The 576,716-nt window shown below is 40.1% G+C and overlaps 7 protein-coding genes and 1 long non-coding RNA gene across 14 annotated transcripts; 4 read left to right on the forward strand and 4 right to left on the reverse strand.

Annotated features, from left to right (window-relative positions):
* Positions 1-43,596: 43,596 nt before the first annotated feature.
* On the forward strand, positions 43,597-72,625 carry pdx1 (pancreatic and duodenal homeobox 1). Its single transcript, XM_003225521.4, has 2 exons — positions 43,597-44,128; positions 71,675-72,625. The coding sequence occupies exons 1-2, from the start codon at positions 43,720-43,722 to the stop codon at positions 72,115-72,117; spliced, it is 852 nt and encodes a 283-aa protein (XP_003225569.2). The 5' UTR covers positions 43,597-43,719; the 3' UTR covers positions 72,118-72,625.
* Positions 72,626-99,323: 26,698 nt separating this feature from the next.
* Positions 99,324-127,097, reverse strand: cdx2 (caudal type homeobox 2). Its single transcript, XM_062974675.1, has 3 exons — positions 126,408-127,097; positions 107,784-107,929; positions 99,324-100,445 (listed from the first exon to the last, which is right to left on the reverse strand). The coding sequence occupies exons 1-3, from the start codon at positions 126,889-126,891 to the stop codon at positions 100,239-100,241; spliced, it is 837 nt and encodes a 278-aa protein (XP_062830745.1). The 5' UTR covers positions 126,892-127,097; the 3' UTR covers positions 99,324-100,238.
* A 32,324-nt stretch (positions 127,098-159,421) lies between these two features.
* On the reverse strand, positions 159,422-238,081 carry flt3 (fms related receptor tyrosine kinase 3). Of its 2 annotated transcripts, XM_008107947.3 has the most exons (25): positions 237,891-238,081; positions 209,198-209,319; positions 204,410-204,615; positions 203,033-203,148; positions 199,998-200,115; positions 198,262-198,416; positions 197,734-197,873; positions 197,045-197,198; positions 192,780-192,945; positions 183,765-183,871; positions 182,622-182,739; positions 181,126-181,301; positions 180,384-180,484; positions 180,164-180,296; positions 179,964-180,068; positions 177,575-177,685; positions 176,811-176,964; positions 173,831-173,952; positions 173,111-173,235; positions 170,899-171,021; positions 168,065-168,176; positions 167,747-167,846; positions 165,968-166,073; positions 165,759-165,828; positions 159,422-164,035 (listed from the first exon to the last, which is right to left on the reverse strand). In XM_008107947.3, exons 1-25 carry the CDS (start codon positions 237,940-237,942, stop codon positions 164,025-164,027), a joined length of 3,003 nt encoding a protein of 1,000 aa, XP_008106154.2. In that variant the 5' UTR covers positions 237,943-238,081; the 3' UTR covers positions 159,422-164,024. The 2 variants fall into 2 exon arrangements, with proteins under 2 accessions (XP_008106154.2, XP_008106152.2); XM_008107945.3 differs by lacking the exon at positions 165,759-165,828.
* On the forward strand, positions 205,592-214,989 carry LOC103278426 (uncharacterized). The gene is made up of 3 exons (XR_506040.3): positions 205,592-205,898; positions 210,676-210,844; positions 212,737-214,989. It is a non-coding gene; the product is annotated as an uncharacterized LOC103278426 (long non-coding RNA).
* A 10,828-nt stretch (positions 238,082-248,909) lies between the features above and the next one.
* pan3 (poly(A) specific ribonuclease subunit PAN3) lies at positions 248,910-326,208 on the forward strand. 3 transcript variants are annotated; one of them, XM_008107959.3, is made up of 19 exons: positions 248,911-249,712; positions 261,401-261,522; positions 269,928-269,994; positions 272,173-272,243; positions 281,015-281,176; positions 286,992-287,142; positions 288,080-288,327; positions 290,955-291,059; positions 292,732-292,789; positions 294,729-294,890; positions 295,182-295,298; positions 295,392-295,493; positions 300,740-300,905; positions 302,677-302,764; positions 306,168-306,307; positions 316,070-316,199; positions 320,195-320,259; positions 321,084-321,222; positions 323,191-326,208. In XM_008107959.3, exons 1-19 carry the CDS (start codon positions 249,253-249,255, stop codon positions 323,329-323,331), a joined length of 2,694 nt encoding a protein of 897 aa, XP_008106166.3. In that variant the 5' UTR covers positions 248,911-249,252; the 3' UTR covers positions 323,332-326,208. The 3 variants fall into 3 exon arrangements, with proteins under 3 accessions (XP_062830750.1, XP_008106166.3, XP_062830749.1); XM_062974680.1 differs by lacking the exon at positions 294,729-294,890 and having other exon boundaries at positions 248,910-249,712; XM_062974679.1 differs by lacking the exon at positions 281,015-281,176.
* A 1,017-nt stretch (positions 326,209-327,225) lies between these two features.
* On the reverse strand, positions 327,226-473,033 carry flt1 (fms related receptor tyrosine kinase 1). Of its 2 annotated transcripts, none has more exons than XM_062974678.1 (30): positions 472,810-473,033; positions 450,441-450,537; positions 449,902-450,125; positions 438,003-438,127; positions 432,113-432,275; positions 431,890-432,026; positions 428,714-428,888; positions 427,324-427,441; positions 420,553-420,722; positions 420,138-420,294; positions 399,428-399,542; positions 396,919-397,027; positions 391,542-391,829; positions 384,791-384,937; positions 381,028-381,159; positions 373,785-373,891; positions 369,811-369,946; positions 360,553-360,657; positions 358,623-358,736; positions 358,185-358,273; positions 357,005-357,164; positions 356,559-356,656; positions 350,097-350,219; positions 347,481-347,592; positions 343,358-343,457; positions 338,321-338,426; positions 337,550-337,692; positions 335,740-335,824; positions 334,706-334,797; positions 327,226-330,053 (listed from the first exon to the last, which is right to left on the reverse strand). In XM_062974678.1, the coding sequence occupies exons 1-30, from the start codon at positions 472,874-472,876 to the stop codon at positions 329,858-329,860; spliced, it is 3,990 nt and encodes a 1,329-aa protein (XP_062830748.1). In that variant the 5' UTR covers positions 472,877-473,033; the 3' UTR covers positions 327,226-329,857. The 2 variants fall into 2 exon arrangements, with proteins under 2 accessions (XP_062830748.1, XP_062830747.1); XM_062974677.1 differs by having other exon boundaries at positions 335,740-335,827.
* A 43,731-nt stretch (positions 473,034-516,764) lies between these two features.
* pomp (proteasome maturation protein) lies at positions 516,765-528,615 on the forward strand. Its single transcript, XM_062974683.1, has 6 exons — positions 516,765-516,916; positions 523,201-523,298; positions 525,681-525,741; positions 526,452-526,553; positions 527,058-527,151; positions 528,138-528,615. Exons 1-6 carry the CDS (start codon positions 516,914-516,916, stop codon positions 528,203-528,205), a joined length of 426 nt encoding a protein of 141 aa, XP_062830753.1. The 5' UTR covers positions 516,765-516,913; the 3' UTR covers positions 528,206-528,615.
* A 3,602-nt stretch (positions 528,616-532,217) lies between these two features.
* Positions 532,218-556,136, reverse strand: slc46a3 (solute carrier family 46 member 3). 3 transcript variants are annotated; one of them, XM_008107943.3, is made up of 7 exons: positions 555,849-556,136; positions 548,395-548,437; positions 546,744-546,959; positions 544,438-545,302; positions 542,211-542,294; positions 540,139-540,295; positions 532,218-537,411 (listed from the first exon to the last, which is right to left on the reverse strand). In XM_008107943.3, exons 3-7 carry the CDS (start codon positions 546,933-546,935, stop codon positions 537,327-537,329), a joined length of 1,383 nt encoding a protein of 460 aa, XP_008106150.1. In that variant the 5' UTR covers positions 546,936-546,959; positions 548,395-548,437; positions 555,849-556,136; the 3' UTR covers positions 532,218-537,326. The 3 variants fall into 3 exon arrangements, with proteins under 3 accessions (XP_008106150.1, XP_003219217.1, XP_062830751.1); XM_003219169.4 differs by lacking the exon at positions 548,395-548,437 and having other exon boundaries at positions 555,849-556,134; XM_062974681.1 differs by lacking the exon at positions 555,849-556,136 and having other exon boundaries at positions 548,395-550,486.
* Between the last annotated feature and the right edge of the window lie 20,580 nt (positions 556,137-576,716).

Below are 576,716 nucleotides of genomic sequence, written 5' to 3' on the forward strand. Positions count from 1 at the left end.
GGAGATTCACATCTGCTAAATGCATATGACATCATTTTTCCTTTTCAATAAGGTTATGATTGCCATTTATTTCCAAAAGGTTATGTGCCCAGAGAGTGGGTGCAGTTATTTTCCAAAAGCAACTCCCATGACTCCAGCATTAAGCCATGGCAGTCAAAGTGGTGTCAAAATGCATTAATTCTACAGTGTAGATATGTCAAAAGGCAGGAGGTGCAGAAAAGTGACTGTGAAACTAGGACTCCCATGTTCATAGATGCTATAGAGCATGGCCATTTCATTTGGGTCAGGATTTGGGGAAATGATTATTGAAGATGAGGGCACTCAGGGTGTAGCCAACGTGGTGTGGTAGTTTGACCAGAGGTGCATCTACACTGTAGGATTAATGCAATTTGACCCCACTTTATTTCCTCTGGCTCAGTTCGATGTGGAATCATGGGATTTGTAGTTTTACAAGGTCTTTGGTCTTCTCTGCCTAAGATGACTCCTGCCTTACCAAACTAGAACTCCCAGGATTCCATAGCATTCCGTCATGAAAATTAAAGTGATGTAGAACTGTATTAATTCTGCAGTGTAGGTGCAGCCTCAGAATCTGGGGACCAGGGCTTAAATTCCAACTTAGTCCAGGAAACCCACTGGGTGACTTTGGGCAAGTCACACTCTCAGCCTCAAGGAAGGCAATGGCAAACCCTTTTCTGGAGAAATCTTGCAAGGAAAACATTGGGATAATGTGTTGTTGAAGGCTTTCATGGCCGGAATCACTGGGTTGCTGTGAGTTTTCTGGACTGCATGGCCATGTTTCAGAAACATTCTCTTCTGGCGTTTCACCTGCATCTATGGCAGGCACCCTCAGAGGTTGTGAGGTCTGTTGGAAACTAGGCAAGTGGGGTTTATCTATCTGTGGAAGGCCCAGGGTGGGAGAAGAAACTCTTGTCTGCCTGAGGCAAGTGTGAATGTTGCAACTGATCACCTTGATTAGCATTGAATAGCTTGGCAGCTTCAAAGCCTGGCTGTTTCCTGCCTGGGGGAATCCTTTGTTGGGAGGTGTTAACTGGCCCTGATTGTTTCTTGTCTGCAATTCCCCTGTGAGCGAAACGTCAGGAGAGAATGCTTCTGGAACATGGCTATACAGCCCGGGAAACTCACATCAACCCAACTTTGGGATAGTTTCGCCTAAAGGTCGACCTGAAAGCACACAATAACCATCGCTCTCAGAATCACACCTCCCAGCTCTGGTGGCTGGGGATTCCGGAAGTTGGAGCCCCAAACAATTCCTTTTTTGAAACCTTTCAGGCCTGCCTGATCCCTGAATGATAGGTAAAGGTAAAGGTTTCCCCTGACGTTAAGTCCAGTCGTGTCCGACTCTGGGGGGCTCATCTCCATTTCTAAGCCGAAGAGCCGGCGTTGTCCGTAGACACCTCCAAGGTCATGTGGCCGGCATGACTGCATGGAATGCCGTTACCTTCCCGCCGGAGCGGTACCTATTGATCTACTCACATTGGCATCTTTTCAAACTGCTAGATTGGCAGAAGCTGGAGCTAACAGCGGATGCTTACTCCGCTCCCCGGGTTTGAACCTGGGACCTTTCCGTCTGCAAGTTCAGCAGCTCAGTGCTTTAACACACTGAGCCACCGGAGGCTCCACCCCTGAATGATATCTAGGAGAAAATGGAAAAAGAAGTCGAGGGCAAGTTCCTTGGGGCAGCTGACTTTCTCTCTTTCCCGTCCGTCAACCTCGACTTTCTCCCCCATTAAATCTGCACCTGCAATGTCAGGGGGTCAGCCGATAATAAAATGTGGCACCTTTGAACCTGCTCAGCCACGTGAGAGAGAAAAAGAGCGGTCATTGATCAGACTAATTCCGTGAAGACACACATTTTAGGGTATGAGTGTGTGTGTGTATGTATGTGATGGAGGGTTTGTGCTGCTGTTTTGTTGTTTTGATTTGAGAGCCGAAGCCCCCGAGTTAAGCGGAAGCATGGGAGGAGGCCGGGGTCCCACTTGGCCTCCCCCTGGATGTGTCCCCCTCGCCCCTCCGCGCCGCCCCTCTTGCCCGCACACACCCGCCTCGCCTCCGGGCATTGTCAGCCCCCTGACCTGATAAACGCGCTTGGCTGGCATCAAATAGTCCAGCTTTGACCGGTCCCATTTGAATATGTGAATTAGTCATGAAGCATGACACCGCTTGGTGAACTTGCAAGATTGTTGGGACTCCAGAGAAGAAGGGAGAAGGGGTATGGGGGGATGTCAAACGAGGGGGGCAGGTGCAGCCCAGGCTTCATTTTCTACCGCCTGGAAAAGGAAGAGCACCCAGCAGCCTATTGGAAAATAACTGTACTCAGTCTCTGGGCACATATCCTTTTGGCAAATGTGAATCTCCATGAATATGTGGAGACCACCTGTTGAAAACCACTATTCAAGAAAAGCATGACCTTGTTAGAAGTCAACCCTTTGAACAAGTGATATTAATAAGCATTCATGTAATGGCGCACAGGTAACTCAGCTGTTAAACTGAAGAACCATGTCTTTGAACTGCCAAGGACAAAGGCATGCCACTACAATAATATATTTGGTTAGCAGAGGATGGTTGTTTCTTTGAAGTTGAAATTGCAGTTGCAGTTGCCCAAAAGATATACAAACCCTTGAAACTCTTAGTTTAAAATATGCATTCAGAGACTTAAAAAACAGGGTCTTCTTTGGAAAATAACATATCTTGTTTACTCCCAAACATCTTGTATTAACTCACCATACAGGCACATTGCTTATTTAAGTTCAGTTATAGATAAGATATAGTTCTCTCTGTGTGTTGAATACACAGGGTATCATTCTTAATAGTCCATAGTATTTAGGTATAGTTATATTCACTGAAGTCCACAATACTTCTTTATTAATGTCCAAACAGCAACATGCATCCACCTCCACTGAGGTGTGATGTAAACATGCACTCACCTCCACTGAGGTGTAAAGCAGACACTGAATACAAAATGGAGTCCTGAGTCTGAACGTGCTCAGTGCAATCACATGCTCAATACAAACCACAGCAACGGAATACAGTCAAATTGGGAAATCAACATAGAATACAGGTTAGCAAATATATACATTAACAAATAAATAGTGAAAGGCTTGGGAGGTTGCTATTTCCAACAGATGCAGCTCAGGCTTCATTTTCTACAGCCTGGAAAAGGAAGAGCACCCAGCAGCCTTCTCCAACCACCATTCGCCTTCCAGATGTGTTGCACCACAACTCCCAACAAGTTGCCTTGTTGCAATCCAACACCTCTGGAGGGCACATCATTTAGAAAAGATGCCATAGATGAGGAATAAGAAAATTCAAGCTCTAGAAGTAATTCTGTCTCCCCTGGGCTGCCAATCCTGCATTATGGAATCAATTTTATATGGCTTTTCTGGGTTTTATACAGGTCTTTCCTCTCTGTTAAAAAGTTTAAATATGTTGTTGAAGGCTTTCATGGCTGTAATCACTGGGTTGCTGTGAGTTTTCCTGGCTGTATGGCCATGTTCCAGAAGCATTCTCTCCTGACGTTTCACCCACATCTATGGCAGGCATCCTCAGAGGTTGTGAGGTTGTTGGAAACTAGACAAGTGGGGTTTATATATCTGTGGAATGTTCAGGGTGGGAGAAAGAATTCTTGTCTGTTTGAGGCAAGTGTAAAAATTATAGTTGGCCCTCTGTATCCACAGATTCTTTATCCATACTTTCAACCACCTGTTGAAGGCAACTGTAATTATTGCCTTTGTTGAAAATGAGTTTGATATTCTTGCCTTATAAGGTTTAATTAGTGGCTGTGTGTGTGTGTGTGTGTGTGTGTGTATGTGTGTGTGTGTGTGTGTGTATGCAGGCAGGGTGTGCAATAAGTCACAAAGGGGTATTTTTTGTCTTTACTTTACATTACCATAGCATCATTTACAGTATATAAAGAAAATAAATATACATTACCAGTAAAAAAAAAATCAAGTCTTGTAAAAGGCATCCAATAACATAGCATCATATACAGTATATATCAGACCCCTTCCTGACTTTTGGCCCACCTTGTGTCTGTATATATATGTGTGTGTGTGTGTGTGTGTTTTTAAATGTATGCTTTTAGGTCCACCAACTACTAGACACTGCAATGTGGGTCTACAGAACTTCTCTGGAATTGAATTTGGCCTTTTGGCTGAAAGAAGTGTCCCACCACATTATGGCCACTGTTGACTTGCAATATTGCTTTCACAAGACATGTTTCGTGTAGTATTTAATGTTACCATCCTTAATAAGGCTACCTCAGTGGTTTTCAACTTTGGTCCTTTCATATGATTCAGTCTTCATCTCTCAGAAGCTCTAATCAGCTTCTCCAAAAGTCAGGAATTTTGGGAGCTGAAGTCCAAAATATCTACAGGAGTAAAGTTTTGGAAACCGGTGGGTAACTTATTGGTTTTGCCGTTAACCCACAGACTTCTGGTGGAGATTGGTATTTCATATATCCTTTTGAAAAATGTCACAAGGAAAACAGAGTGTATGGCATGCTCAATAAGAGTATCATTGGGGGGGGGGGCAGTGGTGATTACATCCTATATCCATTCCCAGATTCAGAGCATGTATGACATTAAGTGCCAGTCCATGGTAAATTTCTAGAAAAGAAAGAAACAATTCTAGATAATGGGCAAAAATATAGTGCTGGTCCCAAACAAACTGAAATAAATAAATAACCACAATCATTGCCATTCTCTCACCTCAGGAAGCCCGAGAATCATTGATATATGGCAGTGCATGAGGGCAAAAGCACCTATATTTCTGGCCAATGTGCCATTTTGCACACTGTCAGTTGTTAACTAACACAATGCAATGATGTGTTCAGGATGTGTATAAAAAGAACAAATCCAGTTGCCTGAAATAAACAGCTAGGGGTTGGAATCCTGTTAATTAGTCTCAGCCAGAAGACACTCAGTGACAACTGTTGAATGGGCAATCAGCACAGAGGTAAATTCCATTAAGCAAATGGCTCTACTCTAGAATCAGGGCCAACTGTAGGATTTAGGCCACTGTGGGGGGAAAAATAAAATTAGATGTGAGAAACTTGGGTTCACATCTCTTTTTAGGCACAAAGCTCCCACTGCTAGGATTGGTTGTACTGTTATGCAGAAAATACTGTGGTTACTTCAGATGGCAGAGGCTGGGAGGCACTGGAGGAGAGAGATGCTCTGCCCTCCTTATGTGAACCTAGAGAACATGGTCAACCTTGACTATTTTACCCTGAAACACAAGGATTCATGAAAGAATGAATAATTACCCTAGTTTGCACCCTACTGCAGAAGAGAGTTAAATTATTTTAAGAGTTTTCTCCCCATTTTCATATGTCCTGAAGTGTTCCAGAACATTTTTCCAAAAAAAAAAATGTTGCCCTTACAAACACACACACACATGTGCTCAGAAAACACATTTACTGCACAGAAAAAAGAGTTTTAATACAACCTCCCCCCCTCATGTGTAGGAAAAGAAAAGAAATCAGGGTGTCTGAATACATGGATGAAAATGTGTAAAATTCTCACTACAGTAATATTCTTCCTGGCCGGATTTCTTGACTTTCATAAAACCCATTTTTTTTTACCAAGAAACAAACAGCAGAGAATATATCTTCCATCCCTTCATTGTCCTACTGCAAGAACTGATAAAATATTTGACTGCTGGTTAAGTTTGCTCCTCTCAGAAAAACAGCTTTCTACAGTTTGGTACACTCCACTTAGGCCAGATTCAACTCCCACCCACATTCCTCATCTAATTGACCATAGTACTAAGAGATAATGGAGATATAGTCTAATATAGCCAGTGGACACCTGTTTAAGAAGAGTTACCTCTTCTTCATTTGCACATATTGAAACTTTACCCCTGAGGCCTGTTACTGTCTGAATTAATATAAACAACATGGTATACCTTCATTCTCTGATTAAGCTGCATAATACACAAAGCAACAAAGGCTATGGCTCTTGGGACAATGGAATGACAAATTTACTCTGGGTTTTCGTATGAACTTTAAAGGAGATACCAAGCCAGCAGATAGCGCCCCTAAAGTTGAGAATAAAACCACCACTGACTCAAAGTTGGCCAAGTTATTTTGGCATCTGAGACAGAAATTTTGATACGAGGCCTGGAAGCACCCCCTTTAAAAAGCCCACCATAAACAAAGCAACATTTTGTGTCCTTTTCTTACCTCCCTAAATCCTCTTTTTGAGACTGATGTCTTACTTTGTCTAATTATAGAATTAGGCTAGCTTCAAGATCATGTATTAATAAGGTGGGTTTTCCAGGAATCCCATGAAGCATACAAGAGCCTTTCAATAAGGTTCCTGCTGCATTTCAGACTTCTTTCTACTGAGACTAAGGGCTCCATATCAGTTCTGCTCAGTAGCACTTGATGACTTCTATTTCACTAGGACAGTGAGTTCACTCAAGGGTTTAGTCCAGATTTGGATGGTGCTATCCAAGGTGCTGAACCCACTGACTAGCTCCTCTGAAGTTCAAACTAGAACTTGGCCTGGATTCACGGTCCTGTGACATGGACGCTACCAGCCATAGTTGGCAGTAGTCAACTGTTCATAAGGCACAAGGCAGCATATCTGGTAATTAGATGTTCAAAGGCACATCAACAAGACACCTTCTTCATCCTCTAAACACACAGGAGATGCAATCCACCTGCAGCAAAGCCCACTGCAATGAATGCCAAGTTGGACCTCAAATAGCACAGTCCTCCTCTCCCACAACTCCCAATGTGTATTTCTACACAAACCCTGAGGGAGAAAATCCCCAAGCACTGTACCCACAAGGATGAAGTTGGTTCTACTGAAATACAGCAACACTGTTTCTATTACTTGATCAGGGCTAGAATGAAGAGACTGGGATCCAGTGACATCTAGTGGATCCTGCTGGTTTAATGCAAGCAGGGTCATACATGGATTACTGTCCAAAACAAGATATTTCAGCTCCCCACTAAGCAAAAGGACCAAAAAAGGATTTCACCAGACTCAAGTCTGGAGCCCCCAGATGGCGTAGTGGACTAAGTGACTTGAAGGTTGGGTTGCTGACCTGAAAGCTGCCAGGTTCGAATCCCACCTGGGGAGAGTGTGGATGAGCTCCCTCTATCAGCTCCAGCTCCATGCGGGGACATGAGAGAAGCCTCCCACAAGGATGGTAAAAACATCAAAACATCCGGGCGTCCCCTGGGCAACGTCCTTGCAGACGGCCAATTCTCTCACTTCAGAAGCAACTCCGGTTGCTCCTGACACGAAAAAAAAAAAACCAGACTCAAGTGGATCAGCTAAATCTTATATAAAATAACAACAACAACAACAACAACTTTATTTTTGTATCCCGCCTCCATCTCCCTGAAAGGACTCAGGGCAGCTTACATGGGGACAAGCCTGATCAGACATAGATTAAAAACACAACACAATAAAATTTAAAACAGCATCATAACAACATAAGAACAATGTCATCAAACAACCAATAGCCTAATAAATACCAGTTGAAATAAATACTGGAACTTAGGCACCTAAAAGAAAAATGTACGATGATCTACTCTGGCCATGCTAGAATGATGATTCTAGGAGCTGCAATTGTATCAACTTAAAGCCCTGATTCTGCTTGTGATGGTCATAAGAAGTGGCTAAAGATGAAGCCCTGTCATTTGTTCTGACCTATTCTGAGAACCTAAATACCTTAAAGTGACAGATCCTGTCTAATCTTAGAAACTAAGCATGATCAGCCCTGGTTAAGTACTAGATGGGAGACTGCCAACAAATAATGGATGAGAGAATGCTAACACATGTCAGGTGCTATAGGCAATTTTTCAGAGGCAGAACCTAGCAAAATTTGACTATTCATCACCTGAGAAAATTTTATGAAGTGCATGGGGTCAGCATATATCAACAGGTGACTTGAAAGCTCTCACACACAAGTAGAGATGTATTAGATTTACATGGGAAAGTATCTGGCATAGTCCATGACTTTAAAATGTTACATTCTCAGACTGCAAGTCACAAAATCTCAACCAGCTTGGCCTATGGAAGATGCTGGGAGCAGACCAAATGGTAGCTTGGGAAATTAGTTTTGGTCCAAAGAAAATTTTGTAAAGAGTTGCATATGTTAATGTTCTAATTCCTAGAAGCAATAAGATCTATATTATGATCTAACCATCTAATCTTGATACATAAACAATAGCAGAACTAGCATCTTTACCAGCACTTTGCTCATGAGCAGCACGGATATACTACACATGGCATACTATCGCTGAGATCCTACATCATACTTGAATAATGTAAATCAATGTTTATATTATTACATGGGGTTGCATTATACTGCCCTTCCACTGAATACCAGTAAACCATTTTGTGTTTGTTAGTGTGCTGGTTTATCATCCTGTTGTGTAAGGGAATGCACAGTCCCAGAAAGTGGTACATTGAAAGCCTTGTAAAAAAAAATTGCACACCATCCAAAAATGCAACTGCATTGTTTGACTAATACAGATCCATTGAACCAACATTTTAATGGTGATTCAACACATAGATTTTAGCTGGGATTAAACATTGGATTTAAGCTCCTATGAAATTGCTACAATTGTAGAACCTGAAATACATAACTACAATGATCTAAATACATTAATTGCACAGTCAAAAAATGCAAATGCACATACAAGAGAAATTGAATAAATCTATGAAATATGGTATATTATGTACTCCGGTTTATGCATTAATGTGTCATAATAATTCTAAAGTATAGATGCATCCTTAGTTAAACACTTAGATATGTGATGGTAATCTGAACAAGAACATTTATGAGTCTTTCCTAGGAATGATTAACATGAGCTCAGGAAATAAGCACACCTTGCTGAAGCATCACAAAGATAACAGAGCATATTTTACTCTCTCCTTGACAAACTTAATACAGAGTCTTTTCAACTCCTTATTTTCAAGAGCAAGACCCATAAAGGTTGCTGCTAGCAAGAGAACAAGCTAGGCAGGACTTCATCTGCGGCTGTGTGAGTCCTAAAAAGTGTGAAGTTATACTGCCCCCTGTCAGTTTATTGCTGCTATGTCAGGATAATGTAAAACAAACATCTTTGCCTTGTAATAGCTGTAAAGGAGAGGGTTACACAGTAAATAAGGATCCAGGATTTTAAAGAACACCAGCATTTGCTTCTCTTTGATGCACTGAATTTGCAACAACTGTGAGTGCTGATCATAAAAGTCATGCAGTTCATTTCTAAGGCCAATTCAAAACATTGTGGTGCTTTAGAAGGTAAATTCAAATAAAAATTTCCTGTTGATTTTACAATCAGAGTTAGACTTACCTGTTTCATCTATCATTGGTTGGAACGGCATTCAGAATCTCACACTGGAGGTGATAAGCTCATTTTGTCCAATGAGAAGTGTTTCTCTCTTGTTCTTTTACAATGGCTTTTTGCATTTCTTCCCTTCCCTTGCAATCATTTAGCTTTGTTATAATCTAAGAATGAGGATTGTAAAATGAAGATTGAGGGGCCTATCCTCCTTTTGATTCATTTCTACAGGGTCTGAGTGACTTGAACCTTAACTGACTTCGGCTGCAATTGAAGCAACAGCACAGATTCCAAAGGTATCTGAACACTATGAAAGGGAACTTTATTAAAGTAGCTGATGCATGGTTTTGCTTTGAGTGGAATTGTTTTTTTCCTCTTTGGATTTATGGTGTCCCATCTATCTCTGATGTTTCTTTTGTGATTCCCAAGTGTGTATTGTCTAATCTTGGGCTGGATCCTGTTTGGCAGAGTGTACAGCTCTGCTGGCATACTGATGCAGCCAAGGAAGGATCTGTATGGTTGGCAGCTTCCTAACTATTCCAGGGGCCATTCAAAGGATATTACACCAGATGTCCAGACATAGGTAATGGTGGAGCTGGAATCGTGTGCTGTTGTATGACCCTAGGGTGTATTGTGTACATCCTAATTTGTGTGTATGTGCCTTCAGATAACCTGTTGACTTATGGCAATCCAATAGATTCCACAGGTTTTTCTTAGGCAAGGAATACTCAAGATGTGGTTTTGCCAGTCCCTTTCTTGGAAATACACCTGGTCTTCTGTCCAAGTACTAACCGGAATTGACCCTGCTTCCAAGATCGGGGGAATCTGATATAAGTATACTCTAAATGCTACGACTGTTGGAGAAACCAGGAGTTATGGCAGCACAACAGCATTGAAAGGAGTCTGGTTGTGGTCTGTTTTTTTAAAATATATAACTGCAAGATATTTAGCCTATTGTACAGCTATTTAAATGTTGCTTTGCAATTACAGTAAATTCTCACTTATCCAACATAAACAGGCCGGCAGAATGTTGGATAAGAGAAAATGTTGGATAATAAGGAGGGATTAAGAAAAACTCCATTAAACATCAAATTAGGTTATGATTTAACAAATTAAGTACCAAAACATCATGTTATACAACAAATTTGACAGAAAAAGTAGTTCAATACGCAATAATGCTATGTAGTAATTACTGTATTTATGAATTTAGCACCAAAATATCACGATGTATTGAAAACATTGACTACAAAAATGTGTTGGATAATCCAGAACGTTGGATAAGTGAGACTCTACTGTATCACAATATTATCTGGAAAAGGTGCTTTGCATTATGTCACTTTTTCTGATGGTACTGTAAAATTCATTTTTTCATGGTTTTGCCATGGACAAAATAGTATACAAATGGAAGCGAAACAGAGTGGCATTTCTCCTCTGAGCAATACCAAAGATCAATTAGTGTCTCTCAATGCATGGGCATGCTGGGCAGTTGCCAGGGTCCTCCTGCTAATTCTTTGCACAGACCGGAATTTCATACTATTTTTCCAGTCACTCGCCTCAACATGCAAATCTCTGGATGACTGGGTAGAAGGAGAAAAATTACAACTTGTAGTGGAGAGTTAGCATGTCTGCATTTGTGAAGAAATTTTTACCATTTTTATTTCTTGCAATAAAGACTTATGTTTCATTGTTGTTTCCATTTTTTCACATTTTTCCTTCCTCCTCTGCCCCAGATGTGGGGGTTCTGGGAAATAACCAAAAAGAGAGTGTGTGGCATGAGTAGAACAAGGTATATTTGGCACCACTGGCAAATAAAAAGGGAGACTCACTCCTCCCCTCTTATTCCTTCTCTTCCCTTTTCATTCAAGTGAGTGGTTGTGTAGGCAGGGCCCACACATTGCTTATAAGGCTGTTAAGACAGCCCTGGATCAATCAGTTCAGCCAATCAAAAACATAAATGTTCCTACTATCAAGTCAGCCTCTTGATTTTCTTGGTACAATACAGTTGGATTACCTATTGTTTTTTATCAATTGCCAGTTATTTCATTCATCTTTCCCCTGTTACTAGAGCAGTGGTTCTCAACCTGTGGGTCCCCAGATGTTTTGGCCTTCAACTCCCAGAAATCCTAACAGCTGGTAAACTGGGTTGGGATTTCTGGAAGTTGGAGGCCAAAACACCTGGGGACCCACAGGTTGAGAATCACTGTATTAGAGTATAGCACCTATGTCCATTTCAGACACCTGAGGGATTTATCTATTTTCTCATGTGGACTGTTTCAACATCCTTCTATGTCTCAGGATTGGTATGCCAGTCATTTTAATTATCACTGCAGTGAAAATAACCAGGAAATAATGGTTTATGCATAGTCATAAAAGCCAGTCAGAGATGACTTCAGTACTTCCACGAGATGTTGGGCAGGACCAAGAAGTTCAAGGGGATGGACTGCTGCTCAAAAAGCCACATGAAGTGATTACATCTCTCTTGGTGGTTTTGTTTCCTTTGACCCTTAAGCATATTTTATTATATCAAACTGCAATTAACATTCTCCTAAGGTGAAGGTGGCTCCTGGCCTGTTTGCCAAGGCCGCCAACTGTCGCTGCTTGGCAAGCAACTTTTATCAGAAGCCCACTGAAGGCAACATATATCAGGGTTTATCAGCCAGCAGACTGTCAGTTTTATAAATGAAAACTCAGAGACAATAAATCATATGGTGCCTGAGCAATGCCATTCCTCTCTCCGTCTCCCCCCGCCCCTTGTGTTTAAGTTTACAAAGGTCTACAGGTCACAACAGAAATTAATTCCAATCAAAGCAGTCTCATATCAGTTCTCGGATATATGTTGCCAAATTCATTCACAAGGGCTGGCAATTCTACCATTAGATAGAGTGAGGTGATTCCATCTAACTTCAGATTTAAGTTACCAGAAAGTTCAGCAATTTGAGTTATTTTATGATTATGGATTCTTTTCTTTTTTTACAGCCAGAGAAGGAATTATTCGGGCCTTTTCCATCTCATGACAACTTGGCTTGCTTTCAGTGCCCTGTTGTGTACCATGACTTGCTGGTGACCTCCAGTTACTGCTTACCTCCATGGGCAAAATGTCTTAAGTCTGCCAAAGGCTATGAGAACAAATATTTCCTTCACTAGTTTCTCCTGCCAAGCCAAAGATTTCACATATCAGAATTTTGTTCCTGACTTCTCATGAATAGCTTCTTTACTAGAGATTAGCATGGCTCCAGCATGGTGAAAAACCAGATGGTCAGATAAGAGGTCTAGAAGGGGCTTGTTTACACTGATGAAATTATGCATAGCACCTTATTTTCCCAGTTGTCATTGAGTCTATAGTTCCTCATTAACACCACACAAAATATTTGGTGAGGATGACAGAGAGAAAAGGCCTTCTCAGTTCCTTGACTTTGGAACTCCCTCCCACAGGAAATTAGACAAGTCTCTGAATTGCCCTCCCTTTGCAGGGACTTAAAAACTTGGATGTTTCATCTTGCATTTGACAACACCTAGTCCCTAGTCATAAATGCCCAGTCCCTAGGTTCCACAAGAATATGCTGCTCCAATACCAGGCCCTATGATATGCTACTTGCACTATCTCACGCCCTGCCCTTTTTTAGTCTGATCATACCCATTGTACTACGGCAATTGGTTTAGTTGAGTATTGATTGAGTTTATGCTGCTGTTTTATATTCTTATGTTTTATTGAATTGTGCCTTTAATTGGATTGTTATATTTAACTATGCCATTCACCTTCCGGACCCAATTCAAGGTGCACGTGATCGCCTACAAAGCCCTGAACGGTTTGGGACCCTCCTACCTTAGTGACCGCCTCTCCCCCTACGAACCTGCATGATCTCTTCATTCGTCGGGGGAGGCCCTCCTCTCGCTCCCACCTCCGTCACAAGCGCGGTTGTGGGGACGAGAGAGAGGGCCTTTTCCGTGGTGGCCCCCCGGCTCTGGAGCTCGCTCCCCAGGGAAATCAGGCAAGCCCCCACCCTGGTAGCATTCAGAAAGAGCTTGAAAACCTGGCTCTTTACTCAGGCCTTTAGTTAAAGATTGCTCATCCCCATAGCAATCTGTATCTGTGACCATTCCTGTACCGGTATACACTTTTTACCTATGTCAACTTGATAAAGACACAGGGTCTATTCCCATCCCAATTTGCACTTCTAAGAATATGCAGCACTTTATCAGTCACCTCGTGTTTACAATATTTATATGGTGCACCTTACCCAGTCTACTTTTACAACCTCTCCATTTTAATCCATGTTTTTATTAGCTCTTGTCATTTGTTTTTACTGGCTAATGTTTAAATTTTTATAATTGTGCATGTTTTTTGTCTATTGTTGTGTTTTATATTGCTATTGTTTTTATTCGGGCTTGGCCCCATGTAAGCCACCCTGAGTCCCCTTTGCGGAGATAGAGGCGGGGTATAAAAATAAAGTTATTATTATTATTATTATTTTCACTTTGATGGATGGTTTGTATTTGTGTCTTATGAGCATTTTGTCCCACATGTAAGCCTCCCCAAGTCCCCTTTGGGAGATGATGGTGGGGTATAAGAATAAAGTTGTTGTTGTTGTTGTTGTTGTTGTTATTATTATTATAGTGAGGTCACCATAAATGGTCACACATTTTTTCTCCTGGTGAATTCACCTCACTGTTAGGAAACCGTCAATTTTTCCAGTTTTAAAAATGATTTTCAGCCATATGGCTGTAGACGCTCCACCCCCACCCCATTATGCATGTGAATAAACATATTTTCTGTTAAGTGGGGATGTGCTAAAACTGATAAACAAATATTGGCACACCCCCTTCTTTAAAATTCAATTCAGGGACGAACCACTTTCTTACGGAAATACTCACCTCTTACCAACCAGTTCCACCGACCACTAACTCCTCCTCTCCTACACCATGAAGCAATGCCACTTAGAAGGGCAGCCGCACACCTGAAAGATTTTCTGTAAAACTGCAGGATAAAAGACTTGGTGTTTTGAACTGGGTTAAAGCCCAAAGAATGATATTGCAAGAGAATTTTCAAGAAAGTTGTGTGTCAGGATCATGGTGCCTACGAGGTGCATACATATCTTTTTTCAGACCCTTCAATATTTCACAAATGAAAACTGGGACACCTTCAGCCCAAGATGGCAAGAATTATCAATAAGGAAGATCACAAAACAAGAAAAGGCTGCAGTGCTTTGCCTTTGCCTGAGGCTATTGGGAAGAAAAAGATTCTGCTCTCCTTTCTCTGCTGAATTATTTGAGCACCTGCTTTTGTACTTTGAATCCAGTTTGCAGCAACTAACTGGGACATTTTACAAGCAACTGAAACAGTGAGGTGACAGAAAATTAACTGGGACTGTTCCTGCCCAATTGGGACAATTGGCAGGTATGGGAATAGCTCTAGTCTCAGCAAAAAAAATGACAATTGAGTTTCACTGTATGGAAGTATAAAGCTCTATATTCAGCAGCCAAAAAATAAAACATAAATCGTAATTCTGTGGATAAGATGGTGCAGTTTGAATGGATTAATTAGGAGGGAGATTTTGGAACCAAAGTGAATAATTGAATGAAATGTCCATTGAGTATGTTTGAATAGGGGCAGTTGAAAATAAATTCCTTATTAGATTCAACATGAGTGAAACTATTTTGTCATTGCCTTCCTCCAAAGCTGGGAGACTACGAAACCCTGTGAGTTTCATTTTTTTTTCCTGTTTATGAGAAGCCCACACAAAAACAGGAAAAAATGATAGAGGAAAAAACTTTTCTCTTTAACTGAAAATTTTAAAAAATGCAATATTTTATTTTAGAATATTGTTCTTTTGATCTTGTTTAATGTAGTGTATATTTTCTTTTATTGTGTTGTTTAATGTGCTATGATTTGTTGTTCTATTATATTTTGTTATATTGTATTGTTCTGGGCATGGCCCCATGTAAGCCGCCCTGAGTCCCCCGTTGGGGAGATGGTGGCGGGGTATAAATAAAGTTTATTATTATTATTATTATTATTATTATTATTATTATTATTAATGAATAAAATATCTGAGACAGTGTGTTCATAAATTTGCATACCCAAAACTATTTCTGAAAATGATTTAATAGGAAGACTTTTTTTTGGTAACAAATGGATAGTATTTAATCATTGCAATCCCAGCATTTGGTTTTTTTCTCTCAGTTCCTTTTGTAGAAATGAATGCTTGACATTATGGAAGACAGGAGGGGACAAATTATTTCTTTTTCTATTTGACTATTATTGTTTTATTTAATTTATTTATTTGCTGTATTTTACCCCTCTATCTCAACCCCAAAGTGGACTCAGAAAGGCTTTAAGATTGGCAATAATTGTTTGATTGTTTTGAGCTGCTTGGAATAAAGTGTTGAAGCCAAACACATTCCTTACGGATCAGGACCTTGTAAAAATTAAAAAGGAAATTCAGCTTGCAAATATAGTCTGACTGAACTGTTCTTTTAATATACCAAGCATGATCATTTCATGTCAAACCAAACTGTACCAATGTTTTATGTTACGTTCCTATCAGAGTTTTCCTATTAAAAATATTGTGGCTTTTTTATCCAAAAAAGAGAAAATATGAAAATATGGTTTGTTCAACATTTCTGGAAATGTTACATCTCTGGGGGTTTCCATATCAGAATCAGGGTGCAAAAAATGATTTCTAAATTTTCATAGTCACAAATAAATGTATAAATGCTGCTGTTAGGCACATACATCCCTTTTGAGGGGTGCTTTACTTTATTTGGGTGGTCGGTTAAGTGGCCCGCCTAACCAACAATGGTTAGTTTATTAATTTTCCACCAATTTGAATTTGCAGCCAGCTGTTTGGACCGGTTTGTTACACTAAGTATATGAAGAACAAATAAACACTTACCCAAAACATCTGCTCCCTGAGCCTGGAAGTGCTGACATTTTCGTTTCTAAAAGGATTATTTCTGGCTTTCTTCACTCTGTAAAGGCTGAGGCCTCGGGAACAAAATTAATATACTTCTCTTGGTTGCGTTCATATTTTAGCTGATTACTAAGCTACTTGGTCTAATTGATTCATCTGGATTTGGTGTGTTTGATTTCCTTTCACATTATGCATGGGTGATTAGACTGGATTAATAAAAATTAAAATTTATATGAAGCCATTCCAAACCATTTGTAATAGAAAAGTTTTACTGGTATAATTGTTTTATAGTCGTGTTACTGATATTGATTGTTTTATCGGGCTAGGCCCCATGTAAGCCGCCCCGAGTCCCTTCGGGGAGATGGGGCGGGGTATAAAAATAAAGTTGTTATTATTATTATTATTATTATTATTATTATTATTATTATTATTATTATTATTATTAGCAGAAAGAAAAAAATATTTTCAAGGACTTTGTGTTGTTCCAAATTTAGATATTAGATTTTCAGTCACAGTTTCAGTTAGTATTGCGGAATTATAAGCCATTTTTTAAATTTTTCAAGAAGGAAATTAAAAGAAAATTAAAAGTATCCATGTTTGATGAATGCTTGAGTGAAAGCAAATATATAGCACCAGTTCCTTTTTCTGTTCCATAGCATTCCCATGAGACCAATAGTTGAGAATAAACTAGTCTTTAGCAAAGGGAAAGAACAGAACAGAACAGAAGAAATTTTAAAAAAACTGTGACAAGTAGTAAAACTTGTATCTGTAGAGCGAGTAAAATATTGAACAACTTCACAAGACTATAATGTTTAGTATGATAAAATACTTTGAAAACTACCTGCTCACTCAACATATTAAATTCACAAGGTCTGAAGAATTTGTGGCATGAGTTTCAATGGGGGGGGGGGGATGAAAGACTTAATACATGAATCTGTGATTTTCATTCTTGAGATCTGTGAGAAAAATATGAACGTCAGCAAGCTCTTTACAGTGGAAAAGTTGTGTGTCTACCATCATTAGGTAAAGATTTGGACTGGAACTATTTTGCTCATGTGCCTCTTTGTGTGTGGACCATCTGGATTTTAAACATGTGGACACTGAATGGGAAGAATATTTTCAAATGAAATCAGAGGACTTGCACATCTCATGCAAACAGTTTCGTTTGCGTTGTCAAAGGCTTTCATGGCCAGAATCACTGGGTTGCTGTGAGTTTTCCAGGCTGTATGGCCATGTTCCATAAGCATTTTCTCCTGATGTTTCATCCATATCTATGGCAGGCACCTCAGAGGTTGTGAGGTATATTGGAAACTAGGCAAGGGAGGTTTATATATCTGTGGAAGGTCTAGTGTGGGAGAAAAAACTCTTGTCTGTTGGAGGCATCTGTAAATGTTGCAATTAATTGAATAGCATTGATTAGCCTTTCATGAATAGATACCTACATAAAAACTCCAACCATCACCCAAGTCAAAAAGAAGCATAATTAAAGCCCCGGCAGACTGTGCAAAACAAACAAACAAACAAACAAACAAATAAATAAATAAATCTGTGAACCCCACCTCCTCCAAGGGGAACTGAACCACCTAAACTGGGCTCTACAGGCTAATGGAGACTCCACCACAGACATCAGAAGAGCTGCAAGACAAGAACAAGCCACGAGAGGAAAGGCAAAGATCCACCCAGAGGAAAAGTTTTCTTACCATACATCAAGGGAATTACTGACTACATAGGAAAGCTGATGAAGAAACACAATCTACAAACTATCTAAAGACCCACTAAGAAAATCCAACAAATGCTACATTCAGCAAAGGAGAAGAGGGATCCTCTCACCTCTGCAGGAGTCTACCATATACCATGTGGCTGTGGACATAGGGACCATAGGGACCATAGTCTACATAGTCTACATAGGGACCATAGGGACCAACACATGCAGTATTGCCCAAACAAGAATCAAAGAACATGAAAGGCACTGCAGACTGATCCAACCAGAGAAGTCAGCCACAGCAGAGCACTTGATGAACCAACCTGCACACAGTATATTATTTGAGAACACAGAAATGCTGGACCACTCTAACAATTACCATCTCAGAGGACACAGAGAAGCCATTGAAATCCACAAGCATGTGGATAATTTCAACAGAAAGGAGGAAACCATGAAAATGAACAAAATCTGGCTACCGGTATTTAAAAAACTCTAAAATCAAGACAGTGAATAAAGAAGAACATTCAGAAAACAGAGGAATTCCAGACATGAATCAATCAGGGCCAGTTAACACCTCCTAACAAAAGATTTCCCCAGGCAGTAAACAGCCAGACCTTGAAACTGAAAGGCTGTTAATCAAGGTGATTCATTGCAACATTCACACATGCCTCCAACAGACAAGAGTTCTTTCTCCCACCCTAAACCTTCCACAGATACATGGCCATACAGCCCGGAAAACTCACAGCAACCATTTCATTGCATCCACTTGTACAGGATTTCCGACACATTAAGAGTGCTAACTGCATTTGATTTATAATACCCTATGTAGGTCAGGGATTCACAACTACAGTGCTAATGATTTTGTGCCACCCAGCCTTTCAGAAGTTGTGAATAATAGACTCTGGGCTCATCCATTGCAGCTGAATAGTGAGTTACTCTATGGTTTTCACTTCCACAAGATGTAGATGCAAATTTGACTGGTTTTAGAAAAGTACTGAATAACTTCATGAAAGTTTGGGCTATCTAGTCAGGGTGATTATATTTGTCCCTTCCAGTGCCAAAAGCAGTAACCCTGTATAAACTCATTGTTGGGAGACTTGAGATGAAGGGTGTTTTATTCATGTCCTTTTGGGGATGGTTCCACAAGAGTTAGTGTGGTGTTGTGGCGTGAGCATTGGGCTATGACTCTGAAGACCAGAGTTCGATTTCCTATTTGACTGTGGAAACACACTCAGTGACTTTGGGTGAATTATACACTTTTAGCTCCAGAAAATCCTCTGATGGGATTGGCCATAGATCGGAAGTGACTTGAAGGCACACAACAGCCACTGGGATCCTGTCGATTTCTGTGTGGACAAAAGGTTGTCCTTTGGTTTGGTCCACTTCTACTTACATTGATACAGGCTTGAGAAGAATGACACTTTTACACAGATCCTGGAAAATAGTCCTTTACCCAACCATATTAGTTGGGATATAGGGGATATCACAAAAAGTAAAATCTCCAAGCTCTGCTTCTGAGTGCATCAAATCTGCCTTGTGTGTGCTTTCCTCAAAGGCCTAAAACCATGGTTAAGTGAAGTGAGTAGCATTACCACACCCAGATGCATTTAGATGTATCCTAATCCCAATTCTACCATGAGCTTTATGCAACTGTGTAGAGAAAGAAGTCATATTGTTCTATTGCTTTGTCTTTTAAAAAGCAGTTTACTATTTATACACAATTTAATGGGACATTACAGCCACTGCTTTCAAGCATGAAGAGTCTAAGTGGCCAGATCCCATATAAACGGTTAAGCCTTTATTTGTTTATCTGACAATCTGGGTGCTTTATAGTATTTGTCTGGATGTATAATTTTTATGTAAAAGCTTTATTATAGGACTGTCCATTTACCAATGTTCCCTCTCCCATAGACTCCCTGTGCTCCAAGCAACTTTCATTCTCAGCCATCTGCTCCTCACCTTTTCTTTCATATTCCTTGTTCTTCTTTCTTTCTTCAGCACACAGCTAGCAGTCTTCACCTTGTACCTGCCTTGCTCCTTGCCCTTATGATACCACTCCCTGCCCTTCAGTCCTGCCAGAAAACCCATTCTCCTACTTCTCTCTACTCTTTCTTGCCTGCTTTCTTGGAACTGACCGAACTTGGCTTGGCTTCTCAAGCAAACATCCACTTCATCCCTGAATGTGAGCCAAGCTAAATAAGACTGGTCTAATTTAGTCTGTGGTGACTATGGGTGCACCTACACTGTAGAATTAATGCTGTTTGTCATCAGCTTAACTGCCATAGCTGAATGCTATGGAATCATGAGAGCTGTAGTTTGGTGAGGCATCATTTATACAAGACCTTTAGCAAAATTACGCATTTTGTACAACTGCCATGATTCCACAGCATTGTGCTATGGCAGTTAAATGGTGTCAAAATGTATTCATTCTACAATGTGGATGTGCCTCAGATTTCCATTGGTAAAAGAAAGTTCTGTGAATTATGGAGGAAGAGTAACTGCTATAGAGTTGAACTAGGACTTGGGAAAGCCAGGTTGTAGTTTTTTTGGTGACCTTGGGCCAGTCAAATTGTTTCAATCTGACAAATCCAACAGAGTTGTGGGAGGATTAAAGCCATGCATGCCATCTTGAACTTGTGAACTTGAACTTGGGATTTCAATAGAAAGTCTAGTGAAATAACAAATAAAGAGGAACAAAACCATGACACCACTTCATTTCAAATGCTACATTGGTTTGTGTCTTAAATACCTTACCACTTCTTATTTGTGAAGATCTGCACTCTCTATACCAGTGGTTCCCAACCTACGGGCTGCTGCTCAGCTGTGGTCAGTGAGCACAAAAATCCAGTCCGCGAACCTCCTTTATTTGTTTAATTTATCTTATTTCCGCTCCTTTCCGCAGAGCTTCCATTGCATTGGATAGACCACATCTGCTCTAGATTATTAAATATGGTTTTCTGTGGGTGAGCAGATGGTAACTACTTGGGCAGATGGGCTCGGGCTGTGGCGCAGGCTGGAGAGCAGCTGCAATGAATCACTGCAATGAGTCACTCTGACCAGGAGGTCATGAGTTCGAGGCCCGCTCGGAGCCTATGTTTGTTTGTCTTTGTTCTATGTTAAAGGCATTGAATGTTTGCCTATATGTGTAATGTGATCCGCCCTGATTCCCCTTCGGGGTGAGAAGGGCGGAATATAAATGCTGTAAATAAATAAATAAATACTGGATGGCATATGTTCTCTATCAGAAACTAGAGCTGATGTGGTCTATCCAATACAGCTTTCTGAATCAGCACCCCAAATAACCAAACCAAATCTAAAGTTGACCAAAAATTGATTTGTAACCCTTTTGGTGCTAATGTTGGAGAGTGGTCACTGGTCAAAAATGGGCCCTGGTCAAAAAAAAAAGGTTAGGAACCACTGGTCTATACTGATCTAAAGCAATGGATCTCAAAGATAAAAAGGCATCTGTCCTTCTCTCAGGTAATGACAATGAAATGAATCACATCTTATTGCTATGATTATATTTAAAATACAAAGAACACCAACCATGCACACATATTGTTTTGTGTGGGTTTTGGGCATTGATACCAGTGTTGTCAAGTAATGTTTTATCTTTGTTGTTTACTTCTTTGCTCTAGTGCAGTGTTTCTCAAACTCTGCTCCTCCAGGTGTTTTGGCTGCAGCTCTCACTATTCTTAAGAGCTGGTAACCTGGCTGGGATTTCTTGGAGCTGAAGTCCAAAACATCTGGAGGAGCTGAGTTTGAGAAACACTGGTCTAGTGGATGGAAAAGCAAAGACAGAGTGATATTATTATTGTATTTCTTCAAGTCATTTCTGACCTATGGCAATCGTAAGGCAAACCTATCATAGAAATTTCTTGTCAAGGTTTATTCAGAAAGAGGTTGCTTTTGTCTTCCTTTGGGGCTGTGGGAGTATGACTTACTCAAGGTCACCAAGTGGATTTCCATGACTGAAGAGGGACTTGAACCCTGGTCCCCAAAGTCATAGTCTAATGCTCAGACCACTGCACCACACTGGGTCTAAGCTAACATGTTCAGTCTTACAAATGCTATACTAATTTTCAATAGACTACTAAAGTTGTGTTAATGTCTAATAGTCTGCTATACTAACAGTTGTATGGTAGTTATAAGCTTGAATTGAATTTATAGACCTGATTAGAGTAAATGCTTAAAACGAATGGAATTCACATCCAAAAATAGATTTAATGGGTCCGCTTTAGCCAGATTATTAACAATATTCAGGCCTTACAGATACATTAACTCAGTACAGTATCGAATCCAGTTTATAGCCCATCTTTCTTCACAAATATTATAGTCATCTGAATTTACTAGATCTCAGAAATACTTTTTATGCTGAAATTTCCTCTTCCTCATTGGCAACACAAGTGTGTCATAGTCTCACCTTTATCTCTGCTACTATGGAGGCAGGACAAACTTGCTTTCACATGGTTATTGATTATTAACTAGCTTCGTGAAAGCTTGCATTTCTTCCAGATATACCACTGTGAACCTGGGAGAAAAATCAATTTTTGGAATAAATCTGTTTCCGATTTTTCTTGTTTTCTTCTCACCTTTTGGGAATGACCACCCTTCCCACGCTGATTGGAAGAATGATATATGCCGCTTTTTTATTCATTGCTGAAACAGAAGCCAAACACATATCTTCAATTTTATTGCCAATACTATACTTTTTACACCTTGCCAGTACTATACTTCTTAAGACCCACAGGTTTACTTAATTTACCTGAAGGCAAATTGACATAAGAGTGGTTTGAGTTTTGCAGTGGTTTGAATGTTGGATTTGGATTTGGGAAAACAAGGTTCAAATCTCAGTTTAGCATTCTTTTGCACCATTCTGTCCCCTTCCTAAGGGAGAGGGGAGGTGTTCTTCTGTGTCCAAGCATTATCATTGAGGAAATAATGGCTGAGATAGTGTTTTGTAGGTTTATAAAAAAATTGGGGACAAACTGGTTCTATACACATGGATAGTGTGGTGCTGTGCAAATTAATGTGTTTCTTGTCCTCTGTGCTAAATAGAACAGAGGAAATTTCATGAATGTGATGACTTTGTGAATGTTATGCATGCCAGTGTCAAATGATTATTATTATTTCTTATTTGCCCATTTGGTGGACAACAGATAAAAAAAATCAGCAGTTAAAAACACAAACACTAAATCATAGAATCATAGAGTTGGAAGAGACCTCGTGGGCCATCCAGTCTAACCCCCTGCCAAGAAGCAGGAAAACTGCATTCAAAGTGACTGTGTATAAAAATACACATATGGTTAAAAAGCATAACATCAATTAAATCAACATATAATATAAAAACCACCTGGCTGGGTCTGCTAGAAGAGATTGATCTTTAACACTGTTTTAAACTCAGCATATCCAGTTGTCAAATTCTCTTCTGGCAGGTGACTCCAAAATTTGGAAGTGGCTGAAGAAAAAGTCCTCCAGTTAACAGTTGCCAACCTGGTCCTTAGGTAAATGTTAGGTAAATGTTCGCCAGAAGACCTAAATGTATGGGACAAACTATAAATAAGGAAGTGATCCTGTAGGAAATCCAAACCACGTAAGACAGAGCTTTCTAAGCACTTCATGTTGGTGACACACTTCTTAGACATGCATCATTTCAGAAGATGGTAATTCAAGTGCACTTTCCACCTGTATAAACAATCTTTAAAAATGGGATAGAAATCATTGGCCCTTTTTAAATGTCTTAGATAAATCTTCTTTTTTTTCTGTTGGCGGTACTGAAATTAATGTGCATCTTACAATCAATGGCATCTCAGAATCGAAGAATTATGGTAATTGGAAATCAGTGAGGGGATTTTAATGACCATTCCTAGATGCACCATTAACCAATGGGATTGTCATGTTTTCTACTGACTGGAGTTTTTGAATTTGGTACATAGGTAGCCCAAGGTACAGTGCATTGCAGAAGTCCATCCTTGAGATTACAAGTGGATGCACTGCCATCTCTAAGTTTTCCAGCCCTAAGAAGGAGAGCACCTGGCATATCATCTTAAGCTGAAAGTGAACACTCCTGGCCATTGTATCAATCTGAGCTGTCATTTGGAGTGACAGACCCAGAAACACCGCTAAGCTGTCAACACAGTATTTCAGGGGAAGTGTAACTCTCCGTAGCTCCAATCACAGGTTAGGATTAGGTTAGGTTGTCAAAATAGCAAATGCTTCTCTACTAGCCTTGTCTAAAGGCAAGAAGGAGAGGCCCAGATCATAAATCATAGCACCATTAAAAGTAAGCACTTACATTTAGTCTGGATTCTGTTTCAATTTTTTCCTCTCATCCATTCCATTACCTCCATCGGGGAAATCATTCAGAGGAGACATGCTATCAGTTGCTGCTGCTCTTGTGTAACTTCAAGTCATTTCCCATTTATAGTAATCTTAAGGTTAAACCTACCATGGGGTTTTCTTGGCATGATGTGTAAGATTTTGCATTTGCCTTCCTCTGAGGCTGAGATTGCGTGAGTTGACCCTGTGCATTCCATGGCTGAGCAAGCATTCAAACCCTTGTCTCCAGAGTTGTTGCTCAGTGCCGAAAGCATTACACAACACATCCTTAGCTGATGCTATTTTTAAAGGCATAAAGAAGTGTGTTTGGGTGTTATTGGCTGAGAGTACCCTTCTCTGCACCTCTGGATGATCTGTCCCAATGGTTTTCATATAAATGTTAAACAGCAGCAAGGAGAGAATACTATCTTGTGGAATGCCATATAACAACTCCGTTTTTGATCCCCAAGCATTCACCCTGCTCAAAAGATAGGATCTGAACCACTGAAACATAGTACTCCAATTCCCAAACCCCTCAATAAAGCCCCAATAAAGACACACTGTCCTAGTAGCTGAACTAGGCTGGGAAGATTGCTGGGAGCTGTTGACCTCCAGCTCCTCCCCTGGCCCTTGCAGCTGCTCCTTGTCCTTACTATCGGAGCTGACCATGATGCTTTTCGTAGAATATCTTACTTATTCACCTGAGGGATTCTGAGGACCTTGTTGCATCACTCCTTTATGCCACGTTATTCTATTTGAAAATTTATCCAGCCATTCTCATGAGGGAAGCTGATTGCTGATACTCTCTATTGCACCCTTAGAGCATTGGGGCTTTCAAAGCATCACTTACATGCTTTAAAAAATACATTACTGTTGTCATTCCCAACTCCTGTACCTCATCCTTGCTTCATGATTGATTAGTCTACATTTTTCAATGAAAGATTTGCAGCTATAGTAGCAATGGTAGGATGTGCTACTATAAGGTTATGATATCAGATATCAGAAGGGGGAGTTTAAACATACTAAAAATATAATCTTCCACCTGGAGCACTAGGCTTCTCTGCTAGATATTTCCTTCAGAATACTTGAAGGAGGGATAACTTATCCCCATACAGAAACACTGCATCCACCAATGATTTGTTCATCTTATTAGTGACCTTGCAATATATTGCACATGTATAATGTATTGCCTTGAACACACCCATTGCTCCTGGTTATTGGTTATTGTTGAGTTTATGCTTTTATGATTTTTATATGTTTTATGTATTAATTTATTGTAATTGAATGTATCTTATGTTGTTGCATTACTGGGCTTAGATTCCATTTAAGCCGTCCTGAGTCTCTTTGGGGGGATGGCACGGGATATAAAAATAAAGTTGTCGTCGTCATCATCATAATCATCATCATCATCATCATCATCATCATTATTGTTCATGGAAGAAAGCACTATGAAAAATACACACCCAAAATTGTTACAGATTTGTAGCAGGAAAAAGGGGTAATTAGCAGATTATTTCCAGTGGAAAAGCCCAGCTTTTCAATGACTTCAATGTTACAATACGTGTTAGGTAAGGTAAAGGTTTTCCCCTGACGTTAAGTCCAGTCATGTCTGATTCTGGGGGTTGGTGCTCATCTCCATTTCTAAGCCGAAGAGCCGGCGTTGTCCGTAGACACCTCCAAGGTCATGTGGCCAGCATAACTGCATGGAGCGCCGTTACCTTCTCACCGGAGCGGTACCTATTGATCTACTCACATTGGCATGTTTTCGAACTACGTGTTACAATATATAAAATAACTCTGAAGCACCAGCAGGCATAATGCTTCACTATAGCATTCTAATGGCATGATGTATTAATGCTCTGAGAATCCAAGCTCCAAACAGTAACAACAATAGCTTCATTTCATCACACTAATGGTACTACATCTTTGTTGTGTTTGGCGGGCTCTTCTGCTCATTCTTCTTACTGAAGAGTTTTATCCCAAGGTCCAGCCATGATGACACAACGTGGCATCTCATTGATGTTTGTCAATCCTCCCTTCTTTTGACAGTCTGCAAGGACTTGTGAAATTCATGTTTTAAAGAAAGAAAAGGGATAACATGTGGCCCTAATGTGCAGTAACGGCAATTGCTAGGACTTCCAGAACACCATGCCATTTTAATTTACCCAATGCCTGGATACTGGATTTGAAAACATTACACAAGAGCATTCCCCCTCCTCTCCTGAGCTTTCATTGCTGTTAACTTGCTTAACATTCCCTTATCGCGGGCTCATGCAGGCAGAATGAAAGAGAATTAGCTGTAAATCATATAAAATTCATGTACTTTTAAAGGAAACTGTTTGTTCTACTTAGAAATGCTCATTAGAGAGAGTGTTTTACATTAGGGCACTGGCTAATGGGGCTCCCTGGGAGAAGAATCAATTTACATTGCTTTTTATTGCCCTTTCTCTGTTTGTCTGGCTTTGCTGTGTGTGATAGTCCCTGGCGCAGCAAATGTGTCACAGTCAGCTCTGCATGGATGGACATTTGGGTAAGAGCTGCTCAAGTGAAAATGACATTGCGCTTTATGGAGTAAGAGGTGTTTACAAGGACTTCACAGGCATGATCACCTGTCAATAGTTTATGAGTAGATACCATGGTGATGAGTTGCTCTTGGAAGAGGGAAATAAACCATCTTGTCCATAGGGAAGAAAACAAACTGGCTGACTACTTTTAATATCCAAATACCTTCTTACTTATTATAATAAAAAATATTATGGGGTGCTATGATCTTTAATGCTGGATAGATCAACTTGTAGTCCCCTGGTTGTTGGTAGACTGCCAGTTTTTGATGTTTCCATCATGTTCCACGATAGCTTTTGCTAGTTATGGTGAACGGGAGTTGCTGTCCACTGATACCTGAGGGAATAGGAGTTCTCCACCCGCCTTAATAGAAGTGAGCATTCCCATTCATATAGAATTCGGTGGGTTCTATGGATTTAGTAGGAATCTTGGTGCTGTTGTCAATTGCCATCAAGTTGACTTCAACTGGTGGCAACCCATGAATAAGAGGCCTCCAAGGTACACTATTATAAACAGTCCTGCTCAGGTGTAGCAGATACACGGGTGTGGCTTTTTTAATTTAGTCTCTCAATTTGGAATAGGATCTTCCTCTTTCCCTATTGCCTTTTACCTCACCAGGCATTATTATCTTTTGAGTAATCTTGTGAATAACCATATTGGAACAGTCTCAGTTTTGTCCATTTGATATCAAGGCTTGATTTGCTGTAGGACCCATATATTTGTCCTTTTAGCAGTATTTGTAGAACTCTTTTCCATCACTCCATTTCAAAGGAGTTTTTCTTCCTTTCACTTTTTTTCACTGCCCAGCTTTCACAACCATACACAGAAATGGGAAATACAATTGCACAGACAATCGTAACTTTAGTATTCAGTTATTCGCCTGTACACTTCAGGATCTTTTCTGATTCCTTCATAGCTGCTCCTCCAAGTCAGGGTATTTTTCTGATTTCTTGACTGCCAACTCTATTCTGATAGGTGTCTGCTATAGCAGTGGTTCTCAAGCTTTGGTCCACCTGATGCTTTGTGCTTCAGAATTTCTGACATTTGACCACGTTGACTGGGGTTTCTGGGACTTGAAACCCCAAACACCTGGAGAATGAAAGGTTGTGAACCTTGGGGTGACCTTTTTGTATAGGCATGATCAACACCAGACATTTTGCTATCTAAAACAAAGGCCAAAATCATTCCATGTAGAGGAGTCAATCTTATTAGCAGCTGTATTTTACTTCAATAGTGATAATGGAATGACATCCCTCATTGGATTAAGGAATAGGTGTCTACAGCTTTGTGTGCACAAATCAGATTAGATAAGTGAATTCCGGCAAAATAATCAAAGGAGAGCTGCCACCTTTCCTAATAGTTGCTGCTTGATATTTGCTGCATCTACTTCACTCTTCAAATAGTAGTGTTAGCCCTGCTGAAAAATGACTGATTTCATCATTTATTGCTACAGTCCTATAACACTTCCTTAGGAGCAAGTCCCATTGAACTCGGAGAATTTTTCTCCTGCCCTGATATGATAAAATTAGAATGCACTCCCACTCCCCCCAAGAACTGAAACTGAAGACTGCTTACAAAAATCCAAACACAAACAGGTTATGTGTGTATGTGTTTATAAAAGCAAATACATACCAAAGTTATTAGGTAAAGGTAAAGGTTTCCCCTTACATTAAGTCTAGTCATGTCCAACTCTGGGGACTCTGTCAGGGAAAAGTCTTTACCTTTTATCTCCATGTCATCTTCATGTCATCTCCATTTCTAAGTCGAAGAGTCGGTGTTGTCCATAGACACCTCCAAGGTCATGTGGCCGGCATAACTGCATGGAGCACAGTTACCATCCCGCTGGAGCGGTACCTATTGATCTACTCACATTTGCATGCTTTCAAACTGCTAGGTTGGCAGAAGCTGGGGCTAACAGCAGGAGCTCACCCCACTCCCCAAATTCAAACCGCCAACCTTTCGGTCGGCAAGTTCAGCAGCTCAGCAGTTAAACAAAAGTTACTAACATTCCATTAAAGCCAATATTTTGAATCACAGATTATGATGTATAACTTTATGATGGTGGAGCTATGTCACTGACATGATATGCAGTAATGCTAGTGAATTGTAATGATGCACAACATGTCTAATTGTGCAATGCGTCACATTCTGCATTGTGACACTATATCAGGACTGTTGGGAAACAGCTATGCCACCATCCCCATTTGTGAAATGGTTCCAGAAAGGCTCCTGTCCATGTGTCATTTCTAGTGCTTTTCTTGCTTTAAATGTATGGCTTACAAAAACACAAATGCATACAGGATATATATGGGGACGTACAGTCCCCAAGTTACAAACATCTGACTTACAAATGTCTCATAGCTAAGAACCAGGATGAGACAACAGGAAGTGAGAAAAATCTACCCCTAGGAAGGGAAATTCACCCCTGAAAGAGTTATTATGGGTGAACCCTGTCTTCACTGAAACTTGTCACCACCACAAGATAAATTTTTCACAATTCAATTATCACAGGGACAGAAAGTGAGGTGAAATCTTCTGAACAGGGGCAAAGATAGCAAAACAAACACCACAGGTATGTTAACCCTTCCCTATGCCATCCAAAGCTGGTTATACTGTATATCTCTATGATGATGGTGCTATATCACTGATAAGAAACACAATCATGTTAATGAATTGTTTTCCTGTCCACATGTCATTTCCAGTGACTTTTCTTTAGAAATGCATCTGTTGTTAATTAGCATTCAAGTCACCTTTAAGTTAAAGTGGCCCCATTAATGAGTCACTTCCAAACCACTCTATCATTAATGGTTCTGCTCAGGTCTTGTGGGCTCAGGGCTGCTGCTTCCTTGATTGATTTCACCTATCTGTAATGCAATCTTCCTCTTTTTCCTATTGCCTTCAACTTTAACAAGCATGAGTTGACAGGAATCATAGAGTTGGATGAGAGCACACAGGCCATCTAGCCCAACTCCCTGCCATGCAGGAAGAGCACAATCAAAGCACCCCTGAGAGATGGTCATCCAGCCTCTGTTTAAAAGCCTGCGTGGATGGAGTTTCCACCACACCCCAAGGCAGAGAGTTCCACTGTTGAACAGCCCTTATGGTCAGGAAGTTCTTCCCAATGTTCAGTGGGAATATCTTTTCCTGTCATTTGAATCCTAGCAGGAAAAAACCTTGCTCCCTATTCCTTATGACACCCCTTTTACCTATTTAAATATGGCAATCATGTCTCCTCTCAACCTCCTCTTCTGCAGGCTAAATATCCCCAGCGATTTAAATCACTCCTCATAGGACATGCTTTCCAGACATATGGCAACAAGCAAATGATCAAAGTAGCAAAGGCAATCCCCTTACTGCCCCAGTGCAAGACTTTGCTCCATGCAATTCTGCAATCATGAAAACTTTTATAGCACTACTGCTAGAAACCTTGGGATGAAGAGCTGCCAATCTCCTGTTACAGAAGCAGCAGATCCATTTTGTTTGTTTGTTTTATAGTCATTATTTCCACAGCTGCTGTGGATTGTATAGGGGTTTTGTTGGGAATAAAGTCCAGAACCCAGTTGATTCTCAATCAACCTAGAGCAACTGTGGGATGAGCAGATATAAAACTAAGGGGGAATTCACCACCCCTGGGTCAGCCAACTGCCCCTTTCAATCAACAAATTACTTCTACTTTGAATTATCTCATGTTGATTTCTAGTGCATTTTGTGTGCTAAGAAATTAATTTCATATAGTAATTTGTTTACTGTAGGTAGTCCAAAATGAATGTAAGATTCATCTTACACTGCATATAATGTAGTTTCATTATATGAGTCAACACTGCCATATAATGCAGTTCAATGCAGTTAAACTGCATTACATGAAAGTGTAGATGGAGTAATAGAAAAATGCTGCCAAGTGGGTCTGATGGATCTGTAGTTAAACACATCTGGCTATCACCAGATTAGGAAAGGTTCTTTTAAAGAAATAGATATGTCAGTTCCTTTTGCTGAAATCCCCCCGATCTCATGACTACATTCACTGAACTCTTTCCACTTCATCAGCTACAAATATCAAAGAATAATAGAAGAAAACATCATATAGCTCTGCTAAGAGAATATGCAGAGGAGCAAGAAGGGCCTAGAAATTCTTAGAGAGAATGTATTAATCAAATTTGAGAATAATTACATCTACAAAAGTGAAGTCTCCAGCTTATCTTGGCAAATGCCTTGACCATGAAGAAGAAGGGTTTCTTAACTGTAGTATCTTAGCTGTAAATGCCTTCCCTAGAAGGCATTCCAGTCACATATTTTGAGGTACAGTCCTTTATAAGTAACTATTTTTTAAAAAATTCTCCCAGTCCTTTTTAAATCTTTCATTTTCAAGAAATTGTTTGCTTAGGTCTCTGCTGTTTTTTTTTGTTTTGTCCTGTTGCTGATCTAAACATTATAAAGTTAAAATATTTTCTTTTATTATATTTGTGATGTGATGTTTTAATTTTGTGAACCCCCCAGGAAACTTTAGTTATTGGGAAATATACAATAATTGCAGCGCAGAAGTGCAATTCATTAATAAACAAACAGAGGTAATTGTTTTCTCTGGATAGATAAATGCTCTAAGTCATAGAAATACCAGTGATGCTAAAGTATGCTAGGAAAGAAGACGATCCGGTTAGATATAATTATATGTACAATTACTGGTCTGGGGACTTTAAGTATATTGCTTATCTAGAACTTTTTTCCCTCTGTGATGGAAATGGGATGGGGATCCCTGATAAACCAAATAAGCTGTAGCATCTATCTAATTCCTGCTAATAGAAGGCATTCTCACTGTCCTTACAATAATTGTTTTACTGCCCTTTCTGTTTATTTATCCATAAGGGCTGCTGTTAAATGGCTTGGGAGAGCAATTGCTTAATGGCTCAATATTGAATGAAATGTTCAGTGGCCTCTGAGTGATATTAAGAAGAGTAAGGACCATGGATAATGTCTGACCGGTGAGATGGACTGAGTTGGTCTTTAATATAAAACAGATGGCTTTCTGTTTAGCAGAAGACATCCAGACATCACCCATCTTCTCACTAAGTAATCATTAAAGCTGTTTTTTTATTTCATGGATTTTTGTACATGATTTTTGTACAGGCTACAACAGAAAGGAGTTGTAATCTGACAATATCTGAGGAGCTGCATGATTCCCATATCATGTTATAATGTATAAAAGTTATTTGTTGCATCCATTTCTTATAATGCTTGGAAAGTAGCTCACTGAACTAATTTCATTGTTCATTGCATCATCATTATCACCAGAGGCACCAACGGAGACCCCGTGGCACAATGGGTTAAACCCTTGTGCCAGCAGGCTTGCTGACCTGAAGGTTGGGTTGCTGATCTGAAGGTTACTGGTTCGAATCCGGGGAGAGTACAGATGAATTCCCATCTGTCCGCTCCAGCTCCCCATGCGGGGACATGAGAGAAGCCTCCCACAAGGATGGTAAAACATCAAAAACATCCCCTGTGCATCCCCTGGGCACTATTCTTGCAATTCTATCACGCCAGAAGTAACTTGCAGTTTCTCAAGTCACTTCTGACATGGAAAAAAGTCATCTTAGGGTAGAATGGCAGAAAACATGAAAAAATGTTTTCAAAATACCTGCAAATGCCAACAACTTTAGAAAGTAAGCATGTAAAACATTGTTTGTTAAACTGATGGACTAGCTTCAACATTCTTTGCTATAGGAACTACTTAACTTGTAAGTATCAGATTATGGTTGACTCTGAAGCAACATCCTTTTAATGAGTCTTCCTGACTCATCAGGGTGTCTTCCAAAGTGATGGAATGTCAGCTAAGGCAAACCTGGTCTGAAAAAGAGGACAAATCACTTATTGTTTTCCTTTCCTTTCACTGATATGTTTGTGTATGGGTATCTTCAAGTCACCTGTTGATGCATGGAGACTCCATGAATTTCACTGGGTTTTCTAATGCAATGAATACTCGGAGATGGTATACCACTGTATTCATCTGAAATCTAATTTACAACACTTGGCATTTGTTGGTGGTTTCCTATCTATGTATTGACCCAGGCAGGATCTGGTGCCTCTAGGGCAGTGGTTCTCAACCTGGTGTCCCCAGATGTTTTGGCCTTCAACTCCCAGAAATCCTAACAGCTGGTAAATTGGCTGGGATTTATGGGAGCTGTAAGCCAAAAACATCTGAGGACTCCAGGTTGAGAACCACTGCTCTAGGGTATCTAGACTTCCACATTAAACTATTCCCTTTAATAGTTCTACTTTTCCCTATGTAAATTCATTCTTTTCTCTCTCTCTCTCTCTCTCTCTCTCTCTCTCTCTCTCTCTTTTTTTTTTTTTTTTTTTTTTTTTTTTGCTTGTGGATGAAACCAGATGCTATGTGGGAACCTAACAAGATGAATCTAATTTGGATAGAAAGGTGCAATGAGATAAAAGAGTGCAAAGTCAATATATGAGTCGTGCATGAATGCGAACAGAGTGCAAGCAAGACCAGGTAAGGGAAGTGATCTTTGTCCTTTGGGCAGCTTTCTGCCCCCTCATAGCCTCGTCACCAAGCCAACCAGTCCCATCTGGGAAGAAGCAGATTATTGATCTCCAGGGGTCAACTGCTTTCAGGCTTCTCAACTAGCTAATCAATGCACTCAATCTAGATGTCCTCCTGCTGCATCCACCATACAATGAGCTCATTCACACAGGTGAGTTCTACTGTGATATGCCTAGGGAAGCCTAGGCACATCACATGGGACAAATTCCTACCAGTCTTTGAAAAAGCAGCTTTCTGGGGGTTTTTTTTTAAATGCAACTCCCAGAATCTCCTACCTGGTGTGCCCTCTGCCATGACCAACAAGAGCCTTTTGTGAGTTGTCATCCAAAAAGAACTTAGCCAAATTCTGGATCTGCTCCAGAAAAGTAAAAAAGAAATATGTCATCCCAAATGCACAGAAAATATTTCCAAGTTTGTTTTCTTGTCATAGTGGTGGTATGCCTTCAAGGAATTTCCAACTTATGATGACCCTAAGTTTAACCTATCAAAGGGTTTCCTTGTCAAGATTTGGTCAGAGACCAAGAAGGTGTTATTGGCCCAGGACCAGTGGGTTTCCATTGCCAAGTGAGGGTGCCAACCCTGGTCTTATAAGGCACTATACCACACAGACACTCTTAAATATGTTTTAGTTGGTTTTGTTACATACTAGATATAGGTGTCTTCTCAGCTTATAAGAGATCCAGTATATTATATTATACTGTCACTGACCATGCTGGCTTGGTAATCTAATTTAAAACTTTTTTTTCCAGATTCACAGCACACCTAGGGTGCATTAATCTTGTAGAACTAATGCCCTTTGACACCACTTTAACTGCTGTGAATGAATGTTATGGAATCATTGGAGTACTAGTTTTACAAGGTCTTGAGCCTTCTCTGTCAAAGAGTACTGGTGCTTCACCAGACTATAAATCCCAGGCTTCCATAGGATTGAGCCATGGCAGTTAATGTGTTATCAAGCTGCATTCATTTTACAGTATAGATATTTATTTATTTATTTATTACAATATTTATATCCCGCCCTTTTCACCCAACAGAGGACTCAGGGCGGCTTACAATAAAACACACATATAAAACCGGTACAATACACTATAAATCAGTTAAAAATTAACTTACATAAAAAGATATCCCTCCACTGAAATCTATGGGGATTTAGGTGGTCAAGATTTTCAATGGAGAGCTTCTCTTTGTCCAGTCACCATCACCGGCACATATCCTGAGGACACAGGAAAGAGCCCTCTTTCAATGGGGGCTCCTAGTTCTCTCTCTCTTGAAGCTGCACTGGCATTTCCCTGCTCCTTTATGCCAACCTGCAAATAGCATTTTTTAAAAATTCGGGTTTTTGATTGTTGACTGTCCCTTCAATAATATCTGTATTTTTTCATCCTTATGTTTTATCTGTTTTTTAAAAAAACATTTACATTACTTTTTTCAGTATTGAATTGGTCTTCCACATTTGTGGTTTGAACTTTTATAGATTTTGATTGATTATCTGCTCATTTGAGTAATATATTCTCTCTAGGAAGGTCAAATTACTCCAGTGCATCTCTGCTGGAAGTTGACAATAAAATCACACTGCAGATCTAATGATTCCTAGAGAGGTGTTCTCTCAGTTCCACTGGAGTCCTTATGAAGGTGTAGGGCCTACAGTAACTGCCTACTTAGGCCCCTTCTACACTGCCTTGTGGCTCAACGGGTCAAACCGCTGAGCTGCTGAACTTGCTGACCTGTTCGAATCCAGGGAGCGGGGCGAGCTTCTGGCTTATAGCCCCAGCTTCTGCCAACCTAGAAGTTCAAAAACATACAAATGTGATACAAATGAGATCAACAAATACTGCTCCAGCTGGAAGGTAACTGTGTTCCATGCAGTCATGCCAGCCACATGACCTTGGAGGTGTCTATGGACAACACCAGCTCTTTGGCTTAGAAATGGAGATGAGCACCAACCCCCAGAGTCAAACATTTTACCTTTACACTGCCATATAAAATCCAGATTATTTGCTTTAAACTCTATTATATGACAGTGTGGACCCATATAATACAGTTCAAAGCTGATAATGTGGATCATCTGCTTTGATAACCTAAAATATATGGCAGTGAGGAGCCAGCCTTTGTTTAATTGTATTCAAAGAAAAGCATATATTGTAAACCAACTTGTGTTCCATGTTGAAAGAAAAGCATGACAGAAAAAATAAACATTTTAAAATAGGCTTTATTTGCTTGCTTGCTTGTTTATTTATAAAGTTTCAAGTGACAGTTATTATTTATTGTTAACTTCATTTCTATCCTGCTCTTCTCACCCCACAGGGGACTCAGAGCGGCATACAACATACATTTAGGCAAAAATTCAATGCCTCATTATACAAAGCAAATAAAACATAACATAAAATCAATAGAAACAACATATAAATACAATTTAAAGCCATTGTATTAATATGTTTAAAACCATTGGTGGCACAGTGTGTTAAAGCGCTGAGCTGCTGAACTTGTGGACCAAAAGATCCCAGGTTCAGATCCCGGGAGCGGAATGAGCGCCCGCTTTAGCCCCAGCTCCTGCCAACCTAGCAGTTCGAAAACATGCCAATGTGAGTAGATCAATAGGTACCACTACGGCGGGAAGGTAACGGCGCTCCATGCAGTCATGCCGGCCCCATGACCTGGAGATGTCTATGGACAACGTCGGCTCTTTGGCTTAGAAATGGAGATGAGCACCAACCCCCAGAGTCGGTCACGACTGGACTTACATCAGGGGAAACCTTTACCTTTAACATTAAGATATTAAAACATAAAAACAGCATCTAGATATACCCTACTAGGCCCCCTTCCTCATCATGATCTTAAGGTCTTCTTTGGCCCTCTTGGATGGTACTGGGTGACTGAGCCCCCGCCAGCATTCTCCTTTTATGCCCCAACCTCTGTATGCAACAGGTGTTTCTGCTGGGCCTTGCTTCAGCCAGACAGTCAGGGCCCGAGTCTGCAAGGAGCTGGTCATCAGGAGCTGAGGTCAAAGGCAGGCTGCAGCAGACAAACACTGCCCTTTCCTTCAAGCTCCCTGTTGCTGATGTTCTTTGGACCTCTTAGATGGTGCTGTATGTCTAATGGCATGAAATGTTTACCATGTATATGTGCATTGTGATCCACCCTTAGTTCCCTTCGGGGTGAGAAGGGTGGAATATACATACTGCAAATAAATAAATAAATAAATAAATAAGAGCATCTTCACTATAGAATTAATGCAGTTTGGCACCACTTCAACTACCATGGCTCAATGCTATGGAAACCTGGGAGTTTTCGTTTTGGGAAACACCAGTACTCTGGCAGAAGAGGCTAAAGACCTTGTAAAACTTCCACTCACATGGTTACATAATATCGTGTCAGGGCAGTTAAAGTAGTGTCAAGCTAAATTAATTCTACCCAAGATTCATTTTTGAGACTCAAAGTTCATGTTCCTTGCCCTCAAGGCAATACTTGTATGCCTCTAGTCCACGCACAGGTAAACCTTGACCCTCAAAGTATTTTGGACTTCAACTTCCACAATTCCTAACGGCCTACTGGCTGTTAGGAATTGTGGGAGTTGAAGTCCAAAACACCAGGCCGTTGAAGTTCGCCCATGCTAGCTCTAGTCTCTGAATTGACTGGATTTTACCATTTTGTTTAGAAAGTCCTGTTCTAATATAGGTTTTCCTGGAGCATGGTGCATAACTAGGAGAAGCGCCCCTGCTTTTTCCAGTGCCCAAGCCCAACTCATCCACCCAAGCGAGTCCTTGGCCATCTCTTATGGAGCTCCATCCATTCCCTGGAAGATCTTTCCAACTGCTGCATGGATGTGTTTCCATTGCAAGGAGTAGGATTTGCTGCTCTCTTTCCCAGAGAAGGTGCCCTGGAAGGTGTTTCTGGGATTTCCAGTGGCTTCAAGACCCCCTTCTGTGAGGCTAATAACATCTCAGATAGGACAAGTTGGAGGAAGGAGTGTTGAAAACTCAGGGTACATCTAAACTGTAGATGAACTGCTATGGCCATGGCATTATGGGGTTGTGGTTTGGTTATTTTTATTTATCATGTCAGAAGCAAATTGAGAAAACAGTTATAATGTTGTGTTGTCGAAGGCTTTCATGGCTGGGATCACAGGGTTGTTGTATGTCTTTCGGGCTGTGTGGCCATGTTCCAGAAGTATTCTCTCCTGATGTTTCGCCCACATCTATGGCAGGCATCCTCACAACCTCACAACGCCCAGTCTTCTGTGTGCCCAGGACTGAGTTTCTCTTCCAGTCTCAGCCACGGATTGAGGTTCCTGGTTTTAGCCTGCCACTCTTGGACTCTTGCTTGCTGAGGTGTTCCTATGAGTATCTCTGTGGATCTTAAGCAGCTGTTTCTGATTTTAATCGTTGGCATGCTGGCTGATATCCGAACAGGAAATGGGCCAGAGATGTCAATGCCTTTGTCCTTTCATTATTGGCTGCTACTTCCCGACAGATGTCAGGTGGTTCAATACTGACTAAACAGTATAATTTATCTTGATATTCAAGCAATGCTTCTTGTGCATTATTTATTTATTTAGTTCCAGTATTTCTACCCCGCCCTTCTCCCCTGGGGGACTCAAGGCAGCTTACAAATTGGCAACACGGTGCCATCACATCAACAATACAATACAAAAGGCATTAAAAACTAAAAACATTTAAAACATCATAAAAACCAATATACAATAATAAAACAATGAAGCTGCAATGCTTCAGTGGGATTCATTCCCTGGTAATCCTGAGAGCTGGAGTTGTCTATTCTTAAGATGATGGCATTTTAGATGGATTAGGAATCAGCTAGTTTCCCCTGTAATAGGCAGTAAGAGCACCTAAAGCTTTGGAGAGCTTCTGTTCAACTATTTCAAAGCTCCCTGCTTGAGTGGTGATGGCATGATCATCAGCATAGATAAAGCTCTCTGTCCCTTCTGGCAGTGGCCGATCATTTGTTTGGTATGGAAACAGAACTCTTTGGCAGAGAAGGCAGAAAAACTTTGTAAAACTACATCTCCCGGTATTCCATAGCATTGTGCCTTGTTAGTTAAAGTGGTGTCAAGCTTCGTTTATTCTCCAGATGCAGCTCAAGTGAGTGGAGGAAGGTGTTCCTGGTCTCTGGGACCGGGCAGGTGGCGAGTTTGTTTAAGCTCAATCAACAAGTGTCCAGGATCCTTGCATTTTCGACCTCTCTCTCCAGCCTGGGAAACCTGTCGACCCGAGTCAATTCTATCAGCCACAGAGATTAGAAAAGGCCACGGGCGGCTTATCGCCTCTCCCCTTCGTCGCTCCTGGGGCAAGGAGGCTCCGCGGGCAAACAGAAGGGAAAGCGTTTCCTACAATCCTTGAGAGACCAGGCTGTTAAACACACACAGGGAGCTTGGAGAGGTCGCTGCTTTGGACTACAGCTCCCACAATCCTCTGGGTACTGAGAACTCTTCTCCAAAAATCCATTTCCCCAGCCGTTTAACCGTTTCCTAGAATCGTAAAGTTGGAATACACATCAAGGTCACCTAACCCTCTTCTACCATGCAGGAACATCTAATCAAAGTACTCCCGACAGATGGCCATCCAGCCTCTACTTAAAAACCTCCAAAGAAGGAAACTCCATCACGTTCCAAGATAGCATATTTCACAGCTCAACAACTCTCATCATTAAGATGGTCTTCCTTATGTTTAGGTGGAATCTCTTTTCCTGCCATTTGAATCCATTGCTCCATTGGCATTGACTCTTGGAAATTTATGTAAACCGCCTTGAGTTCCCTCGGGTGAGAAAGGCGGGGTAAAATGCTATAAATAAATAAATGTCCTAGTCTCCAGAGCAGCAGAACAAAAGCTTGCTTCCTTCCTCAATGTGACACTCTTTCAAACATTTTAAACAGGGCTCTCAACCATCAAATTGGCAATCTTTAGGTGCTCAGCAAATATTAGCACATGAGTTGTATTCTTGTTAGTACATACACATATGACTGCCTTCTGAATCACAAAAGCATTTTATTAAATTAATTGAGACCCAGTGTCACAAATATATTGAAGGCACAAACAACAACAACTAGTTAATTATCCATTCAATCAGGCTCTTGATTTTACATGACCTAGACAGGCCTCATCTACACAGCCAAATAATCCAGTTTCTGAATGCAGATTAAGTGCACTGAACTGCATTATATGGCAGTGTAGGCTCATATGACCCTGTTCAAAGCAGTTACTGGATTATATGGTTTGTGCCTTCAAGGTGTTTTTGACGCTGGGTTTCAACTAATTTAATAAAATGTCTTTTGTGACTCAGAAGGCATTCATATGTGTATATAATAACAATAATACAACTCATATTCACACATTTGTAAGGATGTCATATTGAGGAGGATGTTGAGCTTGTAGATCCAGTGTTAGCTCAAAAAATATTTTATCTGAGACTTGGGCCCCTTCCACACAGCTGAATAAAATCCCACATTTTCTGCTTTGAACTGGAATATTTGGCAGTGTAGACTCGGATAACCCAGTTCAAAGCAAGATATTTGGGGATTTTCTGCCTTGATATTCTGAGTTATATGGCTGTGTGGAAGGGCCTTGGATCTACAGTGTGCTATATCCAAGGATATGATCCTATTGGAAATAGAAACCTCCAAAGTCTTTCATTATTTATTTGTTAATGTATATATTTGTTAACTTACATTCTATGTGTATGTTGATTTGCCAGTTTGACTGTACCTCTTTGGTGTGGGAGGGGTTATAGACATGTGATTGTACTGAGCATGTTCAGACTGAGGTCTCAATTTTGTTTTCAGTCTGCTTTACACCTCAGTGGAGGTAGATGCATGTTTTGCATGAGAGCTCAGTGGAGCTAGATGCACGTTGCTGTTTGGACTTTAGTAGAGAAGTATGAATTATGGACTTTATTGAGTACAACCATACTTAAAGACTATGAACTATTGATTAAGAATGATACCCTGTGTACTCGATACAGAGAACTACATCCTATCTATAACTGAACTTAAATAAGCAATGGGCCTGTATGGTGAATTAATACAAGATGTTTATGAGTAAACAAGATAGTTTTCAAAGAAGACTTTGTTTTTTAATCTCTAAGTGCATATTTTAAACTAAGAGGTTTTAAGGGAGTGTATATCTTTTGGGCAATTACAATTACAGATTCAAAGAAACAACCATCCTCTGCTAACCAAATATATTTTTGTAGTGGCATGTATTTGTTTCTGGCAATTCAAAGATATGTTTCCTCAGTTTAACAGCTGAGTTGCCTGTGTGCCATTACATGAATTCTTATAAATATTGCTGTTGTAGCCCAGCCTCCATCTGAGCTGTCAGGTGAGCCTGAGGTTAGGCCTGTTCAGCCTGTGATTGTCCCTGAACCTGCCTTGTCAGAGGACTCTGGGTTTGAGCCTGGGATGCAGCCGGAGTTTGTCCCAGTAGATTCTGGGACCAGATACGTAATGGTTGCAAGCAGGCAGTTTGAGCTGCATTTCTCAAAGCAGTCAAGGTTGGATCTCCTGATGCCAGATGGACATTCTAGTTTGGATTCTGGAAGTGGTAAGGAGGGTAGGGCTAATGATCTTGACAGAAGGAAAGTGATAACAGAGGAAAGAAAGGGAGTATGTTAGAAGGAGTAAACGGTTGCTTTTGAAACAAAACAATGAGCAGACTTCTCACGGGAAGGGATCTTGAATTTCCCTTAAGAAGGGCTGCTTTCTCTGACAGAATCAGAGGAAACTTTGCTTATCCAAGAAAGGAAGATCTCTGCTTCGTGTTACTGTGTTCCAGTTTGCTTCCTGTGGTTCCAGCTTGACTCATGCCTTGAACTAATCCTTGATATCTTGATCAGACTATTTGTGATGCCTTTCTTGGGACTCACTTTGATATCCGGTTTGGACTATGTTCTTTGAGTGACTTTTATAGACTCTTGCTTCAAGATTTTCAAGTACTTTGTTCTTGTGGACTAAAACCCATTTTATTGACTTTGAACTTGATTTGCTACTGTTTGCATATAATCTTCAATAAATAGCTTGTTGGTTATATCCTGGGGTTCCAGTGTGGTTTTGAGGTGCCCACACAGCCTAGTGGTGGAACAATTGCTTGTTCAAAGGGTTGACTTCTAACAAGGTCATGCTTTTCTTGACTAGTGGTTTTCAAAAGGTGGTCTCCACTTGTTCATGGAGATTCACATTTGTCAAACGGATATGACATCATTTTTTTCCTTTTCAATAAGGTTATGATTGCCATTTATTTCCAAAAGGATATGTGCCCAGAGACTGGGTGCAGTTATTTCCAATAGATTCCAGATTATCTTATTTGAACTGGATTATTTGAGACTCCGCTGGATTATATCAGTGGGAAAAGACACTTTGGGTGCATCTACACTGAAGAAATGGTGCAGCTTGGCATCACTTGGCTCAATCCTAGTTAGTCCTGGGATTTGTAGTTTGATGAGGCACCAGGCCTCTTGGGCAGGGTAGGATAGACAACTTGTATAACTAACTATAATTCCCCTGATCCCTTAGCACTGAGCCTTGACACTCAAGGGTTTTGTTGTGGAAGGCTTTCATGGCCGGAATCACTGGGTTGTTGTGCATTTTCCGGGCTGTATGGCCATGTTCCAAAAGCATTCTTTCCTGACGTTTCGCCCACATCTATGGCAGGCATCCTCAGAGGTTGTGAGGTATATTGGAAAACTAATTAAGGGAGGTTTATATATCTGTGGAAAGTCCAGGGTGGGAGAAAGGACTCTTGTCTGTTGGAGGCCAATGTGAATGTTGTAATTAATCACCTTGATTAGCATTAATGGCCTTGCAAGCTTCATTCCTGCTTGGGGGGGGGGGTCTTAAGTTTGGAGGTGTTAGCTACCCTGGTTGATTCATGTCTGTAATTCCTCTGTTTTCAGAGTAGTGTTCTTTATTTGTTGTGGTAATCTCTGAGCAGTTAGACTCAATTTAACCCTCTCTGGGGGAGATTCCACCAAAAAGCAGCAGAATAGCAAAAGCAAAGCTTTTAAATGCAGCAGTTACTTACATGTGTCTGAACAAGAGAAGCCTTTGACCATTTAGGATTGCAATGGACTGCAGAGTCTCAGTAAAAGTTCAAAAAGTATTTATTCAGGTAAAAAGAACTCCATTGTAGATAGAAAGGCTTGGGAGCTGTCTAGTCTACTCTAGACTGGTTTCTAAGGAAAAATAAGAAAGGAAAAATAACAAACATCTACATAGTTACATCTTGCCAGGAGAGACAGCAAGATGCTTTTTGATATCTGGAAGAACAAAGGGAGAAGAGTGAACCAAAATGGTTCCAACCTCATGGTCCAGTTTATTGGGGCCATAAAACATTCTGACCAATGAGATGTTAGTGTCCCTAGAGATTCACACTTCTACTAACTTCAAAGTAAGGGATGTGGCATAAACAAGATAGAGTGAAAACACAGTAAAGCCTGTCTAGGCATGCTTTGGAAATAGGGAAAGGATTCCCTCAATCTAACTCTATCATCTATCTAACTACATCTAGACTTGAGTAGTCCAGGATGATTCCCAACAGTTTATATATCTGTGGAAGGTCCAGGGTGGGAGAAAGGACTCTTGTCTGTTGGAGGCCAGTGTGAATGTTGTAATTAATCACCTTGATTAGCATTAATGGCCTTGCAAGCTTCATTCCTGCCTGGGGGGGATCTTAAGTTTGGAGGTGTTAGCTACCCTGGTTGATTCATGTCTGTAATTCTTGTTTTCAGAGTAGTGTTCTTTATTTGCTGTCATGATTTTAGAAGTTTTTAATACTAGTAGCCAGATTTTGTTCATTTTATGGTTTCCTCCTTTCTGTTGAAATTGTCCACATGTGTGGATTTCAATGGCTTCTCTGTGTAGTCTGACATGATAGTTGTTAGAGTGGTCCAGCATGTCAGTGTTCTCAAATAATATACTGTGTTCAAGTGCTCTGCTATGGCTGACTTCTCTGGTTGAGTTAGTCTGCAGTGCCTTTCATGTTCTTTGATTCGTGTCTGGGCAATGCTGCGTTTGGTGGTCCCTATGTAGACTTGTCTACAACTGCATGGGATACAGTAGACTCCTGCAGAGGTGAGAGGATCCCTCTTGTCCTTCGCTGAATATAGTATTTATTGGGTTTTCTTAGTGGGTGTATAGCTCAATGGATGTCAAGTTGTGTACATAGGAAAGTCCAAGCAGCTGGGCTGGAGCAGGGCGGCTTCTGTTTGGGGCGGAGCCAGTCAATGGGGAGGCGCCTCCGACAGCCAATGAGAAGGCATCTCGAGTTCTGGCGCACCTTCAGGCTTCTCATCTGCAGGTGGAGCGGAGTTCTCCCAGGGTTTGGGTCCCTCCGGCTGGCCGGCCATGAACGCCGAGGAGGAGCAGTATTTCTCGGCCAGCCAGCTCTACAAGGAGCCCTGCGCCTTCCAGAGGTCCCAGGACTACAGCCCCAGCCCGCCCGCCTGCCTCTACATGGGCAGGCAGCCCCCACCGCCCTATGCCAACCTTCTGGGATCTTTGGAGCAAGGCAGCCCGCCGGACATTTCGCCTTATGAGGTGCCCCCCATCGCCGAGGAGCCGGGCCTCTCCCACCTCCAGCCCCACCACCACCACCACCCTCACCACCTGCCTCCTCCTCCGCACCAGGAAGCCTTGCCCGCCTTCGCAGAGGGCCACGACGCCGGGGTCCTGGAGGAGACCAGGGGCCCCTTGCCCTTCCCGTGGATGAAGTCCACCAAGGCCCACGCCTGGAAGGGACACTGGCCTACCACTGGTAAGACAACTTCGTTCCTTCAGGTGTTTTGGACTTCAACTTCCAGCATTCCTAACAGCCTCAGGACCTTTCCTTTTCCCCCTCAGCCGCTTAAGCGGCTGAGGGGGGAAAGGAAAGGTCCTTAGGCTGTTAGGAATGCTGGGAGTTGAAGTCCAAAACACCTAGAAGGCCTAATTCTACACTGTAGACTTTACTACCATGTCTCCATGCTGTGGGATATTGCGAGTTTATTCTTTTACAAGGTCTTCATCCTTCTCTGGCAAAGAGTGCGTGATGTCTCCTCAACTCCAAATCCCAGCATCATTTGTTGATATTCAGTGGGAGAGTGGTGTAGCACAATCCCGTGTACTGATGAGAATGTAAATTTCCATTTAATGCACGGGATCCCAGTATCTACTATCGGATTAATGCAGTTTCGCCCTCCTTTTCCACCTGATACTCCTACTTCCTGGTTGGAGTGGCCTTCACGTTTCTCGCCTCAATACTGTGTTCCCGTCGACTTCGTAAAACAGGGTTGTTTTGCTCTTGGTTTACTCACTTTGGATGTTCAGGCTCTTTTGCCTGTTCCGTTTCCTTTGAGGACCCGCTTAAGTTGCCAATAAAATTAGAAAACCCACCGGTAAAGAGAGCGAATTAATGTTGATACCCAAGAATCGGTTTCTTTTGAACTGAATGCAAGTTCCGAATGGGGGGAAAGAGTATCATGCATTAGCTCTAAAAAGGTAAAGATTTTCCCCTGACTTAAGTTAAGTCCAGTCCTAATCGACTCTGGAGGTTGGTGCTCATCTCCATTTCTAAGCCGAAGAGCCGGCGTTGTTCATAGACACCTCCATGGTCATATGGCCGGCATGACTGCATGGAGCGCCGTTACATTCCCGCTGGAGCGGTACCTATTGATCTACTCACATTTGCATATTTTCGAACTGCTAGGTTGGTAGGAGCTGGGGCTAACAGCAAGTGCTCGTTCCGCTCCCGGGATTTGAACCTGGGACCTTTTGGTCCACAAGTTCAGCAGCTCATCGCTTTAACACACTGTGCCACCAGGGGCCCCACATTAGCTCTACACTGCCATATAATGGGGGTTGCTGTGGTTTTAGCTATATGAATCTGTTTTTAAGGGGTTTGTTTGTTTTTACTCCATCAGTATTTTGATGAGTTAACAACCACCCTAATGCAGTTGAACAAGAAGGCAATTAGAGACAAAATCTTTGAAATGGATGCATCAGACAACTTGCGGACCTGTAAACAACAGGGTTTCACCACTTGGTATCCCCTACTAAAGAGTGACCAATATTGTCAACAATATCTTCAGAACTGCGTTTTCAAATAATGCCATTAGGCTGGCTAGAGGGAAGATATAGAGGGATCCTTCATGCCCAGAGACTTTGTATTTGTGGGTGGGGGAAAGAGAGGATTTAATATTCTATCTGTTGCATTGCCTTTTTATAATGACTCTAGAAACAGTCTTGGAAGAAAGGGCAGCATGGCCACAGTCAGCAGTTATCTGTGACTTGTTAGCGGATTATTCCAAAAATATAACATTAAAAGTACATTAAAGGCCACCGCATTTGCAGTCGCAGCCCACAAAATCAGAACTAAATTAGTAAAGTCCACAGCCAAGGCTAGAAATGGAAATAGAGATAGTTTGGGATGATGCAAATCAGACATTGTTATTGTTACCACGTCACTGCTACTGTAATTTTAAGGAGCCAATATATGATATAAGTTTTAATGTTTATATTGGAAAGTGCTTATTGTACTTATTTGATGTCATGGCCTAGGGCTAAACCATACTAAACCAACACTAAACCGGGCTGGTACACTAAACCATGCATTCATAGATATTTTAGTACCCTTACTGTTGAATTCTGTTTTAATGTTTGTATATTTTTTCGGTTTTAAATTATATTGTATCGGTTTTATTGTGAGCCGCTTTGAGGCCCCTTCCAAAACAGGTGAATAAAATCCCACATTATCTGCTTTGAACTGAAATATATGGCAGCTTGGACTCAGATAACCCAGTTCAAAACAGATATTGTGGGATTTTCTGCCTTGATATTCTGGGATATAGGACAATGTGGAAGAACCATAGTCTCCGTTTTAGGGAGATAAAGCGGATAGTAATAATAATAATAATAATAATAATAATAATAATAATAATAATTATTATTATTATTATTATTATTATTATTATTATTATTATTTGACTACACTAGCCACATTATGTAGTTCATTATATGCATTATATGACAGCATAGATCCAGCTACTGTTTTCTTCCAGAGGAGGTTCGCCACTGTTTAATGCAGAGAGTATAACTTGCTCAAGTAGGTGTCCAAGGCCTAGCTGGGGATTAGACCCATGTGGTGCATCCACACAGTGGAATTAATACAGTTGAACACCACTTTAGCTGCCATGGTTCAATGCTATGGAATTATGAGAGTTAATAGACTCTCTTAACCTTCTCTGCGAAAGAGAGTCCTAGGGCACCATAGCAGTTAAAGCAGTGCCAAGCTGCATTATACTACAGTGTAGATGTCCCCCTGATCTCTCAAACACGCTCAGATCACTACACTGATTCCAACTACTTATCCAACCGTAGGAACACCAAAAACAGATGAAAATATCCAATGTCAACAGAAATGTGAAATATGAGTAAACGAAATATGTTTTTTAGAAAGCAGAGAAAGGGAAATGTGCCGAAATTTTGAACTTTGGATCAATGGACGGTCACCTAAGGACATTAATCCAAGAATATAAATAAACCTGAAGAGTTTGTCCTAGATTATTACAGGCATGGGCAAACATGGGCAAAATTCGGAATTGTGGTAGTCCAAAACACCTGGAGGGCCTAAGCTTGCCCATCAAATTTGCCCATGGCAGGATTCTTACATCTATTGCTAGTCATGATTGTAGTGATCCATTTATACAAGAAAGACAGTTGCCTCCAATGTTCAGGGCAGATCTGGACAGATCCTAGCTCTATAAAGCTGGAAATGAATCTGTAGTGTAAACCCGTAATTGATTTACTCTTGCTGGTAGCGTTCAGAGCTATGTTAGGTCTATCAATACGCAAGGTCCAATCACTGAAGAAGTGGAGTTGAGTCTAGGAAAGCAGTATGTTTTGGTTGTATGCTTTCAAATTTGACTTCTCATGGGATTTTCGGGGGTCAAGGGTGTGTGACTCGCCCCAAAGTCGATGCGGGATTCAAATCCTAGCCTCCAGAGTCATGGGCTACACCCACAAAGTAGAATTAATGCAGTTTGGTACCACTTTCTCTACCATGGCTCAGTTCTATGCATGGACATTGTGGTTTGGTGAGACACCAACACAATTTAGCACTGAAGCCCTTCTTAAGGTACTCCAAGACTCCATTGCATATTGGTCTGCTGTTGCTTTCATGGTCAAATTATAAACTCTGGACATGAAAAAAGACCAACTTAGGCGAGGCCACTGTGAGAGGAACTCTGTTCATTTTTTTGTTGCAATCCAGAAACCCCGTCAAAAGTATTCGCTCTTCCTGCAGCCTTATTTTCTCATACTACCCTTGTGATTAAAAGCCTCGAGGCAGGTGGTGAGAGAGAGGCCTGGTTATTATTATTGAATTCAATAATGCATTATTATTATTATTATTATTATTATTATTATTATTATTATTTATTGCGTTGTCGAAGGCTTTCATGGCCGGAATCACTGAGTTTTCCGGGCTGTATGGTCATGTTCCAGAGGCATTCTCTCCTGACGTTTAACCCACATCTATAGCAGCCATCCTCAGAGGTTGTGAGGTCTGCTGGAAACTAGGCAAGTGGGGTTCATATATCTGTGGAAGGTTCAGAGTGGGAAAAAGAACTCTTGTCTGCCGGAGGCAAGTGTGAATTTTCCAATTGGCTACCTTGATTAGCATTGAAAAGCCTTGCAGCTACAAGACCTGGCTGCTTCCTTCCTGGGGGCGTCCTTTGTTGGAAAGTGTTAGCTGGCCCTGATTGTTTCGTGTCTGGAATTTTCTGTCTTCTGAGTGTTCTTTATTTACTGTCCTGATTTTAGGGTTTTTTAAAATACTGGTAGCTAGATTTTCAGCCAGATGCCCGCCATAGATGTAGGTGAAAGGTCAGGAGAGAATGCTTCTAGAACATGCCCATACTGCCGGAATACTCACAGCAACTTATTATTATTATTATTATTATTATTATTATTATTATTATTATATAACAAGCATATTTTCTAAGCCTTTCTAAGGCATTCAAAGGTATTTCTAAGGCATGGTTAAGAGAAAGCTTTCCCTGCTTCAACCGGGTCCTTGACATTAACCTTAATCCTGGCAAATACTGTAAAAAGGATTCAGTCTAGATACTTTTTCTAGTTTTATTTTTGTTTAGATCACTTCATAATGTGTATATACAATATACACATCTCTGTGTGTTTGGGTGTTTTAGTGCGCGCACAAGTAATACTCTATATACGATATTGTATATATTATATTGTTTATATATATTCATAGGTTGAAGGGAGGACTGCTTTTTTAACATCAACTATACAGTTTTTACAATACCGTCAGTCTCGGCAGTTTTTGTTAAGTCCTTCTACCTTTTATTTCTTTGTTTTGAACAAAAAGAAGCCTTGTTAATTTCCGGAAGTTATTTTTGAACCTTAAAGTCGGCAATTAATTGTTTTATCTATCTAAAACCCTCTACTTTGATTTAATGAGTTATGAAAGGCGAGTGTTCAGAGTTTGAAAATATTTTTTTTCTAATTAAAATTCTAAACGTATTTCGGGAGCGGCTGTTTCAGCTTCAATTCCTTGCCTTAAATTTTAGTGGCTCGCTTCATTTTCTGCGCAGGTAACTTCACCTGTCTGTGGCGGCAGGAATGGGAAGAGGTTGGAAAAGGAGGCTAGGCAATTGGGAAATGTCGATTTCTGGATTTCAATTTTAAATCGGCTTCAACCCGATTCAGAGCCTTTAAGTTACCTGTTATCTTATGGTGACTCAATACATTTAATATGGTCGTCTTAGGCAAGAAAGACTCAAGTAGTTTTTGCAAGTTCCTTCCTTTGAAATATAGCTTAGTAGTAGTTATTATTATTATTATTATTATTATTATTATTTATATCCCACTTTTCTCCCTCATGGAACCCAACATATTAAAATAACATTAAAAAAATCAGAGTACATCAGTAATAAATATAAGCATCATAAAATAAACAGATATAAGAAACAGCTACATTGTATTGTCGAAGGCTTTCATGGCCGGGATCACAGAGGTTGTGAGGATACCTGCCATAGATGTGGGCGAAACGTCAGGAGAGAATACTTCTGGAACATGGCCATACAGCCCGGAAAACATACAACAACCCAGCTACAATGTACATTCACATTCACATAGTATTACTTGGTGGTCTCCCATCCAAATAAGTGAAGCTGATGCAGAAATCCTTCAGAACTTGGTGAAATTGACTTTGGCAGGAAATTGGCTGAGATTTCCCTTGCTGTTTTCAAAGAATGGTGAATGGGATTCTTGGTTATTTGTGGGAACCTCTGAAGTCGTGCTGCCTCGAAAATAAATTCCCATCGATGGTTTAAACACATTTTCTGGGGAGCAAAGCCCACAGAAAAACTCATTTTTTAAATAAACAGGTCTGGGCGCTCCGTCTGAACTGGATTGGGATTGTAACCCTTCTGCGTGTCCACTTATTCACATAACGCAGAAGGTCTCCATTTTCACAGGGAGGTCTCCTGAAAAGCAGGAAGCCTGGCCTCAGAACTGGCAGTCCAAAGGCTCACTTCTTTCTCTCTACGGAAGGCGATTCGAAATAAAGTTTGGAGAACAGCGTCGCCATACTTTAAAAGCAGCATTTGGCTTTCTTTGGATCTTATTAAATCCACCAGGAATCCCCTCCCCCGAATTTAGACATTCCTGGTCTCCTGGGTGTTCTTCACATCCTAAACTTGAAATTAAGTCCCAGTTGTTTCCACCTAATTTCCCAAACAAAATAAATGTGAATAAATCGTGGTGAAACCTTCGGCACTCTTAAGCGCGCCTGTATTTTAGTAGGATGTGGAAAGTAAATGCTGTGGCTGTTTTTATTCTACGCCGTATAAAGCCGGCTTGGTTAGAATGGTCTGAGTCTTGGATCAGGGGAGACCAGGGTTCTGATCCCTCACTCAGCCATGGAAAGCCATGGAAAGCTGCTGCGTGACCTAAAGCAGGGCACACTGTCTCAGCCTCACAGAAAGGCAAAGGTAAACCTCCTCCAAACAAATCTTGCCAGGAAACATATATATACAGTCGGTCGCCATATACTGGAGTATATATTTTATTTATCGTTTCAGAAGCGAGTTGAGGATATACGTATAATGTATTTAAAAACACAAACAAGATTAAAAACTTGGTATTATACTAGATTCCCTTTGACCAGAAGCTGGCTACTTGGAGAGCCTCTGGTGATATACTGGAGTGGATCAAAGGCATTATTAGTTAACGGAGCCAGAGTACTATAGAGGTCTCAGTGCTGGATTAGGACTCCAAAAGACCTTGGTTCGAATCTCCACTTAGACATGGAAAGAAACACCTCTTGGGGTCGCCATAAATTGGAACGGACTGAAGCCATTCCTCATGCGGGAGGCAAAACTTGATCAAGGGACGCATCTATCTTCTTCTGGCCTAGAGGGTAAACTCATATTTGGGGCCTGATGGACAGGAGCATAGGCAACCAGAGCCACTGATATTAATGCCCCTGAAAATCCCAGAGTATTACCATAGACGCATTTATCTTGGTAAGATCAGCATGTCCAATGCACCAGATCCTGTTTGATTGTTGGGGAATCTGAGCTGTTAGACTCAAAATAACCCTCAGTTGGAGCGATTCCACCATAAATATAGCAGAGTACCAGAAATAAACTTCGTAACCAGCAGAAACTTAAGTGAAATAATCTGGGATAAGCTTCTATTCCTTACAACGGTTTAGGACTGAAGAGCCAGAACTTTAGGTTCAAAATACTAATTGAAGTACTACTATGAAAGAAATACATTCATGATTGAAAAGGTCTTTAAAATTTAAAAAGAAATTTAAAAAGAAAGTTGCCTCACAGAATTCTGTGACTACACCATCAAAGGAGGATGGAGACAGTGGCTAGCAGGAGGAGGAAAGACAAAGCCCCTTTTGGGAAAACAAGCATAGGAATGTGGGGAATCTTTTAGCTTGGCCCTGTCTCTAGACTAGCTAGCTACTCATTGAGGACTGGAAACTTGATGACACAAGAGACTTGTGAAGACCAGGGACGAAACCCAGCATTGACCTTGGGAGCCTGCTGGTAGAATCCCGGTGACTATCAACAAATGTCAAGTGAGATAAGTTTTTTTTTCCCAGTGGAAGACAATGGCAAATCACTTCTTGCCTCAGTGAAAATCATGGGGTTGCCATAGGCTAACAGGTGACCTGAAGGCACATAAAACAACACTGCCCAACACACATTTTGGAGCCTCAAATGTTAGTCCTTCTTTGGGGTATATTTGACCTGCTGATTCAAAAAATGGCACCCATTTTCCCCTGCACCTTTTCCACGAAATGATATTATATGGACAATTATTAAGAACTCGAATGCATTTTAACTATGTTATACCTTGCTTCAAATCTTTAGGAGAGGTGGGTAAAATTATAAATTATATATAATTGATATATATAACTTATAAACAATCTATATGTTCTCTAAAATGTATGATACAACAACAACAACAACAACAACAACCGCTTCTGTGCACGATTCTCCCCACCCACAAAAAAGCATGGTGCATTTTTACACTGCCCTTATTACACTGCCCAAATGATAGCTGGGGCGAGGGTTACCCCAAACAGATCCCCTTACAGAAAGTAACATATCAAAAGAAAGTGAATAAGTCTTCGAGCAGTGTCAGGACTCCTGCGCATCCCTGCATCAAAGCCAAAATTTGCCATTCAAGTGTCTTATCCTTGGTCAGGGCATCTAGAGCAGGATTTGTATTTAAAAGTACATGTGGTGTGCATATACAGTATCTTAATACCATTACACTATTTCCTATCTAAAAAGGAAAGTGGATATCTTGAAAACAAAGGCCTAAAATACCCCAAAAGGCGGCAAAATCCTTTCTGATCTTAAGTTAAGCAGGGTCAGCCCTGGTTGAATGGGAGACCACCAATGAATGCTAGGTGCTGTAGGCTGTATTGCAGAGAAAGGAACTGGCAAAGCCATCTCTGTCTCAGGAAACCCAATGAAATTCATGGGATTGACAGGAAAAGAACCCACTAACCATAATGCTACCTACTGAAAGTACAGTGTTCTTCAGCCTTTAACTCTTCCAAACAGACTTGACTTTCTTCTTTACACAAAGCTCCTTAAAGGCACCAGCAAGAGGGACTGACATTTCCAATTGCGTTATGTGCCTCTAAGTGGACTCTGAATCCTTCTTGTCATATGATTTTGCTAGCAAGATTTCTTCAGAGATGGGCTGCCATTGCCTTTTCTGAGGTTGAAAGAGTGTGACTTGCCCAAGGTCAGCCAATGGGTCTCTACAGACAAACTCAAGGATTCTCCCATTTGCAGTCTCCAGGGACTCTTATCCAAAACTCAGACTGTCATGCCTTCTCTTTCAAGTCACTTAGGATACTCCTATTAGGGATTTTTTTTACTAAGTTTGTTAAAGGGAGGTCCCTATGCCTTCCCCTGAGGCTGAGAGAGTGTGACTTGCTCAAGATCAGCTAGTGGATTTGCAGGGCCCAGTAGAGATTGCAATTCTGGCAGTGTGGAATCAATGCAGTTTCTGTTGGAAATAGCAACCTCTCAAACCTTTTCACTATTTATTTGTTAATATATAGTATATATTTGCTAACTGCATGTTGATTTCCCAGTTTAACTGTACCTCTTTGATGTGGGAGGAGTTATAGACAGGTGATTGTACTGAGTATGTTCAGACTCGGGACTCTATTTTATAGTCAGTCTGCTTTACACCTCAGTAGAGGTGGATGCATGTTGCTGTTTGGACTTCGGTAGAGAAGTATGACTTATGGACTTCAGTGAGTACAGCTATACCTAAAGACTATAGACCATTGATTAAAATAATGATACCTTGTGTACTCAACACACAGAGAACTGCATCCTATCTATAACAGAACTTTAAGAAATGTGCCTGTATGGTGAATTAATACAAGATGTTTGTGAGTAAACAAGATATGTTATTTTTCAAAGAAGACTTTGGTTTTTTTAAATCTCTGAGTGCATATTTTAAATTAAGAGGTTTTAAGGGAGTTAATATCTTTTGGGCAATTATGATTACAATTACATCCCACTAACTTCCTTCCATGGCTGTTGGTTATCTAGCAATCATGCATACATTTTCAATGTGGGATGGTTTATGTAGTTAGTTTTGTTTGTTGCTTAGTAACCTGAAGCCAAAGCTGCATTCCAGAGTTGATGGCACCATTTTGGGATTTTGCATGTGATGTGGGAAATGGGAGTATACTTCCTGGAGACATACAGGAAGTTACATATGCCTTTTGAATTTGGGGCATAAAAGAAGAGACTTTCTTTTTGTTCTCTCTCTCTTCACCTCTTCCTTCTCTTCACTTCTTTTTGGCTCTTCATCCAGCCATGCTGCCTGATGTTACTTCTTGTTAAGGGATATGTAGTATCCTGAACTGTATTCTTTTGGAACTAAGATGTTTTTACCTGTATGACCACCATCATACAAGATTGTGAGTACACATATTTTTACTATTTTACTTTTGATGTCTCTGATGTTTAGTTTATGCGCATGACTCTTTTAAAAGGGAAAGGGAGGCTGGCTATTTTGCTTTTATCTCACCTCTGCTCACATAAACCCCTAGACTTCTGTATTTTTGTTACTCTGCAGCAATATCTAACCATATTGGTATCATAATACCAACAGGTTATGAATATATTCCTAATAATGGCTCAGTGTCATGAAATCCTGGGAAGTATAGTACTATATTGCCTCTCCAAACGACACTTTAGCCCTGAACCAAGGCAGATGAAGTAGTATCCAACTGCATTGATTCTACAGTGTAGATGCGCCTTCTGAAAGTGGCCCACCATGCGTCTTCCTGGAAATACATACGAAGAGAGAGAGGATCCAGGGGAGCCCTCCCTGGGGGAAATCCACCCACCCTTCCTCCTTCTCTCCCGGCTCCACAGTGTTATCGCGTCGCCTTCCGGGTCACGCCTTTGGGCAAACACTGCATTCAGAGCTTTTGTTCCAAGAAGCAAGAACAACGGGGGTGGAGGGTCCCTTCTGTTCTCTTTACTCAGGATCTCTACAGGCCTCTTCTCCCTGCCAGGTCAGGTAGTAAGAAAGGGCGAAGAAAGAAAGGGAAGAAAACAAAGGTGACACCTGGGCTGTAGGATCAACGCATTTTGAGTCACTGGGCTACATGCTCTGGCATCCTGGGAGTTGTAGTTTGTTGAGACACCAGCACTCCTTGACAGAGAAGGCTGGCGACCTTGTAAAACTACAGGTCCCGTGATTCCATACCATTGGCACTTGAAGTGGTATTAAGATGCATCAGTTCCATATTGGAATCTTCGGATTGGTAGTTTGGGGAAGGATTTACCACTTCCACGTTATTCTGAGTGCCTGCAGTTTAATAACTGATCCTAATGATCAGCTTAATAATTAAACTAAGGTCCTTTCCACACAGCCATATAACACAGAATATCAAGGAAGATTATCCACAATACCTGCTTTGAACTGGGTTATCTGCGTCCACACTGCCATACAGATGCCTTAGGCCCCTTCCACGCAGCTGAATAAAATTCACATTGAACTGGATTCAGTTTAATGTGAATTTTATTCAGCTGCGTGGAAGGGACCTAAGGCATCTCCTTTCCTTGGGAATACAGTAGAGTCTCACTTATCCAACATTCGCTTATCCAGCTTTCTGGATTATCCAACACAGTCTGCCTTTTAGCAGTCAATGTTTTTGTAGTCAATCTTTTCAATACATTGTGATGTTTTGGTGCTAAATTCATAAATACAGTAATTACTACATAACATTGTTGTGTATTGAACTGCTTTTTCTGTCAAATTTGTTGTAAAACATGATATTTTGGTGCTTAATTTGTAAATTCATGAAGTAATTTGATGTTTAATAGGCTTTTCCTTAATCCCTCCTTATTATCCAGCATACTCGCTTATCCAACGTTCTGCTGGCCCATTTATGTTGGATAAGTGAGACTCTACTGTAATTCGGTGCTGCCTAGATAGCTGGACAGGCTTCAAATCATATAGTTCCATAGGATGGAGCCATAAAGTATTCCTCCTGTTTATTGGGGTTGGGGGGTGGGGCAGCGGTCTATAGACGATGGATTGACTGGGGAAATAATGTTTTGACTCTTTTATGAAGTTGCGGTATGAACAGTCTTATTTTTAAAATAGTTGCTTTAAAAGTAACCTCTTTTAAATTCAGTGGGTTTATTGGTGGAGAGTGGTGGCCATCTGTCAGGGGTACTTTGTGCTTTTCCTGCATGACAAGGGGTTGGACTAGAATAGATGGACCATGTGGTCTCTTCCAACTCTATTATCCTATTCTATTATATTCCATTCCATTCTATTCCAGAATAACCATATACACTATACCTTAAATCCAATTGTTATTTCCAACTAAAGTAAACCCAAAGGAAGGAGAATGAGGATATAGTATCCTAAATATGACTTCTCCGCCCTCTGATGTCTTCCTTCTCTCTTCAGATTGCATTGCAGGAAGTTTTCAAGCGTCAGTTGCGCGTTTAGAGATACAGTGCAGGGAGGGGAAAAAAGGGGCGAGCAAGGGTTACCAAAGGAATGCGCACTTTAGAGTGTCTCACTCTCGGCAATGTTTGCTATCGGGGACTCCGGCAAAACATTGTGGTGAAGGATTACTTATTTGGGGGGCAATGGCTTCCCCCCCCCCCCCACACACACACACTTCTGAATCAAACCCACTGACTCAATGGCATTTATGTCATTTCAGTCTTTGGAAGAGGTTTTTTTTTCGTGTCAGGAGCAACCGGAGTTATTTCTGGAGTGAGAGAATTGGCCGTCTGCAAGGACGTTGCCCAGGGGACGCCCGGATGTTTTGATGTTTTTACCATCCTTGTAGGAGGCTTCTCTCATGTGCATGGAGCTGGAGCTCATCCGCACTCCTGACAGCTTTCAGGTCAGGAACCCAACCTTCAGGTCACGAGGCTTTTATCCCTTAGGCCACCGGAGGCTCCGGTGGAAGAGATTTAATGGGCCATCCAGTCCAACCTCCTGCCAAGAAGCAGGAAAATTGCATTCAAAGCACCTCCACAGATGGCCATCCAGCCTCTGTTTAAAAGTTCCAAAGAAGGAGCCTCCACCACACTCGGGGCAGAGAGTTCCACTGCTGAACAGCTCTCACAGTGAGGAAGTTCTTCCTGATGTTCAGGTGAAATCTCCTTTCCTGTTGTTTGAAGCCATTGTTCGTGTCCTAGTCCCCAGGGCAGCAGAAAACAAGCTTGTTTGTGGTTTCATGAATTCTTTGCCTTAGAGGAGTCTAATACTAGAGCATTGCCAACACAAAACTAAAGATCCTGGAATCCATGGCAATGTCAAGTAGTTCAAGCTGCTTAGTACGAATACCTGTTTGTTGTTGTGGCGTCCGAAAAATAAAAATAATGTCTTGGAAAGAAATCTTCCGGGGCGCAACTTATTTCTTCAAATGGATGACATGCATCAGATGACTTTCTTTCCCTGCTTTTTGGTAATCTCTTGCGTGAGGAGGAAATTGGTAGGTTTCCAAAGCTTGCCAACCAGTCGTTATGCATCTGGACTTGGGCCCAATGGAGGTGCTCATTGGTGCTGAATTTTGGATCCCTCATCCAGCCTATGCAGACAATCAGGGTGGGTTTTGTTTCAGACTGAGCAGTGGTTAACAACCGAAAGCTGTGATTTCCTGTAGTTGCATAGGACTATTTCGGGGCGACTTTTCCCCTTGTTGTTGTTGTAGTTGAGGAACTAGCTTTGTTGCTACTTGCAAGTCGACTTCGATTTCTGGCGACCCCATGAATGAGGGAGCGCCAAAATCTCCGAAGACCCACTGCTTTGTTCAGGTCTTGGAAACTCCAGGAAGCTCTGGCTCTATTGACAAAATCAATCTACCTTCTCTTTCCCTGCTGCTTTCACTTTATCAAGCTTGATGTCTTCTCCAGGGAGGTCCCCGATACATCCAAATTTGGTTATATTCAGTTTAGTCATCTTGGCTTCTGAGGAGAGTTCAAGCTTGATCTGCTTTAAGATCCACCCCTGTCTCGTTGTAGCATTTGCCTAACCTTCAGCAGATACCATCTGACAGGACATCTCCTCCTGTCAGCTTTCTTCCCTTTCTAGCTTCACAATCGACTAATTTGGCCCGGATTATCCATCCGTAGTACACGCGAGGATCTCGTCCAGATCTTACATGACTGCCTTGCCACGTCTTTGTCTCCTTCTGATTTATTGACGATGGCGTCCATTTTGGTTAACCCTTGAACTAAGGCATGGGACATTGTCAACTGGGTTGCTGTGAGTTTTCGAGGCTGAATGGCCATGTTCCAGAAGCATCATTTCTGTGGAATAATGTCCAGGCCGGGAGAAAGAACTCTTGTCTGTTTGAGACAGGTCTGAATGTTTCAATTGGCCACATTGATTAGCATTGAATAGCCTTTCAGCCTTAAGGCCTGGCTACCTACTGCCTAGGGGAATCCTTTGTTGGGAGGAGTTAGCTGGCCCTGATTGATTCATGTCAGGTATTCCTCTGTTTTCTGAGTGGGAAACATCAGGAAATAATGCTTCTGGAACATGGCCATACAGCACTGAAAACTCACAGCATCCCAGTGATTCAGGCCATGAAAGCATTCGAAAAGACATTGCTAACCTTTTCAACGGCCACTGTGGGTTTCAACCAAGAAAGAAGAACAGGGGTAATAATAACAAAGTCTTTTTTACACACATCAAAATTAAGTAGATCGTCTGTGGTCATTATTATTGTTGTTGTTGTTCAAGGGCAACTTTGCTATTGCTCGAACTGCATATGGAAAAGGTATTTTTATAATAATGTGTTGTCTGTATTTGTTGTTTTTAATGGGCATTTTTTATAGTGATTTAATTCTGTGATTGGTTTTATTTTAATTTTTGTATAATGTAAAGCTTTATTTGTAGCTGTTTAATTTTTGTAAGCAGCCTTCAGTCCCTGGTTTCGGAATGACATTCATAACCTTTTGGAAATGCCTTTCAGAGAAGAGTCAAAAACCCTTTAGAGTAGAATCTTCTCTTGTGGTATACAACCAGATATAATGATTGGCAATGGTTTCAGTTGTTAGACTGAATAACTTGTTATCTCTGATCTGTTAGGAAAACAGAAATTTGCTAGTGCATAAAAAACAGCAGTGCTTCAGAAGTGTTTTTCAGTGCCTATATATATATATATATATATATATATATATATATATATACTCTCCCATAAAACAATTTGTTTTGTCTTATGTACCCAAGAGACAAAAATGACGTAGACTTTGATAAAAAAAAATAACGTATTTGGTTTACTCACAACCTTCATGTGTTCAGCATACACAGGTACAAATCTTTTCAGTCTAGTTTCAAATATCTTTGAGGTGGTTCCCTGTGCTAGCCGGCCAGAGCATTTCTCTTGTAACAAAACAACTATCAACGGTCACATAGTCAAAAGGAGAGAGAGGACAGCATGTGGTCTGCAGCCACTTTTATAAGTTCTCAGAAGCCACCAAGTAAAGGAAGCTGCACACATACAGGAAACAATAAGCAACAGGATCATAGATAAACATTACTAGAGAAGTCACAGAGAAGGTTGTTATTTCCAAACAAATGGTGTGTATAGGATTATGGGAGTTCAGCCCTAAATGGGTCTACCTATCCACTACCATCCCATTAGGTGTTATGGTTGCAATCGTTATTGGACATAACCTGTTGGAAATAACTGCAGTCAGTCTCTGGGCAGATATCTCTATGGAAATATATTGCAATCATAACCTTATTGAAAGGGGAAAATGATGTCATATCCATTTGGCAAATATGAACCTCTATGAACACTTTTGAAAACTTTGTTAGAAGTCAACTCTTTGAACGAGTTATATTTGTAAGCATTCATGTAATGGCATATGGGTAACTCAGCTGTTAAACCGAAGAACCATGTTTTTGAACTGTCAAGGGCAAAGACATGCCACTACAAAACTATATTTGGTGAGCAGAGGATGGATTTTTATTTGAAGTTGGAATTGCAGTTGCAGTTGCATTTGCAGTTGTAATTGCCCAAAAGATATACACTCCCTTGAAACCTCTTAGTTTAAAATATGCACTCAGAGGTTTAAAAAAACAAAGTCTTCTTTAAAAAATAACATGTCTTGCTTACTGAATGCAGTAATTCCTTCTGGGTAGATATATATAGAAACGCACTGTCTGAAAATGACTTTTCTGGAAGCAAAGAAAGTAAAGGGCGAAACCGGCTCAGTCTCTTCGATTTGTTGTGTGTCTTCAAGTCGTTTCAAAGCTATGGCGACTTCTCCTGGAGTTTTCTTGGCAAGAGTTTACTCGGAGGGGCTGAGAGCATGTGGCTTTCCAAGGCGACCCAGTCCTACGCTCCGACCACGGCCCCACAAACAAACCACAGAGCTGGCAGGCGCCTCAAGGGAAACCTAGTCCATCTTCCGCCATGCAAGAAAACGCAAGGAAAGTTCTCCCAACGGGTTTCCATCCAATCTCTGCTGGAAGGCCTTCTAAGAAGGCGAATCCGCTGTCCAAGCTTTCCGAAGAAAGCTATTCTACTTTCGAACTGCACTTTACAGTCAAGACTTTCGTCCTAAAGTTTTCTTGCAATTTTGGATGCTTTGGTTGGTGAATTCGAATGATGGAAAGGAAAGTCGAATTCTTTCTTTGGCTGATACTTAGACTAAAAAGCCAAAAGGAATGGAGTATTTTTTTTTCTGTCTCTCCTCTTTCGGCACAAAGGGTAACACCAACTCTCCGAGAAACGAATCTCGTTTCAGCCGAGATCCTGTTGGTAGGTGAGCTCCAACTAGAGTGGATCTGTTGAAGCAACGTGCTTGTGTTTTGACTCACTAGGCAAGAAGTCTATTCGAGGTGGGGCTCGCCTAAGGGGTCGAAGCCCAAACCCCATCCTCTCGCACAGTTTGTAGCTGGAGGTGGATTATAGTTTCTCTTTCGTGGGCGCTTTGGGCGCCCTCATCCTACAGGTATTTTCTGCACACAAATATAATTCACTTTCGTTGGAGATTGCACCCAGCCCCTTCAAACCAATCTACCTGTCGCTTAATACAGATATGGCAACAGGACTCAAAGCCATGGTAGTCTAGATCTTGGAGCACCTTTGGGAGTGAGAGAAAGAAGTTGGTAGCATATACTTTCTTCGACTTAGGTAGACTTCTTTCTCTCCGCTGGTCGCCAAGGTGCTACAAACCCTTCTGCGTGCAGGTATGGCGACAGAAGACTACAGGGACATTTTCTGGTTCTACTTTCTTCTGAAGAGGTGGTTTCCAGAGTTTGCAAACCAGTAAATACCAGTACGCCGGGCTCGCGCCTAGGTCTACTCTAAAGCGAGTTGGCTCTCAGGAAAGTGGGTGTAAGGTTGTCGCTTTCAGGCACTTCTATCAAGACTTTCCTTCCTAAAGGTTACTAAAGGAGACAGGAAGGGGACAAAGAAACAAAGCGTAAGAAACTTAGAATCCTCGCCTCGCCTCATGTTGAGATCGAGAAGAGCAACTCCGCATCCGCGCTGTGGGTCTTACTCCGTTTCAGTTCATTTCATTGGGATTTGTGGAGAATTGTGCATGCTTGTAAAACTCCTTTAAGAGAGAAAAGCGGAATAATAGTAATAGCAAGAAGGAGGAGGAGGATTGTGCCCAAAATACTAGTTTCTGGCAGACAGACAGACAAACGTGAACTGGAAAGGGGGAATATGCAAGTCTCCTTTCTGCTGATCTAGACCCCCTTATCTGAAGGGTGTGCGCACAACACTGAAGAAAATGCCAATTTTAGGTCTAATAAAATCGAAACTAAATGTATAAGAATGGCTAGTAAACTGAAATTCTGTACAGTTTCTTCTGCTGATTCCGATGAAATTAATGTTAACATTTTGGATGCGAAATCCAGTCAAACAAGTTGATTCAAAGTGGGCATCAAAATGTGTCCAAAGTCTGCATGGAAATTGTTGCAGTTGTAATATTGGCCAAAATTTGTTTCAACACATTTTGATGCCCACTTTGGTTCAACTTGCTTGACCAGCTTTTGCATCCTTAATATTAAAATTAATATAATCAGAATCAGCAGAAGAAACTGTACAGGATTTCAATTACTAGCCCTTCTTATACATTTAGTTTTAATTTTATTAGACCCCCAAAATGGCATTGTCTTAAATGTTGTGCGCACACGCTGACTGACTACCCTTCAGATAAGGGGTCAGCAACTATGTCATTTAGAGACCTCAATTTTTGGGAAACTGGTGCTATAGATACAATTTGAAGAAAATTGGAGAACATGATGCTGGGAACCTTTTTTTAAATTTTGGACCACTTGGTATGGAATGACCCTCCTAAAATAATTCCCTATTATAGAGTTTTCTTGGCAAGAATTTTTAGAAGCCTTTACCTTCCTTGTCTGAGAGAGTCCCTTCTGTGTTTCAGTCTATAATAATAATAATAATAATTATTATTATTTCCAACTAAACGCATTTAAAGAGAGTCGGAGTGGTATACAGACGGTGGCGCATCTAAACTGTGGGCTAAATGCAGCTTGACACCACATTAGCTGCTAGGGAGGATTTTCTGGGACTAGGGCTTGAATCTCTATTCCCCATCTGCCTTGCCATTTGGCATGTCACACTCTCTCAGCCTCAGGGAAAGCGAAAGGCAAGCCTCCTCTGAACAAACCTGGAAAAGAACATTCCATAGTTTGCCAGGAGTCGGAAACCATTTGGGAGCATATTACAATACACGAGCACCAGTCAAAATTTATGAAGAGTACAAACTACATAAAGAGAACGTGATTAAAAAATAGTAGCATATAAATAAGACCAAGGATTCTTGCTCACCTTCCTGTGCGCCATACCCTCATAAATACCCGAAGTTGAATATTAGCAGAGCTTTTTCTATGTGGGTATGTCGTCCTTCTCGGAGAACTAATATCTAGTAGAAATATATTGACAGCTTAGCCTCCAGGACCCGCTCGCTTTCTCTTTTCTACAAGCAAACACCTTTTATTTAAACAGGCATTTGGAAATTAATGGACCGTGTAAAAGAGCTTTGGTAGGGATTCATTTTTATCTTTATGATGCCTTTGAAATGATTTTATATTGGTTTTACATGATAGGTAGTTCCATTGTTTTTAAACTTTTGCACCATCGGGTTTTGGGCTGTACATTCTTTAGGAGAGGAGGAGGATTTGGGACTTTGATTCGCAATGCATTTTCCTCTAGCCCTCAAATGTCTAGCAGTGGAGAGAGTTCAGAGGTAGAGTTCTTCTATTTCCTGTGTTGGCACTTCCTTGATTCCTCCGTATATTTCTTTCTTTCTCTGTATAAACTGCCCTTTAAAATGTTCAGCTGAAGTTTTAAATGACTGCAATGCTAGAAGAAGAAAAATAATTTTGAAACAGAATTGTCTCATTTTGCTCTGTTTACTTTGGTCTTGTTTGACCTGTAAGCCGCCCTTTATTGGGTGGAAAATATTATATATATTAGACAAACAAATATTATGTCTGGGTTGCTGTGAGTTTTCTGGGTTGTATGTCCATGTTCCAGAAGCATTCTCTCCTGACGTTTTGCCCACATCTATGACAGGCATCCTCAGAGGTTGTGAAGTCTGTTATAAACTAGGCAAGTGAGATTTATATATTTGTGGAACGTCCAGGGTGGGAGAAAAAACGCTTGTCTGTTGGAGGCAAGTGTGAATGCTGCAATTGGCCACCTTGATTAGCATTGAATAACCTTGCAGCTTCAAAGCCTGGCTGCTTCCTGCCTGGGGGGGGATACTTGGTCTTCTGAGAGTTGTCTGTCTGTCAGGTATGGCAGGCATCCTCAGAGGTTGTAAGATCTGTTGGAAATTAGGCAAGTGAGGTTTATATATCTGTGGCATGTTCAGGAATCAGCAGAACACCTGATGAACCAGCATATTATTTGAGAACACAGAAATGCTGGAAAAACCTCCATGTCAGAATACACAGAGAAGCCATTGAAATCCACAAGCATGTGGACAATTTCAGCAGAAGGGAGGAAACCATGAAAATGAACACGATGTGGCTACCAGTATTTTAAAAACTCTAAAATCAGGACAGTAAATAAAGAGGAACACTAAAAAAAAAACCAGGAGAATTCCTGGAAGGAAACAATCAGGGCCAGCTAACACCTCCCAACAAAGGACTCCCCCAGGCAGGAAGCAGCCAGACTTTGAAGCTGTAAGGATATTCAATACTAATCAAGGTGGCCAATTGCAACATTCACACTTCCCTCAAGCAGTCCAGAGTTCTTTCTCCCCCCCTAGACATTCCAAAGATATATAAACCCCACTTGCCCAATTTCCAATAGACCTCGCAACCTCTGAAGTTGCCTGCCATGTATGCAGCCAGGCTTGCAATAGGATGACATTTCATGCTTGGAGGCATTTAATTGCAGTTTGGCCTACATCCATATCTAGACAGTATTTTCACAATTGACAAGATGCTTCCTCTGAAATGCCAAGAACAGGTGAATGGAAAGGTAATATTACACATGATTATTTCCATTCAAATTCTAAGTTGCAAAATTGGCATTTGCAGAGCAGGGCAAGATTGATATTGATAGTTATCATGTTCAATTCTGATCACAGTTAACATTGGCAAGATTGAGAGTTTGATTGGAGATAAACATGGAAGCAAAAATGCAAATAGTAAAGACCAGCCAATAACAAATTCTGAAAACAAAACTGAACACTTATTAAGGATGGATGATGGGCAATCCTTGAGTGCATTTATTAAAGAACAAAAGTTTTTTTTTCACCTGTGTGTGTTATTGGATATGCATGTCATGATAGGAATAGGAAATAAGAGTACTGTATATACTCGAGTATAAGCCGACTCAAATATAAGCCGAGGCACCTAATTTTACCGCTTAAAAACTGGGAAAACCTATTGACTCAAGTATAAGATGAGGGTGGGAAATCCAGCAGCTACTGGTAAATTTCAAAAATAAAAATAAAAATAGATACCAATACAATTACATTGAGGTATCAGCAAGTTAAATGTTTTTGAATATTTACATAAAACTGTGATTTAAGATAATAGTAAGGCTTCAATAGGATAAGACTGTCCAAGTCAGATTATACTCGGAGTATAAGCAGACCCAAATATAAGCCGGCCAGGACCCTCACTCGAGTATAAGCTAAGAAGAGCTTTTTAATCCTAAAAAGGGCTGAAAAACTAGGCTTGTACTCGAGTATATAGGGTTTTTCGTCCCTATGCATACCTCAATACCTCATACGAAGTTTAATGAGATTTGTTTCCAGATAAATATACATTGGGTTGTAATTTATTTCATTTTTCAAATTATTCTGTCTTTCTCCTTGTCCAGGACCCAAGTGCAGTTCTAAATATCCTTTATTTTCCATTTTAAGAATGACATTTAAAAACATAAATTAAAGTTCTCTGGGCAATATGCAACCTATTTTTTTTAAAAATTAAACCATAATTACAGATCTCTGATGCTAGCAAAACAGTAGATTGTTATCCATCACATATTTATTTGAATATTTATTGAATTAGTCCATAGGCCTTTTTGATCAACTAGTAAGGGATTCCACAGTAAGACAAAATTTTGAACACTAAAATGTTCCTATTATCTGGGGAAAGTTGTCTACAGCATGCTAGTGCCTGCCAAGTTAACCTAAAAGGAAGAGCTATTCCTAGGAGAAAGGACACTGTAGGACTAGGGAGACTAAAATTAGGATACCTGACAAAGGGAAACTGAGGTTTGAGAAGAAGAGTTGTTAGATTAAGTTTTTCATAACTTGTCTTTATAGCTTGAAGTTTGGCTGTTGATAAGCATCAGACTTTTGGACTTAGGTCTAATGGGGTGAGGTAACAATAGTCAGTTGTGAATACATATTAACTCACCTGCCAATTATTTGATTTGAGGCTTCTAAGAATAACTAGATATTGCACACACACAAAATAAATACAAGTGCTGCATGTGTGCACATGTGAGAAAAGTGTGTGTGTGGGGGGGATGTCCCAGATATGAATGAAGTATTCAGGGAATACCTGAAAGGTTCACAAAGCACGCATTTATTCATCATGCATGTAGATTATGTCAAAGTTACTGTTGGTCTCTGACTGTAGGCATGCTCTAGTAAAAACTCCATTCCCTATCATGGACTCAAATTTTGAGGTTCAGTTACTAAATATTTTTGATTATTATATTTATTTTTGAAGGGTCAGTTACATATGGAATTTACTGCTGGAAACTTTGTTGTAGCTCAGGCCCCATGTACACTGCCATATAATGCAGTTCGAAACTATTAGGAATATATTCATAACCTGATAGGATTATGAAACCAATATGGTTAGATATTGGTGCAGAGTAGCAAAAAACACAGAAAACTAGGGGCTTATGTGAGCAGAGGTGAGAAAAAGCAAAAATAGCCAGCCTCCCTTTCCCTTTAAAGAGTCATGCGCATAAAATAAGCATCAGATACATCAAAAGTAAAATAGCAAAAATATGTTTACTCACAATCTTGTATGATGATGGTCATACAGGTAAAAATATCTTAGTTCCAAAAGAATACAGTTCAGGATACTACATATCTCTTAACAAAGAAGTAACATCAGCATGGCATGGCAGGATCAAGAAACAGGAAGAGGCAAAATAGCAGAGAGAGCCAAAGAGAGAGAACAAAAGAAAGTCTCCCTTTTTATGCCCTAAATTCTGAAGGCATATGTCACTTTCTGTAAGTCTCCAGGAAGTATACTCCCATTTCCCACCTTTCCCATTTCCCTAAAATGGTGCCATCAACTCTGGAATGCAGCTTTGGCTTCAGGTTACTAAGCAAAAAGCAAAACTAACTGCATAAACCATCCCACATTGAAAATACATGCATGATTGATAAATAACTCAACAGAAACTGTATTGTATGGTCAGTTTAGATTCATATAATACAGTTCAATTCAGTTAAACTGCATTATATGAGTCTACATAATAATAATAATAATAATAATAATAATAATAATAATAATAATAATAATACATTGACCATAATGTTTGTGTATATTTATAATTATGTTATGCATGGAGTATTTGCCATATATATGTTGTGCTCCACCCTGAGTCCCCTTCAACACGAGAAGGGTGGAATATAAATGTTTTAAATAAATAATAAATAATATAATGCAGTTTCAAACTGTATTATATGGCAGTGAAGATGGGCCCTGAGCTAGCACATGAAGAACATGAAAGAGATTTGGAAGGCTACCAGAAACAATAGTGTATGGACTCTTGGGAAGCAATTGCAAGAGAATATAGCACAGCCACAGGCATAATAGAGCAATCCTTTCTGCCAGAGGTATAGCATTGTTCCCATAACTTGCTTCTGGAAACAAGAATATAACACTGTGAACATGTTTAGACTCTCTTGTATACACATGATCAGACCAAAAACTCAGTTTTAGGAGAAGAAATAGAATGCCTTGGAGGATGGTGGATTCTCCATCCTCAGAGGCTGGATGTGTCAGGGTGGGTTTTAAAAACATCAGCTCCGCAGCACTCTGATTTATTGGTGATCCTTTGACTCTCACCAATTCATCCTCAGTCAGACTGCTTGCTTGTCCGGAGAAGCAGTACCGACAAACGACATCTCAGTCGCAAATCAGCGGTTCTAAGGCTTTATTCCAAATATATACAAAAGTATTTACAAGATACAAAGTCCACCACTCTTTGCAGACATGCTTTCTCCTTGCCGTTCAGCTCACACACATACTACTGATAACAGCACATTTCTTAGCAGAATGTCACAACTTATTGGCTGCAGCAGGCTATCACTCAAACTGGCCTGCTGTTAACAGTTGAGTTGCTGGAACGCATGTCCAGTATACACAGTTGCAAACAGTAAAACCACTTGATTCATCATTCCATCCTTACACCCAAAATAAACCAACAGGTTGGTCATCTTTCAATGGTGCTTTAGTTGTGTATTACTGCATGTCCTAGAAGACCTTTGTGATAGCTCTAAGATTCTGTTATTCTACACAGGAAAGACTCAGAGCATCTGACTGCCTAAGGGAGAAAAACAAATGATGCCTTCTATAACCAACCCAGCTCAAGGTACAAAATACCCAAAGCCAGCCAAGCTAATGTGGCTTAGGGAAGCACAAGTGTAGATCCCCTTGACTATCAATAAAAATACAGAGGAAGAAGCTGAGAGAGTAATAGTTTGCTGCCTTTCAATGACATCTAAAATATGCTGCTCAGGTAAAATGTAAAACCAACCTTGGTTCCAATGATCAACTCAAACTTACCTGGTAGCCGTACATCAATACTTTCCATTCCTACTTCATATACCGGTATTTCTTGCAAAGAATAAAGTAGTTAACACTGATATATTCATAACACACACATGCCATGCCAGGTGGGCTGTTTTTGGAAAGATACATAGATAAGAATGTTTGTGTGTGTGTGCTTATATCTCTACATGGCCTCTCTATACATGGAAATGCAGTATAATGGTATGACATATCCATTTGATTAGTTTATTTCAGCCATGAACCTTAGCAAAAGCTAGTGATAAAAAATAGGTTGTTGAAGGCTTTCATGGCTGGAATCACTGGGTTGCTGTGAGTGTTCCGGGCTGTATGGCCATGTTCCGGAAGCATTCTCTCCTGACTTTTTGCCCACATCTATGGCAGGCAGCCTCAGAGGTTGTAAGGTCTCTTGGAAACTAGGCAAGTGGGGTTTATATATCTGTGGAATGTCCAGAGTGGGAGAAAGGACTCCTGTCTGTTGTCGAAGGCTTTCATGGCTGGGATCACAGGGTTGTTGTATGTTTTCCGGGCCGTATGGCCATGTTCCAGAAGTATACTCTCCTGACGTTTCGCCCACATCTATGGCAGGCATCCTCAGAGGTATACCTCACAACCTCTGAGGATGCCTGCCATAGATGTAATGCAGATCAACAGCCACAACCTTTTAAGAGGGCAGGAAGAAAGGTTATTGACGTCATTCACAGATACGAGGCATCAGTGAAAGAAAACCACAATTGCAGTAATGCTGCAAATCCAGAGACTGTGCTTTTTTAATTAAAAAGCATTTTAGAAGTGTATTAGGGAATATGCTCCCTAAATTAATTTATATCCCACTTGTTTCAATATGGGATTTAAGGACTAAAATAAATACAGTAGAATTCTCTGGATAACACAATGCAGAAAAAGACTTCTGTCTCCTCTTTGTCCACTAGCCACAACAGGGTCCCAACTCCAAAAAACTGAATTGCATTGTTTGAAATCAAGGATGATTGGAGTAAGGAGGAATTGAAAGCACTCTGTAACTGTCATGCTAGACACAGATGACAAGCTGCCTCTACATTTGCATCAGCACCAGCCTTGTACATGGTGGGTTTGGGAAGAAGGGTTCCTACTGATAAGTATTGGGCAAAAGGAGGGTACAGGGCAGAGGATATCGACCATGATGTGAAATTGCCTGAGGGTCTTTTAACCAATTGAGCCTGAAAATGATTGAATAAAGACCCCAAAGGGTGGCACAACACTCTGAAACTATAAAGGCACATGTATTCAGGGTTCCTCCATTTTGGTGGCACCACTGGAGCTCCAACAAAGCAAAGACTAATTATGTCTACTTTGCTAGCCCTGTCTCTAAAGCTGCACCCTTTAAGAGAATGGCGTGACAGAGCAAGTTTTGTTGGGTTTCATCCCTGAACTGCACAAGTCTCTTGTGTCATCAAGAGCTTTGTTTTTGTACAGAATGTGAGCTAGTTTTGGTCTTCAAAGCCAATGCTTGGAGTTAGAATTCTTCAAATCCCAATGAAATGGAAGAATAGATCCTGCCAGCCTGTCATTTGCCCACCCCTGTTTGATACCAATGAAGTTTAATAGAGCAAAAGGCTGGGCTGTTATGGCTACTGCAAGTTTAAAGTCACTGTGGCCAAATTCATTGAAGAGGCAAGTATTCCTATTGGCTGTTAGAAATTGTGGGAACTGAAGTCCAAAACACATGGAGGGTTTGCCAATGCATGTGTGAGAGCAGTGGTTCTCATCCTGTGGGTCCCCAGGTGTTTTGGCCTACAATTCCCAGAAATCCCAGCCAGTTCACCAGCTGTTAGGATTTCTGGGAGTTGAAGGCCAAAACATCTGGGGACTCACAGAACCACTGTGTTAGAGTGTTCTTTTCTAACACACACAGATAGAGGCTGGATGGCCATCTTCTGAGATTGCTTTGATTCCTTGTTCCTGCATGAAGTTGGATTGGATATCCCTTTAGGTATTTTCCAACTATATGATTCTGTGATTCCAGCTGCAACAAAAAGCTTGGAATGCTATAGAAGTTTTCACCTGATGTCGAAGGAAACATGATGTGAGCACTTTATGAGCTTCCCTGGAAAGACCCTTCCATACCCATGCCTGAGCTAAATCATCTGACTATCTATTCCTTGATGAGGATGTGGTTGATTATTTCCAACATGAGCCACCTCAGTGGGGCATACACCTGATCAGACAGAAGGTCCATGGTGGTGACTGTTGGGTTTTTCATCCCTGGACTGCACAAGTCTCTTATGTCATCAAGTTTCCAGACCTCAATGAGTAGCTAAACTAGATATAGGATTATATTATGCATGTTTTTCCCAGAAAGGGCTCTGTCTTTACTCTTTCTCCTTGCCACTGTCTCCTCCCCATTTGAAGATGTAGCAATGGAATCTCTTTGAAGGAATTTGCTTTTTATTGCCCTGAGCTAGCCATGTGGCCATCCTCCATCTTCTCTTCTGCCATTTCGTCTTTCTAGTAAGGACACATTTTGCATCTCTCTAGGCAAAATACAGCTGCATATACTTTTTGACTTTTTACCCTTTTTTCCTTTCTTAGAAGATAAGACTTAGTAAGCTAGTTAGCTCCAAGACCTTTTCTATTTAGAATGCATTTCTTTTACTTCCATAAATATTTCTGAACCTAAAGTTCTGACTATGTGCTCGTAAACTATCCTAAGGAATAGAAGCTTGTCCTGGACCAGCCCACACCAGAGTTTCCTGTCATCGCCACCCCCAGCTTCCTCAAAGTCAAGCCAGTCACTTCAAGGATACTTATCCATCCATCTTGCCCTTGGTCGGTCCTTCTTCCTTTTTCCTTCCGTTTTCCCCAGCATCATGATCTTTTCCGAGCTTTCCTGTCTTCTCATTATGTGGCCAAAGTACTTCATCTTTGCCTTTAATATCCTTCCCTCCAGTGAGCAGTCAGGCTTTATGTCCTGGAGTATGGGCTGGTTGGATCTTCTTGCGGTTCAAGGCACCACAGTTCAAAAGCGTCTATCTTCCTGAGCTTGGCCTCCCTTATGGTCTAGCTCTGGCATCCATAGGTTACTACGGGGAATACCATGGCTTTAACTATGCGGACCTTCGTTGCCAGTGTTATGTCTCTACTCTGGTACCCTGCCATATTTATGGTGGAATCACCCCAACTGTGAGTTATTTTGAGTCTAACAGCTGAGACCCCAACAGTGACCCCAATGCAGGCTGGGAAAGCAACGGGGTGTCAATCCCATACAGAGGCGGTTCAACTGCCAGGCCAACTAGACACTTGCCTGTGGCGCCATGTTCTTGAAGGGTGCAGTTGAGGTGCTCCCGGGTGCGTGCGCATGCATGCGCATATGCATGTTGAGGTGCATGCGGGAGTGCCTCAATTGCACCCTTCAAGAACATGGCGCCACCTTCTGGCCTGGGCCTTCCAGGCGGTGTGCATGCTCTCCATGCACTTTAATTGGCGGAAGGAAGTGGCGATTGAAGCGGCGGGCCCACGCCGGCATGGGCCTGCCCTGCGTGCTTGCGTGCACGCTCTCCATCCGCTTCAACCGGTACTTCCACCAATTGAAGCAGGTAGAGAGTGCGCACGCTGGCATGCAGGGCGGGCCACACCCTGCGTGCCGGCGTGCACCCACCCTGCGTGCCGGTGTGCCGGAAGGAAGCGCTGGTTGAAGCGGTGGCGTGCACGCTCTCCAGGAGTCTGCTGCAGCCTCACCTGCAGCTGCCAACGCCGCCTCCTCCTCCTCCTGAACTGAAGACTGTAGGAAGGAAGGCAAGTGGGGGTTTTTATTTGTAGAGTATGTGTGAATGTTGCAGTGCTTTTTTTTTTTTTTTGAGCTATTGGTTTGGAGGGGGTGCCAAAATTCGGGGGCGGGGGGAAATTCTGTTTGCCTACTCTTTAAAATCACCTAGGGATGGCTCTGATCCCATAGGCAAGCCCAGGTGACCTGCCTGTCTAACGCTCTCTTTCCTCCCTCCATCCGCAGGGGGCGCCTTCCTGGTGGAGCCAGAGGAAAACAAGCGGACGCGGACAGCGTACACGCGGGCGCAGCTGCTGGAGCTGGAGAAGGAGTTCCTCTTCAACAAGTACATCTCCCGGCCGCGCCGTGTGGAGCTAGCCCTCCTGCTGAACTTGACCGAGCGCCACATCAAGATTTGGTTCCAGAACCGTAGGATGAAGTGGAAGAAGGAGGAGGACAAGAAGCGGGGCGGGGGGCTGCGCGGGGCTGCAGGGGGCCCAGCGGCCCCCGAGCAGGACTGCGCCGTCTCCTCCGGGGACCCCCTCCTACCCCACAAGGAGGAGGAGGAGGAGAAGGAGAAGGAGAAGGAAGGCCCGGCCAAGGGGGAGGAGGGGGCCTCTCTGGAAAGGGGCTCCCTCTCCCTCTCCCTCTCCCCCAGGGCCCAGCAGCACCCACAGGAAACACGGTGAAAGCAGAGCCAATGGGATGCCGGTGCGACACTGGGAGTATCCGTGGCAGGGACGGGGATTCAAGGAGACTTTGATGAAGGACACACTTCTCAAGGGAAGAGAAGGGGTGGGAGCAACAAAGGGACTTGATTCCTCCCAGTTCCAGTACTTCTTGTACCTTGTTTTACACTCCCACTGTGAAAAAAGAGACACTTTTGGTCAGAAGCGGGTTTATTTCGAATGTGTTGGATAGAAACTGAGGCCGGATCGACACTGCCCTATATCTCAGGATCTGATCTCAGATTCTCTGCTTTGAACTGGGTTATATGAGCCTCCACTGTCATGTAATCTGGGATAAGAAGATAATCTGGGATCAGATCCTGGGATATAGGGCAGTGTAGAAGAGGCCTGGAAGTACTGAAGTGACCTCTGGGTAACAAATGTCCAGCCGCTGCCAGAACCGGGAGAGGGGTGAGGAAGGATCCAGGAATGTAAACCAGACCAAAAATATATATGACAACATCTGTGATCATGATGCTCTTCTTCGACTTGCGTGGGGTATCACAGGCTGGAATATTTTGATTGACAAGAAGAAAAACATTTTTACCGAGTGGGTAGCTGAAAGTTTTCCGGCCATGTATGGCCATGTTCCAGAAGCATTCTCTCCTGACATTTCGACCACATCTATGGCAGACATTGTGAGGTATTTTGGAAACTAGGCAAGGGAGGTTTATATATCTGTGGAAGGTCCAGGGAAATCTGTGGAAAGAACTCTTGTCTGTTGGAGGCCAGTGTGAATGTTGCAATTAATCACACACTGATTAGCATTGAAAAGCCTTGCAGCTTCAAGGTCTAGCTGATGCCTGCCTGGGGAATTTGTTGGGATGTGTTAACTGGCCCTCATTGTTTCATGTCTGGAATTCTCCTGTTTTCAGAGTGGTGTTCTTCATTGATTGTCTTGATTTTAGAGTGTATTTAAATACCGGAAGCCTAATTTTGTTCATTTTCATGGCTTCCTCCTTTCTGTTGAAATTGTCCACATACTTGTGGATTTCAGTGACTTCTCTGTGTCATCTGACATGGTGGTTGTTTGAGTGGTCCAGCATTTCAGTGTTTTCAAATAATATACTGTGTCCAGGTTGGTTCATCAAGTGCTCTGCTATGCCTGACTTCTCTGGTTGAGTTAGTCATGTGGACAATTTCAACAGAAAGGAGGAAACCATGAAAATGAACAAAATCTGGCTATCAGTATTTTAAAAACCCCCTCTAAAATCAGGACAGTAAATGAAGAAGATCACCCAGAAAATAAATTAATCAATCAGGGCCGGCTAACACCTCCCAACAAAGGATTCCCCCATGCAGTAAGCAGCAGGCTTTGACGCTAAAAGCCTGGTGACTGTAATCTTGGTAGTACATTACTACCTGATAGGAAGCAGCCAGGCATTGAAGCTGAAAGGCCATTCAATGCTAATCAAGGTGGTCAGTTGCAACATTCACACTTTCCTTAATCAGACAAGAGTTCTTTCTCCCACCCTGGACATTCCACATATATATAAACCCCACTTGACTAGTTTCCAACATACCTCACAACCTCTGAGAATGCTTACCATAGATGCAGGTCAAATGCAGAATGGCCCGAGGTAATTTAACGTGGTAGGCAAACATTCCCCCCCCCCCCCCCGTGCTGCGGGAGGCATGGCCAGACCTGCCCCGCTTCCCACGTTGTGCGGCCATGCCTCCTGGCGGGGCAAGGGCGCATGGGCTGTGGCGGGGAATGTCCAGCCAGCCTGGCTGGGCTTTCGCTGTAGCCTGGAAGGACTTCTCGCTGCGGCCTGGCTGGGCCAGGCCGGCTGGGCCAGGCCCTGCGGCACGGGCCTCCCACACCCTGGCTCTGCCTCGCGCACCATGTGCCCTGGCCCTGCGTCTCACGCTGCATGCCCTGGCCCCGCCTCCTGGCCTCGCCTCCCGTGAAGCGCAGGAGGCGGGGCCAGGGCACGCTGCGTGGGAGGCAGGGCCCCTGGGACCATGGCGCCCAACGCAAAGGCGTAATCGGCTTCTGTGTTGGACTGGGCCTGGCCAAATGTCAGGAAAGAATGCTTCTGGAACATGGCCAAACAGCCTGGAAAGCTCACAGCAACCCTGTCTGTGATAATGATGCCCTTCTTTGACTTTTGTGGGCTATCATAGGTTGGAATATCTTGATTGACAAGAATAAAAACATTCTACCCAATTTAGTTGGAGGCTGCTTGGGAAATCTTTACAGTTGAGGAGCAGCAGCCTCAGGCCAGGTTCGCTTCTGGATAGACCCCCTCCAGAGTGACTTTCTCAGAACTGCAGTTCACCTTGGGGGCTCCAAGAGGCCCTCAGCGTGGCTTTCCCAGAGGGCCCTTTGTGTTGCTATTGGATTGCAGCTCCAGTCCTCCCAGACAGCATAGCTATTCTTTTACTTACTTACTTAGGCGATCCCTTGTAGTTCGAGGATGATGGTCCTCCATTTCTGTTATCTTGGGGATGGATCCATAGATGGCTGAAGAGACCTATTCTTGATCTGCATGTTCTACTGCAGTGAGGACATCGGTTTCCAGGTGGAAGGCAGTCTCCGTCAGGGTTGGCTTGACGGGCCTCCCTCTTGGCACGTTTCTCCCTTAAGCCCTCCATTCGTGCCTCTTTGAACTCCACAGCACTGCTGGTCACAGCTGACTTCCAATTAGAGTGCTCAAGGGCCAGGGCATAGCTATTATGGTGAGGCTGATGAGAGATGCAGTCCTGGGGCATCTGGGTGGCCCCAATTCCCATTGTAGACATATGATAAGACAAATCCTCGGTAGGCAAAGAGGGGCAAAGCGCCTGGCTTAGTCCAGATCAAATGATGTTCTTATCTCCCCTCATATTACCCAATGCTTATCTTTCTTTGAGATGGGGACAAGAAAGGGCTTTCAAAGCGTGTCAAGGCTTTCAGACTGTGATATTCATACATTAAGTCTACTACCACAAAAGCTTCTTTTGGAAAATGGCATTCATAATCATTTGGAGATCATAACTTTTGGGGAAAGCATTATATTTCAGAGAAGATTCAAAAACCAGTTTGAGTACAATCTTTTCAACTGGTACACAATCAGATGTAATTATGCAAGGCAATTTGGCTTCAGTTGTTAGACTGATAAGTGTTGTCTCTGATCTGTTAGAAAACAGAGATTTTGCCAGTGCACAAAATAGCAGTACTCCAGAAGTGTTTTTCAGTTGCCCAAAAATATATCTACTCTCCCATAAAACAACTTGTTTTATATCATGCACTCAGGAGACAAAAATGAAGTAGACTTTTAAAAAAATAACATGTTTGGTTTACTCACAACTTCATGTGTTCGGCATACATAGGTTCATAACTTATCAGTCCAGTTACAGATGTTTGAGATAGTCTCTGTGTTCAGGTGGCACAGGGCATTTTTCTTACAATCAACAGCAGGCAAGTGTTTGTCTGAGCAGTCCCAAAATCTAAGGGAGTCTGAGCAGTCTCAGGGCCTAATCATGTGATCTGCAGCCCCTTCCACAACTTCTCAAGAAACACAGAGCAAGGAAAGAAAGCTGCATACCAGAACATACACACAATTAGTAAGCAACAGGATTATATACAAACAAATCACTAGATGAGGCTTGAAGAAAGTTGTAATTTCCAACAGCTTCTAAGAAGCAGGCAACTGGAGAAGCCAGGAGCAGCTTTTTGGACCAGGATCCTTGGAGGAGAGGTGCATAGGTAAAGGTAAAGGTTTCCCCTGACATTAAGTCTAGTCGTGTCCCATTCTGGGGGTTGATGCTCATTTCTAAACTGAAGAGCCTGTGTTGTTCATTGACACCTCCAAGGTCATGTGGCCGGTATGACTGCATGGAGTGTGGTTACCTGAGCTATTGATTTACTCACATCTGCATGTTTCTGAACTGCTAGGTTGGCAGAAGCTGGGGCTGACAGCGGGAGCTCACCCCATTCCCCGGATTCAAACTGCTGAATTTTCGTTCAGCAGCTCAGCGGTTTAACCCAATGCACAACCTGGGGCTCCAGGAGAGATGCATGGAACACCAAAAATGCCAGACAACAAATTAAGAAAAAGCAACAATAGAATTTGGGTGTTTTTAACCAGTTTAAAGGGAAAATATTTTTTGGAGCGGGGGGGGGGGGGCAATATCAGTCTAGTTCACTTTAAATCCTTAAGGTGAACTAGAGTAATTAATTCAGGGCACGTTTTTCTGTATTTACAAGCCATTTTTTCCAGAAGCATCTGAAGAAGTGAGCCCTTCCCCCTGGAAAATATTTGCTGACAATAAATCTTAAAAGAGCTCACATGTCACCTTCCTTTCTACTGAAAAGATGTATTGCTCCTCCTGGTGGCCTGGGGGTGGCGGCAACTGATTTATAGAGACCAGATGGGCCCCCCAAAAAACCATGGGGCAGGGGAGAACATGTAATCCCAGGATTCTGCATTACCACCCCTTTCTGAAATGAGCAAGACCTTTGACAACCCATCAAAGCACTTCCCTCTCTGCCTGTTCCCACACATTCATTCTCACAGAGATACTAGAACAAACCCATTCTAACACAAAATATGACACACGGGGGAACATTACCAATTTGCCATGTCAATATGGTTGTAAACATTATCACAGAAAAGAGGAAGCAATGATGGAATCAGACAGCACCTGTAAGACTGATTTATCCTAGCATGATATTGTGTAGCTGTCAGTTCACTTCTTCAGATGCACTGATGGAAATGGAAGTTCAGCCATAGATCTATAGGAACATATTACCAGTATGTGTGTATGTGTCATCAAGTTATCTGTCAATTTACAGTGACCCTATACATTTCATAGGGTTTTCCTAGGCAAGGAATACTCAGAGGTGGTTTTGTCAATTTATTCTTCTTAAATATTGTCTGTAGCACCTGGAATTCATTGACAGTCTCTCATCCAAGTACTAACTGGGGCTGACCCTGCTTAGCTTCGAGGATCAGACAGAATTGGCAAGGAATACTCTGAAGTATACAAGAAAAGAATCTGTGCCTGCATTTTCAATTCCCTCAATGTATCTGAAGCAGTGGGCTGATAGCCACCAAAGCTCATGCAAAAGTAAGTCAGCTACTCTTAAAGATGTTTTGAGGTTCCTCCATTTCCCTCCATGTCTATGCCTTTGAAAATAAATGCTTTAAACAACAGGCCCGGGCTATGGTGCAGGCTGGAGAGCAAGCCAGCTGCAACCAGCTGCAATGAATCACTTTGACCAGGAGGTCATGAGTTCGAGGCCCGCTCGGAGCCTATGTTTGTCTTGTCTTTGTTCTATGTTAAAAGGCATTGAATGTTTGCCTATATGTGTAATGTGATCCGCCCTGAGTCCCCTTCGGGGTGAGAAGGGCGGAATATAAATGCTGCAAATAAATAAATAAATAAATAAAACAGGAAAAGGAGCCCTTAGTGGCACAGTGGGTTAAACCAGTGGTTCTCAGCCTGGGGTCCCCAGATGTTATTGGCGTTCAACTCCCAGAAATCCTAACAGCTGGTAAACTGGCTGGGATTTCTGGGAGTTGTAGTACAAAAACATCCAGGGACCACAGGTTGAGAACCACTGGGTTAAACCTTTGTGCTGGCAGGACTGCTGATCTGAAGGTTGGGTTGCTGACCTGAAAGTTGCCAGTTCAAATCCAACCTGGGGAGAGCGCGGATGAGCTCATTATGTTAGCTCCAGCTTAATGTGGGGACATGAGAGAAGCCTCCCACAAAGATGGTAAAAACATCAACACATCCAGGGTCCTCTGGTCAAACTCCTTGCAGATGGCCAATTCTCTCAGACCAGAAGTGACTTGTAGTTTCTCAAGTCGCTCTTGACATGAAAAACAACAAGAACACAGGGCATTAGAACCAGCAAGAGGCTTTTAAACAGAACAATGAGAAGACCAGAGTGGAAATGAAGGTACATTTGAAGATTTATTGAATACCTCAAACACCCCACTTGTGACAATGAAGAGGAGAGGTGTATCCTATTGCTTCAATGGGTTATTCCCATTTTCCAGTTGTTTATTTGCCAAAAAAATTCCAAATGTCTTTTCAGGGTAGCCAATAAAGTGGGTTCTTGGCATCTCCTGGGGTTTGGTTCCAGAACTCTTATGGATACCAAAATCAGTGACCACTCAAATTCTATTATATACAAGGATATAGTAAAACTATGTCCCTTATATAAAGTGGCAAAATCAAGGTTTGCTTTTTGGATTTTGGGAGGGAGAATATTTAAAAAACAAGGATAGTAGAATCTGTGGATATGAATAATTGAATCATAGAATCATAAAGTTGGAAGAGATCTCATGGACCATTCAGTCCAACCCCTTGCCAAGAAGCAGGAAAATCGCATTCAAAGCACCCCCGACAGATGGCCATCCAGACTCTGCTTAAAAGCCTCCAAAGAAGGAGCCTCCACCACACTCTGGGGCAGAGAGTTCCACTGCTAAACAGCTTTCACAGTTAGAAAAAGTTCTTCCTAAAGTTCAGATGGAATCTCCTTTCATGTGGCTTGAAGCCATTGTTCCACATCAACTAAGTATTTCTAAAAAGCCAACTGTAAGTATTTCTATGTAAGAGGCACTTTTAACAGGATCACATTGACTTCATTGTTTTTCTAGTTTGCTGCATGTGGATGGAAGTGGTAGTTGCTGAATTTTTTTTTTTTTGCAAGATTTTGGGTCTCCGTAGATCAATTAAACTTCCAAATCACTGTTCTGGAAAATTAGAAACTGCCATGGATGCCTGATAGAGCCCATGCTTTCCATACAAAAACTCTCCTTCTTCAGTCATTAGAATCTCTGGAGAAAGGAGACGTAAAACTTGACAGCCAAGGTGGTTCTATCTCCCTAAATGTGGTACCACATAATCTTCAGACAGCATTTACCAGGATAATTGGGAATAAAATGAGAATTGTAGTTAATTATATCTGGAGGGTACTATGTTGGGCTGGGAATCTGTGAATCTCCAACTCTAGGTGGTGGTAGCTTCCATGTCAAATTCGCTTTTTTTTTTAGTTTATGTATTTATTTATTTACAGTATTTATATTCTGCCCTTCTCACTCTGAAGGGGACTCAGGGTAAATTACAATGAACATATATATGGCAAACATTCAATGCCATCAGGCAAACAGCATACAGTATTGACACACACACAGGCAATTTTAACATTTCCAGCTTTATGAGGGTATGCTCGATTCCGGCCACAGGGGGAGCTGTTGCTTCATCATCCGCGAGTGACACTGAGTGCTGTACTTCCTCATTCCTTTCCACCTGCTGTTGGCAGTTTTATGGTGTTGTCCCTGCATAAAGTGTACCTAAATTTCCTAGTTGACAGATGCAACTGTCTTTCGGGCTGCTTAGGTAAACAGCAAGCCAGGCTATTTAATGGTTGGGGGCTTAACCCAACCCGGGCTTCGAACTCATCGAAGTCAGTAGTGATTTATTGCAGCTGGTTACTAGCCAGCTGCGCCACAGCCCTTTAAACCCTTTAGAGTTTAAAGGTGTCAAACTCTAACTTCAATAGATTAAGCACATTGGAACTAAATTCTAAATAATAAAAAAAACCCTAAAATAGATAAATTCAGCTCAGTTTGAACTAAAATCTGAAGTGGATTCAAGACCTTGCTGGCATGAAAACCACAATCCACCACCATTGGCTAAACTGACTGAGATTGATGGGAACGCCCATCAACATTTGGAGTATTAAAGATTCTAGACAGACATGTTACTCTATATAAAACAGTTTCTTTTGTGTTTCAAATCCCAAGCATCTCAATTTCTCCACAGTTCTTTTTCGGATATGAACAGTTTAAGTTGAATGGAAGTTGCATAAGGTACATTAGGCACTCAAATGGACCACAATGATGGAGTTTTTTTGTTTGATTGCTTTCTTGAAATAGAATCAAAGCAAGTGTTGCAAAATGTGGCAAGTCTTCCAGATATAGATATCATCTCCACTTTTTCCCCCAAGAAATCAAGGATGGTGCACATGGCTTTCCAGGAAAAGAGATTCAGCCAAAACATTTGAAAGAACTTCCTGATAGTCAGAGCTGTCGAATATGCTACCTCAGAGCTGGAAGAGTCTCTTTCTTTGGAGGTTTATAAACAAAAGCTGTGAGGCTTTGGTTAAGTATTCCTGCATGGCAGGGAGTTGGACTGGATGGCCCTTGTGGTATCTTCCAACACTTATGGTTCTATAATTCTATGATCTTCACAACTGTCAGGTAGGTCAGATTGAAAGCAAGATCAGGAGTGAAAGTGAAATAAAAGAAAGAAAGAAAATGCATCTGCAATTGGCTTAACGTTTCTAAAATTTTATGGGGGGGGGGGGGGGGGGTTGTCCGGGAATCTGAATCTCTCAAACCCTTGCACAACACTATAACTAACCACACCCATTTCATTGTGGCAGTTGGATGCCTGGAAAAAGTATGATTTCTCAAAAGTATGGATGTCACCCAATGGATCCTATTCAGATCAATCAGCATCTTTTGGTCTTTCCAAGTAAGATCCAACACTGCCATCTGCTGACCATTTGTCAGTGCAGACATTATTTCAATAATCTCAATCTCACAAATCAGCATTCAGAGAAATTACTCTTCTGTGAACAGGATACAATTTATCAACTGGTGATAAATTGTAAATATAAACATTGGAGCTTTTTTGGATAGCTTCAGTCAGCCCAATGTTGTAACTGCAGTGGAAACAGGCAAAATTTATATCGGACATAATTAGAAAAAGGTTCCAAAATTAAAATGCCAATTTCATACTGTACTTACACAACTTTATAGCATAAGATCAGTGTATATGGTTCCAATCACCACATCTCAAAAAAGATATCATAAAGCTGGAAAATGCGCATAAAATATCCTCCCAAATCATCAAGGAACTAGAGAAAGTCTCCTATGAAGAAAGGTTACAAGGTCTATCAATTAGTATCAGGGGAGGGAAATAAGAAAAGAAGAGAGATCTATAAAATTATGTGGGGTGTGAAAAGCAGTTTCCATAATACTAAAGCTAAATGACAGGAAACTTAAGATTGATAAAAGAGCCACTTCTTCCCCCAACAATTACCTTTAAAATCATTCTGATTACCATAAAATAGATTCAAACACTTTGTCTTTGGTTTCATTACAAGAGATGCTCATGAAGATGAATGGATCTATGATGAAACATAAGTATTTTTAAAGAATCAACCATACTGAGGCAAATTCAGCTTACACATAATTTACATTTGGCACATATTTTCTCCAAAACACTCTGGTTACTCGAAATAGTTAGAAACCAAACATAATAATAATAATAATAATAATAATAATAATAATCATCATCATCATCATCTTTATTTATACCCCACCCTCTCTCCCCAGAGGGACTCGGTTTCAATAGTGAGACATTCAAGAATTTTATGACAGACTACTCTTATGTTAAATTTAGAAAAATATCATTTGGCTTCATCCTAAAGTAGGTCTATTGAGTAGAAAGTCAACATGTAAGTAAAGCTAGCTAAGAGTGTGCATACACTGTAGAATAAGTGAGGTTTGAAACCACTTTCACTGCCATGGATCAATACTATGGAATCATGGGAGTTGTAGTTTTACAAGGTCTTAAGCCTTCTTTGTCAAATAGTGCTGGTGCCTCTCCTAACTACAAATCCCAGGATTCCATAAGACTGAGCCATGACAATTAAAGTGGTATCAAACTGCATTAATTCTGCAGTCAAGATGCACCCTGATTCATTGCCCATCTCATTCTTTAAAAAAAAATCTGTGACTATATTTAGTTAGGTTTACATACTGAAAGAAGAAAATGCAATTGCTCCAAACATCTGCGGATCCTGGAATTTTCTGATGCGTCATCCTGAGCAGCAAAGCTGTGTGTACTTAGCTAGATTCTTTAGGGGAGTTAAAGAGCAATGTCCAATTCCAAGGTAAGTAAACTGGAGCCTTACCTTTGGTTCAAAACAATAACAACTCTCTACCAAGTCTTGTAGGGGTTCTCAATAATAACCTTCACAAGAATCTTGAATTTAAATGGAAATCTAGTCATTTTAGGGGAGACTAAAGGTCTCTCAGTTCTAGTTGCCTTTCTCAATGCCCTATCTTTGAAATGAAAACGAAATAGCAAACTACTTCAAAAATGATTGCCTACAGAATTAAATTGTCTTCAGTTGTGTGAATGAATATTCACAAGGAATATGTAAGAAGCATAGTAGAGTAAATAAAGAGCACCACTGATAAAAATTCAAAGTACAGGAAAAGTAATTCCACCTGAAAATTAGGAAGAACCTCCTAACTGTGAGAGCTGTTCAGCAGTGGAACTCTCTGCCCCAGAGCATGGTGGAGGCTCCTTCTTTGGAGGCTTTTAAGCAGAGGCTGGATAGCCATCTATCGGGGTGCTTTGAATGCAATTTTTCTGCTTGGCAGGAGGTTGGACTGGATGGCTCACAAGGTCTCTTCCAGATCTATGATTCTATGAAATTGCTTCTCTTTCTCCCATCGCTAGCCGAGAATGACTCACTCATCCTGGACTCCCAGAATTTTTTCACAACAACCCACTAGACGGCACTATTTTAAAGGCTAAGGCTGGAATCAAAAGCAGAATTACTTGAGAGTATCATATACCATCAAAATCATTGGGACTTGATTTCTCAGGAGGCATGGCTGCAATGACATGCACCTGGTCATGTGGTGACATGTCAAAGAAGAAGGCACTAACTCATGAGTAGTTCAATGGAGGTTGCTGCAAACCTTCAACCTGCATCATGAAGCAGCAAGTTTATTTATTTATTTATTTATTTATTTATTTATTATTACAACATTTCTACCCCGCCCTTCTCACCCATCAGGGGACTCAGGGCGGCTTACAATATACATCACAAACACAGTTTACATCAAATTAAAAGTCATCCAAGATTAAAAATTACAATAAAAAGTTGGGAATCTTTCTGCATAATAAACAGTACTGAGAAAGGTAGGAGCTGAGGCCAGTTTATGTATCAGACTCATGTGTAATCATGCCTTGTGAGAAACACCACTTTTACCCCTTCCAGAACAAAAAGTCACTTCCCATTTTCCTCTGAACTTAAAATTTCCCTAGTACTTTCACCTGACTAAAATGAAAAGGAGTTGAACCATCAGGGTATATGAACCTAAAATTATTTTTTGTCTTTACAAGTTTTGTTTAATTTTCACAATTTGATGACATAAAGGAAAGGGGAAAAAGAAAGGAAGAAAAAAGGAATGGGAGATAGAGAAATACGTGATATCTTGGTTGTGGGGTTTTGTTAGTAAATTGAATCTACACATGAGTCTATTGTATCACTGTGAGTATGAAGAGGGAGGGAATTGCTATATATATTTCTTTAACATATAAAATAATTCCATCTATAATGTCTTCTATTCCAAAGGAAGCTAAAAGTTGTTGTAGTTGCTATGTGTCAGTTCCGATTTATGGTGACCCTAAGATCAAGAGGTTTTGTTGGCAAAATTAGTTCAGAGGGTGTTTTCTTCTGAAGTTTAGAAACTGTGATTCGCCCAAAGTCACACAGTAAGTTTCCATGGCTGAGCAGGGATTTTAATCTTAGCCTCCAAAGTCATAGTCCAATGTTCAAACCACTACATTATGCTGGCTCTAAAAAGAAAGGGAAAAGGAGTTCAAAGGGAGGTGGAAAAAATAATTTCAAGCAACCAAATCCATGGTTACAGAATTAAACAGTGAGAAGTTTCAGCTTTTTTCTCTGAGGACCTCAACACAAGCAGGCTGTAAGTGGAGGAGGAAAAAAATGAACTGGAACTTAATGGTGTTAGATTGAAGCACAATTGAATCCTTGAATACTGTCTCCTCATCCTCAGTCCACCAGAAGGCCAAACTCCAAATTAGAACTAACAATAATTCTCTATGACCATCACTAGGTAAGTTAAATGTAGCTTGGGGCTGATCCAATCACACACCAACATGATGTCTTGGATTGTGCTCCAAAGAATTACCCATGCTCATTGTACCCTCTTTTCCTTTGGCAGAGGTTCTGTTACTACAGCAGTTGACTCTATTTGCTTTGCAAAATACTCCCGAAACCAGTGTATTAACATCAGGAAATCCATAAGACTTGAGTCTGTGAAGATAGGAGACAGGTTATTAAACCCATGCATATGAGGTTAATTTCACCATTTCAAAGGTCCAAGAAAGTGAAAGCGTCCAAGACTTTCTTCCTTCTTGTAGTAAATCTTAGCTATTCTTAGCAGATTTATCTTGAAATAGTGCAAAATCAGGGTTGCAAACATCAGCTGAGATCCTGCATTGCACTTGCTTAGTATAATTTTGCACACAAAGTATTAAATAACATCTACACTACCCCACCTTTCTGCCAAATATGAAAGTTGTGCAACCAGCTGTGGATCTGCAAATGTGATTGCCAATTATCTCAGTTTGCAACAGAGGAAGTGCTATGGCTGTCTTATTCCCAGTGAGTTTAGTAGTACATTAAGGAAATGCGCACCATCCAAGAATCAGCAAGTGCATGTACAATGGGGAATTCTGCTTACACCTGCAAACCATGTACAGACAATGTGTTGTCGAAGACTTTCATGGCTGGAATCACTGGGCTGCTGTCAGTTTTCTGGGCTGCATGGCCATGTTCCAGAAGCATTCTCTCGTGATGTTTCACCCACATCTATGGCAGGCATCCTCAGATGCTGTGAGATATATAAACCCCTACTCCTGTGTAGATTCAGTTGGAAACTAGGCAAGTGGGGTTTATATATTTGTGGAATATCCAGGGTGGGAGAAAGAACTCTTGTCTGTTTGAGGCAGGTGTGAATGTTGCTATTGGCCTGCTTGATTTGCTATTGAATAGCGTATCAGTTTCAAAGCCTGGCTGCTTCCTGCCTGGGAAAATCCTTTGTTGAGAGGTGTTAGCTGACAAATGTTCTTTCTCTCCTGGGCCCAGTTCTGGGCCCGTCCTGAACCCTGCGGCACTCCACTCGTGACTTCTTTCCAAGATGAAGACGACGCATTGGTGAGCACCCTTTGGGTTCGTTTGTTTAGCCAATTACAGATCCACCTAATTGTAGTTTTGTCTGGCCCACATTTTACTAGTTTGTTTGCCAGAAGGTCGTGAGGGACTTTGTCGAAGGCCTTACTGAAATCTAGGTACGCTACATCCATGGCATACATCCATGGCCCACGAGGTCTCTTCCAACTCTACTATTCTATGATTCTATGATTCTCTCACTCCGGACATTCTGCAGATATATAAACCCGACTTGTCTAGTTTCCAACAGACCTCACAACCTTTGAAAATGCCTCCCATAGATGCAGGTGAAACATCAGGGGAGAATGCTTCTGGAACATGGCCATACAGCCCAGAACACTCACAGTCACCCATTACACAATGGCCAAAAAAGAACAACTGTATGGATATTTGAGTGTGTGTGTGAGGGACACCAATGGGATTGTAGCTATTTATTCGTTTGGACAAGCGCTACCAGAGTAACTGGCTGGGGGTCCTCTAATAATCATAATGATAAAATGTCTCCACCCTCTGTGTTAGAAGATGCCTTTGAAGTCAGAAGATCCAAAAGGAAAGGAAGGAGGGCCGGCCCAAAGGCAGGGACCAGAAGAAGAAACAATGGCCCTGACATCAAAGGGCACCTGGAGGATGACTAAGGGGGCTAGCATGCTTCCAGGGTAAAGGAGACCCTGGGGCTTTCCGTGTGAACCATATTTGTCACAGCAGTGCCTTCTTTCCTCTGAGGGCCTGACCTTTCTCCCCTTCCAGGAGCCCCCCTCCCTCCTGAAAAAAAGTCCGCAAGTGTTTGGGGTGCCTGCTTGCAAATCGCCCTGCCTTCTGCATCAGGGCAAAGGAGAGAAAGACACACACACACACACAGAGTGCTAATTGTGCCAGATGATGTATATATGCCGTGACACTAATTGTTTCCAGGATGAGGGGTCAATAGATTGTAAATGGCCAGATGGAGGAAGAGAGGCACTTCTAAAGGAGGGGAAGTCACTTCTGTTAATTAAGCAGCATTGAATGGATGGTCACTTCCATTGCAGATAGGATTAGGAATTATCTGTAATGGATAACTATCCAGGGTGAGATTAAAGGGCATGAGGTGGAGCCTTATGCTGGACACACACAGCGGCAACACGCTCCCACCAAGCATTGTAGGGCAGTCGAACCTTGCTGTTCCTGTTGTCTTATGTATTTATGTATTTTTTCAGAGCCAAAGTTCAGATACAGCAATTGACCATAAAATTAAATTCAAATCCTAAACTTCATACCTACGTGATGTATATTCTAGGCTAATTTTGTAAATTTTTGTTGTTGGGGGTGGGGTCAGCCTAATAAAAGTGTAAATTGAGTATTCTTTTTCTGAAATGTTTGAAAACGGAAGTCTTTTGGATTCCTTTAATTAAAAAATTGGAACACCTATATTCCCATATGTATGTACATATTAAGATATATTGGAGACCCAAGTCTAAATATGAAATTCAGTGATGTTTGATATCCACCTTATACACAGACCCTGGAGTAATTTTATATATAATTTTAAAAATAATTTTGCACATGAAACAAAGTTTAGTGTAAATCAAACTATCAGAAAGCAGAAGTATCACTATTTTAGCCTCTCGTGTGGGCAATTTTGTATTTTTGAGTATTTTGTCTTTTGGGATTCTAGATAAGGGATGCTCAACCACTATTGCCCTAATATGGTTTCTGGAAAGTGGAAATGTGCTGTTTATGTATGAAGTCAGGACATAGTGAAAAAGTTTTTGTAAAGCAATTCCTGATGTTTATAAATATTCTGGCTCACTTGTCTTTCATATTTACCCCTTCTATCTGATTCTTGTAGAAATGTGCCCTTTTCTGGAACTGAGGAGGTAGCTCTTTACCTACTACAGCTTTTCCTAATCTGGTACATTCTGGATGCCTTGGAATGAATATAGAGCTTCTTTCATCCCCGTATAGCATATCCTCCAATAGAGGTCAACAATTGCCAAATGGACTACTACTAACATCCCCTTGGTATGTGCTCTCTCAGATAGATGTTGCATTCTACCTAGTAACAAGGACAGGATAGCCCTTATCTCAGTGTTGCCTTCTGCCTTAAATTGTGCACCATAGGCCTAGTTTGGAATGTAGAGAGCTTTAGTTTTATAATGATAAGTGATGGACTGGGAGCACATCTGAAGTAGACTGCATTCGTTCCCAGGTGACAGAAAAAGGCCAAGAATAAAAATGTCAAGGGTAATATGGAAAACATAAGCCCCAAGATGGGTAGCACTCAAAATCAGACAACACTGACATTAGCTATAGAGGAGAATCCAATGTTTCTAGCAACAATCCACTGGGAGTTTATGAGAGCCAGTGCTGGTCTCCTTGATAGCTACATGTGCTTATGCAATAAAGAATTTCTGAAAGATTTTGTGATTGGGTTCAGACATAGTGGCAAACAGAATAAGTCAAGCCCTTGACATTAAGTCTAGTCATGTCTGCACCACTACCTTCCTGACAGAGCGGTACCTATTGATCTACTCACATTTGCAAGTTTTCGAACTGCTAGGTTGGCAGAAGCTGGGGCTAACATGGGAAGCTCACCCAGCTCCCTGGATTCGAATCCCCGACCAAAGTATGACTTTGGAGACCACATGGCCATAGAAACCCAATGAGTGACCTTGGGCAAGTCACATTCTCTCAGCCTCAGAAGAAGGCAAAGGCAAACAACCCTGAACACCTCTGGCCCAGAAAACCTTAAAATGGGTTTGCCTTAAGATTGCCATGTTTGAAGGCACACAACAATGATTGACAGATTCTTTTGAACTGGACTGCATAATCATTGATCTGAATAATTATTTTGACATGTGTGAAAGCAGTGGCATGGACAACAGAATGAACAGATTGCTGTCATAGTGTAGAATCTATGCAATCATGAGAAAACTAAATCCCATTCATTTCATCAGCACCAGCCCATGCATTAAGGTTTAAGCAGGATTAGGGCCGGATCTACTTTGCCAAATAATGGAGTTCTTAATGCATTATATGGTCAGTGTAGACCCATATACTGCAGTTCAGTGCAGTTCAAACTGCATTATATGGATCTACACCAGCCCTGCATGATATATTGCCCACAAAGGCTTCCCTATGGTCTGCATGGAGGGCTGGCATGCCCACCTTCCTAGTCAGGTAGACAGAGAGGGCAAGTGAGAGGCTATTGGACCATTACAAGGGCCAAGTTGTGCAGGCATGGTCTACACTGACCATATAATGTTCAAACTGCATTATTTGGCAATGTAGATCTAGCCGAAGTCTAAATCCAACCCTTGGAATCTACTTTTTTGCACAGCACTTAAAAGTCTCTTAGTTCAAAATTGCTTTTCAAATATACACAAATTGGCCTAAGAAATAGACGCTTTAAAGCTATAATTGTTTGAATTGGCTTGGGGGTCCAACCACCATGGAACAACCCACAATACATACTTCTGAGTAAACAAATTCCCCTAAAGCCCTTGAATGAAACCACTTACTTTCAAGTCTATTGGTTTCAGTCTAATCCCTGTGCATGTTTACGCAAAAGCTAAATCCTGCTCATCTGCAGGTGAGTGTGTGACAGATTGCAGCTTTTTGTTTGTTAACTTTCAAACAGGATTTCTACTGGAACTTCTTAAGCTCAAAGTGGGAGTGCTGTACACTTGCACAGATGTTGTTGCAATGCTAAATCCCAAAAGTTGTTAAACTTGTAAGTTTGTGGGAGCTGTTGTCTTTAAAAAAATTCATTTGCTCTTAGCACTGTTAGCTCTTTTTGGAAAACGGCATTCATAACATTTTGGAAAATGCCTTTTAGAGAACAGCCAAAAACTCTAGAGTAGAATCTTCTCATGTGATATACAACTAGCCAATGATTTCAGTTGTTAGACTGAATAACCTGTTATCTCCGATCTGTTAGGAAAACAGAGCGTTTGCCTGTGTATAGAAAACAGCAGCGCTTCAGAAGTGTTTTTCAGTGCCTAAAAATGTAAAAGGTAAAGGTCTTCCCCTGACATTAAGTCTAGTCATGTCCAACTCTGGGGGTTAGTGCTCATCTCCATTTCTAGGCAGAAGAGCCGGCGTTGTCCGTAGACACCTCCACAGTCATGTGGCCAGCATGACTCCATGGAGTGCCAAAATATATACTCTCCCATAAAACAACTTGTTTTATATTGTGCACTCAAGAAAAAAAATGAAGTAGACTTTGATTTAAAAAAAATGACATATTTGGTTTACTCACAGCCTTCATGTGTTCAGCATACACAGGTACAAAACTTATCAGTCCAATGTGTTGCTGAATGTGTTATCAGTCCAGTTTCAGATATGTTTGAGATAATTCTCTGTGTCATCCAACCAGGACATTTCTCATATAATAAAATAGCTATCAACAGGTCACATAGTCAAAAGGGAAGTGTGTGTGCGTGCGCGTGCATGTGCTTTGCAGCTCCTTATATAACTTCTCAGGAACCATAGAATAAAGGAAACTGCATACCAGAACATACATACAGGAAACAATAAGCAACAGGATCATAAACAGATTACTAGAGAAGGCTTTAAAAAGGTTGTAATTTCCAACATCTCTTAGCTCATAGCAAGGGCAGGTGTGAATTGGGGCCCTTCCACACTGCTCCTATATCCCAGGATCTGATTCCAGATTATTTGTTTATCCCAGATTATCTGGCAGTGGGGACTCATATATTCCAGTTTAAAGCAGAGAATCTGGGGTCAGATCGTGAGATAAAGGGCAGTGTGGAAGGGCCTTTGGAGTCCAAGATCTGGAAGTGCACAAGTCATCAGCCCCTTTGATTCCAGTACCTGGCCTGAGATATTATTCTTTCCCTGGAGCCTGATGAAAAGATGCCTTAAACTCTGGCTCTATTGAATCCCCGCCCGTCCATGAAACCCTGGGCCCTTCCACACAGACCTATATCCCAGAATATCAAGGCAGAAAATCCCACAAAATCTGCTTTGACCTGGGTTATCTGAGTCCACACTGCCAGTTCAAAGCAGATAATGTGGAATTTTATTCAGCTGTGTGGAAGGGCCCCAGTGTGTGGCTTTGGGCAAGTGCACTTTCTCAACTTCAGAGGAAGGTTTCTAAACAAACCTTACTAAGAAAACCTCAGGATAGGGTTGGCTTAGTTTGTGAAAGACTTGAAGGGCACACAACAGCAACAAACCCCTATCAATTCCTTGGCCATTAGATTCCAAACGCATATTGTGATTAATTCAGGAAAATCCCATTTCAGGCTCTATGCTTCCCATGAGTTCTTTCAGCATTAGGTTGGCTTGGTTTGAAGATGGATGCAGTTTGAAGGCAACTTGACAATACAGTGTTTTGATGATGCACACAGCAAGCCTGTGCAAACTAGGATAAGCAAAGTCAGGGAATACCCTGAACAGAGCCCATAAAGTGCTTGAGTGTGCCTCAGTATAAACCGAATTGCACAGCAAAACCAATTAAGGGATGCAGAGGTAGGAGGCGAAAAAAAGTTTCTCCATGGCCATGAAGCCATGAATAGTGCAGATCTTGGACCTGGTTTGAAACCAGTCCCTGTGGTGCATATTAGCACCATCCTGGCTTCCAACTGGTTGCAGGACTTCATATGTAATCATCCACACAGTGACATCACTTCCTCCTTTGCTGGTTTCACACTGACTTAAATAGTCAGTATGGATGTGCTTTAAGCTTATGATAGTCATAGGGGGAAATCCATAACAAGGCTCTTAATGCACCTCAGTGTGCTCCAGTTTTAAACTATGAATTTTAACTTGCCATTGTAATTGTTTAAGCTTTGTTCTATGAATTTTAATATATGTATTTTAATTGAATTGTGTTTTATCTGCGTGTTTTAACCCTATTGTATCCTATCTGGAGATTGATCAGCTGCACATAATGCAAATTGCATTCTGGATAATGCATTATCTGGACCCAAGATTTCCTATGCAGTCATCAGCACAGTAAAACCGCTTTCTTCAATATCGGTCTAAAACTGACCTAAGTTGTCAGTGTAGATATCTCTCTCTTAGGAAGCCTTCTCCTTTCCTTTTTCCCTCCAGCAAAGGATCCCTTGGGTTGCTGTGAGTTTTCTGGGCTGTATGGCCATGTTCCAGAAGCATTCTTTCCTGACATTTTGCCCACATCTATGGCAGGCATCCTCAGAGGTTGTAAAGTCTGTTGAAAACTAGGCAAGTGGGGTTTATATATCTGGAATGTCCAGGGTGGGAAAAAGAGCTCTTGTCTGTTGGAGGCAAGTGTGAATGTTGCAATTGGCCACCTTGATTAGCACTGAACAGCCTTTCAGCTTCAAAGCCTGATTGCTTCCTGCTTGGGGGAATCCTTTGTTGGGAGGTGTTTGCTGGCCCTGATTGAGTCATGTCTGGGATTATCCTGTTTCTGAGTGTTGTTTTTTATTTACTGTCCTTAGAGATTTTTTAAATACTAGTAGCCAGATTTTGTTCATTTCCATGGTTTCCTCCTTTCTGTTGAAATCTTCCACATGCTTGTGGATTTCAATGGCATCTCTGTGTAGTCTGACATGATAGCTGTTAGAATGGTCCAGCATGTCTGTGTTCTCAAATAATATTCTGTGTCCAGGTTGGTTCATCAGGTGCTCTGCTATGGCTGACTTCTCTGGTTGGTTTAGTTTGGTTGAAAAGGTTCCTTTCTTCTCCTCCTCCTTAACGTGAGCGCTCCGGCGGCCGGCTCTGCTGCCAGTAGGACAATGGCGACTTTTGAACCTCTAACCACTAAGCAAACAGACCTTGCGCTTCGCTCCACAATCTAAACAGCCTTTATTGACCGGCCTGCCATGGCAACGGAGGCACATGAGGCTTCCTCCCTGCCTGCCTGCCATAGCCGGCCTCTCCGGGTGTGGCGGCGGCGTCTGTACCGGGGAGACCTCTCCAAACCAATGCCATTAGCTTCTGGTTAATATCATTTTAAATAGGGAACCGGGCTCCAGCTTGCCGGAGGGTGGGGCAGAGGGACTCCTGTGGGCTTCTCCCCGGAGCTTCGTCTGCTAAACACAGGTCACTATTCTTCTGCCCCCCCCCCCCCCCCCCCGCCGCCGCCTCAATATCCTTCAAGGGTTCCCTGAGAAAAAGGCTTTCACTGGTGATATTTCTTTCACTTGGTATTTTTAGTGTCTTTGGAGGGGCATAGAATCATCAGAGTTGGAAGAGATCTCATGGGCCATCCAGTCCAACCCCCTGCCAAGAAGCAGGAAAATCGCACTCAAAATTCTACATCTTCACTGTAGAATTAATATACACATTGACAGCACGCTAACTGCCATGGCTCAATGTTATGGAATTATAGGAGTTATAGTTATACAGGGGTTGTTTTTTTTTTGCCTTCTCTGTTGTTGTTGCCTCACCAAACCACCACTTCCTTGATCCCACAGGCACTCAACCACTTAACCTCCCAAGCCTTTCACTGTTTATTTATCTATCTATATATATAAAAGAGTGATGGCATCAGGGCAGTGGACAAAACAACAAAACTACAGGCCCCCCAACCTCAAAATTTGACAACACAACCCATCATCCACGCCTCAAGGTTGATACAACAAAAAGAAAAGAAAAATAAAGTCCTAATTAGAGGGAGAGCAATAATTGTTTTTATCCAATTGCTGCCAGTTTAGAGGGCTAATCTCTGCCCACTTCGTTGCCTAGCAACCAAGGGACAGCCAGGTTTCAGTTAGGGGACAGGCAGATTTAGGCCTCACTTAGGCTTCTTCCACAGATTATCAGATTTTAACTGGATTATATGGCAGTGTAGACTCAAGGCCCTTCCACACAGCTATATAACCCATTTATAATCTTATATTATCTGCTTTGCACTGGATTATCTTGACCTCACACTGCCATATAATCCACTTCAGTGTGCATTTTATACAGCTGTGAAGAAGGAGCCTCATATAATCCAGTTCTAAGCAGATAATATAAGATGATCAATATACAGTAGAGTCTCACTTATCCAACGTAAACAGGCCGGCAGGATAAGTGAATATGTTGGATAATAAGAAGGGATTCAGGAACAGCCAATTAAACATCAAATTAGGTAATCGTTATACAAATTAATCATCAAAACATCATATTATACAACAAATTTGACAGAAAAGGTAGTTCCATGCGCAGTAATGCTATGTAGTAATTACAGTAGAGTCTCACTTATCCAACACTCGCTTATCCAATGTTCTGGATTATCCAACGCATTTTTGTAGTCAATGTTTTCAATATATCATGATATATTGCTAAATTCATAAATACAGTAATTACTACATAGCATTACTGCGTATTGAACTACTTTTTCTGCCAAATTTGTTGTCTAACATGATGTTTTGGTGTTTCATTTGTAAAATCATAACCTAATTTGATATTTAATAGGCTTTTCCTTAATGCCTCCTTATTATCCAACATATTCGGTTATCCAACATTTTGCCAGCCCACTTATGTTGGATAAGTGAGACTCTACTGTACTGTATTTACAAATTTACCAGTAAAATATCACAATGAATTTGAAACACTGACTACAAAAACATTGATTATGAAAAGGCAGACTGTGTTGGATAATCCAGAACATTGTATAATCGAATGTTGGATAAGTGAGATTCTACTTTGATATGAAATAATTTCTAGGATAGAATAATGCAGAACAATATAATCTCTAAAACCAGGACAGTAATAAAGAAATAAAGAAAGTAAATAAAGCAAGGAAATTGGAAATTCCACAAAGGAAACAATCAGGGCCAGCTAACACCTCCCAAGAAAGGATTCTTCCAGAAAGGAAGCTGAGAAGGCAGTGAAGCACTATGTATTACCAAAGTCATTATTATTACTATCATTACTATCCTTACTATTATTATTATTATTATTATTATTATTATTATTATTATTATTATTGTGTTGCGGTCAACCGTGAAAATGAATACAATCTGGCTCCAAGTATTCAAAAACACTAAAATCAGAATATATAAAAATTAATGTGGTATAATAAAACAGAACAATACAATCTCTAAAATCAGAACACTAAATAAAGAACAACACTCTGAAAATAGGGGAATTCCACACAGAAAACAATCAGGGCCAGCTAACACCTCCCAACAAAGGATTCCCATCATCAAAGTCTGGCCAATCCTCTGTTTTCTCAGGGCCACAGACAGTAGAAGCACATAAAATATCGCAAACAACACCACTCTGAAAACAAGGTAATTCCAGACAGGAAACAATCAGGGCCAGCTAACACCTCCCAACAAAAAAATCACTCAGGGAGGAAACAGCTAGGCTTTAAATCTGCAAGGCCATTACATCCTAATCATTTTTCCTAATTGCAGCATTCATACTTGCCTCCAACAGACAAAAAAAAAATCAGAAATATTGTATATTCACAACCTTTAGGAAATAATGTCCCCTGATGGCACAGTGTGTTAAAGCGCTGAGCTGCTGAACTTCTGGACCGAAAGGCCACAGGTTTGAAATGGGGGAACTGACAGAGCCCCCACTGTTAGCCCCAGCTTCTGCCAACCCAGAAGTTCAAAAACATGTAAATGTGAGTGCATCAATAGGTACTGCTCCGGTGGGAAGGTAACGCTGCTCCATGCAGTCATCCCACATGACCTTGGAGGAGTCTACGGACAACGACGGCTCTTCGGCTTAGAAATGGAGATGAGCACCAACCCCCAGAATCAGACATGACTGCACTTAACGTCAGGGGAAAACGTTTACCCTTTACCTTAACTACCACCAATTCCTCAATACTTTATTTCCCAGACCACCAGACTTCGCCACAGCAACGCGTGGCCGGGCACAGCTAGTCTATATATATAAAAGAGTGATGGCATCAGGGCAGCGGACAAAACAACAAAACTACAGATCCCCCAACCTCGAAATTTGACAACACAACCCATCACTCACGGCTCTAGGTTGATACAACAAAAAGAAAAGAAAAATAAAGTCCTAATTACAGGGAGAGGAATAATAGTTTTTATCCAATTGCTGCCAGTTAGAAGCCTAAGCTCCGCCCACTTGGTCTCCTAGCAACCTACTCAGCCCAGGGGACAGGCACAGTTAGGCCTCACTTAGGCGTCTTCCACAGATTATCAGATTTTAACTGGATTACATGGAAGTGTAGACTCAAGGCCCTTCCACACAGCTATATAACCCATTTAGAATCTTATATTATCTGCTTTGAACTGGATTATCTTGACTCCACACTGCCATATAATCCACTTCGGTGTGCATACTAAACATAAAGACAACCATACAACAGACATTCAATACCACCACTACCTCAACAATTTCTCACCAACACCACCAGACAACGCCACAGCAACGCGTGGCTGGGCACAGCTAGTTAATGTATATATTTGCTAACCTGTATTCAATGTGCAGGGGCACAGTGTGTTAAAGCACTGAGCTGCTGAACTTGCAGGCCAAAAGGTCCCAGGTTCAAATCCCGAGAGCGGAATGAGCGCCCGCTGTTAGCCCCAGCTCCTGCCAACCTAGCAGTTTGAAAACATGCAAATGTGAGTAGATCAATAGGTACCACTCTGGTGGGAAGGTAACGGTGCTCCATGCAGTCATGCCGATGGACAACGCCGGCTCTTCGGCTTAGAAATGGAAATGAGCACCAACCCCCAGAGTCGGTCACGACTGGACTTAACGTCAGGGGAAACCTTTACCTTTACCTATTCTATGTGTAACCTATATTCTATGTGCCTCCGGTGGTTGTGCAGAGGGTTAAACTGCTGAGCTGCTGAACTTGCTGACCAAAAAACTGGGGGTGAATCTGGGGGTGAGCTCCCGCTGTTAGCCCCAGCTTCTGCCAATCTAGCACTTCGCAAACATGCAAATGTGAGTAGATCAAAAGGTACTGCTTGGGCCTATGCAGTCATGCTGGCCACATGACCTTGGAGGTGTGACGCCGGCTCTTCGGCTTAGAAATGGAGATGAGCACCAACCTCCAGTGTCAGACATGACTAGACTTAATGTCAGCAAAAACCTTTATCTTATTCTATGTGTATGTTGAGTTGACAGTTTGACTGTACCTCTTTGGTGTGGGAGAAGTAATAGACACGTGACTGTACTGAGCATGTTCAGACTCAGGACTCCATTTTGTTATTGAGTTTGCATCAGATGCATGTATGTGTTTGGTTTTCAATGAAAGCATGTTGCTGTTAGGACTTCAACAGATATGCCCTAGAACATGCATGGGTAAACTTTGTTGTTTGGGGCTGCCTTGTGGGCCGGGCCAGAAAGGCTGGGCCAGGAGGAAGGGGGCTGGGCACATGCTGGGTGGGGAGGGCCAGGTAAGGGAAGGGCAGGGGTCATCCTCAGGTTGTTCTCCCAACATAAGGACAGGGCTGCTCGCCCCATCTGTATGCTGAGACTCAGGCAAGACACATGGCAACTGCCCTGATCTTCCTCCTCCAATCCTCTAGCTGTCCTTTTGGCATTATGCCAGGAGGAGAGCAAGATAGGTGGTGGCTGAGAGTGCTCCTGACGGCTCTCAGCCACCGCATGCCTTTCTTGAGCCATTCTCCTGGCATAAGGAGGAGGTCGCTCACATCGTTCTTATGCTGGGAAGAGGACAAGAGGGCTCTCAGCAGCTGTGTGCCTCCCTCCCTCATCTTTTTGGCATAAGGATGTGGTGGGCCACCATGTCTTTATGTCAAGAGGACAATGAAAATAAGGAGGGCCTGAGGTAAGCCCCAGGGGGGCACATCTGACCTCTAGGCCTTAGTTTGCCCATGCCTGCCTTAGAAGTTGTAGTCCAAAAGTAACGTTCACAAGCTCTGCTTATCTTCAAGGACCATGTGATGTCCAGTGGAAAGGGACATGGCACTCTGCACCTGCCCAAGAGTTGCGTTTTCTTATTGAATCCATCTCCTAGGTTGAACTCAATTTTTCCCACTAGGTTTTATATATGTAGCTATAGGTAAGAGGGATAATTCATGAGCTGTGCAGTTCAGATACCATGGAATATTAGCATAATCTTGCCAACTTTGCTCAGGTTCTAGAGCAGAACCAGGTAATATCAAAGATCTATTCAGTTGATTTGTTTTAGTTTGGTTGCTTCATTCTTTCTCCTCAGGTTAGTAGACATTTTTAATTATCTCCCCTTGTCTTTGATGCAAGACGCAATGTAAAGCAGATATGTAGGATATTATCTGGTTTCTACTAGATCATGAATAGGAGCCCAGTGCAAAATGTATACACCTGGAAATCGAGTATTCGGAGTCCAGGAATTTATTTGGATGACCATAATTTCAACAGAATGAGGGGAGGACATATGTGGCTATAACTGATAAACAACTGGAAATCAGAATTCTTTGCAAATCTACTACAAGACACTCAGTGATTTACCAGAAAATCTACCTTTTGCCCAACCTTAGTATGAAAAGATAGTGAGGCAAATTACCTACCCAAATGCAGAAAATTGCTGTGTATGCCAAACCATCCCTCCAGGCAAAGTTAGGCAACAAAGTTTTGCATAACCTTTCCTCAAGCTAGGACTGGCAAAGTGGAGGAAATAATTTGTTAAGGAAAGAGTGAATGCAGCAAATTCTTCTGTCTTTTCTCATGACAGTGGGACCCAGAGTGACCTGGTGAGATTGCTTGACTATGAAGCACAATAACAACATTTTGAGTTTCTATCATTGTAGATTTACCTTAGGGCATTTTCCAGTTGGACAGTTTATACACTGAAGTTCCATGGTTTCACCAGTCTAGGTGTGCACCTACACTGTAAAATCAACAAAATTTGACACCACTTTACATGCCATGGCTCAGTGCTATGGAATCATGGTGTCAAATTGTATTAATTCTACAGTATAGATGCACCCTATGTTGTCTTTCCACTGTTGCAAATTGCAACTATTACATACCACTACTGAGTGATTTAGACTTTTGAAAATTAAAGAATTAATCTAGAACTGCTGTATAAAGTAGAATTCCAGCCGAAGGGTCCTTAAGAAATGGGGCTACACAATGGAGTCCACTACATGTGAGTGTGGAGAAGAGCAAACCAGAGACCACCTACTACAATGCAATATGAGCCCTGCCACATGCACAATGGAGGACCTTATAGCAACACCAGAGGCACTCCAAGTAGCCAGCTACTGGTCAAAGGACATTTAGTATAATGCCAAGTTTTTAAACTTTGTTCTCAAATACATTACAACTTGTACCCTCGGTTCGCTTCTGACACAATAAATAATCCAAAGGGTGAAGAATTATTTGTAGCAAGAGCTGTAAAATGTAGCAAGCACATTTGTAAAGATGTGGTCCATCAACACAAATTAGCTCTAGCTTGCAATTGGTACCTACTTACTTTGTAGAAAAGGTTGAGAATAATGGACTGCATTCCTCGCCATTGGTTATGCTGGGAAGGGTGCTGGCATCGCAGTCTAAGAACATCTGTAGGGCTACATGATTCCCATCCCTGTTGTAGTAGTATGTTGCATTGAATCCAATCCTCCTTTGTGTAGTCTAGGATGTATGTACAGTAGGCCCAAAATACAAGGATGTTCAAGTCCCTTTATATGCAATGGCATTGTAAAATGTAGTCCCTTATATAAAATAGGAAAATTCAAGGTTTGTTTTTCAGATTTTTAAAAATAATATTTTCAAGATGTGGATGGTTGAATCTGTGGATACAGAGGGTCAGTTGTGTATCAGCTTTATAGCACTTCATCATGACCACATTTTAAAGAATAATGGGATTTGTTGTTTAGTGTACTTAGAATTCTTGTTCTGTCTAAATGCATCACCAAATTACAGATCGCAGATATGATGGTTTCTGGAATTTTTAAGTGGTGTCAAACTGGTATCTTTGTATGATAGGGTTACCAGGTGTACCTTATTAGAAGAAGGACCTGAAATAGTGTTGTTTATAGGATGGCAAATGTCCCTTATTATAAGGGATTTCCCCTATTTGGGAGAAGAATTTTAGCTTTTATTATTGAATGAACAAGATGCCAAAAAATCCCATATTTTGGGAAATGGGCACTTCATAAAGGGAAAAATGTATGGACTGTGTACTTTATAAATGTGGACAATATGCTAATTTTGCAGAGAATCACGTAGCTCAAGGAACTGAAGGCAACATTTGGCATTTAGATGGAACTCATACTTTTTAACAGGTCCTTTTGTATTTTTCAACTTGGCATGGCCTGAATTTCAAATTTCAAATGTACTGATTTATATATCCTCAGAACTTGGAAAAGTTAGGGCTACTATTCCTAGAATATCCAAGCCAACATGGCTGCTGGGGGTTGGTCCAAAACAGTGTCTTTTCCAAGCTATGACATGTACATGCATAAAGACAGGTGGCTGATCATCCATATCAGATTGTGTGCTCTTTTATGACAATTTTGAAACAAACTACTTGCTTTGGAACATTTCAGCAGTTTCTTGCTCAGACTATTTGTGATCTGTAAAGAAACGTGATGCTTTTTGGAGTCTATTGAAGGCACCAGGAAAACAAAGTTTTTTTTTTAATTTTTCTTTCTTTGGGTTTCTCCTCTTTTCTCACTCAGACATTTATTATTACCCCAACAACAGTTGTAATAAAAAAAAACACACAAACCAAGGAAAAACAAACAAACAACAAAAGGAAATCCAGGCCCAAATTCCCTGAGATGTGACATTTCCATTGCAAAGAGAAGTGTCAGTTAGAAGCTATTCTCTATTGTGTCATGGAGAAAAATAGAAATATTAATAATAATATTACACGAAGCAAATTAAGGAAAATCAACATCTCCCTTCCTTCTCCCCCAATAGAATTCAGGTAATTCACAGTATATTTTGTACAAATTGTGCAGCAAAAAAATAAAACACACACATTCATTCATGCACACACACAAACTGGAGTGTGGTGCTGCTTAGCAAAGTCCATTGTAGTGCACAGATGGGGAAGGAGAGCCTACGCTTATCCACGTCAACTGTCAATGAGCCATTGGTCTTTCCCATGGAGGGCTGGTATATGCACAAGTGTGCACACATGTACATATGTTTAACTCCTCTGTAATAAAGAGTGTGGGACTTCCAAGTTTTTTCCTTCCAGCTGCTGTCACTGTGCAGTGGGAGGCGATACTAAGCCTGTTGTGCCCAACACTCCTCCATTGGGTACAACAGAGCCGTTGGTCCCCGTCTGCAGGGAGGAGACAGGGCTCATGGGCTCTGAACCACTGTGCACGCCGGCTGCCTGGGATTGCTGCATCTTCTTCTTATTGATCTTCCTTTCCTTGGCCCGCCTGTTCTGAAACCAGATTTTTACCTGTGGGGGAAAGAGGAATATAAAGAAAGTTCAGGTCAAACAGAGAGTTAGACTAGTTGGATAAAACTCTTGGCTAACATCATGTTGTGTTCATATCAATGATGCTAAAAACCTTTTAAAAAACAGCGATTGTTGTGCATTTTGAAGTTGTTTCTGACTTATGGCGATACTTAAGTGACCCTATCCCTGGGTTTTATAGATATAAGAGAGTATGACTTATCTAAAGCCACACAGTGGATTTCCAAGGCCAAACACAGAATCAAACCCTGGGCTCTGGGATTGTAGTCCAACTCTCAAACCACTAAACCATGTTGTAATATGTTGTTGTTAATTGCTATCAAGTTGACTTCAGCCAAGATGTTTCTATGAATGAGAGATGCACAAATTACTCAAATTACAGCTCCTGTAATACCCTGGCCACACTATGATTGTGAAATTTGTAGCCCATGTAAGAAACTTGGCCAATAAACACTCTACTGATGCCAAGTGTTATAATCATCATCACCATGATCAGGTTTACTAACCAAATTCTGAATGATCAAATGTTTCAGCTTCTATCCAAGAATCCAGGTATTAGTGGGCAATAATTTGGTAATGTGGTGCATTCCAAGCAGTTACACTGTTTATAATTGTTCAGGTGTGATATTAACTCCAGTAATACCATTTAGATATTTTGTCAGTTCATTTGAAATTGCTACCAGAGCACAACTCCCCTTCCCAATTTGCTTCGGGGTGGTTGAATTGAATTGAATCATAATAATTAGATTCATTTATATCCCACTTTTTCCAGTTCTGGAACTAAAATGTAAAATGTTCAAAACCAGTTATATATACTGCACCTAAAGAGGTGCACATGCATTTTTTTAAATGTTAATCTTAATAGCTGCTATACTTTCCCCTCTCTTTCTTCTGTCTTCCTGTGTGTGTGTGTGTGTGTGTGTGTGTGTGTGTGTGTGTGTGTGTTGTTTTATAAGCAATTAACCAATTTATAGAATTAAAACAATTTAAATATCAATTAGTCTGTACTTATTATGATATTTTGGACTCCAGCCCTTTCTGTATTTTATCATTGCCTTCCCTGACTGAGACTGTGGGGAGTTTCATGAAAGACATCTGGGAAGCTGAAAATTTCTCATTCTATGATTTTTAATTTTGGTGTCAGTGTTAGTTAACCTGATGCCCTGCAGATTTCTTGGACTAGAACTCAGTGTGAACCTTGAATAATGACTTATCCAGGTCAGGATAATAGGAGCCTGTTGTCTGCCACATTCAAAAAGCACCAGCCTAGGAAAGATTGCTGTCTATGCTTGCTTATTAATAGGACCCGTGAAGTCCAGCAACACTTCCTTTGAGTAAACATGTAGCAGGTTGGGCTCCATGACCATCAATTAGCTTGTTCCCCTCTCCACCGGAAAAAGGACAAGCAATGGAAATGTGTAGAAAGAGGGTGGGCTCCTCATAAATTCCTGAGAATCTAAGCTCTCCTCTTCAAAGCAAAGAGATAACAGGGTTTTAGAGGAAGGGATGGGTCAAACTTGCTGGTTATGGAAATGAACATCTTATTGGTAGCATGAAGTTCACACCTTCCTAGTACATTATACAATTATCCTGAGCAAGATAAGTTTTACTGTTTTTCATTACAAATATGAAAGTATATGAGATGCTTTTGAGTCACATCCATTTCAATAGAGTGTTTTAGGTATGTCTATTCAAATGTTTCTAAAACTCTGCACTCTGGGACTAAGCTTGTCCTATGGTATCTATTCCAACATACTTCCTGCAGTGAAAATTTAGGGAATGCAAGTGGACTGAAACACCAAGAATCCTCCAGCTAGCATGTGACCATGGATACTACGTGACTCTTGGAGAGATAGTGGCATTTTCAGGCTGGGATTCCACTCCTTGGATGAGTTCTGAGCAAACAAGTTCTCCAAGTTGGAAGGAGAAGCTTTTTTTTAGCACAGCCAACAGACAATTGCTGGTTGACTGCAAGGTGCGATTCCCCTCTTTCCACTTCTAGGACAGGTATTTTTATTTTGTTAATTATTGGGGTTTACACTTAAAGAAGTGAACTGAATAAAGCTTTAATCACACACACACACACATATAAATTCAACTGTCACACAGAACAGTTAAAACATAATAAAAGTAGAATGTTCACCTGAGGTTCAAAGGAGGATCAAACATGATACTTACACCTATGCCCAGAGTGTGGACATGTATCCAATTTATTGTAGAACAAATGCAGTGGGGGGGGGGGGATTTCAAACCACTGGATGAAAAGCTGAACCAAATGTTTATGTCTACACATACACCTGAACGCATTACACTATTAAGTGTGACTAGACCTGAATAAACCATTAAATTAGACTTAAGTCTAACTCATGTTGACTGATTTGAAATCCATGTTTATTTAAAAAAATATGAGTCATAATTCTAATTGACTACAATTGGTCATAACCATTAACACAGCTACGACTTTGGATTTATAATTTTGAGCAATAGTTTTGATTACATAGGAATGTTATTTTTTCTTTATCAACCCCAATAATGCTATTGTTCAAGGCTATGGATACATTGTTATGAAATTATGTAACAATGAAAACCAGGGAAAGTTTATTTTATGTACTGCCTGTCCCAGAATCCACAGGCGAGCATGACTACTGGTCATGTCTACTGGTAGGTTCTGACAGTTGTAGGTCAAAAAGTGTAATTTTACCATCTCAGCCAGGTAACAGCTATGTACATATTAACACAATATATCCTAATAATATCTGTCTTCAAAATAGCTAACAAAATTTAGATAAGCATATCATGCAACACGTGTATTTATGTAAATCACAGAGAATGCATGTTAGGCTGTGGAAGCTGACTCGTACAAAACCAAGCCATCAGCCCATCAAGAGCAGTCCATCTCCCTCCATTTCTATGTTAGACTTTCCCAACCAGGGATCCTTTAGGTTATAGAATTCAATGTTCAGAGCTGGTCCAACATTTCTCCAATATCAAGGCAGTCTCTGAATACCTCTGAATATCAGTTGCAGAGATCATGAACAAGAAATAGCTTTTGCACTATCCTGCTAATGGATTTTTATGGACTCTGGTTACAATACGAACAGATATCTGAAATAGACTGATTTTGCTTGTTCCTACACCACTCAAAGAATATCTAATGGCAGGTGCTTCTCCATAGAAGTGTGGAATGTGCTTGATTTAGCATTTCTAAGCCTCACCTACACCAGAGGGAAGTTTTTCTTTGTATTTCAAGAATATGCATAGACTCAGGAGTAGGAAGACTAATGAACAATTCTGGAAGATAGAACTGGAAAGGCAAAGCACTCCTTTTTAATATATATCTCAAATACAGAGTAGTAACAGAAAAGAAACCTACAAGAGACAAAATTCTGTGTAGTTTTTGTGAGTATAGAAATGAGTGCAGGAAATATTGAGATGATAAGTGAGAGGGGGAAAGAGCAAAGGCATTATTTACGTAGGAGCTTGACTCAGAACTAATAATGTCTTTGCAAGAAACTCAAGGACACCCAGAACAGGGGCAGTATTCAAATGTCAGAAATGCATGCCTCTTGGACTTTGAGAACTAAGGTGCAAGGATTTTGCAAGAGCCTGGGAGAAGGCAAGTGCCAGAATGTCTCTACTGATAACTGGAATGGGATAAACAAACACCTTGCTGAACATGAAAGTACACAAAGCAGTCCAACAAACCATTATTCAAACTGGATTAACTTGCACACTTGGACTTAAGATGTTTGTTCCAAACGCCTCTATATAAATATGGGCACAATCCATAGATTCCATAGAGATCAAAGCAATATGAAACTTTTTCCAATGCTGCAGTATCTTCTTTTGGAAAAATTTGTAGTTGGTGTGCTAAAAGTTTGCCATGTATATTATTTCAATGATTGCGGCTACAACTATATAAACTCATCAAGGACATTTGTGTGCCCAAAAGACAAAAAGGGGGCTAACAAAGAATAGTAGCTCACTTAGTGAACTATGTATAGGAGGTTAGATTTTAACAAGGGATTTTTTTACTCCTTGTTTATCCACTCATAATTGTTACTTTCAATGTTTTCTTACTATCATGGAGCCCTAGTGGTGCAATGGGTTTAACCCTTGTGCCATCTGGACTGCTAACCTGAAGATTGGGTTGCTGACATGCTGGTTAGAATCCGCAAGCTCCCATCTGTCAGCTCTAGCTTGTGGGGACATAAGAGAAGCTTCCCAGCAGGATGGTAAGACATCTGAGCGTACCCTGAGCAATGTCTCTGTAGACAGCCAATTCTCTCACACCAGAAGCAACTAGCAATATGTTTTTAATTTGCTTCTGACTTTAATAAAAAGCTTACTATAATAAAGAAAAGAATGCATTTTCTGACTGTGGACAGACCCATGTCTTTTCAGTAACAAATTCCCCACACAGATGGGACCATAGAAAGTCCATTCCACATCACAATATTCTGCATGATGGGAGGACAGGATGAAATCTAAAGGGATCCATTTTTTTTAAATTGCCCATAGTTCATGTAAGCACCAGATTCAAGATTTCATCCAAGCACTAAGTTTCATTTGTTTCTGGAACACAGTCTGATGGTCTCACTGGTAGCTGGCCAAGTGTGCTCTGGAAAAACCCCTACCTATGAAAACTGTTAACTCTAGAACAAAAGAAAATGGAAGAAGCGATGAGAAGGGAATGGGATGGGGAGAGATCATACTGCCTAAAATTACATTCTTCAGCATTCTTCCTGAGGCTGAAATTCCCAAAAGCACCAGATCCTGTATTAACTTAGAAGTTCAGTATGATCAGCTCTGATTAGTACTTCAATGGGAGACTGGAAATGAATCACAAGTGGTGCAGCTTATATTTCAGAAGCAATAATCACTTAAAAGTATTAGTTGGCTAAGAAAACCCATAAAATCCATAGGGTCAACAGAAGACTTGAAGGCATGTTTATGCACACACACACATCCCCCCCTTTTTCATTTTCTGCCTAGGAACCAAATCCTCTGAGGAAAAATTAACAATATTCCTAGTTCAGGACCAGACAACTTGAAATTCTCCAGATGTTTTCGAATCTGAGATCTCATGGAACTTTATCTAGAATGGCTAGTAGTTAGATATGGGTAGTAGAGAGCCATAATCCAACAATTGGGAGATCCACACATTGCCCATCATTGCTATATTCAGTAATAAGGGGGAATTAATATTTAATTCTAGATGAAGGTACAATAATCTAGATTAACATCATATAATTTGTTGTGAACCCTGACATTATAAATAGTTTCTGGGCCAAGGTTCTTGCTTGAAGCTTTAGATCAGCAATTCCCAAACTATGGATGCTACTTTGAAAAGCATGAACCTTGAAAAGATTTCTGCTTTGATTGACAAATCTGAACAGCACTTTGAAACTTTGGTCAATACCTAGAAATTCTGAAACACAAAACACCAGGAGGACCAGTGTTTGGGAATCACTGAATTAGACAAAGGCATCCAGTTTCCAAATATCTTTTGCTTGGTTAAAGTTCTCAGGTGTATGGCCAGAGGAATAATTTCAAGAATCCTCAAGTCTCAGTTGATGTCTATCACCTTTAAAATTGACATGTCCCTGTCTTTCACAAAGTTGCTCATACATCAGGGTTTTTTGTTGACTTTAATATGGAATTGAATACTTTGCTCAGAACATACACACAGACAAAAATTAAGTTAATAAATAGGAAGAGCCAGGCTGGATCTATACTGCCATACAATCCAGTTCAAAGCAGATACTCTGGAATCAGAAACTAGATTATATAGCAATGTAGAAGGGGCCCCACTGTTTTCAATTACAGTGTTAAAAATTAAATATAAAATTACATTTTAAACTCTCCCACATGAAAATGAACACTTCTGTTCACAATTTCTATATGACAAACATTTCTAGTCATTTACTGCATTGCAACAAACCTAGATTTTCCCTGTAGTGTCTACTTGGCCAGGACTTGCAGCTAAATCCTAGGTCTCTAACAAGTAGTTTTGTATGATAAAGCTGATATTATTTCATTTCATACATATAACTAGAAAGAAGATCCAGAACTTAATAACAGATAACTTAATAATACTTTTTTTTAATTAAGAAGCAAGATTGGAAAGCCCTAGATAGCTGCTCTTGATTCCCAATTCTGAAAAACATGGAATAGTTTGGAAGAATTCCCAGAATTCCCCACCAACCCAACACAGCAAGTCAACATGTTGATTGAAGCGATTTTGGGAATTATAAGTAACTTTCCAAACTGTGATGGACCAGTAGTCTAAGTATAATGATAATTCATTCCAAGAAGCACACTGTAGCTGGAATTTGATGGATCTATGTTCATATTTTTTTAAGTCATGAAGCTTTTTCCAGCTCAAGCCCATTGGACTAATTCAGCCTCCCTGACTTTTTGCCCATGGAGTGTTACAGATTACAGTTCCCAGAATCATAGATTTTTTGGCTAGGACTGACAGGAGCTGAAACCCAGAACATCTGTGGAAACTAAGTTGGAAAAGGATGGGTCAACTAATAACCAGCTTATACTGCTAATTGTTTTTCTGTGATTTCAAGTCATTTCGGACTTATGATGACCCTAAGGCTAACCTATCATGATATTTTCTTGGAAAGATTTGTTCAGAAGAAGTTTGTTATTATAGAAAGAGAGAAGATTTGGTATTTGCTTGTGTGCTTTCCAGTCATTTTCAAGTTCTGAGAAGCTTCAGTGAGAGAAGCCCAGGTTGAAGGCTTTGTGAGTGAAGCTCCAGTGTGAAGGCTTCTGTGTGTAAAGCTACTGTGTGAAACTCCTGTGTAAGTTCAGTGTGAGAGGAGGCTCTGTGAAAGCAAAGCTGTTTATCTGCATGAAAAAGAAGTCCAGCATGAAGGCCAAGAAGGAAGTATAAAGAACGTTATTTGTGTTATGGAAAACTTGTTTTTGTAAATAGTGCAACCATATTATTTGCTATAAAGAAAAACCTCCAAAGGAAGAGATAACATTGGTCTGTGCGTTTTGTTCTTTTTATCACTTTTGGCTACTGGTGCTGGATCACACTGCTGCTAATACTCTGCTATACATTTATGGGCAGGGTGTTTTGTTAATAAGCCCGCTCGCCCAACAATTCAAACCCTGGTCTCCTTAGTCATGGTTCAAGACTCAGACCACTATACCACCAACCACACTCAAACCCTCTATACCACTCATTGGGCCCCAAAGAAAACTATAGGCAATGACAAAGCAGATTTGATGGGAGAGTAGAGGGGCACACAGGGATCTTGGATGGTTAACAGTGTAAAGAACCAGCTGAATTCACACCTGTCTTTCTGACAATCCCAGAGTGGCTGCCAGCTCAGCTTTCCTCCGGATGGTGATGTAACGGCTGTAGTGAAACTCCTTCTCCAGTTCCAGCCTCTGGTGATCTGTGTAGACCACACGGTACTTGTCTTTCGTCCTGGTTTTCACTAAGGAGAGAGAGATGAAGATGGTCAAAGAAAATGCACCAGAAACAATATATCCTTCATGAACTCTTTCAAAGCTACATTAATGAATGACTCTATTTGACTTCAGCTAGCCCCTTCTTCATATAAAATATGCTCACTGGCCCTTCTCAATGAGTCTCATGCAAAAGGGGGTTTCTGGAGACAATGGGATAAGGAAAAACACTACAGAAGATGCATGCCCATCCTGAGGCCTAGCTTTCTGCATTTTCTAAATTCAGTACCTAGTTTTTGGAACTTAGCTATTTATCACCTCACATGACACTCCCCAAACAACAGTTTTGAACAGCTCTTTCTCCTTCTTCCTGCTAGTTTAAATTATAAACCCTCAAATGTCTGGCTTGGAGAGGAAGTGATTTTCAAACAATGCACGCTTGTAAAAAGTCAGCAGCTGCTGAGTTTATGGTCCCTAAATTAAACACAACACACACACACACACACTCAAACAAGCTCATGTGTATGCTGTGTGAATGTATGTGCTAGCTTGGTGTGTATGAATGTGTTTATATGCATATAGAGAGAATAAAGCAGCACTGGGATAGCCTTAATTGGATCCATTGAACAAACCATTTATTGGAATTAAATCCCTAGAATTTTAACAGAACCAAATCACTAAATGAGCAATGCAGCAGAATTTTCTGTGCTGAGGATACATATGGGATGCAATCTAGATGAACACTTTTTGAGTTTCATTGAATTCTAAGAAAGAGTTGTTAAATCTTTTTTCACAGTATCATGACCATGGCTCAAATTCTCCTTGCAAGTAGAAAAGGGGAAGAAGAGGCACACAAAAGCACAGTAATATCTATTTCATCAGAACATGTTTACCATCTGATGGATTGGGACCACAGATCTCTTTCATGTTTTCACTTTAATTGCCATGGGCCCATCTTATTAAAACATGAGTAGTTTTATAAAGTATTTAGAATTCTTTGCCACCACAAACTACAAATCCCAGGATTATGTAGGATGTAGCCATGGCAATTAAAGTGGTTTTAAAATGCTATGACTGAAAGAGACATCTGCATTACACACACACACTCACAAACATATACGGTAGCTTTAGATTTTAATACACAAATTGTCTTGAAATAGCACTAGATAGTAATCATGACCAAAGAATATTTCAAATAACAGTAAGGTTGGCTGTCAAATATCCAATAAGCTTTATTTATGCAAAGCATCGACAGAAATTGTGAGTATCCTTATCAACACATCAACAAATTTCAGGAGAACTAAATCATAGCATCTAAACATCCTACAGGCACTAGACACCGACTTACTTTGGAAGTTAAGCAAGGTCAGCCATGGCTAGTACTTAGGTCTCCTTCATGGAATACCAGATGCTGTGTGCTACATTTCAGGGGAAGGATCTGGCAAAACCACCTCTGAGTATTTCTTGTCTAAAGAAACCCTATTGAACAAGTTGGCAAGCAACTAAAAGGCACACACATACTTAGCAAGGTAACCTTTACATCCAAAGATGTGCTTTTTTTCAGAGAAAAACAGAGTAGTGGAAGTAAAAGGAGTATTGTGGAACTTCATTAAATGCTTGAGAGGGAGTTGAGGAAGATGATCCAGGAAAGCTCATACTAAAATTAAAAGAAAGAGGAAGAGAGGGGGGATACTAGTGGTGTCTTTAAGGCTGAGAACTACTCTCAAAGAAATGGGTCTTAGAAGGGTCGATGCTATTGATCCAAGGGGTCCAAGGATCCAGAGGTAACCATTGGATCAAGACCACAAATCTTTTCTCTTAGGGTGCATCTACACTGTTGAATTAATGCAGCTTGTCACCACTTTAGCTGTCATGGCTTAATGCTATGGGATCCTGGGCATTGTGGATTGGTGAGACACCAGGACTCTTTGGCAAATCAGGCTGAAGGCCTTATAAAGCTACACCTCCCATAATTCAACAGCATTGAGCTAAGTCAGTTAAAATGGCATCAAATGTGGGATTTGCACCTATTGGAAATAGCACCTTCTCAAGCCTTTCACTATTTCTTTATTAATGTATATATTTGCTAACCTGTATTCTAAATGGCAAATGTTGATTTGCCAGTTTGACCGTACCCTTTTGGTGTGAGAGGAGTTATAGGCATGTGATTATACTGAGCATGTTCAGACTCAGGACTCAATTTTGTATTCAAAGTTTGCATCAGACCTCAGTAGAGGTGGATGCATGTTGCTCTTAGGACTTCAATAGAGAAGTATGCTCGTGGACTTCAGTGAGTACAACTATACTGAAAGACTATGGACTACTGAATAAGAATGATACCCTGTGTACTCAACAGGCAGAGAAACTACATCCTATCCATAACTGAATTTTAATAAGAAATGTTCCTCTATGGTGAATTAATGCAAGATGTTTATGAGTAAACAAGATATGCTATTTTTCAACTAAAGATGGCTTTGTGTTTTATCTCTGAGTGCATATCTTAAACTAAAAGATAAGGGAGAGTATATGTTTTGGGCAACTGCAATTACAATTACAACCACAACTTCAGCTTCAAAGAAGCAACCATCCCCTGCTGGGTATTACCATGTAAATAATCAGTGAGGGAGAAAGTGGACATTATTCTGCATAGGGGTTTTAGGATTCTTAACACACACACACACATTCATTCATTTTTGAATTATTATGTGTTCAAGGAAACAACCCTCCTCTGCTAATAATGTGTGTGTGTGTGTGTGTGTGTGTGTGTGTGTGTGTGTGTGTGTATATATATATATATATATATATATATATATATATATATATATATATATATATCGGCATGTCTTTGTCCTTGGCAGTCCAAAGACATGGTTCTTCAGTTTAGCAGCTGAGTTACTTGTGCCATTACATGAATGTTTGTAATGTTTTTCTTGACTAGTGGTTTTCAAAAGGTGCTCTCCACATGTTGATAGGGATTCACATTTGCCAAACGGATGTGACATCATTTTTCCTTTCAATAAGGTTATGATTGCCATTTATTTCCAAAAGGTTATCGCCCCAGAGAGTGGGTGCAGTAATTCCCAATAACCCCGCACCAAACTACAACTTCCAGGATTCCATAGCATTGAGCCATGCCAGATGAATGAGGTCAAACTGCATCAATTCGACAGTGTAGATCAGGCATGGACCAACTTGGGCCCTCAAACATGGGCAAACAATTCCAGTTGTTAGGAATTGTGGGAGTGAAAGTCCAAAACACTTGGAGGGCCCAAGTTTGCCTATGCCTGGTGCAGATGCACCCAAATTCCTTCCCTTCTGCTGGGGAAGTGGGGTGACGGCTTGCCCTCCTTCTGGTTCAACTTGTTCTCCTGGCCAATAGGCCTCCCCCCAATCTACTTTCTTTTTTAAAGGAAGAGAAAACATCTGAGGTGATCCGCCTTGTTCTGGCCGTAGGCTAGCGAGTAAGCAAGTGAGCAAGCAGGCTGGCGAGCAAGAGGTAAACAAAGCCAAGGCACCCGCCCCCCTTTCCCGCATCCCGTCGACAAAAGCTCCCTGCGGAGAAGACAAGACCGATCAGAGGGAAGTCCCCTGGAGCCAGGCAGGAGCTACAAGCCGATCTTATCAAAGGCCCTCCGGAGCCTCCCGCCCCCCAAGACCAGGATGACCCCCGCCAGACCCTCTACAAAAGGCGGCGGCGCTTTCATCCCAAACAACAACTCCCCGCTCCCTTCAACAAGTCTCCCACGGAGGGAAGAAGGGGCGGATCTCTCCAAGGGCATCTGCATTGGGACGAAGGTTCCATCTACACTGTTGAATGAATGCAGTTGGCCTGAGCTGCCAAGGCTCCATGGTCGGGAATCTTACTGCACCCAGTCTCTGGGCACATATCCGTTTGGCAAATATGAATCTCCATGAACATGTGGAGACCACCTTTTGAAAACAGCTAGTCAAGAAAAGCATGACCTTGGTAGAAGTCAACTCTTTGAACAAGTGAAATTCATAAACAGTCATGTAATGGCACACAGAATACTCAACTGTTAAACTGAAAAACCATGTCTTGTCGAAGGCTTCCATGGCTGAAATCACAGGGTTGCTGTGAGTTTTCTGGACTGTATGTTCTGGAACACAGCCATGCAGCCCGGAAAACTCACAGCAACCCAACCATGTCTTTGAACTGCCAAGGACAAAAACATGCCACTACAAAAATATATTTGGTTATCAAAGGGTAGCTTTTTCTTTGCAGTCGCAGTTGTAATTGCAATTGCAGTTGCACTAGCCCAAAACATATACACTCCCTTTAAAACCTTTTAGTTTAAAGTATGAACTCAGAGATAAAAAACAAATTATTTGAAAAATAACCTATGTTGTTTACTCATAAACATCTTGTATTAATTCACCATACAGGCTGAAGCTTACTGAAGCTTAGTTAAAGAAGTCCCTCCCACACCAAAGAGATAAAGTCCAACTGGCAAATGTATACATTAACAAATAAATAGTGAGAGACTTGGGAGGTTGCTATTTCCAAGATCTGGAGAGATGCCTTTTTATAAAGTCTTAAGCTTCACCAAAGAAAAAGGAAAGGTGTTGTCGAAGGCTTTCATGGCCAGGATCACAGGGTTGTTGTGTGTCTTTCGGGCTGTGTGGCCATGTTCCAGAAGCATTCTCTCACAACCTCTGAGGATGCCTGCCATAGATGTGGGCGAAACGTCAGGAGAGAATGCTTCTGGAACATGGCCACACAGCCCGAAAGACACACAACAAAAAGGAAAGGGCTTGGGAGGGGTCTGCGTGCCTTTAATTCGGTTTGCGGTGAAAGGAAAGCTACCTCACTCAGTTTTATGATATGCAAGGGAGCCAGCGCGATGCTGTGGTTTGAGGGCTGGAGTACCACTCAGGGTGCATCATACAATGTGGCACAACTGCCATGGTTCAATGCTATGGAAACCTGGGAGTTCTGGTTTGGTGGAGCACCAGCACTCCTTAATAGAGAAGGCTAAAAACCACAACTTCTATGATTCCATAGAACTCAGCCATAGCAGTTCAAGTTGCATCAAAATGCATTAGTTTTGCAGTGTAGATGCACTTTGGGACTCTGGAGACCAGGGTTCGAATCCTCTTGGCTCGACCTCGATCACAGAAGCCGCAGAGGGAGGCAAAGCCAAACTCCTCCGAACAAACCATGCCAAAGAAACCCCGTGTTAGGGTTGTTTTAGGGCCCCATGCTTCATTGGTGTTGGCTTTGGTTCCATTTATGAGGGAGCAAAGCAGTATTTATTATTTCAAGAGGGATCCTCTCGCCTCTGCAGGAGTCTACCGTATACCATGCAGCTGTGGACAAGTCTACATAAGGACCACCAAACGCACCATTGTCCAAACACGAGTCAAGGAACATGAAAGGCACTGCAGACTAAGTCAACCAGAGAAGTCAGCCATAGCAGAGCACTTAATGAACCAACCTGGACACAGTATATTATTTGGGAACACAGAAATGCTGGACCACACTTGACAACCACCATATCAGACTACACAGAGAAGGCACTGAAATCCACAAGCATGTGAACAATTTCAACAGAAAGGAGGAAACCTTGAAAATGAACAACATTTGGCGACCAGTATTATCAAACTCTAAAATGAGGACAGTAAACAAAGAACAACACTCAAAAACAGGGGAATTCCAGACAGGAAACAATCAGGGCCAGCTAATACCTCCCAACAAAGGATTCCAGCCGGGCTTTGAATCTGCAAGGCCATTAAATGCTAATCAATTGCAACATTCACACTTGCCACAAACTGACACGAGTTCTTTCTCCCACCCTGGACTTTCCACAGATACATACACCTTACTTTCCTAGTTTCCAACAGATCTCACACCTCTGAGGATGCCTGCCATTGATGTGGGCGAAACGTCATGAGAGAATGCTTCTGGAACATGGCCATACAGACCGGAAAGCTCACAGCAACCCAGTGATTCCGGCCATGAAAGCCTTCCACAATACATTATTTATTTAACCTTTTCTGCCTCACCAAACTAAATCTCATGGTTCCATAGCATTGAAGCACAACACTTAAAGTGGTGTAAAACTGCCTTGGTCCTACAGTATAGATGCAGCCTTGGTGTTGCTAGATTTTCAAAACAGCAGGAAGGATCAGTCGAAATGTATGACAGACTGACAACCAGGAAATTTCACGTTCTACCAAAATACCAAATGACAGCACTGATTCAGTTGAGCTAGCCAGGCATTCTCTGTAAAATGATCATATTGCTTACATTCACCTTTCTGACTTTTTAAAGTGCCAAAATATGGTATGGGGTTGTTTGTGCCTGTCTGTTGGTATCTTGTTCAGACTCTATGAAAGAAACGTTTCCTAACCCTACAATAGGAGACATCCCTCATAGTAAGAGAAAGGGAATCCGGACCACAAATCAGGGACATAATAAGGCAGAAAGATTTTAAGGTTGAACTTGGACTCTGGAAATTAGGTTGAACTCTTTTTATGAAAACCTACTGGGTGACCTTGAGCAGGTGACATACTCTCAGCCTCAGAAGAAGACAAACCCTCCAAACAAATCCGGCCAAGAAAACCCTATGATAGAGTCGGAAAGGACATGAAGGTAACAAAGGGCTCCCCCGGAAGTAGGGATGGGTGGGCATTTTTCCACTCATGAACTCCAATATCCCTCCAATATCCTTTTATCCCACAGGCTCTTGCCCCAAATGACCTGATAGACCTACCACGCTCGTGTTTCTTTTCCTGGTGGCTTAAATCGACTGTGATTTTTAACACTTGCGAAGGTGGCAAGGCAGCCTTCAGCAAGCTTCCGACATTTCCAACGCGGAATAGCTGCTCAGTGTTTGCCCATCGTGGTGTAGTCATATGACTCTGGAGACTTCTTGCCCCCGCGTTGCCCAGGGGTGATCCTGAGCATGTCACACTCTCTCAGCCTCAGAGGAAAGGCAAAGAAAAAAAAACCCCTTGGAGCAAATCTTGCCAGGAAAATCTTCGTGATAAATTTGACTTAATTCAAAAAGTACTTGAAGGTGCACAATAACAATATGTAATAACTATACAAGTACCCCGGGGGCGAAGTGTGTTAAAGCACTGAGCTGCTGAACTTGCAGACTGAAAGGTCCCAGGTTCAAATCCCTGGACCGGAGTGAGCGCCCGCTGTCAGCTCCAGCTTCTGCCAATCTAGCAGTTCGAAAACATGCCAATGTGAGTAGATCAATAGGTACCGCTCCGGCGGGAAGGTAACATGCCGGCCTACGGACAACGCTGACTCTTCGGCTTAGAAATAGAGATGAGCACCAACCCCCAGAGTCAGACATGACTGGACTTAACGTCAGGGGAAACCTTTACCTTGTTATACATATTTCACATCTATTCGGAGTGCATACCACACACAATACAGCTACAGAAACTCTCCCTCATAGAAGTATATTGAGTTTATCTAGGCGGATATTGAACTTTTAGGAGCCCCCGTTGGCGCAGCGGGTTAAACGCTGAACTTGCTGGCCGAAAGGTCGGTGGTTCCAACCGGGGAGCAGGGTGAGCTCCTGCTGCTAGCTCCAGCTTCTGCCAACCTAGCAGTTGGAAAACATGCAAATGTGAGTAGATCGATAGGTACTGCTCTGACGGGAAGGTAATGCGCTCCATGCAGCCATGTCAGCCACATGAGGTGTCTATGTTCGGCTTAGAAATGGAGATGAGCACCCGGAGTTGGACACGACTAGACTGAATGTCAGGGGAAAACCTTTATCTTTACCTTATATTGAACTTTTAGTAAGCTATCTATAATACTACAAATTCTTCGAAAACATACTGAGGAGGCTTAAGGGAGGAAGAGGGCTCTCAGACCTCACAATCTCGCAATGGATGCCTGTCATAGATGCAGGCGAAATGTCAGGAGAGAATGCTTCTGGAACATGGCCATACAGCCCGGAAAACTCACAGCCACGCAGTGATCCCGGCCATGAAAGCCTTCGACAACACAAAGGAGTTATAGTTAGTTTTACAAGGTCTTGAGACTTCTCTGGCGCCTCAGCAAACTACGACTTCCACGATTCCATTGCACCGAGCCATGGCAGTGAAAGGGGTCTCAAACTGTACATTGTAAATTCTTCCTTCGGACTAAAAGTCTACCCATCTGTTAATCCTGGCTCAAGCCAAAGCATTAAATCAACGAGAATTCGGGGAAGCCAAAAACTCCCATTCGGGGAAGCCAAAAACTCTAACATTCTTCGGCGTCTTGGGACAGTTTGCACAACCTGTGCCTGAAATGCATCTGCCACTTGCGCAAAAATCTCGAGTGTCAGAAGGAAATGTCCTTTTTATGCCTTGCACGTCACAGGCCGGCATTCGTTGTCTTCCTGTGCATTTATTTTTATATACTTGCCGTCAGTTTCCCTTGTGGCAAGAATGATTTCTTATTCCCGTGCATTAAGGGTGATGTATTATTTTGACTACGCCGTAGAATTAATGCAGCTTGGCCCCACTGTAACTGCTCAATGCTACGGAACCCTGGGAGTTGTAGTTTTACAAACTTTTTTGCCTTCTCTGCCGAAGGGGTGGTGCCTCACCAAACTACAAATCCCATTATTCCATAGCATGGAGCCCCGGCAATCCAAGTGCTGTCAGACTACATTAATTCTACAGTATAGATGCAACCCAGATCGGTATTAAGTTGTGAAGCGAGATAACGGATTGCCCCCCCCTCCCCCACACACACCTTCGGCCTGGTTACAGCCACTTAAAATACTTCTTTTTTATAACCAATTACAATCCTATAAATCACTAGCTGTGCCCGGCCACACGTTGCTGTGGCAAAGTCTGGTGATATGGGAAATAAAGTATTGAGGAATTGGTGGTAGTTAAGGTAAAGGGTCCCCTGGGCTGAGTGGGTTGCTAGGGGACCAAGTGAACAGAGCTTAGCCTTCTAACTGGCAGCAATTGGATAAAAACAATTATTCCTCTCCCTCTAATTAGGGCTTTATTTTTCTTTTCTTTTTGTTGTATCAACCTAGAGGCATGGATGAGGGGTTGTGCTGTCAATTTTCGAGGTTGTGGGGTGTTTACTTTTGTTGTTTTGTCCGCTGCCATTATGCCATCACTCTTTTATATATATAGATCGGCATTGCTTTCTGGCTCCCTGGGCTCATAGTGGGAGATCCAAGCACATTTCCAACAACTTCTCCATCGCATCCCAACAGGATCGGGCCCTTGGAGGTTCCTGAGTCCGGGAGTTCCGTGGGTGCATCCTCCAGCTTCTTCTCGTGGCCCTCCCAAAAGATCTGGGGCCTATTGTCCCCTCCAAGGAATCTCAATCCGCTCCAAAGATCTACAGGGCTAGACATTTCGTATCATTTGAGAAATACTGGGGCCTTTTTCACAGAACCTAGAGACTCCAACTGCCTTATTTCAGCTCTGCACCCAGGATTTCATAGGATAGATCACTGATTGTATCCTTAGTGCAGTCTGGAACTCCTTTAGGCTCCAGGATTCCACGCTATGGAATCATGGGAGTTGTAGTTTAGCAAGATCTAGAGTCTTCTCTGCCAGAGTGCTGGTGTCTCAGCAAGGATTTCAAGGAGCCCCCCTGGCGCAGTGGGTGAAACTCTTGTGCCGGCAGGACTGATGACTTGAAGGTTGGGTTTGTGTTGTTGAAGGCTTTCATGGCCGGGATCACAGGGTTGTTGTATGTTTTCCGGGCTGTATGGCCATGTTCTAGAAGTATTCTCTCCTGACGTTTCGCCTACATCTATGGCAGGCATCCTCACAAACCTCTAGATGTGGGCGAAACGTCAGGAAAGAATACTTCTAGAACATGGCCATACAGCCAGGCAAACATACAACAACCCCGAAGGTTGGGTTGCTGACCTGAAGGTTGCCCCTGGGCAAGGTCCTTGCAGACGGCCAATTCTCTCATATCAGAAGCGACTTGCAATTCTCAAGTCGCTCCTGACACACAAACACACACACACACACAAAACAAGGATTACGTAGCATTGAGCCATGGCAGTTGAAGTGGGGTCAAACTACATTAATTCGCCCTTGGCTTCTCCTCAACCGGCTTCTGGGAATTGCTGCCTCAACTTCCCGGATCGTCTGAGGGTCTAGGATATACACCTTTGATATACACCTTCCTCGCTCTTGTTTTCTCCTTTCTTTCGGCAGGAAAAGTTCCGAAAGGAGGAGGGATGTTCGCAGTCAATACAGATAAATACCAGCCCCGCAACAAGGGAGAAATGGGATGCAACAAGAGCTGTGTAGTTTGACTTGGTGGGTGTTAGAATGGTCCAGCTCTATAGCTCCTACGATTCCATAGCCTTGAGCTAGGGCAGTTGAAGTGATGTCAAACTCCATTAATTTTACATAGTAGATGCAGAGTAGATGTTAGGTTCAAAATGCACAATTTAAACCTACTCCAGCCACAGTGAAACCCAGGTGGGTCAAAAAGTAATGCCTCCTGTGTCATAATAACTTATGAATGAACATATAACAGCAGAAATTGCTACAGATCATAGCCTGAACTGTCCTCTACACAAAACTACCGTTCGACATAGCCAGTCACCAGCAATTTGCACACATTTGCGCCATAATAGCTATCAAACCCACTGGAAATCCAGGGTCTTGCTTCATGACTTTCAAGCCGTTTTGGCGTCATTCAAGTCATTGAATATGAAACCACTAGGGTTGTTATGTGTTTTTCAGGCTGTATGGCCATGTTCCAGAAGTATTCTCTCCTGACGTTTCGCCCACATCTATGGCAGGCATCCTCAGAAGTTCTGAGGTATGAGGATGCCTGCCATAGATGTGGGCGAAACGTCAGGAGAGAATACTTCTGGAACATGGCCATACAGCCTGAAAAACACACAATAACCCTTTGATTCCAGCCATGAAAGCCTTCGACAACACATGAAACCACTAGGTTGTCTTTTAGAGGTCCAAACAAGTACAAATCGGAAGGGGCGTCCCCATAAACATTCTTCAAGCTATTATGGATTTCCTTAGGCACACAACCTTCTTTTGCCAGAAATTCAATGACAACGTTTTCTTTTAGCTTCAGATTCATGGCTCTAATAAGTTAATCCGACGAAGAAAATACCATATCAGTAGAGTAAGGTTACCTCTATCATATCATGCTAAGATAGTCCAGAAGCAGTGAAAGAAATAAAAGTTAAGGCGACGGAGGCATTACTTTTTGAGCCACCCTCGTCTATTTCCATGTTCAACTCGCATTCATTTACTTAGAAGAAACGCCGTCGGCTTTTCAGACGGTCTTTTAAGGTTCGGATTTTCCTACGGCTTAAGAAATCTGCGCGAACAAAACCAAACACATACAACAAAGACAAGGCCCCTGGTTTATTCAAATTTCTGTATTTGCCTTCCCGCTCGTGTTTCGCCCACGGGGGAAAGCTGCCCAAAACCTTTCGTTTTCAGTGGAGAGGGAAGCCCCTGAAATCCCCCCGAATGTTTGCAGCGCCCAGGCCACTGGGTTCAACAAACCACAAAGAGAAAAACCTCAGCCCGAAACTCAGCCGCCTCCAAGGTTTGAGCTTTGGTCCCGGAAGGATTTCTCCCTCTTCTTAAAACCCGAGAACTTGGCGCGTTTGGGACCGAAGGTCAGAGTTTGGGAAAGTTCCTCCTTCGAGCTGCAACTCCCAGAACTCCCCCCAGAAAGGAACTTTTCCCAAAACCGGCTCTGGCTCTCAGTCTAAGGATGCATCTGCACGGAAGAAATAAAGCACTTTGATGCCATGTTCTCAAAGGTTTTCATGGTCGGAATCATTGGGTTGCTGTGAATTTTCCCAGGATGTATGGCCATGTTCTAGAAGCATTTTACCTACATCTGTGGCAGGCATCCTCAGAGGTTGTGAGGTATATTGGAAACTAGGCAAGGGAGGTTTATATATCTGTCCAGAGTAGGAGATGGTTTCATGCCCGGAATTCCCCCGTTTTCAGTGTTGTTCTTTGTTTACTGTTCTTATTTTAGAGTTTTTAAAATACTGGTAGCCAGATTTTCTTCATTTTCATGGTTTCCTCCTTTCTGTTGAAATTGTGGACAATTTCAAGCATGTGGGCAACTTCAACAGAAAGGAGAAAGCCATAAAAATGAATAAAATATAACTACCAGTATTAAAAAAAACCTCTAAAATCAGGACAGTAAATAAAGAACAACACTCTGAAAACAGGGGAATTCCAGGCATGAAACAATCAGGGCCAGCTAACACCTCCCAACAAAGGATTCCCCCATGCAGGAATCAGCCAGGCCTTGAAGCTGCACGGCTTTTCAATGCTAATCAAGGTGATTAATTGCAACATTCACACTTTCCTCCAACAGACATGACTTCTTTCTCCCACTTTGGACCTTCCACAGATATATAAACCTCACTAGCCCAGTTTCCAATATACTTCACAACATGCCTGCCATAGATGTGGGAGAAACGTCAGGAGATAATGCTTCTGGACCATGGCCATACAGTTCGGAAAACTCACAGCAACCCACTTTGACACCACTTTATCCGCCATGGGTCAATGCGAGGGTATCCTGGGATTTGTGGTTTGGTGAAGCACTGGCACCTTTGGTAGAGGCGGCTTTAAAACTACAACTCCTGTGATTCTACAACATGGAGCCATGGCAGTTCAAGTGGTGTCAAACTGCATTATTTCTACCATATAGAAAGGCTCTCTTGTCTTGTTCAATATTTCCTTTTCTCACCCAAAGCATTGTCCAGTGACAGAGTCCATCTGCACTGCCACTGGACAACTGCTATGCTATGAAACTGCCTTATATGGCAGTGTAGATGGGAGGAGGAACTGTGTGTATGTGAGTGTATTCTTTTTAATCCTTTATGTATATGTATATGTATTAGTATTAATATACTGTATATTAATTTTATTATATGTGTATATGTGTATTAATATATACACATAAAACATACACATACTGAAAAAAAGTAGATGGGTCAAAAAGTAATGCCTCAGTCACTCTAACTTTCATTTCTTTCAGAGCTACTAGATTATGGATGCATGATAAAGTAACAAGTAATCTTACTCTACTGGTTTCGTCTTTTCTTTGTCAGATTGACTGATTAGAGCCATGGATCTGAAGTTTTAAAAAGTTTTGTCATTGAATTTCTGGCAAAAGAAGGTTGTGCACCTAAGGAAATCCATAATAGCTTGAAGAATGTTTATGGGGAAGCTCCTTCTGACTTTTACCTGTTTGGACTTCTGAAAGACAACCTAGGGTGGTTTCGTATTCAGTGACTTGAATGACCTTAAAACAGCTTTGAAATCATGGGTCACGAAGCAAGACCATGATTTTTTCCACAACGGTTTTGATGTTTGGGTTAAACGATGGCTCTAATGTGTACACATTGATGGTGACTATGTTGAACAGTAATTTTGCGTAGAAGACAGTTTAGACTATGATCTGTAGCAACTTCTGCTGTTATATGTTCATTCATAACTTTCTTATGACACAGGAGGCATGACTTTTTGACCCACCCTGGTGTGTTACAGATCTGAAGGAAGACAAAGACACATCCACACACACACATATATATACCACACACATACACATATGGACCTCTCTCTCCATACATTGGCACATCTCTATCTTCCCATCTGTCACACATTTGTTGTAACACAGGAGGGAAACATCTTTCTCTAGGACATAACTTGTCTCCTTGCTTTGGGAAGTGAAAGGCGCCTCAACCCTTCTCTGAGCACATATCTCCTGGAAGGCCTACCAAACAAGAGTTGTAAACATTACAACCATACATTGATAGGGAAACTCCTTACATTGAAAGGGAGAAAAAAGGTCATACAAATGCTAATGGAGTAGTAAGGTTAGCATCCCCAGAAAAGAGGGGGTTAGTTAACACGCAGATGCCAAATTCGAGGGAAGAGAGAGGGAAGGATATTCCCCGCTGCTCCACAAAGCTCAACCCAGCCCGATATTGCTGACTTCCGAAGGTTTGAAAGCCGCGATTTCCTAGGAAATATGTTGAGTGGGTTTAGAATGGCAGTTTTATAGCCCCCATGCTTCAGTTTAACTGGCCGGGAGATAAATATGCCTGTCTCGGTTTAGATTTAGCATAGAACCCGGTGGCACTTTGAAGAAGAAGAAAAGGGACATTTATTACGCCTTGATGGGGATTTCTGGGTGTTCTCGTTGCGCCAAGACTTCTCTCCCTGGGAACAACTTTCTCCTTTTCGGAAACAGTTTCAGGTCCGACTGGACCAACCGGGACATTTGTAAAACGCAGCAGGAAGTAGAACGACAGACCTAGACCTATTCCCAAAACCGGGCGCAAATGATTTCCAAGGGATTTCTGCAAACTTGAGGCTCAACAAGGAATGAAATCCTGTGTTTTACTTTTACATGGTCTTTCTCCTTCTCTGCTGATTACTACTGGTGCCTCACCAAACTGCAACTCACAGGGTTACATAACACTGAGGCATGGCAGTTAAAGCGAGGTCGAAATAGCTTTAATTCTACAGTGTAGATGCACCCCCAGGAACCCCAAAGCTCAAATCCCATTGGGAGCCCTGACTGAGGTAGACCAGATCTCTTGGTTCAATTGGATTTACTAGGGGTTGAGTGACTCAGCCTTCAAGAAGGGCCTCAATGGTCTTACTTTAGCTAACTGGCAGGTTCCAGGCAAAGAGCGCCAGAGAAAATGCATTTTTGCGCTTCCTTATTTTGTGTCGAAACGCCTTCTCAGAGGCGTAGTAGTAGTAATAATAATAATAATAATAATTGCATTAGTTACACGCAGAGTACAACTACACACAGAGTACAACATAATGAAAACACATATATAAAGCACGTGACTATTGGGTTACTGTGAGTTTTCCGGGCTATATGGCCTTGTTCTAGAAGCATTCTTTCGCCTTGCATCTATGGCGCGATTGGGAGGTATGTTGGTTTATATATCTGGGGAATGTCCAGGGTGGGAGAAAGAACTCTTGTCTGTTTGAGGCAGGTGTGAATGTTGCATTTGGCCACCTTGATTAGCATTGAATAGCCTTTCAGCTTCAAGGTCTGGCTGCTTCATTCCTGGGGGAATCATTTGTTGGGAGGTGTTAGCTGGCTCTGATTGATTCATGTCTGTAATTCCTTTGTTTTCTGAGTTCTTTAATTACTGTCCTTATTTTAGGTTTTTAATAATAATAATAATAATAATAATAATAATAGCCAGATTTTGTTCATTTTTATGATTTCCTCCTTTCTGTTGAGGAAACCATGAATATAGGTGACTATTAAAACACGTATATTTAAAAAAGATAGACCAAAAATTAAAACGCATCAAAATAATGTAAACCAACAAATGTACCTGTAAAATCCAATTTAGAATGGACTATGTTCGTCATTATTATGATGTTTTGATTAAGGTATTAAATATGATTATTCATTCAGTGCTGCAGTGTTACGCACTTTTTTAAACTGTATTTTGTTTTCACTTTTGTTCAAATCTAAACTTGGAACTCTCGCCTTGGGAGAGAAACGAGATATATATGAAAAGAAATAAAAGAAAACTCAATCCCAATAGTTAGGGAGAATCAGAGCAGACCCTTTGAACCATTAGGAGTTACAGAAGGGTCGCTTTGTTATTCAAAAAAAGGTTCCGTGGGTCTGGTCTATATGGGAAATATAACTGAATTAAAGCAATCCAAACTCATTGACTCTCGTGTAACTCTGCTGGTCTCTTACATATTCATCTAAGCTTCTAGATCTGCGGATCATAACTTTCTGAATTGCTTTGTTTGCCGCAGCCTTATGCCAGGATCTTTACCTGAACGGATAGAGGGAGTGTTGACTCTGTGTTATCGAAAGCTTTCATGGCCGGAATCACCGGGTTGTTGTGAGTTTTCCGTGCTGTCCCAGAAGCATTCTCTCCTGCCATAGATGTGGGCGAAACGTCAGGAGATAATGCTTCTGGAACATGGCCATACAGCCCGGAAAACTCACAGCAACCCAATGTTGACTTTCTTCTGTTTCTTTGTCGTTAGTTAAATTTGTTCAGAGGAGGTTTGCTTTTGCTATTCTCTGAGGCTGAGAGCATGTGACTCTCCCCAGGCCACCGGGTGGGTTTTCACGGCTGGGAGGGGTTCAGACGCAGGCGCTTGTGCAGATGATTGCACAAGGAAATCCTGGAACCAGTTTGAGACCCAGGAGGTGATGATACAAACCACAGGGCACTCACATGCTTTTGTAGGGGTTTGTTGTCTGGCCGCCTCAGTTGGACGCAAGTTTCAAACTGAATTACACGATCAGTGTAGACCAGCCCCTCAAAGCAACACCACGCAGCTGATATCCCAACAACAACAACACAACAACAACAACAACAACTTCTTCTTCTTCTTGGTGTTTTGGTTTTTAGCCCTGTTCCTGGGGTTCTTTGGGGCACTGATTCAAAAATTCAATTAACTTTAAGGCCCTTCCACACAGCCATATAACCCAGAATATCTAGGCAGAAAATCCCACAATATCTGCTTTATATTATCTGAAGTCCACACTGAGTCCACGCTGTCATATATTTCAGTTTAATGCAGAAAATGTGGGATTTTATTCAGCTGCTCGAAAGGGCCCTACTTTCTTATATAGGGTTATCATAATTATCTATGGACTTCCAGATGAAGACAAGTATATGGCAGTTGTTCTGTGTCTCAAAAAGAGATACACATGGGAGGCACCAAAATGTGTGTTGGCCACTGTTATTGCTGCAGTTTTTGCTCTTCTTTGTATCCCGCTTTTGTCTCTAGATTGAGAGACAAAGCCACTCACAAGATGAAAAAGAACAGCGCAGTTTACAATCCTTAAATAATACAACAGGAATTAAACATCCAAACAGTTACAATGCCTTGAAACACTTACAAACAGTTGAAATCATCAAACAGCACCACCCTGGGTCAGTTTTAAGAACTTTCCTCTTGAAAAACCTGCCTTTGCACCAAAGTTTCGGCCTGCCACCCCAAGGGCAACAAGGCCCATTCTAGCCCAGGCAGGGGCAAATTTCCCTCCAGGTGTTTTGGACTTCAACTCCACTCGTGACCCCTTTCCACCCGAGAAATGTTTACTTCCGCTGGAGTATATAGGTGTATAAATTATGTACAAAATGTACTGAAAACAAGACAGCATTTTCAGGGCTTGCAAAGCAGGCTGGTTTCTCCTTTTTGCAGAGCACAGCTGACTCCTTTTTTAAAAAACCCTGCACGGCATTGCTTGCTAACATATTTGTGTAAAAGGAAGCCCTTCAGAAACCTTTTCTTGTTGCCTAATATTTTGTGAGCCCCAACACTGAGCTAAGGGGACCCCATTGGGGCCAGGGCCCACAGTTTAAGAAGCATCCTTCTATAAAGCCCCACATGGCTCAGTTCCGGGCTATTTGGCAGATCCTTCCTCCTGAGACCAGCCTGCCCAGGCTCTTAGATAATAATAATAACAACTTTATTTTTATATCCCGCTCCCATCTCCCCAGAGGGGACTCAGGACGGCTCACATGGGGACAAGCCTAGTTTCAACATACAATAAAATACAGCATAATTAAACCAATGAAAAACAAGTAAAATAGTATAAACATACAAACCAGCATAAAACATCAACATCAGAACATTAGAACATTAGAGTCTGAACATAATATACAAACTATAAGATAAAAACCAGCAGACTCTACAAGAGGGAATTCAGGATCTCATTACAGAGTTCAATCAATTAGAGTGGAGTGTGATAAAGTGCAGTAATTGTGGCAACTAATAACTAACCGGAACTATTTATTCGAATGCACATCGAAATAACCATGTTTTAAGGTCCTTTCGAAAGATGGATAGTGAGGGTGCCAGCCTGATCTCCCTGGGGAGGGAATTCCAGAGCCACCACCGAGAAGGCCGTTTTACAAATGCCTGTTTTAAGGCGGATGGAAAATGTCCCTGATCCAGTGAGGCATTTATAATACCCACATACCCGTTTACCAGTTTATCCTGCCAACCTAGCAGTTCGAAAACATGCCAATGTGAGTAGATCAATAGGCACCGCTCCGGCGGGAAGGTAACAGCGCTCCATACAGTCATGCTGGCCACATGACCTTGGAGGTGTCTATGGAAAACGCCGGGCTTAGAAATGGAGATGAGCACCAACCCCCAGAGTCAGACATGACTGGACTTAACGTCAGGGGAAACCTTTACCTACCAGTTTACCAGCCTCTAGAGAGGCCCTTCTCCCAGTCCCACCATCATCACAAGCAAAATGGATGGGGGAGTGAAGAAAGACAGACTCTGGAGCTCTCTTCCCATTCTAGCCTCTAGCCCTGGCATGGGAAAACCTGGGCCCTCCAGGTGTTTTGGACTTCAGCTCCCTCAAGGGAAGGGTTCAGCATTTCGAGGGAAACAAATAGGTGGAGTCCTTGCAACCCCGGAGCCCTCCGGGGTCTCTCTGTGTGTGTTCGTGGCCCTTCTTTGCCCCCTTCGCTCCCTCCCTCCCTTTCTCCCTCCATGGCTCCTTACCGGCTCCCCCCGCCGTGGGCTTCCTCATCCAGTCGCAGTGGCTCCTCCGCTGCCCTCCTCCTCCTGCTCCGGGGGAGAGCTGCTCGGGCGTCTGCTGGAGGGGCGCCGCGTTGAGCGAGTGGAGCAGCCCGGCGGGCGACGGGGCCAGACCCCCGCAAGAGGGCCCCGGGTGCGGTGGGTGCGGGTGGTAGTCCCCGGTGACCGGGTTGTAAGCCAAGCCCGCCGCCTGCCCGTGCCCGTAGCCGTTCCAGTCGTAGGCGCCCGGGGGCGGGGAGGGCCAGGGCGAGCCGGGCGAGGAGGAGGCCTGCCCCGAGTTGTCCAGCCCCCCCATGGAGGGCCCCACATGGTAGGCGCCGTAGTCCGCGTAGGGGGGTCCCGGGACGAAGTTCTGCGCGGCCAAGTTGAGCCCCGCCGCGTGGCGCACCGAGGAGCCCGGCGGGTACATGGGGGCCCCCTCTTTGTCCAGGAGGTAGCTCACGTACATGGCGGGAGGGACAGGGCCCGGCGGCGGGAGCAGGACCCGGGGCGCCTCCGCATGCTGCGGCCACAAGGGGCCGGCGAGGGAGGGAGGAAGGGGGCGCGGGGGTCTCTCCAAAGGCGGCGATCCCAGGCCTCCCTTCTCGTCTTCTCCCTCCTCCCGCCCTTCCTCAAGGAGCCGGCTCCATCCAGAGGACTCAGGAGCAGGACCGGTCGCAGATTGAGCGCTGAAAGAATAGGCGGTCGAGTCTGAGGCAGGCAGGTGGCCTGGAGGGAAGGAGGGAGGGAGGAGGAGGAGGGAAGAGAGGGAAAGGGGAGGGAGGAAAGAGGGAGGGGAGGAGGAGAAGTCGGGAGGGAGGGGCAACCTAGCTGCCCCGGCCCTGCTCTTGAGGAGGGGTCGCCTTGAACCCAGGTTCAGTCCTGGGCCAGATTCTGTTCAACATCTTTAATAATGACTTAGATCAGGAGCCCCGGTGTTGAAGTGTGTTAAAGCACTGAGCTGCTGAACTTGCAGACCAAAAGGTCCCAGGTTCAAACCCTGGGAGCGGTGTGGGCAGCCGCTGTTAGCTCCAGCTTCTGCCAACCTAGCAGTTCGAAAACATGCCAATGTGAGTAGATCAATAGGTACCGCTCCGGAGGCCACATGACCTCGGAGGTGTCTACTGACAATCAGCTTAGAAATGGAGATGAGCACCAACCGCCCAGAGTCAGACATGACTGGACTTAACCTCAGGGGAAAACCATTACCTTTAGATCAGGCATGGGCAAACGCCGGCCCTCCAGGTGTTTTGGACTTCAGCGTCCACAATTCCTAAATGCCTACTGGCTGTTAGGAATTGTGGGAGTTCAAGTCCAAAACACACGGAGGGAGGGCCAAAGTTTGCCCATGCCTGACTTAGATGAAGGGTTAGAAGGCACCATCATCACCACGTTTGCAGACCACACCAAACTGAGAAGGATAGCCTAGCCAATACTCCAGGAGACAGGCGCAGAATCCAAAATGATCTTAACAGATTAGAGAGACGATTGGCCAAAACTAATACAATGAACTTCAGTTGGGACAAATGCAAGATACCTCACTTAGGCAGAAAAAATGAAATGCAAAAATACAGAATAGAGGGCGCCTGGTTCAGATAGCAGTATGTGTGAAAAAGACCTTGGAGTCCTTGTGGACAACACGTTAAACATGAGCCAACAGTGTGATGCAGCGACAAAAAGTCAATGGGATTTTGGCCTGCATAAATGAGGGACTAGTGTCTAGATCAGTTTTGGGCAAACTTGGGCCCTCCAGGTGTTTTGGACTTCAACTCCCACTATTCCTAACAGCCTATCGGAGTTGAAGTCCAAAACACCTGGAGGGTCCAAGTTTGCCCATGCCTGATCTAGATCCAGGGAAGTTATGCAACCCCTCTATTCTGCCTTGGTCAGACCACACCTGGAATACTGTGTCCAATTCTGGCCACCACAACAGAAGGGAGATGTTGACAAGCTGGAATGTGTCCAGAGGAGGGTGACTCAAATGACCAAGGATCTGGAGAACAAGCCCTATGAGGAGCAGCTTAAAGAGCTGGGCATGTTTAGCCTGCAGAAGTGAAGGCTGAGAGGAGACATGATAGGAATGTATAACTCTGTGAGGGGAAGTCATAGGGAGGAGGGAGCAAGCTTGTTTTCTGCTGCTCTGGAGAATAAGTTGTGGAAGAACGGCTTTAAACTACAGGAAATGAGATTCCACCTGAACATTAGGGAGAACTTCCTGTGAGAGCTGTTCATCAGTGAAACTCTCCACCCTGAGTGTGGTGGAGGCTTCTTTTTTGGAGGCTTTTAAGCAGAAGCTGGATGGCCATCTGGGGTACTCTGAATGTGATTGTCCTGCTTCTTGGCAGAAAGGGTTGGACTGGATGGTCCACAAGGTCTCTTCCAACTCTATGATTTTATGAGGGCAAGGAAGGGAGAAGAAAACATGTCCAGAGAGGAGGAGGGCAACCTGTATTGGAAAAATGAGCCTATGTATGTGGTGTATAGATGAGATTATACTAGATGTGTATCATGACAGGAATCACTGGGTTGCTGTGAGTTTTCCGGGCTGTGTAGCCATGTTCCAGAAGCATTCTTTCCTGACGTTTGGCCCACATCTATGGTAGGCATCCTTAGAAGTTGTGGGGTCTGCTGGAAACTAGGCAAGAGAGGTTTATATATATGTGGAAGGTCCAGGGTGGGAGAAAGAACTCTTGTCTATTGGAGGCAAGTGTGAATGTTACAATTAATCACCTTGATTAGCACTGAATAGCTTTGCAGCTTCAAAGCCTGGCTGATTCCTGCCTGGGGGAATCCTTTGTTGGGAAGTGTTAGCTGGCCCTGTGACAAAGGACTCTTGCCACACCCTGGACTCTCCACAGATATATATTTTTTCCTTTCCTTGCCTAGTTTATCCATGCCTCACAGCTCCTGAGGATGCCTGCCATAGATGTGGGCGAAACGTCAGGAGAGAATACTTCTGGAACATGGCCACACAGCCCGAAAGACATACAACAATCCTCTGGCCCTAATTGTTTCTTGTCTGGAATTCCCGTTTTCTGAGTGGTGTTCTTTAGTTATTGTCCTGATTTGTTTTTTTAATATTGGTAGCGAGATTTTGTTCATTTTTATAGTTTCCTCTTTTTTGTTGAAATTGTCCACATGCTTGTGGATTTCAATGGCTTCTCTGTGTAGTCGGACATGGTGGCTGTTAAAGTGGTCCAACATTTTTCTCTCCTGCCTTGGACATTCTACAGATTTATAAACCCCACTTGCCTATTTTCCAACAGACCTTACAACCTCTGAGGATGCCTGCCATAGACGAAGGTAAAACGTCAGGAAAGAATGCTTCTGGAACATGGCCATACAGCCCGGAAAACTCACAGCAACCCATTATATTAGATGTTTGTGTGTAGAGTATAGATGGGATTCTATTAGATGTGTGTGTATGTAGAGCAGGCATGGGCAACCTTCAGCCCTCCGGGTGTTTTGGACTCCAACTCCCACAATTCCTTACAGCCGGTGCCTGGTGTAGAGTATAGATGAGATTATATTAGATATGTGTGTGTGCGCAGTATAGATGGGATTATATTATGTCCTCTTTCGAATTCTAATTTATATCCTAACCTAATGTAAACACTGCACTGATATGGATAGATGGTTGTAAGGAGAGATTCTATACTGATCGCTGATCTTAAATAAAGATTTGGTTTGGTTTGAGATTTGAGATGAAACAAACCCCCCCCCCCTTTTTTTTTAAAGGACCCAGAAGTTGACAGAGCTAAGACCCCACAAGGCCTTCCAAAGGATATCTGTATCTGCTTGTCCAAATCCCCCAGATATCTCCCAACCCAAGTTAAGACGTGTTTTCGGCCTAATCTGTTGACCAAACTCCTGCTAAAATGTTCCAGCCGGGGTTTGACTTTAGCAGGAGGCCAGAGTCTTTCTCCTCCTGGCAGGGTCGACAAGATAAATAGAGAGAAAGAAAGAAAGAAAGATTCGCCCTTCTTTTAAAAGCAGTTTACTCATTATTGACCAATTGCCAGGCTAATCCAGGATAAGGAGGGAACAAGTTGCAACAAACCTCCCACCCAAAAAAGTGAATTTGTAACGTCAAAGGATTATCTTAATTTCTTTAGGGTTGGGGCGCGTGGCAAGGAAGCCTTCGCCCTTTATCGAACCCAGGGATCTAAGTCTATTCAAGGGAGCCCTTGGCTAGACCTCAGACCTCCTCCTAGGACATAGTTTTTTATTTTTATTTTTATTGTTTTTCAGTTCAGCGATAAGGAGAACTTGTTTTATTTGACGTGGTGTTTGAGTCCATTACTTCCCTTTGGGAGCGATTTTTCACCCAATTTTTACAGCATCCGGAAGTCAAGGCGAATTGTGAAGGGAGCACTTTGGAAACCAAGTGTATTGGACATGCTGAAAGAAAGAGGAAGAAAGCGACAAGGAATCGGGAAAGCTACGGAGGTCAATTCCTAGCCAACTATTTTCAAGCCAAATCTACCCGATGATGGTTAAGACTCACATATAGTTCAAGTGGGGTGTTTTCCCCCCTCTGAAGAAAAAGCACGGACCAATAGGATGCCAAAGGGGAAATCTGGCCTTAATTTCAAATGCTAACCTTTGATCCCAATAGACAGCGAAGGAAAAAGAGAGCGACAAGAGACAATCAGGGCCAGCTAACACCTACCAACGAGGGATTCTCTCAGGCAAGAAGCAGCCAGGCTTTGAAGGCACAAGGCCATTCAATGCTAATCAGACCACACAGAGAAGCCATTGAAATCCACAAGCATGTGGACAATTTCAACAGAGAGGATAAAATTATGAAAATAAACAAAATCTGGCTTTTGTTGTTTATTTGTTCAGTCGCTTCGGAGTCTTCCTGATCTCATGGACCAGCCCACGACAGAGCTTCCTGTCTGCAGTCGCCACCCCAGCCTCTTTAAGGATACCATCCATCCATCTTACCCTTGGTTGGCCCCTCTTCCTTTTTCCTCCCATTTTCCCCAGCATCATTCTCTTCTCCAAGCTTTCTTGTCTTCTCATGATGTGGCCAAGTACTTCATCTTTGTCTCTAATATTCTTCCCTCCAGTGAGCTACCAGAATCTCAAAAACTGGCTACCAGTATTTAAAAAACTGCGAGGCTTTTGATGTGATTAATTGCACATTCACACTTGCCTCCAACAGACAAGAGTTCTTTCTCCCACCCTGGACCTTCCACAGACATATAAACGTCACTTGCTTAGTGTCCAATAAATCCTCACAACCTTCTGAGGATGCCTGCCATAGATGTGGGTGAAACATCAGGAGAGAATGCTTCTGGAAAATGTCCCTGAAAACTCACAGCAACCCAGAGAGAGAACAATTTGTAACCGCTGGGTGCATCTACACTCTGGAATTAATGTAATTTTTACACCCTTGGACTGCCCTGACTCCATGTTGATGGAATTCTAAGATTTGTAGTTTGGTGAGACGCCAGCACTCATTAGCGGAGGAGACGAAAGACCTCTTAAAACTATATTTCCCAGCACCATTTCTGGCTGAAGAGTGGAGTATTAATGCTTAAATAATAAATACCTTTAAGTTAAAATCTTGAGGAGCACACTTTCCGGCGCCCCCATATGAGAAGACTTGAGGGTTGAGGCTCTGGTGTCTTTTATTTTGTTTACCCCTCCCCCCCCCCCCCAAACCAAATCGGCTCCTAGCCCATTTTAAATGCGATCCAGACCTCAGTGTCTCTGCAAAGCAGATAGGGGAATGTTGCTTTGATATGAGAATCTCTCCTCTTCTCCTCCCCTCCTGTCTTTGCCCTGAACAGACACACAAGTTGCCCCTTTGAAGAGGCGACGCTCCTCCCGAAACACCCCCAGATCCCCCTTCAGATGCACTACCCACTTTTATGCTTTACCTTTTCACCTTTTATGCTTTACCTTTTCACCTTGAGCCGGGACAAAGGTAAGAGGCCGGCGGAGATTTGCATCCCTTTCATATCCAACGCAGGGAGAACAATCCTCCTTCCTCTCCCCCGATGCTACAAAGAAACTGACTGGCGGGGACAACCCGCACCGAGGAAACGCTCAGGGCCACTGTCTCGACTTATCCTTGTTGCTGTCTGTCTGCCAACTTGCTGCGACCCTAAGGCGACCCTCTCCGAGTTGCCATGCCCTTCGGGGAATCACAGAGTTGGAAGAGACCCCCAAAAACCCTCCAGTCCAACCCTCTTATGCCAAGCAGGAAGACACAATCTAACCACTCTGGACAGGTGGTCATTAAAACCTCTTCTTAAAAACCCCCAGAGATTCCAAAGCAGCATTTTTCAGCGTCCATGATATTTTTTTCGTAATGTTTAGGTGGGATCTCTTTTCCAGCAACTAGAGTGTGATGAATGGGTTTCTATGACTGAGTGTGGATTTCTACCCTAGTTTCCCTGTGTTGTCCAAGGCTTTCATGGCCGGAATCACTGGGTTGCTGTGATGGCCATGCTCCAGAAGCATTCTCTCCTGACGTTTCGCCCGCATCTATGGCAGACATCCTCAGAGGTTGCGAGATCTTTTGGAAACTAAGCAAGTGAGGTTTATATTTCTGTGGAAGATCCAGGGTGGGAAAAAGAACTCTTGTCTGCTGGAGCCAAGGGTGAATGTTGTAATTGGCTACCTTGATTATCATTGAAAAGACTTGCAGCTTCACAGCCTGGCTGATCCCTGCCTGGGGAAATCCTTTTTTGAGACGTGTTGGCTGGCCCTGATTGTTTCTTGTCTGGAACTCCCGTTTTCAGAGTGTTGTTCTTTATTTACTGTCCTGATTTTAGAGTTTTTTAAAATACTGGTAGATTTTATTCATTTCCATGGTTTCTTCCTTTCTGTTGAAATTGTCCACATGTTTGTGGATTTCAATGGCTTCTCCATGTAGCCTGACATGGTGATTGTGAGAGTGGTCCACCGTTTCTGTGTTCTCAAATAATATGCTGTGTCCTGGTTGGTTCATCAAGTGCTCTGCTATGGCTGACTTCTCTGGTTGGATTAGTCTGCAGTGCCTTCCATGTTCCTTGATTCGTGTCTGGGCAATGCTGCGTTTGGTGGTCCCTACGTAGACTTGTTCACAGCTGCATGGTATACGGCAGACTCCTGCTGAACATAGCATTTGTTGAATTGTCTTAGTGGGTCTGTAGATAGTTTATAGGTTGTGTTTCCCTATGCGGTCAGTGGTTCCCTTAATGTATAGTAAGAACACTTTTCCTCCGGGTGGATCTTTGTCTTTACTCTCATGTCTTGTTCTTGGTCTTGCAGAACCACCATTTCAGATTACAAAGAAAAGCCATTTAAATCCATAAGCATGCGGACAATTTCAACAGAAAGGAAGAAACCATGAAAATGAACAAAATCTGGCTACCAGTATTAAAAAAACTCTAGATACAGGACTGTAAATAAAGAATAACACTCAGGAAACAGGGGAATTCCAGACAGGAAACAATCAGGGTCAACTAACACCTCCCAACAAAGGTTTCTCCCAGGCATGAATCAGCCAGGCTTTGAAGCTGTAAGGCTTTTCAATGCTAATCAAGGTGATTAATTGCAACATTTACACTTGCCCCCAACAGACAAGAGTTCTTTCTCCCATCCTGGACCTTCCACAGATATATAAACCCCACTTGCCTAGTTTCCAACAAACCTCACAACCTCTGAGGATGCCTGCCATAGATGTGGGTGAAACGAGAGAATGCTTGTGGAACATGTCCATACAGCTCGGGAAAACTCACAACAACCTAGTTTTCCTGTCGCTTAGTCGAAAGCCCAAACGACTGCTCCCATGACATCTTGAGGCACTTTTAGTACGGAAAGGCGCATCTATTTTTGCGAGCCGACAATCCCCTTCTGTGGCGAAAACACTCCAGTCTGAGGGTGCACTTGCACTGTAGAATTAATGCAGTTTGACATCGCTTGAACTGCCACAGCTCAGTGCTATGGAATAATAGAAGAGCTGGTGCCTCACCAAACCGCCAATACCAGGATCCCATAGCATCTGCTTTAGCCGAGCCTAGTCAACAGGATCCTAGCCATATATGTCTCTTCTTGGTTGTGTGTTTTCTCCCAAATGCAGCGACAACAGTGTCATTGTGTGGGAGGGGAAAACTAACGCAATTCTCGGAGTCAGCTGGAAGAGCACCATCGGGAAATTTTGAAGTTTTCGTTGAAAAAATATACAATATATCACTAATACTGCAGAAAGCCTCCCTTGCACCTGTCTCGCTCTTTCCTTTTCCAAATGTATCTTATGCATACAAATGCGAACCGCATTGGACTTCCGTGGGCCTGACTTAAAAGAAAAAATAAAATAAAAATTGTCTTAAGTTTTCATCCCCGTCATTAAAATTTCGAAGGTGGAATCACCCCAACTGAGAGTTCCTTTGAGCCTAACAGCTCAGATTCCCCAACACTTCTATTACTATGTAGCAGTGGCTTTACTATTTTAAATATCCCTGTCTACATTTCAATCCGGTTTAACTTGGGTCTCAGGACTGAGAGAAAAGGTGAGACAGAAAGAAGAAAATAAATCATCCGTATACCCGTAAGTGTATTGCCTTTCTCCATGTATATATCAGTCACATACCAGTTTTTTATGCCTACAGATATACATCAAGGGATGAGTAATTGTGGCACTTAACAGTGTGTGAAAATAACAGGCTATCCAACCACCGAACAACTGACCTTTTTGTCAAACGCTATCAACTGAAATAAGAGAAATCGGTGATTTAAAAGTGAAGGGAGGACAGTATAAGCTAAAGTCGCCCCTATCTTTCTGCCTCCAATAAAATCCCGCTGGTTTCTATGAGGATGTTTCTGGAAGAAAGAAATCAGGAGTCTCCAAACGTTTCTCACTTCGTTTCTTTCACGGGAAGAGATCCAGAAATGAATGTGGATCAACCACTTTCAACCACAGGTGAAATCTGGGCGCAGATCATCCCTGGGAAAGCGAGGTTTGTTGCTCAATCCCGAACTTTCTCCCTCTGGGTCCCTTTTGCTCCAGCTCGTGACAAGTCCTTTCTCTCGCTTCTCTCTCTGCCTACGTGGGCCAGGGAAGGTTTCTAAGGCAGCAATACAGCTTTGCCTGCGGGAAGGTTCCCAGAAACCTAGACAATTCACACTCCACTGTGAACAGTGGGAGGCTGAAGGATGGCTACAGACTTCAGGAAGGCAAAAGCCATCCTAAAGCCGGCTGGGGGTGGGTGGTTTGGATGGAGACTTCCAAGCCTGTTGTTTTATGCTCTGTCTTCCTGAAAAGGGAAAGGAAGGTTTCACCCCATGAAAAGACAAAGAAAAAAAAGGAAAGGAAATGTTTCGTCTCTTGAAAAGACAAAGAAAGGAAAGGAAAGGGTTTCCCTCTTGAAGAGACAAAATAAAGGAAAATAAAGGTTTCGCCTCTTGAAGAAAACAAACAAAAGGAAAGGGAAAGGAAGATTTCGCTTTAGAAGAGACTAAGGAAAGGAAAGCTTTCACTGATTGAAGGGACAACGAAATCTCGAAGCACCACAGAGCTGGAGAAACGGTTCCTCTGTGGGCTCTTCCACACAGCCAGGTAACCCAGAATATTAAGTCAGAAAATCCCACAATATCTGCTTGGAACTGGGGGCCCTTCCACACAGCCCTATATCCCAGAATATCAAGCCAGAAAAACCCACATTATCTGAGTGTGAACTCAGATAACCCAGTTCAAAGCAGATATTGTGAGATTTTCTGCCTTGATACTCTGCAATATAGGGCTGTATGGAAAGGCCCTGGGTTACCCGAGTCCACACTGCCATATATTCCAGCTCAGAGCAGAAAATGTGGGATTGTATTCAGCTGTGTGGAAGGGTGTTTGTCTACAGATCCCAGAATTAGCCGGCCAAATTCGGAAGTGAGAATCCTCTCAACATAGCGTTTCCAGACTGGACAGAGTTGACAACAAACTCCCACAAAAGCATAAGAAAGAAAGCCCTTAATGCGTATCAGTGCCTTACGGTTTAATTAATCCCTTTCTGGGCTTCAAACTGGTTCCAAGATTTTCTATGTAATCATCTGCACTTTCGGTTTGAAACGGCATCAAATAGTCAGTGTAGATGGGCCCTGTGTGCATCGTGAGCACCTGAAGGGAAGGCCCCAGGGCAGGCTGGAAAGAGGGGAACGGGGTGGTGGTGAGGATGATTTTTCCCCATCCCATATAAGAGTTTTGCCCCACTAAATGGAGCCCTTCAGTTCCCAAATTTCTAACGTTGTAGAAAACCCGACACTATATGGAGGCCAGCAGGTGACCTCTGCTCCACAGACTTCCAAGGAAAATCAAACTCCACGCCTTTGACAGAGCTGTCTGTTTTATGGTTTTATTTTTGTACAGAGCTGTATACTTCAAGGGCGCAATGTAGGTGAAGAAAGAATAAGTATACAAACAAGAACCAAATCGGTCCAAACCTACCGGTAAAATTCCTTTCCTCCACAATAATATTATGACGGAGTTGCTTCCCTTTCCTCACTGCACTTTTAGAGCGCTATGATTCCACTTTAACTGCCATGGTTCCATCCTCTGGAATCCTGGGATTTGCAGTCAGAATTCTCATCTGTAGTGCTTTACCACACCAAAAATCCTAGGATTAATATAGTATGGACCACTGGTTCAAGTGGGATAATGCTATAATTGCATGGCATGAAAAGGCTCATCTTCCTAATGCCCCTGCCCAGAAATCTATTTTGTGGTATGTGTATGCATATGCATGCAGGGCTAATGGTGTAGAGAAGGCCAAGTGAATAGCCTCCAAAGAACTTCTTCCCAAATTTTATCTAGTTCCCAATCATTGGCCAATCTGAGGATTCTGGGAGTTGTCGTTTCAGAATTTTCTGAAACGCTGATCCATTGCTATGACCAAATGTTGTCATGTTTTGTGCCCTTCAAACAGTGAAGACAGCTGATTGTTAGAAGCAAAGATCAATTTGGCCTCCAAGCCGGCATCTACCACATTTTCCCCCCTGACTCCCATGGAGACAGTGGACTGTGAAAAGGGGAAAGAGGTGTTGTCGAAGGCTTTCACGGCTGGAACTGTGGGTTGCTGTGAGTTTTCCAGGCTGTATGGCCATGTTCCAGAAGCATTCTCTCCTGATGTTTCGCCTGCATCTTTGGCAGGCATCCACAGAGGTTGTGAGGTCTGTTGGAAACTACTCAAGTGGGGTGTATATATATCTGTGGAATGTTCAAGATGGGAGAAGGAACTCTTGTCTGTTTGAGGCTGTTGGGTTATCTAAGCAATCATGCTGGCTATTTTGTTTTTTTCTCACTTCTGCTCACATAAACCCCTAGACTTCTGTATTTTTGTTACTCTGCACCAATATCTAACCATATTGCTATCATAATCCTAACAGGTTATGAATATATTCCTAATAGGTTATGATAATATTTTCTAATAGAGGCAGGTGTGAATGTTTCAGTTGGCCACCTTGATTAGCATGGAATAGCCTTACAGCTCCAAGGACTAACTGCTTGCTGCCTGGCGGAATCCTTTGTTGGGAGGTGTTAGCTGGCCCTCTGCAGGAGTCTACCGTATACCATGCAGCTGTGGACAAGTCTATGTAGGGACAACCAAACGCAGCATTGCCCAAACACGAATCAAGGAATATGAAAGACACTGCAGACTAATCCAACCAGAGAAGTCAGCCATAGCAGAGCACTTGATGAACCAACCTAGACATATTGAGAATTATCATAATGCCAGTCTAACACAGAGAAACCATTGAAATCCACAAGCACGTGGACAATGTCAACAGAAAAGAGGAAACCGTGAAAATGAACAAAATCTGGCTAACAGTATTAAAAAAAACGCTTAAATCGGGACAGTAACTAAAGAACACCACTCAGAAAACAGATGAATCAATGAGCGCCAGCTAACACCTCCCAATAAAGGATTCCCTCGGGCAGGAATCTGCTAGACCTTGAAGCTGAAAGTCTATTCAATGCTAATCAAGGTGATTAATTGCAACATTCACACTTGCCTCAGGCAGAGAAGAGTTCTTGTGGGTCCTCAGGTGTTTTGGCCTACAACTCCCATTAACCCCAGCCAGTTTACCAGCTGTTAGGATATCTGGGAGTTGAAGGCCAAAACATCTGGGAACCCACAGGTTGAGAACCACTGATTTATTGGGTCGCTAACAAAAGCAGAAGAGGAAACGATCCATGCAGGGAATGTGCCGATTTGTCTGTCTTTGTGGAAAGGGAAGAAGGGGCTTTAGAGAGCTTTCCTTTTAAACTCCCCCCATCATCACTGGCTTTCCTTCCCCCTCCTCGCCCACCCAGCGCTCCTTTTGAATCCAGAGCCTGGCGAAAGGTTTACACACACCAGGATCAGCCTTGTCCTCTCGAGTAATCGCCACTCCCGATAAGGCCTCACAAAGCAGATCTATGGCTCTGTGGTGCGTTTGATGGAGCCATAAACTGGGAAACAAGGCTATTAAACTGACAAGGGCGCGGGACAGATTGCCTTTCAAGGGCTTCCGCACGCTTTTTGGAGCAACCCAAGGGCTGGCTGGCTCTCCATTCAAGTCTATTTCAAGATTTCAAAAACTCTTATAACTCACACACACACCTTCCCATGCACACACTTCTGATAAACATAATGTTCGTGGGTTCTAGGAGCTAACAGAGGGAAGTGTGTAACTGACTACACATTTTTGTTTTTGGTGTCTTGGTATTTAGGCAATATCCTGGAGTTATTTGGGGCAGTGGTTCAGAAAATTGCACTGGAGAAACCGCATCAGCTCTAGTTTCTTAGCTATGGTTGAATTTATAAAATTTATGAAAGTTATAAAAAATTGTATCATAGATTTTTGTTTTGGGTATAAAATAAATGATATTGTCAAAGGCTTTTATGGCCTGAACCACCGGGTTGCTGTGAGTTTTCCGGGCTGTATGGCCACCTTCCAGAAGCATTATCTCCCGACGTCAGACGTTGTGAGGTCTGTTGGAAACTAAGGCAGTGGGGTTTATATAAGTGTGAAATGTCCAGGGTGGGAGAAAGAACTCTTGTCTGTTTGAGGAAAGTGTGAGTATTGCAATTGACCACATTGATTAGCATTGAATGGTCTTTCAGCTTCATTGCCTGGTTGCTTCCTACCAGGTAGTATAATATACTACCAAGATTCCAACCACCAGGTTTGGGTGGTGGCATGTAATGGAGAAAGAAAACCACTGAGCACAGCAGCCATTTGTTGAACTTGTCTTCTGAAGCCACATATCAAGAAAAAGTAAAATGCTGTGCAGCAGAGAGCGAATGGAATAGGAAAGGAGACTGCTAAGTAATAGCAGACAGGCAAACACTGCTGGTGGAATATGGGGATGGCATGGGCATACTTCAACCTTTAGGTGTTTTGGACTTCCACAATTCCTAACAGCCTACCAATCACCTCCCAAAAAAGGATTCCCACAGGCAGGAAGCAGCCAGGCTTTGAAGCTTCAAAGCTATTCAATGCTAATCAAGATGGCCAATTGCAACATTCACACTTTCCTCAAACAGACAAAAGTTTTTTCTCCCACCCTGGACAGTCCACAGATATATAAACCTCACTTGCCTAGTTTCCAACAGACCTCACAACCTCTGGGGATGCCTGCCATAGATGTGGATGAAACGTCAGGAGAGAATGCTTCTGGAACATTGCCATACAGTCCAGAAAACTCACAGCAACTCATAGAAAAAGCAGTTGAAGGAGCTGCCATGAAGAGGGGTGAAGATTCTTTAAATAAGGAATGCCATTAAAAGGAGGATACAGATTTGTTCTCTGCTAGTCTGAAAGGTGGAATTAGGTCTATAGGTTTTCAGCTACAGGCCTATAGATTTCAACTGAATAGTAACAACAGTTTGACAATAGAACCAATTGTCATGGGGTGGTGGGGATTCTTTCTCTGGATGTCATTATAAAGAGGCTAGACATGAGGCTATCTATCTATCTATCTATCTATCTATCTATCTATCTATCTATCTATCTATCTATCTATGTCTGTTGAGACCCCTCAAGATTGTGCAGAAGCCCTTCAAATTCTATGGTTTCAGTACAAACCTTCCATGCTACTATTAAACTGATGGCACTATCAAACAATCCACACAACACATTCTTATACAATTACAAAAGCCTAATCCATTAGCAGAGGTATCAATGTTGGTTTCAGAGTGAAATACTTATAGACACATAAGAGTCCTCATTACAGCACATCTAATGAAAGGAATCTTCCCAGGCTCTTTTGAAACCCAGAGAAACTGATTTCTGGCGTATTGCTTTCACATATGCACGCCAACTGACTACTGTAAGGATTTGAAAGGCCAGTTGATACCTTTGATAAGCAAGGGCCATGATTTGCATCTGTCTGGGTCCTATACCATTTTATCCCACTCTCATATCTGTCTAAATAGGCTTTAACCTGAAGCTTTAATATGACGCTCTACTGCATTTGAATGCCAGGAAATAATATATGGCAGGCTTTAAAGCAGGCCTGGGCAAACAACCTGATTTGGTACCACTGAAGGCTCTTTTAATTGAAACACAAACTTTTCACCTTGATTAATTTGGGGAAATAATTAAAAAAACCCACCATGGAACCCTTGACAGTAGAATCCTTACATCACAGTCCAATTCTAAACTGGTTTACTCACACTGAAGCTTTACGGATTTTCATGGGACTTATTCCAGTGTGTGTTCTATAGAGGTGGACCTAAATATATCTAAAGGGCACCAGATCACATCCTATCCTGAAGCTAAACACGTAAGTCATTTTTAACCCCCTTGGATTTCCATGGGAGATGTTGGAACTGAGATTAAAGGGAGTTCAATGTGCTTCCCTCTTTGGGCATTCTCTCCAGTCCATTATAACTAGAAATAGAATCCATTGATTCTACTTTTGCAGGTTTCCAATGACTTTCTAGAAAAGTCTGAAATATTTCATGGCATTTTAATATGTGTGTGTGTGCATTAAATATGAATATGTTTAAATATTTATTAATATGTGTCTGCAAGTCAACTTTGAGGTATAGCAACAATTTCCTTAAGGTTTTCTTGGTAAGACTTCTTCAGAGAAGGTTTGCTGCTTTGTCTTCTTTGAGGCTGAGAGGGTGTGATTTACCCAAGGACGCCATGGTTAAAAACCTGCTGCCTCCTTTTGAAGACTCAAAACTTGGCTATATAAAGTCCATTCTAAACCCCTGGCATAAAGGAAGACACATCAAGGCACTCCTGACAGATGGCCACCCAGCCTCTGCTTAAAAAGACTCAGAGAAGGATATTTCACCACATTCTCAGGTAGCCTATTCCACTATAGAACAGCATTAACTACCAGACACATCTTCCTAATATTTAGGTGCAATTTCCTTTTCTGCAATTTGAATCCATTGCAGAAAGCAAGCTTGCCTCCTCTTCTATGTGACATATTTTCAAATATGTAAACATGGCCATCATGTTCCCTCTTAGCCTTTACTTTCGAAAGCTAAACATACCCAGCTCCCTCAGCTGTTCCTCTTCTCAAGGCCATTCAATGCTTGGCTTCTCAACACCGTTCTTGAATTGTGGTGTCTACAACTGGACACAGTATTCCAGGTGAGGTCTGACCAACACAGAACTGACTTCCCTCCATGGAAAGATTATACTCGTACTGATGCAGCCTAGAATGGCATTGGCTTTTTAAGCAGCCACATCACACTGCTAACTCATGTTCAGCTTGTGGTCTATTAAGACTACTGATACCTTTCACATGTACTGTTGTCAAGCCAGGCGTCACTCATGTTACACCTGTGATTTCATTTTTATTGCCAAAGTGTAGTACTCTAAGTTTTCCCCTGTTGGTCTATAATTCACTAGATGACACTCACATCGAAACCTGGGAAGACATGTGTACCTCAGCCATTTTCTGCATCTCTGGATCCAAAGCAAATACACCAAAGCAACTGTTGAAATCACAGATGCCTTAAAGGGCCAGACTTAAAAGTGTCTTCAAAACAGAGTTTATTGAAACAAAAGGAAAAGGACGCAGGGATACTTAAATGCAGTTCCACTGGTCAAAAACTCAAAAACCCAAACCAGACCTGGTCCAAAAGGTAAACAGAAATATAATCCAGATCAACTGGATGCAAAAAGCAACAAGACAAACAAAGTCCTTTAAGGTAAAACAAAAAGGCACAGTACACAAATGGTTAACAGAGGGAGTTGCAAGAAGAGAAGTGTCAGCCAAAGTCCAAGGTTGAAGCAGGAGGAATCCAAAACAGCATTGCTCCAGTGTCCGCAGAAGCAGCATCTTTAGCCAAATCGGTTCAGGTCCAAACTGCAGATCAGAGTCCAACGCCGAACATGAAACAGGCAGCAGCAAGACTACAAGAAACTTTCCCAATACACAGCACTCGAACGCACATCAACACCTTGCCTTCTGCAAAGACCCCTCACCCCTGAACCCACTTTTATCTACAAACCATCATCAGAAGATGAACCGACCTATCACCATCCCCCGCAGCTGCTCCCAGCTCTTCATGTGAATTCCCTTGACTCTCCCTACAATTCCTCCATCTCCTGTCAAGACTTAGATCCTAGGCTTGCTCAAATAATTTGATTTCCCCGTTACCCATTATTAATTCGTTATTTTCGTTTGTTTTGAAGCAATATACGACCTTGATTGTCCACACGTCTGGATATCGCGGTTTCGAATCGCGAGAGGCCGTTTTTTCTTATTTCTTCGTTTTTTTCGTTAGGAAAAAAAAGCTTTTGCAAATCACCCAAACTCCTTTCCTTTTGCCCCTCAGCAAAAAGGGCGTCACGGGCTCAGCCAATGGGAGGGGGCGAGGGGGAAGGAGGCCGAGGAGGAGGAGGAGGAGGAAGACGGAGGGGGGAAATGGCCGCCGCCGCCTCGCCTCAGCTCAGGCCTGGAGAGACAGAGAGGGGCCCAGCGGTGAGGAGGAAGAGGCCCGGGATGCGAGGGGGTATGGGCCAGGCCCGTCCTCGGCTGCTCCCGGGGAGGGAGGGAGGGAGGACTATGACTCCCAGGGGCCCAGATTCGCACCCTCCCTCCCCCCAATACAGGTCTCCAGTCCATACCACGCTACATGAACTTGAATGGATACTGTGGTTGTGTTGTTGAAAGCTTTCATGGCCGGGATCACACTGTTGTGGTATGTATTCCGGGCTCTATGGCCATGTGCCAGAAGCATTCTCTCCTGACATTTCACCCACATCTGTGGCAGACATAGAGGTTTTGACGTCTGTGCGAAGCTAGGCAAGTGGGGTTTATATATCTGTGGAAGGTCCAGGGTGGGAGAAAGAACTCTTGTCTGTGGGAGGCAAGTGTGAATGTTGCAATTGGTCACCTTGATTAGCATTGAATAGCCTTGCAGCTTCAAAGCCTGGCTGCTTCCTACCTGGGGGAATCCTTTGTTGGGAGGTATTAGCTGGCCCTGATTGTTTCCTGTCTGGAATTCCCATTTTCTGGGTGTTTCTGGGAAGGTAATGGCACTCCATGTAGTCATGCCGGCCACATGACCTTGGAGGTGTCTATGGACAACACTGGCTCTTGGGCTTAGAAATGGAGATGAGCACCAACCCCCAGAGTCAGACATGACTGAACTTAACGTCAAGGGATACCTTTACCTTTACCTTTACCTATACACACACACACACACACACACACACACACACACACACACACACACACACATAAGCAGGGACTATACACAGTATATATCACACACACACCAATTTAACAAAGTTTCAGCCACAAAAACAAAGTTTCTGAAGTAGAACAATGACTTTCACAGTAAAGACAACCCAATTTAACAGGAAATAAGACTTTCAAACCAGGAACAGATTTCTGCAATTATTAAAAAATGGTTTATTATAAAAGCTATGAAAATTCTCCAAAAATCAGAGGATAAGGGAAACGTTCCAAATTTTGGTGAGCTATCAGTGTTAAATGTGTTCTACCACTGTACCAAGTTTGAAGAAGATCACTCAAAAAATGAGGGTGGGAGAGTCCTGTAAAGTCCTCTCCCTCTGTGCTGTTTTTGGGAATTGCGCATACGCGTCCGCCATTAACGAATTAATTTAGAAAATAACGAATTTTCGTTAATTTCGAAAAATTTTGGGGGCCAAATTCGGAAATACCATCAGAAACGAAAAGCTGCCCCCCTCTAGTTTTGAAACGAGTTTAGAATCAAATTTTTCATGGATCGATCAAGCCTATTAGATCCACCCCAAGAATCAGTTGGATCCCCTGATTGCCAGTCTTCACTCCCAGAGAACCCCATAAAGGTATCGCTAGTTGTTGGTGCCTCACAAATAGCTTGCACCTCTCTTATCTTAGTCCAATCCATGGTGTCTCCTTCTTCTCCTTCATTCATTGACCCATCATCCCCAGAGAATCCCTCAAATGACTCTTCATCTGTAGGTGCTGTAAGTATGTCCTGGATCCTCTTTCTCTGCTGCTCATCATCAGATTCCTGCTCCCGAGTAACCCTTTTTCTCCTTCTGGCACCATACTGCTGTTTGTAACATTACTCACAGGCTCTACTACAACAGCAACTTTGTTGGGGGAGGCTGAAGTGTGTTCCTTCTTCCCTGCTTCATCTGCCTTATTTGGGGGAAATATGAAGTTAACCAGAATTACCATATGTATTATGTAGCCTGTTTTAGGATTAAGGTTGCATCTCCATTGTAGAATTAATGCAGTTTTACTCTACTTTAACTGCCCTGGCTCAATGTTATGGAATCATGAGAGTTGTAGTTTGATGATGCACCAACTCTCGTTGACAGAGAAGGCCAAAGATACTGTAAAACTGCAATTTCCATGATTCCATACTATTGAGCCAAGGCAGTTAAAGTGATGTTGAACTGCATCCATTCCACAGGATGTACACTACTCAGAGAAAGAAGTTGGCAGCATAAGCTTTGGTGGACTTCAACACTTATACTAGAAACGTCTTTCTCTCCATTAGTTGTAAACCTCCTACAAATCACTTTTTGTACATTCAGACCTAACAGGGCTATGAAGGAGCCATTTCTTTGTGTCTCCAACCAGGCCCTTGTGAGCAACACCTGGAATGTTTATTGCACCCGACTTCTTCCGGAGTTTTCCCAGATTATGGTCTTGGGGACAACCTGGACCCCTCCCCCAGTTAATATAAAATGGGCCCTGAGTGATGCTGCGCTGAGGCTGATGCATGCAGGAGCCTAAGCAAAGCAAAAACCCCAGAGGAGAAAAGCTATAAATTACAATGCCAGGGATCACCCGGCATTGTTAGGTACTGAAATGGCCTGAGCATTTCCTCTCTTCAGGAAATGGTCTGAACATTTCCAGGAGAGAGGAAGCATCAGCTTTGTTGAGTGCCCTTCAAGTCTACTGTGTAAGAAACAAGCCAAGCACATCTTGAATTCAAACAAGGCACTGTTCTGCAATGCAATCCTGTGGCCATTTGGAAGGAAGCAGTGCAACTCAAGAACTATGATCTGTCATTCTTTTCAGGATGCCCCTGATTTTACTACTTAGAAAGAAACAGCAGTACCTGAATCTTCCATCAGCTTCTTCCATATCTCCATTGCTCCCATACCTGTTTGTGCACAGCAAAATGATGAACAAGGCCAGTCACCTCAGATATAAGATATCACATAGTTAGACCTTTCATTTCTTCTATTATTTCAGATAGATGCTCATTTGGAATGATCTGTTCCTTCATATAATTTGGTTCAGAACCATTTAGCAGTATAGCGGTTCCTCTATACAAAGGATGTGACAATTCTGTCTTCCGTCACATGAATAATTAATTGCTGCAGGTCCTGTGATCCAGGCGGAGCTTTCAGACAAAGCCCTGGGCCCCTTAAAAAAAGGAATGGAAATGGACAGTCCCTAAACCTACACAGTGTAGGGTCACCCTACTACATATTGAAAGAAGGAACAAACAATCAGCCTGCATATTCACTGGATTTAGGGACAAAAGTTGAAAAAATGTATCTCTTGAAGAATATCAAGATCCTCCAGCAGGACTCTGGTGAGCTTTGGCAGGATGTCAGAAAGAAATGCTTAGGAAAGTGTTTTGTTTAGGAATCTTGGGTCTTCCAGTGTGACTCTACAATTCGTTTTCAGCAAAAGGTAACTATAGCATCAAGCTGGAAGACCTAGGGTCCTTCTGCAGAGCTATATAATCCAGAATATCAAGGAAGAATAACCCATATTTGCTTTGAACTGGGTTATCTGAGTCCACACTGTCATACATTCCAGTTCAAAGCAAATAACATGGGATTTTATTCAGCTGTGTGGAAGGAGCCCTAGAGATGTCTAGCTAAAAAGGTAAAGGTTTCCCCTGATGTTAAGTCCAGTCATGTCTGACTCTGGGGGTTGGTGCTCATCTCCATTTATAAGCCAAAGAACAGGCGTTGTCCGTAGACACCTACAAGGTCATGTGGCCTGCAATTATGGAGGGCAGACTGTATAGTCAATTGTTATGCCTCCTTTTTTGAAGGAAGATAGTTAAAATTAACTCTAGAGTTGTAGCACAGTGACAGAGTTGCAATAATGTCCAGCCCAGCCATAAGTGACAAGAGATTTTATTTTTATTTATTTACCCTATTTATACCCCGCCTTTCTCTACCCCGAAGGGGACTCAAGGCAGCTTACATTTGGAAGTTATTCAGTGCCTTAAACACATACAAACATTAAGCTTAAAATAAATTGAATTAAAATTAATATATATCAAACATTAAAAAACATTACATTCAGTGTTAAAATCATGCTATCCAGAAATCCCACATATGTCAGCAGAGATGCATCTAGACTGTCAAATTCATGCAGTTTGATACCACTTTAAATGCCATAGTTCAGTGCTATGGAACATCAGAGCTCCAATTTTGCCAGGTCTTTAGCCTTGTCAACCAAAGAGTGCCAGTGCTTCTTCAAACTACAGATCCAAAGATTCCCTAGTATTGAGCCATCACATTTAAAGTGGTGTCAAACTGCATTCATTCCACAGTGCAGATGCATACTAGGGCAACATTTGAACACAGGAATGCAAAGAAGGAAATGGGGTTAGGCCAGGCACTATTGTCTTCCCACCATTCAGTTTTCCCAGCCATGGGAGAGGGCAAACACATGAGATATGGGATAGGGAAGAAGAGAGCATAATTTCTGAACTAGAGATAACCTGGTTCCCATCTCTGCAATTACACTAGTTGCTACTGTTTACCTACTATTTATATAATGTTTTATGGGAGGGCATGCACTTTTAGGTTCTTTAGGAATTGCACAAAAGACACCTCTCAGGGAAAACTCAGGAGAGGGTCTCCTTTCACACAGCAAATATGTTTGGCCTTAGGAAATTTCAGTCAGAAGTGCACACCAAAACACGCACATACAAGCGATTGTGAAATCGAGATAAGCCTAAACAGGAGTAGAGATAATGAAGCAGCCCCTATGTGTCCTATTGGGTTGCACAGAAATCTAGGTAGATGTTAAAATCTTTCTGCTCAAGGGTGGATATCTTTATGCATGCAAGCTCTGCTCAAATAATAAGAAACATTTTTGATTTTTTAAAAATTGAAGATGTTGCTACGTCTTATGAAACCCACTGAAGTCCTTATCGTGACCAAAACTCATGAAGAACAACATGCTTTTAACATATGTAAGATTCTAAGTTTTGCAAATGTGCAGAAAAAGATATATGCAAAACATTTCCTCCTTCCTTCCTCTATGCATTGCCTCTCCTTGCGTCTGGTGTGCATCCATGAGTCTTCCCAACTGCAGCAAAATCTGTCTTTCAGCACTGCAGATTGAGTCACATTGTTGACATACAACAAGCTCAAATCTATGTCAAAATGTAACTTTTTAGTAATCTATTGCTGCAGAATAACATTTAAAGTCTAAAATGCTTGCTGCCCTTTTGGTTTGGTGAGTCTTCAGTGTAGTGCAAAATTCTCAGCCAAGCTGAAAAGCTTGTAGGTAGATATGCCCGAAATGAAACTAGGAAAATGGTATAACTCACTTGTATATTTTAAGACCATTTGTGGAGTCTATTTTTCTATTGTTTATTTATTTTTTCCTTAGTGCATTTCTATACCACTTTTCTCACTCCTGGGGAGACTTAAAGCAGTTTGCAACATAGTAAATGACAAAATTCAATGCCTCATATATATGTAAAAATACATCACATATCTAAAATAACATATAACTGTGGATTAAAACCATTAAAACTATAAAACAACGGATATAGACATAAACATAAAACATTTCAGGCATTGCATCAATCCTGAAGATGTCATTTACTGCTTCATTATTACTATCACTCACCGAATGCTTGCTTGAATAGCCAAGTTTTGAGTTGTTTTCTAAACGCCAGGAGGAAAAGACCCAATCTAATTTCTCTGGGGAGGGAGTTCCACAGCCGAGGGGCCACCATTGAGAAGGCCCTTGATAATTCTAACAAGGTTTTTTTGTATGCCAAGAAGACATTCTTCATTCCTAGGCCCCATCTACATTGCCATATAACACAGTTTCATAATGCAGTTTAACTGCATTGAAAGGCATTATGTGGCAGTTTAGTTGAGGCCTTAAGGAAAGTGCTTTCTGTTTCTGAAATAAACTTTTAACCATAGTCATTCATAGTAAGAGCAGTAAACACAAGGGCTCCAAGGTGTAGAGTGGAAACTGTAGTAGAGTAGTCCCATTTTCCTTAGACGTTCTCCACGATTTCTGACTTGGATTCTAACAGAAGTTCAGTGCAGATACACTGCAGAAATAATACTTCTGTAAAGTATCTTCATTGAACTTCTGTTCAATGAATGAATTGAAATAATATTTCTTTAAATTGTCATCATCGTACTTATGTTAGAATATTTTTACAAAGCATTATCATTCTTTTCTTTGGTTATCCACATGTCTTATCCCACATTGTTCAGAAGGGCTTCCCTGCCCATTCTGAGACTTCTTTCAGGAGGATGTAAATTGAAGGAGGAGACAAGAAATAGCCCTTCTGTGGTCTTCCCAAAGACCCAAGTCACTACTTTTAAATTAGTGCCTTTTTAAAGAATAATAGCTAATTTTAAAACAGAGTCCTGTCTGCAAGTAGTGTAGCCAATGTCTCCTAGGCCAGAAGCAGAAAACCTGTTGGATTTCATTTTGTAGGACTTCAATACCCATCAGCTATAGGCAGCATGGTTAATGGTCAGTGGGAAGTGGACACCAACAAACAACTGGGGTCTTTGACACTAAACAAATGTTATAACACTATGATTCCACTTTGACTGCTGTGGTTCCTTTCTATGGACTACTGGGATTTGAAGTTTAGGCAAATTACCAGCCAGAGATCTCTAGTGGCACCTTAAGCTACAAATCCCAGGATTCCATAGGATGCTGCTATAGCAGCGGAATTCTACCACTGTAATTGTGTAGGGTAAATGGTCTCTGGAAGCTTCCAGGCTGGTGGTTTTCAAATTTAGTCCACCAGATGTTTTGGACTTCAATTTCTAGAAGCCTAAAACCATATAGTCATGCTGGACGTTGAATGCTGGAAGTTGAAAGACAAAACATCTGCAGGATTAAAGGTTCAGAACCATTTGTTGTTTATTCGTTCAGTCACTTCCGACTCTTCGTGACCTCATGGACCAATCCACATCAGAGCTCTCTGTTGGCCATTTTGCTCTTGGTTGGCCCCTCTTCCTTTTTCCTTTAATTTTCTCCAGCATTATTATATTCCCTAAGCTTTCCTGTCTTCTCATTAAGTGGCCAAACTACCTCTAATATCCTTCCCTGCAGTGAGCGTCGGGCATTATTTCCTGGAGTATGGACTGGTTTGACCTTCTTGCGTTCCAAGGCACTCTCAGAATTTTCCTCCAACACCACAGTTCAAAAGCACCTATCTTTCTTTGTTCAGCCTTCCTTATGGTCCTGCTCTCATATCCATATGTTAGTATGGGAAATACCATTGCTTTAACTATGTGGACCTTCGTTGCCAGTGTGATGTCTCTACTCTTCACTATTTTATTGAGATTGGTCATTGCTGTCCTCCCAAGAAGTAACTGTCTTCTGATTTCCTGGCTGCAGTCTGCGTCTGTAATAATCAGAACATTTGCTTGAACCTTATTTCCTGCCACCCTTCAGCTCCAGAATCCTCACTCCTACCATGAAATTTCCCCATGCATACTGAAGAGGATAAAGTAAAGAGGAAAATATATTCTGCTTAATTGGAGAATAGGAAAGGAACTAGTATTCCTAGGCTTCATAACGTAGAAACATGTTTTAATGAAATGTATTATAATTTTCAGAATGGTAGAGAGATTCTGGAAAATGCAGTCCAAAAAAGCATTTTTTTCCAAGTTCTGATCAAATCCCAGTTCCTCTTTTTGTTTCACCTTGGCAAAAACACATTTAGGTCCCCACCTGGTTCTCCTGGAGTTGTCTTCCTTCCTTCCTTCCCTCCCTCCCACAGCTTTGTTTGCCATTCCTCCCTCTTGCTTTCTTGTTTAAATGGCTCTTTCTGAATGCCTTTGGTGGCCAAGAAGGAGGAGAAGAAAAGGAGAAACCCTGTGAGAGCCGACTTGTGGAATTTATGGCTCCCCCTAAGCACAGGCCCGATAAGAAGTTTAAAAGCATCTTGGGTCTTTTCAAGCTGGCTACCCTGGGGCTTTGATGTAGATTACATTGCAGAATAAGCCAATACTTTTATCCTCAAGATGATATTGGGTTTGTTGAAATACATGCCTCTGGGATCACAGGGCCAGTTTTTCCAGGCGGAGAAGTGAAATGGCCAAGCAAGGCATGTTGCGGGTACCTTTGAGAATGAAGCAGTGCCCTCTCAGGGCTTGCATTGAACATGAAGATCTGTCTGTATCATCTCTCTAGTATCTATCTATCATTGATCTATCCTACCATCTGTTTCATTTACCTATTTATTTTATTTAGCTGTCTATACTTTTTGTTCAAATTTGTGGAATCCTTTGATTATTTGGCCCAAATCTGAGCCTGGAAAATTTACACTATTAACTACAAGTTGCAGAATACTCCAGGAATCATTTTTGTCTAGTGCAAACCTTTGCAACCTCTGATCCAGATAAGTGCAAATAGTTTCAAGGATGAGGATATGTTAGTATTTGAGATAGATATTGGACAAAATGGTCTGTGCCCAGACTATGTTAGCTTCAGGCATATATGGGTCTGTTCAGTCTAATTTTCATATCAGTCTGGAGTAAAGAAAAAAATGCACAGAAGTTTGCATTTTCCTATGCATTTTTTCAGTGCATTGAACAATTACTTTTCTGGGACTATGACTCCCAGAATTCTCCAATCCACGTGACCATGCTGGCAGTGTGAATTCTGGGAGATGGAATTGAAAAATGTAAAAAATTTAAAATTCTACAGCTTTTGCTAATAAATACATACTTACAAAACATTGAATGCAAAGCACTAAAACAGTAGAAGTAACTAAAACAAACTAAAATATCAAATACTTGCATCAGTTTTAATGAGTTTTAACAATTCAAAACCAGTCACATTACAAATTGAAACAACATAATTTGAGTCAAAAGGCTTTAATAATAATAAAAATCAAGTCTTGTCATAAGAATGAAACTGGGCCTTTAGGGGGAAGACATCTCCCATGCTGTAATATAGTGGATTTTTTTTTCCATGATGTATATTTTGCACTTCTATATAACCATGGACATGCTATTGGGGTGTTGGGTTTTTCAGTATGTTGTATGTATTTTATGTGTTTGTAATTGTTTTGAATTAATGCCTTAATGTATTAATTCAACTTCAATCCTTTTAAAAGGCTTGCATTGCATATTATTTTAACTTACATTGGAAGCCACCTTGAGTCCTGTTTTTGGAGAAAGATGTGAGATAAATAATCAAACCAAACCAAGAACAAGCACAGATATTGTTACATATATATTTGTGTATACATTTTTGAGTGGAGAATTGCATTCTCAAATGTGGATAAATGTGACTTTGGGAAAGGTAAATTAAGTCTTTTTTCTTAAATAATAAAGGCCAAATGAAAAGATGTAGTTAATGCCTTCCCTACATTAATGTTTTAATATTCCTGAACAAGGAAACAGTAACAACTTGGCAACACAATCCATTCACGTATTTCCTCCTTTGCTCCAATGTTCTTTCTATCAAATTTTAGGCCCCTTCTACACTGCCATATAAAATCCCAATTATCTGCTTTAAACTGGATTATATGTCAGTGTAGACACATATAACCTAGTTCAAAGAGGACAATGTAGATTATATGGCCGTGTAGAAGCATAGATAGATAGATAGTTTTGGATAACTTAGGGAAGGGTTAAACACCCCTGTGGTGTTTGTTTTGCTGTCTGTGCCCCTGTTCAGAAGGTTTCACCTTGTTTTCTGTCCCCATGATAATAGAATTTTGAAAAATTTGGTTTGTTGTGGAAATAAGGATTGGCATTAAAGCTTCAGTAGATTCACCTTTTACCCATGATAACTTTTTCAGGAGTGAGTTTCTCTTCCAAGGGGTAGATTACTCTCACTTCCTGTTGACTCAGCCCCATTCTTAACTATGAGTTGCTTGTAACTCAGATATTTATAATTCGGGTACTGCCTGTATTGGCCCGGTGAGCCTCTTATTCCATCCACCCCCTTTGAAGTGATGCATCTGGCAAATGGATGGTTTCAATCAGGTTTCACAAAGTCCCAGAGCTGGAAGAGATTCCAAGGGCCACCCAATCCAGCCCCCTGCCATGTAAGAACATACAGTCAAGGCACTCCTGACTGATGAAGATCTAGCTTCTGTTTTAAATCCATTAGGAGATTTTTCCTAATGTTTAGGTGGCCTGCTCTATCTTCAGTATGACATCCTTCAAAATATCTATGCGTGGCTATCATGTCTCATCTCAACCATCTCTCCTCCAGGCAAACATACTCAGTTCCCTATGGCATGCCTCAAAGAACTTGGCTTCCAAATCTTAGCATCTACCAAGCAATACTCTGAGCTGAATGCTGATACTCACGGAAAGTATGTTAGTTTCTGCTCTGTTACTTCCCCTGATGTTTGCACAAGAGAAAGGGAACTTGGGTTACTTTTCAAGTCTTTCCTGAGCTATAGGCAGAATGTCTCATTTCTGTGAAATCCACAGTTTACTTCCTAGTATTGCCGTCCTCATTCAATGATGTCTTTAACTAGGCCTAGCTTACCTAGCAGCAGACTCTTGTAGCTTCATGCTACACATATTAAGAACTGACTACAAACATAAAGCATAACTGGGCTTCTATCACACTACAGTTGCATCAGAATTTATCTTTCCGTGTCCTGTGCCTTGTTTCACTGATATGATAAACTTACCCTAACTTGGGCATCCAAGGTTGGTGTGAGAAATGTATGGGCTCATTCTGTCTTATTCTGGCATGTATTTCCATGTGTTTTGCCAAAGGCAAAAGTTTCCCTTTTTTATCTGAAGGCAATAAGCACACCAAGTGGTTATAATTTCAGAAAGAAATTAAGGAAGCAGGCGTGATCGCAAAAACATTTAAAACACAAACTCACCCAAACTAAACAAGCTTTCCTCAATCTGTTGCTGGGAACCCCTCTTGAACAGCAACAAAGGATGACCACAGTTTTTGGCCTGCTATACAGCACTGTATGGACTCAGTCTGCATCAAGGTTTGACATTATTTATTTATTTATTTATTTACAGTATTTATATTCCGCCCTTCTCACCCCGAAGGGGACTCAGGGTGGATAATATCACACATATAAGGCAAACATTCAATGCCTTAACATAGAACAAAGACAAACGCAGCTCCGAGCTGGCCTCGAACTCATGACCTCTTGGTCAGAGTGATTTGTTGCAGCTGACTGCTTTATCAGCCTGCACCACAGCCTGGGCTAGTTTAAGATGTAAAGCCAAAGGCTACCTACTCCTCAGAACAATGTTCTAATTGGGTTGCTCAGAATTTTCCGATCTGTATGACCATGTTCCAGAAGCATTACCTCCTGATGTTTTGCCCACATCTATGGCAGGCAAAAGGTCAAGAGAGAATGCTTCTAGAATATGGCCATACAACCCAGAAAACTCACAGCAAACCAATGATTCTGGCCAGGAAAGCCTTTGACAACACAATGTTCTAATTAATCAATCAGCTGGATTATTAATTAATTAATTAATTTCTATCTATCCTGCTTTTCTCCCAGAGCAGGACTCAAGCAGCGTACAGCATATTTAATCAGAAAACAGTTACATAACATAAAAAGTTCAATCATAAGCCACAAGATATATAAAATGAGCAACTTATAACATTATAAAACCCCCAACACCCATAAAACCCTTAAAATGACTAAAACAGAACATAAATTAGACATTCAGGCTAAAAACCTCAGTAATAACTAAGGTGTCCTCCCTCGTTACCAACTAGTTTGTAACAATTAGTTCTCCATTGCCAGATAACCTGGGATAAATAGATAATCTGGGATCAGATCCTGGGATATAGGTACAGTGTGGAAGGGGCCTAAATGCACAGCTTTCATCCATTTTTAGTTTGGGAGAAAGGTGGAGATGGCATAGGTTTGTACAAAAAGCCTAAAATAGCAAACCTATGGGCCAGATGTGGTTCACAAAGCAGTGTCCCCTGCCCTCTGCTGGTCCTGCCAAATTTAACTAAAAATAGAAAGAATTTTGGCCACAGTTTTGCTGAGGAACAAACTGCTTTTGTATGTATTGTGTTTGTCTCTCTTGAGAAAAGATTCTACATTTCTTTGGGGCCGGCATGGGCAAACTTGGGCCCTCCAGGTGTTTTGGACTTCAACTCCCACAATTCCTAACAGCCTCAGGCCCCTTCCTTTCCCCCCTCAACCGCTTAAGCGGCTGAGGGGGGGAAGGAAAGGACCTGAGGCTGTTAGGAATTGTGGGAGTTGAAGTCCAAAACACCTGGAGGGCCCAAGTTTGCCCATGCCTGCTTTAGGGTATCTAAACCAGAATATCTTTGAGACACTATGGTATGTGACTTATTTTCCAGTGTTGCTCGGTCATATACAGAAAATGGAAATGTATTAGAGCAGTAAATCCATTATGCTGAAAATAAGAGCCACACATTTGAAACGGCACGTTCATAACAAATTGCAATCCAATGCTTTTCCCCATTTTCAAACTCCAAACACTAGAAGCCTACAGTTGCTACCTTGGGTCAGTTACAGTGTCATGATTTTAGCAATCCGGATGAGTTCATTTTAGAGCTGAGAGATTCCTTTGCCTTCTTCCTTCTTTATTGTTTGTTTTGGTTGTCGTGAAAATCATAAATGAGCATTTTACAACCAAATGATGGGTAATAAGGACACCCGGTAAATATAGGTGGAGCAAATACTATAGACCCATACGCTGAAATTGCTTTGGGAAAAAATCCTAGAAGGTTATGCCCTCCTTTTCCATAGGCACACCCAGTTTTTCTGTTTCCTTATTGAAGCTCTTTACTTTGGTTTTTTAAATGCTCATTTTGGAGAACTGTTTGTAGATTTCACTCTGACAGTAGCTGAGATGGGAAAACATACCCAAGTGCAGAGTTAGGAACAATTACAGTGTTGCTATGAGTTTTCTGGGCTGCAGGACCATGTTCCAGAAGCATTATCTCTTGAAAATTTCAATGTTTTTTTGGTGTCAGGGGCAACTTGAAAAATTAATGCTAATCAAGGTGATTAATTGCAAGATGCACACTTGCTTCCAATAGACAAGAGTTATTTCTCCCACCCTGGACCTTTCACAGATATATAAACACCACTTGCCTAGTTCCCAACAGGCCTTACAACCTCTGAGGATACCTGCCATAGATGTGGGCAAAATGTCAGGAGAGAATGCTTCTGGGCCATGGCCATACAGCCCAGAAAATTCACAGCAATCCAGTGATTCTGGCCATGAAAGCCTTCAACAACACATTGAACAATTACGGTGTTTGGCTATATCTCCATGGTTTAGGGGATTCTCAGAAATGTATTATAAAAATTCAGTTTTCCCAAGTTCTGCCTAAATGTAAGAATTTTGACCATCTGATTAAAGCTCTTCCTCCAGTCTCTGTAAAGCTTTTAGAACTGGGAACAATTTACACAGAAGCTTGTGAGTTTTTCTAGGCCACCTATGAAGCAGGAACCGTAAAGGAAAATGTTTAAGAAAGCTAAACTGAATATATGTGCTTTTTGCTTCCCTGTCAATTTTGCTTTTAGTGACATCATGCCTTATATTTCCTGTGACTTCCTTTTTTTCTATCCAATCCTTATTGTCTCTTCCTAATTTCTTTTTTATAGATCAAGCATTCTGCCACCAAGTAGCCTCCCTCAACCTAATGTGTTGGACTACAACTCCCATCTACCTATCATGACCAATGGTCAGTTACAGGAAGGATCGTTGCTTAATAACAATTAGGAGACCTAGCCTTTTCCAGGTAGTTTTGGGAAAGACCCCCATGTAAAAACCTAAGAAGGAATTACCAGTCAGTGTAGTAAACTAATGCCAGACTTGACACGATGCAGCTGCCAATGTTCTATATAGATATTGCTTGGTGATAATGAGAATTGCTTTTCAACAGATCAGGAAAGCACCAGGTTGCAGAAGGTTACACCAAGGTATCCCAGGTCTCTGCAAATTGCAGTTCTGTCCCTCTTCCCAAAATGAAACAATTGTATCATCTGCCAGTAAGTTTCATAGGTCACAGTGTGAATCTTTTCAAATAATTACTACTAAGTAATCACATGGGGCTCCTCCACTGTTGTAACCACCACTGGAAGTTTTCAAAATCATTGAATTAAGAAAAAAAATTAAAATTTGGACAAGCAAAACTTTATTTTAGAAAATGGCACTTTCATCCAAGCAATTGTAGCAACCCTTGGAGTGCTTACATTAAACAAATACCCAACTACAAAAATGATCAGACACCACCACCTAGTGTTTGAAACTGTAATGGCAGCAAAGTCAAGCAGAATAAATCTGTGGAATGGAAGGAACATTTTGTATATTTCTGAAGAGGAGAGAAGTGATAATGTATATTGTTTTAAGCAGAAACGATCTAAAGAGAGAAGATAGTTCTTCCTTTAGTTTCTGCTGCCATGGAGACTAGGATTTTGAACAATGACTTCAAGCTACAGGAAAGGAGATTCCACCTGAACATCAGGAAGAACTTCCTCACTGTGAGATCTATTCAGCAGTGGAACTCTCTGCCCCAGAGTGTGGCTAGATGGCCATCTGTTGGGGGTGCTTTGAATGTGATTTTCCTGCTTCTTGGTATGGGGTTGGACTGGGTGGCCCACGAAGTCTCTTCCAATTCTATGATTCTAGGATACCTTTCATTTTGGCAGGACTATCCCTTTAAAAACACACTGCAATATGATTTTTTTTCCCGTGTCAGGAGCAACTGAGTTGCTTCTGGTGTGAGAGAATTGGCCGTCTGCAATGACGTAGCCCAGGGGACGCCCGGATGTTTTGGTGTTTTTTACCATCCTTGTGGGAGGCTTCTCTCATGTCCCCGCATGGAGCTGGAGCTGTTAGAGGGAGCTCATCCGCATTCTCCCCAGGTGGGATTCGAACCTGGCAGCCTTCAGGTCAGCAACCCAACCTTCAAGTTACAAGGCTTTAACCCACTACTCCACCGGGGGCTCCTACTGCAATATGATGATAAAAGGGAATATATTCTATATCATGCCTGTATCATTTTAATGATAGTGTGCTTACAAATGTAATGAATATCATTCATAGGGTGCATTACACCTGATTGAGGAAAGGGGTGGACCTACCATTATTTGTATGCCTTTTAAATTCCCTTTCCATTATTTCTCAGTTCATTTATGGTTGGAACGAGGAACAAGGTTCAAAGGAGCAACTCATATATGAAGACACCCCTGAAATATTAAATTTCATGAATTTTGGCAATATATTCTCAAATTTACATTTTGGTCATTTTTGAGGGTTAATATCAGTGAGACTTAGAAGCTTTGATAGGCAAAAAAATAACAATTTTCAGAGTTGCTCTGCACTAGTAATCTAAGACTTGACACATCTTTAGCATCCGAGGACTTATCTAGTACAAAAAGAAGCTCAGACCAGAGTTGGATGCAGTTTGTCCAGCCATGGTAAAATATTCGTATAGATTTATTACTGCTGCTCAGATCTTAGGAAACTTTACTAAGATCTCCAGTGTGGAATATATCTCACCACGTTAAAACAGTGGATGTAGCTCTTAATGAGACATGCCACATTATCACAGGATGTCAACGCCCAACACTGCTAGAGAAATTATACTGTTTAGCCGGTATTGCCCCACTTGACATCCGTAGGGAAGTAGCAGCCTGCAATGAAATGACCAAGGCATTGACATCTCCACCCATCCTCTGTTCAGATATCAGCCAGCATGCCATTGCCTTAAATTAAGAAGCAACTTCCCAAGATCCACAGAGATACTTGCAGGAACACCTCAGCAAACGAGAGTCCAAAAGTGGCAGGTTAAAACCCGTAACCTCAATCCCTGGCTGATACCAGATGAAAAACTTCCCGCTGGGCACACAGAAGACTGGGCGACTTGGAAGGAGCTGAACAGACTGCACTCTGGTACCACGAGATGCAGAGCCAATCTTAGGAAATGGGGCTACAAAGTGGAGTCCACAACATGTGACTGTGGAGAAGACCAAACCGCAGACCACCTACTACAATGCATTCTGAGCCCTGCCACATGCACAAGGGAGGATCCTCTCATAGTGACACCAGAGACGCTCCAAGTGGCCAGTCTGGTCAAAGGAAATTTAATATAATGCCAAGTTTTTAACTTTGTAAATACATTATAACTGTATCCTCAATTCTCATCTGACATAATAAATAAATCAGAAAGCTTTTTTGTTATAACTCCCAGAATCCCCAAGCTGGTAAAAGGATTGTGAGAGTTTGGTTAAAAACAAGCTAAACTTTCCAAACTGTATTTTCAGATATCAGTACAGTGTTTTTTTTTATTCTTCTCAGTGCTTTCCAAAGCAGTGCCACAGAAATAAGAAGATGACTCTGAAAAATCACATCTTTATTTTGAATATATTTTTATCAGGAAAAATAACAAAGTACATCGTGGAAGGCATTCCATTTGGCAGTGAAAAGTATGGCTACTTTACGATAAAAGTAATACATTTTAAAACAGTATATTTAACATCAAATTGATTTTCTCTCTCTAAAAAATTGTATCAAAACATTAACAGCAGCATGCAGAAATTCAACAATAATATCAATCAGAGCAATGTTAGCAAGATGAAAAACTAATGTAAAAATATGCATTTTGAAAGAACAAAGAAATACAAGAGGACAATCTTTTTGGCCTAAGATCTGAGACCACTGTTTTATAGGGGTGTATGGTCTATACATATATAAGCTGCAAAGACATAGGTTTTGTGTCCAGGACACACCCATGCATCTCTCCCACACTTCAGTCAAACACTTTCTTTCCATTTTTTAAAACTACCCTAACCTGCCACAAACACATAGGCAACTCCACCTGGCACACTTTCCCAGAAAAGGTCACTTTTTCCTACATTATCATATTCACGTGTCCCCATTTCCTACATTCTCATACTCACATGATAATATTTTAAAAACCTTTACTTTTAATTGTTTGAAGGGTTTTTTCGTGTCAGGAGCAACTTGAGAAAGTGCAAATCACTTCTGTTGTGGGAGAATTGGTCGTCTGCAAGGACATTGCCCAGATGATTTACCAACTTTGTAGGAAGCTTCTCTCATGTCCCCGCATGGGGAGCGGGAGCTAACAGAGGGAGTTCATCCGTGCTCTCCCTGAATTCGAACCAGCAACCTTCAGGTCAGCAACCCAATGATATGCACAACTTCCATCCCACTTTATACTTTCATTCCAGATAAAGGTCATTGTTAGGGTGGTAAGCTATATGCAGCACATATGTGTTCCATCCATATCTATCTATATCCTTCCTTCCTTCCTTACTTAATATTGTCCCCTTTCCCCAAACTGGTTCTTAAAGTAGGCCCCTTCCACACAGCTGAATAAAATCCCACATTATCTACATTGAACTGGAATATATGGCAGTGTGAACTCAGATAACCCAGTTCAAAGCAGATATTGTGGGATTTTCTGACGTGATATTCTGGGTTATATAGCTGTTTAAAAGGGCCTGTAGAAAAACTAGTTAAAACACATACAATTAAAAACATATTTTCTTTCCTGAGAACTCCAGATCAGTTGAATTTGGAAGGAACTCTCCAAAGTGCTGAACCCTGTCCTCCAAATAGATTCAGTGCCTTGGAAAATTCTTTCAGGCAAAAACCTGCAGCAAATTCCTTGTCACACTGATGGCATTAGTAGCATAGAAACACTGACACCACCCCGTGGAATATGTATTTGTAGAATTATTTTGTGGCCAGAAGGTTTTGTGTTGCAGGGGATGTATGGAACAAGTCTAGGGCCACTTGCAATCTGCGAGCCATAGATTGTGCCAGCCTTCATTGTGGCACAGTGAGTAAAATCCTTGTGCCGGCAAGTTGGGTTGCTGACCTGAAGGTTGCTGGTTTGAATCCGGGGAGAGCACAGATGAGCTCCCTTTGTCAGCTTCAGCTCCCCATGTGGGGACATGAGAGAAGCCTCCCACAAGGATGGTAAAAACATCAAAGCATCAGTGCATCCCCTGGGCAACGTCCTTGCAGATGGCCAATTCTCTCACATCAGAAGCAACTTGCAGTTTCTCAAGTTGCTCCTGACATAAAAAAACCCTTCTTCAAACAATTAAAAGTAAAGGTTATTAAAATATTATCATCCATGAAGAATAAGAGTGAATAGTTCCAAAAGCCTTCAGTATAACTTGCAAGAGACCACGCTGTGAATGTCACCCATTCTTTCATAAAGGGCAGCATGTTCTTCTGATTTATACAAAGTTCCCAAGCTATGCAATCATCAATCATATCATGATAATCAAAAGAAGCCCAAATTCAGGCGGGAATACAGTCAGCACTGTGCAGATTTCTGAATGCAGGCTGCCTGCATTGCCTCTGTATCTCTTACATCTATACTACACAGTCACAGCAGCTTAATAACACTTTTCCTGCTATGGCTCCATTTCATAGATTCCTGGGATCTGTAGTTCAATGAAGTACTTAGAATTCTTTGATAGGAAACTCCAGTGCAGATATCTGAATTACAGCAGGGAATTCTAAGTATCTTACCAACTATAAATTCAAGGGTTCTGTAGGTACTATTTATGTATTGTATTCATTCTTATCCCTCCTTTTCCTTATGTGGAGATTTAAGGAGGCTTACACCAATTAAAACCAAATTGTTGTTGCTGTGTGCAGCAACGGTTTTTTTTCCAACTTATGATGACCCTAAAACAAACCTACCACATAGTTTTCTTGGCAAGATTTGTTAAGAAGAGTTTGCCATTGCATTCTTCTAAGACTGAGAGAATGTGACTTGTCTAAGGTCACCCAATGGTTTCATAGCTGACAAGGATGCAAATCCTATTTTACAGAGCCATAGTTCAATTCACAGCATACAAAAGTTAAAAATGCCATTAAACCATCAAAAAACCAATATAGATATACTTTTTAGTAGTATGAAGCTTCTCAGCAAAGATGTACAAAGGCTTCACTAAACACCTTCATGTACAATTTGCACACCACCATTTGCATTCATGCAATATTCAACTGGAATTTCTTATGAAAATGGGGACACTCATTTGTACTCCATCATAGTTACAGCATCAGCAAAAGGTAAGGCATAAGAATTAGCCACAAGATACTCAGAAGACTGCATGTTTGCATGGCTTCTGCTAGGCAACTGAGAAATACTTTTGCTACTCTTATGCAGAAAGAAAAAAAAGTCAAAAAATCCCTGTGCTCCCATTTTAGATCAAATAATTACTATGTTTCACCCAAATTTAAAATTGGTCAAATTCAAAACATATTACAATGGCAAACTTGCATTGCTTTGCTTGAAATATCCTTATAAGCTGTGCAGTCACATCCTGAATACATGCCACTTCAAATAACAATGGTTTTACAGTTAAAACATAATGAAAATACAACACATTGTGTGTCTACTATTGAATATTATCATACATTAGCTATCAAATATAAAAAATCCTTGAAATAAATACAAAAGTTGCAGATCACCTAATACTGAGCTTAAAGATCAGATAGTAGGCATGTCAATGAGCAATAATAGTGAAATCAGATATCAATATGAATAAAATACCAAATAACATTGATGAAATACTGACTGAACAATCAGGAAATGTATGAATACTGAAAGATTATCAGAAGTCATATATTATCAATGCTAAAGACTGGCCTCAGTCTGAAGGGTGAACAACAGATTCTAAAGAGTTAGGATTGGTTGACTCAACTGGGGAAGAGCTATAGCCCAATGATATAGGCGTAATCATAGTTGAGATCATCATTTAGAAATGCCAAGCACCTAGTAAGTACTTCACTATGTTCTACAGGTTGCTTTTTCACATTCCTCATTTGGCTCCTCTGTGTTGTTCTCTAAGATTAAAGATGGCTGTAATGTCTACTCCTGGTCTTCTTGTTTCCAAGCTAAACGTACCAAGCTCTCTGAGTTGTTCCTCATAAAATTTGGTTTCCAGGCCTTTGATCATCTTTGTCTCTAAAAAGTGGCCTTCATGTTACCTATCAGTCTTCTCTTCTCCAAGGTAAGCATTTCCAGTTCCCTGTGTCTGAGATAATGGGATCTCCCATTATCTGGCCAACACAGCACACCCAACTCCGGAAGTTGTTCCTCCTAAGACTTTGTTTCCATACTTTTGATCTTCTTGGTCTTTAACAGAAGTTATTCTCTTAGTGACCAAGATGATCAAGATAAGTTATTCTCTTTGTGACTAAGATGATCAAAGGTCTGGAAACCAAGTTTTATGAGGAATGTCTTAGGGAGCTGGGTTTTGTCTAGTACAGTACTTTGTTTATTTCCAGGGGATTACTATACTATTCTGTTTGTGATAACTATCTTCTCTGTCATCTGTCTTGCTATGAAATAGCATAAAAGCAATGTGTAGGAAGGACTTGGTTCTGTAAAACATCTTCTAAGCATCACAATTTCCATAAAGATCTACCCCAATGTCTATTTTACAGTAATGCTATTGTCAATCATGCCATGTTGGCTCAAGGGTTAGAGGATGCTCTAGTTTAAAATTGTGTCACTGTATGTTCATATTGGGAAGCAATATTTTAAACTGTTGGCACAAAAAAGAATGGGAGCATATGGCTTCAGTTAACTAGCTTTAAATAGAAGAGCTTAATTTCTTACAAGTAGTGCATGGAGGTTGTACACATGCCAGTGAACCACTGGTTCAAAATAATGTTTGTAAAAACTGTGCCTCTTTGACTTGCTACAGAATTTGAAAAGGTGGTTAATTTTATCTTCCATTCAAAGACTGCTTGGAACTGAGCATAAGAAATTCAATTGGTTACAGCTGCACATCTAGCTTCTTCTGTGGAGGTGGAGGTCTTTTAAGTACATGTCTTTTTTTCTATGAAATAATATAATTCTTTTATTTTTCTTGTGCAGCATCATCTTGGACTTCCCTTGGACTTTTTTTGGAACTGGAAGTCTGTTCAGAAACTTTGCTCATCCTGCTATTGCGTGTCTATAATTGAGGAGGAGAATACAAATGGAAGAAATGGTTAATAATATAAATGTAAAGTATCAAAGAACTTCTCTCCATCCGAACTGCCACTGCCCTGGCTGCAGAAGGAGAAAAGAAGGACCAGGCACAGCTCCAATATGCTGAGGTCCAGAAGCAGAAGAAAAGTCCTCTATCAACCCAACTGCCCCCTCCCCAATGATGTGCTCCTGATAAGAACAAACATAAGGTGTTTCTTGGGGAAGATTTTTCTGCAGCCCTTTTGAAGTTCTCTTTGCCAGTTTCAGCTGTGCCTCTAAATAGGCTCAATTTGTACCTTTTTAGCAAACACTAACATTGCAAAACACTGTCAGATCCCATAGATCTCAATCAATAGAAAAGCACATCTAAGGCCCGGGAACCTGGGATGAATGTGACCCGGGAACCTGGGATGAATGTAACACATCTCAAAATATATACCTGAAGCTGAACATGGCGCTTTAATGTTCATATAAATGTATTGATGTGCGTGCAGAAGCTGGGACTAACAGCAGGAGCTCACCCCACTCCCTGGATTCGAACTGCTGACCTTTCAGTCAGCAAATTTAGCAGCTCAGCGGTTTAACCCATTGTGCCACCGGGAGTGCCATTAATTTGCTTAATTTACTTAATTTATACCTCATCCTTCTTCTGCCGTGAAATACAAGGTGGCTTACAAAAATATACAGCAAAATTAAATTAAAATCTAAATTAACAAATTTAAAAAGACATAAACACAATATAATTTTTAAAAAACAGTGAAAATAGTTTAAAATTACTAATAAAATATTCTTTAAAAAATAAAATTCAGCACACGATTTCACATGCACTACTGTTATATAATTTAAAACTTGAATACATGCCTGAATAAAAAAGTGTTCACGTGCTGACAGAAAGGCAGTCCCAACTGGGTTATCTTTGGAATTGTTTTGAATAGCCTTGCTGCAGACACTGGGAAGATTCCCAGTGCCCACAAAATGGTGAAGCTGAGAAAAAACTCTCTCCTCCAAATCTTAAAGCTTTTATAGGGACATATGGTCTTTCAGACAATTTGGACCCTAGCCATGTAGGGCTTCATAGGCCAAGAGCAATTTATAGAACTTGAGTTGTGCACAGAAATAGACTGCCAGCCAGTTAAGTTGTTTCAACAAGGTAGTGGTGATGGGGGAGGCACATGATCTCCATAATCAGCCTTGGTTACACTTCTGACTAGATGCATCAATTCTCCCTAATTAAAAAAATGTAACTCTGATATTCTCAAATCAAAACTCAATGCTGAAGAAGAACACCTCTAGCAACATAAATTAGTTCTATTTGTCCATCAGGCAAAAATAGGGATGAAGTATATTATCATTTTACTAGAGACATCAGAGAGAGCTCAAGACATTTGGTGGAGCATCAAATGTGTCTAGTATCAATGACTGGTCAATTTATTCCCATCCTTGAAACAGGGCAGTACATCATTGAATTCAGTTTTCTAAAACAAGAAACTAAATCAGCTGCCTGGTGGAGCACTTAATGGTAGGACCAGAAAAGAGGACAATCTTTAGGAAAAAGGGACCACTGGAAAGAATGGCTGTGTGCCCTGTTTTTCTTGACAGCTTGGATAAAGAAAATGTTTTGCTCAGTCAGCAGCTGCAACACAGATACACAAGACCATCACCACTTCATTTACAGGATGCTCTCAAGAAAACACTCAATTATATACCTCCCTGAATCATGTCTTCTATGTGTTCTTTCTCCGAACAGCTGGGGATTGTGCCAGATCTGTAGCTCCCCTGGAGGTAAACAGATGAGGCTCTCTGAATAGAAGAGTCAGCATCAGGGGACATCATTCACACGCCTATGCCAGGGACACTATTAATAGATTTGAAACCCAGAACTGCAAAAATGTCCTTGTTTGCAATGCTTGCTTACCGTTCCTTCTGCCTCCGCCAGCTGGCATGCCAGAAGGGAAAGCAGCTGTGAAAAGGATGGCCTTTTTCGGGAGTCCAGGGCCCAGCAGGAACAGAGGACTAAGTATCTGTAAAGTCAACATGGTAAAAACACAGAAAGAGAAAAACATGCAATTACTCCCTGCAGCATTTTATGTGCGGATGCTAGGTGATGTTAAAAGACCCAACAATCTGAAGAATTTCCACTTTAGTCAAAATTAATCACAAGGTTGGGGGATGCTTGTTAGAGGATTATGGGAGCTGTAGTCACAAAGCTTGGCTTTGTTGGTTAGGGCACAAAAAACTTAATCAAGATTTAATAAGTAAACTATCCTTAATTACTATTTATAAAAAGGTAAGGTAAAAGTTTTCCCCTGACAATAAGCCTAGTCATGTTCAACTCTGGGGGTTGGTGCTCATCTCAATTTCTAAGTCGAAGAGCTGGCATTGTCCGTAGACATCTCCAAGGTCATGTGGCCAGCATGAGTGCATGGAGTGCTGTTACCTTCCCATCGGAGCGGTACCTATTGATCTACTCACATTTACATGTTTTTGAACTGCTAGGTTGGCAGAAGCTGGGGCTAACAGCGGGAGATCACTCCATTCCCTGGATTCAAACTGCCGACCTTTCAGTCAGCAAGTTCAGCAGCTCAGTGGTTTAATCCGCTGTGCCACTGGGAGCCTCATTTATATATACTCTGCCCTATATTAAAAGATCTCAGTGCAGCTTCCAGATAATACTAAAACAGGTTAAAGAGTTTAAAACAATCAAAAAGTCAATCCCATATTAAACACAATAATGGATTAAAACAAGATCTCAAAGAGTTTAAAAGTTTTTAATAATGTACATCAGTATTTGAGATAAATTAATAAGGGCTTCAAAGGGCAGACAGGTTTTCATTTGGCATCCAAATTAGATCAGCATCAGCACCAATCAGGTCTCTAAAGGGCATCTATTCCACAACTGGGATGCCACCACTGAGAAGTCCTTCTGTTATGTCCCAACTCAGCGTAATGACTTTATGTAAGCCAAGGCTGAAAAACCCCAGACCTCCGGGTATTGATAGACCACACTTCGAATGCTGGCACAGCAGTGAAGGGATGCAAGAACATCTAACTTCTCAAGCCCCAATCAGTGTGGATATTCTACCATTTCATGTACTCTCCAACAGATTCAAATACAAAATTGTATTTGCCAACCTTTTATGTTGACATTCACTCATATTTAAAACCTTTCAGCTGGGTACAGTTATTTTGGGAAGATTTGCATCATGTTATTACAACTAGATCTGCATGTTTAGAGTATTGAACCCACATATGTGCCAGCATTATAAAATGAATCAAAACTTTTGCAAAATTCAAAATGCCCACCTTCTCCTGAACACTCAAAATGATCAGCCACATTCATACAGTTTGGAAAAATTGCTTTCAGGGCTGAAGTTCCCAGAATGCCCAAGCTAGCATTCAGATTTGTTTCCTTAGGCTGCACATCCATCACTGAAGCTTTTTTATGTATTTTCATAGTCAGTGTATGCAACCAGTGAAGTGGTCACAGATATAAGGTATAAATATAAATAGTCTTGAAGACTAATGCATAGTTAGAAAAGTGGGCAGTTTAGAGAGAACAGAGGGCCTGTAAACTCATATAATGCAATTTGATGCAATTAAACTGCATTCTGAAACTGCATTATATGGCAGTGTAGATGGGGGCCCTGTTCTCTCTAAACTGCCCACTGGCCAGAACCCTATCCATGTTGCTTACATTTCTTCTGTAGCATAAAATGGGCATTCCATTTTAAAGCCGCTTCGAATCAGCTTGTAGAAATTTGCATCTACTTGTATTCCAGGGTAAGGATTGACACCTAAGAGAAAGAAATATGGTAGAAGCAAGAATTTAGTACTGAAACCCAGGGTACCTAGACAACAGTTACAACACACACACTGTCTCCTTTCCTCCCTCCCCCCTGCTCACTCTAACTTAGTGATCTTGAGACTGTTAGCTATACAATGAAATAGCACCAAACAAAGACAGTTGCAGGTCCATTATTTCCTGAGCAAAAGAATGTGAGCCAAAACATACCAAGAGAAAAAATTTCCCATAGTAAGATTCCATAAGACCAAATATCGCTCTTGATTGTGTATATTCCTTCAAATAAGCTTTCAGGTGACATCCATTTGACAGGTAAGCGGGCCTGTATAAAGACAGAGAGAGAGAGATGAAATCACTTCTGCATCAAAACACCCACAGACTGGAGTGGCAGAGGAAGCAATTATGCAACCTTTGTATGTGTGTGCATATGTATGTATGTACATAGGTAGGCATGTGTGCACAATTAACAACTGATATTGTTCCTGTGGCATATCACCAAGACAGAAATGCAGGGTTGCTTCCAACTCAACCAATTTGCAGAGCTTGGAATAGTTTTCTTGGGATAATCCTGGGGTACCTCTCACTATTTCCCAGCCAGAGAAAATAGGTACTATCTAAAACTCAAGCTCTTCCCTGTTTGAAAGATTTTGAAATGACATTAGAAATCCCTTATGAACTTTTTGCATAATAATAATAATAATAACAACAACAACAACAACAACAACAACAACATTGGGTGCCGTGCCAAAAGATCTCAGCCGGCATTTGGAAACAATAGACATTGACAAAATTATGATCTGCCAACTGCAAAAGGCCACCCTACTGGGATCTGCACGCATCATCTGAAAATACATCACACAGTCCTAGACACTTGGGAAGTGTTCCACTTGTGATTTTGTGATATGAAATCCAGCATATCTATCTTGTTTGCTGTGTCATACAATGTTGTTGTGTCAATAATAATAATAGTAATAATAATAATAATAATTTTCACAAGCTTGAAAAGGTTACCGAGAATGAACATGTCAAGCTACTCTGGGACTTCCAAATTCAGACAGACAGAGTTTTGGAGCACAATACTCCTGACCTCACGATCGTGTTAAAAAACAAAGTATGGATTGTTGATGTAGCAATCCCAGGTGACAGCAGGATTGAGGAGAAACAACTGGAAAAGCTGATACGATATGAGGATTTAAAGATCGAATTGCAAAGACTCTGGTACAAGCCAGTCAAGGTGGTCCCAGTGGGGATCGGCACACTGGGTGCAGTGCCTAAAGACCTTGGCCTCCACTTGAACGCAATCGGCGCTGACAAAATTACCACCTGCCAGCTGCAAAAGGCCACCTTACTGGGATCTGTACTCATTATTCACTGATACATCACACAGTCCTAGACACTTGGGCAGTGTCCAACATGTGATCCAATACAACAGCCAGCAGAGTGTCTGCTGTGGACTCATCTTGTTGTGTTTCAAATAATAATAATAATAATAATAATAATAATAATAATAATAATAATAACAACAACAACAATAATAATAATAATAATACCATTGGCGTGTTGACTAGGGCTGTGGGGACTTGCAATCCAAAAATATTTGGAGAGTCACATAGCTTATAACCTTGATGAACAGACATTGGTCAGCCCAGTACATTCTTATAAAGGTAAAGATAAAGGTTTCCCCCTGACATTAAATCTAGTGTTTGACTCTGGGGGTTGGTGCTTATCTCCATTTCTAAGCCAATTAACCAGCGTTGTCCATAGACACCTCCAAGGTCATGTGTCCGGCATGACTGCATGGAGCGGTGCTTCCTTTTCACTGAAGCAATACCTATTGGTCTACTCACATTTGCATTTTTTCAAACTGCTAGGATGGCAGAAGTTAGGGCTAACAGTGGGAGCTCACCCCTCTCCCCGGATTTGAATCCAGATCTTTCAATCAGCAATTTCAGCAGCTCAGTGGTTTAACCTGCTGTGCTACCAGGGGCTCCGATGCTTCTGACTAGATGCATCAATTCTCGATAATCAAAAAATGTAACTCTGATATCCGGATATACCGGCTACATTCTCATATCTATGTCAAATAGTAACTGGCACATGTACACTTCCAAAATGCGGTCATGTCAAGACTGGACTACTGTAACGCCCTCTACATTGGCCTTCCTGTGTCGGTGATCCAGAAGCTCAAATTGGTACAAAATGCAGCTGCTTGGCTTCTTGCGGGAGTCCCATTGAGATGCCACATAACACCTGAAGTCCGTGCCTTACGGGACTTATCAGCCTTTCGCAGGGCATGCAAGACACACCTGTTTCGGCAGGCTTTTGATTTATGTTACTGCTATTTTTAAATTGTTTTAGATTTTAGCCTGTTCTTGTAAGCCACCGCGAGCCCTAGGGGAGTGGTGGCATATAAGTCTGAATAATAAATAAATAAATATCAAGAGATGCAGTACCTTGGGCCATCTATGTTATTCTGGTTCCAGGGCAAAAAAATCTCACAAGCATCTCTTCCCGTTCTTAGCAATAAAAATACAATCATAATAAATTAAATAGCAGCAAATCATGATTTGCAGCATTACAAAACAAGCAAGCTTTGTTGCCAATAGTGTTTGGCTCACTCTGTCTCATGACAGAATTGGCCCCTTATTTTATTTATGTGTTTTTCCATTTCATTTGAATGCTACCTTTCTCATAGACCCAAAATGGTTGCTAAAAGACAAATCAATTTTAAAAACATAACTGTAATTTTAAAAAACAATTAAAAACCATCACATCAAATGCTAGAAAATCTTTTAAGATACAAGAAAAAGTTTAAAAATACACATCTTAATAAGAAGGTTCCCTGCTCATGCATTAAAATCCTACTTAGACATAAAATTATTTACAAATCTCTCTCACTTCCTCATTATTTGTATGTGACATAGAGAGAGTCCTTTTTCACCCTATTCAATGCAGAATATTTGTTATCAAGAATAACTGCTAATGTCATAGGAAATACTCAACATAAATGCCTTTGAAAAAGTCGGCCAATTAAATTAACTTACATTCCCTCTGACAACATAGTTGGAGTCATTCACTATATCCCTGGCAAGACCAAAGTCACAGATTTTTGCCACTTTTCCAAGTGTGACCAGCACATTTCTGGCTGCAAGGTCCCTGTGAACACACTGTTAAAGGAGGATTGTGTGAGTTGATTTAACATCACATATCACTATGCATTTGATAAGGAAAGGGCACAAAACTTGAAGAATTCCTGTCAAAATGCTTCTAGAACTGCTTTCTAAAAGAAATGTTATTATTATTTACTTATTTACATTCCACCTGGGACTTGAGGCAGCTTACAAAAAATGAAAACAAAGAAAAATAATAATTGGAATCACAAAGAACATGCAAAATATAATATAAAATATCAAAATATAATTAAATTATCAATAGAACCAAATGCTGGGCGGAAGGAAAAAGGAAGAGAGGCCGACCAAGGGCAAGATGGATGGATGGTATCCTTGAAGTGACTGGCTTGACCTTGAAGGAACTGGGGGCAGTGACGGCCGACAGAGAGCTCTGGCGTGGACTGGTCCATGAGGTCACGAAGAGTCAGAGACAACTGTGTGAATGAAGAGGAGGAGAACCAAATGATATTTTTAAAACAAATCCATTAAAAAGCAAGTATGTCTTAAAATACCCTAAAGGCATCAGACTCTGTCTGATTCTTGAAGCTAAGCAGGGCCAGCTCTGATTCAACATGGATGGGAAACCACCAATGAATATAAGGTGTTGAAGGCTTTATTTCAGAGAAAGGAACTAGCAAAATCACCTATGAATATTATTTGCTTAAGAAAACCCTATGAAATTCATGGGGTCAGTATAAGTCAGTGGTTCCCAAACCTTTTTTGACCAGGGACCACTTGACCAAGGACCACTCTCCAACATTAATACCAAAATGATTACGAATCAGTTTTTGGTAAACTTTAGATTCAGATTGGTTATTTGGGGTGCTGATTCAGAAAATTGCATTGGATAGACCACAGCAGCTCTAATTTCTGATATAGAACATATGCCATCCAGTAGTCGCCATTTGCTTGTCCACAGAAAGCCACATTTAATAATCAAGAGCTGATGTGGTCTATCCAATGCAATTTTCTGAATCAGCACCCCAAATAACACCAGGAACAGGTCTAAAAATGAAGATACCAAGAAAATGTTTTTTTGGTTGGACTGTGTTATTCTCTGTGGATTTTGCTAACACTTGTGTAAAAAGAAAAAGAAAAGAAGGGGAGGGGAGGGAGGTCGATTTTTTTTTTAAAAATGGAGCATAAGACCCAAGAAACTAACAGCAACAGCAGCAGCAGCAGCAGCAACAACAACAACAACAATGTTGGGGGACTAAATAGGGTCTTACAAAGCGCTGCTTTCCCATTACAACTTTTGTGTTTGGCAATGGGAGATGATGATGATGATGATGATGATGATGATGATGATGATGATGATGATGATGATGATGATGATGATGGGGGACTCTTGCTCCCTCGCACGTGCCACTGGATGAGTCTTCTCCACCCTGGCCTGGGAAGCCTCCCAAGGCCAAGAAAACACTGGCGAGAACAATAGCCTTCCTTCCTTCCTTCTCTCCCTCTCCCTCCCTCATGTGTGCTACTGGGTAAGTCTGATCTTAATGTTTATGCAGAAAAAAGACAAACCAAAAATGTAGTCAATCCACGAGCATTATAATAAAAATGATTTCTGGAAAAACCATCTTTTTCCTTCCTTTTCATATATTCCACATAGACACAGCAATGCAAAGTAGGATATTGAATTGAATTATGTGTTTTCTCACTGAATCTATGTTAGCTACAACACTTTTATTTACTTTCAGATTCGTTACATATCATATCAAGCCGCAGTGAAGTGTAGCCAGGTTTAGCTAGTAGAGCTTACAATTCTCTCTCCCATAGACTTTATAAATCATGTCCAAAATGGGGAATTCGGGAGTCTTTTGGAGAATTGTGTGGTCACAAAAGTGGAGCCACACAATGCCTATCCCTATTGTATGTTTGCTTGTCCATCTGTCTGTGCAGCCTTCCATCTGTCCATCCATCCATCATCTACCTCCCTGTCTATCCCTAGCAAAATTTAGCTATATCTTTCTCATAAATGTGAGCTGTAAATTCTAACTGCAAGTAACAGTTTCTATTGGAACTTGTACCACTGTACACATTTTTGCTCTCTCAAACAATTTTTTTGCACCATGAGACTTACTGATTTTGACTCTAGAAACTCCATTCCTTTGGCAACTTGATAAGAGAAGCACAGAAGGTCTTCAAAAGTCAGGACATTAAGGTCCTCTTCATCATCCAGTCTCCTGTTCACGTATTTCATTTCTTCTACAAAAGAAAAATCTTGGCAGTTTGATTTCCCCAGAGACAGGTGTCAAAAGAGGAAAGGCCAGAAGGCAGATGTGGGCACAAGCTCAAAAGTCTTTACACAAAGCCGAGCTCCAAAAGTATCCTTGAAAAAACACAGTTTTTCTTATGCCTTTCTTCTCCTTTTAAGAATCTCAGGAAACCCTCCATAACTAAGCAAGAATACCCCGAGACAGCTATTTTAAGAAATGTGATGCTACGGACAGTAGTGCTACATAAATCCTGCTGTTTGATTTACTTACTTTTATGTTCTAGGCACCCAAACTATTTTATTTATGCTATTTTTTCATGAAATGTTAATTTAACTGTAGTCAGGTTCTCCTTGTTGAATCCAGAGATTCTAAGGATTGAAAGAACATTTCTAAATTTATTTTTGTGTGATTTCTTGCACCCTAGTTCATATGTTACTGTTAACAAGATGAAGAATTCATTGCAATTGATTTCATTAGATGTTAGAAAACTTTGAAGTGGGTTGTTAAGGAACTGCAGTGCCAAAGATATTGTCTAACTGTTCCTATAGATGTATTCATTCTCAAAAGACACTTTAATTGCTCACCTTCCTCTGAAAGGAGACCAACTGTAGCCAGTTTAGAGGTGAAATCCAAGCTTTGTTTTACATCAGTGTTTCCAATGTCATCTGCTGGTATGTATGATCCATTTGTTATTGGATTTTTATTTCTGGAAAAGAATCATGGTGGATTATTTATGTGTTTCAAAAAAAGAATTATTAATAGCCAAGAAGATGATCAGTAAGAATGAACATTACTTCTCCATGAAATACATGAACAGGAAAGAAATCTTTAACAACAGAGCCATATGGTTTTTTAATAAATAAATATTTGAGTGGTGCTTAAACAAAATTTGTCACCGCCTAGATTATAGAATTAATTATATCACACATTTGTTTAAAAAAGATGAAGCTGTGGAAAAAGCATTGGTGTCATTTTCCATTTAGTCAGACAATATTTCAGAAATGAAACCGGGCAACCCCAAGCAGCTTTCTTGTGGCTTTTCTGTAGAGTTGTGATTCTCAAACTATGCAACACTATGTTAACAATGTACAGGTGGCTCTCCATATCCATGAGTTCTGCATCCATAGATTCAACCACCTACAACTCAAAAATATCCAAAGAAATTCTCAAAAGCTAACCTTGATTTTGACACATGCCACACACTATGCTGATGTGCAGGCATATCCTCCTGTAATATCCCACCATTTTACAGATCCTCAGGCACTCATTTGAGTTGTTTGCCATTTTATCTAATCTAATGGGACCTGAGCATCCATTAATTTTAGTATCCATAGGATTTTTTGGAACCAAATCTCAGAAGACACCAAGGCCCCACTGTAGTCCTAGAGGTGATGTCAGAAGATGCAGAGATCAGATGATGGTTTACTTCACTCCCAGAGATGCTGATCAGTCAAATAATTATATGCATTTCTGGATGGAACGTCCCTAGCTAGCTGAACCCACCGATACTAAGAATATTTCCAAAATTTACTAGTCTCAAGGCTGTTTAAAAATAAATGAAATGGCAGTGTTAGACGTAAGCTTTCCAGAATTGATATCTTCTTGCCAGAAAGACAACCACGTTCTTACAACCAGCTAGCTAGGTTTTGGTACACTGGCAGGCTGGCTAGCAGACCTTAGCTTTCTTGCCATCAGCCTGTATTTGTTTGCCATCTGTCTGCTTCAAGAATTTATCTACTCTTGTTGCTCAATACTTAGCAGCCATGATACTCCCCAACAAATACATTTAAAAGGGAGCACATAAACTGTCCATCATTGAACCATCTCCACCACTTGAATTTCACAAGCAGTATTTCCATGGTTTTGGAAATGAGGCACATTGATTGGAGTGGGATGTGCTTTCAGAAATTTTCTTTAGTATCAGGACTGAGTCTGAGGAAATTCCAGATGCTGGGATCCCCATCCCACATTCCTTTTTTGCCTTCTAAGAGTAGATAAAACCATGTTGACAAAGCCATTAAAGTCTCAGATTATTGGATGTAGGCAACACATAGGCAGGTTCCTTTTCGTTTGCCATGACTCGTTTAATGAGTGTCACATTTCAAAAACACAAGATGTTGTTTTCAGAAATGGAGAAACAGCTCCTTTCACGTTTTCTTCTTCATTTTAAAAACTGATTTTTGATACAACAGAAAGAAACTGTTCACCAGCTTCACCCAAATATTGCTGTTCCTGCTCTTCCTGACAATCATCCATACAAGATCATCACTAAGGTTAATTCTATAATATGGAATCTCATTTAGACTGGTTTCATACTGTATTAACATACATGCATACATAAGATATCTAGATAACAAAAACTCTGTCACCTACTTCTAACCATAATGAGAAATACTTCCCTCACCAAATTCTAGAGCCTATGATCTGAATCCTATTGTTATCACCAACTAGAGTTGTTGCTGTGTGTCTTCAGGTCATTTCCAACTTATGGTGACCCCCCCCCCCAAATGATCCTATCATGGGGTTTTCTTGGCAAGATAGGTTTAGAGGGGATTTGCCTTTGCCTTACTCTGCACCCGAGAAAGTGTGACTTGCTTAAGGTTGTTATTGCTGTTGTTGTTGTGTGTCTTCAAGTCATGAGTATTTAATATTTATAGTTTAAGCGGCTTTGAGTTTCATACTGGGATAAAGCCATGATATAAATCAAATATAGAAATACATTCCCTTTGATCATTTCCTCCTGCAATTTACTTGGTTGGAGCTGGCTCTCAGTGGTTGATGGCTATCTAAAAATAGTTTGGGGACAACATATAGTTTTACCTATCTTCAAGAAGGTGGAAATGAAATGCATATACAGAAATCGCTCAGATAACTACCATTGGGTTTTGAAGACATACCACTCAGGAGCTGCCCAGAGAAATAAAGGTAAGTCTTCTCAAATGTAACTTAAAAATTAGATGGAGCATGCAAAATCTGGATCTGGAATGCACAGCAAAGGCAGAGCTTTTGCAAGATCCATCAAGACTCATTGGGAATGCTAAAAAAGACAAATGGATAACTGAATTTGCAAAAATGACTATGTCTTTCCAGGTTGAATGGAGATAGAGATAGCCAGTTAGCTTTCATGGTTATTTCCCCTGTATTGTCTATTTTGTTGCTTCTCTATCTATATACAATATTCTCAGTCCTGGTTTCCTTTCCTCCCACATATCTTTCTCTCTTAGTCATGTAAGTCAGTACTAGCAGAACCCAGAAATCTCTCTTCCAGAGACTTTCTCTTTTGTTAATGATTCCAGGCAGCAGATTCTATATGAGCAAACACTCATGACTTTACAGAAGCAAAAACATGGGATGTATTATTTGTGTAATTTTGTTTTGTGTTGTTTCATTTTGTTATGGAAGTGGTTTGAGATAAGAAGGGAAAGCATAATGACTCATGACAAAGACACACCAGGCACAAGCAAGAACCACAACGTCCAACACATGCACGGTGTAACCAGGATTCCCTCCTCATCTTTACTCATACTCATAGTTATGGAACCCTTGACAAGGCTCAGTGATTACCTGGAGTTTGTATGACCTGGAAAACTCTGGTAAAAACTGAAGTTAGGTTCTCTGAAGATATCAGTCCACGTCTTGTGAAACATATCCCTTTTGCTTCGTAGGTAGTTCAAAAGATCTCCATAGCAACAGTATTCAAAAATCAGATAAATCGGCCCTAAAAGTATAGTTGTAATGAACAGACAGACAAGTAAATATCTGGTATGTAGCTTCTAAACTAGACATTAAAGTGTTTCTTGAGCTATATTCTAGGGACTAGTGCCATGTTTGGGCTGATTGAGTACAGATCTATCTTTCTGTACTAGAAACTCTCCACAGGCCAACAGCTGATTGCTCATGGACTAACATCAGTTCATTAACCACAACATTCAGGACCATTATTGTAATGGAACCAGGGTTCTGCCATCACCTCAAACTTCAGTTTCCTAACTGAACTTAAGCACAACCCTTCTTTAACCCTGAATTACCATTAGGTTTACAAAAAACATCAGTACTTGCTACATCTGGTCTGCTGAGTTTGAGATGAAGCTTTCCTCTGATGTTGAGAGTCTGTGTGAATGCATGCACAAACAGACAGAAAGATAGATGAGAGATATTTCGAGTATAAGGTTAAGCATTTGGATAGGTCCTTTAAAATGTGGACAAGAATCCAGAGGAGAGTTGCCACCCCTTCTGTACAGCAATCCCAAATTGTCACCACACTAGTACAGCCAGCATATGAAGAAGGTCACAAACCAATATCCTGTAAAGATGGCCTTGTTCCTTACCTGACATGGTGCAAGCTCCTAAGAGATTCACAATGTTTTCATGTTTCCCAATATGGATCATCATTTTGAGTTCGGACATGAGAGCATCTTTCTCAGAGGAACCATATTTTTCTGGAAATGGAAAAGCATCAGAAGCAATGTAATGTATGCAAATGAAATGTTTTACATTGTTAAAGAGATGTGTTACCTTCCAGACTACTGTTGCACTGGAAAGAGAGCAAGCAGTAGCTCTCACTATGATTATCATGAAGAACAAGTCAGTGCTTGAGAAGCAAACAAGATTTCTAAGGCCTCTATTCCAGTGTTTCTCAAACTGTGCTTCTCAAGGTGTTTTGGACTTCAGCTTCCAGAAATCCTAGCAATTTTGCCAGCTGTTAGGAACTGTGGGAGCTGAAGTCCAAAACATCTGGAGGAGCACAGTTTGAGAAACTCTGCTTTTGCAGTACCAGTAGTAGCTGATGCCTTTCAACTTAGCAGGGCAGTGGATCCAGTGGAGTTTTAAAGAAGCTATCCAAGGTGCTGAGCTGTAGGATAGGATTCAGCAACCCTGGACCTCTTTTGTAGTTTATAGTTTGTACTGAAACACAAGAGCAGATTACCACCATCTCATGAGTATGGAAGCCACTAGCTGTCTCTGTGTGAAACTCAATTCTATGAACATGGGGAAGAAGTCAATTGGACTTATTCCCTGGTAATTCCAGAGAGCTTGCCTTATTAGTATTAAAGATTATAAGGCAGGCTTATATAAGAACCACTAAGAAGAGATCTGCCAAATTAGACCAAAGACTAGCATACTCCAATATAGTCTGCAGCCCACCATGGCTGCTTCTTGGCAGAGGGCATCCTCACAGAATTAGGACACATTTTGGACTACAGCTCCAAGAATTCCCATGTCAGTGATAATGAGATCCAGATGATAAAATGTTTCAGAAAATTTCTGCATTTTAAAAACATGACTTGGAACAGTATTTGGAAAATGTTCTTTATTGGACTACAACTGGTGACCACACTGGGGATTTTGGAACTGTAGTCTAAGAAATAAGTATTTCTAAGCTCTGTTACTATCATTTAAAGACATTGTATAGCCATTTTGTCTTGTGGGCTTGTTAGAGTATCACAGGGTCACAAAATAGGGTTTGGGATTGCTTCTGACCCATAGGCCACACTCCTTCTGTTCCCTGGACTATGTGCTGTACAAAGAAATAAGTAGTACTACTAAAAAAATTAACTTTCCAAGCTCTGTTACGAGAAGCCCAATGAAAACTTGCACATTATGCAATGCCTAATATGGGGCTTTGGACCACTAATAGTGCAAAAGATTTCTTCTCAATGCCACCAGCTCTGGGTTGCCAGTAGAAGGAGCTGCCGAGCTGTTGCCTGCTGTATTCAGACACCACAAGGACCATGTGAGAATTCTGTTTTGCTCATTCTTTTGGCAATAATTTTTCAGAATTTACAAAATTCTTTATACATTTAATTTTGGAAGAATACAAAACTGACAGGTTTGGTCTACCTAGACAGAAGGGCTGCCCCAGAGTGTGGTTGAAGTTCCTTCCTTGGAGGCTTTTAAGCAGAGGCTGGATGGCCATCTGTCAGGGGTGCTTTGAATGTCATTTTCCTGCTTCTTGGCAGGGGGTTGGACTGGATGGCCCATGAGGTCTCTTCCAACTCTATCATTCTATGATTCTATGATTAATTTACTCTTGAAAATCTGTGAATACCCATGCTTCAGCCTTCGTTATGGTGTTAAAGTAGGGTTACCACCTTTTTTCCCCTAATAGATCAACTTCAAGATCCACATGGCAGACTACAAACATACAGTCTTGTCTATATTGAAGAAAGACCAGCTTTTGAGTCCAGACGATAAAGATCATCTGGGGAGGGCCTTCCATCACCATCACAGTCACATTTGTGGGGGATGTAGGAGACAGCCTTCTCAGTGGCTACTCCCAAGTTGTCAAAGTTATTTCTGCAGAAAGGGTCTTCTTGGTAAGATTTCTTCCAAAGAGCTTAGCCATTGCCTTCCTCTGAGGTCGAGAGAGTGTGACTTGCCTAAGGCCACCCAGGGGGTTTCATGGTTGAGTGGAGATTTGTACCCTGGAATCCAACACAAACAACTACACCATACTGGCTCCACACAATGTATATTACTAGGTTGCTGTGAGTTTTTCAGGCTGTATGGCCAATGTTCCAGAAGCATTCTCTCCTGACGTTTTACCCACATCTATGGTAGGCATCCTCAAAGGTTATGAAATCTGAGGATGCCTGCCATAGATGTGGTGAAACATCAGGAGAGAATGCTTTTGGATCATGGCCATACATCCTGGAAAATTCACAGCAACCCAGTGATTCTGGCCATGAAAGCCTTTGAGAACACAAGGTATATTACCTTTGAGCATTTTGACAGCAACCTGGACTGACACTCCTGTTTCACTGATCCCATATGCAACAGCATTCACCACTTTCCCAAAGGCACCAGATCCAAGTACTTGCCCTACAAGGTAAAAAGAAGAAAATAGCATGTATCTCTGGCCATTTGGTATAGACATAATTACGATCACACTGAGTTTTGCGCTGAAGACTACTCACCAAATTCCAGGTTCTCTCTGGGGAACTCCCACTTCAGATCATATTCAACCTCATTGAAATCAACATAGATATATTCATTGTCAGAAGGGCCAACCATCTGAATCATTTGTAGCTGGCTCTCGTACCTAACTTGCTGCAGAGAATGGGACACTGTAAATAGTGGAAAGGGCATGCAAGGGAGAAAGAGAGTGAGTGAAAAAAACCCAGGGATTTTGGTTACCTTTCTGTATTTCTGGCAAATTAATAAGCACAGTGCCATGATGAGTGGTACGCAGAATCCAATAACTCCATATAATGCCATATTATCAGGTGGAGCAAATACTGCAATTAAAAAAATCAAATCATTTGCATGAGACAAACATTTAGAATATTGTTACAAATTGAGAAAACTTTAACTGTTTTCCCATTACAAATGGATCTTCAAGGACTTGAACTTCAAAGAACACAACAACTTTGGTATTTACAGTTTGAGGACCAAGCAAAAAATAAGCCCTTAACATTAGTAAGCAGCAAATCAGTTTGTCTGCACTAGTTCTCCATTATGACAGGCAGACAGAACATACTCATTCCCCTAAAAAGAACCGTGAAAAGAAAACCAAAGAAAGAGTACTATACATAATGCTGGAAATTGTAGCCCAACAAAATAAGGAGATACACATGAGTCGCACACTTAACACAGGTGATTTTACCACAAAATAAGCCTGAGACATAGAACCAAAGACAATGTTTTATATTTTAACTACAGTTTCAAGAACCCCATAGGCAACTGTGGTCTATGGGAATAACAATTTAAAAAGTTAATGTTTTGAGCATTGAAGAAAAATTGTGTAGGATCAGATTGCTAGTCTCTAAAGCCCAATTTTTTTCCTTTGGACTTTAAAATCCATTATTCTCAATAACATTTCAAAATGTTCTATATGCAAAACGGAACCATGAACTTGATAGGAGTGGTGGTATAGTACCTTTAAGGTCAACGGTGTGTGTTTGACAGGATTGACCAAATGAATTGTTTGCACAACACTCAAGCCAAAAGCCATCTTCTACTTCACTTGTGCGTAAAGTGCTTGTTGTGCTCCAGGAACCAAAGGTCTTTCCTTTACGGATGTCATTTGTAATTCCAGTCGTGATTTCTGTACAACTGACGGGGGGAAAATTTTAATCAGTTTTTTCTGTTTCTTCTCCAAATTTCAGATACAATCAATAAGAGAATCCTATGCTTTACACATCATCATATTTGTTATTAATAAATGGAAATGGATACAGAATTTTCTATAATTTTTAACATGCAGGACATTTTTATTTAGAGGTTGTGCCTAGATATTTTTCTTATAGACTATATAATATTGCCCCATTGAAACTAGAGCCTTAGGCTCATTCTTCCCAATCCTTCTTTTTCATTTAGGTTGGAGGTGAAATAATCTATGGGGACAACCATAATTTATTAACTATGTTCAGTTGTTGCTTGAAACTAAAATAAACTCATTGAATTAATTGCCAAATGATAAGTCAAAAAGTATATAAATCTCAATGATTCAATAAATCTAACTCAAGTTTGGTCTTGAAATTGGAGAGTCGTATGTGGTACTACAAGTCATTTCATCTCAATATTAAGACCATCTTCTCAGGCCTTTCTTGGTGAAGTTACCTCTTTGATCAAACATAAGATGATATTAAAAAGCTTGTATAAGGAGTAGGAAATTTCTTTGACTGGGACTGGAAACTGGGACCAGTCAACCCACCCTCTCCCCAGAAAGCCCCTCAGATGCTTTCAAGTTCCACTGAAGATTTGACACCCTGTCTCTACCTGGTACTATCCAGGTGTTTTGGAGAATGGCTAAGGTCAATGGAAGTTGTAGACCAAATTATCTGCCAGGTACTAGATAAAAGAAGGATGGTTTAGGGGGTCAGTGATTGGAGGACACCTATCACGTCATCCTCCTGTTTGGGAACCACATACTCTAGGGCAAGCATGGGCAAACTTCCACCCTCTAGGTGTTTTGGACTTCAACTCCCACAGTTGAAGTTGAAGTCCAAAACACCTGGAGGGCTGAAGTTTGCCCATGCCTGTTCTAGAGGTTAGAAAAGGAAGTGACAGCTATGAGTAGATAGCTACTGGCTATCACATACCACAGTTTGGCTTCACTGTGAGCTGCTACACTTCCCGTACCTTAAAATCACATTCTCAGAACCTTCTTAGGTTGTTGGATTAACACTTATTCTCAATGACTAATAGTATCTGAATTGGTGAAAAAGAAAAGCCAAGATGAATAATTAGACAATTGGTTTGAACTTCTCAATGCAACATGATATTACCCTTAAAAAAACTAAACAAAAATATCATGGAAATATTCCTGAGTTCTAATGTAGTGATGGTTTTCAGAAACCTAACCAACTTTGCAAAAAAAGGAGGTTACAGACTTTTTTTACTGGAGTAAAATTAAATAGTATCTTTATTTACTTTATATCCTTTCTAGGACACTCCCTCCAGACCCAGGATGATGCAGGATTGCTCTCAGAGATGCAAGAAATTGTGTCTTGTGCATTTGGTGTTGAAATCATATTTACTTCTGGTTTTCCTAGAAAGATACAGCAAAACAGCATAGAATACTTTTAGAAAAATAATTCCCAAAGTTTGCGAGAACAATCCTCTAAAGCAGAGCTTGTCCTTTTACTACTAACTCTGACTGGGATACATTTGTTAGAATCAAATACAACCAGATAAGAGAAAAGGGGAGGAGATTATGGAGATGCCTGGGTGCCTTTTCAGAAGTGCTCCAAAGAACAACAAAATTCCAGGATTTGATAAGATGGTGGTCAAAGTAGAATTTAGTGCTATACATGTGTAGTATAAAAGGGCCCCAGGTCACAAAGTGTCAAAGAATTGCATTGCCTTCTTAGAGTGGCTAACTATTTGTCCAGACTTTGTGCACATTTGCCTGAATCTTGTGGGCCATGAAGGTTGCTAATACATAATGGTACAGCCTAGGAATAGGTACCTTCCCAAAAGCAGGTATTACAAAAATTGAACAGGAGAGGTCACCTCCCTCTATTCAAGCTGTTGCATTTAATTATATATAGGAATTTGACTATCTCTTCTCTGAAATGCTTGGCTAAATCTTCTGGATTTGGGTTTTTTCTGGGTTTTGGAATAACTATATTTGCATATGGATACAGAATGAGATACCTTGGAGGTGGGACTCAAGGCCAAACTATTTATGTTTCATGTTTTTCTCATACCCAGCCATATAATATTATACAATGTTCTTAGTAATTTTGTGTATGGAAAAGGATGTGTGCATTGAACCACTGAAAGCAAAGATGTCACTCACTATCTTGGTCGCCCAAGAATATTGGATAGGGGATGCTCAACCTGTATTTTTAACTGGAAGTGTTTTAAATGCCTACAGTCTTCTGTAAAAAAAAAAGAAAAGAAAAAGAACATCCAAGAAACAAAATAAATGCACATTTTATTGGCGTTTTGTTATTTTTTAATTACTTTGGATTTGATTAGATGAAGATGAGTATAAACATCTGATAAACAAACAAGCAAAGAAAGAAATAAAGAAAGTAAGATGCCATACTTTGTTTTTATTTTACTCACTTTTAACATAGAGTTTTAATTTTCTCTTCACAAACGAATCACTATTTTCTGCATAGAACTCATATTCACCTGCTTGGTATTTATGGTCACAGAATACTGCGGAGATGCTGTTTCATAAAGGAAGGAAGAAAGAGTCACCCAAGCATGTATTCAGATGCAATTATTATTAAAAGGTTTTGCTGTTTTCTTAAACGCTAACCATGCAGCTCTCAAAGAATATGAACCCCAAAATAGCACCATAGATACTTTCTTCTATGAACAGAAGAGAATAGGGTGGGGTGCCCAATAGATGCTATTGGATAGGAGCTCATATCATCCCTAGACAGCATAGCCGGTAGTGAGACATGATGGGAGTTACAGTGCAGGAAGATTTGGATGTGCCGCATCCTTCCCTTTGCTAGAGTAGTACCCTATACTTTGGAAACAAACCATTAACTAATGAATTGGCCATTTTGTCAGATCATGATGAGAGTAATAATTCCATAAATTTGGAGAGCACTAGGGTGGGGAAAGCTGTAATGAAGAAGAAAGATACTCAAAACAGGTATAGCTAGCCAACCATCCTATGTAGTATCTCTAGGAAATGAGCAACAAGATAACAGCATGGAATCAAATGAAGGTGTGCTTCATATGTTCAACATAAATGTGCATTTTTCTGTCTTGCAGCAACTTCAGAATACATGGACCAATAGGATTCAAGGCCAAGCTAGGTTTTGGGAGTGTTGAACTTCAGAATAACTTCATATGTAATCTGAACCTCGATGACTCAGAATAGCCATAGTTTTGTGTGTGTGTCAGGAGATACAATTCACATATCTCTTTTTTCTCTCATGCACCCATCAACCATCTTTCTCGAATTTTCTATCTATATTAGCTAACCTATCTTGCTTTTCAATAGGAAAGTACCCAGCTTGAACAAGATTTTATTTCTTAAAAACCATGAAAAACATAATGCAGTAAGAACAAAGAGACATTACAGGAAGTCCCCGAGTTACGAACAAGATAGGTTCTGCAGGTTTGTTCTTAGGTTGAATTTGTTTGTAGGTCGGAACAGGTATTTTTTAAGTGTAACTCCAGCCAAATATGTGTGCATGTGAGCACACGTGCACACACATACTTTGGATAGCATAAGGAAGGGTTAACACCTTTGTGGTGTTTGTTTTGCTGTCTGCGCCCCTGTTCAGAAGCTTTCACCTCACTTTCTGTCCTTGTGATAATTAGATTTTGAAAATTTTGCTTTGTTGTGGAAACAAGGATTGGTGATAAAGCTTCAGTTGAGACACCTTTTCCCCCATGATCACTCTTTCAGAAGTGAATTTCCCTTCCGAGGGGTAGATTTCTCTCACTTCCTGTTGTCTTACTCCTGTTGTTACCTGCAAGTCATTTGTAAGTTGGATATTTATAATTTGAAGGCTGCCTGTAATCAATTTATGTGTGAGATTTTTTCTGGAATATGGACAGAGATGCTACAAACAAATACCAGAAACATTAGATATATGTAAAAACATGTAAGTTGGATATGGGATTGTTGAGAGTGAGGTCAGAAGGAAATTAAACATGGGAAACGGTGACAGTGACATTCACATCATTAATACTGGTCAATCACAGTTAGTACAAACATGCAAGAGCTACTGACAGAGGTGAATTCCTGCCCCATAGCTCTAAATCTGGTTAGAACAAAAGGGGAAGAAAAAAAACACAAAAAAGCAACAGCATTGCTGTCAGAGCAAGCCAAGCTCCTGAGGTGCCGATGATGGTTTTCCAGACGGTCTTGGACTTGACCTCCAACAAACACATAGTCAGGCTCCCACTTACCTTCATCTGGGCCTGAGTCTCATCTCCTATTCAGAAGCACCAAGATGCATCTGAAATGCCTCCCCTCCATCCTGTCAATTAAACACAGAACTACACAGCAAGGGTGGACATGAAGCTGGACCTGCACAGGACAACACAAAGGAACAAAACAGAAAGGAGTCTGTGCCTAATAGTCCCCAGAGGAGACAGAAGAGGCTGTTGAACAGTTTATCAGCCTGTGATTCCCCTTTCCACCCCCCTTTCACCTGCCAAGAAATGAGATTTATACACAGACCAAGCAGCTAGAGGAAGAAGACAAAAATGCAGCAGAGAGACATTATTAACAGACTGAGGGCACACAAAGAAAACAGTCAGATCTCTCGGCTATCCTAAAAGCTCATCACTAGAAAAGTGTCCACAGTGGTTATAAGAAAAAGATCGAAAAATTCACCACAAATTTTGGATGGCATCCTATTAGTGACATACACAAGTAAAAGTCCATCTTATGCTTGTATGTTTGAACAGTTTGGTTTTCTTTTGCAGGTGCATTGTATCTAGCTACGTCCTCATAGCCAAAGAAAGGCAATGACATGAGACAATGAGACTTCTAGAGGACCACAGTGAATCTATATGGAAAATGTCCTCGGTTTGTGTGTAGGTATGATGATACAATCAGAGGTTCTTCTGCCCCCCCCCCCCCAAAAGCTCTACTGGCACTAGAATGTACATTTGTACCACGGGTTGTATGTCGTATGTATGTCTATGTGTTAAATGTTTTGATACGGTCAATGGGCTAATCAATAAAACATGATTTGAATAAATTGGAAGGGGTTTTGTGCAACAGTGAGCTGGGAATGGTGACAGAGAACTGAAGGAGCCTCACATGTGGCATCCTTATGCTAGGTTCAAACATGTGGCAGGTTGATCTTTTTATTACTTTACAACCATGTTGGGCAAAGTGTGACCCATGGAGCATATGTGGTTCCTCAAGCTCATTTCTGAGACTCCCAAGCACCCCTCTCATTTCTGGATATATATGACTTTTGAAAAATGGCCCCATACACCCTAGGGCATAGTGTTTTTATAGCAGTGTTCAGACATTGGTCATATTTCCAAGATAGCCCATTATGACATACATGTAAATACAGGTATTCCAAAATATCTCCACACCCAAAGCACTTCTGGTCTCAAGCATTTTTGGTAAGAGATACCCAACCTGTACTGTCCCTGTCAAATTGGGACAATTGGAAAACATATAGTAAGTCTAGTCAACCAGGTATCACAGCAGTCCCAAGTGCGTGGAATTATATCTGTTCAAGACAAAACGCTGAAGGAATGGTGCAAAGTATTCCATAAACTCCAGCACCCATCATAGAAGCCAAGTGTGACCTTAGGGAAGGGAAATTCCATCCTCCATATCCAACATAGAAAGGAAATGTTCTATCCCCTTTACCCTAAACCTTAATAGATTAACAGTATGCTCTTGCTGACAAGGACACCTCTATTACTAGGCAAAGTGAGACAACCTCCTCAGGCAGCAGTTTTGAAGCTATGCACCTGGATTTTGGGAGTGGCATCTGCTGCTTTGCGTCAGGCCATAAAAGATCTTGGGTGGGCCAGTAATTCAGTAGCATCAGCATATATACAAGGCTGGTAAGTATAAACAAAAATGTTTAGATTTTACTTTAATGAGACTGGTTCAATCATCTATCCACCTTCTGCTGAGAGAAAAGGAAGGCTTGAAATTGACATCAATATGTTTGAGTTTTTTTAAAAAAAGGAAGTGAAAGTTGGTGATAGGGTGAGCACAGAGATATCTTCTATCTTATAAACAAGGAACAGAAAACCAAAGAGTACTAAGAACATTTTTGTGGAAAAGTTTAGGGGAAGTTGTAGGTGGAGTGGAATCATTGTGGTGTGGCTTGAAATCAAATCTCATAAAAAGAGAGATTAAGAGAGAGATGGAAAAAGAAAGTTCAAGTGAAATTGAGCTTTTAGTTGGAATATGGAGAAGTTAAAGCCTGATATGCATCATTTGTTGCTTTTTAAAAGCTATGTGCCCTGATTTTCTGTCAGGCAATGCAGAAGAGTTGAGATAGAAGATAGAATAAATAGAATAACTTTATTGTTATTGTACATTGTATAGCGAAATTAAATGCTTTCCTCAGCACACATCACAAAAACAACACACCCATCCAACCACACTCCAATAACTCTTAATTTGGCAACCATTTCCTATCTTCTAGCTGCTTTCTCCATGACAGTAAAAAAAAAGATGTAGCCAAAACTTGAGAAAATTATGCATTTGGGATGAGTATTTTCAGCTGTTCTCCACTGAAGCTGAATACCATCAAAGGCCATCGATGTTTCATTGTGAAGGAATCAAGAAAATAAATGTTATGTGCACTTTCCTAGGTATGCTCAGATCAAAAAGGATCAAGCAGAAGAAATTGGTCTAGCCACCTTGGGTCCTATACCAGCAGAAATGTGGGATATAAATAAAATAAATCATGAGAGGGCTATGTGATACATCTGATTTTAAAGCTAATGCAGTCTTACATCCACATCGATACAGCCATTATGTCTAAAGTAGCAATAGTTTCATTCTGTTATGCACTAGTCCGATTATGCAAGTCAGATTATACATATGAGTGTTGCATTTTAAGACACCCCTATCTTTTTAAACAGAAATTAGATGGCCACCTCTTGAGATGCTTGGATTAAATGGTTGTCAATCTTCTTTCCAGCACTGCAATTCTGTGCTTTTCTCTAAACTTGAGCACATCCATGGAAATATGAGCAAGATAGTGTGGAGTTTAGAAACTAAAACACTCTTAAAAGATATTTGAAAGAGGTTTGTATGAAGAAGAGAAAGCTACAGAGATCCATGACAATGACCTTCAAATGTCTGTAGGGCTGTTGCACAGGAGATGAAATAGTTCTGTTATCTGTTATCTGCTAAAAGGCAGGACTGGAGCCAAAGGCTAGGAACTGAAGTGAAAATGGTGCTAACTAAATATCTTGAGAAACTTCCTAACAGTTAAGGGCTGTCTGACAGACTTAGACAGTTATTGACTCTCCATCACTGGAGGCATTTAAAAAGAGACTCAACGGCTATTCATCAAAGATGCTAAAGTTGCACCTTCCACTATAGATATGACATGGAGAAGTGTGTAGGTAAGATTAGTTTCAAAAGCCCCTTTTCAAGGCCCCTTTTCTATTCTGAAAACTTATGATTTATTTGCATGGCAAGTTAGTAAACAACATTTAGCACACATAAATATTACTGGGAGCCAGTGTGGTGCAATGATTTGAATACTGGACTAGGGCTGTATGAGACTAGGGTATGAGTTTCTGAATAGCTTTGGAAACTAATGGGTGACTTTGGGCAATTTACACTTTCTCAGCCTTAGAGAAAGGCAATAGTAAACCTCCAAGAAAGTCCAATGATAAGGTTGCCATAGCTGACCTGAAGGCACAAAGCAGGTTGTATGCATGATTGCAGTGTATATTATTTTAAAATTGGGCCACCATATCCATTTCAATTTTGTTCTATTTATTTTGCAAAAAGTGCATCAAAGGTGGTGGTTGTTTTAGTCAATCTGGTAAAAGAGGATGGTTTGAAATCTTGAATTCCAGGCCTACACAACTTGTGACTCACCAGCCCATTTAACCCCATATGGTCATAAAACAGGATCTTGACAAACCTCCGATCATTGCTTTCTAGCTGGGACTCCCTAGGGAAATGCAAATAGGTCATCATAAGTAAGGAAGCCACATACAACATGAGACCAGGATTCTTCTATTTTTGGAACTGGAATGAAAGAGGAAGCCTCTGCTGGTATGTCTTGCATGACCCACAACATCCAGTGGCAGATGGTGGCTGGCATGTTACCAGAGCAGGTACAGTGCTGCAGCCTTAGTCCACATTTTAGAAGAGCCATCCTGAATCTGTTTGGCAAATGTGGTTCAGTATCTGAGATAGCTCTTTTAAGGTTTTGATTAAAACCCAGAGGATATTTAACATGCCACATGGGAGTGACCCATTATAAATGATGAAACAGTCTCTGCCACACAACTACTGAAGAAGCTGGAGCCCTGTCATTTCTTTGATGTACTATCCTAGTCACAAGGTAGAAGCTCTCCAACTATCTTGAGTTAACAGCAAAAAAGGAGAAGAGGGGCAGAGTCTTGCTCTTCCCAGCAGGGTCAAGCAGAATCAAACTGCTGCAGCCTCTCCAGTAGCTTTTGTGTTTTTCCTCAAAAACTTTTGCCACCTTGACCATGTTGTTTGACCACATGTGTCAGTTTTCATCTGAAATATTAGAGTAGCAACACTGTGTTACATTAGGGGAGGGGGGAAAGAATTATTTTGTTATTGTCCCACTTTTTTCTGAATCTAGATTGAAGGTGGTTTAAAAAATTAAATTCAAAAATTCACATCACTCATACAAAAGTTAAAAGTATAATTTAACTAAAAGAAGATTTTTTTTAAAAAAAATAGTCATATGGGAGCCATTAGAAAACAAGTAAACAATACAGCTTTTCTGAAAGGTTTTTTCTCCTTGGCCAGCAAGAGTGTGATGAACCAAAACACAGAAGGATACCCATCCTATGAAGACTATTCCAGAGCCTGAGAGCAGCCACCAAAAAGGTCCTCTCCTGTCTTCCCACCAAATGCAAAGGTTGTACAGTAAAGGGAAGAGCTTTTGGCTATTGTCAAAACCTTTCTTGCTTTGTGTTAAGAAGAGCATAAAGCTTCTCAACCAGATAACTTATGTGTTGACCAGCTCCAATAGAAAACTGAGCACATGGGGGAGAGAAATGAAGTTGCATTTTTTTCAACAACAAAAAAGTGAAAGATATTCAGATGTTCTGGAACAATTCTCTATATATAGAAATTGCTTTCATAGTATAAGAAGTCACAATGCAGCAGGGGACACCTGTACTTTCAAGGTCTGTGGCACACAGGCCTACCAGCTTCCTCGTTGTGCTTAAATAAGCAAATGTGTGAAGAGGTCAGCACTTATTTTAATATGCTGCTGTTTGCAGAGTCATATGAACTGAGATCCATCTCAACCCACATGGGACTATCTTGGTTTCTTACATATTAATGATTCATGTTACATAGAAGGGCAAGGAATCCCTTATTTAACAATTTGGACTAGCATTAATGAAACCAACATGTGGGCTGGGTGGATTGTGGCACCGTCTATATGTTGTTGGATTAAGATATTGCATGCTGGATGCCACCTCCTATCAGTTCCAACACCTAGAAAACTGAAATTTCACTCAAGCCAACGAATGGATCCAGCAGAAATGAAGGAGCAAGGGTGTCTTTGGGGATATTTCAGACTAAGAATTTGTGGTCAGCAAGCATCAGAATCTTAGAGAGCCAAACTGTTGTAATGTTTTGAGTGTTGTACTTGGGAATTAGGGGGTCAAATCCCCTCAAAATTCAATGGGCAACTTTGGATACATCATACTCTTTCAGCCTCAGATGAAAGCAAATGGCAAACTTCCTCTAAGATGTGTCTGATACGACTGCTTTAAAACTACGCAGACATCATAAATGATTCAAGGACACACAACAAAAACAAATGAAAATATATCAGAATTAGAATACTCAGTGTAATTCCTGTTATAGGAAGGGAGGAATGAACAATACAAATAAAGCCCTTTACATTTAGACCAGTGGTAGAAATCATACAGCTCTCTAGACATTGTGAATTATAACTTCCAGCACTCCTTATCTTTGCCCAGTACAACATCTGGAAGGCCACAAATCTCCATCCCTGATGTAGATCAGGTCTAGGCAAACTTCAGCCCTCCAGGTGTTTTGGACTTCAACTCCCTCAATTCCTAACAATCGATAGGCTGTTAGGAATTGTGGGAGTTGGAAGTCCGAAACAATGGAGGGCCAAAGTTATGCCCAGGCCTGATGTAAATCAATAGATGCATGCTTTAGCTTGTCACTTCCCACAATATCAGTAACCTGATGCTCCTTTGCACAGGCCATAGGGTAATGGAAACCCACTATTGATCCCTGACCTGCCATAAGATTCCTGGTTTTGGGGGGGGGGGGGGGAGGAGAGAGAGAGAGAAGAGGAGGATTTGGTTTTAAGAACTGCCATTTAAATTTCCCTCAATGACCTGAGTGATGTTACATGTATCACATATATCACAACACAAATGGGAGAACTCTCTACATTTCAAAGTTTTTAAACAGAGGTTAGAAGGGTATCTTTCAGGAGTACTTTAGTTGTGACTTCCTGCATGACAGGGGGTTGGACTAGACGATTCTAGTATTCCTTCCAACCCTGAGCTTTCATGATTGCAATATGACTTCATACTTCCTATACTATGAATAAATGTTATGCAACGCAGGATAAATCATGGCAATACCGATATGAAGTGTATTCGAAAAATATAAAGGGAGCCAGCATGGTGAACTGGTTTGAGCATTGGACTCGAGAGACCTGGGTTCGAATCCCTGCTCAGCCATTAAACCCACTGAGTGGCTTTGGACGTGTCACAGTTTCTCAGCCTCAGAGGCAATGGCAAACTGATTCTGAACAATGGCAAACTGATTCTGAACAAATTTTGCCAAGAAAATCCTGTGATAGATTGCTCTTAGGTTTGCTATAGGTTTGAAGGTACACAACAACAAACATATTACTGTATTGCTTCAGTTCTCAGACACACCTTTTTCCTATATAAAAATCTCTAAAAATGTCTTGAAATCATAGATGTGTCATATGTACTTTTGTTGGTACTGAAATTAGCATGCTTCTTACAATTGATGCCATATTACAACAACAACAACAACAATAATAATAACAACAACAACAACAACAACAACAACTTTATTCTTGTTCTCCATCACATCTCCCCGAAGGTGGCTTACAAATGGGACAGAAAGTCTAACAGACATAAAAGCAAATAATCCATTAAAACAAAACCACCACTAAAATAAAATAAGAACATCATAAAAATACAACAATCCATGTAAAACACAATTAAACATAAGAGAAAAAACAGCAGCATTGAAGGCTCTATCAGACAGTGTTTAACAAAAACCAGTGACCATAATTATCAAAACTTGGCAATTTTTGAATTGAAGAAATGTGATAATTTAGAAATAAGGAAAGAAACTGCAAAGAGTTATGACCTCAGAGACTTTGACTATAGCAAAAACATATTCAGAAAAAAAGGAATTACCTGTAATCATCGGTGTAATTTTGCTTACAAGGAAATGACATTTGGGAAAATATCCAAATACATGTGATTGGTGGGTATGCTTTCAATTTAACTTCAAGGCAAGTTGTTTCCTCTATGCCAACCTCCAACTCTTCTGTGAAGTCAGTGATATTGATAAATCCTTTATCTGGTAAAAGATGTATCAAAAGCAACAATAGAAATGTATCATTTATTTTTAAAAGGATATTTCATGTGTCTTTTATTTTCTTTATTATTTATTTAGAATGTACCCCAGTTAGTTAAGAAGCAACATTTTAAGAAGTATTTTAAAATTGAAGAAAGTCTCTCATGAATGAGCAGAACAAAATCAACCAGTTGGTAACTAACCAGCTAACTAAAACTAAAGACAATAAACATTAGCACAAGAGAGTTTAAAGTAATGAAATAATGTTGACTACATAACACTGCTTACCTATTTCAAAACTGATGCTAGCACTGAAAATAAATCTTTCTGTGGTAGCTACCTGCCTGTACTAAGAGTCTGTAAAAGTTCTTACATCCTTGAACTGCAACTCTCAGCATTGCACAGCCATTGGGTACGCTGGCTGGGGATCCTGGAAACTGTAATCTAAAAATTGATTTTTCCAAACTCTTTCCATATCTCCTTGGACTGAGTGCTTTAAGAAGGACCTTTGAAGGGCTAGTGAGAAGTGATCTTATTGATAAGTATGTCTTGAAGCCACCCATACTTAAAGGTAAAGGTTTTCTCCTGACATTAAGTCTAGTCATGTCCGACTCTGGGGGTTGATGCTCATCTCGGTTTCTAAGCCAAAGAGCCAGCGTTGTCCATGGACACCTCCAAGGTCATTTGGCCAGCATGACTGCACGGAGTGCCATTGCCTTCCCGCTAGAGCGGTACCTATTGATCTACTCACATTTGCATGTTTTCAAACTGCTAGGTTCGCAAAAGCGGGAGCTCACAGCGGGAGCTCACTCTGCTCCCCGGATTCAAACCACTGACCTTTTGGTCAGCAAGTTCAGCAGCTCAGTGCTTTAACATGCTGCGCCATCGGGGGCTCCAATTAGTACTTAACTGTAGTGTAGTCATTTACACTTTTACTGTACTGTAGTTATTTAGTATTGAAAGGATGCCAAGCTTCTCTCCTGTGGTGCTTGCAAATGAGAATACAACAAGGGATTGGACTAGAGGTACAAGAGATTAGGAATATATGTGCAGAGCCAACTTCTAGCGATATGTTTGTGGGGTTTTCAGGACATGAGGATTGGCAAACGGGAGATACATCTGAGTCATGGGGAAACCTAAGTCTTGACAGGAGATGGAGAAACTGGAGAGATGGAAACAGGGATTCGGGTGTGAGGACAAGGACAGCTGCTAGAGATGATGATGGAGTGGAGGCCAGCTCATCATCGGATAATGATGTGTAAGTTAAAAGTAGGCTCTGAAATGAGGAATCTTTGCAGAAGGCAAAGTGTCGGTTTTGTATCGTGTGTTTTTTGTCGCTGCCTGCTCTCGTGTTGGGTTTTAGGTTTGGGTTCTGCAGCCTGGAGTTCTGTTCCTGAGAATTCTTGACGTTTGGACTGGCTTATTGTGAGTGTGGCTCTCTCCCTTCCTGGACCCTTGGATTAACTCTACAACGGCTCTGTTTGACGTTGTTCAGACTCCTTTTACGGTGACTCTGGGACTTCGGCTGGTTTTGGCAACTCCTACTTGCAACTGAGTCTTTGGGTGCAGCGCTGTCTGTCGGAACCTTTCTGTTACAGCGCTGTTTGCTTGCTGTTTATTTTGACTGAGTTATAATCCAGGTTTTCCTTCTGTTAAATCCGGGTTTTCTTTCTGTTTAATCCGGATTTTTTTCCGGTTGCTTTTTTGAAGCCCAGTTGGGCAAACCCTTTGAGTTTTGGCTAGAGACACTGAAAGTAAGTATCTCTGAGCGTATTTTTGCTTTATAATAAACCTTTTGTTGGACTAAATAGTGTGTGTGGCTCTTTAAGGCCTCTGTGTCTTGACATGAGTGGACTCTTTTGGCCCCAGGACACCTTGAAGTGCTGCATTCCCCATTCCCTCATACCCACCATGAAAAATATATGTGCCCTCCAAATGGCAATGGCATTTTTGCCAGGTTTCTTTTTGCAGGGAGGGGATTTTAGGTCCAATAGTAAACTGCATCTTAAAGTGTGAGTCCCACCCACAAATGGGATCCCCTTAGCTTAAATGTTGGCAACAGTAAAAGGTTTCTGAATGCTACCCATTTACACAAATCAGTTAAATGTGTTTACTGTGGACTCTGCAGAAAATGCTTCAACTATACCAGGTATACTCAAACTAAATTTCCAGAATTCCTAGCCAGATTTTTAAAAGGTCAGGAATTCTGGGTTGGAGGCACAAACAGCTGGAGGGCTGCAATTTGAGCATGCCTGAGCTATACATCCCAAAAGGAAAACCAGATTATTTAGCAAACCTAGCAAATGTTGATTTATTATCAATAGATGTTTGATTTTTATATCTATTTAATATACTTATATACCTGGGGCTATGTAAAACATTTTTGGACGGAAAGGGGTCATGACTAGAAAAAGTTTAAGAAGCAATAGAGAATTGTTTTTACAATAGAAATTGACATGAAGGAAGTCTGGAACAATTTTTTTTAATTTAGAGGGGTTTTGGGGAGTGGGATATTTGTAGGCTTATTGACTACAAGCCATTATTGACTATAAGCCATAGGCTGCAATATGCCCGCCCTTGATCTAGCCCAGCATTCTTTTCCCAACAATAACCAAATGTTGGGATCTTCTGACTAACTCACAAGCAGAACAGAAAGAAATTAGTTGTGATAACTGATAGTGATGCAGTTAGGTATACTATATACTTGTGCATGTCAACCTCATGTAAAGTCAAGGGCAGGTTTGGGGGGCAAAGCTGTGGATTTGGATGCGATCTGTGGATAACTCAAAGGTCATTCTGTGGAGAGGAGAAAGATCACCATCATCTCATGAGCAAACTGTTCCTGGCTGCTGCTGTTTTCCCATTCAAGCATCAAAATGGCCAGAAATGGTGCCATGGTGGAGAGGACCAACCAAGTTGGTATGTCTTTTAGGTTCTTCTGGAGTAAGCTCTTCCTTTTATCACATTATTCAGAATAGGTGATGGTTCTGATAAGCGTTAAGGCACAATACTTAGATTAAGTCATGGTAGATAAGTCACCTTTTTTGGGGGGGGGGGTTACTTTGTGACTTCGATTTGAGTATATACAGTGATTTTAATTTACATACAATGGCATTTCTCTTCCCACCGTTCCTCTTCCTACCACTTATACCCCAGGCTTTACAAGGTGGGCGAATGCCAAGCTGGCAGGATCCTTTCTCTAATCTTAGAAGAGTGAGCTGTTTGCTTTCTGCCACAATCTAGCCCTCTGAGATATCAGCATGGCTGGAGGATTCCACTTTACCCTTGGAAAGCAATAACGCCCCGACCCGTCATTTTGGAAAATGAGAAAGCATATATTTATTCAGTATGAGGCTGGTGGCTTCCCTTGGATTGGACTCTAAAATTGAAATAAGCTATCCAAGTGCTGAGACCTGCGGTGCATCTATACTCTAGAATTAATGAGATTTGAAATCACTTCAATTGTCAAGGGACACTGTTATGGGATCCTGGGAGATGTAGCTTGGTGAAATAACTCATAAAACTACAACTACCAGGATTCCGTATCTTAAGTTATGGCATTTTTGATGTTGAAAATACAGTAGAGTCTCACTTATCCAACATTCGCTTATCCAACGTTCTGGATTATCCAACACAGTCTGCCTCCCACCCGGATCCACAGCTGTTTCTCTAGGCAGCAAGGACCGAACTTTTTATGCATTTAATTTCTGACAATGTAGTTACTGTAAGTTCATTTTGTGCAATTCTATCTTTATTTGTAGTCAATTTGTTAGTAGCCAATGTTTTTGTAGTCAATGTTTTCAATACATTGCGATGGTTTGGTGCTAAATTCATAAATACAGTAATTACTACATAACGTTACTGTATATTGAACTGCTTTTTCTGTCAATTTGTTGTAAAACATAATGTTTTGGTGCTTCATAATCATAACATAATTTGACATTTAATAGGCTTTTCCTTAATCCTTCCTTATTATACAACATTTTCACTTATCCAACATTCTGCCAGCCCGTTTATGTTGGATAAGTGAGACTCTACTGTAGTATCACATACATATATGCACATCTCAACACAAACATGTATTATATGACATGCAACTTACCTAAAACTGTAACCAAAATGCTTTGATTCATAGCAAGTTTTTCAGAATAACAGGTATACCGTCCCCCATTAGAATGTTCCACCGACAAAGCAAATGCATATTGATTCTTAATCCAATATGAGCCATTATTCAGTCTGCCTTCAAGCAACATGTTCTAAATTTTGAAATAAAATAATAATAATAATAATAATAATAATAATAACAACAACAATAATTATTATTTTATTTCTTACCCGCCTCTCCTCGTGGCTCGAGGCAGGTTGCAGAATAAACATTGTAAAAAATACCACAAATACACATATTAAAATGTATTTCTATAAAATTACATATTAAAACGTATTTCTATAAAGTACATATTAAAATACACGAAACAGAGATGAAAGAAAAGACATGAGTAATAATAGTAGTAATAGTTATTAGGAAGATAATCTGGATATGTTACCAAATAGCCCCATGAAGCTTCAATAAAGCATCTTATGGAACAGGATTTAAGATGTCAAGGTACATTACATCAGTTATATAATAAAATACTTTTATAGATTTCAAAAGGTTGGCAAATCAAATTTTTTTTTTATGATGAAGAATGGAAAGTTGCAAAATGTGAAACTCATATTAAAGTCAAAAGGTTAGTATTCAGTGTACTTATTCTAAACTATTAGTAGTATATGCACCAAAGAAAACCATATTACCTTCATTAATTTCTTGTTTTCAAAATACCACTTATTTTCAAAGTCAAAATTGGAATACTTGGCTCGACAGCGTAAGAGTAGTGGATCTCCAACTTTAAGAAATAATTCTTGTACAGAGTTTCTTGATGATACATTTCGATCTGTCCAACGAAACAGGTAAATCCAGGAAAAAAAAACCTTGAAATGTCTTACTGCTAGCACTTCCATTTTCCCCATGGGGGACAGGAGGAAGCATTTGTGCCCTCACCCCAGCACTTAAGAAAGAGCAAAACTAGTTAAACATCCAGCCAGCATTTGCAAACAGTGCAAATGTTATTCCACTTCTCCTCCTCCTATGTGAACAAGAGGGAGAAGAAATGAAGTTAAGCCCCTGACTAAAAAAAAGAGTGGAAAAGCATCGTAGTTCTCCTGGAATGAATTATTTCTGCCGATCAAACTTGCAGAAGGCCACAGTTAAGAGTGGCACAATTAGCATGAATGGAGAAGCCAGAAGTCATTCACAGATAAGGAGTTCTATTGTTCGATTACCTATTGTGTAGAGTTTAGTGCATTTCCGACCAAGCTCATTAGCTGCACAGCACCACACATGTGCATAATATGTCAGGCTGTCTTGTTTTAGATTAACTTGTTCCTTCTTTATTCCATGCAGATCTTCATTTGGGGAGAAAATGTATGTTCCACAGCTGTAAAACAGAATTGCAAATTGGATCTAAAAGAATTACACAAAAAAGATGAAAACATCTACAGTAGAGTCTCACTTATCCAAGCCTCGCTTATCCAAGCCTCTGGATAATCCAAGCCATTTTTGTAGTCATCGTGATATTTTGGTGCTAAATTCATAAATACAGTAATTAAAACATAACATTACTGTGTATTGAACTACTTTTTCTGTCAAATGTGTTGTATAACATTATGTTTTGGTGCTTAATTTGTAAAATCATAACCTAATTTGATGTTTAATAGGATTTTCCTTAATCCCTCCTTATTATCCAAGATAATTGCTTATCCAAGCTTCTGCCGGCCCGTTTAGCTTGGATAAGTGGGACTCTACTGTAATTGTTTCTATCATGACTTTTGGAGCAAAGAAGATGACTTTAAAAAAATCAATGGATTTGTAATCAGTTTGTTGGCCAGTCAATATGGATATGTAGCCAATATTCCCTTAGAACCTGCTATTCCCTTAGAACCTGCTATTAGCTTATAGCTCCCTGGCACATGTCTATCACATGATTAAAAGAAAGTATAACATTACTGGTACATACTTAGGACGCATGTATTTATTTATTTATTTATTTCCAACATTTATATCCCGCCCTTCTCACCCGAAGGGACTCAGGGCGGCGTACAAAATTGGCAACAATTCAATGCCTACACATAATTAAAACAGCAATGAAAATCCAATTAAAACAATAGAAAAATATAAAACATATGATTAAAATCCATTCATCCAAAATCCTAGTGCTGTAGCCATAAATCAGTCTGGGTCGTCTTTATCATTTAATCTTCAAAATCCTGGGCACATAACCATGTTTTCAGGGCTTTTCTAAAACTCAAAGGGTTGAGGCTTGCCGTATTTCTCTGGGGAGGCTATTTAAAGTGTGGATTAACCTCTGCCCAAGGAATTTTACTTTCTGCAGTTCACCTGCCAAATATCTTGCTTTTGCTTGCAACACAGGAGAGCAGTGACAACAGATGTGGGATGGCAAATTTCATCCAGATTTTGGATTGCTTTAAAGACGCTAGCGTAAATGCTTCCAACTGACAAGAGTTCTTCCCTCACCCTGGACTTCCCACAGATAAATATAAAACCTTCCTTGCTTAGTTTCTCCATACTTCACAACCTCTGAGGATGCCTGCCATAGATGTGGGCGAAACGTCAGGAGAGAATACTTCTAGAACATGGTCATACAGCCTGGAAAACATACAACAACCCTGTGATCCCGGCCATGAAAGCCTTCGACAACACAAATCTTATGTCTTTTATCACTTCAGGGAACACAACTTATAAAGTAAGAACTGATCATCATATCTAATTTCACTCGTTGATTCTCTTCACTATGGTGGTATATTTTTGTGATTCTAGAAATTTTGAGAAGGCGTGTAATAATACTGAAACATTCTCCTTCTATACAGCATATCACCCATTTTTGTTTGAGGTACAAATGTGCTCCTTTTTCTCATAAGAAAGAGATGCCTCAATGTACATATGGAATGCAAAAGAGATGGGTAAGCTGGAAGCAGAACTGGAAACACAAACAACTTACCTTTCATCAGGGCCATTACAAAAAAACCATTTTATAACTGGTTTGGGGTATCCTTCTGATATGCAACTGACAGTGTCGGTACGTTCATTTTTGATGAAATATGGTTTCCTTGGGGTGCCTTTTGAAAACAATACATGCAATGCTTATTAATGTATTCCTCCATTTCTTCATACTAACACACATGAATTTTTGCTTGGTATTATTTATCTGATAAAAGTACTTGATAACTGAAAATTATCTGCAGAACACTGTCTTAACACCAAAGCCCAACACGAAGAAGAATAAGAAGAAGAAGAAGAGGAGGAGGAGGAGGAGGAAGAGGAGGAGGAGGAGGAGGAGGAGGAGGAGGAAATTTTATTACCCACCTCTCTCTGCGGCTCAAAGCGGGATACAACATTATTTTCATCGGCTGCCCCACAATAGTGGAATGACCTGCCGGTAGGGCTCCAGCAGTTAGATTAGCTGTCAGAATTTAAGACACAAGTGAAGACCTATCTCTTCCGGTAGGCCTACCCAGACAGTTTTAATGAAGAATTTTAAACTTCCACTCTACGTCTAACTTTTGTTTTGTGTATTTTAACATGTATTTTATGGAAATATGTTTCAATATGTGCATTCTACAGAGTTTTTATAAATGATTATGTGTTTTGATTGTGTTTAAGCAATGTTGCAACCTGCCTCAAGCCGTGAGGAGAGGCGAGTAAGAAATAAAATTATTATTATTATTATTATTATTATTATTATATTGCTATTATTATTATTATTAGTAGTAGTAGTAGTAGTAGTATTATAATGTAAGGGACCTAGGGAGCCCCCTTGGTAAGACTATTCCATGGGAGGAAAAAGTCAGTAATACAGAGTTGAGACCCATCAACTCTACTTGAATGCAGAGAGACTAGTATGCAAACATATATTACCACAACAAGACGGTTCCCTCAATTGATTTTACTATCTAGAGCTTTAACTTTAGAAAAAAGAAGCAGTTCAGTTCCATATATTTTGGATTCGCAATGAGTTCTCTGTATCTACAAGGCCATATCCATGGGGTACTGTTGACACTCACTAATTTTCTCCCATTCAAGTGAATGGAGCATGGAGTAACTTCTTTCATGTGGAGAGAGAGGAAAGACATTTCTCTACCAATTCCTGGCCATTGACAAGTGGTGGTGGGTTTCTGCTCCAGGCACTTTTTTTTGGTAGGTTAGCTGAAAAAATAAATTGGGTGTTTCCTCCCATTTATGAGACAGGAAGAAAACAACCCAATACCATGCAATTTAAGAGGAGTATCCCTCTACCAGGATCTTCCATATATTTGAACATAAGCAGATTTTCATTACCCATGAATTTGAATAGAGAAATTGCTTCATTCATTTGCATAGAGTAAAAAAAATCTCTGTGTGTTTCATTTCCAAATACTTCTGATTCTGGCTCTTTTAATTCTCTTTCCATTTCTCTCTCTCTCTCTCTCTCTCTCTCTCTCTCTCTCTCTCTCTCTCTCTCTCTCTCTCTCTCTCTCTCTCTCTCTTCTCTCTCTCTCTTAGACTCTCCACTACATACAAAGTGTCACTGTCTTGCATAAGCTAATATCCCTCCCCAAAAGAGTGCCTGAGGATTTGTTTCTTGGCTCTTGGCCAACCTATTGTTTACTTACTTGGAAATATGAGAATTTCTTGGGAACATTCATTGACTCCAGGGTCCTTTCCTGGGAAGGACCGTATGTCCAAGTTTGAAAATGAAATGAGTGATGTGGGAAAACAGGACACAATACCAGTACAGAAACAGAGGGAGGATATTTACATGGAGGAAAAAGGAAATCTCCAAGGGGGCAGAAGATGTGATGTTTTGCACTTTTCAATATTAGGCGCAGGCTGCGTCGATCATTCCTCCTAACATTATAGTCTGGGATTCTGCTAGACAGGCTTCCTTTTTTTGTATCTCCCAAAATGTGGAGACATACTTTCATGATATTTGTATATGGCAGAAGAAGAAAAAATAGAAATCATTACTCTCATTTAAATAAAAATACAGCATATGTAAAAGAAAAAATTATGTCAGGAGCGACTTGAGAAACTGCAAGTCACATTTGGTGTGAGAGAATTAGCCATCTGCAAGGACGTTGCCCAGGGGATGCCCGGATGTTTTTATCACCCTTGTGAGAGGCTTCTCTCATGTCCCCGTATGAAGCTGGAGCTGATAGAGGGGACTCATCCGCACTCTCCCCAGGTACCAGCAACCTTCAGGTCAGCAACCCAACCTTCAAGTCATCAGTCCTGCCGGGACAAGGGTTTAACTCTCTGCGCCATTGAGGGCTTCTAGCATATGTAAATGATAGTAAAGTATACTGTGACCAGGTGACCTATGTGCCTAACTACAAGGCATGGCTAGAGGGTTTCATATCTGGCTTGTAGAGACTTCACAATGAGTTTTATTCTGCAGTCTATCCTCCACATCTACAGCTTTAAGTTTTTGCAGATTAGACAATTCAAGGATTTGGTGAATACAATCTCTCTAGGGATCTGTATGAATGTCCTTCAGTGCAAAATATATGTCAATTTCTTGAAAGATATCCTCTCAGGTTAAAAAATAGTATTTTTCAGATTTGTGGTTTTTCTATTTTTGTAGGGGTTTTGCACTCTTAATGTTTACAAATGTGGAGGACCTACTATAGACTTTAAAAGACATATCCAATGTGCCAAACATATTTGATAGATCAGATTCAAAACTGGATAGTCTCTTTAATATCTGGAATTTTTAAAAAAACCAAGGTGAGTTCAAAGCACCGCTTACATGAAACCCACCAAACATCCTCACTGCCGACTCAGTCTGCTGCCTAGTTCTTAACTCCAGTTTGGCTGCTTCAGAGCCCTTTCTTCATATGGATTCTATTTTTCCAAACTGGATTTAGACTGGACACAGGCCATAGAGGATTTCCAAACACAAGACTGTCCTCCAGCCCTCCTCTAAACAAAGTTTAGTTATCTTTGGTAAAGCAGGATACCTGTGCATTACATTGTCTGACTCCATGCCATACTTACGTCTCACAAGAAATGTAAATATGACTGTGTAGTTATTCGTTTCAGTTTGTATTGACAGTGAATGATTTCCAGCTTCTGTCTCTCTGATCTTTGGAAACACAATAGAAAGAACATGCCTGTAAGAAAGATAACAAAATTTCAATTTTTCTTTCATTAAAAAAGCCTTAATTAAAAGGAAGCAGGCCAAAAACAAAAAGGGAAGTAGAAGAAAGCAGGTAAAATGTCAACAAACAAAACATTGTGGTCAGAACCAAACTAACCCTCTTATTGCTTTTTGCTGTTGACAAAGCCTTAGCTCTGTCGATAGCAAAAAGTGTATATGATAGTGTTCATTAACATCTTCCAAAACATAGCATTTATGGAAACACTATGTAGTATTTATGGACATCTTCCCATGGCACATTTTATCCCAACAATAATCCTGTGAAGAGTTGATCAAGTCATGAGTGAATTTCCTGCCCAAATGAGTCAGTCCAACACCCAGCACTACTTTTTATTCAGAAAATTATCTCTGACTCTACAAGAGAAGTGAAGCCCTTTCAAGAGTCATGAAAGCATGTTTTTGTATGCAGGCAGTCCCCAACTTACAAAAAAACCTCATAGTTAAGAATGGCTGAGACAACAAGATGTCAGAGAAATCTCCCTCTCAGAAGGGAAATGCAGTCCTGAAAGAGTTATCACAAGGAAAAGGTGTCTCAACTGAAGCTTTATCACCAATCCTTGATTCCAATTATCACAGAGACAGAAAGTGAGATGAAATCTTTTGAACAGAGGCACAGACAGCAAAGCAAACACCACAGGGGTGTTAGCCCTTCCCTATGCTATCCAAAGTGTGTGTGCGTGTGTTTATGTATGTATGTGTGTGTGTAATACACACATGCGCGCGCGCACACACACACACACAAATATATATATATATATATATATATATATATATATATATATATATATAGAGAGAGAGAGAGAGAGAGAGAGAGAGAGAGAGAGAGAGAGAGTTACACTTAAAAATGTATCTGTCCCAACTTGCATTCAAATTCAATTTAAGAACAAACCTACATAACCTATCTTGTTCGCAATTTGGGAACTGCCTGTTTAATTGATATTGTTTTAGTTGGTTATTGTACAGGTTAAAGCTGCCCTCCAGAGAAGGCTTGTGTACAGATTCCAAAACACTTTATCCTCAGCAGAGACATGAAGAGGCAATTCATTATTATATTTTGAAGCATTTTGACTATTTAGCAGTGAGAAATTGCAAAGACAAAAATTAGAACTGGTTGCTTACAGTCTTCTCCCAGTTGTTCATTTCTTCAACATTTCCTGGATAAGAGCTAGTATGAGGATTTGTAAAACATTCCTTCAATCCATCCCTTCGCTTACCGATTGTCTGAATTCAGAGACATGTTACAGCCATTCTGGATTTCTCTGAAAATCCAAAGACAGGTGATGCTGCCCGTGATATTCATTTCTGCTTTTATTTCAACACTTTCAAGCACATCAACTTCCACACTTTCTGCTGCTTTATAGACATTCCCAATGCCTTGAGAATTCAGGGAACACCGGAAATAGTAAGCATTTTTTGGTATCTGTATTGAAGGGGAAAGGTAAAAAAAATAATGCTTTGCACTGTATTCTCCATTTTTACCTGCACCAATTCATAGATGCTAAAAACTTCATGACAGCATTTTAAATATATCATGCTCAGCATGGGGCAGATGGGATGGCCTCATTACCTGATGTGAATGGCATCCCAAAGTACAGGGAAGCTCTGGAGCATTCCCCAACTTTCCTTAATGTGGGGCACAACTACATTAAGCAAGTGTATCTTGTGTTGGAGATGAGATGGCTCCATGTGTCATGTAGATAGTTGATTCTTGCATATTTTGGGCTATTATGCCCATGTATATGTGCCCTAAGAATATACCTTTCTGTGCTAGACCCTGTGTATGTATGTGCATGCATGTGAATGCATGTCTGTCTGTCTTTCTCTGTATGGAAACATGGGACTGGTTGTTGACCAGCTTCTGTCTTGCTAATTTGATTATTCTGTTTGAGTGATCTAATACGATCTCTTTCTAATTTATCTGCAAAAGAAACAAAGAACAAAGTAAAATACATTTCCAAGAAGGTTACTGGATCAGTGGACCAGAGATTACAAGAAACAGGAGGTAGCAAGTGAGAACTGTGGACTGTGTAGTGTTAAAAGAGTTGTAGTTTGGTGAGGCATCAGGATGATTTGGCAGAGCAGGCTAAAGACTTTGCAAAACTACAACTCCTATGATTCCATAGCAATGATCCATGGCAGTGAAATCAGTGTCAAACTGCATTAATTCTCCAGACAAAATGTAGGTCTGTGACTCTAATATTATGACTTTCCTTCTCCTGTATGATTTTAACATCTTTGCCTGATGAAGAAGCTAGCAAAGCTTTGAAGATTTACAGGATCTATTTTTTTGCTTTTTAGTTAGCCCAATAAAAGTATCACCATTTTGAGGCACAAAGATTTCACAAGAAGACTGTAACAAATCAGTTGTCCATCACAGCTGTAAAATCTTTTTTTTTTTTTTTTTTTGTCACCCAGTCCAGTGAAGCCGTTCCAGAAAGATGCTGTTTTGCCTGGTCTTGTGATTAGGTGTGACAGGCAAGAATGCCAATAAAAGCCTATTTATATCTCCCTACCTTGTTCTTTAAAAACAGTGCTCATAAGGAATGGCAGTCTATTAACTTGCAGTTAGTATTTTTCTGCTTATAATAGCACCACTTTTCTTTCGCAGGTATGGTGATTTTAGAAAAACAAACACGTCTTTGCCTGATGAAGAAGAGAGTGAGCTTTGAGAACCATCTTAATGATTCTAAATGACATAAAAAGGTAACATCAATGTGTATTTGGGAATTCACATTTTGTTTACTGGTCAATATGGCTCTTGAAACATCCAACATGTTATGTGTGGAAATGAAGAGAAATGCAAGTACTGGACAAGTGAATTGTGGTACAAGTCTCAATGCCACAATTTAGATACGGTGGTTTGTTTTTTCTTGATTGAAAAGTTTGCCTTTCAACAAGAAACCCTGTAGTGGCTAACAATCAAAATATTACTTTCAATAACTGACATGTTAATTTATTCTTTTAAAAATCATTCTTTTAAAAAATGACTGCAAATGCATCCATAAAGGCATAAAAATAACAATACATTATCAGAGGATTACCATGTTAAGTCAGTTGCTGCAAAAATAACAAAAATGGTATTTTGGCATACTAAAAAGTAACCATTTATCATGTCAAAAATGGTGTTTATCTAAACTAAACAAGTTATTGTGAGTTAACATGTACAGGGTGCCCCAAAAGTCTGCATAAGTAGGAAAAATTAACAAAACCATATTATATTATATTATATTATATTATATTATATTATATTATATTATATTATATTACTAGCTGTGCCCGGCCACGCGTTGCTGTGGCTTAGTCTGGTGATGTTGGTCAGTCTACATTAGGTTGTATTTATGCTGTGACCTCCACCCTTCTTTATACTCACATTAGTAGTAGTATTTGAAGTCTGTTACCTTCTTCAATTTTTGTGTTGATTGATAATTGCTTGAGATCCCTGTTGTCTTTGGTTTGTTGTTAGTTGTAATGTCTGATTCTGCTGAGTGCGGTTTATATTTTTATTGTGGTACAATAGTCTTTTTTTTGTTTTGCCTGTGTAGGTGTTTATTATTATTGTTGTTGTAGTGATTATGAAGGTTGGATAAGTTAGATGCTGCTGTATTGTTTTTTGGAGGCCCAGTGTAGCACTGACTAGCCTCTCAGCCTCAGTGCCTGGCTGTTTCTTGCCTGTGATGGTGTTGATTCTTATTGTTGTTGTTGTTGTCATTGTTATTATTGTAATTGTTTTTTGGAGGCCAAGTGTGAATGTAGGGATTAGGGAGGTGGATGAGTTGTGTTGTCAAATTTTGTATTTGTTATAGTCACAATGCGTTGTTGTGAGTTTTGTGGGTCTGGATTGTGGTTTTGTGGTGTGGTTGTGTTGTTATAACTGAGAGGCAAGACTTTTGTGTTGTGTTGGCAAGTTTTGTATTTCTGGGGTGTTTAGTTGTATGCCAAGTTTTGTATTTCTGGGGCGTTTAGTTGTATGCCAAGTTTTGTATTTCTGGGGCGTTTAGTTGTGTGCCAAGTTTTGTATTTCTGGGGCGTTTAGTTGTGTTGTTATAGTCACGATGCAGTGTTGTGAGTTTTGTGGGTCCGGATTGTGGTTTTGTGGTGTGGTTGTGTTGTTACAATCGGGAGGGAATGCTTTTGTGTTGTGTTGCCAAGTTTCGTATTTCTGGGGCGTTTAGTTGTGTTGTTATAGTCATGATGCGTTGTTGTGAGTTTTGTGGGTCCAGTGTGGTTTTGTGGTGTGGTTGTGTTGTTACAACTGGGAGGCAAGGCTTTTGCATTGTTTTGCCAAGTTTTGTATTTCTGGGGCGTTTAGTTGTGTTATAGTCACGATGCGTTGTTGTGAATTTTGTGGGTCCGGATTGTGGTTTTGTGGTGTAGTTGTGTTGTTACAACCAGGAGAAAAGGCTTTTGCGTTGTATTGTCAAGTTTTATATTTCTGGGGCGTTTAGTTGTGTGCCAAGTTTCGTATTTCTGGGGCGTTTAGTTGTGTTGTTATAGTCACGATGTGTTGTTGTGAGTTTTATGGGTCCGGTTTGTGGTTTTGTGGTGTGGTTGTGTTGTTACAACCTGGAGGGAAGGCTTTTGCGTTGTGTTGCCAAGTTTCGTATTTCTGGGGCGTTTAGTTGTGTTGTTATAGTCACAATGCGTTGTTGTGAGTTTTGTGGGTCCTGTGTGGTTTTGTGGTGTGGTTGTGTTGTTACAACTGGGAGGCAAGGCTTTTGCATTTTGTTGCCAAGTTTTGTATTTCTGGGGCGTTTAGTTGTGTTGTTATCGCATGATGCGTTGTTGTGTGTTTTGTGGGTCTGGATTGTGGTTTTGTGGTGTGGTTGTGTTGTTGTAACCTGGAGGCAAGCCTTTTGCATTGTGTTGCCAAATTTCGTATTTCTGCGATGTTTAGTTTTGTTGTTATAGTCACTGCGCAAACAACTTTATCATTTTTTATATATAGATATTATATTATATTATTATGTGTTATGGTGTACAAAGAAAAGATTAGAAATATGGATCACTTAAAAAAACACATACAAAATCCTATTACTTACATAACAACTGATATCCTGGAATGTGTTTGCCACGAGTGGAGGGAAGATATGGGGTGCATGTAGAAAGAGGTGGCCAACATGTAAATAATATTTTGTAAAATTTTGTATTGAATATTTTATAATTAAATTTACATCTGACTACGTTTTCCCATTTTTCCTATGTATGGTGGCTTTTGTGTGTACAGAAAAAGAGACTGTATGGTCACCTTAAGCTGAATGTTGATCATAGAATCACATTGGAAGACCTATAGCTCCCTAGAGAAACCACATGAAATCTGCAAATAATCCAGTCTGCAAAAGTTAAGCCTGCAAGTGTGGAGAGTTGACTGTACATCCTTCCTCCCAAAGATGCTATTTGCCTAACCTCTGGAGAAGGCAATACTCGAAAAACAAGATCTCTAACACTGATCTCAAGAGTGTATCTATACCAATGGTTCCCAACCTTTTTTTGACCAAGGCCCACTTGACCAGGGACCACTCTCCAACATTAGTACCAAAAGGGTTATGAATCAGTTTTTGGTCAACTTTAGATTTGGTTTGGTTATTTGGGATTCTCACTGCCCACAGCTGGGCCACATCCCACAGGTCGAGAACCACTGATCTATACTATGTGCACAGTAATTTGATACTAAAGCCGCTTTGAGTCTCCTTGTGGAGAAAAAAAATCAGGGTATAAATAAACATCATAATAATACTTTAGATGTCATGGTTGCATCCAATGAGACCTGGCAATTGCAGTTTGGTCAGATATTTGGAATTGTCTGCTAGAAACCTCTGTTGATGTAAAGTGCACTAAAGTTCTCTTTCAGAGAATTCTCAGCACCTCACCAAACTAGGATTCCCAGGAGTCTATTGATCGAGACATAACAAATGAATGACAACTGGAGGGATATCAAACATGGTGGTGTACATATTTCCTCAGACACCAGGCAGTTCCGTATGGGAGCGTACATATCCATTTACCTTTTGGAAAGACGATACATCTGACTCTCTTGCAGCTGTACTGTTTCGCGTGGTTAAATGACAGATTATCTCTGATGTATTCCTTCTTATCACAGCAGTCGATGCCACCATAAGAACCAGAGCTACGAAAAAACCACACACACACACACAAATCACCAGAATGCAATGTAAAGGCTATAGAGGTATCAGGAAATTGAGGAACCTGTAGATAAAGGCAACCCAAATGATTAACAAGCTCAAGCAATGCCTCTACACGAGCAAAAGCTTTTGGTGACTTTTTTTAGCTCAGGAAGAAAAGCCAGTCAGGAGGTGCATTGAAACTGTAGAATCAATGCAGTTTGACACAACTTCATCTGCTATGGCTCAATGCTAAGGAATAATAGCAGTTGTAGCTTTTTAAGATCTTTAGCCTTCCCTGCCAAATAGTGCTGGTGCCTCTTCAAACTACAACTCCTTGGACTCCACAGCATTGAGTCATGGCAGTTAAAATGGTACTCAACTCCATCAGTTCTACAGTGCGGATGCACCCAGAAATACAATACGGATGTTGATGTGTAGTGCAGCAAAAGCAGTAGGTAGAACATTCCCCTTTGCCCCAGAAGCTGAAGTTGAATGGTGGGAGATTCAGGACAGTTACAAAGAAAGACATTTTCAATAAAGCTTGTAATTAAACTGTGCATTTTTTTTGCCAGAAGACCCAGCAATGGTCACCAGTTTGGATTGAATTAAAGCAAAATTCATAATAGAAAAGGCTGTAATTCATCACAATTGAGATATATTGCCCTCGTGGAATAGGAAAAATAACTAAATGTAAGGTGTGCTTCCATCATCCAGTTCCTAGTAAAGCTCCCTTTCCCTCTCCTATGAAGAACTACCAGAGTTAGATGTTGAGGAACCACCTTCTTCATCCTCAAGAGAAGGGAGAACAACTCACAATCAGAAGGCACAAAGAGAAAAGTGAAAAAGAGAAAAGGCAAAAGATAAAAGGAGTGGGATATCAAATAAAAGGACTACGTTATCACACTGGGGCTTTAATGCAGGTAGTCCCATTCTTCTGCTGCTTGAAGAATTCTGGAAAAATGTAGATTAGGGCAGGGTCTTTTGAATATTCAGCTACGGAGGTCCTTGCCTTTCCAAACTATATTTCCCAAAATTCTGCAGGCGACAGAAGAACCGGGCTGCCCGTGCTAAAGCCCCCGTGCTATAACATGTAAGCTAGAATACAGCCAATTCCTCCTCCTCTGTTGTTGCTATTACTATTATTACTATTACCCAACATCTGAAAAAATAAATTGCAATTAGTCCAAAGCATTTTGGATAAGGGACACAGAGCCTGTATTTTTCCGAGAATATAGGACGAACTTGCTGGGCCAAAACATTCTGAAGTCCATCATTGTATTCCCACCGTCGCCATTTACAACCTGATCAAACGGGCTAATTGCTTGTCATATGCCAATTCCTCTTCCATTTTGCCACAGGCCCTGCCGGCCCACATCCCAATATGTACAACTATTTCCAATGGGGCTCCGCTGTAAAAAGGAATAGAAACTGGCATACACCTCCGCGGCAGCAACAGAAGAAGCTTCCTGTGTTGCATTGGGATCAACAGGGGAAGCCCAGCGGCAGACGCTTCCCCTGTGGGATGAGGTAAGGGGGAAACTGGGGGGCGCAGGCAGGGCATGAGGCAATAGGTTCCCCACGCTCCCTGCCAGGCCCTGACAGGTTGGCCATGATGCATGGTGAACCGCATACGTGATGTGATAAGGTCATTATAAGCTCCACTGGCTGCCGATATGCTACCGAGCCCAATTCAAAGTGCTGGTTTTGACCTACAAAGCCCTAAATGGTTCTGGCCCATCTTACCTGTCCGAACGTATTTCCCCCTATGAGCCTTCTAGAACTCTTAGATCATCGGGGGAGGCCCTGCTCTCGGTCCCACCAGCCTCGCAGGTAAGGCTGGTGGGAACGAGGGACAGGGCCTTCTCGGTGGTGGCTCCTCGGCTGTGGAACACCCTCCCCAGCAACATACGGCAGATACCAACTCTCCTAGGCTTCAGGAAAGCCTTAAAGACATGGCTGTGCACGCAAGCTTTTAATGAATAAGAACATGGACTTTACATGACCTGTACGAAGACTCGAGGATTCTGGATGAATGGATTTTAATCTTGGACATTCTTAAAATTTTATATAATGTGATTTTATTTTGTAATGGTACTTGTTTTATATGAACTGTTGTTTTGTAGATTGTTTTATATGAATTGTTGTTTTTACATTGTTTTTAGGCATTGAATTTTTGCCTGTTTACTGTAAGCCGCTTTGAGTCTCCTCGGAGAGAAAGGCGGGGTAAAAGTGATGTAAATAAATAAATAATAAATAAATAAATTAGACATTCATGAGATATCTTGAAGATGGCACCTATGTCTAAACATGATATTCATTATCTTTCATACACACTTTGACATAACCTGGGGGTCATTTTATACATGATATCTTAATTTGTCCATGAAACAGGGTTTGTGTACATTGAACCATTAGAAAGCAAAGGGGTCACTATCTCAGCTGCTCTAGAGAAGAATTTTGGAGCATTTTGGTATCCAGATACGGAATCCTCAACCTATGCTTATCGTTTCTTATTTTCCTATCCAATACCTGTTGCATAGTTTGTATATTTTCTTTGGACCATAACAATTTTCACTGTAGAAGGCTTTCACGGCTGGAATCACTGGAGTATTGTGTGGTTTCCAGGCTGTATGGTCATCTTCTAGCAGCATTTTCTCCTGACGTTTCTCCTGCATCTGTGGCTGGTATCTTCAGAGGATTCTTCAGACATGCCTGTCACAGATGTAGGTGAAACATCAGGGGGAAATGCTGCTAGAACATAGCCATACAGCCCAGAAACCACACAACACCCCATAATAATTAGATTTCTTTCAAAATGTGATTGATTAAAAGTAGTGCATATTGGATTCTTCAGTGGCTACTCTGTTTGCAATTGGATTGTTTTATTTGCATTCATATAAGTGTTTATGGATTTATCATTTGTGAGTGGTCTTGAAAGGGATTTGCTCGAAATGTCAGCATGTGTAAGTCACACATTCTCGGCTCCAGAAAACACTGTATTCAAGTTAGGGTTATTATAAATCTGAAGTAACTTGAAGGTAAACAACAAAAACAACATTTCTGAAGACAGTTGTTGCAGCTGTGAATAGAAAGTAGCCAGCCCTATTGAAAGACCACTTCCCTGGAATTCTTCATTCAGATGCCATCAATGACCATTGACAGCCTTGGTGGCAACTGAATGATGTCCTTATTGCTGCAGTTAACCTTTTCCAGAAAAGAAATGACATGGAAAGGCAGCTACAGTACAACTGATTACAATTGGCTTTACCTGTGGTTAGTTCCTTCTTCTTACTTCACTTTTTCTGGTTCCTTATATTTTGTTTCTACCACTAGGACTAGGAAGTGGGTTTTTACCCTCAAATACGTATATTTTAAAACAAACCTCAAACAGAGAACATGATGCTATTCTCATTTTTCAGGAAACATGAACTACGTGCTGTGATGGACAGTAAGGAAACCCAAACTGCAGCTCAGATGGAAGAATGGCTTCTGACGCCCCTTGGCCAAACAACTGTTAACAACTTTCTTCTGCAGCTGGGAGAAGCATGGTGTTTTTGTTGGAAATTCAACAATGTTAAGAACTGAAGAGTGAAGCATGCCTTAAATTGGGCAGTACTTAGTCCACCTATGCTGACCAATCTGTGTTGTATCTGATGCTCTTAGGGATGTTTATCTACCTCTTTTTCTTCTCATGAGTCCTCTCTTAGTCTTCCAAGATACAGCTAGGTTAAATAAGAACCCTGAGTTACTATCCTATCCTAGAATGGAGTCCCTACAATACATTTATTCATTTATTTATTTACGACATTTCTATCCCACCTTTCTCCACCCTGGAGGGGACTCAAGGCGGCTTTACATATAGGCAGCTATTTGATGCCTTAGAAACAGAATGCAATTAAAATGAACATTTAAAATAGAATAATAAAATGCAATTAAAACACTTAGAAACATTTAAAACAATATCATCACAAATAATCACATAATCCACAAGCATAATCCGGACCATTCCTATAGTCATTGCACATCATTCCATACCTGTCTATTGCACAAGTTCTCCAAAGGCATAGTCACAAAGCCATGTTTTTACTCCCTTGCAGAAGATTAGGAGGGAGGGAGCTGATCTAATATCCCTGGGGAGGGAATTCCATAGCCAAGGGGCCACAACTGAGAAGGTCCTGTCTCGCCTCCACCAATCGCGCCTGCAAAGGAGGCAGGACTGAGAGCTTACTACTTACTTTCCCTCAATGATCTTAAACTCCAAGATGGATATATGTTTGGACAGGAAAGCTGGGCCAGAGCCATTTAGGGCTTTATAGGCTAAAGCCAGCACTTTGAATTGTGCTCGGTAACAGATTGGCAGACGTAACAGGGGGTTGTATGCTCCCTGTATGCTGCTCCAGTGAGCAACCTGGCTGCCGACTGTTGGACCATTTGAAGCTTCCAATCAGTTTTTAAAGGCAACCCCACGTAGAGCATGTTGCAGTAATCTTTTCCGAATGTAACCAGAGCATGGTCTACCATGGTCAAGTTGACTTCCCAAGGTATGGGCGCAAATGGTTCACAAATTTAAATTGTGCAAAAGCTCCCCTGGCCACCTCCAAAACCTGGGGTTCCAGGCTCAGCGATGAGTCCAGGAGAACTCCCATGCTGCGAACCTGCATCTTTAGAGGGAGTGTAACCAATTCCAACACAGGCTGTAACCCTATACCCTGTTTGGCCTTGCAACTGAGCAGAAGTACTTCTGTCTTGCCTGGATTCAGTGATAGAGTTGAACGTCATCTGTGTACAGATGACATCAAACTCCAAAACACTGGATGATCTCTCCCGACACCTTCATGTAGATGTTTTTGTTTTGTTTTTCGTGTCAGGAGCAACCGGAGTTGCTTCTGGAGTGAGAGAATTGGCCGTCTGCAAGGACGTTGCCCAGGGGACGCCCAGATGTTTGTTTGTTTTTTGATGTTTTTACCATCCTTGTGGGAGGCTTCTCTCATGTCCCATGTAGATGTTAAACAAGATAGGAAACAGTATTGCGCCCTGTGGGACCCCACAAGACAAAGGCTGTGGGGCCAAGCAGGTGTCCCCCCCCCCCCCCCCCCCCCCGCCCAGCAACACCTTCTGAGAGCAACCCTCCAGGAAGGACCGGAGCCACTGCAAAACAGTACCTCCAAGACCCATCTCCAATAAAGCTTAATTTAATTTCTTTCTCAAGCCATAAGTGTGCTTGCTCCTTAAATCAAGCTCTGTAGCTACCACATACAATCTAACAGCATTGTCTTTTCTGATCCTACAAAGTACTGTTCTTATTTGAACCTCCAATGTGAACTTGGATCGTTTATCTTTACCACCTTTTCACTACATAGCTTTTAAAACGTAAATATTGTTCTCCTCTCCTATGTTAAATACAGGGTTGGCAAGTCAATATCATCCCAGGCTCTGAAACCAAGAAACAGACCCCATGATGGCATTACAGAGGCAAACAGACCCTCTTGGTGGCATAGAGAGCAGATTTTCACGATGGCATTGAATATGATAGATCAAGTATTAGTCACAATTGCTGATAGTATATCATTCATTACGCACACATATCAGTGGCATCACTGGAAACCACACTGGTTGATACCATCAGAGGGAAATGACATCAAAATAAATGTCTTGGACATTTTTGTGCAATATTTCCACATAAATTTATCATTAAAAACTTGTTATGAGATATAATCACAAAAACATGTTTCTTAAGCCCAGCTGATATGTACCATAGCAATATACATATAAGGCTAAACCTCTATGGTGATTTACTTTTGTGCCTTCTAATGTACATGCATTTTGGTCGGAGCTGTCATTAGTAGCCTTAAGGCAGTGGTTCTCAGCCTGAGGTCCCCAGATGTTTTTGGCCTTCAACTCCCAGAAATCCTAACAGCTGGTAAACTGGCTGGAATTTCTTGGAGTTATAGGCCAAAAACATCTGGGACCCCAGGTTGAGAACTACTGCCTTAAGCAATTTCCAGCATTTCTAAGCAAAGAAGAGTTTAGATTTATTATAGCTGGGAGGGGAACTGGCAAACTAGAGAAGAGAATCTTTGCCCTAAGATCTGGAAACCCTGCCTCTGAGCAGGGGTTGCAAAAGAACCTTATTGGAAGACAGCTCTCAAAATCTCTCAGCATGCAAACCTAAAACAAGTGTCTGAAAAGAATCTGATCTATACATGGCATTGGGGATGTTGTCAAGTTTGGACTGCAGAATTAGGTGGAGAGTAGGGTGAATAAGAGGAGACTCTCTTATTCAATCTCTGCAGGTGCAGGGCAATGGAAATTACAAAGAGGAGGGATTAGCACATTTCTTCACCTCATTTATTTACTTTATTCAAGCTTTTCAGAACACCCAAATAGGAGGTAAAATATTCTGTTTACATGTATGGTATGTCTATATAGTAGGAAGATATAAATACATGTACAATGAAGCATTTTCTGTTTTTCATAAGGTATTTGTATAGGAGAACAGTTACTCATGTAACTCCACAACCAGAGTCTAATTAGGTTTATATGGATCAAGAATGGCTTTTTAATGTGAGATAAATGGCCCTTCCACACAGCCATATAACCCAGAATATCAAGGCAGAAAATAGCCCAATATCTGCTTTGAGCTGGGTTATCTGAGTCCGCACTATCATATATCCCAGTAGAAAGCAGAAAATGTGGCATTTTATTCAGCTGTGTGGAAGGGGCCAAAGACACCATATTCTTTCTGATCTTGGAGGCTAAGTAGGGTCAGCCTTGTTTAGTACTTGGATGGGTGATAGCCAATGAATATCAGGTGCTGTAGGCTATATTCCAAAGGAAAAAACTGGCAAGACCACACCTTTTTGTATTGGGTACTTTTTAAAAAAAAAACCCTTATGAAATACACAATGTTTCCATAAGTCCATAGGTACATGAAAGCACAGCTGAAGCTTTTGTGTAAACTTAAGCCCAATCTGCACTGACTATTTATTGCACTTTGAAGCACTTTAAGCGGCATTAGCCAGGCAACAAATGAAAGTGCACAAAAGAAAGCTCTTAATATGCATCAGTGTTATATGGTTTGGGTCATCACCACCTTGTCTACAACTGGTTCCAGGATTTCCTATGTAATCATCTGCACAGCAAAATCACTTTCTTCAATACCAGCTTAAAACTGCATTAAATCGTCATTGTAGATGGTCCTTGAGATAAACCTTAGCCTGAACCACTATGGGAGCATCTACACAGTAGAATTAATACAGTTTGATGCCACTTTAACTGCCATGGCTTCATGTGATGGAATCTTGAGAGCAGTAGTTTTGCAAGATCTTTAGCCTTCTCTTCCAAAGAATGCTGGTTCCTCACCAAACTACAACTCCCATGATTGCATAGCATTGAGGCATGGCAATTAAAGTGGGACAACAGTATAAATGCAGCCGAAGTTACGCCTACCCAACTTGGCTGTGTGACACTTTTAACACATCACAGTAGTGTGTGTGTGTGTGTGTGTGTGTGTGTGTGTGTGTGTGTGTGTGTTAGGGGAAACTTGTTTTAAAATGAATGCATCCTGAATATATGTCTCACCCATATCCCTTTTGTGAAACCGAGACTCTACTGTGAAACTCAGCTTCGCTGTGAAACTTCAACTCCTTTTGTTCTCTTTGATTCACGGTTACTCTCCTTTGCATTTCTTTGGCTGTCTTTCAGTGGAGCCACTTTAAAAACTGGAATACCAGTGTATGACATGTTTTCAAACTTCTTCTCCATGTTTTTTGGCCTCTCTTGAGTATAATGGTTGCCACATCCCCTAAAGCTCTACATATGCTGAAACAGATTATTCCAGAAAATATAATAGACATCACAATGGATGTGCCAAAGGTTGTTTCTTTTTTTATGTCTGCTGTACTTGGGAAAGCAAATGCAATCCTTTTGGAAATAACACATAACTGGCAGAAATATGGGAGCGGGGGGGGGGGGGGGGGGTTGAGAAACTGGAAGTGAAACTTGGAAACGTTACTTTTGTGGAGTACAATATCCAAAGTCCCCCAGATATGTGGGAACTGTACTCCACAAAAGTAACTTTCCTAAGCTCTGGGTTGAAGAAAGGCAAGATAAGCCCTTCTTGGTAACTGAATGCAAGAGGAGTTCAATAGCTTTTATTTTATTTTTTTTCCCAATCTTTTCACCAGGCTTGGGATGAAAGGAAGTTTATGGAAGTTAAATTGGATGCATTTAAAATTCACATCACACAAATGTGAAGTATAATTAAACTAGATTGCAATGGAATTAAAATAGTTTTAAAAAACATTGTTGTTGCTGTTATTGTTGTGTGCTTTCAAGCTGTTTCCGACTTATGGCTAGCCTAAACTGACTATAACATGAGTTTTTTTGATGCTGAAATTGTAGAACTTGCCCAAGGTCGCCAAATGGGTTTCCAGGTAAAGGTAAAGATAAAGGTTTCCCCTGACGTTAAGTCCAGTCGTGTCTGACTCTGGGGGTTGGTGCTCATCTCCATTTCTAAGCCGAAGAGCCGGAGTTGTCCGTAGACACCTCCAAGGTCATGTGGCTGGCATGACTGCATGGAGCGCTGTTACCTTCCCACCAGAGCGGTACCTATTGATCTACTCGCATTTGCATGTTTTTGAACTGCTAGGTTGGCAGAAGCTGGAGCTAACAGAGGGTGCTCACTCCGCTCCTTGGATTTGAACCTGGGACCTGTCAGTCTGCACGTTCAGCAGCTCAGCGCTTTAACACACTGCACCATCGGGGGTCTCCGGGTTTCCAGGACCAAGTGGGAAATCAAACTCTGGTCTCCAAAATCATAGCAAAATTCGAAGGACGTTACTCTTAGGGCCCTTCTGCACTGCCCTATATCCCAGGATCCGATCCCAGATTATCTGCTTTAAACTGGATTATATGAGTCTCCACTCTCCACTGACAGATAATCTGGGATAAGCAGATAATCTAGGATCAATGTGTTGTTGAAGGCTTTCATGACCAGAATCACTGGGTTGCTGTGAGTTTTCTGAGCTGTATGGCCATGTTCCAGAAGCATTCTCTCCTCACAATTCGCCCACATCTATGGCCGGCATCCTCAGAGGTTGTGAGGAACTCACAACCTCTGAGGATGCTGGCCATAGATGTGGGCAAAACTAATCCCATCCAAACCGAAGTAACGAAGGTGGAGGCATTACTTTTCATTCGACCTTCGAAAATTCAATGCATAAATAAATTAAATAAAAGAACGAAAGTCAGCAATGACACTATAGTCTTGCCCAACTAGGATTCCTCCAGAAGTTCTGGATAATAGTCTAAAGTCCCTTCTACACTGCCACATATAATCCAAATTATTTGCTTTGAACTGGATTATATGGCAGTATAGACTCATATACTCCAGTTCAAAGCAGATAATGTGGATTATCTGCTTTGATAATCTGGATTATATGGCAGTGTAGGGATCACAGTGTACCAAGAGGTCACTTCTGGACCAGTCCTTTGCAGAAGAAGCCCGGCCGCCATTTCACTTGTCCGGCCCGAGAGCCTTCCACCCACCGCCTCTGTCTTTGGGTGGCTGCGCCGAACCGGGCGTCCACCCTCAGCTCCGTCTTCAGCTTCTTTTCGGCGGTGGAGGCGGCCCTCTCTTAGCTCCTTGTCGCCCCTCTCAAAGAGAATTAGGCCGCGCCGGACCGGGTGCCCCCCCCTCCAGCCTCCCCCTCGGGCCTTTAAAAGTTAACCAAGCCCTGGAAGCCACGCCGAACCGGGCGGCCTCCCTGAGCCTTTCCATCGGCCTGCGCAAAGAGAAGAGAACTAGGCCTATGGTGGTCTGCGTCGAATCCGGGTGGCCTCTCTGAGTGTTCTCGCCGGCTTGCTTTCCTCCTGCTCCTGCCTCTGCCCCTGGTGGCCGCGCCGAACCGGGCGGCCTCTCCAGCCTTTCAATCGGCTCTAACAGAGAGAAGACAGCTGGGCCTCTTCATCGGCTTCAGTGAACCGGGTGGCCTGTGCGAAGCGGCATTTTTGGGATCCTTAGTGCTGCAGCCGCCATCTATTTTATATTTTATTTTATTTTATTTTATTTATTTATTTTCCTCCTTTGAGTGTACATGTGTGTGTATTATAGATAGGAGTGAGAAAGTTTTAATTTAATTCAGGGAGACAGATTTGACTGTTGATAGGAAGTGGGCTTGTGAACCTGGTACTTAGACATAGGAAGTGATCACATAGGATTTGAGAGTTCCTTGAGGTTAATTGATTGGTATATTGATGGTTTTAGAATGTGAATGATGGTTTGTGTATGTTGGTTGATATACTGCTGAGTGGAAAGAAACAGTAGAAACTGTGTGTTAACTTGGAAAGATTAGACTGGATACTATAAGAAGGCTCTTGAGGAGATAATAGGAATGAGTTGGCAGGAATCTCCGAGGAAAAATGAACTTCTTCACTTATGTGATTTGTTGGGAAAATCGTTCAGTACTGTTTTGTATCAACTGGAGACACTGAACAAGAAAATTGATCATCTTTTCAAGGGAATTTCCCTGATTGTGAAAAATCCTTCTCCTATAGACATTATAACAACTGTACCAACCAGTTCCACTAACATTAATGAGGAATTAAGCGCTCTGGAAGGCCATGGAAGAATAAGGCTAGAGGAGCAGAAGGTAGTCAATAGGTCAGGTTTGGAAGTGGCTAGGGATGAGGATGGGTTTTTATCTGGGGAAGAGGGTCAGGGGAGGGTTGGTTGGAAGGAAACAAATAGAGTCTCTCAGAGGACAAACAACACGCTGTCCCCAGAACTGTTTGGACATCCTCGGGATACTTCCTGCAATCTGTTGCGAACTAACAAGGTGGCAGTGGAAGTTTCAGACTCTTTATTAAACAGAGGCAGATGGACATCTAAGCGAGCGGTCCAGATATCTCTTTCACAAATTCTATCTTTAAGCCGGTCGGAAGTGAAGATCAAGACTATTGACTGGCTTCGTAGAGACTATCAATCCTGGAACCGCTCCTTATGTCTTCTCATTGGACTGGAAGATAGAACGTTATTGGAAGAACTGTTTCTGTACGGGCCCAAACTCCAAAAATGGGGCATCATTCTTAAGAGGGTACTAGTAGACCCATTGATTCGCCCCTTGGACATCGGGCTGAATTGCGATATACAAGATTCCCCAATTTCAAGCCATGTCTGTTCTACCCCCCAGTCCCGCCCTCAGACATCAGTTGTGCCTAGTCCCCTTCCCACGTTAGATGATGATGCCATGTTAGATGACTCCTCTTCTCTTATACCAGCGGAGATAGGCTCCTCCTTTAAACAATCAAGTACACTTGGAGGCTTCCCATTTCAGGACAGTTGACTATCCCCTTCAAATGGCAACTTCAATCAGCCAATCCCACAGGGGGAAGAGGGTTCTCACGGGCAGGGCCTCATCGAGGTGGTGTGGGGGAGAAGGAAGAACAGTCACTCACGACCCAGGGAGAAGCGCAACAGAGTTTTTGCGGCCCTGGAGAGGAATAGGTGTGGTAGTCTTCAGGACAGACCCCCCAGCCTTAAGGTCCTGCTTTTGAATGCCAGATCAGTCAACGGTAAGACAGCTATCATCCAGGATTTGATCCTGGATGAGGGGGCGGATCTGGCATGCATCACCGAGACGTGGTTGGATGAACTGGGTGGGGTGAATCTCACCCAGCTGTGTCCACCGGGTTTCGGGGTGCATCAGCAGGCCAGGGTTGGGGGGCGGGGAGGAGGAGTTGCGGTGATCTTCCGGCAGTCCATCGCCCTGATCAGATGTGCTGTTCCGCAATCTTCGAGGTTTGAGTGTGTCCTGCTGAAGGTGGGAGCCCGAGACAGCTTGGGGATTCTGCTGGTGTACCGACCACCCCGCGACCCAGCAGTCTCCCTGTCCGAGCTAGCAGAAGTGGTCTCTAATGCGGCCATGGTCTCCCAACAACTCATAGTTTTGGGGGACTTTAACATTCATGCCGAGACCACATTAACTGGTGCAGCTCAGGATTTCATGGTTGCCATGATGACCATGGGGCTGACTCAAGTCATATCTAGGCCCACACATCAGGCGGGACACACTCTAGACCTTGTCTTTATTGTGGATGGTGGGACAGTCAGAGTGGAAGAGCAAAATATCCTTCCATTGTCATGGTCTGACCATCATCTGATCTGTTTAAGTTTCGCCGTGTCTTCTAACCTCCGCAGGGGTGGTGGACCCACTAAGATGGTCCGCCCCAGGAGGCTGATGGATCCGGATGGACTCCTGAGGTCTCTTGGGGATCTTCCTGTTCTGGAGACTGGCGATCCTGTTGATGTCCTGGCTGATCGCTACAATAGTGAGCTGTCAAGGGCATTGGACACGATCGCTCCCGAATGTCCCCTCTCGCTGTGTAGAGTCTCGTCAACTCCTTGGTTCACTGAGGAGCTGGCTGTGATGAAGCGTGCGAGGAGGGGACTAGAGTGCATCTGGAGGAAATCTCAGGACGTGACCGACCAAGCACGGGCTAAAGCCGCTATTAAGGCTTACTCCGTGGCTCTGCGAGCAGCCAGGAAAGCTTTCACGACTGCCCACATAGCGTCTGCGGCCAACAGGCCATCAGAATTGTTTTGAGTTGTTGGGGAGCTCCTGCGGCCTCCCGAGACCCAGGAGCTTCCCGATGACTTGGCAACTCGGTGCAGCGAGTTCGCGCACCATTTCGCAGGCAAAGTTGCTCAGATACGTCGTGAGTTGGACTCCAGCTTAACTGTGGCTTCAGCGGAGATAACCGAGGCACCTGTCTGTTCGATCTTGTGGGATTCTTTCCGGCTTGTTCTTCCTGATGACGTGGAGGGGATTCTTGGGTCTGTGAGGGCGACCACTTGCGCTCTGGATCCTTGTCCCTCTTGGCTGGTTAAGTTGTTGGAGTGGTTTGTGGCTATAATAAATGCCTCTTTGGGTCAGGGGTCATTTCCATCCTGTTTTAAGCAAGCGGTGGTAAAGCCGCTACTAAAAAAGACCTCGTTAGACCCATCTGTTTGTAACAACTACAGACCAATCTCCAACCTCCCATTTCTGGGCAAGGTTCTGGAGGGGGTGGTTGCCACGCAGCTCCAGGGGTTTCTTGATGACACTGATTTTCTGGACTGCTCGCAGTCTGGCTTCAGGCCTGGGTACAGCACTGAGACGGCTTTGGTCGCCTTGGTGGATGACCTCCGCAGGGAACTGGACAGGGGGAGTGTGACCCTGCTGGTTCTCTTGGACATCTCAGCGGCGTTCGATACCATCGACCATGGTATCCTTCTGGGGAGGCTCTCTGGGATGGGGCTCGGTGGCACGGTTTTGAAGTGGCTCCAGTCCTTCCTGGAGGGCCTCTCCCAGATGGTGAAGCTGGGGGACACCTGCTCGGACCCCTGGCCATTGACCTGTGGGGTCCCGCAGGGGTCTATCTTATCCCCCATGCTATTTAACACCTACATGAAACCGCTGGGAGAGGTCATCCGTAGTTTTGGAGGGCATTGCCATCTCTACGCAGATGACACGCAAATCCACTACTCGTTTCCATCTGATTCCAAGGAAGCCCCTCGGATGCTGAACCAGTGCCTGGCTGCTGTGGCGGACTGGATGAGGAGGAACAAGCTGAGAATCAATCCTGACAAGACAGAGGCCCTCCTGGTCAGTCGTTCGACGGATCGGGGTATTGGGTGGCAACCTGTGCTGGACGGGGTTGCACTCCCCCTGAAATCACAGGTCCGCAGTTTGGGGGTCCTCCTGGATTCAGCGTTGACGCTTGAGGCACAGGTGTCGGCGGTGGCCGGGAGGGCCTTTGCACAACTCAAACTTGTGCGCCAACTGCGACCATACCTCGTGAAGTCTGACTTGATCACGGTGGTGCATGCCTTAGTTACCTCTAGACTGGCCTACTAAAATGCGCTCTACGTGGGGCTTCCCTTGAAGACGGCCCGGAAATTACAATTGGTCCAACGCTCGGCTGCCAGATTAATAACCAGGGCAAGTTACAGGGAGAGATCCACTCCCTTGTTTAAGGAGCTCCACTGGCTGCCGTTCATCTTCCGGTCCCAATTCAAGGTGCAGACCATCACCTATAAAGCCCTAAACGGTTTGGGACCCACCTACCTTCGTGACCGTATCTCCTACTATAAACCTGCCCGATCTCTCCGATCATCCAGGGAGGCCCTCTTATCGCCACTGCCTATATCCCAGACCCGCCTTGTGGGTACAAGGGAGAGGGCCTTTTCTGCTGTGCCCCCCCGATTATGGAATTCACTGCCCATTGAGATCAGGCAAGCTCCCACTCTGTTAGCTTTTTAAAAAGACTTAAAAACATGGCTCTTCCGCTGTGCTTTTGGTGAGTAATTACTGCTATATATTTTTTTGTTACTCCCTTCCAACATCTATCCCCTAGACTGCTCCACCTTCATATGTCCCTGTCCCCTGTGGTGTACTCCTTTGTCTCTCTCACTCCGAGTTTTTATCTCTGTGTTCATGCGGCCCGCCCTTGTTTTTATTGGTTCTTTGATTTCTTGATGTAATGTATATTATTATTTATTGTATTGTTTTAATTGTGTTATGATATGTTGTTTTTATATTTTATTATATTGTACTGCTCTGGGCATGGCCCCATGTTAGCCGCCCCGAGTCCCCGTTGGGGAGATGGTGGTGGGGTATAAATAAAGTTTTATTATTATTTATTATTATTATTATCTAAATCATCCTTTACCATTGCCATGCTGGCTGTGTACTCCATGTGTACTCCAAAGATGCTATAGGGTGCCAAATTGAGGAATGAGCTATTAAGGACCCTTCCACACAACAATAACCCAGATTATCAAGGCAGATAATCCCCAATATCTGCTTTCAACTGGATTATCTGAGACCACACTGCCATATAGTCCAGTTCAATGTGGATTTTATACAGCTGTGTGGAAGGGGCCTAAGAGGAAGGTCATGAAGAGAAAATATCAGGGCAGAAAATCCCAGAATATCTGTATTGAACTGGGTTATCTGAGTCCATACTGCCATATATTCCAGTTTCAAGCAGATAATGTGGGATTTCATTCAGCTGTGCCATTCAAGGACCATTCAAAAATCAAGTGCTATGGACTTATTCTAGCAGCCAAGCAAAAATGGAAAGTATCTACTACTTTGAGCAGCAGAAGAAAAAGTCTACAAAGTCGATCTCCCCATTGTTTGCATGTACTAGCATGCAAACAAGTTACAAATAAGATAGGTTCTGGAGATTTGTTTCTAAGCTGAATTTATATGCAAGTCAGAAAAGGTACATTTTAAAGTACAGTAGAGTCTCGCTTATCCAACGTAAACGGGCCGGCAGAACGTTGGAAAAGTGAATATGTTGGATAATAAGGAGAGATTAAGGAAAAGCCTATTAAACAGCAAATTAGGTTATGATTTTACAAATACAACAAATTTGACAGAAAAAGTTGTTCAATACACAGTAATGCTATGTAGTAATTACTGTATTTACGAATTTAAAACAAGATATCACAATATATTGAAAACATTGACTACAAAAATGCGTTGGATAATCCAGAATGTTGGATAAGCGAGTGTTGGATAAGTGAGACTCTATTGTAAGTATTTTTATTGTTTGATAGCATAAGGAAGGGTTATCGCCTCTGTGGTGTTTGTTTTGCAGTCTGTTCAGAAGATTTAAACTAACTTTCTGTCCCTGTGATAACTGGATTTTGGAAAAAATATGACAGTGATTGGCAATAAAGCTTCAGTGGAGACCCCTTTCCCCCACGATAATTCTTCCAGGAGTGAATTTCCCTTTGGAGGAGTAGATTTCTCTCACTTCCTGTTTTCTCACCCCCATCCTTAACTATGAGTCAATTTTAAATTGGATGTTTATAATTCGAGGACTGCCTGTATGTCTCTGATTCGAGTGTGTTGCCTTTAAGTTTTTAGTTTCAGAATATGAAAGGGTTGATTTCAATTGAATCACAGATTAGCTCCACTGAATGTTTATGATTCCAGTCAATCATTAACAAAAACACTTGTTGATATACACTGTGACACCACTCATTAAAGGCAAACCAAATATGATGCAAATGTGTGTGCATGTGTGTGTCTTCAAGTCACCTGCTGACATATGAAGGCCCCATGAATTTCATAGGGTTTTCTTAGGCAATGAATCCTCAGAGATGGTTTTGCCAATTGCATCTACACTGTAGAAATAATTTAGTTGTTATTTGTATTCAGAAAGGAATGAGCATTACAGTGGGGTACATAGAGAAGGGGGGATTGACACAATTGGTGTTCTGTTAGGTGGTTATAAAATGGGAAAATGGATTTAATAGAAATAGGCATAGTTAAGAGGCATGGTGTTATGGCTTTGTTTAATTTAGAGCAGGGGAGGATTAATAACCAACAATTAAACCTCATGAAACCACTTATAGAAATGATAGGTGGTCTTTTTGTATGGATTATACATATGATTAACTGAATTTTGAGTATGATTATTAATAACTGTACCTTATAGAAAGCAGGTTGTGATTTATCATATTAGAGGAGTATTGAAAGGGTTGTTTTTTGTAGATTAATATAGTATGAGTAGAGAAGACTACAAGTCATTTTCATTTTTTTTCTTTTTCTTTTTTCCTTCTGTCTTTCTTAGTTATTTTTCTATCGGAGCCCCTGGTGGCACAATGGGTTAAACCAGGGGTCCTCAAACTTTTGAAGTGGAGGGCCGATTCATGGCCTCTCAGATTGCTGAGGGGCCGAATTATCATTTGAAAAAAAAAGAAACGAACAAATCCCTATGCTCACAGCACATGTCTTATTTATAGTGCAAACCCCCCACCCAACATGTATTTATTTATTTACTACATTTATACCCCACCCTCTCTCATCCCAAAGGGGACTCAGAGCGGCTTACAAGATGTATGTACATACAATATATTATATTATTAGCATAGCACAATATTAGCATTATATATTACTATATTGTACTATACCATTATACTGTAATATTATTAGTAACATTACGTATAATATATAATAATATTATTATATTATACAATATTATTACATTGTATTATTATTATTAGCAGCCCTGAGTCCCCTGTTGGGTGAGTCTATATATCATATTTATTTATATAATATTTATTTATATAATAATATAAATATTATATTGTATTGCATTATATTATTATCAATATTATATGTATACACAATATATTATATTATTACCATATCTTCATTTACAATATTTCATTTACAATATTAGCAAATGAAAGAACAATACAATATTTAAAAATAAAAATAATTTAAACCAACATACTGTAAACTTATCAGGATTTCAGTGGGAAGTGTGGGCCTGCTTCTGGCCAATGAGATAATCAAGTAGGATTGTTGTTGTTGTGCCTTCAAGTCATTTCAGACTTTGGGCGAGCCTAAGTCTAAAACTGAGGGCGGGGGCCAGGTAAATGGCCTTGGAGGGCCGCATCCGGCCCCCGGGCCTTAGTTTGGGGACCCCTGTGTTAAACCCTTGTGCTGGCAGGACTGCTGACCGAAAGATCAGTGGTTACAATTCGGGGAGTGGGGTAAGCTCCCATCCGTCAGCTCTAGCTTCCCATGCAGGGACATGAGACAAGCCTCCCACAGGATGGTAAAACATCTGGGCGTCCCCTGGGCAATGTCCTTGCAGACGGCCAATTCTCTCACACCAGAAGCAACTTGCAGTTTCTCAAGTTGTTCCTTACTTGGAAAAAGAAGTTATTTTTCTTGTCTTGTTCATATTGTATTTTTTATATTTGAAAAAGTTAATAAAATACTCAGAAAAAAAAACGATTAGATGTTGGTCTATTGGATCAACTTTGTGAGAACCCTACATTGAAAAATAGTTAAGAAAAGCAAGAGCCCTGAACATGGCTTTGAGTTTGCAACCAAGTGCAAGTTTGGTGTTTACTTCATCCTTGTACCTTGAAAAGGGGTTTTTGCAATTTTGCAGTATCGAGTAGTAACAATGCCAGTGAAACCCATTTAAATTCCAGATTGTAAAACAACAAAATGTAACAAAATCATTTGGATGGGGAGATACATTTGCAAGACACTGTATATGTTGCTGACATATGTGTGCTTTGTTTAGGAAGCAGATGGGCTTCCTGTGCCTCCAGGCCTTCTTAACATCTTGCCACAGTTATTTATGTTGTCAAACAGTTCATTTCACATACTATCATGTCTTTGCTTGCAAATGTAAGCAGAAGCTCTCCACATTTTCTGGGACACAGTGAAAGTGAAATCCCATGAACGAAAAATTGCTTTTTTAAACAAATGGAGAGAATACCTCTGTATAAATGTCTTCCAGCATGATTTTCACTGGAAGCTGAATCATATTGACATCTATATATATAAAAGGGTAATGAAATTTAGGCTAGGACAAAACAACAAAACTACACATCCCAGAAACACTAAACTTGGCAGCACAACACCTCATCCATGCCTCTACGTTCATACAACAAAAAGCTCCAGGTACTCCAGAAAATGGCCAGGCTTTGAGGCTGTAAGGCTATTCACTACTATTCCACCTGGCCAACAAAGGATTCCCATAAGCCACAGCAATGCGTGGCCGGGCAAAGCTAGTTCTCTCTATAAATCTCTAGAGCAGACATGGGTAAACTTGGGCCATCTGGGTGTTTTGGACTTCAACTCCCACAATTCCTAACAGCCTCAGGCCCCTTCCTTTCCCCCCTCAGCTGCTTAAGCTGTTAGGAATTGTGGGAGTTGAAGTCCAAAACACCTGGATAGCCCAAGTTTGCCCATGCCTTTTCTAGACCCTCCAGCATAACTGCAGGAAATTTGATCATAGAATCACACTGGATGTCATAAAGATTCCTACAGAGAGCATTTATTCTCAAGTCTTTGAATAATCATATCAGCAAAAGGCAAACTCTCAAAAGTAGAGGGACAACGTTACAATTCTTCAATAAACATTTACAGAGTGATCTGTTGATGAAGTTCTCGACTATGAGAACAAACAATTTTATCTGGCTCCAAAATGCTCTATGCGTGGAATTTACCATTCCTGGGACATTACAATCACTCAGAAACATCTTTATATTTGGGGTGCTTAATTTGAAAACCACAGTAAAAGTGTAGTATCACAATCTGTTACTTCACAAATTTCAGTACTAATTTCATTCTGTTCCATCTTACAACATAGAAATGTCAAAGCAAGTTGTGAAAAATTGCACACGATGGAGCAAATCTGAGATCATTTTATAAATTTAGATCACAATTTTTTTATAAAACCAGCATATACTTTTTCAAAAAAGCCTTTAAGACCTCAAACTTCCAAACTTGTGTAATGATTCGATCTAGTTAGATTGGCTATAATGCTAACCACTATATTCAGTGCTAGGGAAAGTTTATAGGTAATCTTCAAGAGCGGCCCCAAATATAACACATTACCAGAATTGAAGAGTTGTTTTTCTGGCTTATGGTTTCATATATCCCTATGAGGATTCAATGATTTTTCCAAGCTTAGCGTATGTATCTCATCCATACTCCTTGCCCCCTAGCCATGTTATGGGAATGATGCTGCAAATGATTCAGTTCCCCACAAATGGTCCTTTCACACTACACAGCACTTTGATCCTACTTGAATTGTCTTGGTCTAGACCAGGCACGGGCAAACTTCAGCCAATCAGGTATTTTGGACTTCAACTCCCACAATTCCTAACAGCCAGTAGTCCAAAACACCCCAAGGGCTGAAGTTGGCCCATGCCTAGTCTAGACTCTATACTATGTAATCCTGGGCATCGCCATTTCATGACTGTTTAAAATTCGTTTAAAATATTATTTCACGTATGGTATATACAAATGCTTTTCCATTATGAGGCTCAAGGTAGATTACAAAATTACTGAAAGGAGAAAACCTCAAACCTCATAAGTAAAAACTAAAACATAATTCAACAAGTTACCATATCAAAAGACCATTAAAAGTTAAAATACTTAAAATCATTTCAAAAGAGAAGAACAAAATTAAACGTACAACACATGTATCCCATAAAACATAACTCCTTTCAACTAATTACAGTAAGATCCTTGTTTTAATGGGCACATACAAGCTCTTACATAAAACCACAAATAAAATTTAATGTGATGTAAAATTTTAATCAGGAGGTCCATGTATTGTTTAACCTGGGCAAGAATAAGAAATGATGTCCTGATTCCCTGGATGTCCTCAAGAATATGAAGCAGCAATTTCCGTTGCTTAGTTTTTGACGTCAGTTGCATGCTAGATCATACCTTAGATACATTATCTGTTGGAAGGAGGGTGAGACTCTCGTGCAGCAGAGAACTGAAAACGCAACTCTACAGTGTCCCAACAATGTATGCCATTCCAGCAATAACAAGAAATGATACTGTTTGTCATTACAGTACCTCATTGATTTCCCCTTCAAAATGAAAGGACCTTTGACCAGTTGACTCATCTTTTCAGTACCATCATAGAGGAAAAACTCATGTCTCTAAAATAAGACCATAAATAACATCTGTCTGTTGCACCAACAGACTACTGAATGGGATTCCAATGTGGGGATGCATTGTAGAATTAATGCAACTTGACACCACTTTACCTACCGTGGCTCAATGCCATGCAAATTTTTCGTTAGTTCGTTAAATTCGTTAAAAATTCATTTCGAAAGTACTTTTGAATTGATATTTGAAACATCTGCTCATTGCCTTACAAATATTACGAATTTGAATAAAAAAGTACCATGTTGGCATGCCTCTCAGCCAATCAGAGCGGAAGAGAGAGGGAGGGAGAGGCGTGGCCATCGATCTGCTAGCATTTTTAAAAAATGTTGCTTCAAAAATCCCCAAAAATCAGTGGATGGGTCAAACATTATGAAACTTGATAGGCAAAGAGTGGTTAATTTTTGCTTCCATTCTGGAAAATTTCATCATAATAGCTTTCAAAATGCAGGAGAACGAAGCCTCTGAATTTTGACCATTCTTTTAAGTGGAAATGAAGCAAGTCGCCATTACCAACAAAAAACTCCATTTCCCAAAAGCCTTAGCAAGCCAATCAAAGTGGAAGGAAGAGGGTCAGGGAGGCGTGGCCATCGATCTGCTAACATTTTTTAAAAAATGTTGCTTCAAAAATCCCCAAAAATCAGTGGATGGGTCAAACATTATGAAACTTGATAGGCAAAGAGTGGTTAATTTTTGTTTCCATTCTGGCAAATTTCATCATAATAGCTTTCAAAATGCAGGAGAACGAAGCCTCTGAATTTTGACCATTTATAAAAGCATTGGGCTGAAGCAAACTTTTCTCCAATAGTACTATGCCCACTTTAAAACTACAATTCCCAGGTGTTCCAGGCCCTCTCTCCTCTTAACATTCCCCACCCCCTTTTGTCCTCACTTAGAATCATAGAGTCATTGAACAGTAGAGTTGGAAGAGACCTCGTGGGCCATCCAGCCCAACCCCTTCTGCCAGGCAGGAAGACACCATCCAATCCCTCCCAACAGATGGCCATCCAGCCTCTGCTTAAAAGCCTCCAAAGAAGGAGCCTCCACCACAGCCCGGGGGAGAGAGTTCCACAGCTGAACAGCTCACAGTGAGGAAGTTCTTCCTAATGTTCAGGTGAAATCTCCTTTCCTGTAGTTTGAAGCCATTGTTCCGTGTCCTAGTCTGCAGGGCAGCAGAAAACAAGCTTGCTCCCTCCTGTCTATGACTTCCCCTCACATATTTATACATCAGCCTTCTTTTCTGCAGGCTAAACATGCCCAGTTCTTCATAGGGCTTGTTCTCCAGACCCTAGATCATTTTAGTTGCCCTCCGCTGACCATCTTGACCAAACTTTCATACAGTATGTGAATTCTTAGAAGGTATGAGAAGTTTAGAGAGAAGGAGGGAGGGAGAGGTTTGAATTTTGGACTCCAATTGTGGCTTGATTCCCCACTCAGCCACCCACTTGGGCAAGTCACACACTCTCAGCCCAGAAATGCCAATGAAACAGGAAATAGCACTTTCAAACCAGGAACTGATTTCCTTATTCAGAGGCTGATGGCCATCTGTCAGGAATGATTTGATTGTGTACTATGATTTCTGTTCCTGGGTGATAAATGTCATTTCCTAATTGGTTCTGTCATAGAAACATGGCAAAATCTATGACACTGCCTGAACTTTGTGCAAGCGACATGGATGGAACATATTATGGTTTGGTCCACCAATTTAACAAAGTTTCAGCCACAAAAACAAAGTTTCTGAAGTAGAACAATGACTTTCACAGTAAAGACAACCCAATGAAACAGGAAATAAGACTTTCAAACCAGGAACAGATTTCTGCAATTATTAAAAAATGGTTTATTATAAAATCTATGAAAATTCGCCATAAATCAGAGGATAAGGGAAATGTTCCGAATTTTGGTGAGCTATCAGTGTTAAATGTGTTCTACCACTGTACCAAGTTTGAAGAAGATAGCTCAAAAAATGAGGGCGAGAGAGTCCTGTAAAGTCTCCCCTCATGCTGTTTTTTTTGCTACTGTGCATGCGCGTCCACCATTAACGAATTACTTTTGAAACTAACGAATTTTCATTAAATTTCGAAAATTTTTGAGGGCAAAATTCGGAAATGACATCAGAAATGAAACGCTAGCACCCCCTACTTTTGAAACGAGTTTAGAATCAATTTTTTCATGGATCGCTCAAGCCTACTATGTATCATACTACCTAATCCCAGTTTGAATTAACTTCATACAACAACTTTGCTTGCCTTGCAAAGGTATGCATAGTCAGGATTGTACTTGCCTCTGTCCCTGGACTGTTTCAAATTTAGTATTTCTGGCATCTACTCAGTGCCTAAACATGTTGTGTTATATTTTACAGGCTTTGAATAAGGCAATCATCCTGCTGAGGTCTACAGTTTCAAAGCTAGACTTGGATTCCAGAAAAATTGCCACTTATTTTCCAAAATTACCAGTGACACTAATGTCATAGTGCTAAGGCTCTCCGATACATTGAAATCATACATTCATTAGCTTGCTTGCATGTATGGCCAGTTTTCACTTCTCTATATCAACTCCTAAGTTAGGGATTTCTCCATAATCAACATAGTAAGTTTATCCATTTCAACAAATTCTCTTATTTTCATTGTTTCAGAATTGTTGAGTCTTTCCATCTTTGAGCACAGATCATTCTTGCTGCCATTGTCATATATAACGATATCCTTCCACATTTTTGAGTTGATCATCTAACACAGTAGTTCTCAACTTGTGAGTCCCCAGATGTTTTGGACTTCAACTTCCAGAAATCCTAGCAGCTGGTAAACTGGCTGGCATTTCTGGGAGCTGTAGGCCAAAACACCTGGGGACCCAAAGGTTGAGAACCACTGGTACCCAGTACCTATTTAAATGCCATTCACTCAAGTGGAAAATCAATGACTTTTTGAAGCCAGAGAGGAAGGGCAAAATGGCAGCCTCCCCGTTTCATTTCAAATTTAATTGTAACCATTTCTTTTAAAACTGTATGTACTTGTGCCCAGTGTATCTGAGCCCTTTTGCACAACCACCACGTATGATAAAAGGTGCCCACGATTTCTCCACATTTTTAACAATTACTAGAACTATTTTTGTACATTTTAGCAATTTTTCCATTGTCAGGTACCATCTGTACATCATCTTATTAAAATTTTCTTTCAAGTCACTACTCAGTGTAAATTTAAAACTCTTTGTTCAGACCATTTTCCACAGTCTTTCACACTTTCTCCCTCCATTTCATATTTTAACAACAGTTTATACAACTTACCGTGTTTCCCCGAAAATAAGACAGTGTCTTATATTAATTTTTGCTCCCAAACATGCTCTAGGTCTTATTTTCAGGGGATGTCTTATTTTTCCATGAAGAAGAATTGGCATTTATTATTGAACAAAAAAATGAACATTTATTATATACTGTACAGTAGTTGTCATCATAAACCAGCATAACCAGACAAACTGTGAATCCTATCAAGAATTTCTTGTTACTACCAATATTTCCATGTACAACACTTTATGGTACCGATCCTGCATGCTCTTGTGTTCTGTTCGGCGGGCATGCTTTCAAACAAAAACTTTACTAGGTCTTACTTTCGGGGGAGGCCTTATATTTAGCAATTCAGCAAAACCTGTACTAGGTCTTATTTTCTGGGGATGTCTTATTTTAGGGGAAACAGGGTAGCAATTAAGTGGTCATCTCCAGAGTCTAGAACAGTTTCAAGTTCAGGTTTATCCATTATAACTACATATAGATTTTGTCCATTTTAAATTGTTCTAAAAATATCTGTAGATAAACCACTGAATGGGCAGTCTCCAAGTTACAAACAAGATAGGTTCTGTTGGTTTGTTCTTAAGTTGACTTTGTATGTAAGTCAGAACAGGTACTTTTTTCAGTGTAACTCCAGCCATATATATATATATATATATATATATATATATATATATATATATATATATCTGGAGGGAGGGAGGGAGGGAGAGAGAGAGAGAGAAAGAGAGAGAGAGAGAGAGAGAGAGAGAGAGAGAGAGAGAGAGAGAGAGAGAGAGAGAGAGAGAGAGTCTGTATTTTGGATGGCATAGGGAAGGGTTAACACAGCTGTGGCATTTGTTTTGTTGCCTGTGCCCCTGTTCAGAAGATTTCACCTCACTTTCTGTCCTGTGATAATTGGATTTTGAAAAAAATTACTTGTTGTGGAAACAAGGATTGATGATAAAGTTTCAGCTGACACACTTTTTCCCCATGATAACTCAGGAGATAATTTCCCTTCCAAGGGGTCGATTTTTTCACATCTTGTGTCACCTCCATTTGTAACTGTGAGTCATTTGTAAGTCAGATGTTTGTAACTCAGGGACTACCTGTACAGATTTTGAGGGTTGCATTTTGCCTGCCCCCACTCCCCCGCCCCACGCCTTAAGTGAATGCTTTGCTATGTGGCTCCTCCATTACTATCCATTAGTATGCAGTTTGATACAACTTTAACTGCCATGGCTCAATATTATGGGATTCTGGGATTTGTAGTTTGGTGAGTAACCAGCACTCTGGCAGAGAAGGCTAAAGAAGTTATAAACTGCAACACCCATGACTCCATATCATAGAGTGGAAAGGAATAAGGAAACACCTCTAATCCAACCCTCTGCTGTGCAGTAAAACACAACCAGAGCATTTTTAAAAGGTGTTCATTCAACCACTGTTTGGAAACTTCCAAAGATGTAAAGTCCACCACCCTTTAAAGCAATGAAGCACTATCACAGTGAAAAAGGATCATGTTAGGCTATTCCCATTGCTAAAGTTGGAACAAATCATGATGTTATACCAGCAGCACATTGATGTGTTCTCAGGCAAATGTACTGGCACAAATGGAGGTAATGGTGCTTGCAGCTAAGTTCCTTGCCTTCAGGCAGGATCAAGAAGAAAGTTCAAAAGCTAAATTAAAGGATTTGAGATCAACAGCCCTTGTCCTTGGCTATAATAACATCTATGACAGGGGTCCCCAAACTAAGGCCCGGGGGCCAGATGCGGCCCTCCAAGGTCATTTACCTGGCCCCCGCCCACAGTTTTATAATATAATATATTGTATATACATATAATATTGATAATAATATTATAATGTAATACAATAGAACACTAATAATAATACCATATAATAATATTAATTATATATTATATATTACATGTTACTAATAATATTACAGTATAGTGTATAGTTCAGTATAGTAATATATAATGCTTATATTGTGATATGCTAATAATATAATATATTGTATATACATATAATTTGTAAGCTGCTCTGAGTCCCCTTTGGGGTGAGAAGGGTGTGATACAAATGTAGTAAATAAATGTAGCAAATAAATAATAAATAAATAAATTTTAGACTTAGGCTCGCCCAAAGTCCGTAATGACTTGAAGGCACACAACACCAACAACAACAACAACAACCATCCTAATTAACTGGACTATCTCATTTGTCAGAAGCAGGCCCACACTTCCCATTGAAATCCTGATGAATGTATGTTGGCTAAAATTGTTTTTATTTTTAAATATTGTATTGTTCTTTCGTTGTTGTTGTTGTTGTTGTTGTTGTTGTTTTTGTACTACAAATAAGACATGTGCAGTGTGCATTGGAATTTGTTTGTATTTTTTTAAAATGATAATTCGGTCCCTCAACAGTCTGAAGGATTGTGGACCGGCCCTCAGCTTAAAAAGTTTGGGGACCTCTGATCTATGACATTATAATCCCTCTATAGAGGTCAATGAAAGCTCTATGAAGCAATGGTTTCCCCATTTAAGAGTAAGAAACCTGTAATTATTTCTGTATCTTCCTGTTCCCATCACTCTCACTCTGAATGGCCAGCTGAAAGGGATAACAACACCTGTAATTCAGCAACATGTGGCGGTTCTCAAATTCGTCACTCTTATCTGGAATTTTTATAAGTTTGATGGTGATACACATGAAAGATATGGCCATTATCTCGCACAGTTAAACAGAACATTGGTTAAAAAAATATTCTCAGATGCATGTTAAGACGTTAACTTCTTTTTGCCATTTTCCCTGGGTCCTCCAGACTTACTAGCTATATCATTGTATTTTGTGACTTGCATGTATTGCTGCTCTTTTCAATTGTAAGCATGCTTTGAAATTTTCTGAGCAATCTATAAAAATTGATAAAATAATATATTTTGTTGCTGTTGTTGTTTGCCATCAAGCTGACTTTGCCTTATTGTGACCTTACAAAGAGAGACCTCCAATCATCAGCTGCCCTCCTTGGGTCTTGCAAATTAAGATGTGCAATATAATCTGACCCAATGCCACAAGAATGTGAATGTATATTATTAGTCTTTTAAATTGTTTATTTTATAATGTTTTATACTTTTTATCAATATATCTGGATTGTCATTTACATGATTTTAATATGTTGTAGCCCGCTTTGGGTCCCACGAGGGAGAAAAGCAGGATACAAATAAAGATTTATTATAATTATAATATTATCATTTTGAAAGGAAAATATTTTAAAGTATTGTACAAAATTATGACCCGGGCTGTGGCGCAGGCGGGAGAGCAAGCCAGCTGCAATTAACTGCAATGAATCACTCTGACCAGGAGGTCATGAGTTCGAGGCCCCTCGGAGCCTATGTTTGTTTGTCTTTGTTCTATGTTAAAAGGCATTGAATGTTTGCCTATATGTGTAATGTGATCCGCCCTGAGTCCCCTTCGGGGTGAGAAGGGCGGAATATAAATGCTGCAAATAAATAAATAAATAAATAAATAAATGAAGATAAAATAAGCATTTAACATTATTAGTGACGCATCATCCAAAGAAACACAAAGATATAATTAAAAGTATCTCTCTCCTCTCTCATTTCCCCCCCTCCTACAGATGGTGTGTGTATGTGTGTGTGTATACATACACACACACACACACACACACACACACACACACACATATATACATACATATAATTCATTTGATGACAGTCTACTAATTGTTGTTTCATTAACAATTTGCATACTTAATAAAATTTACCTAAAACCTAACTGCAGCTACAGTTTCCCAAATGTTTATGCCAAACAAAGCTGATCAAGCAAAAGCCATTACCCTTTTATATCCACTGACAATCTTTAAGCATTCTTTAAACTAGAAGACCTCTGGATTTTTTCCCTCATCATTGGGCGCAAAGGGCAAGAAATGGAAACACATGAATGAAAAATAGTGAGGGAGAAACAATACCTGGAGAAGGAAAGCATCACAGAATATGAAGAAGATAGGAAGCAGAATCTGAAAAGTTTATTTTGTTGGATTACAACTCCCAGTATGTCTTGCATTCTGAAAGGAGTAGTCCAGCAAAAAGTAAATTTGCCAAGCTTTGAGAAAGCCTTATTTACCTAGAACTAGCCTCACAGCAACCACGACATTTCACAGTATGGGGATAGGATATACTCAGTCCATTAGACCGACATAAATCAACTGGACTGACAGCTGAATCTTATTTCAACACTTATGATGGATCAGCACTTTCAACCTCAAAGAAATAGCAACGTATAGCAGACTACCTGAAAGAACATCCAAGTTCATTTTCCATTGGACAGAGCTGCCTTTGTTTCTTTCACAGCATTTCGCAACAGCTGACAGTATTAATCAACTTCCAGCGTCTAAGTATGATTAGGCATGTATTGCCCTCCACCTCCAAAGGGGACTCTTCACAACTCAAAATCATAGCATTCACTAGCCGAACTTTCGAAACAATGACTTGCATTTAGTTTTTCATCCCAACTAGAGTAGACCCAATTCCTGAATGACAAGTCAGCACTTATGTCATGGCTCTACTCTAGTAGGAACTATTAATTAATTCTATGTACATTCTTTTTCCCCCCAATATGGAACTCAAATAATCCAATACGGGATCTAAGAAAAAATTCCTAACTTTGAGAAAATATTGCAGATCTTAGGATGCTAGGAGGGGAGAAGGGAACCATATAGACAAGAGTTTGGAAAAGAGAAATGACAGTTAGAATCAGAAGAGACCAAGTGGATGCAGCATTAATTCTGGCACTACCAAAGTTAATAGTTATACTCACCAAGTAGTTGACACTTGTAAATTAGGGTGCTTATGAGCTGTACTTTTATCATTGTTGCAGGTATAAGACCTCCTTGCCTGGTTAAATCTTCTGTTTACAAGGCTCAAGATCTGTTGGTCTTGGTGGTTTGTCACTAGCAGTTGGCTTTAGACCACAGAAGGCGTGAGATTTCTTGCTGCTTCTGTGCGCCTCATAACAAGAGGCTTGGAGAAATTACATTTTTGACTACAACAATGATTATTTGCCACATTTACAGCACCACCCAGTGGCTCTTTCACCATTATCTGGACAAGATCCACAAAGGATTCCCCACCCCTTTCTTCAAAGTATGTATAGAACCCAGAATCTCAGGCTGGATCTACACTGCCCTCTGTCCCAGGATCTGATCCCAGATTATATGAGACAACATCTACAGGCACTGTTTCCAAATTTGTTTTGTAAAAATTTAGTCTCACCTTGCCTTTTAGTGACTTTTTTCTAGTAATGATTGAAGTCACAGACATAGATATAAGAAGAAATTAAGTAAAAAGGCGTCTGGAGAAGGGGTTTCCTGGTGCATTGGTGATGGGATTGCTTCCAATAGAAAACATCCTCTTCCAGTAACCAAAAAAGTAACCTTTTACATTCTGTTTAACAGTGACTCATTCACAGGGTATCAACATTGTTAGGGTGTTTTCTCCCAAGATGGAAATCTTAAATATCTGGAAAACTAATCTAAAGCACTTATAGTTAGATATGTAATCTACACCATTTTCTATCTAAAGATTAAAAGCGTAAAATATGATTTTTTTTTTCCTTAGAGCACAGAACATGCCAAACCATATATGAGTCTTTGTGGTGGATTGTGAGAGTACCATTTCTTCTTCACAAATCTTTTATTTCTTTAATTTTCAGATCAGGGGTGCAGTGAGTTTGTCCTGGGTTTTATTCCAGATTGCAATGGTGCTGAGCCCTATTTCCAAATAGGTTCAGGCAACTTCATTACACTATTATTTATTTATTTATTTACAGTATTTATATTCCGCCCTTCTCACCCCGAAGGGGACTCAGGGCGAATCACATTATAACACACATAGGGCAAACATTCAATGCCCATAAACACATCAAACAGAGACTGAGAGACACACGCAGAGGCAAGTTAACCTTCTCCTGAGGGGATGTTCGATTCTGGCCACAGGGGGGAGCAGCTGCTTCATCATCCACACTGACGGCACTTCCTCATTCCAGGTCGTAAATTAGTTAATCTTGCCTCCCCACTTTATAAGTGGTACCTTATCTCCTACTTGATAGATGCAACTATCTTTCGGGTTGCTAGGTCAGCAACGAGCAGGGGCTATTTTTTATTTTTTAATTGACGGGTGCTCACCCCGCCACGGGCTGGCCTCGAACTCATGACCTCATGGTCAGAGTGATTTAAGGCAGCTGCTCAACAGCTGCGCCACAGCCCGGCCCACTTTAAAGTGGATCCACTTTAAATTCACTTTAAGAAGGGGGCTTTAAATAGCTCCGCTTGACAGTTCCTGAGCCTCACCAAACTACAAACCACAGAATTCTACAGGGGGTAGAAACTGCATGTAAAGTGGATTAATGCTCTAGTGTGATTATGAATAGGGTCTTGTCTGGCTCCTTTAAAGTCTGGAATAAACCTTGGTATGAATTCATTGACCTACTGACATAGATCCATTGACTGTTCCTACAATGAGCGGTGAGGGATGTATATTAATACTAGCATCATAGAAGTAGTATGTGTGTAGCTGTGTGTTTTGCTTGTTTGTTTATAGCGTTAGCTTCATCCTTTAAGTAGAAAGGAGCCTAAGGCAGTGTATAGATGAATAACAAAAAGCGTCTCTGGCATACATTCTAAATAGGATATGAAAGAGAAGTAAAAAAGGAAGGAAAGAAAACCAAGAAAGCTCAGACCCCAATGTTTAATGTTATCTGTTTCTTAGAATGACCAACTTTGATGATAAATATAGGCTTCTAAGAAACAGCTGTAAAACAACTGAATGTTGTAATTATAGAGAGGCGAACACTTCACTTTCTGGGTTGGTTCAAATCTGCTAGATTTTTTATTTTTGCGACTGTAAGGAACAGGATAACACAGATGGAAAACACATGTTTACTTTAGTCATGGATAGAGTCGGTGTGGTGTAGTGACTTGACTGCTGAACTACAACTCTGGAGACCAGAGTCAATTCCCTGCTAGACTCTGGAAACTCACATTCTCAGATGCAGAAAACCTTGTGATAGGTTTAGTTTAGCTTTGCTGTAAGTCAGAAATGACTTAAAAGCACATAACAACCACAACAAAGCAAATGTGGCACCAGAGGGAATTTTTCTTTCTCTGAGATCCTCCAAGTGACCCAAAGGCAAAAGCCAACAAACCAGCTAGAAGCTGGAAATTCTGGTTTTGATAACCAGCTATTTGTTTAAATGATAAACAATGCATTTGTGTGTGGAAAGAGTGTGACCCGGTTATTTGTTTCCGGGGACTTCCAGAGACTATTCACTTTCGAGGGGGAGGGTCGTGGGCCAAAAAAGTCAGGTTCACAAATACAGGCCGTCCCCAGGTTACGAATACGATGGGTTCTGTAGTTTTGTTCTCATGTTAAACTTGTATGTAAGTCAGAACAGGTACATCTTAAAGTGTAGCTCCAGACAAATATATATGTAAATTAGCTTTGGTTAGCATAAGAAAGGATTAACACCCCCATGGTGTTTGTTTTGCTGTCTGTCCCCTGTTCAGAAAATTTCACCTCACTTTTTGTCCCTGTGATCATCGGATATTGAAAAATTTGGCTTGTTGCAGAAACCAGGATCAGTGAGGAAGCTTTTTTTCCCCTCATGATAACTATTTCAGGAGTGAATTTTCCTTCCTGGGGTAGATTTCTCTCACTTCGTTTGTAAGTTGGCTGTTTGTAACTTGGGGATTGCCTGTACAGATTCTGAAGGTTGCATTTCGCCTGCCCCCTGCCTTAAGTGGATGTTTTGCTGTCTGGCTCCTCTGTTACTATCCATTAGTAGAGGAAAGATTTCCCTCTCTGTATTTTAAGGGCTTGGGAAAAACATTTTGTAGATTAAAACTTTGAGGACTCCCCAGCCGGTTTAACCAGTAATTTTTCAAGCTCCAGTAGTTATGCAGAAAATTGCCTTATATGGTTATCCCTTCACATTTTCAGGTTTGATTTTTGCAGATTTTATTAAAATGTCTTCTTTTGACATCTCTAGGTTTTCCAGTTCAGCTCTATGTGCAACCTCTGCTGGAAGGTAAACATTAAGTCATGTCATAAAAATGTCAAGACTGAAGGAAATTTCATTTAGTGGACCACAATTCTCATTGTGGAGGGCATTTTGCCCTCCCAGAGCTACACCCCTGACTTCAGTAAGCCCTTCACGTAGTTCTCATTAGGAGGGTGCAAATCTCGCTAGATGACACCATGAGAGGGAGGCTGGTTCCTGGAAACATTCAATGCAAGTATAGCATAGAATTGCCTGGAGGATATAGAATATTTCCAGTTTATATATTCTCCAGGATGTGGGTTGATGAAATCGCAGGTACCAGTTCCACAGGTAGAGGAGTCATGTTGTAGATTAACCTGAATATATTTCTCTGTAAGCCCATCTTACACATACTGTATCACTATACCTACAGGGTTAAAATATTATGCTTATTTACCTTTTGAACCTTTTAATGCAGGTCACGACTCTAGTCACAGTTGTCTTGGTTATCCAATTATGATGCTTCAATTCTTATGGTTTTGTCTGCACTGTGCTACAAGCACACACTGTGGTTTTTGGTAGTGTAGACTTATATAATAAATGGTTTTGTCCAATGTTCAGGTATTTTAGCTACAGGTGGAGGTTCACAAGTTACTGCATTAGGTGATACTAACCCAAGTGATGTCCCAGCCAATAGCGCCTCATCTGGCTCCTTGCCTTTCGGTATTGAGAAAACTGTAAAGTAAATTCTTTTTTGTGTGCTTTGCAATGTTGGTGCAAAGTGGCATGGCTCAATGCTATGGAATCATGGGAGTTGTAGTTTTACAAATTCTTTACCCTCTGTCAGAGTAATGAGGCTCCACCAAATTGCAAGTCCCATTAATGGTACATTGTAGATGCAGCCCCCTTTGATGGATTGTCACCTTGTCATTGTTGTAGCCCAGTCTGAGTTTGGCCTCATTTAGCCAGTGATTGTCCCTGCACCTGCCCTGCCAGAGGAATCTGGTTTTGGGCCTGAGATGCAGCCAGAGCCTGAGGTGCAGCCAGAGTTTGTCCCAGTGGATTCTGGGACCAGAGACAGAATGGTTGCAAGCAGGCATTTTGAATCACATTCCTTACAGCAGTCAAGGTCTGATCTCCAGGCGCCAGATGGACATTCTAGTTTGGATGTGGGAGCTGATACAGTGGAAAGTGATAATGAGTTTGACAGGAAAACAGCGATAACTCACCAGAGGAGGGAACGAGAGTTTCTGAGAAGTAGAGGTTTGCTTTTGAAGCGAACTAATGAGCAATTTTCTCATGGGAGAAAGACCTTGAATTTCCCTTAAAGAGATTTGCTTTACCTGCCACAACCAGAGGTGATAACATTGCTAATCCAAGAGAGAAAGAGCTTTGCTCCGTGTTCCTGTATATTCCTGCAGCCGTGTATCTTGTCTCAAGTTCCAGCCTCACTTTGGCCTGTGAATCCAGTTGAATATTCCAGTGACTTTGCTGTTTGGTTTCTATTCTAGTCAAGACCCTCACTTTGTGTTTCAGCATTGACTTCATACCCTGGACTATCTTGGAGTTTAATCCTGCATTCTAGCCTTATTTCCTGTGGTTATTGTTTGACTCATGCCTTGGAATTAATCTTGTTTGGAGTATTCTTGATACCTTTCTTGGGACTTTCTTTGATATCCAGTTTGGACTATGTTCTTTGAGTGACTTTTATAGACTCTTGCTTCAAGTATTTTGCTCTTGTGGATTTAAACCCATTTTGAACTTTGATTTTGCTATTGCTTGCATATAGCCTTCAATAAACAACTTGTTTGCTTATATTCTGGGGCTCCAGTGTGGTTTTGAGGTGCCCACGTAGCCTAGGGGTGCAACAGTCATGGTGAGGGGGCTTGCATGCTCCAATGAAACTGCGGGAGTAACCATCGGAGTCATGTACTCCTAGAAGGGGCTGCAGGGGAGGATCCAGACCAAGTACAGCTGTTCTCCTAAATTTATTGTTACACCGTAGTAATCTTTGTAATAATAAATCATTGTTTTTAAGCAAACCTTTTGAAAAAAATTTATTATTGCACATATTTTTCTAAGCTGTTTCAGAAACATCTTTGAAGGAGCAAAGAAGCATAACAAAATGCACAACAACCCAGTGATTCCAGGCATGAAAGCCTTCGATGACAGCATAACAAAATGTTTACATGAATAAACGAACAACTGATCTCCCCACTTTTTTACAACCTCCCAGTTTTCTTATGTTAAAGAGCTGCTAGATTCAAATGACATATGTAGTTGTATTACCCACTTGTAGGAAACGTTAAAAGAAATGTGATGATTCCAGCTGAACCTTGGTAATGTCAATGCATGCAATACATATTGTCACGACCCAGGCTGCAGAGCACCAATAACCATACACAGAGGCCAGAATCTATCTAATATCTTTATTAAGGGAATATATAAAGTTAATAAAAGCAAGTGTAAGAAATAGTTCAGAAGTAGACCTTTCAGGGAAGGTCAAAATTAGTCCAAAAAAACAATGTCCAGTATGAAATATTAAGGTCCAAAGTTGTAATCCAATAACCGAAACACTCACTTTGCCAGGCAAAGTGAGGGGAGATGACAAGGTCCTTTAGTCCATGAAACTTGAGCAAGGCTAGGAAGTAACTTGATTCTTGGAACACAAGGCTTGAAACAAGGCAACAAGGAACGAGGAGCAAGAACAAGATCCGTGGTAATTACTTGGCAAGGTCCGGGAAGCAAGGCAAGATCTGGGGAGTAAACAAGGCTGGGAGCGGAGGCTTGGAAACAGGAACGAGGCTTGAAAACAGGAACGAGGCTTGGAAGCGGGATTAGCGCTGTCCACACACACTACTCCAGTAGCTGACGAATTGACTCCGCAAGATTCCTAAAGGGCAAGGAACCTAAATAGGTTCTCGTTTTCCCACCAAAGAACACTTCTCTGGGGAATCAGAAACGAAAGTCAATCTCTGTGCCCAGATGTATGACTCCCTAAAATTTCTCATGGGAGCAGGCTTAATCATCTGAATGCTTTGCTGCGATTCTCAGGCTTCTGCGATTAGCCTGCTGAACTCCTTTTTGTTGCTGATAATAATTACGGCGAGAAAATGGGGGAGATTTTGACTCAGGGCTTGTTTGGCAGATTTCTGGAGGACAAACCTCCTGCAGGTGCAAGGGCTCCAATTCTGGCTGGGAAAGTTCCCTTTCTGGCTGAAAAGGTGGACAACCCAAGTTTTCCTCTTCATCCGTCACCACAGCACTAGGAACGGGACTACATGGCCCATGAGTCATCACACATATATACAGAAGAAATATTTCTCCAGACACATTTGGGCTAAAATCCAAGCTCTGGTAAGTTAAAGTGGCTTAGCTGAAACTTGCATTACCTCGTTGACTTAAATAGGGACTAAGTACATTTAAATTCAGATATCCAAATTTAATTATATTGTAGAACAGAACGTAAGATGTCAGTCATCTAATGTTCAGAATGGGTCAGTATGTGTATAATTATTGAGAGTTACTGCTACCCCCTTCTTTCCTGTATTACAAAAATATAAACCTTTTCAACATTATACATTAACCGCAATTTGATGCGACTTTAACTACTTTGGTTGCATCCTATGGAATCATGGGATTTGCATGGTTTTTAAAAAAAAGATATATAGAATTCCAACCCCAGATATTTTTATCTATATATACAAATGTCAAAATATATCTGTCTATACCACAAAGGCTGTTGTGAAGGAAAGGAATAGTTTTGGCTAAGTGAAGTGACCTCTGTGATGTCACTGGGAAAGAAAGGAGACATGTTTATGAAGAGAAGGGAGAAAGGAAGGATGGAAAGAGCCACAAAGAGAGCCATGTTCCCATGTAGACATTGTGAGATAGGCCCTCTCAGAGCTGGAGAAGGGAGAAAGGGGAGGAGAAGGGAGGGAGGGAAGAAATAGAAAGAAAGAAAGCTAAAAAGAAGGGAAATAAAGGAAAAGAGAAGGGAGAGAGAGGGGGGAAGAAAGAGAAAGGAAAGGGGAAAAGATATGAGGGGAGGGAAAGAAAAACAGAGGCGGGGACAAGTGAATTGTGTTGGGGGAAGCTCTAGATGGAGTTGGACTACTTCTAGCCTTGCTGGCTGGAGACACAACATGTGGAGGCCCACATGTTCCTCAGTCCTGGTAACACCCCATTGAAAACTTTATTCCAGAAGGGAAAATACTCAGAAGACGCAAAACTTTTGATTGCGCGTGTCAGTTGAAGCGCAGACTTTTAAAATTCAAAGCAAAGTCAATTTCAGAGAGAGAGAAAATGTTTCCAATAAACATGTTTAAGAGCTTAGGTGGAAGCAGCCTGCCACTCTGTGGTACATGCTGATAGATATGCAAAGCGATTTGGTTTCGGGAAAGAATACAGAATGCAAACGTCATTATTAGTAGAAATGAGGATATTGTGCAGCTATAAAAATGTCTAGTTAACTCAAGTTATGAACAAAATGCATTCTGTAGGTTTGTTCTTACGTTAAATTTGTTTTTAAGTCGGAACAGGTACAGGTGAATTCTCTTTCAAGAGAATGCAGCCTTGCCCAAGGGAGAGTTGGGCTTCATAACACACAGGGTTGACAGTCAGGAAGCGACTTAAGAAGACAAGCAACCCAAATTATCTGCTTACATTGCTAAGATACACATTTCTTTTCTGTATACAAATTCTGTCTTCAACATAAAATATTGTATAAAATTTTCTCCAGGCTATATGTGCAAGGTATACATGAAACATAAATGAATTTCATGTTTAGACCTGGGACACATCTCTAAGATATTTCATTATGGACATAGTACAAATCATTCAATTTTTTTTTTTTAAAAAAAAGTCAACATCCAAAACACCTAATGGATTCTGCTCCCTTTGAGGATTTGTTCTTATTTGCTATTTTTGATACTGTGCTGATTCTCCATGTCACTCATAAACATTTATACACTAGCTTGGGGGCCCAGCAGTGTCCGGGTTATTAGAAGAAGGCATTGTATGTTTTACGATGTTAGGTAATATCATTGAAGTTTGGTTCAGATCCGTTGTTGGCTGGGTTCAGTACTGTCTAGAACTACAACTCCCAGATTCCCAGGGCAATCACCCCCAAACTTTGCCAGTATTCGCAGTTGGCATGTTGGGTCTATGTGCCAAGTTTGGTCCAGGTCTGACATCAACTGGGTTTAGAGCTTTCTGGATGCAGGTAAACTATAACTCCCAAAATCAAGGTCCATTCCCACTAACCCCTGCAGTATGTTCACAAGCATGAACACAAGCATATGGAGTCCTCGTGGACAAGTTAAACATTACATGAGCCAACAATGTGATGCAGCAGCAAAAAGTCAATGGAAATTTGGCCTGCATAAATAGGGGAGTAGTGTCTAGATCATGGAGCCCCCGATGGCTCAGTGTGTTAAAGCGCTGAGCTGCTGAACTTGCAGACCGAAAGGTCCCAGGTTCAAATCTGGGGAGCGGAGTGAGCGCCCACTGTTAACTCCAGCTTCTGCCAACGTAGCAGTTTGAAAACATGCAAATGTGAGTAGATCAATAGGTAGATTGATCTCCAGCGGGAAGGTAACGGCGCTCCATGCAGTCATGCTGGCCACATGACCTTGGAGGTGTCTATGGGCAATGCAGGCTCTTCGGCTTAGAAATGGAGATGAGCACCAACCCCTAGAGTCGGACACGATTGGACTTAATGTCAGGGGAAACCTTTACTTTACCTTAGTGTCTAGATCAGGTACGGGAAAACTTGGGCCCTCCAGTTGTTTTGGACTTTAACTCCCACAATTCCTAACAGCCAGAAATTGTGGGAGTTAAAGTCCAAAACATCTGTGGGGAGACCCTAAGTTTGCTCATGCTGGTATATACACACGCACATAAGCAGAGACTGGAGCTTCACGGGAATAAAGCTGCCTCTTCCCCTACAAAACTGGCGCAAACTTCGACACAGCTGAATAAAATCCCACATTATCTGTTTTGAACTGGAATATATGGCAATGTGGACTCAGATAACTCAGTTCAAAGCAGATATTGTGGGATTTTCCGCCTTGATATTCTGGGTAGGTGGTTATAAAATGGGATCTGGTCCCAGGTTTTCTGCTTTAAACTGGATTATAGAGTCCACACTGCCAGATAATCTGGGATAAATAGAAAATCTGGGATGAGATCCTGAGATGTAGGGCCACTCTGGGAAGGCTCTCTCTCTCTCCCGCAGACTCTTCCACAGAATAGTGGAAACCACCTACCCAGAATATCAGGGCAGAAAATACCACAGTATGTGCTTTGAACTGGAATATATGACACTGTGAACTCAGGGCCCTTGCCTGGCTCGACAGTAGTACGTGTGAAAATGATCTTGGAGTCCTTGTGGACAACAAGTTAAACATGAACCTACAATGTGATGTCGTGGCGAAATAAGTCAATGGGATTCTGGCCTGCATAAATAGGGTTCTAGCATCTAGATCCAGGGAACTCATGCTACCCCTCTATTCTGCCTTAGTCAGGCCACACCTGGAATACTGTGTCCAATTTTGGGCACCACAGTTGAAGGGAGATGTTGACAAGCTGGAAAGCGTCCAGAGGAGGGTGACTAAAATGATCAAGGGTCTGGAGAGCAAACCCTATGAGAAGCGGCTTAAAGAGCTGGGTATGTTTAGCCTGCAGAAGAGAAGGCTGAGAGGAGACATGATAAGAATGTATAACTCTGTGAGGGGAAGTCATAGGGAGCAAAAATGTTTGCTGCTGCCCTGGAGACTAGGATGCAAAACAACGGCTTCAAACTACAGGAAAGGAGATTCCACCCGAACATCAGGAAGAACTTCCTCACTGTGAGAGCTGTTCGGCAGTGGAACTCTCTGCCCCGGACTGTGGTGGAAGCTCCTTCCTTGGAGGCTTTTAAGCAGAGGCTGGATGGCCATCCGTCAGGGGTGCTTTGAATGAGATTTTCCTGCTTCTTGCAGGGGGTTGGACTGGATGGCCCATGAGGTCTCTTCCAACTCTATGATACTATGATTCCACATAGCCCTATATCCCAGAATATCAAGGCAGAAAATCCCACAATACCTGCTTTGAACTGGACTGAATGCATATTGCCATATATTCCAATTCAACGCAGATATTGTGGATTTTTCTGCCTTGATATTCTGGGATATAAAGCTGTGTGGAAGGGCCTTGAGTCCAGACTGCCATATATTCTAGTTCAAAGCAGATAATGTGGGATTTTATTCAGCTGTATAGAAGAGGCCCCAGCTCAAAGCAAATATTGTGGGATTTTCTCCCTTGATATTCTGGGTCATATAACTGTGTGGAAATGTCCTGGATTAACTGAGTCCACACTGCCACATATTTCACTTCAAAGCAGATACAGTAGAGTCTCACTTATCCAAGCCTCGCTTATCCAAGCCTCTGGATAATCCTAGCCATTTTTGTAGTCAATGTTTTCAATATATCGTGATATTTTGGTGCTAACATCGTAAATACAGTAATTACAACATAACATTACTGCGTATTGAACTACTTTTTCTGTCAAATTTGTTGTATAACATGATATTTTGGTGCTTAATTTGTAAAATCATAACCTAATTTGATGTTTAATAGGCATTTCCTTCATCCCTCATTATCCAAGATATTCGCTTATACAAGCTTCTGCTGGCCCGTTTAGCTTGGATAAGTGAGACTCTACTGTAATGTGGGATTTTACTCAGCTGTGTGGAAGCGCCTCCCTCCCTCCCGTTCCTCTCTTAGGCCAGGCCTCTCTGGGCGCCTTTTCCTGCTCCAGGCCCAGATTACCCATCGGCCCCCGTTGTGGCTGTGGCGCAGGCGCGCTGAGGCGGCAGCTCAGGAAGAGGAAAATGGCATAAACAACAACTCCGCCGGCGCGGCCGCCACAGGGACCATTGAACCGTCCGAGCACAGGCCCAGCTCCGTTTGCCCCTCAGCGAAATCCTTCCGTTTTAGCGAAGCCTTTCCCTTCTGCTCCTCGCCTCCTTCCCAGCATTGGGCCCTGACAGCGGCGGCGGCCCTCTCGGCTGCTCTGCTCTCCTCCCCTCATGCTTCCTCGTCCGGCGACGGCGGGGCCTCCTGAGGCGGCGCCTGCGCCTGTGGCTGGAGCGTCGGCGCCATGAACAGCGCGGGCCTGCCCTGCTCCTCCCCGGCGGCGGCGGCGGCAGCGGCGGGTGGGCCTCCTTTGCCGGGGCCGGGCCTGGGCCTCCCTGCAGTGGCGGCGGCGGCGGGCGCGGGAGGCCTTCCCGGCGGCCTCAAGCTCAAGTTCTGCCGCTACTACGCCAAGGACAAGACGTGCTTCTACGGCGAGGAGTGCCAGTTCCTGCACGAGGAGCCCGGCGGCGCCGCCTCGGCCGCCTGCCCGGGCCCGCCACCGCCGCCTTTACCGCCCGCCGTGGCGCTGGGAGGGCTCCCGCTGGGGCTAGGCCCGGGCCCCGTGGCCGCCTCTCCGGGGCACAGCGGGGGCTACCCGGGCCCGCACGGGGCCTCGCTGGCGGCAGGCCCCAAGAAGGGCCCCGACTTGGCCGCAGGAGGAGCAGTCGGCGCCGGAGCGGGCATGGACGGACCTCGGCTGGCCAGTGAGTGCCAGGATGCGGACGAGGGCTTTCAGGCGAGGCCGGCGGGCTGGCCATCTCTCGGGGCTGCTTTGGTTGTGGCTTCTCCCTGCATGGCTTTTGGGATTTGGAGGCGCGGCTGAGGGAGCAGGGGGATGTGTTTCAACCAGGCCTGGGCCAACTTCCGCTCTCCCTCCAGGTGTTTTGGACTTCAGCTCCCACGATTCTTATCGTCAGGCCCTTTCCTTTCCCCCCTCAGCCGCACAAGTGGCTCAGGGGGAAAAGGAAGGGGCATGAGGATGTCAATAATTGTGGGAGTTGATGTCCAAAACACCTGAAGGGAGGACCGAAGTTGGCACATGCGTGGTTTAAATGGTTGAGAGGATGTCACACTAAGTTTATTTCCTGCTGCGCTGGAGACAAAGACAGAGAGCAATGGGTTCAAATTGCAGGAAAAGTGATCACACCTAAACATGGTGTTGTCAAAGGCTTTCATGGCCGAAATCATTGGGTTGCTGTGAGCTTTTTGGGCTGTATGGCCATGGTCCAGAAGCATTATCTCCTGACGTTTTGCCCACATTTATGGCAGGCACTCTCAAAGGTTGTGAGATCTGTTGGAAACTAGGCAAGTGGGATTTATATATTTGTGGAATGCCCAGGGTGGTGGAAAGAACTCATGTCTGCCTGTGGCAAGTGGCAGTTGACCACCTTGATTAGCATTGAAAAGCCTTACAGCTTCAAAGCCCGGCTAATTCCTGCCTGGGGGAATCCTTTGTTGGGAGGTGTTAGCTGGCCCTGATTGATTACTTTCCAACAAACCTCACAACCTGCTATAGATGCAGGCAAAATGTCAGAAGAGAATGCATCTGGAACATGGCCATACAGCCCAGAAAACTCATAGCAACCCCGGAGCAGGGTGTTTCGCTTGGAGAAAAGAAGACTGAGAGGGGATGTGATATCTCTGTTTAAACCAGGCATGGTCCAGCTTCGGCCTTCCTTCCAACTCCGACAATTCCTAACAGCTGCTAGGGAGGGCTGAAGTTGGCCCATGCCTGGTTTAAATGACTGAGAGGATGTCACATTGAGTTTGTTTCCTGTTGTTCTGGAGACTAAGACAGGGAGCAATGGATTCAAATTGCAGGAAAAGAGAGTACACCTAAACATTCTTTCTGGATGGTAAGAACTCTGGCAGTGCAATATGCTGACCCAGAGTGTAGAGGAGTCCCTTCTCTGGAGGGTTTTAAGTAGAGACTGGTTAGCCATCTGTGTGTAGTTAGTCCATAGATGGGAAATAGCAGATAAATACTGGAGGCTACACTTCATAGAAGAAATTGGTAAAAGGACTAAGAAACCTTTAAGGAGTTGATGGGGTTGCAATAAGCCAACATGTAACTTCAAGGCACACATACACAGAGTAGTCATATGGAAACAAAGGTGGTGGATTCTCTATTTTAACAGTATGGGAAAAGGGGTGTGGTGACAGTTTTTTTCCTTCTGAGGAGGCTGTGACTGAGGATGTCTGCCTGTGCCTCTTTGGTGAAAAATATGGATGGCAATGTTTTTTGACAATTTAAAAGATTCCTCTGGGGTTAAGTCTGAATACCATTAAGGGTCCAGCTAAACACAGTCTTTAGATGGCAGATGAATACTGGAGGCTACATCTCAGAGGAATACAAAAATATTAAGAAAAAAATCTACGAAATTCATACGATTGTGTTAAGCCAATGTGTACATTGAAGGCGCACACATAGAGTTATTGAGAGACAGCATAGACTAGTGGTTTGTTGGATTGTGACTCTGGAGGTGACCCACTTGGACATGAGAACCCGTTGGGTGACCTTGGGCAAGTCATGCTCTGCCAGCCTCAAAGGAAGACAATAGTGGAAAGCTATTTCTGAAGAAATCTTGCCAGGGGAGAACCAGGAAGACATCTACACTGACCTGCTGTATGTTCCAGAAGTAGTAAACTAACACCTCACCCTTTTTGATAGAGACATCTAATCTGTTAGCACTGTGTAAAAAGGGAATTGGCAAAACTTGTTAGAGATATTTTCAAGTGTGTTTTGACAACTTGTCATGCCGACTTCCAATTACAGTTCTAAGAACTAAATTACCTACATAGCCTTGAATCTAACTAAGGTAGACCTATTGAGCAGATCTACCTTATATGTGTTGACTGCTACTGAGTGGGACTTCTCTGTTTGGAACTAGCAATAGGATTTAGACCAATGTGTGCAGTTTGAGATTGCTGTGCAGTTTGTTTACAGGCCTAAGTGCCCTAAACACACCAGATCTTGAAAACTAAGCAGTCAATTCTGATTTTTACTTGGATGGGAGACTACCCACAAATACTAGGTGCTTTAAGCTACACTTCAGAAGAAGGAGTGAGCAAAATGATTGTGGAGTATTACTTGCTTAATAAAACCCTATGAAATTCATGGAATCATTATAAGTTGATAGATGTTTTGAAGCCCCCCACATATACACAAACAGATATGGTACCAGTCCACATTGCAACCGTTAGGACTTTGGAAGATGTAGGCTTTACTCTCCCCCCTTTTTTTCTTGTAAGAGTAGGCACAGATGTACCACCCATCAAAGTTAAGACAGTGGCTATATATCACTTCAATATTTAAACATTAAGTCCTGTAATACCTTCAGACTACTAGGAAGAAATGTACAAAAATAGTTGAATTCAAGGTGGGATGTGAAGATCTTACTTAAACTTCTAGGGTAGTGATTTCATTGTGTGTGTGCCTTTAAGGTGCCTTTTGACTTATGACATCCCCATGAATTTCACAGGCTTTTCTCAAGCAAGGAATAGTCAGAAGTGGTTTCTCCAGTTCCTTCCTCTGAAATATACCGTATATACTTGTGTATAAGTCATCCTTGGGTATAAGTTGAAAGCAGGTTTGTAGGCCAACATTATAGATTGTGGTATGACCCATGGATGAGAGTCATCCTGCAGTGATAGGAAGGTGCCAACACTTCCTCAGGGCCTGCTGCCCAGCCACTATTTTACCACTGGCCTTCAAAAAGGCCAGAAGCAGCATTGAAGCAGAGAAATAGAGGGGACAATTGCTTCTTTTTGGTTCTTCCAAAGCACCTTTTGCCACTCTATTCAAAGAGGGGGGATTGTTCCTTTCTTGGTAGAGGTAAAGTACTTAAAGTACCTGGGACAAGTCAAGCTAGTTTTTTTAGGTTGACTTTTGACTATGATTTTTAGATTTACACAGAAGTATTTGTAATAATCTACAGTACCTGATATTCATTGGTGATCTCTCTTCCAAGTACTAACCGGGGTGACCCTATTTAGCTCCCAAGATCAGGTAGGACAGTGGTTCTCAACCTGTGGGTCCCCAGATGTTTTGGTCTTCAACGCCCAAAAATCCTAACAACTGGTAAATTGGCTGGGATTTCTGGAAGTTGTGTGCCAAAACACCTGGGGACCCACAATTTGAGCACCACTAAGGTAGGATCTGGTGCCTTTAAGGCAGTGGTTCTAAACCTGTGGGTCCCCAGGTGTTTTGGCCTACAACTCTCAGAAATTCCAGCCATTTTACCATATGATAGGATTTCTGGGATTTGAAGTCTAAAACATCTGGGGACCCACAGGTTGAGAACCACTGGTTTAGAACAGTGGTTTCCAACCTTTGGTCCTCAGCTCTTACAATTCCTAACAAATGGTAAGATAGCTGGGATTTTTGGGAATTAAAGTCCAAAACACCCAGAGGAACAAAGGTGAGGAACCACTGGTTTAGAATATACATTGATGATTGCTTGAGAAAACTGCAGAAGGTTACTGTTATGAAAGAAATAGTGTTATGTTTTGAAACAGTGATGTAGCTCTACTCTGTCCATTGTTTTACATTTTGCTTAGTTACATATCAATGTTAGGATGCAAAAGTAAAGAATCGTAATCAAATGTCTTCACAGTAATACTGTCCAAACGGGGTACATGAATAGTCCTAAAGTAATTTCACAAGTTTTAGTTGTCTACCTGATACTAAGCAAACAGAGTTCAAACTATCTTAGTGTCTTAGATGATGCAGATGAGAACTTAAGAGGTTTTCTTGTAGTGAATGAAACCACTGGTGTATGTAGCTGACTGTTGTTAAGCTAATCACTGATTAACTGACTTTCTAGGTCTTATGCAGATGTTATTTTCTAACCCTTTCTGGAGTCCATGGTTACTTCTTGTTGGTCTCCAATTCAAGTACAGTAGAGTCTCACTTATCCAACACTCGCTTATCCAACGTTCTGGATTATCCACTGCATTTTTGTAGTCAATGTTTTCAATACATCATGATATTTTGGTGCTAAATTAATAAATACAGTAATTACTAAATAGCATTACTGTGTATTGAACCACTTTTTCTGTAAAATTTGTTGTCTAACATGATGTTAGGGTGCTTAATATGTAAAATCATAACCTAATTTGATGTTTAATAGGCTTTTCCTTAATCTCTCCTTATTATCCAACATATTCGCTTATCCAACATTCTGCCGGCTCGTTTACGTTGGATAAGCAAGACTCTACTGTACTAAGAATAGGCTAAATGTTCTCAAAATGATTGGATGTGTTCGGCTACTGCTATCTGTGAAGTACTTTTTGTCTGTACAGGAGAGAAGATTAAGACAAGAGTTAGCTATGAGAACTGTAGCATGATAGCTGTCAAATTTCTGAGCATTGAGAGAAGCTATTGCTTTCTATGGATTGTGGTCCTCTTAGGAAATGTAAATATCCCTTGTTATGTTTCATTTTTATTGGAATACATATTGTGTGTGAAAGAACAGTAGGTGACAATTCTGACATGTTCTGACTGTTTTATACAGTTGTTGGCTTTTCAGAAGTACATACTATTGCCTTATTCCTCAGACAACAGTATAGCTACTCTTACAGCCATTAAGGATTACTGTCAAAATACCCATGGCTACTTGAACAGCTGTTCCCATGGTGGAACTTCTAGATAACCAATCTTTGAGATTTGACAGCCCAGGTTCAAATAATGATCAACCTTTTAGGTTTAAGTAAGTAATTTTAGATTCTAACATGTATACCCAGTGCAGTTATTTAGCCCAGTAAGAGTTTGATTTCACAAGGTTTTTTTCTGCATTGATAAGCAATTCCTTTTAAAATAATACCCGAGTTAAAATTATCTGGGTCTTCTCTCCCCTGGATGTGCCACCTAAAATGAGTTCTGCATCATACACTTCATTTGCTTACACACGTGGTGAATATTAATTATATTTTATAACATTTGAGATCAGCATTGACAATTCTGAAATAAAAGTATTATTCCTTAATGCTTGTTCAGCAAGGGTAACTGAGGCTTAATCTATCAAAATGAGTTTGGAATTGTTGTTTGGCAGAGATAAATCTTAGTACTAATTTCAGTACATGAATACATCAGTAATGATGTTTGTGTATTAGATGGAATTATGCACAGAAAAAAAGTGATGAAGTAGGACAAATTAACTGAAAGGGAGAAAACTGAAAATATTTTAATTATACATTCAGCTTTTTCTGTGGAGAAATGTAAGATTTCTTCTAACTGCTGAATATATTATTTTTATTATGATACAATTTTCATTCAATATGTGTGTTCCAGGCTACACTTTACTTGAGAGTAAGCCCCATAACAGTATTGTGTGTGTGAATATGAATTGGACTGTTAGCATGCTTGTGATGGAGGGACCTTGCAAATTTTGTTATCTTGGAATATAGGGCTTTTCCACACAGCTATATAAAATCAGCATTGAACTGGATTATATGACAGTGTGGACTCAGATATTCCAGTTCAAAACAGATACTGTGGATTATCTGCTTTGATATTTTGGGTTACATGGCTGTGTGGAAGGGCACATAGTCACATTGACATACAGATTTGGCTGTCTTTGTGTTCTTCAGTGGGCACATATGAGTGCAAATGATGCATAGTTATGTAATGTTAGTAATGCTAGCTACTATACTCGTAGATTACGGCTACCATTGTGTTTTCAATGTGCATAATGCATTTGAAGTTACTCATTCAGAGGGTATTTATTTAGAAGAAAATGTAGGGAAAGAAATGGCAGCTGTCTGATTGTATTGTGGAAAGGGGGATGAGCTGCAGATGATACTGTAGAATTAAAACTGGTAGGCAGATGGTAGTATTTTCAGCAGCATTAACTGCTGGATTGGATGAGTGGAATGTCATCTGCAGGGAGATAGTAGTAAAGGCTTCATCAGGTTACAACTGTTTATGGTCTGGTTAAGATATGTTTGAAAAATATAGGAACGGTGGATTGGTGACATTTCTGGATATAAGAAATACTCTAATTTGGCCAGTAAGAAAATAAAACTTTTGTTTTGGGGAATGTTGTAAATAGGAAGGTAACCTGAGTTCCAGTAAAAAAGATAGAAGATACACACCTGTTAAAATATTATGGCATTGACTGAATAAAGCACAGAAAGAAGTAGAGTAATAAATCTTTCTGCATGGGTGGATATTTGGGTCAGTTCAGCTTATGAGTTTCTGCTTCCATTTGTGAGGAGTTAAAGGAACACAAACAATGTGCTTGTTATGTGCGGTTGTTGTCAAGCATCTTGTGTCTCTCTGTACTCATTGGGGAAAAGTATATTGATCTATGCATATCTATATCATCATTTCCCACCAGGAATTCTTACTTTGGGAACTACTGGTTGAAGATTACATTATTTTAATGCAAATACATTTAAGCATGTAAGTGTGGAAATGAACACCACTAGTGTACGATACAGTATGGTCCATATGCTGCAGCAAAGTAAATTTGAGTTTACCTTTCTGTAAAAAATATTTTAAAAAATTAAATATTGACATATTTGTGAAATGTTTGATATAGGTTTTTTTTTAAAAAAAATCACTACAATACCTTTCTGAGTATTGTTTTTGATAGTTGTGGTTGTTAGTGTGAAAGATCACCAATGTGGAGTCACAACACAGTTCAGTATCTGCTGGCATTTATTCACATTTCTAACCTCTTGTGTTTGGTAGAACTTCTTTTCTGATAGGTGTGTACTGTTAGAAGTTGTCATGAATTGTCAGCCTTGGCTTTCCCCTAGTGTGTTGGCAGTATGTTTCAATGAGTGAAACAAGCTCCTGAGCAAACATAGACATGTGTGTACTGTTCAAGGATTTTTACGCCCGTAGAAAAATAATTATTTCTACAGTAATATACATGTATATACACAGGAAAGTATTTCCTGAGATTTTTCTGAAGTGCCAAGTTCTGCAGTCAGTGTACTCCCCCCCCCCCCCCAAAAAAATTTTTTTTTTGTTGCAGCTTTTATCCAATAGGGATTTTTTATCATGTCAGAAGCGAATTGAAAACACTGCAAGTCGCTTCTGGTGTGAGAGAATCAGCCGTTTTCAAAGAGGTTGCCCAGGGGACGCCCGAATGTGTTACCATCCTTGGGGGGGTGGGGGGGCTTCTTTCATGTCCCTGCATGGGAAGGTAGGGCTGACAGATGGGAGCTCACCCCGTCTTTCAGCCAGCTCAAGGGTTTAACCCAGTGCGCCACCACGGCTTCAATAGGGATGAGGTGCAATTAATAAAACAACTTTAAAGACAGTTTAAAATAATTTTAAAACAAAGCAAACATAAAATAATTCAACTTATATTCCTTAATTGTTTTTAAATTTCATATTTTGCTTCTAGAGAAAGTTTCTTAACCTTATTTTAGTTGCTTTCTGGTACAACATATGTTGATACAAACATTGTTGCAACATCTTCATTGGCTACATTCCTTTTCTGTAAAAAATTCAATATGCTGGTTGTGAATTATAAAGCCATATATGACTTGGAAGCAGTATGTCTGATGACTGCCTTCAAGTTAACTGTTGACTTACAGTGATCTTATGATTTTCATAGGTTTTTTTTTAAAGGCAAAGAATACTCAAAGGTGGTTTTACTATTTCCCACCTCTGAAATAGAACGCACAACAGCTAGTATTCACCAGAGCTGACACTGTTTTACTTCTAAGATCCGATGGTATTTGGAGTCTTTAGGGTATGTAGGCCACATTATATGAGTCTATCAAAGTTTTAAGATGCTTTAAGCAGGGCTTTCTTTCAGTCTCACAATAGGATATGGTAAATAAAAGACAAAATGATAATTGGTATACAGCAGGTTGATGTTAAACGTGTTCTAGCCTCAAGAAGAGTAAAACATTAACAATACCTCAGACCCCCCTCCCCCAGTTTAATGACCATTTGCAGTAGGCTTTTCTAAACTTTGTATATCTGAAATTCTGTAGTGCGCTGCACATTTGGTGAAGTGGAAAAAGTGCACAATATAATACATTTTGTTACACCATAGATATCACCTATGTTTTTTTCTAGTAGGATTTGGCATTTGAAGTTGACTAATTTTTCTCTAGAGAACCAGTGTGATATGGTGGTTTTAATGTTGAACCAAGACAATGGGATATCGGGATTTAAATCCCTGCTCAGCCATGAAAGCCCACTGGGTGGCAATACATAATTTCATAGCCTTAGAGGAAAGCAAGGACAACCCCCTTCTGAACAAATTCTTCCAAGATAACTCTGTGATAAGGTTTTCTTAGGGGGCATCTAAACTAGAATTAATGAAAATTCACACTACTTAAACTGCCATGGCAAAGTGTTATGGAATCCTGGGAGGTATGATGTCATTAGCCTTCTCTGCCAAAGAATGCTGTACCTCACTGAACTATAACTTCCAGGATTCTATAATATTGAGCCATGGCAATGTGTCAAACTGCATTAATTCAACATTGTAGATGTAGCCATAGAAATTACATGGGACACATAATAACGTTTGTTTTAGAGAATGAAGTATTAGAAGATGTTGACTGTATATATACAGTGTTCCCTCACTTATTGCGGGGGTTAGGTTCCAGGACCACCTGCAATAAGTGAAAATCCGCAGAGTAGATTTATACATTATTTTAGTAGTTATACACTATTTTAAGTCTTTATCAACCAATCATGTGTTGATAAATCGCCTCCTCCTCCCATTGCTGCTTGGGCTCCTTTTCTCACTCTTTGACTTCTCCTTCCTCCCTTCCTTAGGCTGTAAATTGTAATTTGTATGATTTATAATATTGTTTTAGAGTTTATTGAAAAACCGCGAAACAGCAAATCCGCAAAAAGCGAACCGCGAAGTAGTGAGGGAACACTGTGTATGTGTGTGTGTATATATATATATGTGTGTGTGTGTATGTTGATTATGTTTAATTTGTAATACTTATTAGAGAACATAACCTTTTTGAGAAGAACAAAAAAGCCCTTTAGAGCCGAGTCTCCTCTTGTGATATACAACCAAATATAATTGTGCTAGGCAATGGTTTCAGATGTTAGACTCAATAACCAGCAATCTCTGAGACGTTGAAGGAAATAATATATTTGGTTTACTCACAGCTTTCATGCGTTCAGCATGCGTAGGTACAAAAACGTATCAGTCCAGTTTCAAATATCTTTGAGATGGTATTCTATGCCAGCCAGTCAGGGCATCTCTCTTGCAACAAAACAGCTATCAACAGGTCACATAGTCAAAAGGAGAGAAAGAAACCATGTGGTCTGTAGCCCCTTTTATAACTTCTCAGAAACCATAGAGTAAAGGAAGCTGCACACCAGAACATACATACAGGAAACAGTAAGCAATAAGATCATAGACAGATTGCTAGAGAAGGCTTGATGGAGGTTGTCATTTCCAACACTACTTGATATTCTTCCTCTTTTTTAAAATACCTGTAGCCCATGTGTAAAAGATAAGGACACATAGAGCATTTTTTTCAGGGATTGTTCTTACCATTGAAGTTGTATTCCTTGTAACCCCCAAAGCCTGTTTCAATGCATATATTTTAGATTGTAGAAGAAATTATTGTGTGGTCTGAGATTAAAGCAATAGGAAAGATTTAATATTATGATATTTTCCTGACACTTGTACAGTTCGAAATGCATGATAGGTGCTTATGTTTTCCAAGACTGGATGGTGTATACAACTGTTTAGCATTTTTTTTTTAAAAAAAATCAATTTATTGTGCTTCCTTGATTTTAAAGTCTTTTTCTATGAAGGAAGTTGTTGTAATTGAATGTAAGCACAAGACAATACATTTTATCTGCCTTTTATCTAAAACAGAGTATAGATATTGATTCTATAAGGAGCACTGAACATCTTTAAGTAGTGATATTACTCATTATATAAAGTGAAAACATTGAGATGTTTTGCTTAACATACTGAATAGCACAAACAGTGCTCTTGATACAAACATATGGTTGAGGTTTCTAAGCAGAAATAGGTCAGCCATAAGCTCCATGTAACCTGCACTATCTGCTGAACTAAAAGCAAGCATGTGTGCTAGTTCACTTATAAATGAAGATGTTTTGTAGTTCAGTTCTAGGGAAGGAATTTAAATGTGGGGAACAATTGAATCACGTGTTTGTATCTATGTTCTGATCAAATTTGAATTTATATTGTGCTTTAGTATAAAATGCTTCTTTCATAATTTGATCAGCATAAATTATTGTTTTACAAAATTCTGTAGGTTTTCTTATATACAGTTTTTCATAATATTTTTTACATTTTGAGTGGGTAAAATTTTGCCTTCAGTCCCAGGCGATTATGTCTGAATTTGGTGATCAGATTTGAACAGATCTCATCCTTGGGCAAGGGATCTGATGGCAATGAGTTGAAGAGGGACACGATCTTTGTTTCTTTGATTCCTCTTCTCTCCTGTGCTATTTCTACATCATCACCTAGTGAAATTGTTTCCCTTTCTTAAAGTCTCTTTCTTTAACAGTGTCTCAGCTCTTATCCCCCTTACCAGCTGTTTCCTGAGCTGTCATATCACTTCCTGTTTCTGTTAACCCTTGTTTTCACTCCCTGTGCTGGCAGCTGAAATGAGAATTTCTGCTGTTTTCCAACATCCAGGGTGCACTTGCTCACCCGTTTCTCTTTGTGTGGTTTTTGTCATCTTGAATCAGCTTAAAACTAAACTGACTGTTAATAAGAGGACTGTTACCCCTAAACTGTAGGATAACCTGTTAAATCTGTAATAAAGGCCAGTTTTTTTGGCAGGCCTATTGAGGTTATTCTAACATTATGTTTATAGATCGATCGATTGATAGATAGTATGTGTGCTTTTTACTTGTTTTACTTGTTATTTTCCCACCTTGATCTAAGGGGGGGGGGGGGGAGAAAGGGAAAGAAAAAAGTTGTTCTTATAGCTGAGGACTATGAAGAAGTTGGCGGTGTTCATTGTTCCCACCTTGTTGCCCTGCCTACTGCCATCTATGCACAAAGATCTAAATAATAGAGAGGGCTTAAGTGCATGGGGCAAAGTGAGCCTATCCCCAGCATGCTCGTAGTAGAGGGGGTTGACCCAGCAGGGAATGCAGAGCTGGAGGAAAGGAATTGAGCTTTTCTCTTCTTCTGATGATATCTATATAGGTTAAAATGTGACCCAGTACGCTACAGTGTCAGTACTCCATTTGATAATCTATTTCTGCAGTAGGACAAGGATAATTTGTATCCTAAGCATTACCCGAGAGAGCTGTTCATCACTACAAGTCAGATGCAGAATGCAAAATTATCTGTTTTTCTCTATCTGGTCAGTTGGTTAGGCAGATGAAAAATTCTGTTGTGCACACAGAAAAGGAATTTCTGCAAAGCTGATACCCTTTAAAATAAATTTCATTTTGCTTCTAGTTCCTGGCATAGATGGAGGCGCCCTGGGTGAACCTAGTCTTACAGACTCCTACTTCAGCACAAGCTTCATTGGAGTTAATGGGTTTGGAAGTCCTGCTGAAGCAAAGTATCCTATGATGCAGGTAATGCTTTATTTGATAAGTGGCTAAATTAAAATATAATGAAGATTTTAAAAATTTCTTCAGTAAAGCACTCTCTAACCATTTTGTTTTAATTTTGGAACCCTATGTGTTAAGGTATTTTATTCGGAGTAATAGTGTGCTAGCTCAGAAAATTATGGGTGTCATTGCAGTAGGGCAGGGGTGGACAATTTTGGCCGTTATGCCTTTCTGGCCCTTCTACGGGGTGTTTTTTTTCCTACACAGCAATGTTCTTTCAAAATTCAGCAGAAAAATCAGAAAATTAATTGAAACAAGGGAGAAATGCTTGTTTTAAAGCACATTTCTGGTTTGCAGTTGAATTTCTATGACACACCACAGATCACCCAAAACATGATTTTAGCACTTAGCGGCTGTATTGATTTGCTTCTGTATTTTGGTGACATTATTTATGGAAATTCTGTAGCCAATAGAATCATCATCGGGGCTTCGTGGAGTCTGTGGCAACCTAAATCACTGAAATTAAAACTGCATCCTAGTTTTAGGGCTGCCACCTTTAGAGTGATAAAAGAAATGAGGCACTACCTGTTAACATATTTTTTTCTTTCCCATAAAAGCTCAAAACATGGTTAGGTTGTGGGAAGATATTACCCTTTCATGTTCTCTCCCCATGCATGCTTTGCTGCATATATCAGTCAGAGATCCTGTTTTTTCTTTGTCACAGATAAGACATAGGAAGTGCAGTACCCAGGGAGGAACCCTTCTAGTTAAATCTTTGTTTTGATCTTTCTGTAAATTGTTTGGTAAAATATTTCTTTTGTAAGAGAAATTGCATATTCAGGATAAAGCCATTCCAAAATGCTTTCTAACTGCTAGTTCATAGCAGTATATTGTTTCAGGAAAAATTCTTGATCTCCAAACACTTTATGAATTTCATCCAAGCTCTTAGGAAACAGGACCATTTGAATGTTAAAAGATCATATTATCTTCTCTGCTGATAAATAATAATAATAACAACTTTATTCTTATAACCCGTCACCGTCTCCCAGAAAGGACTCGGGGCGGCTTACATGGGGACCAAGCCCAGCATACACAAGAAATTCAAAGTTACATAATTCAAAACACACAACAAATAAACAATATAATTAAAACAATTAAAAACCAGAAAATAAAAACATCATAAAATACAGCAATCAATGTCAATATCAAACCAGTGCTGGAAAAAGTCATGTTCAGATATGAGAGGGATGAGCAAGGCTTGTGCAAAAAGCAGAGCAATAAGGCCAGGACTGGGAATAAAGTACTGGAAAAAGCATTAAGTTAGGACTGGACAGCCATGAACGCGAACTAAATAGTTATTCAAAAGCACGTTGAAACAGCCAAGTTATCAAGTCTTTACGGAAAATGGACAGGATGGTGGCCAGTCTAATCTCCCTGGGGAGAGAGTTCCAGAGCCGGGAAGCCACCAACGAGAAGGCCCTCTCTTATTCTCACCACGTGTGATTGTGACAGAGGCGGGAACGAGAGAAGGGCTTGCGCTGGTTCATAGAGAGAGATACGGTCACAAAGATAAGCAGGATCCGAACCATTTAGGGCTTTATAGGTAATAACCAGAATCTTGAATTGGGATTGGAAGCTTATCGACTGCCAGTGGAGATGCTCCAGTAGAGGCGTTGTCCGCTTCCTGTAACTAGCTCCAGTTAACAACCTAGTTGCCGATCTTGGTACCAATTGTAGTTTCCGGGCCGTATTCAAAGGCAGCCCCACATAGAGTGCGTTGCAGTAATCCAATCTAGATGTAACCAAGGCATGGACCACCGTGGCCAAGTCTGGCTTCTCGAGGTACAGTCGCAGCTGGTGCACAAGTTTTAATTGTGCAAAGGCCCTCCTGGCCACCGTCGACATCTGAGCATCAAGCATCAGCACTGAGTCTAGGAGGACTCCCAGACTGTGGACCTGTGTCTTCAGAGGGAATGTAATCCCATCAAGCACAGATAGCCATCCTATACCCCGATTGGCCCCACGACTGTCCAGGAAGACTTCTGTCTTGTCTGGATTAAGCTTCAGCTTGTTAGCCACCATCCAGTCCATCACAGCGGCCAGGCATTGTTCCAAGATCCGGTGGGCTTCCTTGGAATTCGGTGTAAAGGAGTAGTAGAGTTATCTGCATAGAGATGTCACCAAACTCCAAACCTCCAGATGTCCTCACCCAGCGGTTTCATGTAGATGTTAAAAAGCATGGGAGATTGAATGGAGTCTTGCAGGACCTCACAGGTCAAGGGCCAGGGGTCTGAGCAGGTTTCTTCCAGCTTCACCAACTGGGAGCGATCCTCCAGGAAGGAGTGGAGCCACTTCAAAGCAGTACCCCCAAGACCCATTCTGGAGAGCTGCCCCAGAAGCATACCATGGTAGATGGTATCGGAAGCTGCTGAGATGTCCAGGAGAACCAACAAAGACACACTCCCCCGTGTAGTTCTCGACGGAGGTCATCCATTAAGGCAACCAAAGCTGTCTCCGTACCGTGACCAGGCCTGAAACCAAAGTGCGATGGATCAAGGTAATCAATCTCCAAGAATCCCTGGAGCTGAAAACCACTCGCTCTAGAACCTTGCCCAAAAAGGGGAGATTAGAAATTGGCAAGTAGTTGTTTAAAACCAAGGAATCTAGGGTTGCCTTTTTCATGACAGGTTTCACAATTGCCTAGTTCTCCAACCATGTGAATTCTATTTCCAGTGCTGTTCTAGGCACTGTGTATTTATTTGATGCCCCCAGTCTTTATTGTTGGCTGTTTATGTGTTGATATTTTGTGTCTTGTTGATATTTTATTTGTAATATTGAACATTTTACATGTTTTACACTTTACTAGAATCAATTTCATATAAAAGGCAATTTGTAAAATATTAAATAAGTTGTGTACCTTATATTTCGACATTTCAAAAAACCTCTCTACACCCTCAATTTCATTCTAAGGAATAATGTACAATCCTGACCTCATAAGAAAACTTTACAGATGGTGGAGATTTAATTTTTAGAGATCCTAGCAAGGGAGTAAAACTGATTTTGAATTACAAATTCAGAAATTCATTCTAGAAAAACAAGGCATCTTCCCAAAGGAAAAGATGGGTAACAACAAGGAAGGTAATTTCTGGGAGGCAGAGATCAGAAATGGGTGATCTTGATAATATGTATCAGTTTATATGGTATCATCTGAGCAGAAATGTAAAATGTTGCTGTTAATTATTGTCAAGTCAACTTTGACTTACAAAGGAGAGATCTGCAAAACATGTTGCTAAGATATTGCAAACTCAGGGATGTAGCTTCCTTGATTGAATCTATCCAACTGTAGTAGTAGCTGTTGCATCCCAGGCCTGAAGCCACCTATGACCATAGCATCACACAAGAGTCCAGAGAAGAGGCAAACAGTTTATTGCAAAATCACAGAAAAGATATATAGTAAAAAGCAGGGATAAGGAAATAAAGTGTAGAATCCAAAAAGACAGCAGTCACCGTCTCTGGTAAATCCAAAAGCAAGACAGTCCAAAGATAGTCCCAAAATACAAAGGCAGCTTAAATCCATAAGCAAAACTTGAACAAGAATATAAAACAAGAACATGGATAACTTCCAGAATGCTTGACTCCCAAAACCAAGACTTGAAATAGGAACTAGAGAACCCAGGCCTAGCCGTACTTGAAAGTCACGATGCCGAAACTGAAATCAGTGTAAATTAGCTCCTAATAAACAGTCGTGAAAGCATTACGCCTGCCTTGAAATTTCTGCTTCCCACAAAGCCACGTTGATCTATGAAACTGGCTATCTGCTTGAATCTGCAAATGTGCCTCCTTGCCAAGGTCAGTATTGCCAAGTGCTTTCAAATGAGAGTTTCTCATCAATTCATCTTCGCTAGATTCCTTATCTAAAGAGGATGATTCCAACTCCTGTGCCTGGCCTTGAGCTTCAGAAGCGATTACATTCTCAGGCCCTGCATCTATGCCTGCATCTCTATCTGCCCCTGGCTGTTGTGACTGCTGATGAGCTACAACAGTAGCTTTGTCTTTTCTTAATGCCTTCCAAATTTAACCAAGTATAATTGTCTCTTCTAGTGAGTTAAGTTGTCTCAGGATATATCCAAAATTTTAAACCTCATTTTAGTCATGTTGGCTTCTAGGGAGAGTTGAGGAATAACTTGTTTTAGGGTCTATTTGTCTTTTTGGCAGTCCATGGTATCCTTCGGCACCGTATGAATAACTCCCTGTTATATTTCTTCACTATCAAACTTTTACAACTAGCCATAAAAATCAGATATACTATGATCTGAATGATTAATCCCATATAGAATTCCAGAGTAAAGACAGCTCTGGCTAAGAGCCACCAAGGAATCAATACTCACGTTTCCTAGGTCACACTTGTGACAGCCATGTACAGTGTTCCCTCACTACTTCGCTGTTCACTTTATGCGGATTGCTGTTTTGCGGTTTTTCAATAAACTCTAAAAAACTATTATAAAACATAAAAAATTACATTTTACAGCCTAAGGAAGGGAGGAAGGAGAAGCCGAAGGGAGAGAAAAGGAGCCCAAGCGGCAACAGGAAGAGAAGGTGATTTATCAACACACGATTGGTTGATAAAGACTTAAAATAGTGTATAACTACTAAAATAATGTATAAATATTAAAATTAATATAGTGTCCCTACTTCGCGGATTTTCACTTATTGCGGGTGGTCCTGGAACCTAACACCAGCAATAAGTGAGGGAACACTGTATTTAGTCAGTTAAAAGAAAATCAAATCCTTTAATATCATGGTTATGTACCTGGCTTCTGAAACTTGAACAGTATTTTTTTGTCTATGTTTGTCTTTAGTCTAAAATTTAAATAGGCCATTATGACATATTTAGATCCATAGCAACAGTGTGCTGCATCTTGTATCAAAGAAATTCAGAAGGATGACCATGGAGCTGAGTGACATCTCTATGAAAATTAAGAAAAGGGTTTGTGTGTGTTTTTTTTCAACCAATTGTTAAAAGTTTGTTTTGACTATTGGTGTACTTTTCCAAGCTATGGAAAGGTCCTAGTATTTGTAATATGACATTGTTGTAACTTCCTCTTAAAACATCTGTTTTTATTGTACCTGCGGGTGCTGTGTGAATGATTTTTTCCAACTCATTGTGAGAGGCACCTCCCTTGGTTTATACATCCAGTGTTTGCACAATTAACTGCTGTCCCAACCTCTTTTCCAATATGAGGATGATTATGGGATTTGGAGAAGCATGAAGTACATTTGCTTCTCCTACTAAATTGAACCACTATTTCTTCTTCTTCTAATATTACATAGAAATACCTTCATATGAACTTGTCTGAATACATTTACCGTATATATTCGAGTATAAGCCGACCCGAATATAAGCCAAGGCACCTAATTGTACCCAAAAAAACTGGGGAAACATTGACTCCAGTATAAGCCGAGAGTGGTAAATTTCAGAAATAAAAACAGATACCAATAACATTACATTAATTGAGGCATCAGTAGGTTAAATGTTTTTGAATATTTACATATAGCGCAGATTTAAGATAAAACTGTCCAACTCTGATTAAGTCATTATTCTCATCTTCTTCAATGTAAATGTGCTTATGTATCCTTTTAATAATAATAGAGTAAAATAATACTTGTAATAATAATAATATTAATAATAATAAATACAGGAAAATAATACAAGTACTGTAATAATAAATAGAGTAAAATAATAAATACAATAATAATAATAAGATCAGAGTAAAATAATAAATATTAATATTAATAATAAAAATAGAGTAAAATAAATGTAATAGTAGCAACAATAATAGAGAAAAATAATAAATGTAATACCAATAATAATAGAGAAAAATAATAAATTTACCATATATTCTCGAGTATAAGCTGACCCAAATATAAGCCAACCAGGACCCTCACCCGAGTATAAGCTGAGGGGGGCTTTTTCAGTCTTAAAAAAGGGGCTGAAAAACTAGACTTATACTCGAGTATATACAGTAAGTTTGTTGTTATATATAGACTTTCTAGATGCATCTCACAGTCTTCTGCTTAAAAATTGATGCTTAAGGCTTCTTTATGTATCTTGAGAAAATTAAATATAACTTTACATTGTTGCTTTTTTTTCTTTTGTGAAAACAGATATGCCATGAATTGCAATTAATTGAGTACTGATATATGGGAAACATGTTTTAAGTTTCCATTTTAATTGTATCCATATTTGCATTAAGTAAAAAAAAGAATTGAGCATAATTTTGCTTGCCATTGCTTTTTTGAACGGGGACATGAGGATGGGGATTCACTGTACGGACTGGTGTGATTTTGTTGAATAATTATTCATTTTTAAGGCAATTGTTCTTATAAGATAAAGTAGAAAGAAAATAAAAACCCTTCACATTACTGAGGAAATCCTTTTCAATTCTTGAAATGTACATGCTGAAAGTTGATTGCAATACATTCTGAATGTAAGAAGAGCAGTAGCTGGGGGGGGGGGCAGTTAGGGGTTCACCCCCCCCCCCCCGAAAGTTTTCAGGTTTGTTTTAAAAAAACAAACAAAAAAAAACCTCTGGTTTACTCGTGAATTTTAACTGATTAACCAAATCCCCATGAGTGTTCACTGAAGTTTATCTGTCTTTAGCGTTCACTGAAGTTTATTGATGGAGCCTGATTTCTAAATTATTTTGCGTTATGGAACTACTCTTCATGATTCGCAATCTATATATATCACCCCCCCCCCCCCCGAAATTTTTTTTTCTGGCTGTGGCCCTGAAGAAGAGCCATATTAGATCCTGCCAAATGTCTGTCATGACCACCTATCTTTATCTTTCATGACAGTGGCTAACCATATGTGAGTGGAAAAATCATGAAAAGAACATAAGTGTTCCATAGGATCTCACTGTTAATGCTTCTTGGCAGTATTTTGAGTTACATTGCATCTTGCATTGGAGATCATTTGTGGTGATCATGGCTAGTAGTTTATCTTTCATGATGAAGGTTGGTTTGTAGCCTTCAGACTATGTTGATTTGGCAAAGGCTTTCGGTTTTGTGTCCTGTCTTTATATTGAGAATATGATGCCCAGTTTGGAAGGTGGATTCGAATTTTGGTAAAGTAAATTTTGCATATAAATCTTTTGCTATACTCAAAATCAATGTTGTGGCCAGTTTTTTATATGAAAATATGAGCCAACCAATCAGTGTCAATTGTATTGGACAGAAATCTATTAGGTAGAAAAAGACAGTTTTTATATTATATGACCGTGCAGACTATATGTTTCTGGAAAAGTCTCATAGGTCTATGTGTCATAATGTATCTTTTTTATTTGAATGTGAGTCCCAGTCCCCTCAGGGAGACAGGGCAGGTTACAAATAAAGTTGTTGTAACTATTATTCATTATGAATAAACAGTTTCATACAAGTGTGTTGTTTTTACTCATAGAACATCTCTTTGCAGAATACTTCCTCTGTCATTCTTGGCATGATTTAATGAGAAAATAATATAATTTATCTTCCCTTCCTGATATTTACATCAAAATTGTTTTTATAATACTATGCTAGAAGCAAACAAGTAGTATAAATACTGTTTGTTGGTAGTGGCAGAAGATCTTCCACTTCGTCTTCATTCTATTCTGATCTTAGACTTCAGTAATGTTCATGTAACTTTTTTTCCCAAATAATACTTCCTTTTAAAAAAGGAATATGTTTATGCTTGTATCTTCGTGTCGTATTTGTATAGTCCTTGGAAAAGTATCCCAGGAATCACATTTCCAGATTGGCAGTTCTCATCAGATGCCAGAAACCTTTGAGAGGAAAATAAGATCTTAGATTCCTCCTCCCTGTTCATATGGTCTTTTGTACACCTTACTGGTGCATGATTGTGGAAGAATGGGGGGGGGGGGTGGAGATTATGGAAACACAGACTTTCTGGCACATGAGCATGGAGGAATGGGGGAGTGTCTGCTATAACAGCTCTTGTCTAAATTATTTTCTTTCCATGTTTGTCTTTTATATGTATAACCACTTTGCATGCCCTTGAAGATCCTAGGCTTGATATAATCTTGTAACAAAACTCCATAAACCCATTTTGTACTAATTTATGATGTGGTAAATGTGTGTGATGTGTTATATTATGTCTATTTAAGCTTAATTTTCTGTTAATTCTTCGGTGTAGTTATATCATTTTATATTGAGATTGTTTTATCTACTGATTTATTTTGTTGTTTGTTAGTTTTTCAGCATTGAATGTTTGCCACTCTGTTACTTTGTTGGAAACCACCCTGAGTCTCCTTGGGAAGATACGGCGGATTATAAATTAATTATTATTATTATCCTTTTATAAACACACAGGTTAATATTAATGGTCCCAGTAGCTTTTTTGACAATGTAATTTTGTTTCTTACTTTCTGCAGAGGATGACTAATAGCAGCAGTTCCCCAAGCCTTCTCAATGACAGTGCCAAGCCGTATGCAGGCCATGGTAAGAATGTTTATTTAAAAAACAACAACTTTGAGCTGTTCTAATGGGAATTCCCATTTAATGTTAAATCTTTACTCAAATTCATGTTTTTGTATACAGAATGTGTGCCCCATCTTACTGTAAATTGCTTTCAAAATTAATTGGTTCTTTTACGCAATATTTTCTTTCTTGAGTCTTATCCACTGGTCTGTAACATACAATATTTTAAAAAATTATATCTATCTTGAAACATTGAATGTTTGCCTCTGTGTTTTTTGTTTGTTTAAATCCGCCCTGAGTCCCCTAGGGGAGACAGAGCAGAATACAAATAAATTATTATTATTATTATTATTATTATTATTATTATTATTATTATTATTACTATTACTATTATTATTATTAAAACATTTTTTTAAAAAAATTGGGTAAATATTTTGGTCAAAAACAAGTATATAAAACAATGATGTGGACATCTAGTGTCTCTAGATATATCTGGATTGCAATTCCCATTGATCTTTGCCAGTGGTGAGAGATGATGGGCATTGTAGTCTAACAGCATCTTGGAAGCTGTAAGTATTGTAGCTTTTCTCCCTATTTCATGTTGAACTTAGGATGTAACTCAATAAAAATGTAATATCTCACACCAGGATGTTAATGAATAGACACATTGATTTCATGGCTGAAAGTTGACACAGTAAAATAATGCCTTTAGTTCAAAAGACATCTTTCCAAACTAGTCATCCCAGGATTGGGAGCTGTTATTCTTTAATGTACTCTGGGGTATTTTATCAAATATTTTAGAAAGCAGGCAGTATTAACCATCATGAACATTTCACGTAATCTTCTTAAACTCTTGAATTCAATATCAGCTATAAAAGTATTGATACTATAAGTGTGACCCGTTCCTTTCAAATATCTGTCTTCGACAATTATATATTCATAATGGTAATAAGGTAAATTTTAGTTTTCTCATAACTTACCACCTTCCATGACAATTTATGTAAATAAGTGAACAAGGAATACGTGAATTAAAATGAAAAATTATTTTATGTATTTAAAATAGTAGATAATATAATCTAGAATTTACTGTATATACTTGAGTCTAAGCCGACCCGAATATAAGCCGAGGCACCTAATTTTACCACAAAAACTGGGAAAACATTGACTCCAGTATAAGCCGAGGGTGGTAAATTTCAGAAATAAAAATAGATACCCATAAAATTACATTAATTGAGGCATCAGTAGGTTAAATGTTTTTGAATATTTACATAAAGGTCAAATTTAAGATAAGACTGTCCAACTCTGATCAAATCATTATTCTCATCTTCTTCAATGTAAATGTGTTTATGTATCCTTTTAATAATAATAAAGTAAAATAATACATGTAATATTAATAATAACAAATACAGGAAAATAATACAAATAATAATAAATAGAGTAAAATAATAAATGCAAGAAGAAGAAGAAGAAGAAGATCAGAGTGAAATAATAAATGTAATAATAATAATAGAGTAAAATAAATGTAATAGTAGAAACAATAATAGAGAAAAATAATAAATATAATAATACCAATAATAATATAGAAAAATAATAAATTTACCATATATTCTCGAGTATAAACTGACCCAAATATAAGCCAACCATGACCCTCACCCGAGTATAAGCCAAGGAGGGCTTTTTCAGTCTTAAAAAAAGGGCCGAAAAACTAGGCTTATACTCGAGTATATACAGTAAATGTATTTACCGAACTTCCAGCTAAAACATACTTGCTAGGTATCCCTAAGTGGCTTTGTATTTTAAAGAAGTTTACCTACCAACTTTACATTGAATTGGTGACACTTGTTTAACTAAAACTACTAAATTGCACTTTCATTTTGTTTTTATTCCGTTTTTCTCCATCACCTAGAATTTTCAGTACTTTATTTTTTTAAAATTCAGGACGATGACTCCTGGATGGTGTTTTGGTTAACATCCATTGAGGAGGGTTTACATTTTTACTCTAAGATCCAAAGGAGAAAAAAGAAAAAACTCCACATTTTTACAAGGCATAATGATATGCCATTAATAGGAGAAGAGAGGGCATGAAACTTTTGGCTAGATGGATAACTCTTTGTCTCCTGATTCTAGTTTGTAAAATTATTTTAAAAAAACATATTTAAATATTTCTCTCTCCCCTGTTTTATTACACTTTTTAAACAGATCATCTTACTTCACCTGGTTCATCCTTGTTCAATGATTTTGCTGCCCTCAGCTTATCTCAAAGGAGAAAAGTAAGTATTATCAAACTTTCTAAATTTGTGTTTTCTAACAAAAAAACTACTTTCTTAATTTTTTTTGTACAGATACTGAAAGCTTGTAAAATTAATATATAGTTGACAGCAGCATGCAGTGCTAATCTTGAGCATTTGTTGTAATATAGTTACATAATTGCTCACGATTCTCAAGAACAGCTATTTCTACTTTAACTTCACATTTTGTCCCTGAAAAATGTACAAGAGATTACCTTCTACACTGTTGTATTGCAGAATTATGGTAATACAGTTGTAGCCAAGTAGATGTCCAAAGCTTTAATAAGTCCAAAAAATTCACTGTTTGGTACAGTAAGTTCATCTTAATCATAGATGTTACAAGGCCACTGTATACTGATTCCTATTTTCAGATTAATGTAAAATTACATTGTGATAGCTGCAGTACTGTTATCATTCTGTCACAACATTTTTTTTTCTTTTGAAGTTATCTGTTGAAAGTTTAGAATTCCCCCTATGTATCAAAGCAGTTACTTTCAGTAACTTTTTTTTGGAATATTCCTATAGTTAATTATCTAGATGAGTTCATTTTTATTTTCTTCAGTGGTATAGTTTGATGCAATTGTCTATCAAAGCATGCATTTTAAATATTTAATAATTAAAAATATCAATTCTTGATGTCAAATGATTGTATATGGCAAGTATAATCAAATCTGAGTATAAGATGACTGACTGTAGTTTACATTTTATTATTGAGAGTTTTCTTAATAAAAATGTTCTCAATGTTGTGTAAACAAAAACGTCCATTAAGAATTTCCCTTTCTCTAAGTCAAGTCTTGACAAAACATAGCCGTTGAGCTATAACATAAATTGGATTGCTGTGGACCTCAATCAGATTCCAGTCCCAATTAGTCTGAACAATGGAATTTACATAACTGTTTATTTACTGTGTTCCCATCCATTCAGTGGGATGACGTTTTTTTTGGAAATAATGACTGGATTAAGACCACAGTCATTTCCCTGATTTTTCTGTTTTAAAACATTAAAGTATAGTGAAAAGCTTAGTAAAAAGAAAAAAAACCCACCTAAAATAGAAGTTTGTGGAAAATTAAATGGAATAATACATGGAATAATAAACCCAATACAACTAGTTTCACAAATCCATATACCTTTGACTTCAGGCAGGCAGTAGTTCTTTGTTGCTTTGTTCTCAGGGGTTTGGGCATGCAAAAATGATTCATAATTATTAAAATGGAGTGTAATGAGTTTATCTGCAATGCGAATACATCTCCGCATTGCTTTTAAAATTGGAAACCTTTGGAAGCCTTGGGACCAGACTTTATGTTCCATCTGAGAATGTGGGATGGCAAAACTTATATAAAATTTCTGCTTCCAGAAAAGAAATATATATGCATCCATGTATTTGCAACCGCCAAAATGACCACTGTGATACCAAAATCATCTTAGTTCTGATGCAGGTAGAAGTGCTGGCAAATATAAAAGGACTTTTGAATAAAATCTTATTGGTAGTCTTGAATTGAGTAGAATAGATCTAACTAATCAATGGTAATGTGGTAAGTCAGCACTTGGGATGATTCTATTAAATCAGTGGATCTGTACTAGTTGGAACTAGCAATTGGATTTAGGCCTTCAACTCCTGCTCACACAATAATAAGACTTTATTTGTAACCCTCCTTATCTCCCCAAGACTCATGGCAGTTTCCATCTAAATTGGCAAACATTCAATGCCATAATAAAACAGACAACAACAAATAATCAAAACAATAAATAAAACAAGATTAATATAATCTTATAATAACTAATAACAATAAGTTTGCCAGGAGCTATTCTAGATGATTCTAGATGTGAGTATATAACTTTCAAAAATAAGTTTGCAGTAGCCTTACACACTCTAGATGTGAGTTCATAACTTCCAAAAATACTCTTAGGGGAACTGAAGAGTCCCCCATTCCAAATCTGATAAATGTACATTAAGTGAAATCCGTAGACATTGGCTTCTAGCCAGTATGTTTAGAATCACATAATGAACCATTCATGAGTCATTGGCACCCTCCTTTAGTAATACATGTCCTAAAAGGTTGGGATTATTTATTGCCTTGTTGATTAACCTTTGAGTCAGTCCATTAGGATGTTGATCGTTTAGGTGTTAAACCACCCTTTGGTTTATATGGTGAAATCTAATGTTAGGGTTTGACGATCTTTTTTTTTTATGATCTGAGCAATGGCAAAAATGTGTGATGCCTGAATTTCCTTTGAAGTGTGTAAATATTTTTGGTGTTATACTATTGCTGTGTCTTCAACCTTCTGATGTTAGTAAGTGTTAAAAATCTTTGTTACCAGTATTATGATGCTGAACCTATTTATTTGGTGTTTCAGAATGATGGACCTAATTTCAAAGCAGTATACATCATGATGGCAAATAATTTAATAAGTTAGCAAGTTTTACTAACAGCTTTTGGGCCAAAAACAAATCTTAAAAAACCTCCACATATGGAGAATATCTCATTAGGCCTTATTGTTGCAAGGTTGTCATCTTGCGAATGACTGAGGCGAAGGGCGTTTTGTGAGCAGACAGAGGCATATAGTAATAATCATTTGAAACTCCATGTCCCTCACTTTCAAGTGGTAAGAGTTTCATTCATGGATACTTCATGGTTGCAGAGATATAGTGATTGTAAATTGGGTCCATCTTTTTTAAACAACCTGTATATTTTACTTTTGATAGTTCTTTTCATAATACAGTAGAGTCTCACTTATCCAACACTTACTTATGTTCTGGATTATCCAACACATTTTTGTAGTCAATGATTTAAAAACATGATATTTTGGTGCTAAATTCATAGATACAGTAATTACTACATAGCATTACTGCATATTGAACTACTTTTTCTGTCAAATTTGTTGTATAACATGATGTTTTGGTGCTTAATTTGTAAAATCATAACCTAATTTGATGCTTAATAGGCTTTTCCTTAATCCCTCCTTATTATCCAACATATTCACTTATCCAACGTTCTACCGGCCCGTTTATGTTGGATAAGTGAGACTCTACTATATATTGAAAACTGTGATCCTTTGAGAATCACTCTGTAAACTATAGTTCCTTAAGTTGAAAATGAGAGGTAGTATGAGCCCAGCTTTTGCAGCTAGAGAAGCAACTGGTTGTTTATATATGTTTATAGATATACTGTTTATAAATGTAGTTAGGGGTCTATACAAGCCACAGTTCAGGCTTCCAGGACTGCATCAAGATTAAGATGAAGATTGTGTAGCAACATAGTGCTTTTTCATCTCCTCCCTGGAGACCTTAGTAGCATCTTCCCCTTATTTTCAGAGGGTGTCTCAAACTACTGGGGCAAAAATCATGCATTTTTATATGACTCATGGATAAGTTGGGGTCATTCTGTGGAAAAGAGAATGCACAAATGTTGCCTTGGCCACAACTTTCCCTTCTAGGCATTCAAAAAGGCTAGAATCAGCAACATGGCAGAGAGAGTGGAGGAGGTTGGTGCTTTTTTAATGGTTTCCCAGAGCAGACTAAGCTCTTGCTTTCCACCACTCTTCTCAGAAAAAGGAATGATACTTTTTTGAGTTAAGGTACATTACTCACGTTGACTCATAGATATAAGTTGACCCAGGTTTTCAAAGTTTATTTTTGACTGGAATTTCGGGACTTATGCATGAGTATATAGGGCATGCTTTATAAATATGGGACAAGGAGAGTGTTCAGTCATGTGTGAATTGTTCTCCTCACCCATAAGTGGTATATTCCAGGCAGACCTTTATCACAGGATTGGTGATACATTGTTCAGCACTGCTACTGTTTGTACGTTGTTTAAAACAGTCACTCCTAATTAGGATGTTGACTTGAAGTATATAAACTAAGAGTATAATGCTTATTCATACTGCTTTCCAGTCTTAAATTTTTAGAGTTCTTAGACGCCTGTGATTCATTTCATTTTTACATATGGACAAATTAAGTTTCTCAGATTGGATTGGAGCTTTTATGCCTTATGCAATTTGGGATTAAAGAATTAGTGGAATATACTGTATTTGAAATTAGCTGGATGGAGAGAGAAATGGCTAGTGCCTGTGTGAATAATTTTCATTTTTTAATATATGCTATATGCAGTGTGCCATTATATTGTGAAGAAGTGAATATTTGCCCTTGCCTACCCACATTGCGGGGAAGCTAGAAACCTTGACTATTTTTGACACTTCTTGTTTATATGTTCTTGGATGTTCTAGTTTGTGTCCATGCTATTAAAGGTTGGAAATTGAGCTTGCCAATAGTTGACGAAATTTAGAACTGTTTGGCCATTGCTCTCAAGGTTCAGTATGTACTATGAGACTTTGCCAAAATCACAAAAGAAAGATATGTAGGATATTGTGAGTCATCATGGCACGGAAGTCCAGCAGTGGCTGGGATTCAGAAGTTGATGGAGGATACAGTTCACTTTAGCCCATAAATGACAGTGCTTGAGTTCTCTGTGGTTGTAGCATCATTAGTAATCTCTTTGGCATTGAGACTATCCACCAGAAACTCCACTATCCTGGGTTCAGTGCCTTAGTGCCAATGGCATGTTTAGCAGGAGTTGCTAGGGAGAAGATGGACGGACAGGCTTTAAATCAGTGACCTTTCCCTTTAAGACTTGCATTTCTCGCTGGTCTGGGAGAGATGGAGTTTCTGGGAATCTGGGAGGAGTCTGTTTGGGCCAAAAAATATAAAAGCTGAGCTGTCAGCCTTGGAGGAGAAAAGTTGTTATTTGGAGCTAGCCTTGGTGCTGCAATTTTTTGCAATGTGGACTCTTCTCATATGAGTATGGCACAGAATCATTTTGGAGAGCAATCTACATATACCAAAAGAGAGGAAGGGTTTTCTTCAAGTACACTTTGGAAAGAGACCTTAGGATCAGCTGTGTCTTCCTCTCCTCTTTGTGAGGATAGGGAAATACACAAATAATTTCTGCAAGGAAACACAATAGGATCTCTTCATTTCGTAGTCTATTCAGTTTGTGTTTTTGTCCTTTTCTGTATCATAATATTTTCTTTCTCTTAATATCTTCTTGGAAGAAGTTCCAGAGAGGAAGTGGTTACCCTATCAACAGGGGCTAAGATATACAGTATAGTATTTTTTTGTTTTATGACAGTAATTGCTGTCAGAGTTGAATTCCTTAACTAGCTTGACCTGGTTAACGGACATATTTCAGACTGATTATGATAAATCAAAAGTATATTAACATTACTATTGAGAGAAGATTGGTGCTATTGTAAATTTCTGAACCTATTTTACAGCCACTGGGGTCACAATAATTGTTGAGGAACAGATAGATAGCTTAAAACACAGTCACTAAAATCTTCTGTCTGCAGTAAACTGGTATACCGTTAATATCTTACATCTCTTTTTAGTGGATCAAAATATCAAAAATGTTTGCGTACTTAAAATGAAGAATTTCTTTCAACAGTAGATAGGATGATTAGTCAGCTTCCTTAATGTCCTAAAGTTTCTTGCCAGCAAAGGACTGGACTTAGTAATAAAGTTTCTGATACCTAATTGTTTAGTGAATTATTGCTTGAACAGAATTCAGAGACATAGCTGTATCTGTCTGGAATATCAGAGACTGAGTTGGTAGCATAAGCTTTTGTAGATCGTCTACTTCCTCAGATGCAATTATAGAATTAATGCACTTTGATGCCACTTTAACTGCCACTGTTCAATGCTGCGGAATCAAGGGAGTTGCAATTTTACAAGGCATTTAGCTTTCTTTGCCAATGAGTGCTGGTGACTCATCAAACTACGAATCCCAGGATTCTATGGCATTGAGCTTTGGCAGTTAAAATGGTGTCAGACTGCATTTATTTATTTATTTCGTGTCAAAAGCATTGTGCAACAAATACATTTCAAATAATGGAAATTAAAAAAAAAAAGGAAATCACAAGCAACTAAATAGTTTTGGACCAAAAACGGGCAACAGCAACCGCATTGTCTGTAGCTTTAAACAACTCCTCCTCCGTACATGAGGCAGGGCATTGTGGGCAAGCATACATATGCTGAGTTGTTTGTTCAGCTCCACAGTCACACAAGGTGGAGGATTCCTCCAGGTAGTGCCACCTTGCCAAGTTGTCTTTTGATCTGCCCACTCCACTTCTGAGTCAGTTCAGGGACTTCCAAGTTGCCCATTCTTGGTTTGCCCCTGGAGGAAGGCTGCATTATTCTATAGTATAGATGTACTGTTAATCTACAAAAGCGTATGCTACCAACTTTATTCTCTCAATCTCTGTGATCCCCTTGTGTACTGATATTGTTTGGAGAGAGAGCAGAAAGCTTCTCTAGTGACTTCCTTGTATCTAGATTACCCAGTGGTTGTGTTTAGACAATTTGGTGTTCATAATTTTATACTTTTGGAGAGAAGTAGTATTTCTTTACTTTTAGCAAGGATCTAGCTTGTGAATACAAAACTTTGACTTTTGCAAAATACAGGAAGGCACCTCCTTCCATGTTTGGTGGACCTGTATGGGGTGGTAAATTTTTTTGGAAAAAGGTGACCAAGGAAACCAACAAAATGATTACTAAGAAGATTAAGAAAAACCCTGAAATTTGCTTACTGGGTTTGTTCCATGAGTGAATTGCCAAGGATAATGTAGAAATTTGCCAATATAGTTATGTGGCAGCGAGAATCATTATAGCAAAATCTTGGAAAGGGGGAAAAGAACTTATTAAGGACTGGAGAAGAAAAGTAGTAGAGTATATCCAAATGGCCAAGATCTCCAACAGCTTAAGGGGAGGAAACAAAGATGAATTTGCTAGAAAATGGAGACTGGCCTTTGGGTATTTAAAGAAGAAAACAAAAATAGATGTGAACTAGTCAAACGGGTGATTTATTACTGATAAGGACAGATTTTTGTTAGATACTAGTTTATTTGGTATGGTGTTGGAAGTCGTGGGTGGTGATTCACGGGTGAGATGGGAAGGTGTTGGGACAGGGGAAATAATACTTGTATTTTGATTGTTGAATCTCGAAGATTGTATGTCGTTGCTGTTGTTATTTCTCATATATGACAATAAAATCTATTCAAAAAAAGAAAATACTTCCTATGTTATTTCTGCTTCTGGAACAAATTTGCCTATTAAATCTATCAAGCTTTTTTAACTGGAGAAAAAAAAACTTATTCAAGTAAACGGTAAAAGCTGTTTCTGAAGAACATGACCTTGCAGTACTGTGTTTTGTATAAAAGTGATACACTGAAACATCTCCCAATTTTAACTGTTGGCCGCTATGTTCTTTGTTATTGACTTATATCCATTTGCTACTCCCAACTGTTGATAGTGCCATTGGATCAATTTCAAAATGGGAAAACAACACTTGGAATCTTCTTGATTCAGTGGGGCTGGTAATTGAATTTAGGCAACCATAATTCTTTCTTTGTGTACATGATTTGTTTTGATCTTTCTACTACTTTTGTGCTTTTATGAAGTCTTCCATATCAATCAAGTCACAGAGGTCCTGATTTGGTACTTTGATATCTCACTGCAAAGGAGCAAAATTAAGACTGGAGTAGTAGAGTGTTTAAAATGACTAAATCCACATGGGTCATTTCACAATTGTGTTCCATAGAAAGCAGTCTCCTCATAGTTAATAATAATAATAATAATAATAATAATAATAATAATAATAATAATAATATCTCCCCGAGGGGACTCAGGATGGTTTGCCTCAAGCAGCAATCATATCTCTTGAGCATGGACTCACTAAGGAATTAGAATTTGGTTTCATTTTATCCTCTTTAAAAAATGAATTGAGTTCTAAAGAATGTGGGGCAAGCATAATACATGTTCTGACTTCTTATGTACTTTCCTTAAGTTTACATGTATCGTGCTAATTATTTACTTAAATAGACAAGATAACTTTCTTTTGCAAGCATCTGATTATGCCAAATTGCCATTTGTATAGTTTTGTCCAAGTTACAAGCATTTGATTATCAGCCATAGACTTGTAGAAGCTGTTATGATGAGTTCTCAAATAGCTTTCTTTGGGATCAGCTCTTATACCTTGAGATCTTAAGTTGCTAATTAAAATTGAAATAAATAGATGCAGTTGAATACTCTTTCACAGAGAATTCCAGTGGCTTTACATTTTTAGTTGTGAAACTTTAGTGCGTTTAGATTTTTATTTAAACACTTGTTTCCAACCCCTGTTCTTATTAATTTGTTTTTTTTTTAATTTGAAAGGGATTCACATTTATTGTCCTAATTGAAAATATGTCTTAGGAGAGCCTTAATTTATTCTGGAAAAAGACTGTGAATTGGCCTGGCTGTTTCTACTGAACTCTTAGAATTGATACAGTCAGTCTGTAAAACAGAAATGGGAAAACATACGAACTGTAACTCCGTATGGTCCTGCAGTTGGACAACTGAGAAGGGCTTGCATTTGTATGTGGAGAGTCACACATCCCTGATTACTGCTATAAAAGTCAACTTAATGTTGCAAACCTGTGTACACCTATTTGGGAAAAAGTTCAGTTGAACTCTGTGAGATATAGTTTCTGAATGGACAGGCAAAGGATTGCACTGTAGATAATACAGTCTTTATTTGCTACCTCCAAGCTTTCAAGGCATGTTAATTAGACTGAAGCAAACAAGCACAGAAATTTTACTTGCAAATTGTTTCAGATTCCACCATTCAAACCAAAAACATGTTCTTATGTAGTTTTAGCTTGAGTTTCAGATTGAGGGATGTTGGGAGTGCCCTGGTTTTTTTGCTTCTTTTCCATAGCCAAGAAAGTATCGTCTGGGGATGCTGGAGGAGAGGATAGTTCCGGTGGGATCAAAGGCTCGAAAATCAAAGAACACTATTGGCTGCTTGGCTGACAGGTGTAAAACAGGAGTACCCATCAATATGGTTTGGTGGAACAGAGTCACAGAAAACAATTTACAGGTAAAATTATTTTTTCTAGTCATTTTAATTAATTTTGATTACTATTTTTATTTTTTGGAAAATTATGAAGTCAAGATTCATGTAGTGAGGCTGGATTTTGCCCAAAATTTCCATGGATGAAATTAAGACTTGCCAGTGAAACTGGATATCTAATGAACTACTTATTTCTCAAGTGTTTTATGTATCTCGTGATTTGAGTGGCAAATCACCCTATACAAAATGTTCTTTTTTTCAAATTAGATATTTTATAGCCATTAATTCAGAAGGAAGTTGCTAGTGACTTAAATTTCCTGTTTAACAAATTCAGTTTGCCTGAAATGCTTCACAGAAACCAAATAGGAGTGGCCTTTCAGAACTCCAAATATTACTCAACCTAGCAAAATAGTGCACAATGGCCACTTATAGGCCAGTGTACAATAGAATCATCTGGTTAGCACAAGTAATGAACACAAACACACACAAAGAGAAGGTTAACATGATTTCCGGTTGGAAGAATCTTTGTCCACATTTATTAGTAATAATAATAATAATAATAATAATAATCTTGATTTATATCCCGCCCCCTCTCCCCAAGGGGACTCGAATTGGCTTACAATAGAGAAAACAGTATAAAATAGCAATAAACATGTAACAATTAAATCAAATGGCAAATAAAACAAAACATAATAAGAAAAGTAAATGACAATACATTTTAAAAAATAACTCAAATAACATAATCCATAAATAAAATAGGTAATAATTATGTCATATAATACAATTTATTAGTAGATTTTGGCAACAGTTTTCCTTTGTATAATATCTTATGTCTAAAACAGTAATACTAATAGTAATTGAACTGGCATGTTCTGTCCTATGATTAGCAACTGAACATATATATTTTGGATTACAGCCAGTATGTCAGGGATGCTAGGAGTGGTAGTACAGCAACATCTGGAAAGATCATATCCTATATACTCATATATAAGTCTAGAAATGTTAGTCAAAAAAGCAACCCCCCAAATGTGTTAGCTTTTCCATGGATCAGTGTACTCTAATGCTTATTTTAAAAGGAACCATCCCCTTTTCTGAGTAGAGTGGCAGAAGGTGGAAGCTTAGTCTGTCTTGGGAGAACCTAAAAGAAGCACCAATCCATCTACTCTCTCCATGGCAGTGTCGCTTTTGGGTTTTTTAATGCTTGGGTGAGGAAATGGTGGTGGAGATGGCTGGCCCCATGGGTCATCATGGATGCTTTCCCCTCTACACAGAACAACTCTTGAATTATGAATGAGTCATATCAAAATCCATAATTTTGTCCCTCAAGTGTGCCCTTCATATATACATAAGGTCGACTTATACATGAGTGTATATTATATGCTTTCTCTGTAAAGCAAGAAATCAGATGAGAATGAAAAACTCACAAAATTAGCATTTGAATGGAAGCTGTTCTTGCCAAGTGATAACTCCCAGTGATTCCAGAGCAGCAACATTCTGAATGGCAATTGTAATAGTGTTAGTCACAAAATGATTTTTTAGGCAGAGAAAATGCCATTTGTTATCTTTATATTCCCCTAACAAAGAGAGAAACATTTGTGTATTCCACAAGAGTAATCATAAACTTCTGATGCTTGGAAGAAAACAAAATAGGAAATACTTGAATCATGGAATATTCTTGAGATTTTGGTTTTTAATCTGATATTCAATCTTCATTTTGAATAGAAGAGGTGTATTAACAGACCTTGTGGAGGATATGGGGATAGAATTACTTTCTTCATGTTGTTTTCCAAGTGTTACATTTTGCATTTCACTGCATAAATTCCTACTTCTGCAATTTTACTAGCAGATAAAGTTTCACCCACTCAGCTCTGCAGTAAGCATAAGTAGTATAAAAGGCAAAATAAAGTTTTTAAAGCTGAAGACCTTATAAGAAGAAAATCTGGCTGCTGGGAATGGAGAATAATACACTATTTATCACTGTATACATATCTGTTTCTGTTGTTGAAGGAGCAACAGTGTTTTGACTTTCTTTGTATAAATTTTTAAGCAGTTTTCTTCTGTGGTGGCAGGGATTTTTCACAAATGTATCTTGTAAGTTATAGTGTTGCATAAGTGAGGGTGTGGTGAAGTCCGTCCCCCCCCCCCCCCCTTTAATGACTTGACCTACATAAATGTGTGCTTTGGCAGATCTCTTGGTTGGAATGACCTGATTTCATTTCAGGAGTGATTAGAAGTTGAATGTATCTTTTGTGGAATACTACACCAGAACAAGGGATAGATAAATATATATAGAGAGAGGGGATAAATTATGCACTGATATAGTTTTGATTTTTGTGTGTATTTGGCAATAATTGTGTCTTTGCTAAGCACAATGTCTTTCTGTTAGACTTTCAGCATTCCTTATTAGGCTCTTTGAGAAATATAGAGATATGCAAACAATATACACTATGTAGCCTGAAGAGCTTAAAACGAATTTGCAGCAAAACATGTCCTATTCATGTTTATGTGTATTTTTCTTTCCGGTAGCACATGCTTGTGTCTGCATATATGAGCTCAGATTGCAGTTTGTACTTTATTGTTGCACATAACGGCAGGAACTCAATAACATACACCAACATAATTGTACTTTGGGGGGCATTGTGCAAAAAGGTATCCAGTTCCCTTGCTCCAGCAGCTCTGTCCCTCAACTGCAGCAGTGCAATTAGGCATGTTCCTGTTGCCTTCATGCACATTGATGGAGGAAGATTGAGGCTTGCACTGGGGATGGCTGTTGTGTCTTCTTCAGGGCCCAAGGACAATGGGAGGGCACCAGAGACTCCCCCACGCCAGCTGATGAGTAGAAGCGGGATAAGTAGTGGTGTCTTCGCCTTCCCCTGCAGTATTTGTATATTGATGGAGACATAAATTCCCAGTGTTTTCATAAGATCTTGGACAAAATATAAATGAATTTTGTAGCACTCTTTCTGTTTACATCAAAGATGGATAAGGGATGATAAAAAGTAGCAGGTGGTCAAGCCAGACTATGGAGCATGTGAGGTTTTTGTGTGTGTGTTTAGATTTTAAGAAATCAATTTGTTACAATGTGTGTTTAAGCAGATACAAACTAATATTGTATGAATAAATTTGATCAGATTTAGAACAGGTAAGGATTAAATTGTTACAAAAAACCTTGGTTCTTGGTTTCCTTAGTGTGCATTTGTGTGTGCAGGAGGTATGCCTAGTAAAAGTCCATTCATTTTACAAGTCACAGAGCTTTTATCCAAGAAGTTCTTCATTTCTAATGCCAGTTCTTGTAGCCATTCCTGAAACAAAACAGCTTGTAAGGAAAAAGAGGCATAGTCTCACTGTTAGTACGAATTCTTTACTATGAGACTTGGCCTCAGCATGAATATAGCAGCATTACATCTTCACATCTGTGCAAAACTGGAGATATTGAAAATTGACCTGAAAAAAAGAATGAGGTAATGTAAAAGAATCTCAATCTGATAGTGCTTCTTCAACCCTATGGACCAATCATCCAGAACCTAATGACCCCTATATGTGCTGAGCTGCAACTCTTATAATCTCCAGCAATCATTGTCATCGACAGTGATGACTCAATAGGATGCACTCTGTCATCAAATTATCAGGAGCACATCTAGTTGGGAAGGCAGGGGCTCTATATATTATGGCCTAGCCTTCTCATCTCCTTTTCATGTCCACCTCTCTTCCCCACCTATAGTGCACACAGACTATGCACTCCACAGTCAGTGAGTGCTGGATGACAACTGTCTCACATATGGGCAGTCATTCCTTAAATTTCACTTTATTATAGAAATTCTGATTTGTGGATTTTTTCATGATCCTCTTGCTTGAATCTTTAGCCATCTCCTAGAATATTGAAAATCCCAGCCTTATTTTGATGAGAGGCAAAGGGTAGAAGAGAAGTTACTTGTCTCTGCTATAATGCGTTTCGGCCCTAGCTATTCTGAGAAATGAGTTGTGAATATGGTGATATAAGAGGTATCTGTGAAGGTTATTGTATTCTTCCACTCATTTCTCTTTTACATTGCAGGCTAGGACTGTGGCTTACTTGGTGTTCTGTTTATAAGGCTAGTGAAAGCTGAGCACATGCTTTGGTTGGGTTTTGTTCAACTGATTTAGGAGCTCTCATCTACATATTTTTTCATTATATTTGAATGGCTGCCATTTACTGTCCATGTGGGTGGATTGCTACTTTCTCCCCACTTTCATTTGGTGGAAAGTGAGTTTAATTTCTTCTCAAAACCTTTGTTGTTTTAGATAACTTGTTGGTGATGTTATGATGCTTCAATGAATGTTAATGGCTTCAAGCAGTTTGGCAGAACATGTGTGATCCCATTTTGTTTTATCAAAGGGCTAAGCTGTGTGTTTTTTTAAAATCCTATATCGTTCCTTTTATTTTTAGAAAAATTGCTGATGCTTTGGATCAGATATTTATCAGATCTCTTTTTTTTTCTTTCTGACTTGTCAATCTGCTTTGTCATTTTAGAAATAAATACAACAGAGCTTATTAAGGTACAATATTGTAATTCCTATTCAGGTGTAAGTCACATTGAGTTCACGGTAAATAGGCAGAACTATAGTAGTAATATTGCCTAGTAGTAAGAAATCTAGCATTCATATTGTATTTGAAATATTTGTTTGACATACGTTAAGATGATTTTTAAAATAATTATGTACAGTAGAGTAAAGCAAAAATGTTAGTGTCTTTGGAAACAAAATCTAGAAAAGTTCTTATGATATTCTTTTGTTTAACAAAATGTTCTGGTTGTTGCTGTTGTTATGATAGAATAAATCTGCTAGTTAAAAGAGACTAGAAGTGTCTGTTGTAGAAAGTTAGAAAGAAATTTTTGGATTCTTTAAACATTTGCTAGATATGTCTAGTCCACCCATTTTAAGTATGATAACTAATTTGGGATCTTTACCAAATTATGTGTTTTTCTAGTGTATTAAACAATACAGTATTTCTAGTGTATTAAACAGTACAGTATTTTCTGCAGCTTCTTTAGGATATCTCTTATCCTGCTGCTCCATTACGATGATTTTTATGATGAATGAATATATTGAATTGTGTAAGATTCTGTATTTGTGTTTAATAGAAAGCTGCCATATAAAGCTTTTGGAGAGAGAGAAAATAAGTTTAGTAAAACATGCATGGTCTGGCAGGGTTCCTTTAATTGGATAATAGTCTTAATCATAATCAATCAAGTGATTTTTTTTCTTTTAGTGCTCATTCTAAATAACACAAATCTATCTTTCTTCCTCCCCCTGCCCCACAAAAAAGGTTCAGACATTTGAAACAAACAAAATGACTGTAGGAATAAAACTTTAAAAAGTTTTTTTATTTCTTTTAAAGATTCTATACTCTTATTCTCTGAGTCATTACTTGACCACCTAACAGCTTATTACTGCTAGCTAAATTGATAATTCAATTCTGTTCACAGACCCTTAACTTGTAAATCCTAGATTATCAGGGAAAGTTGCATGAAAACATATTTTCTGGCAGGGTTTCTATTGCTAAAAAACTACTTAGTGCTGTTAGCTATTGTGTTTTGGGGCAGAGATGATGCAGTTTACACATAACTCGCAGTTTATTTTGCTGTCAAACCAGTTTTGAAAACTTTGACATATAATATATGGCTTGGAAAGCTACTTACGGGAGAAAAACTAATCTAAAGACTCAGTTGAGCTTTTGGGCCTAGTACTAATGGTTTGTAGCCTCTGCTGTTTTTAATTATTGAGTCATTGAGTTTGTTTAATTTATTCAGAAGGAAAGTATATTTTCATTATTTGACTCATACTCTGTTTTGATTTTAAACAGACACCAAATCCCACTGCAAATGAATTTATTCCTAAAGGAGGATCAACCTCCCGACTCAGTAATATGTCGCAGTCAAATATATCTGCCTTTTCTCAAGCCTTGTTCTCTCATCCTTCCATGGGAGGTCCTGCAAATGCTGGACTAGCTCCAGGTAAGATTCGAATAACTTTATTTACATTATGACTCACAGTAGCACTTGTAGCTTAGACAGGACCTTCATAAGCATGATTGTTCACAGTGTTTACGCTGGAGTAAATTTAGCTAGTTGTAATTTTGGAATGTACTCAGAACAATCAATCAAGTATGATATTTGATGATAGTAAAATTCCCCGCTGGAACTGGATGTTAACAAGGTATGAAAGGGCAGCCTTTGCTTACAAGCTTTTTAAATGTCCCCCACTTTCAGAGTTTGTACGGCTAAAAGGATACCCATTTAAGAAAAAACTTGAAGAAATCTAAATTCCCTTTAAGTTAAAAAGTTTGTAATCTTAAAAGGGATTAAATGTAATATTTTGTGGAAAATGTCAGTTAACTCTGGTGTCTCCAGTTAATATTTTTTATATTTTCCTAATTAGAATAATACTGCTATGTATGAATAAAATGGGATGGTTTGCAGAAATCATAGTATTAAAAGAAAACAGTGGTGCTGCCAACAGTTTATTTGAACTCTTTACAGACCAAAGAAAGTCTTCTGAATTACAATTCAACGAATTTATGTCTTGAATGCTCCGACTTGTGTTTTAAATATTTGCTACTTGTAGTTTTCTGCCACCCTTTAGAATCAGTCACTTTCTTTGGCAGTTGATAGAATTTAGCTAGCAAATGTATTTGAAAGAGACATCCAGAGTGCAGTCTTCTGTGTTCGAGAATCTTCCAAATGTCCTATTCAGGTGTTCCAAATATACACGGAAATAGGTTTCTTCTTTGTGATCTCTGTGAAAGTCACCTATAAGTGTGATTTTCACAGATGACCACTCAAAGGAATACAGTTACAGGTAAGCATCCATTCCTTTTCAAGCCTTATAACTCATTATGAAACAAAAGCAATTTGATCTTCAAGTCTCCCCCTCCTCCTTTTTTCCCATAAGGAATGTCACTGTCAGCAGGATCCTCTCCCCTTCATTCCCCTAAAATTACTCCTCACACATCTCCTGCTCCTAGACGAAGAAGTCATACACCAAACCCAGCAAATTATATGGTGCCTACTAGTGCCTCTACGCCGGTTACTAATGCTGTCTCCCAGCCCTCTGCTACTGGCCAAGTGATTCAGAAGGAAACGGTGGGTGGCACAACCTATTTCTACACTGACACAACTCCAGCACCTCTAACTGGAATGGTAAGATTTTAGTTTTATTTAGTACGTCATTTGTCAATGGATACTGTTATTCAGTGTAATATCACACCACATCATAAAAAGGATTAAAACATGGCTATTAAACTTGGCTGCCACCCCCATTTTTAATTTAAATTAGCTTTTTTATTTCCAAATTATCTTATGGCATATACATGGATCTACAAGGGAAGCAATGGTTGTGTGGGGGCATTGCAGTAAATAAGGGATTACCTTCATTTGTTCTTATTACAATAACCTTATTTTATTGTGACATTTGAATTCACTCACTGTAATGTTCTGTTTTCAGTTCTTGCTTTCAAGAACGACCTGGGGGAAGCCATAAGTCAATGATATTATGACTTATGGAAATAATGTGCTTAGTTCAGTTCCTAACATAGTTGTTTAACTATCTCTGACAGCAAGAATCTCTTGAGACATTGAAAAAATGCTCCTATTTGGGGTAGACAATTCTAAACAAGATGAGCAATTTTCAGCCTCAGGAAAAGGTGGCTCCATCTTTTCAAAATTACATATAATAAATCTGCCATAGGAAGTCAAAATAAATATGGAAACTGATTCTTCATTCTGTGCTGAAGAGCACAGAAACCTACATGGTTTTGGAAGCCATGTTATAGTGGCTGTGGCAATACATGTCACATTACATATATAGTTCTATTTTAGGAAAACAAAGCATGTCCCCTACCATGGCTGGTGAATGTCCAGGTTGGATACATAAGAGTAATTAATAGCAGAATCTGAAGCACTATGCCACTACCTTGCTTCCAAATTTTGACATCATAATAGTGATAAAACATAGTACGTTTCTTTTGAAGAACTTGTTTTAATTTTGGAATCAAGAATTGTGCTCTTTGTGCATCACCAAAAATATAGTTTGTTTCAGAAGGAAAATTGCTGCTTTTCCCATTGTTCCGCTAGTTCCTTCAATACTCTTGGGCAGGGGTCCTCAAACTTTTTAAGTGGAGGGCCGATTCATGGTCCCTCAAATTGTTGAGGGGCCGAATTATCATTTGAAAAAAAAACGAACAAATTCTTATGCTCACTGCACATTTCTTATTTGTAGTGCCAAAAAAGCAACAACCCAGCAACAATTATTTATTTATTTGCTACATTTATACCCCACCATCTCTCAGCCCTAAGGGGACTCAGAGCGGCTTACAAGTTGTATGTACATATACAATATATTATATTATTAGCATAGCACAATATTAGCATTATATATTACTATATTGTACTATACCATTATACCGTAATATTATTAATAATATTACATTTAATATATAATATATAAATAATATTATTATATTATACAGTATTATTATATTGTATTATTATTATTAGCCACCCTGAGTCCCCTATTGGGTGAGAAGGGCGGGGTAGAAATACTGTTATAAATAAGTAAATATTATATTGTATTACATTATAATAGTATTATCAATATTATATCTATACACAATATATTATATTACAGTATTACCATATCATTCATTTACAATATTTCATTTACAATATTAGTAAATGAAAGAACAATACAATATTTAAAAATAAAAATAATTTTAAACAACATACTGTAAACCTATCAGGATTTCAGTTGGAAGTGTGGGCCTGCTTCTGGCCAATGAGATAATCAAGTAGGATTGTTGTTGTTGTGCCTTCAAGTCATTTCAGACTTTGGCGAGCCTAAGTCTAAAACCAAGGTAAATGGCCTTGGAGGGCCGCATCCGGCCCCCGGGCCTTAGTTTGGGGACCCCTGCTCTTGGGTGCAATTGATCTGGCCCAGTCTTGTGTTTTCATTTCTCAGGAGCATTCGGACACATCAGATTCTATCTGTGTCTCTTGCTGTTCCCCTATTATTATTTCCTCTCAGCTTAGCTTTTCAAACTTTGTTAATTCTGGTTCTGCTTGTACTTCCAACCACAAGTTGATAATATTCCTAAGTATGCAATATGCATACCAAAATGATTTTAAATAAAAAAGTGGACTGCTTAAGGAAGGTAGATTCCATGACCACAAAGTTGCTGGGTTTAGTGAAAATGAGCTGTCTGTGATGGAAGATTTTAGTATCTGATCCAATAGGATTCTTCTTACATTTGCATTTACCATCCCGGAATGATACAAACACACCATCTGTTAAGTATTAGATCTCTGCTTCTTAAACTGTGGGTCCTGACTCCAGATGGGGCCTGCTTAGCTCAATGTTGGGGTTGCAAAAAATGTGGCAACAGTAAAAGGTTTCTGAACCACCACCTACTGGCTATTTTAAACATTACACAAATCTGTTAGCGATTTGCAGTGTAACAGCAGACTGCAGAAAATGCTTCCTCTGTACTTCATAAAAAGTGAAAATCAGCCTGCTTAGCAAGTTTTGCAAATGCTGATTTATTATTAGTAAATGTTTACATTTAACACTTATTTTATATACCAATATAGCTGGGCTCGCAAAAAAAATGTTTCAAAGAAAAAGGGATCACAAGTGGAAAAAGTTTTAAGAAACCCTGTATTAGATATTACCTAAAAGACATATGTCTTTTTGGGATTGCATTAGAAGGATTTGACACCGTTCTAAATACCTAATTCACAAAATAGCTTGTGTCTTATTTTTTGTCTCATAGGTATTCCCAAATTATCACATTTATCCTCCAACTGCACCTCATGTTGCTTACATGCAGCCAAAAGCTAATGCACCTTCCTTCTTCATGGCAGATGAACTCAGACAAGTAAGGTTTTAAAAATAATAATATAACATAATGTTATACTTAAAATATTTCTACTTCTATTCTGTTTAAACAGTGCAAAAGGTTGTGTATAACATTGCATTGTTAAAAACAATTCCAGTTACTGAGAAAATTAATAAGTAAAACACGTATGTTAAAACATAAATGATTGAGTTTGAAATAGTCTGCTATTGTCTTAGACTGCAATCCGACACATGCTTACCAGGGAAGTCCCAATGGTTTGCTTATTTCATTGGAAGTGTTGCAAGATTTCACTGTTAAGCATATCATATTTTAAAACTGTGTTATAATACCATGTATGCCTTAGTATGCTTATTTATTATGTGTTCTTTATAGGGTAGCATATTTGAGAAGGAACATGTTGGAATTTACAGAAATTAGTACAAGTTGGGAGTGCGCATCACAACTGAAGTGCTGTGGTCAGGTTTAGCAGAGCCCTCAGTTCCTTCCCTCCCTCCTATGGTGTTTTATCCCGTCCTTTCCTTGAGTCAGGTAGGAACAGCAGCAGCAAACATGCAATCTATCAATAGGCAATGCTGTGGTGCCCAGGTAGTTGTAGCTGGCATTTTGGATCAAGGACAGTATTGGCTTGGGGTTGCTCTCAGGTTTTGGTGTTGTACCCCAATGCCAGGCTGGCCAGCACATATTATGTAGGTTTCAGTCAGCTCACTGAAGTAATTGGTGGAATTTGAATAGAAATTGTTTGGATGTAATTTATCTCTGACATTTTGGTTGCAAAGTACTTCTATTATTCACACTGAATGTTATGGCAGAAGTCTATGCAAAACTAGCATTCTCAATGGGTTCATCATGGACTGCATATCTCTATTAAATGTCTAGCAAGTCTGATCCCCATGACACAGTGGTAATATGTGATTACTCTATGTTTTTGTGAATTTTCCTGCCAAGTAACATTTTAAAGGCTGTTTTGTTGTGAAGTAAATGCATTGTAGCATGATTTCAAAAAACAAAAACAAAAAAACAAGTAAAACCCACATTGAGCAAAGCAACTGTGAAGGAGTTTTTGTCTTCACTGTACTCTGCCATGTTTAATAAAGATCAAGAAAATACAAAAAGTCTAGCATAACCTAGCAAACAGAGTTACTTTGAGGCTGGAAAAACTTTGGCTTTCCAGCTGTCTGGGACTTCACTTCCCATTTACCCCATGCAATGTTGCCAGTAGTAGAGGATTATGGAAATGAAAACATCTGGAAAGCCGTCATTGTTCATTTACTCAGAAGAATACCTAGTATAGGAGGAGCAGAATGCATACACTGGTCATTCATTGTATATGGTTTCAAAGCACATTAAATACCAGATCTAGTGAGTATAGTTGAATATAAAATATAATATAGTATGATGGAAAATTGAAGGAGTTGTTCGTAGAAATGTTTGGTAGGAGTAATTCATCAGGAAGCCATCCTTGACACAGAAGAATTGACTGTATTTATGGGATTTATTTAAGTCTACTCTTCCAACTATATCTAGAGAAATGATATTCCTTAGACAAGGCTAACTTTAGATGTGCTTCTGCTTGATAATCTGAGGACTTTTCCAAGACTGCTGTCATGACTTGCTTTAGAAGAGTATGTTAATAAAGCAAACTAGATTTCCATGTAACTGTTTGTAAAAATGAAAATTATGTTCTTTGTAGGAGCTGATCAACAGACATTTAATTACAATGGCTCAGATAGATCAAGCAGATATGCCTGGTAAGTAAACTAGGACTCCAAATTTAAATTGCATTTCTGGAGTTTTATTTTGCTTGCTTTCAGCTTTATAATTGTAAGAAAATTAAAACATATTGAACAGAAAAAATCTATATGTGAACTCATGTGTTAAATTGGAATCTATCTAATATTTCTTCTTTGTAGTAAGGATTGCATTATTTTCTTTATCACTAACTCTTTCCCTCCTTTTTTCTTTATGTCTTTGTAGTATGTGATCCAGACTTTGTATTCTTCTTGTATCTTATCTCTTTGAAGTATTTGATTTCACTAATGGTGCAAAATTAGATTATCTACAATATGTTTGGCTTCTAGCCCAGGAGTGTTGTTATTTATTAAATATTGCTTTTACAGCCGTCCATATAGTCTCCATGTATTTACAGTACTTCTTAAGTTACGCCCTTGTGGCAGATTTTGAGGTCAGAATATGGGGCATTTAATTGTATGGATTCAAGGTTGCCAAGCCACACAGCAATTGTGTTAACATTGGCTGATTCAAAATGCTACCTTAGGGGTTCATAGGAGTTAGCATGAATGGCACAGACTTGTGGAAAGGATACTGTTGCTGTGTACTTAACATAGTTTTGGTATAAAACTGCATGTCAGTGTAATCTAGATGATACTCAAATAATCTGCAGAATTTTCCAATTAATTGGGTGATTATTTAAGGCAGTATTTCTAAGCAGTATGTTTAAAAGCTCAAATGCTAATTGGGGGATATTTCTGATATATAGCAGATTTTTTTTCTTCTACTAAGTAAAGTAATTTGAAATTTTTAAAAAAATATGTCAGTGAGCAGACAAGGAAAGGTCAACACCAAAAACTTCAAAGCATTTGCACCAGAAATAGTTTTGCAAGAGTAGAATGTTTTTTAAAAACCCACTTATGATGACATGTAATACAACTAAGACACCTCTCGGGTTCAAGAACAAAATTACACTTGTTGCTTTTTAGCCACCATGTTTTGTGGATTTTTGAAGGCTGGAATTGTATTTTTCTCTGTGGCAAAGAAAATGCCTGTTGCAAAAAAGGCAACATGTATTCAGCTCTAGAATCTTTATAATTCGGTAAAAATCAGTTTGCTATTGAAGCAGCCCATTCCAAGTACATAGTGGAATGACCTGCTGGTCAGTCAAATAATAAGTTTTGGTTGGAGGTGGGCCTTTTCCCTGTTCTGCAAAACTGCCCCAAGTGGCCATCTTTAACCTTCCTGAAATGCTTAGGTTCCCAAGGGCACTATGATAGTTAGAACAAGAAGCTACACAATGAAATGGCAATAGTGGTGGATGTCTTCTTCTTATTGCCAGTCTTTTATTGAAAGAGTGGGAAGAAGCAATAGGTATGGCATGATGGCAGTGGAAACAGAGAGATATCAAGAGAATGCAGGACAGGGAGGAGAAATACAGTTGTATTGAGTCTCCACAAGGAAAGGTCCTTTCAGGTCTCTGCTGTTCTGGTTCAGTACATCAGAGATCTACAAATCAGTAAGGAGAGTAAGTACAACTAATTTTGAAGAAGTAACACACAAATAAAAACTTGCTCAAATATCCTATGATAACTTCAGCTATATCTGAACTTAGGTGTTTATGGCTCTTGTCTTAAAGTTTTCCCTTCGCAATTAACTATGATCAAGTATTTCTTTTTTTGCCAACTCTATCCAATAGATAATTTGGATTTTAGGGATTTGCATTAATATGTTTGTTTCTATTGTGGAACACCTGTCTTTCCTATAACAAATGTATGTACTACAGGGAAACTTCTTATATGATTTGCAAAAGTGTCATCAAAAAGATGTAATTTTGTTAAGTCTTCCAGTCTAAACACTGTCTTTTGTTTTGGCATCTGATTGATCTTTTCTATCTATTATAACTGCTTTCTTCCTAATTTTAAGTAGTGTCTAATATATTTCTGTAAATCGGTTTAGCTGTCCCAACAGAAGTTGACAGCTACCACAGCCTTTTCCCTTTAGAACCACTGCCACCACCCAATCGGATACAGAAAACAAGCAACTTTGGGTATATAACATCATGCTACAAAGCTGTAAATAGCAAAGATGATCTGCCATATTGCCTTCGGAGGATACATGGTGAGGGAAATGCTAAGTTGTCATCTTTTAAAAATTTCAGTGCTACCAATTCTTAAGTCTAAAACATTTGTTCTTTTCTGTGTATCAATCACAAATTGGATTTCAAATAATTCCTTTAAATTAAGGAATAGAAATTTGGCCCACTAACAATCCATGGAGTCTGTTATGTACAAATAAATACATTTTGTTTCAGTGTGTTTCTGTTGGTGGCAGCTCAGTATTTTGAAACTAATGTGAAAATTCAATTGGAAGAATGAGAATTCTCAAAGTGTATTTTTCTTCCTTTCTCAGGTTTTCGTCTTGTTAACACAAAGTGCATGGTGTTGGTTGATATGTGGAAAAAAATCCAACACTCTAATATTGTAACATTGCGGGAAGTATTCACCACTAAAGCATTTGGAGAGCATTGTAAGTTTCTGATTTTAAGATTTTTGGCCAATTTTATTGGAAGACTTGCATCAATTGCATACCTAATTCTCACCTCGGACTCTTTTTGAAAAGCTCTTGTGTTTGCATACGACTTCCATGCTGGAGGAGAGACTATGATGAGCAGACACTTCAATGATCCTAGTGCTGATGCCTATTTCACGAAAAGGAAGTGGGGTAAGGCCAGCAAATGAGACCTGTGACCTTTTTTCAGTAAAGCAAAAATTAGCAACTATGTTTGTTCATCTCAAATCATTTTGTTTTACAATATATGATGCATTCATATTGGAGTCAATGTAATGTTTGTGTTAATGAAAATGTCCAATTTTAGATGAGTATTTAGTATACTCTTTAAAAAGTATCTAGCATACTCATCTAAATTTCTTTGGGTCCAAGTACTTTTTCTGTGTGTTTCTGTCTTGTTTCTCCTGATTCCTTATTGCTGTGTGTCTTCAATGCTTGTATGGTAGTTTCTCAGCATTCAGTATGCTTGTAAGAAAAGTGTTTTCCATGTTAGATTTTGTATTGCATAGCCCAGTGTGTATGAAAAAAACAGCATTGGGTGCACAGTGAAAATGGAGACACAGTGGGCTCTTGGTGTCCACTGGGGTCTGTTTCCAGAACACCTCCTGGATACCAAAATCCATAGACTCTCAAGTCCCATGGTATACAATGACATAGTAAAATATGAGTCCCTTCGGGTGAGAAGGGCGGCATATAAATGATGGAAATAAATAAAATGGTGCCTCTTATGAAATACCAAAACCAAGATTTGCTTTTGGTAGGTGGGAACAGTGGAATATTTTTCAAGGCATTGATGGTTGAATCTGTGGATACAGAATCAGTGGATAGAGACATTCAGTTATATTGGTGTTCTTGCTGGCAAGGGGTAGTTCCCAACCTTTTTTTGACCAGGGCCCACTTGAACAGGGACCTCTTTGACTGGGGACCACTTTGACCAGGGACCACTCTCCAACATTAGTACCAGAAGGGCTACGAATCAGTTTTTGGTCAGCTTTAAATTCAGTTTGGTTATTTGAGGTGCTGATTCAAAAAATTGCATTGAATAGACCACATCAGCTCTAGTTCCTGATACAGAACGTATGCCATCCAGTAATCTCCATCTGCTCACCCACAGAAAGCCATATTTAATAATCTAGAGCTGATGTGGTCTATCTAATGCAATAGTCAGCTCTGTGGAAAGGAGCAGAAATGAAATTAATAAAATAAATAAATAAAGAGGAAACAGGTTTACAAACCGGATTTTTGTTCTTGGGCTGCAGACCACTAGTTGGGAACCACTGATTTATAGCATACTGATGTAAAAGTAAGATATGAATGAATGAGCACCAAAGAAACACAGTGGAGTACTTGCTGCCCAAGTTAATACCTTTGTTTTTCTTTAAACGAAACAGCAATCACCATACTAAAGAAAGGAGAACATTGTTGTCATCTGCTATCAAATTGCCCTTGACTTATGGCAACCTTGGGAATGAGAGACCTCTGAGAAATTTTCCTATTAATAGACCTGATGAGGTCTTGCAAATTGAGGGCCATGACTTTTTTCCTTTTTCCTTTTTAAATAGTTCAACATTACAACATCTTGCTTGCACTTAGTTTACAATGATGCTCATATTTGTACACACTTCATTTGCATGTAACATTACTGCACCTTCTCTTTTTATACACCTTTCTCTTAAAACATAAAAATAAAAAAGGGAAGGGAAAAATAGATGACCATGACTTTCTTGCACATTGAGGGCCATGAATAATCTAGATTGTGAGATCAAAAGATCCAAAACTGATTTCAGTTTATCTCATATTATTATTCTTCAGCTATAGGCAACAGCAAAAAATACAAAATAATTACCATTAAAAGACAATATAATTAAACATACACATAAAGCATGCACACCACGCATAGGTAGAATTTTATGAAATATTCATTGTGCTACATTTTTGTAAGGAACTTAAAATTTTTATTATCTCAGTACATTTTTGTAAAATATCTATGACTTGGAAGAGCATGGGGAAAGAAGTAAAAACCTAAGGACCTAAGAAAAGAACTGAAATGTTAGATTGTAGAGCAAGCGTGGGCAAACTTTTTTGCCCTCTGGCTGCATTGTGGGCTGGGCTGGGGGAAGTGAGGGCACATGCTGGCCCAGGGCAACCTGGGAGAGGAGGGGGTGGGGGCCCTCTTCTCAGCCGAATGGAGTATTTGACATACAGGTGCCCAGGGGACCCTCCTCTCTGTAGGAGTACTGTACATGGTGGCCTGCAGAGGAGGGTGTGTAACTGTGCAGGACCTCCTCTTGGCAAGAGAGGAGAATGCAGGGCCGGAGAAAGCCCAAGGAGCTGGGAGGGAAGGGAGAGGGGTCCTCCTTTTAGCAGAGTGCTTCTCCTGTGGAGAGAAGGATTTGACATGCAGCTGCCCAGGGCTCTCTGCAGGAGGATGCAGTGACTTGATGCATCTTCGTAGGGAGAGGAGGATTTGAGAGGAGGGTGCAGTGCTGGAAGAGAGTCCAAGGGGGCACATCCAACCCACAGGACTTAGTTTGCCCAGTCTGTTGTAGAGCCTGTAACTGTTTTGCTGTTTATTAGCAGACATGATCTTTATGTTCAGCACTGTGAATACTAATAACTGACTATCTTTACTTCATGCTAGTACAACGTTATCTAGAATTCGGTACAGAATAGTGTAATTTGAGGTTATACTCTGAGACACATAGCCTTATCTCAGAAGCAGCAGAAGAACACGCTCATCAGTCAGTTCTAATACACTAAAACAGAGAGAGGTTTGGAAACCTGCTCCAAGATGCTATGCTTGCCTTATGATGGGATGGGAGCAAACAGTATCTCTAGTCACTGTTGCTGATGGCTTCGAAGTATATTTCTACCCTAAATATCCTGTAAATTTGTCTGCAAGCTGTGTCACAGTAGGCTGCATGTGTCATGACACTGTTTTCTCTCTATACTACAGAGACAACTTGGAAACTTATGTCTTGAAAGAATATTTCTTGGGAACCACCACATCTTTTCTTCCAAGGCTTTTCTCTCTTTTTTTAACAAACTCATGGAAATGTCAGTCCATACAGCCAAACTGACCCTTTCCCAGAAATAATCTCTGTGCAATCAGATCTCCACATTTAAGGTTTTGACTGTTGCAGGTTTAATTATTCAAGGATTTCATTTAAATGGAGTTCAGATTCCATTCTCAGCTTCCGTTGGAAGGACCTAGAAATTCCTAGTGAGGTGTTCTCTCAGATAAATAAATAAATATATTGAGATTTATACAATATCAATAGACAAGAAACACAATTAAAATAGCACTTCATATATTCAGTTTAATGGGGGTCCTGTGCCCCTAATCCTAGCAAATGTGAAGGGTTGACTATACATTATTTTCAAATTTATTATAATTATATATTGAGAAAAAAGCTTTTTCAACCATGTACAGAAATAAAAACTGTTAGTAAATTGTTGTGCAAATCATCCTCTATTATCTTCGTTTTTAAGCAAACCTTTATTGATTACTGAAGTTGCTTTCTTCAAACCAAAATGAGAGCTGAAACCTCAAAAGGGAAGGGGCAGGAGGAAGGGGGAGGGGGGAAGAAGCTGAAAGGAAAGTGAGAATCATGTATTGTATCCCCATTCTTACTGAAGCCAATGTTCATTGGCTTTTTTGCCTTAGTCAGTAGATAAGATGTCACTCTGTTTTCTAATTCCATGCATAGTAAATTGGAGGATGCAATGCCAGTTTTCTTAGTTGATGTGGCATATAGTCACTAATGGTGTTTCCTATCTCATTTGATATGTCTATAGAAAAAAAAATCAAACACAGGTAGTATTTCACTTTTGTCAAGCCAAAAGTAGAATTCCTTGTTCTCAGTTTTGTTCGCATTTTGAAAGAATCTACATACATTCTTGTTTTATCTCTTTGAGCTATTGTGATGCTTGAACACCATCATCCTAGCATGTTGAACTTTTAAAACTCCGGTTTTGAATGTTTGTTGCAAAAGTTAATTAAAGAAAATTATAGCAGGGTGATGTTGGTGGTGTGATGGATGAGAAAAAAATGTTTGCACTATAAGTTAACTTCCCTTTATTAGTTCTTGCATTAACCCTCCTCCCAAACCTTTTTTAAACCTGGGGGAGTTGTTCGTAGGGAGAGATACTTTGAGAATATTGCTATATTCATCTTGCAGACCATGTTTGTAATAATATAAACATCTCCACTTTTGTGGGTGTCCTCTTGCCATGACTTCCATTAGAGAGCCTAATGTTATCAGCTTCATTCTCAGTTCTGTTAATCAAGAGACACCCAGATGTTAGCCCTTCCCTTCAGAGCTTTTTTTGTATTAATCTTATTCTTTCTTCTTGAAAAAACTTGTGAATACTGAAGATAATGATAGCTATAATGTATTAAGTTTGTTAGTTTTAAACATATTGTCTGAACTGAATAATTGTCACAGTGAAGATTATTTCATTGTAAAACTCTAAAACATTTATGTCAAAATGAAGCAAAGGCAGTAGGAAGAAAAATGTGCAGCATTACAGATAAGTGGGCTCATATGTTTATAACACATTTTGAAATAGACAATATACAGGCAGCCCCCAAGTTACAAACAAGATAGGTTCTGGATCCCTGTGGTGTTTGTTTTGCTGACTGTAAATTTCACCTTATTTTCTGTCCCAGTGATAATTGGATTTTGGAAAAATCGGCTTGTTGTAGAAATAAGGATTGGTGATAAAGCTTCAGTTGACACACCTTTTCCCCATGACAATTCTTTCAGGAGTGAATTTCCCTTCCTAGTTGTAGATCTCTCTCATTTCCTATTGTCCCCTCCCTGTTCATAACTAAGAGTAATTTGTAAGTCAGATGTTTGTAACTTGGGGACTGCCTGTATATTCAGTTTACTGCCAAAGAAGTGGATACTGCCACATCTTTGGCATTTAATTACATATATGTGTGTGTGTGTGTGTGTGTGTGTGTGTGTGTATGTATATATATATATATATATATATATATATATATATATATACACACACACACACACACACACATACTGGTTAGGCTAAAGTAAGAGATGTCAAAGCCTAATTTAGTATATTAAAATGCCATATTTTTATAATGTGTGTTAATTAAAAAATGCCCATATGCCTAAAAATAAATGTAAATTGTGCTAAGTGCTGTCCATATTTTTTCAAGGAATGAATTATTATTGCTTCTACTATTATTGGCTATAACAACGAATTCTCCTTTTATATTCAGTTGGATGATTTATTCTTATCACAGCTGTTTTAGATTTGCAATGAAATAATATTAACTTAAGCTTTTGTTTAACCAGTCATTTTAAAAGCATTACCAAATGTTTAAAGCTTTAAAGTATAGATTTCATTTACTCTCTTAATTCTGCTGACAGGTCAGCATGATGGACCTCTGCCACGGCAACATGCTGGGTTGTTGCCAGAGTCCCTGATCTGGGCCTACATTGTGCAGCTCAGCTCTGCATTGCGGACCATTCATACAGCAGGATTGGCGTGTCGGGTGATGGACCCCACAAAGATTCTGGTAACTGGCAAAACAAGGTAGCATATTTTGCCATTTTAGTATTGGCAGCCAAGGCATATACATTTTGGAGGTTTAGAGTAGCATTTCAGAATTCGACTGAGGGCAGTCATTGAAGATTTGTTGTTTGTTACCAGCTTTTTGCTGTACTTCACTTAGTGATGGGTTTTTAAATTGTTTTAAAGTTATATTTTATTTTTTCTGTTTTGGTTGTTGGTCCTTTTGTGTTAGAATTGCATTCTTTTATTATAGTACAGTGGCATACATGCTAAGTCCCATCTTTGGGAGGAAGGAAGATATAAACCCAGTGCTGATAGTGGTAGTGATGATAATGACAAAAAAGTAGTACAGTAAAACCCCGCTCGTTCGAGCCCCGCCCGTTCGAGCCTCCGTGCAATCCGAGCAGGTGAACGGGGAGGGCCGTAAAGGCCCTCCCCGTTCACCTGCTCGCTGGCGTGCGTGTTGCTAGGTAGATAGCAAGCTACCTAGTAACATGCACCGGGCGCTCGCCCCTTGGGAGGTGGCCCCTGCGTGTTGCTTGGTAGATAGTAAGCTACCTAGCAACACGCAGGAGGCACCTCCCAAGGGGCGAGCGCCCTGTGCATGTTGCTGGGTAGCTTGTTATCTACCTAGCAACACGCACGTCCGACTCCTTCGCCTCGCCGGGCACCGGTGTTGCCGCCCCGGTGTGACGAAGGAGCCGAGGCATGGGCGGGTGGGTGAACGGGGAGGGCTTTTGTGGCCCTCCCCGTTCACCCACCCGCCGAACGAAGGGGCTTTCTTCCTTTGGTGAAGGCTTGGAGCCAGGGAAGCGGGAGTCACTTCCCTGGCTCCAGGCCTCCGCCAAAGGGAGGAAGAGCCCCTTCGTTGCGGGGGTGCTCCCAACCGCGGGGAGGCCTCTCTGTGGGGACGAGGGCTGGATCGGGAGGCGCTGCAAACGCCTCCCGGTTCAGTCCTCGTCCCCATGGAGAGGCCTCTCCATGGGTACGAAGGCTGGATCGGGAGGTGTTTGCAGCGCCCCCCGATCCAGCCCTCTTACCCATGGAGATGCCTCTCCATGGGGACGAGGACTGAACCGGGAGGAGTTTGCAGCGCCTCCCGATCCAGCCTTCGTACCCATGGAGAGGCCTCTCCATGGGGACAAGAACTGAACCGGGAGGCGTTTGCAGCGCCTCCCGCTCCAGCCTTCGTCCCGCCTGGTAATCCGAGTTATCCGGTTGACCGAGTTGAGGTCCGCCGGTTTAACTCGGAGTACCGGGGTTCTACTGTACTGTACTAGCTTAAACATTAACTCGAGCTGAAAAGGGACTGCAAGGCTGCGATCATTTCTTTAGCTTTATAGTTACTATTGAAAATAGCCCTAACTAATACTATACCCCATACTATATAATAAACTTGGTATTGACTTGATATTCATATTGAAATACAGTAATTAAACTCGAAGAAAGAAAGACAAATTTAAGTTAATGTAACATGGATTTACTGTACTATAAAATTGATTTTATTTTCATTTTTATTTAAGGTATTACTACTTTGATTTTGCCAGTTGTTTGAGGGTTCTGGTTGCTTGACTTCTGGTTAATTGAAAATGTACAGTATATACACTGTTGCTTGTGTTTGTGAATATTTTCCATTCAACTTAAAAGTATTGAAGCAAAGGTTATTTATATGTATATGTATACATCCTCACCATTTGATAAACAGTTGCCATTAATATCTGTAATGTAGCTCTGAATGTTATACATTGAGTTGACCAGGAACAGAGAAGATTTTAATGTTTCTGTCTTTAAGATTGCGGGTGAACTGTGTTGGAGTCTTTGACGTGTTAACATTTGATAACAGCCAAACCAATCCCCTGGCCTTGATGGCGCAGTATCAGGTAAGAGTGCCTCAATTTCTCTCTTTACACTATATTTTTTATTTCATATAGATCAATGATTATCTTAAAGTAAAAAGCATTTGTACTATGTTTTTTTAAGTCTTTTCCCTCTTTAAAATAACTTGTCTTCAGATGCTAGGTTCTTTTTGGGATTGCATGAGACCCATGGATTGCTCTTTCCCCACCTGTGTTCTTTAGGAAGAACAAGAATAAATAAGGGGCTAGACCTTATCGTAGTTCAAATTGACAGAAATAAAAATATCTCCAGGCTGCATTCAGAACCTTCCCTAGCAGCCCCCAAGCCTTCCAATAACATCTCTTGAATTGGGCAAACTATGTTCAATCAACGGAGCTGAGGAGTAACACTGTTGAGATGGGAATGACAAAGATGAGGCAAAACCCTTTCATGACTCAAGTGTCTGTGTCTTGTTTCTCAGCACCCCTGTTGTGTCACAGCTCACTCTTTTCAGAAGGGTCCAGATTTCCAGAAGAGTAATCAGGGATCTAGAGCACAGGGAAATCCCTTTCTGACCACACCCTATCTCTCACTCAACCCATTATGTGGGATAAGATGGCCACTACCTTGTTATCTTGGAAAAGGTTAATCTATTAGCCATTTCCCAGAAGGGCAGAGAGCATGCAGATTTGCCATAACATCTATTGGAGTTGCTATTGCTCATTTTCTGCTACTGGGGGAACATCCCACCATCCAACCAACTAGTTTCCCATTGTTGGAAACTAACAAAATATATATTGTACTTTACAGCAAAACTGCATGTTTTCCCCTTCATTTGAGAAACCTGTTGGCAGACAGGTGAGAGGGGTATGTATGTATGTGTATATTGGCATGCATGTTTTTGATGTTTGGCTTTAGGAATTGTATGAAAACGGGGCCAGTTATTTCTCTGAAGCATTTAGTTTAACAAGTTAATCCTTGTGTTGTCGAAGGCTTTCATGGCCAGGATCACAGGGTTGTTGTATGTTTCTGGGTGTTTCTCCATACCTCACAACCTCTGAGGATGCCTGCCATAGATGTAGACAAAACGTCAGGAGAGAATGCTTCTGAAACATGGCCATACAGCCCGGAAAGCATACAACAATCACACTAATCCTTATTTTAAAACCAGCAACTAAAGTGCAACTGATTCTGTCTGATTTTTTTTAAAAAAAACATTTGTTTTGAATGATGTGGTCTCATTCCAAATCTTCATGTGCACTAAAACATTTGCATGAATGTGCCCTTGCTTTTTCCCCCTTTTATAATGTTGCAGTTTACCCATAGCTAGTTGGAAGAAATAGTGTTTTGAAAAAGACATTTATACCAAGTGTGTGGTTTCGAAATGATGTGTAGATTAAGTAAACTCACTGCACATCCACAATCTCTACCTTAACAATAATAACAACAACAACAACAACAACTTTATTTTTGTACCCGCCTCCATCTCCCTGATGAAGGGACTTGGGGTGGCTTACATATGGCACAAAGTGCCTAAAACCTTGCATTAAAAAGAGTTGTCCAAACCTGATGAAGTTTTAAAATTAGATGTGTATAGTAAAAAAGCTGTTCTTTTCTAAGTTTGTTCCTTCATGCCACTCATAAAATTTGAACAACTCAAATATTGGCTAAATAAAAGTTAGATTAAATTCCCCTTTGCTTACACTCTCTATCTGTATTCCTCCTTTTAACAGTGAACCAGGTTAGTTGCATGCCTTTCAATGTTAAGATTGGGTGGAGTCACATAGAAACAAGATAACTGTTTCTATCTCATCTGGACCCAGGCAAAATGAATTGTAATTGCTTTCAACTTATAAAAATAGTTTTCATAATATTTATTTATTATTTATTTATTACAATATTTATATCCCGCCCTTCTCACCCAACAGGGTTACTCAGGGCGGCTTACAAAAAACACGTATATAATAATTATACAGTGCAATAGAAATCAGTTAAAATTATTATTAACTTACATCAGTATTCATAAAACACATTATAAAATACAGGTAGGCGTGTTCAGTTCAAAAAACTGGGTCTGTTGATTTAGTTCCAGCGTACATGATAATAATTAATGCTGCCAATTATTCGAAAGCCTGGCCCCACAACCAAGTTTTAACCTTCCTACGGAAGGATAGGAGGGAGGGAGCCTGCCTAACTTCACTGGGGAGGACGTTCCATAGGCAGGGAGCCACTACTGAAAAAGCCCTATCTCTCGTCCCCGCCAGCTGCACCTGTGAGGCTGACGGGACCATGAGCAGGGCCTCATCTGTTGATCTTAAGCTTCGAGATGGGTCGTAATACTTGAAACTCCAGCCTGTTCTGTCTTTCCCCCACATGAAAAAAGTATCGAGTGTCTCAAGAGATGTCTCCAACCTCCTTTACTGTTGTTTCTCTGCTACTACCATTTGGGAGTTTGAACTTGCTTCACGTTATAGAGCTAGTGTGTAGTTTCCTTCCCTTTTTCAGGCTGTTACCTTGAAACCAAGTAAACACATATTGACCAAGGTAATTAGAAATTTAAAGGCAATTTGCTTTGAATGTCTTGATTTCCCATTTCTGTTTGTATAGTGGATACCTCATGAATTCTGTAAGGGATATTAAAATGAAAATGTAATTAGCTGTGGAGGTGATACACAATCAGCATTAATACATTATTTTTCTTATAGCCAGTGAGCAATTAATAACATCTTTATCTTCAAGTTCATGCTGTGCATCTAAATTGAATGTCAACATCACACACATATTTAATGAGTGTTTTTCTTTCTCTCATTTGATCTCATTATACCATTTCCTAATTGAGCAAAAGAGGTTTTTACAGCTTATGATCTACTCTATTCAATATCATGGGGTTCACAATATGATAGTTGTGTTAAATTGATTTTGTCTCTCTTTGTTCTGCTTTATGAATGCTGCTGCCTCATGTAGACAGTTTAAGGGACATAATGTATTTAGCAGAGGACAGTAATAGTGTCAAATAACGACAGTGGGTCTGAACTATTTTGCAGGAATCAATGTTGATCACTGGTTATAGTAGTGCTATCTGCTGTATGTTTAGCAGGAAAATGGTGGTGTGGCCTCAGATGGCATGTTTGCATGGTAGAGAATATAGATCTTTGAGCATTGCAAGTGCTTTATAACTGATAAATAATATTTACTGAGAAGTTACTGAAAGTTGATAAGGAAAACAGTTCCCACAAGAAACTGAGCTGGGAAAGTTCTTAATGCAGCTGAACTTGGCTACATTGTGTACTGTTCATTAAACTAAATTACAGGAGCAAGCCTACTAGTTTATAATGACCTTTTCCATTTCAATAATTAATTTACACAATCTCCAGACTATTTGTATCTGGTTTTAAAGTGCTAAGAAGATATACCATATATAGTGAACCTGTTAATTTTTTCTTGTAGCAAGCGGATCTGATCTCCCTGGGGAAAGTTGTGTTGGCATTGGCTTGCAATTCTTTAGCAGGAATTCAGAGAGAAAATTTACAGAAAGCGATGGAACTGGTGACAATCAACTATTCCTCTGATTTGAAGAATCTTATTTTGTGAGTTATTTGAAATGAATAGCAATTTCTATTTTAACTAGATGGAAATGTAACACAGTTGAACATGACTTATCCAGAATCCCAAGATTTGAAATACTTCAAAATTGTCCATAGGGATAGCTGAGATGAAGACACCTTTCCTTTCTGATGATTCAAAGGACACAAACTTTGTTTCATGCACATTTAAAAAATTGTATAAAATTACATTCAGGCTATGTGTATAAGACATATATGAAACAAATGCATTTCATGTTTAGGCTTTGGTCCAACATTTCTCATTAAGTTACTTACTTGCAAGTGCATATATTTTAACACAGATGTACATCCCCGCTGCCAAAAAAATTGCTAAATCCAAAAGACCCAAAACATTCCAGATAAGGAATTCTCAAATTGCAGTAGAATTGCTTATAGAATGCTCACGTGTGCATATGGTGTACTTTAGCATGATTACAGTGGCATCAAAATGACATTCATGTGATAGGAAACTTTGCAAATATTATATTGCAGAATTCTTGTCTATCCTGGACATATGTTAGTGTTTGTTTTAGGCATCTGTAGTAGCAGATTTATTCACCCACATAAACAGGAACATTGAGTTCCCCTTAACTTCATTACACATGGTCTTCTCCTCATTCAGCAGGACTTTCCCCCTTATTTTAGCCCCCTCAGATCTGTTCCTGGGGGATACGTGGGGGTGGGTATTGCAGAGGGGAAATGATATGGGTTCCTCCTGTGGGTTTTTTCCCCATTCCAGAACTGGGTGGAGCAAATGGGATGCAACTAATTTTGTAAGTATTCTAGAATTCTGTTGAAACTGAATTTTTTGCAGCATTGGTATGTACTATGTTCCCACAATGTAGATGGTAATATATTGGCAGCCATTACAGTAGACATATTTCATATAACAGTGAAATAGAACCTTAAAAATATTTAACTTACAGTCACATTTATCATAGCATTATAATGTCATCTCAGAATCATTACTATAACTGCATTCTGTTCAGATTAATAACTGGCATCCATAATCAGCACATTTTAGATAAAAATAGTGTCGCATATTTTATCTAACTCAGCATTTTATTTAGCTGAAAAAGTAAAAGAAATATATGAAATGTTGCTGTTGCAATAGAATCTGGATATACTTCTGGAAAGTTGACATTACATGGTATTCATGGCACTACACGTTTTTGTGATGAATCTGCAAAATCTTAATTTAGAATTGGGTTTTATTATAACATGGTTATTGAAACAGTTACCAAAGTAATAATTGCAGAATGATACTTAAATATATATTGTTACATCATATCATTCCATGATACATAATGCAAATATGTTAATTATTCTTAATTGGCATAACTGAACTTGAAGTATAATTCATCTTCCATATAACATAAAATATTCTTGCTTTATAGATGAATAAAATACCATTTATACTGACAGTGCTTTTCTTATTTAAAAGCCAATTTTGTTTAGTAGGGTAATTTTTATTGATAACGTTTTAAAAACATTACAATTGTACATCTAAGGGAAAAGGAAAACAGTGAGGGGAGAAGGGTTAAGGGGAAGACAGGGTAAAGATTGAGGGAAGTGGATAGGGGAAGGGAATAGGATTTGGGCTCAAGGTCGGGAAATGGGGTAAGGGAAGCTTGGGAGGGGTCCAGGGGAGGGAAGGGAATCTACCAAAAGGGGGAGAGTAAAGTGTTGACTTCCGATCTTCCATCATCTCACTCTTTGGCATTCTAAATTTCTTTTGGAGATATTCATCAAAAATTGTCCAGTCTGTTTCTTTCATCACTCTCCCGGTGTTTTTCTTTAATAAAAAAGTTAATTTGTCCATGTTTTTTTATTTCTGTAAATTTGTCTAACCACATTTCTTTAGTGGGAGTGCTTTCCCCTTTCCAGTGTTTGGCTATGATTATCCTAGCCACCGTGATTAAGTAAATATAATTTTTTTCCTTATTTTTTATATCTTTATCAGAATTAACGGTATCCTGCATGTTATACAATCCTAGCAAGTAGACTTCTGGCTTACATTCCAAATCTACTTTTAGAATTTTCCTGCATTCTCCATGTACTATTTTCCAGAATTTTGCTATTTGTTTGCAGCTCCACCACATGTGGAAAAAGGAGCCCACCTGGTTTTTACATCTCCAGCATTTATTGTCAATCTTTTTGTACATTAGACCTCATTTTTTGGGTGTTAAGTACCACCTATGTAATATTTTTAACAAATTTTCTTTAAGATCCGTGGCACTTGTGTATTTAATTTTCCTTGTCCAAATCTGTTCCCATTCATTCATTCTTATCGGTCTACCTATATTCCTGGCCCATTTTAACACTGTATCTTTAATTTCTTCTGTTTCTGTTGCCCACTCTAATAGTTTATTATATAATATTGTTATGTTTTTCTTATTACTATAAAGTAAAATGTCCCAAAAGCCATTATGAGTATTAAAACCCACTGTTTTGTCCTTCTTGTGATGAGTCATGGGCCATGTAGTCCCGTTCAAGGCACTGTAGTCCCAGATGAAGAGGAGAACTTGGGTTTTTCACCGCCTCAGTCAGAATTGGAACCTTCCCAGCCAGATTTGGGAACCTTGCACCTGCAAGAGATTTGTCTTCCAGAAATCTGTCAAACAAACCCTGGGTCTAAATCTCCTGTGTTTTCTCGCCACGAGTTTTGTAAACATCAGAGAGCTGTTCAAGCGGCCTCTCGTAGGAGTGCTAGGATAGCTGCTAAGAATTCAGCTGATTAAGCCTGCTTTCCATGGGAAACCTTAAGGAGTCATGCATCTGGACTCAGAGATTAGCTTTCATTTCTAGTTCCCCAGAGAACTGCTCTTTGGTGGGAAAACTAGACCCTATTTAGGTGTTTTACCCACAAAGACATCTTGCGGAGTCAATTCGTCAGCTACTGGAGTAAGTTGTGTGTGGACAGCGCGCTCCGTTTCCAAGCCTCGTTCCTGTTTCAAGCCTTGTCCCTGATTCCAAGCCTTCGCTCCTGTTTCCAGCCTTGTTTACCTTCGCGGACCTTGCCTTGTTTTCCAGGATTCAGCCTCGCTTTGCTTCCCGGATTTTACCAAGTAATTCCACGGATCTTGTTCCTGCTCCTCGTTACCTTGTTGTCTTGAATCAAGCCTTGTGTTCCAAGTATCAAGTTATTTCCTAGCCTTGCTCAAGTTCATGGACTAAAGGACCTTGTCATCTCCCCTCACTTGCTTGGCAAGTGAGTGTTTCGGTTATTGGATTACAACTTTGGACCTTAATATTTCATATTGGACATTGTTTCTTTGGACTAATTTTGACCTTTCCTGAAAGGTCTAACTCTGGACTATTTTCTACACTTGTTTTTATTAATTTTATATACTCCTTCAATAAAGATATTAGATAGATTCTGGCCTCTGTGTATGGTTATTGGTGCCCTGCAGCCTGGGTCCTGACAGTTTGACTCCGCCACCCTAAGCACCAATTAACCTAGGCCAGAATGTCTACCGGAACCGTGCCGGGTGGCCAGCCACTTAGCTACACCATCGACAAGGAGGAAGTGGACCGCATCCGTGATAAGCTCAATGCGCAGGAGGGAGAAATAAAGGGATTGAAGGAACGCGGAATCCGTCTCCCAGCCTTGGCATTGCCAACCAAGTTTTCTGGAGAAGCTTCTAAGGTTCATGTTTTCCGTCGCCAATGCCAAGCTTATCTAGAGGCCCGCAATGCCGAGTTTCCCCAAGAAGACATCAAAGTGGCGTGGATCTATAGCCTTTTAGACGGGCCAGCGGCCAACTGGGCGACGGCGCTGTTCGACCAAGGTTCCCCACACCTAAGATCAGCGCAACATTTCTTGGATCACATTAAGGCGACTTGGGGGATCGAAGACAATTTGGAGGCAGCCGGCCATAAACTCCGGCGCCTCTCTCAGGGGGACAGACCCTTGTCCCAGTACATAGCCGAGTTCCGAGTGCTGGCCCACAGCACCGGATGGAATGATATAGCCCTCAGAGGACAATTTCGGGAGGGTCTCAACATCGAGATGTTGGAAGAAATTTCCAAAGTGGATCCCCCCCATTCTCTTGAAGCACTCATTGATCAATGTTTATGAGCTGAAGTCATGCTTGCCAACAGAAAACAATGGGTCCGAGGCCAGAGCGGTAGAGCTGGGGTGAAACCTCCCGCTCCCACCAGCGTCCAGCCGCGTCCAGTATGGAGACCCCCGCCACCAGCCCCATACCCCAGGGGGAACGAGGAGGTGCCGATGCAGTTGGGCAACGTGCGTCCCAGGTTAGATGCCGCCGAGAAGGCCCGCCGCCAACGCCTAAATCTCTGTTGGTACTGCGGAAACGGGGGCCACTTCGCTAGAGAGTGCCCAGCCAAAGGGAAGCCCCCCGCCCGTCTGGCGGCGGCGTCCTCCACGGAGATGAAGACGTCTGAGGCGGCTGGCACACAGCCGGCGGGGGAAGCCAGCGACCGGGCGTAGAGAGGCTCGCCAACCCGGTCAAAAAACCCACTCAAGAGCCGCCAACCGGAGTCCTATTTCTTCTAGTGGTCACCTTGTGGTCAGCTAAAAAGGGGCCAGTCATGGTCCATGCCATGATAGACTCAGGAGCTACAAACAATTTCATTGATAGAGAGTATGCCGACTCTCTGGGATTACAATACCATGACTTCAAGAATGCCCGTGTGGTGCAAGCCATCGATGGCCGCCCCCTCGAGACGGGTCCCGTAAGCCAGTGGTCGGAACCCACCAGAATGTGGATAAGGGAACATATGGAAGAAATTTCCTTCTTTGTTACCGAGGTTCCCCATTTCCCTGTAATTTTGGGAATTCCATGGCTGACACTTCACGACCCAAGCATCTCCTGGTCCAACAGAGAACTGCAGTTTGCTTCAAAATATTGCCAAAACCATTGCCTTGTAGCCAAGGTCTGCCATGCCACAGACACTGAACCCATTATCACCTTGCCCAAGAAGTACTCAGAATATTGGGATGTATTCAATGAAAAAGAAGCCGAGAGATTACCCCCACATAGACCTTATGACTGTGCCATTGACTTGGTGGAGGGGGCCCCGATCCCGCGAGGACATCTCTACTCCCTGACTGAAACGGAGCAAGAAGCTCTCAGGGAGTTCATAGAGTCAAACCTTCGCAAGGGATTCATCAGACCCTCTCAATCCCCAGCCGCTTCCCCAGTGATGTTTGTGAAAAAGAAATCAGGGGACTTACGCTTGGTGGTGGACTATAGAGCATTGAACAATATCACTAAGCGGAACAGCTATCCCCTGCCCTTGATCTCGGACCTACTAGACCGACTTCGGGGAGCCAAGGTCTACACCAAGCTGGATCTTCGGGGGGCTTATAATCTAGTTCGCATCAGAGAAGGGGACGAGTGGAAGACCGCCTTCCAGACTAAATTCGGATTATTCGAGTCCCGAGTTATGAATTATGGATTATGTGGAGCTCCCGCAACGTTCCAGCATTTTGTCAATGACATCTTTCAGGATTATCTAGATCGGTTCTTGATCATCTACCTGGACGATTTTTGGTGTTTTCTAGATCACAATCAGAGCATGAGAACCACGTAAGAATGGTGTTACAACGATTGCGGGATCATGGACTTTATGCCAAGCTGGAAAAATGTGCTTTTGATCTACAAGAGGTAGATTTCCTGGGATACCGCGTCTCACCACTAGGGCTCTCCATGGACCCGGCTAAGGTTTCAGCAGTATTGGAATGGCGGGCGCCAACCAACAAGAAAGAGGTGCAACGATTCTTGGGGTTCGCGAACTATTACCGCAAGTTCATTCCAGATTTTGCCCGCTGGTCTGACCCTATCACCAGCTGCATCCGTGGGAAACAGCCTTTCCGCTGGACAGATCAAGCAGAGAAAGGGTTCCAGCAACTAAAGAAATTATTCACGTCCCAGCCAATCCTTCAGCATCCAGATCCTGAAACCCCTTTCGTTGTGCAGGCGGATGCCTCCGATGTGGCAATTGGGGCTGTACTCCTACAACCAGTGGGAGACCATCTTCATCCTTGTGCCTTTTATTCCCGTCAATTGACCGCGCCAGAGAGAAATTACACCATTTGGGAAAAGGAACTATTGGCCATAAAGGCAGCCTTTGAAACTTGGAGACATTGGCTAGAAGGAGCCAAATTTCCCATTGAAGTCCATACTGATCATCGAAATCTAGAGCATCTAAGAACTGCCCGCAAGCTAAATCAAAGGCAACAACGCTGGGCTTTATTCTTTGAACGTTTTAACTTTCAAATTCATTATGTAACCCCAGCCCAGACCAAGCAAGCAGATGCTCTGTCACGAAAACCGGAATACGCTGCAGGGCGCAAGGAGTCCTTTGAGTCCCAGCTGCTACAACCCGAAAACTTTGCCACGCTCACAGTGGGAAACACCAAATCCACTTCCATGGAATCAACTTCCCCTACTCCAGGACCCCTTTGTGCTCAGGAAATCAGGGCTAGTCAGCAAGCAGACGCCTGGGCACAGGACCAACTTCGCCAAGGACTACGTTTTCCCTTTTCGCTTAAGGATGGGCTACTTTGCTATAGAAATCATGTTTACATCCCCCCAGGACCGGGCAGGGAAAAAACACTTCGTCTGTGTCATGACTGCAAGCCAGCAGGGCATTTCGGGCTATTTAAAACCATGCATTTGATCCTAAGAGATTTCTGGTGGCCCAAGATCCGCAAGGATGTGGAAAAATATGTCAACACCTGCCCAGTATGCCAGCGCTCCAAGACAAGAAGAGAAAAGCCCTCAGGGCTCCTGCATCCCCTCCCTACACCATCCCGCCCATGGGAAATAATCTCTGCGGATTTTATCACTGATCTACCACCTTCCTGTGGATTCACCACGATCCTAGTGGTGGTGGACCTTTTCACCAAGTTAGCCCATTTCATTCCCTGTGATGGCCTTCCCACGGCCAAAGAAACTGCAGATCTATTCCTCCAACATGTTTTCAGATTGCATGGATTGCCCAAGAGTTTGGTCACAGACCGGGGGTCCCAATTCACCTCTCGTTTCTGGAAGGCACTACAAAAACTACTGGGCATAGACTCTCGTTTATCTTCGGCTCATCATCCCCAAACAGATGGGCAAACTGAGCGCACCAATGCCACTTTGGAACAATACCTTCGCTGTTATGTGAACTACCAGCAAGACAATTGGGCTTCCCTGTTATCGCTGTCAGAGTTTGCCTACAACAATGGGGTCCAGGCTTCTACTAAAGAAACGCCGTTCTTTGCAAACTATGGCTTCCATCCACGTTTCTTTCCCCCTGTCATTGAAACCTCAGAAGTTCCCGCAGCAGAGGACTGGCTGCAGGAACTCGCAGCGGTGCAGCAACTCTTGCTCCAGCAATTAAACCAAGCCAAGGAGGACTATAAACGTCACGCGGACAAACATCGCCAACCGGGCCCCGAAATCAAGGTAGGAGACCGGGTTCTTCTGTCCACTCGCTTTTTGCCCTCCCATCGCCCTTGCCGGAAGTTAGATGCCCGTTTCATTGGCCCCTATCCAGTGGTGGCGCAACTTAACCCCGTGACTTTCAAACTCCAACTTCCGCGCTCAATGCGCATTCATCCGGTGTTCCACCGCTCCCTACTCCTTCCGGCGGATGGTGTGCGTCCTGATACAGACCGACCGGCCCCCCCTCCTGTTTTGATGAATGGGGAGGAGGAGTTCGAGGTTGAGGACATTTTGGATTCTCGCTTTCACCGCCGCCGCCTACAATATCTCATTGACTGGGTGGGTTTTGGCCCCGAGGAACGCTCTTGGGAAGACGCTTCTACAGTCCATGCTCCTGATCTAACCCGCCGCTTCCATCAGACCTATCCCGCCAAGCCGCGGCCCCGCGCCTCGGGGAGAGAGTCCTGGTTTGAGAGGGGGCTTGAGGAGGGGGATAGTGTGATGAGTCATGGGCCATGTAGTCCCGTTCAAGGCACTGTAGTCCCAGATGAAGAGAACTTGGGTTTTTCACCGCCTCAGTCAGAATTGGAACCTTCCCAGCCAGATTTGGGAACCTTGCACCTGCAAGAGATTTGTCTTCCAGAAATCTGTCAAACAAACCCTGGGTCTAAATCTCCTGTGTTTTCTCGCCACGAGTTTTGTAAACATCAGAGAGCTGTTCAAGCGGCCTCTCGTAGGAGTGCTAGGATAGCTGCTAAGAATTCAGCTGATTAAGCCTGCTTTCCATGGGAAACCTTAAGGAGTCATGCATCTGGACTCAGAGATTAGCTTTCATTTCTAGTTCCCCAGAGAACTGCTCTTTGGTGGGAAAACTAGACCCTATTTAGGTGTTTTACCCACAAAGACATCTTGCGGAGTCAATTCGTCAGCTACTGGAGTAAGTTGTGTGTGGACAGCGCGCTCCGTTTCCAAGCCTCGTTCCTGTTTCAAGCCTTGTCCCTGATTCCAAGCCTTCGCTCCTGTTTCCAGCCTTGTTTACCTTCGCGGACCTTGCCTTGTTTTCCAGGATTCAGCCTCGCTTTGCTTCCCGGATTTTACCAAGTAATTCCACGGATCTTGTTCCTGCTCCTCGTTACCTTGTTGTCTTGAATCAAGCCTTGTGTTCCAAGTATCAAGTTATTTCCTAGCCTTGCTCAAGTTCATGGACTAAAGGACCTTGTCATCTCCCCTCACTTGCTTGGCAAGTGAGTGTTTCGGTTATTGGATTACAACTTTGGACCTTAATATTTCATATTGGACATTGTTTCTTTGGACTAATTTTGACCTTTCCTGAAAGGTCTAACTCTGGACTATTTTCTACACTTGTTTTTATTAATTTTATATACTCCTTCAATAAAGATATTAGATAGATTCTGGCCTCTGTGTATGGTTATTGGTGCCCTGCAGCCTGGGTCCTGACACTTCTTATAAGCTTCTTTAATTTGCATATATTGGTACCAGGAAACATTTTTGTTACTTTTTTGTATTTCTTCTAATTCTTTAATTTGGGGTGGGTCTTGATTAGTGCTTGGATGATCTAAGATTTCTCTATATGTCGGCCATTTAGTCCAGCTGAGTAACCTTCTCTGTTTGGCTTCTAACGGTGATAACCATAATGGGTTTTTTTCATAAAAATATATTTTATATTTCTCCCATAATCTTAATAATGATGCTTTGATGAAGTGATTCCCAAACTCTTTTTCTATCTTAGTTTTACCGTACCATAAAGATCCGTGCCAACCTCTTCTTAAATTGTGGCCTTCTAGGGTTAATATTTTAATTTTTTCCAGTTTTACCCATTCTTTGACCCAGATTAGGGCGCATGCATTGTGAAGTCTGGGAGACCAAATCCCCCTTTTAGTTTTGAGGTAATCATGGTGGTGTATTTAATTCTAGGTTTTTTGTGTTTCCAAATACATTTTGACATTTCTTTGTTACACTCTTTAAATGTTTTTGTGTTCCTAATAACTGAGATATTCTGAAACAGATATAGCAATTTTGGAAGGATATTCATTTTTATAGCTGCGATTCGACCCAAAAGAGATAAATTTAGATTTTTCCACTTCTCCAAATCCTTCTTTATTTCTTTCCATTTTGTCGTATAATTTAATTCCAGAAGTTTGTTATTTTTTGCAGCTATCCAAATTCCTAGATACTTTATTTATTTAGGTGTATCTAATTCAGATATTTTCCTTGATTCTTCCTAACTACTCTGTGACATATTTTTTGTTAGTATAACTGATTTCCATTTATTAATCTTAAAAGCCAATTTTGTTTAACTGTCATATTAAATTTTCTTTGGTAGATATTTGCTGACTGACCAAAACAGGCTTCGAAGTGTAAATGATATCATGCCTATGATTGGTGCAAGATTCTATACTCAGTTGGATGCTGCCCAAATGAGGAATGATGTGATAGAAGAAGATCTTGCAAAGGTAAATCATTCTGTTCTATCCAGTGTTGCATAATTCAGTTAATAAACTTGAAGCTGTCTTTCTGCATTTGTTAGCAAAATCTTTATGATGGATTTTATTCAGAATTTTCTCCCTAAAGAGCTAAAACTTGGGTTGCTTAGGTCTTTAGGGAGAATCAAACCAAAATGCTTGATTATATTGCAATCGAGCTCAGTAGCTTGTGTTTTCTACATAAAGGGTAGAATCTAGAACACCCGTCTTTCATTTCTACTAGTAATCAGATAATTTTGCTCATTAACCATGGCAGATCTGTGAAGATATTACATACATATCTCTTTATTTATATTCAGTTCATATTGTTCAAATTGCAGCTAAGACTGGATCTTAAAGGTATGATCCAATTCTGTGTCCTTTCTGATACTACAGCCTTCTAAAAATTAGTGCAGACATTCTACTTGGAAAATAATGATATAAATTTATGTTCTTTTCTAAAACAAAACACATTAAAATACTGTATTCCCCACCCCCTCCTAGTATTCTTTCTATGGCTTAGCTAGAAATGAAGAGATATTGGCTTAATAGTAATTTTTAAGATAAGAAGTTGATTAGAAATGATCTCTTAACTTTGTAAAGAGATAACTGCCTGGCTGGGAAATACTTTAATCAGATGGATGAATCCTTTATCTATAAAGATGAAAGATAATGTTTCTGGAAACCACAATTCATCTTGAGATCATGCTAGACACTTCAAATATTGACAGAATGGTTTTGGCCATCACCAGAGTTGTAGTGCTGAATTTCAAGTCAAACTTCCTAATAATAGGCTAGATAGAAGCAGAAGGGTAGGGCAAGCATCAGAAAATTGTGGTAGATTCTAAAAACAGGACAGTATTTTTTGCACTTTTCCATTTTGCAAAGTCTAGTTTCAAGTTGAAAAGGTGAAACTTCAAATTTGGGGAGAAGCACATTCGAGCAAAAAAAAGGTACTTCCCATATACCAAAGTGAGAAACTTTTGGTAAATGGCTCCCAAATTTAAAAGATGTTGTGGGTTGTTGCACAGAGTGCATTGGGCAGTTTCAAGTAGAAATCCTAATCAAGGAGTGAGAGACAGTGCTGCTAATATTTCTGATGTAGGAAAAGGGAAGAGAGAAAACTCAGGAAAAGACTTAAAGAACTATTAATAAAATTTGTAAGATTAACAAAGAGCAAAAAGCAAAAAACTAAGAAAAACGAAGAAGGGTTTGCCAAACTACTACCGGTAGGATTGCTAGGTACCAGGTATGCTTAATGAGTCAGAAATAAAGTAAGCTAGCTGTAATTTTAATTAGATTGTCTCCCAGCTTCCTAACGTATACTCAGTGTCACTATTGTTCTACCATTCAATTTTGCCCCCTTGTATCGTATCTTTGTATGTACTGGTTCAACATGTTTTAAGAGGTTGAGGAAACAAATCCATAATTCAGTGGCACTTCATTTTCTTGAAGGTTGTTCCATAATAATGCCTTGGATCCACTTTGGTCAAATTTGATCAAACTTTCCCAGAGAACACAGGCCTGCAGTCGGAGGGGGGGGGGGTCTTTCTGGACTCAGCACTGACACTTGAAGCTCAGGTGTCGACAGTGGCTGGGAGGGCCTTCACACAGTTAAAGCTTGTGCTCCAGCTGTGACCAAAAAGCCTGACTTGGCCACGGTGGTCCATGCTTGAGATACATCTAGAATAGATTCCTGCAATGCACTCTATGTGGGGCTGCCTTTGAAAACGGCTCAGAAATTGCAATTGGTGCAAAGATTGGTAGTCAGATTGCTAACTGGGGCTGGCTATAGGGAGCATACTATGCCCCTATTGAAACAGCTCCAGTGGCTGCCGACAAGTTTCTGCGCCCTATTCAAAGTGCCGGTTATTACCTATAAAGCCCCGTGTGGTTCAGGTCCAACCTATCTTTGTGACCACATCTCCCCCTATGAACCAGTGCAGGCTCTAAGATCTGCTGGGGAGGCTTTCCTCTCGGTCTTGCCTCCATTTCAAGTGCGGTTGGTGGGGATGAGAGAGAGGACCTTCTTGGTGGTGAGCTCCCCCCCCCCCCCCAGCTTTGGAATGCCCTCCCCAGGGAACTTAGGCAATCTCCCACACTACAGCGCTTTAGAAAAGAGTTAAAAACTTGGTTGTTTCAGTTGGCTTTCCACACTGTTTAAGATAATTGCCAACCTAATTGCCAATTATGTTAGCACCTTACATCTTAAGGGAATACAGTTGAGATGCTGAATTGTTGTATGGATCTTTTAATCATGGGTTCAGCTACATTTTATTATCTATTTAATAGAGGTTGCTTTTATTAAATTTATATGTTGGTTTTATCTATTGTGTCATTGATCTTATATGTTGTTGTATTTCATCTTATATGCTGTATGGCACCATTGTGTGTTATCTTGTAAGCCGCACCAAGTCCCTATAGGAGATGGAGAAGGGGTATAAATAAAAGTTGTTTATTATTATTATTATTATTATTATTATTATTATTATTATTATTATTATTGGGTTGCTTGAGTTTTCCGGGCTGTATGGCATGTTCCAGAAGCATTCTCTACTGACATTTTGCCCACATCTATGACAGGTATTCTCAGAGGTTGTGAAGTTGTGATTCTGGCCATGAAAGCCTTCGACAACACGTTGTTGTTGTTGTTGTTGTTACATGCAGTCTTTTGTAGAGATGGGAACTGTAGTCTTCCAATGCCTCAGTTACTTACAGGCTGGTCCAAAAGCTTCAGGTGATTCAAAATGTAGCAGCAAGATTTTTGCCTAATGCTCATAGATTGCAGCACATAATCCAACCTTATCTACACTCCATTGTCCCTTTATTTGCTTCTATACTGGTACGTCCTTTAAAGTCCTGAACAGTTATGGGCTAAATTACTTTAGGGACTACTTTATCCTACATACGCCTTCCCACATATTAAAGCCAGGTTCATAGAGCTTTTTTTGGAGCCAACTCAGGAGATCTAGCAAATGAACATGAGAGTACTTTCCTGTGGTGGTCACTTTATTGTGGAATTGCACTTGAAATGGATAAGGCTCACAACATGTTTCTCTTTAGCTAGAAATTTAAGGCACTGGGTTTTTTTTGGGATAGGTTTCTAATTGCTGCTAGATTTAATACATTAACATTTACATGTGTTGCTCTTTGTTTATGTCTTGAAGCATTGGTTGTTTTATGCCCATTGCTTTTAGAACTGGTTGGTTGTACTATTTTTTTGTTCCTGTTATTCAATGACAGATGGCCAAAGCAATGATGCCGGGCTAGTGAGAATTCAAAATGGCCAAATCTCGTTTTCCTGTATCCTACTGGGTTTGTGATAGAACTGTCATAATTTTGCTGCAAGCTGGGAAACTATATTTCTCAGAATTCCCTAGTTCCAGCATAGCCACTGCTCACAAATTTTCCAAATTCTCATTGAATTTAAAGCCCTTTTAATATCATTGGGAAAGTTCTTGATAACATAGCCAACAAAGCATTTTTCTCTTTGTGTCTTCATTTTTAGGCCTGTTCCCAGCATCAGTTGAGGCGCTGATTCAGAAAATTGCATTGGATAGATTGCATCAGCTATGGTTTCTTAAATATGCTTTTCTATGGGCAAGCAGATGGCAACTGGTATATTATATATGTTTTGTATCTCAAAAATTAGACCTGACAAGAGGAAACCGATGCCATTTTTAGAATCAGCAGGTCAGATATACCCAGAAACAGGTCTAATATTTGAGACACCAAAATGTGTGTTGGCCAGTGTAAGCACAGTTCACTACATACCATAGAATATGTTAAAAATGAAAAAACCAATAGCACATAACTGAATGAAGATAAAACAAGTTTCAGCTTGTTCTACTAATTAAATTTAACATATTTATATTTGGTTTTATGATTATGGTATATGTCTGTGTAAATGGTTGGTTTTATGATCATGGTTTGTGTCCATGTCATCATGGGCCTGTTTTTATTTTTCTCTTAATCTTGCCTTTTAGGAGGTTCAGAATGGAAGATTATTTCGACTTCTTGCGAAACTGGGAACAATCAATGAGAGGCCAGAGTAAGGAACTGAGCATTTTCTCCCTCACAGTGTTCTGTGCCACCACAAAGAGTCCATATGTTCCCGTGCTACTATGTACTTAAAAAAGCCTTTGAAATATAGGTTTGTCCATTGGTCAGTTTTGTAGCCACACAGGCCAGAACTTCCTTGTGTGTGCATATAGATGTATTGCTACTCATGGCTTAGATGGATGATGCCATCCTGGTTTGCGGCTTGTCTGAATGCAGAGAATAATTCATGCAATATGTGTTTCATAATAGATTTACCATATTTTGACATATTTGAAATACTTAACTTTAAAACTCCAAGCTGTTAGTAGTGCTTTTTTGGGAAGGTATTTCAGTTTTTTCTCCCAACAGCAGCAAATATCCTCCAAGTGCAGACAGTGCTACAATGCCAATTCTGGAAACTGGGAACAGTAGTTGATATTTGTAGAGATTGCATTCTCCTGGACACTGTAAGTCTATCCATAATAACTAACAATGCAAAACAAAAAATAAAATAATACAGCATTTCATGCAAAGCATTGGAAGCTACACAAATTCAAATGAAAACCTCATTAACCCGGTTTTCAAATCAATGAAATGATGATAGTCAAAGAATGTCCAGCATAGTTTAATTTAACATACTTTTGGACCCATGAAGATTTTTTTATCAGTTTAAACTCAGTGACCTGAATGGATGATACTTTGCTTTTTGTTTTTTCTTAAATTGTATGTTATGGAGGGTGGGGGAGTTAATGTGAAGCTCAGGTATTATTTAACCTGAGATTATTGTGAACTCATTCTCTTAATAAGAAACACAACCATTCTGTTTTGCAATAGATTTCAGAAGGACCCAACATGGTCAGAAACTGGAGACCGATATCTCCTGAAACTCTTTAGGGATCATCTATTCCATCAGGTGACTGAAGCGGGTACTCCATGGATAGACCTCAGTCATATTATCTCTTGTCTTAACAAGGTAAATTTGAACTGTTATACAAGGTGTTTCGAAAAGATGCACTGTATTTTCAAGAATGTAAAAAATTACTTTTTGGAAGAAGCAATGTTGTTACAACTGAGAAGGACAAGCAGTGCCTGGTTTAAACTTGTTTACTATATTAACCCAGAACGTCAGCCTGTTATTACTCATTTAGTCATGACCTCATCACTTCATTATACTTGTCTTTTCAAAGTAGATTTTGTTTTTTGTCAGGCAATGGCTGGTGCCTGGTGTTTCACTGCTTGACTTCCTTTTTAATTGGATGCGAGCAGATCCTCCACATCTACAGATTCTGCACCAACAGATTCCACTATTGCTGGCCTGAACCCCCCCCCCCAACCCACCCCCCAAAAACTTGATTTTGCCGTTTAATACGAGGGACACATTTTACAATATCATGTATAATACAGTATAATTGATCCCGGCACAGCCTATCCTTGTTAGTGCTAAAACAGTATTAATTTAAAAGAGGATACGTTAAATGAATACTTGTGGGTGTGCAAGAGGAGGAATAAGCAGTGTGCAAGTTAAATATCCACCTAGGCTTTCTGTAGATCTGGGCAATGGGTTTAGCATTGTGACTAAATTGAGACCAATATTTTATATTCAGTTGAAAAAAAATAATACCATATCTTGATATCTCTGAACATTAAATGCTTGAAACTATTATGTGTTGGTATATGGTGAATTCCTTCTCAGATTTTAGTTTTAATGGAGCAAAGTGTTCCATGTAGCAAATCTGCAATTACATTTTGTTTTGTAGCCCTAGATTAGCTTTAATATTAAAGCCAATTTCACTTACTGTATATACTCATGTATGAGTTGACCTCATATACAAATTGAGGACACATTTGCGGGCCAAAATTATGTGACCCGTTGATTAGTCAAGGGTAAAACTTGTCACAACAGGGCTCTTACACATTCCCTACTATTGGTACATTTTTTTTCACAAGGCTGTGCCTGGAAATGACTGCTTACTCTGCCCAAGCATTATTTACCTTTGCAGGAGGTTTAGAGCTCTGTTGAGGCATGGAGAATTCATGCTTGCTTATATTGCCATTTCTTGTGCTGCCTTTAACAGAAACACCCAAACTCTCCTCTCCTCTGTGGGAGATTTAAACAGCCCAACTGAGGTATGGAGTGTTTCTAAGTGGGGGTGTGGGGTCAGTGTTTCTTTTATCCCCAGGTAGATAGCTTTCAGATCAATATTACATTATAGATTTGTGTACAACTTGACCCAGGCTTTTAGGGTCAATTTTTTGGCATAAAAATTTCAAAATACACACAAGAATATGTGTTATGTCATTTATAAAGTAATACACTCTGCAGTTGGGCTTGAACTATTCCGTTAGTCACATCATGGATTACTTGCCTTTAACTCCTTTTCCATATCAGAATATCCCTATACATGGAAAGCATCTTCTTTGAGGCTAAGCGTAAGCTTTCTGTGTGTGACAGGATAGAGACTTGTGGAAGAGTCCAAACATAAAAAAGATTGATTGTGGGTCTTATGAGATCATATAGACTCACTCCCACAAGTGATTTTACAGTATGCTTTCATTAATGTTTGGATTTTGTTGAAGATTTGTTTAACAATTCGTTTGCATTTTGGAATACGTTTCCCAAGTTTCTGAAAAGTTTAAACTGTTCCTCTTTTCTGATAGTTGAGTCAGATTTTTTAAATCAAAGCGGCACAACTCGCTCAGGGTTTTTACGATGCACATTTTGTTACCAGTAGAGCAGATTGCTAGAGAATCTGTTAAGCCCAGGCTGTTCTCTCAATACAATAGAAAAATAATGATAGTTTCTTAGCAGAATGTTGTGAAGACAAAGGAAAGGGTTTATAGGCCTTCATGTGCCAAAAAGATTTCAACACGCTATTATTACTTTTTGATAGCAAATCCCATGCCATCAATCTGCATCAGGTTTCCTGTGCTCTTCTTTCAGCTAGATGCTGGTGTGCCAGAAAAAATAAGCCTCATTTCCAGAGATGAGAAGAGTGTACTTGTGGTAACGTATAGCGATCTAAAACGCTGCTTTGAAAACACTTTTCAAGAACTGGTTGCAGCTGCAAACGGTCAGTTGTAGTACTTGCTGAAAGCATGCCGGACATTGCTGAGGAAAGGAACCAGTAGCAAATTGCACTACAACTGATTGTCATCATCTCATTTCACACTTTGGGAAACAAAACAGCAGGAGATGTGCTGCACTTCAGTCAGGTACACTGTTACTTGAAGGGAAGAATGATTTTGCTTACCCTTGAGCTCTGGCTGCCATTGGAGGCTTTATCTGTGAAGAATTTATTTTAAAAAAAGGAACACATCAGGGGCGTGATGTTCCTGCTTTTATTTTTTCCACTCGTATATGCACTAATTTTAATTTTTTAAGAAGACTTTCTGATCTCTGAAGTTTTGCCACATTGGATACTTACTAAGGGAATCTCTTTGCAAAGACATTTCTGGGATAAACTCTTTTTCTTTTGCTTTCTTTTCTCCCTCCCCCTTATTTTTGCCACCACAGGTTTTATTCATTTTGATATTATTTGCACCCCAGAATACTATAAAGGACCAGGTGAATAATTTCCTAAAAATTGTGTTCTGTAAATTAAAATGTAGCTTGTAACCTCTGTAAAACTGTGTCATATGCCACCCACTGTTAGGTTAACTAATCAAACCAGAAATGCATATTTAAAAATGAAGAAAAAATCAAGTAAGATATTGTAGAGATGTCACATGTAAAAATCCCCCTTTATTTGATCGAAGCACCATTTGAGATCTGTAACTTCAAGAGCATACCCAAATTCTCTAAACACAACCAGCGCCTTTTAAATAAAATACCTGTTTGTATATTTTCCTGCTAATCGATGCATTTACATTTATGCAATTTTTAATAGAATTTTTTAAAGAGAAATTGTGTTACAGGCCTGATGTTTCAGGAGTGTATTCTTTTAAGTTACTTATAGTATCCTTTTTGTTTTTGTATAAAGTTCTGTTCTTTGAACCACAGCTTTATTATGGTACTTTACACTGGATACAGATACAGAGACACTGTCCAGAAGATTAAGACACAGCAGTTGTCTGGCATCAAGAGCTTTTTGAAGTTTTATAGCCTGATTCTGGAGGAATTGATGGTATGCTGTGCCTTTGCAGTCACTGCTTTGCCCAAAGTAATATTACTTTTGATAATACCCAACGCATGAATATTCAGTCTTCAAGTCCGGATTTTTATTTTATTTTATCTTCTTATTTTACTTTTCGCCCGCAACTAGTTTTCTGATACTGGACCTGTTGTTGTCTGCAAGCTTTGGGTATTCAAGGGAATTTGTAGTAGAACACCTCCACTTTGATACTGAAGACTGCCAAATAAGAAGGACTGTTGTTTTTTTCTTTGTTCTTTTTTTTTTAAAAAAAAAAAAACAGTAGTGAAGATTGTGTATACCTGCATCCTTTTCCAGCACTGAATGTTTAAAAGCACTGGGTGCTCGCTCTGAAGAAAACATGCGGAAACTCTCTTCAAAAGGTGTCGGACTGGCTCAAAGCACTTGCAACTGATGTTACTGGCATCAATTTTATTAATTCTGGATATTTGTAAATTCAGATAAATTTTTAATAATTATCTCCAGTTTTATAAGCTTTAAAGATGACACTCCTACTTTGGATTTGCCTCAAGAAAAGCAGAGCTCTTCAAGGCTTTGAAAGACTAGGGACATCGTTCAGGAGATGTGGCAGAGCATCAGTTGATGAGCTTAAAGAAATAAAATTAATTATTGTTTGATCTGAAAATAAATTTTAAATGGAGCATAATGTTTAATATTCAGAGGATTACAGTTGCCATAATATTGTTCTTTTTTAAAATGTCAAGAGGAACAGAGACTTTGGGATACGAACATGGCAAACCAGTCTTTTATCATTAGCTCATGTATTTGAGGAAGAGCAGCTGTCTTTTATATGTTTTTGAGAAATCATATTGTAATTCTTTTGTACAAAAAGTAGTACTTGTATTCTAGGAGAAATATTGAATGCTTAATTTATAAGCGGGCTGAGACTTTTTTTCTCTTTTCTTTTTCCCAGTATTGTTTTCTTTGAAAATGAAAGGGGATCATCTCTTGAGTTGCGGGAATTGGGAACTTTTTTGACCGATTATTTTGTGGACCAATATTTTGGGAAAAGCAAAGGCAGGGGTAAAGCAGGGCTTCAGTCTCATTTTCGCTTATACCAGCAAGATCCACCTCTTAAAACAGACAAGTTGCATTTTGCAAAACTTCGTCAACATACATGTCCATTGCTTTAGCCCCAGTAATCTCAGGACTTGGTTTAAAGTATATTTAAAATAAAAATAAAGAGATCTGATAAGTTTCCACGAGTAAATGCCATCCAGGAAATATTTGCTGTTGGGTAATACATAAAACAATGTGGAATTTTGTTTATTTTCTTTGGTCCATGTTTTGGAAGTTTCTGCTTTGGTGTTTTTTGGGGGGAGAACCCTTCTACTCAATATAATTCCATTTAGAAGGCTGTCCATTAAATAGCATGTTCCGTTCATAGGAAGAGTTACGTAATCCCTAAAGTAGAGCTGCAGCATAAAAGATCCTTGCAAAGCACCCTTTTTCCACATGGGAAACAATTCCAACCTTCCTATCTTTACAGTTAAAAGCACAGAAAGGACAACCTTTTGAAATCATGTGATGTTAGTCCATTTACATTTTCTGACCTGTTTTATGTTGCTTGTCTGGGTTTTTTTGTTTTGTTTTTGCTACACTGTAAATACTTTGGGGAGTACTTTTTTTTGGGGTTTGTTTTTTTTTGCCCTTGTTCCAGTAATACGTTAGATGTGAACCGCTTCCCCTAAAAAGCACCAGTATGTTACATTCTGATGTCATGATCCCACAATGTGTTACCTTTTAATCCTGTTTTTCATTCTTTTCATGTGTACAGCAGTATTTTTAATAAAGAATTCCATAAATAACGATGGCTTCTTTTGAAACTTCGGATATTGTGTTCCTCCTTGGCTAGGTGTACATTGTAGGGCTTTTGTTTTTCTTGTATCTTACTTTGCCCCACTGTCCAGATCCACATTGAGTATATTCCACACAAAGAAAATCTTTCCTTATTTTATGAACTTCAAATTTGCTGCTTTAGAATGATGTCAAGTTTTATCTGAGCTCTCTTGCCAGACTTACAAGATATGTTTTCTCCCAAAATTATATGTAAAGTTTTATGAAATTTTCCATACCCACATTTAATTGATTTGAAACTGTTAACTGCAAAAATACTGTAAAGCTATTGCACTCCATGCTTAATGTTTATGCCAAGCATAAAAAATGCAACATTTGTACACTGATTACATAAAAATGGTCAATATTACCATTTTTCCTGCATAAAATAACCCAGACCACCTGTCCCTTAGAATGTAATTTACCTTAAAAAGTATATTTTTCAAGCACAGTAAGCTTAAATCACAGCAAATCTGGTTGGTACTCTTTGCTCATGGAGCCTCTTACATGCCTCATGTTTAGGTTGAATCTCTTTTCCTATAACTAGAATACATCCGTTTGTGTTCTTGGCTGTTTTGCTAGATTCCTACAGAACCTAGGAAAACAGTTGAGGATTGTTAGACCCACTTCCCAACACTTCCAGCTGGCGACCTAATGGTTAAAGAAAAAGGAGTTTAGTACGACATGGTTGGCAACAGGTTCCTCATTCAGGATTTAGAACATACAAAATGATGTCCTGCATAGTGATGATGCAGAAGAACATGTATGTGTGAACTCATCCTTCACAGAGACAATTCACAAAACAAGCTCCTCATGGCAATCCTACCAGCCGCTTAACATGAGGTAATCATCCTTCATGAAGGGTCTGGGTCTTTGGACATATAGTGGACATCATGATATAGAAACACTTTAAAAAAATTTCAGATAATAATTCTACCAGATACCACTGCAACATTTCAATGGGTTATTAACACAACACAAGTCTTAAGCAAAGCTTAAAAATCAGTTTTATTATGAAAATTTAGAAAATACATGTGAAAATAGATTTAAAAGTTTTAAGCATAAGTATGAGTTTATTTACATACACTTACCATAGCAAAATTCACTTAAAAGAAAAAAAAATTCCAGTGAGTTTATTAAAGCAATTTTAATTTTAAATATTCTATTTACAGCTATTAGTATCCTATTTGAAGATGACACTAACACTCCCCTTCATCTCCTCAATAGCTAATAAATGAACTCTGTGTCAAAAGATGTTTGGTACTGTACTCTTTTAAGAGGGTGCACAAAGATTGCATTCCTTTGGGTTTTAGAAGTGGGAGTTTAAAATGTTTTTGTACTGAAAAGCTCTTTTGAGAGTGTAATGCTACACATTTCTGTTCAGAAGTATGTACCAAGATCAGTGGCACTTATACCAGATTTGCAGGTATGCATTTATATCATAAATCTATTGAACTTTGGTTGCAATTTACATTTGTTATGATGAAGTCCCAGAAAACAATGGGACCTGTTTACTACTTAAAAGTTACATTGCTTTATCAAGTACTTATTGTTACCTAAATTTCTTGATGGTTTATTTATGAACGGAAAGAATGGTTCACTGATAATCTCTCCACATTTTAGCATAAATGCTCTTTGCACTAAATAAATGTTATAGTTGTAAATAGCAGCAATAATATTAGATTCAGCAGTATATTAGACATAGCTTAACTGGCCTTCCAATTCACATGTATAGTTGCAACAGGACACATTGGTTTCACCAAAGACTAGCCGCCACAATTTATTATGAATTACTGTGCTGTCACTTGGAATTGGAACATAAAAGGAAAATATAATAGGACAGAGATAAAGAATTCTGAAGTCTCGCAAGGTTAAACAACAACAATAAAATGAAGTGCACTGAGTAAAGCATCAACAAATAGTGCTGTGACTCTGAAGCAGCATATAGACTGTGTAGTCGGCTATAAAGAGCTATGCAAGATATTGATGATCCAAGGCAACTCTGCTCAGATGCCAACTTGTGGTTTAGAAATTTTAATTGTTGCATCCAACTTTTCATATTTGCCTTTTATCATGAAGACAAGAAGTGTGTGTATGTGGATACTGACATTCTTAGAACGCTGTGTTCCACCATAGGGTCAAATGTAATACCACAACAGTGTGAGACCTGCATTGTGGTGTCTGTGGAAGACTGCTGATAGAATGGCTTTGGGACACTTTCTGTAGATGTTGCTCACTGACAGATAGGCCCACATTTTCCTTTTCCCCCATTTCAGTGACACGCTATGGCTTTGCCAGTGCTAGTGCTATGGCATACTGGGTTGCTGGTACTACACTGAGATAGGACAGAGCTCTGAGTCTTTTCATGGCTTCAGCAACAGCCCAATTCTTGTGTTTCTTTTAAGGATCTGCTTCAGTGCTGTAAACAAAAACCAGAATTCTTTTGGCACACTACAGTTTTAGCAGGTATGCACAATAGTGGCAAAAAAGTAAACAAAGGCCATGATCCTGCATCTGCCTGTATTTCCTACTCACCTGCCTAGTATCCAACAACTGCCAAGCCCTAGGAAGGCTCCCTATTATTTATTGAAAGGAGGTGGTTGAAACCATGGAAAAGCAATTGGTCTCAGCTCAAGAAGGGAGAATGAGGGTGCTCTCAGTTTGAGCATACACCCTCATTTCAGTTGCTTTTCCCTCTCTTCAGAATTTGGGGCAGCCATATCTTCATAGTCTGAGTTGTTTTCCTCCCATTCCTATTGGTAAGAGACTGCAGTAAGGGCCCTTTGACAGCTGCTAGGCAGTGAAGGTTTTTGGAGAGTGCATTTGAAAGCAAATAGTGTTCTGCGTCCCACACTTAGGAATGCACAAGCCACACACATAAGTATGAGTTGCAGGACCCTGGCCACAATTTGTTAATTCTGGAGAGCCCAGTTCCCAAATATCTTCACTTCTTCATAGATGCATCATTTTCTCTTATTGCCGCCACCTAGTGATAGTAATAGGTTCTAGCCATCGCTCTAGTTGTAAAATAGCACCCTGTTCGACTTCATTTGCATGGCTATTCTCCAGAAAGTCAGATAGAAAAAATGTCCATGTTTGAGTCTGATTGGCAGAATTACCTTCTGCCAGTTTTGCATTTTTCTTCCACCTTGACTGATATAATCAAAACATTGCCAGAATGGCTTTTAGCATTTTGTTTAAAAATTGTTTTTGAGAGAATGTATACACAAGTACTCAACTGTGCACATAATAGAGATACAAAGTTTCAGCTGGGAACTGGCTAGACTACACTGGAAGCAGCTTTCTAGTTCAGTTAATTCAACTTCCTCACCATTGTGTTGCTCGAGACTAGCACAAAAATGTACAATAGGGCATTTCATAGTGAGGAAACACTGCTCTTCCACCTCAGCCGGCATCTTTTCTTTATCAAGTTTTCACTGTTGGTTGGGGAGTTAATACCACAGTAGAAGCACTATGTGGAAGTGTTCATGTATGGCACTTCATAGAATATAATGCTGTACATAGGTAGTATTGCATCAATAAGCATCAGCAGGAAGCACAGTGCAATATTTAAATGACAGGTAAGAGGAACAGCTGCTTGAATAATTAAAAAGTCCTTTGCTAAACAGGGGGAGTTGAATACCGAACCACAGAATTATAGTTGGGTGGAGGGAAACCATGCTTTTCTCCCAATGTTATGCTGTCACGTGTAAAGGGCTGGGTCACATCACTGATGTGACCGCAACTGAAACTGTAGAAGTCTCGTTTGGTGATGTTGGAAAGGAGAGATTCCTTGCTCCTCTTGGCAGAGTGGAGGCTGTAAGCAAAGACAAGATACTCATGAAATGAAAGAATTGCAAAGAGACAGCAAATTGTTCACCATTTGTTTTCATTTAAAAAAAAATCAAATATCTACCCAGTCTGCTGGTTTGGTTTAGTTGATTCTGCAAGCCTTATACTAACCAAAATTTCATATAAAATATTGGATAAAGTTCAAATGTTTCAATTAAAACATCAACAAACTAGTCCACAAAGGATCTTTCAGGTGCTAGTTTCCTAGCTATGTTAAAACCCTTGATAGCTTTAGCTTATGTCTAAAGTTGAAACATATGTAAATTGCGCTGTTCAGTATCAACAAGTAACTAGCAATGCAGTGTCAACAAAGAAAAATATGTTCATATACCTTTATATTTAGTCCACCTAGCTGCTAAACTGCTCCATTCCTGCCAGCTATTGTTGCAAGAGGAACCTCTCCCCACAACTTTATGAACAGTCTTGCGTATGTGCATATGTCTGTGTGTATACACCCAATTATTCACTATGTGCAGAGCGGAGAGAGCAATTTTAGATCACCAGTGCAAAATTGATATCAGTATCTCAGGTAACAAAGGCTGAGATCCTGCATCAGACATGTAGCCAAGCAATGATGTCATGGCTACAATCTGTTCTCCCCATGTGCGCCTTGAAACATCAGACATGTAGCCAAGCCATGATGTTATGGCTACAATCTGTTCTCCCCATGTGCCTCTTGAAACCCACCTGTAAATCAAGCCAAAGGATAGAGTACTTGAAACTGCTCTCCCTCCCTGTCTGTGTGCATGCATTTGTGCCTTCAAGTTGCCTGCTAACTTATGGTGACCTCCTGAATTTCATACGGTTTTTTGGGCAAGGAATACTCAGAGGTGATTTTGCCAGTTCCTTCCTCTGAAATATAGCCTACAGCTTTGGGTATTGGTTGGTGGTCTCTTATCCAAGAAGATAGGATCTGGTGCCTTTAGAGCAGGGGTCCCCAAACTCAGGCCCGTGGGCTGGATGTGGCCCTCCGAGGTCATTTCCCCAGCCTCTGGCCTAAACTTTAGACTTGGGGTCACCCTAAGCCTGAAACGACTTGAGGGCACACAACAACAACAATACTAACGTGACTATCTCATCAGTCAAAAGCAGTCTCACACTTCCCATTGAAATGCTGTTAAGTTTATGTTGGTTAAAATGGTTCTTCATTTAAAATATTGTAATGCTTTTTAATGTTTTTATTTGCACTACAAATACAGTATGAGCAGTGTGCATAGGAATTCGTTCATGGTTTTTCAAACTATAATTCTGCCGCCCAGCAGTCTGAGAGACTGTGAAATGGCCCTCTGCTTAAAAAGTTTGATGACCCCTGCTTTAGAGTATTCAGGCCATTCATAATAGTAACAAAAGAAATGCAACACACTGTTATGTAGCCTGGAACACAGCCTAAGATGCTATTTGATCCTGATGCAGTGTACTACCACCAACACACTTATGAAAGAGGTCATTCTGGAGCCATTTGGGTCAATGGTGCATTTGTTCCCAGGTAGCATCTGACCGGCCTGTCAAAAAACATTGCTCAAGGAGGTACTAATAGATAGCTCTTTCACGGTGTTGGGAAAAGCACATAGGCTGCTGTAAAATGTAGTTATGCTGGCATAAATTACCAAAAGGACTCAAGCCAGATGCTTCTGGAAAGTTACATGCTTTTGGAAAGTAGTAAGAATGGCATGAAGGCAACCAAGAGCTCCTGTCTGGTAGTTGTAAGATACAATCGTTCTTCAAAGAGTTTTCATTCATCTTCTCTAATCTAGTGATAGCCCGGTCCTTCTCCAAGAAAGCTGACTCTCCTTTTTTCTCACAGAGAATGTCCTATTTGCGTCGGTGGAAGCCTGTCTCCCACACCCAACGCAAGAATCATCTGTGCTTTTTTAAGACTCTGTACTTCCTTAATGTCCTTAATGTCTCAGAAATAATTCCTGTTAGGACCTTTTTTCCCCTCCTAGGAAGTCCTTATTCTCTAAAAAGGAGCCAAACAGAGGAAAGTGGTTAATATGAAACAGCAGAGAGCAGGAAGAGAAATGACGCTCCCGCATCCCTTCATTGTCATGTTGCCATTTTAGTATCCTGAGCCCTTGAGTTTCAAGTTGTGTATGTCTCGCTGAGTCATGAATGGGAAGGGGCAAACACGCATCCTTATATGTTCTCCTTATTGTGTGTTGGTCAGGATGCAGCTCTGTACATTAAAAAGATACCTTACTCCCATCTAATGCCATACCTTACACGTTGCCTCAAACCAACAGCTGTCCCAGTGTGTGCTCTGCAGAAACATAGGTACAGCTCTTCTCATGTGGTACACCAGCATTATACTGTGGATTTACACAGTACTTACAAGAAGGGCTGCTAATGCTGACATGAAATCTTTTTAAAAAGTAAATCTCAGTGCTGCTTAGGATCAAACTAGGGGTAGCATCTTGTTGATGATACACATACACACACACACACACACACACAGTGTAATGTTAATCTGTGTCTTGTTTTGGACTTTAAAGAGGAAGCTATCCAGTACAGTACTTCCCTTGTGCAACAAACACCAACTCCTTAAATACCTGTCTCATGTGGGAATTCCCTAAACATGGTAGATGTTGGAGAACAGAGAGCATGCTTCCAAAGCCAGGCTATGTCTCCAAAACCAGGCACAAAATGGCAAAGGCATTGGAGCACAAGTATGAGAGAGATAGGCTCTGAGGAAAGAGAGAGTGTAGTTCATAGAACCATAGAATCATAGAGTTGGATGAGACCACATGGGCCATCTAATCCAACCCTCTGCCATGCATAAAGAGCACAATCAAAGTAACACTGACAGATGGCCATCCAGCCTCTGATTAAAAGCTTTCAAGAAAGGAGCTACCCCCACATTCTGAGGCAGAGAGTTCCACTGTTGAACAGCTCTTACAATCAGGAAGTTCTTCCTAATGTTCAGGTGGAATCTCCTTTCCTGTAATTCAAACCCTTTGCTTGGAGTTCTAGTTTCTAGGGCAGCAGAAAACAAGTCTGTTCCCTCTTCCTTATGACACCCTTTCACATATTTATACATTTCTGTCATGTCTCCTCTCAACCCTTCGGGGTGAGAAGGGCAAGATATAAATGTCACTAATAATAATAATAATAATAATAATAATAATAAATAAACCTTCTCTTCTGCAGGCTAAACATACTCAGTCCTTTAATTCACTCCTCATAGGGCATGGTCTTCAGACCTTTGATCAGTTTAGTTCTCTCCTCTGGACACCTTCCTGCTTGTCTGAGGTGCCCAGAATTGGACACAGTATTCCAGGTGAGGTCTAACCAAAGTAGAATAGAAGGGCACTATGACGTCCCTCGAGCTAGATACTATACTCCATTTGATGCAGCCCAAAACCCCATTGGCTTTTTTAGCTGCTGCATCGCACAGTTGGCTCATGTTCAACTTGTTGTCCAAGATCTTTTTCACATAGACTGTTGTCAAGCCAGGCATCACCCATTCTGTATCTTTGCATTTCATTTTTCCCCTGCCAATCCAAACAGCACTTTCTGCCCTTTCTTCTAATTCAGGATCTCGGCCCAAATGCAATAATGGGAGATCGGTAGTTGGATCTACTTTTTTGGTTCTGGATATCAGCTATAAGGCATGGAAAGTTGTCTTCTATTTCAGTCCTGGGGCAGAAAAAGTTTAACCCTCCTTCATTCCCCTTTCTTGAAGAAAACTACTCCTGGTCAATATTTGCTCCAGGAGACACCATATAAAGCTATCTTTGGAATGGTTATATAATTACCCCATTAGGTCATTAACTTCTTGGGAGGCATAGAGGAAGAAGATTCCCTTCCTTACTATGACAGATCAGATTTGGGGTGCCCCTTGACCTACTAAATAAGGCTAGAACCTCTCAATGATGTCAAGCCCATGTAAAGCAACGAGGGCCAGCTTGCTGTTGCTGATCATGCATCCGAAGAGGATTTAACCCAGCGCCATTCCAGTGATACTGGTCACTACTGCTGGGTTGGGTGGTTTCCAGACCTCACTGGCATCACCACAATCATCTAGCACTTTTGGTGATCCCAGTCAACTTCCATCCCAATGCACACACCAGGGTCAGTAAAATAGATTATTGTGACTAAAGCATGGCCAGCACAGGTTTTTAGAAAATGTTGAAGCTTCTAATATCTTTCTCTTTCTTGAGCAGGCATATATAGAGAGGATTGAAATATTCTGTTTTTGAGGAGAGCAGGGATGGAGGCAGAGCCAAGAGAGGTAAATATTGGCTCCTACTTTATAAATTGACACACACCACCTGCAAAATAATGGCATGGGGTTATCCCTCTTAATATCCTGCCTTGGTCAGTAAGAGTCTTTTGCACAAGAACAAATAACTTATATGCACTGTCTTATTTTTTCAGGTGATTTTTTTGTAAACCCAAAAGCTGATGAAAGCATTAAACCAAATAAAATTCAGTTATGAGAAATACTAGGAAGATGTTGTATGCAGTGTTTCTCTTTGGTTTGTTATTTTTAATAGAATTCTTGGGAGGGGGGGGCATGACGACTCAGCCTTGTTGGAAAGTGACTCACCTGTATCAAGACGTTGGCCACCCCTGTCTCATTGTATATGTAACTGGATGCCACATGATTGGACTTACCCAAAGAAAAGATGCTTTTGTTTGCTTCCAGTCCATGTAAAACGTTTCGGCTCTTCTGAAGGCAGTGCGATTCCGCTGTCAACTTGGCAATCCTAAGAGAAAATCCAGATGTAAAGGCTTTGTTCTATTTAGGTAAAGGTAAAGGTTTCCCCCCGACATTAAGTCTAGTCATGTCTGACTTGGGGTTTTTGGTGCTCATCTCCATTTCTAAGCCGAAGAGCCGCCATTGTCCGTAGACACCTCCAAAGTCATGTGGCCTGCATGACTGCGTGGAGCGCCATTACCTTCCCGCTGGAGCAGTACCTATTGATCTACTCACATTTGCATGTTTTCAAACCGCTGGTGCTAACAGCGGGAGCTCCCTGGAATTGAACCGCCAACAGCTCAGCAGTTTAATCTGCTGCACCATCTGTTCTATTTAGTACAGACCAAATCTAATTCAGTCCCCTATCTCACATCAGTACAATATGATCCTCGTATCCACAAGGGATCAGTTCTCAGACATTATGTAAATACGTGAAACCATAAATAACAGCAAACCATATTAAAACAGAAGTACCAAAAAGAGGTACTTGTACAGGAGGTCCTGTGTGAATAACTGAATAAGTTAAACCCTTGGATAAGTGAAGCCACATACATCAGTCTCTTAGATATGGGAATTTCTAATAGGTTCACATCCCCTGACCTGACAGGTGAGGGAGATGATAACACACAATGTTTTTCACAAGACTGCGCCTATAACAGTTTGGTCAAACAATCATTATTTTCTGGAGCAAAAACAAAATTATTGTCAAAGGTTGATCAAACGATGTTCAGTAGGAATTCCATTCATGCAGTTATTCCTATATTGTGACTTCTTAGTTATGTTGTGACATAATAGACCTATAGATAGCTATTATAGGATATTAGTGGAGTTTTCATAACTCACATGGAGATAGTTTGAAGCAGCTCAAAAGGTTGCCTCTAGCAAGAATTTTATATTCACCCAAATTGTTCTGTGGCTCAGACTGAAATCTGAGTTGACTGCAACTTACTTCGTGTTCAAATTTGTCCTTGGGTGAAAGTTCCTCAAAGGTCTTGACCCTCTGTGGTGGCTTCATTCTGAAGGCATTAATGTGTCTTCTTAAAAGACAGGAAAGAAGGAAAGAAATCTAGTTGGATGAATGCAAAATAAACCACATACAGAATATAAGTAACAAACTACTTGTGAATGCATAAACGTGGGACAAGAGCATTAAGATGATTCCTCCTTTGCTAATGGATTACATTTGAATGCCTTACTGTGAGCATGTATATGCCTTCAAGTCATCTGTCATCTAATGGTGTTCCCATGAATTTCATAGTGTTTTCTTTGGCAAAGAATACTCAGAGCTGGATTTATCAGTTTCTTCCTCTAAAATTTAATCTACAGCACCTGATATTCATTGGCAGACTCCCATCCAAGAATTAACCAGGGCTTGGACCTGCTTAGTATCTAAGATCAAATGGGATCTAGTGTCTTTTGGGTATTTACACCAGCTACTTTTACTGGTGTTGCATTTCTATTGTTGTCTATACAAATAATCCCAGCCATTTATTAATTTATTTAAACATTTATATCCTACTCACAATCTAAATATCTCACAGAGAGATATAATAAAATCAATTTGACATATTTAAAATAATATAAACAATTATTTAATGATTATTTTTTAAAGCTAAACACATATTAACCAGTGCAACAAGTTAAAAGAATGCAGGTTAAAACCAGTTAAAGTGGTCTAAAACTATCCATTTGAGTGGATATATTTTAAACCCCTAGATTTCAAAATCTTTAGCAAACAGCCATGGCTTGGCCATTAATTGTAAATAGAAGCTTTGCCTTAATAGATTTTTGTTTCAATCTAACAAGGGACTTCATGTAATACAGATGTGGGGAACCTTTGGTCTTCAATGGACCTCTTTTCCAGCCAGCCTGGCAATGGGTAGAGCTGATGAGAGTTGTAGTTGAGAAATATCTGGTGGGATACAAGTTCCTCAGCTCTGTTAAAAATCCCTACTGCATTGAAATCGCCACTGGCATTGCTGGCTAGGGCTGATGGGAAAAGGTTTAAATTCAACTATGTCTGGAATCCTACACTTTGTTCAACCAACTTTTCTGGTGTGTAAAAGGGAAAGCCGTGTACCCCACTACTTCATGTGAAAGTGCCTTATCACACCTTTTGCATTGTTGGAGCAGGGCCTAGATCAGTGGCTCTTAATCTATTTTTGACCAGGGACCACTTTGACCAGGGACGACTCTCCAACATTAATACCAAAAGGATTATGAATCAGTTTTTGGACAACTTTAGATTCGGTTTGGTTATTTGGGCCCAGAAAAGTGCATTGAATAGATCACATCAGCTCTCGTTTCTGATACAGAACATATGCCATCCAGTAGTCACCATCTGCGCACCCACAGAAAACCATATTTAATAATCTAGAGCTGATGTGGTCTATCCAACACAATTTTCTGAATTAGCACCACAAATAACCCCAGAAATAGGCCCAAAAACAAAAACATCAAGAAAATATTATTTTGGCTGAGCTGTGTTATTGTCTATAGTAGTAACGGTGAGGCCATGGACCATATTTAGTTCTTGTGGACCACAGGTGGCCCACGGACCAAGGTTGGGAACTGCTGACCTAAGTTAAAATATGTTTGGTTCTTATTCACATCACACCGATTACTTAATCACTTTCTTCTTACACTCTTCTTTTTAAAACAAAGCAATCACTTTATGATGACTTTCTGTATTCAACATCAATATCATACTGACATTCATCTACTTTCTATATGTAAAACACAATGGTGTTCCATCTTACCCATTATTTTCAGAAACAGTATAATTCAAAACTGTCACTGAATCACTTTCCATCCCATGAGGATTAGGAGAAATCAGAGGTGAACAGTCAAATCCAGAGTCCACTGACAAAATATTATTCAAGGGGATGTAGTCTTTGCCATCCTATGTGCATAAAAATACAACTTCATCAACGATACTGAAATAATATGAAAATCGAAGGAGGGAGATTTGTTGCCATCTTGATATTGCTGGACTTTTAAAACTCCCTTTAAGACCCCTAATCCATTTATGTTAACACTGAGTGATCCTGTTTACTCATTATTATTGTTATATTAACAAGGAAACCATATTATCAACCAGTGAATCATAGGTGAGGAAGACTTATTCAGAAACATATTTTGAGTGCCTCCAAACTGGCATTGAATATTATTCTGCGCTACTGAAGAAATACATACTGTGAAGAGTTTCAAGCTCTGAAAAGTACAATATAAAAACTGGGATTTTTTTAAGAAAAGTTTTTTATATTTATATATATATATATCTTTAAAAAGTAACCAGCAGTGCAAATGGTTTAAAAAAAAACTAATTTCGGAATGTGGGTTAAAGAAAACTCAGAGTTGGTTTTACCAGTTCCTTTCTCTGAAATATAGTTTGTTGTACCAATATGGTCACCATGTAGCAAGAATGTAAGGCCCTCAAGTCAAAAACTGTACATTTATATGTCCGTCTTGTATAGTTTGGAGTTTTTCAGCTATGAAAAAGCTTGGTGCATACTGAATTTACTGCTAACCTGTTGCACATTTGCTTGAAGAAGGTTTCCTAATCTCTCCACCAGCTCTGAGAACCTTGGCCTTTCATTTGGATCTCCTTGCCAACAGTCCAGCATGATCTGGTAGCTGGCAAAAGTGGAAGAACCATGGTGAAAAGAAAGTATATCACAGCGCAACTTCTAGTTTAGGGTCACATCTGAACAGTTGTTTTCATTCCCACATCTGGAAGCAACCTTTAATCTAACCCAGCAATATGGAATCCATACTAACCATCTTTCTCTTCCATTTTTTTCTTCTCTTTCTTTAAACATCTTTAAAACAAAATCTATGATAACTCCCAACAGAATAAAATGCAAATAGTGTTATTGGAACACACACACACAGCCCTCAAATAACAATGTGAAATGTATAGTGGTGAATTTGTGGAATACTTTGGAAAATACATTGATAATCTGAAGAATTTCAGGAATTTGTGCTGAACCATTCTCTAATTTGGTGCTTTCCTAGGTAACCCTTGCCTTCTGGAAGGCTCCCAGGATGAGGAAGACTGCCAAATTTTAAAATCTAATTCAGGATGAGCACCTGTCATTCCGAAATCCAGAATACTCCAAAATCCAAGATAAATAGCGATAGCGGCATTCCATGGCCAATATTAAAAAACAAGGGAGTTAAGGATGGATGGGAGTTTTTCAAAAGTGAAATACTCAAGGCGCAAATGCAAACAGTGCCAACAAAGAAGAAAAATAAGACAAGTGCAAAGAAGCCAGAATGGATGTCCAAAGAACTTCTAACTGAGCTAAAGCTCAAAAGTGACATGCACAAGAAGTGGAAAAGGGGAGAAATCACCAAAGAAGAATTCAAACGTATAGCCAACACCTGTAGGGAAAAGGTTCACAAGGCTAAAGCGCAAAATGAGCTCAGGCTTTCCAGGGACATAAAAAACAACAAAAAAGGCTTTTTTGCTTACCTTGGTAGAAAAAGGAAGAACAAGGGGGCGATAGGGCCTCTGCAAGGAGAAGATGGGGTGATGGCGACAGGGGACAGGGAAAAGGCAGAACTGCTTAATGCCTTCTTTGCCTCGGTCTTCTCACAAAAAGATAGCCATCTTCAACCTCAGCAACATGGAATGGACGAAGGATTTGGGGAAATCCAACCCCAAATAGGGAAACAAGTTGTCCAGGAACACCTGGCCACTCTAAACGAATTCAAGTCCCCAGGGCCAGATCAGCTACATCCAAGAGTATTGAAGGAACTAGCGGAAGTTATTTCAGAACCACTGGCAATTATCTTTGAGAGTTCTTGGAGAACTGGAGAAGTCCCAGCAGACTGGAGGAGGGCGAATGTGGTCCCTATCTTCAAGAAGGGAAAAAAGAACGACCCAAACAATTACCGTCCGGTCAGCCTCACATCGATACCAGGCAAGATTCTGGAAAAGATCATTAAGGAAGTGGTCTGCGAACACTTAGAAACAAATGCGGTCATTGCTGATAGTCAACATGGATTTACCAAAAACAAGTCATGCCAGACTAATCTGATCTCTTTTTTCGATAGAGTTACGAGTTGGGTCGATACAGGGAATGCTGTGGATGTAGAGTACCTGGATTTCAGTAAGGCCTTCGACAAAGTCCCCCACGACCTTCTGGCAAACAAACTAGTAAAATGTGGGCTAGACAAAACTACGGTTAGGTGGATCTGTTATTGGGTAAGCGAACGAACCCAAAGGGTGCTCACCAATGCATCTTCTTCATCGTGGAAAGAAGTCACGAGTGGAGTGCCGCAGGGCTCCGTCCTGGGCCCGGTTCTGTTCAACATCTTTATTAATGACTTAGACGAAGGGTTAGAAGGCACGATCATCAAGTTTGCAGACGACACCAAACTGGGAGGGATAGCTAACACTCCAGAAGACAGGAGCAGAATTCAAAACGATCTTGACAGACTAGAGAGATGGGCCGAAACTAACAAAATGAAGTTCAACAGGGACAAATGCAAGATACTTCACTTTGGCAGAAAAAATGGAAATCAAAAATACAGAATGGGGAACGCCTGGCTTGACAGCAGTGTGTGCGAAAAAGACCTTGGAGTCGTCGTGGACAACAAGTTAAACATGAGCCAACAATGTGATGCGGCTGCTAAAAAAGCCAACGGGATTCTGGCCTGCATCAATAGGGGAATAGCGTCTAGATCCAGGGAAGTCATGCTCCCCTCTATTCTGCCTTGGTCAGACCACACCTGGAATACTGTCTCCAATTTTGGGCACCGCAGTTGAAGGGAGATGTTGACAAGCTGGAAAGCGTCCAGAGGAGGGCGACTAAAATGATTAAGGGTCTGGAGAACAAGCCCTATGAGGAGCGGCTTAAAGAGCTGGGCATGTTTAGCCTGCAGAAGAGAAGGCTGAGAGGAGACATGATAGCCATGTACAAATACGTGAAGGGAAGTCATAGGGAGGAGGGAGCAAGCTTGTTTTCTGCTGCCCTGCAGACTAGGACACGGAACAATGGCTTCAAACTACAGGAAAGGAGATTCCACCTGAACATCAGGAAGAACTTCCTCACTGTGAGAGCTGTTTGACAGTGGAACTCTCTCTCCTGGGCTGTGGTAGAAGCTCCTTCTTTGGAGGCTTTTAAGCAGAGGCTGGATGGCCATCTGTCGGGGGTGCTTTGAATGCGATTTCCTGCTTCTTAGCAGGGGGTTGGACTGGATGGCCCATGAGGTCTCTTCCAACTCTACTATTCTGTGATTCTATGATTCTATGAAATGACTTAGATAAAGTTGCCTTTGTTTTTTAATGGTTGAAGATACATAAACTGTGTTCTATGTACATTTTTTTTTAAAAAAAATGTGTATAAAATTACCTTCAGGCTAATGTGTATTACATGTATATGAAACTTTAAGGAATTTTGAATTTAACTTGGGTTCAGTCTCTAAGATATTTCATTATGTATATGCAAACATTCAAAAATAAAGAAAATATGAATTATGGAACACTTCTAGTCCCAAGCATTTCAGATAAGGGATACTCAACCTTTATTTAGTTTGGTATTTGAATGGGAGCACAAGAAGATGTGGAAATTGAAAGTAAACATTAATGTAATTGTGGAATAAAGTAACTATAGTAAAGCAAATTGACAATTTCTTGTAAATGGTCAATAAATGTAGAAAAAAGTAACTAATGGGGGGGGGGGATCCTAGGAACGATGTTGAAAGCTCTTTACTTCAAATACTTTCTCCTTCAACATACAAATCATTAAGAGACTTTTACTTAAGCTCCACAAAGGCTCTGTGGCTTAATTGCTCTTTTGACCGATTAATTTTAGAGCTAAAATATTTCTGATCTTTCTTACCTCAGTGTAAACCCATTATCCCTTCTTTTCCAAGCACTGTTGTAACTATCCAACCTTCACGTACATTGTACACGAAGACGTGTTATCTATCTTCTGCAACAGCTTTCTCTGCTGGAGGCTACATTTCTGCAGCTTCCTTACTATCCACAGATCTTTTCAACACAGTCCCGGATAACCTTTGATGGTCTCCGCTGAATTTTTTCTCTTTTGTTGGCGGTTCCCCACAAGAGCCAGACCAGAAAGTTTCACTCTGTAGTTCCACCATCTTATCTGGCTGTTCATAAATCCTTCTAGACAGTTGTGTTGGCCAAACTCACTGATGCTGGAGTATGACGCTGGTGAGCCTGTGATGCTTGTGCACATGTGCAATGTTTCCTATCTCTTGAGATACCAGTTTTCTTTTCTAACAGGCCTCTGAAGGCTTGTCAAGATCAGATTAAAGGTCTGTGGGCAACATCTGATGGAATTTCTGAAGCTGGACTGAAGTCAGGAATGATGTCTTAAACAGCAGGAGGGAGGGTTCAGAGGAGGGCTGACTTCTAATTTTAACCTTCAGACACATTTTTAGCCTCATCACTGAGAGTTTTATTCTCCTCAGCTATGACGTCTTTAGAATTATAACTCTCTCTAGGGAAGTACAGAAATATGTAAAACATTCAAGAATGAAGAAGAAGGAAGGCCTACCATACTTGAGAAACAGAGCATATGATTTGCATTCATGCTGTTGGTGAGAGCCATAGAAGCCAGAGAAATGCATCTCAGAAGGAGGAACAAGGTTTACAGAGATCAAACTACTCCTGTTCAGATGGAGGTTGAGTTCCCCCTTTTCCAAAATGCTTGGGACCACAAGTGTTTTGGGTTAGATTTTGGAACACTTGTATTTGTGTCTATGTGCATGATGAGATATCTTGGAGATGGGACCTAAATGTAAACATGAATTTCATTTAGGTAAAAGGTAAAGGTTTTCCCCTGATGTTAAGTCTAGTCGTGTCTGACCCTGGGGGTTAATGCTCATCTCCATTTCTAAACCGAAGAGCTGGCGTTGTCCATAGACACCTCCAAGGTCATTTGGAGGCATGACTGCATGGAACACCATTACTTTCCCTCTGGAGCAGTACTTATTGATCTACTCACATTTGCATGTTTTCAAACTGCTAGGTTGGCAGAAGCTGGGGCTAACAGCTCTTCAGCAGCTCAGTGGTTTAACATTGCATATATACGTTATACACTTTTGCCTAAAGGTAATCTTACACACAATATTTTTCATCATTTTGCACATGAAATGAAGTTGATCAGAAATCTAAGGTGTCACTATTACAGCCATCCATATAGATGTATTTTTTTTTCAAATGGTGGAGAGCTTCAAATAGAGGGCAAACTGATGTCTGTAAAATCAGATACTGCTATGGCCGTTTGCTGTTAGTATTCAGAGCCTAGAGATTGCTCTTATGTCAATTACTCAGATTATCGGGCCAAAAATGTGTCTTCACCCTGACATAAGTCCCAAAATAGTTTTGCCTGGCAAAACAAAGATTCTCAGAAATATTTGAACAGTATACCACATGACCATGTAAGATGTAAATGCAGAAGCACCTATAGCCAGGTGCACATCCATAATTTAGGTATACTGTACACATGTACACAGACTCTACCTGTCTAGAATGTAACAAGTGAAACCCTTAAAATATTACTGAGTTACAATACCAGCACTCATACATTTCTGAGGTTGCAAAATCTGGGGCCTTCATTCTTATGCCTTCTTTTAATTTGTTGAAAAAGTCTTCATCTATTTGAACACCTGGATATGGAGATGCACCTAAAATGAAAGTTTTTTGAAATAAAAGTTGTACAGGAGACAACAACAAAGTAAGCATACAAATATTCCAAGCTGCTTTGAGGAAGGATTAAGGTTAACATAATTTGGAGACCCCCTTCCCCATCTGTTTTTCTATCATTCTCTAGAATGACTTATCAGTTCTGCTTGGAGAAGTTACTGTTTGGATTACAGCCCTATGGCCTGCATAAAAAACACCCTCAGGACCTTCTGTTGGACCTTCATATATCCTATGGGAGGAAGTCCTTGCTCCGTGTCTACCTATAGGAACACAAAGGCGTCACTGCCACCATGTCTCTCCCACTTTCAGGGTCCTGTAAAATGGCTCTGTTGGATGGATGCAGAATGTAAAACAAAGGCTTATGGGTAGATGGCACCATACTGGATTGATGGCACTCAATCCATGGCTGATAGCACATGAGAGACTTGCTGGAAGGTAAGCTGGAAGGTGCTGAAAAGACTGCATTCTAGCACCATGAGATGCAGAGCCAACCTTAAGAAATGGGGCCACAAATGGAGTCCATGACATGTGAGTGTGAAGAAGAGCAAACCACAGACCACCTATTACAATGCAGCCTGAGCCCTGCCACATGCACAATGGGGGATCTCCTTATAGCAACACCAGAGGTACTATAAGTGGCCAGCTACTGGTCAAAGGACATTTAGTATAATGCCAAGTTTTTAACTTTGTGTTTTTAAATACATTACAACTGTACCCTTGGTTCGCTTTTGATATGATAAATGAAAATAAATGAATAGATGAGGTTGTAATGGGGCATAGTTCCAGTAATGGGGGATTTGGGAGATATTAGATTATAACTACATGCTTAAACAGATCTTGTTTTTGGATTACTGCTCCCAGAATTCCACCATCAACATAGTTAGCAGCTATCATGATTGAAGGATTATGAAACTATGACTAGTATTTTGTATGGCATTCCATAACTGCTCCATATTCACTAATCCTATGCCCACCTTAGACAGCCAGTAGCTCCCAGCATACTTTGGCAGCTGGAGAGATGGAGGTCTGTTCTACTGATTATGATTATCGGGGCACAAGGATAATCATGTTTCCACCATCCCTTGCCATCCAGCAAAGCTAAAACAATAAGAAGCAGTTGTAATTCTATGTGTCAGCTTCATTTGCTGGTAGGAGGTGGAAATATTGTTCTCCCTGAGCTCTGATCATCAGCAAAACAAAACTCTTTCTCTCTCTCCAAGTGGCTGGCATCTCACAAAGTTTTGGGGAGGGTCAGGTAGGAAGATGTTACTTAATTATTCATTAAAGAGATGGAGGTCTCATCTGATGGCATGTGTTACCAGGTAGGCAATCTAAAATATGGGCCCATATTCAAAAAAAGTAAATCTGGTCATGTTTATTTGGACATTCTTGCAACTGTTATAAAAACACATTTTCTGAGCTCTGGTCTGCACACATGGAGGTATTCAGCCAGCTCTAACTGATTCTAGCAGGAATATAGTCAGTGATGATAATTTCACTGTTACCCTGTTTCCCCGAAAATAAGACAGTGTCTTATATTAATTTTTGCTCCCAAAGATGCACTAGGTCTTATTTTCAGGGGCTGTCTTATTTTTCCACAAAGAAGAATTCACATTTATGGTTGAATTTTTAAAAAATGAAAATTTATTATCTACTGTACAGTAGTTGTCATCACAAACCAGCATAACCAAACTGTGAATCCTTTCAAGAATTTCTATATTATATTTTATTGCTATACTGTTTTTAAATTACTGTTTTAAATTTCTGTTCGTATGTAAATTTATGTTGTTGAGCTTGTCCCTGTGTAAGTTGCCCTGAGTCCCTTCTGGGAGATGGAGGTGGGATACAAGAATAAAGTTATTATTATATTATTATTAATTCTTGTTACTACCTTTATTTCCATGTACAACAATCTATGGTATGTACATTTATTGATCCTGCATGCTTCCAAACAAAAACTTTACTAGGTCTTACTTTCGGGGGAGGCCTTATATTCAGCAATTCAGCAAAACCTCTACTAGGTCTTATTTTCTGGGGATGTCTTATTTTCAGGGAAACAAGGTAATGTCAGAGTTTCATTCCTTTCTCTGAGGAAGCTGAGTTTTTTAAAAAAAATAAAATAAAATAAAAAACAAAACTGGATACATAGAGCATTTTCTTGAATTGTACACATATCTGTCCCTATGTTAAATTCTCCTAAATTAATCTGGGCTTCTTTTCAGGTAAGCAGTATCATATTACAGCCTTATATACTTTTTCTTCAGCTTAGATTTTCAACTGGCTTTTCTTTCTCAGAATCACAAGGGGTAATTTAAAGGTAAGAACTGACAAAGCAGCCTGCGCTAGACGACCAAGAGACTGTTTGTCTAAGGAACTGTATGCCTGGACTGACTTCCTTTGCTGTTGTGTCTGCCTCTTCTACCATTCTTCTTTGATGAATGAAACTGGTTTCCTTTCTAGGATGGATTGTGTATCCTGCATTTTTCATCTTCTTTTTTTAATGCCTTGCTCAGCATTTTCCTCTTGCATGCAATTGTCTTGGGATATTTGAGCATTTTCTACTGATCAATCCAAGGAGGAAGCAGCTGCAATGGCAACACCAGGCACTATGTGACCCCGGGGACGACTGTGACTGGCTCTTCTTTCCCATATCCACTACTACAGCCTGAAAAAATTACTTTTTGGGAATACAACTTCCAGAAGCTTTCAAGCAATGCGAGCAGTGGACAATCTGGCCAAGCAGTTCTAGAAGTTATAGTCCCAAAAGGTAACTTTGCCCATATTTGACTTGACCTATGGGTGCACATTCGTTCTTTTATTGTATCATCTTAACTGCAATAATACATGCCATAATTAGCAAACAAATATGTACGTCTCTCACTTCAGGAAAGGGCCTGATATATGGAACTGGTAATTATAGGCTTCAGATAAATTTAGCCAAAAGCCAACTTCTAACTCTTTTTTCCCTGGTACTGAAGTCATTTTAATAGATCTTGGGGTTATTAATTTTAATCCAGAGTAAAATACAGGATTTCTCAAATAGTTTTGAAGCTCCATTTCATTTGGCATGTTTCCATGCTGAAGAGTCATCTCATTCATATGATGACAGATTTGATATTCTTATTAAATAAGACCACATTTTGTGTAAAGTGTTAGATGTGAATGTCAAGGGTATAAAATGTAGATACATTATTGTTCTGTTCAAACTACATTAGAGCAAAAATCAAATTTAATGAACTCAAGAACCTGCTCTTTCATGTGTCTTCCCTTATCTTTCTTCCTTATCCTTACAATTATCACCACCATCATATTAGAATTCTAGATCCCAGTGTCCCAGTTGTAAGCGATTGTAAGCACCATATGTTTGACTGTGACTGTTTCAGTTTTGCACTTCACTAGCATGACCTTTAAAAGTTCAGGCTTAGGGTCACATCTATATTATGATGAGTGGATTGGACTTTGTGGAGTGTGTCATAATATACATAATGTACAGTAGGGCTATATTTATTGTGATGGTCCACTTTGTGTCAGTAACTTAGATTTTGCAAAAATCCTGAGTTATCCCGAGTAGAGATTATTGCTTCATATATTGAAAACATGTTGGTGGATCTGACAGAATATAAATACATCATTCTGAAGTTAGCCCTCTCTTAATGCATAGTATTTATATTTATTTGTATTTGTGTTTATATTGCAACTTTAGTATGGAGAATAACAGTGAAATTGTGTACTCACCAACTTGGCAGTAAGCCCTAAAGAATTCAGTTGTACATACATCTGAATAGACATGTATAGGATTACACTTCATATATATGTATAGGATTGTACTTACACTCAGACAATAAACTTACCTGAAAATAAGTCACATCTACTTGTTACTTTCTAAACTCAGTTATATTTCCCAGTAAACATGTGTAGGATACATTGGTAATAGTTCTATTGCATTCTTAATTCTTGTTTTCAGAAGCTCTAGGATGCTATGGGTTGCTAAAAATACAACTTACCTAAGGAAAATATTTCCCATAGGAGCACCCCATATGACCAAACATCACTTCTGGTACTATAGATTTTATCAAATATTGATTCTGGTGCCATCCATTTGAGAGGGAGACGGGCCTGTAAGAAAGACTAGTCAGAAACAATGTGTTCTACAGAAGTAGTTTCTATTGTTAAGATTGTATCACAAATTTATGCACAAACATTTGTAGAATAACACAAGAAGCTATTGACCTTCTACTGATAGTCTTTTGAATCCAACTCAACACATTCAAAACAAGGAGGCTTTCTGCTAGGTTTTCATTTGCAGCTATGGGGTATTTCTATTGAGCCTGCATCTGTCAGATTGAATTCACTGTCATATATATCCAAAACCTTCCTCAGCCACTCTTCTGATTCATACAAAGCTCAGTCAGCCTGGCCAATGGGGATTTATAGATTGACCCATCTGGGCTGCAGTACAAATTGACATGAAACCAAGTAGACACAGGTAGGAGCCATGGCATATATTGCATTACCCTTTGAAGACTGTGCCAAGTGGAGACTCATTATAGCTAGCTTATCATTTATTATTTTACAAATCTGTAATTAATATCATCAACAGTATATTTTATGTAGATTTTTACTGGCCTTGGGCTCTTATGAGGAACAGCAAAGTATAAATTGAAATAGCAGCAATAGCAAGCATTGTTATTATTGCCATTGTTGTATTGGCCTTGGGATCCTATTCCCCTCATTGCCCCCTCTGCTTCTGCTTCTGCTGAAGCAGAGAGTGTTTGAGGATCAGGACATCCGTAGGGACATCAAGGTGCTTGTTTATAAAGCTATTGTCCTCCCAACCCTGCTATATGCCTGTGCGAAACATGGACTGTCTACAGACGTCAGATTCAACTCCTGGAGCGATTCCATCAGCGTTGCTTTCGAAAAATCTTGCAAATAATAATAATAATAATAATAATAATAATAATAATAATAATAATAATAATAAACTTTATTTATACCCCACCATCATCTCCCCAACGGGGACTCAGGGCGGCTTACATGGGGCCATGCCCAGAACAATACAATATAACAAAATATAATAGAACAACAAATCATAGCACATTAAACAACACAATAAAAGAAAATATACACTACATTAAATAAGATCAAAAGAACAATAAAACCAAGGGCAAGCCACATGAACACTAGGTTAAAATCTCTTGGGAAGACAGGCAGATAAATGTCAGTGTGCTGGAAGAAGCAAAGACCACCAGTATTAAAGCGATGCTCCTTCACCATTAACTCCGCTGGACTGGCCACGTTTGAATGCCTGATCACCGTCTCCCAAAGCTGTTACTATACTCCCAACTCAAGAACGGGAAACTTAATGTTGGTGGACAGGAAATGAGATTTAAAGATGGGCTCAAAGCCAACCTTAAAATCTGTGGCATAGACACTGAGAACTGGGAAGCCCTGGCCCTTCAGCGCTCTAGCTGGAGGTCAGCTGTTACCAACAGTGCTGCAGAATTCAAAGAAGCACGAATGGAGGGCTTAAGGGAGAAATGTGGCAAAAGGAAAGTGCATCAAGCCAACCCTGACCGGGATCGCCTTCCATCTGGAAACTGATGTCTTCACTGCAGAAGAATATGCGGGTCAAGAACAGGTCTCCACTGTCACCTATGCATCCACTGCCAAGACACTACACCTGGAGGACCATCATCCTCGAACTACGAGGGATAGCCTAAGTAAGTAAGCATTGCTCCCCCAGAGTTGGACAATTTCTTTGTCTAGGACCCGTACATGCTGATTTAAAATTGGATTGCAGAAAGCTAGAGAGTGTATAAAAATTAACATGAATTGCCTCATGCTATGTTATGTATGTTTTCTTATAAAATTATGTTGTAGGTTGCAGTGAGTTTTCCGGGCTGTATGGCCATGTTCCAGAAAAATTCTCTCCTAACTTTCACCCACATCTATGGCAGGGATCCTCAGAGATTGTGAGGTCTGTTTATAAACCCCACTTGCCTAGTTTCCAACAGATCTCACAACCTCTGAGGATGCTTGCCATAGATGTGGGAGAAACGTCAGGAGGGAATGCTTTTGGAATATAGCCATACAGCCCGGAAAATTCACAGCAACCCAGTGATTTCGGTCATGAAAGCCTTCAATAACAAATTATGTTGGGTCTTTTTATATTTATATTTTTATGCAGCCTCTGAAGAAGGCCATAAAACACATAACTAGGTGGACACAACTTGTCCCTAAACTGTGATGAACATATCATTATTTCAGGTCTATTCCAGCCCCAGTGTAGAAAAGCTGAGTCTGTTTTCCTTTTCTTTTGTTTGTTAGCTTGAAGCCTTTCACTGGCTCGTCTAGTGAGGTTAGCCAAGAAACAAATAACAACATGTAAACTATTTAAAACACAGAGCTGGTGAGCATTTCCGTGCATTGTTATGGAGGATGCAGGTCATTGCAGTGTAAACAACTCATCTGGATTGCTCATCTCCACGTTAAAAAATGTACAATCTTTTTCAAGGGCCTTTTAAGTGCAGAGAATGTAAACATTTAAAGAACTTTTTTTTGTGAGCCATTCAAAATGATAAACAAGGAGACAAATAATTATTAGTGTGTTGACTTACATCGCCTTTTCTCACATAATCAGGGTTCTTATAAATATCTCTTGCAAGGCCAAAATCACAGATCTTCACAACATTGTTTTCAGATAAAAGTACATTTCTGGCTGCTAAGTCTCGATGGATGCACTGCAAGAAAAATAGTTGCACAACCTCATTCCAGTTCAGGACATAGATCATACACATAATATCTTTGATATCCTTCCTGTGTCTTTTAAAAAATAAATCTGTTTTTCATGAAATTTGCTGCAGTGAACAGAGAACTGCAACAATGAGAATTGAGCTGTTTCATAATCTAAACACAGGCATGTTTCTAGTGCAATGCTATATATGTCTACCAAGGAATATGGCCCACTGAATTCAAAGGGACATATTCCAGGTATTGCAGTCTTGTTCTAAGAACACATGAATAGTTGTGTTGTAAATTTATTAGGAATTTAATAGAAATTACCCAGCTATACATTGCACTATTTTAGACTTTGTAATATTGTTTGAAATATATAATAATATTAAAGAAGGCATTGTATTCTACACAACCAGCTATTTTCAGCACATAATAATAATAATAATAATAATAATAATAATAATAATAATAACCCCCCCGCAGGTGCCACCTTGACGTGGTGGGGGGGCTTAGCCATTCTGAGGATGCTGAGGGCTGTGCTGCGGGAGTGTAACTACCGGCAGGTCCAACCAAGCCAGAGAGGCCTCAGAAGAGGAATGCAACCAAGTGCACCTAACCCATTAGCATATGGAGAATCAAACCAAAACGAAGTCTATACTGGCTTGGTCGTCGCCCAGGATAAAAAGGACCGCGGTGGATGCTGCTGATTCTGGACATCCATCGACAAGTGGGCTACGGAATCATCAAAACCCAAATGAACAGTCACAGAAGCGGCAGAAATATACAATGCCAGAAAACCGCACAGTCATGAAATGCTATTACAACTCTGAACCTGAAAAGCGCGGCTACCAAAAAAGGATGCATCAGCTATGGAAACAAGAGTACCCTGACTCACAGATAACAGAACCCCGACTGGCTGACCAACGAAGATTCATAATCAGAAACAAAGTGTTCAGTGAAGTTGAACTCGAAGAAATCCAGAAAATCTGCAAAGCAAATTACCATCAGACCACAGCACAGACAGCAGCAGAGACTCCAGCAACACTTGGAATGGTAGAACAGATTGAACCAGAAGAAAGTGTGGAGCTTTTGCAAGAATTTGATGAACCAGCACTTGAAACACCTGTTGAACCACCAGGAACCTTGACAGCAAGACAACAAGAGCTCAAGGATAAGATCATGGCTCATGCTGCAGCAAATGCAATAAGACAGCGGCTCCCAACTCTAAAAACAGTGCCCAAGAGACACCTGGCGCCTCTCATGAAAGATGTGAATGCAGTACTCTCCACTGTCCAAATAACATCAATTGAACAAACAAACCAGTATGCCTACAGTGCAGCAGTGATAGTAACAGAAGAGCTTGGGCTCCTACAACCAAGGCAGCCCCAAAGAAAATTGACTGGAAAACCAAAGTGGAAGGTCAGGCTAGAGTTGAAAATCAAAAAGCTTAGATCAGATGCAAGTAACCTGAAAAATATGAAAGAGAGGAAACTGAAGAATGACAAAATCAAGCAATACCTGATCCGAAAGTACTGGCTGAACACTAGAAAAATTGAAGAAGGTTTGGAAATTGTGAAAGAACAAATTACAGCAACAGCCAGAAAAATTGAAAGATATGAAGCCAGAATCATCCAGTACAGACAAAATCAACTGTTTCAATCAGACCAAAGACGGTTCTACCAGAGTCTGAACCAAACAACAGACACAGTAACCATAAAGCCAGAGAAAACTGCAACAACGAAGTTCTGGAAAGAGCTTTGGGAAAATAATAAGAACTACAACAAAAACGCTGGGTGGATAAAGGAGTTTGAAGGAAAATTCTCACAGAACAAAATGGAACAGATGGAAATAACAACTGAAATGATCAGCAAACGAGTGCAAAAAGTCAAGAACTGGACATCGCCTGGTAGTGATCAACTTCATGGATTTTGGCTCAAACATCTGATTAGTTTACATGGAAAAATGGCCCAACAATTCAATGAGATGCTGCAGAAAGGAAGTATCAGTGAATGGCTAACAACTGGAAGAACTTACCTGATACAAAAGGATCCAGCAAAAGGAGCAGCACCAGGAAACTACAGGCCAATAACGTGTCTGCCCACTATGTTTAAACTACTGACTGGCATCATAGCTGACAGAATTCAAGACTATCTTGAAGAAAAAAACATCTTGCCAGATGAACAGAAAGGCAACAAACGGAAAAGCAGGGGCACAAAAGACCAGTTATTGATTGACAAAATGATTCTGGAGAACTGTAAAAGCCGAAAAGCTAATCTTCACATGACGTGGATTGACTACAAAAAGGCCTTTGACTCACTCCCACACAGCTGGATCATCAAGTGCCTGGACGCCATCGGGATTAGTAAAAACGTTGGCACCTTCATTGAAAACATGATGGAGCACTGGAAAACTGAACTGTTTGTTGGAAATGAAAGCTATGGACTTGTCAACATCAGGAGAGGAATTTTCCAGGGAGACTCATTGTCCCCTCTGCTTTTCATTATTGCCATGATCCCTCTGTCAACAATCTTACAAAAAACAAATCTCGGCTACCAAACATCTAAGAATTCTCACAAAATTTCGCATCTGATGTACATGGATGACCTGAAGCTGTATGGAAAAACGAAAACTGAAATCCAGTCTCTGACTAACACTGTCCGAATTTTTAGCACTGATATCAACATGGAGTTTGGTTTGGACAAATGTTCGACAGTGGCATTGAAGAAGGGGAAAATCATTGAAAGTGAGGGCATAAATATGCCTAATGGCCAAACAATAAAGTGTCACCAGCCAGAGGCCTATAAATATCTGGGCATATTACAGCTGGACAACATCAAGCATGAACATGTGAAGACTGTGGTCAGTAAAGAATACACACAAAGGGTCAGAAAAATTCTCAAAAGCAAGCTCAATGGAGGCAACACCATCAAGGCCATAAACACCTGGGCCATGCCTGTCATAAGATATACTGCTGGCATTATAAACTGGACACAGATGGAACTGGACAATTTGGACAGAAAAACAAGAAAACTCATGACCATTCATCACTCACTGCACCCTCGCAGTGATGTTGACCGGCTATATCTGCCTAGAAGATCAGGGGGCAGAGGACTCTTACAAGTCAAACAAGCAGTCAAAGAAGAAGAACATGCCCTGGCAGAATATGTAAAGCAAAGTGAAGAACCTGCTTTGATTGAAGTCAAAAATCAGAAACTCCTCAAAGCACAGCAGACAAAAAACCAGTACAAGAAAGCCACACTACAAACTAGAGCTGACAGCTGGCACAACAAAACATTGCATGGAAAGTTCCTTGACAAAATTGAAGGAAAAGCTGACAAGGAGAAGACCTGGCTCTGGCTCACGAATGGGACCCTGAAGAAGGAGACAGAAGGCCTGATCCTTGCAGCCCAGGAGCAAGCCATCAGAACAAATGCAATTAAGGCCAAGATTGAAAAATCAGCTGATGACCCAAAATGCAGACTGTGCAAGGAAGCTGACGAAACCATTGATCATCTCCTCAGCTGCTGTAAGAAAATTGCACAGACAGACTACAAACAGAGGCACAACTGTGTGGCCCAAATGATCCATTGGAACTTATGCATCAAGTACCACCTGCCAGCAGCAAAGAACTGGTGGGATCACAAACCAGCAAAGGTCGTGGAAAATGAACACGCAAAGATACTGTGGGACTTCCGAATCCAGACTGACAAAGTTCTGGAACACAACACACCAGATATCACAGTTGTGGAAAAGAACAAGGTTTGGATAATTGATGTCGCCATCCCAGGTGACAGCCGCATTGATGAAAAACAACAGGAAAAACTCAGCCGCTATCAGGACCTCAAGATTGAACTTCAAAGACTCTGGCAGAAACCAGTGCAGGTGGTCTCGGTGGTGATGGGCACATTGGGTGCCGTGCCAAAAGATCTCAGCCGGCATTTGGAAACAATAGACATTGACAAAATTACGATCTGCCAACTGCAAAAGGCCACCCTGCTGGGATCTGCACGCATCATCCGAAAATACATCACACAGTCCTAGACACTTGGGAAGTGTTTGACTTGTGATTTTGTGATACGAAATCCAGCATGTCTATCTTGTTTGCTGTGTCATACAACATCGTTGTGTCAATAATAATAATAATAATAATAATATCTTATTGCATTTGCTGCAGCATGAGCCATGATCTTATCCTTGAGCTCTTGTTGTCTTGCTGTCAAGGTTCCTGGTGGTTCAACAGGTGTTTCAAGTGCTGGTTCATCAAATTCTTGCAAAAGCTCCACACTTTCTTCTGGTTCACCATTCCAAGTGTTGCTGGAGTCTCTGCTGCTGTCTGTGCTGTGGTCTGATGGTAATTTGCTTTGCAGATTTTCTGGATTTCTTCGAGTTCAACTTCACTGAACACTTTGTTTCTGATTATGAATCTTCGTTGGTCAGCCAGTCGGGGTTCTGTTATCTGTGAGTCAGGGTACTCTTGTTTCCATAGCTGATGCATCCTTTTTTGATAGCCGCGCTTTTCAGGTTCAGAGTTGTAATAGCATTTCATGACTGTGCGGTTTTCTGGCATTGTATATTTCTGCCGCTTCTGTGACTGTTCATTTGGGTTTTGATGATTCCGTAGCCCACTTGTCGATGGATGTCCAGGATCAGCAGCATCCACCGCGGTCCTTTTTATCCTGGGCAATGACCGAGCCAGTATAGACTTCGTTTTGGTTTGATTCTCCATAATGCTAATGGGTTAGGTGCACTTGGTTGCATTCCTCCGCTGAGGCCTCTCTGGCTTGGTTGGACCTGCCGGTAGTTGCACTACCGCCAGCACAGCCCTCAGCATCCTCGGAATGGCTAAGCCCCCCCCCCCCCCAACCACGTCAAGGTGGCACCTACATCACACAGTCCTAGACACTTGGGAAGTGTTTGACTTGTGATTTTGTGATATGAAATCCAGCATATCTATCTTGTTTGCTGTGTCATAATAAAATAATAATATCTTTATTTATATCCTGCTTTTCTCTCTCACAGGACCTAAAGCAGCTTACAATATATTAAAATCATGTACACAATAATCCAAATACATCAGTAATAAGTATAAAACATCATAAAATAAACAATTTAAAACAATAATATACATTCACATTCTTGTGGCATCATGTCAGATCATACTGCACTTTGCTCAAGTCTGTAAATGTTATGGTGTTTCTTATCACTCCAGCTGAGTTTCCTTCACTAAAGCCCTGTCTAAACAGGAAAGTTTTAAATTGGTTCTTGAAAGAAGAAAGGAATGGAGCTGTTTTAATTTCTTTTGGGAGGATGCTCCACAAGGTTGGGGCAGCCACAGAAAATGTGCTCTCCCTCATCGATATCAGGTGCATTTGCAACCGTGGTGGAAGTGAGAGCAGGGCCTCACCAGAAGATCTTAAAGAGCGGGCCAGTTGATATGAGGACATGCAGACAGATAAGAAAGTTGGACCTGAACTGTTTAGGGTTTTAAAGGTCAAAACCAGCATATAATTGGAATTGATAAACCAACACTATCTTCAAAGAACTCTATGAAATAGAACAAAAATCTGTTTTGAATATGTTTTTAGGGATTTTAACTTATTTTAAAAATGTTTATATCATGTCAGAAGCAACTTGAGAACATACTGCAAGTCGCTTCTGGTGTGAGAGAATTGGCCATCTACAGAGATGTTGCCGAGGTGACACCCGGATGTGTTACCATCCTGCTGGGAGGCTTCTCTCATGTCCCCGTAAGCTGGAGCTGACAGACAGGAGCTCACCCTGCCTCGCAGATTCGAACTGGCAACCTTCAGGTCAGCAATCCAGGGTTTAACCCATTGTGCCACCATGGCTCCTCATTTTTGAGGATTTTTAAAACACCAATGAATTTTAATTCTGTTTTAATTTTTGTATATTAGTAGATTTGAAATTGTATGGAAATGCTTCAAATGTAAGCTGCTTTGAGTCTTCTGGTGGAGAAAAAAGTGGGGTATAAATAAACATATCAATACAAATATTAATAATAATCTGAATTATCCTATGCGCCAAATAGGTTCAACACCTGGATAATTACTTAGAAGCCTGGAATAAAATTCAAAGTGCATTAATCACACTCCTAACATGGAAGCCACTGGTTGTCAGTGGAGATGTTTTGAACTTCAATTCTTTAATCCCTATTGGTGAGACTGGTTGAGACTTTGAGGAGATGAAGATCCAAACACCTAGAGACCAATAAATTAATGACCACTGATATATAAAACCTCAAAAATAAAACTTCCTCAGCATTTTAAGATACTCTGGGATATCAAGATAATGATTGTGGGAAAATGCAGAGAAGGAAAACTAACCTTTTGAGATGACAAGAACTCCATACCTCTGGCGACTTGAAAACTGTAGGACATCAGATCTTCCATGGTGAGAGGCCTCTTGTAAAAATCACCAGAGTCTGAAATCAATTAAATACATACAAGGTTGACATCACTTTTGTATTTCTTGTAGTTAATTTACTCTCAACAGAATACTTGGAGTTTAGTTTAGTGGGAACAAAAAGCAACACTTGTGATACACTGAGTACTTCCCCCAAGGAAGAGATCACCAAAAAACAATCACAACGTCTTCCTGTCAGGTTGAGTAATGCTGTAAATAAACTCATTTTAACCCATCTTTTCTTGGATCATAGTATCTCCCACGGATGTTTATGAGAATGATAAATGGAGAAAGAAAATGTCAGAGATGCAGAGCATGGCTGTAAAAACATCTGAGTCTGTAAAAAGAGGAAGGAATTCCTACATACCCTCCTCTTCCTCCTCCACGTCACTTAAACTTTTATCTTCCTGAAACCCAGAGCTTGCTAAACTCTCGTGACTTGGGATGCTCTCCAATCTTTTTTTCCTACTGCCAGTTGGTTCAGCTTCCTTCTCCTCTGCTATCAGCTCTTCTTGAATGGATGTGTCCTATAAGCAGAGAGGGGAAATTAGCAATGTGCAAGGTGGAAAAGAGATTATCTGATGATATGATTCAGCCTAAGTTACGTCCTTTTCTATCACTGATTATAATCAATGAGCTAGAGCTAGACATAGGGTGCATCTTCACTGCAGAATTAATTCAGCTTGACATCACTTAAACTTTCATTGCTCAATGCTATGGAGTCATGGAGAGGAAGACCACATCACAGTTGGATTCACTAAGTAAAAGAAAGCATAGATCTTCCATTCATAGGGTCATCATGAGTCAAAACCAAGCTGATGGCACATAATAACAATGCCTCTATTTTTACCCAGATTTTATCAACCTATCTATAATTTATTAATATTTTGTCTCCAAGGGCTCCTTCATATGGGGCAAACGTACCAGCAACTTTCTTTGTTGCTGTAGTTCTCGGTTGTTGTTTTTTTTAAAAAAAAAAATTTCATGTCTTGAGTGCAAATCGCTTCTGGTGTGAGAGAATTGGCCATCTGTAAGGATGTTGCCAGATGTTTGATGTTTTACCATCTTTGTGGGAGGCTTCCCTCACGTCCTCGCATGGGGATCTGGAGCTGACATAGGGAGCTCATCCACACTCTCCCCAGATTCAAACCAGCAACCTTCAGGTCAGCAACCCAGCCTTCAAGTTAGCAGTCCTGCCGGCACAAGAGTTTAACCCATTGCGCCATTGGGGACTCCTGAGTTGTTGAATGAGCTCAAAGTTAAAACTCTTGATTTTCTCTGTCCATTTATGAGTAGTTATGTGCTGCTGCAGTGAAGCTGTCTGCTGTTTACTGATTTTATTAGGTTTTTATTAATTATATTTTCTTGTTAACTGTTAATACAGTGGTTACCCATCCTTTCATGTTTGCAAGAGGTCATGCACAGTTAATCCTATTCACTGTTTTGTTGTTGTTCTTGTCTTGAGCAGCAACACAAAATATATGTTACTCATTTCAATAGGTAATATACAGCTCAGGAGATATAAAATACAGCATTTGGGTCTTTACCTTGTTAGTAACAAAGAAATCTCTTTTGCTCTTCAGGTAGCTTGATAGATTTCCATATTTGCAATACTCAACTATCACCATTAATGGACCTATAAACAAAGTAGGCAACTTTTAATTGGAAAGGGAACAATTGTGTCCTTTAAATGTGATCATTTGAACAGCATAGCAAAACTTTTCAATATGCATTTTGTTTGAAATAATGTTAATACAATTGATAACTCATACTTAGGCTTTACTTCCTTCCCATATTCGCTCATAGGGAAGGTTTGTCTGTGCTGAATTTTGTTAAGGTCCATGACTTACCCAAGGGGTCAATACAAGGCTAAAGAAAGAACTCTCAAACTAACAGAATCCTGCTGATCTGTGTATTCAGGATCATCTTCTAGCCCCTAACAAATTCTAAACACACACACACACATAGATAAGACACCATGGTACCTCCACTTTTTGTGCAAGCTCCCAGCAAATTCACAACATTGAGATGATGGCCGATATGTATCAGGATCTTCAGCTCAGTCATGAGAGCTTTATACTCATTGGCAGTGGCCCCTTCTGCAAAACCAAGAGAAATGATTTACTTTCTGCTAAACTTAGAGGATTTCTTCTGCAATCTATCTGAATCTTCTGCCGCCACCATCATTTATTGGAGCAGTTAGCATGCTCCAAAGCTAGGCACAGTTTCGGATCTGTATCTTCTTTTCTAACACCATCCTCCTGAAGAAGAAAAAACAACCTTTGGTCTTCTAGGTCTTTTGGACTTCAAATCACAGGAATCCCAGCCATCTTACCAGCTGTCAGGAATTGTGGGTGCTGAAGTCCAAAACACCTGGAGGATCAAAGGTTGGGAACCACGACTCTGTAGTCAACTTCAGCTAGAGATTCCCAGGAAGGTTTTCTCTCTGCTAAAATATTAGTGCCTTTTCAATTTGTGATTTTTCCATTTTCATGGGGGTTCTTTGCCCACAACTGATTGAATGCGGAGGGCTGATTCTACAGATTGTTTGGTTTGGTCAGATGCAATAATGAGTGCCCAGACATTAGCTGCCATCCACTATGAGGTCCTAGTCAGTCCTCTGTATCTGTAGGTTCTGCGCAAGTGGATTCAAAATGGGTTTTTTTAAATCCCAAAAGCAAGCCTTGATTTTGTCATTTTATTTAAGGGACACCAGTTTGCTACATGATTGCATATATTGAGACTTGAGTATTCCTGGAACCAAGCCCCAACAGATACCTGGTTTGGGTCCAGGTTATCTAAAGGATCACCTTCTCCCATACAACCCGACCCACACACTTGAGTCTTTTGGGCTGTATCTGCTCCAACCAGCCAGAACTCAACTGGCAACTACTACCTAGAGGACCTTTTCATCAGCTGCCTCATGACTGTGGAACGACCTGCCGGAAAAACTAAACGAGCTGTTGGAATTTAAAAACCATGTAAAGACCTATCTCTTCTGGCAAGCCTAGAATTTATTTTAAATGAATTTTAAATGTCCTTTGTTTGATCTCTGTTTTGTGTGTTTTAGTAAGTATTTTGTAGAGAGATGTTTTTGTGAATAACTTTTATAGAGGTACATTTTAGTGTGTGCATTTGTAGTGTTTTTGCTGTGCTTGTGTATTTTAATGGTTTTGTAACCCTCCTTGAGCCATGAGGAGAGACAGGTAGGAAATAAAATTATTATTATTATTATTATTATTATTATTATTATTATTATTATTATTATTATTATTATTATTATTATTATTATACTGAGGGCCCACTGTATTTATTTCCTAAACAAAAAGCAACAGATAAAACTGCCCTTTGCTAGCTTTTTGAATGGTGCAATGAACTGATGATGGAAGCTATGGAACTAAGTGACCATCTATCCAAAAGTTGACTCTGGATTCAAGAGTTGTGCAGGAAAACTCTCTTAGCAGAGAATGGAAATGAATTACGCTCTTGGATTACACTTCCCCAAGCCAACAGCTAGTAAGTGCATTGTCTGCGAAATTCTAGAAGTTTTAATTTAAAAGAATGACTTCTCTGAGCTCCGTTTAGCTAAATGTGACTTTTAGCCCTTGGACTATATCTTTCCAGTAAGCTTTTACAAAGCCATGTTGGGGGCCATAAAAATGTTTTCTTTTATAACATACATAATTCATGTTGTTTTAGGTGAATTCTTACAGACCTGCTTCAACGAATTGTGGAGGTTGTAATTACTAGTTTATGCAATATCTGAGCTGTTTGTGAAACCTGTAATTTATTATTATACAAATGCAATCATGCATGCATTTAATTGCACACACCTCATGGAACAGATTAAATTGGGAACTCATCTCACACTTTCTGAACAGCATTAAGTAATAATAGATTTCTGCTGCACAATACCTTTCAACATTTTCACAGCAACAACTTTGTATGTGGGGGATTTTTTGATTCCAAAAGCAGCTGCTTGTACTACTTTCCCAAAAGCGCCTCGCCCAAGTGTCTTTCCTGCATCAGAAATAAAGAATAGATGATTTGTTGTGGTTGTTTTAAAGAGAGAGCGTCTTTGAATAATTCATAATATTACATTTTCCATTATGTTTTAAGGGTCCAACAGTACTCAAATTACAATAGCCCACAAGGGATTCCTGAATGTATAAAACTGTTATACCACCAGCTTACCATAGGAATGGAGTCCTTGAGTGATCAAATCCATTGTAATCAAGGTATGAGTGGCGTTTGAAATATTAACAGTTTCAGGAAAAGCACCAATTATAGCACAAAGCTGTTTCTGATCTGGCATTTATATTTGGTGGGATCAAGCAGAGGCCAGCCCTACCATTAGGCCAAGCGAAACCTCTACCTTGGACAGAAGAAGTTAGGCAGTTGCAGGGAGTACCTACCAGAGATAACAAATAGCTGTCTTGTGGAAAGAATTCTATGGTGGCTGCCATGCCAGTTTGCCAAGATATTAGTCTGACTCTTAAAGGAATATTGTATCTCCATAGGTTCATAGCACTTGGATGGTTCCTTTAAAGCAGTGGGTCTCAATGTGTGAATCCCCAGATACTTTGGCATTCAACTCCCAGAAATCATAACAGCTGGCTGAGATTTCTGGGAGTTGTAGGCCAAAACACCTGGAAACCCACAGGTTGAGAACCACGGCTTTAAAGTTCAAAGTAAAACCTGGAGCAGATTCACTATTCTGCTTGATACGGGAACCACCAGTCACCACTGAAAAAATTGCAGGAGCAAGAGGCAGGTTACAGTGAGACTCAGCATAGGCTTCATGTGTCTCCCCAAGGTCCTTCGAACATCAACTGCTCTCTGGGTGCACAGAACTGCACAACTGAAAGCAATGACAAAGGTGCGACCTTGTACTTATGTAGGAAACTCACATTTATAGCATATTTGAAAGACCTCTGCTTAAGAAACTCAAAAGGGCAGTTAACCATTGTCTTCCATACAACCATATAACCAAGAATATCAAGGCAAAAAATCCCACAATACCTGCTTTAAACTGGGTTATCTGAGTCCACACTGCTATATATTCCAATTCAAAGCAGAAAATGTGGGATTTCCTGCCTTGATATTATGGGTTATATGGCTGGGTAAAGGGCCCCAAGACATCCTGTTCCACTGTCCATCAACTGTCACTATAAAGAACTTCTTTCTAATATTTAATCAAAAATTCCTTTCTTGTAATTTGAACAGCTTGGTTAGGGTCCTACACAATGGAACAGCAGAAAAGATGTTGCTCCAAGGACTAGTATCCTACCCTGTTTCCCCTAAAATAAGACATCCCCAGAAAATAAGACTTAGTACAGGTTTTGCTGAATTGCTAAATATAAGGCCTCCCCCGAAAGTAAGACCTAGTAAAGTTTTTGTTTGAAAGCATGCCCGCCAAACAGAACACCAGAGCATGCAGGATCGGTACCATAAAGTGTTGTACATGGAAATATTGGTAGTAACAAGAAATTCTTGATAGGATTCACAGTTTGTCTGGTTATGCTGGTTTATGATGACAACTACTGTACAGTATATAATAAATGTTCATTTTTTTGTTCAATAATAAATGTGAATTCTTCTTCATGGAAAAATAAGACATCCCCTGAAAATAAGACCTAGAGCATCTTTGGGAGCAAAAATTAATATAAGACACTGTCTTATTTTCGGGGAAACACGGTAGTCAGTATTTATGATGTTATAAGCTAGATTTATGGCCCCATATGTTTTGCTGTTCACATTTATGCTCATGGCAGCAATGCCACAATCACAAATCCCCCCTTGTAAAAACTCATCCTCAAAGAAGGAAAGAAGGAAGACATCTCCCCTCCAGCCTCTTCCTGCTGGCAAATGGGGAGCAACAAGCAATTGTTGTTTTTTGCACCCCATCTGTTGACTGCACCCCAGTTAGCAGACAGATGGTCTGCATCATTCTTCAGTGTCTTGCTTGCTGCAGAACTTCTTTAACTGGTGCAGTTGTCTGCTTTAATGCAGTTTTGGGGGGTTGAGTTGGATCAGGAAATGGATCATAACTACATTGCTAAAGCTCTCTCTGGTACAGGAGCTTGATCATTGCCAATAGATTATTAAGAAATTAAATATTACTCGTAAGTCTCCTTGGAAGGACTTTATATTATTTTTTATTTAAACTAAGTCATTTAGACGAATAAAATAGAAACACATAAATTATATGCTATGTTGAGATTTAATGGATCCTGCACCCTCCTGGAATTCTCAACAGAATAAAAGACTGTTTTAAAGATGGCTTACATAAATAAATAATATGACAAATAGGATGACAAATTGTTTCATGTCAGCAGAAAGTCAGGATAGAAAAAAAGATGACATGAATAAATGTGTGGTTATAAATTGATTATGGCATAAGCTTAATGTTTGCCCTCAGGCCATTTGGACCTCCCTGCACTCATCATTTGGATGGAAGAGTCTGCATTCATTTTTATTTATAGGAGTTCATTTAGCACACTGGAATAAGCAACTTGTAAACCTCACTCTGTACTCAGTAAAACACCACAGGGGTATTGTTGTATTTGAAAACTCATACATTTTCCAGATATCCTTTCCATCTGCACAGTCTCAGTTTCATGGAAAAATCTAATAAACCTCACAGCTCTTTTTTTTTCAAAAAAAAAATTCTAATATTCTGCTTTCAGTCAAATTACATTTTAATGCCAAACATGGGCTCTTAAGCACTTTGAGGGCATGTTTGAATATTTTAATTCTTGGACCAAATTCTTCTCGCTTTGCAAGCTACATAAAATTCCTCCAGCAGCTTCAGAAGATAATTACATACAGAACAGTGTTGTTGCAAATGTAAGGTGCATTCCACATCCCAGGAAAATCAGTCACAGATCTTTCACTGACGTTTATAGCTACAGACAATCGCTGCAAGTTGCAATCCTATAGGGGCATAATATGCTTTTACGCTCCATGGGCTAAAGAAAATAAATCGTAGCTTCCAAGTTGGGAAACTACGGGGAATTGTGGCTAGGTTTATATCAGAAGTGGATGTTCCCAATCACTTCTGGCACACAATCAAACCTCTGGGTTCCCTGTGGCTCATTCATAGTTAACAATGGTTTGCCATTATATTTCAGCATCCAATCTATCTATACACCTGTTTCCCTTCATTAGCCTCAATGCCAGAGGTCCACATTGCATTAGCTGATAAAAAGGATCAATCTTGACAGGGCTGATGGAAGAGTTGAAGGAAAGAAAGAGAAAAGACCATTTAGTTAAATGTTGGAATTAATTAGCATTAATAGCATGGCAAAGGGCAGACGATCCATTCTGTTACACATTTTCCCACACTGTCTTGACTTCACTCAAAACAGTATGGATTTCCCTGCCATCTGAGACTACTTCTAACTGGGAGATCTTCTCCCATGTTAGCAGATGGCTAACATTACACTAGCACTCAGTGTATGTTTCCCATCTGATGAAACTGACTGACAAAACATTTGGGAAAGATATTAAAAGTGTTTCCTCACACAAGTATGTTTTGAAATTCACTTCCAGGTGACTTAGTAATTGGATGGCCACTAGCATGTAAGCCTTTGAGGCAGGGTTGGACAAACTCAGGGAGGATAGTAAAGGTTAAGGCTTCCCCTGCCATTAAGTCTAGACCTGTCCAACTCTGGAGGTTGGTGCTCATCTCAGTTTCTAAGCTGAAGAGCTGGCGTTGTCCATAGACACCTCCAAGATCATGTAGCTAGCATGACTGCATGGAGCATTGTTACCCTCCCGCTGGAGCAGTACTTATTGATCTACTCACATTTGCATGTTTTCTAACTGCTGAATTGGCTGAAACTGGGGCTAATAGCGGGAGCTCACCCCACTCTCCGGATTCAAATCACAAGTTCAGCAGCTCAGCAGTTTAACCCACTGCACCACCGAGGGCTCCTCAGGGAAGATATACCTATCAATTAGTCCTGGTGACTATACATGACCTCTCAATTCAGATGAGTGGCAATGTGCCATTTAGTACCATTTGTTATAGTAATAATAATAATAATAATAATAATAATAATAATAATAATAATAATAATAATAATAATGCTGTAAGAAAATTGCACAGACTACAAACAGAGGCACAACTATGTGGCCCAAATGATTCATTGGAACTTATGCCTCAAGTACCACCTCCCAGCAGAAAAGAACTGGTGGGATCACAAACCTGCAAAAGTATTGGAAAATGAGCACTCAAAGATACTGCGGGACTTCCGAATCCAGACTGACAAAGTTCTGGAACACAACACACCAGACATCACAGTTGTGGAAAAGAAAAAGGTTTGGATCATTGATGTCGCCATCCCAGGTGACAGTCGCATTGACGAAAAACAACAGGAAAAACTCAGCCGCTATCAGGACCTCAAGATTGAACTTCAAAGACTCTGGCAGAAACCAGTGCAGGTGGTCCCGGTGGTGATGGGCACACTGGGTGCCGTGCCAAAAGATCTCAGCCGGCATTTGGAAACAATAGACATTGACAAAATTACGATCTGCCAGCTGCAAAAGGCCACCCTGCTGGGATCTGCACGCATCATCCGAAAATACATCACACAGTCCTAGACACTTGGGAAGTGTTTGACTTGTGATTTTGTGATATGAAATCCAGCATATCTATCTTGTTTGCTGTGTCATAATACTAATAATACTAAGAATAATAATAATAACAACAACAACTTTATTTTTATACCCCGCCCCATCTCCCCGAAGGGACTCCGGGCGGCTTACATGGGGCCTTGCCCGATAAAACAATCAAATATCAATAACAAAGCAATAACACAATTATCCCAATAAAAACATCAACATCAGTAAAAACAATCATTAAAATCAACATGAAGTTATAAAGGGTTTTTGCCTTCAAAAAACTATTATGACCGTCTCAGGGTTTCCCCCACCTCAAGCCATGAGGAAAGGTGGCATTAGTATTAACATCATTATTGTTTTTCTGTTTGGCAACTATGTGGGAAAACGTGGTGGGTAAATTCAACCCTAATCTTATTCATAGACAAGGAGTTTTGCCTTCTTTTGGAGCTTAGATATAAGGGGATGTGCTCAATGAATAATGATGTCTCAGTGTGGGTTTGTTAGAAGTCGCATGGGAGTGGGAAGAGGAAGAGGTAATAACCTGAAAAGCAGCTTGAGGTGAGTAGGATTTATAGGAGAAAGTACTGAGAAATGGCAAGATATAGAAACCTATCATTATTATAATATTTATTTATACCTCTCTTTATCTCTCCCCTGGAAGCCTCAAAGTGGCATACACACACACAAACTCACTCTTGGGCAGCCCTTCTTGTGCTTTCTGTAACAATGGGGATACCTTTCTAATTCAGGTACGAAGAGTATCTGCTGTTGCAATCAGGAAGAGGCTGTCATAAAAGCAGATGACAGCTGCACAAAGGAGTAAATATAAGACAATGGACACTATCACACAAAGCAGCTAATCATTCCTGTGTCCTGGTATAATGTCAATTTAATAGCACCATCACTTTCCTTATTGCATGTCCGCTGCCATTTTACAATAGCAGCACATCAGCAGTGCAAGGCCACACATCTGGGTGGGTGGAGTAACCCCATGCTCCTGCTGCGTCACCCCCCCCCCCCCCCGCCCATTTTTAAAATTTTAAACATTTAAAATATATTATTTTCACCAGGGGGATAGGAGTCGATGCCATCACAGAAGTGCTTGGTCCTTATTTCACCAGGTAAGTCCCAGGAAAACCACAATAAGGGTGTTTTTGGATGGGCATTTAATAGCTGGAAATAAATTCATTGTGAGGAGATTATGGACTGGCAATAGGTATAGTACAATGTCAAGTGATAGGGATTGTCACCACAGATGATGATCCTGCTTTTGTGCTGCTTTCCACCTCCATGCAATAATGGCCAAAAAAGACTATCAGTACGACAGTCTTGGTTTAATCACCTTGGTTTCTAGGGAGAGTTCACGTCTGATTAGCTCTAGATTCAATTTATTTGTCTTTATTTGCATTCCATGGGTCCATAGTTCCTTAGTAATGTGAACTTAATATTGTTCATTTATTTATTATTTATTTATTTCTCACATTTATATCCCGCCCTTCTCACCCGAAGGGACTCAGGGCGGCTTACAACAGTGGCAACAATTAGATGCCCATACAAATCAATATAAAACAACACATAAACCAGTTAAAACTATTAAAATTCATTATGAATTAAAAATATACATATAAAATATAAAAAATATACATATCAAAGACATCATGACCAAATCCATACAAATGTGGCGGGTGGGCTGCACATTAAATCAGTTGCCAAGTCATTTATCAAATGCAATATCAAATGCATTTAAAACATGTAAACATTTAAAAACAAGCATATAAAAACAATAAAACAAAGATCTTTGCCTGTTTGAGAGATTTTTAGTACGGCTGCAAGTTTCCTGACCCCATTCCTGATGGCTATAGGTCACCACAGACCAGTACAGTTCATTTGCAGTTATAAATTATAATGAGTCGATCTAATAAAGAAATTGATGAGTGAAAAGAGAAGGCAGAAAGAAAATATGTTCAGGATTAGAGAAAGAGAAAACTATAGAGACATAGGCAAAGTGAGAGAGAGAATTCACAAGAATGTGTCACATTTGCAAGATTATAGCTGCATGAGCTGCCACGGTCAGTGAAGAGTTTGGATTGAGTTCCATGTAACTGGGACTGATGGAGGCGATGATCTGACAAACATGCTGCTTCCAGTCAACTTTTCAAAATCTGTTCTTCATGAAGACAACATTTTCTTTGTTTATGCCACACTACTCCCCACCCCCACTGCACACACACAGTTAGACTGCTTCCACTTCAGAGCTGTGATTCATCCCCTAAACACAAGGTGGAATTCAAGGAACCAAATTAACTCATTCTTGGCAGAGGAGTAAAGAATTCCATATAACATAGAAGAAGCAACTTGGTAATAACCATGTACTCAACAGGGGAACTTTAGCCCAGGATGGTTCTCTGTCAAATGATTTCAAAGACACAAGTAAATGTGTTTTAAAAAGCCAAAGTTTTGTTGCATTTAAGCTTTGCATGATCGAGATGTACATGACTTGAAGCCTCCAGAATATGTGGTTCCTCCCCTTTTGCCACTAGTGCAATGATGGAGAAAGTGTGTTCACCTCTCAGCCTTCCATATAATTTGCTATGTTTGGTAGGACTGGTTTTAGTTGCAGCCAAGTAACATCTGGAGAACCTCATGTTCATCATTCATGGACTACTGTACAACAGGAGCGAACATGTGGACCTTTTTCAAACAACCCAGGGTTTTGAGATTCATCGACAGTGCTAGAAGTAGAAATGCTAAAAGATGTCACTGTCCTGGCAAGCCCCAAACCCCCCTAGATGTTTGCATTAAGCAACATTTATTTATATGCATGGAAGGAAACGCTTCTGAAAGTGGAGAAACTTCCAATAGTGCAAAGGACAAACTTATTAGGAGTATCTTTTGCACAAGCCTTATGTAAATAGACAGTGACCAGAGAAGCTGCTGAGATTCTTTAGGAGAGATATGAGCTAAGGATGGGTGCTGTTACAAGTACTGCATAGAGTCAGCTAAGGGCTGTTAGTATTGAGGGAAAAGATATATGAGGATTCTGTCCTGCTTTCCCAAACTTATACGGATAGACACTTAGGCACATAGTATGGGATGAATTATAGCCAGCATCATATTTTCTTAATTCTTACCCTACACCACGTACACATATTGCAGCATGGCTCCGTGGGTCCCATAAGGCTCTATTCTATCCCCCATGCTTTTTAACATCTACATGAAATCGCTGGGTCAGGTCATTCGGGGTTTTGGAGTTCAGTGCCATCTCTATGCAGATGACACCCAACTCTACTACTCTTTTCCACCAAATTCCAAGGGAGCCGCCCAGACCCTAAACCAGTACCTGACAGCGATGGCGAACTGGATGAGGGCTAACAAGTTGAAGACAGAGGCCCTCCTGGTCAGTCGTGGGACCAATCGGGGTATTGGATGGCAACCTGTGCTCAATGGGATTGCACTCCCCTTGAGGGCACAGGTCTGCAGCTTGGGGGTCCTTCTTGACTCATTGCTGGCGCTTGAAGCTCAGGTGTCGGCGGTGGCTGGGAGGGCCTTTGCAGAATTAAAACTTGTGTGCCAGCTGAGACCATGCCTCAAGAAGTCTGACTTGGCCACGGTGGTCCACGCCTTAGTTACATCTAGGTTGGACTACCGCAATGCTCTCTATGTGGGGCTGTCCACGAAGACAGTTTGCAAATTCCAGCTGCTTCAAAGGTCGGCAGCCACGTTTCTAACTGGTGCTGGTTATAGGGAGCACACAACGCCCCTACTAAAGCAGCTCCACTGGCTGCCGATAAACTGCCGGGCCCAATTCAAGGTGTAGGTATTGACGAATAAAGCCCTATACGGCTCGGGACCTGCCTATCTCAGCGATTGCATCTCCCCCTATGAACCAGCGTGGGCCTTGAGATCGGCCAGGGAGGCCCTCCTCTTGCTCCCACCACCGTCCTAAGTGCGGTTGGTGGGGACGAGGGAACAAGCCTTCTCGGCAGTGTCCCCCCCCCCCCCCCCAAGCTCTGGAATGCACTCCCAAAGGAGATCAGGCAATACCCTACTTTGTCCACCTTCCGCAAGGAACTGAAGACCCGGTGGTTCTGGCAGGTTTTTGAGTAATCTACTCTGGTATTCTGCCAACCTTTGGCCCTGAAATATACTGTATAAAACCCATTTATACCTAAACGGTCTATATTAATATATTTGGCTAATGATCCCCGTCCCCCGATCAATAAAATAACTGTTATTTATTGTTTATTTTAATTGTATTGTTTACCTCATTTTAATAATGTGTTTTTTATGCTGGCTATGTAGTGTACGTTGTTGTTTTATGACTGGAAACCGCCCTGAGTCCCCTCGGGGAGATAAAGTGGTATATAAATAAAGTTTTACTTACTTACTTATGTACTTACTTACTTACTTGATTCACATTTGTCCTGATTGACCTTTACTAAATTAATTAAATTCAAAGTGTCAGAGAGCATGCAAAAATACCTCTGATTCATTATTATCAACCCAGTATGCTGCACAACTGTAGAAAAACAAAGATATCATTACCCAGTTTAAGTCTTTCCCGGGCAAATTCCCATTTGCTGGCCTCATAAGGAAGTCGTTCGCATTGTTCGTCTAGGGGGACTTCTTCAGGATCCATTATGATTGATAAATAATCTGTCTTTATTTCAGCAGGAGAAGGCTAGAAAACAATTTTCAAAATTTCCAAATCACTACAGAATACACAACAATGCTGAGCATGTCCTCCTCCCTTTGATCAAGAAGATGGTAGGGTAATGAGACATGACGACTGAATCTCTTGCCATATGGACCACATCATTCTCCAAAGTACAATATGTTAAACATTCCTCCTTTTACCATCTCCATTAATTTTTTCATTACAACTCTATTTATGCCACCTTTGCTCATACATTGCTTGCTTCAATTAAATACATATGAACAAAATGCTCAAAAACTAGCCATGTGATAGAGATTATTTGAGACTGTACTTTTAATCGGAGTATTTTCAGAAAAATGACTAACCACAATAACTAAAAATAGATTTGGCTGACAACTGTAGACAAAAAGAAAATCCTGGCAATGTGTGACAGATGAGTTCAGCTGCTGATGTTTGTTTGTTTGTTTTTAATAGCTAAATGTGGCTTTAAAAGTTGTGCAAGACTTAGATGTAATCTAGAAAGCATTCATGAGTGCTTTTGTGTACACATTTTTCAAATTTTCAAGAATTCACACTTCCCTGTAGGCTCTTGCCTACACACTCTCTATTTCCCCATAGTCATTCCTAACAAGTAATTTGGAATTGCTATGATGTTGGAAGGTTTACGGCTGAAGTCTTACATATTTCCTTGGGAGTAAACTTCATTAAAGTCGGAGAGATTTACTTCTGAGTAAATATGCATAGTTTATGATTGTTGAATCAGAGAAATGATGGATTGCAACTCATCCTAATAGAATTTGGGCTGCTTGAAGACATTCATATAAAATAAATTACCACAAGTCTTTCCTTAGCTAAGAGATTCCTCCAAGGCAAGGCAAATTAACTATGGAATTTTAATCATTTTTTCAATAGAAATTCAGAACTGAATAAAAATACAATATGACCACAAAATATTTGTAACATGAGTTGCTTTGAAAAGGTCACACTGCCACCAAATCAGTCTCAGGGTGGATGCAGGAAATATATTTTTATATTTTGCAATGGGAAGCAGTATGATTGCTTGATTCATCTATGGTCTAATGTGTATTCAGCAATCAAGCTGTGCCCAAGACATGCTGAAAGGTCTAAGAGTAGCCCCATGAGACTGTGGTTATGGGGGCCTCCAACTATCCCACCTCCAACGTTGAGAACCTCAACCTGTTCCACTGCTATGGCATTAAATGTGGCAACCTTTTAAATGTCTGTGCAAGACATTATTTACTCAATCCCAGCACTAGATGCCCTTGAATAACTGCTATTGCCACTGACACCATGCATATGAACATATGAACTGGGCCCGGGCTGTGGCGCAGGCTGCTGAGCAACCAGCTGCAGCCAGCTGCAACAAATCACTCTGACCAAGAGGTCATGAGTTCGAGACCAGCTCGGAGCCCGTGTTTGTCTCTGTCTTTGTTCTATGTTAAGGCATTGAATGTTTGCCTTACATGTGTAATGTGATCCGCCCTGAGTCCCCTTCGGGGTGAGAAGGGAGGAATATAAATACTGTAAATAAATAAATAAATAAATAAATAAGAACATCAGGCCTGGCCTTGCCTTACTCAACTACTAAGTATGCCTGCCCTGTTTGGCACAAGTATGCCCATACAAAGCAAGTGAATATAGCACTGAACGAAACATGTAGACTAATCACAGGATGTCTCAAACCTACATCTGCTGATAGACTCTATAGGCTTGCTGGCATTGCCCCTCAATGTGTGATGGGAAGTTGCTGCCAATTGTGAGAGAAATAAGGTTGAACACTGTGAAAGCCATCCACTGCATGGCTATCAGCCTCCTCCCAGTAGACTCAAATCAAGAAAAGGTTTCATGAGAACCACCACTTCTCTTAACATTCTCCCAGCAACAGCAAGAGTATCCCTCTGGGCAGCAAAACCAGGCAATTCCAACTGGATGGCCCCCCACAAGGCTCTGCCTCCAGGGGCAAACCAAGAATGGGCAACTTGGAAGTCCCTGAACAGACTCAGAAGCGGAGTGGGCAGATCAAAAGACAACCTGGCTAAATGGCACTACCTCGTGCGACTGTGGAGCAGAACAGATAACTCTGCATCTATATGCTTGCCCACAATGCCCTGACTCATGCACACAGGAAGAACTGTTTAAAGTTACAGACAATGTAGTCACTGTTGCCAGTTTTTGGTCTAAAATTATTTAGCCGCTTGTGTCCCCTCTATTTTATCGATTTTATATTTGTTTATTTATGCAATGCTTTTGACTAGAAATAAATACATCTGAACTCAAGCACTCCCTTAACTCTTATCTAGTGTTTGCAGAAGTAGTTGTGTGTAATACAAAAATAATGTATTAACTAGAAGATTACATCTAAAATTTGATTCACCCCAATGAACTAACATTTCTTCTTCCAAATCCTATCTGAACTGAGTCTAAATAGTCTCTATCACTCAGGCCTATTCTTCTAGCATCTCTAACTCATGTTCTTCATTATCTTTTTAAAATTCCATTCATATAGCCAATCACGAATTACTCCCAACATTTGATGTCTCAAGAAATCACTTGCTTTATTTATTTATTTATTTATTTATTCATTTATTTACAGTATTTATATTCCGCCCTTCTCACCCCGAAGGGGACTCAGGGCGGATCACATTACATATATGAGGCAAACATTCAATGCCTTAACACAGAACAAAGACAAGACAAACGCGGGGCTCCGAGCTGGCCTCGAACTCATGACTTCTTGGTCAGAGTGATTTGTTGCAGCTGGTTGCTCAACAGCCTGCACCACAGCCCAGCCCAGTGTTTTACATTTACTATATGATAGTTATGGTAAAGTATGACTAAACATACTTTACCATAACTACTCTAGCAATACACAGCAATGTTTTGTCTTGTTAGTGTATAGCATGAAAGTATGCCTACCATCATCATTACTGTGCAGTGGTGGACCTTGGAAATGGGTTCCAAGTCTGAACACTAAATTCATGTATGTTTTATATCCATCTTATTCACATTGCCTGATGATAATGTTATATACATTATCTCAGCTACCTATGTATATAATTTCAGATTTTGGAGTATTTCAGATTTTGCACTTTCTGACAAGGGATGTTCACCCTGAATTTAAAATGTCATTTTATGGTGACATCCAGGACTTCATCTTATAGAGTGCAATGGCAAATCAGACTTGGTCTTCTTTGAAGTATACATACAGTCCAGCTCATCAGGGATGCATCTCTAGGATGGGGAGTCAAAATGAGTTTATTGTCCTGGAAATTTATTTATTTATTGATTTATTTCCGATATTTCTACCCCGCCCTTCTCCCCGAGGGGACTCAGGGCGGCTTACACAACTGGCAGGATCACTACCAGTATATCATAATACAATAAAATAATAAAACAATTAAAATAGTTAAATAACATAGTAAAATACAATATATAAAAGATTTAACACCGTGCAACGCTGAATATATATGTCATATATATATGAAATATGAATTCGGTCCCATCAATAAAATTTTCCTTTACACCTCAAATTCCTAGCATCACAACCACTTAAAACATCTATTTTAATTAACAATCTAGGCAGCCAATGAAAGGGGGAAATCAAAGCTATTAAAATAATGTAAATATAGGAAACAGAAAAGCTCTGGATGTAAATGATTTTTAGTGTCTCACACTGCAATACTAGAAATTTGCACTCTGAATATAAATTTCATGGGGTGACAGAGTTCTTACCTGGGGGGAAAATGCATGTCCACAAATTATACAGTTTTGATCAAGAAATACTACAATGATTCAATAGGGCACTTAATGGTGGCCAAATGGCGAGAGGCTTAGTTCTTACCCTTTTTAGCTTACGTATGAAGAGTGTTAATAGAAGCCAGAAGAGTGTTGCAGCCACACAGGTACAGGTCAATGTTATTAGCTCCAGGTTTGAGCTCTCTGAAATCCCTGGAAAAATCAAATAACAGACAATTTTATTTAACAACAACTTTGATTTTGGTAACATCTGGCACTTGAAATACTGAAAAATGATTACAGTACATAGTGGATTCAAGTGCTTTTCACAGAACCTAGAGGAGAAGCAAAAAATATGATTGTCCCCTGGGCTATAATGAAATATTTCACACTCAACCTCATTCCAACTTAGGACAAGTATTTCTTTTCTTTGTGAATTCATTTGAGGACACATTTAGTTATGCCCAGTTTTCCTGCAGTGCCTAAAATATGTCAGTACATATTTTAAGAGTTATGTATTTTCCATGTACATCTTCCAAATCTATGCATTTTTTTCAAATGTATTTTTTCTTGTTCAGTCAGATTGGGACAGTTGAGGGATATGCTATTGCTCTTAATCTGCAATTCTTCTCATTATTACAACTATTAACCACTGAATGAAGTTATAATTACACATCTGTGGGACATTCAACTACAACAAGAATCATATTCATTAAGTTCTTACTTCTTAGTATCATTCAGATACTAAGCCACAAGACCATTTCAGTTTAATTTATTACTGATGAAAATGGATTATACTGTCCAAATTTCTAAGACGGTGACAACTTAATATTATAAGTTTCCACTTTCAGAAGGGCAACATTTTCTAGTTTTGCTCCCAAATTTATAGAGCCCCAAATTCCTATGGATTCCTGGGGTGTCTTAGACAATAGGAGCTTCCTCACTTCCTGCCCACTTCCTGCCCAGATGGTGTTGTTCTTGGGAACAACCAGAGAAGCTTGTAAAGGAATTTCCTAATTCCTGACAGACTGCCTCATAGGGGGTGAAGCATCACTGTATGTTTCTTCAGTTTGATTAATCGCTCATATTTAACGCCACTTAATTTCACATTTTTCTCCCTTTGCATGAAACACAGAGATGTCAGCTTTTGTGATTGGCTGTCATATGCCTACAATTGTGTGTATGTGCCTTCATGCCAAGATTTATGGTGACCCCATGTATTTCATAGGGGTTTTTTTTAAAGACAAAGAATACTCAGAGGTGGCTTTTCTAGTTCCTTCCTCTGAAATACAGCCCATAGTACCTGATATTCCCCACTAGCCATCCATTCAGGTACTAATGGATAGCATGCTTCCTCTGAATGAATGTCTGGAGAAGGTAATGGGCTGGATGAAAAAAACAAACATATTGAAACTGAATCCACATAAGACAGAAATGCTTGCCATTAAGGCTCCTAATCTAGGAATATAGGTGTGTCAACCAGTTCTGGATGGGGTTGCACTCCCCTTGAAAGGCTGTATTTGCAGCTTGGGAATGTTCCTCAATCCGTCTCTCCAAATGTCAGCCCAGATAGATGTGATGTTCACGCATGCTTACTACCAGCTTCAGCTGATACACCAGCTGCACCCCTTCCTAGATTTGGAGGACCTGAAGATGGTAGTGCATGTAGTGGTAACCTCAAGGTTGGACTTCTGCAATGCACTTTAAATTGGGCTACCTTTGTACCTAGTTCAGAAACTCCAATTAGTTCAAAACACAGCAGCTCGACTAGATACCAGAACATCCAGGAGTGAGCGTATTACACCCATATTAGCCACTCCATTGGTTTCTAAGAAAAGTACAAAATGTTTGTTTTGAGCTTTAATGGTTTGGTTCCAGATTATCTACAGGATTGCTTCCTTCCAGTACAATCTGCCCCTTGGGAAACTGAAGTCCTCAAGGGAGCAGCTACTCCAGTCAGTCAGAACCGAACTGGTGACCGTCACCCAGAGGACCTTTTCATCAGCTGCCCCAAGAACTGTGGAATGACCTACTGGAAGATATTTGACAGCAAAATCAGAATTTAAGATACACCTGAAGACCTATCTCTTCTGACAGGCCTACCCGGTAAGTTTTGAACTATGGATTTTAAATTCACATTCTTTGTTTATTGTGTTTAATTTTTTCTTCCATGTATTTTAATATGTGTAGAAATCTGTTTTAATATGTGCTTTTTATGCTATATATTTTAATATTATGATGTATTTTAACTATGTTGCATCCCACCTCAAACTGTAAGAAAAGGCAGGTAATAAATACTAGTAGTAACAGTAGTAATAGTAATAATAATAATTACCAGGGTTGACCTTTAAGGTATGAAGACAGATAAGTTAGCAAAGAAAATATAGATTGGATCACTTCCTCAATTTTTTTCTCACTATCCAACCTGGTCATGCTTCCTGGTTTCTGTTTTGGCCGCTCTGAGTCCCCCTCGGGGTTGAGAAGAGTGAGGTACAAATATGGTAAATAAATAAATGTTGCTTCTTTTCTTTCTTTTTTCTTTTGGTATTAATGCCAAGTGTGGCCCAAGACATTTTGGTTCCTCAAGCAAAGAGAAATGTGATGTCTTATCCCTCATTCCACATGCAGAAACTGACTGAATTCCCAGCTGCATGTTACTTCAGTACTACCCACAGAACAGCATCATCTATCATACTTCAGGGCAGCAAGATGGATTAGAGTATTTGTTATTTGCATTTTCCCTCCTAGCTATCTTTGAACTGGCTTGTGAAGGATGTATGGAATATACATTTTGGGATCTGAACTGGTATTGAATCTGCTGGTAGGAAGTGTCAAAGGCATTTGCCTAAGCAATCTCCATTTATATTGCATGCAATATATGTGCCATGCGATTTTTTTCTAAAATAAATATATTCCTTCTTGATTTTACAATACTAGGTATTTGAATTCTGTATGCTACCACTCTCTTATGCATTACTTTAAGATAAGAGGGTGAGGTTATAAGGCAAAGTATCCCTGATGACTTGTCATCATTCAGGATGTGTACTGAGCAATATTTGGTTGAATTTTCAGAGAAAAGTTACTGGACAGCAAGTTCAGGAGGCAGAGGAAGAAAAGCACTGGTGACTTTATGATATTAATTTGGTGAATGCCAGATGTTTTGGAATGTAATTTTGATCAGTCCTATCTAATATGACTAGCAGCCAAAGATTAAAGAAGTCGTAGTCCATAACATCTGGAGAACCCTATGTAAGGGAAAGCTGCAGTGGAATCACAGAATTAGAAAGTTGGAAGAGGCCACAAAGGTCAACCAGGAGGATATGAAACTCCATGTGTTTTATAACATTTGTGCTATAAATATTGCATTTTGTCAAAATAACCCAGAATGCTGAGCGCACACTTGCCTTATGTCAAGAAAATGTTACAATGTCAGAACCTTTTTCTGTTAGGGGCACATTGGCTCTTGGGTAATTTATAGAGAGTTACAGGTTAGTAGAAAAGCTGCTCTACGCCTCCAGACTGTTCTAAACTCTTGCATAATGCAGCCATGCGGCATCCCAGGTGGTGACATTATCTGAACTGTAACACCAGTCCAACATTACAGTATACTGTTACACCAGTGCAACATCTTGGTACACTTTTCTGTACTGGGGTCCTTCCTCACACCTTGTTTTGGCTACTTTTTGTTTTATACAGCATGCTGTCCAATCCATGCAGTCTTTGCCAAAACTTAAAAGCTGGATTCCATTGGTGTAGCATACAAGCAATGGTTCTTTAATAAGGGATTCTATGAGGTTACAACCTGAAATAAATATATGGATCATATCTGGCACACGAATAGCAGAAACAAAAGGGGGTTAAATCTGGAAAATATTAGAGAGCATTCAGCACTCTCAACCAAAACATAAGCATCAAAATATTTTCCCCACGCAATACTCATAAAACCCTTCCAAAAGCAGAATCCATTTTCAGTTCATTGTCACAACGTACATGTAACTTCTCCACAGACTCATTCTTGTCCTCTTTCCCTGTCGTTCTCTTGAAATGTCGTCTTGACATAGGACACGACAACATCAGTGAGACAGCAAGAACCAGTTTGGAACATGATCTCCCTGTCTCTCCTCTTGCTGCTCAGACCTCTAGCTCACATCATTCTTGGCAAAGGAGAAAGGAACGATTAATATCTTCCTTGTGGGGTGCTTGGCTAAACCAAACATCTGTCCTGCCTGATTCTGAGTCGACTAACAATTGGACACATGCTGGGTGGCTTTCTACAGCTCTGTTCCTGATGTGTAGTCATAGTCAACATTGTCTCTAAGGCAAAATCTGTTTCATGATAAATAAATTCCTATTTGTTACCACATCACCCCATTTACAAATGGGGAAATAATAAATTTGAAACAAGCAACTCTTTAAAAGGTAACTGCCAATGTTGATTCCAACTCATATGAACCAATGAAGTTACTTTATTCTGAGCCAGGATTGTTGCTCCAGTGAAATGAAGCATGAGCTCTCCATTGAGAGGAACTGTTCAAGATCTACTTCTCCTGTTACTAGGGATCCTTTCATAAGACAGAAAGCATGGATCTGCAACTATATGGGGAAAGTGTGCCCTTCTTATATGAGACTGCCTGAATTCTTTGTCGGGGGTTGTTTTACTTCATTAGAGACCTTCAAAGCCTCTGTGTTTTCCAATGATAGGTTGTGCCCAATACGAACCACCAAGAGTTCTCTTTAGTTTCCTCAAAATAGTGAGTCCATTATTATTCTCAACCAATAGATTAATTGCTTACTTAGTTTGGAGTTGCTCCCCAAATATAATGTTATGGGGAATGACATTTAGTAGCAATGGTTTCTAACCAATGAAAAAGGACCAGTAGCCATTCAGATATACTAAATGAGAAATCTCAAAAGATCTTAAGAAATCTAATACAGACCATCTGGTTTTTCCAAAACCAAATCATTAGGCCAAAGTTTTCAAAAGCCCTTGATAACAGTCATGGGTTCAAACACAGACCTAACACGTTCCACATAATCAGGAATTTGGGGTTTTAAGTCTGAACTGAATTCTCTTTGGAGTAGTAATCCAGTACGCATTATATCATTACCAATCAAATTATTTTGTCTGAATCAGGCTGTTTATGGAAAACCTCATAGGATTGATTAGATTTGCCAGATAGTTTCTTTCAACAGAGAATGATTACTTGGTATACAATATATATTATATAGAAAAGTGCTTTCTAAATAGGAGAACTGGGAAATGAAGTGGGGCTAGCCTTGGCATGTGATATGATACAATTATATGCGGTTTAAAATATGCAATACATTGTAAGTCTTTGGAGAAATGACTTACTGCTTGAAGAGTTTTGGAACAACAGAGAATGGTGAAACTCCAGGAGATCTGGGTGGCATAACATTTTTATTTCTTTGGCTGGGATTTGCAGCACGTATTGAGAAAATTGCTAGTTTACATATAAATTTTCAGTCACAGCTCCAACAAGTGGGATTTCCAATGGGAATAATGCTCCAAGTTGTGGGAAATATGAGGCAGGAATCTTAATTTTAGCAAAATGAGTGGCTGTAAATAATATGCTAGAAAGACTGAAAAACATTTTTAATCGTGTCAGAAGCGAATTAAGAACATACTGTAAGTCGCTTCTGGTGTGACAGAATCGGCCGTCTACAAAGATGTTACCTAGAGGATGCCCGCATGTGTTACCATCCTGCTGAGAGGCTTCTCTTATATCCGTACATGGGAAGCTAGGGCTGACAGACGGGAGCTCACTCCATCTCATGGATTTGAACCGCCAACCTTCAGGTCAGCAGTTCAGCCGACATAAGGGTTTAACCCACTGCACCACCATGGCCCCTTTGAAAAAACATTAAGACTAGTTGAGGAACAATCTGGCCAGAAGAAGGTTGTGATGCAAATCACAATGCTGCAGTGTGTGAATAGCAAAAACTGGCTTGCGTTGATATTCATATTTATGATGTTGGGCAAGGTTACATGCATGTAATAACTACATACCCACAAATTGTGTTGAGGAACTGCAATAGTATACTAGCAACCAACTAAAAGTTGTAGATACCATATGAACTGATGTACCATGAAAAATCTATGGAAGAAATTTCTATAACCATTATTTACTATATAGCTCCATAATTTCACTGCTGAGCAGACTGTCTGAACCATCTCTTCATTCATCTCCTTTTGATCACAAAATAGCACATAGTTGTCCTAGTAAAGACAAAATAATTTTTAAAGGAAATACAAAGAGCAGACAACTTCCTTCCTGCTTGAGTCACAGATTGTTTTGTTTTCTTCCTTTCGGATGTGTCAAACTATGGGGCAATTCATTGGTGTAGTCTCACCTAAATGAATTGCATTACTCCTGCATGATGGAGAGCATACACAACTTTCACGATCAACTATAATATTGGTTTTTATCATGTATTTATATGACCTGGTTGGTCTTTGTATAATGTTACGTATTCCCCACCTCCCTCGGCAATGAAAAGTTTTAAGGGAACCACCACTGAGTTTAGTTTTCTTTGGATGAAATTAGTGTTTGGAGACCTTTGCCACAGATGTAGTTCTCTACTTATATACAGAAATGCTCCCTTGGGAGAGACTGGAATAAATACTTGCCTTACATCACCAGGCATCATTGACACTGTGCTCTATGTCAATATGGGAAAGGAAAATCCAAGAGGCTATTTGGAGATGCTCAACAGAAGAGTCCCAATGAACAAAGGGAGAAATGTTTCATTATAATTAGAGCACTTAATCACAAGATTTTGTGACGTGATGTTATAAAACTAAGAATCCATCCGGTTGCTTTTTTTTAAAAGGGTGGATATTAGAAACCAGTAAGAAGACAGCAAATGCATCTATAAATGTATTTTCGGTTATTGGACAGACTGCAAGTTCTATCTCACAGTTCACTCTTGTCTTGAAATCAAAGACACGAAAATGACAAATAAATCTCATCCTGACCTCTGGCAGTCTGGAACAGGAAATGAAGCAACGCAATGTCTCTAACGAGGCTAAATATACACCCTACTTCTACCCTGACCCCTATGTTCATTGGGTTACGGTGATGCTTATTTTTGAATCGGTATAAACATATTCTCATCTCGCATTTCCCCTTGGCTTTCTTCTTGACCTGGTGCATTTCCCTTGTTAAGATTTTGTTTAAAAATGATTACACACAGTCAACAAGCTTCTTACCTGTTTTTGTAGAAAGACCAAGATCTTCTGTATGGGTAGCAACTGGGAACATATGAACAAATCGAAGAGGAAACATCAACCCAACATTGCCCATTGTTAATTGTATGCAATGTTTTACCTTGAATGGTGACGTAGGCTGAACTTTCCACCGTCCCTTTCAGGTTACTAGCTACACACTGGTATTGGCCAGCATCATCTTCTTGCACTCTTTCAATCAATAGACTTTGATTTCCTGGACCCAGAATTATACCTGTAAAAAGAGAAATATTTAAAATGAACTGGAACAATGCATGAATGTGACACTTTGCTTGTTCAAGTGAATCTTCTTTTACAGAAAATTTGACTGCAGACTCAAAAATAATGCTATGTATCCTTCAATAAAAACATATGTCTCATGTAGAGATTACTTGTTTTCCTGAAAATATTTATATAGTGAATAATGAAAAATATTTCTTTCATTAGTAGTAATGTTGGAACAGAGCCCCCGATAGTGCAATGGATTAAACCACTGAACTGCTGAACCTGCTGACCGAAAGGTTGATGGTTCTAATCCGGGGAGCTGGGTGAGTTCCTGCAGTTAGCCCCAGTCTCTGCCAACCCAGCAGTTAGAAAACATGCAAATGTGAGTAGATCAATAGGTACTGCTCTGGCAGGAAGGTAACAGCACTCCATGCGGTCATGCTGGCCACATGACCTTGGAGGTGCCTACGGACAACGCCGACTCTTCAGCTTAGAAATGGAGATGAGAACCAACCCTCAGAGTCAGACACAACTAGACTTAATGTCAGGGGAAAATCTTTACATTTATTTAGTGTTGGAAGATCCCAGCCTAATGATAGTGAATGCTTGGTGGATATCAGTTATATCATACTTGGTGACTGGTGTGATGGCTGAAGAGAAACAGTACAGAAAAAAGGAAGACAAACACCGGCAGTCTTCAAACCTATATTGCTTAAGCTATTGTAAGTTATGAGAAGTACTCTCTGTCCAGAGGTGTGTACTACAAACTTCTACTTGCTCAGTACAAATCAATAGCAAAATGAGTCTCCATAATTGTCACCTGGAGTTTAATATGAGGAAGAATATTTCTGGAACATGGCCATACAGCCCGGAAAACATACAACAACCCTGAGGAAGAACATGGTTTCCTATTTCTGTTATGTATTAACATTGCTGTATCCTTCCAAAAGAGAAACTCACAGAAAAGCTAAATATGCTTTGGTGAAGTTCTATTATTTAAAAACCATGTTGTATTGCTTGCCTAAATCATGCTGGCTTCTTTTACTAAATAGGTCATATTAATGTTGGCCAAGTCTTTCATAGCAGTTTGTTTTGTTAGTGATAAACCAATCCTGACCTAGAAATTCAAAGGCACCAATCCAGTATATCCTCTGATCCCCCATGGAAGAGTATTAGGAATGCAATTTTGCTCCTTACAATTCTGATTGTTGATCCCTGTGCTGAATGAGCTGGGAATTTCCAATGGGGAGAGGGACAGATGGTTTTCACTTCTTCCCTGATAGAATCCACATTTCATTACTCTACCTTTAAAAAGTCCTCCTGTAAAGAAAATAGCTATTCCATGCAAAATGGGGAAGGCTGCAAGAGGCTTGGGTTGTATTATTAAATGTCTTTTAGGATGGTAGCTGTTAGAGTTGTAGGACCTGGCATGCTGCTTATACTAGAAGGTTCTTAAAAATGTGCCAAGAATACATTTGATCTAAACATCCTTGAAGTACATTTAAGGCACTTCCAGAAGGCAGTTCCTTCCTGTGGAGCAGGAAGTACCTCAACATTTGTTCTCTTTCAGCCACCCTGGAAAAATTGTCTTTGAAGGGTGGGGCAGAACCCTACTAAATAAAAATAAACACATTTTTAAAATAAAAAAGCACGAAGCTTTGAAGCAACAATGGCTGGCTTGATACTATGATCACTATGTTAGACTCAAAAGCCAGCTTTAAGAGGTGGTGGAATGAAGCAATTCATCCAGTGGCTTATTTCTGGACAAAGTAAAAGAGCCTTGAATGTTCATTTACTCAATCTTTTATACTCTCAATTTTAGTTTGTATGAACGAATGTTATGAAAGTCTATTTGGAATTATAGATCTTTTGGTAGGCTCTAAATGTGCAATATCAGAAATAAGCAGAACTTCCATCAAACTAGCAGTTATCAGTCACAAAGTTATCAAGGTTGTTGTAGGCCAGGGATTCCCCACCTTTTTTTGACCAGGGACCTCTCTCCAACATTAGTAGATTTGGTTTGGTTACTTGGGGTGCTGATTCAGAAAGTTGCATTGGATAAATCAAATCAGCTCTAGTTTCTGATACAGAACGTATGCCATCCAGTAGTCACCATCTGCTTGCCCACAGAAAACAATATTTAGTAATCTAGAGCCTATTTGGTCTAGCCAATGCAATTTTCTGAATCAGCACCCTAAATAACCCCAGGAACAGGCCTAAAAACAAAGACACTAGATTTTTTTGTTGGGTTGTGTTATTATCTGTGGTAGTAACGGTGAGGCCACAGACTATATTTTAGTTCTTGCAGACCATTGGTGGTCCACGGACCATAGGCTGGGAACTACTGTTGTAGGCAGTAGGTAGGTAAGCCATCTTTATGGAAGGGGTGGGAAAGAGTTTGACTTCCCATGATTCCTCACCACTAGTTAGGAATAATTGAATTCATGGTAAGAAAACACCTGACAATTATGTCTGTCATTGTTCAGAAATATGGATCTGAGATATGAATGATGATGCTGAGATAAGGTAACAAGAAAGAATAGTGTACAGCTTTTGTATCTTTATCCAAAATGCTTGGGGCAGAAATGTTTTGAATTTTTCCCTACAGATTTTGGAATATTTGCATATATATAATAAGATATAATGAAAATATTTATTAACATTTCATAGGCACATTATATGCATAAAAGGTAAAGGTTTACCCTGATGTTAAGTCCAGTCATGTCTGACTCTAGGGATTGGTGCTCATCTCCATTTCTAAGCCGAAGAGCCGCTGTTGTCCGTAGACACCTCCAAGGTCATGTGGCCAGCATGACTGCATGGAGCACCGTTACCTTCCCGCTGGACCGGTACCTATTAATCTACTCACACTGGCATGTTTTCGAACTGCTAGGTTGGCAGAAGCTGGAGCTAACTGCAGGCACTCACTCTGCTCCCGGGATTTGAACCTGGGACCTTTCGGTCTGCAAGTTCAGCAGCTCAGTGCTTTAACGCACTTCGCCACCAGGGCTCCTCTTATATGCATAGCCTGAAAATAATTTCATATACAGTAGAGTCTCGCTTATCCAACGCAATCTGCCTCCCGCCTGGATCCACAGATGCTTCTCTCGGCAGCAAGGACTGAACTTGTTACGGATTTAACTTCCAGCAATGTTGTTACTGTACGTTCATTTTATGCAATTCTATCTTTATTTGTAGTCTATTTGTTAGTAGTCAGTGTTTTCAATACATTGCGATGTTTTGGTGCTAAATTCACAAATACAGTAATTACTACATAATGTTACCATGTATTGAACTGCCTTTTCTGTCGATTTGTTGTAAAACATAATGTTTGGTGCTTAATTTGTAAAATCATAATGTAATTTGACGTTCAATAGGCTTTTCCTTAATCCCTCCTTATTATCCAACATTTTCGCTTATCCAGCATACTGCCGGTTTATGTTGGATAAGACTCTACTGTACAATATTTTAATTATTTTCTGCAAGAAACAAATTTTGCGTACATTCAGCAATCAGAAAACAAAAATGTCTCTATCTCATGTGGGCAATTTTAGGCTTTGGAGTATTTTAGAATTTGGAATCCAAAATAAGGGATTCTCTATTTGTACGAGGAAAGAAAGGATGACAAGTATTAGACTCACCTGGCTCTTGGAGTATCTGTTTGTTGTTTTTGTACCAGGATATCTGGGGCTCGGGCACACCGTAAACATGACACTCCAGGCTAACAGAGTGGCTGGTATTGATCACCTGGTCAGTGAGGTTCCGGAGAAGGTATGGAGCTTCCTGAGCTACAAAACACATTGAGACATTGGTTAGTACATTCCTACAGTCGTGAGGATCTATCTTTTTCTTCACTGCTTGTCTTATGCTTTGTATTGTACATGACATAGTTTTCTCAACTGTTCGATGTAAAGAAACATTATTCTATGGGAATGAGAAATACAAATCTGATCATGATGAGTGGGCTACTTCACTAAGAATTTAAGGGAAAGAATAGCCTGACTGGTCCTTCCTTCTTTAGCTAATAATATTTACAATTAACGTAATTTGCAGCAAAATAATAGGGAGCAGCACACAATGTAGCTAATTCAGCCATATTCTGTTTGTGCTTTTCATAAAATGTAAAGACAAATTTTATTCCCAGTTCAATTCAGGGAAATATACTGCAGTTACAGACAAGTTCACTAATGTCATTAAATGTTTATTTTACTATACAATCCAATTGTATTGGGAATTCAAACTCAATAGTTTATATTGATAACACATGCTCTCTTTCTAGCTCTCTCTTCTCTCTCAAAATAACCATAATTTCAAAACTTGAATATAAAACAGGCCTTCGGGAGCTTGAGCTTTTTGTTCATTGGGCATCAAAGAGCCAAGGGGATGTCATGCCATTTCAACAAGTCAATGTAATGTGAATTGTACAAGTTTATTGTCTTTTGGGGGATTTTTCAGCATACAAACATCTCAGATCACTGGTAGAATGTGACATTCCTTATAGTCATCCCTCTGAACTAAATGTGTTTTAATAAAAAGCCATTCAGCATGTTCAACCCTATAAGTCAAGAGTTTTAATTTCATACAACATGAAATAAATTTAGAACTAAATTGATTGTTATGTATTTTTCTGTACATCTGGTGAGGTGTGAAAAGGTTTCATTCTCTTTACATTTTTCAAACGAATTGGCCAGTATATTCAAATCAGACATATAAAGCCCTTGTGTGTTTCAAATGTTCTTGTCATCTTACTCCAACTTCTTGCCTTATTCATGCCCCCACCCCTGTTTTCTTAGTAAATAACTGTGCTAATTGTGGCCTAATTACAAAATGACACTGGTGCATGCCATGGATCTACTATCTCTTGCACTTCCCATAACCCCTTTGGAGCTGTCCCAAAAACTGGTTCCGGAAGGTTTCCCAGACCTCTTGAGAAAGTTTATGTAGGGATTTGTATTAGAATGGAAGAATCCTTTATCTATTCCCACTCATTTGTGTTGCATTCTGATGTTCCACCAGAGAGAATCCAGCACTGAACAAAGTCCTTTGAGACAACCAATTTTAACTCATATTTTCATTTCCTATTCACTGAGGTAGCTACATCTCAGCTACCATTGTTGGGTTGAACTTAAATATCAGCCCTACAGTATCATCCTAGGTGGGACACAAAGGTAGGATGAGTCCTGAACCTGAGCAGGAAGATAAATGGACAACAAACGTTAAGTTTAACCAAAGAAACTGCAAAGCTCAGTAATGCGTTACATTTAATCTACTCACATAAATAGTGAGATAGGTAAAGTTTATTGCAGACATCAGTATTTTACAGAATGTCAGAGTTATGCATACTAAGTATATATAAGGTCTTTGTGACTAGCAAGGAATGTAATCAGAGATTGTTTGTTGTTTACGAGGATGTTCCCAGGGTTTGGCACTGTAACCATAATATTGGATGGGATGGCCCTGAGTACAAAATAATGCAATTATAGCATTCCTAGCATAGCACAAATGACAATGCTCTGCAAAATAGTACAGGCCATGGATGAGATGTCAGCTATTATCAAAATGGAGTTCATTGGGACAGTTATAACAGACTAGCTGAATCTATAATTCTTCTTTTACGCCAACATTTACACCAGCATCTTGTTGGACAAATGTTGGCATAAAACACTTTGCTGCCTAAGGCAAAGCAGCAAATGGTGCTCCATCCCACTTCAACTTAATGTTAATTGTACTGAATCAAGTTGTTTAGTCTAACTTTAAATAAAGCCATCTAAGAAGCACCTCTTTCTTACCTAGGATGTTTAAAATACATTAATAAATGAACCAATAACCAAGAATTAGCTGACTTCTCATCATACTGCCCAAGGATTGGATATGTGAAAGCAGATTCTTGGAAGGAAAATTATTATGAACTTAAGAGCTATAGATTCACCTGGAACAGAATGCTCAGTGAAATGCATGGAAAGTTCCCTTGCTGTTGTCTATCTATTACAAAGTGGGAGCATCTCTCTGGGTTTTCAGGCAGAATTGCTTCATAGCTCTACCCTTGGCTTGGGTTCATGTTTTGCCCCTGACATGCTAAGCAGATTTAACCCTTCTCATTTTCCTAAACCAAACAAGATGAGAGATATTCAGGGTAGTGTGGTGATGATTTTCTCTTCAGCAATAATATGTCTTGGGATATGAGTTGGGATCAAAGCCAGCATCTCACTCACTGTTGAGATGGCCATTTCCTTTCTGTGTAGGACAGCTGGACATCTATAGAAAATGATACAGTCCTCATGTCACTGATTACAGTAATCATTTGAGAAAACAACCACTTTGTGTCATTTTATATATGGTTCCTTTTATATAAAAACAAAGTTAAAGAGGAGTTTCCCCCAGATTAATATTAGCTATTTAACAGAGTATCTGTCAAATCTAGCTTCACACATTTTGTACCCAATCCAGACCTAAATGTGATGCAGCTGTATCCAAATGTTTTCAAGGTAACCCATACAAAAGGTTTTCAGGAAAACCCCTTGTGTTTTCCCTTCCACACTGACATATAACCATTCGATATTACATCCTTCAAAATTAGCTGTCTATTAAAGCATGTTATTTGATAATAGGTCTGTCTATAGAATCTGATGAACTCAATTATGTGTATGAATTTGTGTTTCATTGGATTATTATAGTAAACAACATGTATAAGTCGTTTGAGACAAAGAGTGAACACGTGGGAGGAAAAAATGAGAGGTCACACAGTCTGATGGTTATTTCTGATTATTTTTAATTTGTTTATAGCCATACACATTTTTTCCATATTGAGAAACACTTTTTTACTCAAAAGTCTTACTTGCATCACTCTTCACATACTTTTTAAAAGGCTCCTGCCATTAGTAGCTGATTTGGAAATGCTTTGTTAAAGCAAGAAATAACCGTTTCCCTTACTCTTACTTCTGTGTTTTCTGAACTAAACAGACAGGGATTTTCACAGGTATGTCTGAATGACTTAACCTTTTTCCATTTGACTTAGATAGAAATCTTTGCATTATTTCACTTGGCCAATTCATCTTACAATCAAAAGTGAACTTCTATGTCACTTTGTACTTGTTTTGTTCTCTCTCTGATCACAAAAATGTGAAGGGAACTACAGAGAGGCTAAAAGACCCCTGTTACAGTTATATTATTGATCCTAGGCTTTCAGTAGCAAGACAGAGAAGAAAATTAACCCTGAGACAGAAAAAAACCCACTATACATAAATATAACCAACAAAAGCAACAATCAACATTTCTAAACTCTCTTTTCCATAGTTCTTTTAAGTTAACACTTTTATGCAATTATAAGGCAACTTATATTATTTGACCAATTAACCAATTATGAGTCAGTAAAATACACAACTGAACTGGTAATATGCAGTTAAAAATACAAACTTAAGTTACAGTTATTATTTTTCCATGTCATATACTGAAATGATAAATCATCCAAAGAAGGACAATTTTCAACCTTTTCCAGTGCGTGTTCAGTAATATTTGCAGTGGGATCTATGCATCAATAACATTGCAAAAGACAGTCTTTTAAACTTTTCACCTTACACAAAATTATTGAGTATCTTTCCAACATTCCAACAAGAACAGTAATATATACCTCTGCAATTCATGGTTATTGAAGCCTTGGCCAACTCCATGAGATGGAGGTCAGGCTGTCTTCCTTCTCCTTGGACTTGCTATAATGTCCATTAATTCCATATGTGAACTTTTTAAAAAGTCTCTTGGATCACTATGGCCCTATCTACACAGATCACTTGATACAGTTTGAGTCTAGCTTCAAATTGCAGGGACCAGGATATGAACACTCACAAAGATGTGCAAAAGAAAACCCTTAGTGCACATCAGTGCTCTGTGGTTTGTGGAACCACCATTCGGGCCTCAAACTGGTTCCAGGATGTCCTATGCAATAATCTGTACAACAAAACCACTTTTTTCAATTCCAACTTGAAACTGGATTGAATGGCCAGTGCAGATGGAGCATTCACAGAGCTAGCTCCGAATCAGCACGTGGTGAATTGAAAGCTTGTTTTCTGCTGCCCTGGAGACTAGGACACAGAACAATAGCTTCAAGCTGCAGGAAAGGAGATTCCACCTGAACATTAGGAAGAACTTTCTCACTGTGAGAGCTGTTCAGTAGTGGAACTCTCTGCCGTGGAGTGTGGTGGAGACTGCTTCTTTGCAGGCTTTTAAGCAGAAGCTGGATGGCCATCTGTCGGGGGTGCTTTGGATGACATTTCCTGCTTTTTGGCAGCAAGTTGGACTGGATGACCCATGAGATCTCTTCCAACTCTATGATTCTAGGATTCTATGAATCGGACTCTTTGCAACTTCAGAAAACTCTAACATTTTAGTTTTCAACATACAGGGAGTTGACAAAGTTTTTTTAATTGCAGCCCATATTTTGCCATAAAATATATTAATTCTCATTTAATCTCTGCTTAAATGAGTCCTTTTCCTGTTATCTTCCACAAATACACAGTAATCCTTGGTGTCACTGGAATCCAATGAACCAAACTGGCCTTATAACCATATTGGAAACAGACACTGAAAGTTACTTTGCAGAAACATACATTTTTTTCTTGAAGCCATCACGGTAATAATAATGAAAGGGGGGATGGGGAAGAGATCTGCTGTATACAAGAAGGCTATAGGTGAAATTTCAAGACATAAACAATCATTCTTTTCTTTACCCTGACAACTTCCAGGTAGCTAATTGTTTTCAGAGCAATTTAGGCTCCACAAAACTGGCATGATGGGGAAATGCTATTGTTTACCCTTTCACACTTGACAAAAGCAATTCCCACGTGAACGACAAGCTTGGCTGGGGACACAGTCCTGCTACCTTAAAGGAGGAAATGGGTGGGTGAGTTCTCAGCCGCAAGAAATTGTCATGTTGTCACCCTCTTGTTTTAATAGCAAAGCCACTTTTGTTTCCATTTTTGCTCTCGCCATTGTGATCCTCACATGCTTGGCTAAAATTTCTATATCATAATTAATCATAAATGAACACCCTTCCAAAATATAATAACGATACGCATTGTAAAAAAATAAAGTTATCAGATCTATTAAAAATAGTAACTTCTTTCTTATACAGATTTTTTATTATACAGAGAAACACCTTGAAATAAAGTCACAAAAGACAATGAGAAATGTTTAAAAGTAATGAAAAATTACTTTTAATTCTCCATCAGTAGTTTTTTTTTTAGAATTCTTATGTGAAATTCTATTATCATTTCAGTATAAAAATGGAATGATGTATGCAGGGTATATTTAAGTGCACCCAGATCCCAAAACAAACAGCCTTACATTTAAAGTTTAATGCATTCAACATTATTTGGGCTGACCAAAACTTTTTCAATAGGGAGTGAATATAGTGGTTCTCTTTTACTGAAACAACAACATATTTCTCTGTCAAAGAAGAGTTCTCCATAGATGTCAACACACTTTATCAATAACACTTTTTTTAAATAAAAGGTAACCAAACGAATGGCCACTTCAAAAGCACCCTCAATTTATTTTTTTCAAAGAAAGAGAACCCAACTCTGGAGGTTTTAAATAGTCTAATTTATGCAAACAATCGAAGACCATTGTGTCTTATTTCAATGTGTTTATTTCTTATTCTGCATCCTCAGAGCTTTCCCTGAGAAGAGTCATTTAAAAAAAGATTAATATATTTAGTGTAGAAAATGACTTCAAATAAATAAGCATAAGAACTTGCTTGGCAGGCAATATTTATAAATCCACAGAGAGCAAATTAAAGTAAAACCAACATAGTCCAATCACTCTCTCGAACTGAGCTGTGCTTATTCTGCACTTTTAAAGTTTAACTTATCAAAAGTCCAATGGTGACCAAAGCCAGAAGTTTTTTTTCTATTCTGTTAAAAAAAGTTTTCAGTTTATCCAGCTTTGACACTTGGGAGGAGGCTGAATATCAAAGCCGTAGAGAAGGTGGGTCCAAGGTTTTTCATTAGCACTTGGTGGGAGACTGCAAAGAACAATACAACATAACACACAAAATGCAATGCAGGGGGTTGGGGAAGTCTTCCAAATCCCAACTTCCATGTCTTTTTCAAAGCAGAAATAATCTTTCTGAGCCAAATTGGAAGCCCAGGTTTAGGGATTCACTGGTCACTTTTTCCCACTCTTTTTTTTTGGTTCGTTTTTGCATGGCTACACCGTCTATGTGTCCAAAGCTCTCGTGTTTGAAAGTGTACAGTAGTAATCAATCAAGATTATACGAGAGTGCTGTCAATTTTTAGTGAGTCCTTTAATGGTTTACATTGTGTTGTGTTGTACAGTCATTCCTTGCGCTCTTAAATTTGTGGATCCGTGAGAAAAGAGCCTTTTTGTTACAGTGCTCACCTCTGACTGTAACGTCTTTCTCTTGAACCACATCTTCTCCAGTGAATATGTTCCTTGCTCGGCAGGCATAGGTCCCTGAGTGTTCAAGCGTAACATTCTTGATTATGAGTGTGAGGTCAATGGAGTAATCCTTAACGGCTGGCTTTTTTATTCTTGTCTGATTGACTGTCCTTGGCAATATCCAGGCAATGTCTTTGTAGAGAAGTTTGTTGGCTAAGCAGGACAACGCAAGTGTTTCTCCTTCCACTGGTGTTTTCTTTAAGTTAATATGAAATCCATTTGGCACATCTGTCAAAAATCAGAACATAATTTTCATTCATGGGAAACTCTAAAAAATATCATTTCACCAATCATTCTTATCATCCATCTAATATGCTTGGCCACAGGTTATGGGCATACAACCTTGCTGTTGCCAAGTACATTGGTATTTGAATCGGGTTAGTGTCTATATGAGAGGCAGACTAGCCCTGTACAGTCATCTTTCCACATTTGACATTTGCAGATTTGATTACTCACAGATTTGATGAAAATGTTCTTTCTAGGAATCTCTAAGTCCTTCAGTATGACTTTATTGTCAATTTCCTACAGTCATACTGGAGACTTCTAGATAGGCTTCTAGAGAGAACACCTCTCTAGGTATATCTAGGCCCTCCAAAGTGATTCTGTGGTCTGCTTCCATACAAAGTGTTGGTTTTGACCTTTATAGTCCTACATGGTTTAGGTCCAGGTTACCTACAGGATTGCCTTCTCCCATGTAATCCGGCCTGAACACTTAGGTCCTCTGTGGGGTGGCTACTCCAACCAGCCAGAAACAGACTGGCGATCATTACCCAGAGGACTTTTTCATCGGCTGCCACAAGACTGGGGAATAACCTGCCAGAAGATCTCTGACAGCTAAAAGAACTGTTGGAATTTAAAACACACCTGAAGACCTATCTCTTCTGGCAGGCCTACCCAGCCAGTTTTAATAATTAATTTAAAACTTGTGTCTTGTGTTAATTATATTTTAATCTTTGTTCTGTGTATTTTAACAACAACAACAACAACAACAACAACAACTTTATTTTTATATCCCACTCCCATCTCTCCATGGGGACGAGCCCAACATCAACAGATATATGTATTTTGTAGAAGTGTGTTTTAATATGTGTATTTTATATAATGGTTATGTGATCTTAGTTATGTTGTAACCCACCTTGAGCCACTAGGAGTGGCTGGTAAGAAATAATAATACTAATAATAATACTAATAATAATAATCCCCTACTGGGATCTGCGCGCATCATCCGAAAATACATCACACAGTCCTAGACACTTGGAAAGTGTTCGACTTGTGATTTTGTGATACGAAATCCAGCGTATCTATCTTGTTTGCTGCATCACACAATAAAAAAATAATAATAATAGACATGCTGGAAGTACAAATATTTCCTTGAGAGGTGCTCTTTTGGATAAAAAATTTACAAATTTTGGGTCCTGGTTACCGAACCCTGAGAATGTGGAAGGCTGATTGTATTATTAGTGCTATGGTGGAAGAAAGATAGGCTATAAAATACATAAATTTTACATTATTGCAATTTGGGTAAGCCAGTTCACAATAATATTAAACAAATGCGTAAACAGGATTTCTAGCATCATGACCACATAGTTTATTGATTGTACTCTACTCCATTTACATTGAGTTGGGGACGTATTTGAATACATGTAACCAAAGTGGTCAAAAACCTGGCTGGCCCTGATCCTAGCAGTAGCTAATCCAGACACTGGATAGAGCACCCTCAATGAACAACAGAGATATCCCAACAGAACAAGGATGATCCTGCATCTAACTCATCTATGGTTTTTTCCTCAATACTAAACTGTTAATTCAGTATCAAAACAAATTTATACTCTGCTGATGAAACAGCATTTCTTATTGATTTACATAATTAGCTTTCATGTCTCCATTAGGTCTCTTACATACTGGCTACATTTCAAAAACTAAAATAACGAGGTTAACTTTTTCTTGGCCCTAGAACAATTTTGTTGCATGTGTGGCTAAAACTGGAATCAACGTTTGGAAAATGCTGACTTTTCTGGATTTTCAGTTTTTGAAATGTCAGTTGTAATTCAATTATGTAAATTTTAATTTACACAATCTATGGGTTAACATATGAGCTGCAGCTTTTTCCTCTTAATTTTGAGTATGATCCTGTCTGTATTAAGCACAGTTTGAGTTGGCTGCAGTATTAAAAAGGCCAAAGAAAAGCCAAATGGTGCACTGTGCATCTTAAAGACACTTTGGTAATGTTCGAAATCCCATCTCATTTAAAGTGCTATTATAATTTTCAGTCCAGTTCTTATGCTACCTAAAGAAATTATGTGATTTGGGAAGGAAGGAAGGAAGGAAGGAAGGAAGGAAGGAAGGAAGGAAGGAAGGAAGGAAGGAAGGAAGGAAGGAAGGAAGGAAGGAAGGAAGAAGGAAAAGAAAAAGAAAAGCAACTCAAAGTTCTTTAAAATGAGAGGTCCCCTGATCTGCAACATCTTGTAGGTTGTTAAACCTGAGACAAACTGGATATCGAGGGGCTGGAATAATGTAAAAGAGTTTTATTTACTTTAGTGATTTGAAACTTCCTGTGGAAATAGCTCCCAGGTTTCCTGATGGAAGGTTTTGTTTATCTTTGCCAAGCACCATCGGGAATCTCAAAATAAAATGCTTTAGTGACACTGGCCAGCCAGGAGATAAGGCTGTGCTGTTCCTGTCTCACTCTCAGTAATTACAAACACACCCATGGCCCTCCTGTGTGCCAGCAAAACCATCAGAAAATAGGGGAAGGATCAGGCCAAAGGCTTGGGGTGCATGGAAGAATGGATTTGTTTGGCATTAAAGGATTCCTTAGGAAATTGGTGCAGTTTTGGATGTCAGGAGATCCCTCATAGAATGAATGTAACCGAATGAAATACGCATGACTTACTATAATAGTGGCTAACATCAGAGTATATTTTGCATCTGATTACATGGTTGTAGCTTCCAAAAGTTTATGGTACAATAAATTTGGATTTTTATCAGATATTCCTGAACTCATTTGTTCCACAGTGAGCATAACACATTATAGATATCCATTTTTTTTTTAAAAAAAACTGAGGCTATCATATTTCAGACATATTATAAGAAGACATGACTCACTGGGAAAGGTAATAATGGCAAGAAGAAAATGAATATCATATTACAGGTGAATCACTTCAATCAAGGTTCTAGGTCTGTGAGACCTCACCAGGGCTGCTGAAAATATTTAGAGGTCTTTCATTCATAGGGTCACAATAAATCAAAACTAACATGGGGGCTAATAGCAACAAATTATTGTTATTTGCAAGGGAAACCTGAAGATTTGCCCAGACAAGATAAAAGGATGCTTTTAAAGAGCATGTGTCCAAGAACAGCAGAATCCCTGTAGTACTTAAGGTATTGAGACCTGACTGGAGACAGGAAGAGTTGGATGGGCATAGACACCCCATAAATGCAAACACCTCTGTTCATTTGAAATCATGCCTCAACATTTCAGATGCCATCAGGGAAGATCATTTCTGCCACCTATGGTTTGGGCCAAGCCAACTGTCCCAGGGCTACAGGTGAAGCCTTATTTATATAAATATAAACATGAAATTGGGACTTACACGTGAAATTTGAAAATCTATTTTTCCTATTTACAAGGGTAACATGTGCACAAATAAAATGAAATATGGATATGCCAAAAGCAACATTTCCTCAGGCAGGTGAACTGCTGTATTTTTATTTAAGGAGGCAGATAGCGTACAGGTAACATCATTAAGTGTAACATGTTGCTTCTAAGCCCTGGTCGATACAGGACCATCAAAACCTATGGTATACTTCACCTCCTACAAATTGCCAAATGTATCAACCCTGAAGCCAGGGTTATTTTATTCACTACTGAGAGCCCCCAGAGCAGCAGGTTAAACCACTGAGCTGCTGAGCTTGCTGACCAAAAGATTACCAGTTCGAATATGGGGAGTGGAGTGAGCTCCCGCTGTTAGCCCCACATTCTGCCAACCTAGCAGTTCGAAAACATGCAAATGTAAGTAGATCAATAAGGACCGCTCTGCAGAAAGGTAATGGCTCTCCATGCAGTCATGCCAGCCACATGACCTAGGAGGTGTCTATGGACGAGGCTGGCTCTTCGGCTTAGAAATGGAGATGATCACCAAATTCCAGAGTTGGACATGACTAGACTTAAGGTCAGGGAAAACCTTTACTGCTGTTTATTAGTATTTATTATTTGTTTATTGGGAAAAGCAGACCACCTGAGAAGTGTGGACCTCCTACCCTGTGGCCAGGCTTCTAGAGAGATGATACTGGGGGTAGCAATAGAATAACCACATTTCTCCCCCCCCCCCCCCACATCTTTTTGCGCAGAAGACAACTGTATATATCACACAACCTGCTCTTCCACACCCTCCAAAACCAGCCTGTTATCTCAGGTGGCATAATGTGATGTTCTGTCACAAGCCCTGGAGTACATTCCAACTGCTATTCAAACCACTGGGCTTCCATATACGGAGAAGAAGAGAGAAGACATAGTTCTGTCCTTTGTCTCAGGCATCAAACTGCCTTATTCTGGTTCTGTAGACCTCATATTTATCTCAGGATTTTTTTTTCTCTCTCTCTGGTCAGAACAGAATAGTATATGGCCCTGGAAGACAGCTTCTTCCTGCCCCACACATTCCTGTCCCTCCCTGACATTCTCTGATCAAACTAACTTCAAATGGGAACAACTTGAAAGTTGCTGAAAAGCTAACAACCCTCTAGCAATCAGTCTAGCCCTGAAGGATCTATTTTGAATATACTGAAAGGAAATCCTTTTTAGCATCCTGGCCTTTTGTTTGCAGCCATTGGTATTTTGTACTGGCATTAGTTTAAAGCTGCTTTTTTGTTGTTTCTCAGCAAGGGATGAACAATAAGAACATTTAGGTTTTTTTAGCTAACTGCAAGAAGAAAAGGTAAATTGACAACAGGAGCATACATTACAAAGAGCTCACGTGTAATTGACAGTCTCCCACCACAAAATCTTTAGTCCAGTGAGATCCAACATGCACTGGAGTATAGAAAGAGTTCAATAAAGCTTTGGTTTCTTTGGGAAACCATGAGCTGAAGGGTCACTCCTCTGAACAAATCTTGACATGAAACCCTGTAATAGATATGCCTTAGAGTTGCCATAAATCAGAAACGGCACACAACAGCAACTGCTAGCTATATGCATTTTCCAGTCTGTTATTATGCTCTATGCTATATAGACTATGCTATATAGTATGCATCCACCATACATAAAAATGATTCTATCCCATAGTTTGCATGATTTCATATTGCATGAATTGCACATTACCTGTTACAAAATAACTGATGCTTCTTTCATCACTTCCCACTTTGTTGGAAGCTATGCAGCTGTAGCTTCCAGAGGACCTAGATTCGGCCACAGTCAATATGCTGGCAGTCTGTGAAGAAAGAAGAGCGTTAGCTGTTACAAGACCCACAAAAAGCTCTTTTTTTCTCATTGATCTTCCTAAATACTGCTACCAATATGATTCAGTTTTTCCACTTATTTAGTGAAAGCAAGATTAGCAATGCAAGGAGAGCGAGCATGTAAAACCATGGAAATAATGGGAAAATAACAGGAAAGCAACTTCCCCAGGGGATCTGTATATTATCAGAGTCATTACATTCTGGATATGTGGAAGAGGATTAAACATTGATTTATCTCATGTACTGATGACAGGGTACAATAAATGAGGTGTGGTGACACAAACTCTACCCTGCAGGCTGCCTAAAGGTCACTCAGTCAGTGAATGCTGTTGGCAAGAATAACATAGTATTGGAAAATTTAGCTCCCATTTGAAACAGGTTCATCTGTTGAATCAAGAAGGGGCAGACACAGGGTGGTGGCTCTTTTTCCTTCTTTTTACATTTTAGGTTTAGATATTAGATATCATTGCAAAAGAATAATGCCAACAGCATGTTTTTACTGGCAACTTCTTTTGATTCTGGCAGCATCATGTTTGAAAAATGGGGTAAGATGTGTTGCATATTTTGATTAAATCATCAGGATTTACCCTGGGGAATAGATCTCATACTTGACCGATGAAAGCTTGCTTACAAAACAAAGTTCACTCTTTTTCGAAACTGATCACATTTCAACAAAGAATAGACAAATAGAGCAATGATTGTTTGTCATGAGAGGTCCAGCTTCATGCTCTAAAGCAGAGTTTCTCAAACTGTGCTCCTCCAGATGTTTTGGACTTCAACCCTCACAATACTTAACAGCTGATAAGATGGCTGGGATTTCTGAGAGCTGGAGTTCAAAATACCTGGAGAGCAGAGTATAATCACTCTTTTATTCAAGTTTATGAGCATTTTTTAATGCAGCCCACTCAAGTTTGAAAATACATCCTGGAACGATGAACCATTATCAGCCAATATTTCCAGTTGAGATTTATACAGAAGTCTATTCTGCCACCTCAAAATAAAACAAAATGCAGCACATTCTGCATAAAGAGAAACACTCTTTATGCAGGGGGCCATGGTGACGCAATGGGTTAAAACCTTGTGCTGCTGAACTGCTGACCTGAAGGTTGGCAGTTTGAATCCATGAGACGGGGTGAGTTCTCACCTGTCAGCCCTAGTTCCTGCCAATCTAGCAGTTCAAAAATATGCAAATGTGAATAGATAAGGCAAAGAGATGCTCCAAGCAATCTTGCTGGCCACATGAAGTGACAAAGCAGGTTCCTCGGTTTGAAAACGGAGAAAAGCACTTCCCAGAGCCAGAGATGAGAACCACCTCCAGAAGCCGGAAATGAAAGGAGAAGCCTTGCCTTTGTTTGTGTTTGTATGTCTTATGTGATTGTAAAGGCATTGAATGTTTTCCTATGTATGTAAATGCTGTAATCCGCTCTGAGTCCCTTTGGGGAGAAGGGCGGGATATAAATAAAGTATATTGTTATTACTGAATCTATAAAACAGAACATGCACTATGTTCTGATAGGCTTTCATTACCATCATGTTAGTATACAGAAGAAAAGAACAGAACAAAACAAAACAAAAACACCCTAGAACCTCATTGGTCTCTTGTACTATATCATAGATTAATGTCATATTTTGACTTGCTCTGTGTAGGTATTAGCAAAGTAATTCTTGAATTCTATGCCAGTTTTAAGATTAGGATTGCATTTCTCTGCCTCAATCACTAATGTCTAATAATGCAACGGCACAGAAAATACATTAGATGAGAGTGGCACAAATCTCACCAATGTTTTGTATGAAAAATGTTCCAATTAGTCTTGTAATTATGTGGAGAATTAATCAGCTCTGGTCCAAAGGGAACATTAATCTAAAGAAACAGCTTGGTATATACCTGTTGAAGACGTTTAAAGAATTTCAAAACTATGAAAGTTTGAACTATGAAAAATATTCAACACAATTCCTCATAATGAAGCAGTTAGTCAATAATAAATTATTGTATTTGCCCATATTATTTGGTAAACTATGTATCAGTAATAATGTATCCCATTTGGCACAAACATTTTGTTTTCTCCACTCTCAACAAGAATGTAAAATCCAAGGAGATTTCTACGGCTAATCATTAACAGGCTCTGAAGACCACATAGTGAATAATTGAGGGTACACTATGGAAGAGGACCAGTCGGCTTGCAATTATTTACATGGATAATATGACCCAATTTTCAGAGATCTGAGTAAGGACGACATATATGCATATGATAAAAAGTGTGCAACTGTGATCCTATGTGAGTTGATTGTAGAAGGAGCATGGGCCAAGTCCAAATTTCAATTCAACTCTGAAGCTTACTAAATGCCCCAGGTCACAATACTGCTTACTATACCTTATTCTTCCCCTCAATTATTGCTGTTCTTTGTGTGATGCTTTTGATTTTGTTTCCTGTAGAGCTTCCAGATTTCAAGATGAAAGATCTCTCTGGATTGGAGCAAAAGTCATGCCTATGACAGGATAAATAAGAGTGAAGCAAGAATCTCGTGTTATAGAGCATAAGAAATCATTTCCCGCAAGACGCACTATCTTAGTATAATGACACTCTTAAGTGCCCATGGTCCACAGCTATTCCTAGTAGTAGATTGTAGTCTAAAGTTTGTAACAAGATTCAAATTCCCTGGGATAAACTGTAATACCACATGCAATTCCTCAATAACCTATTTCAAAGGCTATTAAATACAAATAAGATTTTCTGTACTGCAGGCACACTGGGACTGGGCTTTCCAACATTTATATAGAATTGCATATAAAACTAAAGAACAAGTAGACTGCTGAGAGTTGCCCATGTCAGCTGCTACATGTTCAATATCATACAAAGTTTAAGCATTTACCCTGAATTAAAGCATAACATTTAGATTCTGAATTTTATCTTACACATATCTGAGCATGCTGAAAGAAAGTACAAAGACGAATCATCAGGATCTAAAAAGCATCTAAAGAAAACCATAACCTAACATGTAGCTTTAGGATTAAGTCATTAATTAATTTCAAATTTTAAATTCCATATCCTCAGGTTGACTTGAAGTCAAATGAGATTTGATGCAAACTATAATTTCATCAGATTCAGGTGACTTGCACTCACATCCTACCTTGAAGGATTCTCCTGAGTTGAAAAAAATGCTTCAACGCTGAGTTTCTGCTCACAATCAGAATCCATAATGAGGATTACTGAAAATGGGAGGTGCTTTTAACAATCAGAAGGCACTATGGAAGTGGTTCTCAACCTGTAGGTCTCCAGGTGTTTTGGCCTACAACTCCCAGAAATCCCAGCCAGTTTACCAGCTGTAGGGATTTCTGGGAGTTCAAGGCCAAAACATCCGGGGACCCACAGGTTGAGAACCACTGCACTATGGATTGGATTCAGAAGGAGGAAGTTTACCATTCCCTAACCCCAGAAAAACCTCATCACCACTGTTACAATGCTATTTGGGAAATCTCTGAAGAATTAGATGCACTGTGTAGCGGAGGGTCCCCATCCCCAAATCATGGGCACTTTTTGAAAGTGACGTATTTCTGTCCTGAGAAGCAAGGTCCTAGACCCTTGTATTATCATTGTTGTCATCAGCCCAGCCACAATCATAATAACAAATGTAATTATTACAGTATAGTATACTACACACTATATTAGAGGTGTCCAATCTTTTGGCTTCTCTAGACACACATAAAATATGCTAACACGAAAAATAACTGATAAGCAAAAACAATAAAGAATCATGAAATCATAGAGTTGGAAGAGACCTCGTGGGCTACCCAGTCCAACCCCCTGCCAAGAAGCAGGAAAATCACATTCAAAGCACCCCCGACAGATGGTCTCTGTTTGAAAGCCTCCAAAGAAGGAGCCTCCACCACACTCCAGGGCAGAGAGTTTCACTATTTAACAGCTCTCACAGTTAGGAAGTTCTTCCTAACTGTGAGAACTGTTCAGCAGTGGAACTCTCTGCTCCAGAGTGTGGTGGTCCATGCATAATTCTAGTGATATTTGCTTTGCATAATAATCTTAATTCTGCACCACACCATTCAGAGGGTCTTCCTGAGCAGTTATTCTGGCTGAACTGTTTGCAATTATAATGTGAATTGCAGATACCCTGTTTCCCCTAAAATAAGACATCCCCAGAAAATAAGACCTAGTAGAAGTTTTGCTGAATTGCTAAATATAAGGTCTCCCCCAAAAGCAAGACCTAGCAAAGGTTTTGTTTGGAAGCATGCCTGCCAAACAGATCACCAGAGCATGCAGGATCGGTAAATGTCCGTACCATAGAGTGTTGTACATGGAAATAATGGTAGTAACAAGAAATTATTGATAGGATTCACAGTTTGTCTGGTTATGCTGGTTTGCGATGACTACTACTGTACAGTATATAATAAATGTTCATTTTTTTTTGCTCAACAATAAATGTGAATTCTTCTTTATGGAAAAATAAGACATCTCCTGAAAATAAGACCTAGAGCATCTTTGGGAGCAAAAATTAATATAAAACACTGTCTTATTTTCGGGGAAACACGGTAGTACTCTGATATATGTAGACATAACATACTCTGATTATGTCATTCCTCTCCATTGTCATCTACAATGTTTGCACTTGAGAACAATCAAATTACAAAAAACAAAGAATGTTTTAAGTAAGTCTACAATTTTGTGTTGGGCTGCATTCATAGATGTTCTGGATTTCATGCAGCCATGGATTACAGTTTGTACAATCCTATACCATATTATGTAATATTGTATAACAATTATTATTTAAACATTACTGATTGTTAATTCAAAAATATTTAATGTTACCTATCAATTAGCATTACAGATAAATACTCTGAGGATGCCTGATATGTTCTGATCTTGGAAGCTAAGCATGGCCAGTGCTGGGTTGTAGTTGGATGAGAGACCACCAATGAATACCAGGTACAGTCGGCTATATTTTAGAAGAAAACATTGCCAAAACCATCTCTGAATATTTGATGGCTAAGAAAACCGTATGCAATTAATGGCGTTGCCATAAGTCAACAGGCAACTTGAAGGCACATATGCAGATATAATAATGCACATACTATTTGTATACCCTGCTTCCCCAAAAATAAGACATCCCCAAAAAATAAGACCTAGTAGAAGTTTTGCTGAATTGCTAAATATAAGGCCTCCCCTGAAAGTAAGACCTAGCAAAGTTTTTGTTTGGAAGCATGCCCAGCGCCTGTCAAACAGAACGCCAGAGCATGCAGGATTGGTACATGTACATACCATAGAGTGTTGTACATGGAAATAATGGTAGTAACAAGAAATTCTTGATAGGATTCAGAGTTTGTCTGATTATGCTGGTTTGTGATAACAACTACTGTACAGTATATAATAAATGTTCACTTTTTTGTTCAACAATAAATGTGAATTCTTCTTCATGGAAAAATAAGACATCCCCTGAAAATAAGACCTAGCACATCTTTGGGAGCATAAATTAATATAAGACACTGTCTTATTTTCGGGAAAACACGGTAGATGCATGTACTTGATTTAAACTTACTTTTACCTTTAAAATCTACAGTAGATTTGTGTACTTTACACAATTTTAGGTTGTATCCTACTTTTGAGGTAGAGGTTCCAAAATGGGGAAATTATAAACAAAAGTTGAATTTGATCTACAGGTGACAGGTTTCAAAACTTGAGTATTGCATTTTTTAAATATGTGATTGCTAACTAATATATTTATTCCATTTATATCTGTAGCTAGACCCTATGGGGGACCGACAGTGGCGCAGTGAGTCAAACCGCTAAGCTGCAGAACCTGCTAACTGAAAGGTTGGCAGTTCGAATCTGCAGGACAGAATGAGTTCTCATTGTTAGCCCCAGCTTCTGCCAACCTAGCAGTTAGAAAACATGCAAATGTGAGTAGATCAATAGGTACCGCTTTGGTGGGAAGATAATAGCACTCCATGCAGTCATGCTGGCCACATGACCTTGGAGGTGTCTATAGACAACACTGACTCTTCGTCTTAGAAATGGAGATGAGCACCATGCCCCACAATTAAACTCAACTACACTTAAAGTCAAGAGGAAACTTTACCTTTACTTAGACCCTACAGATTCACAGCAGCTAAAAGTATCATTTAAAAAATATTTTGAATTATTTTATACTGACAAAGTAAATATTTATTCCAACATTATTTATTTTCTATCCAGACTTTATTCCAATATGGAACCCAAGTATCCATATTTACTTTTACTGTAAAATGGAAGAAAGCATGTGGAATTCCTATTCACACGTGAGATATTTTGGATCTCTGGAAATACTTCAATGGGATTAATGTTGGAGCAGATCTTCAAATCTCATAAGAATATTAGCATTATAGTTGTTTATATAAAAAAACAAGATCACACCCTTATCTACCTGATATAAATGTAAGAAACTAACAAGATGTGATTGTCTTCCACAGTAGATCTGGGATAAAAATGTGTCAAGCAATATACATTTAAATTAAAACATATAATTTCTTTCATCTTGCCAAGCAGAGAGAGGGAAAGTGTTGCAAAATCTTATCAATTCAATCAGTGAAGAAAATACTCTGTTTAGTATTACACGGTGTTGGTTCTTAATCAGAGTTTACATCTTAAGCCTTCTTGGAACTAAATTCTGTTTTCAAATCTGATTTGATACATATGGCAATAAATCCACAGGAATCTTTGTCCCTCTTTGAACATTCTTTTTTGGAAGAATATTTGTTTGTGTTCCTCAACCAGGTGACCACTTTGAATGAGAGAGTCTTCACTCTTGATGAAACCTCTTTTTCAAAACATAGTTATTATCATACATCAAATGTTCTCAACGAATTAAATTAAATTCCCTCATTAGTAAGTTGTAATTATGTAAATCTCTTGAGCAACATGGGATTCAAATCACAAACCAATAGCTGGCACTGATCACAGATCAAACAAGCATCACTGCTTCCTAAGAATGTAATGTCCTCATTTGTTTATATCATTGGATGAGAAGAACATCTGATTGTTTTGCATTACACAATAGAAAAAATGGTATATTTACTCATTTGAAAAACCTTTAAACTTCTTAGGTTTTAAAGTCTATGATCATTTAAGAAAGTCTTGCATGTTTTTCAGAAGGCGCACTCTTAAATTCTTTTCATCAACACTCAAAAGAAGAGTTAGAGCTTGTCAGTTGAGCAAACACTTTGCAAGCCAAGAGGTTTCAGATTCAATCCCTTTCATGTTCATGTACAGCTATGAAATAACTCTGCCTGAAAACCTGGGGAGCCATATCTTACCAGTATCAACAATACTTATCTTACCAGTATCTTACCAATATCATATGTTACCAGTATCAACAATACCAGTACCATATCTTACCAGTATCAACAATACTGTGCTGGGCTGTGGCACAGGCTGGTAAACAGCTGCTGCAATAAATCACTCTGATCATGAGGTCATGAGTTCGAGGCCAGCCCGTGGTGGGGTGAGCACCCATCAATTAAAAATAAAATATAGCCCCTGCTTGTTGCTGACCTAGCAACCTGAAAGATAGTTGCATCTATCAAGTAGGAAATAAGGTACCACTTATAAAAGTGGGGAGGCAAGTTTAACTGATTTACAATGTTGGAATGAGGAAGTGCCATCAGAGTGGATGATGAAGCAGCTGCTCCCCCCTGTGGCCAGAATCGAACATCCCCTCAGGAGAAGGTTAAATTGCCTCTGCGTCTGTCTGTCTGTTGTCTCTGTCTAGGTTTATGGGCATTGAATGTTTGCCCTATATGTACATAATTTGATGCGCCCTGAGTCTCCTTCGGGGTGAGAAGGGCGGAATATAAATACTGTAAATAAATAAATAAATAAATAAATAAATAAATAAATAAATAAATTGTGGCCAGTTCTGGGCACTGCAGTTCAAAAACGCTATTGACAAGATGGAAGGTGTCCTGAGGAGGGCATGCAAAATTATCAGAGGTCATGAGAAATGGCTTGCTTAGGGAGCTGGGTATGTTCAGCCTGGAGAAATGAAGTTTAAGAGGGAACACGATAAACATGTTTAAATAATTAAACAACAACAACAACACTTTATTTATATTCCACTCTACCTCCTCAAGGGGATTCAGGGAGGATCACAGTACGCATACACGGCATACATTCGATGCCGTCTGAAGATAGGAAAGAACAGAACAAGACAGAAAGAAGGAGGTATGTAGCCTTGAAGTCCAGTTCTCTGATGCCTTGGAGGTTGAGGTTGCACTCAGATTCAGTCACAGATTCAGTCACAGAGTGTGCTGTTGCTCCATTCTCTATGACGAAGACTAGAGCCATCAGGGTTTTCTCCTTCCACCTTCCTCTCGGCCACTGCATTCCTGGTCTTGCTATTTATGTTGTGGTAAAATACCTCCCCCACACTTGAAGATGGAGAAGGCTTATTTTCTGCTGCTCTTGAGACTAGGACATGGAGCAATGGATTCAAAGGAAAGGGGGAAGGGGGTTCCACCTGAATATCAGAAAGAACATCTTGATGGTATGAGCTGTTCAATAGTGGAATATGTTGCCTCGGAGTGTGATAAAGTCTCCTTCTCTGAAGGTTTTAAAACAGAGGAGAAATGGCCATCTGTTGAGAGTGCTTTCATTTTATGTTCCTGCACAGCAGAGAGTTGGACTAGATGGCCCTTGTAGTCTCCTGCTATAATTCTACTGAGCTAGAAGGATTACTAGCCCTACTTGGTGCAAGGTAGCATCTTACTTTCCCTGATCTTTCTACTTGGTAATTAAAGGTACTGGGAGACACCAGCAGCCCACAAAATCTATCAATTCCTTGGGCTTTAGGCTGCACTGTAATGGAAGCTGGAAAGGGCCATAGTCATAACAATGCACATCTCTTGAACAACCTCTATTTTCATACAGAGTTCAACCCATCAGCCCTGGCAGCAAAATGACATCGGCAAATGCTGGATAATGTGAAAAAAGTGCTGCTGAATTAGAACAAAAGTGTACAAAGTCCAACATCCTGCTTCTCACAATGGTTAACCAGATGCTTCCAGGAAGTTTTAAGTAACCAGCACTTGAAGGAAACCATCTTCTCCCTGTGGCTCCCCAACAATTATTATCTGGTGAGACAACTGGCTATCAACACAAAGGTCCTGTACAGTAATCATGACTAATAGCCAGTGATATTCTCATTTCCCACATCCAGGACTAGAAAGCTGCTTTTAATGCCCAGCTTATAGAAGTTTCTGGGAGGAGGTATTCAGGGAAGGAATACGATGGAGATGGGATGAAAACCCCTTCCAGATTGCTAGGTCCCAGTCCTGCTGTCCGCTATCTCATGGCCTGTAGGTCTGCATGTAGACACATTCCTGTGGACATTAGCATTTTATTCATCCAAAATACATTAGAATTCTCATGGGGGTCAGAAAGTCCCCCATGTTATGGCAGTCAAGGATTTTTTTTATTTGCTCAATCTTTTTTTAATGATGACTATTGTATAAGAGCTTGATTGTAGTACGAATATCATAGTATTATGCTAATATAGTGCTCCTCTGTATAAGAGCTTGTGTGGTATAGTGGCTTGAGCTTCATACTGTGACTCTGGAGACAAATGTGTGAATGTCCACTGAGTGATGTAAAGCAAGCCACATTCTCTCAGGCAAAGGCAAAACCCTCTCTGAACAAACCATGGCAATATACTATGATACTTTCACCTAAGGGTTGCCATAAGTCAGAAATGACTTGAAGATACACAGAAACAATTTCTCGTTAACTGGAATTGTGTTTCTAGCTGGGAAATGTTTTAGTGATAACTAAGGACTTCATCACATGCAATAAAATCAGTGTTTTCACACATTAAAGAATTGGCAAACAAATTTCAACTGTGGGTTCCAGGTAGTTTGCCATTTCTAAAGTGTGGGTTTTCCCCCCAATTCCTAAGTCACTTAGCAATCAACTTCTTTTTAAATTCCCAGTGTAGAGACGTATAAAAACACCCAATTTAGCATGTGATGGGAATCCCCCCCTTGCCTGTTTGTAAATAAAATAATGATGTCATCATGGAGGGAGGAGTTGAGATTGGCAGTATTGTTTCCTTTCTTCCGCCATTACCATTTTGGAACCGAGGAGGAAGCAACGGTAACAGACCTCTTTTGAAATGTAAAATAAATACACTTCGCTTTTAAATTGATATCAGTGCTTATAGAGTAAATGAAATATGCCTTAAAGCACTGGATTACAACTCAGGGGATTATTATGTCATCTTCACCTGTCTCCTGTATGATGGCAAATCAAATAGATAAAAGTTAAAGAAATCAGAGGAAAGAATTAGGTGTGATGGGGAAGGAAAATCTTCCATTTAATTTTAAAACAGGATGCGGCGAAGCTTAAAGGGCAACTAACGATCTCAAACGGTTTACTTATCCTGTGAGATGAAGTCCTAAAAGATTAGCACAAATGAGCTGAGTTTTATATGGTTTCACAAAGTGAAAACCAGGACAAGACTCCTATACCTTTAATGATTTTGGAGAAAGGTTTGGGAGCCAGTGTGGTATAGTGGTTTTAGCATTGGAATACAACTCTGGAGATCATGTAAGTTCATTGGATGGCCCTGGGCAAGCTAGAATCTCTCAGCCACAAAGAAAGGCAATGGCAAACTTCCTCTGGTCACATCTTGGCAAGAAAAACACATGGCAAGTTGCCTTAGGATTGCCATAATTCAGAAACAAATTGAAGGCATGCAAAGGAAAAGAAGGAAATTACAGCAAGGCATAAGATTCCTGACTGTTTTCACCTGACAAACCAACTTACATTCACAGGTGTGGTCAGAACATAACAGGATAGACACACACCACCAAATGCAATGTTCTAGTGATGATCATGATAGACCTCTTCTCGCCTCCTGTTTCAGGCCCCGTTACCACCTAAAAACTGGCTACAGATAGTATTCCAACACTCTAGAGTTGGTGGTAGGACTACAAAGGGGCTACAGAGGGAAGGAGGATTGCCCTTTGACCAATTAGACTGGGTTTCACATTTCATAGGCAAAAACTATTTTAGTGCCCATAAATAAAATCAACAGAATTGCAATTATAATTCCATTCATAATTAACAACAACAACAAAAAAAGAAATGATTGGGTAACTAATGGAAGTTGCAAGCCTCTAAGACCTCAGGAGGTCATGCAACCCCCTAGCCTCCCATAGTTGTGCATGTGTGATATTGCATTGGAAAATACCCATCTAGAAGCCACCAAAGCATACATGACTGGGTTACATAGTCAAATGTTCTGATGCAGTAATAAAACTGCTTGTATCCTCAAATAAAACAGTCTGATGAAGAACATCTTTAATACATTCAAACATTCAGATAGTGTAATGAAAACAAGATGCTCATTTAACTCTGGAATGTTTCAGGAACAATCACATATGAATGGACATACTTTCTTAATAGCACACCCACTCAAATACACCAGCTTACACACTCAGTGGATTCAAACACATTCACCAAACAAAAACAATCATCTGCAAACACTAGTGCAATTGAATGAAGTTGGCAAAAGGCAAATAAATAGATAAAAGTAAATTAAGTCCCATGTGAAAATTAAGTATCTGTTACAAATCTCTGGTCTGAATCTGATTGTTAGTCTTAGTTCTCTAAGACCTATCATTGTTGCAATGGTACAATTGTCGCTCCCTTCGTTGGAAGTAACAATCAGATTTATATGCCTATACAACATAAGCAACAGAAGGGTTTTGGAGTGTTTTCTCCCTCAAATCTAACACCTACCTCAAAATATATAGTTAAAAAAAAAGAAAAGGAAAGGAAAACACAGAAACTGGGTTCCAAGAAGCTATTTCTTGAACACTGCAACAAGCCCAAGGCTACTGTTGCTGGTTTAGTTATTTAGTTTGAAAAATCTTATATACCGTAACTCTTCAGAAACTGCTTCTGAATCTGTTTGGTTTCAGAACATTTTCACCATTTAGTGGAGAAAGCTGGTGTTTGAGAAATGTCAGTCCCAATGCAATAAGTTCATATAAGTTGATCAATGTTTCAGTTTGATAATATAGTAGTATGGGTGTGAATTTGTGTTCTCAGATAACAGTTCTAGTTGCCTTGTCACTCTACGCCATCCATTCCAAGTAGGGCTGGATGAAAATAAGGACATCCATGGGAACAGGAAGCATGGAATTGTTTTAGATGTAATTGGGAGTATAGACAAGAGCACTCTTGTTATACATACCACCGAAAGTCAAGAAACATCTATAAAAGTAATACGCAATGCTTTTTAGAATGAAAAAAACTGAAAGATTTTTTCCACATAATAATAAGAGCCTGTTTGCTTTTTTTTGTTTTGTTTGTTTTTGCTTTGGGAACGGATTGCCCCAGAACAACATTACCTCCCATCACATCACTGCATGCAGAAAAGAACAACTGTCAGATTCATAGCAGATAAAACTACCAAGTGGTATTAAGATGATCATATTGCACATTCTGCTGGTTTCAGACTTTTTAACAGGCTTTTAGATGACATCTGTGTTATTTTATGTATTGGAAATGGATTCAAAACATTGATGGAAGCTGGATGTGAAAAGGAGTGAATGAAATGTCCTTTTCATCTTCACTCCTGAAAAGTACTGGAGCAGACTTTTATCAGAGATATTTTTAGGACTATTAGCTAAGAACATCCATGCTAAAATCAAGTATTTCATAGAGCCAAGGCCTCCAACCATTTCGAGGAAGAGGCACATTTTAATTAAACATTGTGTTGTAGACCCTCTCACAAAGTAGCTGCCAGTGAGGAAATTGTCCCTCTTCCCATTGTTCCCAGTCTCCCCATATTTACCAGGATGGTCCCCACTATCCTGTCTACCTCACAGCATTTCCCCCCAATTCCTAAGCCTCCGTTCCTCTTTCTTTTTGGGAGGAGTACTACAAAATGAAGAATTTGGCTGCCACTGTCCACCATTTTTATTTCCTAAACAATGCCTCTGTGTCTAAAGGAGTTAAAGGAAATACTGAAGAAGAGAAGTAGATCTGGAGGCTATGTGGTCACTCTGAAGAATGGCAGTCTCCCGAGGAGGAGGGAACTAAACACAAATTCTGGTGTGGTTGGGAATGTGGTCATTGAAATAGGAGAAGAATCAGTTTTGGAAGGGTTAAAGTGTTCCATATACTTTACTTTAGAGTCACACTAAATGTGATGTTTTACACTATTCTGATATGCGACGTGTATTTTATAAACAAAAAAGAGCACATAGGTGATGTCAAATAACCCCTGCTTTTTCATCCTCTATTACATATCCATTGTTCCAACATTTTCTCCCCATTCTGGCTCACTTCCAGTACTGTTGATCTCAGAGAAAGAGAAAAAGGACCCTCGCCCCAGTACTTATTTTTGCATAAAAATACCCCACCCACACACTATATATTGGAAATTAAATAAATACATGGTGCTTGACTTGTGTCAATGGAAAAATGCTTCCAAACATAGTAGATGCTCATTAGTTAGTCTTCAAGCAGATTCTTTCTCCACCAGGAACAGTTTTTTTTTGTAAAATATTTGGGTTGGAATCATCCAGTTAAAATCAAATTATCCAAAAAAATTCTTACACTAAAATGGTGATAACAATAGTGTATTATTTTAAAAATTACTTATCCCCAATATTTTTTAATATCCATGACAATCAAAAATTGTCTGAATTTTACCCCACAGGTTGCAGCTACATCATACCACAAGATTTAAATATGGAATTTTCTTGCAAAGTTGCTAAGCCATTATGTTGTGCCTGCTCTCGTTCAGATGTTAACATTGCTCTTTCCAGAACAATTTACTTGCAAACATGGTAAGAGAGATAAGCAATAGGAATCCCTATTAGTTCTTTCATTTTTAATTTATGGAAAAGGCTGTTTTTAGTTTCAGATATGTAGAAAGGAGGAGACTTCACTGAAAATATTGTAAAATCTGTCATAGCTTTGACTGTCCTGCACTTTCACTATGAGTCACTTGGTGGTATTTAACACTGTCAATCATTTCAGTTCATTCACCAGGAAAAGTAAATGGGCCATCCTGTTTGCTAGTCAGAAGTGCTGTTGTTCTTGGAAACTGTCCAAGACTTGAAATAACATTGCTATCAATGGTAAATATTCATTGGGCTCAGGCTATGTCTACACTAGGCAAAATAATCCGAGTGGTCTGCTACAGAGATGCTTTGAATGCAGCACAGAAAGTCTTGCTGGTGATGTCACTTATGGTGAGGTGACAACATGACACCCAGTGATGTGATCATCAGAATCGCCATTGACAACAAGGCTCTAACAGGTACCTGCTTCTGGCCAGAGAAGTAGCAGAGGGGTTGTTGGATTTTTTTTCTGATCTGTGGACAGTGGATCTCCCCAGATCCAACCCACTCCAGCTGTCCACACATCGAAAACACTTGGGTAACTCTCAAGTTTCCTGGGAGCTCCAGAGTAACCCGTGGTTCTGTCGGATTAAAAGCTGGAAATAGCGCTTCTGCTGTGGGATGACTTGTACGTCATTTGGATGGCTCAAAGCAAGTTAAAAGTGTGAATGTATTATTTGGCCCAGAATCAGATTCTTTCAAGAAGCAGAAGCCTCCTGAACTCGAGGGGTGACTCTTTTGTGGATCCACAGGTGTGGGGCTGTAAGGGGCTGCCATCTTCCAGCTTCTTGCTCCTAGGAAGCCTTGTGCTGTTCTTGTGGAGCCCTGAAAATCTGGCCAAGCAGCAGATGAGAGCTGGGACTTTGTGAAACACAGGCTTGCCTCCAATGGGCTTGAAGGAGAGAAAATAAATCAGGGACTCCTGAGTTGCTCCAGCTGTCCAGCTTCCTATATTTTAAATTGACAGTAATTGTAATTTTTTTTGGTACTTGGTTTAATAATTACTTGAGAGCTTTGTTATTTGCTACAATTTGGGGAGAGATGTAGCAGCAGCTAGCCAGAGTTAAAATAAATTGTTGAATCTGTAAGGAGGAGGACTTACTGATACTTCTAGTAAGTAAATCTCTGTGCTGGGCTGGGAAGAAATCCCTAAATGGACGGTCCCTGGGAGTCCCTTCCAACTCAATAGGGAAGCATATTAATTAGTTTAAAGGCTGGGTGGCCATCTGTCAGGAGAGTTTTAATGGTGCCCTCCTGCCTGGAAGAAAGGGGTTGGATTAGATGGCCCTTGGGGGTCCCTCCAACTCTAGGATTCTATGAAAATGTAGAATTGGTTAATATTGGTTTCTATTGGTTAATATGAGAGACATTCAAGATAGATAGCTGTTGTGGCCTAAAAAACATTTTTGTCAAAACTTTTTTAAAAAACTCCCTAAAATCAGTACATGCGTGAATATTTCTGAAAATGGGGGGAGGGGTTGATCCCCCGTTATCTTGAGTCGTTGTATAGAAAATTCAAGAAGATAACACTGGTAGTTTTTTTAAATGTTGTTTATAAACACTTTGAAAATTCCCGAAAAATCCGTGATTAAGTGGAAAATTCTGAAACTTGATGGGCTAATAGTGGTAAATGTGTTCTACCATTGTAGCACGTTTCACCCCAATAGCCATAAAACTGAGGGAGAAAGGAGCTCTTGAAGTTTCTCCACTCGCACAATTACTATAACAAAAAAAGTTAAAAAAAATTGTTACTCTCGTTATAGTAACAAAATTTTCACTAATGATACTTTAGAAACACTTTAGAAACAAAACGCCAGGGCCCTCCAGTTTTGTAATGACTTTTTAAACATTTTTTTTATTGATCGCACATCCCTAGCTGACAAATGGATTTCATGGCTTCAAACTACAGGAAAGGAGATTCCACCTGAACATCAGGAAGAACTTCCTCACTGTGAGGGCTGTTCGACAGTGGAACTCTCTCCCTGGGGCCGTGGTGGAGGCTCCTTCCTTGGAGGCTTTTAAGCAGAGGCTGGATGGCCATCTGTCGGGGGTGCTTTGAATGCGATTTCCTGCTTCTTAGCAGGGGGTTGGACTAGATGGCCCATGTGGTCTCTTCCAACTCTACTATTCTATGATTCTATGATTCTATGGTCATTTTATGGCTATTCTCCAGCAGGCAAGGCATATCAGATGGTTTCTCCAATTCCTGAATCCAGTGCCTTGTACCTGGCAAGTGTAGCTGTAATTTTAAAAATTATTGTCGTTATTTACCCAACCACTGTGTTTGCTTCTCTGTTTGCAGCTCTGTTCTAAGGCTAGGCTTGGAAAAGAAAAACAGTTGAATTTCTTCGATTCTATGATGTTATTGATTGTTAAATACACAGTAATTTCAGCACCAACAACAGAAAACACTTTATTTATATATAGATTAGCTGTGCCCGGCCACGCGTTGCTGTGGCAAAGTATGGTGGTATGGGAAATAAAATATTGAGGAATTGTTGGTAGTTAAGGTAAAGGGTAAAGCTTTTCCCCTGACATTAAGTCCATTATAAATGGGTTATATAGCTGTGTGGAAGGGCCTTGAGTCTACACTGCCATATAATCCAGTTAAAATCAGATAATCTGTATTTTATAGGCAGTGTGGAAGAGGCCTAAGTGAGGCCTAACTCTGCCTGTCCCCTGGGCTGAGTGGGTTGCTAGGAGACCAAGTGGGTGGAGCTTAGCCTTCTAACTGGCAGCAATTGGATAAAAACAATTATTCCTCTCCCTCTAATTAAGACTTATTTTTTCTTTTCTTTTTGTTGTATGAACATAGAGGCATGGATGAGGGGTTGTGCTGCCAAGTTTAGTGTTTCTGAGATGTGTAGTTTTGTTGTTTTGTCCTAGGCCGAAATTTCATTACCCTTTTATATATATAGACTAGCTGTGCCCGGCCACGCGTTGCTGTGGCTTAGTCTGGTGGTGTTGGTCAGTGTGCATTAGGTTGTATTTATGCTGTGACCTCCACCTTCTTTATACTCACATTAGTAGTAGTATTTGAAGTCTGTTACCTTCTTCAATTTTTGTGTTGATTGATAATTGCTTGAGATGGTTTGTTGTCTTTGGTTTGTTGTTAATTGTAATGTCTGATTGTACTGAGTGCGGTTTATATTTTTATTGTGGTACAATAGTCTTTTTTTTTGTTTTGCCTGTGTAGGTGTTTATTATTATTGTTGTTGTAGTGGTCATGAAGGTTGGATAAGTTAGATGCTACTGTATTGTTTTTTGGAGGCCCAGTTTAGCACTGAGTGGCCTCTCAGCCTCAGTGCCTGGCTGTTTCTTACCTGTGATGGTGTTGATTCTTATTGTTGTTGTTGTTGTCATTGTTATTATTGTAATTGTTTTTTTGGAGGCCAAGTGTGAATGTAGGGATTGGGGAGGTGGATGAGTTGTGTTGTCAAATTTTGTATTTGTTATAGTCACAATGCGTTGTTGTGAGTTTTGTGGGTCCAGATTGTGGTTTTGTGGTGTGATTGTGTTGTTACAACTGAGAGGCAAGGCTTTTGTGTTGTGTTGCCAAGTTTTGTATTTCTGGGGCGTTTAGTTGTGTTGTTATAGTCACGATGCATTATTGTGAGTTTTGTGGGTCCGGATTGTGGTTTTGTGGTGTGGTTGTGTTGTTACAATCGGGAGGGAATGCTTTTGTGTTGTGTTGCCAAGTTTCGTATTTCTGGGGCGTTTAGTTGTGTTGTTATAGTCATGATGCGTTGTTGTGAGTTTTGTGGGTCCGGATTGTGGTTTTGTGTTGTGGTTGTGTTCTTACAACTGGGAGGCAAGGCTTTTGCGTTGTGTTGTCAAATTTTGTATTTCTGGGGCGTTTAGTTGTGTTATAGTCACGATGCGTTGTTGTGAGTTTTGTGGGTCTGGATTGTGGTTTTGTGGTGTGGTTGTGTTGTTACAACCGGGAGGCAAGGCTTTTGCGTTGTGTTGTTAAGTTTTGTATTTCTGGGGCGTTTAGTTGTGTGCCAAATTTCGTATTTCTGGGGCGTTTAGTTGTGTTGTTATAGTCACGATGCATTGTTGTGAGTTTTGTGGGTCCGGATTGTGGTTTTGTGGTGTGGTTGTGTTGTTACAACCGGGAGGCAAGGCTTTTGCGTTGTGTTGTTAAGTTTTATATTTCTGGGGTGTTTAGTTGTGTGCCAAGTTTCGTATTTCTGAGGCGTTTAGTTGTGTTGTTATAGTCACGATGCGTTGTTGTGAGTTTTATGGGTCCGGATTGTGGTTTTGTGGTGTGGTTGTGTTGTTACAACCTGGAGGGAAGGCTTTTGCGTTGTGTTGCCAAATTTCGTATTTCTGGGGCGTTTAGCTGTGTTGTTATAGTCACGATGCGTTGTTGTGAGTTTTGTGGGTCCTGTGTGGTTTTGTGGTGTGGTTGTGTTGTTACAACTGGGAGGCAAGGCTTTTGCATTGTGTTGCCAAGTTTTGTATTTCTGGGGCATTTAGTTGTGTTGTTATCGCATGATGCGTTGTTGTGAGTTTTGTGGGTCTGGATTGTGGTTTTGTGGTGTGGTTGTGTTGTTGTAACCTGGAGGCAAGCCTTTTGCATTGTGTTGCCAAATTTCGTATTTCTGGGATGTTTAGTTTTGTTGTTATAGTCACTGCGCCCACAACTTTATCATTTTATATATATAGATAAAGCATCCACAGTTCTGAGATATACCACATTTTTGAGATGTTCATATAGGAAGAAAAGCAATTCTTACAATTTAAGAAATACAGTATGTTCCCAGTGATAAGTGATATCTCTAATTGTTATGCCTCTTACAGTCCCATCACATGCCTATCAATTCACAGAGGAGACAGTCAAAGCAAGTGTGATTAATAAATACCACTTCTTAAAGTGTTTTGCAGTGCCTATACACACACACTTCTGTGTGCATGCCATGTATGCTTAGGGACACATAAAATATCAAATGGCAACATGTTTGGGAAGCAAACAATCACTTTTGGAAACCAGAAGTTATGAATGCTAATTTAGATTTCCATGGACATCTCAAGGAAGGGGAAGGAGAGGTCAGAGCTATAAATCTGCCACTTCGGGACTCAAGGGCACTTGCTATGTGCAGTTCCTCACTTCTGATTTTCCAATACACAAAGGGAAAAGGTGCAATGCTCTGGCCTTATAAATCTGCATGGGCATTTACATACCACTAACCGTAAAGGTTGGATGCACCAAGGATACTGGTGGAAATCTCTTCAAATAGAATCTGGGGCAGAGGGGGAGATGGGAAAAGAAAAGAAATCTCGACCCATAAGGATACATCAAGCTCTTAAGGAAGTTAGACTGTGCCATGTTTGAAGATGCAAAGATAATCACTATGCTGGGAACCGTCTTATAGAGAGGAGGAAGCCAAACAACAAGAGGAAAGCAGCGTATGCTCCTAATTTCGCACAGGAAGCCTTCAGCACCTCCTGCCTCCGTGAGATAAGAAAACTCCCATGGCCTATTCTGGACAAGGCCACTGTTATCACCCTTAGCTTCACACTGTCCTCTCGCTACTCCACAGCTTGCTCCCGTAATGAGATCTTGCCTCCATTTGCTTGCGGCTTGCCAAGCATAATAGCATGATATATTTATAACTATCGACAGGGAAGTTTTCCAGGCGCAGAGTTTACTACATGTCACCTCAGTGTTTGTAGACTGAAAATACATACTGTCTTATTGACAGCAATTAGTACATTTTATTAGAACTAAGCCACAGATTAGTATTCTTGAGTAAATCTAGATGACAAGCAAAAATGCTGCCTTGATCATGGATTGGCATTATATGCCACATATTTTATGAGATTTCTTTCAATTTTTTTTTAAAAATAGACAAAGTTTGGATCTTACTGAATGCTGTGGATCTCATTCATTCTTAGATGATCGCTGCTATTTTCTGCTAGTTCAAGATACACATATGGTCTCTTCTTAATACAGGATTTCTAATATACTCCAAACAAGGATATTTTTTTAAATGCAATACACAACATATATTATTTATCTGAATAATTTCAATGTTTGTGTGCATGTGCTTCAAGTCACCTATCGACTTATGTCAACTACATATATGTCATGTTTTTGTAGGCAAGGAATACCCAGAAGGCATTTTCCATTGCCTCCATCTGAAATATAGTCTACAGCACCTGCTATTTCTTGGTGGTCTCCCATCCAAGCATTAACTAGTGCCAACTCAGCTTAGCTTCCATTATCAGATAGGATTTGATTCTTTTATTTCAGCTATACTGCCAAGATGTTTTCTCAGTATATGTTGGCTAGAGATGTGGGTCAGGATTTACCTCGAATGCACAAGCCTAATGTTGGCAGAGTATGCGAAGATAATGGGTGACTCTCTTCTATGGTTCAAATTCAGTAATTTTAAAAATATGTGAAAGACCAGCATGCAAAACACAGGGGTAAGAACAACTAGTTGGCACACTAATTGTTAGAGTACTAGTGGAATTCATCAAGAAAGTTGAACTTTTAAAAAATATATAGTAAAATATATAGTAAAATGAGCTATAATTTAAAGTAACATATACTTCTCATCATTGAATTTTCTTTTCACAATTCTGTTAAGCACATTTCTAAATCCATGTTTTTTTGTGTTTTTTTTTCAGAACCTGGGACCCTTTCATACTACACAATTACAGAACTATGATTCCACTTTAACTGTCATCTTATGCATTCTCAGATTTGCAGTTTAGGACAAATGTTTTTAATTCTCGACCAGAGAGCTCTAGTGACTCAACAAAGTACCAAACCCAGGCATCCATAGAATGCAGTCATGGAAGTTAAATTGGAATCATAGTGCTACAACTGTGTTATTGGAAGAGCCACCTGGCCTAAGTTAAACTCATAAATTCTTTCAATGAAACTAAACAGAATCAAAAGCCTTTGACAATCTAATAACATCATCAAGAGAGCTACCAGTTCATTCTAGTCTGTGTTCTATCCACCTTGATACCAAACAGCACACTGCATAGAATATTGCCCACACACATACACATTAATAGACACATAATTCATGACAGCAATTAACAAAATATTGAGTGTTTAATGTAGACTACAATGCTATAGCCACTGAAACCTAGGTCCCCCTGAACTTAGTAGGAATTGTTTCTGAGTAGACATATATGAGATTAGATTAAAACTTCTTTTTCATTCATGTCCTGTACAACAAATGGTAGGTTAAAGGAATCTGTATTATGAATACACATAGCCAGCCAGTCCATCGCTCGTCATATTCAAAGCTGTGAATTTTTGCAAAAATGACAGCTTTTCTCAGATGTCTACTCATATAAACAATGTAATCTTAACAGAAAGCCCTGGGGAATATTTGTAAGAGTAGAGTGATCTGGAAGCACTTCTCAACCAAGTATGAGATGCTATCTTTCTTGGGATCTCTTCTGGCATTGCACATCTTGTGTAACTAGACTTTTGTGAGCAGTTATATATTAGTCTTCAGAATCAGTGCTAACACATTGTAGTACTGGCAAACAATGAGAACAAGTTGCTTTGGCAAAGATCCAACAGAGTACTGCTTATTTTTTTCACTCCACCAAGGGTATTGCAAGCAACCTCTCTAGTTGTTATGCCCCCACGCTTCCTGAGGTTGTGACCTAATGTTTCTAACACAATGAGGTTACATGTCCTAATTGATTATTCAACACCCTTTTTACAATGTGCTGTAATGGTTTTGCCATGCAGACAACTTTCTGCAGTTTTCAAGGGCTTGTCTACACAGGATGAATAGCCCACATTGACTGTGAAGTCATTCCAGGCTGTCTTGATAACATCCAGGTATGTCCAGTCCTTACTGCAAGGTAAACTGGTCTTATCTGTTTTGGCCCCTGCATTAAGAAAAGTCAGGGAAAAGGGAATTGATAAGTTCTGTGCCACTGGACCTCATCACATTGATGAGGTCCCCTGATCCAATTCACCGGCCTCTGTGGTGAATTGACGGGGCAGTGGGACAAATCTGGTACCCCTCGCAGCCAGCAGCGGCACATCCCCATCACATGTGATGGGCAGTGTGGGGCTCCGTCGCTCAACTGGGGCAGCAATGTCCTAGGACGCTAAGAAATCCTCATGTGATGAGGTCCACTGTCACTACAACCCTTGACTTACATTACTCCCAGAGAATACCTGGCCATCATGAATGCCCCATTCTGATATCTGGAATAGTGACAGCTTAACCAAGAAGGAAGGGGGAGTATGAAGGATAACACGCTCACCTCCAATATTTAATATAGAGAGAAAAAACACCCACATGAGCTGTTGAATCTTATTTCGAGTCTAACAATGAAACAGTCATGCATCAAGCATACCACTCAGAGTCCTGTCCTATGACACTCAGTGCTGCCGTCCCAAATATGTCACCAGTTACTGCTGTCTTATGATTCCCAATGAAATCTTGGCAACTGTGGACAAGAAGCATCGCTATAGGAAGCGTAGTTCACCTCCCTGTTAAAGTATTCTACTCCCATAGATAACAGTTATTGTTTTGGATTGAAAGTATTGGCAAGCATCCACTAGCCAGAGGCCTACGGGTATGCTTCCACCTCTTGCTCCTAACAAAAAGATAATGAAGACTAGCATGTCCTCACAGATAGGTCAGAGAAGGAACTTCTGCTCCAATACTTGTTTTCCTCTTCTTTGAAGAAATGAAGATTATGAAGAAGATAACAAGTGTCAACTCCATGTCAAAGTCAACTGTAATGGATTGAGATGACTTAAAACATAATGGAGGATATCAGGCTGAAGGATTATGAGAGTTAATTCTTTCAAGCTCTGAAATAATATGAGAAAATATGGGCTTTTATTATTTCATATCAGAAATAAATATGTGTAAGGAGTAGAAGTGTCTTCATGCCTTCCCATTCCAACAGTAAGAGAGAGGACGGTGATGGTGCCTTCACATCTCAGTAACATCACCTTCATCAAGGAGATGGCCTTTGCATAATCAAACCACCTTAAAAACTCTGCATTTAAAACCAGCACTGATGGCAATATAATTACTTTGACATTTGATGTGTATTTTACAGCAATCATGCATTTTATAACTTGTGTTACAAATCTTATGAATAAAGTTGTTGGTTTATTAAAATGACAACTAAGGTCAGTGGGAAAATACTGAAAGCAAATAATTAAAATGATCTACCTTGCCAAGGAGTGATTCTGTTGACAGGGATGCCAGATCCACTGGAAGGTAGGTTGAGGAATGCCATAAACAATGCATGTTAGAATTTGCTCAGTTCCCACTTTATAGAGATTAGGACCAGATATTGATGAGACCTTTTCATAAATATGAGGTTTCACTGTGAAACAAAGCAACAAAAATGCAACAGAGGGTCAAGCAATTTAAATTTGTTTTCAAAACATAAAAACAAGATCCTTCTTTTTATTGACACATTTGCCAAAACAAAGTGATTCCAAGCTAGCAGTGATCATTCCTAGCATATTCTATGCATGATTGTTCAGAAGTAAGCCTCAGGAAGGTCAGGGAGATTTATACCAGGAAAAAGTGTATGGGATTGCAGTCTGAATCAGTAATGTCAACTACATAGATAACTCACCATTTATTCTTAGTGAAACTGTTAGGTTTTTATGCAAATTCCATGGTGACGTGTTCAGCAATATAGTGTAGTTTCCCGCATCTTCTTCAGAAACATGTTTTATGATGAGTGAATAGCCTTTAATTTTATACCGAGCACACATTTCAGCAGCAGGCAGCCCATCTTTCAACCTGTTAAAAGACAACCAGATTTGTAATTGTTTACAGTGTCACTGTTGCTCCCACTTTTCTACTTTGGTAATCTAAAGCATCAATCAAAGACATTCTATATCTGGTGAGCAAGTTGTGTCCTGGTGCTATAACATACAGGGTGTCCCACAAAATGTATGTCCCCTTCACAATTTATAAATCATTTTTTTTCACACACAGAGACACCCTAGAAATGTATACATTCTTAACAGAAGTAAAGATTACAACAACGAATTCTGTCACAAAAGAGCAAATTAGGTTTGCAACTGTGTGCTTTGACAATGCAAGCAGTCCACTGCTGTGCAGGGACAACAATTTAAACACCTTCTATAAAATTGTAATTTAAGATGGAATTTGTAGATCTGATTAAATCATTATTAAGACATTCATTCTTCAATATAAATGCATTTATTTAGCCTTCATAGCTAACATTAGCTGTTAAAGGGGGCACATGTTTGGGGGAAAACATCCTGTATATAATAAAACACTTGACATTCACTGGATGTTGAGTGTGTCAAGGGATCTATCACACTAGGGTTTAACTATATGTTATGGGAAATCTGTATTTGCTAGTCTCCCTGCCATTATCCTCAGTAATATTAAAGGAATGAGTGATGTGTCATTGTTGTATTCTGTGTTTCAAAGACAGCATCAAGCATGATTTCCATGTCAATTGAGTAGTTATTTCACTCCAAGTTATAATCCATATTTTAAAGGAATTATCCGAGGTGTTAATTTATATTGATGACAGATTTCAGGACCTAGGGTAGCTCCCCTAGTGTTAAGACTAAAACTCAGTGCATGACCCACTAACATGAAAAATTCCAACTGTCAATGGCACCTAATGAATTGGTCCTAGACTTCAGTACATGCATAAAAGTTGGAAGAAACCTCAAGGGCCATCCAGTCCGATCCCCTGCCATGCAGAAATACATAACCAAAAAAGAAAACACAGTCACAATCCAAATTACAGAGGACAGATGTATTTGAAGACCTATGTCCAATTCAAGTCTACCTCAAAGGTAGAAAACCACAAAAAGGAGCAACTCTTCAAATGTCCATCAACAATGAATGCCTTGATGCAGACTGAGTAGGCCACAGCCTTTTCCTTGATTATGATATGTACAGAATTTCTATTTATAGCATATATGAAAATATATGGTATAAATTACAGTCTATTTTTAAATTTTCTTGTGCTTGTTAGTACCTATATTTTCCCTCTTTTTTTAAAAAAAATGCAATCAATAGAAATTGTAGCAGTGGGAAAGACATGGTATATATGGTGGGGGGGGGGGTTGGTTGATTAAAGATACATGTCCCCCAAAATATGTGTCATTTTAATGCTTTAAGGCAAAGCTATGCAGTAGAAGTATGGGAAGTATAGTCATGCACATGGAGAGGACCCCAAATTAAGAAGATTGGACTAATCTGTTGCCGTAACCAGTCTTTTATTAAAGGTATACCCATTTCTATGACATTTCTTTTTGTATGCTGTGCTTATCTGGACTGTAACCTAGAACATATGAGAAGTTGTTTAACCCATAGCATGAAAATAAGTATATGGGGCCGGGCTGTGGCGCAGCTGTTGAGCAGCTGCCTTAAATCACTCTGACCATGAGGTCATGAGTTCGAGGCCAGCCCATGGCGGGGTGAGCACCCGTCAATTAAAAATAAAAAATAGCCCCTGCTCATTGCTAACCTAGCAACCCGAAAGATAGTTGCATCTATCAAGTAGGAGATAAGGTACCACTTATAAAGTGGGGAGGCAAGATTAACTAATTTACGACCTGGAATGAGGAAGTGCCGTCAGTGTGGATGATGAAGCAGCTGCTCCCCCCTGTGGCCAGAATCGAACATCCCCTCAGAAGAACGTTAACTTGCCTCTGCGTGTGTCTCTCAGTCTCTGTTTGATGTGTTTATGGGCATTGAATGTTTGCCCTATGTGTGTTATAATGTGATCTGCCCTGAGTCCCCTTCGGGGTGAGAAGGGCGGAATATAAATACTGTAAATAAATAAATAAATAAATAAATATGCTTATTTTAGCATGTGTACATGTAGAATCATAGAATAATAGAGTTGGAAGAAACCACATGGGCCATCTAGTTCAGCCCCCTACCATGCAGGAAAAGCACAACCAAAGTTCCCACAATGTACTGGGAAGCTCCCACAATGTACTTTATCTCTGCATTACATAAATGAGGGGTGACATTCTTTTAGTGACAAATGCAAACATAAATCCACTCTATGCTTTAATATATTTTGTTGGTGTGCAGAGGTTGGTATTCTCTTCTTCCTTCCACAACATTCAAAGCAGTCCCTGCCACTTCAAATCACTGTTTTTCTGCAATAGCTGCACCAACCCCCCCCCCCCCCCCCCCCAGTATTTCTGTTGTGGGAAAGGGCTCAGCTAGATGCAGATCAGAGACATCAACTCATGAAATCTCTGAAGAACTGCAGTGGATTTTGGTCTGCATCTAGGAATGGGAACACAGCCATAAGGTTTTCCAATCCCCTCATTACTCTTCATCAGCTATGGAATGACCATGGAGTGAGGGGCATGCATTACTGCAAAGCAATGAATTCTGTGTTGATGGAGAGCATGCAGACCCCTTAAGATAAACTTGACAATGAAGGGTCTCAGCCACTTTAAACATTAGATGACAAAATACATAATGCAAGATGCTACATAATTGCTAGTCTATACTACGTGAAGAGATACTAAAAGAACCAAAATAAACATCCAATTTTATATGTAGTTTGCAATTCTATATGTAGTGATCAGTCCATGATTTTATACAGTACAACACCAGTATATGTTGGCATAATACACACTGTTTCATTACCTCCATCTGACAAAAATGTGACTTCTCTGGGTATTTCCTAGATTCTCCAGTGCAACTACATGATATGCTTAGACTGGAAGTTAGCCATAGACTCACACTAGAGGACCTAGTGGTGTCTGGGGAGTTGTTGTTCAATAGAGTTCACTATTATTCATGTTTTCACCAACCATGGTGTTAATTGGAGAGAGTTCTTCATGTAAATTATGTCACAGCCAGTTATGATTTTTAGTACAGCCTGGAAAACACACAACAACCCTAAGAAAAAATAGCTTCTATCAGTCTGAGAGCTAGCAGCATGATGAAGTGGTTTGAGTGTTGGACTCCACGGACTAGGGCTTTTTCTGCTTCTGCAGTGTTTGTCCCATTTGATGGCAGGGTCTGCTTTACTGGTTTGTTGGCGCCATTTCACCCGGTCGTGCTCCTGATCAAGGTATATGCTAGCAGTCTTCAGATCGTTGTGCAACATGTCCAGCCAGCATAGCTTCAGCCATCCCTTTGGTCTCTTGCCAAGCACTTCTAAGTCAAGAGCAATCTTGCGAATTGACGAGTCTTCACTTTGGAGAGTGTGACCGTACCATCTGAGGGACTATTCCTGTCGTTTGTCAGCAATTGGGGCAATGCCAAAGCATTGACGGATGTCATTGTTGCAGATGTGGCCAAGGTGTGTGACACCAGCTGTAAATCGTAGCATTCTCATCTCCGTAGCACCAAGGTGGCTTTCTGCTTCCTTTGTTGCCAGCCAAAATTCGGCTCCATATATTGTGGCAGGCCTTACGACAGTTCGATACATTTTTTATTTCAGGTGATCTTCTTGTCACAGAGTACACCTGTTACCAAGCACCATTTCATCCAAACTGCATTAATCCGAGTGGTGACTTCATCAAAAAAGTTGCCACCTGAAGTTATCATCAATCCAAGATACTTGAAGGTGTTGACTTTTAGGAGATCCACCCCATCTACCTGGATGGTACCAGTCTCCTCCTCATTGGTTGTCAGGTACTCCATCTTTTTGACATTGAGGCAAAGACCAAATTGCACCAACCGGTCACACCATGTTTGCACTTGATGTTCAAGTTCTTCCTTGTCCTCAGCTCAAGCAATACATTGTCAGCATAAAGCAAAATCCAAAGTGCTGGTCTTTGCAGATCTCTAGTAACTGCATCCATTACAGGGAGAGAGGGCTGAGCTCTGGTGCATACCAACGATGATGGGAAACTCAGACGATGTGCCAGCAGCGATCTGCACCCTACTTTTTGGATCACTGTACAGAATCTGGACTCACTTGAACAGTTCTTCGGGAACAGCATGTTGTCATAATGTGTACCAAATAACTTCATGAACGATGCAACCAAATGATTTCCCTGAATTGAGGAATAGGACATGAAGTGACTTTCATTTCTCATGGTGTTTCTTGACCAAGAATCAAGTGGCGTGGATTGCGTCGATGGTACCGCAACTGGAGATGAAACCATATTAGTTGGTAGTGAGATGGACAATTTTGTGAATTCTGTGATCGATGACATGTTCAAAGATCTTCATAGTATGGGATAGTAAGCAGATCGGCCAGTAGGTTGTACAGTCCATAGGGCTGCCTTTCTTCTTCCAGATTGCTATAGTTATGCTTTGCTGCCAGTTTACAGGTGTCCTTTTCTCGGCAACAGTCTGATTGAACAATTGTGTCAGCCAGCCAGCAGGGTTTCAACATCTCAATTTCCACAACTCTACCATTTGATCATCAGGTCCGGTCACTTTATCTGTCTTCATGTATTTCTGTGCCGCTTCAACTTCTTCCACTGTGATTGACTGTATAGGGCTGTAGGTTGGCACAGCTTGGAGGATGGGTGGATGGTCAAATTCCTTGATGATATTTTCTCAAAGTAATCATACCACCAGTTCATCACTCTTTTTTGATCCATCAGAAGCTGACCATTTTTGTTGTAAATCCATGGAATTTCTCCACATCTTCAGCTTGATGCTGACAGGATTTTACCAGTTGTTAAAATCCATGGATTAGGGCTCAGCCACAGAAACCCATTGGGTGACCTTAGGTCAGTCACACATCCTCAGCCTCAGAGGAAGAGAAAAGCAAAATGCCCTCAGAACTAAACTGTGATAGATTTGCCTTGGGGTTGCCATAGGTCAGAAATGACTTGAAAGCTTATGGCAACAATGTCAGCTTACTTTCCCCTATCCTTCCACCTCCCCCTCCCCCCCTCCCCATTTATAATTTCAGTATAGCAGAGAGTTTGAAATCAAAAGTAAGGAGCATGAATTACATCTGACACAAATACTGTGAAACTAGCACTCTAGGGGCACTGTAGCAAATTGTTCTCCTAATCAGTCTTACTGCACAGTTGTTGTTGAGAACAGCTCAGCATTGAACAGAATTCATCCATATTCCCTGCATTTGCAATTATGTAAACAAAAACAAGGAGTAAAATAAGATCAAAACTGATAACATTGTCCCATAAGAAAGTAACACCAAAGACTCCTTGCAAGGTTTCTTGATGCAGTGTACTGGAGCCAAGCAAATCTTGGCTACTAGAAGTTGTATCAAACAAGTTCTAGAAAGAAACAATAGGTCACCCAAAAGATAAACATGTCATCTCCTAGGGTCAAACTAGACGTGACATTACACCCGTCTTGATCTGAAACAGTAACACGTAGCAATTGGGGGGGGGGGGCACATATCCTGATTAGGAACGTGGCAAAGAGGAGCAGCATAACTCTGAGATTTATTTCCACCAGCAAATGGCATCTGTATCTGTTGTCAAAAACTACACATTGGAGAATGACTCTACCCTGTCAGGGGTCATCCCTTAGAGAGGTACACACATCCCTCGAATGTTTCTAGCTTCTATTATGAAAAAACAACAGCCTTGCATTTAACCTTGCAATAGTAGATGGTGATATTTGAATATTTGGGCATCTTTCTATATTACATTATAAATTTCTGCACAGTACTCCAATTAAAGACGAAAGCCCTTAATGACATCTTACAAATTTTCTTCAGTTCTCACTAAAAGACTAAACAGATTTTAGGATGATAAGGCTAGCAAGCAAGTGACCATAACACGTATCAACTATCTCTAAGATCAGAGGCAGCATACGTTTGGGGAACAATATCTAGAGAAGCACGGTTTTCACAATGGCACCAGAAGGTACTTTAGGTAGATCCTACAGGGTTATTCTTATGCACTTCTCATGAAATTCACAACGTCTTCAATTTAACCAAATAACTGCCCACTTTAGTCTCATAAAGGGGCTGCCCTGAATTCTAAACATTCTTCTGGGGTCTAAAATCCTTGTATTAATGCACAGACTTCCCTTAGGAAAAGACACAGGCACTGTTTCAACAGCCTTTTGGCAATGTCTGCTTTCTCCCTGGAAATATTCCAGCAACATTGATTGCACTTTAAGCCCCCAAAGTGGCATTTTAAAAGTAGGAATGAGATATCTAAATGTAACATGGAAGTGAGAGCTCCAAAATTCATGATATGTCTCTAGACCAGAATCTTAAGCATGCATCATTGTGCCATAAAATATGTTGACCATGTAAAACAAAATTGCACTGAAATAAACATAGCCATATGCACAAGTGTGAAGCACATATATTGGTTCCAAATTAATTTCAGCATATTCAATGTTTTTTTTTTCTTAAAAGACAATGTATTTAATCCTGAGCAAATCACATATGTAAGTGGCTTCTTTCTGTGTTCAGAAGTAACTGTAATCCTACCATATAACCTCTGGTGTAGGGAATGCTTTCACTTTGATAGAAAGTCGATAGGACTTCTTGCCAGATAGCACTTCCAGCACATTTTTTCTTCGAGGTTTCAAAGTGATAAATGCTTTATCTTAAAAAATGAAGAAAGAAATGATATGTTTAAGAAATTGGTTCTGGACAAAGAAATCTATAAAATATTCATTGGACATGGGACACCTGGGACACCTGACCCAACTCCTCAGCATTCCTAGTCAACAGGCCAATGTTTATAATTCAATGTAGGGTAAAACCGTAATCTCTTATACAAAACTGTCCTGAATGAATATTCTATCTATCAAACCCATAATTGCTTGTAGTGGCATCTTTTAAAAGAAAGGAAGCCAACTTGGCTTCATCAGTGTTTTCTTCTTCTACCACATGGTAAAAACAATGGCTTTGGGGAAAAGCTTTGATGAGTGAGGAAATGATCTGTCTACTATTTCTAACTGTTGGGGGGGGGGGGGGGAATTATGAATTTAACCTATAGATTCAGAATTTGAACCATTTCCATTTCATGTTGATTTTACTGGTTTTCCTTTTCAATTTGTTCCACCTCCCATTTAATTTTTTTAAAACACACACACCTGATCTTGCAAACTAAAAAAATGTTTGAGTATTGTGTGGTTTCTGGGCTGTATGGTCATGTCCTAATAACACTTTTCTCCAGAAGATGCCAGGTGAAACACTGGGAGAAAATGCTACTAGAACACGGTTATACAGCCTGGAAATTACACAACATCCTAGTGACAATACACCCTTCGACAATACATATTTAAAATGTTACTTATATGTTTTACCAGTTGGTCTGAGGCTTGCCTTTTCAGCAAGGATGGCAACTGTATTGGCCCACTGAGGGACCCTCAAAAGTCACACGTTCCCATTTTATTCTACCCTCTCTGTTCAACCAAATTACAGTTTTTCTAGTGCAAAAACTGGAGAGGGATCCTGTACTTGTAATGGATGTGTAGAAGAGAGAACTTCAGAAACTGTTGCTTATCATGCAACAAGGTAACAAGCAATACCTGATGAAACTCCCCCTTAAAGGTGCAACATCTGCATCCAGTTGTCACTCTACTGGCTATTGCGGGTGGTGGGGTAAAGAAATACCACTCTAATGGTAATGAAGCAGTTCTTTATGCCCACTAAAGTGTCCAATAAAGGCCCCAGGTCTGAGGGGGATGCTTCAAGACACTTCACTGTGGTCTGGGTACTTTTCACATTCCCCAGTATGTATGCGTAAGCCAGATAGGGGGAAAGTAGAAGGAGGCAAAGAAATCGGGACATTAAAAAAGCAGATTAATTTGGAAAGTTGGGGGTATGGGATACAATAATCAAATATCCTGTGCATATAAACATTTCTTACCATAAATATGAACAGTAGTATTAACTGATTTCAGAGATGGGCCGCTCTTTACATTGCAAGTGTATTGTCCTTTATCAATATCACGGACTTTATCAATAACAAGAATACTATAAAACAAGTTGGGTTCATCACTTCTTTGTACAATACTTCTGGCAATAGTGCCTCTTTTGCTTGCCTAAAGAAGAGAAAGAAATTTACCCCAATGAAAAGCAATTTGTATTGGGATGTACATGTATGTATATATGTATGTATATACTGACACTATCTTGTTCAGTATTAGACAACCCATTTGCATGAAGTGATATTCAAACGACAACTAGAACTGCCTCACTTTTAGGACTTCCAGGTTGGGAATACCCTGGGACCCAAGATTTCAGGGCCACAAATGGAAACGTAAGAGATACCGCTAGTGATGTCATGGAGAAGGCTTCAATATCAATATGCATGATAAGAGAGATGGGAATCTGGTACAAATTAGCAGAGACCAGCTACCCATAAGAGTCCAACTCATACTTTAGTTTTTGAGGCATAGCAGCCACAAATCTCATTTTTTTTGATCCAGTGTGAGAATAGCAGACATTAGCTGTAGTCACAACAGACTAATGCCAAAGCATTTTGGTATGCAGAAAAATGACTTCAAATTACATACCAAATGCTTGCATTTTCCCATCTCTCTGGTGCTCATTTTTCTTCTACCTCTCTGCATGCATAGGTGACTGAGATATATATATATATTTGCTGGGATTTAGTGGTACAGGACCTTCAGAAAAGTGGGGAAATTGCTAATAAAAACCACCAGAAAGTACACCTCTATACGAATCTCTAGGGCCCCTTCTACACTGTCCTTATATCCCAGGATCTGATCCCAAGTTATCTGCTTTGAACTAGATTATGTGAATCTCCACTGCCAGATAATCTGGGATCAGATCCTAGGATACAGGGCAATGTAGAAGGGGCCTAGGTCATCCAGTCAAGTACAACTCTATTGTCAAGTTCTGCTGGAGTTTAATCACAGAGTTGCACTGGAGGACCTAGAGATTCCTGGTGAGAACATACTAATCTAATCCACAACTAATCAAATCTCCAAAAGATACGCTTGCAAATATGGTGGATCAAGTGAATTATGTGAAGCTGACCCATATAAGTCTTGTGAGGTTTTGGGCTCCCATGATATCCCATTCTTGTGCAATTCTGGAACTCTAGCAACACACCCTCCTCTCACAAGCTATAAGGTGGTGAGAAGGCCAGTTTTGAGCAACGGAAATGTCTTTTCCATGCTGTTTTTTCAAAAATCTGACAGCTCTAGCTGGAGTGAGGTGACATTTTCCCTCACAGTTGCTCAGAGCATATCATTCAAATAAAAAGACAAATGTTAATAAATGAGAAATATCTTTCTTTTGTTAGAAATTAATTTTTCATGTTCTACATTAAAGAGAGAAAATGCTAACTTTTCATCTTTGTATTTAATATTTTCACCATAATTATTTTAACAGTACGTGGGGAGTCCAACAAAGAAATTTAGCAAAATTAAAGTAAACGCTGATTTTAATGACTTTCCTCCATTCACTAGTGTCATTCATGTCACACTTTTGAATGACAGTTTCTAATATTCCAAGATCTGGGCTTTGATTTTTCTGTTATGAATTTGTATAAACTTTAAAAATTACATATTATATAGTATAAATAAAAATAACATGTCAAGGTGAAGTGTACTCTAAAACCATACCACTGTTAGACATTTCTAACATTTTATAATTATTCTAAAGCCGTGGTTCTGAACATGTGGGTCCCCAGATGTTTGGCCTTCAACTCCCAGAAATCCTAACAGTTGGTAAACTGGCTGGGATTTTGGGAGTTGTAGGCCAAAACATCTGGTGACCCACAGATTGAGAACCACTGGCCTAAAGGTACCAGATCCTACTTGATCTTAGACTATATGGAGGGTAAGCACTAGTTATTATTTGGATGGGAGACTGCCAGTGAATGTAAGGTGTTGTGGACTATAATTCAGAGGAAGAAACTGACAAAATCACTTCTCAGAAGGTTACATTTGTGTTAATTTTCTCATTATACTTGTGTTCATTCATTTTTTAAATTCATGCATGTTGATATACATGATGTTCTACAAAGAACGAGATGATACATTTCATCTCCTAAAGGCCTTTAATCTAGAAATAGATAAAAGACAAAAGGAAAGGAAATGGAAATTGGAGTAAGAGCACATAAAAGACAGAGTTGGGAAATGTATTTTTAGACTATAGCGGTCATGCTGATTGGGAAATTCTGCAAGTCATGATCTACAACCATGAATTGTTCTCTTGAGGAATGTGAGATTCTTACAGTTAAATGTGCCTCGCCTATGCGGAGCTGGAAAAAGTAGGCATATCAGTATAGCTAGTGGCTATAATGGCTGTAACAAATATTTTTGTACATATATCAAACATAGTATATAATATACTTTATTTATACATATTCATGAGCCACTTATCTATGCCATCACCAATAACAAAATTTAGCAAACTTTTTTAAAAAAAATAATTGGATTTTTAATGAAGGTTTGTAAGTCAGTTTTTCTGAAGATGCTCCAGGCTTCATAGGAAAAGAGATTTTTAAGCTCCTCCTTGCAGTTGGTAAAAGGTAAGTATTGTAAATTTAAAGGAACAGATGAATGTTTCCTACAAAGCCTGATTGCTACTTCAGGGAAAACTGTGTAATTACAAAATAAATAATTAAGCCTGAGTTTGCCGTGGGTAATAACAACCAGCTCCTGATCAAATCTATGAAGTTTTTAAAAACTTTTCGTTATGAAATCAGCACACAGCTTCATTGTGTGAAAATTTGCTCATTCAATGAAATAAGACTCAGGGGGGAAATCATTCAAGAGATAAGAATCACTGTAATAGGATGCAAAAGGCATGGATCTCATCTGCTCTAAATTCTTCTTAGAAGTTCTTCTCCACTGTAGAATCCAAGCAGTTTGACACCAGTTTAATTGCTGTGGTTCAATGCTATGGGATATTGTGATTTTTAGTTTGGTGACACGCTAGCGCTCTTTGATAGAGAAACCTTGGAATTAACTACAACTCCACTGAGTCCATAGCATTGAGCCATAGTAGTTAAAGTGCTGTCAAACTGCATTAACCCTATAGTTTTCTAGACAGGAAAACACCACTCACCTCACCAGGATATTTCCATGTGATCTGAACTCTTGTGTTCCAGGCTGCAGTGATAGTGCAGTTAAGGACAAGGTTGTGTCCTTTTAACAACTTGACTGGCCTTGAGGCATTCAACTGGACACTGAGGATTTCGTTGGCTGTATATACACCAGGAGAGAAAAATTAATCAGAGGAGCCATCACCTTGAATAGCTGAAGCAAATAAATAGGAGAATGATACTTACCCTGCCTGAATGTGAGATAATTGGTGCTATAGTCATGCCCATCAACATTGGTTTCACAGGCGAGAAGGCCTATGAACTTGTATGTTGCATTTGGTATTACAAATCCCTTGGTGCTATCCCAGATTATTGTCTTCCCATCAGGCATGATGCTTTCCCCTTGGTTCTAAAAATGAAAAATACAGATTAATTCTATCCCTTGTCATGTACCTTTTCCAATTAGGTGTTTCCTCTGCTGCCTTCTGCTTTTTTATATTAATATTTATAAAGGAATTTTAACAAAGTTATCCTGATGGTAATCATAATCAACATGCAGTATTGAACACATGTTACTCTTATTACATTTTTATCCAGCATTGTCACTTTTAAAAAGCTGTCAATGGGACTAATTAACATCACCAAGAGTAAGTTGAATAGTAAAACTATTGATATAATTAGCATCAAAACAATTTAGAAATACACACACACACATACACACATATATATATACATACACACACACAAAGTAATGGCATTCTATTTTTATCAAGTACTCAGAAATTTTTTGGCAGCTTCACTGTGTTGTAACATTAGAAAAGTTTCCTTTAAAAATTGACTATTTCAGGTTTTTCCAAAATGTTCTTATGCAGAATGACATAGTAATTTCTGCACTCAGTTCCCATATTGCTGGCTTCCTGTTGACCAATCTGGTTTAATCAGAAAGTTTAAGACCGGATGGTTCTTCTTTCATCAGCAGACACATCATATCACACAACAGTGTTTTTACTTCTAAGTGTGTTGGGGAAGTCGAATGTTGATGGCAGGTCGTTCCAGACAAAAGATAGCTCTTCTTTTATGAGGAGCTTGTGATATAAATACAGTTTCTTATGATAATGAAACTTTTCAAGAAAGAAATGCACCTTATCCATGAATATAGTGACACAGACACACCAGACATGAGATCATAGTACCAATCCCAAGTCTCACTTATGAGCAAGTGAGGGTTAGGGTGCCCTGACATTCCAAACTCCAGATCTCTCTCGAGTGTTTCCTTACCACTCACAATGATATTAAATGTTATATGTAAAGGGGAAAAGATATTACTATTTAGTATGCTTCAGTCCAGACAGACTGGGGCCTGTGGGTGTCAAGTTCAGTATTATCTCATGAGCCCTTTCATTGGAAATTTGATAAACTAAAGACGGATTGTTAGTATTCATACTGAAAAGAGGAGCCCTCCTGTATTCATTATATAGTCTGAATATAAATTACCCAAAAAGCTTGAGACCAGAAGTGTTCTGTATTTTGGTTCTGGAGTACTTGCATTTACATAATGAGAAACCCTACAGTTGGGACCCAAGTCTAAACACGAAATTCATTTATGGTTCATATATACCTAATATATATAATTAGGACTTTGTTCCATGCACACCAATGTACACATGCTTTTAATAATGTATTATGTGTGAAACAAAGTGGACATTGACCCATCAGAAAGCATAGGCTTCAATGTTTCATCTACCCACATCTACCCAATCCTCTCTTTTTATGGGGAAAGTGCAATCCCATCCTGTATTACATTCTGTTGGCTAAATAGTTATTAGCCTTCCAGTGAGTTATTCCAAATACAAATAGTATTTTGATTACCTAAAAAGGGAGCTTTGAATAGCATCTGAGAAGAGTCACATTTAGGACCTAAATACCTTAAATGCACAAAATAGTGTCTGGGAATTTGTTGCCTAAGGTAACCCTATGAAATTTGTGGGGTTGTCATAAATCAACAGGCAACTTGAAGCACACACAGTCATATTTTGAGAGCCAGTGTACTGTAGAGGTTGACTGTTGGGCTAGGACTCTAAGGGCCCTTCCACACAGCCATATAACCCAGAATATCAAGGCAGAAAGTCTCACAATATCTGCTTTGAACAGGGTTATTTGAGTCCACACTACCATATATTCCAGTCCAAAGCAGTTAATGTGGGATTTGATTCAGCTGTGTGGAAGGGGCCATAGTCCCAAAGTATTTTCAGCAACTTGGACAGCTCCACTACAGAATTGGATGCACCTAAGCCCCATCATCACCATCAAAGTCTTAGACCCCTTCCACACAGCTGAATAAAACCCCACATTTTCTGCTTTGAACTGGAATATATGGCAGTGTGGACTCAAATAACCCACTTCAGAACAGACATTGTGGGATTTTCTGCCTTGATATTCTGGGTTATATGGCTGTGTGGAAGGGCCTGCAGATGCCACTTTAAATAAAAAGGTCTAGGCCATTTTTCATCTTTAATTTCACACTCAAAATGACATAAAGCTGTAGTAAAACACAATGGTTTTGCTCAGCCAAGCTACTCTCGCTAGAATCTACAAAAATTAAATGAAATCAAAATCAGAAGCATTGGGCCCTTCCACGCAACCATATAACCCAGAATATTAAAGCAGAAAATCCCACAGTATCTGCTTTGGACTGGAATATATGGAAGTGTGGACTCAAAGCAGATATTGTGGGCTTTTCTGCCTTGATATTCTGAGATGTAGGGCTGTGTGGAAGGGCCCATTGTTGCTCACTTCTTCTTCCAGTTTAAACAAGTTATCCATCAATTTCCTGGGGAGAGCGCGGATGAGCTCCCTCTATCAGCTCCAGCTCCATGCAGGGACATGAGAGAAGCCTCCCACAAGAATGATAAAAACACCAAAACATCCGGGCATCCCCTGGGCAATGTCCTTGCAGACGGCCAATTCTCTCACACCAGAAGCGACTTGCAGTTTCTCAAGTCGCTCCTGACACGAAAAAAAAAATTGGGGGGAGGAATCCAGCAGGTTTTTAACACATACGAACCCAAAGGAGCAGCCACTGTGATCTACAGCAATTTTGAGTCATTTGGGGGGGAAAGAGCCCCAACCCCTTTTTTTCTGTAGCAGGTCTGGAGACATTGGTGTGCCAATGTGAAATCCCCACTAAGAAGATTTCAAGATTTTAAAAAACCACTCCCACCTCCTCTGAAGTTCCCCACCCTGTCCTAGAGACCTAGAAATCTGTGCAGACACCGCAAGAGGCAGTTTCACTTTGCACAGATAACAGTGTTCCTGCATCATCACACATTCAGAATTGCCAAAGGAAGGCACTTCCCTTCATTCCATCTGGCTTCCTCACACAGAAAAGATGCTTCCATAGAATAAGCAAGATCACAGCTTAGCACCACTGGGACACAGCAGAATGTACTTCCTTATCTTTACAGCATCTGCTAAGAAGCCATAATAACCATTGAAATAATGGGAGGAGTGTGCCCTGCATATACAAAGGCAGTCTGTTATGATATAGCCTGCTGGCTGACATTCCAAAGTGTCTTGAATTCTAGGGATTCTATTGTGGTTCCTGCTGCCAGATATAAACATTTCCCTTTTGTTCCCTGAACTGATTCATCATTCCATATACATACAAACCCTGACAATAAGCAGCACACATAACTTTCTAGTTCGGCAGATTCTGTCTGCTATAAAATTTCCGCCAAAGTCATGAATGTCTAGAGGAAGTAATGGGGTGGAATGCATTCATTTGATATAGTGCAGTGGCTTATGCTGGTGACTTGGCTCTGAGGATAGCTACGGCAGCTATCTACTCTCATATCAATAGAGCAGGGAATCTGTTCCAGATTTTGGTCAAACTTTAAAGAGGCCAAGCAAGGGGTTGAACCCAATCCCTAAAACAAATTCAGCACTATGATGAGTTCCATTCAAACTCAGAATATAAAGAATATTCTGAGATCAGCCTCGCTGATCTCAGAGGAGATGAAATAGACCAAAGCATCACTTCAAATTATTGTATACAACTTTCTGTTCTTTTCTTATTAGAAAGGATATGATGCAGTGAACATTACACTTGAATCCAATTAAAACTGGTGAAGAAGCACTTTAGCACAATTTATTTTTCTGGTTTGTCATGTGAAGTTAAGGTAAATGTAAAAGTTTCCCCTGACATTATGTCTAGTCATGTCCGACTCTGGGAGTTGGTGCTCATCTGCATTTCTAGGCCGAAGAGCTGGTGGTGTCCGTAGATGCCTCCAAGGTCATGTGGCCGGCATTACTGCATGGAGCACCATTACCTTCCCACCAAAGCGATACCTATTGATCTACTCACATTTGCATGTTTTCGAACCACTAGGTTGGCAGAAGCTGGGGCTAACAATAGGAGCTCACCTCGCTCCCCAAATTCAAACCACCAACCTTTCCATCAGCAAGTTTAGCAGCTCAGTGGTTTAACCCACTGCACCAGCAGGGGCTCCACATGTGATGTTACTTATGAGATAAACTATGTGTCAATATATGTTTACAGGATATTTAGCCAATTTACAAAGTTACAAAATGTTCAAGTGTAGCTATTCTTAATCAAAAAATGAGTAAAAGAAAACGTAATTATAACCAGCAAATGAGTTATCTCCTTTTAAACAGCAACACATAGCAACTAGATCAGGGGTCCCCAAACTTTTTAAGCCGAGGGCCGGTCCACAATCCTTCAGACTGTTGAGGGGCCGGATTACCATTTGAAAAAAAAATACAAACAAATTCCGATGCACACTGCACATGTCTCATTTTTAGTGCAAAAACAACAAGAACAAGAACAATGAAAGAACAATACAATATTTAAAAATAAAAACAATTTTAACCAACATACATTTATCAGGATTTCAATGGGAAATGTGGTCCTGCTTTTGGCCAATGAGATAGTCAAGTTAATTAGGGTTGTTGTTGCTGTTGTTGTTGTTGTTGTTGTGTGCCTTCAAGTCATTTCAGACTTTGGGTGAGCCTAAGTCTAAAATTTATTTATTTATTTATTATTTACTGCATTTATTTACTACATTTGTATCACACCCTTCTCACCCCAAAGGGGACTCAGAGTGGCTTACAAATTATATGTACATACAATATATTATATTATTAGCATAGCACAATATTAGCATTATATTGAACTATACCACTATACTGTAATATTATTAGTAATGTTATATGTAATATAGAATATATAATATTATTATATGGTATTATTATCAGTGTTATATTGTATTACATTATAATATTATTATCAATATTATATGTATATACAATATATTATATTATAAAACTGAGGGCAGGGGCCAGGTAAATGACCTCGGAGGGCCGCATCCGGCCCCCGGGCCTTAGTTTGGGGACCCCTGAACTAGATGTTGGTTCTCGCTAAAGAAATGCTGTTTATGGCGGTGATTCCAAAAAACAAAATTAACACTTTTCACCTAAGGCGTTGTCGGCTTCTTACTATTGGAGCTGACACATAGCTTTTTTCTCCACCTTCTGTGACAGACGGTGAATAGTGCAGATCTTTTGTGGTAAACCGAGAAGAAAAGTCTTCAGGGAGGAATTATATAGCAGATATTAAAACCCAACAAAAAAGTGGAATAAGAACAGAATGTGCTTGGTTTTTATATCATGAGCAGAAAGTTCTAGTTTCTGTTGCTCGTAAAGTGAAAAGAACAAAACTAACCAAGTGGAACTGCTAATAGAACCATTTATACAGTGCTCACAAGAAATAGCTGTATTAATTTGTCATCTTTACATATGCCTCTGTGATGTCATACTCCTGTCCTTCATAAACATGAACAATATAGAGCAATGGTTCTCAGCTTGTGGGCCCCAGATGTTTTGGCCTTCAACTCCTAGGATTTCTGGGAGTTGTTGGCCAAAACAGCTGGGGGACCTACAGGTTGAGAATCACTGATACAGACCTACATCATAACTGCCCAAATTATTTTGTACAAAATTGATAATACTTCTCCCAGTATCGATCACAATCTTCATTCCATTTGCCTACATAAAACATTATTTCACTGCACATGTAGAATTACTAGAATAAACAAACTGAAAAAGTATATCAAGGTACCATTTTTAATTTAACACGGATATCTGGTGCTGTAACTCTGCATGGGATGATAAGTTCTTGCCCATCCATCATGAGTATTGTTTCTGGTACATCCTTGTGCATCTTTACAAATGGGTTGTGTGTACCTGCAAAAGAAGAAAGAAAGGAAATTAAGTCAAAGGAATAACTGTAGGTACACAAACACCTTGGAAATCCATAGGATAAGCAGAGCTTGGGGGTGGTGTGTTGATTTTTTAACTTGTTAGTTATGGTTATGGATTACCGGACTCATGCTGAATTTATCTTTATGATTTAAGAACTTAATTGTTTTGGAGGATTGGAATTTGCTGGAAGGCAAAATAGATCCACCTCTGCCAGATACAGTAAGGCAGGAGGACCTCAGGACACTATGGATTTGGATTATCAGAAATGTATTGCATTGTGTTGACTGTTCTGCTGCATCTGCTAACTGCCGCTTAACTCATGGCTTTCTTTGGAAGGAGGAAGGGAGACAGAGAATTTACCACTAAACACAGGAGGAGGAGGAGGAGGAGGAGGGAGCAGTTAGAACTAAAGAAATAAGTGCATGAAGAGGGGGGGATGAAATGAAGCCCTGGCTGGAGTGATGAAATACAATAGAAGGTCAGTACAGAGAGGAAATATTTTTTATTTGTTGGAGCCCTCAGTGGCGCAATGGGTTAAACCCTTGTGCTGCCAGGACTGCTGACTGAAATGTTTAAATCCAGGGAGCGGGGTGAGCTCCCATCTATCAGCTCTAGCTCTCCATGCGGGAACATGAGAAAAGCCTCCCACAGGATGGTAAAACATCAAACATTTGGGCGTCCCCTGGGCAACGTCCTTGCAGACGGCCAGTTCTCTCACACCAGAAGTGACTTGCAGTTTCTCAAGTCGCTCCTGACACTAAAAAAATAAATAAAATTGTTTAGCAGGAGGCCTTTGGACACCAAGCTCTGAGTGCAATCAAGAGTTTCATGCATTGAAGCCTACTGAAGTGTGGCCCATAGTCACACACTACACTGTTGTATAAATTGCATTAGCATTTATCTATCAGTGGTCCTCAACCTGGGGTCCCCAAATGTTTTTGGTCTACAACTCCCAAAAATCCCAGCCAGCTTACCAGTTGTTAGGATTTCTGGGAGTTGAAGGCCAAAAACATCTGGGGACCTCAGTTTAAGAACCATGGAACTAAATGTTCAATATTGATTCATCAAATTAATGTCCCTGAAGTAGAATTTGAAAGGTAGCATATAGATCCTGCTTTTTCATTAAGATTTGCATTTTCTCAGGGAGTTTTTCAAGTATTTCTACTACAAGTTCATATTCTGAATAAGACATCATTCTCTTTCTAAAACAAAGCCTTTTCTCTCATGATATGAAATTATATGTTCTGCATATACTGTCTGGGTTACAGAAGAGTCACCTAAGTTAACATATTTTTATTTAGGTAACAGGATGAAGTTGTCAGGGCAGCAATCTTATCCATTAAAGTAGTTGAGGTTAACACCTCATTGAATCAACATTAGCTGTTTTCCTGTACACTACAATTTCTGGGTTCCATGCATTTTTCTCTGTGAGCAAGGTATGGAAAAGATTTTTATGATGATAATGATGAAGGGAAACACTTTGATGGCTTATTGATCTTGTCACCCTTCGTTTGTCCAGCCCAAACAATGACTTTTGTCCAAAGGGCTCAAAAGGATCACATGAATGAAATTACCTTTCAAAGCAATGTATTTGGGGCTGAGAAAGATTGCACAGTAGTTGGGAAAAGGTAATTCTACTGTATATAGCTATTTTAATTGCCAAGGATCTTTTTGAAGAAGGAAAAAAATGTATAAGTATCAAAATAACTTAACAACATTTCCTTTGCAGTGTGATCCAAGGAAAGGCCCAGAGTTCTCCTGAGTGTACTATTGTCAAAGAAACACTTTTGTTTTGTTTTGTTTTGCAAGGGTTGCAGTTATAAATGGGGAGGGGGTCAGACACTCTTCGTATCTCCTGTGAAATTTTACTTGTTACTACTCCCTTAAGACTCATCTATCTTTGTCACAAAATTAAAAGCTATTTTCTCAAACCAGCAAACTTTGCAGAGCAGTTTCCTGTATGCATAACCTGTGGGCCATTATAAGTATGAGGAAGAGCTGCCCTAAAGTGTCTGCAGACAGAGTGTCACCACCGGCCGATGCCAGCAATGTACTAACGGGGGTCATCATGCGCCTTGGAGCCCTTTTAAAGAGAGTGACAGGAAACGGGTACAATATGTGAAGAACATTCTCACTTGAGCGGATATATTCAGGTCTTCAGTCACACACCAAGGTGACAATCGCAGGCTACTGTATGGTATTTTGTCTTAACCCAACAGGGCCAGGAATGGCACGCTGTACATTCAAAAATGATCTTCCTTCCCATTTGTACATTTAAACAAACACGGTATTTCAGATTGCTCTGTTTTAGTGTCTCTGCTTTCTTTCTTTTTCCTGTTTTTTTTAATTGTTTTTCGTTTTCTTTGTGTGTGTTTTTCTTACAGAGGAAGAACCATTCAGTTACAGGCTGCTACTCTTCCCACTTCCCATTTAAATGGGCACAAAGTGGATTAGACAATAGACATGTAGAAGGGAAGCAAACAGAAGTGTGAAATAAAACTGTAAGAAAGGGAGAGAAATAGAAGACTGATTTTTAGCATGTAGGTAGGAAGTATTACCTCCAACAGCTAAATAATTATTTGACTTCCAAGATATATACATTTGTGTGTTATAATTCTTATTAGAATACAACATCCAAGTGTAGCACTCTTACAGACATCACTGGCATGTTCTGCTCTGGGCACTGTCCATAAATACTATGTACAATCTAAAACTTTTCAAATGTTTTCCTGATTTTGGTTGAAAGGGATATATATATGACATCCTCATATATAGTAGTACTTGATGTACTCTGTAGGTTTTTCATTGCCCTTGGTTTGATTTCACTTCTTCTCCCATCTTAAAATTAGATGGGGCACAATCATGAATATCAGAAGAAATATATCTATATTCAGGTAGTGGGTGCCACAATTCATGTATGTGTGAGAGAAAGTGAGAGAAGGAGACCACATATGTATTTTTATCATATTTATCACCATAACTATTATTCTCCAGCAGGTATTTCCCCCTCTTCATATGATAAAATGATTAAAAGGCAAGATATTCACATTTGTTGTTGAAGGCTTTCATGGCTGGGATTACAGGGTTGTTGTGTGTTTTTTGGGCTGTATGGCCATGTTTCAGAAGTATTCTCTCCTGATGTTTCACCTGCATCTATGGCAGGCATCCTAGGAGGCTGTGAGGTGTATACCTCACAACCTCTGAGGATGCCTGCCATAGATGTGGGCGAAACATCAGGAGAGAATACTTCTGGAACATGGCCATACAGCCCGGAAACACACAGCAACCCCAAGATATTCACAGCCTCCAAGTTTACAATCTTAGAAAATACAGCATAAAAAGAAAAGAGGATAGGCATGGAAGAGAAAGATAAACTCTTAGGCCCCTTCTATACTGCCATATAAAATCCAGAGTATCTGAACTGGATTATATGGCAGTGTAAAAAAAAGGTAAAGGTTTCCCCTGACGTTAAGTCCAGTCATGTCTGACTCTGGGGGTTGGTGCTCATCTCCATTTCTAAGCTGAAGAGCCGGCATTGTCCATAGACACCGCCAAGGTCATGTGGCTGGCATGACTGCATGGAGCGGTACCTATTGATCTTCTCACATTTGTATGTTTTCGAAATGCTAGGTTGGCAGAAGCTGGAGCTAACAGCGGGAGCTCATTCCGCTCCCGGGATTTGAACCTGTGACCTTTTGGTCTGCAAGTTCAGCAGCTCAGTGCTTTAACACACTTTGCCACCGGGGCAGTGTAGACTCATACAATCCAGTTCAAAGTAGATAATGTGGATTATTTGCCTTGATAATCTGGATTATATGGCAGTGTAGAAGGGGGTCTTAATCTCTTGATTCAGATGATGGAAAGAGTCCCACTATCCCATCATTTCCCCTGCTAGAGCCAGGTAACAAAGCTGCAGCTGAAAGTATATGAAAAGAGGAGAAGGAAAATGTTTGCTGCTGCCTCAGCACAGCCAATTGTATGGGCCAGGCATAGACAAACTTCAGCCCTCCAAGTGTTTTGGATTTCAACTCCCACAATGCCTAACAGGCGGGAGTTTAACTCCAAAAACATCTGGAGGGCCTAAGAGTTTGCTTGTCTTTCTCTTCCATGCCTATGTCTATTCCACTATTCCACTCTACTGTGCCCAAGGCTGGACTGAGATGACTGGTTCTAATGAGCAGTTCCTTTATATGTAGATACAGTATGAGTATTTTAGTTAGATGGCCAGCTCTGTGCTGAAGTGGATGGGGCTTAGCAGTGCTGCAAGTCCAAGGGGAACCCTTCTTGGGACCAAAACCAGTTCATTTTCAGGCTTCAGGAAGTGGACAATCATGGTTGATTCCCCTTGCCTGGGTCTCAGTTGGCATAGCTGAGATCAGAATCTCAGAGGGGGCAGCACTGATGAACCTTGTGCCTATTTACTCACAGCTGTGCTGTGCTGTGCTGTGCAGTAAATACTGGCAGACCCTGAAGAAGGGAGTGGGAAAGAGATTTACAGATCATTCTCCCTAGAACATCCCTCTCTTGACAGAACCAAAGTACAGGACATTGAATGTGTGTGTTGTGTGGCAACCTCACAGCAGTCTGTCACTGGGGACTGTAATCACACAATTTTCTTGGCAATATTTGTTCAGAAGAGGTTGGCTATTGTCTTCCTTTGAGGCTGAGAAAGTGTAACTTGCCCAAGGTCACCCAGTGAGTTTCCATGACTGCTCTTTAAAGACATAGTCACATACTCATACCACTAAGCAGTACTGGCTCCCCCCAACTCAGTTGCAAACATACAAATACAGTCCCATCCCATTACAGGTAGTCCCCATGTTATGAACAAGATAGGTTCTGTACGTTTGTTCTTAAGGTGAATTTATATGTAAGTTGGAACAGGTACATTTTTAAGTGTAACTCCAGTGATAGATAGATAGATAGATAGATAGATAGATAGATAGATAGATAGATAGATAGATGATAGATAGATCCATCCCTATCTATCTTTGGACAGCATAAGGTTAACATCCCTGTAGTGTTTGTTTTGCTGTCTGTGCTCCTGATCTGAAGATTTCACCTCATTTTCTGTCCCTGCGATAATTGGATTTTGAAAAAAATGGCTTGTTGTGGAAACAAAGATTGGCGAGAAGGCTTCAGTTATAGCACCTTTTCCCATGATAACTCTTCCAGAAATGAATTCTCCTTCTGAGGTTTTGATTTCTTTCCCTTCCTGTTGTCTCACCCCCATTCTTAACTATGAGTTGTATTTTATTTCACTGTTTTGAATGTATTAGCCATTCTGGGAAATCTTAAGAACAGGATGGAAATATGTATGTACTGGTCAATAAAGATGTGGATCTATTGCAAACGTCAAAATATATACAAAAGGTCTATAGACTTTTTTTAAAAGTAAATACGTCTTTCTTAATGCTTAGCATTTTCTGTTACGAAGGGTTTTATACATCTTCCTTCAACCCCCATTTGATTCATAATCTAGATCAGTCTAAGCACAGGAAGCACATAGTGTTTAAAAGCCAAGGAGAGGCGACTTCCTCTATCGCTAAGATCCTGATTCTGTATTTGTAAATATTTGTTCCCATGGAATACACTAAAACATGGGGAAAAGACACCTCTGGCTGACACAACATCCCGCCGCAGGAAACAATCCAAGGGTAGTCACAGTATCAATTTTAAATAGATTATTTCCCAGGAAGCAGTAATTTAAAACAATTTTATATAAAAAAGAAAATGCTTTTCTGCACTAACTTTATATTTACCACTGACTTTTCTTTTCAGCATATTCTAGTGATCCTTTATTTGTTCCAGGGAACTTAGCTAGGTATTATGTTTTGGTTCCAGTCCTAATGGTTGGTGTGATCATATGGTTTGTGCTATCACAAAGTGAACTCAGCATGGATTGATTGGGTGTATCTTTATGAGCAGCTTTTATCAACTTTCTCAGAGTGAGGATGAAAAATATATACCCATATATACTTGGGTATAAGCTACCCATATACAAGCCAAGGCACCTTATTTTACTACATATAACTGGGAAAACTTATTACGTGTATTGCGAGGGTGGGAAATACAAAACTACTGGCTATTTTAAAAAGTTACCAATACATTACATTAATTGAGGTATCAGTAGGTTAAATGTTTTTGAATATTTACATAAACGTAATTTAAGATAATAAGACCTTAATAAGATAAGACTTTCCAACTCTGATTACCTATATCAGTGGCCTTCAACCTGGGGTCTTCAGATGTTTTTTGGCCTACAACTCCCAGAAATCCCAGCCAGTTTACCAGCTGTTAGGATTTCTGGGAGTTGAAGGCCAAAAACATCTGGGGACCCCAGGTTGAGAACCACTAACCTATATGCTCAAGTATAAGCTGGCCCGAATATAAGCCGACCAGGACCCTCACTTGAGTATAAGCCGAGGGGGGCTTTTTCAGCCCGGCTGAAAAACACAGCTTATACTCGAGTATGTGTAGTAATTACTTATTGTAAGAACAAAACTGATGAAGATGTACAGTCGGACCTCCACATTTGCGGGTATGACTTTTGAGGTTGTTACTGATGGATTTGATTAAAGGGTTCTCTCTAAGAATCTCTAGGGCTTTCAAGATGATTCTGTGGGCAACCTCCAGCAGAAGTTGACTGTAGAGTCATGCTGGAGAACCTAGAGATTCCTAGAGGGGTGATTTCTCAAGATAAAAAATTGCAATGTGTAATGTTACATTTTCATAGGAGTTCTGCACCCCTAACCCACAGCGAATATGGAGAATTGACTACACATCCCTCATTGTAGTAGCTTTAGATTCAAGGCTAGTCCTCCCATTAGATGGAATGAGAGGTCTACTTCAGATGATGGAGCATTGGAAGCAGTAAACTACACCACTGAACCCATAGCATTGCAGAGCCTTGCTCTCCAGAGCTTTCCAAGTCTGAAAAGCCTGTACTTCAATGGCCCCCTGACCAAGATGTTATGGGTAGAATGTCAGTTTGTGATGGAGGATGATGGTCAGGAGCAATAAGAAGAAAAGGAACAGTGTCACTGTTTGAATTTCCACCTTCTCCTCCTCACTCAGATGGTGGCAGAGTTTGGGCAATCACTGATTATATTCATGGACATTTCTCTTCTGATTAGAAAACACTGTGCCCATCCTGAAGTACCTATTCATAATGGGAAATTAGTGTAATTGTTCCTCTCATTTGTATTAACATTTTCATTTTAAAATTATGGTTATAATTGTATTATTTTAAAGAGTTACAGTTTAGTAATTGAAATAATTCTGTGATTCCTTCTGAACTGTCTCTAACAAAGCCTTCCTCATTGGTTGCAATTATTGTTTATTGTTGGCACTTTCAAAAGTTTCTCTTTCATTATTTTACTCGGGGAAGAAATGTTACACTTTAAAGTTTTACTTATTGTGTATTGGGAAGACTAGGTCTTTTTACATCTCTAATGTTTTGGTCATCTCTTATGCATCTGAGCTTGTCAGGTGGTTTTCAACTCTTTCAAACTTTCCACTGTAATTTTCCAAATGAACGCCAAGGCAAAAGGATACATTTGTGGTCTTGGTTTCTTGAAAATAACTCTTTGCCAACATGGAAAGGCACACAAAGAAAATATTTTAACCCAGACATGGAAAACTTGTTGTTGAACCGAAACTCCAGCCAGCCCTAGCTAGCATAGCCAATGGTTAGAAATGATGGGAGTTAAACACCAACAACAACTTAAGGACCACATGTTGCTTGTCCTTATATTCGCTCGCACTTCTAAAGAAAGTCAACAGAACTCTAATGCAACTAATCTCTGGATTGACACATATCATGTTCTTTTTGTGCATATTCAAGTCATTTTTTTCATGGTGAGCCTAATGTTACCTTTCTTAGTAAGATTTGTTCAGAAAAAGGTTGCCATTGGAAGTATGACTTGCCCAGTGGCTTTCCATAGCTAGGCGAGATTCAAACTTTGACCTCCCAGAGTCCTATGTTCAACACTCAAGCCACTACATTGTAACTGCTCCCTGCAGAATATGATACTCAAGTGATTTGACTAGCATATTCTATAGTCCCAAGTATGAGAAAGCCTGCTACCACTGAAGGGCAGTATTGTACAACCTCTACACACATCCAACAAGATATGTCCTTTATAAGCTCTCCAGGTGATTCTATGGTATGCCATTATCCACAGTTTCCTATTTCCATGGTAAATTCAGGGATATATTTCCATAGATTTGGGTCATATTGTGTTTCCTTCTGTCTGAAGCTTACAACTCTGAGAAATCATTGCTATCTCTAAGATAAGAAAATGCAAGGGCATTTTCTACAAGCCCCTTCTGGCTTATTGTTGTTGGGACATCATGCAGTTTGTCGAACATAGGGCTGGCAGGCTGCATACAGAATGAGATTCCTGTAACATTAATCCTGAACAGATCTAAAACAGGATGAGGTACTGTGAAGTTATGTCAAGTGGAACAATCATACTTCTCTTCTTTCACATTCTAGACCCAAACTTTCAGCAATAGCCGTGCCCTCCCAATTCCTTCACTGGAGGAAGACATGGAGAGAAGGCTGGATCTACACTGTCTGATATGCCAGGATCTGGTCCCAGATTATCCAGCAGTGTAGACTCATAAAATCCAGTTCAAAGGAGATAATCTGGGATGTTTTTGTTGCCAAACATCATCATCATCATCATCATCATCATCATCATCATCATCATCATTTAATTACTTATTAATTGCCCTCCATCCAAGATGCTCTAGGCGATTTACAAGATAAAATTGTAAAGGATAAAAACATACATACAAATATTGATAAAATTAACATAGATCAAAAGCTCTAGTAAAGAGCCAGGTCTTGAGTGCTAACTCATGCATGGCTCTCATATAGGGCGGGACATGTGTCCCTCCAGTCTATGTTAGGGGCAGGGGAGCAGAGAAGTGTTGTCATTGTTGTGTGCCTTCAAGAAATTTCTAAGGTGAACTTATTACTCTGATTTCTGGAACTAAAGGTGTGTTCCTCACCCAAAGCCACCCAATGGTTCCCAAGCAAGGAATCAAATTGCAGCACAACACTCCAACCAGTATACCACACTGGCTTCCTCAGAGGCGTTTCCAGCTTTGTTTTTGTTGCCAGGTATGTGTTCCTCTAGTCTATGGTGGGTATGTTGACATTCCCCCTGAAAATTGGGCGAGTACCGAAGTTTCATCTATGGTCAGGAGTTTATTTTTGCGCAGTTAAAGATGATGTGCCAGCTGTGCCTGTTCCTGAAAAGGTCTAATTCAGCCAGTGATACATGCCATGCTCTCATCCTGTTTGGATTACCATAACACATTTTGTGTGGGGCTAACTTTGGAAAGTGTTCTGAGACATCAGCAGGTTCAAGATGCTGCGGCGAGACTTCTGCCCAGAGTTGGTTACATAGAGAACAGAAACTCCTTGTTATGACAACTTCAGTGGTCACTGGTCTGTTTCCAGGTACAAATCAAAGTACTAGTTATGATTTGGATCCAGACTATCTGAAAGCCTGTTTTGAGTTTAGAGATCTTCTGTGGAGGTCCTCCTCTCAGTCCCATCACAGGGCATGTCCCTTTCATGGGAACCTAGGCTGGTTCTCTTTCCTTCTACTACCATGTGTATATCTTTTTGATCAGACAGGTACTTGGCCACAAATTGGCTGTTTCGAAGAGTCTGTCAGTGGTAGGCACTATATTTTTCTCCTCAAATTGCTGTTTAGTTTGCTACTTCATTTTAATATGACAGCTGGTTTGGATGGGTTTTCAAAAATTTGCTTTTTAGGCCCCATCTACACTGCCATATAAAATCTAGATTATCCACTTTGAACTGGGTTATATGGCAGTGTAGACTCAGATAATCCAGTTCAAAGCAAATAATGTGGATTATCTGCTTTGATACTCTGACAGTGTAGAAGGGGCCTTAGATCTTACTTCTGATTGAATGTTAGCTGAATTTTCTTTCAATTTATATTGGAATATGCTTCAGGTTCTGCAGTGAAGGAATGTTGTTTTCTGTTGTCAACTGGCTTCAAATTACTTGAATGCATGAATGTGAGCCCTCCAAGAAACCTTGTTATTAACATTACTGCTAAGACTGGATCTACATATAACCCAATTATCAAAGTAGATAATCCAGACTATCTGCTTTGAACTGAATTATATGAATCTACACTGCCATGGCAATGTAGATGGGTCCTAATTTTTGCAAACTCAGGGCCATGGCATTCTTGAATTCATCATTCCACCTATAACTGACAGTCTAAACCCATGCTTGTCTTGTAATGTGTAGCTTTGCTTTCATATCATGTAAAACTTTGGTTTAAAATTGAATGCTGTTCATCCAAATGGTTTGTAATTATGGATTACATTTAACAGCCTTTGAGAATCAGAGCGGTGTGCTATAGGCATTCAAGAACCCTTGATTTGAGTTCTTTACTATTAATCAAACCTATATTTTATTACTCAAAGAATTCAGTATTCTCTTTTTTAAAAAGGAGGGTGCCAAAATATATAGGATATACTCCTCAGTCCAAATGTGTACATTATCACCCATGGAATTAGAAATACCTGATCACACTCTTGTTGACATTTTTTCTTTCCTGTCCTCAACAATGGGGAGGCCATCTGGTCACAATCTTCTAGGTCAGTGGTTCCCAATCTTTGGTCCTCCACATGTTTTGGACTTCAGCTCCCAGCATTCCTGACAGTTGGCCAAATTGGGTGGGGCTTCTGGGAGCTGATTGTGGCTACATAGTTAAATAAGTTAATGGATGTGACTCAAGTCTCAATTTACTTGTTAATTAATACTTTATTTTAAAAAAAACTCCACAACATTGTTCTTTGACATTCTGGTGTTCTTTCTGTTGGCAGCGTGATGGCATTTCATGCCCTTTGTCTAAAAACACACACACACCTAGCAACATTGTTACTGCAAGAATATTCCTGGGTACATATTTGATAGCATTGGATGGAATAGTCTAATCGTTTTCTAGACACGCTTCCGGTCCACTTCCTTTTAGATAAGGCATACAAAATTCCACAAGCCCAGCGACTTTACTGTTCTTTTTTTCCACCCACAAGTCTGGCCTATAAAACTTTTACTTTGTGTTTTGATTCATCTCCACTGTAATGTTACAAGAGGAGATCTGTGACCAAATCTGCCAATGGGCTTTTAAAAACCACACACCCCTCACATAAAGCTATCAGCCTTGCTAATACTCACTTCCCCCAATGGAAATGTTAATAGCCTCAGAACTGGTCAGAAAGCACTTCTGAGGAATGGCTTAATTTGACACTATTGACCTAGTTTAATTTGAGGGTGTGTCACAGTGGTTTGAGTGTTGGATGATGACTCTGGAAACCAGGGTTTGAATCCACATTTTGCCATGAAAACACACTTGGTCGGCCTGGACAACGTCACAGCCGCTCAGCCCCAGAAAACCCTGTCAGAAATGACTTGAAGAAGGCACACAAAAATATCAAAAGTTACATCAACTGTAAGTTTTGGGGTTTTTTTTGTTTTTTACAGAAGATCTGATTATTGACTGTGTCATAAGTATGGCCCTCAATTGTCCATTTTTCTGGAAGCTTCATGTCCATAGTTGTTCTGTGCAATTGTTATACACTCTTGCACTACATCCTATGCCCTTGGCCCATGGTTGCACCTTTGCATTTATTTCATTATTCTCCCTTTATTTCAGAATTGCACAAAAGGATTGCTTTTAGAAAAATTGGGATCTTACCATTGATAAATACATATATTTTTGACACTGTCTTCTTTCTCAGAGCACTTGAGGATGGGTATTTGCAGCTATAATATCCAGTGTCGCCGGGCTGGGCCCTGTTCAAGGTCAGGCTGCTGCAGAACTGCTTTCCGTTCCTTCCACAAGTACTGGTAATTATATCCACCCGTTTGCTGTCCTTAGTGAGACTTTCAGGCAGAGACCATGAATGGACCACTTCCCCGCTGTAAATGCAGATAAGGAAGCAAAAGCAACAAGGAACAATCAGGTTGTGCTACAATAATACAGGGCTAATTCCCATGCCTTTATTTTACTGCATCAAGCTATTTCTGGAGATCTTGGAAATAACCTCTATAAGCAACAACAGAAACTAAGAAGAAAAAACACAAACACAAAGGCCTTTTTAATGACTGCCTCCTTCACTCCTCTGATAATAGGTCCCTCTCTCACTCCCACCCCAGACAAATTAGAACAATAGTATATTAGCAGTAAGGCAAAGTTATACAAAGCCTACCCTCCCACCAAACCCAACTGATTACCTGCACATGATGTTTAAAGAGTCCCCTTCCTGTATGACATGTTGTGTTCCTGTAATATTTAATTTTGGACCTTTCCATCTGGACCCCAAACTAGATCCTAGAAAACAAAATTTAAAAAATAGTCTTATTAAAACTGTATGTAAATACACTAGATGTTCACATCCATTTGTATACATTTAATCATAGCATTCTAACATTATTTTTGAACTATAACTTCCCAAATTGCCCACTCAAAATGGCCAGTGAAATAGCTAACAATTTACAGCATGTGATGAAAACCCAAATTCGGCCCAATGAAAGGCTGACTCTGAAAGTCCCATTGTGCTTGTATGCATTCCATGATAAATGGTTGTCTATATTCAAAAAGTTGCAGTTCAAGGAAAAGTGGTAGTGTTGACAGTAAGCCAAAGTCAAACCAATCTTCAGTTCATTTTCACATTCATTCAAAGCAGATATAACCAAGGCATTTCTGCCATGCCAGGCAGATATATTTGCTCACATTTATCTTCAAAGCCAGGAGTGAATCTCATGTAGTCCTTCCAGATGTTGCAGGACACATCATTTTTCACTATTTAACATGTTGGCTACTACTCTAACATCTGGAGGACAAGACACCCTCCTACATTGTATACAGGCTGTATAAGAGAATGAGTCAAGAAACTCAATCCTATGATTAACTTCATAGGATTAACTAGTCATATATTGACTACAGTTGCCCCTCAACATTTATGAGTTTAACTTTTTCAGATTATTCACAGAGGTGATTAACATTGTTCTCTTGAAATTTCTGGGTCCTCCAGCATGACTCTATGTTATACTAGAGCAGTGGTTCTTAATCTATGGATCTCCAGATGTTTTGACCTCCAACTCCCAGAAATTCTAACAGCTGGTAAACTGGCTGGGATTTCTGGGAGTTGTAGGGCAAAACACCTGGGGACCCACAGATTGAGAACCACTGTGCTAGAAGATCTAGAGATTCCTAAAATTAACATTTTTTGTGCATTTGTAAGTTTTTCAGCACAATTCTGTGGCCAGCTTCTGGCAGAAGTAGACCATAGACTAACATTGGAGTGCCTAGTGATTCCTCATCTTAGGTTAAAATAGGAATTTTAAAAAATTCATTGTTTCCCACTTTCATGAGGGTATTGCACCCCTAATTTTGTTTACATAATAAATTGAGAAAAAAGATTCAGTCTGCATAATTTTTCCACAAGGAAAATGACTATAGCTGTATGTCATAGTGTGACAGAAGCATAATTGCATTTCTGTTACGTTGGTTGTTCTTTTGTTGTGGCATTTATTCTGCTGCTAGGCATATGACATTATAGCAATGGTAGACTTTGGGTAACAGACAGACAATTTTCCAGAACCATAGGATTGCCCTGCTCATCATATACTTATAACAACTTCCATCTATTGGATGGGATGTCCATGTTTACTCTCATGCATTTCTATTTCTAAAGCCTTGTTATGATCCCAGAACCAACAAAGAGTTTAAGCAAGCCACCAAAGTGAGAAAACTAAGGTTGTATGCAGGCGCATAAACTGCAACTGTATAAACTCCTACTTTGTACACTTTATGAAATTGTCAATGCTCAGATAAACTTTGATAATATGTATTCACAGACAACATAGCATAAACACAATCTTCATATGCATTTCTACATTACCTAATATACAATAATACAGGTAGGTGAGAAAATTATATGCTGAACTCCATATTTCCTTAAGAAATATGAAGTTTTCTTTTACAGTTTTTACAGTTTCTAAAGCAGGTTTCTTTTACAGTTTTAAAAATCATGTGAACGAATAGGCTGCTAGAACAATTGATAGCCTCTTCCTCTTTTCCTTCTGACTGAACATCACTATCCATGGACTTTAGTATGGCTTCTGTTCTATACTGAAAGAGAGGGGGTCACAATCTTGTTAGGTGGTAATGACACTAATGAAGTTATATAAACACAACTAGGATCCTCCCTGGACTTCACCATCCTGGAAAACTTTTGGGCAGTCTCCGATATCCTCTTTTGAGCAAGGTATTGGAGAGTGTAGTGGCCTCTCAGTTCCCATGCTTCCTGAATGAAATGGATTTCCTAGATCCATTTCAATCTGCCTTCAGGGATATGGTACAGAGATAAATTATTAAGGCAGGAAACTAGATAGGAAGTGTGCACCCTCTTGGTTTTGCTGGACTTTTCAATGGCTGTGTTGTCGAAGACTTTCATGGCCGGAATCACAGGTTTGTTGTGTGTTTTCCGGTCTGTATGGCTATGTTCCAGAAGTATTCTCTCCTGACGTTTCACCCACATCTATGGCAGGCATCCTCAGAGATTGTGAGGTATATACCTCACAACCTCTGAGGATGCCTGGCATAGATGTGGGCGAAATGTCAAGAGAGAATACTTCTGGAACATAGCCATACAGACCGGAAAACACACAACAACCCTTTTCAATGGCTTTTGATACCATTGGCCAAGGTCACCTCTTTGGGATGGTTCTCAGGAGCACTGTTTTACAGTGACACTGGTCCTTCTTTGAGGGGTGCACTCAAAACATAATGCAATGGGATGCCTCTTTGACTCTTTGACCTGTCATGTGTCATAGGACTCACTTCTGTCCCCAATGCTGTTTAATATTTACATGAAACCATGGACAAAAGTTCTACTGAGTTCTGAGATTCAATGTAATAAGTATGCGCATGCTAATGACACAGAACCCCATCTCTGATTTCCATCCAGTTGTCCCAGTCAACCTCCCTAGACCACTCAAGTTTTGAAAATACATTATTAGAGAATACAGCACTGGAAAAATAGACCACTTGGTGTTTCCGTTGTTCTCCTTCCAATGGCAATGAAGATTAGTTTGTCTTTCCTGAAAACTGCTGAATGACTTTTACACTTTGTGCAAAGCTAGGATCCAGTGCAACATAGCATAACAAATTAAAAAGTTGTCTTGCCCACCTCTGGTTAGACAGTGGGCATCAGTTGTCTATGGGAAGCCCCCAGCAGAACATTAGAACAACTGTACCTTTCATCCCATATTCTCCAGCAGAGACATGCTACCTCTGAAAGTGGGAGAAACAATAAAGATACAACCATCCTGACTATTAACTATTGGTCACCCCATCTACCAATAACACTATGTAACAAAATTATTAAAAAATTTCTGTTCCTAGTTTGGAAGTGTTGTTCCTGTTTTACTGTGCAGTACTTACTTTGAAAGTAGTTGTTATACTGTTTTTTTGATGGCTGCCACAAACTATGTTGAATTGGTTGAGACTCAATGAGATATTCATTGAAAAATTATAGCAAAATATGCTGCAGGATGTCCCGCAAAAACAATTTTTTGCAGTTTAATAATTTTTTTGTGTTTTTATAACAGAACCAATTAGGAAGTGACATTTATAACCCAGGAACAGAAATTGTGATACATAGTTTAATTTATCCAGTCCTCTTTGATGGCCAGCCAGTTTGGCAATCATAGCTGCATTTTGGGGCAATGAATTCCACAGCTAAATAAGTACTTCCTGTTATTTGTCCTGAATCTCCCACTGTTCAGCTTCAAAAGGTGATCATGCTTTCCAGTATTGAGCAAAGTTCAAAAAAAAACCCCTCTGCCTATCTCCTTTCTTTATATCATGCACACTTTTTAAACCTGCATTATGTCTTATGTGAACACCAGTATGGCATAGTGGTTTGAGCATTGGATGATAACTCTGGAGACTAGGGTTCAAATCCCTGCTTGGCCATAGAAACCCACTAGATGACCTTAGGCAAGTCACACTCTCTCAGCCTCAGAAAAATGTAAAAGCAAACTGCCTCTGAACACATTTTTCAAAGGAAATCCCATAATAAGTTTGCCTTAGGGTTGCTATAAATGAGAAATTACTCCAAGGTATTATATCTCAGCTCATCTTGTTTTCAGGCTAAACTGTCCAAAATATGGTAACTTATCCACACAGAGCACAGTGGTAAGAATTGTGGAGTGATCTAGATTTATCTACTAGGGGTAAAGGTTTTCCCCTAACATTAAGTCTAGTCGTGTCCAACTCTGGGGGTTGGTGCTCATCTCCACTTCTAAGCCGAAGAGCCAGCATTGTCCGTAGACACCTCCAATGTCATGTGGCCGGCATGACTGCATGGAGCACCATTACCTTCCCACCACAGTGATACCTATTGATCTACTCACATTTGCATGTTTTTGATCTGCTAGGTTGGCAGAAGCTGGGGCTAAAAGTGGGAGCTCACCCCGCTCTCCTGATTCGAACCTATGACCTTTTGGCTAGCCAGTTGAGCAGCTCAGTGGTTTAACCTGCTGTGCCAAGGCCCCACATTATCTACTTAGATAGAAATAAAATAACTTAGTAATAAATGCACAATTTTTCTATTTTTAAATTATAGCAACCACAACTTTATTATTTGTTTTATACAGTTACATGTAGCAGTATTCACTGTAAATATAGCCTACCTCTTGCTCATTTATATTTTATGAGACTTGTCATTGCAAAATTAAACTCATTAAACTCTCATAAGAGTGAGAATTAAACATCTCAATCTCTTAGCTGTTTTGCATCTGCTGCTTGGAAAGATATGGCAGGATGAAATTTATGTAGAGCAAAATCCTCAAGTTATTCCATTTAGGACTTGATTAAAATTCGCTACAATCAAGACAGTGTTCTGATTTGCTTCATGGAGCTTCTAATCAGGTCTTTTGTGGTTTAACCTGAAATTTCTCTTCAATCATGTCTGCAAAAAATTAGCCAGGAACAGTATATCACTCTAGGGCTACAGAAAATGGGGCAGATATCTCATGAATGCACAAGTAGTGGGGGATCAGCAATGAGAGGGATCTCACTATACAATACTGAAGGGGCAATGATGAGACATAGAAAGGGCCAGCAAAGCATAAAGACAGCACAAAGGCTATGAATAGGTGGTTTGTACTCTAAACGTTCTACAAATCATTTTTAGCTGGTTCACAACTAATATTAAACCATAAAAGTGGTGTACTGGTTAGACTATTGAACTGGAACTTCTGATATCCAGATCCCCAGATTTCCATTAACCCAGTAAGCTTACTTTGGGACATTGGACCAATCTAACTTTTTCAATGTGATCTTTTTTTCAGAGTTGTTGTAGGGATAAATTTGAGAAGTAGAACCATATATACTATCCTGAGCTCATAGAAGAAAAGACAGGATATAATTTCACAATGAAAAATAAATAAATGTTACTGCTACAGAAACAATAATGCTAATACACTATGGTTTTATATCCAAAGGAGTCTAGTTTGTTTAACAATAATAATAAATGTTGTCAAATAATAATAATAATAATAATAATAATAAAACTTTATTTATACCCCGCCACCATCTCCCCAACGGGGACTCGGGGCGGCTAACATGGGGCCATGCCCAGAGCAATACAATATAACAAAATATAAAACAACATAACATAGCACCATTAAAAATACAATAAATGCACCAACATCAAGAAATCAAAAAAACAGTAAAACAAGGGCAGGCCACGTGAACACAAAGATAAAACCTGGAGTGAGAGGGACATAGGGGTACTCCACTGCGGGCAGGGACATATGGAAGTGGAGTAATCTAGAGGATAGATGTTCGGGGTGGGAGTAACACAGAAATAACAGAAGTTACTCACCAAAGGCACAGCGGAAGAGCCATGTTTTCAAGTCTTTCCTAAAAGCTAACAGCGTGGGAGCTTGTCTAATTTCAGTAGGTAGTGAGTTCCACAATCGGGGGGCCACAGCAGAAAAGGCCCTCTCCCTTGTACTCACAAGGCGGGCCTGGGATAAAGACAGTGGTGCTAAAAGGGCCTCCCCGGATGATCGTAAAGATCGGGCAGGTTTATGAAAGAAATACGGTCACGGAGGTAGGTGGGTCCCAAACCATTTAGGGCTTTATAGATGATAGTCTGCACCTTGAATTGGGGCCGGAAAATGAACGGCAGCCAGTGGAGCTCCTTAAACAGGGGAGTGGATCTCTCCCTGTAACTTGCCCCCGTTATTAATCTGGCTGCCGAGCGTTGGACCAATTGTAATTTCCGGGCCGTCTTCAAGGGCTTTCTTGGCCGGAATCACTGGGTTGCTGAGAGTTTTCCGGGCTGTATGGCCATGTTCCAAAAGTATTCTCTCTTGATGTTTTGCCCACATCTATGGCAGGCATCCTCAGAGGTTTTGAAGTCTGTCACATACCTCACAACCTCTGCCTGCCATAGATGTGGGCAAAACATCAGGAGAGAATGCTTCTGGAACATGGCTATACAGCCCAGAAAACTCACAGTAACCTAATAATGCATGGATTTTATTATTTTATACAATCCCCTGAAAAAACACCTCCAGATAAGCCCTAGACAAAAATGAGATGGGATTTTCTGCTAATAAATAGACCATCTTTGAGCACTTTCAGGTGTACTCTTGTTTAAATATGTCCAGATAAAATAAATCCAGATTAAACCATGATTTCTGATCCTGACTTGTTTTAGTAAACCACAATTTAAATTAAATTAACTATAGTTCTTGTTGCCATTGTCTAACAAACTATAGATCTTTTAGAAAGGTGATTTGGAAGCACACAAGAACATCTGATGGAAAAATCAATCCAATGGTATGTTGAATGTCATTGACCCTTCTGTCAAAACACTTTTAATTGATATTCCCTGCAGTTTGGTTCAAGGACCTCCAGCCCCCCAGGGACACCAAAATCTGTGAATACACAAGTCCCATTATATACAATGTCACAATAAAATTGTGTCTATTATATAAAATGGCAAAATCAACGTTTACTTTTGGGATTTATAAAAAAAATTCAAGTTGTGGATGGTTGAATCTGTGAATACAGAATATGGATAGGGGGGAATGTAATTTTTTTTTCATGTCAGGACTTGAGAAACTGCAAGTTGCTTTTGGTGTGAGAGAATTGGCTCTCTGCGAGGACATTGCCCAGGGGACGCCCTGATATTTGATGTTCCACCATCCTTGTGGGAGGCTTCCCTCATGTCCCCGCATGGAGCTGGAGCTGACAGAGGAAGCTCATCTATGCTATCTCCAGATTCAAACTACAGTAGAGTCTCACTTATCAAAGCTAAACAGGCTGGCAGAAGCTTGGATAAGCAAATATCTTGGATTATAAGGAAGGATTGAGGAAAAGCCTATTAAACATCAAATTAGGTTATTATTTTACAAATTAAGCACCTAAACATCATGTTATACAACACATTTGACAGAAAAAGTAGTTCAATATGCAGTAATGTTATGTTGTAATTACTGTATTTACGAATTTAGCACCAAAATATCACGATATATTGAAAACATTGACTACAAAAATGGCTTGGATTATCCAGAAGCTTGGATAAGCGAGGCTTGGATAAGTGAGACTCTACTGTAGTAACCTTCAGGTCAGCAACCCAACCTTCAAGTCAGCAGTCCTACAGGCACAGGGGTTTAACCCTTTAACTGTAATAATGATGATAGGATAGATTAAGTTCTGTGAAGTTCAATGGGACTTGTTCCCAGCTCAGTGTGAATAAGATTGTAGCCTTATTTTTTGTTTCTTAACAAATACAGTTTTGACTTGCATGGGCTATCGACATGTTACTGGTCTGAGTTCAGCCTCAAACTTTTCAAGAATGCTAGCAATTATCCTGAGTAGTAAAGTGAAAATAAAGCAAAAAAAGCCTAAAGCAGGCTGACAACAGGAGGATGAAACAGCACCCCAAACCAATATCACAGGATTTTTGCAACTAAGTAAAGATTTCAAGACTTCATAATATCACTGTTTTGGCTTTGAAAAGTAGTAAAGCTTAAGAGTATTTATTATGACTCATTTATGTTTATAAATATAAATGACTAAGTATAAATACAACTTGGAAGGCACTGAACAGACTGCGCTTTAGCACCACGAGATGCAGAGCTAACCTTAAGAAATGGAGCTACAAAGTGGAGTCCACGACATGAAAGTGTGGAGAAGAACAAACCACAGACCACTTACTACAATGTGGTCTGAGCCCTGCCACATGCACAATGGAGGACCTTCTTACAACGGCACCTGAGGCACTTGAAGTGGCCAGCTTCTGGTCAAAGGAAATTTAGTATAATGCCAAGTTTTGAACTTTGTTTGCGATTTTTCTATACATTATAACTGTATTCTCAATTTGCTTCTGACACAATAAATAAATACATTTATATGTATGCAAAAATACGATCTTAATGCCTTAATACTCCAAGGATGAATTTCTGTAACAAGGAGGAGATAACGAAAATGAGAATTCAAAATAAACTTGTATAATTAAACCCAAGTGTTTTTTTCAAGGAGAAATAGTTTGAGAAGAAACGGAATTTAGTAGCAGAGTATAAAAGGAATAAAGAAGTGCAATTTTCTTGCTATTAACCTCTCTTTACACTTTTTTCCTGTTTAACATCGGCCATAGTTTGTCACCATTAAGACGATACTGTCAAGCAATTCTAAGGAATGGGTGACGATTTTGCTTTATTTGAGTCTTGATAAGGCTCCCAGAATGTGTAGATTTCTTTATAAGTTTCAAAGGATGAGTTTGAGATTTAGGAAATTCTCCAGCAGTGCAGAATTATCACATGGTCCAACTGTGGCTTAATGTGAGTATTGAAATTAACAATAAGGGGAATAGGAGGAGAGTATGTTTTTGCTACTTTGTAGTGACTTGTAGCAGCCAGATGGCTTGTAAAAAAGTAACTACAGTATTCTAGTTATTTTTGACAAGCAAGAATGTCTATAAATGTTTTTGAAATTGTGACTATAACAGCAACTAATCCTTTTCTGAGCAGTGGAACTACAATGGTAGGAAATTGGTTTGTTTAAAAAACAATTTCCTAAGATCTGTTCACAAGGAGTTACTGCCACTCACTTAAAAATGTGTGTCGGGGGCGGGGGAGTCATCTGAAGTAGCTTGTAGACTTGAAGACCTGTCTCCTAGTTGCTAAGCAGTTCAAGAATGAGGCCAAATCAACACCAGTGGTGACTAGAAGTTTTTCAATGTGTTCAAAACAAAGGTTGTTTTTTTTTAAAAAAAAAAATCCTATCAGAAGCAACTTGAGAACTTACTGCAAGGCTTTTCTGGTGTGAGAGAATTGGCTGTCTACAGAGATGTTGCCCAGGGGATGCCCAGATGCATTACCATCCCTGTATGAGGCTTCTATAATGTCTCCGCGAGCTAGAGCTGGCAGATGGGAGCTCACCCTGTCTCATGAACCTGCACCTTCAGGTCAGCAACCCAAACTTCAGGTCAGCAGTTCAGTCAGCACAAGGGTTTAACCTATTACACCACTGTGACTCCTTAAAACAAAGGTGACAAACTGCCATAAATTGAGAATTCAATTTTATGCTCCTATGACTAACCCAGGGCTGCATGGATTCCCAAAAATGCTTCCCAGACCCAAATAATAAAATCTACAAGTGCAAGTCCATTTCTTATTTGGGGTTTTCTGTGGCTGGAAGTGTTTGACTCACCCAGTTGCTGAGTGAGGATTTGAATCCTGGTCTCCAGAGTCAGTCTAACCCTCAAACCACTGCATTAGGATGGCCCTGGGCAAGCAAAACGATGGCAGCCTGGGCTTGCGTGTCACCCGTATTTTACCCATCACTGCTTAAAAATAATGCCTTATAGTAACCAGATAGGAATAATATTTCCACCTTTGGAAAGGTTAGGATTAGGAAGTTTAATTGTGTTCTGGTTAGGTTTAGTGATCTGAAAGAGATGTGATTGTTCACCTGTCCATCCATCCATCTATCATTCAAGAACCTCAACAATCACTCAGTGAGCTCACCATAAAACAAAGTCAAATTATATCAAGAAACATCAGCTCGGGATGTAATTCAGCTGAACAGTTATGTTGGTGGAAATTAAGAATGATATGTTAAGAAGTACTTTCTCTTCCCCCACCCCCTCTATATATATGAAGGTGGCCTATACCTCTTAGCAGAAATTGTGCTTTCTAGTGATCATCATTCTATAACAATTCTAGCTGCCAGGCTCATAAATTTTAAAAATGAAATTTAAACTTGTCCATACTAGTCCGTTTGGGGGGGGGGGGGGGGTTATAGACAAAAATGCTTACCAAACTTATCATTCCACTGAATTGTTTCAGTTTCACCGAGACATATTCAGAGCTGATGCAACTGGATGTAATTGAATTTTACTTCATGGTGAGCTCATTGAGAAGCAAGGACAGATGGAAGATTAGACAGGCAGATCAGTGATGAATATCAGCTCCAATCTCAGTGTTGGTGGTGAATCTAATATGGATTTAAGTCTGAAATCTAAAGGAGCTATCCAAAGTGGTAAACCAATTTTTGGACAGGGCTAGCAAATTCACTGACCTGATTGCCATCAGACCCATCAGCTGGCAGTGCAATAGACTGGGTACAACCTGCTTAGATATCCTGCCATAGAATAATAATATGGGTTTTAATCAATTGACTGCTGTTGTTGATTTGTTCAGTCGCATCCGACTCTTCGTGACCTCATGGGCCAGCACATGTCAGAGCTCCCTGTTGGCCATCGCCACCCCCAGCCGTTAATTTTGCATTAGGATCAAAATCAGAGAATGTCAATAACAACCCCCCCCCCCGAATAAATCATTCCAAGACACCCCATTGTCATAAGTAAAAACCACTTGAGGCAACTTGCTAATTTTGGTGGTAGTCATATGTCATATGCTTCATTTTAGAACTGTAATTTCCCATGTAGCAGCCTTGTTTTATTTGTGCCTTCCTTGCACAAAAATTTTCAGAGAACTAAATGTCTTTAAAAATTAATCAAACGTATTCCACGTATCAGGGATATAATCCCATACTCATAAAATAAAACAACATTAGACACTGTATCCAATAGTCAAAAGCACTCTTGTTTTGATTTTTTCAAAAAAATTGCAAACCAATACATGTTGTTTCCTGATTGCATACTATTACAAGATGATAGATGTCTAGGAAAAATTAGAAGCACTATTAGAACTTACTTTTTAAATAATTAAATGCTTAACTATCAGTCAAAATGCAATGATTTTAAAATCTATTGTCTCTTCCATCCTACTTTTTAATGAACTTTTTAGCCTTTGTGTGTGAACATAAATATTCAGTATGTTTGGTTTTTAGCTTTGTAGTCTTCTTTGCCTATTACAGGAATAATGTAATAGGCTGCAGCTTTCAGGATTCTTCTCCATAAGTTGTTCCTGTTAGAGCTGTTGGGTCTTATATTTCAGCAAAATCTGAGAAGCCACATGTTTCCCACCTCCAATTGCTAGCCAGGTTTAGAAAACCCAAAGGTGAGATGACATTGAGGAGGGGACAGTTGCTTTCATGTCATGCGAGTGGGCTTCTTACGTAAAGTGTTTGATTGTCTCCGACTGGAGATCTGATGCTCTCCCAGAGAGCTCTTTGGTCTGATCTATTAGGACCATTATGATAATTACTCTACAATTCTTCCACAGTAGAGTAATTTTGCCTAAGAAACAATTTCTCAATCAGAGCTCCCACACTTCCTAGTTATCCTGACCTCAACGTTTACTACTCTTACCCAGTTGAAACAGTATAACATAATACAATGCAATGAATCATGCAGTAGACACTGAAGATATGTCATCTAGAAACCACTTTTTGTGCCACCCACTCATGTCTGTGATAGGCCTTTCATTGCAAGAGGTGAACATAGCTGAAAGCAATGTGACTTTCAGTTTCAACACAGAGACATGAATGGAAAGAAGTAAATTTTGTGTGTAGCTAATAAAAAACAGAAATAGCCCTCCTTAAGCTCACTGAAACAATGGACTGAACAATTCCTCTTTGTTGGTTTGTGCATGTGCTATTTGCCATCATGTCCGCTTTGAGTTATGGCAATCCTATGAAAAGGAAATTTCCAAGGGCTCCGGTTATGCTGCTCATGGTTTGCAAAGTCAAGGCAGTGACATTCTTGATTGAATCAATCTGTAATATATTCTTACTCTTTTCCAATGATATCTCACCTTCCCCACCACTACCATTTTTCTAATGAGTCATATCATCACATGGCATATCCAAAGTATGAGAGATTCAGCTTAGTCGTTTTTGATTCTATGGAAAATTCAGGCTTGATTTGCTCTAGGGCAATGGAATTCTAATAATAAATGAGGGGATATTTTTATGTCACCATACTGTTAGCTGTACTTCTCCCAAAGAAGGTTACACGTTCTTGTTTTTATAACAAAAGCTGTGTTACTCTGCATTAAAAAGACAATAGAGTGCAGTTCTGAGACTAGCTTGAAAGAAAAAAAAAATCTAGCATAAGCTTTTATGGACATACAGGCAGCCCACGAGTTACAAACATACGAAATATAAATAACTCATAGTTGCAAATGGGGATGAAACAACAGGAAGTGAGAGAAATCTACCCCTGGGAAGGGAAATTCACTCCTGAAAGAGTTATCATGGGAAAAGATATCACCATTGAAGCTTCCTCACCCATCCTTGTTTCCACAACAAGCAAAACTTTTCAAAATCCAATTATTGCAGGAACAGAAAGTGTGGTGAAATCTTCTGAATGGGGGCACAGACAACAAAGCAAACACCCTTTCCTATGTTATCCAAAGCTAAGAAGTATTTATTTCTGTCTGGAGTTACACCTGTTCCAACTTATACAGAAATTCAACTTATGAACAAACCTACAGAACCTATCTTGTTTGCAACTTGGGAACTGTCTGCAATCAAATTAATCAAATGTAACATCGGTTGCAGTTACATCTTGGCTTGAAAAGGCAGTCAGAATATTCTGATTTTTAGCCAGTGATAAGTGAAACTTCAAAGTCATTGGGCTTCAGTTCTATCAGTCCCAGTCAGTACAGACAATGGTTTAAGCCAATTTAAATTTGTGCTAGCATTGTGGCTATGATCATAAACCAGAGAAGGTTGGATCTGGCATAACGTGGTCCCTTTAATCTGAACCTTCTCTAGTCTCTTTTTGGCTCTTCTGTCACAAGATCTTACTCAGTAGAGCAGTTTTTTTAGAACAGGTTGCTGGTGGCAGATTTCCAAAATCACTTGTATCTAATCCTAATTGTCTCACAGTTGGTGAATCTTTGGGTTGCCATAGAGGTCTGTTGTACAAACTCATGATAGTGGGAGTGGCTTTGCTTATAAGGCTTTCTGATTATGGAGCTATAAATTATCCTTAAAATATGCTACTTTCCTGGCCTTTTCCTTAGTTCCGTATTGAAAAAACAAAACAAAAACAAACAGCAACCGTACCTTTGCATTTGACTTAGGAAGCAATGTTAATTCCAAGAACAGATCCATTGAATCAATAGTATATTCTGTAAATGTCATTGATTTAATGGCCTTTTTAGCTAAAACTAACAATAAGATTCAAACCAAGGTGTGTGTGGCTTCCTTGTGCCCTTCCATTCTCAATTGTCTCAACCTCATGTATTTCCTTATTGCTATGCTAGCCTGATCAGAAATGAATTCCTCAATATGAACAACCCACATAAAGAGCACAAAGGAGTCAAGGATTGTTTTGGAAGGGGTCTGTTATTGCATTAGCAGCTAGTGCAACATAGTTCACTAACAATCCCATTGTTGGCAGACCTTTGTCTGACGCTGGTAGAAAATTCGATAGCACTTTGCTGTCATTTCAAGACATCATTCAAATACAAACCTCACTGCTTATCATTGGTCAAAATTACGCAGTAGGCAATTCTCAAAAATACAAATTTTTTTTTTAAAAAAAAGCTAAATTGTATTTATATTGGCCTAATTATTGCACTTGAACACTTGAGCTTCTCGGTAACAGCATTTACAGGAAAGTGCCACAATGTCAAAGGCCTCTTGGGCATTGGGCTGGCTTCCTTCCCAGCTTCCAGCACAACCTCTTTGCCCTTGCCCTCAGCATCCTCCATGATCTTGCTCCCCAGAATTGGCTCCCATCTCCTGATACATCTCTGGCCATGACCTCTGCTGCTCAAGACCCACCGCCCTCTGTTCTTTGAAGGCCTCCCGCTCCCTCAAACGACTCCCTTGCCGCATGGAATGCCTGGCTCTTCTGTGAAGTTTTTGGCACAACTCCGGAGTCATAATTAGGGATGTGCACATCTATGAAGTCTACATCCACAGACCTCTTCCTTCCCCCACTTCCACATCCGATCTGTGCCCAGCTCTATTGTTTGGGGCTTGGGGGTTTTCTTTGTTTTTTAACAGCATTCAATCTGTTGTTAGGTTTTTTTTATAAGAACTTTACACAAATTTATACATTCAACTGCACTACAAAAAGTATACACCTTGCTTGCACACAGCCTCATTGACTATAGTGTGAGAAAGCATTTTGTGCATGCTTGAACATCAGCGATACCCTTAGCCATCCTATAGAGGAGGCATTTTTAAGTACAGGTTAATATCCCTTTTCCAAAAACCAGAAGTCTTTGATATTTCAGATTTTTTTTTCCAAATTTTACAGTATATGCATATATGTAACATATCTTTGAGGTGAGGACCCAAGTCTAAACACAACATTCATTCATATTTCCTATACATCTTATACACTTAACCTAAAGGTAATTTCACACACAATATTTTTAATATTTTATACATGAAACAAAGTTTCCATCCATTGAACCATCACAAAATAAAGGTGTCACTATCTCATACTAATAATTTTAGATTTTGGAGTATTTTTTTATTTCAAAATTCTGTATAGGGGATTATTAACCTGTAGCAATTGTACATCCAAACAGACAACCAGCCATGGCTTTTGGACATCCAGCAGTGACAAACATGAACTCTATAATATTCACCTTTGTTTCAATCACTTTTGAAACCTACAGCAAATCAGGACTGAAAATACTCTCCAAATATATATCTTTGACAATCCATAAAAAGCTGTATTTTAAACAATATTTCTAAGTCTTGATAAGAGTATTCTTTTGAATTCAAGTATTTTCTGATGGTAAGTATAATAAAACTCAGCCGCTCTGAGTCCCTTCGGGTGAGAAGGGCGGGATAGAAATGAGGAAATAAATAAAATAAATAAATAAAATCTGCTAGGATAATGATGTGTGCAAATATATTTGTAGTCAAATATTGACCTCCATTTTTAGAAGAACATTCTCAGCACATTTGAAATGTAAAATCTAAAAATGTCCTGCTGATAGATGCATAAGATATGCCTGCTGATTCTGGCATAAAAGAAAGAAATGCCAACCAAGTGTTCTTATCAAAAATTCATCAGGGGAGGTTCCTCACAAATCTTTACCCTTCCTCTCCTCCTCAGACTAACCTGGTGTAATTGAAATGAACTGAACAGAATACACTGGCATCCTGTTAGTGACACATGCCGGCAGTAAGCCCATCTTACGCCTGCACAGACCTTTTCTTGTTCATTGTAGAGATTGGTGTTCTCTTCCACCTTCTCCAAAAGCCAAAGATCTCTAAGGATCTCTAATGGCCAATGTTTTTCATGATGATTCTGTGACTGATGGCACAGCGGATCAGAACAACATCTGGTTATGTCCCGATAGCCAGATGCAAGCCAGTGACATTGTTAAGTCATCCAGAAGAACACAGTAGATTTTGACAGAAGATCTTCTTCATCTGCGTCAGGGACACAGCCAAATACGTCTCCATCACCACTCCATTCTTCATCAGCCACAGAATGACAGAAGGTGGGGATTATCACAGCAAACTGTCTAGGACAGTGGATGGGGTTCTGCAAGCTGAACTTTTTCCCTATGTATCCCCACCTCCTTTTGCCTCTACTTTTCTTCATTATAAAAGTTTTTAATTGCATCTTCTTTGAAACATGGACATATCTATTTACTATTAGTCCTACAAATGCCACAATTTGCTTTCCCTTACCTAGATATCACGTTTGATGCTCAGGCTTAAACTTTTTGGTTGAGATGCACTCACTTGTAATCCTATGCAATGCAGTATCTATAAGACCAGATGCTCAAATGCTCCAACGTTTTACAAATGAAAACTGAGTCAAGCAACACCATAGTCAAGATGACAAAAGTTATGCAACTTGTAGAAAACCAGCCAAAAATGTATAAAGTCTATAAATCTACTGAAATGTGTCCATGGTCTTTGGATCCAATAAAGGAAATACAAGACAAAGATATCACAGAAAACAAAGGATATTGCTTACAAAAACATCACAAACTGCAAACAATCTGCACCTTGTTATACACTCTTTTTAAATACATCACTCAACATAATAGTAAGTTCAGATTAGTCTCTATATTTACTCAGCAAGGTCCCATAACCAATTGCATTAATTAGGGATCTGCATAGTAGATTTTCCCCAGTTTGCACTGCTTGGAATTGACCTTGATTTTGGTTTTCCAGAATCCAGATATTACCAGATTTCAATAGAGAACATATACATATTTGAAAAATGCATATATAGAAATGTGCACTTCTCAAATTATCCAAAAATGCAGTGGAAACACACATGCTAGAGAATACACACACATTCAAAAAATATATCCTCCTAAAGTGATGACTATAGACCCATGAAAATAATGGACAGAAGGAAAAAGGGACTGGACATGGCAGTGGCAAAAGACATGTTTGAGGATGGCTGGTTGGTGATCACATTATGTGTAGCCACAGGAAAGGCCATGACAAACACAATTCTGAGACAAAAGACTCTCCCAGTGGTATCAGTGGGAATGATTTATTGCACCTTTCTTGCTTAAATCCCCTGTTTCAATTAGCGGGATATTTGTCGTTGGCTGGATTGTGCCCATAACATGTGAGGGAAATGTCTCTGGCTAATTACATGTTACCTTACCTTCCTTGCTTACAACAATCTCAGACATGGCTAAAAGTGCAGGCTATGGGTTTCAGATCTCATGGGTTTGTCAGTCAGAAACATGGAGACTCCTCTCTTCTTCAGATTTCCCTCGACTTCACCTGCTTAGTAACCACTGTAACCACATTGAGCACAACAAGTGACTATAAAATACTCTGGGACAACATCAAGTCTAAAGAATATGTGTAAGTCTTGATTATAACTCTTACATTTGTTTTTCTTGATGTTCCATATTTTTAATTCAACCTTACATTGGTACAACAAAGAAACCCATATACCTCATCACAAAATCTTCTTATGTCAAGAACACATTCAGAACAACTAATATTTGCATGACTGGCCTTTGAGACATTGCCTTTAAGCCTTTGAGCAGATAAGTTAGAATAGTGGCCTTTAGGTGGCTCAGTTTCTCCTTTGGATAGTGTATTCTTATGAGAAGAGGAAGCTGCTGTCAATGAGCACCTATATCAGGCATGGGCAAACTTTGGCCCTCCAGGTGTTTTGGACTTTAACTTCCACAATTCCTAGCAGCCAGTAGGCTGTTAGGAATTGTGGGAGCTGAAGTCCAAAACAGTTGGAGGGCTGAAGTTTGCTCATGCCTGACCTAGATGGTACATTGGGAATGAGTCCCTGCTAGTCCCCCACAGCACTGCCACTGTGCACGTGTTGAGCTTTTGGTGCCACTGCACTTTTTCTCACATGTATGACCCCAATAAGAACTGAGGATTTGAAAATCCAATACATATTCTGCCCCAGAACAAATGAAGCACAGGCAACAGAAATAACTGATTTTGAGAAACCCAGCAGGCAAATAAAACAGGCTCATCTGCAAACATACCTCTAATGTTCAATATACCTAAAGGCAACTGAATCTGATCACATTTACTCCTGAGTAAGCATGCGCCAGAATTCCAAGAACTGCCACTTCCCAATCAGACTTTTGTTTTATTTCATTTTATTCCCAATCAGACTTTTTAAAGGATTGTGCTTTTGCTTCCATGTGGTTAACGCTATGCAGATTAAAGTCCTGGTTAAGTTGTTTTTAAAGATGTAAACAACCTTTAATTTGGTGGTGGAGGGACTGAAACCACCAGAGTTCCCTCAATCAGGATAGACTTGAACCCTACTGGCTGGGGATTCTGGGAAATGTATTCCAAAAAGTGGCTGCTTGCATGGGTGCCAACTCTCTTTAGAGCCCAGCCTCCCTATAGACTCTCACTTTAGTGTTTGTTCAGGGCAGCTGTCCTGAAGATTTAAACTGTTCTGATGCGCTCATACTTTGACTCTGAATTCAGTTTATTCTATGTGACATTTCTGCAGATAATAGAAAAATAATTTCAGGGGATTATACAAACTTAAAGGTTTTGGATGAGGAAGCACCCAAAGGAACTTTTTCTGCTCTGAGTTCCCATTCAAACTCATCTATCCAGCCTTTCCATTGAAGCGCACTGTTGTTTGCTTCAAAAGCATGTTCAACACACAGGGCGATTCATATGTGGTTCAACACACAAGTCAGAACCCAGGATGACTCTACACTTTCAAATTCATGTAGCTTGACACCACTTCAAGCACCATTGCTCAATGCTATGGGATACTGGGATTTGGAGTCTGATGTGCAGCAGCATTCTTTGGAGAAGCTTAAAAGACCATGTAAAAGTACAACTCATATGATTCCACAGCACTGAGTCAAGGAAGTTAAAGTGGTGTCAAACTGCATTCATCCTACAGAGTAGATGGAGTTGCAGTTCCAACTCTGAGCAAACCCCAGCACATATGTCAAGTCATACTTTGAATGCAAGCGAGCAACGCAGAAAGGCAAACAAATCTGGACTGGGTTGCTGTGGGTTTTCCGGGTTTTATGGCCATGTTCCAAAAACATCATCTCCTGATGTTTCACCCACATCTATGGCAGGCATCTTCAGAGCTTGTGAGGTCTGTTGGAAACTATTCAAGTGGGGTTTATATATTTGTGGAAGGTCCAGGTTGGGAGAAACTTTTGTCTGTGTGAGGCAAGTGTGAATGTTGCAATTGACCAAGTTGATTAGCATTTAATGGCCTTGCAGATTCAATGGCCTTGTTGCTTCCTGCATGGGGGAATCGTTTGTTGGGAGGTGATAGCCGGCCCTGATTGTTTCTTATCTGGAATTACCCTGTCTTCTGCGTGTTGTTTTTATTTGCTGCTTTTTAATACTGGAAGCCAGATTTTGTTCATTTTCATAGACAACCAGAGAAGTCAGCCATAGCAGAGCATTCGATGAACCAAGCTGGACACAGCCTATTATTTGAGAACACAGAAATGCTAAACCATTCTAACAACCACCATGTCAGATTACACATAGAAGCCATTGAAATACGCAAGCATGTGGACAATTTCAATAGAAAGGAAGGAACATGAAAATGAAAAAATATGGCTACCAGTATTTAAAAAAAACTCTAAAAATCGGGACAGTAAATAAAGAACAACACTCTGAAAACAGGGGAATTCCAGACATGAAACAATCAGGGCCAGTTAACACCTCCCAACAAAGGATTCCCGCAGGCAAGAAGCAACCAGGTTTTGAATCTGCAAGACCATTAAATGCTAATCAAGCTGGCCAATTGCAACATTAACACTTGCTTCCAACAGACAAAGAGTTCTTTCTCCCACCCTGGACCTTCCACAGATATATAAACCCCACTTGCCTAGTTTCCAACAGACCTCACAACCTCTGAAGATGCCTGCGAAACATATTCTGGCCATGAAAGCATTTGATGGCCATGAAAGCCTTCAACAACACAAATCTGGACTGGATTCTGCTCTACCCCAACTCCTTTCCAGAAAAGAAGTGAAGCTCATGACCCTCCTTGAAGAGGGAGGTTTGAAGACAAATAAGTCAGGATGTAAGTAGTGCAACACAAAGAGTACCTCCGCGCTGTAGAATGAATGTTAGACGCCACTTGAGCTGCCAAGGTTCAGTATAGTTTTGCAAGGGCTTGGGCCACAGAGTGCCATTGTCTTGCCAAAGTACAGCTACCAGGATTTCATAGCACTGAGCCATGGATGTTGAAGTGGCATCCAAGTGTATTCAAAGATCCTTGACCCTTGCTCCAAGGGCACCTAAAATAGTTGGAACACTATCATCATAATCGATAAGTTTCCGGGTCCAACTCAAAGCCCTAAATGGTTCAGACCCTGCCTATCTCCATGATCGCATCTCCCCCTATGAACCGGTGCGGGTTCTAAGATCAGTCATGTAGGCCCTCCTCTTGCTTCTGCCATCTTCACAAGCATGGCTGGTGGGGATGAGGGAGAGGGCCTTCTCAGTTGTGGCCCCCCGACTTTGGAACTACTTCCCCAGAGAGATTAGGCAAGCCCCACACTCTCCTCCTTTCATAAGGAACTAAAAACCTGGATGTCCCAACAAGCTTTTGAGAAGGATTAATTCCTAGGCCCAGTTTCTAGTTGCCAAATAGTAATCTGTTCTGCACCTCACACACTTCCTTGGCCCTATGATACGCTGTTTGCAGTACCCCTCGCCCAGTCCTTTAATACTTTTTAGTACTCCTGACCATTGGACTCCTGAGCCTCTCCTGATGGAGTTTCGATGTACTTGGTTATATATGTATTTTATTTTTAGTGTGTTTTATCAGGGTTTTTGTATTTTACAATGTTTTCATTTTATTTTTATTTCTTTTTTCCTATTTTTAGTCTTTATTTTATTTGTCGCCTATTTTGTTTATGAAGTTATAGTTGGGTTGTTTGTAACGTCTAATGTGCCTTGCCCTAAACGGTTTGTATGGTTTTCTTTGGGCGTTGAATGGTTGCCAAATTGTTGGAAACCACCCTGAGTCACTTCAGGGGGATAGGGTGTTATATAAATAAAGTTTATTACACTAGAGTCTCACTTATCCAACATCCACTTATCCAAAGTTCTGGATTATCCAACGCATTTTTGTAATCAATGTTTTCAATACATCATGATATTTTGGTGCTAAATTCATAAATACAGTAATTACTACATAGCATTACTTCATATTGAACTACTTTTTCTGTCAAATTTGTTGTATGACATGATGTTTTGGTGCTTAATTTGTAAAATCATAACCTAATTTGATGTTTAATAGGCTTCTCCTTAATTTGTCCTTATTATCCAACATATTTACTTATCCAATGTTCTGCTGGCCTGTTTATGTTGGATAAGTGAGACTCTACTGTATTATTAATCATTGTAGGAGATTTTTTTCATGTCAGAAGCAACTTGAGAAACTGCAAGTCGCTTCTGATGTGAGATAATTGGCCATTGCCCAGGGGACGCCTGGATGTTTTGATGTTTTTATTCTCCTTCTCTCATGTCCCCACATGGAGCTGGAGCTGATAGAAGGAGCTCGTCCGCACTCTTCCTGGGTTGAATTCAAACCGGCAACCTTCAGGTCAGTGGGGCAATAGCCAGAAAAAAAATCGAGGGGGGGGGGGGGTGAAACATTTTTTTAGCGAATCATGAAGAGTAGTTCCATAAAACAAAGTAACTTAGAAATCAGGCTCCATTGATAAACTTCAGTGGACACTCAAGACAGATACACTTCAGTGGAAACTCATGGGGATTCGGTTAATCAGTTATAATTCATGAGTAAGCCAGTTTTTTTAAACCTGAAAAACTTCGGGTGGGGGGGGGGGGTTGAACCCCTAACCCCCTCCCTTTGGCTACAGCCTTGCAGGTCAGCAACCCAACCTCCAGATCATCAGTCCTGCTGGCAAGGGTTTAATACACTGTGCCACAGGATGGATGAAAAACACGGAGGCTTTGCCCCATGCGATTGTCTTAGGTCAAAATCTAAACTTTCAATGTTATCTAGCTGTAAAAAAAAAAGCAGGTCTTCTTTATAAATATCACTCAATCTTTTATGACCCCTCAGTCTCTGCAGAGTCTTTGGCATAGGAACAAATTGTTGAATTCCACCTCTCTCTGTATAGGGAGACCCAATCAAAGAGAGCTCAGTCGGTATGATTGATTTCAGAGGTAAAGTCTTGGAGGACGGTGGGTCTGTAAATTCCTATTCTGGATCTACATGGCCTTTCACAATGATGGAAGGCAGTCACCACAAGGCTTTGCTTGGTGTGCCGCCTTCCTCTGGCAAGCCTTGAAAGAAACCGAGAAGCATTGGCGCTCCCCATCCTTGCCGGAGGCCGAGCGCCGAACGCCGTCCTAGAAGCATCTCTTATGTCTGAGCAGGATAGCGAGCCCATTGTCGCTTGTCCAAACATTAGAGCAGGCATGGGCGAACTTGGGCCCTCCAGGTGTTTTGGACTTCAACTCCCACCATTCCTAACAGCCTCAGGCCCCTTCCTTTCCCCCCTCAGCCGCTTAAGCGGGCCTGAGGCTGTTAGGAATGGTGGGAGTTGAAGTCCAAAACACCTGGAGGGCCCAAGTTGGCCCATGCCTGCATCAGAGAACCCTTTCCCTATAGATCCCTAGGAGGAGAGAGAGCGTCCGCCTGCGCCAAGAAGAGCGCACGGGTTTGGGCGAGCGTCCCGACGGTTCGTCCGAGCTTCTTACCTGCCAGCAGGAGCCAAGAGGCCAGCAGTCCGGCCAGCGCGGACCAGGAGCTCCCCCAGCCCCACATGCCGTCAGGGAAAGGGCTCGAAAAGCGGAGAAGGCTGGAGAAAGAGGCGCTTGGGGTCCGCGCCAACGCCGCTGGAGACTGGAGAGGTTTTGCTCGCCTTCGCCGTCCGAGGTCCTGGCAGTATCCAAAAAGGCGTCCGGCTGCCCAGGCTCGGCCCCTTTATAACCTGCCCAGCCCACATCCTCCGCTGCCTTCACGCCTCTCTCTCTCTCACTCAGACACACGTCACTCGCTTTCTTTCTCCCGCCCCCCCCCCCTTCCCATCCCATCCCACGCGAAAACTTCTCCGGCACAGGAAAGAGGGGGGCAAAGACCAAGGGACCTGCTTTCCCCGCCACCTTCCCCCAACCCGCAGCCTCCTCAGGTTGACACGGATTTCCTCCCTTCCCCAAGAAGCGGGACACGGATTGCGGCTCTGCGCCCGAGTGGAAAAAAGTTCTTCAATTCCGATTTGGGAGGACTTCGTGCGGGGAGAGGAAGCCTTGCCTTTGCACAAGAAAGCCTGGCATTCGGACGGCCAATCTGGGAAAGTCCACCGCGGCAACACCGGTGTCTTCCTCTCTTTTCCCCCTGAAGCCATTTGGATTCTGACTGAGAGTCGCAAGGTGATCCTTGCCTCTCTGGTGCCTCTTTAGATTTTGTTGTGTGGGGTTTTATTTGAGCCAGACTCCGAAAAGCGTTCCTAGGAGTTAGTTTTGGGGTGGATCTGATCTCGCCGCAGAATGAATGGAGTGGGACACCCCTTTAACTGCCAGGGCTCAATGCTCTTCTAGGTAGTTCTTCTAAGCATCCAGCCTTCTCTGCCAAAGAGTCCTGGGTCCTCACCAAACTGCACCTTCCAGGATGCCATAGTATTGAGCCAAGGGTGTGAAAGTGGTGCCAAACTGAATTCATTCTACAATGGAACTGCGCCCGAGGAAGTGTCATCCTGAACATGAACTCTGGATCAGAACAGAGCTGTTTCGAATCAGACACAGCACCCCTTTCCCGGAATGGCTAAGGATGTAGATGTGAAGTCAAGGGACATCCTAGGAAGCATGAGGGATAGCCAACACTCCAGAAGACAGGACCAGAATTCAAAACGATCTAAACAGATTAGAGAGATGGTCTGAAACTAACAAAATGAAGTTCAACAGGGACAAATGCAAGATACTCTACTTAGACAGAAAAAATGAAATGCAAAGATACAGAATGGAGGACGCCTGGATCGACAGCAGTAGGTGTGAAAAAGATCTTGGAGTCCTCCTGAGCCTACAATGTGATGGCAGCAAAAAAGGCCAATGGGATTTTGGCCTGCATCAATAGGGGTATAGCGTCTAGATCCAGGGAAGTCATGCTACCCCTCTATTCTGCCACACCTGGAAGATTGTGTCCAATTCTGGACACCGCAATGAAGGGAGATGTTGACAAGCGGGAAAGTGTCCAGAGGAGGATGATTAAAATGATTAAGGGTCTGGAGAACATGAGGAGCAGCTTAATGAGCTGGGCATGTTTAGCCTGCAGAAGAGAAGGTTGAGAGGAGACATGATGGCCGTGTATAAATATGTGAGGGAAAGTCATAGGGAGAAGGGAGCAAGCTTGTTTTCTGCTGCCCTGCAGACTAGGACACAGAACAATGGCTTCAAACTACAGGAAAGGAGATTCCACCTGAACATCAGGAAGAACTTCCTCACTGTGAGAGCTGTTCAGCAGTGGAACTCTCTGCCCTGAACTGTGGTGGAGGCTCCTTCTTTGGAGGCTTTTAAGCAGAGGCTGGATGGCCATCAGTCCGGGGTGCTTTGAATGTGATTTTCCTGCTTCTTGGCAGGGAGTTGGACTGGATGGCCCATGAGGTCTCTTCCAGCTCTATGATTCTATGATTCTAGCTAATTCTACACTGTTAAATTAACCCCACTTTAACCTCCGTGGCTCGGTGCTAAGGAATCATAGGGTTTGGCAGAGAAGGCTAAACACCATGTAAAACTAACAGGATTCCATAGTAGGATTCCATGGTAGTTAAAGTGTGGTCAACATGTGTTGTCGAAAGCTTTCATGGCCGGAATCACTTGGTTGCTGTGAGTTTTCCGGGCTCTATGACCATGTTCTAGAATTATTCTCTCCTGATGTTTCACCTACCTCTGTGGCAGGCATCCTCAGAGGTTGTGAGGTCTATTGAAAACTAGGCAAGAGTGGTTTATATATCTGTGGAATGATGTCCAGGGAGGGAGAAAGAACTCTGGTGTGTTTGAGGCAAGTGTGAATGTAGCAATTGGACACCTTGTTTAGCATTTAATGGCCTCGTAGCTTCAAGGACTGGCTGCTTCCTGCCTGGGTGAATCCTATGTTGGAAGGTGTTAGCTGGCCCTGATTGTTTTCTGTCTGGAATTCCCCTGTTTTCTGAGTTTTGTTCTTTATTTACTGTCCTGATTTTAGAGTTTTTTAAAATACTGGTAGCCAGATTTTGTTCGTTTCATGGTTTCCTCCTTTCTGTTGAAATTGTCCAATTGCTTGAGGATTTCAATGGCTTCTCTGTGTTGTCTGACATGGTGGCCATTAGCAATAGCAGAGCACCTGATGAACCAACCTGGACACAGCCTATTATTTGAGAACACAGAAATGCTAGACCACTCTGACAACCATCATGTCAGACTACAAAAAGAAGCCACTGAAATACACAAGTATGTGGACAATTTCAACAGAAAGGAGGAAACCATGAACATGAACAAAATCTGGCTACCAGTATTATTATTATTTTTTTAAAAAAACAAACTCTACAATCAGGACAGCAAATAAAGAACAACACTTAAAAAACAGGGCATTTCAGACAGAAAACACTCAGGGCCAGCTAACACCTCCTAACAAATGATTGCCCCCCCCCAGGCAGGAAACAGCCAGGCTTTGAAACTGCCAGGCTATTCAATACTAAGAAGCAATCAGGGCCAGCTAACACCTCCAACAAAGGATTCCCCCAGGCAGGAAACAGCCAGGCTTTGAAGCTGATGGGCTATTCAATGCTAATCAAGCTGGCCAATTGCAACATTCACACATTCCTCAAACAGACAAGAGTTCTTTCTCCCACCCTGGACAATCCACAGATATATAAACCCCACTTGACTCGTTTCCAACAGACCTCACAACCTCTGAGGATGCCTGCCATGAATGTAGTGAAAGTTCTTCTGGAACATGGCCATACAGCCCAGAAAACTCACAGCAACCCAGTGGTCAACACTGCATTCATTCTACAGACTATTACGCAGCCTTGCTGTCCTTCTCGCCCAGAAACCGGTGCGGAATGCCTGGCTGCTCCTGAACACGGAGGTGCCCCCAAGCAGGACTCTTCTTGCACATCCCCCTCCCACGCAGGAATCCTCCGTCCGTGTGAATCGTGTAGACCCGCCTGCAAGAAGGCTCGTGCCTTATCGGAGCGCTTCCCCTCCTCTCCACCTTTTCTCTCGAGCTGACTAAGAGGACCCCCTCCTCCAGCTTCCACGCAATTCGAGACTGAAACTTGGCTTTATCTCCCAAGAGCTCGCAGTTCCGCAAATCCCAAAGGCGTGAGTCCCTCCGGGCGAGTGAGTGGCCTTGCCAGCCCTGCCTTTGCTTCGGAGCCCAAGGCCGGACAAGGAGAGACGAAAGCAGCCAAGACAGTCACGACTCGCTGGGACCCCCCGCTGTTGAGACCAGTTTGGGGAGCGGGCTGCGAGGCACGACAGCGCCGCATGCTGAGATGGCAACAAGCGACCTGGAGATGGGATAACCAACCACCTCTCGGCCATTTCCGACGAGCAGGAGATAAGACCAGTTATCACAAGCCTTATCTAAAACTCCACGTTCTACCCCTTCAATTTGTAACTCAGGTTGCATATACGCTATCTACTCAATACAGTTTGACATCACTTTAACTGCCATAGCTCAATGCAACTGAATATTGCGAGTTGCAGCTTTGTAAGGCACCAGGCAGTCTTTGGATAAAGACTTTGTAATATTGGAAATAAGAGCACCCAGTCTCTTAGTAGGTATCCTCTTGGAAATAAATGGCAGTCACACCTTTATTGAAAAGGAAAAATGATGTCATATCCATTTGGCAAATGTAAAGCTCCATGAACTTGTGGAAACCACCTGTTGAAAACCAATAGTCAAGAAAAGGCAAACCCTTTGAACAAGTGATATTCATAAGCATTCATATAATGGCACACAGGCAATTCAGCTATTAGACTGAAGAACCATGTCTTTGAACTATCAAGGACAAAGACATGCCACTACGAAAATTTATTTGGTTAGCGGAGGATGGTTGTTTCTTTGAAGTTGATATTGCAGTTGCCCAAAAGATATACACTCCTTTGAAACCTCTTAGTTTAAAATATACACTCAGAGATTTTAAAAAAAGTCTTTTTTTTTTTTGAAAAATAACATATCTTGTTTGCTCATAAACATCTTGTATTAATTCACCATCCAGGCACATTTCTTGTTAAAGTTCAGTCATAGATAGGATGTAGTTCTCTGTGTTAAATATACAGGGTATAATTCTTAATCATTTGTCCATAGTCTTTAGGCATAATTGTACTCACTTAAATCCAAAAGCAAACACGTCCACCTCCTTTGAGGCTTAAAGCAGCAACATGCATCCACCTCCACTGAGGTCTGATGCAAACATATTGAAGTCCATAAACATATAGAATACAAAATGGAGTCCTGAATCTGAACATGCTCAGTACAATCACATGTCTATAACACACACCCCCTACACACACACACCAAAGAGGTAAGTCAAACTAGCAAATCAACATACACGTGGAATATAGGCTAGCAAATATATACATTAACAAATAAACAGTGAAAGGCTTGGGAGGTTGCTATTTCCAACATATAAAACTACAACTTTTGTGATAGCATAGCCTTGAGCTATTGCAGTTACAGTCATGTCAAACTGCATTGATTTTACAATGTAGATGTTCCTTCAAGGTGGTTTACTAAGTAAAAGTTAAGTATCACTTATCCAAAAAAAAACTTTTAAGATTTCAGATTTTGGAATAGATTTTGGAGGAGGATTAGATAATTATGCTACTATTGCCCCTGATTAAAATCTGTTACCCATATCCAGGCTCTGTTTACCCTGCTAGCCTAACATCTTTGGCAATAATCAACCCCCAATGAATCCTGTTGGCTCTGGGAAATTGATGCTTCTGTTTGATATTTAGTTTTATGTTGATATTTGATAGGTTATGCCTTATTTTAATTTTAGATGTTAAGTTATAATTTGTTTTTATATGTTGGGTCATTTTTTGCTATTTTTTGCTATTATGTGTGCGTTGGTTATCGTATTCAGGCACTGAATGTTTGCCTTTTTGTGATTGGAATCCTCTCTGAGTCCCTTGGGGAGATGGGGCAGAATATAAATAAAGTTTTATTATTAATAATAATACCTGTATTTGCATATTTGTACATAATGAGATATCCTGGAGATGGGGCCCAGGTCTAGATATGAAATTTAGTTATGCTTCATATAGACCAGTCATGGGCAAACTTTGGCCCTCCAGGTGTTTTTGACTTCAACTCTCACAATTCCTAACAGCCGGTAGGAATTTTTTTCAATATTATTTTCAATAAAACATTTTGTGCATCAAACAATGTTTGTGTGCATCAAATCATTGGAAAGCAAAGGTGTCACAATCTCAGCCACCCTTGTGGATGATAATGGAGCATTTTCAAATCTCAAAAACCTTTTGTTGCTAACATCTTTGTTTCTGTTGGACATAGGACAAGAAAAAGCATGTGGCCATGAGGTATACTTGGAGGGACTGACAAAATAAGGGCATTGCTGACCCTAAGTCAGAATTCTGTGTTCCACCACTTTTGGCCTTCAGTCCCCAAATGTCTATTATTGCAGAAAGTGGGGCACTAAAAGTCATTCACATGACTTTCTAGAACTCTCCTATTTGCAGTAATTTCACTCTCCAGAAACCTTTTCCTACTCATTTTCTTTGGATGTCTAAACTTGCTACTATACATTTCGGGACTGAAGAAAAATTCCATTGGGAGAGGCAGAATTTTTATGGGGGGGGGAACAATGCACTAATTTTGACCCCACATAGCACCCCACCTGCAAAGTAGGTTGGGTCTGGGTAACACATATTTATATAGTGAATTTCAGATGTATGTTCTTTGTTTGTTTGTTTGTTTGTTTGCATGATGGAGAGGAAAGGAGATTCCAACTGAACATTAGAAAGAACTTCCTCACTGTGAGAGCTGTTCAGCAGTGGAACTCTCTGCCTTGGAGTGTAGCGGTGGCTCCTTTTTTGGAGGCTTTTAAGCAGAAGCTGGATGGCCATCTGTTGGGAGTGCTTTGAATGTGATTTTCATGCTTCTTGGCAGGGGATGGGACTGGGTGGCCCATGAGGTCTCTTCCAACTCTATGATTCTATGAGAGCAATGCTTAGAAAACAGTCACAACAAAATGGCTCTGATTGTTATTTGTTGTTGTGTGCCTTCAAGGTATTTCCAGCCTATGGCTACCCTAAGAAGAATATATCATGAGGGTTTTTCTTAACAAGATTTGTTCAGAAGAGTTTAAACATTGCCCTTCTCTGATTTTGAGGGAGAAGGGCTTGCCCAAGGTCGGTCATCCAGTGAGTTTTGTGGCCAAGCAAGGATTCAAATCCTGGTCTCCAGAGTCACAGTCCTACACTGGCTTTCTACCATGTTGCAAGACACACTCATAGTCCTCTAGAACTGGGTGATTCAGGTGTGAAGAGTGGGCAGACCACACTACACGCCGAATTGTTCATGTGTCATCATGTGAACTAAGGACAAAATGACCCTATTCTGCAGAAAATATCATGTGCGTTTTTGCATTCATGAGGATGGACTTGTGCGGAGCAACTTCCTGGTCTGTGGTTCCCTTGATACTTTAATGTTAAATTGGCCAACAGGAATTGAAGAAGGCATCTCAAAATTTTTATAACCTTCCCTCTTCCTTTCAGAAAGACCCTGGTGGCACAGTGGATTAAACCACTGAGCTGCTGAACTTGCTGACTGAAAGGTCAGCAGTTCGAGTCCAGGGAGCAGGGTGTGTTTCCATTGTTAGCCCCAGCTTCTGCCAACCTAGCAGTTTGAAAACATGCAAATGTGATTAGATCAACAGGTACCGCTTTGGTGGAAAGGTAACAGCACTCCATGTAATCATGCCAGCCACTAGGGACATCTACGGACAACACCAGCTCTTTGGCTTAGAAATGGAGATGAACGCCAACCCCCAGAGTCGGACACAAATAGACAATGTCAGGGGAAGACCTTTACCTTTACCTCCCTCTTCCTTGCAGAAATCTATTTACTGCCATGCCCTGAAGTGAATGAATATTCAAAGAGATATTCATGATAGTCCTGTTTTAGCATAAAAGACATAAAGGCACCCAGCAGTACCTTTCAGACCAACATGAAAAAGAAACAACTTACATAAACTTTGGAAGTTCCAATCCACTTCACAGGATAGAGTGATATAAGTGTGGGCAGATATAAATGCAAACAAGGAAGGGGAATGTGAAAAGTAATGGAAATGTGAATCATGGGTGTAAAGAGTAGTTAAAAAGGATAAAAAATAGGAAGTAGGTTTTACATAGAAGCTCAGATAAGCAGATAAGCTTATGCATAGAGGAGGAAATACTGTGTAGTGCATTGGATGTAGAACAGGCATCAGAAGAATCCATTTGCATAGGCAACTCTGCTGAAAATTAGTCTTTTACTACAGTTAAGGTGACAAGAAACTATTATTCCTAGAAGTGGATTAAAACACACTTCACACAAATGTTATGTCATTCCCAGAGTCTAGGTCCATTGGAACTGCTCACCCCCAATACATCACAAATATTTGATGTAAACAACAATGAAACCCAAAACATCAATCAGAAACTAAATAATATGAAACCTGGGGATCACAACCAGATACAATGAAGACATCTGCCCTTGTGTTTTGCTACTCTGTTGCTGAGTATGCATGCCCAGTGTGGAACATATCTCATCATGTTAAAACAGTGGATGTGGCTCTTAATGAGACATGCTGCATTATCACAGGATGTCTGCACCCAACACCACTGGATAAATTATACTGTTTAGTCGGTAGTGCACCACCTGACATCCACTGGGAAGTAGCAGCCAATACTGAAAGGAACAAGGCAGTGACATCTCCGACAAATCCCCGTTCAAATATCAGCCAGCATACCAATGCCTTAAATCAAGAAATAGTTTTCTATGATCTACAGCAGGGGTCCCCAAACTAAGGCCCGGGGGCCAGATGCGGCCCTCCAAGGTCATTTACCTGGCCTCGCCCTCATTTATAATATAATATTTTTATATCCGTTTTAATAATATAATATATTGTATATACATATGATATTGATAATAATATTGTCATTTTATACAATATAATACGAATACTACCACCATATAATATTAATTATATGTTATATATTACATATAATATTACAGTATAGTGATATAGTTCAATATAGTAATATATAATGCTAATATTGTGCTATGCTAATAATATAATATACTGTATGTACATACAGCTGCTCTGAGTTCCCTTCGGGGTGAGAAGGGTGGGATATAAATGTAGTAAATAAATGTAGTAAATGCATAAATAAATAATTTTGGACTTAAGCTCGCCCAAAGTCTGAAATGACTTGAAGACACACAAAAACAACAATCCTAATTAACCTGACTATCTCATTGGCCAGAAGCAGGCCCACACTGATAGGTTTATGTTGGTTAAAATTATTTTCATTTTTAAATATTGTATTGTTCTTTCATTGTTATTGTTGTTGTTTTGCACTACAAATAAGATATGTGCAGTGTGCATAGGAATTTGTTCGTTGTTTTTTTCCCCCCAAATGATAATTTGGCCCCTCAACAGTCTGAAGGATTGTGGATCGGCCCTCTGCTTTAAAAGTTTGAGGACCCCTGATCTACAGAGATACTCACAGGAACACCTCAGCAAGTGAGAGTCCAAAAGTGGCAGGCTAAAACCCAAAACCTCAATCCATGGTTGATACTGAATGAGAGACTCCCTCTTGGGCACACAGAAGACTGGGCAACTTGGAAGGCACTGAACAGACTGCGCTCTGGCACCACGAGATGCAGAGCCAACCTTAAGAAATGGGGCCACAAAGTGGAGAAGAGCAAAGCACAGACCACCTGCAACAATGCAGCCTGAGCCCTGCCACATGCACAGTGGGAGACCTTCTTATAGCAACACCAGAGGCACTCCAAGTGGCCAGCTATTGGTCAAAGGACATTAATGCCAAGTTTTTAACTTTCTTTGTGTTTTTAAATACATTACAACTTTACCCTCAGTTCGCTTCTGACACAATAATTAAATAAATAATCAGAAACATGTTTAATGGTGACAGCAACAGTGAAATGAAGGGGTCAGGATCACAGTCCTAAATTCAAGAAGCCTTACTTTAAAAAAACAAAAAAAACAAGCTGAACTTGCTGTCAACATGCAATGGGCCAGGAATACTACTCATCGCTGTGTTTTTCTTTGGCATGGTTTAACAGAAAAATAATAAAAATGAAATAGAAATCTTTCCCCATAACTCATGGGGAAATTGTGACCTTCCAGATGTTGTTGGATTCTAGTTCCCATCATACTCAAAGGCAACTGGTGATGACAATTGATGGATTCATCAAAATCATACATTCCTGAAGCTTTGTCCAGATTCTTTAGCTTTCCCAAACTTAATATCCTGGCATTGCTTGAATAGCTTCAAGATTTGTAAACAGTTACTCAGAAAGTGTATGGCCTTTACCTGCCCATCCAAGGAAGTGACTAGCAGGCCTGTCCTATAAAAAGAAAAGAAAAAAGGAAGGAAGAGGAATGTAGCAGTACCTTTAAGATTAACTGGTCTATTTTACCTTGAGCTTTCATGATTAGATTGATAGGTATCCATGACTATGAACATTCAGCCTGAAATAGATCAGTTAACCTTAAAGATACGGCTTGATCCAACCACCCACCCCACACATCCACATCCACATCTCCTTTTTCTAACATGCCTATTTCTTTGAAGGCCTATCCTATACCATTTTTCAACCTCATGACAGTTGGATGTTGACATCATTGCTCTGCACTACAACACTTACATTGGCAAACTTATCTCTCCCACATCCTTACCTGAAGTGTGATGCCAAGATGAGTTTGTCACAAACCTTGAAAATCCAAAGCATTGTAAGAATGCGGTCATATGGAAGCAGTCAAAGAATAGAAATGTTAATAGTAGGTATTTATATCTTATAGGCCTTATTTAATTTAATAGGTTGGTTGGCCTATGTTAGATTTGAACACAGAGGGACAAAAGTCAAATCGTAGCAGATATAAAGTTCATTAGAAAATGCTGCTCAAGCTATTGTCTCACAGACTAATCTTTAGCACATAGCTATTGCTAAATAAAATGGGTTTAAGCAAAATACAGTCTGCTCTTCACGTCCGCTGGAGTTAGAAGATGCAGAAGACGAAAAAACACAAATAAAACCCCATTTTTAACATGAGAGAATATCTCTCTAGGAATTCTAAGTCCTACAGCATGATTCTGTGGTCAATGTCTGTCAGAAATGACAAAGAGAATCATGCTGGAGGACTTGCAAATGTCTAGAGAAGTGTTCTCTCAAGGAATTTCTAGCAGGAGTTGATCAAATTGTCATGCTGAAGGACGGAACAGCAACATTAGAATCAATAGTTTTTGTGGAATGTGGATTGCAGAAAAATTACCTTATATTGATGTACTCTAGCATAAAATTATCAAAAAATCTCATCTTTGATATGCATCTGGTCTCAACGATTAACCCAAAATAGCAGTCAGTCCTTCAGCCAGATGTCTTCATGTCAATTCCTTTAATACATATCAGTAAGTGCTAATGAATTTATTCCCACGGCACACAGCTGGTAGGTAAACAAACATCATGACCCTCAATTTACCAAGAAGGAAATGAAGGCACACGGAAACTAAGCAATTGGTCTAACATCACAGGAAGGTAGTGACAGGGCCAAGAGCACACCCAAGATCTCTCGAGTCCCACAAAACCATCTTGTACGTGAACCAATTCATCACTGAACATGATGGGGTTTTTTAATGAAATGATTCAGCTTTCCAGTTTTTTTAAAAAAAATATATTGGAGTGTTTCCTGAAGGCATTGCAGAAAATTCCCAGTCGCATGGTAGTATTAGCCAATGTCCATCTTGTAGTTTCATATCCTATCCTTGATAACACACACTTGAGAGGAAGAAGCCACAGGGTAAGTTATGTAACAATTTATTCTTCCTGACATTAAAGTTATCTTGTTCTCTATTCCAAATATCCCTGTACTTTCAAGAGAAGTTCGGAAAAAACATGCAGATGTTATTACTCCTCTCCCAGCCCTAGAAAGTCTTCTGCTTAATTTGTCCCCATCATGTAAGTCAGGTCAACTTGCTTCCTTCTTGTAATGATGGAAGATAAGGAACCTGAGATAGGAGCATGAGTAAGAGTAACTGCTGAGGATGAACCCAAGCGAGTTTGAATTGCCCAAGCCTTGCCAACTTCCTTCTGTAGGATTCAACTTACGAGACCCATGACTTCCCCAAGGATAAGGAACCAGGGATAACTGCTCATCATTCACAGTTCACTGCAGATGACGCAACACTATCAAAAATCAACTTAGGTTGGTTTGCATCCATTGCAAAAGCTGTTTCTGTGCTGAACTAGAAAGTGTGAACGGCTTCTCTTTAGAATCAAGGAAGCAGTCAGGACATGACAGGCAAGAATAGAAGCCTGTCCAGTTCTTGTTCAGTTCTCCACCTCACCCAAGAGGATGAATAAGTACTCATCCAGGCATTTCATTCAAAATCAGCAAATACCCCATTCACTTGAATCGAATGCTCACCTTTGTTGGCTAAATTCCCTAGTCAAAATTAGGGTGCATGTTAAATTCATGTTAAATCTTAGTTCTGGGCCAAAACAAAGGTGGAAACTGCTTCTGGAGACCCTATTTGAAGGACTTCATCTCTAATTTACCACGGCTCAATGCGAGGCAATCCTGAGATTTGTAGTTTGGTAAGGCAGAGAGGGCTCAAGACTTCAAAAACCTACAGCTCCCATGATTACATAACATTGAACCAAGGCAATTAAAGTGGATTAATTCTACAGTAGAGATGCAGGTTTTCCTTTCCATTCCTGGAAGCTTTGGTGTTCTAACACTTTTGATCTTAAAGAAGGAATTCTAACCTTGCAGCAACTGTAATTCACACCTTTTTGGGCCAAATTGCAGAGTGTACTTTCAGCCACTGTGCATTACATTCGGCATCAAATATTTTTTTTTGGTTCCAGGGTTCTGGACACTGAGGCGTGCATTAGATTTGATGACACATTAAATACTGTAGTTACCTATCCTATGGCAAAAGCTGTTGGAAATCCATCAAATCTACCGAAGAATGGCAATTTCCACCTCTGAACAAATAATTCTTCATGAACATGTATTCTAAACTTCTTAAAATGAGTAATGACACTCAGTTACTCAAGTCTGCAGAACAATACCATCACTTTGTTTCTATATGAATTTTTTAACCTATCTATTTAAATGTTCATTAAAACTGAAAATAAGCTAACAAGATCTCTATTGGGTGATTGTGAAACCAAACCCTAGGGTCCAACATACATCATTATAATGGCCAAATTCCCAGTGTTTTTTTTAAAGACCTCTTAACTTTTGTGGTAGCTAAAATATAGCACAATATATGAATCCACTGTCGGGGGTGCTTTGAATGCGATTTCCTGCTTCTTGGCAGGGGGTCGGACTGGATGGACCATGAGGTCTCTTCCAACTCTACTATTCTATGATTCTATGATTCTATGTTCTGCCCAATAGTTTTGTAATAACCCAGCCTATTACTGTTTTTCAGTGCGTTTAATCAACGAACTGACATTTCTAAGGAATAAATTATTTAAAACTGTAGTGATGCATCATCTCCTACCTCTCTAGATAAGGGATGCATTTCTGGGGAGAAGTCACCTGTTTACAGACAGCTGAAATCTGCTTTATAATACTGCATAATATAAAAAAAATCTTACAAAAACTAACATTTTTCAAACTTTCAAGGGGATAGCTATGTTAGTCAGAGGGAGCAAGAAAAAACAAAAGTTCTTGTAGTATTTTCAAGACTTACTTGCTATAACCTTTTGGCATGTTGGCGTCATTATATGTCAACATATGCTTGGGTGGAATAATTAGTTATTACTTTGATATTACTTCAACGGTGGTTCATTAGACACTGCACAACAGGTTTTAAGGTTTCTTTGATGGAGACCATGGCTGACTAGGCTCATGCAATAGATTTGAACTTCAGTCCTTCAGTTTGAAGCTCAGCTCTAGACATGACACTATGTTGGCCTTCAGCACAGATTAACACTTATTGCTTCCTATACAGATATTGCCAAGGCTAAATGCAATATGTAGAAACACAATCCAAAAAATAATGTGCCTAGTTTACACAATATGCCTATTTGCTAAACATGTCAATCAGGCTAGTTAGATTTTGGAACCTGAAATATGGACTATCGAGCCTGGAATATTGCAAGCCTATATGAAAGTCATGGGGTCCCCATAAGTCATCAGGCAGTTTGGAGACACATACACACATATAGGTAAAGGTAAAGGTTTCCCCTGACGTTAAGTCCAGTCGTGTCCGACTCTGGGGATTGGTGCTCATCTCCATTTCTAAGCTGAAGAGCAGGCATTGTCCATAGACACCTCCAAGGTCATGCGGGCAGTATTTCTTGGAATGCCGTTACCTTCCTGCCGGAGCAGTACCTATTGATCTACTCACATTTGCATGTTTTCAAACTGCTAGGTTGGCAGAAGCTGGAGCTAACAGCGGGCGCTCACTCCGCTCCCCGGGTTTGAACCTGGGACCTTTCAGTCTGCAAGTTCAGCAGCTCAGTGCTTTAACACACTGAGCCACCTGAGGCTCCTATAACAGCAAACTTAAAAATAGATAGTTTAGCTTCCATTATACACACATATAATGGAAGCTAAACTATCTATTTTTAAGTTTGCTGTTCATTTACAAACATTCACCTTCTTTGAAAAAGAAATAGAGTATTTTCTCATGAAAACAGTAAGAGCTTAGCTTCTAATTGTTTTCCAGTTCATAGTGGGAAGTGGAACCTTTCCTTATAATTGTGATGACCCATGGGCCTTGTAGTCCTGCTCAGGACATTGTAATTCCTGATGAAGATGAAAACTTGGGTTTTTTACCTTCCCAGTCTGAACTGGATTCTTCTCAGCCAGATCTTTCCCAGGCAGATCTGGGAACCTTGCACCTGCAAGAAAGTTGTCTCCCAGAAGTATGTCAAACAAGCCCAGAGCCTACTTCTCCCGTGTTCTTGCGCCGGGAGTTTTGTAAACAACAGAGAAGTTTGGAATCAGCTTCGCGCAGGAGTGCGAGGATTGCAGCTAAGAATGTGGCCAATTAAGACTGCTTCTCGTGAGAATCTTTGGGGAGTCTCACATCTGGTCTCAGAGTTTAGCTTTCGGTTCTGATTCCCAGAGAACTGCTTCGGCGGGAAAGTTAGACTCTATTTAGGTGTTTTACCCGCGTAGTAACTTCGCGGAGTCAATTCGTCAGCCTACGGAGCGAGTTGTGTCTGGACAGCGCGCTCCGATTCAAGCCTCGCTCCTGCTCAAGCCTTGCCTTGCTATCCAGCCTTCGCCTTGCTTCCCAGCCTTTGTTTATCTACGGACTTTGCCTTGTTTCCCAGGATCGATCCTTGCCTTGTTCCACGGATTTTATCAAGTTATTCCACGGACCTTGTTCTTGTTCTTAGTTACCTTGTTCCACGTTCAAGCCTTGTTTCAAGTATCAAGTTATTTCCTAGCCTCGCTCAAGTTTCATGGACTAAAGGACCTTGTCATCTCCCCTCACTTTGCTTGGCAAAGTGAGTGTTTCGGTTATTGGATTACAACTTTGGACCTTAATATTTCTTATTGGACATTGCTTTTTTGGACTAATTCTGACCTTTCCTGAAAGGTCTAATTCTGGACTATTTTCTACACTTGTTTTTATTAACTTTATATATTCCTTCAATAAAGATATTAGATAGATTCTGGCCTCTGTGTATGGTTATTGGTGCTCTGCAGCCTGGGTCCTGACAATAATGGAATCAAGTTATTTCCCCAAGTTGAGTCAGAAGGCCTCTTGACCTTCCATTCCCAAGAAAGCAACATCCATCTGGCCATTGTACCAAGCAACAATTTCAGATCTCAGTCGCTCCTCAACCCCCCCCCCCCCCCCCGGTCTCTCTCACACACTTATTCCTCTGTCTTCCTGTAAGACCTTTTATGGATGAAAACAAATATTTAAATGGTAAATAATGAAACTGGCTTAAAACAATGGCATCATTTGTGGAAAATTGAATGTCTTTCCTCGCCATTTTGTATGGTTTTAATCTGTTAAATGATTTATATGTATTTTAACTGCTTATATATTTAGATTGTTTTCGATAAGATGTTTTTTATTGTTTACTTGTGTGGCATTGAATTTTGCTGGATCTGTAAGCCACCTTGAGTCCCCTCCGGGGTTGAGAAAGGCGGGGCAAAAATGAAGTAAATAAATAAATAATAAATTTCCGGTCTTCTGTGATTTTACTATAGTTTCCAGGGCCTGCTCCTTCATTTTACAAAGTGGCCAAATTTATTTATTTATTTATTTGCAGCATTTATATTCCGCCCTTCTCACCCCGAAGGGGACTCAGGGCGGATCACATTACACATATAGGCAAACATTCAATGCCTTTTAACATAGAACAAAGACAAGACAAACATAGGCTCCGAGCGGGCCTCGAACTCATGACATCCTGGTCAGAGTGATTCATTGCAGTTAATTACAGCTGGCTTGCTCTCCCGCCTGCGCCACATGAATTCATGAGTTCATCCATACCCTGCCTCAAGATACTGTCTCTTCCTGATTTCAAAGGTAACACCATGTCCCTAAACTGCAGTGCATTGCCGCACTGTGAATTTTGTTGCCAGACAACTGTATGATAATATATGTGGGAATGTGCTTTCAAGCTGCCTGTCAACTTGTAGTGATCCGATGAATTTCATAGGGATTTCTTGGGCAAAAAAATACTTAACTTTTGCCCATTCCTTCCTCGGAAATATAGCCTACCGCACCAGGTATTCATTAGTGGTATCCCACTCAAGTATTAACCAAAGTCAATCTTGCTTCCAAGATCAGAGGGATCTGATACCTTAAGTGGGCTTTGATCTGTAATATACCTCCCTAGATTATTGCAATGAAGATCTTGTAGAAATGAAGATCCGTATTAGCAATAAACTTGTCTTCTATGAGACATCAGCAAGTAGCCAGTAATCCATGAAAAGTTGCTGCTATTAATAGTAGATAATATATGTTATCTTAAGAAGTGTTTCTCAAATTGTAGTCCTCCAAATGGCCAAACTATCAACTTCTAGAAACCTCAAGTAGCTTGGCCAATGGTCAGGAATTCTGGGAAATGAAATCCAAAACATGTGGGAGATGATCACTGCTCTAAAGGACACACAAACTTGTGTATTTGATGGCAGTTGTAGCCTCTGAATAATTTTCAAGAAAGCCCAACAGATTTAACTACTGTACCAGTTTCAGAAACTTCAAAAGTATGATTGAACAGGGATGGAAGGGGAAGGCAAGAGAAGAGATGAGATAAACTCAATTCAAGGAAAATTCAGAAGATGGGCAGAGTAGGTTGGAATCAAAAGCTTGCCATCTTCTCTTATGTCGAAACCATCTTAAGGAGTTGGCAGAAGTCAGAACAGACATGCAGTCTATGAAGTATTGTGTGTAGATGTTCGTGGGCACACTGAGTTGGAAATAAATAAACAAAGCTGCTTACTTCCAAGTACATTTGCACTGAGCTAGGGTTACATTGACTTCCTTGAAATCACCCATCATCCTAATAAAAGAGTAAATCATTTCAGAGAAGAGGATGTTGAATGGAGGCTGGTGTTGCTTTCCTTCCTTTTTTCCAGAACCATCAAGCCAGGTTTCCCAGGGTGTGTACTGATTAGCAATAAAAAGGGAAAAGCATGATCCAAGTTAATTTTCCAGTGCTAAAAGGAAACAGTGTTTCCTGTATTACACAAAACTGGTGCCAATAAGACTGATACAAGAACCTATTGTCTTTTTTTTAACAAAGACATGGTAAGAAAGGATGCCTATGAAAAGAAACCAAGAAAGAACTTTTGATCTTTAGAATAAAGGTGTGTGTCCCCTATGAGTCCAAAGTGGAAGATACACCCTAATCTGAAGCTACACTGTACAGACACAAGAGGAAACAACAACAGCACAACACTATGTATGTGTACTCAGAAATAAGTCCAATAAACTCTGAAGGGACTCCTTCAAAGTTGTTGTGTTGAAGATCCCAACCCATTCTCACCTTTGGGATTTGATTTCATTCTAGAGAGCCATTTTCCACATTACTCAAGAAAAATAAATCCAGATTTTATACTAAGCAGCATAGACTCACCACCAGTGTGGGCTTACTGGCTCAACACTGCAATAACTGTCAGAAAGTCCACAGCTCTGTCTCCTGAACAGATCAGCCACTGATTGGCAAGGAGATGAGCTGGGAAATCTTTCCATCCCTTCCAGTCTAGTTGCATTTTGCTGGTTAAGTAGGAAACTAAAAAAGAACATGTGTGAAGGGAAAAGCAAGATGAATCACTTCAGGAAAGGATTTTGGACTTTGGGCACATGAAGAATAACCCAACAGATTGTGAATGGCTTCTCCATGCTGATCAGTGAATGGCATTCTTTCCCTAGCACTCACCACATCTGTGGACTTGAAAATATGTAATGCTTCAAAATATTATTGACTGTGTAATATAGAAACATAACTCATTGACACTTTTCAGGACATGTGAGCAGGAGCAGGAATAAAAAAGACCAGGGATAGATAGATATGATCATCTTACCCACATTTCTACAAAATGGTTGATATATAAAATACGCCCTATGGATTTTAGTTTGGCATATTCCCCATTAAATTTATCAAAGAATCATAAAATCATACAGTTGGAAGAGACCTCATGGGCCATCCAGTCCAACCCTTTGCCAAGAAGCAGGAAATCGCATTCAAAGCACACCCAACAGATGGCCATCCATCCACTGCTTAAAAGCCTCCAAAGAAGGAGCCTCCACCACACTCTGAGGCAGAGAGTTCCACTGCGGAACAGCTCTCAAGGTGAGGAAGTTCTTCCTAATGTTCAGGTGGAATCTCCTAGATGGCCCATGTGGTCTCTTCCAACTATTCTTCTATGATTCTATGGATCAGTGGAGCATTTGCACAAATACATGTTTATAAATATTTTGTGATATAGAAAAGGGACAAAATCTCAGATGTTGAAAAAGAATTCAAAATATCCCAATTATAAATAACTACTCTTTAAACTACCACTTGCCAGTCATAAACTTGGAGATACCCTTTTTAGAATCACACAGGTTGATTTTAGAATTGCAAGTACTATTGTGTACCTTTATTGAGCTTAATCTGCTTTTAAAAATTGAGGCAATAGATCTAATCTGATTTAAGATATACATATAACTGATTTCACAAATTATTTGTTTCTTGTTATAATTACTGTTACCTATATCTATTGTCTCTTTTTCTTTTCACAACTCCTGAAGGGCATAAATGTACTTCTGGGCCAAAACGCATTGTGCTATGTTTAATAATTAAGTCCTCTCTTTTTTTTCAACATCCTGAGACTTTGTCTCTTTTAGACAATCTATCTATTGGATGTTTCCAATCCTTTTTGATATGTATAAGTATTTTGTCTTTCTTCAATCCCATAATATGGAATAATCCATAAAATATTATAGGTGAGTTCTCCTTTTAATGATAGATAGTGATGTTTATTTATTATTATTATTATTTATTTATTACAAGTTATTTCAAATGCCCCCACTATCCAAAAATGTTGTTAAACTGATGCTTAGTTATGTGCAAACTATTGAATTTGGGCCATTATGTAATTACGTAGCACACTAAAGAATTAATTGATTTAAAATATTTGTTTAAATAAGCATATAAAGAATACTCACACAAAGACATGTTTACCTTTCCTTTCCTTTCCAAGACTGTTGTTTGGTCTGCCACATTTTTATATGAAGGAAATACATTCAGATTATGGTCTTGCTTTTGTTAAGTATTTAAAGAAAAGCTATCTTTTTTTCTAGAGGTGGAAGAGGGAGCTCATGACAGGAAGGAATGTCTCCTCAACTGCTTTTTGGAATCCTGCGGCTCTTCTTCAGATGTTACTTATCTTTTCCTGTTAAGAAATGTCTAGTGCTTGTGTCTATCAACAGCGTTGTGCATCCTGCAGTATGATCACTGACCCAGGCAATATTTTTTAACAGACAGACTGGCATTCCATACATTCCTTGAAACCGCCTTGAGGATAATATAGAAAGATATGACTGTGAGTGGGGTATATAATACTCTCAGAGAGAATTGTTTTGTTTCATGTACATTAAAATGGCACAAATTCCGAGCCTGGTGCGCTGGTCCTTCTGTATAACTGAATCAGTCACACAGGCAGTCAAGAGAGGAATATACACCTATGACGTGCAATAAAAATTTGCCACTATTCTATTCTATTCTATTCTATTTATTTATTTCCATCATTCCTATCCCGCCCTTCTTACCCGAAGGGACTCAGGGCGGCTTATAAAACTGGCAGAATTCGATGCCAATACACAACAATACAGAAGAATAAAACATAAGCAGTTAAAAACAGTTAAACAAATTAGCAATATGCAACATACAGATTTAAAACAATACAAAATACTTGAGCCATTCATCCACAAAACCTTGTACATAAACCTTAATCCAGACTGAGTCGAAGCCAACAAAACTTATTCTTTGAATGCTTGCTCGCATAGCCAGGTCTTCACTTTCTTTCTAAAACTCGAAAGGGATGGAGCCTGCCAGATGTCACTAGGGAGGGAATTCCACAGCCGAGGAGCCACCACTGAGAAGGCCCTGTCTCTCGTCCCCATCAGCCGCACTTGTGAGGCAGGTGAGATCGAGAGCAGGGTCTCCCCAGATGATCTTAAAGTTCTCATAGGCTCATAGGGGGAGATATGTTTGGACAGGTAAGTTGGACCAGAACCGTTTAGGGCTTTGTAGGCCAAGACCAGCACTTTGAATTGGGCTTGGTAGCATATTGGCAGCCGGTGGAGCTGGCTCAACAGAGGAGTGGTATGCTCACTGTACACTGCTCCGGTTATAAGCCTGGCTGGCGCTCGTTGTACTAATTGAAGCTTCCGGGCCGTCTTCAAAGGCAGCCTCACATAGAGCGTGTTGCAGTAATCCAGGTGGGATGTAACCAGAGCGTGGACCACTGTGGCCAAGTCAGACTTCCCAAAGTATGGGCGCAACTGGCACACAAGTTTTAGGTGTGCAAATATTTCCCTGGCCACCGCTGAAACCTGGGGTTCCAGGCTCAGTGATGAGTCCAGAAGAATCCACAGACTGCGAACCTGTGTCTTCAGGGGGAGTGAGACCCCATCCAACACAGGCTGTAACCCTATACCCTGTTCGGCCCTACGACTGACCAGGAGGACCTCTGTCTTGTCTGGATTCAATTTTTATTTGTTCGCCCTTATCCAGTCTGACTGGTTCAGGACCTGAACAGCCTCCTTAGTGACAGGTGGGAAGGAGTGACAGAGCTGGACATCATCTGCATACAGATGACACCATACCTCGAAACTCCAGATGACATCTCACAGCAGCTATTCTAGTTTAATAAAGAGAGTATGCCTCATCCTATATGTGTGTATTTGGTGTGGAGGGTTGGAGCTAAATGTAGAATTTTGTATATTGAAATTCATTAATTTCTTGCCAATTTTCTAGTTTGTCTAGATCTCTTTAAATTCTATTCCTGTCTTCCAATGTCTTAGCCAACCCACTCAGTTTTGTGTTATCTTAAAATTCCCTCCACTCATCATCAACGTTATTGATAAAAATCAGTTAGGTAACGGTAAAGGCTTTCCCCTGGCATTAAGTCTAGTTGTGTCCGACTCTGGGGGTTGGTGCTCATCTCCATTTCTAAGCCGAAGAGCCCGCATTGTCTCTAAACGCCTTGTAGGTCATGTGGCCGGCATGACTGCATGAAGCGCCAATACCTTCCTGCCAGAGTGGTACCTATTGATCTACTCACATTTGTATGTTTTCGAACTGCTAGGTTGGCAGAAGCTGGGACTAACAGTGGGAGCTCACTCCACTTCCTGGATTTGAACCACCGACCTTTCAGTCAGCAAGTTCAGCAGCTGCACCACCTGCTAATCAAAATACTATTATGGGGAACCTAATCAAATGCTTTGCTGAAATCCAGATACCTGACATCTACAACATTTCCAACATTTACTAAACTAGTAACTCGATCGAAAAAAGACATAAAATTGGTTTGGCAGGATTAGTTCTTGGCAGACCCATGCTGGCTTCAACTGATCACTTTATTGTCATCAAGATAACCACAGACAGACTCAAGTATAATCCAGGATCTTATTCCTGTTTCTTTTGTGAAGAGAGGGACAATGATTCCCTTTCTCCAGTCCTCATCCGTTTTCCAAGATTTTGCAAAAAATTATGGCAAGGGAATTAGATAGTATGTCAGCAAATCCTTTCAGTGTTCTGGGATCCAGTTCATCTGGCCCTGCATTTTAAACTCAATTAGGTTAGCTAGGTAATTCCTGAACAACTCCCTATCAATCTTTATTTGCAATTCAAATCACTTGCCAAAGTCTCTCCTGTTGCATGGAAGCACACAGCTCTCTTTTGGGGAGAAAACAAGCACAATAAGCATTCAGTAGTGGTTTGTTAGCATTTTATCATCCTTACTGAATAGCAACCCCACTGTCTCCCAGGTCCTTCTCCTCCATGGAATGTATCTGAAACTCTTTTTATTGCTTCTTGACTGCACAACTAGCTTATTTTGAGCAGCCCTGTAGCGAGGGGGGAGGGGGTTAGAGTTCAACCTCCCCCCTCACCAAAAAGGTTCTGTTTAAAAAAAAAACTGATTCACTCATGACTTTTAACTGGTTAACCAATGAAACATTTAGGGGTTGGGTTTTGAATCTCAACCCCCCCCCCCCCCACTACAGGGCTGATTTTGAGCTTTAGCTGTTAAAATAATATTCCTACAATCTTGGGCTACACATCTGTACTCCTCATTGATGATTTCTCCTTCCTTCCATTGTTTGTACATATTCTTTTTTCTTTTTACTTCATCCTTGAGTTTACTGTGCAGCCATTTGGCATTTTCAGATGTTTCCAATTTTTCTTCTTCCATGGGATTGTTTTTGATTGTGCTTTTTACAATTCTTTCTTCAAGAATTACCAGTCCATGGGCTATCTTTTTTTCTTTTCTTTTTTAAGCATATATAGCCATAGCCTCAGTACTGTATTCCCCAGAACTTGTTGAAGTCAGATTTCCTGAAATCCAGAGTTTTGTATTTTGCTATTCTCTTCCTTTTCCTGTTGCAGGGCTATGAATTCTAGCATGACATGGTCACTTCCCCCAAAAGTACCAGTTACTTTCATTCCAGTAACCAACCCCTTTCAATTGATTAAGATCAAGTCCAGGATTGCCAATCACCTTGATGCTTCTTTCACCTTTTGAAACAAGAAATTTTCTCCAAGGCACACCAGGAATTCGTTGATTTAGTCTTACAGCTGGTAATTGAAGTCTAACTCTTGCACCTTTGAGGTTTTGAGATTTGTAACTACATCTAAATATGTTGCATTCCTTTCTTTCTCCATTTATTTTTACCGGTCCACTCTTATTACTCGGGAGCTCAATAGTTTAAACTCTTGTGCCAGCTGAACTGCTGACCTGAAGATCGAATACGAGAGACAGGGTTTGCTCCCATCTGTCAGCCCTAGCTTCCCATGCGGGGACATGAGAGAAGCCTCCCACAGGATGATAACACATTGGGGCGTCCCCTGGGCAATGTCTCTATATAGACTGTCGATTCTATCATACCAGAAGCGACTTACAATATATTATCAATTCGCTTCTGACGTGATAAAAAAAATTACTCTCATGCATTTCTGTAGAACTGAATTTGTCTTTGACATGCAATGCTGCACCTTCTCTTTTTTCTGTCACATCCATCCTTTTTGAATAGATTACACCCTTTATCATAATATTCCCATGATGGGAGTGATCTCAGCAGGTCTCTTTTATGCTTATAAGTCATATTTACCTTCCTGCATCTTGCTTGTTTCCCAAATTCTGTGAGTTGGTGTGTAAATATCTGAAGCATTGTTTGTTCTCACCCATTAATATACTGTACACTTTTCTGTGGATCTCCCTCAGCTTCTCCTCTAGAATTCAAATGTTTAGAGTTTGGCTTTAGGCTGATGTTTGAGCTTGAACTATTATTTCCAACCCCAAGGGTTTAGTCTAAAGCACTGTTGATTAGACTTGGAGGATAAAGTACTTTGTATTTTTATTTCTATCTTTCCTTTTAATTGTAGAAAAAAGTAGTGTTATCAATGTTCAACATGCTTATTCAGAATCCGAATCACATCTCTGCATTCTCTTTGGCATATATGAGCATGTTTAATTACATTATTGTGAAAGCTGATACTACCGCTCTCTTTGTGGTTGTTGATAGTAAATGGGCTGTCCTGCTTTCTGCACAAAGAAGGCAAAATCAATATGGTCCACAGCAGTGGTTCTCAACCTGTGGGTCCCCAGATGTTTTGGCCTTCAGCTCCGAGAAATCCTAACTGTTGGTAAACTGACTGGGATTTCTGGGAATTGTAGGCCAAACCACCTGGGGACCCACAGGTTGAGAACCACTGGTCCACAGCATTACACAAAGCAGGGAGGCCTTTGAGAGGGAGTCAGTAACTCAGAGATGTTGTTGCTTGAAGCAAAGACCCCAGGGTCTGAGGCTCAGACCAAGTAGAGGGAGCTATTCTGGCCTGTGCGGGCAATCTACCAAGTTCAGTTTTGTTACAGAAAGGACTCAAGGAATGTGAGTCATTAGCTTATGTAGTTTTCAGGCATAATAAAGGACAGTATTTTTAGGAATTGCGACCTGCTTCTGCTCAGCAACATCTTCAAAGAGCATCTGTGCTGGTACAGCTGTACCAGAAGCTCCAACTTTATTTTCTTTCTGCTAATGTTTGCAGTCATAGGGCAGGCCGCCTGTCCATCATCATTAAGTTTGGTTCTGCCCTGTGTTCAGGGCTCTGGGAGGGAAGGAGCCATTTTTAAGTCAGTCTCTCTTAAGGAAGCTAAGCTATATGACATAGACCAGCTCGTCCCATAGAAAAGCTTCATATCTCATGAACATCCGGGGATATAGAACATCCGAGAAAACAGAAACAGAAATTCCAGGGGAAAAGTCTCAAAAGCTCTGGCTGAGAGCCCACAGCCTCTCAGCCTCACAGCTCCTGAGGGAAACAGCCCTAAAGTTTCCAAAGAAATCTCGGAGAGAGAACAGCATCACAGATCCACAGAACCCCAGCTGAAACATCTGCAAGCCTTGGTTGGTAGGTCTACTCGATGCCCAGATGCATTTGGAATCGGTAGTAGGTCCCACATCAGCTAGGCCCATATGATAGACAGCCTGGGAGAGGTTATAAGGGGGTTTTCTTCTTACAGAGAAAGTACAGTTACCCAAAGCCGATTGCCCATCCCCTGGGGACAAGATTGAAAAGCCAACAGTTTATTAAGGAAACCTTGAAGTGTTATTTGACTCCTTGAAAATTTATTATTTGTTCAACAATAAATACTTTGTTATTTCATTAAAGACTCAAAAGACCATCCCTTTCAGGAAAATCCTCAAGAACCTCTCTTTGAGGCACCCTGGCTTCCTGCTGGGCATAAAGTATACGTCCTATACAAAAGACAATAGTTACGGGCCCAGCGTGTGACAGAACAGCATCCCAATGAACTCTCTGCTTGAATCACTGATCTCAGGAACTCCAAGCTAGAAACCACCCAAGTCTAGATTTAGGTGTGGTCAACTATGTCCCTGAGTGAGTATGATATAGTGGTCTTAGCTCTAGACTAAGATTCAAATTCCCATTTGGCCATGGAAACCTATTAAGTGAACTTGAACAAACCAAACCCTTTTAGTGGAAAGCAATGACAAACCCTCTCTGAACCAATATTGCCAAGAAGAACCTGTGATAGGTCTTGCATAAAATTGGAACTGTCTTGAAAGCACATAACAGCAACTATGTCACTGACGGTCAAACAGAAATGCTTGATGAAAAGTAATAGAAAGGAAGCAAGTATGGAATGAGAATGGAAGTAATAGCCTAGAAAAACAGGGCACAATACAAATTAAGAATGAAGCAGGGAAGCACACAACAATTAGGAGCATAGCTATTGTGTCAGCATTAAGCTAGAGCAGGTGTGGGCAAACTTCAGCCCTACAGGTGTTTTGGACTTCAACTCCCATAATTCCTAACAGCCTGCCATCTGTTAGGAATTGTGGGAGTTGGAATCTAAAGCACCTGAAGGGCAGAAGTTTGCCCATTCCTGAGTTAGAGCCTAACTTGGGAATAAATACACTGATCTGAAAAGCTGACCCAAAAAAGATACAAACTATTTCAGATTTTTGTGATGAGCAACCACTGCCAAGGCAAACTAATGGACTGTTTTTCTTTCTTTCTATGACACAATCCTAATCCTTCCACTATCCATCTATGCAGGAAGTTACTTAACAGGAGGTTGCAGTACGCTGATATAGAGGTGTGGGATGATAGGTACTCACCCATCATGGCCACACAATATGACAAAGAGGTCAGCCTTTGTTATCAGAGCATTGAACATGTGACATTTTCCAAAGATGTGATATTAAGAAAAATATAAGCAAGCTTTTTTTTTTTGAAACAGTGATCTATACACACTTTGTTTAAGCATATACTATTAAACTTGGTGTAACTAGAAAGAATGAAAAGCAGGTGGATGACAGAAGATTTATATATACAGTAGAGTCTCACTAATCCAAGCCTCGCTTGTCCAAGCCTCTGGATAATCCAAGCCATTTTTGTAGTCAATGTTTCCAATATATCGTGATATTTTGGTGCTAAATTCGTAAATACAGTAATTACAACGTAACATTACTGCGTATTGAACTACTTTTTCTGTCAAATTTGTTGTATAACATGAGGTTTTGGTGCTTAATTTGTAAAATCATAACCTAATTTGATGTTTAATAGGCTTTTCCTTGATCAGTCCTTATAATCCAAGATATTCGCTTATCCAAGCTTCTGCCGGCCCGTTTAGCTTGGATTAGTGAGACTCTACTGTGTGTGTATATATATATATATATATACACACACACACACACACACACACACACACACACACACATTTACTGTATTTGAAATCTTACAAGTATTTTTTTTTTAGAAGTCGAAGGTACAGTCACACCTACAGATATATTGATAGAGTCATCCAATAAGGATTATACCTTTGGGTTGCTGTGAGTTTTCTGGGCTGTATGGCCATGTTCCAGAAGCATTCTCTCCTGACGTTTCATCCATATCTATGGCAAGCATCCTCAGAGGTTGTGAGGTCTTTGAAAACTGGGCTTCACAACCTACTTTTGTTTTTCCATTGTTTTTGCCTTGCTTTCTATTACTAAATCTCTTTTTGACAATCGGGCACTAGACTTGAACCAGACCTCCTCCTTTCTCTGTCCTATATGTGACACATTTAAAATATCATTTATCATTTTTATTCCAACTTCTTCCAGATCCCTCTTCCTTAAGATTTCACTTTTATTTCCTGCTACTAACCTGGAGTCCTGTGTGCTACAATTTACATTAATCAAACTAGTTCTTTCCTTAACTTGTTGTGCTGCATCCAAAATATTCTAATTCCAATTGCTAAAGTCTTTTGATCAAATTTCTTTTGATCAGTTGTAACACATCTACTGTGTTTCAGTATACAGTATAAGCTGAAAGAAACAGATGTATAGCATTGCTGATCCCATACAGATGGAGACCTGGTGAATGCCTGGATAAGAAAACACTGGGAATTCCACATAAGCCACCTTAAGCTTTCTAAGGATTGGGATATACATAAATCAAATCCACATCCCTTTATCTGGCAATCAGATAGTCCTTGGACTCACATTTATTGCTGTCGATCAGAGGTGGATCTAAGGCTTTATGTAGGCAACTTGCAGTAAGTACAAAGGGTTTCTGTTTATTGAGAAGTATTTATGACCAATCATGTCCAAAACTGGTAAGTTTCCACTGATCATATATAGCCAAGAAATATACTTTTGTGAAATTGTGCAGCAGTTACAGCTTGTGGTCATACTATCTTGGCTGAGTAGGCAGTCTTTATGGGAAAGGATTTCAGATTTATTGCCGTCATATTTTAAAGGTACTCCAAAATAATCTGTACTGTACTCTTTCCTTTCTATTATAAGATACTATATCCTTTCTATTTGCAAATTACTATGCCCTTTCTGTCTATACTAATAGACTGTATACATTCTGAAAATACTTATCCTAGCATTCCTGCTGGATAAGCTGAAAATAAAGACCACTTGATCTCGATGGTTCTTGTAAAAAAAATCAGTCTTTCAAGATTTTTCAGATAAACATGACAAAGATAATGCACTCTTCCTAAACCAACAAACCACCTCCTTTTGCTCATGAGTGAAGATATTAAAAAAAATTAAACAGGCATTTGATAGGCCCCCAGTGGTGCAGCAGATCAAACCGCTGAGCTGGTGAACTTGCTAACTGAAAGGTTTGTGGTTGGAATCTGGGGAACGGAGTGAGCTCCCATTGTTAGCTCTAGCTTCTGCCAACCTAGCAGTTAAAAAACATGCAAATGTGAGTAGATCAATAGGTACCGCTCCGGCAAGAAAGTAACAGTGCTCCATGCAGTCATGCCGGCCATATGACCTTGGAGGTGTCTACAGACAACGCCGGCTCTTTGGCTTAGAAATGGAGATGAGCACCAACCCCTAGACATGACTAGACTTAATGTCAGGGGAAAACGTTACCTTGATATAATTGGCTATGGAGGTGCATTTTTGTAGTGTGTATGTGGGCTGTATTTTATCTCTGCTGCTATGTATTTAAAACGATTTCATGGATTTTAATGTTATTGAAGTTTCGATACAATAATTTCTTTAATTGTAATTTAACTCTTTATCGTTAGGTTTTTAACTTTTACCTGCTTTAACCTTGTTATAGGACACCTTGGGTCCCATGGTGGGAGAAGAATAGGATATAAATAAAATAAGTAATATAATCAACAAACAAACGAAAATCTCCTTTAAGAGATTCTCAAAGATCTCTTTGCATTGATAGAGAATACTACTTACTCTTTTCTACATTATTAGCTAACTAATGGTACATCTACACTGTAGAATTAATGCATTTTGATATCACTTTAATTGCCATGGCAAAAAACTTTGGAGTCCCAGGATCTGTAGTTTGGTAAGGCAGCAGCATTCTGGCTGAGGAAGCTGAAGACCTTGCAAAACTACAGCTCCCATGATCCCAAAACATTGATCTATGGCAGTCAAAGTAATGTCTAACTGTATACAATATATAGTGCATGTCAGGGCCAAAGCCAGAAAAAAAATTTCTTGGGGGGGGGGGGGGGGATGAAACTTTTTTAAAGCAAATTATGAAGAGTAGTTCCATAACGCAAAATAATTTAGAAATCAGGCTCCATCGCTAAACTTCAGTGGACACTCAAGACAGATAAATTTCAGTGGACACTCATGGGGTTTTGGTTAACCAGTTAAAATTCATGAGTAAACCATTAAAAAAAAACACTGAATTTGAGGGGGGGTTGAACCCCTAACCCCATCCTTGGCTATAGCCCTGGTGTATATGCAGCCAAAGACTAGTTAAAATGACGCTTCTGGTAGGAGATATGGTTGATATTTACATTTGCAAATAGTCACTTTCTACTTTTTAAAATAAGTTGTAAAATAATGAGGTAAGATAGGAAGCCAAAGAGGAAGAAACCAAACAAGATGAATTCTGAGAATGCATAAAGCTGGGTTATTGAAAAGTTACTAGGCATCTAATATAAGTGGGAATATACTCTATAATAGGGCACATGGAAAATACAATATTGGGAACACATAAGCATTGGTAAATTTAGATCAGTGGTTCTCAACCCTTAGGTCCCTAGATGTTTTATTGTGACGGCGTGAGTGGCACCACCTATATGTCGAACTGTAAGCTGCAAGATTTGAATTGTTGTATCATGCCTGATTTTGCCTTTAACCTGTAAATGTAGCTGGATTGATTGGTTATTTATAGCTGTCAATCAATGTTGTTTGCACAAGTTATATTGCTTCCTCAGCTCAATTGTTTGGCTCCATCTCTTCCTGGAGTAGGACAGTGTTTTCCTTTTTTCATTCCCCCATCAAGCTTTCTACCAGATGGACGTGAGAGAGAGACTTGGCACTAAAAGCCCTTGATTAAGTTACCTCTCAGCACCAAATCTGAGGTTCTTACCCTTGAGACTTATGCTTCATGTTCAGGGCCAACCTGGATGACGTTCAGGAGTCTCAAGCGCCTTCAAATCAGTTCTTTGGCACCAAAGGAAGACTGTGTCTCCAAACATAGGCCATTTGGACTGAGGCTGAGAATTGCTCCGGCATTCACAGCTATTGAGAAAGCGGGACCTGGAAAAGCTTCTCAGCTGCAGAGCTCCTTGGACTTAAGACAACCAAAGACTGCAATGTATTTTCCTTTACCCCTTTGAAACTTCCAGCTTATTGCCTTAAAGGGATAACCTTTTGTGAACAATAAAACCAGTTTTGAGTTATCTACAGTGTTTTGGTCCTTGGGAGTTCCAGTTTCCCTAAAGGAGGGCAAGAAGCAATCCCCTGGGGAAAGATGTCACATCCATGCCTCCTTCGCTAAGAGTTATAGCCCCAGACGCGATGACACATTTATCCTTCAACTCCCAGAAATCCTAACAGCTGTAAACTGACTGGGATTTCTAGGAGTTGTAGGCCAAAACACCCGGGGACCCATAGGCTAAGAATCACTGCTTTAGATGGTACTTGTACCCCATCAAACTACACATCCCTGGATTCTATATCACTGAGCCATGGCAGTGAAAGTGGTGTCAAACTGCATTGATTCTACAGTCTAGATGTGCCATCGGTGGAATATAAAGATTTCCGTACAAAGGCAAGAATCTATAGATGTTCATCTAGAAAAGCAGATGTTATTGAATGCCTTTTATCATCTACTTTGGCTACTACTTGAAGAGATTTACTTCCTGTCCAGAATTGAAGTGTTGTTATAATAGGTGCTGCTGTTGAAGTTAAGCATCGTTCCTTAAAAGTGTTAACTGAGCATTTGTGAAGAATGTCCATTTCCTTCTGGCTGTATCAGTGAAAATGGATGTGAACTCTCTACATTTTCCTTCATTCACAGACAAACAATCCTTCAACAAAGATTATGTCATTTAACATATTTTCTCACATTGTGGCATTAAAAAAAAGCACCTCAAAATTAGTCAAAACAAAAACACTGACCATATGTGTTCAGGGAAACAAGCAGAGAAATGAGAATAAACAAATCTGCAGTCTTGCATATCCTAACAGTGGTTCGCCTCAGCATGCCCTTTAAGAACAGTAGGGTATCCAGCCGCAGCTTTTATCAAATAACATTTAGAAGATACCCCAAACACTCTTCGAGGAGATCTCAAAGAATCCACAGGGGACTAATAACTAACATAACTAATAACTAATAACTTTTATTTTTGGCAAAATGCTCCACACTGCCTTGGTAAAACAGAGGGAGGAATAGCATTATGTGGTTTTCTTTGGCTTTTTAGCATGGGAAAGAACAAAAGAGAAGTGACCCGTGCAAGCTGACGTATAGAAAAATAATCTTTAAACACAGACATTTCCAATGATGAAGTGCCTGTAGCTGTGTCCTAGTCCTTTTATTATGTATAGCAATCTAAGAGCTTTGTACCTTAAAAACTAAAAAGAGCTGCCAATCCCATTCCACCTACCTAATGATTAACCCTAATATTTATCTTCTGTGGCACATTTGCCACCTTCCATTGGGAGAAGCTATATTAGTCTATCGCAAGAAAAACAAAAGCAAAATGATATAGCACACTAAAGACGGAAAAAATTAATTTGATGTAAGCCTTTGTGGGCAGCAGCCCAGTTCATCATGCAAACCTGATTAAGTTGGATGTCTTCCTGAAATTTATTTATTTATTTATTTACTATATTTATACCCTGCTCTTCTCACCCCTAAGGAGACTCAGAGCAGCTTACAGATTATGAAATCTTATATCAAATAATACCTACTAATGTGTAAGACTCTTTAAGTGCATCTATACTGTAGAAATAATGCAGTTTGACACTACTTTAACTGTCATGGCTCAAAGCTGTGGAATTCGCTGTAGTACTTTTACACGATTTTTAGCCTTCTCTGCCAGAGAGTGCTGCTGCCTCATCAAACTATGACGACACTACAAAATGGTATCAAATAGCATTAATTCTACAGTGTAGATTCACCCTAAGTTATATCTGTCAGTGTAAAATAGGGCCCTTCCAACACACGGTCATAAAGTTGAGTAGAATAACTGCTGTTTAGACAGGATCAATAAATATTTTCATTTCAAAACTGGAAATACGTGGCCTAATTGGGAACCGACATGATGGTTTGAATGCTGGATTAGGACCCTGAACGGCCAAGGTTCAAATCCCTACTCAGCCATGAAAGCCCACTTTGGGTAAGATGTACTCACAGCTTTACTAGAAGGCAATGGCAAACTCATTCTGAAGAAATCTGGTCTGAAAAACAAAAAACGAAAAACAAAATAGGGTTGGCATAAATTCAAGCCAACTTGAAGACACATGATGACAATAAATTTGACTCAAAGGTGTATGCTGTCAAATGTGTCCATTCATCTGCAGGTTCCATCAAGAACTGCTTCTTAAATTGTGGGTCCCAACCTCGTATGGGATTCCTTCAACTCAGTGGTTCCCAACCTGTGGTCCGTGGACCACAAATGGTCCCCAGGAACTAAAATATGGTCTGCGGCCTCACTATTACTACACGTTGCAACTAGAGCGACTGGTCTCATGAAACCCTCTTATAGTGCCGAGGCAACATGGATGTCGGGAGGGGAGAGGCTGACTACTCACGAAAGGTGTGATAACAAGCCTCCTAAGATTCGTAACCCTTTTGGTACTAATGCTGGAGAGTGGTCCCTGGTCAACATGGTCCCTAGTCAAAAAAAAGTTAGAAACCACTGCCTAAATTCAATATTTGGGGGGTCACAAAAATCTGTCAGCACTAAAAGGTTTCTGAACACCACCCATCAACACAAATCTGTTAGCAATAACATGCAGTATGTACTGTGGACCCTGCAGAAAATGCTTCAGTTGTACTCTACAAAAAGGAACATCATCCTGTTTAGCAAGCCCTGCAAATGCTAATTTATTATAAGTACATGTTTGATTTTTATAACTGGGATCATGTAAAATTTCTCAGGCAGAAAGAAGTCACAAGTGGAAAAAAATTAAAAGCGCTGATCTAGAGTTTGTAATTTGTTTGCTATTTGCCTTTTGCTAAATTATTATTTATTAATTTAAAAAGCTGTATCCAGACTGATTAAAAAGACCATAAAATCCCAGGTTGTGTCTCTGTTCTTTCTAATTTTACTTTGGAGATCCTTACCCATTTTGTTTAACCCAAAATATTTTCTGTTAAGGTGCCAATACAATCAGAGACTTTCTGTACCAGCTTCCCAGATTAGTTTATTTTAACCCAGTGCAATAGACAAAGATTTGGCATTAGAAATGTCAGTACTAAAAAAAAGTTGCAAAACATTAAATTTTTCCTGAACGCACAGTAAGAGATTTAATACAGGTCACAAAACTTGAACAAGGACATTACTCTGCTGAATTCAATTATATTCACAAATTCCAATCCATCATCAGAGTTGCAAACAAAGACAATGGCTTTATGACATGCTACATGAGAAGCCCTCACTACCGCACATATACAAAAAGAAACCTTCTCAAAAAGAGTCTGGAACCCTGAGAAATTGATGTTTGGTACGTTAATTTATTGCTTTTAGACATCAACACTAGCTGACCACTATAAGGATCTGAAAGACCTACAGTATGTCATCTTACACAATCTTTTAAAAATCTAAGGTACGGTTAATGGTTTGTATCTTTTGAACCCTATCACATTTGATCCCATTCCCATAACTGTATAAGAATGTTTTATGCCTGTGGCCTTCATACCATTAGGTACTGTAAGCAAAGAGATGTGTTTATATTCATGAAAGCTCACCCAAAATGAAAAATTGCTAGTTTTAAAGCTGTTGCTACATTTCTTTTTCTTTCTTTTTTCCTCCCTCTTTTTATGCTGCAAGAGACTAACATGGCTATATCTTTTAAAACTAGGGGAAATGTTGAGACCGTTTGATCAGTTTGGATGTGCCCAAAGCTACTAATCTCTAGATCAGGGTGCAAGCAAGATACTTTTGCAAGAGCTCTTCAGAACTGAAAATTTTCATCTCACCTGCAACTCCTACACATACTAAAAACCTGAGCTGTGAAAACTTCAGGATTAAGCATCTGTTCCAATAGATGATGGCAGTAGGAGGCCAAGAGGAAGAACATCCTAATTCTACTGCCACTTGATATGGTTACATTGGATTCTCACCCAATTCTGAGATAACTTCAGAAATCACAGGGCAGGACAGAAGCTAGATAAATTAGTCAGGATATCCCTTGTTTGAAGAAGTTTACAGTCAAAATTATTTTGAGCAGGCAACAAAATAAATGGAAAAATCCCTCATTTTGAACATGTTAAATCTAATCAAATGTGTACATATTAGATATTTTTAACATGGAAAAGAATACATAAATGCTAAGTGGAAAAATGTTTTTCCAGACAAAATGTAAGGCAAAGGTCTAGAGTTAACAGAAGATTATTGCATTAGTCCTTCATACTTAGCACAGTATGATCCTGGCTTGGGTTAAGAAAAAAAGGAGGCGGTGGTCTCCAAGTAAAGAAGAATGAATGTCTAAAATGAACAATGAATGTCTATCTCACAAGCAGTGTGTAGTTGTCAGTGTGCTTTGAAGGTGATCCAGGACTGAAAGCCAGTCCTGGCTGTGGGTCTGGATTAAGAGACATTGGCAGAGATGAATGGGAACCTGGGAAAAGACCCATCAAAGTGGATTTTGTGTATTCTGTTTAAAATAGTATCAGATGTTTAGACTTTTATGGAACTGTTAGAAAACTATAGTACAAATTCTTAATGACATTGCCAGACATGTAGAGATTTCTATTTCCGTGTATTATGTTGTAGCATGAGTCTCTAGGTTTCAGGCTTCATCCATACAAAAGCCAAGATAACATTTATATATCATTCTTATGAATACTATTATTGCCAATAAATATAGTGCTTCCATTACAACTTAGATATAACAGCTGAAATAACAGCAGAAATAATGAAAAAGCAAAACTTACAAAGTTTTTAATTTAAAGTGCTCTAAATGCAACCCGTGCAGCTCAGTTAAACCACTGAGCTGCTGAACTTGCTGACTGAAAGGTTGGCAGTAAGAATACGAAGAGTGGGGTGAGCTCCCGCTGTTAGCCCCAGCTTTTGCCAACCTAGCAGTTCAAAAACATGCAAATGTGAGTAGATCAATATGTACCCGCTCTGGAGGGAAGGTAATGGGTCTCCATGCAGTCATGCCGGCCACATGACCTTGGAGGTGTCTACAGACAATGCTAGCTCTTTGGCTTAAAAATGGAGATGAGCATCAACCCCCAGAGTTGGACATGACTAAACTTAATGTCAAAGGGACATCTTTACCTTTACTTAAATGCAAATGAGTCGATCAACATGGAGTAAAGGGGAAGCATGAGTTTATCTTTACTCTGAGCCCTTCTCCCATTCTGAAATATCACAGAAATATGGCACTAACACACATTGTTAAAAAACCATCCATTGCTACAAGTGCACCTTATGCATTTGATTGATTTCACCGTTGAAAAGCTGTTACTTTCAGGAAGTTCTTCTTAATGTTTAGGAGGAATGTCTTTTCATTTGAATCTATTGGTATGTATCCCATCACAGGAATGGCAAAAAAACATGTTTGCTACATTTGCTCCATACATATTTTACACCCTTCCAGGGCAAGAATAGGATTTTTCACTTCCACAAGTTTCCATGGTCAAGAGAGGGAGGTTATTTGGACCAAGGATAGGGTATATCAGAATGGAGGTTATCCCTTCCTCCAATGGTACAGCCTTAATCCAAATAGCCCCTTTTAATTGCATAGTGAAAAAATGACCACACAAAGTATGAGTGTACATGCTCCTTTCTGGAGTTGAGCGAGGCTATGGTGTGGTGTGAATGGAGGGTTGGGATATTCTAGCCCAGAGCCATGGCACCAATCCAGTTAAAGATCCCTCCTAATAGCAGCTTGCAGCAAAAGAAAAAAATACATTGGAATATGCATTAATTCCTCTCCCTTATCATATTTAATTTGACCCTATATTTTTAGACCCTCTTCAATTAAATTTCCAAATCTTCATTGCTTTCGCCTTGCTACTATATAGGCTAAAATGAAAGGACACGTATCTAACCTGCACATGCATGATGCTGAAACAGAGCTGGCACTTCAAACCACCCCTTACTGCACCACCATGTGAGCACGCATTGCCTAGCTACTGAGCAACCTCTAGTGATCACTTACAAATGTTACACTCCCAGCAGAGTGTCTCACAGTAGACAAATAGGTTCCTTAGACAGTAAGCCTTTGTTCCTGTTCACTCCATGATACATTGGAATCTGTTCCCTGTGGACTAGTCATTTGTACAGAATTCTCTCTGAGAATGAAAACATTAACTGTGTAAATCCCTTATATAAGATCCTAGGTGGGGGATGCATTTTAATTATAAATTTAAGTACCTGTGGATTTAAAATGCCTAGAAAAGGCTGGTTATTTGGTGATATAAAAGTACAATTAATGAAAGAAAAAATAAACAAAAATAGGCAAGTGGACATGCAGTGTAGTTCAAAATGTAGACTGTCGTGGAAAAAACCAGAATTGCATTTAGATACGCAATGGGCAATAACAAGCAGTGCTGATGAAGTTACTGAATAATCATTTGTAGCTTGAAATATTATAGTTAACTCCTGTATAATTACAGTTTCCAGATCTTAGGAATCTCTTCTCTGGTTCTTAGGGTGAGGGAAAGAATCTCGGGGTTAAACCAGTGCCTTGGAAATTACGTATATATACATTTTACTTATTACTTAGATTTTTTCATTAAAAATTAATGGTTTTTAATTAATGTTGTAAATAAGATTGATTTTTATTATCATGCGGAGCCGCTGGTGGTGCAGTGGGTTAAAGTACTGAGCTGCTGAACTTGCTGACTGAAAGGTTCGAATCCAGGGAACAGGGTGAGCTTCCATTGTTAGCCCTACTTCTGTCAACCTAGCAGTTTGAAAACATGCAAATGTGAGTAGATAAAATGTGAGGCGGAAAGGTAGCTGCACTCCATGCAGTCATGCCAGCCACATGACCTTGGAGGTGTCTACAGACAATGCCAGCTCTTCGGCTTAGAAATGGAGATGAGCACCACTGCCTAGAGTCGGACACAACTAAAATTTAATGACAAGGGGAAACCTTTACCTTCACCTATCATGCATCAATGGGGCCAGTTTCCTGTTGCTTCACAAGGGACCATTCTTATGCCTTAGGTGTTGCCCCTGAAACAGCAGAAACTATGGGTGCATCTTCACTGTAAAATTAATGCAGTTTGACAAGATGTTACCTGCTATGCCTCAGTGGTATGGAATCATGGGATCTGTATTTTTCCAAGATGTTTAGCCTTCTATGCCAAATTGTGCTGGTGCCTCATCAATTTATAATTCCCATGATTCTATAGCATTGAGCTATGGCAGTTAAAGTGCTGCCAAGCTGCATTACTTCTAAAGTGTAGATGTACCCTATGATATAGTCCTGATCTAGCAACTTAATTTTATACTTTGTTTGACTGAAACTGTCAGGTCTTCTGTTTCAGCAACAAGAATGTGCAGTTTCAATACTGGTTTTTCTGTTTTTGAGCTTTTACAGTAGCAACATATTTTTAAAACAGACATTTATACAATTCACATTAAATCATATTATGACAGATTTGCCCCAGTTACTACTACAGCTGGGAAAAGCTTATGTTCCTCATTATACTTATTCTGGTTCCATGAAGCATACTACTGAACACTAGCATTATCAATATATTAAATGTTGAAAAAATTGCCAAAAGTACCCAAAAATATCTATTTGGCAGTGGGTTTGCAGTAACCTTTTTCACTGCAGTCCTTTTAAAAATACTTTCACCAGTTTCAGGAAAGGGTGGGTTCAAGTAGGGGTTTCCTGAAGCTTTCAGAACACGATTTTAACGTAGCTGTGTGTTAAAAAGGGCCCCCAGAGAGCCTTGTTTTGGAACACACTGACGCCTACACATTATTATCTTTGCTACGTTTTGCAGTGTTGTGTGAAATTTATTTTTATTCGTTAGCAAAACATGCCTGTGTTTATCTAAAATTCGGAAAAAACTAAATAATTTAGAACAAGATCACTTTTCAAATAATTATATGTACAATGAGCACTGAGACATAAAAGTCTTGTGCACATTAACAAGAAAGGGTTGGTTAGCGATCAAAGAGAATGTGTTTATTTTATTTCATGAATGCAAATAAAAAAGGACTTTCGCTTTAAGAAGTTCATGAATGGCTGTTGACAAAGTCTTGGTTGAAGAAATCTTTCCCAACAGGATAAAGCTTTTCTCCTTAGACTGGATCTACACTGCCCTATATCCCAGGATCTGATCCCAGATTATCTGCTTTGAACTGGACTATGTGAGTGTGAACTGTCACATAATGTGGGATAAATAGATAATCTGGGATCAGATCTTGGGATATAGGACAGTGTAGTTTCAGCCTCATTTATCATTTAATGTCGGACAAAAGTTGCACAAGAGGAAGCAATTCAAACGTGGAGATAATCACACATGCAGATCAGGAATTGGGCTGAGGAATGAATTGTGTTTATACACATTGATGCACCACTTTAACTGACATAGCTCAATGTTATGGAATCATGAAAATTGTAGTTTGGTGAGTCACCAACACCAACAGAGAAGGCTAAAGACCTTGTGACACTACAAGTCCTAGAATTCCCTAGCACTGAGCCACGGCAGTGAAAGTGGTTTTAATCCTATGCCTCCTGGCATTCAAGGGCCCAAAGGACAGATCAGATTATTACTCCGAGAGCAGAGATTATGTGTCGAGTGAATGCAGTTTGACATCATTGTAACTGTCAAGGCTCAATGCTATGGAATAATGGTCAGTGTCATTTTAAAAGGTCTTAAGGTCACCTCTGCCAAAGAATGCCAGGGTCTTACCAAACTACAATTCCAATGATTTCATAGCATTGACCCATTGCAGTTAAAGTGATGTCAAACTGCATTAATTCTACCCATAGAGCAGTTTCAAATGAGGGTGTTTTTTCCCCCCCAATCCTGCTTCATTTGGAATTTGGATATTGTTGCTTTCCATTTGTAACTCTCTCTTGTTCTTCTGAGCTTCCTTCCTCTTTTTGTATCTTATCCTTACTGCCAGAAACCTATTCTGAATTAAATGGCAGAAGGGTAGCATAGGGCTTTTTAAGTGCTAGCATGAGGAAACTGCGATTTGGAAAAGTCATTATTTATGTATATACCAGGTTGGATGTATAGAATTTACTTAGAAAATGTGCAAGTATTGCTCTGTTCTTGTATGCAATCCCAGATGTGTTGAGTTGGGAATTATGAGCATTCAATTCAGTTGGACATTTTTCCAACTGAATATAACTTTGCGCCTCAAATTACAAATGTAGCTGAAACAAAAGAGCAAGTTAGGAGGGGACGTTTTGTCAAAACATCTTATTCTATTTATGTCTAGAAGTTTAATGTGGAAGTCTGCCTTTAAAGGCAAACTAAATCTTTACCACAACAATAAATTCCTTTATGTTATACAGCCTAAACATAAAGATGATGTCAAGAATGTACGTGTGGCGATGGTGTCCTGTCTATATCCTATACCTACAAGGATGACTTTGAAAAGTAAATGTTTCATATCCTGATCGACAAACTCAAACATTTAGTAAATAAATATATTCAGTGATAATCCTGATTTTTTTAGACACTGCTACTAAACAGGAACTTAACTTTTCCTTTAAAAATAAAATAGAATGGGATAAACCTTTTAAAAAAGTTAAGTTCCTGTGTAACGGCAGTGTCTAGAAAAAAATGTATGAAATTATCAGCACTAAGCAAAGCCAATGTATGACTATTACTTATAGCCATAAATCGTTGCAAACATAACAGGATACCAAAATAAATGTTCACCTATGCATAAACATAAAGGGCAAAAAAGTACAAAACATTTCATTTTAAAATACATGTAAAATCCTCATAAAATTATGCAAAATTATCCCTTCTCCATTCAACAAAACTTCTTTTAAAAGGCCCCCATATTTGCTAGGATTAGGAACGCAGGACCTCTGTAGAAATGAAAAATCACAAATAAAGCTTTTTTTTTTTTTAACTTGGGAGAATTCCTTTCTAGGAATTTCTAGATTTTCAAGCATGACTCTATAGTCAAATCTGCTGGAAATTGACCATAGAATTACACTGAAGGATCTATTGTTATTATTAATAATAATATTATAAATAATAGAAATCTCTGGGGTTCTATCTACACTGCCATATAATGCAGTTTGAAACTGTGTTGCATGTGTTATATGGCCAGTGTAAACCCATATAATGCAGCTCAATGCCGTTAAAACTGACCATATGATGCAGTTTCAAATTGGATTATATGTTAGTGTAGATGTGGCCCCTGTCTTCCAGCACAACTGGAGGCACCCCCAATGGCGCAGTGGGTTAAACCCACTGTTCTGGCAGGACTGATGATTTGAAGGTTGAGTTGCTGATGTGAAGGTTGCCAGTTCGAATCCAACCTGGGGAGAGTGCGGATGAGCTCCCTCTGTCAGCTCCAGCTCCATGCGGGGACATGAGAGAAACCTCCCATATGGATGGTAAAACATCAAACATCCAGCTGTCCCCTGGACAACGCCCTTGCAGACGGCCTATTCTCTCACACCAGAAGTTACTTGTAGTTTCTTAAGTCGCTCCTGACACACACACACACACACACACACACACAAACTGGAGGAAGTTGACCATAAAGTCACAATGGGGGAATTAGAGATTCTTTGGGGAGTAAACCAAGAATAATCAAATCCACAAATGTCAAAACAGCAAATGTGGAGATGACTGTGGAGCCAACTGCAAATGTGGAGCCAACTATCATTCAGATTCTAGTTAATGTAATTGCAGAAGTTGCAGCATGGCAGTATACATGGCCCTGCTCCTCAGATAATATATAGGATACTATAACTGATCAACCACTACATTGCATCAAAATATAAAATAACAGCAGAGGAGATGCTTTTCAAAATAGGTATCTAATGGACAACACATAAAATTTTCTATAGAAACTTTCTATAGAGCTTTTAAAAATGGCAATCAAATTATATATCAGACCTCTATTTTCAATGCTTAACATATCCATCTCCTCAATACTTCCTCGTGGATCTTGGTTTCCAGACCTTTAACCATCTTGGTTGTCTCTGGACATCTTGAACTGTGCTGTCAAAACTGGACAAAGCATGCCATGTAAGCTCTAGTTCAAATAAACAGAGTGGTACTACTATGTCCTTGGATCCGTACATGGTCATTCTATTGTGCCCCTATATCAGGAGAAAGGCATGATAAACAGAAAAAAATAAGGTCGCCACAACATTACCTTCTGTCTGCTGAAACATCACACTGGAAAAAAAAAACTTTGGACATTCCACAGATATATAAACCTCACTTGCCTGGTTTCCAACAGACCTCACAACCTCTGAGGATGCCTGCCATAGATGTGGGTGAAACATCAGGAGAATGTTTCTGGAACATGGCTAGACTGCCTGGAAAACTCACAGCAACCCAAAGATTACACTGTTGGTTTCTATTTAGTTTTTTTTATCTACAGTACTAAGATCCTTAAGTACAGTGTTCCCTCACTTATCGCGGGGGTTAGGTTCCAGGACCACCCGCAATAAGTGAAAATCCGCAAAGTAGGGGCACTATATTTATTTTAATATTTATACATTATTTTAGTAGTTATACACTATTTTAAGTCTTTATCAACCAATCATGTGTTGATAAATCGCTTCCTTCTCCTCCTGTTGCCGCTTTAGCTCCTTTTCTCTCCCTTTGGCTTCTCCTTCCTACCTTCCTTAGGCTGTAAATTGTAATTTTTTATGATTTATAATAGTCTTTTAGAGTTTATTGAAAAACCACGAAACAGCGAATCCGCGAAAAGTGAACCGTGAAGTAGTGAGGGAACACTATATAGCTATCAAGCCAGGTGTCATGCAACCTGTATTATTCATCTGATATTTTTGATCTTAGAAGTCTTTAGAGCAAAGCTTTCCTAACTCTATGCCATGACACACTACTGTGTTGGCTTCAGTGCGTATGTGTGCCACACAAACGTATCAAGAATCCTCCGAGTCTATGTGAAACAAGCAACAAATCATATATATTTAAAAATATAAATGAAAGGTTTTCATGAGATATGTTGGATCCTCATACATTTCATTATTACAATTTAGGTATGTGCCTGTATTTCTTGTAAGTGGTTGGTTTTATACCTCTGGTTTGTTAGAACTGAATAACTGTGTCGCGAAATGATGCATGTCGAAAAAGGTGTGCCCCAGCATGAAATGTTTGGAAAGCTCTGCTCTAAAGCTGCAAATGCTCCCAGAACCAGATAATGTGTACCCAAGGATATCAAATGAACCAACAGATAATTAATTTCAGAGCATGTTTCTGTCATCTTTGCAGAACTGAGGCAGGCAAATATTTTTGGCACAAAAGCAAGGAAGGAGGACGATCTGGTGAGCAACACTCATCCATTCAATTCCAAGACCAGAAAAGACTCCAAAAAGTCATTAAAGTGTCAAATTATAAGTGCTGTATTTTTTTTAAAAAAAACATTCCTCTCAACTACAACTTTCTCCTCGCAAACACCTGACCCTTATTTCTACTTTGATAATCCTTTTTGGCATTATCAGTGAAGACTTTACAGAACATACAAGAGGAATGTCATAAGATGCTCATAAAAGAAGGTCCTCCATTGTGCATGGCTCAGACCACAATGCAGTAAGTGGTCTGTGGTTTGCTGTTCTCCACTCTCGCTTGTCATGGATTCCCCTTTGTGGTCCCATTTCTTAAGGTTACCTCTGGGTCATGAGAGCAGTCTGTTCAGCGCCTTCCAAGTTGCCCAGGGGAGTCTCTCATTCGGTATCAGCCATGGATTGAGGTTCCTGGTTTTAGCCTGCCACTTTTGGACTCTAGCTTGCTGAGGTGTTCCTGTGATTATCTCTGTAGATCTGAGAAAGCTATTTCTTGATTTAAGGCATTGACAGGCTGGCTAATATACAAACCGAGGGGCCGGAGATGTCTGTCACTCTCCAATTCCCAAAGTGGTGTCAAACTGCAGGGATTTCACAGCGATTGACATGAAGGAGGCAAAGAGCTATATAGGGTTGCTGTGAGTTTTCCAGGCTGTATGGCCATGATCCAGAAGCATTTTTTCCTGATGTTTCACCCACATCTATGGCAGGCATCCTTAGAGGTTGTAAGGTCTGTTGGAAAATAGGCAAGTGTTGTTTATATATCTGTGGAAATTCCAGGGTGCGAGAACGAACTCTTGTCTGTTTTGAGGCGAGGGTGAATGGTGCAGTTGGCCACCTTGATTAATATTGAATAGCCTTGCAGCTTCAAAGCCTGGCTGCTTCTTGTCTGAGGGGGGTCCAGAAATGAAACAATCAAGGCCAGCTAACACCTCCCAACAAAGGATTTCCCAGGCAGGGAGCAGCCAGGCTTTGAAGCTGAAAGACCATTCAATGCTAATCAAGGTGGCCAATTGAATCATTTGCCTGAAACAGATGAGTCTTTTTCCCGACCTGGACATTCCACAGAGAGGGTTGTTGTATGTCTTTCGGGCTGTGTGTCCTGCGCCTGCGCACTTGGGGGGCTCTGATTTGAAAAAGGGAAGGAGTGGATAGGTGGGGAGGAGAGTTTTGTTACAAATTCTTTATATAACTCTGTGCTGTCGAAGGCTTTCATGGCTGGAATGACTAACTTGCTGTGAATTTTCTGTGGCTTCATGGCCATGTTCCAGAAGCATCCTCTCCTGACGTTTCGTCCACATCTGTGGCAGGCATCCTCAGAGGTTGTGAGGTATGGATGCCTGCCATAGATGTGGGCGAAACGTCAGGAGAGAATGCTTCTGGAACATGGCCACACAGCCCGAAAGACATGCAACAACCCTGTGATCCCGGCCATGAAAGCCTTCGACAACACATTCAACAGATATATAAACCCCACTTTCATAGTTTCCAAAAGCCCTCACAGCCTCTGAGGATGCCTGCCATAGTTGCAGGCGAAACGTCAGGAGAGAATGTTTCTGGAACATGGCCATGATGCCACAGAAAACTCGCAGCAAGTCAGTCATTCCGGCCATGAAACTTTTCAACAGCACACAGCTATATAAAGAATTTGTAGCAAACCTCTCCTCCCCACCTATCCACTCTCCTTCCCTTTTTCAAATCAGAGTCCCCCAAGTGCGCAGGCGCAGGAGACTCCTAAGCCCCGCCCCCTGGCTCTTCGCGTTCGCCTGCCCCTTGCGCCCCGCCCCGAATCCTTGTCACGTGATGCTCCCTCGCCCTGCGCGCGCGGGACGTACGTGCTTTCCCTACGTCACCGCGCCTCTTCCCATCTTTCTTCGCAGGCGGAAGGAAGTCCCTGGTGCCTAGTGACTGTGCAAAGATGGTAAGCGGAGGGGGGACTTCAATTAGTCCACACAAAGACATGAATGCGCTTTTGAGGGGAGGGGGCCGACAAAGGTGGTGCGTGGAGCGAAGTCCTGACCCAGGGAAATGTGAAAAGGAAGTGGGGCATTCCGCCTTGGAAGGTTTGTTTTTCGCCCTGGAGTCATGGCCTGGTGTACCTCAGGCATGGGCAAACTTGGGCCTTGCAGGGGTTTGGGACTTCAACTCCCACCATTCCTAACGGCCTCAGGCCCTTTCCTTTCCCCCCTCAGCCGCGGCTGAGGGGGGAAAGGAAAGGGCCTGAGGCCGTTAGGAATGGTGGGAGTTGAAGTCCCAAACCCCTGCAAGGCCCAAGTTTGCCCATGCCTGATTTAGCTGCACCCTGAGATGGGGTCCTTGTCTAGGCATTGATTTAAAACAAGAGGGGAAATCAGTTGCTGCAAATGTTTCCCAAATAGGGAAACAAGTCGTCCAAGAATACCTGGCCGCTCTAAATGAATTCAAGTCCCCAAGGCCATCCAAGAGTCTTGAAGGAACTATGGGAAATTATTTCGGAACCTCTGGCAAACAACTTTGAGAATTCTTGGAGAACAGTCCCAGCAGATTGGAGGAGGGCAAATGAGGTCCCTATCCTCAAGAGGGGAAAAAAGGACAACCCAAACAATTACCTTCTGGTCAGCCTCACATCGATGCCAGGCAAGATTCTGGAAAAGATAGTTAAGGAAGTGGCCTGCAAACACATAGAAGAGAATGCAGTCATTGCTAATAGTCAACATGGATTTATCAAAAACAAGTCATGTCAGACTAATGTGATCTCTTTTTTGATAGAGTTACCCCTGGTGGCACAGTGCGTTAAAGCGCTGAGCTGCTGAACTTGCGGACCAAAAGGTGCCAGGTTCAAATCCCGGGAGCGGAATGAGCGCCCGCTGTTAGCCCCAGCTCCTGCCAACCTAGCAGTTCGAAAACATGCAAATGTGAGTAGATCAATAGGTACCGCTCCGGCGGGAAGGTAACGGCGCTCCATGCAGTCATGCCGTCATGCCGGTCACATGACCTTGGAGGTGTCTATGGACAACGCTGGCTCTTCGGCTTAGAAATGGAGATGAGCACCAACCCCCAGAGTCGGTCACGACTGGACTTATCATCAGGGTAAAACCTTTTTTTTTTCAAGCTGGGTAGATGCAGGGAACATCATGGATGTAGCATATCTGGATTTCAGTAAGGCATTTGATAAGTTCCCCCATGACCTTGTGGCAAACAAACTAGTAAAATGTGGGCTAGGCAAAACTACAGTTAGGTGGATCAGTAATTGGCTAAGTGAACGAACCCAAAGGGTGCTCACCTATGCTTCTTCATCCTGGAAAGAAGTGAAAGTGGAGTGCCGTAGGATTCAATCCTGGGCCTGGTTCTGTTCAACATCTTTATTAACCACTTAGATGAAGGGTTAGAAGGCATGATCATCAAGTTTACAGATGATACAAAATTGGGAGGGATAGTTAATACTCCAGAAAACAGGAGCAGAATTCAAAACGATTGTAACAGATTAGAGAGATGGACCAAAACTAACAAAATGAACTTCCAACGGGGACAAATGCAAAATACTCTACTTCAGCAGAAAAAAATGAAATGCAAAGATACAGAATGGGGGACGCCTGGCATGCAAAAAGATCTTGGAGTCCTCGTAGACAACAAGTTAAACATGAGCCAACAATGCAATGCGGCAGCAAAAAAGCCAATAGGATTCTGACCTGCATAAATAGGAGTATAGTTTCTAGATCTGGGGAAGTCATGCTACCCCTCTTTTCTGCCTTGGTCAGACCACAGCTGGAATCACACTGTCCAGTTCTGGGCACCACAATTTAAGGGAGATGTTGCCAAGAGGGAATGTGTCCAGAAGAGCGTGATTAATTGATCAAGGGTCTGGAGAACAAGCCCTATGAGGAATGGGTTAAAGAGCTGGGTATGTTTAGCTTCCAGAAGAGAAGGCTGAGAAGAGACATTATAGGTAAAGGTAAAAAATTTCCCCTGACATTAAGTTTAGTCGTGTCCAACTCTGGAGGGGGTGCTCATCCCCTTTTCTCAGCTGATGAGCTGGTGTTGTCTGTAGTGTTATCTCCAAGGTCATGTGGCCAGCATGACTACATGTAGCGCCGTTATCTTCCCACGGAAGCAATACCTATTGATCTTCTCACATTTGCAAGTTTTCAAACTGCTAGGTTGGCAGAAGCTGGGGCAACAGCGGGAGCTCACCCCTTTCCCTGGATTTGACCCGCCGACCTTTCGGTCAGCAAATTCAGCAGCTCAGCGGTTTAACCCACTGCAACACTGGAGCATGATAGCAGTGTATAAATATGTGAGGGGAAGTCATAGGGAGGAGGGAGCAAACTTGTTTTCTGCTGCCCTGGAGACTAGGACGCAGAACAATGGCTTCAAACTACAGGAAAGGAGATTCCACCTGAACATTAAGAAGAACTTCCAAACTGTGAGAACTGTTCAGCAGTTGAACTCTGCCCCGGAGTGTGGTGGAGGCTCCTTCTTTGGAGGCTTCTAAACAGAGGCTGGATCTGTCCGGGGTACTTTGAATGCGATTTTCCTGCTTCCTGGTAGGGGGTTGGATTGGATGACCCATAAGGCTATGATTCTATTATTCTAAGGAGAAAGGTAAAGTTTCAAATAATAATAATAAACATTATTTGTACCCTGCCCTATCTTTCAGATGGGGACTCAGGGCAGTTAACAACATATAATGGCAATATTCAATGCCGAATAATACAACATAGATTCAACAATCTATTATTTATATTTTGATGAGATGTGTTTTATTGTTTACCCGATTTTTGCCCGATTTGTAAATCGCCTTGAGTCCCCTACAGGGTTGCAACAGGCGAGGTAAAAATGAAGTAAACAAATAAATAACCAACCAATAAACAAGACATACCATGAATTTAAAATGTAACAGTAAACCTTAACATAAGCAATAAAAAAGTCATTACCACCAAATTAAACAAACACTAAAATTACAATTGAACTCAACTAATATAACAGGAGTAAAAAGTTTTAAAATTGATTTAAAAATTTAAAAACTTAAAAGCAAAGGCATCACTGTCCCAAGCCACCCCTGTGGATAATTTCAGATTTTGGATGACTAGGTAAGGGATGCTCAAACTGTAATTCATTCACCCACAGTACGCAGTATATAATTCTGGCCTTTACCTTCATTCTTTACATTTGCAGAAATTGATTTCCTTCTTTGTTTCAGGTCATACTGCCTCCTCTCTTGAGCCATGTTATGTTTGAAGTTGGTAATAAGAGCACATCCTGTGGATATTACTTTATGATCATATTTTCCATTGCCAAAAAGCAGTCTGTGACTTAGGGGAGTAAGGATCTTCCCTAGCTGCTCCTAGCAATGTCATTGCAGTACTCTCTTTTTTTTAAAAGAAGGTTGTGATGTTTTACTTCCTCTCTACTTGTTTTCTTCTGAAAAAATGTTACTATCAATCTTCAAAATATGTGTATATATGTATGTGTACATTTGTGTGTATGTGTATATATATATATATAGGTAATGTATATAAGAGCTATATACATATTTTATAGAAAACCAACCCAGTAAATTTCTTAAGTCAGTTTTGAAACTTAGTAGGCTGCACTGTAAGAATTGACTACTGTTCTGGTAGTTTGGTGAGGTGTCTGTGCCCGTTAAACATTATAGTGTAAATAAATGTGGCTGATAAATAGTGGAAAGTATTTCATCTCTATTCTAGAAAAATTGTTAAGTTTCTCTATAGTTCTTCCTGACATGAAGATAAGTGGTAGAAAAGCCTTCATGGACTTTTTTGAAAAATAGGCTTTTGGCAAGGAGCTAGTTTCTCATTGATCATGAACAGCTTTGTGGATATGTGAAGTGGAAGACATAGTGACACAAACTAAACATGCTCCTCTTCATCATAATGGATTGGTGAGATTCTTGTAGAAAGTGGTGCTGACAGAGAAATTGATTATTTATTCATAAATGGCCTAGTTATTTATATATGGCAGCTTCATTATACCTTAAAGAATAGTATAGTATGAAACATCCTTGAAGGACCAAAGTCATTTCCTCTGCCCCTGGGCCTGGCCTTTTGTCTTCTAGTTTCGTCAGGTCACCATCTATTGACATTCCCAAGCATTCTGCCTAGTTTACTTTGCAAACATCATGCTTCCACGGGGAAGCAATAGCACCGTAGTGTCAGTGTCGCTGTCGGAGGGGTTTCCTGTAGATCACTTTCTTATTTATTTAAATCTATCCAGATTCAGAACTTGTGCTGTAATAATTCAACTTGTTTTAAATTTATGCACTCCAAATATTTGCAAAATGGAGGAGGGTGTTTGTGTAAAGGAAGTGCCTGGAGATTCCAGCCAGGATTGTATATGGTGCAAAAAGTTATACAGACTGGCAAGAAGAGACACAAACAATGCAACTTAAATAAACAAGGAAAGTTGATGGTGGGAAAGGAAACAGAAATGTTGCTTGTACTTGTTGGGATCCTGACTCCCACTCGTCTCCTGTACATTGTCCATATTACGTCATCGCATCACTACTTCTGAATGAGTCTGTTCTATATCCCTTCACCATTTTTGGAATGTGTTCTTAATTTCCGTCCGCTGTGTTGCTTTTTAGAGTAATCAGGTGCTCCTAAATATGCCTATGGTTTTGATGCCTTTTAAGGAGAAGAAAAGTATAGGATGCCTAACTGAAGACAGAGCTGGCAGCTGTATTCTGAATCTGATTAAATTATTACTGTGAACAGTCCCATGCTCTTTTTGTGTACTTTTATCCAGCCTATCTAGCTCTTAAGCAAGTCCTTGACATTACAGGTGACATTTGGGAGAGAGGTCTACCTAAGACACAAGACTCAACTAAGATTGTTCATTTTTCTTTTAAACCTAAGGACTAGAAGATGAAATAATTTGATAACAGTAAACAGCTAGATCCTGTTTTCTTCTGGTGAAATTTCTGAAATTCCCCATCTCCTATGTTCCAGAAAATTACTCTGGAGAGTTAATCAAGGCCTTTAGTCCAGATGCTTGGGAGCCTATGCAGTTGCCCATCATCCTACTGTCATGTAGAAGCATGATTACAAATCAGGAAGGTTGTAATCCTCAAAAACATTTGTCATTAATAATTTGCTAGCCATATTTATCCTTTTTAAATTATTTCTACCCTTCCGCAGGACAGGAGAGGGCAAGCAGTAAAGACACTTGAAAACAGTAGTTGCTGCATTCTAGGATTCTTATATTGACATGTAGGCAGGATCCAAATTTGAACAGCTACTGCAGATATTGCAAGCCCATTAGTGAGGGTTATGCCTTGGTTTGTATGAGTGGTAGAATGCTGGCTTTCAGTATGTAGAAATGAGAGATAAGACTAAACAAGCCTCAAAAAGATTTTTAAAAGTGCTTTTATTCTGATTAACGGTGTATTCTTTTGGGGAGGCAAGTGGTTCTGCACCTCTAGTCATTATCAAAGTCAAAATTGCTTTTAGGCTTTCCTTGTTAGAATTGCAATAGGAATGTTGACTCCAGGAGTTCTTTTTTGACAGTTAAACAAGGTATACAGCACAAAGAATTAAGCAATTAATTTGTGAGAAATCTCTGAGCCTGTCAGTAAGGCACTTCAAAATTACACTGAAAGTGAAATCTGTTACCACAGAACACACGGATCCAGAAGAATCATAGTTTGAATTTGATATCATTTATTTCCAGTCAGCCTAATTTGAATACTACTAGACTTAGGTGCAATATCTCTTTAAGACAAAGAGGAAGATCACATTGCAGATGGATAGTCAAAATCAAGGAAGCCATAGCCACAAGTTTGCAGGATCTAGGCAGGGCTGGTAATGTCAGAATGTCTTGAAGGTCTTCCATTCATACCCACCTTGATGGCAATTAGCAACAACCATACATATAAGACATTAAATAAGATGCTATGGTGAATGTATATGCTTTGTTTCTTTTTCTACTCACCAGCTATGGAAACATTGCAGTAGCATGTTTTCTAAGAACGAGTTATTACAAAACCTAAAGGTCAGCTGTGGTCCTTTTTATGGTTTTGGATTGCAACTCCCACAATCACTCACAGTTGGCCCTGATAGCTTGGACTTATGGTACCTGTAAACAAAAAAGATCTGGAGGGCCACAGCTAGTCACCTTTGACCTGAGGCTAAACTACATGTGGCCTAATTTGCCTGATTTAATGTTGCTATGAAAGTGTTCTCAGTGCTTCCTTCCTATCTTTTTCAGAATACCAGAGGGCTTGGATCTCAGCTGAAGGATACTATTCCCATTGCTGATTTTTCAGCAGGAGAAGCATTTGAAAGCCATGGTGTGATACATAGAGGGTAAGTAATGAAAAACCATACAAGTATAAATGCACATATTACATAGATGCAATCTGTGTCTGTTACATACTCTTTCTGAAGTGTTATTTCTATCCTGCTTCTTGACTAATATGTGCTCATGATAAAACTTTCCTCAAAACAGTTTGTGTAGAGCTAGTTTGGCCAAGGCTTAAGTGACGCAGAGGATGACAGCAAGCTCTGACTTCACCCTCTCTTCCAGCCATAGCATCATCTGTTTTATGCAGCAAACTCCTTATTTAGGTGGGCATGATACCTGTAATTTTTGGTCAACTTAAAATAAACAGAAAATGTTGCTAGGGCAGGTTCATCTATACCACTTCCATCACCCTTCAGCCCTACCCAGACTAGCCCATGGTGGCAACTAATGTCCAGTAACATCTTTAGGACCACAAATTATTCACTCCTGTGTTTTTCAAAAAGCATACATCTGAATTCAAAGTTCAGTAAAGGAGATGCTAAAGTCATAAGATATATTCATGCTAAACATGGTCAGGGGTAGTAAAGCCTTTGCCCATCATCTCTGCGTCTGTGACTTCAAAAGGGAAGGAACCCATTTGTTCCATGTGGGCTGGACACTTCCCTGGTTACTAAATATTACTTTACAAAATATTATTTGTGTTAAAAGGCTGAGACAATCTTTAAAAGTCACACCCAGTCACTTTGTCTTGATAAATTAGATGTCACAAAAAACTTTAAATATAGATACTTTCCACAGAATTATGATCCCTTTAAGTGCTTCCTGCTTCCCTGAAGTAGAATTTATTTATTTCCAACATTTATATCCCGCCCTTCTCACCTGAAGGGACTCAGGACGGCGTACAAAATTGGCAACAATTCGATGCCTACACATAATTAAAACAGCAATGAAAATCCAATAAAACAATTAAAACAATATAAAAATATAAAACATATGATTAAAATCCATTCCTCCAAAATCCTTGTGCTGTAGCCGTAAATCAGTCCGGGTCGTCTTTATCATTTAATCTTCGAAAGCCTGGGCACATAGCCATGTTTTCAGGGCTTTTCTAAAACTCAAAAGGGTTGGGGCTTGCCGTATTTCTCTGGGGAGGGTGTTCCACAGCCGGGGAGCCACCACCGAGAAGGCCCTGTCCCTCGTCCCCACCAGCCGCGCCTGTGAGGCAGGCGGGACCGAGAGCAGAGCCTCACCAGATGACCTTAGGGATCTTCCTGGCTCATAGGAGGAGATACGTTCGGACAAGTAGATTGGGCCAGAACCGTTTAGGGCTTTATAGGTCAAAACCAGCACTTTGAATTGGGCTCGGTAGCATATCGGCAGCCAGTGGAGCTGGCTAAGTAGGGAGGTGGTACGCTCCCTGTAAGCCACCCCAGTTATTAATCTGGCTGCCGCCCGTTGTACTAATTGGAGCTTCCGGGCCGTCTTCAAAGGCAACCCCACGTAGAGAGCGTTGCAGTAGTCCAAACGGGAGGCAGTTCAGTCTCTTGGACTGGGTGGAAAGCTCTTTGCTTTCCTTCTTCAGGCAGCAGATTGCTGCATTTTCTCTGTAGCTTACCTTCAGATACCTTATCCAGTATTTACACTTTTACATTGTGAAAACAAGCTCAACTATTGTGGATTATTTCCCCTCAGCTGGCTCATAGAACCCTTTCCCCCCAAAGTGGCACAATACAAAGAGATTTCAGGAAAATTGGCCACCATTACTGATTTTTATTTCATAAAAATTTCCAGAGTCCAAGGATAAGAATGGTAATAAAAAACAGATAAATAATTGGAAAATAGATCATTGATACATTAAAACAGTTGGGATCAAGAGCGGTGAGAGCAACCACATGTGCTCTAGACCCTTTCCCCAAACTGGCCAGTGGGGGGTTAGCCGAGTGGTTTATGATCATAAATGCCTCGCTGGATCAGGAACATTTACCAACTAGCCTAAAACAGGCAATTGTGAGACCTGTCCTGAAAAAGGCACCCCTAGATTCCCCGGTTCTTAACAATTACCTGTCAATTTCTAATCTCCCCCTTTTTGGACAACATTATAGAGTGAGTGGTGGATTCTCAGCTCCAGAGGTTTTTGGATGAGACCGATTATCTTGTTCCATCGCAGTCTGGTTTCAGGCTGGTCACGGTACGGAGACAGCTTTAGTTGCCTTGGTGGGTGACCTCTACAGAGAACTTGACGGAGAGTGTCCCCGTTGGTTCTCCTGGACATCTCAGTGGCTTTTGATACCATTGACCATGGTATCCTTCTGGGGTGGCTCTCCGGTCTACCGAAAGGTCTAAAATTTTAATTGCATTCAAAATAGTTTAGGAACTTGGTAAATGAAACAAGATTTTATGACAAGATTGTATGTATGTGTTATTTTTTATTTTTCTGTTTATAGCTTTGCAAATGTGAAGAATGAACTTTTTCCTGCTCATCCTTTGGAGTTATCAGAGAAAAATGTGAGTACCGCCCTCAAACCAATTACATGTTATCCTTGTAGACACTGCGGCTGTAGAAGAAATCTTGGTACAGTAGGTGCTCAGTATCCACAGGGGTTGGGTTCGAAGACCCTGTGCAGATAATTTTTTAAAAATTTGATGCTGAAGTCACTATAAATAAAATGCCATAGAGCAGCAGCAGCGGAAATGGTGGCGTCCCAGTTGCCAGGCACTCCACCAGGCATGCTTTCTTTAGGCTTTCTCACCTCCAGGAAGTATAAAAGCTGGCCACTTCTGCCTGCCTTCAAGGTAGTAGTTATGGCACTCCTCATTCAATTTCTAGGCAGAAGTGCATGGTTGGTCGGCTCCCAGGAGGCAGGGAAGAGAAAAATAAATTAGACATGGGAAGGGAGATTAGTAGGTAGCATTTGGGCTGCTTGATGCTCTTACTCTAACCACTAGGTGGAAAAATGTATTTTTAGCTTACAGAAAAGCAACAAAGCCACATGTGAGGAGTTGAAATACATGTTTCTAAATTCCAGGATAGATAATTTGCTGTATTTTATTAGTTGATTTCTTTACAGAAAAATATGAATAAAAATAAGACATTTTAAATGTTTGGAGTAAGCTAGTAAGATATGCTTATGTAGATTGTTAGAAATAGTTTTAACAAGGAAAATTTATTCCCATAATTATTTTAGAAAATACTCATTTTTAACAATCTTTTTTAGTTTACATTAAGTCAAGAAAAGATGAATCTTTCTACTCTGAGAAATATTCAAGGACTACATGCACCACTTAAGTTGCAAATGGAATTCAAAGCAGTGAAACAGGTACTCCTTTTCAGTTGTTTCTGTTTATTTTCTCTAGCAGTTTAATTTTGGGGCGATGTTGATCAAACAGTTATAACTACTTAACACTAGTAGTAAATTTAGAATAAAAAGTGGACCCTTGTTTCCAGATAAGAATAATAAAGGACATTGTCAGAAGCAGGTTTGTCACTGACTGAAAAAAATCTTAACAGTAAGATATATGAGCACCAAATTGAAAATCGTAAGTGAAATCTGAGATTATAGCAGTGCTTTTATTTGTGGGGTTCTGCAAAGTGGACAGAGATAAGTGTGCAAAGAGAAGCTTTATCACACTAAATACAGTTGAACACATACTGAAAATATACAGTGAATGTTTATGTAGAATTTGAAAATTAAGGTTAAGCTCTGTGTCTTTATCGAATATGTAATTATATATAGTTATGATTGAACCTCTAATTTATCCATATATTAAATGTTGATTTGTTGAATGACAGATTTTCTGACCTTCTGTGGTACTTCTTTTAGGCCCAGCGTCTCCCTTTCCTTCATAGCTCTAACCTGTCACTGGATATTTTGAAAGGCAACTATGACTGCATTGGTTTTGAGGATATTCTGAATGGTAAGGACCCTTTCAGAGTTTGGAGAAAAGTCAAATGATTTTAAGTTGCAGGAAATATCTGTACGCCACAGAACTAAACTTGTGAGGTATTCACATCCTGGATCATGCAGGATGTTGAAAACAGTGGAAATCTCTCTTGATGCTGTTTTGCTCATGTTGACTTGGGATGGCAGTTTTGCTCATATCACTCCAGTATTTTGTCAAATAGTTTACAGGCCTAAATCAAAGTATTGGTGAAATAGCTTTCTCTGAATCCCCTTGCCCACATTATTATCTGGGTGCAAGCAGCCACAAGTGATGTAACCATTAAGAACAGAGACATTTCTATGATTGCCCTTATTATGGGAGTCCCCTCCCCTAAGAATATCTGTTTGGTGTCTCCATTGAATTCAGTTAGATGCCTGGTTACAACCATTCTTTTATGGTAGACATTTAATCTTTTGTTTGTTATTTTTACTATTAGCTTTATTGCTTTCTGTCGCGTTTTAGAGATTTAATAGTGAAATCAGCCTTATTATTTTGATTGTAATGTTGTTGAATATTTGGGGTTTTAATTATTTTAAATTGCCCTGAGGACCATTGCTAACCAGACAGTACATTTAATAAGTAAATCTAGTTTCAGGAATATGGAAGCCACATCTCCACGAATGATTCTGTGTGCTGTCATGCCACCACACTGCTGGGAACAACAATGCTGTTTGTGGGCTCCTCATAGGCTAAGTACGGGGAAACAAGATGCTGTATTAGGCCAAGGATAGGCACCTGTCTTAATCTTGGAAGGAGATTGCCCCTGAGACTAATGCAGTAGTTCTACAAATCTAAAGAAATGATCAGAACGATGCTCTTCAGTTAGCAATCAAAAGGGTAGTGGTGGAATACAGCAAATAGCAAGCTGCCAACTATATGTAGTTCATTGTTATTTTAATCATTACATTTGTTCTTTCAAATTCATATTGAATTAATAAAATATTTACCTTCTTTTCTAGATCCGGAACAAAATGAAATAATGGGAGAGCCTCATCTGATGGCTGAACGCAAACTTGGTTTATTATAACGTACAGTCCAGCATTATGTACACAAAATTATTATGTTAACTATAGCTGTTTCCCTTCAGAATGAAGTAAACCATATTAAGTGGTAGTTATGCTTGTTTGATAAAACCGTTTATCACCTGCCTGGATGAAAATGGCATATTAAATGCTTGAAATATATGACATTTGTTCTGTGTTTACTGTCAATATAAATGTCTTGTAATTGGGTATTTTAAAATATATCAGGAAATACCATTTCTATATTCAGGGCTATAGTGTTTCATGTCTGCATTTGTAGAGGTCTACACATTAAAATGTCTATAGCACAAGAAATTTTAAATGGTTGTAAGATATTTGCTGTTGAATCTTTCTTTGTTCTGGATGATTTCTCATGGCATCTTATAAAACAACTAATAAATTTTTCTACAACTGCTGTGCCTTTTCCAAATATGTAGTGATCTCTCTGAAAATACCTGCTTTAGATATTGGGCCATTTACTGAGCAGGATTTACTCTGCTCAGCCTGGATTTAAAACTTATTCAGATAACCTGGATATTTTGTTTCTTCAGTCTGTGGCAACTAAAATGCCCCTACCCAAGTGTGTTCCTGTTGCTCACAAATGGGACATCTCCATCACATATTGGCACAATACGCTATTGGGCATACTGTGATTGAACACTGGGATGCTGTCTTTCAACCCAGAGATTAGTAGTATCTGACAATAAAGCTTTTCTTTATTGTTGTCTCTAAGCCCCTTGGGATTTCCATTTTCTGGTCAAAATCATAGAATCATAGAGTTGGACGAGACCTCGCGGGCCATCCAGCCAAGGAGGTTAAAACTTGGTTGTGGGGCCAGGCTTTCAAATAAGAATCAGCAGCGCCAGTTATTATTATGTACGCCAGAAGCCAATTGACAGACCCAGTCTTTTGAACCTGAACATGTCCATTTGTATTTTAGAATGTTTTCATGAATGTTGATGTAAATTAATAATTTTTAATCTATGTGTACTGTATAATTTTTATATGTGTGTTTATTGTAAGCCGCCCTGAGTCCCCTCTCGGGTGAGAAGGGTGGGATATAAATGTTGTAATAAATAAATAAATAAGAAGCAGGAGATTGACATTCCAAGAATCCCTTACAGATGGCCATCCAGCCTCTGCTTAAAAGCCTCCAAGGAAGAAGCCTCAACCGCACCCCGGGGCAGAGAGTTCCAGTGCCGAACAGCTCTCACAGTTAGAAAGTTCTTAATGTTCAGGTGGAATCTCCTTTCTTGCAGTTTGAAGCCATTGTTCTGCATCCTAGTCTCCAGGGCAGCAGAAAACAAGCTTGCTCCCTCCTCCCTGACTTCCCCTCACATATTTATAGATGGCTATCATTCTCCTCTCAGCCTTCTCTTTTGCAGGCTATACATGCCCAGCTCTTTAAGCCATTCCTTAGGGATTGTTCTCCAGACCCTTGATCATTTTAGTCACCCTCCTCTGGACACTTTCCAGCTTGTCAACATCTCCCTTCAAATGACTGACTCCTGGAGAGGTTACTGACATTTAAATGTATTATTGCACCCCCTGCTCCCCACTGCTTAACATTAAAAAGGCCTTTTTTAACGCCACTTGGGGGGGGGGGGGGCTGTCCTTTTTGACAGTTCACCAAGGCACAAGTGCCAGAAAACTGGCCTCTTGATTTGTTAGTGAACTGCTGGTTTTATTCATTTTCCATGCAAATATGCAACTGGGATATCAGGCATAGACTACATAAGTGTAGCTCCAAGTTCTAATGGCAGTTAATCACGTTGGACTGTTGTGTAATCAGAAAGTGTGTTCCTTGGGTGACTCAAACCAGTCATTTTTAAACTGTAAAATGAAATTTCTGTAGATAGATTTCTTGTAATTCCCAAGTTTAGCAGGGAGTTTTAATTTTGGGAACATAGTAATGCAGCTCAATTCCATATGAGAGCTATGCTTTCTTGCTAGGGCTTGTATATCTGCTGTACATGTTTCACACTTTGCTAGCCAATCTCATCTTCCAGGAAAGGAGACCTCACTTTTGATTACAAAGAGGCAAATTTTGTGATACCAATTTCCTACATGACTTCACAGTGCCAGACAGATTAGCACACACCCCAAGGGATGGTTATAAATCTTTAGCAAGGTCCTAGTCAACTTCCCACCTTCCTGATTCCCCCATACTATTGCCAGTTGTTCTATCAGAGCTGTAGTTTATAACGATGTAGTGTAGTGCATTAAATCATTTGATCAGTTCTGAGGTGCATCTCTATCATGACCTCCCTGGGTGGTATAAAGCAAATCATCCTTCCATCTGCAATCAGGTTAATGTGATACCCTTGATCACAGACTTCTGTCAAGGATAACAGCAAGGTGACATATGGGAAATGCTTTGAACATCTGGAAGTGCTATGTAAATGCTCTAGTCTCCGCAAACCTGCTTGTATAGTGTGCCTGTTTCACAACAGGGGAGCCTATCGTCAGTTTTAATGAATTTACAGCTTGTGTAATGGGCAGAAACAGAACTGTGGCTGTCAATACAAAGGCTCCTAAATATTTTTTCTGGCTTTTGTGCTATGGTGATTATAGTAAAGTACCTCTTGGGTAATTGGTGAAATCACTGCACTGATTGCATTAGGGCTGCTTTATCAATATGTGCTGGCAGATAAAAAGACTGAAATATAACACTACACTGGTTCTAGGGTTGCCAGGTCAGGACTATCCCAGGCTTTGAGATTTCAAAACTTAGAGCTGACAGCTTGTGATGTCACAGGAGGTAGGCTGTGATGCTCCAAGGGTGGTGTTACAAAGTACAATATACCATACAAATAAAATACTCAAGTCTAACAATGGGACACACACATTTTAGTGATTACATGGAACATGAGCTGCCCATCCAAACTGTCTAGAAAAAGTCAATTGTAATGAATAAACTTAACCTGTGAGAAAATATTTTATTGTGCATTGGGATGCATGTCTTATGATACCTCATATACCATAATTTGTATATTTCAATGAGTATCAAGCATTTTCTATATCCTGACGGATGACAACAAAACAATTTGAAAATGATTATAGAAGAGTAGTCATGTTCATTAAACAAGATTTAAAAGTCTAAGCTTAAAGGCTAGAAACCAATTATGGCACAAGCATTTCTGGACCAGTAACTGTATTGTATTGTGAATAATTCTTTCTAGTATGGTTGGAGAATATCCACACAATTTTCAGTGACTTTTTTAAATTCAGGAAATTGAGGCAATTATTGGGGATTATTGTAGCATACTGGAAAATTGGACTGGAAAACCTGTCCCCTGCTAAGCCATAAGCATCCACTGGGCAGCCTTGAATACATTACATTCAGCCTAAGAGGCGGGCAATAGAAAACCTCTGAATAAATTTAGCCAAGAAAATCCTATGAAGGTGGTGCGAAGGTAAATAAAAAATTGCCAAAACACTATGCAGTTTTAAGTTGAGACCACAGCTTAAAGATTAACTCAAGCAAAGATGACACCATTTTTACAACTGAATATTCATATCACAGACATGAAATGATTTAATGTTGTAAATGTATACATTTATTCCTGAGAGGGAGTCCCATTGAACTGGAAACAACATACACAGCCTATAGCCATTGAAATTTTTCACATCTCTATTTTAAATATTTAGACCAGTTCAAATACAGTGCAATTCAGAAACTTATTATATGTTACCAAAGAAATTTGTTTTCTTCTTTGAAGCATTGGGAAACCATTTGTAGACTTAGGCTATGGCAGAAAACGGCATGTGCCAAGGACAATAAAATAACCTCAGCTGGGAAAGAAAGATTAAGAGAATTTAATTCTCTTAGTGAATTAGTAGTGTTATTTTTCCTAGACAGCTTCTAGCTTTGACAAAGGTGCCCTGCCTCAAGTATTTACTGCCAAAATATATTACTTCCCCTGTCATACCCATAGAGTAAAATCAGATTTGGTTGAAGTACAGCTCAATCTAGCATAGACTTACTACTTCTGTTTTTTTTGGGGGGGGGGGGGGTTTGGGGGGGGGGGAGATCTCTCCCAGTTATTTTTGAAGCCAGTGTGTCTGAAGGTTATCTGTACCCTTTCTTCTCTATAAAAGCTTTACATTTTAGTTCTGTATGGGATATTAATTGCATTTTTGTTCTACAACAAAGAAAATAGCCTTATTATGAAGAATATTATGTCCTTCCACTTACAATTACATGTGTAGTGGTTATGATTTAGAGCCAAAAATGCAGTCACTGTCAATCCTGGGCCAGGCCAAGGAGACAAATTCAATAAGCTAATGTATGTCTAGCATTTACAGATAAAACACTATTACAAAATGTTTATGCTCCTTAGATTCGAAGGACTCTATAATTAAGTCCTGGACATATGTATACATGCAAAAAGCCCTGACGTCATAAAACAGAATGTTTACTCAGTGAGAGCTAGCCTCATAAAAAGACAGAGAAGGTAGAGGGCCAGTCAACTGTCTCCCATATAACTGGTGCAAAACAAGCACTGCCAGGTTGATAGCAACAATGACACTTATTTTCCCCTTCTCACACTGGATGAAAAAACTGAAATTGGAAGCTGTGCTCATTTTTTGCATTTTACAAATGAGAATTACGACATTTAGCCAAATAATACCAGTATGGGCAGGCTATCAAATCATTAAAGCAGAAGCCCACACAAGCTAGGAAATGCAGCATTTTTTCCTGACTAATGAGAAGGGTAAAAGTCTTCCCTCTTCTTGCTGAGTTGAGTGAAACTATTGCACGTTGAACCCAGTTTCACCAACTGAAGTAAGCTGAATACAAAAGAGGGAAATGGAAGGACAAGAGAGAATTTGGCAATACTAAAAGCATCTTAAAAACTGGGATAACAGAGAATGGAGACAGTCAAAGTGGGACAGTTGGAGGGCATATGTAGCTGCATAAGAACAACAAACAATTCCACATTCTCTGGCATGTTCACTCTAGAGAAAGAGGTCAAGCTCTTGCTCAGGGTTGCAGCAATTTCCTTTGCAGATGCTAACAAATGACCACTCCCATCATCTTTCACTATGTGTATGGTTGACAGGAATTGATGGGTGTGTGTGTATCTTTTCCATCTCAGCAGGGAAAAAACTGCAAGGAAGTTTTTAAAAAGCCTCCCCTCCTAATTCAAAATATGTTCTCTCCTGTGAACATCTAATTTGTTCTATAGAAGGTACATGAAATATGGGTACTGGGACACAGCAACATGGAATTTAATTAAGGAGCTCCCATAAAAACACATACCTGAATATACCTTAACCTGTTGTGACTGCAAATAAATTTAAGCAGTATGAGGAAAAATAATTTTGTAAAAATTAGCTATGGCTTTGAACACCATTTAACAGTATCCCTTGACTATACATGATATAGAGCCTATATACAAATTGGCAGAAGCTGTTTTATAATCTCATTACTTAATATTAAATTGCTTCATGTGTTGGGACAAGTAAAGCATTTAAGACCCCTTGCATTGATGTGGAAAACCAGTAAGTTATTGGTACCTGCCCCATAGCAGTACTAAAAAGGCTAATGTCTTGCAGATTTGAAAAAAGTGCCCAGACAATTAGTGCAGTGTAAACACACAAAAATTACTCTTTACAGCATATTAACTGTAAACTAATTAGATACACAGCTTTGCTTAAGTCACACAGGTGAAACAAAGTTGAAAAAGAAAAATTAGGGAGATTTTCCATGCCAGAAAAAAATGCATTACATACTGGAGGATGATTTTGTATACGTTGAACTTTAAAGAGTGCCAAATCCATAAATGAAAGAAGTTGTAACTCAATAAGAAATGTTAAATGTCACAGAGTGCTTCAGAAGTCACTGATTGTAGTCTTTCTTAACAGCAAACTCTCTTATAAAAACAAAGTACAGAAGTCCCAGCTCAATAGCCTAAACATGTACACAATTACTCAGAATTTCCATGATGCCCAATCGAGCTTTTACTGTAGCAGGTGTGTTTCAGGGTACATCCTTAAATTTATTAAATTCCATTTCCTGTTGGATTGCAGCTACTAAGGCCTGGCAAAATATGTGCTGGAATTCAGGACTCACAGATCCAAAGCAGTTCACTTGGAGTGCAGAGATCTTTCAGCCGATATCCTGTTGATTTGCATTAACATACATTGCTACCAGTCCTTCCCATTTCCCACTTCCTTATGGGAGGTGTAGCATTCAGAAGAACAGCAAAGAAACATGCCTCCATCAGGAAATGAAGCTATCCTGATAGAGGAGGCAGCAACAGAGATGTCAAAACGGCAGTAGTATGAGCATTATCACAAAACTAGACAGTGATCACTGTCCCTCTCCTTTTGTTGTCATGCTGGTTCCTTTACAGCGACCTCCTCTTTAGGTGGCATGGCTTTATTGACAAATAAGATTTTTCATTATGTGTATATATAGCCTCCCTTTTGGAGAAAAAAATCCTATTCTATTAAAAATATAGAAATTAAACATTCCACAAACATTTAGTTTGTAAACAAAAATACACAGTTTGCATAGTTCAAAGTTATATTATTCAATTTATTTATTCATTAAAAACATAAGAAGTGCTATAAGAACTGTCAACTGTAAAGTGCTGTTCAAATGATCAACTATATAAAGTGCCAGACATATTAAATGTGTTGCTTGGAGAGGGGGGAAGGCCCAGGCTGACAGTAGTAATAAAGGTTAGATTTCTAAGATTTGAAAATGCTACAGATTCATCATCTCACCTGCATACTTGAATACATCAGCCTGGCTGTCCCAAGAGAATTATTTAAGAAACAGCTGAACAATATAAATTGCATCAGCATTGCATAGAATGATTATCAAGTGCTAATAAAACATGAGGTCAGATGTGGTATCTGCCTGTCCTTCAGGCAAAAAAGGTTTGCTCATCATTATTCTGACTAAACTGATTGCCCCCCCCCCCCCCCCACACACACACTTTTTCTCTCTTCCCCTTAAGCATTCCTATCATCGTGATTGCTGAGACAAGCTTGGAGATAATGGCCACACAGAAATCAAAGGGAACTTTTATAGCATTTCCAGAGGTGAGTAAATGGAGACATGATAGAAAATTATGCGTAGTATAGTGCATAAAATTGTGCATGATGTACAAAAATATGCTCAGTGCTAAGAAAACTGGATAAGGGGAAGTTTTTCTTTTCCTCTTATAATACTTGAGATGAAGTCATCTTTCTAAAACTGAGTGATAGGTAATCAAGGATTGATAAAAGGATATACTTTTCAGTATCTATATAAATTCTGAAATTTACTGCCTCATGCTGTTGTGATAATTGTCATCTTGGATTATTTTAAGAGTGCACTGGATTAATTCATGGAGTATTGGAGTATTAGTGAGAAAACATCCCCTAAGAATCTCTAGGTCCTTCAGCACTACTTTATGGTCAACTTCCAAGTTAAACTTGCAAATGTGAAGGGCCAGATGTTTTCTCTTTTATCCTCCATAATGACCATGTTTTTTCCCTCCACCATTCACCACTGGTCTGTTATAGCTTCCCTCTATATTTCCATTGCTGATGCAAAGCAATCAGGGAAGCACTTATGCTCTCAGATGGACACAGCAGATCTTGGTGAAAAATGTCTCAATTTATCTTACAGTCAGATGCACTCTGATCCCATCCCTTGCTGGAGCCATAGCAGGGTTCTGCATGAAGAGCTTTTCCACTATACTCAGCCAGAGGCTGGTAAATATAATATGAAGCAGAGAAAGTTCAAATAAACAAAAACCTAAGGGAAAAGGTTGGGTCGGTATTTGCAAATGTACATTAAGAAACAAAACTAGTGCATTTCAAGTATTCCAATGTTTCAATGACCAGAATCACATTTTTGTCCACTGGCTACAACATGCTAAGTACAGGGATCACCAGTCCACGAGCCACCAACCTAAATGAAATCATGGAAATGTCCACAAACTTCCTATACAATCTTGAAATTGCCCAAGGAAATTTGAACAGACATAGGCTGTGCGGGGTGGGGGTGGGGAGGGCTGAAAATGTGCAATGCAATTTGCATCAAAGAACATCAGCTATGTAACTGTGAGTGTATTTGTTTTGCAAAACAGTAGAAAAATATTTCATCTTGCATAATCTGTAATACCGACTCACACAATATATTTAGTATGGAATTATGTAATTGCAAATGTATCTTTGATAGCAATTTTATAAACTAATCTTGCCAATTAAACAAAATATGACCAGATAAGAATTATTTGAGACTTAAGTCTCAGAATTTGGTCACAATGAATGGGGGAATTTAAAAATTCTAGTTTGAAAAAGTTAACTTTTCTAAATTCTAGTCCAAATGATGGGTCAGTAGCCTGAGGGTAGGGTGGGGGGGGGGGGGGGGGCAGAGAGGAACTTTAAAAGAAGGGACTGAATTAAGATGAGCCCAATTACAGCTTCTGTGTCTAGCAATAAATATACCCAAAAGGTTGATTTATATGGACATCCTATGCTAAAATTATTGTGAAAACCCACATTCTAAAGTGGAAAATCCCATACTAAAGTGGCAATCATTTCAAACAAACACAAACTTGCAAAAAAACCCCTTATTTTACATATATAAAAAAGTCTATTTTTCCTTTTTTTAAGTACATGTGGGCCATACCAATGAATTTCCAGTTGTTAATACACAGGTTTCCATTACCCTAATTTCAAACAGGAAGACCTAGAATCACCATTCGTTTTATAAAACAAAGGCAATAAAAATATTTACAAATTTCTTTCAGATTTCTTATTTCTCCCTGTGAAGTCTACTGCCTTTTCAACCATTTGTTTGCTATTACAATATTACTATGTGTGTAGATTATGTGCTTCCTCATAAAGACACCAGGGATCCAATACCAAGTTTGTCACCATTGCCATTCCTTTTCCCTTTGGGAAAGCACAAAAAGTAAGGTTTTCTGATTCTTACTCTTCCTTTACATTGTATTTTACAATCAGGCCAACCAAACTGTCCCAAACCCAGGTTAATTGATCTTTGTAGAGATCTAGCAACTGAGACATCACGTTGCACTTTACCTGGGGCAATACAATCAAGAGTTTAAGCGATTCTACAAGAACATGAGATGACCGGTTTTAACATGCATTCTCTACTCAGCTATCAGCGTTCTCATCAAGAGAGTCTTCATTTACAAGGATCACCAAGTTCTCTTCATGCCAACTAGTAAACATAAGACAGCTAGAAGAAAGAGATAAGATGTTTTAATTGGAAACTGAAAGTACACGTTATACTTAGTCAATTGAAAACATACAGAAGCCATACAATTCTTGTATTCTGCAATGAAAGGTGGGTAGATATCTAATAAGCAAGGTTGCAATACTATCTACTTCATACTACTTGAAATTGGTAGTCAGGTAACACTTATCTTAGGAAGAAAAATTAATCATGCCAGATTTAGAGCAAATAACAGTTTAGAAAAAACAATCTAGAAATAGCTGAAGCAGTTTTTCCTACTTGAAAAAATACCGAATTCTGGAGATTTTCAAATGTTTCAGGATGTGGTGGAGAAAAATTAGACACAAAATATGCATTGTTTACAAATATCATCAGATGGAACTGTCCATACCATTAGATAGAATAAGGCAAGCTCACTCAATGCATTATGGGTTATAGCAGTCATGGGCAAACTTTGGCCTTCCAAGTGTTTTGGACTTTAATTCTTAGAAATCCCAGCCATCTTACCGGCTACTAGGATTTGTGGGAGTTGAAGTCTAAAACACCTGGAGGGCTAACGTTTGCCCATTCCTGGGTTACAGCAATTGTAGTTTTTTCTGCTAGTGACCTTAAGTCCATTGGACTTTGCCTTATCTTGGAGAAAGATACCATGAATGCAACATAGCCTGTCCTGCTTCTCATAAAGCTGGTCTGATATTCTCAAGAGCAATGGAAGACTATATCCCAAACGCAGTGATAAAGTAAGATTCAACAGCTGGTTTAGCCAGCTTCTGTGCATGAAATGGAGAGGAACACATCTTATTCTATCTAAGTAGGAGTGGTATTGATGCAGTTAAATGTCTTGAGTTAGCAGTGCAAACAGACTTTTTCTCACACTCTCAACAATAGTCCTATAAACAGTTTCAAAGTATCTTGGCTTTGAATAGTTTGTTTTGTTATAATGAGCAGGATTTTAAAAATACACATACAGTAGAGTCTCACTTATCCAATGTAAACGGGCCGGCAGAACGTTGGATAAGCGAATATGTTGGATAATAAGGAGAGATTAAGGAAAAGCCTATTAAACATCAAATTAGGTCATGATTTTACAAATTCAACACCAAAACATCATGTTAGACAACAAATTTGGCAGAAAAAGTAGTTTAATACGCAGTAATGCTATGTAGTATTGACTGTATTTACGAATTTAGCATCAAAATATCATGATGTATTGAAAACATTGACTCCAAAAATGCATTGGATAATCCAGAACGTTGGATAAGCGAGTGTTGGATAAGTGAGACTCTACTGTATACACACAATTTCGTTTTTACAAAACAAAAAAACCCACAATGAAACATGAAGGGAAGGACAAGATTGATACTTGATTGTGAAGAGCTCTTTATGGTTATTGTCTACTAAGAGTACAAATTAATGAAAACAAAATCAGAAAGAGTAAAGAGTTGATCATCTTCATGCTACTGATTCTCTCAAATGGCAAAACTCTAGCTGGGGCCAAATATGTTTTGAGGTGATTTCCTTGGGAAGGTTCATGTAGTAAGCAGAGTAGATAGCCATAACATATGCATTCTGCTGGCAAAGCAATCTTAAGTTTTTTGAAAATGTATTAAACACTGTGGGTAGGCATGCATGCATGCATAATGTCTTATATCATGACTATGTAATTTTAAGCCCACCAGATGCCTAACAGCAACTTTATTTAGATTGAAAAATATAGTGCACCTGCATCCCAATTTTTTTCAAACTGACAAAAAAAAAACTAGACTATTTAATATAATTGATCAGTCCTAAGTTGGCTATCAAAACACACGAGATGCATAAGACTTGACCACTTAATCCCTGTGAAAACAAAAACTGTGTGTGCCATAAAGGGGGATGTCAATGCTGATGAAACATTCTTGAAGGTGGAGTGAACATTCCACAATAAGGGAAGTTTATAGATTTTAAAAAAGGTTCTGTCTTATCAGAAGAACTTCCTCTGATAAGATTATTGCATGAAGAAGTTGATTATAGTCAAATAACTTCAACTATTTATGTTCCAAGTTACTCATAGTATTGTCGATAAGGCTGAAAATTATAATTCTTTATCTGGACTATCTTTTAAAAAAAACCCCTTTGTTATACAGACTTGAGGAGGGAACCTGGAAAAACATGTGGACACTGAAGAATAAAAGGTGATTCAGGGTCTTCCCCAGTGAAATGATTTCAGCTGTTCACTTTGTCATAACTCACATATCAATAGAGTCTGCATCCATGGATTTCACCATCGATGGAGTGAAAATATTCAAAATAATTCCAAAAAGCAAACCTTAATTTTGCCATTTTACAGAGACACAATTTTACTATGCTATTATATATAATGAGACTTGAGCATACACAGATATTGGTATCAACTGGCGGTAACTAACCCCTACCAGATAACCCTGCATATTATTATTATTATTATTATTATTATTATTATTATTATTATTACACTGCACATGCTTGAAAAAAATCTAGTCATGTTGTCATGTATGCTTGAAAAAATCTAGTCATGTTGTCATGTATGTATGTTATAATTTGGCCATATCTGTGGAGATATAAGAGCCAAGAGTAGTAAAACCTGCAGTCTACTAGATGCTGGAATGCAGATCCAAACATTCATTACCTTGGTACCCACAGCCTAGTTACACCTGAGCAGTATGACATAGCAACACCTATTATGCTTAGTAGAGAAATCTCTGTACTTACCTCAGCAAGCTGAGCGGAACTATACAAAAAGCACCTGAAAAGAGGAAACTGAAGCCTGGAAACCAAGCTACAGTTTTTGCATAGAGAGAATTAAAAACAGCACCTGCAGTTATCCCAGTCACAATCTCTAAGCAGGCAATGCAAGCAAAGATGGCTCCTGTCAAAACAAACAAAAGATGCAGGTGGTCACAATGTCCTTATACTTCAAACTTAGGCCTCATCTACACTGTCATATAAAATCCAGATTATCTGCTTTGAACTAGATTTTATATGGCAGTGTGAACTCATATAATCCAGTTCAAAGCAAATAATGTGGATTATCTGATTTGATAATCTGAATTATATGGCAGTGTAGATCCAGCCTTAGACATAGCTATGTATGCCTGCATTGCTGTATGACTAAGGGCCCTTCCAGCCAGGCCCTATATCCCAGGATCTGATCCTGTTTTTTCTACTTTAAACTGGATTATATGAGTTTGCACTGCCAGATAACCTGGGATAAACAGAAAATCTGGGATCCGATCCTGGGATATAGGGCCTGGCTGGAAGGGCCCTAGGTTAACACTGGCTTCAGTCTAATTTCCAGTCCTCGTTAGAGTCAAAGCCCTGAATCAATTGCTTAGTGGTATCAACACTTATATAAAACCCCCTGACTCAATAGGTATATCCTAGTTAAGACTAGCCATTAGATTTATACCTCCTTGCTCCATGCCAACATAATGGCATGATTTTTATGGCCCACGCATCTCATCCAAGATCAGTTTAGCAATCCCTAGACTTTAACCACTATATGAAATTGCTACTATTGCTTAAAGTAGATAATAAATAAAAATATTCCAGATATCTATGTCCCAAAGCCCTCTCCTCAGCTTGGAGAAATCTTTTAAGTAATCTTGATCTCATTATGCTACTATCAAATCATTGGAAGAGCCAGTATGATATAGTGGGACTTGAGAGTCTCCACTGAATAATAATAAACTTTATTTTTATATCCCGCCCCATTTCCCTGAAGGGACTTGGGGCGGCTCACAACAGGGACAATCCCGAACAACAACACAACATATTTGACAAAACTTAAAACATATCCAAGCAGATAAAATCAGAGTAATTAAAAGCGAACCAGCGGGGACAGGTTTCATAAAGTGCTATATCATGGAAATGAGTAACAGTGATAAAGTGCCGTATGGTTTTATAAACATAAAATAGTATTCTGATGACAACTCTACTGGGCCTATTCATTCAAATGCGCTCCGGAACAATGAATAAAGCTCAACTTGGGCAGATCAGCCTCTCTACCTGACCTACTCATAGAGTTTAATGTAAGCATAGTATAGAAATAGCTAGTTACAAACAATTGGTCAGAGGTAGTCAATCCCTTTCTGCAATAATTAAAGCATAACAATTAAATTTCAAGTGTACTTCGCTGTATTTGCTGTAACTATTCCCAACTACTTTTACAGTTACAGGACTGCGTGATCTCACAGCTTTAGTGTGTTTTAATATATAGAACATTAGCTTGTACCAATCTGATAAGTTTTTAAGAAGTAACTAACAGTACAAAATTACTTTTAAAGCGCTCGATAGTTTATAGTCTGCAATGACAACCTCTTCAAAACAAATTCTGTCAAGAAAACTTTATGATTGGTTCACAGATTTTGCACACCAAATTATGCTGGTGAAAGGAACTCAATGCTATGGATGTCGCTTGAGAATCTGTATGGAACTACTGTTTGAGAACAGTATCACAAGTGGAAAGGGATGAGTGATGTAGGTCCTGTTTATGGGGAAACTACCATGAATTTTGACAATGCCTTTTTGTCAGTTCATGGGGAGATAGGAATAAATCTGAAAAATCTACCAGAAGCCATACATCCATAACGAACTAGAATTACCATGCATGAATGCACAACTAAAGCAATCTTGAATATTGACCATCCTGGTGCTTAAAGACTTCCAAAGAAAAAGAAAGATAGCCTGGTTGGATTGAGGCAATGCTGAAAAACAACACCTAGTATTTTCTTGAAATCTACAATGCGAGAACCACTACCACTTCTGTGGCAACATGAACTCACCTTGCTCTTGAGGGAGAACTATTTTGGACAACATGGCCCGAAGAATTGGAAGGGGTACAAAAAGTAGCACTGCTGGCAGTCTCACTGTAAAATATTTGAAAAAATGAAGATATTGATAGATTACAATTTCATTTATAAACAGCCAAGATACGGTAATAAAACAAAACAAAGGGAACTCCTTTCAGAAGTTCATCCCCTCATGTATTCAGTGAATGAATAAGGCAAAAGCAAAATGCTGCCTGTGTGCCTTAGTATGCATTGCCAGCAGTCTTCTTGGTCTCCCTGAACAGACACAGAAGCAGAGTGGGCAGATCAAAAGACAACCTAGCAAAATGGCACTACCTAGAAGAATCCTTCACCTTGTGTGACTGTGGAACAGAACAAACAACTCTGCATCTGTATGCTTGCCCACAATGCCCTGCCTCATGTACAGAGGAAGAATTGTTGAAAACTACAATGTGGTTGCTGTTACCCGCTTTTGGTCAAAAATTTAGCTGCTTATGTTCCCTCTATTTTTAATCAGTTTTATACTGATTTTTGGCATGAAATAAAGTCCTCTGGGTCACAATTCCTAGGCAGTCGCATCTTCAACATAATTACAGCTCGTTTCAACATGGTTACAGCTTGTTTGGACTACTGCAACGCGCTCTACGTGGGGCTGCCTTTGAAGACGGCTCGGAAGCTCCAACTAGTACAACGGGCGGCAGCCAGACTAATAACAGGAGCGGCTTACAGGGAGCGTACTACTCGCATGCTGAGCCAGCTCCACTGGCTGCCGATATGCTACCGAGCCCAATTCAAAGTGCTGGTTTTGACCTACAAAGCCCTAAATGGTTCTGGCCCATCTTACCTGTCCGAATGTATTTCCCCCTATGAGCCTTCTAGAACTCTCAGATCATCGGGGGAGGCCCTGCTCTCGGTCCCACCAGCCTCGCAGGTAAGGCTGGTGGGAACGAGGGACAGGGCCTTCTCGGTGGTGGCTCCTCGGCTGTGGAACACCCTCCCCAGCAACATACGGCAGATACCAACTCTCCTAGGCTTCAGGAAAGCCTTAAAGACATGGCTGTGCACACAAGCTTTTAATGAATAAGAACATGGACTTTACTTGACCTGTACGAAGAATCGAGGATTCTGGATGAATGGATTTTAATCTTGGACATTCTTAAAATTTTATATGTGATTTTATTTTGTAATGGTACTTGTTTTATATGAACTGTTGTTTTGTAGATTGTTTTATATGAATTGTTTTTACATTGTTTTTAGGCATTGAATTTTTGCCTGTTTACTGTAAGCCGCTTTGAGTCTCCTCGGAGAGAAAGGTGGGGTAAAAGTGATGTAAATAAATAAATAAATAAATAAAATGGGGCCAGTAAGATAAGAAGTAGTGTAGTATAATGGTTAGCAATATGTGACTACATCAGATCTAAAGGCCAGTTTTCTGCCCTGCATAAAATGTCAAAAATATGTGGAAAGGAGAAACCTAAAGTTAAAAATCAACTGCTGGTTTTGAAAAAAAACTTTAAAAAAAATGTTAAACTGTATAAAGATTCACTGAGCCCTGTTTTTCAAATGTATTGTTCTTCCTGGGGGGCTGGTTGCAGGGGGGGGGGAATCTATGTTTGCTCTCTTTTTTTTGGCTGGCTTTTGAAAAAAAGACAGTGTGAACAGTTTGGAGGGACAATCACAGGACACAAAAATATGGCCCAAGAATCATATTTTGCCCACTCCTAGTTAAGAGTGTTGGGTGGGTGCATGGGAAATTTAGACATATTTAAAATGCTGTTGAGCATGTGGCTGCCTGGGACAAGGATGGAATCTTCCAGATTGCAACTCCCAGCATTTCTCATCATGGGCTATGTGGTCTGGAGCTGCTGGGGTTTGCCAGCCAATATGTACCTTTAAAAGACAACACACATTTATTTGGATACACTTTGAAATAAACAAATATAATAATGTAATCTGGTTTCTATCTAATGTCAGAAAACTGAAAATGAAAAATCCACTTTCATTCTCTTATCTCTGAAATCATTAAGTGTATGTGTACATATAGAAAGTGGATAAATCCTGGTTAATGTCAATTTTTTCCCATCGGTACGAGACAGCTTCCTATATTTTTTTATGGTACAGAACTGATACTATTAGTGGGCAATCACCTATTTTAAAAATAATTCACATTAGCATCTTCACAAGCTTTCTTAAATTTCTCTTGACCTAGTATTGAACTTACCTAAAAACATCAACAATGTTGTTGTGGCAAAAGCAGCCATGGTTGCTCCAATGATGTATGAAAGGATTCCCATGTAAACCATGTAAATATCTCTCAGGAATCGAGCAAGTAAAAATAATGCTATAAAACCAACTATAGCGGCACAAGTGGAGACTGCTGAGCCATATCCAATGTAGACTGCATTCCAGCAGAGTGGAGCATTCAGTTCATAGAGTGTATAAAGAGATGTTCCTCCAAACATTGTGAACAAGTAAGTCATGAATGTACAAAGCAATAGTATAATAGAAGTTCTCTTCCTGCAGGAAGATGATTTGAAGAGTACATATACTCCAGAAAAGGTTTCTTTAAGACCTTCTTTCAGAGACTGTGGCTGGAACTCTGATACTTGTATTGTATCACCCAAGCAAAATGAAACATAGAAAATGTTGATAATCTGAAGAAGAGAAATGACTGCAAACGTCCAAGTAAAACCAATTCCCTTTATAATATAGCCTGAGATCAAGCCTCCCAATCCAGATGTAAGTCCAAAGATTAAGTCAACCATAGCTATTTGAATGATCTTCTGCTTTTGAGTCTCACAAAGGTCAACTACATAGGCAAATGCACCTCCGAGAAAAGTTGCCATGCTTCCACACAATCCATCAATGAAGACCAACGGAAACAGTAAAAAAAGAGGCAGAGAGAAATAGGACATCATGCTGTAGAAGATGTTGTAAATCAGACTCCCCAACACAGGTAGAACCAAGGATATTTTGCGTCCACAGCGTTCCCCATTGGATACAAGGATAAAAGCCATCAAAATGCTAGGAATAGCCCCACTTAACCCCACCTTCATGGCCAAAAGAGCAGCCTTTTCCTGGACTTCCTGAAATAAGAAAAGAAACATATCTAGGGAAAACAGAATAAAGCATTTGATTTAGTTTTAGGTAGCCCATTCCCTCTGTACCCTTTTTCCTTATGCTTGACTTATAGACATGGAAGAAATAGCATACAAAGATATGACAGCAAATTCTAAAAAGACAGTTTTGTTGGTCCACCGGAATTCAAAAAAAGAGCCTGGTCCCATATTACAGATTTAACAGCTTTATTGTAACACACGTTGATAGGCTGGTGCACAATTCTATGGAAGGCAAACATTATCTATGAACGTTTGTATTCAGGCACGAAGGGTACAGTTTGAAGGGTATCTACACTCTAGATACAGTTTGACACCACTTTAACTGCCATAGGTAAATGCTATGGAATCATGGGAGTTGTAATTTTACAGGGACTTTAGTCTTTTCTTCTAAAGAGTACTGCTGCCTAACTAAACTACAACTCCCAGGATACCACAGCATTGAGCAATAGTAGTTAGAGTAGTGTCAAACTGCATTCATTTTACAGTTCAGATGTACCCTAAAATAAACCATAAGACCAAAATGCCATGAAACGCAGTAAGATTAGCACAGAGTTTATCTTCATATGCACTGAAACTCTGTACAGACTGTACAACTTGCAGGCTTTCTGACTTCCCTATGTACATTTTTTGCTTTTTCTGTTTGCATGCATAAACCTTTACGCTGAGAGAGAGATACCATACTAAATGCTGCACAATCTGGAAACAATACTAGATGCTGTAGGCTACATTTTGGAGGAAATAACTGGCAAAACCACCTTTGAGTATTTCTTGCCTACGGTGAGTCACCATAACCTGATTGGGGACTTGAAAATATGCATGCAAGCACACATATATCTTTTGTGAGAAACAGCATACCCTGTTTCCCCGAAAATAAGACATCCCCTGAAAACAAGACCTAGTAGAGGTTTTGCTGAATTGCTAAATATAAGGCCTCCCCTGAAAGTAAGACCTAGCAAAGTTTTTGTTTGGAAGCAAGCCCGCCAAACTGAACACAAGAACATGCAGGATCAGTAAAGGTACGTATTGTAGATTGTTGTCCATGGAAATAATGTTAGTAACAAGAAATTCTTGATAGGATTCACAGTTTATCTGGTTATGCTGGTCTGTGATGACAACTATTGTACAGTATATAATCAATGTACTTTTTTTTGTTCAACAATAAATGTGAATTCTTATTCATGGAAAAATAAGACATCCCCTGAAAATAAGACCTAGTGCATCTTTGGTAGCAAAAATTAATATAAGACACTGTCTTATTTTTGGGGAAACACGGTATCTCAAGTAAATAGGTATGTAAAATTCCACATATTTGGAAGTAAGATCCACATAATTAAGTAGGATTTATTTCTGAGGAGATACTACATTCTCACTTAGTCTGGATTGCACCTGATAAGCAATTAGATCTTACCTTTTGCATCAAATAGGTTGGATCACTTTGATTCACTTCACAATGGGAAAAGTTGTCATCATCTATGAAGGTACTGTTAGTGGTCTCTTCCCAGATCCTCCTGTACAAATACTGTTGTACCAAGGGTGCGTTCAGGGAATATGAAAACATGTAGATAGCAATAACAGGCTCCACTACCAATATTTTCTTCATGGTTGAACGTCTCAAGTTTTAATTCTGATTCAAGGGCAAAAGGATGTATTAGTTCTCTCAAAGAAAATTCCATTCTATTAGTCGGCATTTGGAATATGATGAAGATCATCAATGGTTGAGCACAATGTCAGGGTTTCCTATGAAGGAACTGCTATGGCTCCTCTGCCCACCGCATGCCCCTCTCCAACTATTATATTACAAGTAGAGAGCAGAGGGATTCTGCTCTTTATGCCAGATGCAGATTGATGATTCACTGAGGGGCTTCCAGAAGTAGAATTGCCAGATGAAATAATGGGTGGTGCTTGCATGGCCAATAACACTTGCTGAAATGCCATGTTCTTCAAGACCCTTAAACAGACAGGAACCCTATCCCTTATTTCACCTATTTGGAATTCTCAGTGGACATTATTAGTCTGCATCTGACTACAGGAACACAGCCAGGCATTTCTCCAATCTCCTTGCTTTCCACAAACAACAGAATAGCCATGGAGGTGGGGGTGGGAGAGCTATTGTAGCACAACAGTCAATCTGTGAGGGGGTTTTGCAGGGTGCAAAAGCAAGAGAAGAATACCAGCCTCCACAACAACAAGGAAAAAAATACACACAGAAGCATAAGGAGGCTTTGTGCTTATGTATATCGTTAACAGGATGGTAGCCAATAAATATAACCTGGCATTTCTGGTGCCTTGGACATGGGTATCAACTATTCAAGTCATAATAATATAAAGTTCGCGGTCAGAACACATTGCATTCAACATCCTTCAGACCTCCCTATCTAAATTCCCCAGCACACGTGAATTGTAAGTATACCAGAAATTCTGGGTAAAACTTCATGAATGCCATATAAATCACAAAATGATTTTGTGTCTTTCGGGTGGCTCCAGATACTCTGCTGTTATTGCCGCAGCAGATCAAAGTGCAAAATGCATACTTGAATTCCCATGACAGACTAATCAGCAAGAGATAAAAGAACAATGAAGTTTGTGCTTGTTGTGTATACTATAACTAGACAGGGGGCTCACTGGCATTCCTTGATTGATGACAGAAAATGATTTCTTCTGATCCAAGTTTAATTTGCTTAAATTGTTCTGATCCATGCCCATTGCTTAATTTGAGATGTTAAAATGAATTTAATGGCCATGTCTGCAAAATAATTTATACTGGATTATTTTATCTAATGTACTGCTTTTCAGTTTTGATTTCTATTTCTGTATTTCTAGATGTGTAACAAAACGATGAAAAGCTTGAATGCAATAATGCGCAGTAATGTAATACAGGAAGTTACATCCATATTTTTTGGTCTTGGAATGGATGTATTTTCTTTATATATGCATGCAATATAAGTGTGTTGATAGCTGGTGCAGTAGGGAAAAGTACTGGAATGGAACTGGGAAAAATGAGGGTGAAACTCTACTGAACCATGGATCTCAGTAAGTAACACTAACCCAGCCTTACTTACCTGTGTACTCCATGTGTGCTCCTTTGGACTCACTAAAAGAAATCTAATGAAATGAGCAGAAAAAGCTTATAACAAATAAAATGTGTTTTGAAGATATTACATGGCTTTTCATTCTTACTGGTACAATATACGAATATGGCTAACCTGTCATTATATTTTTAAAAATTGCTATCATCATCATCGCTACTACTACACTAGCTGACAAGTGAAATATTGCATTCGCAGAAGAATACAGAAGAGACCCCATAAGAAATGTATAACATTTAATTATGCTATTGCACACAACATGTCAATGGCAAATGAATGTTTTATGAATTTGTAATACAGTTCCAGGTTTGAAGCTAATAACTATGTATAAATAGTATTGCAAGGTAACAAAACCAGGGCTTAATTTGTATAATGTGTGCCTGGTGATAGGCTCACCCTATGTTTTAACTGCCAGGCAAGTGGAAGTGAGAAATGCCTTGAGCAAATGCAGTTTCTTGCACCAATTTTGTGATGTGCCTCATCCTGCAAACCTAAGTTAGTCCTGATTTCATGTTAAAGTGGAAGATACCAGCCATTTTAACTTGTGCTTCTGTACATGGAATTGGGACAGATGCTGCCTTGCCCTTCACTTTAGCCAGCAAAATATCTTGGACCAGCCCTGTCTGTACAACATATCCTGGGATCAAGCAAATACAAATGGCTGCCTCATTGCTTGCTTGAAAAATGGCTTTGCCTCATGCAGCGTATTATTAAATGTTTTCTCATATTGCATTTTAGCTACTGTTTTCATTTAATTCTGATTGGTATTAATTGTATTTAAGTTCAAGTGCTTTCTAATTGTAAACCCACATGGCAGGATTTTATGCTGGGCAGAGTATAGATTTACTAATGTAGGTGTGTGTGTCATAATGTGTATCTTGTATTTCAGTACGCATTCTCATAATTAAGAAAAACAGGTGCTTCCAGATAGACTGTGGTCATACAGGTTTCTGTAATGGATGGAGCATTAGCACCAGGGGTACTTTAAACAATGAAATCAAAATGATTGTTCATTTGCAATGTAGTTATGGTAGGTATTCATTTAATAATAGTCTTTGTAGGGTTATTAATAGGATGTTGACCAGGTCAACATTCTCAAACATAAGCCATTCTGGTTTTAAGATCTCTTAATGAAGCTATTATCTTAGTCATTCCACCATCAATGTCATATCTAGTGAAGACACAAAAGAGGAGTTTCTTGGTGGCTGGTCACAGATCCTGGAATTCCCTGTCAGAAGAGGCTAGGTTCCCTTCTCTACTGTCCTTCCAGGCAGTCAATTTTTTTAAATTAAAGTAGGCCTGGAACTTGGTCTGCAATTGAAGGAGTGCCTATCAGTTGGAGGTTGGCTATTTTTTAATGTGGTTTTATTTATTTATTTTTGAAGGAAGGCAGGGTACAAATCTGAAAAGGCCCAAATATCTGATACATAAATATATAATACATACAGAATTTTTAGTTTGCCCAGCTGGCATCTACAGTAGAGTCTCGCTTATCCAATCTTCACTCATCCAATGTTCTGTATTATCCAATGCAGTCTGCCATCACAGGACTGAACTTTTTACGGATTTAACTTCTGACAATGTTGTTACTGTAAGTTCATCTTATGCAATTCTACCTATATTTGTAGTCAATTTTTTAGTAGTCAATGTTTTAGTAGTCAACGTTTTCAATATATTTTGATGTTTTGGTGCTAAATTTGTAAATACAGTAATTACTAACATAACGTTACCATGTATTGAACCGCTTTTTCTGTCAATTTGTTGTAAAACATGATGTTTTGGTGCTTAATTTGTAATATCATAATGTAATTTGACATTTAATAGGCTTTCCTTAATCCCTTTTTATTGCCCAAAATTTTTGCTTATCCAATGTTCTGCCGGCCAGTTTAGATTGGATAAGCAATACTCTACTGTATTTGCCATTTTCTCTCTGAATAGAGGCTATAGCGAAACATTATAACCAGCAGCCATTCAGGCTTTAAGACTCTCCCAGTCAAATGAAGCACCAAAACATCATGTTAGTCAACAAATTTGGTAGAAAAAGTAGTTCAATACGCAGTAATGCTATGTAGTAATTACTGTATTTATGAATTTAGCACCAAAATATCATGATATATTGAAAACATGGACTACAAAAATGCGTTGGATAATCCAGAACATTGGATAAGCGAGTGTCGGATAAGTGAGACTCTACTGTAATTACAACATAGCACTACTGAGCATTGAACTACTTTTTCTGTCAAATTTGTTGTATAATATGATGTTTTGATGCTTAATTTGTATAACGATTACCTAATTTGATGTTTAATTGGCTTTTCCTAAATCCTTTCTTATTATCCAACATATTCACATCCTGCCGGCCTGTTTATGTTGGATAAGTGAGACTCTACTGCATATTGATAATCTTATATTATCTGCTTAGAACTGGATTATATGAGGCCCCTTCTTCACAGCTGTATAAAATGCACACTGAAGTGGATTATATGGTAGTGTGGACTCAAGATAATCCAGTGCAAAGCAGATAATATAAGATTATAAATGGGTTATATAGCTGTGTGGAAGGGCCTTGAGTCTACACTGCCATATAATCCAGTGCAAATTAGATAATCTGTGGAAGAAGCCTAAGTGAGGCGTAAATCTGCCTGTCCCCTTACTGAACCCTGGCCCTCCTTTGGCTGAGTCGGTTGCTAGGAGACGAAGTGGGCAGAGATTAGCCCTCTAAACTGGCAGCAATTGGATAAAAACAATTATTGGTCTCCCTCTAATTAGGACTTTTTCTTTTCTTTTTGTTGTATCTTACTGGAGCCGTGGATGATGGGTTGTGTTGTCAAATTTCGAGGTTGGGCGGCCTGTAGTTTTGTTGTTTTGTGGGTTGCCCTGATGCCATCACTCTTTTATATATATAGATAATGGGGGTCTCACTATTGAAAGGGACATTCATAAAAGTGAAATTGGGCTGGAAGACATGATGCCAAGGTGACTCCAAAATGGCAGATTATGATTATTAACCAAAGGCCCCTCTCCATCCTGGAGCAAAATCTAATGCCTTCTCATCAGGTATAGGGTGTTGTGTGAAAATCTAAGCTATGGAATCTATCTGGTGGTTTGTTTTGTTTTTTTGGAGCTTGGAAAATTTACTCTTTGGATTAAGAATCCTACCCTCACCAAAAGATTATGGGAGCCATAGTCCAAAGGATATGTTTATGAGGCTTTGGTGTTTCAATTTTTTCAAAATATTATTAATAATACTCCACTTTTTCTCTCCACATGAAAATTAAAGAAATTTAAAATTTCTTTCTCAGATAGGAATTCTGGCAAATGCACACTCTATCAGGAAGACCAATGTCTTTCAGTTTAAGGCCTAAAACTAAAACGTCCTCCTCAGCAAACAGACAATCTGACATAAAGACATAGACTACAAAGGTTAAAAAGAAAGCTTGGCCTGCTTTCTGTAGGCAACTTCTCCCAAAGAAATGAGAAGTCAACATAAATATTAACTGCTTCTTAGAAACAGATAGTTACACAACTATCTCCTTTCCAGATCATAAATGCATTAAGAACTCTTTTTTTATCTGAGGTCATCAAACATCCTGTTTACCTGGATCAAATCTGGAAATGTACAATGACTGTTGACTAGAGATCTTTTGAACAGATGTGTTGGATTGCTCTTCCCTGTATCACCCTTATTTTTTTAAGTTTACTGTGGACAATCTATAGTCACAAAGGTCAACAACAAATTTGCATGTGAATTAGACTGTCATTCTAGTCTGTTGCAAGAAAACAACAATGAAAGAGACTTGAGGAGTACAAAATAGTGTCCCACTTCATTCCTACACCAGACACAGTTTAGTTCCCATCATCAGAAGAGAAACTAAAAAATGTATAGTGTGAGGCAAGCTTCAGGTTGTTTTTTTCAAAAAGAGAACATATGAGAAGGAAGTTTTATCTGACATAAAACTTGACACTTGAGGCCCAGGTGTCGGCTGTGGCTGGGAGGGCCTTTGCACAATTATAACTTGTGCGCCAGCTGCGACCGTACCTCGAGAAGTCTGATCTGACCATGGTGGTCCATGCCTTAGTTACCTCTAGACTGGATTATTGCAATGCATTTTACGTGGGGCTGCCTTTGAAGACGGCCCGGAAACTGCAACTAGTACAACGCTCGGCAGCCAGGCTTTTAACCGGAGCAAATTACAGGGCGCGTTCTACTCCCCTGTTTAAGGAGCTCCACTGGCTGCCGTTTATTTTCCGAGCCCAATTCAAGGTGCAGGTCATTACCTACAAAGCCCTAAACGGTTTGGGACCCACTTACCTTCGTGACCGCATTTCCCCCTATGAACCCGCACGATCTCTTCACTCGTCGGGGGAGGCCCTCCTCTCGCTCCCACCAACATCACAGTTGCGGTTGGTGGGGACGAGGGAGAGGGCCTTCTCCGTCGTGGCCCCCCAGCTCTGGAACTCACTCCCCAGGGAGATCAGGCAGGCCCCTACCCTTCTCTCCTTTCGGAAGAGCCTAAAAACATGGTTCTTCCAGCAGGCCTTTGACAACTGATCTAGTAAGATTGACCAGTCGCCTTCCACTAATAGTCTCGTTTGTACGCCTCTCCTAGCACTTTTGATGGCTATGACACTTTGGATAACCACTCTTCCCTGATGATATCGACATAACTAGCACTTTAGCCCAGTTTCCTACAGATCTTATCCATGATTTTATCATGATGTATTGTATGTGTTTTTATAACTTGTTTTATTGTTGTTTGATTTGTTTTACTGCTTGTTTTTATATTGTCATGACCGGGCTTGGCCCCATGTAAGCCGCCCCGAGTCCCTTCGGGGAGATGGGGCGGGGTATAAGAATAAAATTATTATTATTATTATTATTATTATTATTATTATTATTATTAGCTTTCCGTAATGTCTGCTGCATGTAATAAACTCTCAGGACAAATACTGTACAAAAGTGAGGCTTTAAAATGCCACAACTTTTTTTCCTGATGTGTGTGTGTGTTTATAACAATATGTAATAGTCTAGTCATTCATATACATATACTGTATGTATGTACAGGAAACAGTGTCCCCAACAGCCAACAGTAGCTATAGGAATTATTGGAAGAGCAAGAAAATTTATTTAGATTTAATAATACATGTTTTAATATTTAGTTAGAACTACAAATACCATCTCAAAGCACAATTTTGCATAAAGTGTTCAAAGTGCCATCTCTGAGCTACAAAAGCACCGTCGGCCTTGTCGATGCACAGCGTTGCAAAGCTCGCTCACTTCAAATTTATCTTGTAATTTCACAACACTTCTCTAGTATTTTCTATATGTACAGAATATGATATTATAGTATTGTAAATTAAAAACAAAAAAAGGAGTTACCCTTTGTGACTTTTGTCCCACCCTTGATATACAGTATATATACACACAGTGATTCACAGCACTGCAGTGCTAACTTTGTGTGTGTGTGTGTGTAATATGCAAACACACATATACAGGCAGTCCCTAAGTTACAGACAAGATAGATTCTGTAGGTTTATTCTTAAGTTCAATTTGTATGTAAGTCGGAACAAGTACATTTTTAAGTGTAACTCCAGCCATAGATAGATAAAGATACATAAACTTTGGATAGCATAGGGAAGGGTTAACACCCTGTGTTGTTTCTTTTGCCCCTGTTCAGAAAATTTCACCTCACTTTCTGTCCCCATAAGAATTAGATCTTGAAAAATTTGGATTGTTGTTAAAACAAGGACAAAACTTCAATGGAGACACCTTTTCCATGCTAACTCTTTCAGGAGTGAATTTCCCTTCTGAGGGGTAAATTTCTCTCACTTCCTGTTGTCTCACCCCTGTTTGTAACTAGGAGATGTGTGTAAGTTGGATGTCTGTAACTTGGGGACTTAGCTTCCTGGTTTGAAAGTGGTGTGCAGAATTTATTTCTAGATTTTTTAAAAAAGGTAAAAGTTTTCCCCTGACGTTAAGTCCAGTCGTGACCGACTCTGGGGGTTGGTGCTCATCTCCATTTCTAAGCCGAAGAGCCGGCATTGTCCGTAGACACCTCCAAGGTCATGTGGCCGGCATGACTGCATGGAGCGCCGTTATTTCTAGATATAGACATATATATACACAGAGATATACGTGTGTGTGAGTGGACCTTGAGCTTGTTTGGAGGTTCTAGCAGGGGAGCGCAGCTATCGTATACCCGGGACCGAAGACTGGAGACCTCGGTACACTCCTTCTATACCTGGGACGTCGTCCTCCTCCACCGAGCGCGCAGCTTCGGGAGGGACGCACATGGAGCAGTGAGGGAGGAAGGGGACACCCGCCTAACCAGCCAGATCAGCCGAATCAACCTTGGCGATCAATGGGGTGACAGATGTCACAGCCAGATCGCCCTCACATCCCGTGTGTGTGAGTGCATCTGTGTGTATGTATGTGTGTGTATTAATATATATACCCACATACATATATGTGCACTCACACACATATATCTATGAGTATATATACAGTAGAGTCTCACTTATCCAACGTTCTGGATTATCCAACGCATTTTGTAGTCAATGTTTTCAATACTTCGTGATATTTTGGTGCTACATTTGTAAATACAGTAATTACTACATAGCATTACTGCCTACTGAACTACTTTTTCTTTCATATCTGTTGTATAACATGATGTTTTGGTGCTTAATTTGTAAAATCATAACCTAATTTGATGTTTAATAAGCTTCTCCTTAATCTCTCCTTGTTATCCAACGTATTCGCTTATCCAACATTCTGCCGGCCCGGTTATGTTGGATAAGTGAGACTCTACTGTATGTATATATCTAGAAATAAATTCTGCACACCACTTTCAGAAAACTGTATATAGACAGATATACAGTAGAGTCTCACTTATCCAACACTCGCTTATCCAAGGTTCTGGATTATCCAAGGCATTTTTGTAGGCAATGTTTTCAATATATCGTGATATTTTGGTGCTAAATTTGTAAATACAGTAATTACAACATAACATTGCTGCGTATTGAACGACTTTTTCTGTCAAATTTGTTGTATAACATGATGTTTTGGTGCTTAATTTGTAAAATCATAACCTAATTTGATGTTTAATAGGCTTCTCCTTAATCCCTCCTTATTATCCAAGATATTCGCTTAACCAAGCTTCTGCCGGCCCGTTTAGCTTGGATAAGTGAGACTCTACTGTATCTACATTTACACACGCGCGCGGCTATACATACATACAATGCAAGCAATGCATGTTCTGTGTGTCTGTGTGTGTGTATATATATATAATCACAGAAACACGTATATTTAGACAATTATATAAAAAACTAAACATAAACTCCACACGCCAGTTGCAAGCCAGGAGGCTATAAGGCCCAGTCCCTGTCCGGCTCCTTTCCCTTCCTTCCTGCCTCCCCTCCCTGCTCACCTGTCAAGACGAAGCCCCTGCTCGGCTCCCACGCCTTCGCTTCCTTCCTTCCTTCCTCCAGATTCTGGCCTCACCAGACGGAATTCCCGGTCGAGGGAGGAGGAGGAGCTGAAGCGCCGCCCCTTCTCCGCCAGGGAAAGGACCTCGAAGGCGGGCCGCCGCTTCCTACCTGAATTTACCTCAGACAGGGCCACGCGCCCACTAGGAAAAGGCGAGTGGCGATTGCTCCGCTGGGATGTCACTCAACGAGCAAAAGCCCGCCTCCTCCTCCTTCGTGGCTTTTCTGTTCCGCGTCGTGACGCCGGCGGGCAGCTGTCAGGCCTGGGTCCTCGTGCGCACGCGCAGTCTGTTCCCCTGTCTAATCAAGAGCAGGTGGTTGAGGGAAGCTCGGGTGAGTCATGAGTAGTCCCCAGCCGGAGGAGATTGTTGCCAGGGGCACTGAAGAGATATCTTGTCTGGAGTTTTGCAGATGTTTGCATGCTCAGCAACACAAGCTTCTTGACCCCACTGGGGGAGAGTCTGTAGTAAAATTATTTATTTATTTTATTTATTTACAGCATTTATATTCCGCCCTTCTCACCCCGAAGGGGACTCGGGGCGGATCACATTGCACACATAAAGGCAAACATTCAATGCCATGACATAGAACAGAGACAGAGACAAGACGCAGGCACCGGGCTGGCCTCGAACTCATGACCTCTTAGTCAGAGTGATTTGTTGATTTGTTGCAGCTGGCTTGCTTTCCATCCTGCGCCACAGCCCGGTCCTAAAATTACAATAGTGAGAGAAACTGTCCTGCACAATGCATTCAGTGAACCAGGGACTTCATACTACATGAGGCTGCTAAATTAGCCCAATAATGATAGGGTGAAAAAAATAATAACAGCATTTATATTCCGCCCTTCTCACCCCGAAGGGGACTCAGGGCGGATCACATTACACATATAGGCAAACATTCAATGCCAACAAAGACAAGACAAACATAGGCTCCGAGCGGACCTCGAACTCATGACCTCCTGGTCAGAGTGATTCATTGAAGCTGGCTGCAGCTGGCTTGCTCTCCAGCCTGCGCCACAGCCCGGGCCTGAAAGCACCTGCCACAATGCTGTCACAAGATGCAGAGCCAATCTTCGGAAATGAGGCAACAAAGTGGAGTCCACGACATGCGAGTATGGAGAAGAGCAGACCACTTACTACAATGTGGTCTGAGAGCCTTGCCACATGCACAATGGAGGACCTTTTTATAGCAACACCAGAGGCACTCCAAGTGGCCAGCTACTGGTCAAAGGACATTTAGTGTAATGCCAAGTTTTTAACTTTTGTGTTTTCAAATACATAACTGTAGCCTCAAGTGACTTCTGACAAAATAAATAAATACCTGCCATAATTGCTTACTGCACAATGATCTGGCTATCTATCCTGTAGTTGTGTTGTGCTTGAATTGGGATTGTCTCTTTTTATTGATGAGAAAAACCTGTCAATGAATCCAATATTGCTGTTGTTCTGCCATTCTTCCTTTTGCAATAATTTCCTTCTGTTGTGGTCCTGATATTACAATGCAGATATAATGCTGAAACTGCAAGTGCATGGTTTTGCAAAATAGGGAAATTAAGGGACAAAATGGGTGGGGAGGGGAAGAGACTACATATGTGCTCCAGAGGGCAAACACAGGTAGGAAGTCATGCTGCCTGGAAAACTGATAGTAGGAATTCACATGAAGAAAGGGCCAACGTTATGCAATTGCAATGAGGTGTGAAAGAGATTGTTTTAGTAACGGTATGTCTCTATATGCTTAAGCAACGTGATTATGATGAGGAAATAGGTTGGTGTGATAACAAATCTTTCTGCAGAGCTTTGAACCAGAGGAGGGATTCCTCTCCCTTACCAAAAGTTGTGGTGGAGCAATGGGTTAAACCCTTGTGCTGGCTGAACTGTTAAGGTTGAACTGTTAAAGGTTTGAATCCATGAGATGGGGTGAGCTCCCATATGTCAGCTCTAGCTTCCCATGTGGGAATATAAGAGAAGCCTCCCAGCAGGATGGTAACACATCCAGGCGTCCCCTGGGCAACGTCTCTGTAGACAAACAGTTTTCTCACACCAGAAGTGACTTTGCCTCAATTTGCTTCTGACACGATTTAAAAAAACCAATAAATCCCCTCTGATAGGCATTCAGGGGTGCACTAATTTTATTTATTTCAAATCAGCTTTTGATAACTGTGTCAAGCAGGTTCTGTCAAATATCAAATGAATATTCAATGTCCCTCACAGCCATGGATTGAAGCATGCTCTGTAACTGCAGCCCATTGCTCTGTTAATGTAGTATGATGGCTAGTGGCTTCCATATCAAGACCATGGTTTATCTCCTCTAGATTATAGTCTGATCATTAAAGGAACTATCAAAGGTACTGAATCTACATGATTCAACGCCTTGGATTGCTCCTTCAAAGTTGAGACTAACACTTGGATTGGTTTCTTTGCTCCAGTGATACTGAAGCTGCCACTTGTTAGTGCTTCATGGGAGCCTGAATATTAGCTGTGAAAACCACTTGTGTATTTTGGGAGAGTTGGAAGATTTACTACATAATCCTCTACATGTTTACTCAGAACAGTTCATTGAGTCATGAACTCGTCGAGTTCATTTCTGCTGATTCTCAGACAAGTGGGTAAGCATTGGACTGCAGCCTGTGCTTATTTTTAAGTGCTTTTGTAACCTGCACAATCTTTTGAGAACACATTGGTTCAAGACATTTTGGCTGGCTATGTATGTACAAACCAAGTGCTTATCTTTGTTAAAAGGAGACAGTATTCAATTCAGTACTTTGACTCCCTTTACATAAGCCAATATCATGTCTTTAAACTTTTTGTACTTCTTGTTCTATTAACATTTGTGCAGATCTCTAACTTAACAACATTGTCTCATTTTACTCATCAGTTTTTCCATTAGCTTAATGTTAAATGCAGAATGTGTACATAAAGCAAAGTGTACGCATTCAATTGTAATAAATCTCACTGGTTTAATACTTTTTTCTGCATCTGTATGAATGTATTCTCAGGAAGGAGAACATTTATTTGAGTTTCTCAAACTATATGCCAAAATGTAATGATTTTAATAGGATGGCACATCTTAAGATAAGGGGAAAGGGGAAACTAATTTGTCTATTTAGAAACAGCATCTGCATATCATCCTAAAAAAAATCCTAGACTAGAGCCATTCTTGATATGTAGATACTGTTTCTAAATAGACAAATCAGTTTCCTCTTTCTGCCTTTTTTTCTAGAGTCACTCACTCCAGCCTACTTTTCTTTAATTTGCAAGCACAGTTTTCTCCATTATAAGCACTTTAGTTTGCATGTCTGTTTTCCCGTCACATTTTTCATTTTCTGACATGTCAGCATCTGGTAGAAGATTGTCATGCAAAATGACAAATAAAATTTGGTGAGAACTTTGACTCTTTATCTAACATGTTCTGTTCTTAGTTGGATGTGTTAGTATAGAAGGTTGTACAGAAATGTTATGCACTCTGTTTTGACATATAATAGAGTCTCACTTATCCAACATAAAAGGGCCGGCAGAAAGTGAAAATGGATAAGTGAAAATGTTGGATTAAGGAAAAGCCTATTAAACGTCAAATTACATTCTGATTTTACAAATTAAGCACCAAAACATCATGCTTTATAGCAAATTGACAGAAAAAGCAGTTAAATACATGGTAACGTTATGTAGTAATTACCGTATTTACGAATTTAGCAACAAAACATCGCAGTGTATTGAAAACATTGACTACAAAAGCATTGGCTACTAACAAATTGACTGCAAATAAAGATAGAATTGCATAAAATGAACTTACAGTAACAACATTGTCAGAAGTTAAATCCGTAAAAAGTTCAGTCCTTGCTGCCTAGAGAAACAGCTGTGGATCAGGCAGGAAGCAGCCTGCGTTGGATAATCCAGAATGTTGGATAAGCAAGAGACTACTGTATATGGAATTCTGAGGGTTGTAGTTTGGTGAGCTCTCTGCCAGAGAATTCTAAATATCCCTCTCTATACTACAAGTTCCACTGTTTCCTAGAATCACATCAGTTAACGTAAAATCATAGTGCTTTAATTGTGTTGTGTGAATATGCCTCTCATCCATATCTGCAGATATGCAACAGCATTGCATGCCCAACTGTACTTTGCACACCTTGGAACTGAAATTACACTTTTCACATCAGACAGAAATGTTCAATGACTTCCACAGAGAAATGTGTACAAGGGTAAGATACCAACAGTTTTAGGCCTAAATATGGTACATTAAAAAGCACCAAATCTGCCTTGTTATTACTTGGTTAGGAAACTACCAAGGAATCCTAGGTGCTGTATATATTTCAGAGGAACTGGCAAAAGGAATTCTGACTATTCTTTGCCTAAGAAAATCCTATGCACTTCACGGGCTGTCATAAGTTAAGAGGCAAATTAAAGGCATACACAAGATCCCATGAGGATCACAACCAAAGTTGTTTACGTACACCTTGTTCGCAGAAACAGAATTGCAGTCACACTCCACATTTGCAGGTTTCACTTTTGTGAATATTATTCACAGATTTTGTGTTTCTAGAATTCTCTTGATCTTCCAATTTAACACTTATGATCAACTTCTGCCACACAGTTACACTGCAGGATCTAGGAGAACCCTTCATACAACACTTCTGTAGGCATTTGTAGGTCCTCCAGTGTGATGCTATGATCAACTTTGGCAAATGTTGACTATAGAGCTGTCCAGATGGATCTAGAGCAGTGGTTCTCAACCTGGGGTCCCCAGATGTTTTTGGCCTACAACTCCCAGAAATCCCAGCCAGTTTACCAGCTGTTGGGATTTCTGGGAGCTGAAGGCCAAAAACATCTGGGGACCTTAGGTTGAGAGCCACTGATCTAGAGATTCTTAGGTAGATGCTCTCTTGGGTTAAAAAAGTAATGTTTTTAATTTGGAATTTGTTTTCACATTTTCATAAATATGGAGCAAATATTTCCAGTAATATGGAGGGCTGACTATAATCGCAAGTTAACTAGTGATTGTATGTAATTGCTGCCAAACCTTGCATAAATGTTAAGGACAGCATTCACACGAGGCCCAGCAGATGTAAACAACATTTCCTCCTCTCTCCTTTCAACCATAGAATCATAGAATCATAGAATAGTAGAGTTGGAAGAGACCACATGGGCCATCCAGTCCAACCCCCTGCTAAGAAGCAGGAAATCGCATTCAAAGCACCCCCGACAGATGGCCATCCAGCCTCTGCTTAAAAGCCTCCAAAGAAGGAGCCTCCACCACGGCTCCGAGGAGAGAGTTCCACTGTCGAACAGCCCTCACAGTGAGGAAGTTCTTCCTGATGTTCAAGTGGAATCTCCTTTCCTGTAGTTTGAAGCCATTGTTCCGTGTCCTAGTCTGCAGGGCAGCAGAAAACAAGCTTGCTCCCTCCTCCCTTTGACTTCCCTTCACGTATTTGTACATGGCTATCATGTCTCCTCTCAGCCTTCTCTTCTGCAGGCTAAACATGCCCAGCTCTTTAAGCCGCTCCTCATAGGGCTTGTTCTCCAGACCCTTAATCATTTTAGTCGCCCTCCTCTGGACGCTTTCCAGCTTGTCAACATCTCCCTTCAACTGTGGTGCCCAAAATTGGACACAGTATTCCAGGTGTGGTCTGACCAAGGCAGAATAGAGGGGGAGCATAACTTCCCTGGATCTAGACGCTATTCCCCTATTGATGCAGGCCAGAATCCCATTGGCTTTTTTAGCAGCCGCATCACATTGTTGGCTCATGTTTAACTTGTTGTCCACAAGGACTCCAAGGTCTTTTTCGCACACACTGCTGTCAAGCCAGGCGTCCCCCATTCTGTATCTTTGATTTCCATTTTTTCTGCCGAAGTGAAGTATCTTGCATTTGTCCCTGTTGAACTTCATTTTGTTAGTTTCGGCCCATCTCTCTAGTCTGTCAAGATCGTTTTGAATTCTGCTCCTGTCTTCTGGAGTGTTAGCTATCCCTCCCAGTTTTGTGTCGTCTGCAAACTTGATGATCGTGCCTTCTAACCCTTCGTCTAAGTCGTTAATAAAGATGTTAAACAGAACCGGGCCCAGGACGGAGCCCTGCGGCACTCCACTTGTCACTTCTTTCCATGATGAAGACGACGCATTGGTGAGCACCCTTTGGGTTCGTTCGCTTAGCCAATTACAGATCCACCTAACCGTAGTTTTGTCTAGCCCACATTTTACTAGTTTGTTTGCCAGAAGGTCGTGGGGGACTTTGTCGAAGGCCTTACTGAAATCCAGGTAGGCTACATCCACAGCATTCCCTGTATCGACCCAACTCGTAACTCTATCGAAAAAAGAGATCAGATTAGTCTGGCATGACTTGTTTTTGGTAAATCCGTGTTGACTATTAGCAATGACCGCATTTGTTTCTAAGTGTTCGCAGACCACTTCCTTAATGATCTTTTCCAGAATTTTGCCTGGTATTGATGTGAGGCTGACCGGACGGTAATTGTTTGGGTCGTTCTTTTTTCCCTTCTTGAAGATAGGGACCACATTCTCCCTCCTCCAATCTGCTGGGACTTCTCCCGTTCTCCAAGAACTCTCGAAGATAATTGCCAGTGGTTCTGAAATAACTTCCGCTAGTTCCTTCAGTACTCTTGGATGTAGCTGGTCTGGCCCTGGGGGCTTGAATTCGTTTAGAGTGGCCAGGTGTTCCTGGACAACTTGTTTCCCTATTTGGGGTTGGATTTCCCCCAATCCTTCGTCCATTCCATGTTGCTGAGGTTGAAGATGGCTTTCTTTTTGTGAGAAGACCGAGGCAAAGAAGGCATTAAGTAGTTCTGCCTTTTCCCTGTCCCCTGTCGCCATCACCCCATCTTCTCCTTGCAATGGCCCTATCGCCTCCTTCTTCTTCCTTTTTCTACCAACGTAAGCAAAAAAGCCTTTTTTGTTGTTTTTTATGTCCCTGGCAAGCCTGAGCTCATTTTGCACTTTAGCCTTGCGAACCTTTTCCCTACAAGTGTTGGCTATACGTTTGAATTCTTCTTTGGTGATTTCTCCCCTTTTCCACTTCTTGTGCATGTCACTTTTGCGCTTTAGCTCAGTTAGAAGTTCTTTGGACATCCATTCTGGCTTCTTTGCACTTGTCTTATTTTTCTTCTTTGTTGGCACTGTTTGCATTTGCGCCTTGAGTATTTCACTTTTGAAAAACTCCCATCCATCCTTAACTCCCTTGTTTTTTAATATCGGCGTCCATGGAATGCCGCTTAGTAATTCCTTCACTTTTTGGAAGTCAGCTCTCTTAAAGTCCAGGAAGCGTGTTTGACTTGTCTTAGTTTCAGCATTCCTTTGTATTGCAAACTGCAGGAGCACATGGTCACTTGCCCCTAAGGATCCAACCACTTCAACTGTATTGATCAGGTCTTCCACATTTGTTAAGATTAGATCAAGAGTTGCTGATCCCCTTGTTGCCTCTTCTACCTTCTGGACCATAAAATTATCTGCAAGGCAATTGAGGAATTTGTTGGACTTTGTACTCTTGGCTGAGTTTGTTTTCCAGCAGATATCGGGATAATTGAAATCGCCCATGACTACTATATCTCTTCTTTGTGCCTGTTTGGTCAGCTGTTGACAGAAGGCTTCATCAAGTCCTTCATTCTGACTCGGAGGTCTGTAGTAGACACCCACGACAAGATCTTTTTGAGTCCCGGTTCCCTTGATTCTTATCCAGATGCTTTCAAGCTGGTTTCCCGAATTACAGTCTTGCATTTCTTCTGCAACGTAACTGTTTTTGACATATAAAGCTACCCCCCCTCCTCTCCCCTTTGTTCTATTTCTGTGAAAGAGGTTATAGCCCTCAATGGTTAAATTCCAGTGATGGGAGTCATCCCACCAGGTTTCAGTGATGCCTATGACATCGTATGTGTGGTGCTGTGCTAGGAGTTGTTCGTCTTGCTTATTTCCCATGCTCTGAGCATTAGTGTAAAGACATGTAAACCTTTGCTTTACAGCAGGAGTAAGCAAACAGGATTCTTTAATTCATTTCTGCAGTAGGCCAGGATTACTAGTTGCTTCTACTAAAACCAATGCTCTGTAGAAAGTAAGACACATGGAAAAAAGAACACCATGATCCTCCAAACTTTGTTGCCTTGACCCTCAGCCAGTATGCCTATGGTTAAGAAAGAAAAAGGGGATTTATTATTGGTTAAAAATATAAACTATCTGAACTTTAAAGGTCTTGTCCCACTTGCTTGGTCCTATTTTCCCCAATAGGTTTAGCGTGCCCTGGATAGCTTTTTTTATAAAGTGTGAACTAAAAGAGCCTATTTGCAGCCCCACCTACATAGGAGATAGCAACCATAACACAATAAAGTGAATAGACTTCATTAGTTGAGATGATTCAGAGAGCTGAAATGCACATTTGGCTGTGAAGGATAAAAATATTATGGGAAAATAAAACAGCCGAGTGATGCTAAAGGAGTTGACTTAGCTCACAACCCATGACACATTCCCTTTTCATGTAGAAAGCAGTTTTGGCTCCCAGCGGGGAGTATGGATTGCAGGTGGAGAGAGAAACCACTTGTTTCAGCAAGGTGAAGACTAATGGATGCGATAAAATCTCCCAGGAGCACATCAAGTACCAATTAGGTAATGCATGTGACTACAATATTGTCTCCCTTATAGTTTCAATTTACTTGTCACAAGTTCTCTCAACAGCTGCTGTCTGTTAGGGAGCTATGCCTGTACCAGCAAAAAGGGCAAGGGAGGAGGAAACTGCCGTGATATATTTGCTGGAGATTGCCAGCCGATGATTGCCAGCTTGTGTCAGCAACTTCAGTCTTGCTGTTGAGCAATCAAGAGAAAGCAAGCCAACAAATCAATGCCGGAAGACATTCCTAAGCCCACAACCTCCTCTATTACGTGCATTTCTTCTTTTTTTTCAGTATCACCCCACAAACACAACTGACTGTTTTTCCCCCAAAAGAAATGAATTCCTAAAATTTCTTAAATTTTATTATGTTCATTATGGGTTGCATACTTTTAAAAATCTGATGTATACTAAAACATTCCTTTCCAAGTTATTCTAATAATAGCAAACTCAGTCAATGCGAATCCTCTTCTGAATTATTATGCAATCAAAAGAACACAATCTGTTCATAAACAAAAATCATCAATAATTTGGGGAAACTCCAAAGCTTGCAAAAATACAAAAAAATATTGTAGAGGGAAGATGAATCCTTCCCTCCAAGTGCTTGTGTTCAGGAGCAAGCTGACTGCTGGGAAGGGGCTAGGAAATGGAATAGAATAGCCTGGAGAAAGCCATAATACCATATACATATTGTTATGTTCCTTCAAGACATTGCTGACCTATGATAACTGTAAAGCAAACCTATCACAGCCTTTTTTGGGCATGTTTGTCTGCCATTGCTTTCTTTTGAGACTGAGAGAGAGTGACTTGCCCAAGGTCCATCTGTGTGTTTCAAAGCCAAGCAGGGATTTAAACCCTGGAGTTCAGAGTCATCGTTTAATGCTCAAGCCACTGCATGACACTGGTTTTAGTTCCACTTAATTTGGAATGATTTACTTTATATGGTAAACACAGCACCTACTTTCAAATCAAGGAAATGAATCTCTTGCCAGATCTGATTTACATCTTTTAAAAACTAGCATACACATCAGACCCAACAGAACTTGTTTCAATTGATCTATGTCTGTTTATCCACTGGTTAAAAATTAAATGCAAGTTACTTATTACTATTACTTATTACTATTAATATACAAAATCTACAAAACGTGTCTCCTTAGTTCTGGTTGAAACTGTGCATATCTCCAGATGGTCTTGTACTGCAGTTCCCAGCATTCCTCACCACAGGCTAAACTAGCTAGGCTAGGGCTTAGCTAGACTCTTCAATTCAAAACCATCAAGAGGGTGGCAGAGTTATCTAAATATTAGAAAGCCAAGAATATATTATGGGCCATTGAGAAATATAATTCTGTTTCATTACTATGCTTATTTGAAAATGCTTCAAAAGTGATAAGGTGATAAATGCTTACATATTACATATGTGCTATACCCACATTAGAGACATTATACCATAGAAATATATAGCAGGGTCCTACCTATTTTCTCAGAAGTAAGTTGCTTTGGATTCAGTGAGACTTATTCTTCAGAAAACGTGAATATAATCAAAGCCGCAGGGAATTTTAGCCCTCTCTTCTTTGATTTTTCAAAACGTGTTTAGGCTTTTCTCTTTACCCGGGGGAAGAGCATGCACACGTTTTGATTTGAATGTCATCTGTTTTCCTGCAGTGATCCGAACAGAACCAATGGAACTGCGAACATTTGAAGCGTGGCTAAATGGGTGAATAAGATTTCTATTAAATGCACTCCTTCCCCCCCCCCCCCTTGCCCTTCAAGCACAGATGGGATGCAGCGTCGCTTTGCACGGCATGTGGAACTGTCATTTGGGATGCCACGGTTATCATTGAAGGCCACGCCACTTGAGCATCCTTAGGAGTTTTTTTAATGGAACCGGCAACATTGATTTACTTATAATACTTCTCATATCACCCTTTCCTTTCAAGGTTGTTATAGCTTTTTCTAGTAATCCGTTGGCCAGTTTGGACAGGAGGGAAATGAAGATGTTTCTCCCAATCCTTTGCCTGCTCTTGCTTTGAAGTTTTGGCTCATGATAGGTCTGCTTTTATCCCAGCTCAGTTTGCGTACAGTTGTCAGCTATCATTTGCACACAAGATCTTGACAGGCCAATGATAGTCTTTTACCTCTCCCTCTCCTTGCCCTCTTAGCAACAGACTTGTGTTAGGATGTCATTGTAATCACTTCTGTCTTTCTTACATCCCCTTTACATTATACATTGCCCACCTAAAAAGAACCAGTTACAGGGTCAATGCCAGGTTTCAAGGAATCACCAGCCAACTGTCTTTTTCTGAACCACCTGCAATGTGTGTATATTAGCCAACTATAATATGAGTTTGTCCCTAGTAAATCTTATACAATTTTAGTTAACTCTGGCAGGCAGTTAAAGTGGTAGCAATTTTTTTTAGCATGTCAGAGCAACATGAAAACATACTGCAAGTCGCTTCTGGTGTGAGGCAATTGGTCGTCTACAGAGACGTTACCCAAGGGATGTCTGGATATATTACCATCCTGCTGGGAGGCTTATCTCATGTTTCCACAAGCTAGAGCTGACAGGTGGGAGCTCACCCCATCTCAAAGATTCAAACTGGAAACCTTCAGGTCAGCAACCCATTTTTTACATCAGCAGTCCAGCCGACAAAAGGGTTTAACCCATTGTGCCACTGCAGCTCCTAGTAGTAGCAATGTGCAGCATTAGGCAGGTGGAGTAGCTATTTTATCTTCCCACTATAGTTTTTTTCCTAAGGTGCAACAACACTGTACAATTAATCCAGTTTGATGTCACGTTGACCACCATGACTCAATGCTATGGAATCATGAGAGTTGTACTTTGGTGAGGCACCAGCACTATTTGGGTGAAGGAGCTAAAGATCTTTTAAAACTACAGCTCTTATGATTCTATGGCACTGAACCATGGCAGTTAAAATGGTGCCAAGCTACATTAATTCTACAGTGTAAACAAACACACCCCTAGTATCTCTTTGAGACTGAGAGTCTCCTTGAGGCATTATGGGAAATCATAATTGCAGTTCAAAAATGTCCAGTTCGGCCAGATGCCACTAGCAGCCTTTTCAAAAGGGGAGATGTGACTTGTGGATCCCACATATAGGTACTAGGAATTTAAGAAGAACAAAATCCATAGAAGAGCATTACCTTTATTAGCCAACTGAAATTCACAAAATACATCATGCAGGTTTTTGAAGCAAATTAAAAATTGCACATTTAAAGTCTGGTGCATACTAAAATGTTCCTATTCTAGGTATGCTAATTACAAATTCATTCTATGAGAATCATTTCCTGAATTATTATATAGCCAAAAGAGTACAACCCTCATACAAAAGAGAAGTATAAGCAATTTTGGAAAATCCTAATTTGCAGAACTGAAAAAAAATCTTGGCAGTGGGTGGGGAGAGAACCCAACTTGAAAATATATTTTGGTTGGGCAAAACAAGTATCAATTTTTGTGGCTTTTGTATTTTGTTGTATAGCCAGTTACCCTGTATGTTTCCTGCACTAGAAAACAGTGGAGACTGGAGAGCTTGGAAAGTTACTTTTGAAATGTAATTTTGTTTCTCGCACAAAGAACAGAACAGCAGCTAACGTGTGTTATGGTCACAGTTCTAAAAGCATGTCTTACCATTTATATTTCTCAAATATAACTTAAATGGTTATCTTTGAGTTACTTTTTTTTAAAAGACAGCTGAATACTACAAGGCACTGACATTTCATAGAAAAATATATTTTTCTAGTCCATCTAATTGCTGATAATCTGTGCCCACAACAGAGCACATCTCAACAAAATGAGGCAGCAGCATGAGCCAGCATTTGAACCATCTGATATTTCTCCTGCATCATTTGATATGGCTATTTATTTTTTTATTTGCAGTATTTATATTCCGCCTTTCTCACCCCAAATGGGACTCAGGGTGGATCATAGAACATAGATATGCAGCAAACATTCAATGCCATTTATAAACTAACATGATAGACAATTGTATGTAGATAGAGGTATATATAGACTTTTCCCATCTTTTGGCATCTTGGAGGCTTGTGCTCGGTTCCGGCTATTGGAGGTGCTGTCGCTCCATCTCCCTGCCGAAGAGCTTTGTTCATAAACTTCCTCCTTGACTGAATTGCCTGCATTTTTCTGGCATTTCCTTATGGCTGCCTTAATACCTCCCCACTTTTATAAAGCAGTCCCTATTTATCCACTCACATTTTGCTTTTGAACTGCTAAAAGGCAGAAGCTGAGCTAAAGGCCAGGAGCTCACCCTGACCTGGGCTTTGAACTGTTAAACTTTCGATTGATAAGATTTACTGAAGCTGGTGGTTTAACCTACTGTGCTAAAGCCCAACCCTATGTAGGCTATGCCTATACAACTAACTGAAAGTTAGAGTGTTTCTAATATAAACTTTTTCCAATTTAGTTATATCTTTACTGGGTGGAAAACAGCTAGAAATATTTTTACAAGTCATATCTTGGGCACTGATTTTCAAACAAACACTTGTTGCCCATTAAGCAAAACTGCTACTTTTTATTTTTAATATATTTTTAAATTATGGAAATACCCCCAAAGTTCCATAAAAAGACACCCTGAAAAGTAGTGATTAGGAATAACAAGTGACTATTACAACAGTAGCAACTGTACTAGACACTACATTAGATGATTACATGTTATTTGTTCCATGTTACTTATAAGAAAAGTATTCATTATAAAGTATAGTCACAAATCTGTATCCACATATTCAAAAATATATGTTTATTTTCAAAAAAATCCCAAAAGCAAAGTTGATTTTGCCATCTATATATATAAAAGAGTGATGGCATCACGGCGACTCACAAAACAACAAAAGTACAGGCCCCGCAACCTCGAAATTTGACAACACAACCCATCATCCATGCCTCCAGGTTGATACAACAAAAAGAAAAGAAAAACAAAGTCCTAATTAGAGGGAGAGCAATAATTTTTTTTATCCAATTGCTGCCAGTTTAGAGGGCTAATCTCTGCCCACTTCGTCTCCTAGCAACCAACTCCTAGCAAGCCAAGGGACAGCCAGGGTTCAGTTAGGGGACAGGCAGACTTAGGCTATCTAATTTGCACTGGATTATATAGCAGTGTAGACTCAAGGCCCTTCCACACAGCTATATAACCCATTTATAATCTTAGATTATCTGCTTTGCACTGGATTATCTTGAGTCCACACTACCATATAATCCACTTCAGTGTGCATTTTATACAGCTGTGAAGAAGGGGCCTCATATAATCCAGTTCTAAGCAGATAATATAAGATTATCAATAAACAGTAGACTCTCACTTATCCAACATAAACAGGCCGGCAGGATAAGTGAATTTGTTGGATAATAAAAAGGGATTAAGGAAAAGCCTATTAAACATCAAATTAGGTAATCGTTATACAAATTAAGCACCAAAACATCATATTATACAACAAATTTGACAGAAAAAGTAATTCCATGCGCAGTAATGCTATGTAATAATTACAGTAGAGTCTCTCTTATCCAACACTCTCTTATCCAATGTTCTGGATTATCCAATGAATTTTTGTAGTCAATATTTTCAATATATCGTGATATTTTGGTGCTAAATTCATAAATACAGTAATTACTACATAGCATTACTGTGTATTGAACTACTTTTTCTGCCAAATTTGTTGTCTAACATGATATTTTGGTGCTTCATTTGTAAAATCATAACCTAATTTGATGTTTAATAGGCTTTTCCTTAATGCCTCCTTATTATCCAACATATTCGCTTATCCAATATTCTGCCAGCCCGTTTATGTTGGATAAGTGAGACTCTACTGTACTGTATTTACAAATTTACCACTAAAAGATCACAATGAATTTAAAACACTGACTACAAAAACATTGATTATGAAAAGGCAGACTACGTTGGATAATCCAGAACATTGTATAAGTGAATGTTGGATAAGTGAGATTCTACTTTAATATGAAATAATTACTGGGATAGAATAATGCAGAACAATATAATCTCTAAAACCAGGACAGTAAATAAACAGGGGAATTCCACACAGGAAACAATCAGGGCCAGCTAACACCTCCTAACAAAGTATTCCCATCATCAAAGTCTGGCAAATCCTCTGTTTTCTCAGGGCCACAGACAGTAGAAGCACATAAAATATCGCAAACAACACCACTCTGAAAACAAGGGAATTCCAGACAGGAAACAATCAGGGCCAGCTAACACCTCCCAACAAAAAATTCACTCAGGAGGAAACAGCCAGGCTTTAAAGCTGCAAGGCTTAATCATTTTCCCTAATTGCAGCATTCATACTTGCCTCCAACAGAAAAAAAACCAATCAGAAATATTGTATATTCACAACCTTTAGGAAATAATATCCCCTGATGGTGCAGCGTGTTAAAGCGCTGAGCTGCTGAACTTCTGGAATGAAAGGCCACAGGTTTGAATTGGGGGAGTGGAGAGAGCCCCCACGGTTAGCCCCAGCTTCTGCCAACCCAGAAGTTCAAAAACATGCAAATGTGAGTGCATCAATAGGTACTGCTCCGGCAGGAAGGTAGCGCCGCTCCATGCAGTCATCCCACATGACCTTGGAGGAGTCTACGGACAACGCCGGCTCTTCGGCTTAGAAATGGAGATGAGCACCAACCCCCAGAGTGGGTCACGACTGGACTTAACGTCAGGGGAAAACCTTTACCCTTGACCTTAACTACCACCAATTCCTCAATACTTTATTTACCATACCACCAGACTTCGCCACAGCAACGCGTGGCCGGGCACAGCTAGTTTTATATAAAGGGATACCATTGTATATATAGGAACCCCGGTGGCGAAATGTGTTAAAGCACTGAGCTGCTGAACTTGCAGACCGAAAGGTCTCAAGTTCAAACCCCGGGAGCAGCCGCTGTTAGCTCCAGCTTCTGCCAACCTAGCAGTTCGAAAACATGCCAATGTGAGTAGATCAATAGGTACCGCTCCGGCGGGAAAGTAACAGCGTTCCATGCAGTCATGCTGGCTACATGACCTTGGAGGTGTCTACTGACAAGGCCGGCTCTTCGGCTTAGAAATGGAGATGAGCACCAACCCCCAGAGTCAGACATGACTGGACTTAACGTCAGGGGAAACCTTTACCTTTTTACCATTGTATATAATGGGTCTTGACCCTTTGCTATTCATGGGTATTGCTTTTAGGATTTAAACTTGGAGTTAGGTTGGCATTCTTGCTTGCTTCTTTCTTGCTGTACTGCTTGCTGTGCCCCAATCTGAGTCAACCACTGAAGAAATACAACATGATGGGAAAATGGAGAAGGGATGGGATCCATCACCTCTGCTCCTGGTGAAAAAGGTATCATGAATGTCTCCCAAAAGTTCACAGAAAAAAGGCAGGAGACATGTGGGCCGGGAGCATCAGGGCAAGATTGCAAACCTTAACAGGGAGGAATACATAAACTTAAGACACTGAAGCAGTCTGCTTTTGCCTGAGTCTACTGGGAAGGGCAAGATTTTGCCTCTCCTTCCTCTCCTGCTGAATAAACTGAATGCAAGAGAATTTGGTACATAGAACTCAAGTTTACAGCAACTGAAGCTGAGGACAAAGAGGCAAAGTGAGAAGAGGCGGGGTAGTGAGTTCAAGGGGACACTAAGTTTCAAAGATTTCAAAGATTATACATTTGTGGCTTAGTGGCTTTCTGCATCCTGCAAATCACACTTCCATATCCCTGGACTAGGATTAAAACGGCTGCGGCTTTGGATGTGCCTACACTGTAGAATGAATGCCATTTAGCTGCCAAGGCTCAATGCTTTGTAAGTGTGGGAACTGTAGTTTTACTAGGTATTGCCTTTTCTGCTAAAGAGTGCTGGTACGTCAGCAAACTGCAAATCCCAGGATTTCATAGCATTGAGCCTTGGCAGTTAAGGTGGTGTCAGACTGCATTCATTCTAGAGCAGGCCTGGGCCAACTTGGGCTCTCCAGGTGTTTTGGACTACAACTCCCACCATTCCTAACAGCCTCAGGTCCCTTCCTTTTCCCTCTCAGCCGCTTAAGCTGAGGCTGTTAGGAATGGTGGGAGTTGTAGTCCAAAACACCTGGAGAGCCCAAGTTGGCCCATGCCTGCTCTAGAGTGTAGATGTATCCTTTGTCTCATACCTCAGACTTTGCTTGGCATTCTCATTTGCCAAAGGAGTTTGCCATCAGTGAAGCAGCACAGGGCGTGAGAGGTCAGTTGGTCGCTTTTCTCTTGCCATTGTCATGATGTCTCTTAGGGTTATAAACTTAGCTCATGTGACAGAGGATCTACAGTAATGATTAACCTTCAGTTGGAGAAATTCAAAACAAGGAAATGTTTGCAAGCACATGATGTTGTCAGGTGAGACTGTTTTATCTTTACAGAAATCAAGGCCAAATTTTCATGGTCAAAATTGTCAGGTATTATTGGATCTAAGACTGTAGCTTTAAAATGGCCCAGAGAACTAAAATGAGAGGAATGCCCTGGAAGTGGGTAAATGGTCATTTCGGGTGCATCCACACTATAGAATTAATGCAATTCGACATCACTTTAACTGTCATGGTTCAATGCTATAGAATTTGCAGTTGTTTGTCTTTAACCATCTCTGCCAAAGAATGGTGGTATCCCACCAAACTGCAAGTCCCAGGATTCCATGGCCTTTAGTCAGGGCAGTTAAAGTGGTGTCAAACTGCATTAATTCTACAGTGTAGGTGCATCCTCAGTCTAATTTTGAGATATTCATCTCTATATATGACAGCACCAACACATGGCTTGCCAACTAGGAAATGGGACTAGATAAAAGGATTGGGCACTAAAGGAAACTTTTATTTTTTTCCCCAAAATGTAACTTTGAGCTTTCATGGGCTGCAGCCTAATGTGGGTTGCATATGAGGGGGTATGGGGGGCAAACTGACTCATCAGCCATCGCTGGGTGAAGCACCCAAACTATGAGTTCCAGTCACAGTTTTGCTTGTAAGACCAACCAGACACCGACAATGAAGACTTTTCTAGAGAACCTGCTCCCTCTCCATGTTCTCTGACATAAAAAGAAAACCAGCCCCAAAAGTAATCTAATTTCCCATTCCTTTTGCTCTGTGACCCACAAGAGCAAGTCTAGAGAAATCACCTACATCAAATTTGTGCCTAGAGGTGGTCACCACCATTGCCTTTTCAGCCGCCCTGGCCTACTTGCCATGGACAAGGCAAGCACACATGTTTAGTATCTTTCCCCCATTGGGCCCCATCCCTTCCTATAGATCAGATAAAAACAAAGTATTACATTCTTCTAAAACAGTGGTTCCGAACCTTTGGGCCTCTAGGTGTTTTGGACTTCAACTCCCAGAAATCCCAGCCAGCTTACTAGCTGTTAGGAATTATGGGAGCTGAAGTCCAAAACACCTAGAGACCCAAAGGTTGGAAACCACTGTATCTAAAAGGAGAACCCAGTTGGGCTTTTCCAGGTGAGGATTTTCGAATATTATCCCCAGGTGAGGAATAAAGTGTCCCTGTCCGGCGGCTGGGGCATTTCATATCTCACTATCAAGCCACCTCAGAGCTCCTTCATCCCTTCAAATCTGCCCAGGTAAAATAGGGTGCATCTACACTGGAGAATTGATACAGTTTGACACCACTTTAACTGCCATGGCTTAATGCTATGGAATTTGTCCTGGGAGTTTTAATTTGATGAGGCACTAACACTAACACTAAAGATCATGTAAAACTACAACTTCCATAATTCCATAGCATTGAGCCATGGCAGTTATCATGATGTCAAATAACATTAATTGTACACTGTATATGCATCCATAATGAACCAAACTAATATTCATCTGGATTATTGGACCTTAATTGCTCTTCAGCCAGTAATAGCTTGAATACTGAGGACGTTGCCCTTTAGCAAAACAAAACTATTCTCCCCCACATAGTCAAATCAACATAATGTCCTCCAGATGTGTTGAATTACAGTTTACATCACCCCCAGCCAGCTCAATGGCTCTACTGGCTGGGAATTGCACCAGTTGGGGGAAAAATGCAGTATTGCATCCATTTAGGCTACTGACTGTACTTGGAACTGTAGTAATATGTTTATTAAAATGCCATCGTTTTCTGTATTTTGCTAAATCAGCAAAAGCTTGACTTCTTTTCAAATTTGTTGCCAGACTGATATGACTGAGTCATGGTGAATTATTGTTTTGTTGTTGTTTTTACCAGATTGTCCTTTGGGAATTTTGTAAAAAAATATTAAAATTTTTGACTGTCTCATTTGGAAGTTTTCTCATGTTACAAAAAATAAATCAACAAAGAAAGAACGAGAATACACGTTTTCTTGTTACATAGGATGCTTCATTGGGCAGATTTTTTAGCAGGGTTACTAATAGGATTTGCCCTGCATAATGTGTAAATTATTCATAGGCATTATTACTCAGCAGCCTCATAAACATTTTAGGGTTCCACCTCAGGCTTTCTTCCAATCCACATTTGCATCAAAGAGTCCACTGGAGAAAAACTGGAATCTGGGTCGACAAAGCCATTAAAAGCTACATTGCAAAATGCATCCCATGGGGTGGGGTCTGTCTCATTCTTTTTCTTTTTATATGCCTTTAATATGTATTCTGGAATGGCGAAAATGGTGTCAGCTGTGTCACTGTAAACGGAAATGATTTAATGTATTGTGTGTGATGCAATTCATTTTTTCTTGCCGAGCTGAGATTCATGTTGTGTGTGTGTGTGTGTGTGTGTGTGTGTGTGTGTATGCGAGAGAGAACATTAGAGCCGCCTTTTGTAAACATCCCCAGATTGTATGCAGAGGGGGAAAAATAAAGGTGTGAATCACATCACAGCAGGAGTTATGGCTGGGAAAAGTATCTCTTACAGAATGTTTCCATAAGTCACGCTTCATAATGAATGCAGTCTGCTTTCAGAAATTCTGTAGGAAACTGATGATAATGTGTTACTTAGTTCCAATCTCACTGCAAAAAAGGAGGGGGGAGAAGGGAAGGAGAAAAGAAATAGAAACTGGGGGTAGGGGGTTTTGATTGTGCTTTTACTGCAATGGTAGGGGCTGGAGTGGATGGCCCATGTAGTCTCTTCTATGATTCTACAATCCCAAGCATTTCCTCTGCTTAAAATGCTGGGACTCTGGGTTGTATTTCAATACTGCACTTGTGCCTTTCCCCTATACTCCCAAAGCCTTGATAAAATAAGATTGAGAACGTTTGCCTTTACTGACTTTCATTGCATGCAATATGCAGTTGCTTTGGGAACCAAAGGTGGAAAATGGGGTTTGTAAATGAAAAGGAAAGAGGGAGTACTGACATAGCAGCAAATTGATTGACTGCGGCGATCATTTTGTGTGAACAACCTCAGAGAACATATGAAACTGCTGTGGTCCCAGACATTTCACGTAATGAAAGATAAACCACTCTTAGATTGAATTTTCAAAGGGATACCTTTGTAAGATGCCTTTAAGATCAACAGATATTACAGCATTAGCTTTCGTGAGTCACAGTTCACATCACAAGATCTGTAAGTATAATCTTAAAATAGAAGTAGAATATCAAGTGCTGTTTGTTATATTTTAGAAGAAGGAACTGGCAAAAGCACATTTTGAGTATTCATTGTGGAAGAAGGCGCCCCTGATAGCGCAGATGATTAAACCACTGAGCTGCTGAACTTGCTGACCAAAAAGTTGGTGGTTCGAATCCGGGGAGCGGGGTGAGCTCCCTCTGCTGACCCCAGCTTCTGCCAACCTAGCAGTTCGAAAACATACAAATGTGAGTAGATAAATAGGTACTGCTCCAGCAGGAAGGTAACGGCGTTCCAAGCAGTCATGCTGGCCTCATGACCTTGGAGATGGCTAAGGAAAACGCCAGCTCTTCAGCTTAGAAATGGAGATGAGCACCAACCCGCAGAGTTGGACACGACCGGACTTAATGTCAGGGGAAAACTTTTATCTTTACCCTTTACCTTGTGGAAGAAATCCTATGAAATTCATGGGTTCACCATAAGATGGCAGGTGACTTGAAAGCGCACTCGCACACACATAATAGGCATGCATTGGCAGGCAAAGGACCACCCTGTGCTTCTTCCAACGTTGGGCAGGTGCATAGATATTTAGGTTAGCTGGAACTGATATTCTGATAGTGATGTTTCAGAGTGGAGGGTTCTAAAACACTATTTAGGGCAGGAGTGGGTAGC

The sequence above is a fragment of the Anolis carolinensis genome, chromosome 3 (assembly GCF_035594765.1).
Source record: "Anolis carolinensis isolate JA03-04 chromosome 3, rAnoCar3.1.pri, whole genome shotgun sequence".
NCBI classification, from domain to species: domain Eukaryota; kingdom Metazoa; phylum Chordata; class Lepidosauria; order Squamata; family Dactyloidae; genus Anolis; species Anolis carolinensis.

Excerpts from the sequence above, each read along its gene's own strand:
- pdx1 (XM_003225521.4), top strand. The coding sequence starts at position 43,720 with ATGAACGCCGAGGAGGAGCAGTATTTCTCGGCCAGCCAGCTCTACAAG. Across the intron at positions 44,129-71,674 it reads GGGACACTGGCCTACCACTG|GGGGCGCCTTCCTGGTGGAG; the intron begins GTAAGACAACTT and ends CTCCATCCGCAG.
- cdx2 (XM_062974675.1), bottom strand. The coding sequence starts at position 126,891 with ATGTACGTGAGCTACCTCCTGGACAAAGAGGGGGCCCCCATGTACCCG. Across the intron at positions 107,930-126,407 it reads GCCCACGGCGGGGGGAGCCG|TGAAAACCAGGACGAAAGAC; the intron begins GTAAGGAGCCAT and ends CTCTCTCCTTAG. Across the intron at positions 100,446-107,783 it reads TGGGATTGTCAGAAAGACAG|GTAAAAATCTGGTTTCAGAA; the intron begins GTGTGAATTCAG and ends TTTCCCCCACAG.
- flt3 (XM_008107945.3), bottom strand. The coding sequence starts at position 237,942 with ATGATAAAAGTACAGCTCATAAGCACCCTAATTTACAAGTGTCAACTA. Across the intron at positions 180,297-180,383 it reads TTTGCCAGAAATACAGAAAG|CAAGTTAGGTACGAGAGCCA; the intron begins GTAACCAAAATC and ends CATTCTCTGCAG. Across the intron at positions 173,953-176,810 it reads CCAGGTCATACAAACTCCAG|AAATAAAAATCCAATAACAA; the intron begins GTAATCACTGAG and ends ATTCTTTTCCAG.
- pan3 (XM_008107959.3), top strand. The coding sequence starts at position 249,253 with ATGAACAGCGCGGGCCTGCCCTGCTCCTCCCCGGCGGCGGCGGCGGCA. Across the intron at positions 269,995-272,172 it reads CAAGCCGTATGCAGGCCATG|ATCATCTTACTTCACCTGGT; the intron begins GTAAGAATGTTT and ends CTTTTTAAACAG. Across the intron at positions 295,494-300,739 it reads TTTCACGAAAAGGAAGTGGG|GTCAGCATGATGGACCTCTG; the intron begins GTAAGGCCAGCA and ends TTCTGCTGACAG.
- flt1 (XM_062974677.1), bottom strand. The coding sequence starts at position 472,876 with ATGTGGGGCTGGGGGAGCTCCTGGTCCGCGCTGGCCGGACTGCTGGCC. Across the intron at positions 420,295-420,552 it reads AGTTTCACTAAGAATAAATG|TGAAACCTCATATTTATGAA; the intron begins GTGAGTTATCTA and ends TTTGTTTCACAG. Across the intron at positions 360,658-369,810 it reads CCGGGAAAGACTTAAACTGG|GAAAGACACTTGGGCGAGGC; the intron begins GTAATGATATCT and ends TTTCTGATGCAG.
- pomp (XM_062974683.1), top strand. Across the intron at positions 523,299-525,680 it reads CATGGTGTGATACATAGAGG|CTTTGCAAATGTGAAGAATG; the intron begins GTAAGTAATGAA and ends TTCTGTTTATAG. Across the intron at positions 527,152-528,137 it reads TTTTGAGGATATTCTGAATG|ATCCGGAACAAAATGAAATA; the intron begins GTAAGGACCCTT and ends CTTCTTTTCTAG.
- slc46a3 (XM_008107943.3), bottom strand. The coding sequence starts at position 546,935 with ATGAAGAAAATATTGGTAGTGGAGCCTGTTATTGCTATCTACATGTTT. Across the intron at positions 545,303-546,743 it reads CAACCTATTTGATGCAAAAG|GAAGTCCAGGAAAAGGCTGC; the intron begins GTAAGATCTAAT and ends TTCTTATTTCAG. Across the intron at positions 537,412-540,138 it reads GTTCCGCTCAGCTTGCTGAG|CTGTCTTATGTTTACTAGTT; the intron begins GTAAGTACAGAG and ends TCTTTCTTCTAG.